Source organism: Podarcis erhardii, assembly GCF_964252035.2.
Source record: "Podarcis erhardii genome assembly, chromosome: 3".
Taxonomy (NCBI): domain Eukaryota; kingdom Metazoa; phylum Chordata; class Lepidosauria; order Squamata; family Lacertidae; genus Podarcis; species Podarcis erhardii.
Genome location: NC_138507.1, coordinates 120,165,135 through 120,652,721, shown reverse-complemented (window position 1 = coordinate 120,652,721; position 487,587 = coordinate 120,165,135). Strand labels below are relative to the sequence as shown.

Sequence of the window (487,587 nt, the reverse complement as noted above, 5' to 3'; positions counted from 1 at the left end):
CTTTTGCAAACAAAGTATAATAAATGCATTAGCAGGTTTTTAAGTACTGTTAGACAAACACCCCAAAGGGACACCTTCAAAAGTTGGCAGCCCTGGCCTACAATATCACATACTGTCCATCATTTCTTTTATGAAAATAGGGGCATCCTATTCCATAATACTGTAATTGTTTTATTATTTATTTATTTATACCCCACCCAGCTGACATTAAAAAACTTCCCTATAAAGGGCTGCCTTCAGATATCTTCTGAAAGTTGTATAGTTACTTATCTCCTTGGCTCGGGGGTCGCGTAGCTCCATACCCACCAACATTTCTCCGATTAAAATAGGGACATCCTAAGAAAAAGGGGGACATTCTGAGACGAAATCAGAAACCGGGACAGCTTCTGTAAATCCAGGACTGTCCCTGGAAAGTAAAAGGATCCTTTGGGGATCTGATATCAGGCATACTTGCCTAAGGATACAACCTTGCATTAGCTTTCTGTATTATAATCCAGTTAATCAGATGCTTGAAGTGTTCTCCTAAGGTATACAGTATATACATATGGTAGGGGCAGCAAGGAACTGGGGTGGTTTGTAAACAGGGAGGCCAGAAGGAAATTAAATGTAGAAATGCACGGACAATAGCTATTCACACACACACTTATGCTTGATACCACAGACATCTTGGCATTGGTAAGCCAATTAAACATGTAGTGCAATAAAAAAAAGCAACACCATTAGTCCTGATCAGTGCTATTTTTTGCCATGAATGCCTCCCTTGTTCTCTTATAATGGCAATGGCACTTTCCTGAGAGGTGCCAGGACCACGTTTCGGTGAGTCCTGACTGGAAAAAAAACCTGGTCCTGATTGTTCAGAAGTGATAGCACTGAAGCCCTTGGTGGATGTGCAATTCAGCAGTTTCATGTTGCCGTCTTTGTTCCAATATGGCTACTGTAAAATCAGAATGCAAGGTGGAATTTGACTCACTTTGACTCAGAGTAGACCCACTGAAATTAATTGACCTAACTTAATCCTGATCATTATTTTCTATGGACCTACCTTGAGTAAAAGTTAAATACTACCCAAAGTCTTTATCCCTAATCCTGTGATAACTTGGAAGCCAGTCAGATTTGAAGCTGTGAAGCACATGATAGGAACCAAAAATGGTTAGTGTTATGTACTGAAGTTCCCACCCTGGGCCAGCAGGGGGATACTGTAGATAGTTTTCACTCAGGTCCACGTATGCAAATAAGGGATTGAAAGTGACGTTCAATGATTGGATAGTTACAGAAAGCGGTTACTGTTGCGTTGTAGTGGAGCTCTATATAAGCAGGCTGGCTGAACCCTTCAGTTCAGTTCTGTTCTGGCCTGTGAATAAACAAGAGCTGTTTGAAGAATCGCTGTGTCGTCTGATATGTTCACCCATGACTTAACAGTTAGCAGCAATAACAACATCTAATTAATGCAAAATGCAGTTTACATAGCAGCATGGTTACAAACGGAAAACAAAAACTGGGGCAGGCGGCGGAACGGACGACTCCACAAAGTCTCCATTTCAATCCCAGGCTTTTAGATCTGCCTAGTTAAATGGCATGAAATATAATGCAATGAATGACCAGTGAATTATGGAGTTCTTTTCTTCTGTTCATTAAAAAAAACCACAACCAACCGTACAGATGTCCTTTGTTGTCTCCCCGCAAACCCCGCTCATCCCATCCCAGTTATATTTATAATGGTTACAAATGGCTTTGGTTGGTAGATGTCAGATAAGCCCTGTACATCTGAAGAATGCACTGATGTTTTAAATTAAATCAGGGCAATGAGCCTCTCTTTAATTCTTGCACGTCTGCAAGGTATGCTTGGGAATATTTAAGTGCCCCCTTTTCCTAATGTGAAGGATAGACTTGATGCTTTGACATTTTCTTGCAGCACTGAGACACAGCAGGGCTGTTTATTAATAGCCAGGTGCTTTGTGTAACGTCGACCTGAATTTAGGGGCAAACAGGACGTTTGATGAAAAGCAGGGTCTTCTGAAATGGGGTGGTTGATTACAGCAGGGGCTGACCAGAGCAAAGGCATGTGTGGGGGTGCTCAAATAGTTCACATTCGGAAACCAGATGCCATTTTAGGTGGGCGCTGAACGCATAAGGAAGTTTGCAAATCATCTTGATAGTTGTTCTCTAACACTGTCCAGATGGAGCCATTAAAACTGGCCAGAGTCAATGTGAATACTCATGAGTATATTGCATCTTTAATGCATAGCTGCACTGAATTGCAACTCTAATGGTGCTATTGTCCAATTTATTTTAATTTGGGGCTATTGATTGTTGTGTGCTTTATTGCTGCAACCTATCCTGGGGTCCAGGGGAAAGCAGAGTGAGGCAAATAGCGTTGATACGAGGTCACGTTCCAGGGCCGGATTTAGGTTTGATGAGGCCCTAAGCTACTGAAGGTAATGGGGCCCTTTATATGTCCAGCTGTCCTTTGTCAACAACAAATTGTCACTGTTTTATGTGTTGAATATATGCTATATGGTAATTTATGGACCTAATAGGTATCTGAAGCCATTTGCACATACAGTGGTACTTCGGGTTACATACGCTTCAGGTTACATACACTTCAGGTTACACACTCTGCTAACCCAGAAATAGTGCTTCAGGTTAAGAACTTTGCTTCAGGATAAGAACAGAAATCGGGCTCCGGCGGTGCGGCGGCAGCAGGAGGCCCCATTAGCTAAAGTGGTGCTTCAGGTTAAGAACAGTTTCAGGTTAAGAACGGACCTCCAGAACGAATTAAATCCTTAACCCGAGGTACCACTCTAACAAAATATGTATTTTATCAACGTACATCCAGGTGTTTTTTTTTCTTTGATTTTTTTGGGGGGCCCCAAGAGAGTGGGGCCCTAAGCTATAGCTTGTTTAGCTTATATGTAAATCTGGCACTGTCAAGTTCTAGGCTTGAGAGATGAAATAAAAACTTGACAGATTGCTGGGTCCAGATGCCATCCACCCAAGAGGTCTCAAAGAATTCAAATGTGAGCCGCAAGGACTCTCTAGCTCTCTTCTGCCATTTCTGGGTTTGAATAGAATTTAATTATTTCGATTGTGCATAGCTGGGCTGGGGGGATGCCTGCATTTGAAAGTTCTAACAGCCCAAATCCCCACACTATACTGCTGTTTGCTTTTGTGACCTTAAAACTCTACCGGGGGGCTCTCTCTTTCGCTAGAGACAGTGGTGTAGCGTGGGGCGGCAGCGGAGTGGGGACTGTGCCCCAGGTGCAAAATTCTGAGTGGGCACAACCAGGTGCGACCATGGAGGTACCAGCTTCGGTGGGGATCCTCGCCCTGGCGCAGCACGACCCTGCTTGGCTCCGCTGGGGAGTGGATTCTGGTGGTGTCAGCGGCTTTCCTGTCCTGGGCCCTAGCAACCCCCAATACGCCACTGACTAGAGATTGAGTTTAGCCCCGTCCTTTGGATCTAAGGATCCAACCAACTCTTTTACAGATCACCTGTGAGAGGTCATTAATATCTAATTTTTCCCTCACGCACAAACAAATGAAAGCTCAATAAAGACCAGACATAGCCTCAACTCTATGCAAGCTTTGTGCAAGAAAATCAGGATGAACGCTCAATAAGCTTACTTGGAGGAGGCTTTCAAGCTCAACAGTGCTATTCTGAAGGAAGTTGTATGTGGTTGGCTATTAAGTGCCTAATAAATTCAGGAAATAACCTCACATTAATCCAGGTCTTCCCTTTGAAATCAGAGATTCGGAAACCTGTTGTGTGTTAACTATGGCTTGTGCCAGTACACAAAAAGCGTGACATCGCTAAGGCTTTGGATAGAGAAACTTGAATCTGGAGAGGGATCACATGCACCCATGGTTAGCTCCCAATTTTCAAACCATGGTTTGCAAGGAGCCAACTTCATTATCTGTGCTCCCACAGCGTTTTTGGTTTTGTTTTTTAATTGTCCGAAACCTGAGTTTCCTAGATCAAAGCAAAACACAACCTGGGACATTTGCAAACTAAAGTTTGTAACAGGGCTAGTTCCTGAGACTGGATTGGAGAGAAAACAAAAGTTCAGAAAATAGATTTCCACCTGCAGGAACGCACCTCCTGCAAATGAACGTAAGAGGACCCTGCAGTACAGAGTGCGTACATGAGCCAATTTGACAGAACGTACTTATTTTGGCAATAGATTTGTCAGAGGAAAGACTGAAGGTGAGACAGGAGCCTGCAAGGGATGGTGGAGGGAGAAAGAGAAAGAGATTTACGCCAGAAATCAATTAGTGGCATCGTCTGCATTTCACTTAAGAGCCTTTTCCGCGTCATCGCTCTTGCAAGAAGCCAGAACAAGAAACCTCCGACCAAGAATTTGCCGTTGCTGACAGAGTTCACACATTCAAGCCCTGTGATCAATTCACAATTAGAGGCCCCAGGGGTTACGCCACCTTTAAATATCTTCTTTTCTTGTCTGGTGAAATAAAAATAGCTTTTCAAAACCGTCATATTCGGCTGCAAGAACAGAAGGGCGAAATTCCTTTGGGGTGGGCCATTAAAAATTGCCCTGCTGGGTCAAGCCAAAAATCCATCGAACCCATCCGGCTGTCTCCAGCCATCAGTCTGCAAACTTGTGGGTCAGCGCTAGAGACTGACTAAGGCAAGAGAAGATCAATGAGTCAGAGGCAATAGATGTGGTCACCAGTGGAGATTGGTCCAGGCCCCACTTGTCCATTTTCCTATTCCTACGTCTCAGCGTTGCACAGCAGAGCAGAAGATGTGGACCAAACCAGCACTGTTTTCCCAGTAACTTTCCCCATCTTGGTGCCCGCCAGAGGTTTTGGACGGCAACTCCCATCAGCACAGATTGTGTTCCAAAATATGTGGAGGGCACCGGATCCTCTGCCTCTAGCATCATCTGAACCTAGTCTGGGGCCCGGTCTGCACAGGTTCCCCTGCAACAAACACCAGCTGGGCCGAGTCAGGGGCCTGAGCCTGCCCTGGCTCCAGATGCGGGGATGACCTCGTTGCCTCCAGCTGGGCCATCACTTACAGCTGCTCCACTACTGGTTGGGTCAGGGGAGGCTGAGGCGGCCTCTGGGTCTAGTCACCCACCGACGTCTCCTGAGCTGCAGAGACTGAGGTCTGAGAAAAGGAGGGACCTGAGTACTCGCAGGAGGAGTGCTCGCCTTTGGGCGAGACAGGGAGGTGAGTCACCGGGGGATCAGGACCGGCCGTTACCCCGACAAAGATAAAAGGCTGTTGGACCCCACCCCAGGTTGCAGGGGCAACATTGCTGTTTGCCAGAACCTGCCTGAGATCTTGTGCTTGTCCTTGCCTGGTTTCCTGCCTTGGCCCTGTCGGACTGACTCCCAGAGGAACCTTTGGATTCTGCACTGGTCCTGCACCGCGTTTCACGGGTTACCCCCAGGCCCAGCACAATGTAGAAGGAGAAGGGGACGGTGACCAATGTCTACTAGCTGTGACGGCTCATCGCTGCCTCCCCAGTTGGAGGCAGGAATGCTTTTGAGTCCCAGTTGCTATAAACCTCAGGAGGGCAGAATGTTGCTCTTGAGCTCAGTTTTTGCTTGCTGGTGTGATAAACATAAAGCTGCTCTTATTCCCTTATGGGGGACACAAGAGCCCTTACAGAGTCCTTCGTAGGTTCTCCATCGGTCAGAGAAAATAACAGAGGCCAACCAGAAAATATTGAGAAGCAAAGCAGCTCGTGAGCCTGATCTTTGTTGATCTGTTGCAACAGAGTCCTCACTCACCACCCTGTTGCAACAGGGTGCTCCCCTCTCACGCAGGAAAGGAGGAGGACCCTGAACAAAGGTGTGCCCGCCCTTATATAGACATTTTGAATTGCCCGCCTTGGAGTCCAAGACCACCCCCAGAAACATCCAGCCGACATCACAGAAGGGGTGTAGCTCAAGACCACCACCCCGACACATCATACCTACATCACAGAAGAGGCGGTCTACAACAGAAATCTGAGTGCGTTTACCTCCTGTCTGGCAGGTTACCTGTTAATGCTTACTTGATGGGATACCCTGTGGAGCCTGGCCAGTCTTTTGCAATGACAAATACTTAGTTCCTGAGCCAGGTCACAGGCTCACCCTATTCATACACAGACATACCCTTAAGACAGGATTTGTGAAGGAAAAGACAATGGGGAGGCTCCCCCGCCTCCTCCCTCCTTGCAGAGAAAACATTTCAAAATGGTTTCAGGGCGGTCCTCCTGTGCTGCTCCAGACATGTGGTCCACACATCTATGTATGCGCTTGGTTGGTACATTTATGAACATTTATTTTATATATATATATATGACCTTAAATATTTTATTTCACTGGTTGACCATCTGGTTGGCCACTGTGCAAACAGGAGGCTGGACCAGATGGGCCCACTGGCCTGATCCAAGAGGCTCTTCTTAGAAACCAAGAAGACCCATTGCCTAACTCCATCAAGATGCCACCTGCAGCTCCATCTGGTACGCAGGATGAGACCCTCCCTGTCCGCGGACTGTCTCACCAGAGTGGTGCATACTCTGGTTATCTCCCGCTTGGACTACTGCGATGGGGCTCTATGTGGGGCTACCTTTGAAGCTGACCCAGAAACTACAACTAATCCAGAATGCGGCAGCTAGACTGGTGACTGGGAGCGGCCGCCGAGACCATATAACACCGGTCTTGAAAGGCCTACATTGGCTCCCAGTACGTTTCCGAGCACAATTCAAAGTGTTGGTGCTGACCTTTAAAGCCCTAAACGGCCTCGGTCCAGTATACCTGAAGGAGCGTCTCCACCCCCATCGTTCTGCCCAGACACTGAGGTCCAGCTCCGAGGGCCTTCTGGCGGTTCCCTCCCTGCGAGAAGCCAAGTTACAGGGAACCAGGCAGAGGGCCTTCTCGGTAGTGGCACCCGTCCTGTGGAACACCCTCCCATCAGATGTCAAAGCGATAAACAACTAGCTGACATTCAGAAGACATCTTAAGGCAGCCCTGTTCAGGGAAGTTTTTAATGCGTGACATTTTATTGTATTTTTGGTCTCTGTGGAAGCCGCCCAGAGTGGCTGGGGAAACCCAGCCAGATGGGCGGGGTACAAATAATAAATTATTATTATTATTATTTTAAGTTCACTGTCTCTGTGGGCATTCATCCCTGCCACTTCAGCTTCTGGGAAGGTGTAAGAGGTGCTTGACATTTGCTTCCTTCTCCTTGAGAGGCAAATCTTTTGAAATGTGTTTCTTTGTAAGCCATCTATTTTGGTGTTTTGCGGAATATTTCCAGGGGAAGGCCATTATTCAGAAGGCTTGCAAAACAACAGTCACGGGCTGTTGTTTGTTTTTCAACACCAGGACAATGCATCAAGGCATCACGTGGGATGGATGTAGTCATGGCAACAGCAGCGGTACAGATAGACAGAAGACGATATGCCATTAAGTACATCACAGGGTAGCCGTCTTCATCAGTCATGCTAATCATCGCATCCAGTCTGGGCCTCCTGGAAGGGAGAAGTGGGTGGGCTTCCTTGTTCTTTCTTTATTTTTATTTTTATTTATTTTAAAAAATGCATTTTGAATTCATTTCAAGAAAAATAACAGTTCTGGAGAAGGGCCGGAGCTCAGTGCTAGAACATCTCCATGCAGAAGGTCCCAGGATCAAAGTCTGGTATCTCCAAATAGGACTAGGAAAGACTCCCCGCCTTAATCCATGGAGATCACTGCTGGTTAGCATAGACATGCAATGCAGATTCACTTGAACTTAATATAGGAACAGGTAGGTAGCTGTGTTGGTCCGACACAGTCGAAATAAAAATAAAAAATTGTCCAGTAGCACCTTATAGACCATGGGTAGGCAAACTAATGTCCAGGGGCAGGATCTGGCCCAATCGCCTTCTAAATCCGGCCCGCAGACGGTCTGGGAATCAGCATGTTTTTACATGAGTAGAATGTGTCCTTTTATTTAAAATGCATCTCTGGGTTATTTGTGGGGTCTGCCTGGTGTTTTATTTAAAATGCATCTCTGGGTTATTTGTGGGGCATAGGAATCCGTTCATTATTTTTTTTTAAAAAAAATAGTCCAGCCCCCCCACAAGGTCTGAGGGACAGTGGACCAGCCCCCTGCTGAAAAGGTTTGCTGACCCCTGGTTTATACCAACTAAGTTTGTTCTGGTATGAAATTGAACTTTCGTGTGCATGCAGACTTCTTCAGATCCTGGAATCTTCTGTCTATGAAGAAGTGTGCATGCACACGAAAGCTTATACCAGAACAAACTTAGTTGGTCTATACTGTAACAGGCATAGGCAAACTTGGCCCTCCAGATGTTTTGGGACTACGACTCCCATCATTCCTAGCTAACAGGACCGGTGGTCAGGGATGATGGGAATTGTAGTCTCAAAAATATCTGGAGGGCCAAGTTTGCCTATGCCTGTTCTATAAGGTGCTACTGGACTTTTTAAAAATTATTATTAATATAGGAAGGGTGTTTTCTGGCAAAGGGTTTTAAGGAGATGACAGAAATCACTGGGTTAAAGCTGACCAAAAGTCCAAAGATAGCATTATTATAAATTTGTAATGGGGTGGAAGGTGCGCAGGCAGGCAGGATACTATATACCAAGTATACCAAGATTGTTAGTTCCGGTACTTCATTAACGTAGCAGAATTCAGTGGCAAAAATCCTTATTACATTGGGGGATGAGGCAAATGAATGCCTCCCTGGTGCCCAGAAAGCAAAGGGAATGTCCAGCTTAGCGGTTTCTAGCAGGAGAGGCTTCGCTCTGCCCTGTGCCACGTGGGTGAGGGGAAAAGAGTAGAGTACATTGGGCGGAGCTGGGAGGTGAAGCAGAGGAAGATATGTGCACTTGAGAAAGCAGCTCGAGCATCTGGTTATCGGTTTCTTGTTAAATCAAAGTACTGAGACTTGTAATGAGAAGTGTTTATTGATCCTGTCTGCACTGCATGGACATCTGCTGAATAAACTGCCCAAGTTCTGCTTCTGCCTGGAACAGTTTTCCAGGATATAGCCAAAATAAATATCCCCGGAGGAAAGCCTTCTGCGAGGCAGTGATGGTGAGTGGTCTCTGCACCCAACCACAGGGTGTACAGAGGAAGGTGCCTAATACCAAAGCTGTCAAGCATCCCTTATTTGGAGGGACAGTCCCTTATCCCAGCGCCATGTCCCGCTGCTGTCCCTTATTGATGATGTCAATAAGCTGCACATGGAGCACGAGAGAAAAGATACAGAACTGCAGCAGCATCTTCGTAGCTTGGACTTCGTTTTGCGCGAAAAGTGGTTGCTGCTTGTAGTTCTTTTATTGCAGTGTTTCATCAGCTGGTGTCTTGAGCAACAACCTCTGGAAACGAAGGGCTAAAAACTGGTGCTGCTCTCCCAAATTATCTGGTCCCTTTTAACTGGTTGACTAAAATCCCTTATTTTGGCTGCTGGTCCCTTATTTTCAAATCTGTAAGTTGACAGCTATGCAAATACCCTTGGTCCATCTAGCTCAGTATTGTCTACACTGACTGGCAGAAAGGGCGTTTTTTTAAAAAAACTGAAAATACCAAGATTTGCTCCTGGGACCTGCTGCTTTCATTCTATGGTTTTCTTCCAATAAAGGGGAAAATCATTACATTAAGATCCAAAACTGGGGGGCGGGAGGGAAGTCAAAAGGGATTATATGTTTATGTATTTAATTCATTTCTTTATGTAAAATAGAAGATGCAAAAATGTAAGTTATGAAATGCCTGTAGCCCCTAATTACTACTCCTGAATAAATCTATTAGTCTTAACGAGCCACAAACCCCACCAATTCTGCATCTCACCCCACTTATCCAGTATCCCTAAGCAGTTAATCGCTGCGCTCTGTCCTGGCTGGTGTGCTTTGCTGTCTCCCTCCCCTCTCTTCCTGTTGGATTTTGAATTAAATCTCAATGGTTGTTTATCTGGCGGGATACGGTTACTTGCCACTTTTCTCTGATTGCACACCAGGCTCTCTTACCTTCAAATCATAGAATTGGAGAGTTGGAAGGGACCCCGGGGGTCATCCAGTCCAACCCACTGCAATGCAGGAATGAGGGGAAAATAATCCATATAGTTAAAGCTCTGGTTTTCCCAGTAGTGATGTATGGAAGCGAGAGCTGAACCATAAAGAAGGCTAATCACCGGAGAATTGATGCCTTTGAATGATGGTGCTGGAGGAGACTCTTGAGAGTCCCATGGACTGCAAGAAGATCAAACCTCTCCATTCTGAAGGAAATCAGCCCTGAGTGCTCACTGGAAGGACAAATCCTGAAGCTGAGGCTCCAAGACTTTGGCCACCTCATGAGAAGAGAAGACTCTCTGGAAAAGACCCTGATGTTGGGAAAGATGGAGGGCACAAGGAGAAGGGGACAACAGAGGATGAGATGGTGGGACAGTGTTCTCGAAGCTATGAACATGAGTCTGACCAAACTGCGGGAGGCAGTGGAAGACAGGAGTGCCTGGCGTGCTCTGGTCCAGGGGGTCATGAAGAGTCGGACATGACTAAACGACTAAACAACATGAAATCCCTGGCAGATAGCCGCCCAACCTCTGACTAGAAACCTCCAAGGAATGAGAGAACACCATCTCCCAAGAGAGTCTGTTCCACTATTGAACAGCTCTTGCTGTCAGAAAGTTTTTCCTGATGTTGAGTCGGAATCTCCTTCTTGCAACTTGAAGACATGGCTTCGAGTTCTACCCTCCAGAGCAGGAGAAAACAAGCTTGCACCCTCTTCCATGTGACAGCCCTTGAGATATTTGAAGATGACTCTCATATATCCTCTCAGTCTCCTCTTTTCCAGGCTAAACATACTCCTTCAACCGTTCCTCATAAGGCTTGGCTTCCAGACCTTTGATCATCTTGGTTGCCCTCCTCTGCACACCTTCCAGCTTGTCAATATCCTTCCTGAATTGTGGCGCCCAGAACTGGACACAGGACTCCAAGTGAGGCCTGGCTAAAGCACAACTGTATGAAGCTGGGGCTGATGGGAGTTGTAGTCCAATCTGGAAGGCACCAGGTTGATGAAGGGTGGAGGTGGAGGTTGCGAGACTTAGAGCTACTTAGACTCTAATTATGGGGAGGACTTGCTACCCAAAAGTGATGCTTTTGTAATGATGCGTTTCAACTGGTGTTTTGCTAGGAATAAAACCCGGCGTGTTGCTCTTTGCTGGCGAATTGTGAGTTCTGAGTTTATGGCCTTTGCTTCCACCTCCGTTCGGCACGGCTGGTCTTTCGGCTTGCGATGCGAGTGATGGATGGAGCGCTGAGATGCCTGAATGATGCTCCCCGCAACCATAGGTGCTAGAGCCTAGAGGGGATGGGAAGCAGCCTAAGCTGGATTCCTTTGCGTGGACAGGCGGAGTCCCCCGATCCTGCGCGGTCCCCCCCCCCGTCATGTGGAATAACAACTCAAGACAACGTGCTATGGGATTAAATTGGCCACAACTTTATTAAATTTCAAATGTGGGTAGACCTTGGCTCAGCCATTGGGCGTTATCCCTCCCCAGTCCCCAGCCGGGGACCTAGGGAGCATCAGGGTTATCCAGTGGGGGGGGGGATGGGCCGGCTCTGGAGAACATATGTTCAAGCAGAGATAGCCACCCCCGTTATGCCACCACCGCAGGGGAGAGCAATGACGACCTCTCGGCGTACGGTCAAAACCTCCCTTCAGAAACCCCTTTGACGGGGAACCCTGGTATCGCCACCGCAAAGAGGAAGATGGACTAAAGGATTCTGCCCAAGGCCTGATACCGCCACCCGAGACCGCAAAGATTGCAGTCTCGCCGCCAAGACTACCTACATCTGAAAAGACCCTTCACCATCCCGCCACCATAGGTGCTGCAGCCTAGAGGGGATGAGGAGCAGCCTGAGCGGGATTCCTTCCTGACAGGGACACCAACTCTTTAAAACCGGGTTAATTGCCTGTTAAGGGGAAAGCAATGCAGCCTGCAGAAAACGCCCGTAAAAATGGCTTATGGCTGCGTCCCACTGCAGTGCTGTTAATATTTTTTAACGAGGGAGCTGGGGAGCTGGGGATCAGGCAGCAGTGCCGGGCGGAAGGACTGAGAAGCCTCTTTGGTTCAAAAGGGAAAGAAATCCCGGAAATCTCCCACAGCTCAGCAGAACGGCATCTCCTGTGCATGCAGAAGGTCCCAGGTTCAAATCCTGGCATCTCCGGGTAAGGCTAAGAATATCCCTTGCCTGAATTTCTGGAGAGCTGCTGCTGCCAACCTAGCAGTTCGAAAGCACGTCAAAGTGCAAGTAGTTAAATAGGTACCGCTCCGGCGGGAAGGTAAACGGCGTTTCCGTGCGCTGCTCTGGGGTTGCGGCGCTCATCTCGCTTTATTGGCCGAGGGAGCCGGCGTATAGCTTCCGGGTCACGTGGCCAGCATGACTGGCGAACCAGAGCAGCACACGGAAATGCCGTTTACCTTCGCACCAGAGTGGTACCTATTTATCTACTTGCACTTTGACGTGCTTTTGAACTGCTAGGTTGGCAGGAGCAGGGACCGAGCAACGGGAGCTCACCCCGTCACAGGGAATCGAACTGCCAACCTTCTGATCGGCAAGTCCTAGGCTCTGTGGTTTAACCCACAGCGCCACCCGCATCCCATTAAACATTAAAAGCTTCCCTAAACAGGGCTGCCTTCAGATGTCTTCTAAAAGTCCGGTAGCTGTTCTTCTATTTGACATCTGGTGGGAGGGCGTTCCACAGGGTGGGTGCCACCACCGAGAAGGTCCTCTCCCTGGTTCCCTGTAACTTGGCTCCTCCCAGGGAGGGAACCACCAGAAGGCCCTCGGCAGTGGCGTAGCGTGGGTTGTCAGCACCCGGGGCAAGGCAAGTAATTTGCGCCCCCTAACCCGCACACCTGGCACCCCCCCTCCACAGTGGGCGGCGACCTGGCGGATCGGATCGGATTCACACAGCAGTGAGAGAGAGTGAGTGAGCCAGGTAGGAGCAGAGAGCTGCGAGTGCGAGCGCCCCCCCCCAGATGTTGCGCCCGGTGCAGCCGGCCCCCCTGCACCCCCCACGCTACGCCACTGGCCCTTGGCGCTGAACCTCAGTGTCCAGTCTGGATGATGGGGGTGGAGACGCTCCTTCAGGTATATTGGACTGAGGCCAGAAATGTATACCAAGTCTTTGCCTCCTTGCCTCCCTCCCTATCAGTCTCAATCAGCCCAATCCGCCTCCGGGTTCAGCATACGATTTGCAGATATACAGCTTCCATTCCATGACGCAGGGCCTGTGCAGGAGATCTTCCTGTTCGCCCCCACTCCCTGCCACAATGACGCCACTATCCGCACCTCACAGCGAGGCCACCTGAGCCGGCGGAAAGGAAATCTATATGCCATCACACCTGCTTTAGTCTTCAGTCTGAGCAGACTCAGGTCCAATTAGCTAACAAAAGGCTCTCCCTCGCGGGGGGCTGCGTTCCCTATTCATACTGTGCATGAGCTTTGCCACCTCTGCTGCTGCTTTGCTTTCTCTCTCCCCCAGCACTGATATCTTTCCTTTCATCTGCGTAAGGCTTGCGAAGGACTTTGTGTCTCATATTAGCAGATTACCCCGACAGACGGGCCGTGACGCATCGCCTTCCCTATCGGGTTTTCTCCATGACTCTCCTGCTCACCCACCGCCGATCAAGAGGCACACAAACAGCTTCATGTTTATACGAGGAAGCAATTGATCTTCCTAAAATAATAGTGTTTTTTTTAATCTGAAAGAGGCTGGCGTGCCGGGGGCATATGCTTTTACAGCACATTTTGAGGGCAAGGGTGAAGGGTCTAGCCTGGGTCCTTACCCAGAATGCAGACTGAGATCCTGGATTGAAACGTTTTGAGCAATTGTCGGGTTACGTCCTGCGCGATTCTGATTCTAGCACCCCTCTCACCGTGCGGTGAAACAAAAATAATATGCAGGGCACTTTGCAGCAGTGTGGAGTCTGTCATTTCCCCCCAGCTCCAACACAAGCAGAGAGTCAGTGGCGTAGCTGGTTGCTCTGGCACCCGGCGGCAGGGTGATCTGCCCATGGGGACAATCAGCGCGGTTGCGCAATCCTCCCCAGGGGCCGATCTCAGCACCGGGGGGTGGCAAATGTTACCCCCCCTTCAGGCTGAAGGGCGGTGACATTTGGGGCCCCCTGTGTCTCCCAAGCCTACAGCAAACCAGGGGAAGGGGGAGAGTTGTAGCAACTGCTTCGCCACTTGCCGCTTTGCCCCTCGCTGGGCTTGGGGGAGTCGTGAGTGGGGGGCCCCATGCCGAATGTCAACCCCCTTCGGGATGACACTCAGGGTGGTCCGCACCCCCCCCCGACATTTCCATTCCACCTTAAGGAACAGGCATTAGATTGCTGTATGTCACATGTCTGTTTACATTCCAGCACAGCTTGCTGGGAACTTCCGTTTGTGTATAGCTTTTGCTTTTGCTGTTCTCTCCGAGACGACACGAGAGAGAGAGAGACGACATGTTTCTTTGTTCTGATTTATGTTTAATAAATCTGTAGTTAAAGTATGACTTCACAAGCCTCACGCCTATTCTGTGTGTGCAGTACACTCTGCTTATAGCGTGCCCTGGCTTTTGTAGTCTGAGTCACTGATTTACTTCGGAGTACGGGTTGATGAATGAAGATGGCACAGCTGAGACTTGCCAGCTGGCCTCCTGGACCTCTCCATGTCGACACCCCCTTCCTATGCCCCTGCAGAGAGAGGCTCTTACAGTGGTACCTCTAGTTGCAGACTTAATCAGTTTCGGGGTGCCGTTTGAATTTTGAACGCTGATCACAGGCAGTTGGACTAGATGACCCAACTCCACAAATCTATTATTTGAAGCCCTCTGTGCTGGACCTCGGCGTCCGGGTAGAACAATGGAGGTGGAGACGCTCCTTCAGATATACTGGACCGAGGCCGTTTAGGGCTTTAAAGGTCAACACCAACACTTTCAATTGTGCTCAGAAATGTACTGGGAGCCAGTGTAGGTCTTTCAAGACCGGTGTTATGTGGTCCCAGCGCCCACTCCCAGTCACCAGTCTAGCTGCCGCATTCTGGATTAGTTGCAGTTTCTGGGTCACCTTCAAAGGGAGCCCCATGTAGAGCACATGGCAGTAATCCCAGTGGGAGATAACCAGAGCATGCACCACTCTGGCAAGACAGTCCGCGGGCAGGTAGGGTCTCATCCTGCGTACCAGATGGAGTTGGTATACAGGTGCCTTGAACACAGAAATGACCTGCACCTCCATGGACAGCTGTGAGTCCAGAATGACTCCCAGGCTGCACACCTGGGGAGTCTGTGTGGAGACATGAGAGTCATCTTCAAATTATCTCAAGGGCTGTCCCATGGAAGAGGGAATAAGCTCGTTTTTTCCTGCTCCAGACTGTAGGACTCGAACCAATGACTTCAAATTGTAAAAAAGGAAATTCCAACTCAACATCAGGGAGAACCTTCTGATAGGAAGAACTGCTGGACCAGGCTTCCTCAACTTCAGCCCTCCAGATGTTTTTGGCTTACAACTCCCATGATCCCTAGCTAGCAGGACCAGTGGTCAGGGATGATGGGAGTTGTAGTCCAACAACATCTGGGGACCCACAGGTTGAGAACCACTGCTCTAGGGCCTTGCAAATCCTGATGCTTTCCTGTTTGCCATCAGGGTCCAACTCCAGCGTTAGCTAGCATGGTGATCATAGAATCATAGAGTTGGAAGAGACCACAAGGGCCATCGAGTCCAACCCCCTGCCAAGCAGGAAACACCATCAGAGCACTCCTGACATATGCTTGTCAAGCCTCTGCTTAAAGACCTCCAAAGAAGGAGACTCCACCACACTCCTTGGCAGCAAATTCCACTGTCGAACAGCTCTTACTGCCAGGAAGTTCTTCCTAATGTTTAAGTGGAATCTTGTTTCTTGTAGTTTGGAACCATTGCTCCGTGTCCGCTTCTCTGGAGCAGCAGAAAACAACCTTTCTCCCTCCTCTATGTGACATCCTTTTATATATTTGAACATGGCTCTCATATCACCCCTTAACCTCCTCTTCTCCAGGCTAAACATGCCCAGCTCCCTTAGCCGTTCCTCATAAGGCATCGTTTCCAGGCCTTTGACCATTTGGGTTGCCCTCCTCTGGACACGTTCCAGTTTGTCAGTGTCCTTCTTGAGCTGTGGTGCCCAGAACTGGACCCAGGACTCCATGGTGTTAACGGATCTCTCTATGTAGACGTTTCTTTACTTCAAAGATCAGAGGAACTGCATGTACAGGCGACGACTCATTAAGGCGTAGTCTCCAAACATCTGGAGGGCTGAGGTTGAGGAAGCCTGTGCTAGACAGTGGAACGGTCTCCCTTGGGAGGTGAGGGGCTCTCCTTCCTTGGAGCTTTTTAAGCAGCGCTTGGATGGCCATCTGTCATGATGCTTTAGCTGAGATGCCTGCATTGCAGGGGGTTGGACTAGATGAGCTTTGGGGTACCCCGTTCCAATTCTAGGATTTATGAGCTCCCTCCCATCTCCACCAGGCGGCGCGCCGGCCCCCCTTTCCTTTCCCGTTTTAAAAGCTCCGCTTCCCACGGCGCGCCGAGCATTGGCCGCTGGGCTGCAGACTCGGGACGGTTGCAAGCAGGCAGGCAGGCAGGCAGGCAGGCAGGCAAGCAGCGGCGCCCGGGCTCAGCCTGCCTCCTTCCTTCCCTTGGAAGCCCTTTCCTCCCGGCAGCTGTGCGCGAACTTGCTGGCCTCCCGCCGTGCTCCTTGCAGCTACGAGGTAAGCGCTGCGCTGCAGAGATTTCTGGAGGGCGACCCCGGGGTGCGCCGGGTGGGGTGCCACTGACTTTGCACAGGACAGCTCCTCCTTTGCTCTTGCAGAGGAAGGGGTTTTCCCCCCACCCTGCTTTCGTTTTGGCTTGCATGCATTTCTCCCCGGTGCAGGATCAGCCCCCGCCCGGTTCCTCTCCCTTCCGCAGCCCCGGAACGGTTTCACGTACCCGGCGCCTTGGGGGAAGAAGGAACCCGGGGGATATAATGACTTGCAATGCATGCCAAGGCGTCGAGGGTACAGATCCGGGGCGGGGGGGGGCCTGCAATAACCAGCTCCCATACATGCTGGGGCCCTGGGTGCCCCAGCACCCACAAAATTCCCCATAAATTTGGGCACCCACAAATTTAGGCGCCAGGGCTGCATGGCACCCACTGCCACCCACGGTCAAGGGGCCAAGGTGGCACTCCTGCCAGCCTCCTCGTTGCAGGATCCGCTCAGGAAACAGGCAGAGAGTGGACTTCCAGTCTTGGATAGGGAATTCTGAGCATATGCTCTGTCCATGTGCTCTCCGGAATGGGAGCAGGCAGCCAGGTCCAAGCAGTCAGCGAGGATCTGGTGGTCCTGATTATACATTAGACTGCTCCCCACCCTCCCATGTGGCAAGTGGGGCCCTTCTTCCCCACGTCTGTTGAAAAGGGTCCATGCGCTCGCCCTGTGGCTTCTTGGCAGCCAGCCCCATGTGCTCACTGTGAGTGTACCTCATTCTGAGAGGTGCACACGCCTTTCTGCCCTGTGGCTGTGTCCCAAAAAGACGGGAATCCTATAATGATCATAGCAACGCAAGCTCTTTGTTTTGGGTGGTGTGCAGTGGATCAGAATGGATCCGTGAAGCATGGCAAAAGGAACTGGGCATTTTGCAGACCTGCTTACTCAGAAGTAGCCTCAGAGGGGAGTCACTGTGTCAGATTGTTATTCAGTCCGGCCCTATACTTTTAGCAACAGAGCGACAGCCCTCCGCCTCCTTAAATATCTCTGCTCCCTGCCTTGCTCTCTGAAAAAAACCTCTTTCCAAAAAGTGTCAAACCAGAGGTGTGTTTTTTTATGTGCAAAGCATTTGCCTTATTTACAAAGTTACAACCCTTCCCTGTTGACATTTTAGGATCGCAGATTCTGAATATTAAGTCTCGGAAATGTGCTACGTGCTACTCTGGGATGGTGTTTTTAGTTTCCGGGAGAGAAACCCCATGTTTTCTTGACTTTAAAACATACGCTTTGATTCTGCCTTCCTTCCTGTTTTTTTTTTTTCAATGGGAGATTTGGGGGAAAGTAGGATATGAATGCTGCTGTGAGACTTGGGTTTCTTTCTACTGGGAGGGGTGGAGGAATTATTATGTGGGTCTGTGAGTGTGATATTTGGAAAGGGGGGGGAATAGTCTGCATGCCATGTTTGTTTGTTTGGGGGTTTTTTTGCGCCTTAAATGCTCACAAGCTTTATTATGGCATAAGCTAGGGATCACCAAGGTGGCACTTATGAACACCTGTATCAGTATCTCCTATGACATCTACAAAAGGTCTCACCCTTCAGAAACTCACATTTCATGACAAATGTCCTCATCCTACACAGTTCATCACCATCTCCAACACTGAAAATATCCCCTTAAATATGCCCACACTCACCCTCCCTTCTGTTCTGGAGAGGGGAAAAGAGCTTCTATGGAAGTGACCATAGCAGTGGCTGACACACACACGTTTCTCCTTTCATTGATGGGAGGCATGGCTTTGTTGGTCCCATCTCTCTTTCAGGTGTCACACCCTGCATGCCTTGTTGATCATCAATTTCTTGGTGCTTCGGAAAGGAACTTGGAAGTGTCCTTTTACATTGGTACCTCGGGTTACAGACGCTTCAGGTTACAGACTCCGCTAACCCAGAACGAGTACCTCAGGTTAAGAACTTTGCTTCAGGCTGAGAACAGAAATCGTGCTCCGGCGGCGCAGCAGCAGCAGCAGCGGGAGGCCCCATTAGCTAAAGTGGTGCTTCAGGTTAAGAACAGTTTCAGGTTAAGAATGGACCTCCGGAACGAATTAAGTACTTAACCCGAGGTACCACTGTAAATGTGTTTGTGGGAGGGGATGTCTTTGGTTTGTTTTTATTATATATTGTGTGAGTTGTCGTTTTGTGTTTTTATGTCATGAATCACACTGGGTGGGGGGCGTTATACAAATCTAATAAAGAATCATCATCCATGGGCTTATCTGATTTTCCTCCTTATAACTGCTCTGGGATTATTCAGATCAGCCTTCCTCAACCTGGAGCTTTCCAGATGTTGGAGCACAACTCCCATTACCCTTGACCAGGCTTCCTCAACCTCGGCCCTCCAGATGTTTTTGGCCTACAACTCCCATGATCCCTAGCTAGCAGGACCAGTGGCCAGGGATGATGGGAATTGTACTCTCGAAACATCTGGAAAGCCAAGTTTGAGGAGGCCTGCCCTTGACTAATGGCTGTCATGGCTGATGGGAGTTGTAGTGCAGAACACCTGGCGGGCACCAGACACACCCCTACTGCTCTGTGTCCCCATCAGGATGGCCTTGGCTTTTGGACTGGACGGTCCCGGCATGGGGAGGAGCCTCCTCCACGTGGTCTTGGGTTTTTGGAGTTAGTAGAGTTGAGCTGGAAGGAGACCAATGGACGGTGTCTCCTGTTCACCAAGAGGGTGCTAGGGAGGAGGCCTAGAGGGACTGCCAAGGAGGCAGCAGATCCAGCCTCCAAGGACTGTGTGGCTGCGGGTGATCCATTCCTTGGAGGTCAGATCTGCTACTCTGCAGATCCTGCCGCCTGAAGCGGTCGCCTCTCCTTGCCTCATGGGTGGACCGGCCCTTCCTACAGGTGTCCAAGTGTATAGGGGTGCTCAAGGAAAGCATGGTACAGGGAGATAGCTCCCAGGTGGGTGTGTTTTTAGGTGGAATGCCAATGTCCCTTATTCCTTCCTCACCCAAGAGGAAGGAACTAAACTTCTGAATCAAGTTTTCCTCAGCCCACCCCCTCCAGTCTTTTTCTTGAGACACATTTGAATAAAACCTGCTTGTTTCAGCAAAGACGTCGCTGTGGGTATATTTTCTTGCATTTTTAATGCTACTCTGTGTTATCAAAAAGGTAAAGGGACCCCTGGCCGTTAGGTCCAGTCGCGGACGACTCTGGGGTTGCAGCGCTCATCTCGCTTTATTGGCTGAGGGAGCCGGCGTACAGCTTCCGAGTCATGTGGCCAGCAGGACTGAGCCACTTCTGGCGAACCAGAGCAGCGCACAGAAACACTGTTTTCCCTTCCTGCCGGAGTGGTACCTATTTATCTACTTGCACTTTGACGTGCTTTCGAACTGCTAGGTTGGCATGACTGCGTTATTATAGCATCATAGAACTGTAGAGTTGGAAGGGCTCCGAGGGTCATCTAGTCCAACCCGCCTGCAATGCAGGAATCTCGGCTAAAGCATCCATGACAGACGGCCATCCAACAGCTCTTAGAAAGTTATTCCTGATGTTTAGTCATGCTTTATTTGTTTAAATACAGTGGTACCTCTGGATGTGAACGGGATCTGTTCCGGAGCCCCGTTCGCATCCTGAAGCAAACACAACCCTCGTCTGCGCGTGTCGTGATTTGCTGCTTCTGCGCATGCACTCATTTTGAGTGTCTGCACATGTGTGAGTGGTGAAACCCAGAAGTCATGTGTTCTGTTGCCACGGAGCGCAACCCGAAAATGCTCAACCCGAAGCTGCTTCAACCCGAGGTATAACTGTATTGAAAGAAATGGAATGCTTGGCTTGTGTTTGCTGAACTGTTTGGAAGATTGGAAGGGAAACAGAGAAATCCGCCAGTCAATTAGTAGCCTGCTGGGCACCTCATCCGATTACCTGCAAGCTTCGCTCAGAAGTGATGAGAACCTGTGGAGGAAGCAGTGGATACTGCATGCTGAATAATGCAGTCTCAAATCCCAGCAACACACTGTGCCTTGGTTTCCTCATAATATCAAGCCACAGTTTAGCCTTGCAAGGATGTGCTGCAGGAAACATGTATAGTCTTCCTTCCCCCTCTCCTCCACCACTGCAAATTGGAGGTTAACTATGGCATCTCAGCCCTAAGCTATGGCTGACCTTTAAGTTTACTGAAAACAATTTGTATGGAAGCTGGGAAAGCCGTGGAAGGGAAAAATTGATCGACTTTAAGAAATATGTTAAAGAATAAGAAATGATGTATAAGATGTTTAAGATTAGATAAGTTAAAATTGGTTTTTAGAATGGTCAAAATGAAATGAAAATAAGGTATGCAAAAGCAATTTAATAGAAGAAAGAGGAAAGGTAAAACAACAGTATGTAAAAATTATTAAGTGAAGGTTGAGAAATAAGTAATAAGGATTTGCGGGATTAATAACTTGAATGGGAATACAAGAAGGGGAGGAGTGAGGAGGTCTGAGAAAGAAGTTATATGAAAATAAGTAACGGAAATTTTATCTGTTTTTAACTGTCTTTTTTTAAAGTTTTTTGTACTTTTTGTTATTTTTTCTTTTTCTTTTTTTGTGTCTATGTTTATTATTGAAAATTTTAATAAATATTCATTTAAAAAAAAAAAGTTTACTGAAAACAAAACCAGCTTTTTAAACTCTGGTTTGAAGTTGAGTAATTTCCCCTGACAATAGTTAAGGCTACCCGGTTTTGACAAGGTTTTGATGCCACGTCAGACTGTTGGAAAGGAAGCAAAGGCCTTAAGGTTACCAGACGTCCCCGTTTCCCGTATTTACACATCAGTCCCCATACAAAATCCATTGAAGTTGAAAAATGTCCCCGGATTCATTGAAAAAAATCTGGTAACCTTATTCCAAATCCCTAATGCTGGCCTCCTGGAAAGAAGGGCGAGGCTCTATACAAACCCGAGGCTCACTGCAGCTTTTCCTGGCAATGTTGAACTATGGTTTAAGATTATGTGCGAACGCTGCCACAGGCAAGCCAGACTATACATGGATCAGGAATATGGGATTGTTAGATTGTGAAACTCATTCCCACAGGAGTTAGTGATGACCACTACAACAAAACAACACCATCACAAACTGGCTTATAAGTATAAAACCAAATTTACTAGAATAATAGCTAGAATACAGATAGACTTGTAACCATTCAAACGGCAAACATATTAAGGTGCCATGTGCAAGACAAAGCCTGGAGATACTGTAAACATGCAGTGGATAAATGTGAACTCTATCTTAACAAGTTACATGTGCAGTAAACGTTATACCTACTGGATAAATGAACCGCTCAACAAGTAGCGTAAGTCCAATCACAGAACAGCAACCCCGTGCTGCCACAATGGTGGTGTTGTTGTTTTGTTGTATTATTATTACTGTCACCACATTTGATACTTAGTGATGACCACCAACCTAGATGGCTTAATGGCTGAGTGTATCACACGCCTACAGCCACAGGTTCAGAGATGCTGAACAGTCGAAAAGTTTGGTTTATTGAGATAACTAACGAAGGAGCCCCTCGTGCCCTCCTGGCTGTGGAAAGGCTGAGAAATTATTTTGTAGAATATCTCTAACGAATAGAGCCGGGAGAGTACACTGGGACGGAAAAACCAGGCCAAAGTTAATACAAACACACCCTTGCCTCTCGTCTGCCCAGGGCTGCCGGAGCCTTGTACAAACGCAAACATTCCTGTTCCCGGAATTATTTATTTTTGTCTCGGGATGGGGTTGATCTCGGTCGAATGTGCTTCCTCTTGCCTTGTCTCTGGACGCCTGCCTACCTGTTCCCCTCGGCACCCCCCATAGTTCCTTCTGTTTTCCTTCGCTTCTCTGGAAACTTCACCCTGTTATCAGCTCCACTGCCATTTCAACCCCGTTTTGTCTGTAATATAGTCCTGAAATGATTCCTCTTGCTGCCTTTTTTTTTAAAAAAAAATAATTTATACCCCACCCCTCCCGGCTCAGAAAACCGGGCTCAGGGCGGCTAACAACAAATATAAAAGACTTAATTGTGATAAAACAAAAAACAGCATAAAATACAGTATAAAAGCGTGAATAACAATAAATTCAAAGTTCTAAAATCAATTTAGGGGGAAATCCGGCCACTCTGGGCGGCTTCCAACAAAGATTAAAAATACATCAAAATGTCACACATTAAAAACTTCCCTGAACAGGGCTGCCTTCAGATGTCTTCTAAATGTGGTTGTTTTTCTCTTTGACATCTGCTGGGAGGGCGTTCCACAGGGCGGGCGCTGCCACTGAGAAGGCCCTCTGCCTGGTCCCCTGTAGTTTGCTTTTCACAGCAAGGGAACTGCCAGAAGGCCGTTGGAGCTGGAATTCAGTGATGGCACCGAACCATCTGGGCTGATACCCTAACCCAGGATAAACAGATATGGTGCTTGCTGACTATGCTAGCTGAGGCTGATGGGAGTTGAGGTCCAAAACATAGAACCAGAGTTGGAAGGGTCCATGAGGGTCATCAAGTACAACCCCCCTGCAATGCAGCAATCTTTTGTCCAAGGTGAGACTCGAACTCACAACCCTGAAATTGTTCTACCGACTGAGCTATATCCCAAGAAGGGACCAGGTTAGCAAGTCCTATTCTAGCCACTCCATGAGCTTTGCAGGGTTGAGAGATGTTGTTTGATCGTCCTTCTATAAATTTCGTGGTTCAGCTTCCTGCAAGGCCTGGCTGCAGCGAAGAAAAATAATCCTGTTTTCTCTTGCTGCAAACATAAACCACGCAGAATGATTTCTTATGCTTCCTTGGAAGTGGACAGCCAGTGGGACAGCTAAACTTAATTCACGTGTGGTGCCAGGAGATGTATGAAACGGCCTTACATGGAGCCCAGAGGGATTCAGCCCAGATGGTTCGCTGCCATCTCTACTCTTAAACAGAAGCTCTCCAGAGACTCTGGCAAAGGCATTATTTATTTATTCGAATTTTGATCTATAGAGCTGCCCATCAATAAATATTCCCTGGGGTGGCTTACCTAAGAGCTTGCTATTAAAATTACAATATATATAAAATTAAAACTAATAATGAGCAATATATACAGTAACTCCTGCCAAACACCCCACTCTTGGAGCAACAGAGATATAACGCATAGCCTTTACTGCTTGGATGAAGCTAGGCTGAGCCACTGCAGCCCCAGGTAAATTGAAAGGGACCAACCTGTGGTCACCTGGAGGATATATTGAGAAACTTTTGCAGATCTATTTATCCCTGGGGAGAGGAAGAATGCAGCCACCCATGGATATACCTCATTGCTGCAGAAATCATGCATTTCCCCTTCACCCTTCACCTATCATTTGTAGTTAGATAGTGGAGAAAGCGAAGGGACGCGGGTGGTGCTGTGGGTTAAACCACAGAGCCTAGGACTTGCCGATCAAAAAGTCAGTGGTTCGAATCCCCGCGACGGGGTGAGCTCGGTCCCTGCTCCTGCCAACCTAGCAGTTTGAAAGCATCTCAAAGTGCAAGTAGATAAATAGGTACCACTCCGGCAGGAAGGTAAACGGCATTTCTGTGCGCTGCTGCTCTGGTTCGCCAGAAGCGGCTTAGTCATGCTGGCCACATGACCCAGAAGCTGTACGCCAGCTCCCTCGGCCAGTAAAGCGAGATGAGCGCTGCAACCCCAGAGTCGGCCACGACTGGACCTAATGGTCAGGGGTCCCCTTTACCTTTACCTAATGGAGAAAGCAAAAAAGAGAGGCATTTCAAGGGCATGTTTGGAACGGCCTTGGATCTGGACACCCTCCAACATCCTCTTGGAATTGGGGTTGGGAGGGGGGATAACTGTGTAGCCATTGAGCTGGTCTATAGATTTTTTTCGCTGATCAGCTATGGCTTTGCTCTGCGCCCATGGTTCAAGGCAGCAGTGCTTCTGAATCCCAGCTGCTGGAAACCACAGGAGGGGAGAGCGACGCTCTTGGCAGTCTTAGAAACTCAGATATATAAACTAGGCGCCAAATGACTCCTTCAACCAGGGTTACGGTCGCCAAAACTGAACGTTTTGGGGCAAGGCAGCTCTTTTCAATAACAACTTCTTGGTTCTTGAAATTCATTCCGAGTGTGCAGTTAAAATACCACGGATATAATTCTACAGAATGTGTTTGCTAGTGTGTGAAAGCAGTCGAGATCCAAGGATCTCCCAGCATGCATCACTAGATGGAAATGTCAGGGGCCAATCCTGGTGCCCTGGCACCTTCACTTGGTCACAAGTGTTCGATAGCCAGGTGCAGAATGCGCCCGGCAAATTTCGAACCCTGGCTTGGTCCAGAATCCAGCTTTCAGGTTTCCCATAATAGGTACCTGGTTGGGCATTGTGCAAACAGGATGCTGGACTAGACGGGCCCCTTTTGGCCTGATCCAGCAGGCTTTCCTTACATTGTTTGCATGCAGCCTAAGTGTTAGTTTGTAGGCAATGCTAAGATAGATTGACCAGTGGTATTGCAGTGGCAAGAAGAAGTTTAGGGTGCCCAGCTGAGCAAATAACACCAGGTATATGGAATGACATCTCTTTCTCTCCTCCCAATTTGATTCACTTTTGTATTTCCCAGGTCATTCAGCCATCAAGGATCCCTGCTGTTGAGCCACTGAGAATTCTCCCTCCTCACCATGGTTGTGGTTTGGGAAAGGAAAACGGGAAAGAGAGAGGGATGCAAATGACTCTTTGGCCTTTGGCGTTCAGTCTCTGGGCTGCCCTGCCCTGTAGTTAAAGGATGTATTTGTGTGTGTCTGTGTTTATCACACACAGCTTACCGGCGATGAGTGACAGTCCTGGCTTGCCAGTCACCGTAAGGAGAAACAAGTGGCTACCTCTCCTTCGATCTCTCATTATTTTACTCTGTCCTCAAACAGCACTCAGGTATTCTGCGATCCTAGCACCTTGATCCTTGTAGCGCAGGGGTCAGCAAACTTTTTCAGCAGGGGGCCAGTCCACTGTCCCCCAGACCTTGTAGGGGGCCGAACTATATTTTTTGGGGGGGAAATGAACGGATTCCTATGCCTCCCAAATAACCCAGAGATGCATTTTAAATAAAAGCACACTTTTTACTCATGTAAAAACACCAGGCAGGCCCCGCAAATAACCCAGAGATGCATTTTAAATAAAAGGAGACATTCTACTCATGTAAAAACACACTGATTACCGGACCGTCCGCGGGCCAGATTCAGAAGGCGATTGGGCTGGATCTGGCCCCCGGGCCTTAGTTTGCCTACCCATGTTGTAGCGCTTTTAAAAAACACCTTCCTGGCGATTTATTTTGATGCAAGGGCGAGTCTCTGCCTAACAGGCAGAAATCTGTGCCCTAAACTTCTAATTTTGGTATTGCTTTCACTTTTATATGTGGGCGGGTAGCATGGTGTTTTCGCAGCGTGCTAATATATCCAGCCCAAAGTTGTTGCTTTAAATGTATTTTATGATGGATCCTGACTTGTTTGTTCGGTTAACTGTGTTGCTTCTTAGGGCTGACCGAAGGGAACCTGTGGCTCTCCAGATGAACAGGATCCCACCATCTCTGGCTTTTTTTTTTTTAAATAATATTTATTAATTTTATAAAACAAAGATCAACATAGATAACAACATAATCTTTCTCATTAGCCACATTTCATTCACATCTTTGGACTTCCTCACATCTCTGGTTCCTGCTTTCTAAACACATAGATTTTTCTAGCAAATTATTCACTTAATTCAGTTTATATTATGTAATTATCCAATATTGTATCTCAAATCTTAGAATTTAATTCACTCTAATTCTAGCATATTGTTCATCCAAAATTTGTCTTTTCTTTCAGTCACATTTAGATTTATATTCTTTGTTACTAATTTGTTGGAGCCATCTTATTCCGGATCTTACATCTTTCTTAACATTCATACAGTTTACAGTATTTTTGTAAATAGTCCTTAAATTTCTTCCAATCCTCCTCCACTGCTTCTTCTCCCAGGTCTCGGATTCTGCCAGTCATCTCTGCCAATTTCATATAGTCCATCAGTTGCATCTGCCATTCTTCCAATGTGGGCAAATCTTGAGTTTTCCAGCTTTTAGCGATGAGTATCCTTGCTGCAGTTGTGGCATACATAAAAAAGGTTCGGTCCTTCTTTTGCACACTCTGGTCAAGAATGCCCAAAAGGAAGGCCTCTGGTTTCTTAAGGAAGGTATACTTAAATACCTTTTTCAGCTCATTATATATCATTTCCCAGAAAGCCTTCACTCTAGGACAAGACCACCAGAGGTGAAAGAATGTTCCTTCAGCTTCTTTACACTTCCAACATTTATTGTCAGGCAAATGGTATATCTTTGCAAGCTTGACTGGGGTCATGTACCACCTGTATATCATTTTCATAATATTTTCCTTCAGAGCATTACATGCGGTAAATCTCAGACCTGTAGTCCATAACTTTTCCCAGTCAGCAAACATGATATTGTGCCCTATGTCCTGTGCCCATTTTATCATAGCTGTTTTAACCGTTTCATCCTGTGTATTCCATTTTAGCAGCAAGTTATACATTCTTGAAAGTATCTTAGAGCTGGGTTCTAACAGTTCTGTTTCTAACTTTGATTTTTCCACCTGGAATCCTATCTTTTTATCCGACTTAAAAACTTCTTTAATCTGAGCATAATGTAACCAATCTCGCACTTTATCTTTTATTTTCCCCATACTCTGCAACCTCCAATTATCTCCATCTTTTTCTATTATTTCCCAATATTTCGGCCCCACCATCTCTGGCTTTTGAGGCTGCTGGGAGTCCAATAACATCTTGAGTAGTCACTGGTTCTGCACCTGCTTCTATATGGCTAGTCATGGTCTTATGCTGTTGTCCTACTAATTACAGAGTTACAGTAATTTACTCCCCAAGAGGTTTAGCCGAGAGTATTTTTATATGCTGACCAGCCCAATAAGCAAGATCTCTTATTAGTTTTATGGGATTCCCTTTTTATTGATGTTCCGTCGTGGAGCACACCAAGTAAAATCCAATTTTACGTCTTGGCTCCTTCCCGATGATAAACATTTTCACTTGCATGGGCCTTAAATGATCCCACTGGCATTTCTTTTTACGATGCCGTAAAACAGATTGAGAGTTCTCCATCGCTCCAGATTACGAGAAGGCTGTTCCAGCGTCCTCTCTCGTAAGAAAAACCAAATGTAAAAATTTGGAAACAAAGGAAAAAGACGGATCAAAGAAAGATGGCCTTGGATCTGAACTTCACGGGCTGTCCAATGAAAGATACATACTTCATACCTAATTCCAATAGAATCAACTTCAGTTTGAATGGTGATGATATTGATCTATTGATAATGGGGATAATGAAAGCTCTGTGGTAGAGAACCATTCCCCAGCCTGGTGCTAGCACTCCTAGATATTTTTTTACAGCACTCTTCTCTCCTTTATTTTCCAGCAACTGGCATTCAGGGTCATATCTAACAGTGGAGGCGAACTGCAGTGGTACCTTGGTTTAAGAACAGCTTAGTTTATGAACAACTTGGATTAAGGATTATGAACAACTTGGATTAAGAATGCTGCAAAGTAGGTGTTTTGGTGTGTGAACTTTGCCTTGGAAGCAGACCATGTTTCACTTCTTGTTGAGTGTCTTCCATTTGTAAGTTAAGTCCCCCGCTGCTATGGAAAGCATTAAGAATGCTTTGGTTTAAGAACGGACTTCTGGAATGGACGAAGTTCGTAAACCAAGGTACCACTGTATAGCCATCATAGCTATTAGCTATTGGCAGCCTTAAAGGTAAAAGATAAAGGGACCCCTGACCATTAGGTCCAGTCGTGGCCGACTCTGGGGTTGCGGCGCTCATCTCACTTTATTGGCCGAGGGAGCCGGCGTACAGCTTCCGGGTCATGTGGCCAGCATAACTGAGCCGCTTCTGGCGAACCAGAGCAGCGCACGGAAACGCCATTTACCTTCCCACCAGAGCAGTACCTATTTATCTACTTGCACTTTGACGTGCTTTCAAACTGCTAGGTTGGCAGGAGCAGGGACTGAGCAATGGGAGCTCACCCCGTTGCGGGGATTTGAACCGCCGACCTTCTGATTGGCAAGTCCTAGGCTCTGTGGTTTAACCCACAGTGCCACCCGCGTCCCTATAGCCATCATAGCTATTAGCGATTGGCAGCCTTATCTTCCACAAATTTGTCCAATCCTCCTTTGAAGCCATCCGTGTCGGTGGCCATTGCTGCGTCTTGTGGGAGTTCCGCAGTTTAACAGTGCACAAATAAGTCCTTTCCCATCCACCCTAACCAACGCAACCAGTGATGTCAAGAGTCATAGTCCCACAACATATTTTTCTGCTGCTGCGGAGCGGAGGGCCTGAACCAATGGATTCAAATTGCAAGAAAGGCGATTCCAACTAAACATATGAAGAACTTTCTGACAGTAAGAGTTGTTGGATAGTGGGATGGTCTCCCTTGGGAGGTGGTGGACTCTCCTTCCCTGGAGGTTTTTAAGCAGAGGTTGGCTGGCCCTCTGTCAGGGATGCTTTAGCTGAGATTCCTGCATTGCAGGGGGTTGGACTAGATGACCCTTGGGGTCCCTTCCAATGCTACAATTCTATGCTCTGCAGATCCACTGGTTCCCCCCCCCCAGACAAACGGCTTGACTGACTATAAGGCAGGTTTAGATGTCAACAGAGAATTCTGTACTCCGAAGCAGAGAGGTTCTGGCCTTCTCGGTAGTGGCACCCGCCCTATGGAACGCCCTCCCACCAGATGTCAAAGAGAACAAAAACTACCAGACTTTTAGAAGACATCTGAAGGCAGCCCTGTTTAGGGAAGCTTTTAATGTTTGATGCATTACTGTATTTTAATATTTGGTTGGAAGCCGCCCAGAGTGGCTGGGGAAGCCCAGCCATATATTATTATTTTAAATCGGTGGGATTCAAGAAGGTTGACTGCACAGAGGGTTGCAGCTTCTTCCAGGGCAGTTGAGAAATTTCTCTGTGCGCCCAAAGAGGGGAGAATTCTGAAAACATTTTGGTGGGAATGTTTCCTTTCCCTTCTCTGACAGTTGTGATTAATGGGGCTGCAGGAGAAGATGGAAGCACAGCCCAGAAGGAGAGAATAGCGGTGCGAGGAAAAGCAGCAGCAGCAACAACTAGAACGTTAGAAATTTTGCCCTGCTGGAGAAATATTTCAGCTCTGTTTCACTGCTACCTTAATTGTGTCATCTGCCAAATTTTGGAAAAGGCAGAGGAAAGCAGCAAACGATGCAGACGTTCTCGGATCACCACCCTCCTTGAACTGGTGAACAAGCTGCTTCCCCCACCCCCTCCCTCCCGATCACCTTTCCTTTTTGTTATGTACTGAGCTGAATCCTAGAATAATAGGATCCAGAATTCAGCAGTCTGATTGGTTCGCAGGAGCCACCCAATCCAGCTCCAGGTGGAAGTGAATCAGCGACCTGATTGGCCTGCAGGAGTAGCCTCCCGGAATTAGTCAATCACGCAGGGCCCATTGTGTAAATAATGTATATATAGCTAGACATTTTGGGGAAAGTTTCATTCATTGCTACTACGGGCTGAATAAAGAGCATGAAATTCACACTTGACTCCAAGTATACAGTCATACCTCATGTTATGTTTGCTTCATGTAACGTTTTTTCAGGTTGCATCCCGCAGCGAACCAGATAGGGTTACTTCCGGGTTTCGCCGCTCGCGCATGTGCAGATGCGCAAAATGACGACTCGCAACCCGTGCATGCGCAGACACGCCGCTGCAGGTTGCGTTATTTTCATGTTGTGAACGGGCCTCCGGAACGGATCCCATTCACAACCAGAGGTACCACTGTATTTCACTTTTGCCACATGTATTTTATAGATTGCAAACCTGAGGGCAAGAACTGTCTTATTTTTGGACCTTGCAAACCAGTCTGGGAACCTCGTTTGGCAGAAAGGCAGGGCAAGGATGCTTTATATTTTGACAAAGTATCAGGCAGAACGCTCCGACTAACTAGCTGGCTTGGCTGCAAAGGATTTACAGCGGTGCCTCGCAAGACGAAATTAATCCGTTCCGTGAGGCTCTTCGTATAGCGTTTTTTTCGTCTTGCGAAGCAAGCCCATTGACAGCTTAGCGGATTAGCGCTATTAGCGGTTTAGCGGCTTTTAGCAGATCAGCTGTTAAGCGGCTTATCAGCGGATCAGCTGATAAGCGGCTCAGCGGCTTAGGAAAAGGGGGAAAAAGGGGGAAAAAACCCGCAGGAACTCGCAAGACATTTCGTCTTGCGAAGCAAGCCCATAGGGAAATTCGTTTTGCGAAGCGCCTCCAAAATGGAAAACCCTTTCGTCTAGCGGGTTTTCCGTCTTGCGAGGCGTTCGTCTTGCGGGGCACCACTGTATTGGGCCTTGTAGAACCCAAATTGCCTTGGCGAGTCAGCTGATTTGCTTCAGGTTAGAAATGCAGTCCAGGGGGCATCTTTTCCCTATGGTGGCTGACCAGGTACCCAGGTACCCTCCATGGCCAGCTGGCTGAGGCTGCTGGGAATTGTAGTCCAAAATGCCTGGAGCGCAACAGCTTGGCAAAGGCTGCCCTAGGGCCTAGTCTGCCTGAAGACCCCTAGTGTTGAATGCCCATGATATTACCCAGGAGACGGGGTGGTTTGAGGCCAGCTTCATCGCCTCCTAGTTTCTCTCATCTGTAATAATAATAATAATAATAATAATAATAATAATAATTTATTATTTATACCCCGCCCATCTGGCTGGGTTTCCCCAGCCACTCTGGGCAGCTTCCACAGAAACCAAAAATACACTAAAATATCACACATTAAAAACTTCCCTGAACAGGGCTGCCTTAAGATGTCTTCTAAATGTCAGGTAGTTGTTTATCGCTTTGACATCTGATGGGAGGGCGTTCCACAGGGCAGGCGCCACTACCGAGAAGGCCCTCTGCCTGGTTCCCTGTAGCTTTACTTCTCTCAATGAGGGAACCGCCAGAAGGCCCTCAGCGCTGGACCTCAGCGTCCGGGCAGAACGATGGGGGAGGAGACGCTCCTTCAGGTATCCTGGGCTGAGGCCGTTTAGGGCTTTCAAGGTCAGCACCAACACTTTGAATTGTGCTCGGAAACGTACTGGGAGCCAATGTAGGTTTTTCAGGACCAGTGTTATGTGGTCTCGGCGGCTGCTCCCAGTCACCAGTCTAGCTGCTGCATTCTGGATTAGTTGTAGTTTCCGGGTCACCTTCAAGGAGAGCCCCACGTAGAGTGCATTGCATTAGTCCAAGCGGGAGATAACTAGAGCATGCACCACTCTGGCGAGACAGTCTGCGGGCAGGAAGGGTCTCAGCCTGCATACCAGATGGAGTTGGTAGACAGCTGCCCTGGATACAGAATTGACCTGCGCCTCCATGGACAGCTGTGAGTCCAAAATGACTCCCGGGCTGCGCACCTGGTCCTTCAGGGGCACAGTTACCTGATTCAGGACCAGGGAGTCCTCCACACCAGCCCCCCCGCCCCGCCAAACAGTACTTCTTGTCAGGATTCAACCTCAATCCATTAGCCGCCATCCATCCGCCAACCGCCTCCAGGCACTCACACAGGACCTTCACCGCCTTCACTGGTTCTGATTCGAAAGAGAGGTAGAGCTGGGTATCATCTGCATATTGATGAACACCCAGTCCAAACCCCCTGATGATCTCTCCCAGCGGCTTCATATAGACGTTATAAAGCATGGGGGAGAGGACGGAACCCTGAGGCACCCCACAAGTGAGGGCCCAGGGGTCTGAACACTCATCCCCCCCCACCACTTTCTGAACACGGCCCAGGAGAAAGGAGCGGAACCACTGTATAACAGTGTCCCCACTGAACCTCCCACAGATCTACTTAATTTGTGCCGTTCGTTGTCCCGTTCATGTGCTTGAATGTATGTCCCGGGCACCCATAAGCCCAGCCTTTCATGCTCCAGCGGTATGGATTGCACACAGCAAATAAATGTCTGTGTGGAGCTCCATAATTCTTATAATAATAATAATAATAATTTTTTATTTATACCCCGCCCTCCCCAGCCAAGGCCAGGCTCAAAGTGATGCACCTGCACTGCAGAAACTCAGGCTCTGCATTTTGGAGGTGCAACGCCAGAGTTGAAATAAACATTGCTTGCCGATCAAAGATTCTCTTGCTGTGATTCCTGCAAAGCATGAGGTTCAATTAGCTGCCCTTTTGGGTCCCTCCCAACTCTGCAATTTTATGATTCTGTGAATCCGTTGTGGTATTTTTAAGCTGTGCAGAAGGTGCTCTGGCCTGCCTGGTTTGAGTACCACTAGCTGACGAATGCGTTGATATTTATAACTCTGCCATCTGCTTGGAGGTGGGATCTGGAGGGTGGGAAGCGACTTTGGTTTCCCTGGTAGACATTCCGTTTAAATTAATAGCGTGGGAAACAGCAGCCAGGGGGACTTTGGGGAGAGGAAGAAACAAACGAGTGGCCTTGCAAAATAAAAATAATAAACAGAGGAGGTCTTTGGAGAGGGAGGATTCACAGAAGTGTAGCTTACCCCCAAGCACGTTTAAAAGCAAAAAACAACTTTAGTACAAAATGCAAACTCAGCATTGGTCCAAAAAGCCAACCCGTGCAGACCTCAAAAAACCCAAGTGCTAGTAACATGGTGGATTTTAGGTATGATGACACCTGGGCCAATTTGGTGTTGTGGCTGGAGTCCCAGGACGTGGGAAACTGGGGTTCAGAGCCCCGCTCAGCTATAAAGCTTGCCGCCTCTAGGCCTAGCCTATATTGCAGAGTTATTGTGAGGATTATACCAGCTGCGGTAACTGGGGCCACTATTGCCTTTGGTCTGATCCAGGTAGGGCTCCTCTTATGTAACTTCCAAGCAGATGAAAAAACATCTGCCTTGGAAGCACTCAGGTTGCACTATCCATTCTTGTCTAAGAAGAAAGATAGACTAAATATTTGCGCAATAATACATAGGACGCTCATAGAATATTTTTGCAGCTATTGCCCTTTCCTCAAAGGTTGTACTTGCCATTGTTGGTTGCGTTAAGAATGGCAAAAAGGTGGTGGTGGGGAAACCATAGGCAAAGGTGTTTATATTTCAAAGAAGAAAAGATGCGTGGGCGTCTTCAGTCGTTTCAATGACATTTTGCCTAAGTTGCACATAATGCAGTAATTGTCTCTTTGGGAAAAGGCACTTTGATGTACACTTTCCAATTGCTCTCTGTAGGTGTGCACCCATAATGCCGCTTTTGTGTCTCTCTCTGCAGCAGCTGGTTCCCCAGTTCTTGATCCTGAATAGCGTGCCACCTAACAAAGAGAGGATTGAATGTGGCTTTGGGTATTTTAAACAAGTGCGGTGGGGAGGGGAAAGGAGGGCGCTCGAGTGAATTTTGCTGCTTCTTCCCACGCTTGTTTTAGAAAGTCCAGAGCTAAGGCCTTGGATCTCTCCCCATAAAGGAGTGTGTGAGTGTGTTTGAGCACAAGAGCAAACTTTAAATGCAGAGAGACCACACACACACAAACACACACACTCCCAACTCTCTTGAACTTCCTAGTATAATGGTCAAATTCACAACTAGGGCAGATCCACTCCATACATTCGTAGCACATTCAGTACACATGTGCTTCCCCCATAGATTACTGGGAACTGTAGTTCCACCCTCACTGAGCTACAATTCCCAGCATCCACAAGAAACTACAGTTCCCAGGATTCTTTGGGGGAAGCCATGTGCATTCAGTGTATTCTGCGACTCTGCCCTTAGTTTCTTACTTATTAATTTAGAAGGGCATCTTCAGCACTATTACTCTCTAGAGTAGAATATTCTTGCTGCAAGGCCAATCTGATAGGTGTCCTCTGGTTGAGCCTAGCCCGGTATATGTTTGTTACTATGTATTTTTGTGTTTCTATACTGTAGGGACGCGGGTGGCGCTGTGGGTTAAACCACAGAGCCTCTTGGGCTTGCCGATCGGAAGGTCGGCGGTTCGAATCCCCGTGACGGGGTGAGCTCATGTTGCTCGGTCCCTGCTCCTGCCAACCTAGCAGTTCGAAATCACGTCAAAGTGCAAGTAGATAAATAGGTACCGCTCCGGCAGGAAGGTAAATGTCGTTTCTGTGCGCTGCTCTGGTTCGCCAGAAGCGGCTTAGAGATGAGCGCCGCAACTCCAGAGTCGTCCGCGACTGGACCTGATGGTCCGTGGTGCCTTTATCTTTACCTTATACTGTAGGCCACCACTGAGATCCTCAGATGAGGGGCAGTAACAAAATTTAATGTCTTATAATACTTGGAGGTCAGGCCGTCTGGCCCTGGAGATTTGCCCAATTGCATGTTCTGAATGGCTTGTTCAATCTCTTGTCGTGTTATTTTATTGTTCAGGATTAATCTGTTTTCTTGTGACAATTTTGTTAGTCCATTTTTTCCCAAAAATTGTTTAATCTCAACCTCATCTTGCGGCCCTTGAGTATATAATTTTTTAAAATAACTCTGGAAACACTTTCTAATCTCCGCGGGGTTCTGAATGTTTCTTCCTTCAATTTCTAAGTTTGTAACTGTGTTTAATTTTTGTCTCTTCTTCAACTGCCACGCTAGCAGTTTCCCACATTTGTTTGCCGATTCAAAAGTTTTTTGTTTCATTAGTTTGATCTTCCACTCTATTTCCTGGTTTAACAGTTTAGAATATTGTGCTTGATGAAGTTTAATTTCTCTCAGAATCGGCTGTGATTTCGGGTTGGATCTTAGCTTCTTCTCTAATTCTTTAATTTTCTCCAAAATCTTATCTTTCCTCTCATTTTGTATCCTTTTCTTTACAGTATTCTGTTGTATCAAGAACCCCCTCATCACCGCCTTACTTGCGTCCCAGATAATTCTTTTTTCCACCGTAGTGTTCATGTTTATCTCAAAATAGAGCTTTTTGGGCCTTCTTGGTAATCTCCTGATCTCTAAACAAATTGTCATTCATCTTCCATCTAAAGGAACCGGTTGGTAGTAATGTCATGTCCATCTTCAGTGCATTATGGTCGGAGCAGGTCTTTGGGCAGATTTCCACTTTTCTGACCTTGGGTGCCAGTCCTCTAGTTATCCATATTTGGTCGATTCTTGTCCAAGTCAGCTGGGCCTCAGAGAAAAATGTTCCTTCTCTTCCTAAGGGGTTCTTTATTCTCCAGATGTCAATCCAGTCCATATTGTCTGTCATTTCAAAAAAAGACTTTGGTAGCCTGCCATCTTTCGTAACGTTTTGGCTTTGTGACTTATCCATATTAGTTGATACGACCCCGTTCATATCTCCCATCATGATGATGTTGTTATATTCCAGATAGTCCAGCATAGTCTCATGCAACTTCTTATAAAATTCCGATTTCCCTTCGTTTGGTGCATAAATTCCTAATATCAAAATCTTCTCTCCTTGATGTTGTATCTCGATTGCTAAGATTCTTCCATGTTCATCTTTGAATAAAAATTTAGGTGACAGGCTCTCTTTTGCATATATCACCACGCCTCTCTTCTTTACTCTGTCCGAAGATATAAATTCCTGACCCAGTCTTTTGTTTATTAGCACTTTTCTGTGGAGCCTAGTCACATGTGTTTCTTGTAAGCAAATAATGTCCAATTGTTCTTTTTTTAATATATGAAAAATTTTCCTCCTTTTTTCCGGAATGTTGCAGCCATTTATATTCCAACTCAAAAGTTGCAGAGACATCCTGAACAAATCTGATTAGTTTCCTGGGGGTGGTACCTTGTTCACTGGATCTTCAAAGTCCAAGGGTGCAGGTTCCCCTGGTGCTCCAGGCTCAGAAGGTAGTTCAATTCCTTTTTGTAGGTCCTCTCCGTATGTAGTCAGAAATTTATCTCTGTCTTCCAATGTTCTAATTTTAACCTTCTTCCCTCTAAAGGTGAAAGATAATCCTTGGGGAAATTCCCACCTGAAGATGATTGAATTGCTCCTCAACAGTCTAACCAATTCCAGATATTCAGATCTAAGATCAAGCAGCTGTTTAGGAATATCCTTGTAAAGTTCATGTGCTGGTCCCGGGGGAAGGTACCGTGGGTGTAAGCAGAGTCCACACGAAGAGGGGCGAGGTCCAAGACGGGGAGCCGGGCGGGGAACAGGTACGCTGGAACAGGAGGCCGAGCTGGGAACTGGAACACCGGATAGTCAGGAACAGGAGGCCAAGCAGGGATCAGGAACACAGGAAGGTCCAAAGCCAACAACGACGTTGCTCCCGCAACCTGGGGCCAGGCTGACTGGGCTTTTATCCTCTTCTAAGGCCGGGGGCGGTCCCGACCCCCAGGAGCCCCGCCTCCTCTGGCCTTAAGGCGAGCACTCCTCCTGGGGGCAACCAGTTCCCTTCGCCTCTCTGCCCTAAGCCTCTGCAGATCAGGAGAAGCCGAAGGGTTACTGGGCCCTGGAGGAGGCTCACCTGTGGCCACTGAGTCGTCAAGCCCCTCTGGGGCCAGAAGGGCTTCACCTGGGGCCAGCTCCTGATGCTCTGTCACAGGTGCAGGCTCTTCAGCATCTAGGCCTTGCCCCAGTTCAGCCGGCCCTGGAGGCGGGGACTCCTGTGCAGGCTGGGATTCCTCTGGTTCATCCTCAGAATCGGAATCCCAGGCCATCACAGTTCAATTCTTTTATCCAAAATGTCCAGTGACTTTCCGTAGTGTAGGCCTAGAATCTTGTCCCTTTCCTCCTTTGATCTCAATATTATCAGACAGTCTCTGGGCTTCTCTTTCTTTATAAGTCTTCCAAGCCTAAAAGCTGATACAATTTTAAAGTCTTTTTCCTCTAGTTTCCAAAACTTGGAAAATTCTTTAGTCAGAAACTCAGCCAAGTTGCCTTCTTCCACTTCTGGTATAGACCTTATCCTTAAGTTGCTCTCCCTGTTTCGCAATTCCAACATAGAAAGATAGGTCTGGTGTTCCCCTACTTGTTTATTGAGTGGTCTTACCTCTTGTTCTAACTTTCCAAGTCTTTGGCTGGTATCCTCAGCCAATTTCCGATTTTCACCTGTAGCCTCTGTCAATTCACCTATTGCCTGTACATTCTGTGCCACTTGTCCAGTTAATCTATTTAAGCATTCTGTGTTTTGATCAATTTTAGCAGTTTGCTCATCAGCTTTTCTGTCCAATGATTCCACTTTTTTATCCAACGATTCCAATTTTTCATAGATTTTCTCTAAAATAGAGGCAGTTGCTCCTGAGGCCATATCTTCCAATTGTAAATCCTCAGTTTCTCCCTCCCCTGCCCGTTGCAGAGAGGCAGCTCTTTCCTCAGAAGACAAAGTAGGCAGAGTAGGCACAGATGATCTACGTGTCTGTGAGGCTGCGGTTAAAGTTGTTAATGTTGTTTGTCTGGTTCTTGGTCCCTTTTTTCTTGCGCCACTCATTCCAGAGTTATCTAAAAGTCAAGGTCGAGCTGAGTTGTTCCCATGAGAAACAACATCCCAGATGGTAACAGTCAGACAGGAGGCTGGGAAATGAAAGTAAAATAAAGTCACTGCTGTAAATCCCAAATCCTCTAGGGGGAGTTTAAGATGTCTATGGGGAAGAGGTCAGTTCCAGTAAAATTTAATAAAATCAGAATAATGTCCAAGAGCCTTCAATAGTAGGTTTTAGCAGAGTTATTTTTAACAAACTACACTGTTTCAGTCAGTGCATACTGGTATTCCAAGTGATGCTTCAAAGTAACAAATCCAGAGTCCTCAGATTGTTTCCAAATTTAAAAGTATCCAAGTCTGCAAACTGGCTAGTCTGTTACACAGGCAGCTCCAGCACCTGGGTTTCTTACTTAAGTTATAAATCCAGTAGAAGAAAGGTATCACCATGCAAATAAGAAGCATAAATTCCAGCACTTAGTGTCCTTAATCAACTTACGAAAAAGTTCAGCTGGTGCTCAGATCCCTTAGGTTAAAAGTTCTCTCTTTGCCTCCACTCCTCCAGCTCTTTGCTTTGAAATTCAATGACAGCGGAAGACGGACTTCCTGTTTTTCGTCTCTCCGCTTTCGACCAAATTCAGTATTTTTTAAGTCCCAAAATTTTAAAGAGTCTTTTACTACTCACAGGTTGTAGCTTTTCCGAATCAAAAATTTCCAGGAAGAAAGGTCAGCGCTCATCGGCAGCAGCAACGCGGCTTCACTCCGTTGAATGCGCAATGACCCACAGTGCCGCTACCCCCTCCTCGCTCCGGAGCCCCTTACGGGGTTCCTTCAACGTTTCGGGGACAGCTCCAGGCACCCGCCGGGTCCCAAGACCACAGGCTTCTACTGCCTGTGGGTTGCCGGTGTGGGTCTCCGCTTTGCCGTAGCGGACGACCCGTTTCAAAGGAGCCCCCTCTCCGCAGTTAGAAGAGGGCAGCCATTACCGTTTCGCGCCGCCTCCGGAAGTCTCTAGTAACAAAATTTAATAAACAAACAAATGATTTAGTCACTCACCTTGTAGCTGTCAGCAACCAGGAATCCCAGGCAAGTGACGGTTTATGGGAAAAGCCTAGTGGGAGAGATTAGCTCCTCTGCAGACCAAGCCTGCCTCTTTCTCCGAGATCAAATCCTGCAGCTAAAGGGTAGATTTCCTACGGACTGACTTGGCATTTAGCAACGGTGCCACAAGGTCTGACGACATGTTGGCAAGGCTATACAGATTTCCAGAAAAGGGAGAAGTTTTCAATTGGCAATAATTGCGCCTCGGATTATTATTTTTTACAGCTTTAGCCCTCTTTCCCCTCCTTGGCCTGCCCTGTCGACCCAGACATAGCTTCCCCCTGCCCTTTTCTGTTAGGAGAAAGGATTCTCCCATAATTATACCTTGAAAGGATGTGGTAAATTCTGTTCTGTAGCCACCCTGATTTTGTGAGTACCATGTGGCGTTTTTAGGGCATTACAGGAAACTAGCTCTTTCCTTGCTGACTGTTCTTGCTCATGCACCCCCTGGTGCTTTCAGTGGAGAGAGTGTCCCACTCTTTTTCCTGAGCTGAGGCTCCTATAAACCCATTTTTAATAGCTGCTTAATAATATGCTTGCCAGATTCAGCACAGAAGTCTGACCTGTTTGTGTTCTTGAGGCTCTTTTCCTCTGGGCCGATCTAAACGTGGCAACAGCTATGGAGACACTACCAATGTAGGTTATTTTTTTAGCGCCAAGGTTTTTCCATTGTTTTGGGGTGGCAGGATTAAAGGAAAAAAGAGGGAATGGCTGATGTAGGATGCTTCCTTCTCTTCCCTGCCCTGAGGTCAGACTATGGTGCCTGAAGCTTCTTAGTTTAGAACAGTGATGACCAAACTTGGCCCTCCAACTGTTTTGGGACTACAACTCCCATCATCCCTAGCTAACAGGACCCGTGGTTAGGGATGATGGGAATTGTAGTCCCAAAACAGCTGGAGGGCCAAGTTTGGCCATCACTGGTTTAGAAGAAGCATAAGGGATAGAGAAAGATGGGCGAGTTTATAAAATTATGCATGGTACGAAGGGAAATTGTATTGAGCTGATTTTCACCTCTCTTGTAATACTAGAAATCTGGTTCCCACAAGTTGTGGTATGGACTGCCAGCTAGGATATTGAGGGCTCCTAGCAGTGCCGGATTTATGTATAAGCTAAACAAGCTATAATTTAGGGCCCCACTCCCTTGGAGGCACCCAAAAAATTTAAAGGGAAAAAAACTGGATGTACATTTCCAAAATATAAGATAAAAAACAAATAAAAAAGCTCATCAAAGTGCAAGATAAAAAACAAATAAAAAGCTCATCAAAGTGCAAGTAGATAAATAGGTACCGCTCCAGCGGGAAGGTAAACAGCGTTTCCGGGCGCTGCTCTGGTTCACCAGAAGTGGATTAGCTGGCCACATGACCCGGAAGCTGTATGCTGGCTCCCTCGGCCAATAAAGCGAGATGAGCGCCGCAACCCCAGAGTCTGTCATGACTGGACCTAATGGTCAGGGGTCCCTTTACCTTTACTACATTCTGCATGGACTGGTTGTAACAATTACTTTGATAAAATACATATTTCGTTATGTGAAAATGGCTTTAGATACCTATTAGGTCCATAAATTACCATATAGCATATATTCAGCACAAAAAACAGCAACAATTTCTTGTTGACAAAGGACAGCTGGACATATAAAGAGCCCCATTACCTTCAGTAGCTTAGGGCCTCATCAAACTTCAATCCGGCCCTGACTGCTAGTCAAGGTATATGCAAGGTATATGCTTTATGCAGAGCGGGAAGCTTATTGGGAAACCGCAGCAGAGGGGATTATTGCACTCACGTTTTTATTTATGGCTTTGCAATAGGCATCTGGTTGTCCGCTGTAGGAAAAAGGAAGCTGAACTCTTTAGGCCTTTAGGCCCTTCTTATCTGTTGCATTGGGACACGCGTGACGCTGTGGGTTAAACCACAGAGCCTAGGGCTTGCCGATCAGAAGGTCGGCGGTTTGAATCCCCACGACGGGGTGAGCTCCCGTTGCTCGGTCCCTGCTCCTGCCAACCTAGCAGTTTGAAAGCACGTCAAAGTGCAAGTAGATAAATAGGTAGCACTCTGGCGGGAAGGTAAATGGTGTTTCCATGCGCTGTTCTGGTTCGCCAGAAGCGGCTTAGTCCTGCTGGCCACATGACCCGGAAGCTGTACGCCGGCTCCCTCGGCCAATAAAGCGAGATGAGCGCCGCAACCCCAGAGTCGGCCACGACTGGACCTAATGGTCAGGGGTCCCTTTGCCTTTACCTTTACCTTTATCTGATGCATGGCTCAGTAATGCAGAGCGGCTGTGTGAATGCGATCTGCAGGAGGACAGGAATAAGGTGGGAGTTTTCCCCTGGCAATCCTTTTCCTGTTCAAGCTTTTCCCTCCAGTGACGTAGCGTGGGTTATCAGCACCCGGGGCAAGGCAAGTAATTTGCACCCCCTAACCCATGGATTTGCGCCCCCTAACCCACGGATTTCCCTAACCCCCAGATGTTGCGGCCGGTGCGGCCGGCCCCCCCTGCACCCCCCACGCTACGCCACTGTTTCCCTCCAACTGCAGCCAGGCCTTTGTGCCCTCCTCATATTTGAAAGGGAATGATTGCTCACGGGAGGAGTTCAGAGTAGCACCAAGGAGATTGTGCCATTCAGAAGTGGAAATGTTTGTGTCGGAGGAGCAATCTCCCCTTTCTTCATCCCATGTGTTCTTCGGGGGGGGCGGTTCCCCTGTGTCCTTTGAGTCACTTGGGGGGGGGCTCTGGAGGGAGGAGGGAGAAATCCCCATTGTACTATTCCTTGCACAGGTTTCTGCTTGCAGAACCGCTTCATTGAATTCGGCCCCAGGTGCCCCAACTCCTAAGACCCACTCATTCTGAATTTTGCAAACAAACCAGCGCTATGTGACATAATTCAGCAAACTTGTGCGTGTTCTGTAAAGTTTTTTTGTTTTTTTTTAAATGCATATTTATTTGAAGCTGCTTTCGGTAACTTTGGTTTCTGACTGTGCACCATGAGGCATGTCCAAACCTAATTTGTACCGGTGTCTTCATTTGGATGATAGCAAAAGCAAAGCAATTTAATCCATTTGTTCAAAGGCCTGCTCTCTAGCTATTGATAGCAGGCATTACGTATTGCACAACCTTGTGCAGAGTCAGTTTCCAGATTTATTTTTTCAAGCAGCCGGCATCCTTCGCCTCTTTTGAGCATAGATTTCCAGATCCAGGATGTTAACAGTTTTTACGGAAGCAAACCTCCGAACGGAACTGCTCCGGTGTGACTCTTGTTCCGCTTTCCTCAATAGTAAAAGATGACGGATCCTATACAGTTAATGAAAGAGTCACGTTCTGAAATGGAGGCAGTATTAGCAGTACAGATTGCCTGGGAGGAAGTGAAACTGGGTTTAGGAGCCCCCCCAAACTATGCGTGTCCTTTTTTGGGGGGGTAGGGGGAATCTGGCACCGTTTGGCCTAATTCCTCAAATAGTGTGTTTTTTTTATATATTGCAAAAATCCAAGACATATTCTGTTTGGGATGGCAGCTGTGCAAATACTGGAAAACGTGATGTCGAGACCGCTCCTCTCCCCCCATGATTTTCTGCCTCTCTTTTCCCATCGGATAAAAGTCTTTTAGAAGGGGCGGGTGCCAGGCAAGGTCAGATAATGCTGCCAAGGAAGAAAATGGGTTTCCCATTCTGCTTGTGAAAATGAAATTGAACTGAATCCGTATAGGGCATATATAAGGGTGTTTGTGTGTATTTTTGTTGCTGCGTGCTTATAAGTAGAACATTTTAAAAGGAAAAAAAAAACTTGGGAGTTCGCTGTAAAATTAAACCCAATGCAAGAACTTGGCTGTTGTTGTTGTTTTTTACTACCTATATACTTTGGAACTCCCTGCCTATTCTGCTTGAAAAAGTTCTTGTGTGGACAAGCCTGCCCAGATATTTAGAAAGCTGAGGTGATTTTAATCTGTGGTGTTTTTTATAAGCATTTTAAACTGTTTGTTTTCGCTGTACAGCTGTGATTTATTTTATTTTTTGTAAACTGTGTTGAGGTGCTTTTTTGTTTTTGTTTTCCAGTCCAAAAGGTATTTCGTTTCAATGAAACAATAAATAAAAATAAGCGACAAGATTTCCTCCTATGACTTGACCCAGTTTTGGGCGGGAAAAGGCCACCTTGCCGACTGCGCATGCGTCACACTTGGGTTGTGTACCGGGGGGGGAGAGAGTTGACGGAGAGGAGGGAGGTTCGGCTGTTTCCGTCGCCTTCCGAATCTCCGCCCTGTTGCCCCGCCCCCTCCGCCCATCTCTCTCTCTCTCTCTCTCTCTCTCTCTCTCTCTCTCTCTCTCTCTCTCTCTCTCTCCCCCACCCCCCGCACCGCTCTCTCGGCAATCTCCGTCCGCCTCCGTCCCTCCCAGTCACGCCCCTCGTCCCTTTCCGCCCGCCCTTCGGCCGTTTCCGCCCGCCCCCTTTCGGAAACGGCCGAAGACGCGCTGAAGGAACCGGCGGCGGCGGGCGAGGTGATGCGAGAGGCGAGGAGGGCTGTCGCGCGCGGATTGGGTGGCGGGCTCCGTGGGACGAACCATCCGCGGCTGGCTCGGAGGTAGGCGAGACGGGGGAAGGACGGAGGGAACGCGGGATTCCGCGGAGGGTGCGGGGAGGCGAAAACAGCAGCGCGTCTCTCCACCCGCACCGCGCCCCCCCCCCCCGCTCCTTGTCCTAATGGTCGCTGCCTACGGATCCCGAGAGCGGCCGGCTTAGCACTGCGGGAGGGTTAAACTAAGAAGGTGAAAGCGGAGGGGGGGGCGCGAGACAGAGATGGAACGTACCACGAGTGATGAAGGAGAGGGGTATGTGCGCCCAAGGCAAGTATGCGATTTTTTTGGGGGGGTGCATTGAGGCTTTGGAGGGGGGATAACCCCCCTTTTTGGGATAATGGTACTGCCTAAAGAAGGAGACCCCCCATCCCCCTTTAAGGTAGCTTTGGGGGTGGGGGTCTCTCCATCTGGGGGGGCTGTTTGGGGTAATTCTGGGGACACCTTCCAAAAATAATCATGGGGGGGGGTGTCTAGGGACTCCCAACTTTGGAGGGCAAAGAAGTATCCCCCTATTCCTGGGGTCTGGGGTCTTCCACCTGTGTATGCATGTGTGGTTTTTGAAAGCGCAGGCTCTTTATTATTAATATTGCCATTAATAATAATGTATTGCGCTTACACATCGGAGGCTTGGTGTGCGTTTGGTCACTGGTCACTGGTGTGTTTGGTTTTGTGGAAGAACTAGCTCGCTGAAATCCTGCGCCTTTAGCACATGAGCTGTGGCTTGCAGGTCAGAATAATAAGAATAAAAAGAAATAATCCCATTAGGTAGGGGAAAAGAAGAAGCTAAAACAATGCAAAACCAGATCAAATCATCTCATTGTGGTGGTGGTTGTTTTAAAATACCAAATCCTGTCTTCTCTTCACCTGGCTGGCATTTCACCTAATCTCATATGAAACATTGTTATTATTATTATTATTATTGTTAAATGTCAAACAGTGAATTGGGAGAGCGCTGCCACTGTATGTCAGTAACAGCAATAAAAGCAGTGGTTACATTTGTTTGTTTCAGGGCTTCCTTCCTGCATTTCCACCCACCCACCCACTTTCCAAATGGATTGTTTGAAACAGTGTATATCCCTGCATATACACTGTTTCAGTAACAGTATCAGTATCCGTTTAAAAAAACTGAACCATAGAAAAACAGTGGATTTTTTTAAAAGGCCACATGGATAAAAGCCTTCAGATGGCAGGGAGAAAACTGTCAAAAGGCAGGTGTTTTAGTTACCACTATATTATTATTATCATCATTATCATTTTTAATTACATTTTGTTATTATTAATTAGTTGTTTGTTATCAAGATCTCCAGGAGACTTTCAGGAGGCTGTCTCTTATTCCCACCAGGTAAACTTCTGATAATGGTGGGACATGAAGTTATAATGAGCAATTAAGATAAATTAAAAACAACAGCAACACATATGAACTTCTTCGCCCACATTCATTTATTTTGTTTGGCTGCTTATGGTACTTTATGCGTGATTTTTTTTTATTTTAAAAATTGTATTTTGTTCTTGATTGGCATCTGTTTCATTTCAATATTTTGTAATGCGGTGTTTTAAAGAGAGGCTGAAAATTGCTTAAAGTTTTTTTCTTCTTCAGAAATGCATAGTATAGAAATGATTAAAGTGAAAGAATGGTGCAGACTTAGCGTCTTGCCTAAAGTAGGAGTGGTTAAAACAAAACAAATTCCTTCCAGTAGCACCTTAAAGACCAACTAAGTCAGTTCTGGGTATGAGCTTTCATGTGCATGCACACTTCTTCAGATACACTGAAACAGAAGTCACCAGACCCTTATATATAGTGAGAGGGTGGGGAGGGGTATTACTCAGAAGGGTGGTGGGAATGGGTGATTGGCAGATAGCTGTGATGAGGAGTGGTTAAACCATGCCTTTCCAGATGTTTCTCGACTACAACTCCCATCAGGCTCAGTTTACGAACCTATTGTTGTTGGCATCTATTGGACTGTCTCAAGGGTGAAGTTAAATCTCTGATTTAGCAGCTCTGAAGTGACCTTCATGGGGCACAAGCCTGGGCTCTCCAGACAGGACCCCACCCCCCTTGGCCTTGCTGTTGTGGTCCAGAAGAAAGCGGAAGCAGATGATTGGCACCAGCCTTGCTGCAGGAGTTGCTGGAAGGAGGCATACAAGGCGCCATCCAACCCTCTTAGGGACTCCACTCTGGATTTGTGTAGGGATCCTTAGCCTTTTCTTCTCCTTACCTCTCTCGCCCTGACCTTGCCACTGTGATCCACGCGACGGTCACCTCCAGACTTGATTATTGTAACTCGCTCTACATGGGGCTGCCCTTGAGACTCACCCAGAAACTCCAGGGGGTGTAGAATGCCGCAGCGAGACTCTTTACGGGGTTCTTGCTGCAGGATCACATTCACCCGGTGCTATACCAGCTGCACTGGCTCCCGGTGGAGTACAGGATCAGGTTTAAGGTGCTGGTTTTAACCTTTAAAGCCCTATATGGCCTCGGACCCTCGTACCTACGGGACCGCCTCTCCTGGTATGCCCCACAGAGGACCTTACAGTCTTCAAACAAAAACATCTTGGAGATCCTGGGCCACAGGGAGGTTAGGCTGGCCTCAACCAGAGCCAGGGCTTTTTCAGTTGTGGCCCCAATCTGGTGGAACGCTCTGTCACAAGAGACTAGGGCCCTGCGGGACTTGACATCTTTCTGCAGGGCCTGCATGACAGAGCTGTTACACCAGGCCTTTGGCCAAGGCACAGCCTGACCCCCTCCTTTGGTAATCTTCATAGAACTCTAGCCCAATGGTTGCCATTAATTTGATTTTTGAACTGATTTTAAAATGAATTGATTTTAGAATGCTGTTTTATTGTTGTTAGCCGCTCTGAGCCCGGCTTCGGCTGGGGAGGGTGGGATATAAATAAAATATTATTATTATTAAGATGTCCCACAAGGCGGCAGAGGTTTATGATCAGTTTTCTTTCTCCTGGGTGGGCTCCCTTCCCAGGTGGGTGAGGCCCATCTGCCCCTTGCTTCCAACATGTGCAGAAACTGCCTTCTTGACTGTTGGACACCCTCTTGGTCCTGTCCACTCAGCCTGCCAGAGCTTGCTGGATCAAGACAGTGGTCCATCTGGTACAGCACCCTCCTGTGAGCTCAGGATTGCTCTCCACCTCTCCACCCCTGCTTGTTGTCACGGTCCAGTTCACGGGCGATCAAAGTCCTGGCTGGGGACGTTGGGACCGGGGGCAAGATGGCGGGGTGGGAGCAGGAACTGGAATCCAGAAGCCAGGAATCGGGAAGCCAAGAGTCTGAGGGTCAGAGACCTGGGAGTCAAGAAGCCAAGGGTCCAAGGGTCAGGAAGCAAGGAGTTGTGAAGGCAGGGGTCCGGGGATCAAGAAGCAAGGCAGGGAACATGTTGCTGTGGCAAAGAGCTGAAGGGAAATGCTGACCTTATATCCCTTCCCAGCTCTTGCCACCAGGTGCTGTGAGTTACCAATCGGCCTCACCTGTGTGGCTGCACCTTGCCTCTTCAGAACAAACTTAGGAAGGCCCCAGTCCTGGTCACAGGGCCTGGCTTCTGTACGCACACCTGACACTTGTTTCCAAATATGAAACACTACTGCTACTCTGATTTTCTGCATTTTTACCTTGCGTTCCTTCCAGTGTGGCATACCTGTTTCTCCCCCTCTCCATTTCATCCTCACAACAATCCTGTGAGGTAGGTTAGGGCTGAGAAACGGTGACTGGCCAAAGGTCACCCGAGTGCAATTCATGGCGGAGTGAGGATTTGAACCCCTGGACTCTCAACACGCCAACCACTTTGCCACACTGCGATCTTCCCTGGCCAAAGTTTTGGGGCAAGTGCGATGAAGATTAGCTGCCTTGTAGTTGGAAAGATATATATATACTCGCATAATCTGGTTTTGACTTGTCAGCCAGTTAAATAAATATTAAGAGGCTGCAATCCCAGTCATGTATCCTTGGAAGTAAGTCGCATTGAATTAAAAGGGTAAAGGTGTTTAGGATTACAGCTTAGTCAATGAATCATTTAAGTTACAGCTGATTAGACCAAATTGTCAAACTTGCATGCGAAGAGCAATTTTAGTCAACAAATCACTTCAGCTATAGCGGATTGGATTTAAATTGTCAAACTTCCATGTGAATCAAAGCAAATCCTTTCTGAAGGGGAAAAAATACTTTGTTTTCTAGATGATGTGAGTGCATGTCTCGGGAGATGCCATTTTTAAAGAGGCCTTCTGTCAACAGAGGGAGAAAAAGAAATGCTGCCCTGTGAATTCTTGCATTAATCAGAATTTTATTTTCTTTTATTGCCTGATCTTTATCTGGAGCGCTTTGGTCCAAAGGAACTGCAAGATGCATTCCTAGCACACTTAGGGAGGAGTAAAGCCTTTTTATCTTGGAACTGGGCAGAAGTGCTTGATGTTGTACGCAAGCTAGGTGGCTAACTTGGCTACTGATCAGACGAATGTATCTTGCCCTGTGCGTTGTGCCATTAAGTTCCTTGGGGGCTGGAGGCTTCTCTTGTACTCTTGCCAGGACGTATCAAATAATTTATTATCGTCATCTGTCTTCGCTGCTGGATGAAATCAATATTAAATGAATGGATTCAACAGCTTTGACGGAAGGCGAAGGATCCAGACTGGGAAAATCCTGTGTTCAGTAGGGAGTCCTGTGTGGCAGTAATGACTAACTTCTCCTGGTATTTACTGAAATGCTAAGGGGAGTTTGTAGGGGGAGGGGATTCTTGAGTTCCCTTTCTTCAGCAGTCCCCTCCGTCCTCAACTGAATGGTGACGAAAATCCCCTCCAGTCCCTTCGTTCGTGCGGAGTTCTGCTATTGTCTGAGCCACTTCTCCCTTCCCTTCCAGCAATGACAGTTTTATCTTCATTCAGAGCTTGGCTTCGTGCGCGGCCAAAGGGTCTTGGCAGCAAAACAGTGGTACAAACAGCCTGTGAACTGACTGACATTTCGTTGCAAAAGGGATGTCAAAACAACCTTCTTTTTTAAAAAAATATGCCTCGTTGTTGTTGTTGTTTGGAGTGGGGTGGTGGTGGGAAGAGATATTGGAGGCTTGTGGCGTTCAGATGTGGGCAGCTGTTATAGCTGGAAAGGCCAGATGATCAAAGGTGCATTTTCCACTGATGCCTCTGTGTTTGTGTGTGTGTTTAACTACCTTAAAGTCTTTAGAGCAGGGGTCAGCAAACTTACTGCGCCTTGGGCTTGTGTCTCCAGCGCCGATAGCGCAGACGGCTGGGGAGCACGTGCCCATACACGTGCGCAGATGCTATTTCCAGTGCACTTCTGGGTCAGAGGAGCACTGGAAATGGCTTCTGCGCATTTGCATGGGCCTCCTCCGACCTGGATGTGCACATGCGCACAACACTTGCACATGCGCACAACACTTGTGCATGGGCGCAAGCTATTTCCGGTGCTCCTCCGACCCGGAAGTGGTCAGCCACGCAGCGCAATGCCGGTAAGAGCGGGCGGCAGCAGTGGGCAGTGGGGGTTACCGCGGGCTGGATAAATGAGTCCCTCGGGCCTTAGTTTGGGGACCCCTGCTTTAGAGTAACAACAGTTAATGTCAATCCAGGCTCAGGTTCATTTAGAATTGGAGAAAGCATTTCTAGAGGTTTGCTCTTTGCAGATTCTGGAGAAGCTCCTTTTGGTATTTTTGTGTGTGTGGTCAGGCTCTTATTTACACGACTTGAGTATGGCTTTACAGCTCATAATGGTTCTTTGTTGTTTGCCCTGCTGTGCTGCTTTAAATCTGAAATTGTAGCCCTGCTAGCTTCTAACCTGGGAGCGTGAGGCAAATTGTTATTGTTAGCTGTAAAAAAGGGTACATCAGTGTGTAGGTGGGACTTTGTGGGAGTAACGTAAATGATAAAGGCAGCCTTCCCTCACCCAGGAACATAAAATAAAAATTTCAGCAAGGGGTGAATGAAATGAAATGAAAGGGAGGGGTTAGCAGCAGTCTGGAGCAAAATGCCTTTCTAACCTCACTTACGGATGCCGGCCAGATCCTGAAGGTTGACTTGCACATGGCAGCCCCCACATGGTGCTGCTATCCAGCTCACAGTTAGGCTGTGGCCACATGGAGATGCCATAAGAACCTCAGGGGCAGCTGGTGGGCATATGAGGGGCAAGGCTTTTTTGGTGGTAGCACCTCAGTTGTGGCCCTCGGCTTCTCATTCACAGATAAGATATTTATTTTGTTACATTGTCCAGTAGCATCTTAGAGACCAACTAAGTTTGTTCTGGTTATAAGCTTTCGTGTACGTGCACACTTCTTCAGGTGCTAATTTTTTAAAATAAAGAAATCTTTATTTCGACTGCATCAGACCAACATGGCTACCTACCTGAATCATTTTGTTGTATGTTATTTACAAACACGTTAGGATATGCAGAGGACCACTGTAGACTTTAAATTTGATTTTGACAGCTAGGGACATGTTTGTTTGTTTTTAAATGCAAATACAGTCTGGACTGGAGGCTATTTGTTCTTTTTAGGATATTGTATCTGGATATACTGCTCATGAGTGAGTCCTGCAGTAGTGATATCGACATCTTTTCAGCACCAGGTTAAGACTTTCCCCCTCATCTGGGCATTTGGTTGAATCTGATCCAGTTGAGTCAAGGATTTATATCAGCTTTTGCTAATTCACACACACACACATATCCTCCATGGTATTTTGCTACTGTGATGTCTGGTGGCTCCAAAATATACCCACCACCATGAAGAAAATCAGTATGGTTGTGTGCCCTTGTGGAGCTCAGTCCCGCAGGAGGCAACGATAACTGCTAACCTAAAAAAAAAAAAGGTAAAGGATCCCTGACAGTTAAGTCCAGTCGTGAACGACTATGGGGTTGCGGTGTTCATCTCGCCTCGCTTTACTGGCCGAGGGAGCCGACATTTGTCCGCAGTTTTTCCGGGTCATGTGGCCGCTTCTGGCAAAACCAGAGCAGTGCACGGAAACGCCGTTTACCTTCCCGCCGGAGTGCTACCTATTTATCTACTTGCACTTTGATGTGCTTTTGAACTGCTAGGTTGGCAGGAGCAGGGACCAAGCAACGGGAGCTCACCCCGTTGCGGGGATTCAAACCGCCGACCTTCCGATCAGCAAGCCCCAGAGGCTCTGTGGTTTAGACCACAGCGCCACCTGCGTCCTAGATGACTTTAAAAGAGGATTAGGCAAATTCATGGAGGAAAAAGGCTATGGAGGGCTGCTGAGATCCTGCTTTTGAGTTTCCCACAAACATGTGGTCGGCCACCATAAGAGGAGGCTGCTTGGCTAAATGCGCCATAACCTGAACCAACAGGTTCTTAGGAAATGCCCCTCATCATTGTCCCAAGAGAAACTTAAATGTGAAGATGCTGCCCGACACTTGATCTCTGTGGCGGTACCTGATGTGCCAGAGCATGTGGAAGGTTGGGTTGGGGAGATCACCCAGGACAGAGTATTCTAATTACGGCTTCAGACTGCTTTTATCTAATGACTGCAGCCAAATTTCGATGCTTCAGCACTGCTTTTTTGGTGACGTTTGCCTTTGGGCCTGTTCTCCAGACAACCTGAGTCATTTGCCTGACAGTCTGGCTGCTAGAGGCTTTGTTAGGGCTGGTACAGCATGGAGCTAAGGTGGGGTGTTTGCCAGGATGTGAAGGCTCCGTCCCTTTTGGCAAGTCGTTCTGCAGGTAATGTGGGAATTGGAAGCCTTGACTGCTGTCCAGCCAGGAAGACTGATGCTATCGTAAAGCGGAGGAGGGTTTTATTTTTATTTTTTTGAACTGCAAAGCGATACCCTATCTTTGAAATATAACTGCTAATTGAAGTCTCCTTCTGTTGAGAGTGGTTTGGCTAATCCGCTGCAAATGGATTAAGTTCTGGGGAGGAAAAACCCAAGTCGTTCGAGGCCAATATTTGAAATGACTCCAAACTGCTATAATTCTGTATAGATTGGAACAGGCTTTTCTCCCTCAACTACTTTTAGTAGCTTTCGCTTTTACATTCTTTTGGTTTGCTGGGGCATGAGGTTTGTGTTTTTGTATGTGTGTGCGCGTGCTAATCTGATACCCATCGAAGATACAACCCTCATTTTTTTGTTCTTCCCTTACTGGCTCCTAATAAACCAGCCGACCAATTTCCATAGATGTATTGATGCAATCAGTTTGTGGAAAGCATGAGCGTGGGAAGGGAAGATTGCCTCGAGTCTTTAAAGCAGCCTTCACCAACTTGGGGCCTCCCACATGGTTTGGACTACAATTCCCATCAGCACCATGTTTAAAGGCAGCAGTTATCTTTTCAAGGTGACTGGCCTGGGAAATGAGAGGCAGAACATTTCTTTTTTGAAATAATTTGGGAGCATATTCACCCAGTGCTTTCCCAGCTGCACTGGCTCCCGGTGGAGTACTGGTTTAAGGTGCTGGTTTTGACCATTAAAGCCCTTCACGGCCTAGGAACCTTGTACCTACGGGACCGCCTCTCCTGGTATGCCCCACGGAGGACCTTAAGGTCCATAAATAGCAACACCCTAGTGGCCCTAAGGAAGTTAGATTAGCCTCAACCAGAGCAAGGGCCTTTTCAACACTGGCCCCGGCCTGGTGGAACGCTCTGTCTCATGAGACCAGGGCCCTGCAGGATCTGATTTCTTTCCGCAGGGCCTGCAAGACAGAGCTGTTCCGCCTGGTCTCTGGCTTGGAGTCAATTTGATTCCCTCCTCCTCTTTCTTCTTTTCTTTTCTCCTCCTGTGATGAGGCTACATTTTAATTTTAATGTTTTAATGTATTTTAATCTTGTTTTTAAGTTGTATTCGTTCAACTTGTTTTTATTATTGGTTGTTAGCTGCCCTGAGCCCAGCCTTAGCTGGGGAGGGTGGGGTATAAATAAAATGTATTATTATTATTGATTTTGGAAGTGTAGAGTTATAACAATGCAAAATACATATCCATATTTAGAGATTTCTCCAAATCTCTATATTTCGCACCTTCCCCTCCATGGGTCCTATTATAAATCTTTTCAACTGCATATTATCTCATCATCCAAATTTTATATCTCTCCATTTTGTCCATAATATCTTCTATCTTACAAGTGTTATTGCAATCCTGCTAATGCTTACAGTGGTCTCTCAAGTAAATTATAATTTTTTCCTATTCTTTATTGAGGTTTTGGTCTTCTTGGTTCCTGAGCTTTCCGGTTAGATTTGCCATTTAGGCATAATCATAGCTGTCAACTTACAGATTTGAAAATAAGGGACCAGCAGCCTTGAAAATAAGGGACCAGCAGCCAAAATAAGGGACCTGCAGCCTCACCTGTTCCAGGCACTCCAGTCTTCCTGTCCTCCTGCAGTCTGGTCAAACTCATGCTGGTAGCTTCGAGAACACTGTCCAACCAACTTTGTAACCAGAGGTTCAACTGAATAGAATCTGAATCACATGCACCACAAGGCCTATGCAGCCTCAACTTAAGATGGCTCCCCGGCCTGGCTTTGCACTGCAAAGTTTGCAGCAGCACGTGCAACAAAATGGCGTCCAGCATTCAAAAAACCCTCAGCTTGCATTAACTAGCCACACACAAGGCATGGAAGCTCCACCCCCCAGTCATTCTTAGACTTCTTATTGGGTGAGCAACACAGCCAAGCAACACAGTTGGAGCCTCCCTCCTCCCTGGCTGGCAGGGAGGGAGGGAGGGAGGGAGGGAGAGGAGCTGCTTCCTTTGAAACCTAGGAAATTTAAGGGACAGCAGCAATAAGGGACAGCAGCGGGACATGGCGCTGGGATAAGGGACTGTCCCGCCAAATAAGGGACACTTGACAGCTATGGGCATAATCCAACAGTTTAGTTTGCCATTCTTCTCTAGTAGGGACTTTGTGCTCTTTCCATCTCTGGGCTAGTAGCATCCGTGTGGCTGTCATTGCATACATAAAAAGACTTTTCTGCTCCTTTGGGATCTTGGTACCTACAATTCCTAGTAAAAAAGCTTTGGGCTTGTTGCTTTTTTAAATAAAAGTCATTTTAAACATTTTTTTCAATTCATTATATATCATTTCCCAGAATGCTTTTATTACCTTGCATATCCACCACATATGGTAAAAGGTGATAGGCAGAACATTTCTAACCATTCTTTTCAGTCTGTTTCCAGCCTTGATTGGAAGATGCTGACCAGTCGTGAAGTGAGATTCTTGCCGTATGTTCAGTATTAATTTCCCAAATTAGTTGGTGGCCATCTAAGGAGGAGGTCAGTGAATGAAATTGAACCTTTAGCCTTCAGTGCTGTAGGCACTTAGCTAGTGGGACTGAATTTGGATGGACTTTCGCATAGGATTGTGCTGTTCATGGGATTTCTGTTTTAGACAAACTCTTGTTTATCTTGCTAATATGACGAAAGCAAAACCATAAGAGGAATGATCTGCTCCTACTTCCCTCTGCATGCTAGACCCACAAGGAATACTCATTGCTTGCCAGTGGGCCTTTCTGCGAATAGCAGAACTTCATGGAGAGCAGCTGCTTTTCGTTAAGAAGTTTACATTTCACTGGAGACGTTCTGTTGTTGGAATATTTTGCAGTGCCCCGTTTTTATAAAAAACAAACAAACAAACATACCCAATAGCTTGGCATTTGTTTACCAATAGCATCTTAAATTCTAGTGTGTTGTTTTTTTTTAAAAAAATGAGACCGCAGATCAGTGGTTCCCATACTTTTTCTAGCCACTGCCCCCTTGGTTCCATAAACTCACCCCAGTGCCCCCTACTCTACCAAAGCATTGTTCAGAATAGCGGTTTGCATGACCCGCTAAGGAAGGGGATAACACAATGAAATTTGAAAGAGTAACAATCAGTTGCACATTTAGTCAGAACCCAATTAAAACTATTTGTTTTAATTAATTCAACAAAGTTGATGAACCTGATCCAGTGATAGCAGTTCTTTGAGGCCTGATAAACGTTATCCCTTCCAGTGCCCTACTGCTGCCCTCTTGCCTTCTAACGCCCTCCTAGTTCATCTTCCCCTCTAGGGAGTTGTACCACCCACATTTGGAATTGTTGCCATAGGTGGACGTGGGGTATAGCTGCAGTGCAGGATAAACCAAGTTAACAAGAATAGGAGAGCATAGAATAACATCCTGGCAGCTGTGGTTTTTAAGCATGGAGTATGAAAAGGCTCCTGCCTTGTTAACCTGCAGGTACATTTCCTCTATTGAGTGGCGCTGGGGGAACCATGCAGCCTGCCTGGCAAGTGTGCGACGTTCTTTTTAGGCAGCTGGGAAAATTCTTACACGGAGATAAATTTTAGTGCAGTACTGAGTGCAGAAGTAAGGGACTGAGTGCAGTAAGGGACATGGGTGGCGCTGTGGTCTAAACCACTGAGACTTGGGCATGGCGATCAAAAGGTCAGCAGTTCGAATCCCCGCGAAAGGGTGAGCTCCCGTTGCTCAGTCCCTGCTCCTGCCAACCTAGCAGTTTGATAGCACGCCAAAAGTGCAAGTAGATTAATAGGTACCTCTCCGGCAGGAAGGTAAACGGCATTTCCGTGCGCTGCTCTGGTGTCAGTGTTCTGTTGTGCCAGAGGCGGCTTAGTCATGCTGGCCCCATGACCTGGAAAAACTGTCTGCAGAGCAGACAAACGCCGGCTGCCTTGGCCTGTAAAGCAAGATGAGCGCCGCAACCCCAGAGTCGTTCACGACTGGACTTAAATGTCAGGGGTCCCTTTACCTTTACTGAGTGCAGAAGTTCAGCCAGGATGTCTCTCCATTTCCATCTCCACCCATGCTCTTTGACTCTGCTGTGTGTGAGGAATTTTGAGGTCTTAGATATATGGTAATGTTCGTAAGTGTACCAACCAAGCACGTACATAGATCAGCACAGGAAGACCAACCTGGAACCATTTTGATTCCAAACTGACCAAATGTTTTTTCTGCAAAGTCAAAGTGGGAAACCTCCCCATTGTCTCTTTCCTCACAAATCCTGTCTTAAGGGCACATTTAAGATATGAATAGGGTGTGAGCCTGTGACCTGGCCCAGGAACTAAGTATTTATCATTACAAAAGACTGGCCAGGCTCCCCAGGCAATCCAATCAAGTAACCTGCCAGACAGGAGATAAACAACAACAGGAGAAAAACAACATTCAAATTTCTGTTTTAAGACCGCCTTTCCTGTGATGTAGGTGTGATGTATCTGAGGGGTGGTCTTAGGTTACACCCCTTCTGTGATGTATGTATGATGTTTCTGGGGGTGGTCTTGATCTACAGGGTGGCAATTTCAAAAGTCTTTATAAGGCCTTGCGCGCCATTTTTCTGGGTTCCTCCTCCTTTCCTGCATGTGAGGGGAGACCCTGTTGCAACAGATCAATAAAGTTACAGATAGGTAGCCTATCTGTTGGTCTGCCATAGTCAAAACAAAATAAAAAAATTCCTTCCAGTAGCACCTTAAAGACCAACTAAGTTAGTTCTAGGTATGAGCTTTCGTGTGCATGCACACTTCTTCAGATACACTGAAACAGAAGTCACCAGACCCTTCTATATAGTGAGAAGGTGGGGAGGGATCAATAAAGATCAAGCTTGCTAGCTGCTTTGCTTCTCGATATTCTCTGGTTGGCCTCTGTTATTCTCTCCTACCAATAGCGAACCTACGTAAGGACTCTATATGGGCTCTTGGATACCCCATAAGGGAAAATGGCAATTTTTGTTTACAACAGCTGCCTGTTCTGGTCCATCATCTGAGCCTTCCCAGTTGTTATTGCAGGGAAACCAGTATGGGCGTGTGGCTTTGGTTTCTGAAGCTTCAAGCAGCGCCTACATCTTGAGCCACCCAGAAGAACATCGGAAGAGCTTGGTTGCTGCAGCAGGCCAGTGACCCATTTCGTCCAGTATCCTCTTCTCACAGCAGCCAACCAGATGCATGTGGGAAGATGCCTGTTTGCTCAGAGACGGTTTAACAAGCCCTGGGCTGCAAATGTTTTCAGCCAGTTTTCCTGGCACGAGGATTTTTCTGAAGCGCACAGGCCAATTGGCTCACAGAGACTTGCTAAAGCCCTCCTCTCCCAGTTGGAAAACGCCCCAGGAAAAAAAAACTGCATCCCAGAGGGGGTCGAGGGTGGATCTGGAGAGGGAGCGATGTGCCAGGAACAAAAAAAGAGGCAAAAGGCGAAAGAGAAAAGTTGGAAGATGGGAGTAATTCCAGCCTCGGGAGTCATCACTTGCAAATAAAGTTGCACTCCCATAAAACAGTGAGAATTTGGAGAAAGAGAGACTCCGGCAAGAGTTGGTTTTCTAAGTCTGGGCAGCGGCCTGTCACTAGCAGACCCCGCGCTGAATTCCCAGCAACGGCATTGGATTAGCAGCAGGAACAAGAGAAACACAAATGCAGTTTTCATTATCCTAACACTTCATGCTGTGAAACTTACAATGAGGCCTTTTTAATCTGCCTCCAGCAAGCCTCTCCCCCACCTCCTTCAACATACCCGGTTGGACGCCCACAAGTTTTTTCAGCGGAGAGAGAACTCTGGTTTTAAAGTGTTGAGCTTTTGGTCGAGGCTTTTGGGGTTCCTATAATCCCGAAGAATAATGGACGCTCCTCATGTGTTTTCTCTCTTACTATTGTGTGTGTCTGTGTAGAGTTGAGAGTACATCTTTTGCCATGTCTGGAAGCTGTGCAGCTCCTGCCCGGTGTCCAACAAGGCATAAATGTGGCAAAATAAATGCTTTTTAGAGGGAAGAACCACGGGGAGGAGGACTTTGGCAGGGAGGGGCAGTAGAACCTCACGGCTCCTCATGCCACTACCTTTTTCAAAACCCCAGAAGGGGAGGGGATATTTGTGCCGGCTATTGTTAATGAGGGACATGGGTGGCACTGTGGGTTAAACCACCGAGCCTATAACTTGCCAATCAGAAGATCGGGGGTTTGAATCCCTGCGACGGGGTGAGCTCCCGTTGCTCGATCCCTTCTCCTGCCAACCTAGCAGTTTTGTTTTGTTTTTAAATATATTTATTAACAGTTTTTTAATTTAGTTACAATACCAATAAACAATACAATATAGCATATCTCTTAACATATTTTTCTTAACTTCTTTGGACTCCCTCACATCTCCCGCTCCTACGTTCCTATTCAAAAAAAAAATTTTCTAGCAAAATTTATCCCCTTGTTTCCATTCTCATTATATAGTTTTCTGATGTTATGTCTCTAATTTTAGATATCCTTTATTCAAATCTTAAAAAATTAAGTATAACCTAAAAATTCTCCAAAAATTTATCTTTTCTTAAATTTAACTTATCTTCATATATCACTTCCTCTATCTTAATGGTGCCCAGTTATTTATAATCTAGCATCCTTCTTAGCATTCATATAGTTTACAATATTTTTGTAGATAAATCTTGAATTTCTTCCAGTCTTCTTCCAACGTCTCTTCTCCCAGGTCTCGGATTAGCAGTTTGAAAGCACGTCAAAGTGCAAGTAGATAAATAGGTACTGCTCCGGCGGGAAGGTAAACGGTGTACTCTGAATGAATACATTTTATAGCGTAGGGTAAAGGTAAAGGTAAAGGTAAAGGGACCCCTGACCGTTAGGTCCAGTCATGGCTGACTCTGGGGTTGTGGCGCTCATCTCACTTTATTGGCCGAGGGAGCCGGCGTACAGCTTCCGGGTCATGTGGCCAGCATGACTAAGCCGCTTCTGGCGAACCAGAGCAGCGTACAGAAATGCCATTTACCTTCCCGCTGGAGTGGTACCTATTTATCTACTTGCACTTCATGCTTTTGAACTGCTAGGTTGGCAGGAGCAGGGACCAAGCAACGGGAGCTCACCCCGTCACGGGGATTCGAACCACCGACCTTCTGATCGGCAAGTCCTAGGCTCTGTGGTTTAACCCACAGCTCCACTTGCAAGTAAGTTCTGGCTCCTTTCCTACAATTCTCCCCCTGCCCCTCAGAGTTCCCGTTTACCTTCCCTTCTGCATTTGGGTTCTCCTACTTTTCACTGGACTGGCTAGGTCTTTAAAAAAAATCATAATAATGAAGAGTTCATACATTGCGTAATTCGTCTTGTATCTGCTTCCTCAGTGCCATTTCCTAGCAGTAATTGGCTACAGCTGCCGATCCCAGTGAATATCCGCAAAGAAGTAAATTTAGCTGTTTTTTCATTGCCATCTTTGTTCCTCGTGGTTTGGGCGTATTGTGCTGCAGGCTGCCCCTCTCGGCCTTAACATGTCAACAGGAAACTGCCCTGATGGTCTTAATATGTGTGTGTCTGAGTGATTTGCTTTCTCTGTCTCTCTCGGTTTTTTTAAGGGCAAGATTTACATTTATCTTTCTCCCCTTAGGTTTGGCCTTGTATTTTGTGGGTTTTGCAGAGGGGCATGAGCAAGGCTCGGCGGCAAAGCATCTGCCCCGGGTTCGATTCTCGGCATCTCAGGGTAGAGCTGGGAATGCCCCCTGCCTGAAACCCTGGAGAGCAGCTGCCAGTCCGTGCAGACAATACTGGGCCAGGTGGATTGGATGGTCTGACTTTGCATAAGGCAGTTTTGTATGCTCTAAGGAGTTTCCCTCCTGCAAAACGGGGAAATTGCGCCTTGCCCAGGGCCAGCTTAGTGAGCGCATAGCCTTGGGGAGACTCTCCTAGTCTTCTCACCTGTGTTGTTATGGTTTGGAAGTCTACAAAGCGCTGTACATACTGAAAGTGAAACTGATGGCTTACGTTCCAGGAGCATAGCTGTCAACTTACAGATTTGAAAATAAGGGACCAGCAGCCTCGAAAATAAGGGATCAGCAGCCAAAATAAGGGATTTTCCGGGCACAGGTATGTTCAGCTTCTGAGCCCCTCTGAGCCAAAGGCAGAAAGCCCAGCCAGCAGCCAAACGAAACCTCATCTGTAAGGGACAGCAGCGGGACATGGCGCTGGGATAAGGGACTGTCCCGCCAAATAAGGGACGCTTGACAGCTATGTCCAGGAGGCAAGCTTCACAAGGAATAAAGGACTGGGTGTAGCCTCAGCAGGTATTGCTGGGCTGAACCACATGGGCTGTATTTGCAGAGTAGCCAGGAACATATTAATACAGTCGTACCTTGGAAGTTGAACGGTACCCATTCCGGAAGTCCGTTTGACTTCCACAATGTTTGGGAATCAAAGCGTGGCTTCTGATTGGCTGCAGGAAGCTCCTGCAGCCAATCGGAGGCTGCAGAACCCTTGCCGGACATTTGGGTTCTAGAAGGACGTTCAAAACCCGGAGCACTCACTCCCGGGTTTTGGTCATTTGGGAGCCGATTTGTTTGGGAGCCAAGGCATTTGAGTTCCAAGGTATAGTGGTACCTCGGGTTACAGATGCTTCAGGTTACAGGCTCTGCTAACCCAGAAATAATCCCTTGGGTTAAGAACTTTGCTTCAGGATGAGAACAGAAATCGCACGGCGGTAGCGGCGGCGGCAGTGGGAGGCCCCATTAGCTAAAGTGGTACCTCAGGTTAAGAACAGTTTCAGGTTAAGAACGGACCTCCAGAATGAATTAAGTTCTTAACCCAAGGTACCACTGTACAACTGTACTCTCTTTTTTCTTTTTAAATGAAAGTTGAAATTCTCCAGATCCAGGTTCCGTGCCCAAAACCCAAACAGCTGCACAGCCGTTCATTTGCACCCCTGACCTTGCAGCTGCGGGCGATGCTTCCTGACAACCCATGCTTTCCTTTTGTTCCCTCACCCCCCCCCCCATTGAAGACCTTACAGCCTTCCTTCTCGTCTCCAGCAAAGCTTTTTCCCGGCTGTGTTTTCCTCATTGATTGCACTTGCAGCTCGGGCTGAAGCCTCCCTCTGATCCTTGCGCTATTAAAAGCGGGTTTGTGGGGGGGCTCGTTCATTGCCCGCGGAACAGCTGCTGTCAGTAAGTGCACTTGTTGTGTCGCGGGAGCACCAGAGCACCCAGGCGCGGAGCCTCTCAGAGCACCGCAGCGTCTGTGGTTTCCTTTCTGAAGAGTCTGCTGCTTGGAGGTGGGGGGCTTCCAGCACGCTGGGGGGGGGCTGGGGGGGCTGGTGGCAATGCAACAGCATCTTGCCCCATGGCAGCTGCCACAATCCTGGACCAGCCTCCTCTCGCCTTTGAGCTCTAGTAGCGTGTAACAGACCTTCCGTTTATGAGATTTGCTGATAGGGATTTAGAAATGTATTCTACTACATTTTGCAGGATTATGAGTGTTATCGTGGGCTGCTGCCAAAAAAGAAAGGAGCTCTCTCTCTCTCTCTCTCTCTCTCCCCCTCTCCCTCTCCCCCTCTCTGTCCCCTCCTTGGGAAGGCAGCGATTTTTGCCCCGGGGCCTTTAATTCGAACATTACCCATGCAAAGCACATGCCTGCCTTTTTGTGTTCGAGAAGCTCAAACCTTATTAAAGAGCTGGATGTGTAGCATGGAGAGCCTTGCCTAGAGCAAACGCTGGCATGTGTGTTGGGCCCTAGCCCAAGAGAGGCAAAGGCACACCATAATACACCAGGCAAATGTCCTCGGAACTGGCAGACGTGATACATCTGGGCAGGATGAATCATGCTCCTACGGCCGTGGTTTTCGAGACTTTCTCAACTTCAGGGAGCCTTCCTCATGTTGACTTGCGTGTTGCTGAACCTCTGGCATGTTGTGGGTGATCCTGGGGAGTGTTTTGAGGCCACACACTCGGTTCGTGCGGCACTGGCAAGGAGGCCTGTTGAGCCTCATTGTTGCTGTGTGTGAACTGGGCAGACAGAACCCGGAGGCCCACCTACCAGAGCTGGGTGCAGTGAGGGGCGGGGAGCAGAGCTTGGGCAGTGCTAGAAATTAGCCAGGCGCATTTTGTGACTGGCACAGGTCCAGTTGTGACCACATGGAGATCTCAGGGTGCCAGGTTGGCGACTGGGGAAAGCAAATTCATAATAACAATAACAACAACAACAACAACAACAACAACAACAACAACAACAACAACAACAACAATTTATTATTCATACCCCGCCCATCTGGCTGGGTTTCCCCAGCCGCTCTGGGCGGCTTCCAACACAATATTAAAATACAATAGTCAGTTAAACATTAAAAGCTTCCCTAAACAGGGCTGCCTTCAGATGTCTTTTAAGAAGAAGAAGAAGAAGAAGAGTTTGGATTTGATATCCCGCCTTTCACTCCCCTTCAGGAGTCTCAAAGCGGCTAACATTCTCCTTTCCCTTCCTCCCCCACAACAAACACTCTGTGGGGTGAGTGGGGCTGAGAGACTTCAAAGAAGTGTGACTGGCGCAAGGTCACCCAGCAGCTGCATGTGGAGGAGAAGGGAAGCGAACTCAGTTCGCCAGATTACAAGACTACCGCTCTTAACCACTACACCACACTGGCTCTCTCAGATAGCTGTTTATTCCCTTGACATCTGCTGAAAGGGTGTTCCACAGGGCGGGTGCCACTACCGAGAAGGCCCTCTGCCTGGTTCCCTGTAACTTGGCTTCTCGCAGTGAGAGAACCGCCAGAAGGCCCTCAGCGCTGGACCTCAGAACATGTCCCTTGGAGAAGGACCTTGAAATATTTTCCTGGATGCTTGGATTTGTTTTATTCTGGGTTGTTTGGTTTGATGTTTCACTGTGTTGTAAGCTGCTCTGAGATCCCCCCCTTTAAAATATAAAATGGTATAGACATGAAATGATTATTATTAATAATAATACTCATTTGAAAATTGGCACCTAGACATTCCATTGTGGCCTAGGTTTAAGGTGCCATTTGGTGATTAGTTTATGAGTTTCTAACACTTCTCGGGGGGAAGGTCCATTAGTTCCTGCACTGCAAGAAGACCTTTATATACAAGTACAAATCAGTATCTTAAGTCTTTTTTTCTTTTAATAATAATAATTTAATATTTATACCCCGCCCATCTGGCTGGGTTTCCCCAGCCACTCTGGGCGGCTTCCAACACAATATTAAAATACAATAGTCAGTTAAACATTAAAAGCTTCCCTAAACAGGGCTGCCTTCAGATGTTTTCTAAAAGTCTGGTAGTTGTTCTTCTCTTTGACATCTGGTGGGAGGGTGTTCCACAGGATGGGCGCCACCACCGAGAAGGCCCTCTGTCTGGTTCCCTGCAACCTCACTTCTTGCAATGAGGGAACTGCCAGAAGGCCCTCGCAGCTGGACCTCAGTGTCCGGGCAGAACAATGGGGGTGGAGACGCTCCTTCAGGTCTACTGGACCGAGGCTGTTTAGGAAAGAGGCCTTTTTTTAACCACCTTAATCCCAGTTGCTTGAAACATCAGGAGCGGAGAGGGCTCTTGTACTCAGGTCTGTCTGACATCTGTTTAGCTGCTGGGAGAGGAGAATGCTGACCACCGTTCTTATGTTCAACTGGGAGAAACCTTTGCTCATCTGCATCCAAAGTTCTGTAAACCCAATAGATTACTTCCCAGTAGGGTAGACCCTGATTTATTTTCCCAGTAGGGTAGACCCTGATTTATTTTCCCAGTAGGGTAAACCCTGATTTATTTTCCCAGTAGGGTAGACCCTGATTTATTTTCCCAGTAGGGTAGACCCTGATTTATTTTCCCAGTAGGGTAGACCCTGAATTATTTTCCCAGTAGGGTAGACCCTGATTTATTTTCCCAGTAGGGTAGACCCTGATTTATTTTCCCAGTAGGGTAGACCCTGATTTATTTTTCTGCACCCTGGGGGGGGGGCAAGAGTATACTCAGTGCCCCCCCTGCAGCGTCTCTATTTCGGGGGAAGATGGGGAGTGGCAGGCCATCTTGTCTTTTAGAGATGGATGCCCGCCATTAGTTATTTGAGATGCAGAATGTGAAAAGGGGCACATTTAAATTCTGAAAATTGTGTTCTGCTTTGAATCCTCCCAAAAGGCTGTCAGAGCCTGTCTCTCTCAGTATGAGATGATTGGAAACTGGTTGGCAGAATGTCTAGATCTGGGGGTTGTGATCTGAGCCACTTGGCAAGTAAGGGAGGGATAGGAATTGGTGGGAAGCTGTTTTCCTTGCGTTCCTAAGGCTTCGATTTGGCATTTAGGCTCGCTTTCTGATTTGACTGTGGTCTTTCGTCAGCTCCTGAGCTGGATCACTTTCCCCCTGCTGTCTTCTCTCCTCTGCCCCATATATCCAGGGGGCACCTCCTGGAGCCTTGACTAAGCCCTCTCCCATGTGATCAGACCACATCGATGGCTTTTCCCTTAAAACTGTTGAGTAAGCATGGATCCAGCTTCCAGCTTCCAGATTTAGGCTGACACACCCAGGTGGGTTGCAGCCTGTTGGCCCAGCTCCTAGCAGAATTAATTCCTGACTGCACCAGTAGCCAAAAACCAAAACTGCTCTCACGAGGAGCTGCTTTGCTGCTTGGCAAGGTGCGGTGCGGTTGGCTGAAGGTGGAGTGAACATGCACAAAATCAGTACAGTGGTACCTCGGGTTACAGACGCTTCAGGTTATAGATGCTTCAGGTTACAGACTCTGCTAACCCAGAAATAGTACCTCGGGTTAAGAACTTTGCTTCAGGATGAGAACAGAAATCACACGGCAGCAGCGGGAAGCCCCATTAGCTAAAGTGGTGCTTCAGGTTAAGAACAGTTTCAGGTTAAGAACGGACCTCGAATGAATTAAGTTCTTAACCCGAGGTACCACTGTAGTTTTATACTGCTGGGAATACTCAGCTGCAAGCTGTAATTTGGATGCCAGTGTGGTTGTGTGTCCTGCAAGTGGGTAGGCCCCAGGACACTGTCTGATGCACATGTTGAAGTTAATCATTTCTGGGTCCGGTCAATGCCCTGACAGGAGAATGCCCAGGAAGGACTGCAGCTCAGGGTTAGAGAATATTCAATGCATGCAAAACGTTCCCATAGCCAATCCTTGGCATCTTTAGAGAGGGCTGAGAGAGATTCCCACTTGGAAACCTGTTGAGCCACCACCGGCTGGCGTAAACAAGACTGATCCGAATGGACCTCATGGTCTGACTCTGTACAAGGCAGCTTCCTGCATTTCTAATCCTCTCTGAGCCCTCTTGCGTTCCATCGCAGAATAGCTGTTGGGTATAAACACAGAAAGAACGGAGAAGGCAGACAGACAGAAATTTCGCGTTTGCAAATTTAGGAGAGCAATCGGTGGTTGGTGGTTATTGTGGCTTAAGTCTCTTCCATGGTCACGGGAAACACTCAGGAGTCTTATGGCACCTTGAAGATTAGCAGCAACTATGGTTTAAAATACATTGTTTAATTCAGTGGGTGGGATTTGTTTGAGCGTGAGAAAAAGCCGACAGGTTTCTGGTTGAGCCGTGGTGCTAGAGTTGGATGTTTGGAGCGACCTTTGGTTCTTCCTTTAAAAAAAAAAAAAATATTAGCCGACCAATCAAATCAAATCAAATCACATCACATAAATTCCGAATTACAAAGCCGAATTTTAAATTTTTGTTGAGGGGGCCCATATTTCAAGTTCCGAAGGGGGATTCCAATCATCTTCTTGCTACTGCGTTAATATCCAAATCAGTCCAAATAATGTTCATAATTCTATCCAGTCTTATTTTGCTGTTTCCACATCTCATCTTGTTTGTATATTTTTTCTTTTTTCTTTATGATCTGATAATCTCCTTAAGCAGATAAACACCAATTATAATCCTGTGTGAATTTTTCCGTTCGTCCAATCCTCATATCAAGATGGTTTCCATATATCATCGCTTTCGTAAATAACATCGCTCTTTCCATCATTAATTTCGCAGATCTGTCGCTCTTAAGTCCCTCTGAGGAGTCTCACCCACAATATAAAAACAACTCTGTTCCTCCTCCCAGACTTAAGTCCTCCGACAGAACTTGCCAACATGGCAACGGTATTTTTAACTGCGTCATTCCAAAGCTCTTAAACTTTCACGATCTTCTTGAAACATGCTTTGGTTAGAAAAATTATCTCCACACAGACATAAATCCACAGCTTAAGTCATTAAAAGGACATTTCTGACTTGTGAGGGGGGGGGATTCTTGATTAATCACATAGAGGAAAGAAAGGAAAGTTTTTCCCCCTCCCCCATCCAGTCCCTTTGCCATACCGAGCCTTGGTGATCTTCTCATGATTTATTCTTGTTCCTCCGACCCGTCTTGTTTATCAGAGATCTCTTCAGTTAGCAGTCTTTACTCCCCCTCCATCCTTGAAATATGTGCATTCGCTTCCTCCTAATTGTTTCTTTTGAAGTTATTGCAGCTAGAGGCGCGGATCAGAGACAGCGTCCAGGAGCGCCAAGATCCACAGGAGGGTAGTGCCTACTGCCCCCATCCCCACAAATTTGGGGGTGGTGTAGGGCACAGCAGGCAAGGGCAGCCCCCCCCCAACCTTGGTGGGGGGTAGGGAGGCTATTTACTCCCATCACAGCCTCCTAATTACCTCGTGTGGGTCGGAGAGATGTTATTGTCAGCCATCTTTCGATGCGCCCCTAGTGGCCCCCCCGACCTTTGGTTCTTCCTAGCTATGTTGCAGCCTTTTAAAATTAAAATAAAAAATGCTTGTGGTCTTTTCTCCCTCCCTCTCTCCCCTGCCACCTTTTTCAGCACACTGCTTTCTGCAGTGGGGTTCCTAATTCTTGCCCGCAAATTCAGACATGGAGAGGATCTACTTGGATTTACATAACATGTATTCCCCCCGGTGTCCAGTGGGTGCAGGAATGTCCCTCTCAACTGGGGATGTTCCCAGTGTGAGACCACTGAATTTGTGGAGCGTCAAGGGGTTAAGTTCCATCAACTGTGGACTGGATTGATTGGATGGGTTTTCATCTCCAGAAACTACAGAGGGTGCAGAATGCCGCGATGAGGCTCCTTACTTCCCCCCCCTAAAAATAATTTTTATTAACAGGCCAATCAAATCACATAAATTCCAAATCACATTAGTTCCAAATTACACAGCCAAATTTTTAAAATTTTGTTGGGGGTACCCATACTTCGAGCTCCGAAAGGGATCCAAACATCACTCTTGCTGCTGCTTTAATTACACAGTTCTGTCCCGATAGTCTCTTTGTTATTTTCCTCATCTTCTTGTTGTTATCATATATTCCTTTCTTTGTGATCTCTGATAATCTTCACAAGCGGGTTGAAAACAAACATATCCTGTGTGGATTTTACACTTCTCCAAGAGCCATATCACATAAAGGACAGACGCCATTTCCACACCTCTATACAGAACATTCCCACAGTCTGTCCGTTGATTTCCACAAGCCTGCCAGTCTGTCATAAATTTTCTCAGGGGGCCCTGCCAGGTCAAATTCACATTCCGATAACCATACATTCACATTCCAATGACCATGGTCCTCCTCCCCCTCGTCCTCCTGTGGGCAGGCCTGCCATAACGAATCTCCATTTGTAACTGCGTCACAAAGCTTTCTTTCCTTTCCCGATGTTCCCACTAGTCCTCTCTTTGATTAGTAATTTATTTCCACACAGTTCTTAATCTCCTGCTTGTGATCAGTAATTTGCAACGATTATTTCTTGGTGGGGGAGGGTTATTGGGTACTCACATAAGACAAAAAAAAAAAAAGTTTTTTCCTCCCCCCCTTTTCAGTTTCGCTCTGACATACCAATCTTTTAATGATGAGTCTTCTCTTGATTTATTGTCCAGCCCGTCGCTCTGCTTCACAGAGATCCCATTAATTAGCAGTCTTTACTCCCGATCTTCACTTGAAGTATGTGCATTTGCTTCTTTTTCCAATTGTTTATTTTGAGCTCTGCAACTAGCTGCGCAATCAGAGACAGCTTCCAGGAGAGCCGACCCACCCGAGGGCTTTGTGCCTAGTGCCCTCACCCCCTTCTTTCAAATCCGGGGGTTATATAGGGCAACAGCAGACAAGGCAGTGTTCCCCATTCCCTTGGGGTGACACAGGGAGGCTGCATACTCCCATATCAGCCTCTTAATTACCGCATGTGAGCCGGAGAGATGGTATTGTCAGCCATCTTCCAATGCGCCCCCTAGCGCCCCCCCCCCGCGATGAGGCTCCTTACATGGTTCTTGCTGCGGGATCTCATTCATCCAGTGCTTTTCCAGCTGCACTGGCTCCTGGTGGAGTATAGGGTCAGGTTTAAGGTGCTGGTTTTGACCTTTAAAGTGCTACGCGGCCTAGAACCCACGTACCTATGGGACCGCCTCTCCTTGTATGCCCTGCAGAGGACCTTAAGGTCCACAAATGACAACACTTTGGAGGTCCCAGGTTGCAAGGTGGTTAGATTGGTCTCAACTAGGGCCAGGGCCTTTTCAGCACTGGCCCCGACTTGATGGAACGCTCTGTCCCAAGAGACTAGGGCCCTGCAGGACTTGACATTTTCTGCAGGGCCTGCAAGACAGAGCTGTTCCGCCTGGCCTTTGGTTTGGACTCAGTCTGACCTTTATGTTTCCCTCCCCTTATGGTCTTGACTTACCAGCTACTTTAAAATGAGGCTGCATTATAAATTGCATTTTAACCTGTATTTTAAATTGTTTCTCCCCCCCCCCCCTTTTATGTTTTTGTTGTAATTTTACTGCTGTTAGCTGCCCTGAGCTTGGCTCTGGCTGGGGAGGGCAGGGTATAAATAAAATTTATTGTTGTTGTTGTTGTTGTAATTATTATTATTATTATTATCTCACTACATGCATAAAGTGGCTTAGCAATAGTAATTGGTTTACCAGTGCCTGGATGCCCCGTGTTATCAACACAACTGTTCTTTGGGAAGGAGCAGTTTTAAAACTACAATTATCACCACCTGCACTTTTCTGCATTTCATTCCTTTCTGACCTCACTGTATATATGTACACACAAACGCATCCTACTGCCAAACCATAGGTATATGTACCTGCAGCTCGGATAGCACTTCACGCATCTGATGGGATGGGATGTAGTCCAAAAAAAGCTTGTGCCGATGTAAATTTCTGCAGGCGCAATCCTAACCCGTGATTGGCAGCAGGGATGTTTCTTAGAGTGCTGCTCCACAGCCCTGGTGCTTGCTCTGGATTTAGCCGTGCCACCCTCCAAAAAAAGCTACATATTATGGATTTTCCCTAGCTACTACCAGCAGGCTCCTTAAACGAAGGTTGCTGTTGTTGTTTAGTCATTTAGTCGTGTCCGACTCTTAGTGACCCCCTGGACCAGAGCACGCCAGGCCTTCCTGTCTTCCACTGCCTCCCGCAGTTTGGTCAAACTCATGCTGGTAGCTTCGAGAACCCTGTCCAACCATCTCGTCCTCTGTTGTCTCCTTCTCCTTGTGCCCTCCATCTTTCCCAACATCAGGGTCTTTTCCTGGGAGTCTTCTCTTCTCATGAGGTGGCCAAAGTCTTGGAGCCTCAGCTTCAGGATTTGTCCTTCCAGTGAGCACTCAGGGCTGATTTCCTTCAGAATGGAGAGGTTTGATCTTCTTGCAGTCCATGGGACTCTCAAGAGTCTCCTCCAGCACCATCATTCAAAGGCATCAATTCTTCGGTGATCAACCTTCTTTATAGTCCATACATCACTACTGGAAAAAACATAGCTTTAACTATACGGACCTTCGTAGGCAAGGTGATGTTTCTGCTTTTTAAGATGCTATCTGTAACCAAGGTTACAGTCACCAAAACGGAATGTCTAGTTGCCATTTTGGGGCAAGGCATCTCTTATTTTTCCAGATGCTGGACTAGCTGTGATTGATTATCAGTTAGACATCCGGCTAGTACAGACGACCACTTTGAGCTGGGTTAAAAACCTTGAGAACCTAAAGAAGAAAAATCCCTTGATCCAGGGACAATCCACATATACATTGGCCTATTCCGACCTCTTTCTCTTAATAGTGATGTGGCCCATTCATAACATCGTTCACAGCTCCTGCTCAGGCTGCACAGAAAAAGCATTTTCATCCCTGAATTTCATAGGATGATAGAATTCTGTAGGATGTGTTGTTAGTGTGTGAAACCAGTCCAGATCCAAGAATCCCTAGGCACACACCTTCAGATGGTGGAGACTTCAGGTGCCATCCTGGCGCCCAGGCATCTTCACTTGGTCGCAAGTGGCCAATAGCCAGGTGCAAATTGCTCCTGGCTAATTTCGAACACTGTTACCCAGCTGACAAAATTGGGGTGACAATGCTTTCAGGTATGCATCACCTTAAAAAATAATGGCTAATTTCGAACACTGCTTCTACCTGGCCTCGATTTGGGCAGGTGCTCTTCATAGGTGTAGGTACCCTGTTGTAAGGAATCAAGTTGAGAAACATCCACGGAAGGATTGGTGTTAACTTCTGGCGCTCTGAATATGGCTCCGACAAACGTCTCCCTTGAGTCCTTAAAGGGTTTTTGTGTTTCCCTTGAGTCCTTAAAAGGTTCTTGGTATCTGGCTTGGGGTGAAGTTTGCGTATTCGGGAAAAGGGTCTTCATTGTTCAGCCCCTTATTTAGTTATAAATGTGCTTGTATTTTCAGAGTCAAAAGGGTTCTGAACATGAGATCGAGGTTTTTAACATAACCCAGCGTGAGCTACATTGGGAGGCATCCATGGGGAAAATTTCTTCAGCGGTGCAGGAATTGTACAGTTAACACCCTCTCTTTCTCCCCCTGCTTCCTTTTCAAATAGCAAATAGACCTGGAGACTGTTTAGCCTAGCTAAGAATCAGGCCTAACTAAGAATTTCTCAAGTGACCCTGGATAAGCCTTTCTGCACAACTTTGAAGGAGCCTCCAGCAACAAAAGGTTTGGCTGTGTAGGGCTTGCAATGTGCGAAGTCAGCTGCTTAGCAGGAGGGTATGAAGAGTAAAAGAAATAAAAAATAAAATGGCAAAGGACCCCTGGATGGTTAAGTGCAGTCCAAGGTGACTATGAGGTTGCAGCACTCATCTCGCTTTCAGGCCAAGGGAGCTGGTGTTTGTCCACCGACAGTTTTCCGGGTCATGTGGCCAGCAGGACTAAACCGCTTCTGGCGCAACGGAACACCGTGACAGAAACCAGATCGCATGGAAATGCTGTTTACCTTCCTGCCGCAGCGGTACCTATTTATCTACTCGTACTGGCGTGCTTTCGAACTGCTGGGTTGGCAGAAGCTGGGACAGAGCAACGGGAGCTCACCCTGTTGCGGGGATTCGAACCGCTGACCTTCCAGTCGGCAAGCCCAAGAGGGTCAGTGGTTTGGACCACAGCGAAGAGGGACCCTTGTGTGCAACTCATTTTCAAGGGTCAGTTACACATGTCTCCTGTTTCACTGTATCCCCCCCCCCAAAAAAGTATTGACATTCTGCTTTTGCCATACTTCCTGTCCACCCCCCCACCCTCTGTTTTCTCAACTGGAAAGTGTGATACGGGACGTAATCTCAACTTCCTCTTTGGGACCTTAGTAAGAATCCCAATGAAATTGCTGGGTCAGCCGTGCATCACTGCTGCAACTTTAACATTGCTCACGAAGCCAAGCGCCTTTTCCCAGTGTGGCGAGCCCTTGGCCGAGCTTTTAGGGAAATTAGGGGGATTCTATCTCCTCCCCAAGCACAAAACGCAGTAGAAGGACAAGGGCTTATCTCTACAGTTGCCTTATGTTAGAAGAACTCAAAAGACCGCTAAAGCACAGCATGATGTGGATTAAACCTAGCAAAGCTTGCAGCCTGCTTCAGAGTCAAAGTTTAGCATGGCATCAGAAACAATACTGTGCCTCTCCCCTGCTGTGCCTCACTCACAAATTCTGGCTCTGGTGTCAAGGCTAGCTGAAATCCATAGGTGCTGGTGCAGCCTCAGCTGCAAAACTGCCCAATGGCAGGCCATCTGTGCAACCAGGAGAGGTTTGTTTTGTTCCTCCCTTGAGCTTTAAAGCCTGAAAATGGTTGTTAGTTTGGTCAGAATTTGGTTGTCTCTGTACATGTGCAGAAATCTCTGGGATGAGATGGGAAGCCCAGGAGAGGGACAGCCTGGTGCAAGGTAGGAGGGCCTAGAAAATATTTTGTAGGTTGAAGGGCTGAGCGATATCTGGTTTTCATCATCGTGATATATCACCAGCTAAACATCGCGATATGCCAATATATCGTGATGTCTGAAACGAGGATGGCATTGGCTGGCTTCACAGTTTCCCCCGCATCGTGATTTTTGCCGGCTGCTGCTCTTGTGTTGTGCTGCCCCACTGCATGAGGCAGTGGAGAGCCGAGCCAGCAGAGTTAGCAGGGGCTGCAGGAATTGAGAGAAGCATTGGCTGGCTTCACAGTTTTCCCCCACATTGTGATTTTTGCATAAAACACACCCACACACCATGATTCGCGATATATCGCCAGGTCAAAAATTATAAAACTGATATCATGATAGGGACTTCAAACCAGTTTTGGACAATATAAGGTAAAAAAGGGGCCCCTGGATGGTTAAGCCCAGTCAAAGGTGACTATGGGATTGTAGCGCTGATCTTGCTTTCAGGCCGAGGGAGCCGGTGTTTGTCCACAGACAACTTTCCAGTTCATGTGGCCAGCATGACTAAACCACTCTTGATGCAATGGGACACTGTGACAGAAGCCAGAGCGCACATAAATGCTGTTTCCCTTCCCGCTGCAATGGTACCTATTTATCTACTTGCACTGGTGTGCTTCCGAACTGCTAGGTTGGCAGGAGCTGGGACAGAGCAATGGGAGCTCACTCTATCATGGGGATTCGAACCGCCAGTCTTCTGATTGGCAAGCCCAAGAGGCTCAGTGCTTTAGACCAGTGTTCCCCAACCTTGGGCCTCCAGCTGTTTTTGGACTACAACTCCCATCATCCTTGACCACTGGTCTTGCTAGCGAGGGATGATGGGAGTTGTAGTCCAAAAAACAGCTGGAGGCCCAAGGTTGGGGAACACTGCTTTAGACCACAGTGCCAGCCGCATCCCCATTTTGGACAATATATTAATATATCGCCCAGCCCTAGTAGGTTGTGTAGAACTAGGTTCCAGTTTGCAAGGAACATTCAAGGAGATCAAGCTTGGTAGCGCAAGCAGATGCACTTTTTCAAGGCACTGACTTGACTCCTGGATAATTGGGCCACAGCACAGTTCGGACTCTGTTGCCGTTAGCATAATGATTAATCCAGCCCAGTCAGGCTCTCTTGACCTATGCAGGATTATGTCTTCAAGTACTTCCTGTGCTGCTTTGTCTGCAATTATATTTTTTCTCTCTCTCCTGCTCTTCTTCTTCCAAAACATTGCAGCTCTTGTCTCTTTACAATTTGCATTTAGATTGGCTGCCTGGAGGGAGCAAACTTGGACAGTGAAAGAAGAGGCCAAACAAGTTCACGGCTCCTTGTGAGATCCTTTGCAATTGGCCCTGCCGTTTTGCGTAAAAAGCACGTCGCTCTCCTTATTGACAAACATGAAAAGAGTCCATTTCACTTTCATTTCATCCCTGAGAAAGTATTCCTTTTCTTGCAACTGGCTTTTGCTGAAGCAGTAAAGTGAACTTTTGTATCGTGCTCTTGTATTGTTGAGGCATGATTCCAGCTGAGGGCGACCAGCCAGTTTTCTGCTTCCCCTGCAGAGCCCAGAGACGAGCACTTAGCCCTGCAGCGCTGTGGGCTGGGAAATATTTAATACCATGCTTTACGAGCAACACTGCTTTTGACGTGTAAAGATTTACAGTCTTCAGGTAAAGCAAGCACCAGTCTTTATCATTGCCTCTGATGGTATTTGGCTAAAAAGCTGACTTTTTCTGCAGGGCTGGATTTAAAGACATCTCGGCCCTATGCTGTGCATATTCCATGCGCAATAAAACATGGTAGCCAGAATAATTCAGTGTAGTTCTTCTTTGGCTTGCTTAAAGGTAAAGGGACCCCTGACCAGTTGTGACCGACTCTGGGGTTGTGGCGCTCATCTTGCTTTATTGGCCGAGGGAGCCGGTGTACAGCTTCCGGGTCATGTGGCCATCAGGACCAAGCCACTTCTGGCGAACCAGAGCAGCGCACGGAAACGCCGTTTACCTTCCCGCTGGAGCGGTACCTATTTATCTACTTGCACTTTGACGTGCTTTGGAACTGCTAGGTTGGCAGGAGCAGGGACCGAGCAACGGGAGCTCACCCCGTTGCGGGGATTCGAACTGCCGACCTTCTGATCGGCAAGCCCTAGGCTCTGTGGTTTAACCCACAGTGCCACCCACGTCCCTTGGCTTGCTTAGCTTTGCCCAATTTGCTCTTCTGTGCGCCTGTGATTATTCATAGAATCTCCTTGGCAGCAAATTCCACTGTCAAACAGCTCTTACTGTCAGGAAGTTCTTCCTAATGTTTAGGTGGAATCTTCTTTCTTGTAGTTTGGAAGCATTGCTCCGTGTCCGCTTCTCTGGAGCAGCAGAAAACAACCTTTCTCCCTCCTCTATGTGACATCCTTTTATATATTTGAACATGGCTATCATATCACCCCTTAACCTCCTCTTCTCCAGGCTAAACATGCCCAGCTCCCTTAGCAGTTCCTCATAAGGCATCGTTTCCAGGCCTTTGAGCATTTGGGTTGCCCTCCTCTGGACACGTTCCAGTTTGTCAGTGTCCTTCTTGAACTGTGGTGCCCAGAACTGGACGCAGTACTCCAGGTGAGGTCTGACCAGAGCAGAATACAGTGGCACTATTACTTCCCTTGATCTAGATTCTTTGATGGCTATTCTCTGCCTCCACAGTTGGAGGCATTCATGTTTCCAAGTACTGGTTGCTGGAAACCACAGGAGGAGAAAGAGTTGCTCTTGTGTTCGAATCCTGTTTGTGGGTCCCTTCCTGCAGGGATCTGGTTGGACACTGATAGTGTTAGAAACTCAGATATATAAGCCAGGGGCCAAGTGGCTTTTTAAACCAGGGTTACAGTCGCCAAAACGGAGTTGCCATTTTGGGGCCAGACGGCTCAAAGCTGTGTTTCTCTATATGACTTTAGGGTTCCTGAAATTCATTCTGATTGGGCAGATAAAATAGCATGGATAGAATTCTACAGGATGTGCTGCTTGTGTGTGAAAACAGTCCAGATCCAAGGGTTTCCCAAGAATGCACCTCTATGACATCAGGCGCCATACTGGCACCCGGGCATCTTCCCTTGGTTGCAAGTGACTGATGGCCAGGTGCAAAATGCACCTAGCGAATTTTGAATGCTGGCCAGAGTGAGAACAGGATGCTGGACTAGATCAGAGGTCGGCAACCTAAGGCCCATGGGCCGGAAGCGGCTCATGAGGGTCGCTTAAACAGCCCATGGGCTGCCGCTGAACCGAGCTGCCCGCTTGGCAAGTCCCTGAGCACTGCACTAAACTGGTGCAGTGCAGCACAGGGACTCTCTCCCGTGGCTCCGGAAATCGTGTCTGCGCATGTCTGTGGTGCTGGAAATCACTTCTGCACATGCCTAGATACCGAAAATCGCCTCTGCGCAGGCACAATTTTCGGCATCTGGGCATGCGCAGAAGCGATTTCTGGCGCCGCGGACATGCACGGACCTGATTTCTGGCGTTGCACTGGAATCAATCCGCAGGAGTGATCCAGCCCATGCCCAGTAAACCTTAGAATCATAGAATCATAGAGTTGGAAGAGACCACAAGGGCCATTGAGTCCAACCCCCTGCCAAGCAGGAAACACCATCACAGCACTCCTGACATATGGTTGTCAAGCCTCTGCTTAAAGACCTCTGCTTAAAGACCTCCATTAACTGAACCTTGCCGACTCCTGGACTATATGATCCATTGGCCTGGTACAGCAGCTTCTTACCATGTTATTATGATTCATTGTTGAACACGGTGGCTACGAATTCAGAAGCCGCTGGTTTCAGTCTTGTCCTTTTCATGAACCTTCCTGGTTTGTGTTGGGCAAACCACTCTCTTCCGCATCCTTGGTTCCTTCCATGTCCCCATTTGCAATTTATTGATTGATTACATTTTTATGCTACCTTTTTTCCAAGGAGCTCAAGGCAGTGTACATGGTTCTCGTCCCCCCCATTAAATCCTCACAACAACCCTGTGAGGTGGGTTAGTCTGAGGGGCAACGACTGGTCCAGGGTCACCCAACTAGCTTCATGGATGAGTGGGGATTCGAACCCTGGTGTCCCAGAGTCCACCAGCCCAGTTGTGTGTCAGGAGAAGATGCCAAACGTGGCAGGAAGATTCAGGGACAGTATTATATTTTGGAAATGCTTCGTGTTCTTACATAGCTGCAATATTTTATACTTTCTGGATGTCTCATGGGCATATTATAAAGCAGGTGTATTCTGTGTTATAAATCAGGCCTGAGTTGCAGAGCTTTTTTTAGAGGGGTGGGGAGATCGCTCAGCATCACGCGATCGATCAGGATCGACCAGGGACGCCTCGCAATCTACCTGTTGGACATGCCATTAATCAAGCACTATTTTCTTCTTCTTGTTTTCCAATTTTTATTTTTTTAATGAATAACTAAATTCAGTGTGGCATTTGCAAATTTCTATTCTGGAAGTGTGGCCCAGAGGAAAAAAGGTTGACAACCACTGCTGACTCTCCTAGATAACTAGGTGGTAGGTGTGCAGAGCAGCTGGTGCTATCCTGCATCCCAGACAGTGAAAACAACTTCGTGTCCTTCAGGGTGAAGGATGCTATGTAAGGGCAAACCAGCGGGGACTTATTAAGAAAAGCCTGTTTGCAGAGGTAAAGCCCCGGGCCGGCGGAAAACTTGCTGATGCGAGATGCTGCTAACTAACCATGTCTGTCTACTGCAGTTGGGAAGCCGAGTCGTAACGGGGCTCTGATGGTGTCAGCTTGTAGTATATTCATAGCCTGGCAGGGGCAAGCGAGTGTCAATTTGCCAGCGACGGTTAGCTCCCTAGGGGGGGGGGGTCATAAAGAAATTCTAGGGGGAGTGTGATGAGCCCCAGAGTTGTGGGGGGGGGGCTGAAAGTGGATGGAATTTCAGCATGGGAAAATTGTAAGCTAATTCATGTACTGGGAAAAGGTGGGGATGGGATTTCCTGCTGATGACAGGCCGATAGTCTTTTTTTAAAAAATAATTTTTATTAACAAGCCAATCAAATCACATCACATTAATTCCAAATTACACAGTCAAATTTTTAAATTTTTGTTGGGGGTACCCATGTTTCGAACTCAGAAAGGGATCCAAACATCTCTCTTACTGCTGCTTTAATGTACACAGTTCTGTCCAAATAGTATTCACAGTTCTGTTCAATCTTCTCTTTCTTATTTTCCTCATCTTCTTGTTGTTATCATCATATATTCCTGTCTTTGTGACCTCTGGTAGTCTCCACAAGCGGGTTGAAAACAAACGTTGTTATATCCTGTGTGGATTTTGCACTCCTCCAAGAGCCATATCAAGATAGACAGATGCCATTTCCACACCTCCATACAAAACATTCCCAAAGTCTGTCCTTTAATCCCCACAGGCCTGCAGGCCGATAGTCTTTGAATGCTAGAGCTTGCTATTGGGTGTTCTACCACCAGCAGCATACCTCTGAATGTTGGTTGCTGGGAATGCTTGGTTATCTCCCGCTTGGATTATTTCAATGCGCTCTGTGTGGGGCTACCTTTGAAGGTGACCCAGAAACTACAACTAATCCAGAATGTGGCAGCTAGACTGGTGACTGGGAGCGGCCACCGAGACCACATAACACCGGTCTTGAAAGACCTACATTGGCTCCCAGTATGTTTCCGAGCACAATTCAAAGTGCTGGTGTTGACCTTTAAAGCCCTAAATGGCCTTGGTCCAGTATACCTGAAGGAACGTCTCTACCCCTATCATTCTGACCGGACACTGAGGTCCAGTACCTTCTGGCGGTTCCCTCATTGCGAGAAGCCAAGTTACAGGGAACCAGGCAGAGGGCCTTCTCTCCATGGGACTCTCAAGAGTCTCCTCTTGAGACTCTTGAGAGTCTCAAGAGCACCATAATTCAAAAACATCCATTCTTCGGCGATCAGCCTTCTTTATGGTCCAGCTCCTTCCACCTCTGCAATTCTATAAATTCTGTGTGCTATGTGCAAACCAGGCCATTGCCTGCATACCTTCAGGTCTTCAGGTCTGTCGTTTTATCCTTAGGGATGAGAAACCTGCTATTTAAAAAGCTGAGATCCTCAAGGTATTGAATTCTGCACTTACCCATCTCTACATTTTCTCAGTACATTTCTTCGATTGCGAAGACAAGAGTCCTCCCGTCTATAAGGAATGTAGCTACATATTTGGGGTCTGCCTCTTCCTTAGCCATTCTCTTCTCCTGTTCACCTCGGCGCTGTGTAAATCGGCACATCTTGAGTCATGGTTTTGAAAATGGGACAGAAACTGGCTGCCAGCTATTGAACAGCTGGGCCTTGCTTAATAAGCCTAAATTGGAAGGATGATGCATCTGCCTCCGACACAGAATTGCACGCTTTTAACATCTTCAGAAATGTCTGTAAAGAACGCAGAGCCTGAGTGGTGGAAGGGCTTTTTTTAATTAAAAAGAAAACAGCTCTATTTTTGAGGTTCCAGGGACACCGTGAGCACTGTAAAAATGCCAACATATTGATTTCCTCTGTGTGTGTGTTACTTGCCTGGTGTCCCAGATCTTGGAAGCAACTGCAATTGGTTTATCTGTGTGCAAGACAAGCTGAACACCCCTTTAAAAACGATGATGTATTCTGTCAGTGATGTTGTTTCTCACGCAAAGCACATGTTCACAGCCACAGGATGGAATTCTAAATCTCACTTTTGGGGCTGTGTAATGGATTTCTTTTGAGCTGAGAAACAAGGGCATGGCTGTATCATCCAGCAACTTGTTTCTCCACCGTCCGTGGCCAGCTGGGTGCTTTCAGGAAGTCCACACAAACGTGTTGCATGAAGGTAACAGACAAGCAACTGGGGATGTTGTGTGGATATGTTTTGTAGGCGGTGTTGATGCCGAAACTATTTGCTTGCACTAGCAAAGCCCAAACAACGGGAAACTCAGGAGCCCCAGAAACGTGGAACTGAACTGTTTCCCATGTTCTTTTCCAATCCTTTCTTGTCCTTGTTCTTAGATGTTTGTGTGTGTTTGTAAAAAAGGACAAAATCTGACCCTTGAGTGCCCTGAGAAGTGTTGGCAGGGGATGGATTCTTGCTGCGTTGCCTCTAGTTTTCCCAAGGAAGGTTTAAGCTTAAAAGGAAGAGCGAAAGCTGGGAAAGGGGAGAAGAGTCCTTGGTGTTGGAAAACTCCCTTAAGGGAAATGAGGATTCCCATTATGGCATGTGGAATAAGCGGGACTCCTTATATAGGCGATACACAGGGTGACCCTCAAAAGGAGCTCTGAAAAAAATATTCCCTTGCCCTGGCCATTTTTACCCCACTTCTCACGAGTAGAAGCCTAATGGCCTTGGCCCAGTATACCTGAAGGAACATCTCCACCCCCATTCATTCAGCCGGACACTGAGGTCCAGCGCTGAGGGCCTTCTGGCGGTTCCCTCCTTGCGAGAAGCCAGGTTACAGGGAGCCAGGCAGAGGGCCTTCTCGGTGGTGGCACCCACACTGTGAAACGCCCTCCCATCAAATGTCAAGGAAATAAGCAACTATCTTACTTTTAAAAGACACCTGAAGGCAGCCCTGTTTAGGGAAGTTCTTAATGTTTGGTGTTTTCTGGTGTTTTTAATATTCTGTTGGGAGCTGCCCAGAGTGGCTGGGGAAACCCAGCCAGATGGGCGGGATATAAATAATAAATTATTATTCTTTTTATTACAGTGGTACCTCGGGTTAAGTACTTAATTTGTTCCGGAGGTCAGTTCTTAACCTGAAACTGTTCTTAACCTGAAGCACCACTTTAGCTAATGGGGCCTCCTGCTGCCGCTGCCACGCGATTTCTGTTCTCATCCTGAAGCAAAGTTCTTAACCCCAGGTACTATTCCTGGGTTAGCGGAGTCTGTAACCTGAAGTGTATGTAACCTGAAGCATATGTAACCCGAGGTACCACTGTATTAGAGGAGTTGCATTGGTACAGGTTGGCATCAGGCTTGATGAATGACCCTTGTGTGAGATACTGTTGTACCTTGGCGCTCGAACGGACCCTGTTCCGGAAGTCCGGTCGACTTCCGAAAACATTTGAAAACCTAGGCGCAGCTTCTGATTGGCTGCAGGAGCTTCCTGCACCCAATCGGAAGCCACGTTGGACGTTTGGGTTACGAAGAACGTTCGCAAACCAGAACACTCACTTCCGGGTTTGCAATGTTTGGGAGCCAGAATGTTTGAGTCGCAAGGCATTCGGGATCCAAGATACGACCATATTCAGGTCTTGTGCAAGAGGGAAGCTGCACCAAAGGTGGAAAGGAGAAAACCCTCCTAGTGTCCTTGCAGGGACGGGATGCTGTAAACCTCTTTTTATTCCGCTGGGCTTTTGAGTTTGTTTTGAATTCCTCTTTTCTGCTTGATTGTGTTTTAATGGCTCTGTTTTGAATCTCCCTGTTTTTATTGCATTTGTGTTTTTATGGTTGTGAGTTGCCTAGAGCAGTGTTTCCCAACCTTGGGCCTCCAGCTGTTTTTGAACTACAATTCCCATCATCCCTGACCACTGGCCTTGCTAGCTAGGGATGATGGGAGTTGTAGTCCAAAAACAGCTGGAGGCCCAAGGTTGGGAAACACTGGCCTAGAGGACCTTTTAAATTTTTTTAGGGTGTGGCATAAATGATTTTATAAATAAAAAATGCCAAAGTGATGGATTGGAGAAGGTTCCTGCTCATTGAAGAAGGCGTCTATTGCGATATTATATGGGAAGGGGGAATAAAGTGTGGCAGCGACTACTCTCCAGGGCTGGCATGTTGGAAGGTCAGCTGTGGGATAATTCTGCAGACAGGCATTGGTTTGTAACCAACAACCAACTAGGCTGAAAGTGCGTAAATGGTCCATGTGAACTTCATGGCTGCGTGGAACAAGCTTCCCAGCCTTGGTCTGTCACTCTGACCACTGTACCATAGAATCATAGACCTGAAGAGTTGAAAGGGACCCCGAGGGTCATCCATTCCAACCCTCTGCAATGCAGGAATCTCAACTACAGCATCCATGACAGATGGTCCTCCAAATTCTGCTTAAAAGCCTCCTGCGAAAAACCGTTCCACGGTTGAAGAGCTCTTACTGTCAGAACTTTGAAACAAAATAAAAAAAATCCCTTCCAGTAGCACCTTAGAGACCAACTATGTTTGCTATTAGTATGAGCTTTTGTGTGCATGCACACTTCTTCAGATACGCTGTCAGAACGTTTTCCCTGATGTTTAGTCAGCCGTTGGTTCGAGTCCTACCTTCCAGAGCAGGAGAAAAGAAGCTCACTCCATCTTCCTTAAGATATTTGAAGATGGCTATCACATCTACACGGGACGTGGGTGGCGCTGTGGTCTAAACCGCTTGACCATCAGAAGGTCGGTGGTTCGAATCCCGACAAAGAGATAGTGCAGAGACTTTTGAAGGATAAGCTCTGAGGGCAGAGAGAGAGGAAGATTCGGAGATTCGGTTGGGATTGCAAAGTTCAGAGCTACGGAAGCCCAGCCATATCTAAAGCCCAGCCTTTCCCAACCTGGTGCCCTCAGCCTGTTTTGAACTTCAACTTCCATCAGCCCTAGCCAGCACAGCCGTGGATCAGAAGGTCAGTGGTTTGAATCCCTGTGACAGGGTGAGCTCCCGTTGTTCGGTCCCTGCTCCTGCCCACCTAGCAGTTCAAAAGCACGTCAAAGTACAAGTAGATAAATAGGTACTGCTCCGGCGGGAAGGTAAACGGCATTTCCGTGCGCTGCTCTGGTTCTCCAGAATCGGCTTAGTCATGCTGGCCACATGACCCGGAAGCTGTACGCTGGCTCCCTCGGCCAGTAAAGTGAGATGAGCGCTGCCAACCCAGTCTCGTCCACCACTGGACCTAATGGTCAGGGGTCCCTTTACCTTTACCTTTATCACATCTACTCCCAGTCTCCTCTTTCCCAGGCTAAGCATATCCAGCAGCTGTATAGCACATTGGTCTCAGTATGAATATTGCTGCAGCTCTTCCTTAAATTAGGCTTCTAGCCCTTATGAAGTAATGAAACATGCAGTTTTGATTTCGGGTGCAGGATGCTGAACGAAGCCAATGGAGGACATCTTGCATGGGCGAAATAAAGGCTGTTCAGATTTTGATTGTGCAGAATATGTGGGCAGTCTTAATTCTAGGTTGCTGGCAGCCTGAGAAATGAATTGAGGATTTTATCTCATTCATAGGGTGGCGGGAGAGGAGTAAATGCCACCCAGGAAAGTGACAGTTTCGTTTGCTCCTTATTGGAAAGTGAAGCAGTTCCCATCGTTTCAGGATTACAAGGGCTGCTGTAAGGGTGGAAGGGAACAATTGGGTTAAGAGTCTCTTTAACAAAAATATATATATTAGGGATTAGCAACGGATCAAGCATCTGAAACTGGGCTGAAACAGAAAGCAAGAATCCTGGCTGGCGTGCTCAAACCCGCTGTGCAACTAAGCTCTGCTTAGCAGTCCCATCAACAACTCTCTGCGCTGGGGTCAGTTGATTAGCTATCAAGGGAGGGTTTATGCAGAGCTTGGGAATCTAAGGTAAAGGTAAAGGGACCCCTGACCATTAGGTCCAGTCGTGGCCGACTCTGGGATTGCAGCGCTCATCTCGCTTTATTGGCCGAGGGAGCTGGCATACAGCTTCTGGGTCATGTGGCCAGCATGACTAAGCCGCTTCTGGCGAACCAGAGTAGCGCACGGAAACGCCGTTTACCTTCCTGCTGGAGCGGTACCTATTGATCTACTTGCACTTTGACGTGCTTTCGAACTGCTAGGTTGGCAGGAGCAGGGACTGAACAACGGGAGCTCACCCTGCCACAGGGATTCAAACCACTGGCCTTCTGATCCACGGCTGTGCTGGCTAGGGCTGATGGAAGTTGAAGTTCAAAACAGGCTGAGGGCACCAGGTTGGGAAAGGCTGGGCTTTAGATATGGCTGGGCTTCCGTAGCTGTGAACTTTGCAATCCCAACCGAATCTCCGAATCTTCCTCTCTCTCTCTGCCCTCAGAGCTTATCCTTCAAAAGTCTCTGCACTATCTCTTTGTCCAAATCCAGTTGGTTGCAAAGGCGGAGTGAAATAAATGATAAAACCCTGTGTTGAAAAATGGATCTCTGCTCTTGTCGCTTGGCAAAACAGTTCTAGACGTGGTGAGTCAATTCTGAGGTCGGGGTATTGCCTCTGTTCTGCGAATGAGCCTTTGCAGCGCTTGGTGGATTGTGTATCTGCTCAGGGAAAAAGACGAAAACGCTTTTCCTCTGCTTGCCGGGTCAACGATTTGTGCATCAAACACCCCAGCCCCTTTTTCTGACACAGTGCATACAGCTATAAATATTGTCTCTCCAAATTCCTAGCATTTTGCCGGGGTTTTTGTTGTTGCAGTCAGAGCCTGTTGCCTGCCTGTTCTCTGACTCATCAATTTAATATCAGTTCTTCTGGCTTGGGGGGGGGGGCTTTGTGGGCTGGCTAAACATATGGAGACTTTTTGCCACCATTAATCTAAAGACTCCAAACTGATGCGTCCACCATCAAAGGCATGGCCTGCTTCCATGCACTTACTGGAGTAATGCTGAAATAGGATAAAAAGGGATTGGGTGTTGGCTTCTGTTGCAAAACTGTGATTAAATCAGAGATATGTCTCTAGTGTTAAGAGGAGCTTCCAGAGAAAGGAACAAATGGATATGTGTTGTTTCTGAAATCGGAGAAGGAAATTTAGCGCTGCTTGAACCTTCTAATGGGCTTCTACAGGCATTCTATAGATCTCGTTTGGACTTCAGGCAGAGTATTTATTTGAATTTATTTCATAAAATTTACAAACTGATGGATTGTAAAGTTAATAATAATAATAATAATAATAATAATAATAATAATAATAATAATAATTTCTCAAAGCTGTTTACAAAGAGAATAAAACTATAAAAGTATCAGTACAAGCAACCCTTTCAAACATTCGAAAGATAAAACCAGCAATAAACTCAAAGCAAATCAAAGCATACACCAGCATTCTACATGTTTGGGTAGGCTTGTCTAAACAAGAACGATTTTAGCAGGCGCCGAAAAAGAGGTCAGTGAAGACCTGATGTCAATAGGCAGGGAGTTCCAGAGCTACACATTATGACTTGTCTCGCAATATAGGCTGCTTCTCAACATTTGCAAAAATTAGGTAACGGTAAAGGGACCCCTGACCATTAGGTCCAGTTGTGGCCGACTCTGGGGTTGCGGAGCTCATCTCGCTTTACTGGCCGAGAGAGCCGGCATACAGCTTCCGGGTCACATGGCCAGCATGACTAAGCCGCTTCTGGCAAACCAGAGCAGCGCATGCAAACGCCGTTTACCTTCCCGCCGGAGTGGTACCCATTTATCTACTTGCACTTTGACGTGCTTTCGAACTGCTAGGTTGGCAGGAGCAGGGACTGAACAATGGGAGCTCACCCTGTCACAGGGATTCAAACCACTGGCCTTCTGATCCACGGCTGTGCTGGCTAGGGCTGATGGAAGTTGAAGTTCAAAACAGGCTGAGGGCACCAGGTTGGGAAAGGCTGGGCTTTAGATATGGCTGGGCTTCCGTAGCTGTGAACTTTGCAATCCCAACCGAATCTCCGAATCTTCCTCTCTCTCTCTGCCCTCAGAGCTTATCCTTCAAAAGTCTCTGCACTATCTCTTTGTCCAAATCCAGTTGGTTGCAAAGGCGGAGCGAAATAAAAGATAAAACCCTGTGTTGAAAAATGGATCTCTGCTCTTGTCGCTTGGCAAAACAGTTCTAGACGTGGTGAGTCAATTCTGAGGTCGGGGTATTGCCTCTGTTCTGCGAATGAGCCTTTGCAGCGCTTGGTGGATTGTGTATCTGCTCAGGGAAAAAGACGAAAACGCTTTTCCTCTGCTTGCCGGGTCAACGATTTGTGCATCAAACACCCCAGCCCCTTTTTCTGACACAGTGCATACAGCTATAAATATTGACTCTCCAAATTCCTAGGTTGGCAGGAGGAGGGACCGAGCAATGGGAGCTCACCCTGTCGAGGGGATTCGAACCGCCGACCTTCTGATTGGCAAGCCGTAGGCTCTGTGGTTTAACCCACAGCACCACCTGTGTTCTTATTTGCAAAAATTATGAGGAAATAAATAAATTTATATGTTTAAAATCTAATTGGAGTTGCTGTGCGCACGCACAACCACACACACAGTCAAAGTGCTCTTTATACGTAATAGAGGGTGAAGCAGCACTGAGGGATGTTCTGTAACTTCAGTGGATGAAGAAGAAGAGTTTGGATTTGATATCCTGCTTTATCACTACCCAAAGGAGTCTCAAAGCGGCTAACATTCTCCTTTCCCTTCCTCCCCCACAACGAACACTCTGTGAGGTGAGTGGGGCTGAGAGACTTCAGAGAAGTGTGACTAGCCGAAGGTCACCCAGCAGCTGCATATGGAGGAGCGGGGAAGCGAACCCGGTTCACCAGATTACGAGTCCACTGCTCTTAACCACTACACCACGCTGGCTCTCATGAGATGGGCAGGGATGCTGAACACCCCCTCTCCTATTGCTTAGCACTTCCCTATCCCCCTTATTTCTTAGCCTGGCTCTGGAGCAGGAAGAGGCGGTTGTCTGGGGAGTGTAGGATGGAGGGACCCTACCCACAACCTGTCGCCTGCTTCTCTGTTCGAAAAAGCTGCTCCCCCCACTGTGGCACACAGCGTCATCAGTGTGCATAGTTTGCTTATCAGAGTTATTTCGAGCTAGGAGATACAGATGGGAGGAGATTTCCCCAAAGGAATGTAGATTAGGTAGTCATTCTTTCAACAGCTGCTAGATTGGCTGTTGTTTTAAATACTGAAAATCCAGGAGAGGCTTATGGGTGGGGAGAAATACTTGCACAATGTGTGGCAGATTTTTTTTTTTTATGTATATAATGGGAAGGAAACTCTTCATTCCATGAAGCTGAAGGGAGCGCATGTGAGAGAGAGCATTTTTTTTATAATTCCAAACTGGGCACTTTCCTTCCTGGAACAGGAGATGGTTACAATTTAGAATCACAGAATTGTAGTAGTAGTAGTAGTAGTAATAATAATAATAATAATAATTTATTATTTATACCCCGCCCATCTGGCCGGGCTTCCCCAGCCACTCTGGGTGGCTTCCAAGAAAATATCAAAATACCGTAATGCACCAAACATTAAAAGCTTCCCTAAACAGGGCTGCCTTCAGATGTCTTCTAAAAGTCTGGTAGTTGTTGTTCTCTTTGACATCTGGTGGGAGGGCGTTCCACAGGGCGGGGGCCACCACCAAGAAGGCCCTCTGCCTGGTTCCACGTATCCTCACTTCTCGCAGTGAGGAAACTGCCAGAAGGCCCTTGGAACTGGACCTCAGTGTCCGGGCAGAACGATGGGGGTGGAGACGCTCCTTCAGGTATACTGGACCGAGGCTGTTTGGGGCTTTCAAGGTCAGCACCAACACTTTGAATTGTGCTCAGAAACGTACTGGGAGCCAAGGCAGATCTCTGAGGACCGGTGTTATGTGGAGTTGGAAACGACCCAGAGAGTCATCGAGTCCAATCCCCTGCAATGTAGGAATCTCAACAAAAGCATCCACATGACAGATGGCTATCCAACCTTCTCCAAGGAAGGAGAGTCCACAGTCTCTTGAGGGTGTCCATTCCATAGATGGACAGCTCTTGCGGTCAGAAAGTTCTTCCTGTTGTTGAGTTGGGGGGGTCTCCTTTCTTGTAACTTGACTTAGTTGGTTTGAGTTCTACCTTCCAGAGCAGCAAAAAACAAGCTTGCTCCATCCTCCATGTGACAGCCATGATGGCTCTCATATCTCCTCTTCTCCAGGCTAAACATATTTTAAAAGTACAGTTGTCATTGGAATGGTTTATTTTTGCTCCAAATGCTTTCTTGCCCAGAGTTTGTGGTTGCTTTGCATCTTAAAGGTAAAGGGACCCCCTGACCATTAGGTCCAGTCGTGACCGACGACTCTGGGGTTGCGGCGCTCATCTCGCTTTATTGGCCGAGGGAGCCGGCGTACAGCTTCTGGGTCATGTGGCCAGCATGACTAAGCCGCTTCTGGCGAACCAGAGCAGCGCACGGAAACGCCGTTTACCTTCCCGCCAAAGTGGTACCTATTTATCTACTTGCGCTTTGACGTGCTTTCGAACTGCTAGGTTGGCAGGAGCAGGGACCGAGCAACGGGAGCTCACCCCGTCGAGGGGATTCGAACTGCCAACCTTCTGACCGGCAAGCCCTAGGCTCTGTGGTTTAGACCACAGTGCCACCCATGTCCTGTGCGGATTTGCATCTTAAGCATGTATTAATACTTTTGGATCTTCATCCTTGTCATTGAGAAATGCACTTGGACGGTCTGTGTGGGTTTTTCTATTCCACAGGCCATTATTATCTCCACCGTGTTCTTCCATTACTGTTCAAGCAGCCCAATTGCTGACTCACTCTAGTTGCCACGTGTTTATCCGTCCATATATGTGTGTGCCTATCAACTGACTTCAGAGAATACTACTTTCTCTATCTTTCCTTCATTATCTCCCCTTTTTTTAACTCTTCTTGCAGCTGATCCTGTTGATAATCCATAAAATCCTGTTCCTGGTGGGAAATCTGGACATTAAAAGTTTTTCCAGTGTTTCATCCAGTGGACAGATTGGAGGCTCTTTCCGGGTTGCAGGCTGGTCACAAAATTGAGGTAAGGTGAAATTCTGTGTCTTAAGTGAGGGTTTCTTTGCAGCATCTTTATTTAAAAATGAGATTGACTTTTTCGGCCTGCTACATCCCCATGACAAGGATTCATACACAAATAATGAAATGCATATTTGCAAAAACAAAAAACAAAACTTGATTTTATATTGATCAACAGGAAATCTATCCTGCTAAAGTATGAAGTCCTCCATTTGTCTTGTAACTGCTACTTGCTTGCATTCGCTGTTACCCAAAGGTGGACCCACCGTTTACCTTTCCTGCAACTACTGTTGCATTAAAGAGCCCACCTACGGTATATTTTGAAACATCACCATTAATAATAGTTTTTGATTTTCTTCTTTGGCGATCACTCGTAGCTGAGTAAGATTGTCTTCCATAAACACGGTTTTAACAATGAGTCCGTAAGTGACTGTGGAGGCCAATTCTGGACCCACACGTCCTTCCACAGTGGGGACATTGGTATCCGGGCGGGAGTTGATCATGGTGTGGATTTGCCAAGCATGCCTTCCTCTTAGCACATTTCTCCCTTGCGTCCAGAGTTAGAATGTCTTCAAAGCCCATGACACCTTTGGTAAAGGCTGTTCTCCAACTGGAGCGCTCGCAGGCCAGTGTTTCCCAACTGTTAGTGTTTATACTACATTTTTAAAGATTTGCCTTGAGACAGTCTTTAAACCTCTTTTGTTGATCACCAGCTTTACGCTTTCCATTTTTAAGTTTGGAATAGCTTTGGAAGACGATAATCAGGTATCCAAACAACATGTCCAGTCCATAGTTGAACTAATACCAGTGTATCGAAAATAGCAAAGATCACAAGTGTTGAAGCAATGATTCTTCAACATCAACTTGGTTGGACTGGGCATGTTGTCTTTTTTTTTATTTAGACCCTCTTAGACAACTGATTGGAAAGGTTAATATATTAGCTTAATATCCCACCTTGTTTGCATGCTGATACCCATAGCTTCGCGGTTGGCACGCAGGCAGGTGAAAGCAGTGTTTGAAATTCCCCGGGTGCCAGGGGTGTTTTGCTACTGGTGCGGGTCCAGTACTGGAGATTTCTGGGTGCCAGATTGCAAACTGACATCTCCATCGAGCCAGCTGACTTGTGCATAGCAAAAGACATGCGAAAGTCCATAGTTAATACCGTTTCCACTGGGTGTGATTCTCGCTTCTTGCCTAGTGGGACAAGTGAATTGTTTAAGGTGACCCAGAAACTACAACTAATACAGAATGCGGCAGCTAGACTGGTGACTGGGAATGGCTGCCAAGACCACATATCACCGGTCTTGAAAGACCTACACTGGCTCCCAGTACATTTCCAAGCACAATTCAAAGTGTTGGTGCTGACCTAGAAAGCCCTAAGTGGCCTTGGTCCAGGATACCTGAAGGAGCGTCTCCACCCCCATCGTTCAGCCCGGACACTGAGGTCCAACTCCGAGGGCCGTCTGGCAGTTCTCTCCCTGCGAGAAGCCAAGTTACAGGGAACCAGGCAGAGGGCCTTCTTGGTGGTGGCACCCACCCTGTGGAACGCCCTCCCACCAGATGTCGAAGAGATAAACAACTACCAGACTTTTAGAAGACATCTGAAGGCAGCCCTCCTTAGGGAAGCTTTTAATGTTTAATAGACTATTGTATATTAATATTCTGTTGGAAGCCGCCCAGAGTGGCTGGGGAAACCCAGCGAGATGGGCGGGGTATAAATGATATGTTGTTGTTGTTGTTGTTGTTGTTGTTGTTGTTGTTGTTGTTGTTGTAAGAACGAGATACAGCCAAGCAATGTAGCTGAAATCATAGAATCATAAAATTGTAGTGTTGGAAGGGACCCTGATGAACAGGCATTCCGTTGCGGTGGCCGCAACCCAAGTCTAAGGCGCCATTTGGCACCTAGCTTATATATCTGAGTTTCTAACACAGGTGGGAAGCCATGGTTTGGCTTGTGGGGCTTGTGGGGAGGTACATGCTGCTCATTCATATCATGGCTCTTTATTTGTAGGAAACTTGATCAGAGAGAATGGGAAGGCAAGTGAGCACTGATGATGGGAAAGAGGTAGTCTTCAAGGTACTGGGGAAGCGATTTGGGAATGTCCCAAAATGATGTAGAGATGTGCAAAGGTGAAAATTTAAGCAGCCAGCGCAGGGAGAGGAGGACTGGGGAAGCAGCAGCCAGGCTTTGTAATCATTTTGATGCAGACGTCATAATGATTCCTGCTAATGCTATTATACTAATTTTTTTTTGGACTTAACTGTGCCAGGATACCCTATAAAACGTTAGGGGCGACATGGGGCTCTTCTCTGCTAAGTTTTAAGCTCCTGCTTGTCTGTTTTGTTCATATATATAAATTTTTGTTTTTCATGAGGCTAAGTTGGTTGGACGGCGCCTTGTACGCTGGTGCTGGTGCCACCAAGTTAAATGTCATCTGTAGATGTTTTGTTGCTGGCTGTTTTGGAAAGGAAATGGTTTCCTTCTCTGTGTTGTTATGAAAAGAGGTTCGTTTCTTTTTGTGATGGAATTGCAAACTTGGTGGATTAGTGGAATGCTGTGGACATAGTGTATCTTGATTTCAATAAGGCTTTGGACAAGTCCCGCGTCCCCCTCGCACCAGCTACCCACCCCCAAATTTAAATAAATGTTTCTACTCCTCATGGTTGTGGGTATAAGGCTGCCCAGGGAATTTTCAGAAGTACTAAAGTGTGTGAGAGCATGACATTCGGGGATAAGGTGGTGAGGTGTTGTTGCTTTTTTTTTTTAAAAAAAATAAATTTTATTCAAAATTATAACAAAACATCTTTTCCAAAAACATTTCCCTATTGCCCCCCCCATTTTTCCTCCCCCCATAAAACCCATCCCCCCCACCCTACTCCCTGACTTCCCTCAGTTCCAGTCTTTGGTTTCTCCAATAATGCTATTTTCTGCATGTTACAGAGTTGTATAGATCCTCCAATTGTTTAGCTGCTTATTATCAGTAAAAAAAAGGTGTTGTTGCTCAATGTAGCTTTTCTTCTCTCGCCACAATTAGTGAAAACTGGGTGCATTTTGCAGGGTGTTTCGACCGATCGCCTTTCAGCTCTGCTATTTTGGTGATAACTTTTTCCTCCTTTTCGTGGAGAGATGGAGGCTCATTTATATTCATTGGGCTTGAAATTGCTGTGATAAATAGAGGTTACTGGCGTTCTTATGAGTTGGCCTGACTGCTTCCTGGGGTCTGCAGTAGGCTGAATTCCTATGAAACGCCTTCTGCTTTTGTTCCCTTCCTTTCTCCTGCCTGCTTCGGAGCTTATTAGAGCCCACCTACCACACCTTTGAACAGAACGCGGAGTCCATGGGGGCAGAATAGGAAACTGCACCCTGGAGGGCCCAGTGACTTTGGACAATAACCTCGACTTCCCACGGCAGTTTCCCATTGTTTGAAGTAATTTTTGATTGAACAGGAGGAATAACAGTCAAGTGGTGCGTGGTGGGTCCCCCCCCCCGAAACCTTTTGCCATTGCTTGTTCCATTTTGATGGGAATGCCAATTTAGACTGGGGGATAGCAGTGTCACCCGCCACCCATTTTCCACATCTTCTTCCTTGGCTCCAGACGTAATGGCCAGTTGGAAGACAAGCAAGGGGCTATTCTGGAAGTTGCAGCTACAATTGAACTGCCTTCCTGATTGGGAGACCGCTGTAAGCGGATGGAAACATAAGCAGGATTTTAATAACACTTGTAATGTAACAATTACAAAAATATGTGCTATGAAACAACATGCATTGGGAAATGATGGCAATGAGACCCATGGAGGGGATGGGGGAAAGTCTAGAGATTCAGAGAAAGCTCTAAATGTGGGGTGGGGTTTGGTATTATTATAATTTTATGCTTGTAAAATACGGTTACCAGATTTATTTCAATGAATCTGGGGACACTTTTTTTTTTTTAAGCTGAGTAGCAACAGGGAGTCAGTGGTGGGGATGGTGAGGCAAAAGACCCTGGCCCAAGCACGCATGCATATTGTATAAAGGTGCAAAGCCCTTCTTTTGCACCCTGTGAAACATAAATGCACAGAGGTTTTTAAAAACAGCAATGGTGTGCCGCCCACCCATGACTACTCCAATCTCCTTCCCCCTTCCCCTTTGTTTTGACTGATTGGAGGAGGCTTGGAAGTTGCGGGTGGGCAGCTGTTGCCCAGTTTTTTAAAAACTCTGCACACTTATGTTTCACAGTGTGTGAAAGATGGGCTTTGCACCTTGCCTGGCAGAGAAACTGCATGCTTTGCACCCCTCCTGGGCAATGGCCACCCACTCGCGACACCCGAGCTTCCCCCGATCTGTCAAAACAAAGGGGGAAGGGGGCAGGAGATCTGTACCGCCAGACGTCCCCGGTTCCCCTTCGGCAGTGGCAGCAGCAGCGGGCAGCTCCTGAAGCCAGCCAGAGCCAACTGCGCTACCAGGCTGGCTCCAGGCTGCTGAGGCTGCCGCTGCCACGTTTCCCAGGGACAGATTTGGAAATCCGGGGACTGTCCCCAGGAACGTCTGGTAACCCTATTGTGAAATCAAATAAAAATTACAGTGGTACGTCAGGTTAAGAACTTAATTCGTTCCGGAGGTCTGTTCTTAACCTGAAACTGTTCTTAACCTGAAGCACCACTTTAGCTAATGGGGCCTCCTGCTGCCGCTGCGCCACCGGAGCACGATTTCTGTTCTCATCCTGAAGCAAAGTTCTTAACCCGGGGTAATATGTAACCCGAGGTACCACTGTATTTTCAAAATTGCAAAGAAAGAAAGAAAGAAGAACTGCCTTCCTGAAAAAGCAGCCCTGTTCAGATACGCTGAACATGTCCTTTTTAAAAATAAAAATGGAGTGCTCTTCACTGCACAGGAACACGAGCTTTCTCAGAGTGCACATTTGGGGATTGACCTAGGAGGAAACAAGAATAGCCAATCTCAGTAGGGATAGTGTGTTGAAGTGGTACGGAATGCACCATGGGATCTGGGGGGGGGGGAGAGTAACACGAGAAGGAGAGGATGTGTAGCTGGGGTCTTTTACCGTTGGCCTGAGGGTTTGATGGGAAAGGCATGGATTCTCTAATGCATGGATTTGTGGGGTGTGGGAGAGTGTTGAGCTTTGACATCGGATCCAGGCCAAGTAAGATGACCGGGGGAGCGGTAAGGGGCAGATTTCAATGCAGTGGAAGCAAAAGATTCTCCTGGGCAGCATGAATGTGAGGAAAGGAAAACGGCACGGCCTCTTCTCTCTGTAATTCCCCCCCAGGGTGTCGTACAATGCACTCTCTCGCTTCCGCAGGATATCCTATTGTAGATCCCAGGGGCCTTCGTTCTGTACGGCTTCGAATGCACTCTGTGGGGCATTCTCCCGGGTGTCAGGCCTGCTGCCAAAACTCCCCTGGATCAGATCTGAGAATCGAGCAGAGCCCCCACAAGCAAAGTAGACTCTCCTCCCTACCCCAAGCTCAGTTTATCCAAATAAATATATCAGAAGGAGCGTCTCCACCCTGGACACCGGGGTCTACCTCCGAGGGTCTTCTGGTGGTTCCCTCCCTGCAAGAAGTGAGGTGACAGGGGACCAGGCAGAAGAGGGCCTTCTCGGTGGTGGTGCCTGCCCTGTGGAACGCCCTCCCATCAGATGTCAATAAAATAAACAACTACCTGACTTTTAGAAGACACCTGAAGGCAGCCCTGTTTAGAGAAGTTTTTAATGTTTGATGTTTTATCGCATTTCTAATATTCTGTTGTGAGCCGCCCAGAGTGGCTGGGGAAACCCAGCTAGATGGGCGGGGTATAAATAATAAATTAGCATTATCATCACCATAATCATTATTATTGTCATTATTATTATTATATCCAGTTGGGCTGATCGTTTGTGCTGTTGCTTGGATGTGGGCTCATTTTAGTCCCAAATAGGACTAATTTAGCTAGCCCTGGTGATCATCTAATGTTTATTGGATGGATTTTCCCCCTCAACTGATTTTTGAATTCTGAATTTATTGTTATTCACGTTTTATACTGTATTTTATGCTGTTTTTTTTGTTGCATCAATTAAGCGTTTTAAATTTGTTGTTAGCCACCCCGAGCCCGGTTTTCTGAACCGGGAAGGGCGGGGTATAAATAAAAATTTATTATTATTAATTTATTATTTTGCTTGCTTCTTCTCTTGAGTCCTTCTGTAAAAGTAAGGTGACACATGGCTTTGTGTCCTTGGACTGTTCTGTTGGCCTGTGGACTTACAAGGGTTAGGCTTGCATTGAGAGAAGAACCCTGACCTCTCTCTGTGTTGTGTTGATTAGATGTTCAGTAGAAGGGCACACATTATTCCCCTCCATCAAAGCATGTGACACAAAGATCACGCCTGTCCTGTACAGGAAGATGAAAATCTAGAATCCTGGTGCTCTGTATTCTTCATGGAGTTCTTCTAGTGTGAACATCTGCTTTCCCAACAACCCTGTTGGGGTTAGATAATGCCATTAAGGAGCACTATCTGAAATTCCAGCAACAACAAACCTAGACAGCATCTTAAAAAAGCAGAGACATCACCTTGCCAACAAAGGTCCGTATAGTAAAAGCCATGGTTTTCCCAGTAGTGATGTATGGAAGTGTGAGCTGGACCATAAAGAAGGCTGATCGCCGAAGAATTGATGCTTTTGAATTCTGGTGCTGGAGGAGACTCTTGAGAGTCCCATGGACTGCAAGAAGATCAAACCTCTCCATTCTGAAGGAAATCAGCCCTGAGTGCTCCCTGGAAGGACAGATCCTGAAGCTGAGGCTCCAAGACTTTGGCCACCTCAAGAGAAGAGAAGACTCCCTGGAAAAGACCCTGATGTTGGGAAAGATGGAGGGCACAAGGAGAAGGGGACGACAGAGGACGAGATGGTTGGATAGTGTTCTCGAAGCTACCAGCATGAGTTTGACCAAGCTGCGGGAGGCAGTGGAAGACAGAAGTGCCTGGCGTGCTCTGGTTCATGGGGTCACGAAGAGTCGGAAACGACTAAACAACAACATCTGAAATTCCACGAGTCCATGGCAGAATTGAAAGCGAAAGCTTTGGTGTCCTAGAACTAAGACAAGCTTTGCGTCCGTTGGATAGAAGGACTGGTGTAGAGCTTCTATCGGCGCCAAGGAATGGCCAGAAAGAAAGTCCTACTCCAGTATCAAGAGTTCTGATGAAGCCAAGGAGATGCGTGCCTGATCAGCTCCTGGAGGGAAAGCCTTTGCCAGCTAATCTGAGCTTTCGAAAGAAGCAGCTGCAATAGTGCATAATAAAAACAGGTGTCCAAATGGTTCAGAGGGTGCCGTTTATTGGGCCTGGTGTGCCAAGAGCAAGAATATGAGCTGCATATCGTTCTTCCTTGTGCCCAAATACGGCAAAACTGAGTACTGGGCTCAGTAGCTTGTTGCTGGCCCAGATTGGCAACCAACCCCTTAAGATTCCTGCCCCTTTGGGTGAGTCCTGGCATCCCTCAGGCCTCATAGCAGCTGTCCTAGCTGGAATGAAAGAACTTGCGTATCATGAGTGGTGGAACAGTGGTGATGGTGGAATCCATGCAGCCTCTGTCTAACCTCTGAGAGCCAGTGTGGTGTAGTGGTTAAGAGCAGTAAACTCGTAATCTGGGGAACCGGGTTCGCTTCCCCGCTCCTCCACCTGCAGCTGCTGGGTGACCTTGGGCCAGTCACACTTCTCTGAAGTCTCTCAGCCCCACTCACCTCACAGAGTGTTTGTTGTGGGGCAGGAAGGGAAAGGAGAATGTTAGCTGCTTTGAGACTCCTTTGGGTAGTGATAAAGCAGGATATCAAATCCAAACTCCTCTTCTTCTTCTCTGCTTACTAGAGAGGCACTGCTTCCTCCCATTGTTCTCAACTTCTGCCTTGCCACTAATAATAAAAATAATAAAATTTTATTTATATCCCGCCCTCCGAAGCCAGGCTCAGAGCGGCTAACAACAATAAAAATAACACAGTTACATATAATCACAATCAATTAATTGAAATGCATTCTAAAATCAATTCATTCTAAAATCAATTCAAAATAAAATTAATGGCAACCATTGGGCCAGAGTTCTGTCAGGATTGCCGAAGGAGGGAGTCAGGCTGTGCCCTGGCCAAAGGCCTGGTGTAACAGCTCTGTCTTGCAGGCCCTGCGGAAAGATGTCAGGTCCTGCAGGGCCCTAGTCTCTTGTGGCAGAGCGTTCCACCAGATCGGGGCCACAGGCAAAAAAGCCCTGGCTCTGGTTGAGGCCAGCCTAACCTCCCTGTGGCCCGGGACCTCCAAGATGTTTTTGTTTGAAGACCGTAAGGTCCTCCGTGGGACATACCAGGAGAGGTGGTCCCGTAGGCCATATAGGGCTTTAAAGGTTAAAACCAGCACCTTAAACCTGATCCTGTACTCCACCGGGAGCCAGTGCAGCTGGTATAGCACTGGGTGAATGTGATCCCGCGGCGAGGACTAGTGTTAGCCTCCTTCCCAAGCATGCCATTCTCTCTGCTAAACAAATTCCTTCCAGTAGCACCTTAAAGACCAACTAAGTCAGTTCTTGGTATGAGCTTTCGTGTGCATGCACACTTCTTCAGGTGTATCTGAAGAAGTGTGCATGCACACGAAAGCTCATACCAAGAACTGACTTAGTTGGTCTTTAAGGTGCTACTGGAAGGAATTTGTTTTGTTTTGACTATGGCAGACCAACACGGCTACCTATCTGTAACATTCTCTCTGCTGTTCGCCTACCCAGGTGCACGCACTGCGCCGGGAAGCCAGGAATGACTAAAACGATGCTGAAGTGTGGATACGGTGCCACGGAGACGCCAATGGCGAGAAATGTTGCCTGCCATGCATGCGCTGCGGCAGAGCCAGGAACGGTCGTGGCCCACGGCAGCTCGGCCCCCAGTCAGTTGTGATCCGCGTCCTGCTGTCAGCCCAAAACTAATATCTATAGCAGCGCTGACATGTATTCTTAATGCGATTCTTCCCCCTTGCTCCCATCAACTCGCAGGGATGACAGGAGCTAGCTTGGGACCCGAACTGACTGCGTACGGTTGCACGGCCGGCTTCCCATGCAGAGAGCTCTTGTAATTGGAAAGGCAGGAGAGGATTGCAGCTCCCCCAGAGGTTGCGCAGTTGAAGGTCTGGGGTCTCCGCTGGGAAGGTTGGCGGAAGGGAAGGAGCGATTGCACCTGCTGTGCTTGTGCGCTTAGAACATGAGCGAGCAGCGCACTGTTGCACTACTGTTCTGCTCGTTGGCCACCGGGGGAATGTGGGGTGCTGGACTTGGGCTTTTTGGTCTCTTCCTACGTTCAGATGAAAACACAAAAGCAGCAGATGTGATGCAAACCCAGACCCTGTCTAGAGCTGATGTGTGGCTGTGAAATCCACGCTTCCTAAGAGAAGTGGGTTTCTCCTACCCTCTTTCGTGGAAAAGGCAGCTCAGCTCTTGACGCCTGCAGACTCTTGAACCTGCAGACAGCCGGGTCTCATCTCTCGGAGTGCCGTGCATAATGGAACCAGCACTGTGGGTATTTCATCTTCTGAATTATCTCCGTCGCTTCCCAGGAATAATTGTTCTTGGGCTGTTGCTCAGCAAAGGGTCTCTCTCCTCTTTTCTTCCTCTCCCCACCTCCTGTCATCGGGGGGGGGGGGGAACGGCCTCTCCCCTCTTTTGGAGTTGGTGTTGATGGAATTTTCCCTTGATGAAGTCGTTTCTCCTTGGCAGGGGAGAATCGCTGCCAGGCTTAATGAGCCGGAATGACGAGTGGTGTCAGCTTAGATCAACATCCTGAATGTGTTGCGTTCTGCTTCCCTCTTGCCATTTGTCTTTTGCAGGCGAGCTCCCTTTTAGGCTGTTCCCGATTAGCCTGCCTTGGGATTTGCTTCTCTCTGTGAGGATGGGGCAAAGAGGAGACCTCTGGAGAAGCTTGACATGCGAACGCTCGCTGACAAAGCAGAGATGCGTTCCAGGGAAGCTTTGACGTGAAATTTGCAGTCTGGCCTGGATTGGCTGCGCAACTGTTTGGGCGAACCAATGTCACTCTTGGTCGGCCCCTTTGAAACTTTTTTTTAAAAAATAATGTTTATTAAATTTTTAACAAAAAAGAGTGTCAGGGAACTGTCATCGGAGACAGGAGAGGAGGTAAGGCGCAGCAGCGATGCAGGAGAAGGACCCAGTAGGGAGAGAGAGCTCACTTCCACTGGGGAAGGAGATAGGCGTTACGCTAGGAAGAAAGGGGAGGCTGAGGGAGCTTCGGAGGGAGGGCTCCGAGACTGTTCTAGCGAGACCAGCGGGGAGAGCACAGAGCCTCCGCTTGGGACGCCCACTCTGCGCAGAAAGCTTCCGCGCAGGGAGGCAAGGCGTCGACTTGGTGTCAAAGAGCTTTTATGTTGGAAAAAGTTCAGGAAACGCCCACTGACGGATTCTGCCAGTGATTGAGACAGCCACCGAGTACAGGCTGTCCAGCCGGGGAAAAGTTTGACCAAACTACTCAGCTTGGAGCAGTTTGCGACTTACGCACAAGCAACCCCACATTCCATTACAAAGAGTTACAAAGTAATAACACACAAGAGAAAAAAATATATAAAAATACAAAAACCAAAAATTTAACATTAAAAGAAAGAAGTAAAAAAAACACCTAAAAATCCCTCTTTTATAATATCTTACATTCATTTACTTATTTTCGTGACTTCCTCACACCTCCCTTTTTTGTATTCCATTTAAAAATTTATTCAGCAAATTCATGCCTCATTTTTTTACCCTTAATTATTTATCTTCACATATTCTAACTTCAAATTTTCATCTAATATCCATCCCTTCTTGCATATTCTTATTTTACCTTATTACTAGAACGACTTCATTTTATTCCAACGTCTTTAACATTCAATAATTTTACAGTGTTTCTGTAGATAGATTTTAAATTTCTTCCAATCTTCTTCCACTGACTCTTCTCCCTGGTCTCGGATTCTGCCGGTCATTTCAGCCAATTCCATATGGTCCATTACTTGAAACTTTTTTAGGCTCCTGGGGTTCAGTTCACCTGTGAGGTTCTCTGTGTGCCCCCCCACTTTTAATTAAAAATGCTAATCTGCTTCTGCCGGAGAATCTTCCATTTAAACCCCAACCTTTTTCTGTTTATCATTCCAATGGGTTTAGTGGGTAACAGGTACATTCACACTCATCCCGGTATGCCCCGCGGAGGACCTTAAGGTCCACAGATAACAGCACTTTGAAGGTCCTGAGCCTCAAGGAGGTTAGATTGGTTTCAACTAGGGCCAGGGCCTTTTCAGCACTGGCTCCAACGTGGTGGGACGCTCTGTCACAAGAGACTAGGGCCCTGCGGGACTTGACAGGACAGTCACACCTTCTTAGGCCTAGGACCTACGTACCTACGGGACTGCCTCTCCTGGTATGCCCCACGGAGGACCTTAAGGTCCACAAATGACAACACTTTGGAGGTCCCAAGTCGCAAGGTGGTTAGATTGGTCTCAACTAGGGCCAGGGCCTTTTCAGTACTGGCCCCGATTTGGTAGAATGCTCTTTCACAAGAGACTAGGACCCTACAGGACTTGACATCTTTCCGCAGGGCCTGCAAGACAGAGCTGTTCCACCTGGCCTTTGGTTTGGACTCGGTCTGACCCTTATGTTTCCCTCCCCTTATGGTCTTGATTCATCAGCTATTTTAAAACGAGGCTGCATTTTAAATTGCATTTTAACCTGTATTTTAAATTGGGTTCCCCCCCTCTTCCCCCCCCCCCATTATGTTTTTACTGTGATTTTATTTTATTGGTGTTAGCCGCCCTGAGCCCGGCTCTGGCCGGGGAGGGCGGGGTATAAATAATAATAATAATAATAATAATAATCTGTTTTATCACCCGATAATCGTGTTTGATTAGGGTACCGTTTCTGTCTTTTTGACCTCCACTGTGTGTTACCTACTATCCAGGTGTAATTATTCCCCATGGTGCGTTGCTGAAGTAGCCATCTCTGTCTTGCAGGGCAGGAAACCACAGAGTTCTTTGGGACACCGCTATGTGTTTCGCTAAGAAAACACCTTTTGACTACGTCCCCTCTGAAAGAGTAAAGGAAGTATTTGCAAATACCAGAAAGCATTGCAAAGTGTCTGTAAAAAAATGCTGTGTCCCCTTTCTCTGGATTCTTAATGCTATGGTTCAGTGGATGGAACAGTGGAATCCATCCTCTGTGTTCAACCTCCGTAGTTTTGTGATCCTTAGAAGGGCAGTTGCCCTCCAGTTCCCTCTCCCATTGTAAACTGATAATATTTGTGGCTCTGTGTCACGGTTGCCGTAAGAAGAGGCTGCTGAATCGGGACGAGGGCACATCCAGTCTGGCTTCCTAGTATTCCGATGTCTCTGGCGTTGGAGGCAGAACATAGCCTTGTCCTCTGTGGAAAGACGCAAAAAGCATTTGACAAATTAAAAGCGATAATGAAGCATGAGAACGCATGAGTGCAACCAGAAACTGGAAATCCCACGGGGCGCTTTCAGGAGTGAACGCAGTAATTTGTAATCCAAATTGAAGTGTGCAGATGGGATTATGATGATCATGCGAGGTGATACCGCTTGACAAAGAGGAATCCGTTGCCTCCCAGTATTTATTGCGACCCATTAGCAGTCACAGTTTCTTCTGTGATTCCGCCGCCTTGTATCATTTGTGTGAAACGTTAAATCCCAGTTTTAACTAAAAAAAACCCCATCAGTTACTGGTTCCAAACTTGCGTGTTTCATTTGCCAGTGGCTGTTCTGCAGTTGTTATTGCTAACTGTTAATAGCAACTATTGCACCTGTGGACACATAGAATCGCAGAATTGTAGAACTGGAAGGAACCCTGTAGACTGCCTGCTGAGGGCCTGAAGGAGCCTGCCCTTGCATTTAATTTTTACCTGTGTTGTTTTAGAAGTGACCGTCTTGGCTGTGAGCCCTGGAAACCCTGCACCCTGCCTTGCTGGCCCTTTCCCATCTGGCCTGGGAGAGTGGAATGCGGACTGACTCCAGCTACAAAAGTTGGGCACAAACAGCAAAACCCAAGTGCTGGGTTGGGGTGTTGGAGACTCTCTGCTCTGGTTTCCTCTTTGACTCAGGAGGATGGCCGGCTGAAGGTCTGAAGGGCCCTGCCCTTGCCTCTCTCCACCTGGATTGAGGTGGGGCTTGGGGTGGGACTGCGGCTCCTGCTCAGCAGAGAGGGCTCATCTTTTAAATTGTTTTTAATTTCTATCTGTGTTGTTTTCAATGAGACCGTCTTGGCTGTGAGCCCTGGAAGACCTGCCCCCTGCCTTGCTGACCCTTTCCCATCTGGCCTGGGAGAGTGGAGTACGGACTGACTCCAGCTACAAAAGCTGAGGATGTTGAATGGATTCTTGGGCTGGAGTATTATTTACGGGGACGTTGAGAGAGCTTATTGCTGTTATTGATATTATTGTTGTATCTTTAGTTTTAGATCTTACGATTTACGTGGAAATTGTTTCCATTTGGTTGTGTACGTTTTGATGCGTTTTATTTATTGTTAATGATTTCTGTTACGTTTGTAATCATGTAAATCTTGTCATGTTGTAAGCCGCCTTGAGCATAGTTTCAACTATGGAAAGGCGGCATACAAATAAAATGGTGATGATGGTGAAGTTAGTCCAACCCCCTGCAATGCAGGAATGTGCAGCTGTCCCATATGGGGATCGAACCTGCAACCTTGGCATTATCATCCCCACGCTCTGTCATGGGGGTCACCTTAGACAGGGAATGAAGGTTGCTGATGAAGGAATTTAGCAGAATGTCCCTCTTTCTGGATTCTGCTTTTTGGCTTCTCAAGGCTTCTCAAGGCTCAGATTTATTCTTCTGTAGTGAGAGCTGGACCATAAAGAAGGCTGATCGCCGAAGAATTGATGCTTTTGAATTCTGGTGCTGGAGGAGACTCTTGAGAGTCCCATGGACTGCAAGAAGATCAGACCTCTCCATTCTGAAGGAAATCAGCCCTGAGTGCTCACTGGAAGAACAGATCCTGAAGCTGTGGCTCCAAGACTTTGGCCACCTCATGAGAAGAGAAGATTCCCTGGAAAAGACCCTGATGTTGGGAAAGATGGAGGGCACAAGGAGAAGGGGACAACAGAGGACGAGATGGTGGGACAGTGTTCTCGAAGCTACCAGCATGAGTTTGACCCAACTGCAGGAGGCAGTGGAAGACAGGAGTGCCTGCCGTGCTCTGGTCCAGGGGGTCACGAAGAGGCGGACACGACTAAATGACTAAACAACAACAACATCCAGCCTTTGCCAAGATCCCTTGAGAAAGTGAGGCGTGTTCCCTTCCTTTCCCTATTTCTTTCGGGTGGGGAAGGGACTGATCTGGGTGAGGGGTGGGGAGAGTGACCAGAGGAATTGGGGACCCACAGCACTCCATCTTTCCCAACATCAGGGTGTCCTTCATTTCTTTGTAAAATCTTGCACTGAATCCATCCGGTCCTGGGGTCTTTCCACTTTTTAATTCTTTAATTGCATTTCTTATTTCTTCTATTTCTATTCTCTCATTTAATTTACTTTTCTCTTTCGTCGGAATTTTCTGCACCCCGACGCTGGATCTCAGTGTCCGGGCTGAATGATGGGGGTGGAGACGCTCCTTCAGGGATACTGGACCGAGGCCGTTTAGGGCTTTAAAGGTCAGCACCAACACTTTGAATTGTGCTCGGAAACGTAGTGGGAGCCAATGCAGATCTCTCAGGACTGGTGTTATGTGGTTCCGGCGGCCGCTCCCAGTCACCAGTCTAGCTGCTGCATTCTGGATTATTTGCAGTTTCCCGGTCACCTTCAAAGGTAGCCCCATGTAGAGCGCATTGCAGTAGTCCAAGCAGGAGATAACTAGAGCATGCACCACTCTGGCAAGCAGGGGCTGGTGGCCACTCCAAGTTAGGGCCAGTTTGTAAACCCAAGCCAATAGTTGCCCTTAGGAGACAAGTCCTATATCTTGATCTCCAGCTGTGTCTGCAATTCCTGTTAAAAGCAGGGCATCCTACAGATGTTGCGCCAGCTTTTCAAGCAGAACAACGGTAACCGTGGGGGAAAATATCAACTGTGCCTAAATGTGCTTTGTCAGCCACACTTAGATTAGCGTACTGGGCTGGAGCGTTTGATCTGTTTTTCTTCAGCAAGTTGCACTCGGGAGAGGATGAATCAGATAAGGAACAGCTTAAGATCCTTTAGTTTACAGCTATTGATAGCAATCCGGGAAACTGTATTGCAGCTGCAACGCTCTGATTATCTGTAATGGAAGGAGAAGGAGCTCTGCTTGCTTGGAGAGTCTTGTTTTTGCAAGGACAACCCGTGCGCCGCTTCTAATCTGTGGCCTGCCTTTAACAGAACAGCTGGGATGATGGAGCCTGCTTCTGTTCAGATGCTAGCCCACTTGGCTCTGCGTCGTATAATCTCTCTTTCCAGTTGAGCTCCCTGCTGCCTTTTTAACTGGAGAGGCTGGGATTTGAGGCTGGGGTCCTCTCCATGGGAAAATACGTACTCTGCCTCTGCAGGGGGCATGGGGGCTCTTAGAAACAGGCAAGCACCCATCAGTAGTTAAGCAGATTGGCAGAGGCTGTAGCGGAGGCAATGGCTTTGGCTTCCCCTGTGCTTGACAAAGGCATTTTATACTTCTTGCATGTCGAACAGCTCTAGCAGTGGTAGGATTGATGTCCTGGATGGTGTTCTGCTTTTCAGGAGGTGATTTCGCAGGTTCCTGCCTTTCCTTCTCCCATCGCCACTGCCTCTGCAACTGTGTGAAGAAGCTGGGATAGTTCACTCGGTAGAGCAATATGAGTCTCTTAATCTCAGAGTGTCAGGGCTGGGGGTTGAACTAGACCAGTGTTTCCCAACCTTGGGCCTCCAGCTGTTTTTGGACTACAACTCCCATCAACCTTAGCTAGTAAGACCAGTGGTCAGGGATGATGGGAATTGTAGTCCGAAAACAGCTGGAGGCCCAAGGTTGGGAAACACTGAACTAGACGACTCTCCTGGTCCCTTCTAGCTCTGTGATTCTGTCTGCTAGGCTTGCAGTGGCTCCTGAGACTGAAGTTGTTGTTTTTTAATTCAGTTGACAATTAATACAAAGGAGGTTCATAGATAGAGGAAAATAATCCCTTCAGGAACTTCTCCTGATCACTATCTGCCTACCTATTCTCAGGCAAAGGGGATTAAGGAGGCAAAGGAAATATTTAGAGTCTTTTAAAGAGCCAAGATGGCCTTTGGATTGCTCTCCTGTACTATTTTAGACATGTGGCTTATACACTTATGTATGAGTGTGCAGGGATGTGGGTTGCACTGTGGTCTAAACCACTGAGCTTAGGGCTTGCCGATCAGAAGGTCGGTGGTTCGAATCCCCATGATGGGATGAGCTCCCGTTGTTCGGTCCCAGCTCCTGCCAACCTAGCAGTTTGAAAGCACATCAGCGTGCAAGTAGATAAATAGGTACCGCTCCAGCAGGAAGGTAAATGGCGTTTCTGTGCACTGCTCTGGTTTTGCCAGAAGCAGCTTAGTCATGCTGGCCACATGACCCAGAAAAACTCTGTGGACAAACGTCGGCTCCCTCAGCCAGTAAAGGGAGATGAGCGCCGCAACCCCAGAGTCGTCTGCGACTGGACTTAACTGTCGAGGGTCCTTTACCTCATATTTGAGACCTTAGAACTCCTATAACAAAGTTTGCATATGTCTTGCATGCACAGTTTCAGCAGAGAAGCATGGTTGTTGACTGAGACTGGACCTAGAAGGGACTTTAGACACGTGGTTGTCTCTGGGGAAGCAAAAAGAGGAGATAGATGAGGAACAGAACATCCTCCAGTCTAACCAAGTAACAGGAGACTTTATGTCCTCATGTTGCCATTGAATCGGTGGATGAGGAATAATAGGAGGGAGCTCACTGTTACGTAGCTTATGCTTTTCATGCAGAAGAAATCCATGTTTTGTGGATTTGGATAGAATGCAACTGAATCCCTCTTGCAAAATTGTGATATCAGGATGTGATCTGTGTGGTTTTTGCATTGCTTTGGTCAGCTTATGGGGCGGGGGGAGAGTAGCATTTGAACATGCCTTTTCTCCACCCATAATGCTTGAAGTGGTTGAGATGATGATGATGATGATGATGATGATAATAATAATATTATAATATCCCGCCCTCCCCAGCCGAAGCCGGGCTCAGAGCGGCTAACAACAATAAAAGTAACACAGCATTCTAAAACCTATCCATTCTAAAATCAATTCAGAATCAAATTAATGGCAACCATTGGGCTAGAGTTCTATGAGGATTACCAAAGGAGGGGGTCAGACTGTGCCTTGGCCAAAGGCCTGGTGGAACAGCTCCATTTTGCAGGCCCTGCGGAAAGATGTCAAGCCCCGCAGGGCCCTAGTCTCTTGGGACAGAGTGTTCCACCAGAGCGGGGCCACAGGCGAAAAAGCCCTGGCTCTGGTTGAGGCCAGCCTAACCTCCCTGTGGCCCGGGACCTCCAAGATGTTTTTGTTTGAAGACCATAAGGTCCTCCGTGGGACATACCAGGAGAGGCGGTCCCGTAGGTACGAGGGTCCTAGGCTGTGCACTATGGGTGCAACTTTGCCCTTACTTCAAGACAGTCGCCTCCAGCCTGGTATTCTCTAGGTGTTTGGGGCCATAGCTCCTATCAGCCCCAGTTAGTACATCTGGGAAGGTTCCCTGAGGTCATATTGCAACCAGAGAGACTAGGGAGTTTGGCAAGTGATGGAATCGGGTATAGGGCACGGAGAACTGAAGAGGGCTTTCCTTTGCCCGTTCATTTTATCCAGCCTCTCTGCACTTGGCTGAGCTCCGTCATGAAGGAAGGTCTCTGTGTCCCAACCTAGGCTCATTATTTCCCCCCACCGCTCCCCCTTTCATTGATGGAATGACTGCCAGGCTTGTTTCCAGCCGACACGCCGAGGCAGAACCTTTTCTTGCAGAAAGCCTCCGGTCTGTATCTAAGCAAGCATTGCTTTTTTGTTTTGTTTTTGTATTAAACAGGAGGCAAACCCCTGGAGATCGGCATTCCGTGCTGCGAAGTTGTGGAGCGGTGAGGGGAATGTGCGTCCCTGATGACAGCAGTCTGTGGGCCTGAGCCCAAGAGCAGAATGTGAAAAGGTACAGTGCGGGAGATGTTGGGGTTTGAGGGCCCAACTAGATGGTGGCAGGGATGTCCCGGGTTCCCTGAGCATAAGAGAAGGGTCAAGGTTCATGGAGGATGATTGGCTGGAATAGGACAGTCACACCTTCTTAGGCCTAGGACCCACGTACCTACGGGACCGTCTCTTCTGGTATGCCCCGCAGAGGACCTTAAGGTCCACAAATGACAACACTTTGGAGGTCCCAAGTCGCAAGGTGGTTAGATTGGTCTCAACTAGGGCCAGGGCCTTTTCAGTACTGGCCCCGATTTGGTAAAATGCTCTTTCACAAGAGACTGGGACCCTATGGGACTTGACATCTTTCCGCAGGGCCTGCAAGACAGAGCTGTTCCACCTAGCCTTTGGTTTGGACTCAGTCTGACCCTTATGTTTCCCTTCCCTTATGGTTTTGATCTATGGGCTACTTTAAAATGAGGCTGCATATTAAATTGCGTTTTCACCTGTATTTTAAATTGGTTTTCCTTTCCTATTATGTTTTTACTGTAATTTTACTGGTGTTAGCCGCCCTGAGCCTGGCTCTGGCCGGGGAGGGCGGGGTATAAATAAAATTTATTATTATTATTATGCAACTCCCAGTCTTCCACAATCTTTTTCTGTTGGTTTCATGCCGTGGCTACCATCGCCCAGATGCATGTTTGCGTCGGTACTCGCTGCACGGGTAGCGGGAAGCACCCAGTGGCATGTGAAACCCCCAACGCTTCCTCTAATAAAAAACCTGGTGTGTTTTGGGGAATGAGTCACTACAGATAAGAGCATTTGTGGCTCCCTCACTTCTTTTTGAGCTCGGGGATCTGTTTATATCTTCAGCTGGCGCTTTTCAAGTGTGTAGCAATTCCGTGATGTGCTTCCACATTTGAGCCAAGCCTTTTAAGTCGTGCTTATTTAATCCACAGGGTAAACCGAACCACCCTAGTAAGCCGCAGAATACCAATTTTTGTTTTGTGCCCTTGGGTCTGGGGTCTGATGGTTCACTCCCCCCTCTATCCTGGCAGTGTTAAAAGTTGCGAAAGCTCCCTTTCCAATCTAGGCCTTGCATCATTTGCTTTTCCCTCCACAGTACATCCTTTTCTTCCTTTCTTCCTTCTTCCTTTGAAGATGCCTCGGTGCTCAGTTCCCAAGAGCTCCTGGCCCTCTCGGAGTTCAAAAGGTTTTGCTGCTTTGAGGCCTGGTTGTGGTCTTCTCATAGCAGGTGGGGAAGGTTGTTTTGGTGGAGGGAAGAATATCCCTTGTAACGTAAAAGAGAAACGAGCCTTGGGCGATGGAGGTGAGCTGCAAGCAGCACTCTGGATTTTCAAGTCTGCTGCTGCTGTGTTGGCTGGGGTTTTACGTGGAAGCGTTGCTGTGGGAGGTGTTAACATGGAGATAAACGCTCCTCCTTGCTTTTGAGCTGACATTGTCAACTGGCCAGGCTCCAGCAGCTGATCTGCCCTGAAGTAAAGTGTTCCATAACACGGCTATATTGGGAATGGCGAAAGGCTTGCAACGAAAGCTCAGGGGCGAAAATCTGCAGAACGGGGGGGGGGGGGGGAGGGGGTGAGAGGCACCGCTGCTTCTGTTGCCTCCAGCCACCTCCCCTTCAATGTGTACGCTTACATGTCCAATGATCAGCCCACAAAGTGGGCTCCGACGTAAAATAAAACGATTCACTTGTCCTTGGGACTCGATTGCTATGCCACTTAGACCTGCCACATTTTACATGTTTCTGACAACAAATCCATAAAACGTGGAGGGCAGGTGAAGAATGCTAAACATGCTAGAACGATGCGCCGGGGAGCTCTGATCGCTTGCAGCAATCCACAGATACACGTCTTCCCTTCACACTCTGGATGTTTATTGTCTAGCCTTTGCAGATACAATTATTGTGCGAAAAAGCTTGGACGGTCGAGGCTTGGACTTAGATTGTCAATGACTTTACAGGTTCCGGCTGCCGAACTTTTCAGCATGAGAATTGGGTCCATTCTGAGCCTTGCTTTTGGGACTCGGCCATGCATATAGGCAGGGGCGCAAACCCTTCTTGCTAAATTTCGAGCCGATGAGATTTTCTAGGGGCTAGGAAGAGGGAAAATGTGCTTCTCTGCCATTGCAGCAGCCCTGGGCTCCACATGCCAGGCCCGGTTTTTACACTTCCAGAAGCTACTGGGGTGTCTGGATTTTTGCACTCCTGTAGGTGGGCCTGTCTCTGCAGCACCACCTCTTCTACATGCAGTGTAGGCCTGGGAAATATCACGGGGAGCTGCCATCCTTTAGAGGTGGACTAATGAATGGCCTGTAAGGGACGCGGGTTAAACCACAGAACCTAGGGCTTGCCGATGAGAAGGTCGGCGGTTCGAATCCCCGCCACGGGGTGAGCTCCCGTTGCTCGGCCCCAGCTCCTGCCAACCTAGCAGTTCGAAAGCACATCAAAGTGCAAGTAGATAAATAGGTACCACTCTGGCGGGAAGGTAAAGGGCGTTTCCGTGCGCTGCTCTGGTTCGCCAGAAGCAGCTTAGTCACGCTGGCCACATGACCCGGAAGCTGTACTCTGGCTCCCTCAGCCAATAAAGCGAGATGAGCGCTGCAACCCCAGAGTCATCTGCAACTGGACCTAATGGTCAGGGGTCCCTTTACCTTTATCTAATGAATGGTCTGCCTTGGTATATTCTGGATGTTGGAGGGGTGCTTCAACCTAGGCCGTTCCCGTTCATCTCTTCTAAATGGATGAGCAGCTACAGTGAAACTAATGAGAAAAGCCAGAGAGACTTTTTAACAATGGGAGCCATAATAGGGTCCCGTGACCCTGATTCTCATAAAAGCTTGCAGGTCAGATTTATTTGCTGAGGGGACTTCACTGCCACTTCTTGTTAAGAGAGATGGTCTCCTCGTCTCCTAGCTGGGTCTGAGAAGGAGATCACAATTCTTTTGGTAGATTGGGAAAGGCTGGTGGTTAGGTAACCAGCTATCAGAGACATGAGATGATCTCAGTCCAGGCTTCTCATTCTAGCGCCCTTGTTGTCATAGCCAGGTGACTGGAAAACCGAATCCTAAAGGGAAACTGACATTGAAAGGAGTTAGACGTGATCCATGGCGGGCTTATCCAGCATGGGCCCTTCCTTCCGTCCCTGGATCTGTTTGGAATGTGCCGTGACGGAGCGCTTCCAACCCCTCTTTCGGATCAATGATAAAAGCCTCTCTGACAGCACTTGGCAGCAGCCTCTATACATTATTTAGCCCCTCCTCCCATGCATTAGCACATTTCATGGCTCCCCGGGGGCAGGAGCCCTAGGTGTGCTGGTTAATATCTCTCTGCTGCTCTTTTATATCTGCTAGCTTACCGCTCTTTGGGGAAATGGGGCTGCCGGCTGCCTCCCCACGCCCCTGAGTGGCTGGACCTAGAGGGAGGTGGACCTCGATGGAGCTGTTGCTGTTGCAGGCAGGGCAGCGGATTGGGAGCCGGTAGGGAGCAGATGGAAAGACAGAGCTCACTGGAAGCTCACTGGGAGGACAGATCGTGAAGCTGAGGCTCCAATACTTTGGCTACCTCATGAGAAGAGAAGACGCTCTGGAAAAGACCTAGTGGTGGGCAGTTAGGATCCAACGGAGGGATGATTTTGAAGGAATCTCGGACCCAGCCCCTTTTAGCTGGAAACCAAGAGGGCAGTGCAGCTGTTTGAGCCACTGTTAGCTGCTCTGGAACTTGGTCAGAGTCCCTCATAATGACCTTTTTGTTGTCTGAGTCTGTGCCCACGGACCTCCATTCTCCTTCCCTGCCCCACCTCTTTGTCTTGTGGGCCGGGAGAGGGGGGAAGGCTAAGAAAGGAGCAGAGATGTGGGGCGTGTGTGTGTGTGAGAGAGAGAGAGACAGAGAGAGAGAGAGAGAGTATTAAGTGGACCTTGCTTTAAAATCCGGAGAACAACAAGGACGGAAAGTGTGGGGTGAAACTCGCTTCGGAGACAGTGCCAAAGCTTTAAACCCAGCCAAGGATGGTAGCGGCAGGCCCCTTCTCCATTCCTCCCTTTCCAAATGTGAGGGGCTCTGTCCTCTTCTCTGAACCAGTTTTGCGGACATGGCTGATAAAATGCCCTTCGGAGCGGAAGCCAATCACCTGCCGAGCTGCTGAAAGGTTTGCTTCTGCGTCTGCAGTTTGTGTGAAGAGCTGGTGCCAAACCACCAATTTTCACCTTCGCTGGGTGCAGACAGCTGGTATGGAGCAAAGAGCAAAATCCAGCGTGCTGGGTTGGGGTGTAGGAGACTCTCTGCTCTGGTTCTCTGTTTGACTCAGGCCTGCTGAGGGCCTGAAGGGCCCTGCCCTTGCCTCTTAGGCTTAGGGTGGGACCTGACAGGCTCTTAAGGACTGTTGCTGCTGCTGCTGCTACTGCTCAGCAGAGAGGGCTCCTCTTTAAAATTGTTTTTAATTTCTATCTTCCCTGGAAAAGACCCTGATGCTGGGAAAGATTGAGGGTACAAGGAGAAGGGGATGACAGAGGACGAGATGGTGGGACAATGTTCTCGAAGCTACCAGCATGAGTTTGACCAAACTGCGGGAGGCAGTGGAAGACAGGAGTGCCTGGCGTGCTCTGGTCCAGGGGGTCACGAAGAGGCGGACACGACTAAACAACAACAACAAAAATTTCTATCTGTGTTGTTTTTGTTGTAAACAAAATCTGCCCTTTCCCCCTTATGGGGTATCCAAGAGCCCATATAGAGTCCTTACGTAGGTTCCCTATTGGTAGGAGAAAATAACAGAGGCCAACCAGAGAATATTGAGAAGCAAAGCAGCTAGTAAGCTTGATCTTTATGGATCTGTTGCAACAGGGTCCTCACTCATCACACGCAGGAGGGAGGAGGAACCCAGAACAATAGTGTGCAAGCCTTTATATAGACTTTTGAAATTGCCACCCTATAGATCAAGACCACCCCCAGAAACATCATACATACATCACAGAAGGGGTGTAGCTCAAGACACGCCCCCCCCCAGATACATCATACCTACATCACAGAAAAAGCGGTCTAAAACAGAAATTTGAATGTTGTTTTTCTCCTGTCATTGTCTGGCAGGTTACTTGATTGGATTGCCTGGGGAGTCTGGCCAGTCTTTTGTAATGATAAATACTTAGTTCCTGGGCCAGGTCACAGGCTCACACCCTATTCATATCTTAAATGTGCCCTTAAGACAGGATTTGTGAAGGAATGAGGAGGCTTTTCCATTTCCCTTTGACCTTGCAGAGAAAACATTTGGTCAGTTTGGGAATCAAAATGGGTTTCAGGTCAGTCTTCCTGTGCTGATCTATGTACGTGCTTGGTTGGTACACTTATGAACATTTAACATATATCTAAGACCTCAAAATTCCTATCACATTTTCAATGAGACCGTCTTGGCTGTGAGCCCTGGAAACCCTGCACCCTGCCTTGCTGGCCCTTTCCCATCTGGCCTGGGAGAGTAGAGTACGGACTGACTCCAGCTACAAAAGCTGAGGCTGTTAGACAAATTCTTGGGCTGGAGTATTGTTTCCGCGGGTGTTGAGAGAGCTTGTTGCTGTTATTGATATTATTGTTGTATCTTTAGTTTTAGATCTTACGATTTACATGGAAATTGTTTCCATTTGGTTGTGTACGTTTTGATGTGTTTTATTTGTTGTTTATGACTTCGGTTATGTTTGTAATTATGGAAATCTTGTCATGTTGTAAGCCGCCTTGAGCATAGTTTCAACTATGGAAAGGCGGCATACAAATAAAATGATGGTGATGATGATGATGATGGCTTTCCCACCCCCAATGCTTCTTTAGAACAGTGACACCACCCCCTTTCACAAAGCCAAATTCCTCATTTTTTTTGGTTTTAAATTCGTCTTCAAAATCTTTCTTTCTTTCTTACACCCTGCTTCTGGGGGGGACGAACCATCATGGCCTCACATTTTGCATTATCGGCCACTGCTTCCATCCATCAGCCGCTTTTTTAACGATCAGCTGCCAGAACGTAAGAAAAGCTGCCTAATTGAGGCTCACCCTGCCCCACATCATAGAATCACAGAACTTTAGAGTTGGAAGGAATCCAGCGGTCATCTAGTCCAACCCCCTGCAATGCAGGAATCTCAGCTAAAGCATCCATGACAGATGGCCATCCAACCTCTGCTTAATCCTCTTCTTGCAATTGCCAGGCAGGTGGTACTGAACTGTGAGATTCTTCTAACCCAGCCTTGCAGACAGCTCCTTGTAGAGAGGAAGAGGGCTGCCAGGCAGGGGAGCAACCCTATAGGTGACTCTTTTTTTTATTATCTTCCTTTTTCGGCGACAAAGGACTGAGATAGGTTTGTGTTCTCTGGGAGCCCAGTAACGTACGTGTGTGTGCGTGCGTGCGTTAGTTAGTTAGTTAGTTAGGTAAAAGGACCCCTGACCATTAGGTCCAGTCGTGGACAACTCTGATTTTCTGTTTCACATTTTAAAATACACACTTTGCATCCTTAAGATCTCCATGACTTCCCTACAATGACCCTGTGACGGAGGTGAAGAGGCCGTGACTGACTCCAAGGTCACCCAGTGAGATTCATGGCTGAGTGGGGATTTGAACCCTGGTCTCCTGGGTCCTAGTCTCTGACATCCTAACCACTGCACCACCCTGCCTTCCTACAGTACTTCTGCTATGGGGCAGCTATGTAAAGTACAGTGGTACCTCAGGTTACATACGCTTCAGCTTACAGACTCCGCTAACCCAGAAATAGTGCTTCAGGTTAAGAACTTTGCTCCGGCGGCGCAGCAGCAGCAGCGGGAGACCCCATTAGCTAAAGTGGTGCTTCAGGTTAAGAACAGTTTCAGGTTAAGAACGGACCTCTGGAACGAATTAAGTACTTAACCCAAGGTACCACTGTAGATAAATAAGCATGGGGGAAAGCAAAATGTAACTTAGGGGAGGATTTGAAATATTTTCCTCGAAGCTTGAATTTGTTTTATTCTGGATTGTTTCATTTGATGCTTTAATGTGTTGTAAACCACTTTGAGATGCAAATAATAATAATAGTAATAATAATAATAATAATAATAATAATAATAATATTCTGTCCTTAGCAAAAACAAAAAACTGGCCCCTAGACATTATGTTGTAGCGGCCGTAACCTAGGTTTAAGGTAAGGTAAAGGTAAAGGGACCCCTGACCATTAGATCCAGTCGTGGCCGACTCTGGGGTTGCGGCACTCATCTCGCTTTATTGGCCGAGGGAGCCGGCGTACAGCTTCCGGGTCATGTGGCCAGCATGACTAAGCCGCTTCTGGCGAACCAGAGCAGCGCACGGAAATGCCGTTCACCTTCCCGCTGGAGCGGTACCTATTTATCTACTTGAACTGGTGTGCTTTCGAAATGCTAGGTTGGCAGGAGCAGGGACTGAGCAACGGGAGCTCACCCCATTGCGGGGATTCAAACCGCCGACCTTCTGATCGCCAAGTGCTAGGCTCTGTGGTTTAACCCATAGCGCCACCCGCGTCCTGTGTGTGTTAGTTTTCATTAAAACTACATGATTTTGTTAATTTTAAAATTTCTGTCCTGTGGTTCACAGCCAAAATGCAAGCGACACTGCCTTGTCGTTGACTCAGGAAAAACCTGAGGGCAAAACTCTCGGATTAGGTTTTCGTGACTTCTGCCTCAACCTCTCCACTCAAGGCGTGAGGTTTGCTCCTGTGAGAGTCCACTGCCCTTAATTATAAACCTGGTTGCAGGGAGAACCCTTCCTCTCTCTCTCTCTCACCTTTAGAACTCGGAGCCGCTGTGTGAAACTGATGGTGTGAAGCTTCAGGACAGATGGAAGGAAGTTTTGCTTCCATAGAACTGATTTAAACAACCTGTAGCTGTTGAAATTCTCTCTTCCACAATGCTGTTAAAAATGCGGGAGGGAGCCCTGTCTTTTGGCTATGAGTCTCTTGGTACTTTTCTGTTGCATGTGAGAAAAGCCTGCTGGACCAGGCCAATGGCCCATTGTCACGGTCCGGTTCAGGGGCGATCAAAGTGCTGGCAGGGGCCGTCAGGACCGGGGGCAAGATGGCGGGGTAGGAGCAAGAACGGGAGTCAGGAAGCCAAGAGCCCGAGGGTCAGAGAGCCGGGAGTCACGAAGTCAGGGGTCCATGGGTCAGGAAGCAAGGAGTCACAAAGTCAAGGGTCCGAGGGTCAAGGAGCAAGGAGTCACAAAGTCAAGGGTCTGAGGGTCAAGGAGCAAGGAGTCCCAAAGTCAGGGGTCCGAGGGTCAGGAAGCAAGGAGTCATGAAGTCAAGGGTCCGAGGGTCAAGGAGCAAGGAGTCACAAAGTCAGGGGTCTGAGGGTCAAGGAGCAAGGAGTCGCAAAGTCAGGGGTCCGAGGGTCAGGAAGCAAGGAGTCATGAAGTCAGTGGTCCAAGGATCAAGAAGCAAGGAGTCACGAAGTCAGGGGTCTGAGGATCAAGAAGCAGGGAGTCAAGAAGCCAAGGTTCAAGGATCAGGAAGCAAGAAGCCAAACGCAGCAAGGCAGGAAACGTGTTGCTGTGGCAAAGAGCCAAAGGGAAATGCTGACCTTATAGCCCTTCCCGGTTCTTGCCACCAGGTGCTGTGAGTTACCAATCGGCCTCACATTTGAGGCCATGCCTCGCCTCTTCAGAACAAACTTAGGAAGGCCCCAGTCCTGCGAAGCCCTACTAGTCACCGGGCCTGGCTCCTGCATGCACACCTGACACCCATCTTGTCCAGCATTCTGTTCTCCTAGTGGCTGACCAGGTGCCTGTGGAAACCAGTGTGCAGAACACGAGCACAAGAGCAGTTTCCCCTGCCTTGGATCCAGCAGAATTGCTGCCTGGTTTCGCCCTTATTCGATGTGTGCATGCATATCCCTTCGACTGGCATGCTCAACACCCTTTTGTCCATGTTGTTGTCACTTCGGTCTTAGAAGTTAGGACTACACAACTGAGACATCATCGTGACTTGGAACAGCTATGGAGGCATTAGCAGCAGCAGCAACAGACCAAGCTGTCCGTAGATTTAAGGTGCACGTGAAGTGACTAGGGGGAGGGGAAAGTTGGCTCTCTCCCCCCTTTAAACTCCACTTTTACTAGAGTTCATAATTGGAGCCTATTGATTTTTGGTTTTCCCTGTCTGTGTTTTCCCACAACACTGCCATTGTTCAGCCGACTGCTCATTTGGAACGATTGAATTGCCTGTTGCTGGAACATTATGTGATTTAGATTGTTGCCCTGTGAAGCTTGTATAAAGTTAATAGCCTGCATTACTTCTCGCTCTCTGGAATGTAGCTTTTGGCTTGTGGTGGGTCCAATAGTTACGTGCAAGTTGCTGCCTTCTGCTGGACGGATGCGGATTTTACCTGTGCCTTGTAGAGATTGTCTGTTTACCTGCAAGTTTACCTTGGTGCCTACCATGCGGTTGGCAGGACCGAAACACAGAATTTGGCTTGAGCGTTCAGCAAGCTTCTAGCCCTTGCCTTTGCATAAATGAGGGCTTGAAAAGATTGCTGCTTCATATGCCTCCCTGACGCATTGCTATGGCAAGTAATCCACCCGTCTCCCCAGCACAATTCTTCTTCCTGCCTCCACAGCTGATTAGGCCTGGAGTTGAATGAAGACTAATAAATGGAAACTCAGGCCACGTCTAAGAGAGGGAGTGCTGTTTGTGGCTGGCTCTGGGCTCACCCGGCAGCCTATGCCTGAGGCAATGGCAGCGGGGCAGGGAGGAGCAGAGTGTGGTTTCTAAAACACATACACACACACAGTAGGAAGATGGAACAGATGTGGAGGCCACAATTTGTAGGAAAAGTACATCCGTAAGGTAGAACAGGAGCAAAATTGCACCTTTCCGAGCCCTTGTGTGCAGTCCTGGAGAAGTAGAACTTGTTGTTGCTGTTGTTGTTGTTTAGTCATTTAGTTGTGTCCTACTCTTCGTGATCCCATGGACCAGAGCAGGCACTCCTGTCTTCCACTGCCTCCCGCAGTTTGGTCAAACTCATGCTGGTAGCTTCGAGAACACTGTCCCACCATCTTGTCCTCTGTCGTCCCCTTCTCCTTGTGCCCTCCATCTTTCCCAACATCAGGGTCTTTTCCAGGGAGTCTTCTCTTCTCCTGAGGTGGCCAAAGTATTGGAGCCTCAGCTTCACAATCTGTCCTTCCAATGAGCACTCAGGGCTGATTTCCTTCAGAATAGATAGGTTTGATCTTCTTGCAGTCCATGGGACTCTCAAGAGTCTCCTCCAGCACCAGAATTCAAAGCATCAATTCTTCGGCGATCAGCCTTCTTTATGGTCCAGCTCTCACTTCCATACATCGCTACTGGGAAAACCATGGCTTTAACTATACGGACCTTTGTTGGCAAGGTGAAGTAGAACTTGGCCACATTGAAACTTGGGTTAGGAGTGCATTTTGGATATAACAGACATGGAAAAGATTTGGATTATTATAAAAGATGCAGGAGGAAATGATTAATACAGTGGTACCTCAGGTTATAAATGCTTCAGGTTACAGACTCCGCTAACCTGGAAGTAGTACCTCTTTGCTTCAGGATGAGAACAGAAATTGCGCGGTGGCAGCAGCAGGAGGCCCCATAAGCTAAAGTGGTGCTTCAGGTTAAGAACAGTTTCAGAAGAGTTTGGATTTGATATCCTGCCTTTCACTCCCCTTCAGGAGTCTCAAAGCGGCTCACATTCTCCTTTCCCTTCCTCCCCCACAACAAACACTCTGTGAGGTGAGTGGGGCTGAGAGACTTCAGAGGAGCCCAAGGTCACCCAGCAGCTGCAGGTGGAGGAGCGGGGAAGCGAACCCGGTTCCCCAGATTGCAAGTCCACTGCTCCTAACCACTACACCACACTGGCTCCTTCAGGTTAAGAACAGACCTCCGGAACGAATTAAGTTCTTAACCCGAGGTACCACTGTAATAGGATCCACAAAGGGGAGGAAGGAAGTCCAGAAGATTATTTGGAATCTTGTTTTTATGTTGTATGTTGAATATGTGATCGTAGAACTCTGATTTGAAAAACCAAATAAATAAATTTATTTTAAAAAGAAAAAGGGGGGGAAAAAGAAACTTGGGTTAGGCAGGGAAACCCGGGGAATGGCTGCTTGATGGCTGGAATAAAGATTTCTGCTTCAGCCAGCAGCGTGCCAGGGAAAGCAGGAACGGAAGCAGAGTTCTTGAAAGCACTCTGGCTGCAGCAAGTTGGAGACCCGGAGGACAGCAGGAGACTCAGATCCCTGAGTTTTGAGTGGCAGCAAAAGTGACTCACCAAGCCATTTCGGGGAGAGCAGATTTGAGGGACTAGAACCCAAAGCAGCCTGAGGAGCTCAATCTTTATATTCTTCTGATCAAAGCGATTTTCAACATTGATTGGATCAGGGAGATATCAGCCAGTTCTTAACCATAGTTACGTAGTTCCTGGCAGGTTAGGCTGGATCTCTCCACCCTGACAGGATTTCCTTCTGTTTCTTCAGTTGGCGTAGTCACTCCTTGGCCAGCGTGATTGGATTTTTGGACCCATTTAATGGGCCCAGAGTAATGGGCCGTCTGTCCTGCAGATGGCGGATTGGATTTGCCTCGCAAAAGGCCACTCCCTACACATATGGCTTGAGATGTCAACTCAGTTGATGGTGACCAACCTTCAGCTGCTTTTCCTCATCAGACCTCAAGCCAGTTTCCTTACAAAGTGGTCCAAACTGAAGCCCCCGAGGTCCAGAGCCAGCCTGACAACTGGGGACCTTTTGTTGTTGTTTAGTCGTTTAGTCATGTCTGACTCTTTGTGCTAGTAGCTTCAAGAACACTGTCCAACCCTCTCGTCCTCTGTCGTCCCCTTCTCCTTGTGCCCTCCATCTTTCCCAACATGAGGGTCTTTTCCAGGGAGTCTTCTCTTCTCATGAGGTGGCTAAAGTATTGGAGCCTCAGCTTCAGAATCTGTCCTTCCAGTGAGCACTCAGGGCTGATTTCCTTACTGGGGACCTAGTGGTGGGCAAAAGTCGGCAGAGCAATGAATATCACTCGTTGTACACTAAGCTGCGCTCCAGCCAAACAGAAGTTAGAGGTTCACACATGGATTCACACACATACTCTTCTCTCCAAATAAGCATGTTGACTTTCAGAGGACCGGGAGGCCAGCTGACAAGCCCAGCTCGGACGTCTCCATTCATCGGCCTGTGCTCCAACGTAAATCAGCGACCTGAACTTCAAAAGCCAAGGCACGCAATTAGAGGAGTGTACTGGGCCCATCAGCTCCTGGCAAACAGAAGGGGAAGAAATGGAGGCAGTGAGAGATTTTACTTTCTTGGGCTCCATGATCACTGCAGGTGGTGACAATAGTCATGAAATTAAAAGATGCCTGCTTCTTGGGAGAAAAGCAATGACAAACCTAGACAGCATCTTAAAAAGCAGAGACATCACCTTGCCAACAAAGGTCCGTATAGTTAAAGCTATGGTTTTCCCAGTAGTGATGTATGGAACTGAGAGCTGGACCATAAAGAAGGCTGATCGCCGAAGAATGGATGCTTTTGAATTCTGGAGGAGACTCTTGAGAGTCCCATGGACTGCAAGAAGATCAAACCGATCCATTCTGAAGGAAATCAACCGAGATAGTTGAAAGAGGACGAGATGGTGGGACAGTGTTCTCGAAGCTACCAGCATGAGTCTGACCAAACTGCGGGAGGCGGTTGAAGACAGGAGTGCCTGGCGTGCTCTGGTCCAGGGGGTCATGAAGAGGCGGACACGACTAAATGAGTAAACAACACCAACAACAACTGCGCACAGAAGTAGGCGTGAGGCATGTGAAGTCATGCTACAGCTACAGATTTATTAAACATAAATCAGGACAAAGAAGCATGTCGTCTCTCTCTCTCATGTCGTCTCGGAGAGAACAGCAAAAGCTATACAAAATGGAAGTTCCCAGCAAGCTGTGCTGGAATGTAAACAGACATGTGACACGCAACAATCTCATGCCTGTTCCTTAAGGTGGAATGGAAATGTCAACAGGGGGCACTATCATGAGAACATAAGCAGAGCCCACTGGATCAGGCCAATGGCGCATCTAGGCCAGCATCCTGTTCTCCCAGTGGCTGACCAGGCAAAAACCTGCAAGCAGGATTTGAGCACTCATACCTTCCCGTAGTTTCCAGCAACTGACAATGCTGCCTCCAGCTTTGAAGGCAGAGCATAGCCCCTCCTCCAATTTTTTTGTCTAACTCTCTTTTAAAGCCACCCAGGTTGGCGTCCATCGCTGCCTCCTGTGGCAGTGAGTTCCGTAGTTTATCTCTTGACACTGCGTCAAGAAGGAGGTCCTTTTATCCTTATGTCATAAGGAGGTCCTTATGTCACATAGAGGAGGGAGAAAGGTTGTTTTCTGCTGCTCCAGAGAAGCGGACACGGAGCAATGGTTCCAAACTACAAGAAAAAAGATTCCACCTAAACATTAGGAAGAACTTCCTGGCAGTAAGAGCTGTTCGACAGTGGAATTTGCTGCCAAGGAGTGTGGTGGAGTCTCCTTCTTTGGAGGTCTTTAAGCAGAGGCTTGACAACCATATGTCAGGAGTGCTCTGATGGTGTTTCCTGCTTGGCAGGGGGTTGGACTCGATGGCCCATGTGGTCTCTTCCAACTCTATGATTCTATGATTCTATCCACCTTGAGTTTTCCAGCGTTCAGCTTCTGTGGATGACAACAAATTCTAGTTTTACAAGAAGAGAAGGGAAAACATTTCTCCGTCCATTTTCTCTATTCTATGCATACTGTAAACTTCATGCATAATTTGTATAAATCTATTACTGTTGAAGGACATAGTCTAGCAAGGCCAAAGCACTCACGGAGGGCGTGGACAAGGACTGTCAGGAAGCTGGACCTAAGTACCGTATTTTTCGCTCTGTAAGACGCACCAGACCACAAGACACACCTAGTTTTTGGAGGAGGAAAACCAGAAAAAAAATATTCTGAATTTCAGAATCCAGAACAGCAAGAGGGATCGCTGCGCAGTGAAAGTAGCAATCCCTCTTGCTGTTCTGGCTTCTGGGATAGCTGCGCAGCCTGCATTCGCTTTGTAAGACGCACACACATTTCCCCTTACTTTTTAGGAGGGAAAAAGTGAGCCTTATAGAGCAAAAAATACGGTAGAACCCCAGCAGGTGGATGTACAGACATATTGGGTGGGTGGGGTGGGTGTGTCACCCCTTGGGTTCCCCACACCATGCTAACCGTTGAAGCTGGTCTTTAGACTTCTGCGTTGGAAACCAGAGCCAGCAGAGAGGTGTCCTGTCCCTGCAGGTCCCCAAAGATGAGCACACGCAGATAATAATAACAATTTATTATTTATACCCCGCCCATCTGGCTGGGTTTCCCCCAGCAACTCTGGGCGGCTTCCAACAGAATATTAAAATACAATAGTTTATTAAACATTAAAAGCTCCCCTAAACAGGGCTGCTGCATGCTGCTTCCTCTATCTGAGTGCTACACGGTTTGCTAAAGAGGACCCCTCATCCTTGGAAAAAGACCCACACACCCAACCCCACCCCACCCCACTTTGCTTCACAAGCACAACTGCTGCTAGATCTCCTTGTCTGGAGGAGGTTTTTATGGCTGCCCTCATAAAACTGAAAAGCTTATCAAAACGTTTTCTTAATTACCAGAGCTTCACAATTCCCATGCTGCTACATAAGTCAGTGCAGCTTTGCCGAGCGAACCAAATGTGATCTGCGACCGCTCTTGAGTTCTGTAGTCAGAGTCCTGAGACTGGCTGTCCCCTGCCCATGGACCCCTGAAAAGCAAGGAGGGGGCAGCTGTAGCTGTAGCTGTTTTTGTTTACTTTTATTTTTTATATCCCACCCTCCATCTCCTAGGAGTCTAGGGCAGCTAACGACGGCCATAAAATGCAGCCAACATAAAAGCGCTAATTAAAATCCACATCCATTTACAAGAACAACGAAAATATAATGTAGCAGGCAGCAATAACTTAACCACTCAACCCTGCTCCAGTCATGATCCGAAAACCCCTGAGCAAAGAAAGCATTTTAAAGTCAGTGCTGAAATGAAAGCAACATGGGGAACAACTGAATTTGCATAGAGAGGGAATTCCAGAGACAGGGAACCACCAACGAGAAGGCCCTGTCTTGTGCCACTGCCCCACAGACAATACCCATAGAGGGGACCACAAGCAGGGTGTCCCCTATGCTCTTTTAAGTATTTGAGTCCCAAGCTGGTCAGGGCTTTGTAGATTAGTACCAACGTTTTGAAATGGACCCAGTAGCTCGCATATGGCATCTACTGCCATGCTTTACAGATCTGTGTTGTGCTTCTTAAACCAGGGTTACAGCCACTAAAGCGGAATGTTTAGTTGCCCTTTTTGGGTGAGGCGGCTCAAAAGTTTTATTATTCAATATGACTTTTTGGCTCCTGAAATTCATTCTGATTGTGCGCATAAAAACAGAATGGATAGAATTCTACAGGACGTGCTGCTAGTATGTGAAAAGTCAAGATCCAAGGATTCCCACGTATGCAGCTCCAGATCGTGGAGACCTCAGTTACCATCCTGGTGCCCAGGCATCTTGGTCTCAAGTGGTCGAAAACCAGGTGCAAAATGTGCCTGGCTCCTGGGTAATTTCATTTTTTTTAAATAAATTTTTATTAAGATTTTAAAGATTACAGAAAAAAAGAAAAAAATAACAATCAAAGGGAGAAAAACAAAAAAAAAACATATAAAGAAAATCATCAAAAACCAGAAAACAGAAAAAAATAAAAATAAAAAACAAGTCAAACCTATACATCACTTGCTTACATTTACTTATTTCCTTGACCTCCTCACACCTCTCATTTTTGTATTCTAATTCAATTTGTTATTTCAGCAAATCCTTCCAACCTTATTTTTATCTTAATAATTTGTCTTAATATACTATAATTTTACATTCTCTCTTTCACCAATTCATTTTTACTTAACCCTTTATGTCATTTCTACTAAAACCACATAATTTTCTTTTCCCAACATCTTTCTAGCAATCCTTAATTTTGCAATATTTTTGAAGATAAACTTTAAATTTTTTCCAATCTTCTTCCACCGACTCTTCTCCTTGGTCCCGAATTCTGCCAGTCATCTCAGCCAGTTCCATGTACTCCATCACCTTCATCTGCCATTCTTCCCGGGTGGGTAGATCTTGTGTTTTCCAATACTTTGCGATGAGTATTCTTGCTGCTGTTGTGGCGTACATAAAAAAAGTTCTATCCTCCTTTCGCACCAATTGGCCGACCATGCCCAAGAGAAAGGCCTCTGGTTTCTTCTGGAAGGTATATTTAAATACCTTTTTCATTTCGTTATAGATCATCTCCCAGAAGGTCTTAATCTTTGGCCATGTCCACCAAAAGTGAAAGAATATACCTTCAATCTCTTTACATTTCCAACATTTATTATTGGGCTAATTTCAAACACCGGTGTTGTATCGCCCTACATGGCAGCCTGGGAGTGGTAGGGAATCCATCAGGGAAGGAAGAGATGCACTAGTGGATTGTCAAATATGTTCTTCTCACCTAAAGCTTCCCGTGTTCAAGATTTGAGCATAGAAGACATAGCTCAGGAGCCACAACTGGTGTACATCAGTAGGCTGGTGAGTGGCGCTGTGGTCTAAACCACTGAGCCTCCTGGGCTTGCTGATCAGGTTGGCAGTTTGAATCCACACTTTGATGTGCTTTTGAACTGCTAGGTTGGCAGGAGCTGGGACTGAGCAATGGGAGCTCACCCCGTCGCGCGGATTCAAACCGCCAACCTTCTGATTGGCAAGTCTTAGGCTCTGTGGTTTAACCCACAGCGCCACCTGTGTCCCTAAATACTGATATAAGTTCCCCCTAACCTACCTGTAGGAAGTGAGCCCAAAGTGATAAAACAAGTCTTCCTCTGTAGCTTCTGAAGAAGCAGTGTGTGAAATAAGATGTTGAAGTTCAGTTTAAAAAAACAACAACCCTCTGAGCAATGATCCAGTAATAAGTGCAGGGTAAATGCCTTATGATACTATAATTGAACAATCTTCAAGTTCCAGATTGGAACGCAGGTGGCGCTGCGGGTTAAACCACTGAGCCTAGGACTTGCTGATCAAATCTTCTGATCAGCAAGTCCTAGGGTCAGCAGTTCAAATCTTCTGATCAGCAAGTCCTAGGCTCTGTGGTTTGACCCACAGTGCCACCCATGGAAAAGGTGGGATATAGATGCAATAGATAAATCAATCGATCAATCAATCAATTGGTTGTGGCTTACTTTCATTGACTCTCTTATTGTGCAAATGACGGCTGTTCTTTTCTGCCTGGGATTCATAGAGAAAGATCTGTGCAGAGTTGGCACAGGGTTGTTGTTTTTTTAAATACGTAAAAAATATATTTTTAAAGGCCAACTGGGGCATGCTGTGCAGACGAGTGGGTTGGCACGTTTTTCTCCCCACTCCTTGCCAGGAGAGTACAGAGGTCTAATTTTTTAAAAGGCAAGAACATCTTTTCACCTGGGCATTGCCTGCCTTTTGTGCCTCGTCTGGAAGACCATTATATGAAATTAGCTTTCTGCTCAGTGCCAGCTGGTATTAGAGCTCTATTAGGAGAGCCTTGGATAAAGCCCTTTAATGATTTGCTGATGGGTTCTTACTTAAAGTCTGAGGTGCGAGGCAGAAATGAAAGGCTAATGGGCTGAGATAGCTGCTAGATGGAGCTGCGAAATTAGCCACCCTTTGGGCAGCTTTCCTACAGGCTCCAAATGTGTGGTTCTTAAATCTCTTCTGCTGTTTATTTTGTTCTATTAAGCTGTGGTTTAGAGACCACGCCACCCCCCTTTGGAGGGCAAAGAGCTTGTTAATGGAGGCACAGGCTCCTTCCTTTCTCTCCCTCCCCCCTTTTAAAGAAACAACAAAACCCCCACCTGTGGCTCAAGTATACTTCTTAAAATAAACGTAAAAGCTGCCAGCTCTATCTAGTTCACCCCTGTCTGTTTTCTCCAAAACAGCAAGCAGCTCTTGCACCATTCTGTTTCAGGCGCATTTGTTACCGTTGCTGGGCAAACCAGCCCTGTGTGTTGTAGGTCCGCCAAAAGAATGCTTTTGATCCCTGGGGATAAAAAAATTCAAGGCAGGAAGTTTAGCTGTTGTTGTATTGGCTGGGTCATCCATGCTTGGTGTTGTACATGGTTCTTACAGCATCTGCTATGTCTTGTCACTGTGGCCCCATTTATTTAGTACAGTGGTACCTTGGGTTAAGTACTTAATTCGTTCTGGAGGTCCATTCTTAACTTGAAATTGTTCTTTACCTGAAGCACCACTTTAGCTAATGGGGCCTCCCGCTGCCACCACACCACCGGAGGACAATTTCTGTTCTCATCCTGAAGCAAAGTTCTTAACCTGAAGCACTATTTCAGGGTTAGCGGAGTCTGTAACCTGAAGCGTCTGTAACCTGAAGCGTATGTAACCGAGGTACCACTGTATATGGTCATTGAGAGATATGGAGGACCGATGCTTATACAATTTTTATTCTTTTAGACCAGCGGTTTCCATTTTTGGGGGGGGGGGCGGCGGCCTCCCCCTTGGATTCCTAAACTCAGGGGTTGGCAACCTAAGGCCCGGGGGCCAGATGCGACCCAATCGCCTTCTTAATCCGGCCCACGGACGGTCCAGGAATCAGCGTGTTTTTACATGAGTAGAATGTGTCCTTTTATTTAAAGTGCATCTCTGGGTTATTTGTGGGGCTGGCCTGGTGTTTTTATATTAGTAGAATGTGTGCTTTTACAGTCATACCTCAGGTTACAGACACTTCAGTTTGCGTTTTTTCGGGTTGCGGACCGCTGAAACCCGGAAGTACTGGAACGGGTTACTTCCGGGTTTCGGCGGTCGTGCATGCGCAGAAGCGCTAAATCACGCTTTGTGCATGTGCAGACGCGCAGAATCGCAACCCTTGCGTGCGCAGATGCGCCGCTGCGGGTTGAGGACGTTGCAGGTTGCAAACGGATCACGTTCGCAACCCAAGTGTCCACTGTATTTAAAATGCATCTCTGGGTTATTTGTGGGGCCTGCCTGGTGTTTTTACATGAGTAGAATGTGTGCTTTTATTTAAAATGCATCTCTGGGTTATTTGGGGGGCCTGCCTGGTGTTTTTACATGAGTAGAATGTGTGCTTTTATTTAAAATGCATCTCTGGGTTATTTGTGGGGCCTGCCTGGTGTTTTTACATGAGTAGAATGTGTGCTTTTATTTAAAATGTATCTCTGGGTTATTTGTGGGGCATAGGAATTCATTCATTATTATTTTTTTCAAAATATAGTCCGGCCCCCCACATGGTCTGAGGGATGGTGGACCGGCCCACAGCTAAAAAAGGTTGTTGACCCCTGTCTAAACTCATTCTCAGTGCCCCCTACTCTGCCCTACAAAAAGCACAGCCCACTGAGGAAGATAAAAACACAACACAATTCAGAGCAGCACATTGATTCAAAACCCTGTTAAAACTGTTCACTTTAATTAAGTCAGCAAAACTTGATGAATGTGATCCAGGGATACCAGTTTTCCAAAGTCTGAACATCTTCAGTGCCTCCTGTCTCTTAGTGCCCCCCCCCCCAGTAATCCCACCACCCTCCAGGGGACAGTGGTGCCCACTTTAGAAACTGCTGCACTAAGCCATACCTTGGTTTTAGCTGCTGTCCCACACTTGTGGGCATAAGCTCCTCGTGAGGAATGAACCAGGGGCCAACCTGTGGAAAAGACCTGGTGGTGGAGGTTATTGGTAAAGGGACGCCTGACCGTTAGGTCCGGTCGTGGCCAACTTTGGGGTTACGGTGCTCATCTCGCTTTATTGGCCAAGGGAGCCGGCGTACAGCTTCCGGGTCATGTGGCCAGCATGACTGAGCCACTTCTGGCGAACCAGAGCAGTGCACGGAAACACCGTTTACCTTCCCTCCGGAGCAGTACCTATTCATCTACTTGCACTTTGACATGCTTTCGAACTGCTAGGTTGGCAGGAGCAGGGACCGAGCAACAGGAGCTTACCCCGTCATGGGGATTCGAACCACTGACCTTCTGATCGGCAAGCCCTAGGCTCTGTGGTTTAACCCACAGTGCCACCCACGTCCCTTGGAGGTTATTGAGTAGGCTGCAAATATGGAGACTTTAAAATGTTGCAAGTTCTTTCTCCTGCAGAGTGCCAGAAGCATTGGGAACATGAATGTATAAATGGTGGCTCTTTTCCCCCAGACTTACTCCATTACCATCAGCCAGTATGGTTTTTTTTTGCATGGGTAGAACAATAGCTTTGTATAGCTTTGGGGAGCCAGAGGGATTTTCTGGTTAACACTATTGTGCAGCAGGGCGTTGCACGATGAAAACATCCCTCCCAAATTTGCCTAGGAACCTCAGAGGCAGTAGATTGAACAAGCTCCTTTGCTAGCCTGGTTTAGCTTTTTACCATTAGGTTTTCTCTTCCCCAGCCCAGTACTTCAAACCATTGATGCTTGCCCCAGCCCAGGTGCCGATTCAAACCCTGAGATCTTTCTAATATTTTGGAGCTGTCAGCAACTCCCTCCCTTAATATCCATTCCTCTAGGATGAATGTACCCAGGTCCTTCAGCCTGTCGTTACAGCGTTGGGATTTGATCCTTAATACAAACGTCATCTTCCGCAGCTCTCCCCCCAAAATCATTTCCAGCTTGTTCCTTTGAAATGCGTCTCCCAGAACAGAATGCTGCACTTCAGTCGCATCCTGCCGGGTGCTCAGCGGAGCAATACAATCGCTTCCCGAGTCTTGAAAATGTGGCACTTCTTGCAGATGCTCATCGCTACTTTTGTTGGTGTCATGGGGAGTTTTGCAAGCAGTGAAATCAGACACACAGCGGAAATGGGCAAAGGCATTTCTTCTGCGGTGCACCCAGTCTGTGCAGTGCAGCAGAGCGACCAGAAGAACACAGTGCCATTGTTTGGAGTCTCAGCTTGACTTTTGTTGACGGAGTGATGGATTGGGTTTTACACTCCAAGGCACCACATGTTTAAGTGAAATTGCGTATGGCCTGCAAAGACCCCATTCCGCCCCTTTTTGTGATGTTTTGGGGTCACTTCCAGGTTTGGTGTGCCACATGAATAAGGTAAAGGACCCGTGGACAGTTAAGTCCAGTCAAAGGCGACTATGGGGTTGCGGTGCTCATCTCGCTTTCAGGCCAAGGGAACCGGCATTTGTCCACATACAGCTTTCTGGTTCATGTGGCCGGCATGACTAAACCACTTCTGGCACAACAGAACACTGTGACAGAAATCAGAGCGCATAGAAATGCCATTTACCTTCCTGCCGCAGCAGTATCTATTTATCTACTTGCACTGGTGTGCTTTCGAACTGCTAGGTTGGCAGGAGCTGGGACAGAGCAACAGGAGCTCACTCCGTCGTGGGGATTTGAACTGCCAACCTTCCAGTCGGCAAGCCCACGAAGCTCAGTGGTTTAGACCACAGCGCCACCCGCGTCCCTTGCCACACACCTATCAGACACACCGAAAATGGTCACTGTCTCTATTAAAAAACTGAACTTTCAAAAAAGGCACCTATTTTTCGAAAACAGATTTTGTGGTAATCGGGTGAACCAGGTTCCCCACATCAATAAGTAATTGCTGTAATTCAACAGTCATAAATCAAAACTCAGTTACTTGGCAAATCTCTTCTTCAAGGTTGACTTTGGGTAACTTAAAGGAAAGGATCCGCAAGGTGGAACTCTGGGGAAATGGCACATTTCTGTCTAGGGTGGAGTTGTGGCAGTAGTCTTTTCCTTTGGCCAACAAAAACCGGAGGTGTTCTCAGCTGCATATGTTAACAGCAGTGGTTGAGAAGTGCAGGCCTGCCTATATGTTGTTGCTGTTGTTGTTGTCGTTTAGTCATGTCCGACTCTTCGTGACCCTGTGGACCAGAGCACACCAGGCCCTCCTGTCTTCCACTGCCTCCAGCAGTTTGGTCAAACTCATGCTGGTCGCTTCGAGAACACTGTCCCACCATCTCGTCCTCTGTCGTCCCCTTCTCCCTGTGCCCTCCATCTTTGCCAACATCAGGGCCTTTTCCAGGGAGTCTTCTCTTCTCATGAGGTTTGATCTTGCAGTCCATGGGACTCTCAAGCGTCTCCTCCAGCCCCAGAATTCAAAAGCATCAATTCTTCGGCGATCAGCCTACTTTATCGTCCAGCTCTCACTTCCATACATCACTACTGGGAAAACCATAGCTTTAACTATACAGGCCTTTGTTGGCAAAGTGATATCTCTGCTTTTTAAGATGCTGTCTCGCAACCCTTGTCTGGCCATGCACAAAATCTAGGTTTGGGAGTTAAGGCACTTTCTTAACATTAAAAAGCCAGCTTCTGTTTTAAAGTGGGTTTGTTGTGCCAGGGGGTGTGCAGAGTGCTTCCATCCCCTTTCATTGCCCAAAGCTAAATTCATGTTGTGTGCTTGCATTTCTCCCACAAAATTGTGACAGTCCGAAGGCAGCCCAAGGTGAAGCCACTTGGAGAGCACCATTTCTTGTCAGTTACGCTACAAAAACAGATTAGAGAATTGGGCCAAAACAAGCAAGATGAATTTTAACAGGGACAAATGTAAAGTATTGCACTTGGGCAAAAAAAATGAGAGGCACAAATACAAGATGGGTGACACCTGGCTTGAGAGCAGTACATGTGAAAAGGATCTAGGAGTCTTGGTTGACCACAAACTTGACATGAGCCAACAGTGTGACGCGGCAGCTAAAAAAGCCATTGCAATTCTGGGCTGCATCAATAGGAGTATAGCATCTAGATCAAGGGAAGTAATAGTGCCACTGTATTCTGCTCTGGTCAGACCTCACCTGGAGTACTGTGTCCAGTTCTGGGCACCACAGTTCAAGAAGGACACTGACAAACTGGAACGTGTCCAGAGGAGGGCAACCAAAATGGTCAAAGGCCTGGAAACGATGCCTTATGAAGAACGGCTAAGGGAGCTGGGCATGTTTAGCCTGGAGAAGAGGAGGTTAAGGGGATATGATAGCCATGTTCAAATATATAAAAGGATGTCACATAGAGGAGGGAGAAAGGTTGTTTTCTGCTGCTCCAGAGAAGCGGACACGGAGCAATGGATCCAAACTACAAGAAAGAAGATTCCACCTAAACATTAGGAAGAACTTCCTGACAGTAAGAGCTGTTCCACAGTGGAATTTGCTGCCAAGGAGTGTGGTGGAGTCTCCTTCTTTGGAGGTCTTTAAGCAGAGGCTTGACAACCATATGTCAGGAGTGCTCTGATGGTGTTTCCTGCTTGGCAGGGGGTTGGACTCGATGGCCCTTGTGGTCTCTTCCAACTCTATGATTCTATGAAAAACCCAGATGGCTCAATTGCTTAGAGTGTGGGGTTGATAACGCCGAGGCTGCAAGTTCAATTCCTGTATGGGGCAACTGCGTATTCCTGCATGGCAGGGGGTTGGACTAGATGATCCTCAGGGTCCCTTCCAACTCCACTATTCTATGATTCTATGAAAAGTACAACTTGTTCGATCTTCCTCAGGAGTGGCACTCTTTGTGGAGGCTGCAAGAGCTTTTGGTCTGTCTAGCTTAGGGGCTTGGTTTAAGCAGAGAGAGGGCTGGGTGCTTTAATACTCATGGCTCTTTTCTTTATCTGAACTGGAATTTCGAGAAGCACCTTATATTTGAAACCTCCTGAGCCTGTGGGTGGGTGGGTGTGCCTTTCAATTGTCACCTTTACAATGTTGCAAGCCTGGTGGGGCTAGGGAACTCTTAATGCCTTGTAAATGCACACAGAATTCCCGGGTATGAACCTACACCCATTGGTCCAAATGCGAGTGGTATATTTGTCGACAAGTTCCAGTCTTATTTACCGTATTTTTCGCTCTATAAGATGCACCAGACCACAAGACGCACCTAGTTTTTGGAGGAGGAAAACAAGAAAAAAAATATTCTGCATCTCAGAAGCCACAGCAGCAAGAGGGATCGCTGTGCAGTGAAAGCAGCAATCCCTCTTGCTGTTCTGGCTTCTGGGATAGCTGCGCAGCCTGCATTCACTCCATAAGACGCACACACATTTCCCCTTACTTTTTAGGAGGGAAAAAGTTAGTCTTATAGAGCAAAAAATATGGTATTTAAAAATATTTCTGCGCCTCCCTTCGTCAGGAGGATTCCAGGGCGCTGTACGAAGGAAGAGTGAAATTATTCGTACAAAGTATGCAAAGGATATTAAAAGCCAGCAGATAAGCAGAACAAAAAGCAGGAAAAAGGAGGCAGTCTGTAAAGATAAAACTAAAGAGCAGAGCAAAAATGAGCTGCAATTGGATCTCAAGTGCAATGGGGTAGGGTAGGGGAACCCTCCCTCTCTCAGACTCTCCCTAGTGCTTCTCATTGAAGATGATATTAGGACTATGAATCTGGACTTTATTTTCTCGCCTGACCCCAAAATTACTCCCTTTGTAGCCTTAAGGAAGTCTGGGTTGTACCAGCTAAGAAGCAAACAGTCCTCTCCCCATGGCCGTCATATCCTAGACACCCTGCAAATCTCGGTGTGTCTTTTGTAATGTGAAACATGCCACAGCATTATGCAATCTGGCATCTCGCGGCTGATAAATTCTCCGCTGGCTCCTTCTAAATCTCTGCTGTGTGGCTTCTGCTCAAGATTAGTGGCGTAAAGCAAATTCATGTCCAAAAGAACTTTCTGCCTGCAGTGATACAAGCGTAAAAAGGGAAGGCTCTTTTATCCCAATCCTGGGTATGGAAACAGATAGCAGAAATGCGAGGATATTTAGGCAAGGCTGTTCCAACAGGGAGAGGGAAATACTGTAGTCCCTGTACAAAACATCCTTTTATTATTATTATTATTTTAAAAAAATAAAATAAATTGTGCCACCTTTCTGGTACAAAAGCTTAACTGGGAACAATCACAATAAAACAATTGGCAAAAGCTAAAACTATTAGACCGATTTAAAACAGTACATTTCAACACCAAGGGAATCTTTAAATGCCGTCAGAACGCTGAGAACCGCTAAGAGCAGTTTGAGAACCCATTAAAAACTAGGAAAACACAATTCGTTTCACCCGGTGTCTGAAGAGCATCAAATTTCATGCCAGGTGAACTTTGACGGCGAGGAAGTTACATGACTGTGGTTCTGCCACTGAAAAGGCCTGATAATAATAATGTAACAATAGAGTGCAGCCATCTAAAATGGGGCCCTCCTTACCGGCCTGATTTGTATTATTTTATTGCATTAATGTTGTTGTTTAGTCGTTTAGTCGTGTCCGACTCTTCGTGGCCCCCTGGACCAGAGCACGCCAGGCACTCCTGTCTTCCACTGCCTCCCGCAGTTTGGTCAAACTCATGCTGGTAGCTTAGAGAACACTGTCTAACCATCTCATCCTCTGTCGTCCCCTTCTCCTTGTGCCCCTCCATCTTTCCCAACATCAGGGTCTTTTCCAGGGAGTCTTCTCTTCTCTTCTCATGAGGTGGCCAAAGTATTGGAGCCACAGCTTCAGGATCTGTCCTTCCAGTGAGCACTCTGAGCTGATTTCCTTCAGAATGGATAGGTTTGATCTTCTTGCAGTCCATGGGACTCTCAAGAGTCTCCTCCAGCACCAGAATTCAAAAGCATCAATTCTTCGGCGATCAGCCTTCTTTATGGTCCAGCTCTCACTTCCATATATCACTACCTACCGTATTTTTTGCTCTATAAGACTCACTTTTTCCCTCCTAAAAAGTAAGGGGAAATGTGTCTGCGTCTCATGGAGCAAATGCAGGCTTCGCAGTGATCCCAGAAGCCAGAACAGCAAGAGGGATCACCACTTTCTCTGCACAGCGATCCCTCTTGTTGGACCAAACCACTGTTTGCCATGTGGACAGAAGACACAAAGCAAGCAGGGGTGTTGAGAGACATTCCCCCCCCCCAAGCATAGAAGAAGCCTGTGGGAGAGGGGGGGAAAGCAGACACGGAGGCCGGGAACAGGAGTTGGGCAGGCATTTCCCCTCTACAAGAGTCACCTTCTTCTCTGGCAGAGGGCAGGACATTAAAATTACGACTGGCTTTTAAGCACACTCCAGGCTGTTTCTGTTGGCTCAACCAATTAGTCGCTGCTCATGTCTCATATCCAATGAACCTCGTCTGTTCCATAAGGCAGCGTGGTAGCAGTGGGACCCAGGGGCACCATGAGGATAGCTTGTTAATTTGAAGGTTTAACAGAGTTTGACGGACAGCTTCCTTTTCCAGCATACAAATACGGACACATAGCATCATAGAATCATAGAGTTGGAAGAGACCACAAGGGCCATCGAGTCCAACCCCCTGCCAAGCAGGAACAGCACAAATACGGTTCTGGCTGAGGTGATTCGTCTCTCCTGCATGCATACATCCTTTTAAAATATATATATACTTTATAAACATAAAACACATACATATACAGTTACGCAATACACATACACAACACACTACCTTATTTTCATAACATAAAACATACCTACATTACTCTATATAATACCTACCTATACTATACATATCAACATACCTACACACCTACCCCACACGGACACCCACCAAGTGACTTGACTTCCAGCTGTTCTTGTTACTTTTTGTACCATATCTCCTCTTATCCTCCCTGTCAGTTCAGCAATATGGAAGTATTCCATCATTTTAGATAACCAGTCTGTTTCAGTTGGGACGCTGCTGCTTTTCCAATTTTTAGCAATCAATAACCTTGCCGCCATAGTTGCATACATAAATATTGGTCTGCCCGTTCTTTTTATTTCCTCTGACATGATACCTAGGAGAAAGGATTCTGGGGTTTTTCCCAAATGAAAATCTGAACATCTTTTTCAGTTCGTTATAGATATTTTCCCAGAACCCCGCTATCTCTTTGCACTCCCACCACATATGTAGAAAAGTTCCTGCCCCATTGTCGCATCTCCAACAGACATCACTACAGTTTTTGTACATTTTTGCCAATCTGGCCAGGGTCGGGTACCATCTGTATTGCATTTTCATTACATTCTCTCTGAAATTATAGCATGCCGTAAATTCGATATCTCTTTTCCACAGCCGTTCCCATTCTTGCACGCACACATCCTGACTTGCACTGCCAAGAATACAGAGAGCTATTCATCCTTTTTCTCCCTGGACCCTCTAGCAGTTCTCTCCTTCCAGACGTCTTCTGTAATTTACATGGATGCCCTTTGCTGGGTGATACTGGGAATTAATGGAGCAACGTGCTGGTCGGTGACCTCGCTGGTGTTTATTCCAACATCGCCCTAGGTGTTGAAGGTTCTCCTCCGTTGCATGTTCTTGCACTAGCCAGAGTAGCAAAGATTTTGTGTGTGTGTGTGTGTGTGTGTGTGGTAAAAATGTCTTGGTGGATGGTGGGCAGTGGGCCTGCTAAAAGCAAAGGTGGCAGTGTACCCTTGTGTACCAGTTGCTGGAAGTTGCAGGTGGGCAGAGAACTATGGCAGTGATGTCTAGCATCTGGTTGGCCGCTGCAAAGACTGGTTGAGCCACTGGCCTGATCCTGCAGGTTCTTCTTATGCCCTTACAACAATGCTTCTGGAAAGCACACAGGCTCTGATTTTGGTGAACCCCAGAGACAGGGGTGGGAAACCTTTTTCATTCATGGGCAACCTTTTTCTGGGGGCTAGGGCTGGGCAATATCTGGTTTTCAACATTGTGATATATCACCAAGGATCGCGATATACCAATATACAGTGGTACCTCTGGTTGCGAACGGGATCCGTCCCAGAGCCCCATTTGCAACATGAGCAGAACGCAATCTGCGTGTGCGCGGGTCATGATTTGCCACTTCTGCGCATGCGCGTGACGTTATTTTGCGTGTCTGTGCATGCGCGAGTAGCGAAACCCAGAAGTAACCCTTTCTGGTACTTCCGGGTCACCGCGGGACGCAACCTGAAAAGATTTAACCTGAAGCAAACGTAACAAGAGGTATGACTGCATCATGGTGTCTGAATAAGGAATTGGCTAGCTTCACGGTTTTTCCCTGCATTGTGATTTTTGCCAGCGCCTGCTCTTGTGATGTGCTACCACACTGCAGGAGTTCGGGGAGAGCTGAGCCGTCAGAGTTAGCAGGGGTTGCAGGAATCGAGAGAAGCATTGGCCGGTTTCACAGTTTTCCCCACATTGTGATTTTTGCATAGCGCACGCGCGCGCGCGCACACACACACACACACACACACACCCATGATTTGTGATATATTTCCAGGTCAAAAATTATGAAACCGATATCACAATGTGGACTTCAGACTGGTTTGGGGCGATATATTGATGCATTGCCCAGCACCTACTGGGGGCTGCGAGCCAGTGGTGGGTAGTCACAGAGGCAAAAGCGAAAAAAGCAAAGGGTGTGACTTGTACTTTTGTACAGTAGACTGCATTCCAAGGTAGTTCACCAAAAAGTCATCTGTTTCTACGCAGAGGGGTGGAGGAGAGGGAGAGGGGGGGCAAGCAAAGGGGTTGATCCTATTGCAAGGACAGGTTCCACTCAGGCTAAAGGACTCATGGAGCGCGGTGGCGGCTTGGGGGCAGTTCTTAGCAACAGATAGAGAAACCTGGGGGGCTGCATTCATCCCCTGGGCTTGAGGTTCCTCACCTTTGCTCCAAGGGAAGAGTCTTCCACCATTCTGGGGCGACTACCAAGAATGGCTTTCTTGCGTGCCCTTGCTGTCTAAACTTGGCACACTGCTGGCCTATTCGCACAAAAATGCTCTCCTCTCTCCCTCTCTCTTGAAAGAAAGCTGCTTGTGTCCATCATGGCTTGTGATAAATTCCACCAGCTAATTATGTCATATGTGAAGAATCGCTCTCCATCCCTTAAGTCTGCTGCCTTTCAGAGGATTACCGCAACGTTTCCTTCCCTTTTTCTCTTCCTTTAAATTTATAGAGTGCGAATATTCTGCCCCCTTCCCGCAATGTGCTTTTCCGTGTCATTTGCATCTAAGGTGGCGGAAACCCATGTAAGCTGCTTGTTTCAAAAGGTGCAGGATCTGAGGCAGACAAAGACTGAAATGGTTTGTAAAGTTCCAGCTCAGAAAATTGCAGCTGCTCTTCTGCTCTAATCATATGGTGTCTTGACACCTTGCCAAAGTTGGATGAAATGAAGGGAGCCTGGCCTAATGTTGTATTTTGAGCCTGGCATCAGAGGGCCTCCGCCCCACTCATATTTGATCCAGGTTTGCATAGTGAGTTCAAACGAATCTGTGTGTAGAGGATAGGACTCAAACCAGTGGATTCAAATTACAAGGAAGGAGATTCCAAATCAACATTAGGAAGAACTTTCTGATGGTAAAAGCTGTTCAGCAGTGGAACCAGTGACCTCTGAAGGTGGTAAACTCTCCTTCATTGAAGGGTGGTGGGGATTTTTGTGTACTTTTATTCATTTTCAAGAAACGGCCTCGGTCCAGTATACCTGAAGGAGCGTCTCCATCCCCATCGTTCTGCCCGGACACTGAGGTCCAGCGCCGAGGGCCTTCTGGCGGTTCCCTCACTGCGAGAAGCCAAGTTACAGGGAACTAGGCAGAGGGCCTTCTTGGTAGTGGCACCTGCCCTGTGAAATGCCCTCCCAGCAGATGGCAAAGAGAATTATTATTATTATTAACAATAGCTAGGTACAGAATAATAAGAATGTCTTCAGCAGATATAGGTAGGTAGTCATGTTGGTTTGATGCAGTAGAAATATAAATATATAAATAAAATTGTCCAGTAGCACCTTAGAGACCAACTAAGTTTGTTCTTGGTATGAACTTTTGTGTGTATGCACACTTGGTATCTGAAGAAGCGCGCATGCACACGAAAGCTCATACCAAGAACAAACTTAGTTGGTCTCTAAGTGTTAGTGACTCATAAATGATAAATATCTGATAATGGGGGCTATATATATATAGAGAGAGAGTCCAGTAGCACCTAGAATCATAGAATCATAGAATCATAGAGTTGGAAGAGACCAGAAGGGCCATCGAGTCCAACCCCCTGCCAAGCAGGAAACACCATCAGAGCACTCCTGACATATGGTTGTCAAGCCTCTGCTTAAAGACCTCCAAAGAAGGTGGAGTCTCGATGGCCCTTGTGGTCTCTTCCAACTCTATGATTCTATGATTCTATGATTCTAGGTGCTACTGGACTCTCTCTCTCTCTCTATATATATAGTCCCCATTATCAGATATTTATCATTTATGAGTCACTAACAGTTTTTGCAAAGGTTGATGAATGTAATACATCAAGGAACAATGGAACAAATAACTATTTACTCCACCCCCCCGAAGACCTCCACCCATGAATAAAATTCTTCTTCTTCTTCTTCTTCTTCTTCTTCTTCTTCTTCTTCTTCTTCTTTTCATAATCCACACACGGCATCCTCCATAATAATTCACTGGAGGTTTTTAAACAGAGGTTGGATGTCCATCTGTCAGGGATGTTTCAGCTTTGATCCCTGCATTGCAGGAGTTTGGGTTGAATCACTGGTCTTCAACGGGTGGGGTAGGGACCGTATAGTGGCCTGATCCAAGCTGGGTTGCAACAGGAGCACTACCACCATGCAGATAGATGGTAAAAGGTTGATAAATGGATCCCCAAATGCATGTTTGAGTTAAAAGTGAGCCCTGGTTCTCAAATGTTTTGAGCTATGTAGACTGATGACCCTCCCAAGTCTTTGATTCTATGATTCTAATTTGAGGGGGAGAGGGGTTTTGCGTAGTAATGTTTTATATGAAGAACAGTGGGCATTGGGCTGTCCCAGGACTTTCTTGTACCAAGTTTGGAACGTAGCATCTGACCACAACCTAAGCAGCATGTGGCCAGCTTGGCTTTACAGTAAGTCCGCAACTTACACAGGGGATAATGCTTCAGGCCAAAATTGCATATAGTGAAAATTCATAGGATGCCATGGCAGGTGGGATTACTAAAGTCTCCCCCTCCCCCCGGATTCCCTTCCCCTTTCTATTTTTTTTTTTTTTTTTTTTTTTTTTAGTTTTCACCAAGCGCATAAAGCTGAATGGGCAATATAAGTTGTGGGCTTACTGTATAAGCCGCAGGTCAGATCTAGGCAGAAGGAAGGATGTTGTTCTCTTTATTAATGCTTTCCTAGTCTCTGTTTTTATAATGCAAAGAAGGAGGCGCATCTTATATTGACTGATGTGTCATGGTTGTCTCCTATCTCTCTCTCTTGTAGGAATGGTGAAATCCTGGCAGCACAGAGGCGACAAAGAATCATGATTGCATGAACTTCCCCCTGCTTGTCTCGCTCATTGGATGCTAATACAGAATGTGGAGGGTGACATTGAAGGTTGCCTTGCTCCCGTTGTGTTTCTCTGGCCCGGAGGGGGCAACCAATTGCCGTGGTGACCCTGCCCGCGCTCTCCTAGCAACACCCAGTTAACTGGAGGCCAAGAAGAAGAGTTTCACCCTTGGTTCTAACTGGATCGGAAGTTGCGTCCTCCATCTCAAGGAGAAGATGAAATTTCCATTCTATTGGCCCTTGGTCCAACGGGCGCAATAGCCTTTCCTCCTGGAGCCTTGCCGGTAAAAACCGCCTTGGTTATGGCTACTGATCCAACGTGATAAGAGGGGCAGCACCAACTCTTGGACTCATGACCGGGTATACCATGTTGCGGAATGGAGGGGTAGGCAATGGAGGCCAACCCTGGATGCTGCGATGGTCCAGCCGCATTCGACTCACCTGGCTCAGCTTCACCTTGTTCATTATCCTGGTCTTCTTCCCCCTCATCGCCCACTACTACCTAACCACCATAGACGACGTGGACGACGCCGGCAAGCGCATCTTCGGGCCGCGCACGGGCAACGAGCTTTGCGAGGTGAAGCACGTCCAGGACCTCTGCCGCATACGGGAGTCGGTGAGCGAGGAGCTGCTGCAGCTGGAAGCCAAGAGGCAGGAGCTGAACAGCGAGATCGCCAAGCTGAACCTGAAGATCGAAGCCTGCAAGAAAAGCATTGAGAACGCCAAGCAGGACCTCCTGCAGCTGAAGAATGTCATCAGCCAGACGGAGCACTCCTACAAAGAACTCATGGCGCAGAACCAACCCAAGCTCTCCCTGCCCATCCGGCTGTTGCCGGACAAGGACGACTCCAACTTCCCCCTGCCCAAATCGCATAGGAGCTGCCGGCTACACAACTGCTTTGACTACTCCCGCTGCCCGCTGACGTCTGGCTTCCCCGTGTATGTCTACAACAGCGACCAGTTCGATTTCGGGAGCTCGTTAGACCCCTTAATTAAGCAAGCCTTTGAGTCCACTGTCAGAACGAACGTGTACGTTACCGAAAACGCAAACATTGCCTGTTTGTACATAATCCTCATGGGAGAAATGCAGGAGCCCGCCATGCCAAAACCTACTGAACTTGAGCAACAGTTGCACATGCTTCCCTTTTGGAGGACTGACGGGCACAACCACCTGATTATCAACTTGTCCAGGAAATCGGAAACTCAGAACTTCCTTTATAACGTCAGCACCGGGCGGGCCATGGTCGCCCAGTCCACCTTTTACGATGTACAGTATCGCCCGGGTTTCGATATTGTGGTCTCCCCTCTTGTCCACGCCATGTCCGAGCCCAATTTCCTAGAGATCCCGCCCCAGGTGCCGGTAAAGCGAAAATACCTGTTCAGTTTCCAGGGGGAGAAGGTGGAGTCTCTCCGGTCCAGCTTGCAAGAAGTGCGCTCCTTCGAAGAAGAAATCGAAGGCAACGCCCCGGCGGACTATGATGACAGGATCATTACCACCCTGAAGGCTGTCCAAGACAGCAAGCTGGACTTTGTCTTGGTGGAATTCACCTGTAAGAACCAGCCGAAGGCAAGCCTGCCCACTGAGTGGGCTCTTTGTGGAGAAAGGGAAGACAGACTAGAGCTACTGAAACTATCTACTTTTGCACTGATAATCACCCCGGGGGACACCCACCTTGTCATCTCCGCCGGGTGCGCAATGCGTCTTTTTGAGGCCCTGGAGGTTGGGGCGATCCCGGTGATCCTGGGAGAGCAGGTTCAGCTGCCCTACCACGATGTGATCCGGTGGAACGAGGCAGCCTTAATCATACCAAAGCCACGTATCACGGAAGTGCACTTTCTCCTGCGGAGTATTTCCGACAACGACCTCCTGGCCATGAGAAGGCAGGGCCGATTCCTGTGGGAGACCTACTTTTCCACCTCAGACAGCATCTTCAGCACGGTTCTAGCTATCATAAGGACTCGAATCCAAATCCCGGCCGTCCCCATCCGGGAGGAGGCTGCGGTGGAGATCCCCCACCGGTCCGGAAAGGCTGCTGGCACAGACCCCAACATGGCCGACAACGGGGACTTAGACTTGGGGCCGGTGGAGACGGAGCCGCCGTACTCCTCGCCCAAATACCTGCGCAATTTTACCCTCACCGCCATGGATATTTACAGAAACTGGAACTCGGCCCCTGGCCCTTTCCACCTCTTCCCCCACACACCCTTTGACCCTGTCCTGCCGTCGGAAGCCAAGTTCCTCGGATCTGGGACTGGGTTCCGGCCCATCGGAGGAGGAGCTGGTGGCTCTGGAAAGGAGTTCCAAGCCGCGCTGGGGGGCAATGTCCCCAGGGAGCAGTTCACCGTCGTCATGCTGACCTACGAACGAGAGGAGGTGCTCATGAACTCCCTGGAGAGGCTCAACGGCCTCCCCTACTTAAACAAAGTGGTGGTGGTCTGGAACTCTCCCAAGCTGCCGTCAGAGGACCTCCTGTGGCCAGACATCGGCGTCCCAATTGTGGTAAGAGCAGTTGGAAATATTAGAGTGGAGAGGCTTCGGAATTCTTTTGTTGCAACGTGGAGCATTGAGGGTTGTGCGTTCTGTTTTTAGGTGCACCGTAAATAAATAAATAAATTCTGGTTTAGGTTCTTTCAAATGCTTGCAGTGGGCAGTGTGTGTATGTGTGTGTGTGTGATAGAGAGAGAGAGAGAGAGGAGGAGGAGGAGGAGGAACTGGTTGCCTGATTCCACCACTGCCCCCTTTCTGCCAGCGTAGTCTCAGAATCCAACTGTGTATGGAAATATTGTAAAAGTACCTACAATCTTATCCTCTGGGCAAGACTTTGCACGGCTTGGAGCAAAGCAGACTCCAAGTTCCTCGTGTGAATCCTCAATGATGTCAGCATCTGAGGAGTCCCAAAGTCCAGGCAGCAAGTTCAGAGTGGAGAAGACATCTGAAGGCAGCCCTGTTTAGGGAAGCTTTTAATGTTTAATAGATTATTGTATTTTAATATTCTGTTGGAAGCCACCCAAGGTGGCTGGGGAAACCCAGCAAGATGGGCAGGGTATAAATGATAAATTATTGTTATTATTACAGTGGTACTGCTGGATGTTATTATTATTACTATTACTATTATTATTATTACAGTGGTTGTTATTATTACAGTGGTACCACTCTGTTCCGGAGCCCTGTTCGCATCCTGAGTAGAATGCAACCCGCGACTGCACATCTGCGCGTTCACGGGTCATGATTCGCCACTTCTGTGCATGCGTGCGATGTCATTTTGAGCGTCTGCGCATGCGTGAGTGGCGAAACCTGGAAGTAACGCGGTCCGTTATTTCCAGGTTGCAGAGGAGCATAACCTGAAAATGCTCAACCTGAAGCAAGGTATGACTGTATTGGGGTGCAGGTGGCGCTGTAGGTTAAACCACAGAGCCTAGGACTTGCCGATCAGAAGGTTGGCAGTTCGAATCCCCACGACGGGGTGAGCTCCCATTGCTCGGTCCCTGATCCTGCCCACCTAGCAGTTCGAAAGCACGTCAAAGTGCAAGTAGATAAATAGGTACCACTCCGGCAGGAAGGTAAACGGCATTTCTGTGTGCTGCTCTGATGCCAGAAGCGGCTTAGTCCTGCTGGCCACATGACCCGGAAGCTGTACGCCAGCTCCCTCGGCCAGTAAAGCGAGATGAGCACCGCAACCCCAGAGTTGGTAATGACTGGACCTAATGGTCAGGGGTCCCTTTACCTTTACCTTTTATGACTGTATTATATTTGTAGGCTGTTTGGCCAAAGGGCAGTAATGGTTCAAGTCCAAGTTGTTCTGCAGCTGAAGGAGCAGCAGTAATAGCAAGCGCTCCTTAGAACTGATCGTGTTTCCAGGAAAGATGGCTTTATTGCCATCTGCTAGCAGCTTCTCTCATGGCTAGCTACTAAACTGATACGACCTTGGTTGCCGAAGGGAGATGGGCCAGTCTCGTCCCTTGATTGTCTGGTCATCTGCTGGATTTCAGGGCAGTGTCTACTGCAGCTTGGTGCTGTAGAAGTTCACCTTCTCCCTTTCATATCCCTGAAGGAGTCTTGACCTGCTTCTTTATTGTCCAAAGGAGCATGTACCGTATTTTTCGCCCCATAGGACACACCGGCCCATAGGACGCACCAAGTTTTTTTTTTGGGGGGGGGGGAAATAAAGGAAAAAAAATTATTTCCCCTCCAGGCGCTTGTGGGGCCGGCAGCGGGGAGAAGCACTCTTCTCCCCGCCGCCCGCCTGCAGACCAGGTCCGGGGACAGCGGGAAGATGCGCTGCGCCTCCCAGCTGTCCCCGGAGCTTGCGGGGCAGGCAGCGGGGAGACAGCGGGATGGCGGCGTTCCGCCTCCCCGCTGTCCCCTGACCTTGTGGGGCTGGCGCTGCGGCTCTCCTGAAGCCTGGAGAGCGAGAGGGGTCGGTGCGCACCGACCCCTCTCGCTCTCCAGGCTTCAGAGAAAGCCTGCATTCGCCCCATAGGACGCACACAGATTTCCCCTTCATTTTTGGAGGGGAAAAAGTGCGTCCTATAGGGTGAAAAATATGGTACATCCTTACATAGGTAACATCTCAACATGTTCAGTCCGCAAGCAGAGAACTTGTTGGAAATGGATGTTTTGCCTTTAAAGCCTGAACAGCGTGTGGAAGATGATTTTAGTTTAATAGTTTCTGTTGAAGGAATGCTGCTGTTGAGGGCCTAGAATAAGTCCTCTTAAGCCACAAATGCCAGGGTGCTGGCGGTGCTTTTTATAGGGTGGAATAAAAGTGAGCTATTGCGGCCTGTGTTTCTTCCATCCCCTGAAGGAAGGGCACTTCTCTGTACTCCTCAGATACTAGTTTGCTACACCATACAACTTCCTTACGGCCCCTAAAACAGAGTTACGGCTCCCTTGCAGTCAGGACTTTGCAGTAATTGTGAAGCCTACCAGAATTGTGAAGGGATGAAGTCATCCGCTGCGGGTGCCATTAATGTACTTTTTCAAAGAGACCCGTCAACAAACAAGAGGAGCAAAATGGTCCTAAATGGACTGAGGCTGTGGCACAAAAGGACAAAGCGAAATGATTTAAATTACATGTCTTAAGTGTGTCTCATTTGCTTCCCTTGAGTTGCTTCTTGGTCCGGGCAGTTTACATGCAAGATAAAGAGAGAGAGAGAGAGAGAGAGAGAGAGCGAGCGAGCGCATGATCAAATGCAGAACATTTCATAGCTCACTAAAAGCTTTTTTAAAAAAAGAAAAATAAACAAATTTAAACAATTGTGTGCTGTCACACTGGGAGAGGGTGGAACACAAACGGCTACTTGTTTCCTACACTAGCGAGACTTCTTTCAAAAATATCTTGTCTGGAGCACTTTTCTGTTTTTTTAAATATATACTGTGTTTGTTGTTATTCTGCCGTTCTAGCCAGTCAGACGTTTCTCCTTTTGAATGTGCCATTTTTGATACGTTTGACGACTGAGCCTCACAACTTGATCTGGGGTTTGTGCAGATATTTGGGTTAGCTGTGGATGTGAGGCAAGTGTGCACCTGTGAAAATGTTTGTGGCTTGCTCACGGGTGATGCACATCCAAGAGCTAATGGAAAAAGTGAGCATTTGGATGCAGATGTGAGTTGTGTTTTCACTGAAGATGACACAGTGCAGGCCAGAGGGCATTCAGTGGGTATTTTGACAACTGCCCCATTTCCCCTGACACCAGTTTGGGCCGGGGTAGTGGGTGTGATTTTTGGGGGGCTTGTACCCTGGCCTATCCTCAGCCAACCTAAAGTCTCTTGTGAATATGGACGCAGTGGTCTAAACCACTGAGCCTCTTGGGCTTGCCGATCAGAAGGTTGGCAGTTCAAATCCCTGCGGTGGAGTGAGCTCCCGTTGCTCTGTCCCTGCTCCTGCCAACCTAGCAGTTTGAAAGCACACCAGTGTGAGTAGATAAATAGGTACCGCTCCAGCGGCAAGGTAAACGGTGTTTCTATGCGCTCTGGTTTCTGTCACGGTGTTCCGTTGTGCCAAAATCAGTTTAGTCCTGCTGGCCACATGACCCGGAAAACTGTCTGCGGACAAACGCCGGCTCCCTCTGCCTGAAAGTGAGATGAGTGCCGCAACCCCATAGTCGCCTTTGACTGGACTTAAGCATCCAGCGGTCATTTACCTTACCTTTGCCTTTATGGAGGGACTACGGGTGGCGCTGTGGGTTAAACCACAGAGCCTAGGACTTACCAATCAGGTCAGCGGTTCGAATCCCCACGACGGGGTGAGCTCCCGTTGCTCGGTCCCTGCTCCTGCCCACCTAGCAGTTTGAAAGTACGAAGTGCAAGTAGATAAATAGGTACCGCTCTGGCGGGAAGGTAAATGGCATTTCCGTGCGCTGCTCTGGTTCGCCAGAAGCGGCTTAGTCATGCTGGCCACATGACCCAGAAGCTGTACGCCGGCTCCCTCGGCCAATAAAGCGAGATGAGCGCCGCAACCCCAGAGTCAGCCACGACTGGACCTAATGGTCAGGGGTCCCTTTACCTTTACCTTTATGAAGAGTTATAACCCTAAAAGAAAAAAGAAAACCCAGAAAACAGATGCAGAGGTGCCAAAAGCAGAGGAAGGTGGTATTTTGTAGCAGAAGAGGAACGTGGCGCTTCCATGAGACTGGGGCACAGAGACGCCGGCTCCCGTTTTGACTTTCGGGATCTGAGCACCGCATGAAATGAACTTATTCTTAATATTTCATCTTATTGTTTCTGACTAGTAAATCACACTGCTCACAGGCAGGAGTGAATGAAAAGATTATCTTTCTTCCAGGAGCAGCAAAATGAGTTACAATTGCTCATGTCACTGTGAAATGAACATTCACATTAGTCCTGCTGCGTCTTTTGCTCTTCTTTTAAACAAAATCCTTGAAATAATGCCTACCTGAAATAAAATTAACTCCTTCGTCGCTTTTGCAGAATGGCAGCCAGATGGGGGCTTCTTGGGCACGATGTACACAAGGATGAGCAGGTCTCTTAACAACCCGGCAGATCTTCCCCAAATTCGTCCGCCTCTGCCTACAACCCTGAATTTGATCTGATTAGAGGAATGTTAATGGAAACTTGTTACTTATTTGCAAGTTTCAGCTTGCCCCATTTTAATTGGCAATAGCTCATTAAAGGCAGAGTACACAAAACCTGTGGGATAAAATTTCTAGTGAAAATAGATGGAGCCCAACTGCATTTTTTAAAAAAATGAGAAATAAGATAAAACTGCTGTCGGCTTCTGTGGTCCATGTTTGATTGACTTCTGTCTGATATGCACCAGTTCATCCTCCAAGGCTGCAAGGAGGAGGAATAGGAGGTGGTAGCTTTGCGATGTACATGATTGGGAGCTGAAAGCCCTCACAGGATTTCCAGGGTGTAAGGCATACGTTTCTGCAAGGAAGCCATAGTTAGCTGCTTAACGAATCTGCAAGCCCCTCTTAGGCTCCCTGTGCCAAACAGCAGTGCCCAGTCAGTCTTGCACTGGGAATTTTGTTGAGACAGAGACAGGGGTCTCAGGCATTTAAGGAATGTACAGAATCTTTCCACACATTTCCCTGTGTGGCCAAATCTGCTTGGAAGCCCAGCCTTTTGACAGCCCGGCACTCCTATAAAAATGTTTTGCTTTTGATCCATGCGATGGTCACCTCCAGGCTTGACTACTGTAATTCGCTCTACGCGGGGCTGCCCTTGAAGCTGACCCAGAAACTCCAGCGGGTACACAATGCTGCAGCGAGGCTCCTCACGGGGTCCCTGCCATGGGAGCATATTCACCCAGTGCATTTCCAGCTGCATTGGCTCCCGGTGGAGTACAGGGTCAGATTTAAGGTGCTGGTTTTGACTTTTAAAGCCCTTCATGGCCTAGGACCCTCGTACCTATGGGACCGCCTCTCCTGGTATACCCCACGGAGGACCTTAAGGACCATATATAGCAGCACCCTAGAGGTCCCAGGCCCTAAGGAAGTTAGATTAGCGTCAACCAGAGCCCAGGGCCTTCTCAACACTGGCCCCGGCCTGGTGGAACGCTCTGTCTCATGAGACCAGGGCCCTGCGGGATCTGATCTCTTTCCACAGGGCCTGTAAGACAGAGTTGTTCCACCTGGCCTTTGGCTCAGAATCAGTTTGATTCCCTCCCCCTCTTTCTTTTTCCTTTCTCCTCCTATGAAGAGATTGCTCCCTAATTGTTTTAATGTTGTATCTTAATCTTTTAAATTGTATTTTAATCAACTTGTTTTTATTATTGGTTGTTAGCCGCCCTGAGCCCGGTCTTGGCTGGGGAGGGCGGGGTATAAATAAAAATTTATTATTATTATTATTATTATTATTATTATTATGGTGACACAAGGTTATGTACTTTGTACTATGAATCTGTGGAACTGCAATGAAGCTGCAATTGCCCACCAGGAGAAAGATGGCTTTCGCTGATGTTTTAAAAGGCAACTTTCTTATTCTTAGGGATGTGAAACGCATTTGGCACTATGTGAGTAATGACTGGTGAGACCTTTGAAGTCAGGGTCTTGCTGACTTACCTTGGGGTATGCAAGGATCTTATAAGGTACAGTGGTCCCTTGGTTCTCAAACTTAATCCGTTCCAAAATCAAAGCGTTCCAAAACCAAGGTGCGCTTTCCCATAGAAAGTAATGCAAAATGGAGCAATCCATTCCAGATTTTTAAAAAGAACCCCTAAAACAGCAATTTTACTATCTAATGAGACCATTAATAAATTTACTATCTAATGGGATGCGTGTGGCGCTGCGGGTTAAACCACAGAGCCTAGGACTTGCCGATCAGAAGGTCGGCGGTTCGAATCCCCGTGACGGGGTGAGCTCCCGTTGCTCGGTCCCAGCTCCTCCCAACCTAGCAGTTGGAAAGCACGTCAAAGTGCAAGTAGATAAATAGGTACCACTCTGGCGGGAAGGTAAATGGTGTTTCCGTGTGCTGCTCTGGTTCGCCAGAAGCGGCTTAGTCATGCTGGCCACATGACCCAGAAGCTGAACACTGGCTCCCTCGGCCAGTAAAGCGAGATGAACGTTGCAACCCCAGAGTCGGTCACGACTGGACCTAATGGTCAGGGATCCCTTTACCTTTACGAGACCATTGATCTGTAAAATGAAAGCAGTAAACAATGTACTGCAGTCACACAATCGATCAATAAGTAGCTGAACTGGGTTCCATAGTTCCACAGTGGTATCTGAAGAAATGTGCATGCACACGAAAGCTTATACCAAGAACAAACTTAGTTGGTCTCTAAGGTGCTACTGGACATTATATATATATATATAATGGGCAGAGTATAATATATAACTGGGGCAGAGTTTTTATTTTTCTTATACATGAACAAGCCTGCTTGTACTTCCCATTCATTCATCCTGAGCAAATTGGGCTGGAAAAATCCAGGTGTCTGCCCATATGCTTTTAGAACCTGAAGTTGGAGTCTGGAAACAAAAAATATTCCCTTTCTATAACACAGGCATGCAAATGTGTGTGTGTTTGTGTTTTTTCTTTCGCTTCTTGTTATTAATTTATTGCAAGCTACTTAGTACAAGGCACTGGGGGTTGGGGAAGTTTCCCCCCACCTTCTTATTAAGGATGGGGGGGCGGGGGAGGGGGAACCGCCGCCATTTAAAAATTGCTTTTTTCTATTAACACCAAAACAACTTCAAGCCTCGTAAGACCACCAGGTGCAGAGCAGTGATAATGTGACTGTGACTAAGTGATTGCTGATCAAAGCACCGAAAGCAGACGGCTAATGAACTCCAACAAATTACAGCGTAATGTGGAGAATACCTTGTGCATCACGAAGTAGTCAGAGTCTCCAAAACTATAGAGCACCCAATACACAGAAACTACGAACTGGAGCACAAGCTCTCCCTTTTTTGCTCCTCCCAGGGTAATAATAATAATAATAATAATAATAATAATAATAATAATAATAATAATATTTATACCCCGCCCATCTGGCTGGGCTTCCCCATTCACTCTGGGCAGCTTCCAACCAAATATTAAAATACAGTAATATATCAGTTACAGGTAGGTAGCCGTGTTGGTCTGCCATAGTCAAAACAAAATAAAAAAAATCCTTCCAGTAGCACCTTAAAGACCAACTAAGTTAGTTCTTGGTATGAGCTTTCTTATCTGAAGAAGTGTGCATGCACACGAAAGCTCATGCCAAGAACTAACTTAGTTGGTCTTTAAGGTGCTACTGGAAGGAATTTTTTTATTTTGTAGTAATATATCAAACATTAAAAGCTTCCCTGAACAGGGTTGCCTTCAGATGTCTTCTAAAAGTTTGGTAGTTGTTGTTCTCTTTGACATCTGATGGGTGGGCATTCCACAGGGCGGGTGCCACCACCGAGAAGGCCCTCTACTTGGTTCCCTGTAACTTCGCTTCTCGCAGTGAGGGAACCGCCAGAAGGCCCTCGGCACTGGACCTCAGTGTCCGGGCAGAATGATGGAGGTGGTGACGCTCCGTCAGATATACTGGACCGAGGCCATTTAGGGCTTTAAAGGTCAACACCAACACTTTGAATCGTGCTCGGAAATGCAAGAAAGGGGTTAGTCCAACCTTTGGTTTGCTGGTATAACTGAGTTACCGTGTCGTGAAATGAAGCATGTCTAAAAAGTGTGTCGCCAACGTGAACATTTTGGAAAGCTCTGATCTAGTCCAACCGCCTACAATGCAGGAATATGCCAATTTCCTTTTTTCATTGGGTTTGTACATCCCGTTGATAGTTGTCGGCTGAGTAATCTGTGCCAAGATATCGCTTGATGAACTTCCACGTGCAAACAAGCTTTGTGGGCAGTGCCAGAATTACATATAAGCCAAACAAGCTATAGCTTAGGGCCCCACTCTCTTGCCCCCCCAAAAAAAAATTAAAGGGGAAAAAAACTGGATGTACAGTACATTTCCAAAATATAAGATAAAAAATAAATAGAATAAAACCTACATACAGCAAAGGTGTTTTGTGTTGTGTAGGCTACTATGATGTAAGTCATGGGCTCCGCCTACTAGCCTGCTTCCTAAAATATCACTGGTTTGCTCATTTCTATATATAGGGTGCCTACATTCTGCATGGACTGGTTGCAGGGCAACATGTGCAAATGGCTTTATATACCTATGAGATCTATAAATTACCATATAATGCAACAGAATGCGATCAAAAATAAGAACAGAGAGAAAGGGAAGAAGGAAATCCTAAAACAAATAATGGACAATGAACAAAAGTTAATTAAAAAGCCAAATAATACCAAAATAAAACAAAATATTAAAGTTCTGCAGACACAGTTTGCTATGATTATAAACAAAGAAGTTGAATGGAACATCAAAAGATTAAGACAAAGGAATTTCGAATTCGCAAATAAACCAGGAAAATGGCTTGCATGGCAAATTAAGAAAAGGAAAGAGCAAAGCACAATCAATAAAATTATTGTGGATGGCGAAGAAATAGAAAACCCAAAAGGTATCAGGAAAGGATTTTTGGATTTCTACAAGCATCTGTATGCAAAACGAGAGAAAAACAATATAAAGAAGATAGAGAAATTTTTGAAAGAAAAAAAGGTGCAAAAGATCCCGACAGAAAAGAAAGACAGACTGAATGCCCCAATAGAGAATGAGGAGATAGTAGAAATTATAAAACAGATGAAAAAAGGGAAGGCACCAGGACCAGATGGATTTACAGCAACTTATTACAAAGAAATGAGGGATTCCCTGACGGTACCACTTAAAGAAGTTATGAATAATATTTTGAAACAACAGGATATACCAGAAACATGGAAAGAAGCCTTTATTACACTCATACCAAAACAAGACTGATCTCACACAAGTTAAGAACTACAGACCGATATCTCTGCTAAACACAGATTATAAGATTTTCTCGGGTATTTTGGCAACAAGATTCAAGAAGATATTGCAAGAACATATCCATAAAGATCAGGCAGGTTTCCTTCCTGACAGACATATGAAGGACAATGTAAGAAACATAATAAATATTTTGGAATATTTGACTGCCAGTAATGAGAGACAAGCCGTTTTAATGTTTGTGGATGCAGAGAAAGCGTTTTATAATGTTTCATGGGAATTTATGTTGAAAAATTTGGAAATGATGGAAGTGGGAGAAGATTTTTACAATGGCATAAAGGCAATATATTCAGAACAGAGAGCAAAATTGATCGTAAATAATGTAATTACAGAGGGTGTGAATATAAAGAAAGGTACAAGACAGGGATGCCCTCTCTCACCACTGTTATTCATTACGGTTCTGGAGGTCCTGCTTAGTTCAATTAGGCAAAATGAACTAATAAAGGGGGTAACAGTAGGTCAAAACCAATACAAAGTTAAAGCCTTTGCCGATGATCTGGTAATTACAGTGGAAGATCCGACAAGTAGTCTAAAAGAAGTTATAAAAGAAATTGACCAATTTGGAAGAGTGGCCAGATTTGTATTAAATAAGAGGAAAACTAAACTTATGGTGAAGAATTTGGACCAAAGTTTGATAGAAGAAGTGCAAAGAGAAACAGAGATGGAAGTGGCGAAGAAGGTAAAATACTTAGGAATATGGTTAACCCCAAAAAACATTGATTTATTTCAAAACAATTATGTGACAACTTGGAACACTATTAAGAGAGACCTCGAAGTGTGGAGTAGGATGAAACTATCTTTTTGGGGCAGAATTTCTTCAATCAAGATGAGCGTGCTTCCAAAGATGTTGTTTTTATTTCAAATGATTCCAATAATCAAGGGGACAAAGATCTTCAGAGAGTGGCAAAGAATGATTTCAAAATATATCTGGCAGGGCAAAAAGCCACGAATACAATTTAAGTTACTAACTGATGTGAAAGAAAGAGGTGGCTTCGCCCTGCCAGACCTGAAACTTTATTATGAAGCATCTTGTCTCTGTTGGATAAAGTACTGGATAACACTAAAAAATAATAAGTTATTGGACTTGGAAGGGTTTGACAACAGGTTTGGTTGGCACGCCTACTTATGGTTGGGGAAGAAGAAAGCTCATAAAAGTTTTGCCAATCATATTTTCAGAGGTGCCCTAATAGAAATATGGGATAGGTACCAAAATATTTTGGAACCAAATGTACCTCATTGGTTATCCCCACTGGAGGTCATGAGTGTTAAAAAGACAAACATGAGAGAGGACTGGATGACTTATGGAGATATTGTAATTAAAGAAGGGGGGAAATGGAAATTGAAGCCATATGAACAAGTTAAAAAATATGTATATGATTGGTTGCACTACTTCCAAACAAATGAAATGTTTAAAAAGGATTGTAAAGAGAGGAGATATATTGAAGGAGAGTCTAGATTTCAGAAAGAGATAATAAACAATGACTACAAGGTATTGTCAAAAATGTATAAAATGTTATTGGAATGGCAAACAAAAGACGAAGAAGTCAAATCGGTTATGATACATTGGGCCAGGGACTTTGGTTATAATATACAGCTAGCAGATTGGGAGAAGGTATGGAAGGAAAATATGAAATTCACTGCATGTATGACGATAAAGGAAAACATTATGAAAATGGTATATAGATGGTACATCACTCCCGTTAAACTAGCAAAAATGTATAAGACATGTAACAAATGTTGGAAATGTAAGGAAAGGGAAGGGTCGTTTTACCATATGTGGTGGGAGTGTAAGAAAGTAAAAGGCTTCTGGGAAATGATATATAATGAGTTGAAAAAGATGTTTAAATATACGTTTGTGAAGAAACCAGAAGCCTTTTTGTTAGGAATTACAGGAAGAGAAATTAACAGAAGTGATTATAAACTTTTTCAATATGCAGTGACTGCGGCAAGAATTTTAATGGCTCAAAAATGGAAACAAGAAGAATTACCAACGTTGGAAGAATGGAGACGGAAATTGATAGACTTTGCTGAATTAGATAAACTGACAGGAAAAATCAGATATCAAAAAGATCACAAGTTCACTCAGGACTGGAGAAAGTTTACGATTTATCTGGAAAACATTTGTGATGAACAGACAACGCTAGTTGGATTTAAAGAGGCTTTGTGAGGAGAAAGGGTATTGTAAGAGGGAAAAGAGCTGTAAAGATTTATAAACTGGCAATACAACTATAAAGGAAATGTGAACTAAATTTAAAATTATGAGGATTGCGGAGGGAGCGGGGGGAAGTCTAAAAGAATTTTGTATTATATTGGATATGAATGTGTTTATATAAATTTGTAAAAGAAAAATCTTTTTTAAAAAATTAATAAAAATAAATAAATTACCATATAGCATATAATCAACAAAGGTCCGTATAGTTAAAGCTATGGTTTTCCCAGTAGTGATGTATGGAAGTGAGAGCTGGACCATAAAGAAGGCTGATTGCCAAAGAATTGATGCTTTTGAATTCTGGTGCTGGAGGAGACTCTTGAGAGTCCCACGGACTGCAAGAAGACCAAACCTTTCCATTCTGAAGGAAATAAGCCCTGAGTGCTCACTGGAAGGAGAGATCCTGAAGCTGAGACTCCAGTACTTTGGCCACCTCATGAGGAGAGAAGACTCCCTGGAAAAGACCCTGATGTTGGGAAAGGTGGAGGGCACAAGGAGAAGGGGACGACAGAGGACGAGATGGTTGGACAGGGTTCTCGAAGCTACCAGCATGAGCTTGACCAAACTGCGGGAGGCAGTGGAAGACAGGAGGGCCTGGCGTGCTCTGGTCCAGGGGGTCACGAAGAGTCGGACATGACTAAACAACGACAACAACAACAAATATATTCAACACAAGAAACAGTGACAATTTGTTGTTGACAAAGGACAGCTGGACATATAAAGGGCCCCATTGCCTTCAGTAGCTTAGGGCTGAATCAAACCTAAATCTGGCCCTGTTTGTGGAAGGGTTTACACCAGGGATCCCCAACCTGCAGCCCTCCAGGTGTTTTGGCCTACAACTCCCATGATCCCTAGCTAACAGGACCAGTGGTCAGGGATGATGGGAATTGTAGTCCAAAACATCTGGAGGGCCGAAGGTTGGGGATGCCTGGTTTACACCTTCAGCCCCTCTGGCCTTGTGTAATCCAGCGCTGTCTTCCAAACCTCCAGAAGGGCATGTTCTTCCAGTCTGGCAATGCTCTTGTTTTCTCCAGCCTGATCTTCGTTATAAAAACTTGGAAGGAAGCCTCAGGTTAGATTTGGAGAGAGAGAGAGAGAGAGCGTGCGAAATTATTTTGCTGTTTTTTGTTTCTTTTTAAAGGAAAGGGAGCCAGCTTTGCCCATACTCAGAATTCTCCTCCATGGAACATAAAATGCTTGTTTTTTGGAAATGGCAATTATGACGCATCCTCAAAGCAGAGGGATGCCAAACAGCTGCAACGGTTTTAACGATAGCAGTTGATTTTTTTTTTTAATTATAAAAAAATCTTCCCCCTTTTTTTACATGCTCAGAAAATGTACTTGGCTATCTCTTCAGTCAGGAGAGGAGCCTGTAATTGGTGTGATATTAGAAGGGACTTGCAGTGCGCTGCCTTTCCAACTACCTTCCAGGGATCCTTCAGGCAGTCATGCAATATCTAGGGTTTTTAAAAAACGCCCAGCTGCTCTAGTTTCCACTGGGCACCTTGGATATTAATTAGAATTGGGGGGGGGCACCCTGCTGCTCCGCTCATTATCGGTGGAGATTTCAACGCACGCACGGGTGCAAATGATGACAGCTTATACATCCACTACAACCAGTTTCTGGACTCTGACATCTATTTAGATACAGGCACTGCTCGCCTTTCTAAATGTCTTAGATGCAACTACCCAGGGCTTTGCTCAGCCCAGCCCGCAAAGTGGAGGGACCTGCTTGTTATGTACTGAAGTTCTCACCCTGGGCCAGCAGGGGGATACTGTAGATAGTTTTCACTCAGGTCCACATATGCAAATAAGGAATTGGATAGTTACAGAAAGTTGTTACTGTTGCATTGTACTGGAGCTCTGTATAAGCAGGCTTGCTGAACCCTTCAGTTCAGTTCTGTTCTGGCCTGTGAATAAACAAGAGCTGTTTGAAGAATCGCTGTGTCGTCTGATATGTTCACTCACGACTTAACACTGCTGATATTAAACGACAATATAGAGGGGGATCGCCCTGGGGAATACACTCACTTCACAAAGTTTGATGGTAGTGTCATAGATTATATCCTAATCTCAAGATTTGCATACAAGTTTGTCACGGAGTTCCAAGTGGGCTATAACATTGAAAGCGACCACTTACCCTTAACTCTGGCTCTTGCAGGTCCGTTCCTCAACAATTCTATTGTAAAACCGCAATATATCCCTAATGCAAATCTTGGCATATCCGCAGCTAAAAGAATCAAATGGTCCCCCCTGCTTAATGCAGCCCTGACTCACCTGTTTCAAACAGCTGAACTAAAGGACATCAAAGGGGGGGGGGTTTGTAAAAACGTTTGTAAAAACAACAAGCAACAAGAACAACCAGAAGTATTTCTGTTGGGCCGTCTATTAGGCATAATAGATTCAGACACCGGAAATGAAACTAAAAGAATATTCATTTGCACAACATCTGCAACAAGAATACTAATTGCAAAAAGCTGGAAAAGCGAAACCGTACCAACGAAAAAAGAGTGGCAAGAGAGATTATTTGATTACCTTGAGTTGGCAAAAATGACGGATGCAATTAGGGGACAGTCTAAACAAAAATTTCAAAAAAGAGAGGGGAAAGAGATTTTTTTTAAAAAAACAAAACAAAACAAAACAGTGCCCTCAAATTAAAACCTGGACTTGCTTCAAATAATTTTAGCAAAACAAAATACAGTTTGCAAATACAACATATGGAGAGGGGTAGAAATGATGAAATGAGAAAGAAACAGTTCAGCAAGTTTAAAATCAGACCGGCATTGAGGAGGAAGGAAGTCTATTAGAATAGAATAAGAACTAACCATGGCTAACATAAGTTCGTGTGCAGATACTTGCGGATTTATGAATATATGTTTTTCATTTATCTTGTGTTTTCTATTATGGTTTGTTTTCTAAGTGTCGTGTGTGTATGTGCTGTAGTAATAAGTTAATAAAAAGCATTTACCAAAAATAAAAAATAGAATTCTCAGACTAATAATAATAATAATAATAATAATAATAATTTATTATTTGTACCCCGCCCATCTGGCTGGGTTTCCCCAGCCACTCTGGGCGGCTTCCATAGAAACCAAAAATACAGTAAAATATCACAGATTAAAAACTTCCCTGAACAGGGCTGCCTTAAGATGTCTTCTGAATGTCAGGTAGTTATTTATCGCTTTGACATCTGATCAGACTTACGCTGATCTGTTCAGAAGTAAGCCCCGCCAAATTTGGTGGGGTTACTCTCATTTATATAGAGGGTTGCTTTTGTACAGCAAACTGAAACAGCCACTGTCCTGGAAAGCAAGTAAAACTTGGTAGTGAAATTTAGATAACAAAATCATTTGTATTGTAAAACAGCTAATAAAAAGAAGTAAAAAAAAAAAAACCCGAAACATCACAAAAGGAGGGATGGGAAGTCAGGAAGATTTTTTTTGTTGGGACAAAAAAACAATTGTATATGACGATGAATGTTTCAGAATATTTTTGTAGATTTAATAAAAATGTTTTTGAAAGCAAGAAAGCAAGCAAAAGTTAATACAGAGAGCATGAGGGACACTACGGTCTCTTAGGCACAAGGTGTTGGGAATGATGATGAAGATGGAGACTTAATTTTAATTTGTTGCCTGTTCTGCACCCTAAGGCCCAAGGGCAGGTTACAACGATTTAAAAGAGCAGTTTTAAAAACTGACTGTCACAAGAAATAGGGTGGGTCCTAAAAACAGACTTCTGGAGTGTCAAAAGTCGAGGGTGAAGATTGGAAACATTGAGGGAATGTCTCTGTAAATAGATCCATCTTCAAAAGCTAGAGGGATGTTGCTATAGAGGGAGCCAGTAAGAGTGTGGCTTAAAGGTAAAGGGACCCCTGATCATTAGGTCTAGTCGTGTCCGACTCTGGGGTTGCGGCGCTCATCTCGCTTTACTGGCCAAGGGAGCTTCCGGCTCATGTGGCCAGCATGACTAAGCCGCTTCTGGCGAACCAGAGCAGCGCACAGAAATGTCGTTTACCTTCCCGCCAGAGTGGTACCTATTTATCTACTTGCACTTTGATGTGCTTTCGAACTGCTAGGTTGGAAGGAGCAGGGACTGAGCAACGGGAGCTCACCCCATCGCGGGGATTCAAACTGCTGACCTTCTGATCAGCAAGCCCTAGGCTCTGTGGTTTAACCCACAGCGCTAACCACGTCCCTTAGGAAAAGCCAACTCATGAGTCCAAGGCTGAAGCAAGATTTGAACAAGGGTCTTCTTCGCAGTTCCCACCAGCTCATTCCAATATATGACCCCCATCACTTTCTGATTGAATGTAAAACTTTGATCCCCCCCCCACGGGGAAAATGTGAACGGATGTTGTTCATGTGACACAGTACAGAGGGCTGTGACCCCCTGCCTTGCTGGGGGTTGGAGCAGAGCAGAGATTTCCAGCAGGTCAACCGCACTCGACAGACAGATCCCCTGGTGTTCTTGGTTGATCATGGGATCATTATTGATCGCAGGAGTAAAAAAGCAGCAGTATGAATATCTCTGCCCCCCTTCTTACTCGCTCTGTCCCTCCGCTGTGTAAAGTGGTCACTTTTTGGCGTTTTGGAGTTTGAGGTGAGCGGCGTGTGTCATTTACCCTGAAGAATAGCTATGCAATCCTCAGCCTGAAAAAGCTCAACTCTGATCTCCCCCAAAACTCTGGTCAATCCTCAATGTAAATGGGTAGATCACTGCCAGTTTTTTTTTGTACTGGGAGTAGATCACATTCTGTCGGGAGTTGGACGGGCCTGGAGTAGAGGATCCTTTGGGTCTCTTCCAACCTACAGTTTATGTGATCCATTCACAGGTCACCACCAGCCCAGTCAAAAGACCTCCTCTGCCAAGAAGCTGTGCATGTTAAACTAGGATAATTTGGAGAATGGAAATGAAGTAATTACCAGGGTTTGGAAAAGGGAGGCAAATATGCTGCAAATTGCCTTTCCTTTATGAAACACCCTCGTGTTCATCCGGCCAATTAGTCATTTTTCTCTCATTTAGCCCAAGTAACAAATGTGGTGCTTCCAAAATCTTGCAGTAACATCAAAAATTGCTCCTTTTCCTACCAGCTCCCAAACGGATGATGATGATGATTACTATTATTATTATTTGTTATTATTATTTATTATTTGTTTATTATTATTTGTTGTTGTTATTATTTGTTGTTGTTGTATTTATATCCCGCCCCTCTGGCTGGGCAGCTGACAGCATATCTTTAATTTTTTACTTTCATTTATGCAATTTTAACAGCTTTTATACACACATCGAACGGTATCCATCACTTGTCTCTTTTCCCAAGACATCCCAATCCATCTTCTCTGTGGCATTCTAGGGAAATCTTGATCTGTTGCATATCCTGATATTTCACCCATTATCATTTCGAGTCTTCCTTTTTGATGTTATCTGCTGCTCATATGTTAACTCCTACTTGTAGGTGAAATTGTATATTATACCCTCTCTAAGATAATCTCCAAAGCACCTCCACTCTTTTCTTATCTTTAACTTATCCTTATTCCTCAGTTTCACTGTTGTGGTTACTAATTCTATGTATTCTATCAATTTGTTCTGCCAGATTTCCTTCGTGGGTCTCTCTTCTTCTACATTTTGTCACATATACTATTCTAGCTGCAGCGGTTAAATACAGAAAGATACCGAGTGCCTTTTTTGGAATGTTACCACCTATTATCCCTCATGGGAAGGCCTCTGGTATTTTGGGAAATGTGAATTTTAAAATCTTTTGCAGCCTATCTAAAAACAAAATAAGAACTTCAAGTGTTAAAAAACCTCCCGATACAGGCAGGTTTACAAAGAAAAGGAATCAAACTTTTTACTCTTTTTTGCATTTTACTGCATCTTTACTCCCATAAATAATGCAGAGAGTAGTACACAGGGACATAGCTGTCAAGCGTCCCTTATTTGGCGGGACAGTCCCTTATCCCAGCGCCGTATCCCGCTGCTGTCCCTTATTGATGATGTCCCTTAAGTTTCCTGGGTTTCAAAGGAAGCAGCTCCTCTCCCTCCCTCCCTGCCGGCCAGGGAGGAGGGAGGCTCCAGCTGTGTTGCTTGGCTGCGTTGCTCACCCAATAAGGAGTCTAAGAACAACTGGGGGGTGGAGCTTGCATGCCTTGTGCCAATCAAATCGGCCGCGTTGCCTGGGGACTCGCCTTTGCTCAGCGCTTCCCAGCGGAGAGGTGACGGTGGTTTTCCTTGCTGCATCCCCTTTGCCGGGTTGCTGCGCTGTGGGAACCACCGCTTGAGGCTTCGTTTGGCTGCTGGGCTGGCTGGGCTTTCTGCCTTTGGCTCGGGAGCTGGTTGACTAAAATCCCTTATTTTGGCTGCAGGTCCCTTATTTTCGAGGCTGCTGGTCCCTTATTTTCAAATCTGTAAGTTAAGTTGACAGCTATGCATAGGGACAAGTCAGTGTTAGAAACTGGGAAAGAAAAGCTAGGAGCCAAGTGGCACCTGGGTTGTGGGTGCCAAAAGAGAATGTCTAATCGCCACTCGGGGTGGGGTGGATTGGCAACACTTTTTATTTATTACCATGATAAGCATGAATTAATATGCAATTCAAACATAGTTAATATCACAATTTTAATACATCTTTAATTTGGCGTTTACAGTGAAAATATTGGTGCCATACTTCAGTTTTCAAAACACTCTACTCTTTATTGTTAGACTCCTTAAACATATTGTCCATCCTTAACATATACTCCAGAAACTCCAGTGGGTGCAGAATACCACGGCGAGGCTCCTTACAGGGTCCTTGCCGTGGGATCACATTCTTCCAGTGCTTTACCAACTGCACTGGCTCCCGGTGGAGTACAGGGTCAGGTTTAAGGTGCTGGTTTTCACCTTTAAAGCCCTATGCGGCCCTAGGACCCTTGCACCTATGGGACTGCCTCTGCCGGTATGTCCCACGGAGCACCTTAAGGTCCACAAATGACAACACTTTGGAGGTACCAGGTTGCAAGGTGGTTAGATTGGTCTCAGCTAGGGCCAGGGCCTTTTCAGCACTGGCCTCGACGTGGTGGAACGCTCTGTCCCAAGAGACTAGGGCCCTGCGGGACTTGACATCTTTCCGCAGGGCCTGCAAGACAGAGCTGTTCCGCCTGGCATTTGGTTTGGACTCAGTCTCACTTTCCCTCTCCTTACGGTTTTGATTTATGGGCTACTATTAAAATGAGGCTGCATTTTAAATTGTGTTTTAAACCGTATTTTAATAAACTGGTTTTCTTTTTGTTTGTTTGTTTCCCCCTATTGTTTCCCCCAGAGCGTTCCATCAAGTCGGGGCCAGTACTGAAAAGGTCCTGGCCCTAGTTGAAACCAAGCTAACCACCTTGCGGCTTGGGAGCTCCAAAGCGTTGTCCGCACCCCCTTCGGAAAAATAAAAGGTCCACCTTTTAACCCCTCAGTTTCCACCCAGAGCGAACATGAAGCATACCTCGTATAGCTTCCCTTTATATATATTAACAACAACAACAACAACATTTTTTTATTATTTATACTCTGCCTGCCTAGGCTGATGAAACTTGGATTGCATACTTAAGGGGACGGAGGCCTGTGCCATTTTTGCTTAATTTGCTTAGTAAAGCATCGCAAACGTTTATGGTGCTACGTAAAATCACAACAAAGACTTATTTGTAGCTTTGCAGATTTGCCAGCTCTGGCAGATTATGCAGAAAGCATGCCAGGTTTCTCCAGGCAAGTTATTCCTCTGAATGTAATAGGGATTATTCATGTGGCTAGAGTTATGCACACATCTGCTAAATCCGGGTGTTCTGGCCTGTTAATGCTGAGGAGCTGATTCCCTCCCTCTGGTCCCAAGCATCCTTTTATTAACAATGTGGTTGTAATGGGTGAGCAGTCTGAACACAGATATTCTCTACTCCCTCAGAGCTGGGGACTGATCCAAATATTTAGAAATGTGTATGCATTGTGCAAGCTCTCCTGGTGCATTTAATGCTGTGACCTTGTGTTTAGGAAGCTTAGGGGGGAAACCCATGACATGTGCAGTAGCCAGCAAACAATTAACATGGAATATGTACATATATGCACATTCTTTTATACTGAGCGTGTGCAAAATATTTGCCTTTATCACCCTCACCGCAGGGAACGCAACCGGGAAAGGGGGGAGGGAAATTTGGAATCCAAAGGGTGTTAAATTATACTTTATTCTTTCTTCTATTTTCTTTTATTTTAATCTGTTCTGCATATTAAAGAGGGGAACTCGTGGAAGGGAGTGGGGTCGATTTTAGGGGAGGGAAAAACATTCTTAACATTGGGTTAATTGTAATAAGTTTAAAACTTGGGGTAAGAACTTGTTGAATTTATTTGAAGGAATTGGAATACAAGAGGGGGTGGGGTGGGGAAGTCCTGGAAAAATGTTAATGAAAATAAGCTTATAGAATGGATGTTCTATTTTTTCCCCTCTTTTTTGTTATATTTGAAAATGCTCAATAAATATTATTTAAAAAAAATATATATCACCCTCACCGCAAAGGGCTTGCAAGGACTTGCCCACATATCTGACTCCAGCCATCTGTGGGGCTCCAAAATCCACCCCAGCCTATGGAGTTTCTTGTACAGGTTTCACCCTCTCTTCAAAAGTATTCTCAAATGCAATGGTCAGTTTTGCCTGTTGGAATCAATGGAAGCCTTTCATCTCTTTGGGAGAAAATAAAAGTGAGTGCCCATGGATGACACTGGAATGGTAAAAAATGGGTTAAAATGGGGACGTGGGTGGCACTGTGGTCTAAACCACTAAGCCTCTTGGGCTTGCCGATCGGAAGGTTGGTGGTTCGAATCCCCGCAACGGGGTGAGCTCCCGTTGCTTTGCCCCAGTGCCTGCCAATCTAGCAGTTCGAAAGCATGCCGGTGCAAGTAGATAAATAGGTACCACTGTGACGGGAAGGTAAACGGTGTTTCTGTGTGCTTTGGCTTCTTTCACGGTGTCCCGTTGCGCCAGAAGCGGTTTAGTCCTGCTGGCCACATGACCGTGAAAGCTGTCTGTGCCAGCTCCCTTGGCCTGAAAGCGAGATGAGCACCGCAATCCCATAGTCGTCTTTAACTGGACTTAACTGTCCAGGGGTCCTTTACCTTTTACCTTTACTGGAATGGGCTCAAACTTTCCCAGTTCTTTCGTAGAGGGCGGATTTTGCCCACTGCCCAACAGCCGTGCACATTGTGGCTGGTTAGGGCTGGTATTCTCATTTTCTGTTACCTAAACCTTTTTAGCGGGAGATGTCAGGGGTCTGGACTTGGGGGCTCCTGTCTACAAAGCACACATTCTCCCACTGAGCCAGAGCCTCTCGGCTGCGTTGGGTATCATTTGGTCCCATAAAACTGAACAGGAGCCTCTGAGAACCACCGTGGTAAATGCAAAGTTTCTGGTGGCATTTCAGTTTGGCAAGAGACTGAACCCTGGAGCTGCCTCTTTTTACATAAAGGATGAATATGCATACATCCACGAGCCCCGTATTAGCTGTACCTCTGGGAATGTGGCATGTAGGATTTGGATTAATTCTTCCACCTGCAGAATCCTGGAGCTTGTACTCGAGCAAAGAGTGCGTCCCTGTAGGAAAGATTCAATCTAGCATTTCTTATTAAAACCCCTCGCCATGAATATTCAACCTGCCGCTGCTGCAAGTCTTCCCTTTCCCCCCCTCTTAAGTCGCTCTCTACTCTTGAGCAGTCTGTTGCGACTGCTACAGGGCAGGACGGAGCGATTCCATCATTGCTGAGTGACTTGTCACTCAAGGCAGCCTTCCCCCCGCCCCCCCCTCCTTTCATTCTGCACCTCGGAGGCAGATGTGTGTATGCTAATCTGCATCCTATTGTACAAACACGCTGAAGGGGGTGCGCATTGCCTCGCAGTGATTATGCAGTGATTTGTATGCATGCAATTCAGACTTGCAGGTAAGTACAAACATTCTCAAGTTGCCAAGGGAACAAAAATTCAAAACGGTTACCTGCCTGTGTGTCGCAGGGCAAGCATGGCAGCGGATCCATTCAGATGCGTCTTCAGTTTGTACGCTGGCAGAATTCATGTCTGCTGGCATCATATAGGATTGTGACCTGTAGGTCAGAGTCAGACCTACAGGTGGGCATGAGTGACCACAAGGCCACTGGGGGTGATGGAAGAAGCAAAGATCATCAGTGTCTAAGTAATGATTATTCAACAACTTCATTGGACTGGTCGTGTTGTGCAGATGCCTGATTTTCTTCCTCCAAAGCAACTACTCTATTCTGAACTTAAAAATGGAAAGCATAATACTGGTGGTCAACAAAAGAGACTCAAAGACTCTCTCAAGGCAAATCTAAAAAAATGTTGTATAAACACAGACAACTTGGAAACACTGGCCTGCGAACGCTCCAACTGAAGAACAGCCTTTCCCAAAGGTGTCATGGGCTCTGAAGATGCTCGAACTCAGGACGCAAGGGGGAAATGTGCTAAGAGGAAGGCACACTTGGCAAACCCTCGCCATGATCAACTCCATGATCAAGTTTCCTGCTTGGCAGGGGGTTGGACTCGATGGCCCTTGTGGTCTCTTCCAACTCTATGATTCTATGATTCTATGATTCTATTCTATGATTCCTACCCGTAAACCTATGTCCCCACTGTGGAAGGATGTGTGGATCCAGAATTGGCCTCCACAATCATTTATGGACTCACTGTTAAGACCGTGTTCATGGAAGACAATCTTACTTGGCTATGAGTGATCGCCTAAGAAGAAAGAAGGACCTGTCTCCCTCCAGATGTTCTTGGCCAACAGTTTCCTTCATTCCTGCCAAAAGGCCATTCCGGTTCAGTTGAAGGGAGTTTAAACCCAAGGACATCAAGAGAGCCACAGGTTCCCCATCCCTACTAGTTCTGGGCAATATCTGGTTTTCAATATTGTGATATATCACCAGCTAAACATTGCAATATACTGATATATCACAATGTCTGAAATAAGGATGGAGCTATGTAGAGGCATGGGCTGGCTTCACTGTTTTCCCCACATTGTGATTTTTACATAGCAGACGTGCACATCATGATTCATGATATATTGCCAGGTCAAAAGTTATGAAACCGATAGCACAATATGGACTTCAAACCGGTTTTGGACACGATATATTGAAATATCGGCCAGCCCTAATCCCTACCTTTCAGGACACCATTGGAAAGACCACCCTGGCTGTGTTCAGTGGTGGGCTGTAATTCAGTGGCAGAGCATGTACTTTGCATACAGAAGGTCCCAAATTTAATTCCCAGTGTTTCCAGGCGGGGGTGGGAATGTCCCCCTGTCTGAAGTGCTTGGAGAGCCACTGCCGGCCAGTTTAGCATCCCAGAGCATTCCAGACCATGGTCCATGGAACACCAGTGGTCTGCAAGTTTCATGCAGGTTGTCTGCCTTGTGCAATTAAAAACCACACAGCGCTGGGTTTGACATTTTGTTTTATAGATCCCATTGCTGCAGAAAAGTGCTTATTCTGTTTGCTTTGAGATCACAGAGTTGCAGAGTTGGAAGTGGGCACGAGGGTCATTGAGTCCAACCCCCCCCCTTTTTGGGAATCTTTTGCCCAACGTGGGACTTGAACCCTCAGCTCTGAGATTGAGCCTCATGCTCTACCGACGGAGCTATCCTAGCAGGCATGCTTCATGGGAAGTGATTAGTCAATGTTACAGCCACGTCATTCAGGTAAGAAGGTTGGGCTTGGTCAGAATATCACTAGTCTGAAGTCCATATTCTATGCACAGCATCATCGTGGGCTGATGAAGGCTGGCTGCCCTTTCTAGCACTTTAGCCTGTGCATTGTTTTAAAAATTTCTGCTCTACACTGGTCATTTTGGACTGGAAGAGTCAGTCAGATGCCCAGAATAAGACTTGATTATTGTAACTCACTCTACGTGGGGCTGCCCTTGAGACTGACCCAGAAACTCCAGCGGGTGCAGAATGCCACGGCGAGACTCCTCACAGGGTCCTCACCGTGGGATCACATTCACCCGGTGCTATACCAGCTGCACTGGCTCCCGGTGGAGTACAGGATCAGGTTTAAGGTGCTGGTTTTAACCTTTAAAGCCCTATACGGCCTAGGACCCTCGTACCTATGGGACCGCCTCTCCTGGTATGTCCCATGGAGGACCTTATGGTCTTCAGACAAAAACATTCTGGATATCCCAGACCACAGGGATATTAGGCTGGCCTCAACCAGAGCCAGGGCTTTTTCGGCTGTGGCCCCGATCTGGTGGAACGCTCTGTCCCAAGAGACTAGGGCCCTGCGGGACTTGACATCCTTCCACAGGGCCTGCAAGACAGAGCTGTTCCACCAGGCCTTTGGCCAGGGCACTGCCTGACCCCCTCCTTTGGTAATCCTCATAGAACTCTAGCCCAATGGTTGCCATCAATTTGATTTTGAATTGATTTTAAAACAAATTGATTTGAGAATGCTGTGTTACTTTTATGGTTGTTAGCGGCTCTGAGCCCGGCTTCGGCTGGGGAGGGTGGGATATAAATAAAATTTTATTATCATTATTTTATTATTAATCACATTTCTGAAGCAACTCTGAACCCTTGGGCTCCTGCAGCTTCTTCCATGGGTGAATCACCCCTTGGCTTCTGTGGGTGACTTGGCACCCTGACAGCAGCCCCAAAGCTGTTAGTTGCAGATTGTCAACCCCCGGTAAGTTTTAGGAGGCCTCAGTGTGGACCAAATTTGCTTTGAAAAGGAGGTGGAAGTATGTAGCCTAAACAGAAAAGTGAAGGAAAGCTCTTTTGCCCTGAAATCTCAGTCCAGATTTCTGTTTCTTTTTTTCCCCATAAAAAGAATTCTGTTTACGCGATGGTGGCAAGATGACTTGTTTCTGTAGGCTGGGTGCCAAGGCGAGGATAGATGAGTGGGGGAACTGGCCTGCCTTATTTCTTTGAGAAAGATCTGCTGCGTAGCGCTGACCGCCCCCTCCGCCGCCACCGCCACCTGTGATATTTAAGCTTCCTACACTTTTCCTAATGCCTTCCAAAAACACAAATTAAATGCGGGTTTAAGGTGACTCTGTAAATGCTGGCACGCCTGCATGCCTCTGGATGTTTTTTTTAACTCCGCCGCCTGAATCGGTGGGGCTCTCTGGGGAGGACTGGAGTGCTGGCAAGAACTCTGTACGTTTATCTTGCAGATCCGTATCAAAAGGATTTATTTTTCAGGAATGTGCATTTTGTAGCACTTTAAAGCTGGAAGGACTCCAAAGAGCTTTGCAGTCGGAACAAGCTGGTTCTCACAGTTTTCAGAGGGCCCTTTGCTTTATCTGTGCCATTTGCATATTGGCTTTGTTGGCACTGCCAGGTTGAGGGCTTCCAAGCTGCCTGGTTCTCTAACTGGGATTGTTCAGGCCAGCAACCACCCTGGCTGAGCTTTTGGAGGTGCCCTCCTGCCTCAGAAATAAGATCTCAGAAGAGAACATCCATCGCAGTGGAAAGGATGGAGGCAGACGTAGGGCTGGGCCATATCTGGTTTTCAGTATCATGATATATCGCCAGCTAAACATTGCAATATCGCAATATATCGCAATGTCTGAAATGAGGCTGGAGCTTATAATGACCTGGGGAAATATTGAAAGAAATAAAGATCTAAATTTGATGTGTATGTTGTTGTTGTTGTTTAGTCGTTTAGTCGTGTCCGACTCTTCGTGGCCTCATGGACCAGAGCACGCCAGGCACTCCTGTCTTCCACTGCCTCCCGCAGTTTGGTCAAACTCATGTTGGTTGCTTCGAGAACACTGTTCCACCATCTCGTCCTCTGTTGTCCCCTTCTCCTTGTGCCTTCCATCTTTCCCAACATCAGGGTCTTTTCCAGGGAGTCTTCTCATTGATGCGTATAGTTAACTGAAAATTTACTCAGTTGATAGCATGCTTAACTAAACCATTGAATAATATATTGCTGTTCTGTTAAGGGCTTTATATACCCATAGCAACACCTTGATCTAATTGGGCAACTGGTGTAGATCAGTGTTAGAAAGTCAGGTAGACACTGAGGTCCGGCTCCGAGGGCCTTCTGGCGGTTCCCTCCCTGCTAGGAATGTTAATTTTTACCCAGTCACTTTTGGTATTCTGCTGTTCCATCAAAGATGTATGTTTTTCTGGATTCCATTTTGTTATAAATTGCTTAGAGATCTATGATTTACAGCTGATTCATAAATATTTTCAATAAGCTGAATTTCAAGAGGTACATTTGGCCCTTGTTAAATGCTTGGTAATTGTACAATTGAACATTCCATAACTCCGGAACAAACTTCTAGCACGGGTTAAGTTTACCTTGAGCTACTTGATTTCTGAATATTTCCTTGGAGCTGAATCTCTCAGGTAGAAGCAAGGTTTCGTGCATGAGAGGAGAGACTACTCCCAAGGCTAGTCGGGGTTCCCAGCACAGGTCTCTGATTATTAGTGTGTGATTTTTTTGGGGGGGGGGGGTTCTTAGTCTGCAGTTTTGGAGAGAGGCAGCAGAACACATCGTTCAAAGCCTTCTACATTTTGCACTGCTGAGTGAATGCATTTGATACGTTCGGGTTCGTGCAAATGGTACCCGTTCCGCACATTGAAATGTAATTTCAGTGCGCTGGAGGTTTGCTTTACTATTGCTGTGGAAATTGTTCATGATTAGATGCTCTGCCACCAAGCAGAAATTCTGCTTGAAGATGCAGTGCCAAAGCACTGCAGAAGCCCGTAAAACCTTAAAACAGCAGAGCTGTTGGTCCCTGAATCTCTTGTGAAAAAGATGTTTTTGTCCTGAAAACAACTGTTGTATCTCTCTGGCGAAATCTGTTTCAACTTCCTTTCGTGCAAGTGCTTTGGCCTTGTGGCCTGGTTAAACTGCCCTCGTGAACATTTCTTGCAAGTGACCTCCTTTGCAGCTGTTTGGAGTGTTATAAGTTTTCCCTTATGGGGTATCCAAGAGCCTGTTTAGAGTCCCCTAAGTTGGTTCCCTATCGAAAGGAGAAAATAACAGAGGCCAACCAGAGAATATTGAGAAGCAAGGCAGCTAGTAAGCCTGATATTTATTAACTGATGCAACAGGGCAGAAGGGACCCCAAACAATGGTGCGCAAGCCCTTATATAGACTTTTGAAGTTGCCCACCCTGTAGCCAGAGACCACCCCCAAAACATCATACATACATTACAGAAAGAGGCCGTCTACAGCAGAAATCCTGTCTGCCAGGATACCTGATAATGGTCGATGGTTGCATTACCTGCACAGCCCGGCCATTCTTTTGTGATGGTAAATACTTTAATTCCTGAACCCAGGTCACAGGCTCACCCTATTCATACACACATATGCCCTCAGGACATGTAAGCAAAAGACAATGGAGAGGTTTCCCATTTCCTTCCTCCTTGCAGAGGAATATTTGAGGTCACTAGGAGAGTCAAAATGACTTCAGGATTGCTCTCCTATACCATTTTAGACATGTGGTTTATATACTTACATATGTGTTTGCCTTGGGATGGAGCTATGTAGAGGCGTGTGGGACGCGGGTGGCGCTGTGGGTTAAACCACAGAGCCTAGGGCTTGCCGATCAGAAGGTCAGCAGTTCGAATCCCCGTGACGGGGTGAGCTCCCATTGCTCGGTCCCTGCTCCTGCCAACCTAGCAGTTCGAAAGCACGTCAAAGTACAAGTAGATAAATAGGTACCGCTCCGGTGGGGAGGTAAACGCTGTTTCCGTGTGCTTCTCTGGTTCTCCAGAAGCGGCTTAGTCATGCTGGCCACATGACCTGGAAGCTGTACGCCGGCTCCCTCGGCCAATAAAACGAGATGAGTGCTGCAACCCCAGAGTCAATCACGACTGGACCTAATGGTCAGGGGTCCCTTTACCTTTACTATGTGTTTGCCTTGCAAACACATATTTTATATTACAAACGCTTTTTTTATATTTGGGGCCTTAGAATTCTTATAACAGAAGGAACGGCGTTTGGGAGCAGTGGGGCTTTGCTAGGCAGCTATTCCCAAGCTGGCGAGCTGAGAGTGCTGCAGAGTTGGAAATCTTCGCTTATGCAGATGAGATGCGAGGGAGCCTTTGGAGAGGGTTTTGCTTTTGCAGGCGAGCTTGTTAAGAAGGTGATTTTTCAAGAGCGGAAAGCTGACAAAGAGAGTGGGGCCTGAGTGCTTTATATTTGAGCCTGTCGACTTCGCCCCTCTTGCTTAATGGCATGTGGCACTTAGAGCGGCAGCTTTAATCCTACCTGGTTTCAAAAGGCTTTGCAAATGGTCACACATTTGTGGCGGACGCGTCTTTCTTTTTCTGCTTGCATCAGGGGGATTTTCTCCTTGCTCTTGGATGTACTGACAAAATGAGCAGAGGACAAGACCAGGAGGCTGAATTAGGAGCAAGCTCCTCAGTTCAGGACCCGAACCGTACTCCCCAAATTTCATTTTGGTGGTCTGGTGTGTGTCTCTGTATTTGTGGCTGAAGACGGGAGATAGCGCTTCTACCACGAGAAATATCCATATTGATTTTTAATTAGATTTCATCGCTTCTTTTATTGCTTAGTATTTTGCATGTTGTTGCAATGCAGATTTGAATACTGTGGGATCCAAATTGCAATGCAATGAAATGCAATACAAAAGAAATAAAAGAAACCATAAAAATACAATTAAATATCTGCAGCAGGCAGAAAAATCACCTGCCAAAGATCCTCAGCAATTTTCGGGTGGTCCATGGAGGAAAAGGTTTGGGAGCCACTACAGCATCTTAAAAAGCAGAGACATCACCTTGCCAACAAAGGTCTGTATAGTTAAAGGTATGGTTTTCCCAGTAGTGATGTATGGAAGTGAGAGCTGGACCATAAAGAAGGCTGAACGCCGAAGAATGGATGCTTTTGAATTCTGGAGGAGACTCTTGAGAGTCCCATGGACTGCAAGAATATCAAACCTATCCATTCTGAAGGAAATCAGCCCTGAGTGCTCACTGGAAGGACAGATCCTGAAGCTGAGGCTCCAATACTTTGGCCACCTCAGGAGAAGAGAAGACTCCTTCGGCCAATAAAGCGAGATGAGCGCCGCAACCCCAGAGTCGGTCATGACTGGACCTAATGGTCAGGGGTCCCTTTACCTTTACCTTTACTCACCATGAAATTGTCACAGTAAGTACCACACTTTTTAACAATAACAAAAAGAGGTGCGGGTAATTCATCCCCTTGAGTCCACGCTGGAAAAAAAAGCACTGGCTTTGCCTGTCATGGACTCTTCCCTCTCTCCCACTTGCCTGCCAGAGGAAGCACACCCCGGAGACAAAATAGCAGGACCAAACAATGCCCCCAAAATGAGCTGCTGTCCAACCCTGTGAGCTTGAGACCCTCCATTAGCACAGACCCTCTTTCCCCTGCTCTTGGTGGCCGAGTATCTGAAACAGGAGATCCCCGAATCTTCTTCCTCGGGGCTCCTAGATGAGCCGTAATGAACGATTGTTCCACACTGTTAACCTTGCTTTAAGTAACAGTGTCAAAACACTGTCTAAATATACTCCTTTCCATCACTGCTGAGAACACCCACGGAGACACGGCGCTGACGGAAGGTTTTCCTAATTTGGCAGAACCCTCAGATGAAGTTGCTAACTATGCTCCAGTCTGTCTGCAGCTCCACTTCCTTGCAAGAACAGCCGCGAACCCTCACAAGGGGGAGTGTTGACCCTCTCGGGCGCTGCTGCGAGATGCATCTTAGCTTCCAAATTTAGAGGACACCTCTCCTTTCTTTTTTTGGAAACGGCTGCATTTAAAAAAGAAAAGTGGCAGAGCTGGCCTCATTTGCATCCCATCTTTAACTGTCCATTTAATGTTTGCTTAGCACTGACCTCCTCTGTTCGTCACCCATCAATCTCAGTGCAGCCTTTCTGCCCCCCGGTGCTTAGCAGCCCCCTCCCAAGCAGGCAACAAAAAGCCAGGATCCTTCCCAGATGGGCTTCACATTCATTTTGGTGCATCCAGGGCTGGAAGCGGGATCCTGGTACTCTGCATGCAACTGTCTCATGTGGCAGTGAGTCACCTGGGCTTCAGGTTGGAACACCTCCCCGTGGGCAGGAAAAGCTTCCCAAGTTGCGGCCTGGATTGGCAGGACTGATCTTGCAGCAGGTGCTGGGGAATCCTTGGCCCTCCCCGTGTTGCTGAAGTACAGCTCCTTATCATCTCTGGCCATTGGCCTCGGTTGCAAGGGCTGATGGGAGTTGTAGTTCAGCTGAAGGTTCCCCACACCTGATATAGAATGGATTAGACTGGTGTACTGGTTAGGTTCCTAGTGGCTGCTAGTCATGACGGCAGCACTAATCCAATCACCAGTTGGTGGGGAAAGTCGTCTTGTGCTCAGATCCTGCTCTGGGACTTCCTGTAAGCATTTGCTATCTGTTTCCCCAGGGCAGGGCGGTCCAACTTTCATACCAAGTGGGCTGCAAGAATTTGCAGCACCCACAGGCCACACACTGTATTATTTGGGGGTGGAGGTGGGAGAGAGCATGGCCAATATTTGACACATGCCCCTAGCGATGCATTCCCAAAGCAGGCTAAGCGAGGGGCTGGGCTTTGGGAAGGAGGCGCAAGGCTCTGGCAAGCTCCTAGAGCCCTCCCATCTCCTTCCTGAAGCTGGGAAAGCTCTAACTAGGCTTTGGGAAGGAGGTGTCAGGACTCTCAGACTCTGCCAGAGACTCTAGGACCCTGCCAGAACCATCCCACCTCCTTCCCAAAGCCTAGTTCCTCCCTTACCTGGCTTTGGGAAGGCAGCACAATGGCTGGGAAGGGCATCAAATGTTGCTGAGGGCCACCCCAAAATTCCTCAAGTCCGCTCTGCTCAAGGGCATAAGACTCAAACCAACAGGTTCAGATGTCGGACTTGCGTTCGACCGAGCGACTCCTCCGGTTGAGTTCTTCGGAATCGGTTCCGACGATAATTAACGACCTGAGCCTTTGATAAGCCTCCAGGCACATTCCCCATTACGCAGAGTATCAAAGCAGCAGAAGTGACGAGATTTATGAGCTACATTGCAAAGACTTTATTGCTAACTACGCAGACAGAAAAGAAATCATCCTCTCTCTGTGAAAGACAGAGCAACAGAAAAACAAAGGAATAGGAATACCAGTAACATCACATCCGTCTCCTGTCTTCCGTGAGACTTCCAACAGCCTGGAATGTCTCTGGAATGTAAACAGAGTCTGGTGACTCAAAGCACTGCACAGTGGCAACACACAGAAACCTAACATCCTCCCCCTTTCTGTGAACACCACTGGGCAGTGTGTCATGTACAATCTCAGTACGAACCCAGTTTCTGTACATAGGTACAGTGTTGATCCTTCGGAACAACCTTGGACAATAAATCAGCAGGAATTTCATTACCTGGCATGTAGGACATTGTTACGAGTCCTTTCTGAACACATTCTCTATCATGTTGCAGCTTCAACTGCAAGTGCTTCGTGCTTAGCTTACAAACTTCAGAAGTCAGCAAAGCCAAACATGCTTTGTTGTCCTGATAAACCTGGATTGGACATTTGGCAGGAATTCTCATGTCTTTACACAATTGTAACAACCATTTACAATGAAAAAGACCGATCCGCCAGCAGTAGCTTTCTGCAGTGCTATATCCTGCTTCTTGAAGCAGACCCTCAGTTGCCTGTTGTGTCAGCTGCCTGTTGTGACCAAAATGAGCGAGAGAAGACACAAACTCTGGCCAGCGACTGTTTCCTCCACTTGCACCTCGACTTGTTAACGAGAAAACAGTGGCAGCCCCATGTTTCTGCTGCAGGTGCCCTCATTTTTCATCCGGAGAGATCCGTGGCACCCGCTCTCCTCCCGGCAGAAGCTAAGTGCAGTGCGCAGAGCTGGTCTGTCAGAAATTCCCCCGAGGGCACAGACACGCTCCCCTGTTTCCGGCAGCAAATTATATTTGACATTTAATTCAAGACTTGAGTGTAAAACCTCCCAGTGGTAATAGGTCTGAATGGAACAGGGCATGCAGTTGGCTATATTTATTTTAGTTTTTCCTACCACCATTTGATTTTTCCACGCATGCACAGTCACTCACAACTAGTCAGAGCCCAAATTCCTAAATTGGTGACACATTAAACAATAGCTTGTGTATTAAATTATTTCACGTAGTGCTGTTGACATATAGCTCGGTAGTACAAAGGGAATATTCACTCACCTTAATAGTATTATGCTCCCCAAATGCACTTTATTATCAACTGTTACCTGAATCAGGCTGGTAAATAAACATTTGTGTTGTTTTTGTGAGAACCAATGTGGTGTAGTGGTTAGAGACTGGGACCTGGGAGAGACCTGGGTTCAAATCATTGCTCACCCATGAAGTTCACTGGGTGACCTTGGGCCAGTTACTGCTTCTCAGCCTAACCTACCTCACAGGGTCGTTGTGGGGATTAAATGAGGAGGGGGTAATAATGTATGTCACCTTTAGCTCCTTGGAGGAAAAGTTGGGCTATAAATGCAGTAAATCAAATAATAAATAACACACATTTTAATTGGCCACTGGATGCAGCGAAGGAAGAGCAAAAAATAGAGCCATTAATGTCAAACAAGATCACTGCAGTGTTGGAACTGAAAATCTAAAATTAAACGGAAGTACCCGCAGCGGTGCCAAATTTGTTGCTGTTGTTTAGTCGTGTCCGACTTTTCGTGACCCCCTGAACCAGAGCACGCCAGGCACTCCTGTCTTCCACTGCTTCCTATAGTTTGATCAAGCTCATGTTAGTAGCATCGAGAACACTGTCCAACCATCTCGTCCTCTGTCTTCCCCTTCTCCTTGTGCCCTCCATCTTTCCCAGCATCAGGGTCTTTTCCAGGGAGTCTTCTCTTCTCATGAGGTGGCCAAAGTCTTGGAGCCTCAGCTTCAGGATCTGTCCTTCCAGTGAGCACTCAGGGCTGATTTCCTTCAGAATGGAGAGGTTTGATCTTCTTGCAGTCCGTGGGACTCTCAAGAGTCTCCTCCAGCACCAGAATTCAAAAGCATCCATTCTTCGGCGATCAGCCTTCTTGATGGTCCAGCTCTCACTTCCATACATCACGACTGGGTAAAACTATACAGCCTTGTTGTACTCCTTTCCCAATTTTGAACCAATCAGGAGTTCCATATCCAGTTCTAACTGTTGCTTCTCGTCCAACATAGAGATTTCTATTGGCCCTCAAACATTTTGGATGCAAAAAGCTTTCCTTCTGGGAAAAACATTCCCAAATCTTTATTCCTTTCACTTTGGGGAATGCTTTTCATTGCTGCATGCAGCCCATTGGCTTGGTTTGCACATTGCAGTGAGCCACACCATGGCTTACTGTGACCACGTGAACATGCTGCCTCCCAGCAAGGATCTCACAACCACGTTGCTCCACCCTGGTCGTTCTAGGTCTTTGTGGGATGACAGCTGAGCATATTGCCCAAACTCTGGGTCGTAGTTAAGGTCTCTGCTCCTTAGTCACTACCTGTAACCATAGGATGAACCTTGGCTCCAGATTGCGGCTGAGGAGGAGAGCATAACCATGGTTCTGGGTTCAAACAACCTTGGTTTAGCTGCTTGTGCCACACTGATCCAAAAAGTCCAGGGAGGAGCAAAGAGGCTGCAATCTGCTCCCTGGGAGCCATTGAGGTGGCGCTAAGCCATGTGACCCCTTTACAGTGGTGCCTCACAAGACGAAATTAATTCGTTCCGCGAGTCTCTTGGTCTTGCGGTTTTTTTGTCTTGCGGAGCACCCCTATTAGCGGCTTAGCGGATTAGCGCTATTAGCGGCTTAGCGGCTTAGAAAAAGGGGGGGAAGGGAAAAGACTCGCAAGACGTTTTCGTCTTGCGAAGCAAGCCCATAGGGAAATTCGTCTTGCGAAGCGCCTCGAAAAATGGAAAACCCTTCCGTCTAGGGAGTTTTTCGTCTTGCGAGGCATTCGTCTTGCGTGGCACCACTGTATTTCCAAGATCATCCGGTGCTTTCGAATTGCATTGTGGTTTTTTAAAAACATTTTGAGTTTTACAATGTTATAATCAACATAAATTACAAAGAGAAATAAACATAAATCCCTTTCCCCCCTCCATCCACCCAGCGACTTCCCTCAACCTCTCCTGTGTTTTTTTAAAATATTTTCTCATTCTGCAGACTTTAATATATTTTAGATTCATACTCTTTTCCCTAAATGCTCTATTTTCTTTTAAATTTTACATCAAACCATTAACATCACATAGTATACTTGTTTGTTTTTATATCTTTCAAATTGCATTGTTTTTCCTACTCTCTGCATCCTCGCAACTCATAGGGTGGACAGTATAGTGACTTCCATGACATCGTGAAGCCAGAGCCAATCAGATTTTGTCTCTGCCGTGATGCAAGTGAGAGCAAGAGAAACTGCATTGTTTGCCCTCTGAAGCCTTGACCCTTCACTCCAGAACGAAATGACGTGTTGGCTGCACAAAGCCATGTGATGGAATTTAATGAAACAAAGGTTTTAGCCATTCCCAGGGCTTCTCAGCTGCCCAGAATGGCCGCAGGGGGTTGTTTCTGCCAAGTCTGCTTGCGCGTTCCGACGCGGCAGCGAGCGAGCCAGTTTCACCCAAGGGCGAGGCTGCTCAAAGTGAAATGCGAGGGTATCTCCTTGAAGCATATTGTTGTGCTGTGGGCTGCTTTCACAGCAGCGCATGCCCCAGAGCAAGAGATGTTGTAAGCAAGGGGGTCTGTCGCTCTACAGCATCATTTTTATATTTTGCTGACTCCGGGAACAATGGGTGTTTTTGAAGCGCACTGACGGCTCTTGAAGGCTTTGGCCTTGCGATGAACTTTCTGTCTTTTCACCCTTCCAGTAGAATGCAAGCTCTGTGACCTCTTTTAAAGGACTGGGATCAGCTGACTGTTCCTGTCATACGTCTGGGTCAGTACCTCTAGCTAAGTACTGTGAACCCCCTGTTTTTCAAAAGCCAGGGCATGGACCCCCGACTTTTGACATTTTTGATATACAGTTCGTATAGTTAAAGTCATGGTTTTCCCAGATGTGATGTATGGCAGTGAGAGCTGGACCATAAAGAAAACTGATCGCCAAAGAATTGATGCTTTTGAATTCTGGTGCTGGAGGAGACTCTGGAGAGTCCCATGGACTGCAAGAAGATCCAACCTATCTGTTCTTAAGGAAATCAGCCCTGAGTGCTCACGGGAAGGACAGATCGTGAAGCTGAGGCTCCAAGACTTTGGCCACCTCATGAGAAGAGAAGACTCCCTGGAAAAGACCCTGATGTTGGGAAAGATGGAGGGCACAAGGAGAAGGGGACGACAGAGGACGAGATGGTTGGACAATGTTCTCGAAGCTACCAGCATGAGTTTGACCAAACTGCGGGAGGCAGTGGAAGACAGGAGTGCCTGGCATGCTCTGGTCCAGGGGGTCACGAAGAGTTGGACACGACCAAATGACTAAACAGCAACAAGCTTTTGTTTCCTGAATGGTGCCACGGACTCCCTGCATGGATTACAAGGACCTCCTGGGGTCTGCAGACCACCAACTGGGAACCTCTGCTCTCGGCTGACTGCTGTTATTGGTTTCCAGTACATCCAAATGGCTAGGGGAAGAGAGTGGGTGGGTGTTTGTGTTTTTCCATGGCCACGTCTCTGAGTCGTTGTCTTGAATCAACAATGGCTGTCTGTTCCTTGTCAAAGAGACTTGGGCCTGGTGGAGTTCGTAGCCCCAAGGCAGGTTCCTACATGAGCCTTCCAAGCATAATTTTATTTGTGCGTCCTTTTCTCCACACGCAGGGTTCCAGCACATGGGGAGACACAAGACTCAGTTGGCAAATTTCCCCTCTGCCGACGTGCCTCCCATTTTTTCCTTTCCTGTTAGAATTCTTTGTGATTGTGCCTTTGACATCTCGCTTTTAAGAAACTCCCACCCACCACGTACAACCCTCACTCGGAGTATTTCTGACCATGGGATATAATAATACAGTGGACGCTCAGGTTGGAAACGTGATCTGTGCATGATGCACAGTCGCAACCTGCAGCAGCGCACTTGCGCATGCTCGTGTTGCGATTCGGCGCTTCTATGCAAGGTGCGATTTAGTGCTTCTGCGCATGCGCAACTGGCAAAACATGGAAGTAACCCGTTCCGGTACTTCCGGGTTTCGGCGGTCTGTAACCCAAAAAAACAGAACCTGAGGCGTCTGTAACCCAAGGTATGACTGTAATATTATTATTATTATTATTATTATTATTATTATTATTATTATTAATACCCCGCCCATCTGGCTGGGTTTCCCTAGCCACTCTGGGCGGCTTCCAACAAAAGATTCAAAACATTGAAACATTACATTGAAACATCAGTCATTAAAAACTTCCCTAAACAGGATGTCACCCAGTAGTTTCTTAACGCTTTTTGAAATCATCTTTGCTGAAGTCCAGAGTGTGCGTCTGACTGCATTCAGCTTTCCTTTTCCTCTGTATAATGAATCCCAAGAGGAACATGGTCACTTCCTTCCAAGACCCCGACTGCTTCCACCTCATCCATCAACAACACACACTTGAGTTTTTTGGGAGGATGGGCTGGGCAGGAGGAACATCAGGTACTACAGATAGATCTCAGGGTGACTGGCAGCAGCTTAGTAAGGGTGTCTGCTGTCTCCCAGTTGTGTAACACTTGGCAACATCAACAAAAAGTCCCCCCCCCCTCAAAAAATGCAAGAAGGGCTTTTACACTTGCCAGAAGCTCTGCTCTGCCCTCGCCGGTCTTGGAAGGATCCTTTAAAAAAGTCCCATACGACCAGAGAATTTGTGCCTGTCCATTGGGGGATATTTGTTGTTGTTTTGTTGTTTAGTCGTGTCCGACTCTTCGTGACCCCCTGGACCAGAGCACACCAGGCCCTCCTGTCTTCCACTGCCTCCCACAGTTTGGTCAAACTCATGCTGGTAGCTTCGAGAACACTGTCCCACCATCTCGTCCTCTGTTGTCCCCTTCTCCTTGCGCCCTCCATCTTTCCCAACATCAGGGTCTTTTCCCGGGAGTCTTCTCTTCTCTTCTCATGAGGTGGCTCATGAGCCTCAGCTTCAGGATCTGTCCTTCCAGTGAGCACTCAGGGCTGATTTCCTTCAGAATGGATCAGTTTGATCTTCTTGCAGTCCATGGGACTCTCAAGAATCTCCTCCAGCACCAGAATTCAAAAGCATCAATTCTTTGATGATCATCCTTCTTTATGGTCCAGCTCTCACTTCCATACTGGGAAAACCGTAGCTTTAACTATATGAAGCTTTGTTGGCAAGGTGATGTCTCTGCTTTTTAAGATGCTGTCTAGGTTTGTCAGGTCTTGATCTACAGGGTGGCAATTTCAAAACACCATTGTTCGGGGTTCTTCCTCCTTCCTGCGTGTGGGGAGGGAGGACCCTGTTGCAACAGATCAATAAAGACCAGGCTTATGAGCTGCTTTGCTTCTCAGTATTCTCTGGTTGGCCTCTGTTATTTTCTCCTACCAATAGCGAACCTACATAAGGAGTCTATATGGGCTCTTGGATACCCCATAAGGGGGGAGAAGGGCAGATTTTTGTTTACAACAGTTTCAAGTGGCAATATAATAAGACCCCTGGGACAATTCCCTGATATTTATAAACCAGATAAAAAGAAAAGAAAAAAGGACATGTTACTACTTCCCAATAGCAATCATCATCTTCATCATCCTAGGAAATGTGAATGGAGTCACCAAATTTTGTATCTTGTATGTTCAATTTTAGTTTTCGTGGAGTATTGTTTCCTTTTTATTTGTTTCCTTCAATACGTTATTGATTTGTAGGTTTTTGAGTAAACGAATAAAAAGAAGTATTACTTTAAATACCAGTATTCTCGCCCCAACCCTCTAACACACTGGCCCCAGATTCCTTATAAGGAATCGCAGAGATTAAATGGCTCCTGCTTTCAATTAATGAGTTCAGGGTTATGGTGTCCATTAATCCACTTCTCCAGAGAGGTTGCCCCTTCCAGTTGCACGAGGAAGGAATCCGCTCTCTCTTCCCTCAAGAGGCAGCATTCGCATTCTGGTCTCCACCACGTTTACAGGAAAAACAGCAGGAGAATCAATGTGACCGTTTGAGCTGCTTCCTTAGACTATATTGATCCGCAGGGTGTTTGCATCTTAAATATCTCCAAATAAGTATTCTCTCATTATGCAGAAATCTATATATGTGTACAGCTGCATTATTCTTGCTGCTATCATTATTATTGATTACTATCAAAGCTGCATGGAACTAGGATTTAAAAGCTGCCTTAATGCACCATGAAGCCTGGACAGCTTAATATTTAAGATCCGGGAAATGGAAAGGCTGATGTTCTGCGTATAATCTTTAATTATTCCCTCCTTAGCGATTTGAAATGTGTAACTGCACTGTGACCTGTTTCCTTGTCATAGGCGGACTTCAGATGCCAGTAATTCACATATGTTGTGTAATTCTTTATCTCCTCGACATCTGATGGGAGGGCGTTCCACGGGGAGGGAGCCACCACCGAGAAGGCCCTCTGCCTTGCTCCCTGTTTCTGTTTTACCCTGTCAATTGGCAGTTAAGATATTTTGTTTAGTGGCTCCCACCTCTTTTGCTGGATAAGTATTCTGTTCTGGTTGAAACCACTTGTTGTTGTTTTTTAAAATAACTGTAACCGTTTGATATGTATATTACGTTGCTGTAAGCCAACGGTTCTCAAACTTCCTTCTCTGGGCCACACTTTTCAGGATAAACATTTGCTCGCACTGCACTGATATTGATAAGAAATACGCTGGAAAGCAAAATGAAACAACAACTACCGACGCTTGATTGATAACGTAGAATGCTATCCATATTCTGCAAATATTTTTATTTTTTAAAATAAAAGTTTCAGTGTTTCTTTGATTGTCCTTGAATCTTCCTCTCACACCCTTTGAGCATCACTGCTGTAAACTGTCCCGGGGAAGGCGGGTGAGAAACCTTGCAAACTAATAATATGCAAATTCGTTAAAATGGAAGCGCTGCTCCCTGCACATTGGTGAGTGTTGGTGCATTTTGTAAAGAAAGTTGTGGAGCCCGAGTGGTGGAATTTTTGTGTGCACTTGCCTAGCAAAAGCCAGGTGCAGTGGCGTTGCAATGGGGGGGGGGCAGTGCGTTCCGGGTGCCATGTCGGGGGGGGGGTGACAAGAAGACACCCATTGGCGGTGCAAGCAGCCATCGCGCCACTGCAGCCACATGTGGAGGACCCTCCGTTCGTGGCTGCAGCTCTGAGCAGATGATCCCGGTGCCCGCGGCAAACCATTATGTACAGCGCATGTGCGGCCTCACACACATGCGCTGTCACGGCTAAAAAATGGTCGCTGTTTCTTTAATGCTAAACGAACTAAGTCAGCAATAGTCAGTGGCCTGCAATGATTCATGCAACTTGTCACCAAATTACACCTGTATATAAAGAGTGGTCAATGTTAGTGTTGGTGTGGGTTGGTTGGAATGTAGATAGATGGTTGCATTTGGTGTGTGTAAAAGCTGTCGGTCGTGGTTGGAGAAGAAGACTTTTCAAGAATAAAAGCAGCAATACTCTGCGAGAATACTCTTTCTCAAAGACTCTTTTGTGCCAACTAAGGTCTGAGGACTAGGCAAAGGAGTAAACAGGATGTCAGAACCTTTTCTTTTTCAAAGACTGACATGCGCTGTACATAATGCCGCCGCAAATGCGCTGTACATAGCAGTTTGCCGCCGGTGCCGCTCAAGCGCCATACAGACGGCAGTGGGATCCCTCTGTCGCCACTACAGCCGCATGTAAAGGATCCTCCGTTCGCGGCAACAGCTGCAAGCAGAGGATCCTGGCACCGTCCGTACAGCACTGGAGCACCGCCGCCGGCAAACCGCTATGTACAGCGCATGTGCGGCATCACTAGGTACAGTGCATGCGTCGTATATAGCGACACTGCACATGCATCCTACATAGCGATGCCCCGTCCCAGGTGTCACGATGCATCCGTTTGCCACTGGCCAGGTGACCTGGGGTTTTTCCTGCCGGGCGCTGCTGGGATGTTGCAAAGGCAGGGGAAGGATCCCAGGTGCATCATGCGCCGCTTTCAGTGCGCTGCTCGCTGCATGATCCGCGGTGCCCACCATGCACCTCCTCCGCTCACCCTAGCCAGCTGCCTTCTTTGCTTGCCTTGGATGTTCCTTCTGCTTTTGATGGATCCTTCTTGGAACATTCTAAATGCCTGCTTGTCAAATGTTCCATATTTTTTTCTCTCTCTCTCCCGCTATTGACAGGGGAAAGTACTAATGTTGGCTTAATGCGGGGATTTAATCATGCCAGCTGTCACCTGGTTCCTTCCGACAAATATTTTCCACCGCTAATGGTTTCAGCGCCAGATTTTATTTTTTTGTTAATGCGATCCAAATGTAATCTTATTTAATAGCATTTCACCACCGTAATACCGTATTTCTCTACGCTTGTTTAAAGACTTTGCTGGCTATATGAAAAATGTAGGCATGGGGGGGGGGCGGTAAAGGGAGTTTCTGCGTTTTGGAATGGGAAATGGACATCTTAAGAGCTGTGATGGGGAAACTTGTGTCTCGGGGCCAAATGTGGACTCCCCCAATTAATCAGCATTTTATTTGTAAGTTGCCTTTCCATAGTTCACAGCCATGCACATGGCGGTACTCCAACGTGAAAATATTTGCTTAATTACAACAAGTGGCCATGAACAATAAATAAAAGACATCCAAAAAGTGTGCAACCAAATTGAATGATTTCCAGATAAACCATGTTGTTGTTGTTTAGTCGTTTAGTCGTGTCCGCCTCTTCGTGACCCCCTGGACCAGAGCACGCCAGGCACTCCTGTCTTCCACTGCCTCCCGCAGTTTGGTCAAACTCATGCTGGTAGCTTCGAGAACACTGTCCAACCATCTCGTCCTCTGTCGTTCCCTTCTCCTTGTGCCCTCCATCTTTCCCAACATCAGGGTCTTTTCCAGGGAGTCTTCTCTTCTCGTGAGGTGGCCAAAGTCTTGGAGCCTCAGCTTCAGGATCTGTCCTTCCAAGTGAGCACTCAGGGCTGATTTCCTTCAGAATGGAGAGGTTTGATCTTCTTCCAGTCCATGGGACTCTCAAGAGTCTCCTCCAGCACCAGAATTCAAAAGCATCAATTCTTCAGCGATCAGTCTTCTTTATGGTCCAGCTCTCACTTCCATACATCACTACTGCGAAAACCATAGCTTTAACTATAAAAAACCCCATAATAAGATCTAAAAATCCTCTGCTTGGTCATCAGAACTCTCTCTCCAGGCCACGCCCATCTCCCAGGCCACACCCCCTGCCAGCCCTGCTTTACACCCTCCTTTAGTTCTCTTGCCTGGCTGAAACATGCCCTTGAACTCTGGTCAATCTAGCCCACTTTACAAAGGTGAAAATTGCGTCCATTGCCCTGCCCACTTTTGCCCTTGGCCCCATGGGGCTCAGGTAGCACTGTGGTCTAAACCACTGAGCCTCTTGGGTTTGCCGATCGGAAGGTCGGCGGTTCGAATCCCTGTGGTGGGGTGAGCTCCCGTTGCTCGGTCCCAGCTCCTGCCAACCTAGCAGTTCGAAAGCACGTCAAAGTGCAAGTAGATAAATAGGCACCGCTCCGGCGGGAAGATAAACGGCGTTTCCGTGCGCTGCTCTGGTTCGCCAGAAGTGGCTTAGTCATGCTGGCCACATGACCCGGAAGCTGTACGCCGGCTCCCTCGGCCAGTAAAGCGAGATGAGCACCGCAACTCCAGAGTCAGCCACGACTGGACCTAATGGTCAGGGGTCCCTTTACCTTTACCTAAGTTTGTTCTTGGTATGAGCTATTGTGTGCATGCACACTTCTTCAGATATACTGAAACAGAAGTCCCCAGACCCTTATATATAGTGAGAGGGTGGGGAGGGGTATTACTCAGAAGGGTGGTGTGAATGGGTGATTTAGGTATGGTAAACCTGTTGATGACTGTTAATGACTGCAATTGGTCTTACAGGAAAAAGCAAGGGGTGAGATGGCCAAAAATAGCTTTATCATGTATAATGAGATAAGAATCCAATGTCTCTATTCAGACCAGGTCTTTCCATGGTTTTGAGTTTGGTAATAAGTTGCAATTCAGTAACTTCTCCTTCCTGTCTATTTCTGAAATTATTTTGTAATATGACAGCTACTTTGAGATCTTGTATAGAATGTCCTGGGAGATTGAAGTGTTCTCCTACTGGTTTCTCTGTCTTGTGATTCCTGATATCAGATTTATGTCCATTTATCCTTTGGATGGTTGTTTTTCATTCAAGTTAACAGGGAGAATTAGAGGAAAAGCTATACAAAAAGTATAAACAATGAATGGATAATCTTCAGTGAATACCCATAAGAATTATATGGACAAGACAAATCTCCTGACAGATATAGAATGAATCTAGAAAATAGAGGAGTATAAATGTGTATAGACCACCAAACTGTAAAATATCACAATGAGAATACAGTGGTACCTCGGGTTACAGACGCTTCAGGTTACAGATGCTTCAGGTTACAGACTCCGCTAACCCAGAAATATTACCTTGGGTTAAGAACTTTGCTTCAGGATGAGAATCGTATGGTAGCAGCACGGCAGCAGCGGGAGGCCCCATTAGCTAACGTGGTACCTCAGGTTAAGAACAGTTTCAGGTTAAGAATGGACCTCCGGAACAAATTATGTTCTTAACCCGAGGTACCACTGTAGCTGAAAGTCAAACACTTGGGTATATTTACATTGGGCATGTAGGTAGGTAATGTATGTATTGTATTCAATGTGTTGTATTGTCTAATTTTAAGTTTAATAATAATAATAATAATAATAATAATAATAATAATAATAAATCAAGCACTCAGTCCCCTACCTATAGCTGGACACAGTAACGTTAAGGAAGAGCCCTACCGTTAAGGTATAGAAAGCAGTCCTAAGTCCAAGGGCTGAAGGTGACCCAAGTCATAGGTGGCTGAAGGTGGACTCTCCACCTGTCTATCGGACAGCAGCATCTTTAGGGGAGGGTAGCTTAGAGCAGAGGGAAGGGCAGTTAACACACACACACACACACACACACACACACACACACCATAGAGTCTGTGCTCGAAGTCATTCTCTCCAGAGTCGCTTCTCCCTGGCTGCGGTTATCCACATACATGCATAATGTCCTGTTAGGGGGCTCTGTGTCTCCATGCTTGTGTGATACCTTAGGAGATCTCTGGAACAGGAACACCCCCTCCCTGTTACGTCCACTGCGAGATCTCGCCCAGCATGAGTGTTGTTGGTTTTTTTATTTAGAAAAAAATACTTCTGTTCCTTAGGTGGTGCGCACAGAGAAGAACAGCCTGAACAACCGCTTCCTGCCCTGGGATGAGATTGAGACGGAAGCCATCCTGTCCATTGACGACGATGCCCACCTGCGCCACGACGAGATCATGTTTGGATTCCGGTGAGCCAAAAACTTTGCTCTTTAACGGGCAAGGGACGGATCCTGCCAAGGGACTCAACAGCCTCTTCCCTTCCTTCCCATTCATTCGGGGCCGTTCACTGTTGTCTCTCTCCAGCAAGCCCAATTAAGCTAACCCAGCGGTTCCCGAACATTTGATTTTCCGGGTCCCCGCCACCTTGATTCCGTTATCTCATTCTCACTGCCTCCCCTGCAGAAAAGCATTATTCAGAGCAGTGGTTTACTCGGCACACAAAGAAAGATAATACAGTAAAATTCAAAATGGTAACAACCAGTTGCACCTTCATTCAGAATTGGGCATAGGCAAACTCGGCCCTCCATTTGTTTTGGGACTACAACTCCCATCATCCCTGACCACTGGTCCTGTTAGCTGGGGATGATGGGAGTTGTAGTCCCAAAGCATCTGGAGGGCCAAGTTTGCCTATGCCTGTTCAAAATCCTATTGTTTAGTTGAAATAACACTGATGAATTTGATCCAGTGATACCAGCTTTTCAAAGCCTGAAATAATAATAATATAATAATAATTTATTATTTGTACCCCGCCCATCTGGCTGGGTTTCCCCAACCACTCTGGGCGGCTTCCAGCAAAGATTAAAAATACATTAAAATGTCACACATTAAAAACTTCCCTGAACAGGGCTGCCTTCAGATGTCTTCTGAATGTCAGGTAGTCGTTTATCTCTTTGACATCTGGTGGGAGGGCATTCCACAGGGAGGGAGCCACTACTGAGAAGGCCCTCTGCCTGGTTTCCTGTAGCTTTGCTTCTCGCAATGAGGGAACTGCCAGAAGGCCCTTGGAGCTGGACCTCAGCGTCCAGGCAGAACGATGGGGGAGGAGACGCTCCTTCAGGTATACTGGGCTGAGGCCGTTTAGGGTTTTAAGGTCAGCACCAACACTTTGAATTGTGCTCGGAAACGGACTGGGAGCCAATGTAGGTCTTTCAAGACCTGTGTTATGTGGTCTCGGCGGCCTCCCCCAGTCACCAGTCTAGCTGCCGCATTCTGGTTTAGTTGTAGTTTCCAGGTCACCTTCAAAGGTAGCCCCACATAGAGCCCCATCGCAGTAGTCCAAGCAGGAGATAACCAGAGCATGCACCACTCTGGCGAGACAGTCTGCGGGCAGGAAGGGTCTCAGCCTGTGTACCAGGTGGAGCTGGTAGACAGCTGCCCTGGACACAGAATTAACCTGCACCTCCATGGACAGCTGTGAGTCCAGAATGACTCCTAGGCTGTGCACCTGGTCCTTCAGGGGCACAGTTACCCGATTCAGGACCAGGGAGTCCTCCACACCTGCCCGCCTCCTGTCCCCCCAAAACAGTACTTCTGTCTTGTCAGGATTCAACCTCAATCCATTAGCTGCCATCCATCCTCCAGCAGCCTCCAGGCACTCACACAGGACCTTCACCGCCTTCACTGGTTCTGGTTTAAAAGAGAGGTAGAGCTGGGTATCATCTGCATACTGATGAAATGAAAGCCATTTACACCTCTAATGTCCTTCTTCTGCCCTCTTGCCTCTTATTGTCCCCTGGAAATCCCCCCCCTCGAAGGCATACCACCCATTTTAGCAACCACTGAGCACTTTGTGGCCAAACAAGGCTGGTTTTCCTCCCTTCCACTTGCATAATTACGCTGTCCTTTCTGCTTGGAGTCCTAACTTATTCTTCCCTCTCAGGTTGCATGTGAGAAAGACTGTTTTTGAGCATTGGAGCAAAGGGTTTCTGTCCTTTCCTCCTCCTTTCCTGAGGAGTTCTGCTCTCCCGCGTGCCCCCCAGCAAGGGAAACTGCGTCTTGCTCATAGATCTTACTCTCCCTATCTGCACGAGGGGATATCTTCAGGAAAAACTAGCTGCGGGGTCTTATTTCTCTAAATTCCCACCGCATGCAGATGTTTGGCTGCAACAAATCCTTATTTTTAGCAATGTGCCTCTATTTATAGTTGCAGTGCAAGAGGGACTGCTCCTTGCTGGCACGACTTGAGGAGTCGTGGGAGTGTTTTTGTAGGAAGGGGAATAAGCCCCAACCACGTTTATGAAACTGGCATTGTGGGGGGAAGAGACATGGAGAGATGCCAGGATTTGCTTCTCCCTCTATAAATCTTGTTTTTAAGTGGGTGAGGAGAGGCCGGTATAGCCATATACGGCCCCGGTCAGATGATCGACGTGGACCTCACTCAAGATATGGGCTTCACTTCAGATAATTATCAAAGTTTGCTGGGTGTGTATGTGCATAGAATCATAGAATTGGAAGGGACCAAAAGAGTCATTTAGTCCAGGGGTCGGCAACATTTTTTGAGGCTGGTCCGGCCCACTCCCTGGCAAACCTCTTGGTGGACCGGAGCGTGTGCGCCGGAGCGTGCACTCAAGCTATTTCTGGCGCTCTTCTAGCTGCCATATTCTGGATTAGTTACAGTTTCCGGGTCACCTTCGAAGGTCGCCCCACGTACAGCGCATTGCAGTAGTCCAAGCGGGAGATACATAGAACATGAGCTTCTTGGAGTGTAAAATGTAATGGCCATAGGAGGTAAAATAGTAGCAGGAGCATTTTGTGAGATGTGTGGCTCTGTAAGCTAAAGCTCTGGTTTTCTGCCCCGAAATCCAAGTGGCTGTGATTCATTACAATAAACAGAAGAGAAACAAAATGTGTGTCTGTGTGTTTGCTGAAGAAAAGGGTAGAAACCAAGAAAAAGCTGAATGTTAAAAGTCTAAAAGAAAGTGTGTGAGGGGGGAGCCCTCTGGGCTTTGCATTACAGTCAGCCTCTGTTCTCAGTGTTGCCCATTTTCTTTGCTGAATATTTGCCGCCTGGCTTAACAGCGAACGCCCTGTGATGTCTGCCTAAAACAATGTATGAATCAGCCGCCGTCGGCTTGGTGAGAGGGCCGCTTGTGTTGGTGTTGTGCGGCGTTCTTTGTCCCCAGTCTGTCCGCCTTGTTCCATTTCTTCCCTTCCCACTTTGCATCTTCAGGGTCTGGAGAGAAGCCAGGGACCGCATTGTCGGCTTCCCTGGGCGCTACCACGCATGGGACATTCCTCACCAATCCTGGCTGTACAACTCCAACTACTCCTGTGAGCTCTCCATGGTGCTGACGGGCGCTGCCTTCTTCCACAAGGTAAGGGAGGGGGACCCCAGTCGCTGGGAGTGGCTCTCAGCTCACATATTTTTATAAGAAGGGGAGTTGCAAAAAAACAACAACACCCCAACTCTCATGTTCTCTGTCCCTTGTGGAGCTTCCTTTGCCAACCTGCATGTTCCTGGTGGGCAGAGGGGGCTGTTATTCTCACAGGCCACATCCACAGAAGCCGGGAGCCAAACTCAAGCTGTCCTGTCCTTCCACCTGTTTGGGCATGATGGAGAAAACAGAACAGGGCTGAGATATTGTCCTCTTGGGCGAAGTAGAGGGAAGGGGTGCAGAAACTCGTGATCTAGTGGTTGGAACCAATATCGGGCCGTCTTTTCAGTGCAAATGGACTTGCCTAGGTGGGCAGTTAGAGAGCCAGCGAAGGAGCTAAATACTGTTCCTTCTTCCCTTGTCTGGAAGGAGTTCGGACCTAGAATGGGGCACAGATGCTGTTGGACTCCAACTCCCATCATCCTCAGCCAGCATGGCCAGTATCCAGGGATGATGGTAATTGGAGTGCAGGAACATTTGGAGTTCCACAGGATCCCCGTCCCTGGCTTACACCCAGATCCAATGTGGTTCTTCTGAGGCAGAGAAGAAAATGAAATCGAACAAGCCATTGTGTTATATTGGGTCCATTTCACCTGCACAAGACTCTTCTCTTTTCCCCAAGGTGTGTATATTTGGACTCAGCCAAGGGAAATCAGTGGCATTTGTGTGTGTGTGGTGGGATCTTGGCCATTTTCTGATGTTTTCCCATTCTCCTTCCCTCTCTCTCTCCCTTTCACCTGCAGTACTATGCCTACCTGTATTCCTACGTGATGCCCCAGGCCATCCGAGATATGGTAGATGAATACATCAACTGTGAGGATATCGCTATGAACTTCCTGGTCTCTCATATCACGAGGAAGCCACCGATCAAGGTAAGCGCTTGGCGGGGGACTTGAGAGGACCGTTCCCTTTTTTTGCTAGGCAAAATTATCTCTCATTCCTGAGCTACTAGGGCAGGCACCTCCAAATTCGTCCCTCCAGATGTTTTGGGACTACAATTCCCATCATCCCTGACCACTGGTCCTGTTAGCTAGGGATGATGGGAGTTGTAGTCCCAAAACACCTGGAGGGCCGAGTTTGGGGCATGCCAAACTGAACAATGGTGTGGAAAAGAGGATTGCAGCATTTAATCAATTAAACTGTTAGGTCAAGTGGAAGAAACTTCCCATCAAGTAAAAAGCTTCCCCTATATATAAACACACACACCCCCCCACACACCCAAGCTCATGCACAAATTCACAATCTGTTTTCATTGCCTTTTTCTCTTTCCCTTTGGGTTTGATACAATATGATCTATACCAGGCCTGTCAAATTGGCCCTGGGATGTGGGAGAAAGAATAACAAGTAGAGACCCCCCCCCCCAGGATTGAAAACCACCCCGCAACTTAGGAAATCCTGTATTTTGTGTTATCAATTTAATTTAGGAGTTGCTTCCCATGAAACACCCCAAAGCAATGAAAAATAAACACAACAGCGATTAGAAAGCAGCATATATCTGGTCCAGTGCGGGTAAAGAAAATCTATGCTTAAAACGCTTTGGCAGTCTTCAGCAGACTCCAGAGAGATAGCGTAGGGGATTCTTATGGGCCAAGTTAGGGGCCACCACACTAAAGGCCATATTTCTGCATTGTCCAGAATGAACCTCCTAATAGGGTGACATCTTCAGGAGGTTGTCTCGTACAGGTTGTATGCACAACAATTGGTAGTGCATATAAGGAGTGGGGTGATCTTTTAGATCTCACCTGCAGTTGTCTCAAGGCACAAATAAGCTCCGTGGGTAAGTTATGGCACTTTCTGAACCCACTACTGCTAATAAGCTCCCCCTCCAGACACCCCAGAAGGAGAAGATGCTGTCCTTCCTTGAAATGGCGCTTCTCAACCTGTGGATCCCCAGATGTTGTTGGACTACACCTCCCATCATCCCCAAGCTCTGGCCTTGCTAGCTAGGGGTGATGGAAGTTGTAGTTACACAACATCTGGGGACCCGCAGGTTGAGAAAGGGGGAAGGTCTCCATTCAGATACCTTTGGCAAGGGAAGCTCATTCGGTTGTCAGAGCCCAAACGTCCTCGCCTTTGAGGACAAAGACAACGCCCAGGGGGTGCTTTGAAAATTTGGAAGCATTCTACAACATGCAAGATGGTGGTATTCCCCATGCAAAAAACAAAAAACAACAACAAAAAACCATGCAAAAAAAGAGTAGATCTTACTGACTTGCACAATTCCTTTGAGTATTACTGTATTTTTCGCTCTATAGGACTCACCAGACCATAGGACGCACCGGACCATAGGAGGGGGAGAACGGGGAAATAAAATTCTCCCCCTCTCTGCTCAGTGCCCCTTCAGCGAAGCGGCAGGAGAAACTGAGCCCCTTCCATTTCTCCTCCCGCTTCGCTGAAGGGGCGCTGCGCAGAGACGGAAAACTGTGCAGCGCCTCTTCAGCGAAGCAAAGCCTGGAGAGCAAGAGGGTTTGGTGTGCACCGACCCTTCTCGCTCTCCAGGCTTCAGGCGGCTATCCGCAAGCCTTCGGATAATAATAATAATAATAATAATAATAATAATAATAATAATTTATTATTTATACCCCACCCATCTGGCTGGGCCTCCCCAGCCACTCTGGGCAGCTTCCATAGAAACCAAAAATACAGTAAAATACCACACGTTAAAAACTTTCCTGAACAGGGCTGCCTTAAGATGTCTTCTGAATGTCAGGTAGTTGTTTATCGCTTTGACATCTGCTGGAAGGGCGTTCCACAGGGCGGGCGCCACTACCAAGAAGGCCCTCTGCCTGGTTCCCTGTAGCTTTGCTTCTCGCAATGAGGGAACCGCCAGAAGGCCCTCGGCGCTAGACCTCAGCGTCCGGGCAGAATGATGGGGGTGGAGACGCTCCTTCAGGTATACTGGACCGAGGTCATTTAGGGCTTTAAAGGTCAGCACCAACACTTTGAATTGTGCTCGGAAACGTACTGGGAGCCAATGTAGGTCTTTCAAGACCGGTGTTATATGGTCTCGGCGGCCGCCCCCAGTCACCAGTCTAGCTGCCGCAGTCTGGATCAGTTGTAGTTTCCAAGTCACCTTCAAAGGTAGCCCCACGTAGAGTCCACGTAGAGAGCGGGAACTCCTGCTGCGCTCCGAAGGCTTGTGGATAGCTGCCTGAAGCCTCCTGAGCACAGTGGGAGTTCCCGCTGCGCTCAGGGGCCTTCAGGCGGCTTCAGCGAAAGCAGCGCGAAGCCTCCGGAGCGTGGGGGGAGCTCTCCCTCTGCGCTTCGGAGGCTTCGCGTTGCTATTGCTGAAGCCAAGGAGCCTGCATTCGCTCCATAAAATGCACACACATTTCCCCTTCATTTTTGGAGGGGAAAAAGTGCGTCCTATAGAGAGAAAAATACGGTACTTGAGATGGGAGCAGCCCTCATAGTTATCAACTTTTCTTGTGAGGGATCCTATTCGGAATAAGGGAATTTCCCTTAAAAAAGGGAAATGTTGACAGCTATGCCAGCCCTTGCCATAGGGGTTAGGGTACCCACTGCGTAAGACCTAGGACAGGTCTCCAGAGGCCTTTAATTTGGCACCGTCATTAGCTGGTATTTCTCCAGAGCAAAGTCCATCAGCGGCTGTTAGTAATCGCTTTGACCTTTTGGCTCTGCTTAGCAGCCAGAGTTGGCAGGAGAAAGACAGAGGAGGCTTCTAGCTGAAGCCGACCTGCCGAGGTCCCTGCCAGGCATTATGTGTCTCTTCATGAAAACGAGCCTTTGCGGATAAGGGCAGCCGCTTGGCGTGGGCAGAGCAATCCTTTGGCTTCCCAGAGTCATCGTGAGGGCTCCAGAGGGGGTGGGCACAGGGCCTCCCTCTCCCACCCTGCCCCTCCTTGGCCTCAGGCTCAGTTGGCGTAGCTGGGTGTGCCCGCCTTTGGTGAAGCGCAGTGTTTCTGGAAACCAGAATCGTCCCAGGATCAAAGGCCGTGTCGGTCTGCCGTAGTTGAACCAAAATTAAAAAATTCCAACTAAGACCAACTAAGTTTGTTCTTGGCATGAGCTTTCATGTGCATGCACACTTCTTCAGATACACTGAAGTAACAGAAGTCTCCAGACCCTTATATATAGTGAGAGGGTGGGAAGGGGTATTACTCAGAAGGGTGGTGGGAATGGGTGATTGGCTGATAGGTGTGGTAAACCTGTTGATGGTTAATGACTGCAATTGGTCTTACAGGAAAAAGCAAGGGGTGAGATGGCCAAAAATAGCTTTATCGTGTATAATGAGATAAGAATCCAATCTCTCTATTCAGACCAGGTCTCTCCATGGTTTTAAGTTTGGTAATAAGTTGTAATTCAGCAACTTCTCTTTCCAGTCTGTTTTTGAAATTCTTTTGTAATATTACAGCTACTTTGAGATCTTGTAGAGAAAGATCTAACCCTAACCCTAACCATAACCCTTTATATCCAAACTAAGACCAACTTAGTTGGTCTTTAAGGTGCTACTGGAAGGAATTTTTTTATTTTGTTTTGACTATGGCAGACCAACACGGCTACCTATCTGTAACTGAACCTTTATATCCAAAGTCTATGTAATGTTATAAGAGGTATTTAAAACCTGCCAAAGATTTCAGATGTTTACAGTGGTCTGTCAAATATAATGTGAATTTCTCCCATTCTTTGCTGAAGTTTTGATCCTCCTGGTTTCTGGTTTTCCCAGTCATTTTTACCATCTCTGCATAGTCTACTACAGCGGTACCTTGCTTCTCAAACTTAATCTGTTCTGGAAGTCTGTTCCAAAACCAAAGCGTTCCAAAACCAAGGCGCGCTTTCCCATAGAAAGTAGTGCTAAACGGATTAATCTGTTCCAGACTTTTAAAAACACCCCCTAAAACAGTAATTTAGCATGAGTTTTACTATCTAACGAGACCCATAAAATTCGAGCAATAATCAATGTGCTGTACTATAAAATAAATAAGACAGTATTGTAGATGATAAAGATTAAAATTAATTTTTTTTCTTACTTGCACTGATGATAGTCATTGTTTGGATGGGGGGCTTTTATCCATTTCCGCAGTCACACAATCAATCAATCAATCAGTAGCTGAACTGGGTTCCACACAGTCACCAAAAAAAAATTAACCGAAAAAGCCTCAAAACAGAAAACGCAAAATAAATAGCAAACACAAAAGCACCAAATACAAGCTCCTAATATCACCTTAGAACACTATAATCAGAAACGGAAGGCTTGAATGAGGGGACGCAAATTAGCAGCACAACAGGAAACACAGGGGGACTCAAAACGGAGCATGTTTCGCTTCCAAAAAAAAGTCCGAAAACCGGAACACCTACTTCCAGTTTTGCAGCATTCGGGTTCCAAGTTGTTTGTGAACTAAGCTGTTTGAAAACTGAGGTACCACTGTAGTTTAGTGTGCCAGTCCACTCTGTCAGGAACCCTGCTTGAGCATCCTTTGGCCAGCACACAACTTTGGGCTGCTGAATCCTCTTGGGGGGACTCCTCCCAGCTCACGGCCTGCTTCCCTTGTCCTCCTCCTGTGCGCAGGTGACGTCCCGCTGGACCTTCCGCTGCCCCGGCTGCCCCCAGGCCCTCTCCCACGACGACTCCCACTTCCACGAGCGGCACAAATGCATCAACTTCTTCGTCAAAGTCTACGGCTACATGCCTTTGCTCTACACCCAGTTCCGCGTGGACTCCGTCCTCTTCAAGACCAGGCTGCCCCACGACAAGACCAAGTGCTTCAAGTTCATCTAGGCCTGTGTGGAGACGCGTCTGTGTGCGTTGGCTGCAGACTTCTGGATCGAGACCGGAGGCGAGGAGGGAGGCTGGAAGGGTTTCCTCCTCCCGCTGCTGCTCCTCATCCCCTTTTGCCTGAGGAGAAGGACAGAGCGGTGGCTCCCGCCATCTTGTGCCAGCCCCACGGGGACTGTAAGCCGTGGGGCACCACCCATTAAAGACTCTGCTTGGTATTGTGTACTGAGGAAAAACTGAGACTGGTTAGTCCCCCAGGTAGTGGGTTAGCCAAGGGCAAAACTGGGGTTTTTAAAATATTAATTATTATTTAAAATGGAAGTGTTTTAGATATGCCTGGTAAGGCTTTCTATATTTTTTTTTTCCAGAAGGTGGGAGGGGGCTGCTGGGAGGGAGGGAGGGGATATTTCAGGTTTGTTTCGCCCCCGGCCCGTGATGTTGTTTGGGGAGAAGCAGAGGCCCCAGGAAGCTGCGTTCAACACCCTCTGCCCACCCCAGCCAATATCCCAGATTTCTTTCTTGTTCTCAAGGAGGGAAGACCCGGCCGCCTGAGGCCTCCATCCGTTTGCTTCTCAGTGAGACCGGCTTGGGATTTCCTGGAGGAAACCGTGGATCCCTTTCCGCTGAAAAATACCCTCTCCCTGCAGCTGCCATGGAGCGAAGTGATTCCAGGGAGCTTCTCGCCTCCACACCCACCTGCACTAAAGGACCCTGCCGCATCAATCTTTTTTTGTGGCGCCCCAGCCACCCAGCGGCGCCTTTCCCAGCCGCGGGTGCCCCTAGCGGAAAATGGGTGCCCTTTCCCTGCTGCTTCCTTGCAGGCTCGGGGGGGGGGGCTGCTGCTTCTCTCTGTGCCACGCGGGGGCATCACGTAAGCACCCCACCTCCCTTTGCGGAAGCTCAAAGGTCTTAATTTAAGCGTCGCTTGCGCAGCGTGGGAAGTTTCCGCGCCGCAGGCGAGGGCAACGCCAGGGTGACTGCAGGCGAGTCGTTTGGGAGTGCGGGTTAAGTTTTATTTTAGATGTGGCCTCTTAGGGATTCTTCAACAAGACACACACACTCGTAACGGGGCCGTGGTGTGTTCCGGATGAAAGGTGCTGTATTCCTGCTCATGAAGTGTACCCCAAATCCATCCTCTGTCAAGCAATCATGTCTGGTCTCAACAGCTCTCTCAGCCCTGATGCCTAAAACTGCCCTTCTCCTCCTCCCTCCTGTGCCCTTTTTCCTCTATGGCTCTTGGGACCGGGGTGCCGGCAGCCGCTGGAGAGAGACAGGTGAGTGGTCTACTCCCCAGGAGCGCTGGACCCCACGGGAGACTGCACACAAATTAATATTATTGTTCTAAAGAGTGCAGGCCGTCTCTGCCCCCCCCAATTGCTTTCAAGCTACTTCTGCACAGAGTTTTGGTTCCGCAGGGGGCCTTTTCTAGAAAGGCTCTCGCTTCGACATCACATTGGCCAAGTAGGCCATTCTGTGCAGTCTTTGCAAAACTATAAGAGATGGTTTGGAACAACTTGCTGCCCCCCACCCCGGCTGCAATTTAGATTCCCCTTCTCTTTTTTATTTATAGAAAGGTAGTAGTGAAATAGCCGCCTTCCTGTAGCATCCGGGAAGGTTGGCAGTCCCCTTGATATATTCTCCCACTGCGATTCCTGTCCTGGGGTCCTGATTTTTGCATGTTGTGGGTGCTGGTTGGAGCTCTGAAGGCAAAAGGTAACCATCACCCTCTTGTGGAAATGCAGGTGGAAGGGGGGCTCCCTGTGCCCCATTTGGGCAGGAAGCGCATTCGCTCGCTGGCATGTGTGATGGCTGCGACTCACGAATGTTTACAGACCTCTCTGCTCTTTTTTGGATAGTCTTCAGGGACTGCAATTCCCCCTTTGCATTTTCAAAAGGAGATTCTCTCTCTTTTGCACCCGGTAACCCAATAATGCAGTCTGTCGCCATGCGAGTTGAAATGTAGCGGAACAAAGGACAAAGGTGGCTGTTCCAACGGAAGCAGGTTCTCCTTCGGCAGCCCCCATCCCACTTCTAAGCCACAAATCTCGTTCTCCCCATATTCTGCCCCCTGCCTGGATGAATGAATAATCCTCAGCCAGGGCAAAAGAGGTGGTGGTACATAAAACGTTGGATTCTCCATGGTGATCAGCCTCCCTCGCATGTCCACAACATGTACAGGCGTCCTCTGTTGGGTGCGCAAGGCTTAAAAGGAAGCCATGTGCAGATCGTCTCTCCGTCTGGTGCAGGCATCCCCAGACTCGGCCCTCCAGATGTTTTGGGACTACAACTCCCATCATCCCTAGCTAACAGGACCAGTGGTCAGGGATGGTGGGAATTGTAGTCCCAAAACATCTGGAGGGCTGAGTTTGGTGGTGCCAGATCTAGTGGATGGGAACGTGACATGAAAGTAACTTCATCTCTCCCCGTCCACGATAAGCGTCGCCCCTCCTGTTCCTCCTAGTGCATTTAAACCTCTGTAAGGTGCCAAGCTAGGTTTTGGACATCCACTCAAAAATGTGTTTACATGGTTCCTCCTCCTCCTCCTCGTCCTCCTTTGCTGTGCTCGTTGGAGGTTACCCAACTTGGACCCCCACCCAAAAAAAGGCACAGGCTGCTCTCCATCCTGCTCTGCCAGCGGTGTTCTCTGACCTCTGTTGGATGTGTGGAAACTCAGATTAGAACCACAATGCACAGTTCAAACACACGCAAGCACTCGCTCTTTTTGGAATATGACCAGTTTTTTTTTTTAATAAAAAAAAATCACACACATACACATGTGCACTTTGGGCTTTTTAAAATAACCGGGGCTGTTTTTTAATCGCCCCCTTCAATGTTGTGATCATCCCAAAAGGAGATTTCTAAAAAGATAACCTTAGCAGGCCAAGGTGGAGCCTTGCCGTGCCGTCCTCTTCATGTTGTGCTAAGTTTGTGGGTTTTTTCTGCCGGGAAAAGGAGGCGGTTGATTATTGGAGCCATCCCTCAGGCTGATGGGCACCTGGGCAGGAGAAGGAAGCGGTGAGGTGAGAGAAAGTCCCTTTTGTCTGGAGGCAAGTCCAGTGGCTTTTGCCAGACCCTGAACACCCGTGTTGGTGCCATTCCTCCTAAGAAGTTGCCGTCCTCCGCTGCTCAAACTGGTGGCCCTTTTTCATTTCTTTGAGGATATAGGAAAAGGTGGGGTCTGCGTGACGAGGGAGAAGGCTTCCTCATCCAAGGCCTTCTGGCATCTCTGCAACTGGGTACAGCTGCTCAATTTTATTTCCTCTGCTCTCCCCTGCCCAGCGCAACGGCCATTTGTGGGCCCTCTACCCCTTCCCACTATGAATGTGTTTTAAAAGCTCTGTGAGCACCAAATTTTAAAAGACGGGAAAGCAAAAAGTGGGGGCGGGGGGAATCTAAAACCTTGACACGAGCACAATTGTTCATATGTTGAATTTTGTAAAAGGGTGAAATAAACTCAGTTTAACTTGAACACGTCTCAAGACTCTTTGCCACTTTTAGCAGAAGGGGACAAGCACTGACAGCGAGTGGGTGTTGCAATGTCTACTTCATTTAAATAGTGATTTCCAAACTTCTTGGGGGGCCTGTCCCCCTTCGTGATCCCCAAGGGCCCCAATCCTGTACGAAGTGTTACTCAGAGTGGCGGCTTGCACGACTCGCTAAGGAAGCACCCACAACAAAATTCAGAATAGTAAAGCATTTGTTGCACATTTACTCAAAATCCGATTAAAATTATTTGGTTTAATTCGAGAAAACTGATCAACTTGAACCATCAATTTATACCAGCTTTTCAAAGACCAATAGACATTTACATTTCCAGCACAGCCCTTCCTCTTAGCACCCTCCCCTGGAAATTCCCCCCCACCCCCGGGGGTTATTACTCACCATCAAGTAAGAAGATAGACATACAAAATGATTGGATGCATGCAATAAATGATGTGTGGCTGGTTTCTAGGAAAACTCCCACAAATTCACCATACCTGAATAAGTGAGTTTCACAATATGGGCTCACCTAGGAGCAGAAGCTGCCTCTTTCTAATAGACAACGTCATTAGCGCCTTACAATCTTTATTGCCCTGGAGGAAATTGAGGTTAATTTGCAGTTTGTCCAAAACGGCTTTTTGTCAACCTTATCTGTTCATGCGGTCTCAGCAGTCCAGCTCGTTCTTTCCCTCCGTCCTCCCCCCCCCCCCCAGTTTTCAAAAGGTTTCCAGCGATTTGTATCTCCCTGCACCGAGATTGGTACAGCCGTGGACTTTTGACTCCATCTCTTCCTTGCTAAGTTGCCGAGGACAAAAAAGGAAAAGCAGAGAGAAGAGAAAGGCATCAGCAGTGGATCGTAAAGCCCTCGTCTCTGAAAAGGCTTTTCGCGGCACGATTGCCTGCGCAGAGACGAGCCCGTTGAGATCCATGGGGCTTATGCCTGGAGAAGTGAGCATTCTGTGCAGCGTGTATTTATAGCATACGCTGCTTAGCAGGGGGGTGCCAACGCAGCGCCCGTGGGCCCCTGGTGTACCTGCTAACACTGGCCATGAAGAAGAAGAGTTTGGATTTGATATCCCACTTTATCATTACCCGAAGGAGTCTCAAAGCGGCTAACATTCTCCTTTCCCTTCCTCCCCCACAATAAACACTCTGTGAGATGAGTGATGCTGAGAGACTTCAGAGAAGTGTGACTGGCCCAAGGTCACCCAGCAGCTGCATGTGAAGGAGCGGAGAAGCGAACCCAGTTCACCAGATTACGAGTCCACCGCTCTTAACCACTACCTCAGAAACTCTCCACAAACTTCCCCTCCAATATCCACTGTTGCTTGAGTCCTTTTCCTCTCCCTGCTCACTCCCTGCTTGGCACCAGCTCATCCTCCCCATATCAAACGTGCGCCCCATAAACCTGGCCACCTTTCATGGGACTGGGTGACTACCGTCCCATCTGTTCTCAACAAAGGCATTGGGAGGTGCAGCATCTAGTCTAAGGTAAAAGGTACAGTGGTACCTCGGGTTAAGAACTTAATTAGTTCCAGAGGTCCATTCTTAACCTGATACTGTTCTTAACCTGAGGTACCACTTTAGCTAATAGGGCCTCCCGCTGCCGCGGCCGCGTGATTTCTGTTCTCATCCTGAAGCAAAGTTCTTAACCCGAGGTACTATTTCTGGGTTAGCGGAGTCTGTAACCTGAAGCGTCTGTAACCTGAAGCGTCTGTAACCTAAGGTACCACTGTAAAGGTAAAGGTAAATGACCCCTGGATGGTTAAGTCCAGCCCAAGGCAACTATGGGGTTGCGGTGCTCATCTCACTTTCAGGCTGAGGAAGCCGGCGTTTGTCCGCAGACAGATTTCTGGGTCATGTGGCCAGCAGGACTAAACCGCTTCTGGCGTAACGGGACACCGTGACGGCAGCCAGAGCGCATGGAAATGCTGTTTACCTTCTCGCCACAACGGTACCTATTTATCTACGTGCACTGATGTGCTTTTGAACTTATGGGTTGGCAGAAGCTGTTAGAGAGCAACGGGAGCTCACCCCATTGCGGGGATTCAAACTGCCAACCTGATCAGCAAGCCCAAGAGTCTCAGTGGTTTAGACCACAGCGCCACCCGCTTCCCTACCATCTAGTCCAGGCCTCCTCAACCTCAGCCCTCCCAATGTTTTCAGACCACAATTCCCATCATCCCTGACCACTGGTCCTGCTAGCTAGGGATCATGGGAGTTGTAGGCCAAAAACATTTGGAGGGCTGAGTTTGAGGAAGCCTGATCTAGTCTAACTCCCTGCAACACAGCAATTGCAGCTCAAGAATCCCTGATATTGGCCATCCAATATCTGCTTAAAAACCTCCAATGGAGGAGAGTCCATTATCTCTTGGGGGAGGTCTCTTCTGCGGTTGAACGGCTCTTACTGTCAGGAAATTCTCCCCACGGTTGAGTTGGAACCTCCTTCCTTGCAATTTGAATCCATTGGCTTGGAGCCTCAGAAAACAAGCTTGCTCCCTCTTTCATGGGACAGCCTTCAGATATGTGAAGATGGCAAAGAGGTTCAAAGAGCATCTCTCTCCCTGTGAGCGCAGTGGGAGCCCTTTTGTATTGTGCCACCCCAGCCCACGCCAGCAGACATGCGGTGTCAGTCCACACCCTCAAGGCAACCATTTTGTGTTATGGTCAAGCCCACACGGCTTCCATTGTGTGACAGGTGACCCACGGCACATTCTGAACACCCCAGCTGCGCTCCTTGGCGGCTGATGTCTAGGACCGCATCTTGAGTCGCTGCAATTTCTCTGAAGAGCGTCAGTCAGTTAGCAGCATTGCATTGTGACTCCCCCAATCTGGTATTTCATACAGATAAGGTGGCCTCGCGACCTTTCGCCGTGGTTTCCTCTGTGAGTGGCTTTTTACGTTGATCGATCATCTACCACATTGCAAGAGTTCTTCGCAGATTAACAGTAACGGCGAAAGCAGTTGGAATCAGTGAGATATAAGAAGGAGATTTTTAAGTTTTTTTCCAAGCAGACTTATCAGAGGTTATTGAGGGTATCGCAATAAGTTACTGAGACTATTTTGAAGTTATCGTTCGGGCAGGCAGTAATGCTACTGAACATTCAATATCATGCTTTCAAATGTTCAAAGCACTTAATTTCCCCCACAACCCCCCTGTAAGCTAGGGAGATGACAACAGTGCCTGGAGACAGGCAGTCAGGTCAGACTAGGAATGACTGCTGGGAGGAGCACAGAGAGAATAATTGCCCTGGTGCATCTGCAGAAGCACAGCCGGAAGCCTCCATCTGCCCCAGCTGCAACAAAACATGTCTCTCCAGTATCAGTCTCTACAGCTACAGCAAGGCCCTGTGACTCTTCAGCAGTGTGACTTCACCTACAAAAGCACCCTCCTTCATAGTTTCCCAAGACAGACGGATGCCAACATTATCCCCTTACTCCAGACAGGGGCTACTGAGGCTGAAGGAGGCACAGGGACTTGCCTACAGGCCAAACTAGACGATACAGTGGTACCTCTGAATGCGAACAGGATCCATTCTGGAGCCCTGTTCGCAACCTGAGCAGAACGCAACCCGCGTCTGCACATGCACGGGTCGCGATTTGCCGCTTCTGTGCATGTGTGTGACGTCATTTTGAGCATCTGCACATGTGTGAGCGGCGAAACCCGGAAGTAACCCGTTCTGTTACTTCCACGTCGCCGCAGGACACAACCTGAAAAGATTTAACCTGAAGTGTCTTTAACCCGAGGTATGACTGTACATTAAACAAGTGGTACAGTTGGAAAAGAACTCCGAGGGCCATCTAGTCCAGCCCCCTGCAATTCAGGAATTAATGCATCAATGCATTAATTCGGGGGGGTTCCCAAACTGTGGTCTGTGCAATCTCTGTGAACAATGGCAGGGACAGGGGTTGCTCCATTGTTCTTAGAATGTGTCCCTCTGCCCAGAAGGGAAGTTTGAGAGGAGAAGACACTTGCAAGGAGTGGAGAAGATTAGCAGCAAGGTGAATGGGAGGCTAGAATTAAAAGATCGAACCGCGCAGAGCATGATGCATTGAAATTATTTCAACAGACAGAAAATACATCCCTCAGCAATTTTCAAGTGGTCAGGGTGGGGTGGAGAGCTGGGAAACTTCTTCATTAGCACATTGAATGTCTCTGGCTCTCCCCCCTTTTTAAAAATAAACTTGCCAAGAGGCCTGGCAAATAAACTGGCAGGGAACTGGCCAAGGACCAGGATGAATGGGGAGGAGGGATTGACCTATTTCCAACCATGCCATGGGTCTGGAGGAATTCTCCCTGCCCCCACCTCCAGCTCCCCCTTCCTGTTTTCTACCCCACATCCCTACGAGGGGACACACAGCCCCCTCCTTTTCTGCTGCTGCCTAGAATAAGAGCGAAATCAGACTTGCTCTGAAAGGAAAAGCAGATCATAAATCACCTTTCTAGTGTGTGGCTGGAGTTTTAATCCAGTGCTATCAGTTAATACAATATTTAACGTGGAAGGGGATTTTTTTTGTGATGTGCAGTCAAAACAAATTTGAGCACGAGCTCTTGAGCAACGCAGGGCGTGGCGAGGCCGTTTTTGCACTATCACTGTTTATTTTAAACAACGCAGCTCCCAGTTAAGAATAGTTCATGCTTTCAAATAAAGGCCGGGTGGTTTTATTCCGAAGGAAGTTGATCTTGCTGGAGGGGAGATTTCCCACCTTGTCTGAAGGAGATAAATGGGACCACTCTCACTCTCCTCTCCTCTCCTGCCCCCCCCCCAAAAAAAATCTGTTCTGGACAATCCTCTGGAGCAGATTCTGAGAGTCCATCAGGGGCTTCGGGGGAGAAGGAAGGGAAAGTTCTACCTCTACCCAGCTCTACCTCTCTTTCAAATCAGAGCCAGTGAAGGCAGTGAAGGTCCTGTGTGAGTGTCTGGAGGCAGTTGGAGGATGGATGGCGGCTAACAGATTGAGGTTGAATCCTGACAAGACAGAAGTACTGTTTTGGGGGGACAGGGGGCAGGCGGGTGTGGGGGACTCCCTGGTCCTGAATGGGGTAACTGTGCCCCTGAAGGACCAGGTGCGCAGCCTGGGAGTCATTTTGGACTCACAGCTGTCCATGGAGGCGCAGGTCAATTCTGTGTCCAGGGCAGCTGTTTATCAGCTCCATCTGGTACGCAGGCTGAGACCCTACCTGCCCGCAGACTGTCTTGTCAGAGTGGTGCATGCTCTAGTTATCTCTCACTTGGACTACTGCAAATGCGTTCTGTGTGGGGCTACCTTTGAAGGTGACCCGGAAACTGCAATTAATCCAGAATGCGGTAGCTAGACTGGTGACTGGGAGTGGCCACCAAGACCATATAACACCAGTCCTGAGAGATCTGCATTGGCTCCCAGTACATTTCTGAGCACAATTCAAAGTGTTGGTGCTGACCTTTAAAGCCCTAAACGGCCTCGGTCCTGTAAAACTGAAGGAGCGTCTCAACCCCCATCGTTCTGCCCGGACACTGAGATCTAGCGCCGAGGGCCTTCTGGCGGTTCCCTCATTGCGAGAAGTGAGGTTACAGGGAACCAGGCAGAGGGCCTTTTCAGTAGTGGCACCCGCCCTGTGGAAGGAAATAAGCTGCCACCTTCTCTTTAAAAGACATCTGAAGGCAGCCCTGTTTAGGGAAGTTTTTAATATTTAATGCTGTATTGTTTTTAACATTCGATTGGGAGCCGCCCAGAGTGGCGGGGTATAAATAATAAATTATTATTATTAATTATTATTGTGCAAGCAAAAGTTTGCTGTGGGGGTGAAAAGGCAGCACCTGGACACCCCTAAATTACTGTGAACATGCCACCCTGTCTTCTGAGCAGCAGAGCCTTGGGTGGCCTAGTTCCTTAATTCTACTGGAAATAAATCCACTACTTGGCTTACCGATGCCAAGATGTCTGTGTTATCAACACCTTTGTGAATGAACGCCGCATTTAGTTTCCTTCTGTTTCCACTGACATCAGCCTAGCAGCTTGATTTTCTTTCTTAGTGTTGAGATTGCCCGGTAACAGAATATTGCATAGTGTTTATTTCCCCCTTGTCTATGAGGACTTCTGTCCTGGTCCTAACTAAGGCCACCAAACTCCCTTCCCACCCCTTCTCAGCTAAAATAGACTGAGAAACTAATTCCCACCTCCATTTCAATTACAGCTATGGGTTGGGGAATCTTAGCCTTAGCTAGGACCTATGTGGCGCTGTGGGTTAAACCATAGAGCCAAGGACTTGCTGATCAGAAGGTCAGCGGTTCAAATCCCCGCAACAGGGTGAGCTCCCGTTACTCAGTCCCAGCTCCTGCCAACCTAGCAGTTTGAAAGCACGTCAAAGTGCAATTAGATAAATACCGTATTTTTCTCTCTATAAGACGCACCAGACCATAAGACGCACCTAGTTTTTGGAGGAGGAAAACAAGAAGAAAAATATTCTGAATCCCAGAAGCCAGAACAGCCAGAGGGATCGCTGCACAGCGAAAGCAGCGATCCCTGTTGCTGTTCTGGCTTCTGGGATAGCTGCGCAGCCTGCATTCGCTCCATAAGACGCACACACATTTCCCCTTACTTTTTAGGAAGGAAAAAGTGAGTCTTATAGAGCAAAAAATACGGTAGGTACCGCTCTGGCGGGAAGGTAAATGGCGTTTCCGTGCGCTGCTCTGGTTCGCCAAAAGCGGCTTAGTCATGCTGGCCACATGACCCGGAAGCTGTACGCCGGCTCCCTTGGCCAGTAAAGCGAGATGAGCGCCACAACCCCAGAGTCGGCCACGACTGGACCTAATGGTCAGGGGTCCTTTTACCTATGCATCCCACATGCCCCAGCTTGGAGGAACTACCAAGGAAAATGTTCTGTTCAGCTAAAGATTCTGGCCACAGACCCAATAAAATACAGAAATGGAGGCTGCGTGTCGCCGGGGGAGGCGACAGAGACCTTGCCAGTGGGGTGGATGAGAATACAAAGCTTTCTTGCTCCCCCCCCCACTCCAACGCGCCTCTGCTCACTCGCTCTGTGCCCCACTGAGCAGCTCATTGCAGGTTCTCGCTGTGGGCCCCAGTGGGGAATTTGTTCCCGATTTCAGACATCAGCTTCTGTGTGCTGTTTCTGCACAGCGAAGGTCTCCAGCCCCTTGCTGTTCCAATTTGTTTGCATCTGTGTTATTTCAATTTAGCATAAATGTGATGGACGTGGAACCAGTGTCGCCGGCTGCAGCGAGGAATAAACAGCATCTCTTCTCGGGCTCCGAAAAGGCAGTTCCCACACCTGGGATTTCAGCCTTGCTCTGCGGGGCTCGCAGCACTGCGAAGCAAACTGGGTTGCACAGGGCGGGGGGGGGGGGACACAAATCTTTCTCCCTCCCGCTTTGCAGGGCACCAGCACAGAAATCAGCAGCTGACAGGTTAAGGTTAAGGGTCCACCCCACCCCACCACCCTGAGCTTGTCAAACCACCAAGTCTCAGCATCTGGGCAACACAGGCTTGCAAATTACGGGAACTGGTTTGCTAGCTGTGCAAATGCCTGCTCTTAGTTTGCACATAACGCATTTCCTCTTTTAAAATATTGGAATATGCAACTTGTCTGTGCTGCTTGAACACTGGATTTGGGCTGGGATATGTGTGTTCGTGTGTGGAATTAAATTAAATTGGCTGAAAAGGCAAAGCGGCCTCCAGCCCCACCTATAACTGGCAGTACTAACACTGTGCTGCATTTCAGGGGTGTTGTAAGTCACAAAACTGGTCTACTTGTAACGAGATAATCAACTATATTGGCACATGCAGCACAATTTTTAAATGTTAAAAAAGGAGATGAGGAATCACATTTCCCATAGAGTGTAAAACTAGAGTCAGAGTACAAAGTCCTTTTTTGTTTGTTTTGCTGCTCTGTTGGAAGAGGACGGTGCTCCCCAGTCACAGACATGCAAAAATATTGGATCCAGACCACTGAACTATGATTGACATTTTCCTACCTCTTGCTTCCATGTCTATCCTAGCAGGTTATAAGCATGGATTGCGGGGGAAGCACTCATGCAGGCACAAACCTGTCTCCGCATTTTTACCGTTGCCTTCAGTTCCATGTGGACTAGCGCCTTGCTTTTTGAAAGAAGTGACAGCTGCGAGCCTATGAGAGCTAATGAGCACCAATGTGCACAAATCCAGAATTCCCGGGGCTCTGGAATAAGCCTGTTAAAACTTGGAATGTAATTGGATTATTCCTTCCCACCTCTCTCTCTCTCTGCCCTGCAGTTAATAATGAATGGCGTCCAGGAAGGAAAGGAAGTGGTGGAAAGCAAAAGCCATCAATTACCGACAGAACGAAACTTCTGCAGTCAACCAGTGAAGGATCGCTGCTGCCTTGACAGCAGGTTGCAGTAAAATATGGCTGTGATTAGAAATTGTAAATATATATAAGGCGGAGGGAAATCGGAGGCTATTAGGCAGGCGATTAATACAAGACTCAGACAGGTGTCACCACTTGCATGGGAGGCCGATGAGATGGTGGCTTCGAGGTTTGGCTATTCCCACAGCCGCCAATCACTCTGGTCTGATCTCTCCTTAATGGTCTCTCTTTTCGTTCGTTGGGGGAGCTCATTATGCATTTGGAGCCCAGATGTGAAAAGAAGAACTTCCTGGCAGTAAGAGCTGTTCGACAGTGGAATTTGCTGCCCAGGAGTGTGGTGGAGTCTCCTTCTTTGGAGGTCTTTAAGCAGAGGCTTGACAACCATATGTCAGGAGTGCTCTAATGGTGTTTCCTGCTTGGCAGGGGGTTGGACTCGATGGCCCTTGTGGTCTCTTCCAACTCTAGGATTCTATGATTCTATGAGGATGCTGGACCAGGACCAGGAGGAAAGGAGAAAGCACTGCCATCTTATCAGGAGGTCCATTCCTGTTGTGGCCCCCCAACCCTTTGGAATTCCCTCCCCGTGAACATACTACACAGGATCCAGAAAGGACCTGCAACTACCTTATTTTTCGCTCCACAATACACACTTTTTTCTTCCTAAAAAGTAAGGGGAAATGCCTGTGCGTCTTATGGAGCGAATGTGTGGTCCCTGGAGCCGAATTGCCCAGGGGCAAAAAGCAGATCGTACTTTTTTATTTTAGAAAGAGGGAAGGGGGTGTTGAAACAAAACCACTGAGCAGCTGATCAGCAAGCGATTGGGAGGGAGATAAGGGACTCTAGCGATAAAGGAGGCTGCCTGGGAGGGGGGAGGTAAAAGCACATGGATCCTCAGGATTTTTGCATTGGGTCACCCCAAACTCACCATCAGATCACATAGCATGTCCATGGCTACAGCCTGCACCAAAAAACACACGCATCCATTGTTTTGTGGGGCCGCAATGGCGCAAAAACATGGTTACAAAGCACGGATCCACATGGATCCGCAGGATTTTTGTATTGGGCTACCCCAAACTCACCGTCAAATCACATATCATGTCTGTGGCCACAGCATGAACCACAAAATTCATACATCCACTGTTTCTTTCAGAATTTTTTTTTCTTGTTTTCCTCCTCTAAAAACTAGGTGCGTCTTATGGAGCGAAAAATACGCTAATTCAAAACACTAGAGAGCTGGTTATCTGACCACACTCCTTAAGAAAAGCCTTTATTGGTGCCCAATGCAGTCTTGGAAGCCCACAACAATAAGGTGGTGGTCTCTTTTAATAAAAAAGGGATAAACTATGACCGGGTCTCTCAGTTTTATTTTAGGGGGGGAAATGCATTGCTTTGAGTAAACAATCATTATTACAACACAAAGGAGAACTGACAGGCGGCGGAAACGCATCGTCACAAACAATCTTAAAGCAAAATACTTCATTTAAAAATAATAGGGGCTATTCCCTTCCAAAATAGGGGGGTGGGTTAGGGGTGCCAAAATAGGGGGTGCCAAGCTGGTACCTGCCAGGTATTTTGGTAAACAACTCCCCCATGCTGGCTAGGGCTGATGGGAGCTGTAGTCCAAAAGTGTTGTTAAACTTTCCGGAGAATGGAACAGGAAACGCGGTTCATGAGCACTTCCTGTTTGTTTGTTTGTTTGTTTGTTTGTTTACAAAAAGTTGTGTCTCCTCCCCTGTCCCCCCAACTTCTACCGGGGGCCCATGGAGGTCTGCTAAGCAGCCTGCTGGAAATCTACAAAATGCCCCAGTGATGTCCACTTTTGGGGTGGGGGGATATGGGACAGCTGCCTCCATCGCTGTGTCACGATAGTGGACAGATTGTGCCTGTTTAATTATTCCCGGTTTTCAAAATGGCACGGCAGCCCGGCAACCACACTCTGGAGAATTGTGCAATTTGTAAAATGAGCCTCTCTGCTCTCTCTGTGGGCCAGCAGCCCGTTTCTTTTTCTGACCCTGCCAAGGGGGGACGGGCACAGCGGCCGGACTCCGAGGCAGGCCAAGGCCTCAGAATTTCTGCAGGAATTTGAGGACCAGGTCTTGCAGCTTCACCCGGAGCGCCTCGTCGCTTTCGCACATGATGTGCGTGGAGTCCTCCTCGATGCGGATGAGGGTCTCCACGTCCTGGAAGAGCACGATGTGGCCTTTTGGGGTGTCCTCCACCTTCACGTCGCTGAAGCCGTGCTGCAGAGGGACAGGGAAAAGGGAAGGGGGGGGGGTGCTCAGCTGGCAAACCAGAGGCAGTGTGGCAAATGGGGGAGGATTTGCATTGCAGGGAATTGGGTCCCTGTCCAACTCTCTGATTTTATGACTCAGCACGAACAAAGGTGTACAGGGGTCAGCTGCCCCTTGCCTGAATTACCGTATTTTTCACTCTATAAGACGCACCAGCCCACAAGACGCACCTAGTTTTTGGAGGAGGAAAACAAGAAAAAAAATATTCTGAATCTCAGAAGCCAGAACAGCAAGAGGGATCGCTGCGCAGTGAAAGCAGCAATCCCTCTTGCTGTTCTGGCTTCTGGGATAGCTGCGCAGCCTGCACTCGCTCCATAAGATGCACACACATTTCCCCTTACTTTTTAGGAGGGAAAAAGTGAGTCTTATAGAGCAAAAAATACGGTATATTTATGAAACAATGAACAGGGTGGCGATACAATGACGGCTGCAATCAACACAAGATAATATCACCAAGCCTAAAAAAATGAAAAATAAACATCCATAAAAATGGCAAAAGTAGTTTCTTTCCGCAATACGTTTTATCTTAACAAACTGAAGGACATCGTCCTCTTTCTATGCTCCTCCTGATGGAAACTTGCAGATGGGGACAGCTATGCCCCTGCTTTTAGCCTTGTATGCCTCCTTCCTGCAACTCCTGCCACCAAGCTGGTGTCAAACACATTGTTCTGCTTTCCTTTGGCCCACATCAGTGAGGCCGAGAGGAGGGGGGTCTTGTTGTCCGAACAGCCCAGGACCTACAGACACACTGCCCATCAGGCTGGCACCCCAGGGAGGTCCCTTTGGTGCTGCTGGCACAGCGGTTTGACTTCACCCCTGGAGGCGCACTCCATTGTCTCTCACCCCCGGAGGCGCACTCCATTGTCTCTCATCCCCGGAGGTGCACTCCATTTCCTCTTACCCCTGGAGGCGCACTCCATTGTTTCTCACCCCCGGAGGCACACTCCATTGTCTCTCAAGGCGGACGGGTGCCAACCGCCGCCCTGATGCTCTGGCCGTGAAGGCAGCCGCTGCTTACCTTCTCCAGGGTCTGCACCAGCTGGTCCATGGGGATGGAGCCGCTCAGCAAAGGCTTGACGGGTTTCAGCTCCGGAACTTCATCTGCCACCCGCTTCCTCTTCTTGCCCCCTTGAGGCTGAGGAGGCTTTGGGGGGAGCTGTCGATGCAAAAGGAGACTGACATACGGTTTTATGTTTTTAAACTATTCAGAGATGGTTGAAGCACATGGAGTTTGCCAGGTTGGGGAAGTCTGAAGCATAAAAGAGGATTGCCTTCTCCCGCTTTAAAACCATGTTGTCGCTTTAATTGTGCATTTAATTGTGCATTAATTAGTTGTCGCTTTAACTGTGCCCTAAACGGCCTCGGTCCAGTATACCACCCCCATCGTTCTACCCGAACACTGAGGTCCAGCACCGAGGGCCTTCTGGCGGTTCCCTCACTATGAGAAGCCAAGTTACAGGGAACCAGGCAGAGGGTGATGGCGCCCTCCCTGTGGAACGCCCTCCCACCAGATGTTAAAGAGAAGAACAACTACCAAACTTTTGGAAGGCATCTGAAGGCAGCCCTGTTTAGGGAAGCTTTTAATGTTTAATAGACTACTGTATTTTAATACTGTGTTGGAAGCTGCCCAGAGTGGCTGGGGAAACCCAGCCAGATGGGCGGGGTAGAAATAATAAATTCTAAATTGTGGAGATTTTTTAGGGGGTGAGGGGGACTTTCAGCTTACCTTACTTCTGAGCTGTTTATCGTGTGTGTGTGTGTGTGTGTGTGCACAGAAACACAAGTCAAATAAACAGCAATAAAAATGAATAGGTTTGAGCCCCAGGATCCTTCTCGGCTGCCTGCTGTTTGTTCCAAAATGGAATTGATTTTGATTAAGGGGTTCAGCTTCTCTTGAGAACCTCAGCACACACAAAAAAGAGAAACGTTTTGTCCCAGGGGTTTTGCTGGGATTTGGTGAGCGCAACTGCTGGTTAACTAACTGGGAAACCCCAGGGATCGGAGTCACGGTTAGCGGCCTTCACCCAAACCTGCCCCCTGCCAGCACCCCAGTATTCACACCCTACCTGAAGCACATGTTTGTTGTCTTTTGTGTGCAAAACAGCCGTAATGGTCGCCAAGGATATCCCCGGTTTCATCTCGGTAGGCACAAGCGAATCTGCAAGCTGGAGAAAGAAAGATGGAGCCAATTTATACACACATACACACACGAGCAAATTTAGCCACTTCAAGTGCAATCAGGCAATTTGATTTTCCTGAAAACCAGTAGGATGCACAACACTCCTCCCACAGAATGCAACTTTTAAAGCATGCAGGGACCCCGGAAGCCTCCGAAAAGGGATTATTTGCACAACTGACACCTCTTTCTTTCTTTCTTTCCCTGCACCCTGAGGTACATATATTAGAATACACAGAATGAGCAAGGATGACGGGAAAAATTAAGAGATAATACAGAAGAAATGTTTATTAGAGAGTGGGACGTTTACAGAAAATATCTGAAAGGGCATTGTAAAAATGTTAATGTAAAAATGTCAGGCTTAGACTGACACCTGTATGAACACAGAAAACCGTATTAAAATAAAAATTTGGGAGAAGTATGCAGTGATAATGAAAAGTGTGCTACTCAAAAGACCCTCGATGGGGTGACTGGAAGTCACAGTAGAAATTAACTTTTTTTGTAATTTGTAGTATCCTTTGGTTTTTTTTCCTTGTTGACTTTTTTCTCTTTTTTTACAATCAATGAAGTCCTCGGCCTATTTCTCAGCTGTTGCTTCGTTAAAGGAGTCTTATGGATTGCAGTTGTTTCGCTGATGAGTTGTTAATTATTCTATGTTGGCTTCCCAGTATGTTTCTGAGCAGTGCTGCCCTGGGGTCTGCCATTAAGAGGAAGAAGGAGAGAGAGGTCCAGCGAAGGCAGACTGGAACCTCTGTATTCTGTGGCCTGGAAGGAACATGGGAACAGCAGAGGATCCGGCCTGCGGTAGATGGGCGGCAAGCGTGATCTGTCCTCCCCCCCCTCCTTTCCTTTTCGGGGGCGGGAGTGTGCCGAACGGAGGCTTTTAAATTTTTTATTAAAAAGCCTTTCATCACAGACATCATTAAAGCCATTTTGCTGCTACAGGGACCGTAATGAGTCTCCAGGGCCGCTTGAAAACGTTTAAGGAATAAAGCGGGGAGGTGCCTTTGCCTAGGATTTCATAAACCCGTAGAAGTTAATTTCCCAAGGACACAGCGGAAAGGGCGGAGGCGCTTGCCAGGCAGCGGGCACGATGGTGGCGGGCGGCTTGTCTGGCACTGAAGGATGGGCAGGGAGAGTATCGCAACCCACATCGGAACGGCTTGAGTCACTGAGTGGGCTTGGGAACCGCTGAGCTGGGCGGAAAATTGGTCTGACTCACGGAACCATAGAATCGTACAGCTGCGAGGGACCCCAGGGGGCTATCCAGTCTGACCCCCTGCAAGTCCAGAGAAGCGGACACGGAGCAATGGTTCCAAACTACAAGAAAAAAGATTCTGCTCCAGAGAAGCGGACACGGAGCAATGGTTCCAAACTACAAGAAAAAAGATTCCACCTAAACATTAGGAAGAACTTCCTGACAGTAAGAGCTGTTTGACAGTGGAATTTGCTGCCAAGGAGTGTGGTGGAGTCTCCTTCTTTGGAGGTCTTTAAGCAGAGGCTTGACAACCATATGTCAGGAGTGCTCTGATGGTGTTTCCTGCTTGGCAGGGGGTTGGACTCGATGGCCCTTGTGGTCTCTTCCAACTCTATGATTCTATGATTCTATTATTCTATTCTATGATTCTATGATTCTAAGTCAGGAATCACAGCTAAAGAATCCCTGACAGATGGCTATCCACTTGCAAGGAGGGAGAGCCCACAACCTCTGGAGGGAGACCGTTCCACTGTCTGTCAGAAACTTAAAAATGGGAAGCGTAATGCTGATGGTCAACAAAAGAGGTTTAAAGACTCTCTCAAGCCAAATCTAAAAAAAAGTAGTATAAACACCGACAATTGGGAAACACTGGCCTGTGAGCGCTCCAGTTGGAGAACAGCCTTTATCAAATGTGTCGTGGGCTTTGAAGACGCTCGAACTCAGGACGAAAGGGAGAAACGCGCTAAGAGGAAGGAATGCTTGGCAAACCCTCACCGTGATCAGGTAGGTTAAGGTAAAGAACCCCTGGATGGTAAAGTCCAGTCAAAGGCGACTATGGGGTTGCGGCGCTCATCTCACTTTCAGGCCGAGGGAGCCGGCGTTTGTCTGTAGACAGCTTTCTGGGTCATGTGGCCAACAGGACTGAACCGCTTCTGGTGCAACAGAACACTGTGATGGAAACCAGAGCGCATGGAGATGCTGTTTACCTTCCCGCTGCAGCGGTACCTAATTATCTACTTGCACTGGTGTGCTTTCGAACTGCTAGGTAGGCAGGAGCTGGGACAGAGCAACAGGAGCTCACTCCCACCTGGAAACCTAAGTCCCCACTGTGGAAGGACGTGTCGGTCCAGAATTGGCCTCCACCATCACAGACACACTGTTAAGAGTGTGTTCATGGAATACCATCTTACTTGGCTACAAGAGATCGCCAAAGAAGACTGTCAGAAAGTTCTCCCTAATGTTTCAGGCACCTTCCTGTGCTCAGCCCATCCCTTTTGTAGTGATCCCAGCTGCCACCACAAAACCCCATATAGCTTTAACAGCAGGGGTTTGGAGGGAAGTTTTGTAAGAAACCAGAGGCTTTTCTCCTGGGCATAGTCAGCCAATTGGTGCCAAAGAAGGACAGAACTTTTTTTATGTATGCCACAGCAGCAGCAAGAATTCTCATCGCAAAGCATTGGAAGACACAAGACCTACCCACCTTGGAAGAATGGCAGATGCAAGTAATGGACTACATGGAAATGGCAGAAATGACCGGCAGAATACGAGATCAAGGAGAAGAGCAGGTGGAAGAAGATTGGAAGAAGTTTAAAAACTATCTACAAAAACATTGTAAAATTTTTGAATGTTGAGGACATTGAAATGAAACGAAGGGGTTCTAGTGAATAAGATAATTAAGAGTATGAAAGAAGGGATAGATATTGGACAAAATTTGAACAATACAATATGTGAAGGAACTTTTTAAAGGATAAATGTTAATAAAAATGAACTTGCTAAATTAATCATCAAAGTGGAATACAAGAAAGGAGGGTGGGTGGAAGTCAGGAAAATATGGTTATGAAGTTTTTTTTTTAGGCTTGTAACATTTCCTTTTTCTTTTTTTTCGGTTCTTTTTTGGTCGGGTTTTGATTGCTTGCTTTTATCGTTGAATGTTGGTGTTCTATCGTAATTTTTCTTTTCTTTTGTAAAATTAATAAAATATCATTTTAAAAAAATGGAGGGAAGTTTTGTAGTGTGGAAAAGGTGGAAATGGCTCTGCTCGGGCAACTTTTTGATTCGGTCAAAGAAATACAAAGCGGGAATAGGTATTTTTCCATGGGTGTCAAGAATTTCTCAAGCAAACCAAAATCTTCCCACTGGGAAACTAAACATAGGGGGTACAGCCCACCCCTAGGTAGTGCCCATTCATAAGCCCAGTGGGCTCCCTCTGGATGGGTCTGACTTTTACTGTTCAATGCAACTCCCAACTCACTGAGAGCCAGTGTGGTGTTGTGGTTAAGAGCGGTAGTCTTGTAATCTGGGGAACCGGGTTCGAGTCTCCGCTCCTCCCCATGCAGCTGCTGGGTGACCTTGGGCCAGTCACACTTCTTTGAAGTCTCTCAGCCCCACTCACCCCACAGAGTGTTTGTTGTGGGGGAGGAAGGGAAAGGAGAATGTTAGCCGCTTTGAGACTCCTGAAGGGGAGTGAAAGGCGGGATATGAAATCCAAACTCTTCTTCTTCTTCTTCTTTTCTTCATTGTATGACTCCTCGGCTTAACGGGACCAGAGAAATAAGCACATTTCGAGAACAGCTAAGTACATGGAGAGTCTGCTGCAAGGGGGGCAATTATTTTCCCAATTAGAAACACGCTCCTGGACTCGGAGTTCCAATTCAGGCAAATGGGCTCTTTAAATGCAAATGAGCATATCAGCGCTCCCTTCTAAATTGGATGGGGAGATGCAGCAGTGGGGGCAAGCCCTGCGTTCGTTAGGGAAGCTAGTTAATTGCACACAGGGCTCTGCGTTGCGTTTTTAACACCCTATGCTAAATGACACCCCTTTGAGCTGCAATAAAAGGGGGGGCAGTTTCAGCTTGTGGGCTCTTTCTAAAGTGGTGCAAAGTTTGTTTGCAAGGAAGAAGGCAGTGCTTTAGATCAGAGGCTGAACTGGATTCCATCAGATTCTTCAGAGATCACGCAAGGCTAGCCTGTGAATCATTGCAATACAGTGGTACCTTGGTTTTCAAAATTAATCCTTTCCAGAAGTCTGTTCCAAAACCAAAGCGTTCCAAAACCAAGGCGTGTTTTCCCATAAAAAGTAATGCAAAGTGGATTAATCCGCTCCAGACTTTTAAAAGCAACCCCTAAAACAGCAATTTAACATGAATTTTACTATCTAACGAGACCACTGATCCATAAAATGAAAGCAATAAGCAATGTACTGCAGTCACACTATCAATCAATCAATCAGTAAGTAGCTGAACAAAAAGAGCTGCCGAAACAAAAAGGCAAAATAAATAGCAAAACAGACAGACCTCAGCGTAACACTCAAAACGGAAGTGTGGCACTCAAATTGGAAGTGTAACACTCAAAACGGAGCACGTTTACCTTGCGAGAAAAGTTCGCAAACCGGAACACTTACTTCCGGGTTTGCAGTGTTTGGGTTCCAAGCTGTTTGGGTACCAAGGTGTTTGAGAACCAAGGTACCACTGTACTGGAATGATGGTCATCTTCAGATATCTGAAGAGCTGTCACAAGGAAGAGGGAGCCAGCTTCTTTTCTGCTACTCTGGAGTTGCAAGAAAGGAGATTCTGACTAAACCTCAAGATCCTCCTTTCTGGCAGTAAGAGGTGTTTAGAGGTGGAACAAACTACCTGGGAAGGTGCTGGGCTTTTAAAGCAGACGTTGGGTGTCCATCTGTCAGGGATACTTGAGCTCTGATTCCTGCGTTTCGGGGGGGGGGACTAGGGGCCCCTTCCAACCAGGATTATATGTATTTTTTGTGGGCTGTGCGGTTGCCAGGCAAAACAGAGAAATGGCTCCCTCTTTAGGCTAATGCATACTATGTGGCAGCTGACTCCTCCAAGCACCTTGAACGCAAGTCACATGAAGCCGCCCGGATTGGGACAAAAACTAGCCTCAGCTGCCAGAAATGCATACAGAGGGCTCAGCTAAAAGCAGCAATTGGGGTTTGGACCTGGGTGGGGATGAACCTTCTGTCTTGCAAGCCGTGAAATGCTTAAATCACAGAATCATCATATTCTTTGGTGACCCCTCGTAGCCGAGTAAGATTGTCTTCCATAAACATGGTTTTAACAATGAGTCCGTAAGTGACTGCGGAGGCCAATTCTGGATCCACACATCCTCCACAGTGGGGACATAGGTTTCATGGTGAGAGCTGATCATGGTGAGGGTTTGCCAAGCGTGCCTTCCTCTTAGCACGTTTCTCCCTTGCGTCCTGAGTTTGAATGTCTTCAAAGCCCATGACACCTTTGGTAAAGGCTGTTCTCCAGCTGGAGCGCTCGCAGGCCAGTATTTCCCAGTTGTTGGTGTTTATACTACATTTTAAAAGATTTGCCTTGAGAGAGTCTGAGAACCTCTTTTGTTGACCACCAGCATTACACTTTGGTCAGGGAACTGCCATTGGCTCTCAGGCGAGGAATAGCAGGACAGTTGTGTTACAGGGAGCCTCCGAAAAGCAGTTCCTCTTCTGGGGAGGAGGAAAGCCCACCTCTAGTGGGGAAGAGGTGCAAGGACCAGAGGATTCTGGTGGGAGCCTTAACACCACTCCTGGGCAAGCCGGACAGTAGGGAAACACGCCCTTGCCATCGCCCGTCCTGCGCAGTAGCCTAAGGCGCAAAGAGGGAAGGAGAAGGTTGGGAGTAGCAAAACTCCTATGTTGGAGGAGGTCCAAAAATAGACCATTCCCGGATTCTGCTAGCGACTGAGCCAGACATGAGCTTTGGGCCTCTTCACTGTAAATAGTTTGCACCAAAATAAAACCTGTAAAACACAGGTTTGGAGTCCTGCCTGGTTACTCTCGAGCAACCGCAACAGCCACCTGACAGTTTTCCATTTTTAAGTTTGGAATAGAGTAGTTGCTTTGGAAGACGATCATCAGGCATCCGCACAACATGACCAGTCCAATGAAGTTGACGTTGAAGAATCATTGCTTCGACACTGGCGATCTTTGCTTCTTCTTCACTCACAAGGGTCATAGGAATATGCAGGCCCATTCACCATGACAAGGTGATGATCCAGCGAGTGGGCACAGAATCATATGGCTCAAAGGAGCCACCAGGTGTCATTGATGGTCCAACACGTGTCCATGTAGGAATTGCAACTAAAGCAGGTGGTCCCAATCCTTGGCATATCCAGGCAGGTCTGGGAATGTCCTGCCTGAAATCCTGTGTTGGTGTGAACTCCCTGGTCTCCAAAGGTTTGAGGAGGAGCCGTGGCTCAGGGCGAGAACACCTGCTTTGCATGCAGAAGGGCCCAGGTGCAATCCCCAGGTTCGGGGCTGGGATCGAATCCTGCCTGAAATCCCAGAGAAGCTCCTGCTGCTGCCGGCCGGTGTGAACAACACTGAGCTAGAGGAACCAAGGGATTGGTGCAGGATAAGGCAGCCCCCTGGGTTCCTCACTACGTCCCCGTCAGACTTGAGGAATTCTCTCCCTCCCCCCACCCCCGATGGTTTCAAGAAGCAGGGAGGAAACAAGAAAGCTCTTAAAAGGTAAAGGTAAAGGGGCCCCTGACCATTAGGTCCAGTCGTGGCCGACTCTGGGGTTGCGGCGCTCATCTCGCTTTACTGGCCGAGGGAGCTGGCGTACAGCTTCTGGGTCATGTGGCCAGCATGACTAAGCCGCTTCTGGCGAACCAGAGCAGCGCACGGAAACGCTGTTTACCTTCCCGCCCGAGTTAATAAATAGATACCTATTTATCTACTTGCACTTTGACGTGCTTTCGAACTGCTAGGTTGGCAGGAGCAGGGACCGAGCAACGGGAGCTCACCCCGTCGCGGGGAATCGAACCGCTGACCTTCTGATCGGCAAGCCCTAGGCGTTTAACCCACAGCGCCACCCGCGTCCCTCTCTCCATCATAGTTCGGCTGTAATTCTACACTGCCTCCCTCTTCCCTGTCAGCTACAGGAGAAGCGGGAGGCAATCTCCACCAGTCCCCCTCCTCTTCATTCCAGTTCCTGACAGTTTCCCCTCCACCTCCACCCCATACCTTGGTTTGTCTTCACTCACCTCTGGCGTGATTTCAATCTTCTCGTAGCGGCGTTTGAATGGGAGGGTCAGCACCTCGGCTCTGCGGTAGGACATGGGTGGGGGTAGACAGTCGACCATCAAGTCCGTGCGGTGGGCCTGGGTGGGAGGGGGCTGGGTGTACTGCTCCGGACAAACAACGTGGAGAGGCTGCCGGGGGGAGGGAGGGAGGAAAATAAAGAGTCAAGGGACAGACAGACAGACATCCATGCCCTGATCTGTAAGCCCCTGTGGTAGATGCCTTGTTATAATTTATTACGTTTATTTTATACGTTGCCCTTCATCCAAAGATCACAAGGCTGTTTACATGTACCAAATCAAGAATCTCTTTCTTCTTTAAAAAAATAAATAAATTTACTTATTTGGTTTTTCAAATTGAAATTTTGCAATCATATATTGAACATAGATCATAAAAACAAGATTCTAAGGAATCTCCTGGACTTCTAAGGAATCTCCCCTGAGTGAGTGCCTGAGGGCCCTGCTCTTGCCACTTACCACCTGGCCTGGAGCGGGGCCTGAAGCCTCACAAGGACTGCTTGCTGCGTGCTGCCTGCTGCCCAGGAGGACTCCCCTGAGTGAGTGCCTGAGGGCCCTGCTCCTCCCTGCCACTTACCACCTGGCCCAGGGCGGGGCCTGACAGGCCTCACTAGGACAGTGTTACTGCAGGAGGGGCACAGAGTGTTTTTAAAATGTTTTTTAAAAATTTCTTTTGGATTCTTTGTATGTGGGGGGTGGGGGTGGGATGGAAGTTTGGTTGGGTTTGGGGAATTATTTTTTTATTTTGATGTTCTTGTAATTTTTACATTTTTTTTTGTTTGTATTGTTTTATTGGTTTTGTTTGTTTGTATAAGTTGTTATTTTGTTCTTAGGGGGAGGGGTCAGGGCTGCCGGGGAGTGGGCCCCAGCCCACAAAATGGCTGGGGCATGTTCCACAGGGGGGAATGCACTGGGACAACCGATCTCAGTGATCACGGGTAGGAGGAGGAGTTACGCTAAGACCAGACCATGTCATTACAAAGGAGGCAGGTTTAGTCGTTGTCTGAGGACTATTCCTGCCTCCGGGTCTGGTCCTGACCGGATGGATACTAGAATCAGCAAGGGATACCCACATGACCTGAAAGTGTTGCTGTGCAATGCCAGGTCAATGATTCATAAGACCACTGCCATCCATGACTTGATCATGGATGGAGGATTTGATCTGGCATGTGTAACAGAGACTTGGTTGGATGAAGCAGATGGGCCTGTCCTTGGCGCTGCTTGCCCACCAGGTTTCTCTTACGCACAGCAACCCAGGTCATGTGGGCGGGGAGGGGGGGTTGCAGTGATTTTTAGGAAGTCATTAGTCTGCACCAGGCGTCCTGTTGGGAAGACCCAGTTTTCTGAGTGCATGTTCTGGAAGTTGGGCAATAGGGGCAGTACAGGATTCCTATTGGTGTACCGACCTCCCCGCTGCACCAAGGATTCCCTGCCCGAGCTGCTTCAGGTCGTGGCGGATATGCTCCTGGAGACACCTAGCTTGGTTGTCCTGGGGGATTTTAACATCCATGCCGACACGACCTTACAAGGGGCCGCTCGGGACTTCGTGGAAAGCATGGCCTCCATGGGGCTGTCCCTGAATAAGTCTGGCCCAACTCATAGCCACGGACATGCCTTAGACTTGGTGTTTACCTCTACGGATGCTGGTGATCTGACATTAACTAAAAGCGAAACAAAAGAAGTGCCATGGTCAGATCACTTCCTGGTGCAACTGGACTTCTCCGCAACCCTTCCCCTCCGCAGGGAGGTGGGACCGATTCGGATGGTCCGCCCCCGCCACTTAATGGATCCAATTGGCTTCCAGAGAGTGGTAGGGGATGCTTTATCCCAAGTTGATGGCCTTTCAGCTGATTCCCTGGTGGCCCGCTGGAATGCGGAGTTAACCAGGGCTATTGACTGTCTGGCTCCGAAGCGCCCTCTCCGATTGCATGGAGCCCGGACAGCCCCGTGGTTTTCCCCGGAGCTGAGGGTGATGAAACAATCGTTGAGACGGCTAGAGCGCCGGTGGCGGAAAACTCATTCTGAATCAGACCGGACACGGGTTAGAGCTCAACGTCGAGCCTACCAAGTGGCAATGGCGACGGCGAAGAGGGCCTTCTTCACCGCCTCCATTGCATCTGCAGAAAACAGCAGCAGGAGACTTTTTCAGGTGGTTCGCAATCTATCAGAACCACCTGCACCACCGGGGCCTGGTAGGGACCCCAAGATCTCCTGCAATGCTTTTGCAAAGTTTTTTGCAGATAAAATCGCTCAGATTCAGAAGGAGGTAGACTCCACCGTGGGAGCAGGGCCAGGGCGGGAGAGTGCTAGAGTTCTGTCTGGTCCTGTTACATGGGATCAATTCCAATCTGTTACCTCCGAGGATGTGGACAGGCTGCTTGGACGAGTGAAACCGACCACCTGTCTCTTTGATCCTTGCCCATCCTGGCTGATAAAAGCGAGCCGGGAAGGGCTGGGCGATGGGATCTGCGGGGTGGTGAATGCTTCCCTCTGTGAGGGAGCCTTCCCAGACCCGCTGAAAGAGGCGGTCATTAAACCGCTTCTTAAAAAAACATCTTTAGACCCGGCCAATTTGGCCAACTATTGCCCAGTCTCAAATCTGCCATTCTTGGGCAAGGTGATTGAGCGGGTGGTTGCTGAACAACTCCAAGCACGCCTGGAGGAAACGGACCATTTGGATCCCTTCCAATCGGGATTCAGGCCTCACCATGGGACTGAAACTGCCTTGGTCGCGCTGGTTGATGATCTCCGGCGGGCTAGGGACAAAGGTGAGAGCTGTTTCCTAGTTCTGCTGGATCTCTCAGCGGCCTTTGACACCATCGACCATAACATCCTTCTGGACCGTCTAGAGGGGCTGGGAGCTGGGGGCACTGTTATACAGTGGTTCCGCTCCTTCCTCCTGGGCCGTGTCCAGAAGGTGGTGGTGGGGGGTGAGTGTTCAGACCCCTGGGCTCTCACTTGTGGGGTGCCTCAGGGTTCTGTCCTCTCCCCCATGCTTTTTAATATCTATATGAAGCCGCTGGGAGAGATCATCAGGGGGTTTGGACTGGGTGTTCATCAGTATGCAGATGACACCCAGCTCTACCTCTCCTTTAAATCAGAACCAGTGAAGGCGGTGAAGGTCCTGTGTGAGTGCCTGGAGGCGGTTGGAGGTTGGATGGCGGCTAACAGATTGAGGTTGAATCCTGACAAGACAGAAGTACTGTTTTTGGGGGACAGGAGGCGGGCAGGTGTGGAGGATTCCCTGGTCCTGAATGGGGTAACTGTGCCCCTGAAGGACCAGGTGCGCAGCCTGGGAGTCATTTTGGACTCACAGCTGTCCATGGAGGCGCAGATTAACTCTGTGTCCAGGGCAGCTGTCTACCAGCTCCACCTGGTACGCAGGCTAAGACCCTACCTCCCCGCGGACTGTCTCGCCAGAGTGGTGCATGCTCTAGTTATCTCACGCTTGGACTACTGCAATGCGCTCTACGTGGGGCTACCTTTGAAGGTGACCCGGAAACTGCAATTAATCCAGAATGCGGCAGCTAGACTGGTGACTGGGAGTGGCCGCCGGGACCACATAACACCGGTTCTGAGAGATCTGCATTGGCTCCCAGTACGTTTCCGAGCACGATTCAAAGTGTTGGTGCTGACCTTTAAAGCCCTAAACGGCCTCGGTCCTGTATACCTGAAGGAGCGTCTCCACCCCCATCGTTCAGCCCGGACACTGAGATCCAGCGCCGAGGGCCTTCTGGCGGTTCCCTCATTGCGAGAAGTGAGGCTACAGGGAACCAGACAGAGGGCCTTCTCGGTAGTGGCGCCCGCCCTGTGGAACGCCCTCCCATCAGATGTCAAAGAGATAAAGAATTACCTGATGTTCAGAAGACATCTTAAGGCAGCCCTGTTCAGGGATGTTTTTAATATGTAATGCTGTATTGTTTTTAATACTGATTGGGAGCCGCCCAGAGTGGCTGGGGAAACTCAGCCAGATGGGCGGGGTATAAATAATAAATTATTATTATTATTATTATTATTATTATTATTATTATTATTCTATCCTCTCTTTTGTGGGTCTGATTATTCATCATTTCCTCCTGCATCTTTTATAACAATCTAAATCTTTTAGATCTCCGTTGTGTCCAGAACTCACTCTTAAACAACAAGTGATATTCCAGTCCTAGTGACAATTTTAACTGTCTACAATGGTCTTTAATATAAGTTATAAATTTCCCCCATTCCTTATGGTTGGCGGGGCGCAGCTTCCATCCTAAGCCTTTGCGGGGACTGCTCTCCTCCAGAGGAGGCTTGGGAGAGAAGCTGCACGCCCGCCACCCTTATGGTTGGCGGGGCGCAGCTGGCAGGTGTGCAGGGAAAGGGGAGGCAGCCTGCAAAGTTGCACAGCCCCCCCCACTTGCTGGGGCGCCCCTAGAGGCCGGCACCCTGGCACAACGCACCATGGGAAAGACGGCTCTGACAATGATGGTCCGATAGGTTCAACAATAGAACCCATTGCCTAGGAAGGGTAAGTGGCCTCTCCTGGTATGCAGGCCTTCAGGCAGAGGCTACCACCTGCATCAAATCTGCGGTTGGGCCAGGTGACCTTCCACCCCCTGTTCAACTCTTATGATTCTACAATGCACAGCTGTTGTGTTTTGGAAATGGCCAAGTGTTTGGGTCAGGAATGGGGAGCCTGTGGGCTTTGAGATGCTGCCATGTCCCATCATCGCTGACCCTGGAAGGCCCTAGCCTTGGTTTAGTGGGAAAGGCCCAGCTTGGCCCTGCAGTGAGGCCCGTTAAGTGGAGAGAGGTCTGGCCTGGTGTACCTGGACTTCTTTGAGTAATTTGGAGACCTGGATGAAGTTCAGCCTGGTGTCGATGGGGCAGTAAACGCATTTCATAGCCAGCGGCTGGTATGGAGCCAGGGCATCGAGATAGGAGAAGTCGGGCTCTGTAAATGGAAAGAGAGAGGGGGATTCAGACAAAACACACGCAAACCTTGGGGAAGGTCTCCTCCGGTTTGGAGGAAACAACAACCAAACGGAAACAATTTCCACGTAAATCATAAGATCTAACGAAGGATACAACAATAATATCAATAACAGCAATAAGCTCTCTCAACGCCCCCCGTAAATAATACTCTAGCCCAAGAATCTGTTCAACAGCCTCAGCTTTTGTAGCTGGAGTCAGTCCGTACTCCACTCTCCCAGGCCAGGCTCTTACCTGTAAATATAATGGTGTTGAGGCTGGACTTGCCCCACAGCTCCATGAAATGCACCACGTCCCCAAACCGGAGCGAGGGGTGTCCTGTGAAGACCACGCAGGGCTGCTTGAAGTCGTTGCTGAAGTCTCCGTGGATGCTGGGGTAATGCTTCAGCTTGTTGCTCTGAATGAGCTGGAAAGAGAGAAGGAAGGCTGTCAGAAACCTCCTTTCCCTTTCCCGCGTTCTTCCTTTATTGACATTCAAGCACCGCGCTTGACCCAAGTTATTTATCGCTACCTACGGCTCACGTGCCTCTCTTGCACGCAAACGTGCTCAAAGCGTCCTGGCAAAAACGCGTGCCGATATGTCCCTGCAAAAAGAGCCGCGCGCTAATTCATTCCAAAGCATAAAGCGACGATCCAAACGAGTGATTCGTCTCGATAGCTTTAAAATAGTAGTTATACAATCAATGCTAAAGCACTCTTTCAGATTGCAAGGGAAGCTCGTGTATTAGCAACCAAGGTTATAGCGATAATCATACAGTGGAACTCGGGTTATCGAACGTCTCCGTTGATGAACGTTTCGGAACCCGAACGCCGAAAACCCGGAAGTAAATGCTTCCATTTTCGAAGGCGCCTCAGAAGTCAAACGGCTTCTGCGATGTGTCCCCACCCAATTTTCACCACTGAAATTGCGCCTCGGTTGTCAAACGTTTTGGAGGTTGAACAGTCTTCCAGAACGTGTCATGTTTGACAACCAAGGTTTCACTGTACTGTATATTGAGGGGAATGATAAAACTTTCATTCTTTTAAAAAACCAGAAGCATTTTTACTTGGTATTATAGAAGAAAAAGAAGAAGAGTTTGGATTTGATATCCCGCTTTATCACTACCCGAAGGAGTCTCAAAGCAGCTAACATTCTCCTTTCCCTTCCTCCCCCACAACAAACACTCTGTGAGGTGAGTGGGGCTGAGAGACTTCAGAGAAGTGTGACTGGCCCAAGGTCACCCAGCAGCTGCATGTGGAGGAGCGGAGAATCAAACCCGGTTCCCCAGATTACGAGTCCACCGCTCTTAACCACTACACCACACTGGCTCTCGGGACATTAATAATGTTAAATTAAAGATGTTAAATTGTTTTTATATGCAACAACTGCGGCAAGAGTATTGTGAGCCCAGAAATGGAAACAAGAAGAAATTCCGACAAAAGAAGAATGGCAGACGAAATTAATGGACTATGCAGAATTGGGCAAAATGACAGGAAGGATTCGAAACTTACGGGACCAGAGATTTACAGAAGATTGGAAGAAGTATATGAATTATTTGAAGAGCAACTGTAATCAACAAATTACGCTAGTATGACTACAAGAAGTTTTGTAAGGAGAAATATACGAAGTGTTACGAAGTAGAAAAAGATAGAGATATTGGTTCTGAGTTTGAAATGTAATAGGAAAGATAAGAAATGCATATTAAGAGATTAGATTGGAAAATTTTCAGGCAGGATTGATGGAAGTCAAAAAAATTGAATGAGTAAAAGTATGTTTAATTACTGTTGAAAATAATAAGTTAAAAAACTAATAAAAAAATTATATAAAAAGTAAAAAAAAGGGGGGGGAATGATCAAACTTTCTGGGTGATTATGCTGTTCACAGCACAAACAACAACACTAGCTACTAGCCATCAGTGGCCCTTTCCTCCTCCATGGATTTGTCTAATCCTCTTTTAAAGCCATTGGTGGCAAGAGGGATGCAGGTGGCGCTGTGGGTTAAACCACAGAGCTTAGGACTTGCCGATCAGAAGGTTGGCGGTTCAAATCCCCATGACGGGGTGAGCTCCCGTTGCTCGGTCCCTGCTCCTGCCAACCTAGCAGTTCAAAAGCATGTCAAAGTGCAAGTAGATAAATAGGTACCGCTCCGGCGGGAAGGTAAATGGTGTTTCCATGCGTTGCTCTGGTTTGCCAGAAGCTTAGTCATGCTGGCCACATGACCCGGAAGCTGTACGCTGGCTCCCTCCGCCAGTAAAGCGAGATGAGCGCCGCAACCCCAGAGTCGTCCGCGACTGGACCTAATGGTCAGGGGTCCCTTTACCTTTACATTTAGGTTGGCGGCAGGGAGTTCTACAGTTTAACTTAGCTAACACTAAGCTGGGGGAACCAATGGTCTGACTCAATACATGGCAGGATCCTGGTATCTGACAGTTATCAGCTGGGTCCTGGGCTCAGTGGAAACCACCTGAGAGGCCTCGTGGAATTGTAGCGTTGGAAGGGTCCCTGAAGGCCATGTAGTCTAACCCCCTGCAATGCAGGAATTTTTTTTGCCTGACGTGGGGCTCGAACCCACAACCCCAAGAGTGGGAGTCTGATGAGCTATTTGGCATACCCTCCTCTTTCTACAAGATGGCTGCTCAGAAACACACACCCCCACTCGTTTCCTAGCGAGAAATCTAAATGCGCACATGCGAGTCACGCTGGGAGTTAATAAGCCCTCCGTCTTGCAAGTGTGCCTGTAATTAAGCATGGAAGAGATTTATCCTTGGAGCCCGCCGAGGCCAGCTCTTCAACATCTAAGCGTTACCTCCAGCAACGGGAGTCGGAGGCCCAGCAAAGGACGTGCTAGATGAGGATTATACTTATTTCATGGAGAGGGAGAGAGAGAGAAAGAATGAAAGAAAGAGGGAGAGGGAGAGACAGAGACCCCTGCAAGCAGCTCTTGAAATTTCAGACACAACCCGAAGGAAGCAGAACCTGCCTCAGAGGTGCTGGCGGGCATTTCCCACAACAAGGAAAGCGGGGTTTGTGAGATGCCATAAATGCCGTCAGATTTGCCTGTGGATTAGTAAGGGAAGGATGACATTTCTGCATCAGGTTTTGATGGCTCTTCCTCCACCAAAGGTGGCCTGGGTGAGCCTGCTGGGGGACTTGACTTGCCTGAAAGGAAGCCTCACCTCAAAACACACTGAATAAAAGGCACATAATCTCAAAAGCGGGACGCGAGTGGCGCTGTGGGTAAAACCTCAGTGCCTAGGACTTGCTGATCGCATGGTCAGCGGTTCGAATCCCCGCGGTGGGGTGAGCTCCCGTCTTTCGGTCCCAGCTCCTGCCCACCTAGCAGTTCGAAAGCACCCCTAAGTGCAAGTAGATAAATAGGTACCACTTTATATAGCGGGAAGGTAAACGGCGTTTCCGTGTGCTGTGCTGGTGCCGGCTCGCCAGAGCAGCTTCGTCACCCTGCCACGTGACCCGGAAGTGTCTTCGGACAGCGCTGGCTCCCGGCCTCTTAAGTGAGATGGGCGCACAACCCTAGAGTCGGACACGACTAACCCATATGGGCAGGGGTACCTTTACCTTTAATCTCAAAAGGCTTATTAAAATCATAGAATTGTTGAAAGGGACCCTAAGGGTCATCTAGACCAGGGGTCAGCAAACTTTTTCAGCAGGGGGCCGGTCCACTGTCCCTCAGACCTTGTGGGGGGCTGGATTATATTTTTTTTTGGGAGGGGAATGAATTCCTATGCCCCATGGGTGGTGCTGTGGGTTAAACCACTGTGCCGCTTGGGCTTGCCAATTGAAAGGTCAGCGGTTCGAATCCCCGCGACGGGGTGAGCTCCCATTGTTCGGTCCCTGCTCCTGCCAACCTAGCAGTTCAAAAGCATGTCAAAGTGCAAGTAGAAAAAATAGGTACCACTCCAGCAGGAAGGTAAATGGCGTTTTCTGGTTTCACCAGAAGCGGCTTAGTCATGTTGGCCATGTGACCCAGAAAAACTGGCTGCGGATAAACGCTGGCTCCCTTGGCCTTTAAAGCGAGATGAGCGCTGCAACCCCAGAGTCGTTCACGACTGGACTTAATTGTCAGGGGTCCCTTTACCTTTACCTTTTACAAATAACCCAAAGATGCATTTTAAATAAAAGCACACATTCTACTCATGTAAAAACACCAGGCAGGCCCCACAAATAACTCAGAGGTGCATTTTAAATAAAAGGACACATTCTACTCATGTAAAAACATGCTGATTCCTGGGCCATCCGCGGGCCGGATTGAGAAGGTGATTGGGCCGGATCCAGGCCCTGGGCCTTAGTTTGCCTACCCATGATTTAGCCCAACCCCCTGCAACACAGGGGGAGTATTTGCATGAAGTGGACACGAACCCACAACTCTGAGATTGAGAGTCTCATGCTCTACTGACTGAGCTATCCTGTAAGAGTTGGAAAAGGTTTAGAGAAAGGGCAGGCAGAGTGATCAAGGGGATGGATGGCTCCCCTACGAAGAAACGCCGCAACGTTTGGGACTTTTCCGTACAGAGGCAAGGTGAAAAAGATGGAAGTTTGATAAAATTGTTCGTGGCATGAAGGAAGCAGATAAGAGAAAAGTTCATCTCCGGCACTAGGAAATCCTGCAACCGAGCGCAGTGCAAGTGATCAGAGTTTGGACTAAGACCTGGGAGGCCACGGTTTAAATCAGAACACTAGCACTTGCGGGTATGACATGAAGCTGAATGGTGGACGATACAGGACAGAAAGGACTTCTTCCTGCAGCGTGTAGTTAAACTACGGAACTCCCTGCCACCGGCAGTGGCGGTCACAGACATGGGTGGCTTTAAAACAGGATTGGACAAATTCATGGAGGAGGAGAGGACTGGATTTTTAAAGGGTTTGTATTTCTGATGTAATCTGTCTCAAACATCTATTTAAAATAATGGAGCATATGCTTCATAGGCATATATTTCTGAAAGTGGACCTTTTTCATGAATGGAAAGAGGAGAATCGATGTCAAGGGCATCTCTAAGGAATGTGGTGATTAAAGCGGTGGCGATAAAAACAACTTTTGTCCCTCGTTTGCAGCATTCAGAAGGTCAGTGAGCAAGCGAAATCTAGGATGCCTTCTTTGGCAAGGCCAAAATACACGGGCAATTCATTTTGTGTGGGTCTACGAGCCCAGAAATTTCAAACCTCCTTTTGAAGATTGATAAGGAAGCAGGTGCTCTGTGGGTTGAATTCATGTCCCTCGCTCCCTCTGGCTGCCCTTAGTGGGAGGAAAAAAGGCCATTTGCCATGCTAGGGTTTTTACTTCTTTTAAATCTGGCAAGCCTATATTAGCACTTATGGGTTTGAACATGGGAGGAGGCAGTACTGGCCTCTCATATCTGGGGACTCCAAATAACCCCCAAATTAGCTACATGTGGAGAATTGTAAAAAATAAAGAAAAATAAAGAAAGTGCAGCAACTGCTGCCCAGTAATGACGTTTCAGCCACATCCCTCTGAGAGGCGTCAAACAGCATCATCAGAAAGACCCACAGAACTTCTCAGTAACGACAGCATCCCCTGGAACTGAATGGTGAATCCTTAAAATGCGACACTTGGCAGAGAACTTTTTCTGCATCTGGAGACTCTTAGCTAAACTTTTTTATTCTTTTAAGGGAGGAAGACATTTCTGGAAGTTTCTGCAATTCTGCAAAACTAGGTATCTTTGCAAAGCAATTTCCCCTATAAGGCGTGTCACTATCATATGCCTTTTTATGCACGCTTTACCTCGGTAGATGCTGGCTGGAGGCGCTGCAAAATTCGAGGAAGTGTGAATTCCGAAAGAGGGCCGCGTTCTGGCCTTGTACTGTTTTGGAAAGCCCTTTACAGTTATACCTTGGGTTACAGACACTTTAAAGGTAAAGGTAAAGGGACCCCTGACCATTAGGTCCAGTCGTGGCCGACTCTGGGGTTGCAGTGCTCACCTCGCTCTATAGGCCAAGGGAGTCGGCGTTTGTCTGCAGACAGCTTCCGGGTCACGTGACCAGCATGACTAAGCCACTTCTGGCGAACCAGAGCAGGGCACGGAAACGCTGTTTACCTACCCGCCAGAGTGGTACCTATTTATCTACTTGCACTTTGACATGCTTTCGAACTGCTAGGTGGGCAGGAGCAGGGACCGAGCAACGGGAGCTCACCCCGTCATGGGGATTCGAACCGCCGACCTTCTGATCGGCAAGTCCTAGGTTCTGTGGTTTAGACCACAGCGTCACAGACGCTTTAGGTTGTGGTTTTTTTTGGGTTATGGACCGTCAAAACCCGGAAGTACCGGAATGGGTTACTTCCAGGTTTTAGCGGTCGCGCATGTGCAGAGGCGCCGAATCGCAGCCCGCACATGCGCAGACGCGCAGCTGCGGGTTGGGAACGTGCATCCCGCACGGATCACATTCGCAACCCGAGCGTCCACTGTAAATGCAAACTGGCTGGAATTTCTCCCTCGTTCCTTCCTCCCCCCTCCTGCGCGTGAAATGGGATCAGATGGGCAGGGCAATTCTCTTACCTCCGCATGAGGGAAGGGTGGTTCTGGCAGGTACACCTTCGTCTGCTTATTGTGACACAGCCTGGAAGGCGGAGGGGGAGAGAGAAAGAGAAAAACAGAGAGAAAAGTTCCCACAGAGGAACTTACAGTCTGCAAATAAAAACATCTTGAAGATCCCAGGCCACAGAGAGGTTAGGCTGGCCTCAACTAGAGCCAGGGCCTTCTCGGCTGCGGCTCCAATCTGGTGGAACGCTCTGTCACAAGAGACTAGGGCCCTGCGGGACCTGACATCTTTCCGCAGGGCCTGCAAGACAGAGCTGTTCCACCAGGCCTTTGGCCAGGGCGCAGCCTGACCCCGCTCCTCTGGCAATCTGCACAGAATTTTGCTTAATGGTTGCCATCAATTTGACTTTAATTAATTTTTATAATGAAATGTTTTTAGAATCGTTGGATTATTTTGATTGTTGTTAGCCGCCCTGAGCCCAGCTTCGGCTGGGGAGGGCGGGATATAAATAATAATAATAATAATAATAATAATAATAATAATAATAATTATCATCATTATCAAAACAAGCCAGATTTACAAACTGACCTGACAACCCATTGCAGTTCAGCACTGCCACCTAGTGCTCAAATCTCCCAACCAAGCAGAGAAGTTCTGTGCTGACAGGTGGCAGCATCATCTAAGCCCAGCAGTTCCCAAACTTTTGAGGACCACCCTCCTTTGGTCCCATAAACTCATCCCCAGTTCCCCCTATCCCAGAGGTTCACAACCTTTTTGAGTCCATGGCTCCCTTGACCAACTGCATTCTTTCTGCGGCCCACCTGGGGGGCTCAGAAGCCCAGTTATGTCCCCCGCTTGCCTGAAATGGCGCAGTTAACAAATACCCTGAGAGGCAATTCCAAACAAAAAATTATGGGAAAGTGGGATAGATATAAAACGTATGTTCAAAATACAGTAAAGGTTCGCTATCTATGCTAGCATTCGATTGACGTTGGAGTGAGACTGAGTTGAGAAATAAGGCTAAGAGCACATATTGATATAGGAATGTATTAGATGATATGTAACGATATCATAATAAGAGTACAATCATTTGTAAAAAATGGAATATACAACGGGAAAGACAGGATGTTTAGTGTGTTGGTATGTATATGATTTTTTGGGGGAAGTTGTTTTTGTTTTTTCTCTTTCCTTTTTTTGTTTCATTTTCTTTCTAGGTATATAAAATTTGTATATAATTTTTGTATACATGTTGGAAATTATATTATAGTAAGTCCTGTAATGTAATATGACAATGTTTACCAATGTAATACAGTGGTACCTCGGGTTAAGTACTTAATTCGTTTCGGAGGTCCGTTCTTAACATGAAACTGTTCTTAACCTGAGGCACCACTTTAGCTAATGGGGCCTCCTGCTGCCGCCGCGCCGCCGGAGCCCGATTTCTGTTCTTATCCTGACGCACTATTTCTGGGTTAGCGGAGTCTGTAACCTGAAGCGTATGTAACCCGAGGTACCACTGTATAAGAATGTTAACAAAATACATAAAATGCAAATTAAAAAAAAAAATTCCCCGCTTGCCTGCAGAGCTGGCAGCCTCTTGTCCTTTTTCGAACACCCTCCCTGGTGGAGCATTCCCTCAGCCTCCTCTCCTCTCTCCTTGCGAGTCCTCTGGGCAGATGCCGCCACTGCCCCTGATCTCTGAGCCACCCGCCGCCCCAAAGGGGCCTGGGGAAAGGATGCCCCAGACCTAGTGGCCTGGTGGAGGCTGGCCAACGGTGAACGGTGCACAGGGCAAGCAGAAAGAAAGTTCAGTGTGGTGCTTTCCTGTCTGCCCGACCTCCCACTTGTCCGTCCATTCCCCAAAACAAGGGCTGGCAGACTGGATGGCTGGGCTCCCTCGCCCGCTTGCTTGCCTACTCCGAGGCTGCCCCTGTTCCTGGCACCCAGCACACCCTGGCCAGCCCCAGAGGGACCCTTCACCTGTGGACCTTGGAGCCAGGGCTGCTGCAACAAACAGCTGTGCAAGTCTTTGGAAAGCAGAGATGCGAGAGGACATCAGAGGAGGGAGGGAAGGAAAGAGGGACAGAGGCCAGCGTTGCCTGTGGCACCCCTGACCGTCATTCAAGGCTATACAAGGCCACAGCACACTGGTCAAAAACTACTACCCTATCCTATAAAAAAAGCATTTTTCAGAATACAGTGGTACCTTGGTTCTCAGTTGCCTTGGTACTCAAACAACTTGGAACCCAAACACTGCAAACCTGGAAGTAAGTGTTCCAGCTTGCAAACATTTTCCAGAAGCTGAATGTGCTCCGTTTTGAGAGCCACACTTCCGTTTTGAGTGTTACGCTGAGGTCTGTCTGTTTTTGCTATTTATTTTGCGTTTTTGTGGCTCTTTTTTGTGTGTGTGACTGTGTGGAACCCAGTTCAGGTACTGACTGATCGATTGTGTGACTGCAGTACATTGTTTATCACTTTCATTTAATGGATCAATGGTCTTGTTAGATAGCAAAATTCATGTTAAATTGCTGTTTTAGGGGTTGCTTTTAAAAGTCTGGAACAGATTAATCCATTTTGCATTACAGTCATACCTCGGCTTACAGATGCTTCAGGTTGCGTTTTTTCAGGTTATGGACGCGCTGAAACCTGGAAGTACCGGAATGGGTTACTTCCGGGTTTCAGCAATCACACATGCGCAGAAGCACTAAATCACCCTTTGAGCATGTGCAGAAGCGCCGAATCGCAACCCGTGCGTGCGCAGACGCGGCGCTGCGGGTTGCGAACGTGCCTCCCACACGGATCACTATGGATCACTGGCAGTTCCCTCACTACGAGAAGCCAAGTTACAGGGAAGCAGGCAGAGGGCCTTCTCGGTAGTGGCACCCTCCCTGTGGAACACCCTCCCACCAAATGTCAAAGAGAAAAATAACTACCAAATTTTTAGAAGACATCTGAAGGCAGCCCTGTTTAGGGAAGCTTTTAATGCTTAATAGGTTATTGTATTTTAGTGTTTTGTTGGAAGCCACCCAGAGTGGCTGGGGAAGCCCAGCCAGATGGGCGGGGTATAAATAATAAATTATTATTATTATCACCTTCGCAACCTGAGTGTCCACTGTACTTTCTATGGGAAAGCGCAACTTGGTTTTGGAACGGACTTCTGGAATGGATTAAGTTTGAGAACCAAGGTACCACTGTAGTAGCTTTGCTCTCCCACCCTCTTTCTTCCTGTGTCGGAGGTACCCCTCCACCCAGCCATGGGGTACCTCTTTGCTGCCAACACTTACCACTCGGCAAAGATCTGGGAGAACTCGAGGGAGCTGTTTGCCACTGGCGAGATGAAGTAGAAGGGGACGTTGGAGAGGCCAGCAGAGTCGATGTACTGGTACAGGCACTCGAGAAGGTCGTAGATCACGCCGGACGGGTAGCAGGGGACCAGGACGTTCCCCCCGTTCCGGACGGTCAAAGCTTAACAAAGAGCAAAGAGACATGTTTTTGAGTGAGTGAATAGGGAAGAGATAATAATAATAATAATTTTTATTTATACCCCGCCCTCCCCGGCCAGAGTCGGGCTTAGGGCAGCTAACACCAATAAAATCACATTAAAAACATAATGGGGGGGGCGGATAAAAAACAAAAACCAATTTAAAATACAGGTTAAAATGCAATTTAAAATGCAGCCTCATTTAAAAAGTAGCTCATAGATCAAAACCATAAGGGGAGGGAAACAGAAGGGTCAGACTGAGTCCAAACCAAAGGCCAGGCGGAACAGCTCTGTCTTGCAGGCACTGCGGAAAGATGTGAAGTCTCGCAGGGCCCTAGTCTCTTGGGACAGAGCGTTCCACCAAATCAGGGCCAGTACTGAAAAGGCCCTGGCCCTACTTGAGACCAATCTCACCACCTTGTGACCTGGGACCTCAAAAATGTTGTCATTTGTGGACCTTAAGGTCCTCTGCGGGGCATACCAGGAGAGGCGGTCCCGTAGGTATGTGGACCTGAATAACTATTCAGTTTTCTTTTTTAATGGCACTCAATGGTTCAGGGTACTGGCACCTCTCTCTTTTTTTTAACCAAAAAAGCGTCGTGTACACTGTGCTCACTGGGGATGGTGGGAGTTGTAGTTCAAAACATCTGAAGGGTGCCACGTTGGTGAAGGCTGCTCTATAATATCCCCTGCCCCATTGTCTAACCCCCCCTCGACAAACTCATATCTTATTCCTTAAAAAAAATGGGAAATGATATATAATGAAATGAAGAGGATGTTTAAAATTACCTTTGTAAAAAAAACCCAGAAGCTTTTCTTTTGGGATTTATAGGGACAGAACTACCTAAACTGTACCTAAACCTATTCATGTATGCGACTACAATGGGAAGAATGTTACCTGCCCCAAAATGGAAAGAAGCAGAAGTCCCAGTGAAGGAAGAATGGAAACAAAAACCTACGGAATATGCTGAAAACTTACCGGAAGAATAAGAAATCAAGACAACCAATTTTTTAATTAAAAGAATGGAAATGGTTTATTGAATATTTACAGAAAATTTTTAAACAGATATAAACATTGGCAGGATGGCTGTAACAACCTGCACTTTTATACGGGCATATATTTAAAGATGATGAATAAATGAGCAAATTAAGTTAATTTGGATATGCAGAAGATATCAAAAAAAAATTTAAGGAACTGCAGAAAGAGGAGGATGGAAGTCAAGTTTCTAAATGTCAAAATGAATGTAAAATTAGTGAAATGTATAACACTAGTGAAATGTATAACTTGAAAAGTATAATAAATAAAATATCAAAAAGAGAGGGGAGGGATTTATTGAGATTTTTTAACAATATTGCCAGCTTTGTGACATCTTCCCGTTGGCCTTCATATAAATAAGCCGAACTCCTGCTTCAAATTCTTACAGTTGCTGGAAGCATTCAGAGGTGAGTTTAACAAGTAAAATGTAATAAATAAATATGCCTGTTGACTTTATCCATGGAGTTTTCTTGGCAGCGATACTCTCCACTATGACCTGTCCATCTTGGGTGGCCCTGCACGGCATAGCTCATTGCTTCTCTGAGTTATTCAAGCCCCTTTCGCCACGGCAAGGCAGTGATCCATAAAGCTATGGTTTTCCCAGTAGTGATGTATGGAAGGGAGAGCTGGACCATAAAGAAGGCTGATCGCCGAAGAATGGATGCTTTTGAATTCTGGTGCTGGAGGTGACTCTTGAGAGTCCCATGGACTGCAAGAAGATCAAACCTCTCCATTCTGAAGGAAATCAGCCCTGAGTGCTCACTGGAAGGACAGATCCTGAAGCTGAGGCTCCAAGACTTTGGCCACCTCATGAGAAGGGAAGACTCCCTGGAAAAGACCCTGATGTTGGGAAAGACGGAGGGCACAAGGAGAAGGGGACGACAGAGGACAAGATGGTGGGACAGTGTTCTCGAAGCTACCAGCATGAGTTTGACCAAACTGGGGGAGGCAGTGGAAGACAGGAGTGCCTGGTGTGCTCTGGTCCAGGGGGCCACGAAGAGTCGGACACGACTAAATGACTAAACAACAACAACAACAACAAACAAACAAACAAATAAATAAATAAGTAAGAACATAAGGAAAATAACAAGGTTTACACATCTAGGCGCTTCCAATTGCTCCATTGTCCAAAACTGCTGCCATCGCTTAGCCGGCCTTCACAATGGACTGGTTTCCATATTCCCTGGCAGCTTTCAATATCCTGGTCCTTCCTTACTTTTTCACTAGATCATTTTTCAAGATGGAGAGAGACCAGAACTGCACACCGAATTCCAAATGAGAATTCACACGGGCAGAGATCTTCGCTGCTTCATTTGCAATTCCTTTTCCTTGCCTTTTTCCTAGAGTTGCCATATTTCAAGAGGTAAAAAGGAGGACACTAAATCCGAGCCCAAATCGCCGGAGCCAAAGCCTGAACCCAGAGTAACCTGAGCACATTTTTATTTTATTTTTTAATCCCCAACTCCAGGACATTTGCTCTAAAATGTAACCCCCCCCCCAGGATGGGTATTTAGGACCTGCAAAAGAGGACATGTCTGGGAATTCCCGGACGTCTGGCAAGGTGGCAACCCTGCCTTTCCAAATGCTGCAATCGTTCTTTAAACAAAAAACACCTGTTGCTGTTACACACACATTGCACCAATATTTTCAGAGCACCGTCTTCTCTCAAGATCCAGCGGGTGGAAGTTTAATATCCTGTCTACTGTTAGATTAAAGGAGGGATATCTCTGGATCTCTCGTCCGTTCTTTCCCCATTATTCCTTTTAAACATTTACCACCTCTGCTCCTCAACCCAAGCGGGTTGCAATATTAATCATCATCATCATCATCATCATAAAAACACACACCAAAACAACGAATCAATATCTGGATGCAGCGAGCGATGACGTTTAAAAGAGGCAGTGGTAATATCAACGCTAACATGTCGTCGTTGAAGTGCGGAACGAAAAGAGATGATTCAAACAGAATCACGCCTTTGTTACTTTAAACCTTCTCAATGAAAATTTAGCATTTGGAAATGTAATAAAAGGTGGGGGCAGAACTGCATCTAGGCCTGGGGACAAAAAATAAATAAATGGATTTAGGTTTATGACATCACTAGAATCACGTAATGTAATTCCTCACGTCTGAAAAGCCACACGTAGTTTCCATGCAGGAATTGCAACAAGTGTGAAACAGACGGTGTGTGATACTTTTGTGTTTGTCGTGACAATTTCATCCTGTGTGCTGATCATAGAATCTTAGAGATGGAAGGTAGCCAAGGGTCATCTAGTCCAACCCCCTGCAATGCAGGAATCTCGGCTAAGGCATCTGTGACAGATGGACCTCCAACCTCTGCTTAAAAACCTCCAATGAAAAACCTCCCGAGGGAGACTGTTCAACTGTCACACAGCTCTTACTGTCAGAAAGTTTTTCCTGATGTTAAGTTAGAATCTCCTTTCTTGCAACTTGAAGCCATTGGTTCGGGTCCTCCCCTCCAGAGCAAGAGAAAACAAACATGTTCCCTCTTTCATGCGATGGCCTTTAAAATATTTGAAAATGCTTATCTGGTCTGTTCCAATGTGTTGTTGTTTAGTGGTTTAGTCGTGTCTGACTCTTCTTGTGTCTCCATGGACCAGAGCACGCCAGGCACTCCTGTCTTCCACTGCCTCCCGCAGTTTGGTCAAACTCAAGTTTGTAGCTTCGAGAACACTGTCCCACCATCTCATCCTCTGTCGTCCCGTTCTTGCTCCCTCCATCTTTCACAACATAAGGGTCTTTTCCATGGAGTCTTCTCTTCTCACGAGGTGGCCAAAGTATTGGAGCCTCAGTTTCACGATCTGTCCTTCCAGTGAGCACTCAGGGCTGATCTTCTTGCAGTCCATGGGACTCTCAAGAGTCTCCTCCAGCACCAAAAGCATCCATTCTTTGGCGATCAGCCTTCTTTATGGTCCAGCTCTCGCTTCCATACATCACGACTGGGAAAACCAGAGCTTTAACTATACGGACCTTTGTTGGCAAGGTGATGTCTCTGCTTTTTAAGGTGCTGTCTAGGTTTGCATTGCTTTTCTCCCAAGAAGCAGGCAACTTTTAATTTCGTGACTGCTGTCACCATCTGCAGTGATCATGGAGCCCAAGAAAGTAAAATCTCTCACTGCCTCCATTTCTTCCCCTTCTATTTGCCAGGAGGTGATGGGCCCAGTGGCCATGATCTTAGTTTTTTTGATGTTGAGCTTCAGGCTATATTTTGCGCTCTCCTCTTTCACCCTCATTAAAAGGTTCTTGAATTCCTCCTCACTTTCTGCCATCAAGGTTCCAATGTAGTCACGTCCTTTTCCTGAAGAGGGCAGAAGAGCTTCAAAACGTGGGGGAAAAAATGCAAGTTGGGAGCTTTTACAGCTCTGGCAGCAAAAGCAAGAGAAGTCAGAAACATCTCATGTCAACCCCTTGGGGGGGGGGGAAATAAAATTCTGATACTCAGCTGGGCATGGAGGCAGATCCTGAGAACCACAAAGGAAAAACTGGCAGAAAATGCTCTGTTCTTCTAAGGCTCTGTAGCCAAGGTGGTGAGCAGCAGTTGTCGCTGAACTACAATTCCCAGCACCCCTGAACACTGAGTCATGCCAGGCGTAGCTGAAGGGTGTCCAGCAACATCTGGTGGGCACCACATTGTCTAAACCCTGGCTCTGAGGTGTGAACTTACAAGGCCCTTTCCAGCAAACAATATAACAACAGTGCCACCGTCAGAATGCCAACAGACGACTCGAGGAAGTGAGCCAAGTCACGCGGTGTGCATTAAATAGCCAAGGAAGCACAAATATACCCTCTCAAGGGGTTACGGGGTCGGAAATGACGTTGCAAGGAATTCGGCACCTAGGAAACTTTATTCTCAGCTTCTCGTCACAGAATCGGAAGGGGCCACGAGGGTCATCTAGTCCAAGCCCGGAAATGCAGGAATTTCTTGCCCAATGTGGGGCTCAAACCCACAACCCTCCGACAGTGGGGGGAGAACGGAGCCACGACAGACAGTTAATAGCCACTGATAGCCTTTCCCTTCCAAGGCACATTTTAAGCAGGATGCTAAGTGATGCTGTTCACACCCACGACATCATACAGCTCAACAATTAACAGCTTTTCCAATGGTGAAAATTAATTTGCTTGTTAATTCTAAATATGTAATAGCAGCTGTTGCTATGTTTCTCTATAAACCATCAGAGAGAGAGAGAGAGAGAGAGATTCACTTTGTAGATGTAAATTAAAGGGATATATGGTCACTTTAAGGTCTCGACAGACTAACCAATTCTCTGCGACCAAGTTGCGTTTAATAATTTTCTCCTGACCAATTGGGTCGAAGCGCATCGGGCCTTTGTCAAATTTTGTAGTCATCTATTAGTCATATAAGGATTTTGATCATGCTTTGGCAAGTCTATTTGTTATTATATTGTATTTGTAATGTGATCTATTTTGACTACTGGCCGCTGACAAATTTTGTAGTCATCTATTGGTCGATATGGAGAGTTGGATCAGGCTTTGACCTGAATAGCAAAGTCAATTTGTTATTGTGCCATCTTTGTAATTTCATCTGCTTTGATTACATTTTCATATTCTGATGCTGGATTAAAATTGTACTTCATCTTCCGATAGTATGTTTAAGCTTCTGAACCCACTTACGTCTTTTGGGTTTAGTTACATTGGCTGGGGAAGAACACCCCTTTTTCTGTGCTGTGCATTTCATCGTCTGCACCAAAGTCCACAACAATCAGCGGGGAATACAATTATTATATGCCAGTGGTTTTCAACCAGCGTGCCATGGCATCCTGGGTGCCTTGAACGATGGTCAGGGGTGTCGTGGGCAAAACTGGCCTCCGTCCCTTTTTCCTTCCCTCCCTCCTCTGGTGCCCTCTCATGTCTCTTTTTTTTTTAATAATAATTTTTATTGGGTTTTCACATTTTTTAAAGACAAACACACAAGTTACAACAAAAACAAAACAGATATCATCACAACGCCTTGTTTTCTTAACCTTATTCCCCGGACTCCCCCCCCACCCCCTCTTCATACATCCCTATTCCCATGATTCGTTCAGCAAATTTTAGTTTCTTCTTCTTAACCTATAGTTGATATTTTTAAATATATCTCTTCGTGATTAGCCCCATTTCTCTTATCCCCAGCTCTTATAAACATTTAAATTTTTTCCTAAGGTCGGCGTAGATTCCCTTCCCCCGATTTCCCGTTTTTAAATGTAGACCCTTTTCACCCAACCCAAAATTTATCGTCGTTCTTACCCTTCTGCTTCCCCCTCCCCCCTTCCCAGGTTCTGGTCCCTTTTCAAATAAAAATCAACCGTAGTTTTTAGCCCGGATTCCTCACGTCCGAAGCCTTTAAGTCCCTTTCAGTTCCTCTCCGTCGATTCTGTTGGAAGTCTCTTATATCGGTCATCAAATCTCGAAACAATCCATTCTCCATCACTCCAATTTTTCTTCCCACATGGATACTTGATAGCAACTGCTGCCAAAAGTCAACCAGTCTTTCATGATCAAAAGGATAGCCCCAATCGTATTTCTTGTATCCTTCGAGCTCCTGTGTTCCAGATACTTCAGGGGCCCCCTCCTTCATCCTTAACATCTTTTGCAGTGTTGTAATCCAGATAATCCAATAGTCTTTTCCCTTGCGTTCCACCATTATGGACTTTTTGTTGGTATTTTTCAATTGTTCTTTCTCCTCTCCTTGCTCTCTTTCCTCCGATTCTTGGAATGTCTTTTCTGTTTCGGCTGCAGATTCCTTTCCTGTCAAATCCTTCATGCATTCAGCAGAGTTGCTTGTTCCTGAAGTCAAGGTCATTAATTGTTTGTTCATACTCAGACTCTGCTCTTGCAATATTCCCACAAGATAAAACATCCTGTTTATCTCTGCCTGTAGTTTTCCTTCTGCCGCCATTGTAGTAGCTTTGGAATCCCCCTAGAGGGATTCTGGTTACTTTGTAAACTTTTTCCAACAGTCCAAATCTTTTTTTATTTCTTTCTATCAAATCTCCAACCACTTTGTTTCAATTTAACTTTTAGTTCAGAGGGATATCAGTTAACAAGTTTTCAATCTGTCCATTTAACAGTTCTTTTAACAACTTATTCTTCTGCACCAGACTCAAACACGGGACTCTCCCTGGTCCCGGGGGGGGGGGGGGATTTCACAAAAAATTTCTCCTCACTCTCCAGCACAACACTTCCTTTGTTAAATCGTGGAAGAAGTTTCTTTTATAATGTATAAGTGTATCTTTTCCGCCTTAGTTCTCTGAACTTTGCTTAAAAATTGGCTGTAATTAGGGGGGGGTGCGGACTCCCTTTCAGCACACCCTCCGGTCGTCTCCAATTCGAAGGAAAAATTTCTTAAAGCCAAATTCCATTTACTCACGGGTTAATTCTTTCAATCCAAATTTCCAGGGAGAAAGTCAGCGCTCTCCGGTCATGGCTCGCGGCTCCGCTCCACCGAGGTATTGATCGACTCTCAGCGCCACACCACCCTCCGTACCCTTTTTCGAGGGTCGGGGGGGGTGCTTAAGGTGCCCACCGAGTCTTCCCGTCCGCAGGCTTCAGCGCCTGCGGTTTCTAAGGGTCCCTGCGTCGCCGGCGTGGCAAGACCCGTCCTCGGTGGAGCCGATTCCCTCCGCAGCTCGGAGGGAATCCGCCATTTCCAGATCGCGCTAACCCGGAAGTCTGGTGCCCTCTCATGTCTCTACCTCCCCAAGGCTTGCACAGATTGAGGTTGAATCCTAACAAGACAGAAGTACTGTTCTTGGGGAACAGGGGGTGGGCTGGTGTGGAGGACTCCCTGGTCCTGAATGGGGCAACTGTGCCCCTGAAGGACCAGGTGTGCAGCTTGGGAGTCATTCTGGACTCACAGCTGTCCATGGAGGCGCAGGTCAATTCTGTGTCCAGGGAAGCTGTCTACCACCTCCATCTGGTACGCAGGATGAGACCCTATCTGCCTGCGGACAGCCTTGCCAGAGTAGTGCATGCTCTGGTTATCTCCCGCTTGGACTACTGCAATGCGCTCTACGTGGGGCTGCCTTTGAAGGTGACCCAGAAACTGCAACTAATCCAGAATGCAGCAGCTAGACTGGTGACTGGGAACAGCCGCCGAGACCACATAACACTGGTCTTGAAAGACCTACATTGGCTCCCAGTACGTTTCTGAGCTCAATTCAAAGTGTTGGCGTTGACCTTGAAAGCCCTAAATGGCCCAGTATCCCTGAAGGAGCGTCTCCACCCCCATTGTTCAGCCTGGACACTGAGGTCCAGCTCTGAGGGCCTTCTGGCAGTTCCCTCACTGCGAGAAGCCAAGTTACAGGCAACCAGGCAGAGGGCCTTCTTGGTAGTGGCGCGCACCCTGTGGAACGCCCTCCCACCAGATGTCAAAAAGAACAACTACCAAACTTTTAGAAGACATCTGAAGGCAGCCCTGTTTAGGGAAGCTTTTAATGTTTGATGTATTACTGTATTTAATATTTGGTTGGAAGCCGCCCTGAGTGGCTGGGGAAGCCGAGCCAGATGGGCGGGGTATAAATAATAAATTATTATTATTATTATTATTATTATTATTATTATTATTATTATTATTATTATTGCACAGCTGTTTGTTGCAGCAGCCCTGGCTACAAGCTCCGCAGGCAAATGGTGGCACTGGGGCTGGCCAGGGGGTGCTTGCCCGGCACCTGTGGGGCAGTGTGAGGAGGCATCTCACTTTGGGGTGGAAAAGATCAGAGACCAGGGGCGGCAGCTGAATTTGCCCAGGGGAGAGGAGGCTGAGGGAACACTCCACCAGGGAGGGTGTTTGAAAAAGGGCGAGGGGCTGCCGGCTCTGCAGGCAAGGGGTGACATAACCAGGCTCCTGAGCCCCCCAGGGGGGCCGCAGAAAGAATGCAGTTGGTCAAGGGAGCCGTGAACCCAAAAAGGTTGAAAACCTCTGCTATATGCAAAGAGGGACAAGGGTCCAAAATAAAATAAAAAAACCCTATTAACTTAAATCAAAGTCTCAGTTTAAATGGAAGAAATCCAATTTGGACCAGAAAAACTTGGGACAGTACTTAAAGCCATCCGGGGAAATACAAAATACAAAACAAAAACCCAAAGCTTAAAAGACAACCTGCCTGTTTATAATAAAGGTAAAGGACCCCTGGATGGTTAAGTCCAGTCAAAGTCAATTCAGGCCGAGGAAGCCAGCGTTTGTCCACAGCTTTCCGGGTCATGTGGCCAGCATGACTAAGCCGCTTCTGGCGCAACGGGACATCATGATGAATGCCAGAGAGCATAGAAACGCCATTTACCTTCCCGCCACAGTGGTACCTGTTTATCTACTTGCACCAGCGTGCTTTCAAACCGCTAGGTTGGCAGGAGCAGGGACAGAGCAACAGGAGCTCACCCCGTTGCAGGGATTTGAACTGCCAACCTTCCGATCGGCAAGCCCAAGAGGCTCAGTGGTTTAGACCCCAGCACCACCTGCGTCCCTTTTACCATACCTTATAATAGCAGCCTGATAAAAAGCCGAGGGTCACAATCCGACAAAATACCCAAGAGGGCTCAAAGCCATTGAAGCAGGATTCAATGAAACTGGTATTCAGAAGCACTGCTGCCTCCGATTGCGGCTAGTAGCCATCGAAAGTCCTCTCCTCCTCCTCCATGAGTGGGTCTAATCCAATTTTAAAGCCATCAAGGCCTTGATGTTATTTTAGGGAAGAAAAATACCTTATACAGAACCAGGCCAATGGATCTCCCCTGACTGGCAGGAGTTTTAGCCAGGGAGTCTTCCCTAGCCTTTGTCAAGTATAATTGTTTAATTGACAATGAAATGGAGAACGCCTGTGTGTATTGCTGGAAAGGTTTAACACGGGGAAATTCCACAGAGGTATACTAAGAGCTTTCTGCTAGCTGACCTGTGTGTGTTTAACCTTAGATCACATGAGAGGCTATTGAATGGCAAACTGGCCACCTTGAAAGGTTGGTGCCTTTGGCTTTTTGTTCTTAGGCTCTGAAACTCTCCTGAAGGGAGTCAATACAGATCTAGGCAAAATGGAGGCTGAAGGAAGATAGAGACCTATGCTTTTAGGTCTGTTTGGAATTATTATTTATTTCTAAGGTGATGAGCCAGTGCTGAACACCACAATATATTTATGGTGCAAATTTATCGTTTACTGGGTGTGTGTTTTTGGTTCTGTTTTGAAGAAAGCTCTGCAAGTGAAGTTTTGCATCAAACAAATGGGTCTAGACTATTTTATTCCAAGAGGAGTCAGTTTATATGCATCCAATCATTTCAATGTTCATATCTACACCATAGATTGAATCCATCTATTGACGCCAGAGATTCTGCATGCAAAGCTTGCACTCTGCTACTGAGCTCTCTTCCTCCAAGCTTGGATCTAGGGAGGGGAGCCCAGGACTGATCCTAGCTTCATACAGAGATCCTGGACAAGGTCAGTGCCAAGGGGAAGGTTAGGGTCTTCATGGAATGTAGAGCTGGAAGGGTCACTTAGGCCAACCCCTGTCACTGCCTTGACAACCACCATTTCTGGCTTGGCTGTCAGTAGCAGCTACATGGAATCAGCTGGCCATTTATTCCTGCACTGCAGGGGGTTGGACTAAATGACCGCTGGTGTACCTTCCAACTCTACCATTCTATGATTCTATGTAAGGCCAGGCCAAGCTTGTGGGCTACGCTGCCTCTGCCTTGAGCAGGCTTTTGGGTCACCAGGTGCTGGCGACGACTGCGCCTTTCGAGAAACGGGAGGCTGACTTTTAACAAAGCACACGCAAAGATGTTAAACTGGCCGAGAGGCAGCCAGGAAGCGGCAGGGCCACCTGTCGACTGTGTCAAAACACAAACCGCTGGCAACGAAGCCACCCACTTAGCGAGCCAACGAGAGCGGGCGATTCAATCTCATTATGCCTGTTCCGTTCCAAGACTGGGTGTCATCTCCAGCCGCCTTCCATAAGGTACAACTTGCATCTCTCAAAAGCACTTACCATATTAATGAGGGAGGCAAAGGCACATCGTAAAAAATCTCAACTGCTAGTTTTATGCCAGGGAGAGGGAGAGAGGGAGTCAAGCAGTTACTTCTGTTCTGGGAATCTCGGAGCGATTTCCCACATGGGGTTATGAGTCAGATTATAAAGCAAGCAGAGGCAAAAGAACTCCAACCCAACCCAACCCAACCCAACCAGCAACAACACGGCCATTGCTGCCACACCCCCCCCCCATACCCACGGCCACCTTACCAAGGTTACTGCAGAATTCTCCCACCATGCCGTCGGGATTTGCGGTGGGAATCTGGGTGAGGCCGGTCAGAATGAGGACATCGCTGTTTTTCAGGGAAGCTTGGTCCATGGGCTGAAAGGAAAGGTCCAAGAGGCAGAGCTCGTTTATTTATTTATTATTAGTCACACAATTCTAAACCAAAATAGACTCCAGGCATCTTGCAAAGAGGACAAAAGTGCAGAGTTAGAGGCATCGTGTTCCTCAATGCACGCAGAAGACGATGGAGCAGGTCAAATGAGTGTGTCTTGCCCAGCATCCTTTTCTCACAGGGACCAACCAGATCCTTAATGGGACTAAAGGTAAAGGGACCCCTGACCATTAGATCCAGTCGTGGCCGACTCTGGGGTTGTGGCGCTCATCTCGCTTTATTGGCCGAGGGAGCCGGCGTACAGCTTCCGGGTCTTGTGGCCAGCAGGACTAAGCCGCTTCTGGTGAACCAGAGCAGCACATGGAAATGCTATTTACCTTTCCGCCGGAGCGGTATCTATTTATCTACTTGCACTTTGACATGCTTTCAAACTGCTTGGTTGGCAGGAGCAGGGACCGAGCAACGGGAGCTCACCCCGTCGCGGGGATTCGAACCGCCGACCTTCTGATCAGCAAGTCCTAGGCTCTGTGGTTTAACCCACAGCACCACCTGTGCCCCTCCTTAATGGGACTAGAGGAGTGCAATACCAGTCTCCCCTTCTATAATACTAATATAATACTAATTTATTATTTAAACTCTGCCCATCTGGCTGGGTTTCCCCAGCCACTCTGGACAACTCCCAACAGAATGTTAAAAACACGATAAAACATCAAACATTAAAAACTTCCCTAAACAGGGCTGCCTTCAGATGTCTTCTAAAAGTCAGATAGTTGTTTATTTCCTTGACATCTGATGGGAGGGCGCCACCACTGAGAAGGCCCTCTGCCTGGTTCCCTGTAACCTTGCAGGGAGGGAACTGCCAGAAGGCCCTCGGCGCTGGACCTCAGTGTCCGGGCTGGACGATGGGGGTGGAGACGCTCCTTCAGGTATACTGGACTGAGGCCATTTAGGGCTCTAAAGGTCAGCACCAACACTTTGAATTGTGCTCGGAGACGTACTGTGAGCCAGTGTGGGTCTTTCAAGACCGGTGTTATGTGGTCTCAGTGGCCGCTCCCAGTCACCAGTCTAGCTGCCGCATTCTGGATTAATTGTAGTTTCTGGGTCACCTTCAAGGAGAGCCCCATGTAGAGTGCATTGCAGTAGTCCAAGCAGGAGATAACTAGAGCATGCACCACTTCCAGCAACTGGTATACAAAGGCAGCATTTGGAGGCTGAACACAGCCCCTGAGACCAGAGATCTTCTTTAAAAGTTATCCACGTTGGGGCTCATCATTGCAGGCTGCTGTGAACAGATTCCATTGCTCAGCTGTGAATTCACAGGAATAATGTTAAGACGAACCTAGCTGGGTCAAGCCAAAGGCCCATCTATTCCAGAGTCCTGTTCTATCAGCAACAGCAAGAAACTCCAGCGGGTGCAGAATGCCGTGGCGAGACTCCTTACGGGGTCCTCGCTGGGGGATCACATTCACCCGGTGCTATACCAGCTGCACTGGCTCCCGGTGGAGTACAGGATCAGGATTAAGGTGCTGGTTTTAACCTTTATATGGCCCAGGACGCTCGTACGTACGGGACTGCCTCTCCTGGTATGTCCCAAACAAAAACATCTTGGAGGTCCCGGGCCACAGGGAGGTTAGGCTGGCCTCAACCTGAGGCAGGGCTTTTTCGGCTGTGGCCCCGATCTGGTGAAACGCCCTGTCCCAAGAGACTAGGCCCTGCGGGACTTGACATCTTTCCGCAGGGCCTGCAAGACGGAGCTGTTCCACCAGGCCTTTAGCCAAGGCACAGTCTGACCCTCTCCTTCTGCAATCCTCATAGCACTCTAGCCCAATGGTTGCCATTAATTTGATTTTGAACTGATTTTAGAATGTATTTCAATTAATTGATTGTGATTTTATGTAAATTGTGTTATTTTTACTGTTGTGAGCTGCTCTGAGCCCGACATTGGCTGGGGAGGGCAGGATATAATTTTTTTTTAAAAAAAATATTATTACCGTATTTTTCCCTCTATAACACGCAGATTTTTTCTCCTAAAAAGGAAGGGGAAATGTCTGTGCGTGTTATAGAGCGAATGTGTGGTCCCTGGAGCCGAAAAATCAGGCAAAAATCAGGCAAAAAATCAAATCGCTGCGCTGCACGGAGAAGCGAAACCTGAAAAGAGGAAGTGGCTGCTTTCCTGCATTCTGCCTCAGGGTCTTACTGCCCACCCTCCTCTGTTTCGTTGCTGTGTTTGCTGAAACGGAACAAAGAGCAGGGAAAGCCCCTCCCTTCCAGGCAAGCAGAGGGGAATTCCTCTCTGTGCTGCTGGGGGAGAGGGAGAGAGAGGGGGGAAGGGAGAGAGAGAGGGGGGGAGGGGGAGGGAGAGAGAGGGGGGAGGGAGAGAGAGGGGGGGAGGGAGGGAGGGAGGGAGGGAGAGAGAGAGAGAGAGAGAGAGAGAGCGCGCGAGAGAGAGAGAGATGGCTGGCTTGGGTGGGGGGAAACTTTTGCCTTTCTTTCCTCCCTCCCGTTAAATCCCTCTCCTGCATTCTTAGCCAGCTGCTTCTCTGCACACCCCTCTCATGTCCCTTCTTTGTTTTTCCTTCGCTCCCCACTTAAAATGTGGTTACAAAGCATAGATCCACATGGATCCTCAGGATCTTTGCATTGGGTCACCCCAAATTCACCATCAGATCACATAGCATGTCCATGGCTACAGCCTGCACCAAAAAAATCACGCACCCACTGTTGCCTGGGGCTGCAATGGTGCAAAAATGTGGTTACAAAGCATGGATCCACAGGGATTCTCAGGATCTTTGCATTGGGTCACCCCAAATTCACCATCCGATCACATAGCATGTCCATGGCTACAGCCTGCACCAAAAAAATCACGCACCCACTGTTGCCTGGGGCTGCAATGGTGCAAAAACGTGGTTACAAAGCATGGATCCACAGGGATTCTCAGGATCTTTGCATTGGGTCACCCCAAATTCACCATCCGATCACATAGCATGTCCATGGCTACAGCCTGCACCAAAAAAATCACGCACCCACTGTTGCCTGGGGCTGCAGTGGTGCAAAAACGTGGTTACAAAGCATGGATCCACAGGGATTCTCAGGATCTTTGCATTGGGTCACCCCAAATTCACCATCAGATCACATGTCTGTGGCCACAGCATGAAGCCCAAAAATGATACATCCACTGTTTCATTCAGAATGTTTTTTCCCTTGTTTTCCTCCTCTAAAAACGATGTGCGTGTTATGGTCAGGTGCGTGTTATAGAGCGAAAAATACGGTATTATTATTAAATATTATTATTATTATTATTATTATTATTATTAGCGGCAGCAGCAGCAGCAGCACATGGACCTTGATGAGACTGCCGGCAGCAGGTTGGGCTAGATGACCCCAGGGCCCCTTCCAACTCTACAGTTCTCTGAGTCTCAGCCATCACAGCTCACCAAACGCCTGGGGGAAAGTGGAAAGTCTTGACCAGGTGCAAGGTGTGGCTTCACTAGGAAGAGTGCTCCATATCTGGGGGGCTACATTGAAAAAGACCGTCTCTTGTGCTAAATCTGCTCCAGAAACACAATCACTTGCACGCTCAAAGGCACAGCCTGTTTGTTTAATTTGGGCACAAAAATCCCTGTTGCCTCTATAATAAAATATCTTTTATTCCACTTCCTTCCCTCCCTCTCCCCCTTTTTTGAAGATTACCCGCTCTGGGATCCCACAGCTAATTCTCCCTTGGTCTCCTCGCTGGCCCAAATAGGACTAATTTAGCCAGCTAGCCCTGGTGATCATCCAATGTTTATTGGATGGATTTCCCCCCTAAATTGATTTTTGAATTCTGAATTTATTGTTATTCATGTTTTATACTGTATTTAATGCTTTTTTTAAATTGCATCAATTAAGTGTTTTAAATTTGTTGTTAGGCGCCCTCAGCCCGGTTTTCTGAACCGGGAAGGGCGGGGTATAAATAAAAAAATATTATTATTATTACCGCCCTTCTTCTGAGAGTCACAGGGTGGTTTACAGTATAAAAACACAAAAATAATACCACAGCCAGTCAACAGCACAGGGGCAGAAAAATAAAGACTCTTGGCTCAGGAAAGAATCATAGAATCATAGAATCATAGAGTTGGAAGAGACCACAAGGGCCATCGAGTCCAACCCCCTGCCAAGCAGGAAACACCATCAGAGCACTCCTGACATATGGTTGTCAAGCCTCTGCTTAAAGACCTCCAAAGAAGGAGACTCCACCACACTCCTTGGCAGCAAATTCCACTGTCAAACAGCTCTTACTGCCAGGAAGTTCTTCCTAATGTTTAGGTGGAATCTTCTTTCTTGTAGTTTGGAACCATTGCTCCGTGTCCGCTTCTCTGGAGCAGCAGAAAACAACCTTTCTCCCTCCTCTATGTGACATCCTTTTATATATTTGAACATGGCTATCATATCACCCCTTAACCTCCTCTTCTCCAGGCTAAACATGCCCAGTTCCCTTAGCCGTTCCTCATAAGGCTAACTTTGCCTGACTTTGACAGCTGCAGGGAGGTTGAAGGGAGAGCCGATCAGAAGTTTGGCCCAAAGTCTTTCAAAGTTATCCTCTGCGCAGCAGCCCCAGTGAATCAATGCCAGCCCCCCTCGACTCAAACGGAAGATGAAATTATGACTATTGAATACCGGCATAATCATTACATATATTTTCCACGGACAGGTTCAATATTACTTTTACTGTCTTATTGGCATTTTCGGATGACAGGCATTTCATTTGTCTGTGTGTTTTTTTTTGAAAGCTCGCTCAGAGGTCTCTCTCTCCCTCTCTCTCTCTCTCCACTCCCAGCTACACTGGTTCTCTAGTCTTCCTTAGAAACACAAGAGTTGTAGGGTTGGAAGGGCACCCCATGGTCATCTAGTCCAACCCCGTGACACAGGAACCGCAGCTGAAGAAACCCCTTGCGCTAGGCTTCTTCCCGCAGCAGAACGTGGAAACTTCAGCCTAGAAGGCCTTTCAAAACAAGAACCAGACACATTTACGGTGATGGAGACGTCTGGATTGTGTCCTTCGACTCTGATATTGCCTTTTCCTTGTCTGGGTGGAGACTAGACTCTGTGTTTGCATTTCTATCCCCCCCTTTTTTCCTCCACGGAGTTCAAAGTGGCTTGCTCCTTCATTTACCTTTGTGGAGGCTGCAAGAGCTTTTGGTCTGTCTAGCTTAGGGGCTTGGTTTAAGCAGAGAGAGGGCTGGGTGCTTTAATACTCATGGCTCTTTTCTTTATCTGAACTGGAATTTCGAGAAGCACCTTATATTTGAAACCTCCTGAGCCTGTGGGTGGGTGGGTGTGCCTTTCAATTGTCACCTTTACAATGCTGCAAGCCTGGTGGAGCTGGGGAACTCTTAATGCCTTGTAAATGCACACAGAATTCCCGGGTATGAACCTACACCCATTGGTCCAAATGCGAGTGGTATATTTGTCGACAAGTTCCAGTCTTATTTACCATATTTTTAGCTCTATAAGACGCACAAGACCACAAGACGCACCTAGTTTTTGGAGGAGGAAAACAAGAAAAAAAATATTCTGAATCTCAGAAGCCAGAACAGCAAGAGGGATCGCTGCGCAGTGAAAGCAGCGATCCCTCTTGCTATTCTGGCTTCTGGGATAGCTGCGCAGCCTGCATTCGCTCCATAAGATGCACACACATTTCCCCTTACTTTTTAGGGGGGGGGGAGTTGAGTCTTATAGAGCAAAAAATAAGGTAATTCGCAGGAACAACCCTGCGATGTAGGTTAGGCTAAGGGCCAGCACGACTGTCCCTAAGGTCAGCCAGCGAGATTCGTAGCCAAGCGGGGAATTCGAACCCTGGTCTCCCGGGTCCTAGTCCGGGACTCTAACCACTAGGCAACTGCTGTCTCTCTTATAGAAACTGGCCGGCTCTAGAAAGGCAAAACCTGTCTCCACCCCCATTGCTGGTACAGGTGCAAGAGGGTGGGGAACACTCTATGAAAAAGTGAAGGAGAAAGGAAAGAGGCAGGACCGGTTTGGATGCCCCAACCGCTCTGCCAAATCATACCTTTTGCCCTAAAAGAAATAAACCCAAGGGCAAAAACTGGGCACGACTCCTTTCCCTAGTCTGCCGCAGTTGGGGATTGTAGCTCAGAGCTCTGCCTGCCGAATCCATCAGCCCTCCAAAGATGTAGCTGTCTTTCTATGGGGAGGGGGGGCGTGGAGGGAAATTATGGATCTTGTGAGAATTAATTTACTGGAAATTACATCTATAGCACTTTGAAGAGTTTGCCCTTAGACAAGCGGGGTGGACGAGTTGGCAGCCAGTTAAGCCATCATCCCTTCGAGAAAAAAGATAATTCAAGGGGCGATATAGATGTAGCCTGGAAGCCGCCTTCAGATATTGCGGAGTTGAAATATGTGGCGTTTGAATAATAAATAAAAAGGGGGAGAGAAGGGAAGCAGGCACAGAGAATATGTGGGGCTTTCATAGGTGCCTTAAACTGGGAAGGCAATCGCATTAATAATACCTGGCCTGTTATTAATATGCAAAAGGTTGTTTTTCTTAACGAAAAAAGCAGGACCCGTAATCTCTTTTTTGACATTTTGCAATGGGCTCAGGTTACATCAAAAGGATTACATTAAAAGGTTTTAAAAGGACTCCTTGAGAAGGTGGTGGACTCTCCTTCCTTGCAGATGTTGGAAGGCTTTAGCTGTGATTCCTGCATGGCCGGGGGTTAGACTAGATGACTCTGGAGGTCCTCTAGGTAAAGGTAAAGGGACCCCTGACCACTAGATCCAGTCGTGGCCGACTGGGGTTGCGGCGCTCATCTCGCTTTATTGGCCGAGGGAGCCAGTGTACAGCTTCCGGGTCATGTGGCCAGCATGACTAAGCCACTTCTGGCAAACCAGAGCAGCGCACGGAAACGCACAGAGCAGCGCACGGAAACCAGAGCAGCGCACGGAAACGCCGTTTACCTTCCCCCTGGAGCGGTACCTATTTATCTACTTGCACTTTGACGTGCTTTTGAACTGCTAGGTTGGCCGGAGCAGGGACCGAGCAATGGGAGCTCACCCCGTCACGGGGATTCGAACCGCTGACCTTCTGATTGGCAAGTCCTAGGCTTTGTGGTTTAACCCACAGCGCCACTCGCGTCCCCTACAACTCTACAATTCCACATTTCTATGATTCAGTAACATTATAATGATACAAGGCTGGATCCTAGGAACTAAACCAGAATTTCCCTCACAGAGCAGGCCTGTGATTCCTGCATTGTAAGGGGTTGGACTAAGATCATGGCCACTGGGCCCATCACCTCCTGGCAAATAGAAGGGGAAGAAAGGGAGGCAGTGAGAGATTTTACTTTCTTGGGCTCCATGATCACTGCAGATGGTGACAGCAGTTATGAAATTAAAAGACGCGTGCTTCTTGGGAGAAAAGCAATGAGAAACCTAGACAACATCTTAAAAAGCAGAGACACCACCTTGCCGACAAAGGTCCGTATAGTTAAAGCTCTGGTTTCCCCAGTAGTGATGTATGGAAGTGAGAGCAGGACCATAAAGAAGGCTGATCGCCGAAGAATGGATGCTTTTGAATTCTGGTGCTGGAGGAGATTCTTGAGAGTCCCATGGACTGCAAGAAGATCAAACCTATCCATTCTGAAGGAAATCAGCCCTGAGTGCTCACGAGAAGGACAGATCCTGAAGCTGAGGCTCCAAGATTTGGGCACCTCATGAGAAGAGAAGACTCCCTGGAAAAGACCCTGATGTTGGGAAAGATGGAGGGCACAAGGAGAAGGGGACGACAGAGGACGAGATGGTTGGACAGTGTTCTCGACGCTACTAGCATGAGTTTGACCAAGTTGCAGGAGGCAGTGGAAGACAGGAGTGCCTGGCGTGCTCTGGTCCAGGGGGTCACGAAGAGTCGGACACGACTAAACGACTAAACAACAACAAAGGGGTTGGACTGAATGACCTTATGTGTTCCCTTCAACTGTACAACTCTACGATTCCAGGATTTCTTGCCCCTGCCTCTTCTGCTGCAGGACCTCCTCATGGAAGTGGGAAAGACAACATGTGCTGGTTTCTTGAAGAGGGAGTGGGAATGCGATGCCTGCTTTGCAAAGTGCTGCGCGTCTGCCTCTGCTAGTAGCAGATGACAGGTACCGGATTTACGTATAAGCTAAACAAGTTATAGCTGTGGGCGTTACTCTCTTGGGGACCCCAAAAAAAATTAAAGGGAAAAACCTGGATGTACATTTCCAAAATATAAGATAAAAAACCAAATAAAATAAAACCTACATACAGCAACAGTGTTTTGTGTTGTGTAGGCTCCTATGATGTAAGTTATGGGTAGGCAAACTAAGGCCTGGGGGCTGGATCTGGCCCAATCGCCTTCTAAATCCGACCCCCGGACGGTTCGGGAATCAGCATGTTTTTACATGATTGGAATGTGTCCTTTTATTTAAAATTCATCTCTGGGTTATTTGTGGAGCCTGCCTGGTGTTTTTACTTGAGTAGAATGTGTGCTTTTATTTAAAATTCATCTCTGGGCTATTTGTGGGGCACAGGAATTCATTCATTTTTTTTGTCTTCAAAATATAGTCCGCCCCCCACAAGGTCTGAGGGACAGTGGACCGGCCCCCTGCTGAAAAAGTCTGCTGACCCCTGATGTAAGTCATGAGCACCGCCTCCTAGCCTGCTCCCTAAAATATCACTGGTTTCCTAATTTCTATATATAGCGTGCCTACATTCTGCATACGGATGCAGGTGGCGCTGTGGGTTAAACCACAGAGCCTAGGGCTTGCCGATCAGAAGGAAGGTGGTTCGAATCCCCATGACAGGGTGAGCTCCCATTGCTCAGTCCCTGCTCCTGTCAACCTAGCAGTTCGAAAGCACATCAAAGTGCAAGTAGATAAATAGGTACCGCTCCGGCGGGAAGGTAAATGGCGTTTCTGTGCGCTGCTCTGGTTCGCCAGAAGCGGCTTAGTCATGCTGGCCACATGACCTGGAAGCTGTCTGTGGTCAAATGCTGGCTCCCTTTGGCCAGTAAAGCAAGATGAGCGCCGCAACCCCAGATTGGTTTGTGACTGGACTTAACTGTCAGGAGTCCTTTACCTTTACATTCTGCATGGACTGGTTGAATGTGCAAATGGCTTTAGGTCTATAAATTACTGTATAGCATATATTCAACACAAAAACCAGCGACAATTTGTTGCTGACAAAGGTCAGCTGACATATAAAGGGCCCCATGACCTTCAGTAGCTGAGGGCCTCATCAAACCTCAATCTGGCCCTGGAATGGACTGAAAGCCAATCAAACAGGCTCACTTCTGCTCCACGAGATCGAGGAGCTGTGGAGTCGCGCATGCGCTGTAGATAAACTGTGTTGAGGAAGGAGAACGTCAACCCTTATGGAATTCGAAGCCTCGGAGTTCTGGGAGGGCGTCGTACCTGCGGGTGCGTCGTGAGGAGCGAGGATCCCGAGACGTAGGAAACTTTCTCATAATGCGACTGGATGATCCAGTTGGAGCTGCCTAGGGCATAACCGGAACTGAGAGGGGAGACCTGGACTGCACCGAAAAGCTCCTGTTGGACAGAGAAAAACAACACTTGGAAGAATTCCAGAAAGTATTTCCCGGCGTACGATTTTATTTTATGCATATTTTCTTTTTCATGTTAAATCTTTATTGGTTTAAAATACAGAGACGAATGATTATTCACAACAAAGGTAAGTATAAAGGTATTGAATTCAGAAAAAAAAAACCATCAAGACATAAGAATAAGAAAAAAGAAGATAAAAAAAAAGAAAATTTATACAGAATCATATCCATCGAATAAAAAAATTACACAAAAAACTTCCAATCGTCCTTATTATACTGTTTATATAATCATTATTTTATCGCACAGCTTTACATTATATCCTTTTTCATGTATTCCACTAAAGTATTTGTTTCGCTCATTTTTGTTTACAGGTATCACTCCAGTTCTGCTAGGATGGTATTGTTTGTACAATATAATCTTCTATATTCCTTAAGTATTTTCCATCCTCCATATATTTTATGATTTAAAGCTCCTCTGACCTTTTTACGCAACTTTTCAGATTTGTTACCTGCCCTTTGCCATCAGGTCACAGGGCAGGTGACCACCTTACCACGCCTCCCGCATCCCACAAAAAGCAGGACATGACCACGGATACTCACTATTTTCTGGGAATACCCCACCAGCTGGATCTTACTGAGCGCCAAGTTCACTTCCTGCATATTGTAGCACCTTCTCCACATGGCGACTTCGACCGCGTCTTTCAGAGGGGTGGGAAGCAGCCTGGAGACAGAGGAAGACTGGATCAGGCTCAGCAATGCGCCAAGACTCTGGGCACACATAGGTCCACCAAGACCCCTAAATCCTTTTCACGTGTACTGCCAGTAAGCCAGGTGTTCCCCATCCTATATTTGTGCATCTGGTTCTTCCTGTTTTAAGTGCAGAGCGCAACTCTGTTTCGGTGACATTTGGTGACAGACTATGTATATATCGAACTTTTGAATTGTTCTACCGTGACTGGTGAAGAAGATTTAGAGACTTTGGTTGCAATTTCTGATCATCTGTATTAGTCTATACAGTAGTACAAGGGATGCGGGTGGCGCTGTGGGTTAAACCACAGAGCCTAGGACTTGCTGATCGGAAGGTCGGTGGTTCGAATCCCCGCGACAGGGTGAGCTCCCGTTGCTCGGTCCCTGCTCCTGCCAACCTAGCAGTTTGAAATCACAGCAAAGTGCAAGTAGATAAATAGGTACCGCTCTGGCGGGAAGGGAAACGGTGTTTCCATGCGCTGCTCTGGTTCACCAGAAGCGGCTTAGTCATGCTGGCCACGTAACCCAAAAGCTGTACGCTAGCTCTCTCGGCCAATAAAGCGAGATGAGCGTCGCAACCCCAGAGTCGGCCACGACTGGACCTAATGGTCAGGGGTCCCCTTTACCCTTTATACAGTGGTACCTCGGATTAAGAACTTAATTCGTTCCGGAGGTCCGTTTTTAACCTGAAACTGTTCTTAACCCGAAGCACCACTTTAGCTAATGTGGCCTCCCGCTGCCGCCACGCCGCCAGAGCACGATTTCTGTTCTCATCCTGAAGCAAAGTTCTTAACCCGAGGTACTATTTCTCGGTTAGCGGAGTCTTTAACCTGAAGCGTCTGTAACCTGAGCTACCACTGTAAATAGTGCTTAGTGACATTGTTATCGGCCATCGTGTTGTGTTATTTTGTTCAGCTAAGTGCAGAGCCTGACGTTTGTCCTTATTGAAATTCATTTTCTTTGCTTGTGCCCAGTTCTCCAATTCGTTAAGGTCATTCTGAATTCTAATTCTGCCTTCTGTGGCATTAGCTACCCCTCCCAGTTTGGTGTCATCTGCAAATCGGATGAGTATCCCCTTAATTCCTTCATTCAAGTCATTTATAAAGACGTTGAACAACAATGGGCCCAGGACAGAACCCTGCGGCACCCCACTTGTTACGAGGAACCATTAATGAGTACTCTTTGGGTTCTGCCAGTCAACCAGCTACAAATCCACCTAACAGTCACCTCGTTCAACCCACATTTTACCAGCTTCCTCGTGAGAATATCAAGGGGGACTTTGTCAAAAGCCTTACTGAAATCAAGATACCCTATGTCCACAGCATTCCCCTGATCCACCAAGTTTGTAATTCCACCAAAAAAGAAAGAAAGAAATCAGATTGGTCTGGCATGCCTTATTTTTGAGAAACTCATGCTGAGTTTTAGAAATCACAACTCCTTCCTGCGGGAGGGCGTTCCGTAGTTTAATGAAGAGAAATCAATTTGCAATATGCATATCCACTGCCAATGCCAAAAATGTGCTGGAAGATTCGGAAAACATGAGCAGATTGTGTGCCGTGCGAGTAAGCACTCAGAAGGCAAAAGGAAGGGGAGGTAACTGGTTTTTTTAAACAGAAACTTTGACACAAGTATTAAAACCTTTTATTCCTTGGAAAAGCCGCCATTGCTGCAGACTTCCCCCCTTTCTTCACAAAGGAAGCTGGAGAACGACATCCGAGAATGGCAGCGTCAAGGTACATAAAAAGGATGGCCGTCTTTTTTGCCATAAATCTCTTACAGTATGAGGAGCCCAGGCAGGAAGGCAGTGAGAGCTGCCAGCGAGGGGAAGAAGAATTGGGTTCTTACTTTGTATATTAAACAGATGCTAAATCAAAAGCTCATTCCAACCCATTTCCGATGATTTGTGAAAACCGGTCAACTTCTGTCGATCCATTTGTTTGAAAGGAGCTAATTTACTGGGGAATCGGTTGGGCCACTGACCTCCTCCTCCATAATTTTTAGGAGACTGAAGCAAGTGTTGAGAATTGCTCCTGCCAATGTCTCCATGTTCACCTAGCGCACAAACCCTGTAATTTCTACAGAGGCCAACAGAAGAGAGCCAGTGTGCGTGGGGATGGTTAGAGTGTCAAACTAGGACCTGGGAGAGACCTGGGTTCAAATCCTCACTCAGCCACGATGTTCACTGGGTGAACTTGGGCCAGTCACTGCCTCTCAGCCTAACCTACCTCGCAGGGTTGTTGTGGGAGATTAAATGAGGGAGGGGGTAAATCATACCTTGAGCTCCTTGGAGGACCAAGGTGGAATATGAATGTAAAAATAATAAAATAACGTGTCCTCTTCGGATGGAATGCCATAGGAAACCCAACACCCAGCCTGTTTTCTCCAAGTTATTGCAAATTTCTAAGACACACTTTCATTAAAATAAGAGAGATCTCCATAAAACCATGGGTAGGCAAACTAAGGCCTGGTGGCTGGATCTGGCCCAATCGCCTTCTAAATCGAGCCTGTGGACGGTTCGGGAATGTTTTTACATGAGTAGAATGTGTCCTTTTATTTACAATACATCTCTGGGTTATTAGTGGGGCATAGGAATTCGTTCATTATTTTTTTAAAAAAATATAGTCCCCCCCCCAAGGTCTGAGGGACAGTGGACTGGCCCCCTGCTGAAAAAGTTTGCTGACCCCTGCATAAAACCATGCTTAGAAACATTAATACAGTGGTGCCTCGCAAGACGAAATTAATCCGTTCTGTGAGGCTCTTCGTATAGCGGTTTTTTCGTCTTGCGAAGCAAGCCCATTGACAGCTTAGCGGATTAGCGCTATTAGCGGTTTAGCGGCTTTTAGCGGATCAGCTGATAAGCGGCTTAGCGGCTTAGGAAAAGGGGGGGAAGGGGGGAAAACCCGCAGGAACTCGCAAGACATTTCGTCTTGCGAAGCAAGCCCATAGGGAAATTTGTTTTGCGAAGCGCCTCCAAAACGGGAAACCCTTTCGTCTAGCGGGTTTTCCGTCTTGCGAGGCGTTCGTCTTGCGGGGCACCACTGTAAAGGGAGGGAATCCCCTCTGTCATCCTCCCTGCAAAACCACCCCAATTCCATGGCACTCATCCAGAAGGTGCCGTTGTTTGAGTTGGAGGAATGAAAGGGGAAATACAATGTCAGCCACCGCAGCACCACAACTCAGTGGGCTTTGGAGTTGCCAGCCATTAGACTGCAGATGGTAATGGGGTAAAAACCATCAGCTGCCCTGATGCATTAAGTATATTCCTTGCAGAGCTTTCCGCTTAAAAGGCGCCGGCGTTTCCTACAAGAAAGGGAGTGGCTCAGTTGCACACAACCCAATCGGGGCTGGAAGCGTCTGAGCTGCAAAGTGATATAAACACAGGGAACACTCCAGGCTGCTGTGAAAAGAGGGGAAGAGGCACCACCGACAAGCTGAACGCGGCTCACGGGTGACTCAAAATAAAAGGAGATCCGCTTAACATTGCGCTCGCTTGGGGGTGTCCCCTGTTTTGAAAAGCCGCTATCTCACCAGCCCTAGGAGAGAGGCGCCGATTTGGGCACAGCCAGCCCAACTCGGGGCTGACGTTGAGGACCCGACCTGACAGCGCCAAGCGGAGATGCTCAAAACCTTCATGGATTCACTGATTCGCTGGCCAGGCTCTGTTTCAAAGGCACTGGTGCCATGCGCCATGTGCTGGGGAGAGTCCCATTGTGCTCAGGTCCTCCCAGGCCTCTAAGATCTATCTGTTCATCGGTATTCAAAAGCTTGGGCTTTTGTCCACTCTGGTGTTTTGTTGTGATATTTTTTCCATTATTGTATTATTGGTTTTTTTAAAATTTAATCTGCATGCCGCCCTATAGCAGTAGATCTCTGGGCGGTTCACAACAGAAAATGATATAATAATAATAATAATAATAATAATAATAATTTTTATTTATACCCTGCCCTTCCCGGTTCAAAAACCGGGCTCAGGGTGGCTAACAACAAATTTAGTACACTTAATTGTAATACAATATAGAAGCAGCATAAAATGCAGTATAAAAGCATGAATAACAATAAAATTCAAAGTTCAAAAATCAATTTGGGGGAAAGCCATCCAATAAGCATTAGATAGTCACCAGGGCTAGCTGGCTGAATTGGTTCTACTTGGGCCAGTGAGGAGGTCAGGGGAGAATTAGCTGTGGGGTCTCAGAGTGGGTGATCTTCATAAAAGGGGAGGGGGAGAGAAGAGAAGGGAAATAAAAGATCAGGCTGAATTCAAATTAAAGGCCAGGCAGAATAGCTCTGTCTTACAGGCCCGATGGAAGGAGGTTAAATCCTGCAGGGCCCTAGTCTCATGGGACAGAGCATTCCACCAGGTCGGAGCCATCACTGAGAAGGCCCTGGCCCTGGTGGAGGATAATCTGACTTCCTTAGGGCCCGGGACCTCTAAACTATGGTTATTCATGGACCTTAAGGTCCTCTGCGGGGCAGACCAGGAAAGGCGTCCCGTAGATACGGGGGCCCTAAGCCACACACAAAATACGTAATAAAAATAAGAACAAAGGCAACCCAGCATCCCCACCCGCTTCCACAGCTCATTTAAGAGGGCCCCGGATGTCAACCAGCCAAATATTAATAATAACAATAATTTTGCTATTTATGTGCTGCCCATACAATTGAGTTGCCCCAGCCACTCTGGGTGGCTCCCAACAAAATATTTAAAAACACAGTAAAATGTCAACCTGGTTGAAGAGGAATGTTTTCACCTGGCACCTAAAGGTGTATAATGAAGGTGCCAGGCGAGCCTCCCTGGGGAGAGCATCCCACAGATGGGGAGCCACCACAGAAAAGGCCCCGTTCTTGTGTTGCCACCCTCTGGGCCTCCCATGGAGCAGGCAAATGAAGAAGGACCTCAAAGGATGTTTGCAGGGTCTGAGTAGGTTCATATGGAGAGAAGTGGTCCTTGAGGTTCTGCGGTCCCTGAGGTATTGTTGATTTTGTTGTTCTAAGTCAGTGGTTCCCAAAGTTGGTGGTTCTCCCCCTCCCCCGCCTAGAGGGGGGGATTACCTGGGGGGGCATCCTAAGAGGCAAGGGGGCAGCAGGAGGGTGTAACTGACTTCCACACTTTGGAAAGCTAGCATCATTGGGCTGAGTCCATCATTTTTGCTGAATTAGTTAATTAAACTGAATGGTTTCAATTGGATTTTGAATAAATGTGCAATTAATCCTCCCTGTTTCGAATTTTATCGTGCTATTATCTTCCTTAGTGGGCTGCGCAAACCACTGTGTTTTTATGCCATGAACAGCCCCGAGATGAAGAGCAGTATAAAAATAAAAATAATAATAAATAATAACAATTCTTTTAATAGGGTAGGGTAAAGGGGCACTGGGGGTGAGATTATGGAACCAATGGGGCAAATGGCCCCCAAAATGTTTGGGAAATGCTGTTCTGACTGACGTAAGCAGCTCTGAGGATTGGGCAGCTGAGCAGCAGGGCGAGAAACCAAACCGCAAGGGAAGGAGTGGCCCCCAGACACCCCCCGCCCCGTTCCCAAGGGAGGTGCCCTGCGGAGGTGGGGGTGTCCATCCTTACCTTTGCACTTCCTTATTCTTCCACATGGAGGCAGACTGAGCCTTGGGCACCCGCTCAATGAAGTTGACCAGCTCCTCCATCAGAAGTCTGCAGAGAGGAGCAACTGTTAGGATTCCTGCTCCAGTCTGATGCCAGAGAGAGAGGGAGCCATGCTGCAGTGCTCCACATGTGTTTATATGTAAATAAAGTAGATTAGCCAAAATGCTGAGGTCTGTCACGCAAGCTGCAAAGACTCTGTGGATCCCTAAGTGTGCCGGTGTCTGTTGGCATCGGTCGCTGTGATGTTCGGGCAGAAGAAAGCTAATGAAGCTCCCGAATGAAAGACCAGCAGGGAGAGAACATGCCAGTCAGCCATGTGTCTCTGCCAGGGTCCTACTTGAGAGTAGGATGAGCTTCTGACAGCAACAGCAGCAGCAAAAGCGAGAAAAGGCTTTGATGGCACACCGGAACTGCTCTCCCCATTTCCAAAGGTCAGGGGTGAGAAGGCAGGTCCCCTTAAGTAGATATCCAGACTCAAGTGACAGGCATCAGCTGGCTCGGTGGGACCCCATGACGGGCAGAGGTATAAAAAATATTTGGGGGGGGGGGAAACACCCTTAAGGGTGGGGGAAGAAGTCCCAAAACAACGGAGGGTGGTCGCAGAATGCTAACTGAACCCTGCAACCAATGTTATTCCTACTCAGAGTAGACGTTTTGAAATGAATAAACATGACTGTCTTAACTACAACTTCCATGCAACCCAGAGCACCTTGGAGGTGGGCAGGTTTCACATACTGCAGTTTTTTTGTTGTGGGTCTCACTTGTAGAGGAAGAAGAGTAGAAGAGTTTCCCGCTCTATCACTACCCTAAGGAGTCTCAAAGTGGCTAACAATCTCCTTTCCCTTCCTCCCCCACAACAAACACTCTGTGAGGTGAGTGGGGCTGAGAGACTTCAGAGAAGTGTGACTGGCCCAAGGTCACCCAGCAGCTGCATGTGGAGGAGCAGGGAATCGAACCCAGTTCACCAGATTACGAGTCCACTGCTCCTAACCACTACACCACACTGGCTCTCACACTAGCTTATCAGGACCAGATTGTGGTGACTGACCACTTTCATGTCTGTTTGCTCCCCAGTATTAAAAATTCCAAGCAGGTCTGGGAGGTAATGCTCAACCCTTCTTTCCTGACACGCTAGTTTTCTACAAGCCTTCCCATTCAATCCAGCGACTTATCCTTCTGGATAGCTGAGTTGGTTAGAGCATGGTGCTGATACCACCAAGTTTGCAGGTTCGATTCCCATAAGGGACAGCTGCGTATTCCTGCCTCTTGCAGGGGGTTGAACTAGATGATCCCCAGTGTGATGGCCTGGGACTCGGGCTCGGAGCCAGAGGAGTCTCAGTCTGCACCAGATCCTTGGCCTCAGGCGGTAGCTGAACCTAGTCTTGGGCCTGATTCTGAAGATCCCCAGTCTGCACAGGTTCCCCTGCAACAAGCACCAGCTGGGCCGAGTCAGGGGCCTGAGCCTGCCCTGGCTCCAGATGCAGGGATGACCTCGTTGCCTTCAGCTGGGCCATCACTTACAGCTGCTCCACTGCAGGTTGGGTCAGGGGAGGCTGAGGCGGCCTCTGGGTCTAGTAACCCACCGGTGTCTCCTGAGCTGCAGAGACTCAGGTCTGAGAGAAGGAGAGACCTGAGTACTCGCAGGAGGAGTGCTCACCTTCAGGCATAACAGGGAGGTGAGTCACCGGGGGATCAGGACCGGCTGTTACCCTGACAAAGATAAAAGGCTGCTAGACCCTGCCCCAGGTTGTGGGAGCAACATTGCTGTTTGCCAGAACCTGCCTGAGACCCTGTGCCTGACCCTGCCTGGTTTCCTGCCTTGGCACTGTCAGACTGACTCCTCACGGAACCCTTGGATTTGGGATCGGACCTGGACCGTGTTGCTCGGGTTACCCCAGGGCCCAGCACACCCAGGGTTCCTTCCAATTCTACGATCCTGTGATTCTGCATTTAGCAACTTGCAAAACAGAGGAGTGTGTCCCTGGCATGTGAAGAAGAGTAGAAGAGTTTGGATTTGATATCCCGCTTTATCACTACCCGAAGGAGTCTCAAAGTGGCTAGCAATCTGCTTTCCCAAGTGTGACTGGCCCAAAGTCACCCAGCAGCTGCATGTGGAGGAGCGGGGAAGTGAACCCGGTTCACCAGATTACGAGACTACCGCTCTTAACCACTACACCACACTGTGCTGCCCACAACGGAAGCAGTGGCAGAGGTTTTCTGTGAGGGCATACCGTTTAGCACCTTTTAATCCCTCCACCCAGGCCTGACAAACAGAGGAGCCTGAACTGACTCACGACATTCGGGAAGAGCGGAGTCAAGCATGCAGTGCACACACTTAAAGCCGCGAAGAAGAACTTCCTTGGCTCGCTCTCAGCCGTGTCTTCAAAGCCTCTCAAGAACATTAGAGAGGCAACGCTCCTCTTCCCTGTGTCGTCCTCTACATCCTTCCCCGAAGGCGAGGAGATAAAATGAGGCTTCCCCCCCCCCTCACCTGCCAATTTGAACTGTCGGCTCGGTGGCGTAGACGGTTCCGGTGAACCCGGTGTGCTCCGTAATGTAGGGCAAGGCCATCATGCAGTGGTAGTTTGAGATCAGGATGACGTCCACTGTCGACAGGTCAATCAGCTCCATCTGAAAACAGAGAGCGTACGTGTGGCGTTCCCCCTTCCTAGGTGTGTGACATCATACTGGGTTCATAAGGAAAGGGTTAACTAATTGTAAAATGACTAATCAATGGGAGCCCAAGGGGCAGAATTAACTGTGCATAAGGTTTAAGCACGGAGGTTTTTGGGAGAGTTAGAGTTAGGGTGGTTGAGAAGACAGTCTGGAGTTAGACGAGACAAAGAAGAGAAGTCTGTGGGTTGGGCTAGTCTGGTGTGAGAGAGGGAGTGAATTTGTTAAGAGGAGTCAGTTGAGATAATCAGTCAGAAGGTATAGGCCGGTAAAGAAACTAAAGTTAAGACACCGACAGGAATATTATCTGAGAAACCATAACCTTGTTAATGTTTGTAAAATAAACTTGGTTTTTTTGGTTCACTTTTAACAACTGTCTGGACTCCATGTTTTACCCGAGAGTTAGGGAGGCACTGCTTGGACAAATGCTTCCTTTTACCTGTCCTGAACCTTCCAGCATTCAGCATCGTTGGATTTCCCGGTGTTAGGATTCGAACCCTGGTCTCCCAGGTCTTAGTCCAGTACTCTGATCACCACACTGCTCAGGGTGTAGTGAGGGCCCAGCAATGCTCTGCTTCTGACATGACTTTTCCCTTTTCTCCAGATTTCCTCAGGCTACGTCTCACACTCGTTTCTGCTCCTTTGGCCCTATTGAGTGGTTTCCCTCCTTCTTGGGCCTGTTTGACCCTGGGGTTCACCCAGGGGCCCATCACAAGTAGATCGTGAGACCCTTACTCTCCGGGTTGTGGGTTCGAGTCCCATGTTGGGCAAAATATTCCTGCATTTCAAAGGCTTGGGCTAGGTGACCCTTCCAACTCGATGATTCTGTGATTCTACCCAAGGGGCCAAGATTTCTGAGATGAAAAGCTGAGAGGAGGCAACTTTTAGAAGGGGAGGTGGGAAGCAGCTGGAAGGCAAGGCCTGAGGCCTCAAGGATGGCCTAGAATCTCAAATATAAATTTGACTTGTAACAGCCTGGTTATAATTGTCACTTTTGGGGCTGGAACTAAACCTGTCCTCTCCAGACTATTCTCCAGGCAGAGGAATCGGTAGGTAGGGTCAGCCAAGGTCGGAGGAGGAGACAAAATGATTTTTTGCATCCCCGTAACAGGAACTGTAATTGGAAATATTTACTGGTAAGGCTATAACCCCCGATTATGTTGGTCTGGAAAACTTACCAGAAACTTAAACCTCTAACTCAGTTATTATGGAGCAGCTAATGGGATTCAATAGTCATCAAGTGGAAAAATTATCTTCCCATCGATTTGAAGGTAACAGCCGAGAAACGGGTCAACATGGCTGCTCAAAAAACGGCAGCTCAAAAAGTCCCATGGCGGCTAACTTAAGACCTGATGGTTCTTTTGCTTTTTTAGGGGAGGTGGGGGGAAAGAGAGGCATTCAGTCCAAAGAAAATGGAAAACTGGGTGGGAGGGGGAATGAAATAAGAGCATCTGTCGTAACCCACAACCCAGAGACTGGGCAATGGAATCATAGAATTGCAGAGCTGTGATGGATCATCTAGTCCATGGGTAGGCAAACTAAGGCCCGGGGGCCGGATGTGGCCCAATCGCCTTCTCAATCCGGCCCATGGACAGTCTGGGAATCAGCGTGTTTTTACCTGAGTAGAATGTGTCCTTTTATTTAAAATGCATCTCTGGGTTATTTGCGGGGCCTACGGCAGGACACTGGGAGCTCTACCAGGACCTTAAAGGCACTCTGGGTCTTGCTGGGTGAGACATTGCCTGGCTCCCCCTGGCAGCCTCAAGCTCCTGCCAAACGCATCACAGAGGAGGGCATGGCATGGCTCACTGACTGGAAGAGCGAACAGGTCCACTCCAAACAGCAACTTTTTGTTGCAGCACCCCACTTGCATTCCCTGAGCTCCCCATCCTGCCAGGAAGTTCATTTTGGCTGAAGAGGAAGTCGGGGACTTTCTGCACGTAGGAGAACTACCTCTGAGATTGTGGGGCTGGTGGGGCGGACAAGATGAGCCTTTGGGTCCCTTCCAGCTGTACAATTCAGAGTCAGGGAGGCCAGGCCACCAACAGAGGTGGGCTTGAAAAGAGGATTAGGCAGATTCAGAGGACAAGGCCCTCCGCAGCTGCTAAGCCTGATGGATGAGTTTTCCCTCTCCTGTCAGAGGCAGGGTGAGAGCTGCTATGCGGGGCTCCCAATAGGAGCCAATAGAAGGCTTGTGGATAGCAGCCTGAAGCCTGGGGAGCACAGTGCCAACTCCCGCTGCGCTCACCGGGCTTCAGGCAGCCATCCGCAAGCCTTCTGAGCGTGGCAGGAGTTCCCGCTGTGCTTGGAAGGCTTACGGATAGCTGCCTGTTCTGGGGGCTGGGGTCAGCCCCGCGGCTAAAAACGAAGCCAAGACAGTGAGCAGGATCCATCCCGCTCGCTGTCTTGGCTTCTGCCAAAGCCGCGCACATCTTCTCCCGGCTGGAAAGGTCGTGCACATCTAAAGAGGAAGCCAAGATTTTCTTTATTTCCCCCCTAAAAACTAGGTGCGCCCTATGGTGCGAAAAATACGGTATATTGGCCAGGTGGGGAGCTGGAACACCAGCAGGTTTTGGGAATGCCGTTCTCTCTCTCAGCCTCAGGCAACTCAGCAGCACAGACGAAAAACAACTTTAGCCCACCTTACAGGGTTGTTTGTGACAATTCCCGAGATAATATATGTAACGCTCCCTTCTGGAAAGCACTATATAAAGCGCTGAGTGTTATTATTTTGCACACTCATTAAGCTGCTGTTTCTCCCTTAAGGGGCCCGCAGCGAAATAAATGCTCAAAAAACAGCCATCGTTTGCAGTTCCGCTTTCCCTTAAATTGCAACAGGAGCCGTAAGTGGCTTGAGAAATGGATCACAAAGTCATCTAGCAATGGGCATTATTTCAATAAGCGCCTCCCGTGAAATGTGTGTTTTCTCCAAAGCGAGGCGGATGGCTTGGGACTCCTCTGACCCCTGCCTCTTTGAAATCAACGGAGGGAAGGAGCGGGTTTGAGAACCCCTTGATGGTTCTAGCTGGGGACCAAAAGTGGGGTGGTCACGGTTTGGCACCCAGGATCCTGCGAAGACTCACCTCCGGCAAGCAGAACTCTGGAACGGAATCCACAAACGCCCGGCCAGCACAGTCTTTCAGCTCCTGGGAAATGGGAGGGGAGGAGAAGAGAGAAGATCCTGAGCTGAAAAGGAAGAAATCCGAGGCTAGGAGACAGCGAGGGCAGCAGAGGAGCACACTCTGGGCTTCACCTGCCGGCACTTACAGGCCGCAATCCAAACATGCGGCCATTGCAAAGGGCTGTAGCTGAATGGACGGACACCTGCCAATCCTGACATGCTCCTCAGGCCTGGCATCGGAGGCAGGCAGGATCGGACATCTGCTGCAGATCTTGCTCAGGGTCTGCCGAAAATCAGGGCCGGCCCTGTCCTCTCCCGGAAATCTCCACCAAACCTATCTTTCCCTTGGCACTTCCTTCCCTCCCCACATTCTGTACTTTCGCTCCGTCGGGTTTGGAGATGGAAACCGCCCTGCGAGTTCCTCCAGACACCCACATTAATATTCTCCCAGGCCTGTTAAATTAGTCTTTCTCCCTTTGCTCCGTCCGGCCAGTTGGTTGCTGCGCATGCAAATAGGTCTGAGATGAGATTGGAGTAATGGCTGCTTAGACAACGAAAGCAGTGATGTCTCTCAGCAATCAAATGATGCATGCACTATTCTGCTGTACAGTTCTCTACACAGGGAAAATGGGTTTTTTTTTGGGGGGGAGCTCCCCCCAAAGTTAAAGGTTGCATGTTTACCAAACAGTGCATTACCTTCTCTACAGTGTATCCCCCTGGCTTCAGCTCTTAAGAAATTCTAGCAATTTTTGGCAAGTTATAACAAACAAGCAATTACTTCAAATGGCAGGAGGCGCTTAACCTCATCCAGATATGTTAAAAGGTGAATTATGGGTAGACTGGGTGAATTTCAATGCCTCCTCCAGTCTTAAAAACAAGGGCCTTCCTCCTTACATGACAAAGCACCCACCTTGGACCCCAGACTCCCAGGCTGTGTGGAGAACTGGTCAATTTGTTTGTCATTCTAAGCAAGCGCAACGGTCAATATAAGAAGCGCAGCAGGATTCATAATTAAAGGGGCCCACTACAGGCAGTGCCTCCGAGAGGCTTCCGATGCGATTGTGGAACGCATTGTATCCATGCGGCTGATGGGGCTTCTTGCAATGTTCAGGGATTCAACATACGTTGCGACGTGCATTCCCTGTGACAACAGGATGCTGGACTAGTTGGGCCTGATCCTGCAAACACTTCTTAGTTTCTTAAGCATTCCCTCCAAAGTCTCCAACAGAGTCCAGGGGTAAAGCACGAGGGGCGGGGAGACATTTCAAGGTACAGTGTTACCTTGGTTCTCAAACGCCTTGGTACCCAAACAACTTGGAACCCAAACACTGCAAACCCGGAAGTAAGTGTTCTGGTTTGCGAACTTTTCTCAGAAGCCGAACGTGCTCAGTTTTGAGTGTTACACTTCTGATTTGAGTGCCACACTTCCATTTTGAGTGCCACAGTTCCGTTTTGAGGGTTACACTGAGGTCTGTCTGTTTTTGCTATTTATTTTGCCTTTTTGTTTTTGCAGCTCTTTTTTTGTTTGTTTTTGTGACTGTGAGGAACCCAGATCAGCTACTGATTGATTGTGTGACTGCAGTACAATGTATTGCTTTCATTTTATGGATCAATGGTCCCGTTAGATAGTAAAATTCATGTTAAATTGCTGTTTTAGGGGTTGTTTTTAAAAGTCGGAAACAGATTAATCCATTTTGCATTACTTTCTATAGGAAAGCGCGCCTTGGTTTTGGAACACTTTGGTTTTGGAACGGACTTCTGGAATGGTTTAAGTTTGAGAACCAAGGTACCACTGTATTCTTTTTGCAAAAAAAAATCTTTTTTGTAAATAATAATATTTTATTATTAATTTTGTAAAAGACGAGGCTAAGAATCATAAAGAGCAGGACTCAAAGGATTTGGCCTGGAAATGCAATTGCTTTTGGCAATGCTCTTGCTTTTCTCCCCAGTTAAATCAGAGTTTGTCCAAGCTCAACGGTGCTGGCTAATTAGCCAGGCTCGCTGAAAAACCCAATCCCAGTTGTACATTACCTTGTCTAGAAAAGTGCTCCCATCTTTTAAGATCCAACCAGGGAGCTTAGATAGCCTTGGACTACAGGAAAAGAAAAGGAAAAAAAAGCTGTGTTAATGGGTTTTATGACAACATCAGCACCCATTTTCAGAGAACGGCATAATATGACCTCCAGGTATAGGGCGGTATAAAAATTTAAAACAATAATAGTAATAATAATAAAAAATTAAGCTATTGATGCTCCATGTACATTTCACAAACGTAGCACAGCTAAGTCACCTTTCTCCAACATAGTGCCCTCCACATGTTTCAGGCTGCAACTCGTAATAGACCCAGCCAGATCATAAAGAAATGATTAAAAAAATTGAGCCCCAGACAGAGCCACGACTGAGCTTTAATACTTCCCGGGCCTTACCATTAATGGATTAAATTTTAAATCCTGGGAAGCTAACAGTTTCCAAACAGTTTTCAAGGGCAGCCCCTCCATGCAACACATTGCAGTAGTCTAACCTTTCAGCTCCTGTTGACAGGTGTATTTTGTACAGGTACTGTAATGAGCTGGGATAACAGGTAAGACCTCTCCCTTACAGCAGGTGCTTCTAATCTCAGCTCGTTGCATACAGTGAAGATACCAGGTAGCCTGACATCTGGCTGGTTGATAGGGCATCAAATACTTATTTCACTCATTATAATGCACATCAATCTCTGACTTTTGTCTTCTGGGTTTCTGGGGCTTTTCCTGTTGTTATTCCGTCTCTCACAGCTACAATAAACCTACCATTAAAATTATGGACTGGTCATTTCTTCGTCGGGGGGCAAACGGGCAAATTTAGCAGGAGATCAAATACTTTTTTTCTCTCACTGTACTCTTTAAAGAGAGAAGAAGATGAAGAGGTGAGCTGCTCGCCCAGGAACTTTACGCTCCTCCCCGATAAGCACAAGATGTTCCCTTTCGATGATGCAATATGCAAGAGGGGAGTGGGAGGGGGGGACAATCAACGTCTCCCGCGATATTGAGGCTCTCTTCCCAGAAGCCTCCCAAATAAAGCAACTCTCGTTGACGGGCTCCTGACAGTGTAATGAAGTGATTGATTAATCCTAAATAGTTCGACACGACACATAAATAAAACAAGCAAATGTGACGCTCCTCCAGACAGGAAAGGTTAACAGCCTCCCTGCGACTGGATTTCAGCATCTCTGCAGTCGGATTCTGTTACAGGAGGAGAAGTTTCGATTGTTCAACCTGATTGTTCCCAGAACCACGTACAGGCTGCTTACGAAAGTAAACCAAGTTCCTTGGAAAATTAGTTCTGGTGGTGGTGCAATCACATCTACTACTATTAATTATTATTTGTATAATTGCTATTATTATTATCTGTTATTATTAATCACCCACCCTTTACCCTAAGGTCTCAGGGCAGGTTACAGTTAGGTAAAGGTAAAGGGACCCCTGACCATTAGGTCCAGTCATGGCCAACTCTGGGGTTGTGGTGCCCATCGCGCTCTATAGGCCGAGGGAGCTGGCGTACAGCTTCTGGGTCATGTGGCCAGCAGGACTAAGCCGCTTCTGGCGAACCAGAGCAGCGCACGGAAACGCAGTTTACCTTCCTGCCGGAGCGGTACCTATTAATCTACTTGAACTTTGATGTGCTTTCGAACTGCTAAGTGGGCAGGAGCAGGGACCGAACAATGGGAGCTCACCCCGTCGCGGGGATTCGAACCGCCAACCTTCTGATGTGCAAGTCCTAGGCTCTGTGGTTTAACCCACAGCGCCACCTGTGTCCCCATAGGTTAAAAACAGTTTAAAACAACTTACGATCCCAAAAAGGAAGCTAGGAATCTGTACAGGCAGCTCTCCACGTGGGAGCAATCTGCTTGTACGAAGGTCAGGGCATGTATGTCTGAAGGGACATGCTTAGCACATAAGAAGAGCTCTGTTGGATCAGGCCAACGGCCCATGTAGTCCGGAGGCGTAACCTGGGTTGCCGCTGCCCGTGTCGGGGCAAGTGTTGCATTGCACCCCTCGGTGGATTGGGCAGCAGTCAGCCCCTTTGCCAGCCGGCGTCTAATCAAGGGAGACTCTCCTTGCAAACTAGCGCCAACCTGGGAGCAGATATAAGGCAGAGAAATGCGAAGCCAGGAGCGCCCCTGGCTGCTTGCCCTCCTGTGAAAGTCATCTCAGTTGCTTCGTTTGAGCTGTGGCAAGGATTTCCCAGCGCACAGGAATCGGGACCCATCGGGAGACTCACTTCCTTTTCTGATTATGTTGAAGATCCTATAACATATCTACTTTTTAATTTGTGGGGTGGGCTGCTGTGTGTGTGTGTGTGTGTGTGTGTGTGTGTCTGGGAGGGGAAGATATACGCCTGGCAAGTTTGCACTTTCCTCCTGCCTCCCATTTATCTCTCCTTGCCTGAAGAAGCCAGAAAAGATGACAGATCTGTGACCTCACTTGCGCTGAGCCGCTGCCGCAATACTTTACTGAAGCTTAGAATAAATTATCTGGAAAACCGAATCGATAAATCCATAAACCGTTTTCCATCTACTGAGCCAAAGGACGTTATTTTGATAAAGGGAATTTTTAAGTGGACTAAGTCTATTTATGCTATCAGGCGATGCTGCGGGCTCATTTGGGGAAAAAAAACCTCCTTTCCCAGGCAAGTCAGCTCTGGGCTTTCCTCCCAGAAAGAATTCCCTCACCCCCTAAACTTCTCCCTCCCCAAAATCTAGCTTACGAAGCGGAAAGCAGAACCGGAAAGCGTGCAAGGAGCCTCGAGACGTACCTCTGGACCAAAGGCAGGGGCAGAAAGTTGAGCGTCGAGGTCATATCCAGCCCACAGTCGAGCATAATGGTGGTCGATTTGAACTTGAGGACGTTGCATGGCAGCGTAGGGTGTCCGGACAGGCAGTACTAAGGGAATGAGATGGGATCCAATAAATGACCAGCCCCAATAAAAGCAAAAGAAAATCACAGGCCTGGAAGGGAGGAAGAAGCTTTGCCAACCAGTCTGCTGCCCAAGAATCCTTGCCATATTTCAAACAATCTCATAAAGGTATAACGGTTCAAGGTTAGCATGACCTGCTCCCCATTCTCTTTGACACTTATTCACTGAACAAAATTTACACAGTGCTTGATCGCAAGTAGGCAGTTTACAAAAAAAGGAGAGGAAAACAAAAATGCAAAGATACAGAATCAAAAACAAGCCTTCTGTAATGCACTACATTTCTCGCCGAGCAGCTGTTAAACTATGGCGAGCAGGTATTTGAATTTGCTCCAGAACAGTTAGCATTTTGATAATGATTGTTTGGCAATTTGCATTGTATTTTGTTGAACAGCAACATGGGGCGTTGAAGCGCACCGGACAGCAACTGCTTCCTTTGAGGAAATATGGCTTCCCTTAACTCATTTGTTACTTCACCTATGTATTTGGGGGGGCTTCATTGGATCATACACTTACAACTAGACTGGTGACTGGGAGTGGCCGCCGAGACCGTATAACACCGGTACTGAAAGATCTACATTCGCTCCTAGTATGTTTCCAAGTGCGGTGCTGTGGTCTAAACCACTGAGCCTCTTGGGCTTGCCAATCAGAAGGTCAGCGGTTCGAATCCCCACGACGGGGTGAGCACCAGTAGTTCAATCACAGCTCCTGCCAACCTAGCAGTTCAAAAGCATGCCAGTGCAAGTAGATAAATAGGTACCACTCCGGTGGGAAGGTAAACGGCGTATCTGCCAGAAGTGGCTTAGTCATGCTGGCCACATGACCTGGAAAAACTGTCTGTGGACAAACGCCGGCTCCTTTGGCCAGTAAAGTGAGATGAGCGCCACAACCCCAGAGTCGTTGACGACTGGACTTAACTGTCAGGGGTCCTTTACCTTTTTACGATTCTGAGCACAATTCAAAGTGTTGGTGCTGACCTTGAAAGCCCTAAACGGCCTCGGCTCAGTATACCTGAAGGAGTGTCTCCACCCCCATTGTCCAGCCTGGACACTGAGGTCCAGGGGATTCGAACCGCCAACCTTCTGATTGGCAAGCCCTAGGCTCTGTGTTTTAGACCACAGCGCCACCCACGTCCCTGGAAAATCTAAGGGGGTGCAAAAAAGAGGGGCGAAGAACTTTTAATTGTGCTTTTAATTCTGTTGTGAGCCGCCCAGAGTGGCTGGGAAAATCCAGCCAGATGGCCGGGGTATAAATGATAAAAAATTATTATTATTATTATTATTATTATTATTATTATTATAGCAGAAGGAGGAGATCTCAATTTCACAATTTGGCCTGAACTAACTGAGCCACTAGATCTTTGCAAAGAAAAAGAACCCTTTTGCAAAAAGCAGGAGGACCAGAAACTACGTACTTGCAGAAACAGCTGGAATGCAAGATATATCGTTCTCGGGTCTATCACCAAAAGCCTTGGTTGGCAGAAGAGGCCAGGAAATAAGACCAAGTGTTTGCCCAAAGTTTGGGCAGTCAGATGCCTGGGGACAACCTTGCAGAAGAGGCAGGTTCATGCAACCACTTAAGAGGTATTGATGGGAACATAGGTTGACGCTAAGCGGAAAAGCATTACCCATCGCCCAAGATGGAAAAGAGGGAACTCTCGATGAGGTCTTGAGATCTCGATCGCTGACCATGCCAAGTCCAAAGCAAAGAGGGTTGGCTTATTCCCTTAAGTACGTTACCAGAGAGCTCTTTGAGACTCAAATAATACCAAACGTATGAAATCATAATATGCAAACATGGGTGCATTTGTGCGCGAGGGAGAAAAATCAAAATGCAAACACTTTGAGAGTCAAGGCAAAGAGAATGATGGCAACAAGCCCTAAGCCACTTACTGGTGAAATCACTCCAGGATAAGGCAGCAAACATTCTATACCGGGTAGAACACAGATTTTTTAAAATAAAAAAATTGTTTCATTTTCTCAAGTTCTATGGTTTGGACTTTCGATTTAAAACAAGAATTATGTACGGCATTTATGAACGACCATATAGCAGAAATACACAATAATCACACACAGAGAGAAATAATAGGAAATGGGGGCATGACACAAACTACACTCAATTCACACATCATCCTATGCCTGCTTACTCTGAAATAAACCTCACCGTGTTTGATAGGGCTTAAACGGTAAAGGTAAAGGGAACCCTGACCGTTAGGTCCAGTCGTGGCCGACTCTGGGGTTGCAGCGCTCATCTGGCTTTATTGGCTCCAGGAGCCGGTGTACAGCTTCCGGGTCATGTGGCCAGCATGACTAAGCCGCTTCTGGCGAACCAGAGCAGCGCATGGAAACACTGTTTACCTTCCCGCTGGAATGGTACCTATTTATCTACTTGCACTTTGACATGCTTTCAAACTGCTAGGTTGCCAGGAGCAGGGACTGAGTAACGTTAGCTCACCCCGTCGCGGGGATTCAAACCACCAACCTTCTGATCAGCAAGTCTTAGGCTCTGTGGTTTAACCCACAGTGCCACCCACGTCTTGATAGGGTTTCCTCCTCTGCAAATCTGTTGCTGCCATTAAATAGAGAGTAAAATTCACACCAGGGATGAGGAACCAGATGCTATCCTGACTTTCTTGCAATTAAATTGCATGGGGTTCCCCCAGACTTGAGGGGTTCAAAGATTCTGAGAGGGGGGAGAAAACCCTCTCTCCTCCTCCTCCTGTGTGTTTAAGATTGTAAACCCGTGGGGAATGATTTGTGCTGCAGTTTAATTTTTGCAAAGCCCCTAGACATTTTAAAGCATTTTAATGATAATGATAATATCACAGAACTGTAGGGGTTGGAAAGGGTCACGAGGGTCATTTAGTCCAACCCCCCTGCAGTGCAGGAATCTTTCACCGAACATGGGATTCGAACCCACAACCCCAAGCTTACGAGTCTCATGCTCTACTGACTGAGCTATCCCAGCATAATAATAATAGGCACAAATGCTATGATAGAAGCTCAGGGGTGTCTTTCAATGTTAAATCCATGCTGTAAGGAACCCTCAAATGTGAAGTTCACCGTTGGATTTTGGACTATGAGTACGTATTATTACACCACGGGTTCCTTGAGGAAGCAATGGCTGTTCATTTGGTTTGTTTCTGGTGGAGAGGCAAGGTGTTTTCACATGTGAGAATTAAATTAGCTTTACTCAAAGTGAGAAAGTACATGCGATTTTAAAATAGCTCTCTTCCCCAATGTCTCCTGCAATGGCTTAAATAAAAAGATGAATCTTCCAGGATCAAAGTCAGGGTAGTGATGTTAAATTCTCGAGAATAACCTTTTGGAGAATATTATCGAGAATATTTTCGATTAATGAGAATATTAGAGAATTTTCATTTAAAATAGGAGAATGTTCATTTTAATGCATTGAAAATGATATAATTTTAACGTATTGAAAATGATATAATTAGTTAATATAAATGTTTATTCATGGGTAAACTTGTTCAGATGGCAACCAAAAACTGTACAGATACTTTTATTCACAGTGAATTCACATTCTTTGATTTTTTGCACCAAACTTGAAATCAAAACTTCAACATGAATGACTCACGTTAATCACTAAGTCTGCCACTAACCATATATTAAAGCTACTTTCTGTAAAAAGAAAAAATCACACTGTATGACCAAGGGTATAGAATTGCTAAGAATAAGGTCACACCAAAATAGAAAAAAAGGCTATTACATATAGTTGAAATACATACAAATTCAAATGTTCACCAAATTAAATGAATAGCATTTTTAAAACTTAAAAAGAAAAAAACCTGTTTTCTGTAGCTCACATTTCAGAACAGCCAATGGTGAATGACAGAATGCCCAGTAAGGTAACTGGATTAATAAATAAATAAATCATTATTCATTACTTGCACTGGCAATATCACAGCTTGACTTACTGTTTAGTAGATTTTTTAAGTGTGGGTTGTAAAACTGGTTCTTACATTAGAATGTACAGTTTGTGGAGAATATTCTCCGGAGAATTTTCTAGCAGAGAATATTCTTGAGAAAATTCTCATTCTCGAGAATATTCTCTGCAGAATATTCTCACCTCACATCACTAAGTCAGGGTCCATCTAGCCTAGCAACCTGCTCCTAATAGCGGCCAGCCGGACTCTTCTGGAAAGCCCTCAAGGAGGACAGATGGCCAACACCTCTCCCACTGCTTAAGTCTCCAACACCAAATTCTCGGAGATAGACTGCTCCCAATGTGGAGGTTCCATTGAGATATTGTGATTTCCCCTCTACTGATGTACTGCTGGTGCTGTTGTCCTTTACAAATCTGTCTAATCTTCCCTTAAAGCAGGGAATGGGGAAAATGCGGATCTCCAGATTTTGGGAGGCTGCAATTCCCATAATCCCTGGCCATTGCCATTGCTGGCTGTGGTTGATGGGAGTTGGGAATTCAACATCATGAGGGGCCACAGCTGTTCCCCATTTCTGCTTTAACGCCATCTTGTAGCAGGGAGTTCCACAAGCTACTCATGTTTTGCATGAAATACTTGCTTCTGAATTTATGACCATCCATTTTTCACACACGACACGAATAATATGCGATGGACTCTTTGGAGTCGTGCAGCACTATAAAACCTGAGGCTTAGGATTCCCCCTTCTTTATAGGAAAGTTGCCAGATTCTCAGCCATAGCATCCCTGCCAGGTGGCCTCCAAGGAAGAAATGAGGCTTTTTCTTCTATATTGTGTATGCTTCTAACATTGTGTATGCCATCAAATGCCAACAGTGTCCTTCAGCTCTCTACATTGGACAAACTGGCCATACCTTACGCCAAAGGATAAACGGACATAAATCGGACATCAGGAATCACAAGACAGAGAAACCAGTAGGAGAACACTTCAATCTCCCAGGACATTCTCGACAAGATCTCAAAGTAGCTGTTCTATTACAAAGGAATTTCAGAAATAGACTGGAAAGAGAAGCTGCTGAATTGCAACTTATTACCAAACTTAAAACCATGGAGAGACCTGGTCTGAACAAAGACCTTGGATTCTTATCTCATTATACATGACAAAGCCATTTTTCACCTTCTCACCCCTTGCTTTTTCCTGTAAGACCTATTGCAGTCGTTAAGAGTCGTCAACAGGCTCATCGCAGCTATCTGCCAATCACCCATTCCCACCACCCTTCTGAGCAATACCCCTCCCCACCTTCTCACTATATAGAAGGGTCTGGTGACTTCTGTTTCAGTGTATCTGAAGAAGTGTGCATGCACACGAAAGCTCATACCTAGAACTAACTTAGTTGGTCTTTAAGGTGCTACTGGAAGGAATTTGTTTTGTTTTGACTATGGCAAACCAACACGGCTACCTATCTGTAACTGGAACTATGGAAACAAATTCCTTCCAGTAGCACCTTAAAGACCAACTAAGTCAGTTCTTGGTATGAGCTTTCGTGTGCATGCACACTTCTTCAGATACACTGAAACAGAAGTTTCCAGACCCTTCTATATAGTGAGAAGGTGGGGAGGGGTATAACTCAGAAGGGTGGTGGGAATGGGTGATTGGCAGATAGCTTCCAGTAGCACCTTAAAGACCAACTAAGTCAGTTCTTGTGTAGATTGTGTGTATCTGAAGAAGTGTGCATGCACACGAAAGCTCATACCAAGAACTGACTTAGTTGGTCTTTAAGGTGCTACTGGAAGGAATTTGTTTCCATAGTTCCAGTTACAGATAGGTAGCCGTGTTGGTCTGCCATAGTCAAAACAAAACAAATTCCTTCCAGTAGCACCTTAAAGACCAACTAATTTAGTTCTAGGTATGAGCTTTCGTGTGCATGCACACTTCTTCAGATACACTGCAAGAGAAGTCACCAGACCCTTCTATATAGTGAGAAGGTGGGGAGGGGTATTACTCAGAAGGGTGGTGGGAATGGGTGATTGGCAGATAGCTGTGATGAGCCTGTTGACGACTCTTAATGACTGCAATAGGTCTTACAGGAAAAAGCAAGGGGTGAGAAGGTGAAAAATGGCTTTGTCATGTATAATGAGATAAGAATCCAAGGTCTTTGTTCAGACCAGGTTTCTCCACGGCTACCTATCTGTAACTGGAACTATGGAAGGCACCACATTGAGCCGCATGAAATGGAAGTCCATCAACCTCACCAAGAAACTTGCACAGGTACAGACTGGTATCTTCTTTCTTACTAAATGCAAGAACCTGGACCTTGGTGCTACTGGAAGGAATTTAAATCTCGCCGCCCCCCGCACCCCCCCCTTCAGGGGAGCCGAGGTCCGCCTCGCAGGGCTGCAGGGCGCGTGCGTGCCCCCCTCATGCCGGTCCCAACCGGCCTCCCCAACTCACCAGCTTCATGCTTCACCCGGCTGTTATTTGCAGAGGACCGGCCCCTTTCCCGGCCTAGGCCTTTCCCCCCCCCCGCAAAGCACGCTGGGATATGTAGTCTCCCCCTCATCCCGTCCCCAATGAAGTCATGGGCCGCCGGCCGAAGAGCATGCCGGGAACCGTAGTCCCCTCCTGGCTCCGTTTTCCCCCCCCCCGACGCCCACCTGCTCCTCGCTCTCCCGTCTCCTGCCGCCTCATTGGCGCGGCGGCGCGCGGGGGCCGCCGGGAGTCGTAGTCCCCGCCCGCCCGGCCAGCGCCGGCCCCCTTGGGGAAGGAGGACTACAAATCCCAGGGCCTCCCCGCGGCGGCAGGTGGGAGCTTGGATGTTGATATCAACATGGCGCTTGTCAGACAGACAAAGGCAGCCAGTCTGGTCTGATTGAGCTCAGAGGGGAGCAGGGAGGAGTGGGAGGGGTTTTCCCCCCTTCTCTTCCTTGGGGGGCGCCAGGGGGAGCTGGGGCTGGGGGCTTGCAGGGCTTGGCACACACCCCTGGGCACACTGCCCCCCCTCATTTTATTTTTGCAGACCCCCCCCTGCAAGGAAAAGGGGGAGGAAACCCCCACCAAACCAGCCTCTTTCCTTTTTTGCATTTTGGGAGCCGCCCCCCCTCACCCCCCAACTCCTGCCGTTCAATGGTCAAGTGGAGAAGGAAGAAAGCGGGACCCAAAGGTGAGTTGTCCTCTGGGCAGGGAAGGGCATGATCTGGGGTGGGGAGTTGGGGGGTGGGAGTGATCTTGCAAAAGGGGAGAGGAAAAGTGGGGCATGACTTCCACCCCCTCTTCCTCCCCCTTCCCCCCCCTCGCTGCTCACCTCTTTTTGGGGGTTCTGGTGGGAGCGATTCATTGCAACCTTTGGGAGTTAGGAGAGGAGGGTTGGGAGGGAGGTGTCCAAAAATGCGCCCTAAGTAACTTTTGAGGCGAATGAGAATTTTTAAGAGTCAATGGAAAGAGGGGGAATGTTTTTCCTTCTGAGTTTTGTGTGTGGCGGGGAAGTCTTTTGCAAATAGCTTTTTTTTTGAGGGGGGTATTTTGGTGGGGAAGTTTTAAAAAAGGAATATGGGTGCCCCTTTCTTTCCCCTTGAAAGGTCTAGTTTTGGGGCAAAAAGAGATGGGGATGAAATGTCTAGATGGGTGCTTGCTCAAGATCACTTATCACTGGTTCGTAGTTGCCTCTTATCTCACTTTAGCCATCCTTTTGGGAAGCAGGCAAAGTGAAATGAAAGCTTGGATTAATCGTCTTGCTGTGCTCATATGTCTTCCGGTGGTTCCGGTGGTCCTGAACTGGGTTGAGAGACCGTTGTCGATGATGCCGATCATGTTTATTCTGGATTAATTACTTGAATGGGAAGATGTGATGTTGTCTGGATTTGAGTTTGCGTTTTCCCCTCCCAAGCATCTGAAAACCTTAGGCTTAACGGAGCCCTGATAATCTTTGCATTGAATTAGCCAGGCAAAGCCACACCAGTCTGAGATTATTGTTTCCTAACAAATGTGTTCTTGCTTAGGTCAAGGTGGTGATCCCTCAGGGCATGAGAAAAGTCAAACAGGGATGCTTCTCTCTCCTTCAGTGCAAACCACATGAACAAAAAAATCCTGTTTTGCATGATGTGTGGGATTTGCATGACTTGTGTGTGATGATGGCAGGATGGTTTCTGCTTGCTACTTTACGGCTAGGGTTTGCTGGGATCTTAGGAGCGAGACAAATGACAAATTCTTTTTTGATGATCTTGCAGGGCAGCTGTCTTCATCTTGACGGTCCTAGTACTTTTCAGAGTGCCTGAAATGGGGAATTATTATGTTAACAAATGAAAATAAGGATATAAGGTTGGGAGGCTGGGTTTCATGTCTGCCAAGTCTTGCTGGGGAACTGGTCTCAGTACCGACCTGGGCAACTGATACTCTGCTTATAGACAGCTTTAGCTAAAGCTGCATTAATCTCAAACTTTCATATTCCTATTGCCTTGAGTGCACTAAAACAAGCTGAAATATCTTGACCTCACTGAGTTGTGGACAGGAGGAGGCAGGGAAGGTTTTTGACACACAGCGCTTGTGCTGAAGAAGCTGTTCTCGATTTTTTCCTTTTTTTGGCGTGATGAGAATGTTAGTATGCAAAATGTGCACAGGTTGAAAAGGAAGAAGGTGCTTCTTAAGGTTCCTGAAGGGGTCTGTGTCAGGATACCTGAGACACTGTGGCTAAAAGGTCCTCCTCAAAGAAGCGAGAATGACAAGCAGAAGGTGTGAACTGTTGCTGCATTCAGACCTTCAGAGGGAGGGGTTGGGATCCGCTATGGGAATACTGGCTTGGAACAGGAGAAATGAATGCCTTAGCCTTAGGGAAACCAAGGCAATTTGTGCGGCACTTGGATGTCATGCGATTTTCATCCCCTTTTACTCATGTAATATTGCTGATTCAGACCTTGTTTGGAACATGGGTAAAGGCTGCTTTCTGCGCTTTGCACCTCACATGTTTCTGGGGCACCTAAAATCTGATGCAAGCGCCTAGGAGTTTTGAAAGTTTTCCTTCCCCACCTCTCAGAAAGTTAAGTGGATACTGTAAATGAACCACTGTGGTCCCTTGAGTGAAGGGCTGACTTGAGTTTGCAAGGTTCTGTTTCAGATCCACTGCAGCCAGGGATTCGCTGGGACCTTAGCTCCAGCTAAAGAGTCCCCCACCCTTCAAATCCCATTTTAGGTCACAATCTTAAACCCATTGACCTGAGATTAAGCCCCATGGAAGTCAGAAGGATTTACTTCTGCATATGCATGGTTAAGATCGCACTGTTAGCCATGAGATCATTAGCAGTGCAGTCCTATTCATGTTTACTCAGAAGTCAGTTCCTTTGAGTTAGTTCATGGGGGATTTATTCCTAGATAGGCTACAGTCCTATATACACACCAGTCTTGGACGGAACACCAATTCCTACTCTCAACCCTTTTTTCATCCTCAGCCTAGGGATAGCAACACTGATCCACCTTACAGGATTGTTTGTAAGGATTACTAAGGGAGAAAATGAGGATCTCTTTGAACGCCCAGAAGCATTATTCCAGTGCTAAGCTGTAGTATTTCTATTTTCCAGACTTGTGTCCCATCTGTAAAATAGGAAGGTGGCTGAGAAAGTGAGGCCTCAATACTCGATATCTCCATGGGTAATCTGAACAAGTATTATTATTTTTAAATCCTCTTGTGCGTCTTGGCAGGAGGAAAATATAAAGGAGGGGACCGGTGGGGCTGCCTTGAAAACTGCTCATTCTTTTTTCATTGAAGCATCACCATTATGCCCAAATAGGACCAGACTTTCCTGATGGGGTTTAAAGGGCTCGTCCCGTGGAAGTGAGTTTGAGCTTTCTGCTTCTGTTTGGGCAGCTGTCTTTTGGCTGTGTAAGTAAGAGAGACTAAGGTTAAAAAGAGAGAGGGTGGGAGAAAGGTGTGACTCCCGACCTAATGAAGAGAAATCATGTTTTGAATTAGCCAGGAAGCACGGAATGAATTCAGACAAAGAGGCTGCATTTCTAGTGGACGGTTCAGAACCGGATTGGTGATGTTTTGTTCTGTGCCTCTGACTTACATTGCATTAGAGACCATTGGACTACCTAACCTGCCATTATTATTATGCATTTATTTAGAGTGGTGCTTGGTTTTTTAAAAAATATTCCTCTTCAGCCAGAAAGAGTGCCTTACAAGTGTTAGCGATACGGCAGTCCCAGCACTTGGGCTTGCAATCTAAAAGACGTCATAGCAGAAAAAGAAAAGGTACTGGGAGGAGTATACTGGCTGCTCTGACTGGCAGCTGCTCTCCATGGTTTGGGCAAAGAACTTCCTTAGCAACTGCATTGCAGGGGGTTGGGCTAGATGACACTCGGAGGGTCCCTTCCAACTCTGCAGTTCTGTGATTCTGCAACTGCTACATGAGATCCCGTTCGATTGCACCTGTGACTTCTGGCAGGCAAAGCACGTGCTCAACCAAAGGGAGACGTTTACAAGGATTGCAGCGGCCAACCTTGGTCCTATTCCCCGGCCCCACGAATGAATGGCCAAGGCTTGCTGTGGGCTGCTAGTGGCTGGTTTGCTGCTGAAAGTCAGCTTCTGTTTGGATAACAAGTTAGCTGTGAACTGAAGTCACCTCCTCTCCAAAAAAAAAAAGAGAGAGAGAAAGCCTAGTTAATGTGTGGCAGCGTTTTCCTGACCTTGGGAGTTGTACCTAAACGCCATTGTTTTCCAAGCTGCTCCGCAGCTTCCTATTTTCCTAGTGCTTTCTGGAAGGGTAAAAATATTTGCAGTGCCTTTGAAGCTGATGGGTAAACCCCAGCTAGCTAAAGCTGAGTTTTGCAAATTGCACCGGTATAAATCTCTGCTGCTGTTGTCGCTTGAATGCTGTGCTTGGAATAAAACACTGGCTTTTCTGAAAGCCTGTACCTTTCCCTTTCCTTTTTTTTCTTTTTCTTTTGGTCACTGTGGAGTCTGCTTCATTTCCACAGGGCCTGAGCTCACTTCCTGAGTTGAGGGCAGCCTGGGACAGGACAGGGCGATCGAGATGAATCGCTTCCACCCCTGTGGAAGACCTGTGGGACACTTAACCATGAGTTCATCTTTGACAGTGAGCTCAGGCTTTGCAGGATGAAGAAACAGATTTTTGGCTGCACCATGCATCCCCAGAAACAATCCTGGGAACTGTAGTTCCTTAGCGCTGCTGGGAATTGCAGCTCTGCGAAGGGTGAACTACTGTTCCCATAATTCTTTGGGAGAAGTCATGTGCTTTAAATATGTGGTTTGTGTGCACTTACCTCTGTATGTTCTCCTCCATTGTCTTCCAAACCCTCTTTTTCTTTGAACCGCTTTAAGCCCCGCTCCGGGCCTTGCCACAGGTGAAAGGAAGTCGCTAAGTACATACAGCCTCATTTTCTAACATTCATCCCTTGTTAGCCTCCCCTCTCCTGCCCCTGCCCTCCCTCATTTGTTCCCCTGCTGCTGTCAAACTGTAGATTTGTGGGCTCCTTGGGGCAGAGGCTTCTCGTAGTCCCGTTTATGTTTAAAAAAATGCATTGTGCGGAGAGGGCTATGTGTATAAAAGAATACGTTGTGTTTCCAATCCATTGACCTCATCCTAAAAATACGAGTCCTGCTGGATCAGACCAAAAAGTACACGTGATCTGTAAAATGCAAGCAGAAACACAGTGCATAGAATGTGTTTGTTAAGCTCGTTGAACTTGACTAGCATACTACTGTTCTCCCCATACAGCAGGAGAAGGTACACTGGGATCTACTGGTAAATCTTTTGTTAGGGTTACTGGCCCCCAATAAGGGCAGTGACAATAAAGTAGCCTATGGGAAAACAACTAGCCAGGAGGGGTGGGCATTTGACTGACAGGGCTATACTCTGACTCTGGAAACAAATCCTTAGGCTCAGAATGTGCTCAGAGGCACCCTTTTCTTTTAACTCTACCTGTACATCATTCGCACCTGTGGATGTATCCTTAAGATAACTAACTTGGTAATAAAACTACACATATTGAGCTTTTTAACTCACTTGCTTCGCAGGCTCAAAACTCCCTTGCTCCTTGTATCCCTGTTTGTGGATGATTTTTTTCCCCAATCCATTTTTTACGGCCAGTGCAAGTCCAGGAGATGACCTCATCGCTTCAGGCTAATGAATGCTGAACAGAAGGGCATTTTAAAACATTTTTTCTGGGTGCAAGCAATGTCAGATCCCGTACAGTCATACCTCGGGTTGCGAACGTGATCCGTGCGGGATCTGCACATGCGCGTGACGCGATTCGGCGCTTCTGTGCATGTGTGTGACGTCATTTTTGTGCTTCTGCGCATGCGTGAGTCCCAAACCCCGGAAGTAACCTGTTCCAATATTTCCGGGTTTGGCGCGGTCCGCAACGCGAAAACGCGCAACCCGCAGTGTTCGTAACCCGACCTATGACTGTACTATTTATGACCAGATACTATTTTTAAATTGTTTTAGGGAAGAGGTGGTTGTTGAACAAGCAGAGCGCTGATCCCAGATTTGAGATGGGAGTAAGGGGCTGGTCCGTTGCTGCCCTTGAAACTGACCCAGAAACTCCAGCGGGTGCAGAATGCTGCGGCGAGACACCTTATGGGGTCTTCGCTGCAGGATCAGATTCATCCAGTGCTATACCAGCTGCACTGGCTCCCAGTGGAGTACAGGATCAGGTTTAAGGTGCTGGTTTTAACCTTTAAAGCCCTATACGGCCTGGGACCCTCGTACCTATGGGACCGCCTCTCCTGGTATGTCCCATGGAGGACCTTACGGTCTGCAAATAATAACACCTTGGAGATCCCGGGCCTCTAGGCTGGCCTCGGCCAGGGCCTTTTCGGCCTTGGCCCCGGCCTGGTGGAATGCTCTACTGCAAGAGATCAGGGACCTGTGGGATTTGACATCTTTCCGCAGGGCCTGCAAGATGGAGTTGGTCTGCCAGGCCTTTAGTCAGGGCTGAGCCTGACTCCCCTTTTATTTTTGTATAAGAACTAATATGAAAGAGGCCTCCCAGCATTCTCACAGGCCCATATAAGATCAGCGTACAGGGGTACCTCGGGTTAAGAACTTAATTCGTTCCGGAGGTCCGTTCTCAACCTGAAACTGTTCTTAACCTGAAGCACCACTTTAGATAATGGGGCCTCCCGCTGCCACAGCGCCGCTGCCACACGATTTCTGTTCTCATCCTGGAGCAAAGTTCTTAACCTGAGGTACTATTTCTGGGTTAGCGGAGTGTGTAACCTGAAGCGTATGTAACCCGAGGTACCACTGTATACAGTTGGGCCGACGAGCACTCACTGTTCCCAACCCATACTCTACGGAAAGCCATCTGATTAGATTTTAATTAGGTTTTGACCTGTTTTTAAGAGGTAATTATTGTTTGATTTTATACCAGTGTTATATATCTGATGTTAGCCGCCCTGAGCCTGGGGAGGGCGGGATATAAATAAAAGTTTGTTTGTTTGTTTGTTTATGATGCTCAGGAAAGATTTCTGTCTACCTGTCCTGCAGAGGATCCCAAGGTGGGTTCTGTGAGATGCTCTGTCTGCATGTGGTTGATGCAGCGTTCAAGTTGTGAAAGAGGAGACTCAGCTGGAGAGAGCAGGGAGAGAAACTGCTGGCTCACGGGCTCTCCATCACCGTGGAAGGCTGGTCCCATGATACGAACAGCTCATTTCTGCAGTGTTTATCAGGTGGTGGGCTTGTGTGTGCTGCCGTTTCCTTCCTAAGGATAGGGAAGCTGGCCTTTATTTCTCCCACGAGGGCAGAAATAAAGCCGTCCAGAATGTCGCTAGCAACGCATCAGTGTTTTTGGGGGCCTGCGGGCGGTGCTGGGAACAGTTAGGAAGTTGAGAGTCCTTAGCAGGGATGCCTGAGCTACCTGTTCCCTGCAAATCCCAGTGTGAGCCTCACTTTTTGGGCTGGTGACTCGTTTTGGAACACCGCTCACCCTTCGGATTTTGATTTCCTCTCCAGATTTCGCGGCGCAGCTATCGGCTCCAAGACAGGGGATTAAAAAACGTTTTAGGATAAAAGATGCTTAAAAATGCATACTTTGGGGCATAAAAAGGTAAAGGACCCCTGACCATTAGGTCCAGTCGTGGCCGACTCTGGGGTTGCAGCGCTCATCTCGTTTTATTGGCCGAGGGAGCTGGCGTACAGCTTCCGGCTCATGTGGCCAGCATGACTGAGCCGCTTCTGGCGAACCAGAGCAGCGCACGGAAACGCCGTATACCTTCCCGCCACAGCGGTACCTATTTATCTACTTGCACTTTGAGGTGCTTTCGAACTGCTAGGTTGGCAGGAGCAGGGACCGAGCAATGGGAGCTCACCCCGTTGCGGAGATTCGAACCGCCGACCTTCTGATCTGTGGTTTAACCCACAGCGCCACCCGCGTCCCACTTTGGGGCATAGGGGCATCTTATTTAAAAGAGCTTTTGTAGCCCACTGAACACCTTTCCCCAAAAACTCTCTTATTATTATTAATTGTTTGTTTGCTTTGCATACGGTGCGGTGCAATATCCTGCCCCCTTCACAACTTTGATGAATTATTGGCAGCTATGATTCATCGCTGTCATGCAAGGCAGATGGTATGTGCGTGTTCCTAAAAAGTTGCCTCACCCCTTATGCACCTAATCGATCACTGTGCTGGGCAGCCGAGAGCCTCCTGCGATGCCATCTTACCCAGAAGCCCATTGCACCCAAAGTAGGAGCCAATCCTCGAGTGTTTGGAATTCCATCTCCGTGGATATTAGGCAGGCTCCGTCTCAGCCGCCTTTTAACCTTCCTCTTCCAACAAGCCTTCTAAGCTGAGATCTTTCCAGGTGTGCATCCACACTGGAACTGTGCTGAAAACGTTTTAATTCCATTATCGTTAGCCTGTTCGTCACCCTGGGCTGAATATATCTGCTCACGATATTTTCTACGCTCAACCTCTGTGACAATCAGTATTGCAAGTTTCCCCTCCCAATATGATAAAACCCAACAGCAGCCACAAACGCCAATCACGGAATCCAGCATTTCCCATTTTCCTGCTGAACATGAGCTGCCAGTTGTGTTTTGCTTGGCTGTTGAGCTTCTAGCTGTGCAAAAATCCCCTGCCCTGTCTGTAATGATGACGAGGTTTGTGTCCTGTGCAGTTTCCTTCTCGCAACTGCATGAGCTTATTTGTTTATAGTTGAAATGTATGCCCTACTCTATTGGCCCTGATTGGCTTCAAGGCACCTGTCAACAATTAATGCAAACCATACATCCATTTTTTAAAATATATATATATACAGTGATACCTCGGGTTACATACGCTTCAGGTTACATACGCTTCAGGTTACAGACTCCACTAACCCAGAAATAGTGCTTCAGGTTAAGAACTTTGCTTCAGGATGAGAACAGAAATTGTGCTCTGGCAGCATGGCAGCAGCAGGAGGCCCCATTAGCTAAAGTGGTGCTTCAGGTTAAGAACAGTTTCAGGTTAAGTACGGACCTCCGGAACGAATTAAGTACTTAACCCGAGGTACCACTGTAAATACGAAAAGCTAAAAACATATAAAAATCATTAAGAAAGCAATTAAAGCAATTTAAAAACTAATCTATTAAAATACATATAAGAAAAGCAGCTGTTGTTTAGTCGTGTCCGACTCTTCGTGACCCCATGGACCAGAGCACGCCAGGCACTCCTGTCTTCCACTGCCTCCCGCAGTTTGGTCAAACTCATGCTGGTAGCTTCAAGAACACTGTCCCACCATCTCGTCCTTCATCGTCCCCTTCTCCTTCTGCCCTCCATCTTTCCCAACATCAGGGTCTTTTCCAGGGAGTCTTCTCTTCTCATGAGGTGGCCAAAGTCTTGGAGCCTCAGCTTCAGGATGTGTCCTTCCAGTGAGCACTCAGGGCTGATGTCCTTCAGAATGGATAGGTTTGATCTTCTTGCAGTCCATGGGACTCTCCAGAGTCTCCTCCAGCACCACAATTCAAAGCATCAATTCTTTGACGATCAGCCTTCTTGATGGTCCAGCTCTCACTTCCATACATTACTACTGGGAAAACCATAGCTTTAAAAAGCCTTTCCTTTTTTAAAAAAGATACTGTTCCCAAAGGCCTGTTGGAGCAATAAAGTTTTCACCTGCTGTTGAAAGCACAACAAAGATGGAGCCTGCCTAGCTTCTTTAGGAAGGGAGTTCCAAAGTTGTCTGGGAGCAGCCACCGAGAAGGCCCTCTTCTGTGTCCCCACCAGGCTGGACGGAGAGTAGGGTCTCCCCTGAAGATCTCAGAGCTTGGGCAGGTTCTTACGAGGTCCTTCAGATCGCATGGTTAATGTTGCTCGATACGGCTGAGGACCGCAATTCCTCAAGGTATGAACCTACCTGGACCTTGAGATCATTTTCTGAGGCCTTGCTTCATGTGCCGCCTCCTTGAGAGGTCTGGAGGGTGGCAACACAAAAACGGGCCTTCTCTGCGGTGGAATGCTCTCCCCAAGGAAGACGCCCCTGCCCACAGGAGTAAGAACCTCGAGCATTGGGGTGACACCGACTTTTAAAACTTCCCTCTTTCCCCCAGAATACACTGTGAGCAGCATCACTGATACATCATCGCTACATCACTGGCATGTCACAAATGGGGAGGGTTACACCAGTTCAACATTAGATCCCTTTATCAGACACCTTTCCAAACACCTCTTTAGTCCCCATCACCCAAAGAACAATAAATCTCTTGACATCTCCTTGCCCTCAGGACTCGTCTGGAGATGGGCTTTCAGAACACCTGACTTGCTCAACTGCCTCTGCGGATGTCTAGTGTTGCCCCCCTGGTCACTCCCAGGTTGGGGGGCGCTGTATGTGCTCTCACACTTGGGGAATTATGGCGGGATGCCCTGTTCCTGCTGCCTACAGGACTTCCTGCTTCTTGGTTCATGGAGGGAGGTGGAGCCCAAAGTCAACTTTCTTTAAGGGTTAAAATGGAGAGTTGGTTAAAGTATGGATTTTCTATGAATTTATAAAGCTAGGTGCAGTGGACGCTCGGGTTGCGAACGTGATCCATGCGAGAAGCACGTTCGCAACCTGCAGCGCCGCGTCTGCACATGCACGGGTTGTGATTCGGTGCGTCTGTGCATGCACAAAGCGTGATTTAGCGCTTCTGCGCATGCGCCGAAACCCAGAAGTAACCCGTTCTGGTACTTCCGGGTTCAGCACGGTGCGCAACCCGAAATCACACAACCCAAAGAGTTTGTAACCCGAGGTATAACTGTACAGTGGTACCTCTGGGTGCAAACTGGATCCATTCCGGAGCCCCATTCGCAACCCGCGCAGAACGCTTTCTGTGTCTGCGGGTCACGATTAGCCGCTTCTGCGCATGTGCGTGACGTCATTTTGAGCGTCTGCACGAGTGGCGAAACCCGGACGTAACCTGAAAATGCTCAACCTGAAGCGTCTTTAACCCGAGGTATGAATGTACAGTGGTACCTCGGGATGCGAACAGGATCCGTTCTGGAGTCCCGTTTGCATCCCGAATGGAACGCAAGACGTGACGGCGCATCTGCGCCTGCGTGGGTCGCGTTTCGCCGCTACTGCGCATGCGCGTGACGTCATTTTGAGCATCTGCGCATGCGCGAGTGGCAAAACCCGGAAGTAACGTGCTCCGTTACTTCTGGGTTGCCGTGGAGCGCAACTCGAACACGCTCAACCTGAAGCGAATTCAACTCGAGGTATGACTGTATCTTCCCTGAGCTGTCAAGTCGAAAGGATGCATTCAGGCATAATATTTGTAACACTGAAACCACTTTAAAGATGCCTCCCCCCCCCCGTCATTTCCGTAACAAGTCCTACCAGGAGATCCTGCTGGGGCTTGAAGCTGGTACCTTCTACATGCCAAGCAGATGTTCTGCTGCTGAGCTATGGCCAAAATGAGCAGGTGTGTTTGGTCTGTCTGTCTTTTCTCTCTCTCTCTCCACATTCGCAATCCTGCCTGGAATCTCAGGCGCTTTTTCTTCCTCCTCCCATCCCTGCCAGATCCTGCTGGGACAGGGTTCTGTAGCAGCCGGCAGGAAACTTTCTATTAATTGGGGAATCTCCTTGGCCGGCTCAGGCGTTTGCGTGTTGGAAGTTGGCAAGGCTGCCTTTCGAGGAGGAGAGAACAAGTTCATACAACGGGTCACTTCTCTCTCGATAATTTTTGGAGCCGCGTTTCCTCCTGTCGAAAGACTTATCTGAGATGAAGTGCTTGAAACCAGGACCAGGAAAATGCCCAGGAAGTGGGTGGGGGAGACTATTATTTGCATTGGGGGGAGGCAGCAGTAAAGGACTGTCTAGCGGCACCACGGTTTCAGCAGACCATAGTAAAACTCCCCTCCAAAATGAACAGGAGCAATTTACCGTATTTTTTGCTCTATAAGACTCACTTTTCCCCTCTTAAAAAGTAAGGGGAAATGTGTGTGCGTCTTATGGGGTGAATGCAGGCTGCGCAGCTATCCCAGAAGGCAGAACAGCAAGAGGGATTGCTGCTTTCACTGCGCAGCGATCCCTCTTGCTATTCCGGCTTCTGAGATTCAGAATATTTTTTTCTTGTTTTCCTCCTCCAAAAACTAGGTGCACCTTGTGGTCTGGTGCGTCTCATAGGGCGAAAAATACGGGTAGTTGCGAATAAACCTAATAAGGGATTTTTGTTTGGGAATGGCAAGACCCTGGCTTTCCCAGACTTCGAGAAATGGATTTAATGGGTGAGATTTTCCACTTGGGCCCAGTCCCATATCGGAAAGATACCCCATAGCGATGTGAATAAGGTCTGGAGCTTTCCAGGGGTTTTAAAGTCACAGTCCTTGCAGAGAAGGTCGTAATGAATAAAGCAGTATAAGAGATTCGGGGAGAAAAGATGGGGGTCGGAGCTTGGAAAAAACAGTATACTTGCTTTTTATTTTTTGCCAGCAAATATTTCTACATAAGATTCCTGGGTGGCTGCCAAGGGCAAAGGGTTGTGTAGAAAGCAGAACCGTAGCAAGGTCTGGTGTTGTCTGTGGGCAGCCTTGATGGGCTGAAAGCCAGGGGTCCCTTGGCTACCAGATCAGTAGCAGATGATGGCGGCTCAAGACCTCAGCAGCTTAGCAGCCTAATTGAAAGTCTCCCGAGCAACTTTTTGAACAGCAGCGGGTTGATAAAATAGGGGAGGACACAAGAAGCTCCCCCGGAAAGCGCAACAGGCAAGGAATCCTGGTTTTTAAAAATATATTATGCTACCACTGTTTCTATTTATCTCCTAAGGAATGCAGTGTTAGAAACTCGGATATATAAGCCAAGTGGTACCTTAAACCTGGGGACGCGGGTGGCACTGTGGGTTAAACCACAGAGCCTAGGACTTGATGATCAGAAGGTTGGCGGTTTGAATCCCCGCGACGGGGTGAGCTCCTGTTGCTCGGTCCCTGCTCCTGCCAACCTAGCAGTTCAAAAGCACGTCAAAGTGCAAATAGATAAATAGGTACCGCTGTGGCGGGAAGGTAAACAGCGTTTCCGTGTGCTGCTCTGGTTCGCCAGAAGCGGCTTAGTCCTGCTGGCCACATGACCCGGAAGCTGTACGCCAGCTCCCTCGACCAGTAAAGCGAGATGAGCGCCGCAACCCCAGAGTCGGACACGACTGGACCTAATGGTCAGGGGTCCCTTTACCTTTACCTTGTGGTCGCCACAACATAATGTCTAGGTGCCAGTTTTTTGTTTTTGCTAAGGACAGAATATTATTAATTAATTATTATTATTATTATTATTATTATTATTATTATTATTATTATTATTTATTGCATCTTAAAGTGGTTTACAACACATTAAAGCATCAAATGAAACAATCCAGAATAAAACAAATTCAAGCTTCGAGGAAAATATTTCAAATCCTCCCCTAAGTGACATTTTGCTTTCCCCATGCTTATTTATCTACTTTACACAGCTGCCCCATAGCAGAAGTACTGTAGGAAGGCAGGGTGGTGCAGTGGTTAGGATGTCAGAGACTAGGATCCAGGAGATCGGGGTTCAAATCCCCACTCAGCTATGAATCTCGCTGGGTGACCTTGGAGTCAGTTGCGGCCTCTTCACCTCCGTCGCAGGGTCATTGTAGGGAAGTCATGGATATCTTAAGGATGCAAAGTGTGTATTTTAAAATGTGAAACAGAAAATCAATAAAAATTATATTCAAAGTTTGGGAAACCCTGGCTTTGCATAGTTGACCAAACCAACTTCTTCAAAGTTTGTTTACAAATGGAGTAGAGTTTGTCCTAAACCATAGTTTCTAAGTAACAAACCGGCCCTACTGTTAGGGAAGTGGGGCAGCATTTTCCAGCAGGTATCAATATCCTGGGACAATGCTTCCGGCTGAGAGGTAGCTGTTTCATCGCACGGCTGGTTGGATCGAACGGAAGGCCCTCGTCGCATCTGATCTTCCTCCTCAACCATCTTCCTTTGTTTAGAGCACGGCTTCCTAATTTAATACCGTCCCAAAATAGTCTTCCTGCGAGCGAGACATGGGTGGCTGTTCTCTCCCCTACCCTCGCCGCCGTTTGTGGTGCGAGAAGCCTTTTTGATTAAACACTGAGAGTGTTCACAAATAGATGCAATTTAAGTTTAAGATTAGCACATAAAACATTAGGTCTCGTTCCTCCTCTGTTACATAGCCATCCGGTCTCCAGGAGTGGGAAATCGTTCCTCTACTAGTTAGCCGACTGAAAATCTCACCGTGTAACTGTGAAATGCACACTTTTATTTTTATCCTGTGCCTGAACTTTTTATTTTATATATAAATATAAAACCACTGCACTTGCTAATGTGAAATTCTAGGTTCTGAGTTAAATTTGTTTTCTCTCTCAGATGTATTCTTCCTCACGTGGGCCCTGTTCATTTGCCGGCTCTGTTCACTGCATGATAACATAGCATCCCATAAATCTCATTTTGGGAAAAACAACAACAACAACTAATAATAATAATAATAATAATAATAATAATAATTTATTATTATTTATTATTTGTACCCTGCCCATCTGGCTGGGTTTCCCCAGCCACTCTGGGCGGCTTCCAACAAAGACCAAAATACACTAAAATGTCACGCATTAAAAACTTCCCTGAACAGGGCTGCCTTCAGATGTCTTCTGAATGTCAGGTAGTTGTTTATCTCTTTGACATCTGGTGGGAGGGCATTCCACAGGGCAGGTGCCACCACCGAGAAGGCCCTCTGCCTGGTTCCCTGTAACTTCACTTCTCACAATGAGGGAACCGCCAGAAGGCCCTCAGCGCTGGATCTCAGTGTCCGGGCAGAACGATGGGGGTGGAGACGCTCCTTCAGGTATACTGGGCCAAGGCCATTTAGGGCTTTAAAGGCCAGCACCAACACTTTGAATTGTGCTCAGAAATGTACTGGGAGCCAATGTAGGTCTTTCAAGACCGGTGTTATGTGGTCTCAGCGGCTGCTCCCAGTCACCAGTCTAGCTGCCGCATTCTGGATTAGTTGCAGTTTCCGGGTCACCTTCAAAGATAGCTGCACATAGAGCGCATTGCAGTAGTCCAAGCAGGAGATAACCAGGGCATGCACCACTCTGGCAAGACAGTCCGCAGGCAGGGAGGGTCTCAGCCCGCGTACCTGATGGAGCTGGTAGACAGCTGCCCTGGACATAGAATTGACCTGCGCCTCCATGGACAGCTGTGAGTCCAGAATGACTCCCAGGCTGCGCACCTGATCCTTCAGGGGCACAGTTACCCCATTCAGGACCAGGGAGTCCTCCACACCCACCCGCCCCCTGTCCCCCAAGAACAATACTTCTGTCTTGTCAGGATTCAGCCTCAATCCATTAGCCGCCATCCATCCTCCAGCTGCCTCCAGGCACTCACAAAAAAGCAAGATTCTACCCTTATTGTGGCAGAAAACAGCTTGGATGTATGTGGGTAGTTTATAGTGAAGGCTTGGAGTAAAGAGTGAACATTTTCCGGTGGTGGGATGTTGGAGGGGACCCTGAGGGTCATCTAGACCAACCTGCTGGGCTGTGTACAGTGGCTAGGTATAACACCTTTTTTAATGGGAGTTGCACTGTCAGTCTACTACTAGGCTGACCTCCGCAGGAATCTCAGCTATAGGATCCCTGACAGATGTCCACCCAACCTCTATTCAAAAACGTACAATGAAAGCGGTGAAAATTGTTGTTACAAGGATTCTAGCTGCTGTCATACCGTACATAAACAATGTTCTTATTTCTTTTTTAATTTCTGGTGGTAATATACCAAGCAGGAAGATCTCTGGGTTTTTTCTGAAGGTGATTTTAAATAGTTTCTTAAACTCGTTGTAGAATGACACACGTCCAGAGATTACTGACTGGCAGATACTCATGTTAGAATATCTACAATTAGCAAAACGGGCGGGATCGGTTAGAGGAACATCAAAACAAAAAACAACTAGAGAATTGATAATATTCAAGAACTATGTAAAACTTTATTGTACAAATAATTCCATATTAGCAGAAAATGAGTGATATTTGTAAAGAAAACGATTAGAGGGAATATATACAAAGTAGAAAGAAATGATATTATACAATACAAATCTGTGTTAAAAAAGAATGTTTATATTACAGTATAATGAGGAGAATGGGAAGGATTGTGTCGATGAACACTTTTATTGTGTAAATGTTGTCTTTTCTTTTCCTCTTTTGATTGTTTTTACTTTGTATCTTTGTTATTTATTTTTTTCTTTTCCTCTTTTTTGTTCCTTTAGAAATTTTCTATTCTCTACATAATTTTTTTTCATATGTAAAGAGATAGCATATGACGTTTGTATAGATATGTAAATTTTTAAGCAATAAAGAATTTAATATTTTTTTAAAAAAAGAAATCAGTGGTACAATTTGTATTGCAATACAATACTCAGATAGCACAAAGGGCTGGTCTGTCAGTGGTTGGACAAGTCGGTGGCTAAAAATATCCCTGTTTACCGTTCTCAATTATCAGTTACCTGCCCTTTCTTTTTATAATCGCCCAAAGCGGCCGACGTAAGCATATGAAACTTGCAAAGCGGACTAAAAATAATAATATTGCAGCATCGCAATGGCATACCGGTGAAAAGCAGAGCAGCCTCTATGAGAAAGTAGAAGGGCAAGGAACATTATTGCAGCATTCCTCGACCTGGTTTGTCTTCCAGATGTTTTTGGACTCATTCTGCACTGCATGGGGCTGATGGGATTGAGGTCCAGCGCCGAGGGCCTTCTGGCGGTTCCCTCGCTGCGAGAAGCCAAGTTACAGGGAACCAGGCAGAGGGCCTTCTTGGTGGTGGCACCCACCCTGTGGAACACCCTCCCACCAGATGTCAAAGAGAAAAATTAACTACCAAACTGTTAGAAGCCCTGTTTAGGGAAGCTTTTCATGTTTAATAAGTTATTGTATTTTAGTGTTTTGTTGGAAGCGGCCCAGAGTGGCTGGGGAAAATCAGCCAGATGGGCGGGGTATAAATAATAATAATAATAATAATAATAATAATAATAATAATTACTATTATTATTATTATTATTATTATTATTATTATTATTATTATTATTATTATGTCTGCTTGCATGTCTCTTCCAGCAGCCCAGGAGCACGGGGCTATCAAAACGAAGGGGTTAGGTGGGAATTGCGGGTGGGCGGCGTGTCGAATGTCACCCCCCTTGGAGATGACACCTGGAGCCGTCTACCGCCCCCACCCCCACCATGCTCCGCCCCTGATGCTGAGGTTGGCAAAGGAATTGTGCTTGCTGCTTCGCTCTCTGCCCCCTGCTATCCCATGTTGCATTGCTTCCCTCTGTCTCGAATGCCCTTCCATTCTTTTGCCTGCAGCTAAGTCTTGCTGAGGGATGCGGGTGGCGCTGTGGGTTAAACCACAGAGCCTAGGACTTGCCCACCAGAATGTCAGAGGTTTGAATCCCCGCGACGTGATGCGCTCCCGTTGCTTGGTCCCTGCTCCTGGCAACCTAGCAGTTCGAAATCACGTCAAAGTGCAAGTAGATAAATAGGTACCACTTCAGCAGGAAGGTAAACGGCGTTTCCGTGCGCTGCTCTGGTTCGTCATAAGCGGCTTAGTCATGCTGGCCACATGACCCGGAAGCTGTACGCCGGCTCCCTTGGCCAATAAAGCGAGATGAGCGCTGCAACCCCAGAGTCGGTCACAACTGGACCTAATGGTCAGGGGTCCCTTTACCTTTAAGTGTTGCTCAGCCAGCGCACCAGAGCATTCCCTTTCACCAGATACACGCACATGCAAGTGGATTTCCACACAGGATTTTACTCTTGTAACGTGAGAGGGTTGCAGTGACTCCTGTCGTCTTTCTGGTATCAATTCCATCTCCTTCCAGACAGGCCTTTGGACATCATGATGGTAGCACAGTCAAATCATAGCCGGGAGCTGCGGCTGACGTCGCTCATGAATTTCCCTTTGGCTCATTTACCAGAGATAATTCTGACAAATTTGGGTGTCATTCCCTGGTCATGCTTCGTGGTGCTCAGTTCTGTCCACAGCCACCCACTTTGTTACCTTCGTCGCATGATGTGGATCCTGGTGGAAGCCTATTTTTAGGACTTTGGTGGTCTGGAATAAGAGAAGAGAGAACCACCTTTCTCTTCCAATTAATGAAGTATACAGGATTGCCTGGGGGAAGTGGAACGTAATCCGTTCTGGAAGGACGTTCGACTTCCGAGACATTCGAATCCCGAGGCGTGGCTTCCGATTGGCTGACAGCTAGGCTTTTTACAGATCGGAAACCGCGCCAGATGTTTGGGTTCCAAGGAACGTCTGAAAACCGGAACACTTACTTCCGGGTTTTCGATGTTTGGGAGCTGCAACGTTTGGGAACGGAGCGGTTTGAGAACCGAGGTTCCACTGTACTCACTGAATGCTATCGGGTGCTGGACTGTTCTTAATGTTGCCAGTCTCTCCCTTGTTGGGTAACTCAGAATTCATATACAGTCATACCTCAGGTTGAATATGTTTCAGGTTGCACTCCACGGTGACCTGGAAGTAACGGAACGCGTTACTTCCATGTTTCGCCGCTCGCGCATGCGCATGCGTTCAAAATGACGTCACGCGCATGTGCGGAAGCGACGAAACGTGACCCGCAGACGCACGGACACGCAGTCGCTTGTTACGTTCTACTCAGGATGCGAACGGTACTCTGGAACGGATCCCGTTCACATCCAGAGCTACCACTGTATTACCTAGGGCCTGCAAGCAAAGCGCTCGCTGGCTAGTTCAAGGCAAGGCCAGTCCGTGACATTCAGCCTTCCTTCACACTCCTTCTGCTTGGTTTCCGCTTAGCATTGCCAGGTCACGATGCTAGCGCACTCCTCTCCTGCGCAATTCTGCCATCTCAGTCCTGCTAGGAGTCTAGGCTCAGACTATACCTGGCAGTGCAATGTGCACTGGCTCCCTTACCCACAGTCCCTGGTTACCCAAATCTTCCTTACTACCGTGTTCTCTTTTAGTTCCTTGATTATTATTTTTTAAGCACTAGGTCAGTTAACAGCCTTTGGTTCTCCATCTCTGTCTAGCCACATTTTCTCTTTTGGCTTGCATCTCCTGTCTTCCTCCTTTCCTTTTCCTTCCTTCCTTCCTTCCTTCCTTCCTTCCTTCCTTCCTTCCTTCCTCTTGTGATTTTCTTTCTTTCTTTCTTTCTTTCTTTCTTTCTTTCTTTCTTTCTTTTTCTCTCTCTCTCTCTCTCTCTTTCTTTCTTTTTTCTTTCTTTTTCCTCACTGCTCTGCCTCCCCATCCCCTTTGGCCTACCATATTTTCCGCCCCATAAGACACACCTGGCCATAAGATGCACCTAGTTTTTAGAGGGGGAATGCAAGGAAAAAAAAAAATTCTTTAAAGGCAGCGCTGAGCAGAACCTGTATGCATCCCAGGCTCTGCTCAGCGCTCCCTTTAACAAGCTGCGCGGATCGTGTGTGCGGCTCTTGGGGGCTTTTCCCCAAGGAAAAAGCCCTTCTCCCTCCTCAGGGAAAAGCCCCCAAGAGCCGCACACACGCTCCGCGTGCTCTTTAAAGGGAGCGCTGAGCAAAGCCTCCCGCCTGCATTCGCTCCATAAGACGCACACACATTTCCGCTTACTTTTTAGGAGGGGAAAAGTGTGTCTTATAGAGCGGAAAATATGGTAAGTCTCATTCTTATTTGCCTTCCATTGCCCTGTGTGCCTCTCTTCACATTTCCTCCAGCCACCATACCCTCCTGGGTTTCATCTTCCTCTGCTTCCTTGCGCCATTTCCCAGGGTTCAGCCACCCCCACAAAGCTGCTCCAAAGACCCATCACTTGCACTCGTGTCAGGTTTAATCCCTGCAAGATCGACAAGTTCCACTTCTCCCTCAGAAACGGGACGTCAGACATTCTGGCAAAAAAAAAAGAACCGAGAGTTGAGATGTTTGTGAACGTTCTGTGCTGCCGCCCCGATTCTGCTAACCGATGTCAGTGGCTGCAAACACAAAGCAGCACAGACGGAGTGGGAAGAGGAAATTCCTTGCTATTCTAAACCTCTGCTATACTAGATTCGCTTCTGCTGGATGTGTAGTTGCAGGATTACGCCAGTCAATATCTCCCCTCTGCAGATCAGGAGCACTGGGTGTGTCTTCCTTCCTGTTGTGGTCAAGGGTTTGGACTGGAGTTGTTGTTTTCCATGTGCCCCATCTGGCAACATTAGGCTCGCCTATGAAAAACCTCTGGGGTTTTGCTGGGTATTAGGGGGGAAAATGGGTTCTTCGTTTCTTTCCGTAACCCTGCCTGTCGCCTGCAGTTTTCTCGAACTGGTTAATCTTTGAATCTGCTGCCCAGACCTTTATATCCAAGTGATGATTTCTGTACACAGTGTTGTTTTCTCGGTAGCGGTTTAAGCTTTTTTCTCCCTCTCTGCCAGCGTTCCCGGATATTTGTAACTTAATGTACAACCGCAAATGCTTGGGTCGCAAAGCTGACCTCTGAGATTTCGAGCAGTGACAGTTTTCTATAAATACTTTCTTTTCTTTTTTTGCTTGGAGCCTGTCGTGTTGCTGCAGTCCTCCTGTCCTCCATCCCTTCCCCGAACTTACTGCTTCGGGTTCTCTCCGAAGCTTCCCCGCTTTTTAAGATGGGATCATGACTTCACTTCCAGGATGACAGTAAACCTCGAGCCAAGCACTTGGCTTGTTAAGCCTGGCGCTGGACATCGGCGTTGCTGGGCGCATGCCAAGGCCGGTTGCCAGACCCTTGAGAGCCTCAGCCGCCTTGCTCTTCCTGTTCACTGTTGTGGCCTGTTCACTTTTTCCTCTCCAAATAAGTGAGGGGAAGAGTGGGTAACCTTCGTGTGCCCTGTCCTCTTCCCCTGGAAAGGGGTGTAGAGGCAAATCAGGGGCTAGCCGTATTCCATTAGTGGGGATTCCAGGAGTCCATCTACCCACATGCTCTCCAAGGCAAATACTGGCACGTCTGAGATGCGAGACGCCCCATCAGTATTGGCATTCCGCCGGCTCCTGAAAACTGTTCAGGCAAGCGTTCCCCTGAGTTTGAATGTCTGATCTTACTGATTTAACTGCTTTTCAACTGCTTTTTCAAGCTTTTCAACTGGCTTGCTTTATTATGTGTTTTAGCCAAGGGTACTCACAGGCATAGTGGGACGTGGGTGGTGCTGTGGGTTAAACCACAGAGCCTAGGACTTGCTGATCAGAAGGTCGGCGGTTCAAATCCCCACAACGGGGTGAGCTCCCGTTGCTCGGTCCCTGCTCCTGCCAACCTAGCAGTTCGACAGCACGTCAAAGTGCAAGTAGATAAATAGGTACCGCTCCAGTGGGAAGGTAAACGGCGTTTCCGTGCGCTGCTCTGTTTTACCAGAAGCGGCTTAGTCCTGCTGACCACATGACCCGGAAGCTGTACGCCGGCTCCCTCGGCCAGTAAAGCGAGATGAGCGCCGCAACCCCAGAGTCGGTCACGACTGGACCTATGGTCAGGGGTCCCTTTACCTTTACCTTTACTCGCAGGCATATAGGTAAAAAAGTCAAAGGACCCCTTGACAGTTAAGTCCAGTAAAAGGCAACTATGGGGTTGTGGCACTCATCTCACTTTTCAGGCCGAGGGAGCCGGCGTTTGTCCACAGACAGCTTTCCGGGTCATGTGGCCAGCAGGACTAAATAATAATAATAATAATAATTTATTATTTATACCCCGCCCATCTGGCTGAGTTTCCCCAGCCACTCTGGGCGGCTCCTAATCAACCTCCATTGGCAACTGTTTGGCACCAGCTTGACTGTAGAAGTTGCTGGAAGGAGACGTGCTAGGCGCTATCCAACCATCTTAGGAACGCCACTCTGGATTCACATAGGTTTCACTCCATAGCCTTTTCTTCTCCCTAAGATATCCCACAAGGCAGTGGAGTTTCAGGATCAGAGTTTTCTTTCTCCCTTCCTAGGTGGACAAACCACAGCAGTGGTTCGATCCATTGTCTCTCGAGACAGACAGATGCCAACAACAGCAATGGGCTACTGAGAGCGTTGTGCCTAGGCAGAGACCCAGAACGGTGCCATGTCGAACACTAGGGACCTGAAGCTCCTGTCAGTAGGGGAGGCTTTCCTTCTCAGTGCAACCGCTGAGTTTCCTGCCTCCTTTCTCAATTTCCCCATCGTTTATGCTCCTCCGTCTCCCCTCCAGGAGTTGCTTATTGACTAAAATTGCTTCCATATGGCCGCAACGCAGAGCTTGATTACATTAAGGATGAGCCCTTTTCCTGTAACGTTGCTAACAAGAAGGTTTGGTGCCGCTTTGCGTCCTTCACGAAACGCCCTGCGTGTTCGGAAGATGCATTTGGGGAGGGCATTGACAAAGCACTGGCAGTATCTATTTTGACCTTTAAAGCCCTACGCGGCCTAGGACCCACGTACCTACGGGACCGCCTCTCCTGGTATGCCCCGCAGAGGATCTTAAGGTCCACAAATGACAACATTTTGGAGGTCCCAAGTCGCAAGGTGGTTAGTTTGGTCTGAACTAGGGCCAGGGCCTTTTCAGTACTGGCCCCGACTTGGTGGAATGCTCTGTCACAGGAGATCAGGGCCCTGTGGGACTTGACATCTTTCTGCAGGGCCTGCGAGACAGAGCTGTTCTGCCTGGCCTTTGGTTTGAACTCACTCTGACCCTTATGTTTCCCCCCCCTTATGGTTTTGATCTATGGGCTATTATTAAAATGAGGCTGCAGTTTAAATTGTATTTTTAACCTGCGCCCCCCTCCCATTATGTTTTTATTGTAATTTTACTGGTGTTAGCTGCCCTGAGCCCGGCCTGGCGGGGTATAAATAATTTTTTTAAAATTATTTTATATTATTATAAAGGCGGAGAGCGTCCCAAACTGGAGATTATATCAAGTCTTTGGCTCCTTCAGTTGTCTATGCAAGGGGAGGGGACCACTGTGGGCCCAGAGGCCAAATGTGGCCCACAAGCCTCTCTATGCAGCCTGTGGGGTGCTCCCCATGCCCCCTCCCCACCAACCAAACGCCACACTGCTCTGAGAGTTTTTGCCTGGCTGGAATTTGCCCTTGAGCTGTGATAATCCCACTTGCTTCCTTGGCTGGAGGACAGAGGGGTTTGTGTGGAACAGGGTGGCCCAACACAAGGCCTGAGGGCTGTATACGGTGGTGAAGAACCTGTGGCCCACCAGACGTTGGACCAAAGCTCCCATCATCCCTGGTGGAGAATCACAAATGTCCCTAACCAGGTTTAAGACATGGAAATGAAAGGACTTCTTCACTAGGGCTGGGCAATATATTGTCCGAAACCGGCTGGAAGTCCATATTGTGATATTGGTATCATAATTTTTGACACCGGCAGCATGAGGGAGAAACCGTGAAGCCAGCCAATGCCTCTACGTACAGTGGTGCCCCGCAAGACGAACGCCTCGCAAGACGGAGAACCCGCTACACGAAAGAGTTTTCCGTTTTGGAGGTGCTTCGCAAAACGAATTTCCTATGGGCTTGCTTCGCAAGACGAAAATGTCTTGCGAGTTCCTGCGGGGTTTTTTTTGCTTTTTTTGCCCTTTTTCTAAGCCGCTTATCAGCTGATCCGCTAAGCCGCTAATAGCGCTGATCCGCTAAGCCGCTAATGGGCTTGCTTCGCAAGACGAAAAAAACCGCAAGACGAAGAGACTCGCGGAACGGATTCTTTTTGTCTTGCGAGGCACCACTGTAGTTCTATCCTTATATCAGGCGTGATGTGTCAGGATATCACGATGTTTAGCAGGTGAAATATCGCGAGGTTGAAAACCAAATAATGCCCGTGCAGCACCAAGCTGCCACCAGCTATGAAACTCCACCATCTAGGATGGGTCCAATTCATGGAGGAGGAGAGGGCTATTGGCCAGGGTGGCTCTGCTTTGCCTCCACGGTTGGAAGCAGCGATGGGGAGGGGAGGGGAGAAGGAGGAGGGAGAAGGCTCTTGTGCCTGGGTTCTGTATGTGGGTTTTGCTTTGGGGCTTCTGGTTAGCCGCTGAGAAAAGAGGAGGCTGGATGAGTTGGTCCATTGGCCTCATCCTGCAGGTTCCTCTTATGATGTTACATTAACACAGCAAGCCTTCCTTAAGGTGCTAATTTTCAATTTCATTGTTCTGCATGGGACAATGACAATAAAGATATCGTATATATTGTAATTAATAATTATTATTATTATTATTATTATTATTATTATTATTATTTTATTATTTATATCCCGCTCTCCCCAGCCAAACTGGGCTCTGGGCGGCTAACATCAAAGTATAAAGGTACAGTGGTGCCTCGCGAGACGAAAAGAATCCATTCCGTGACTCTCTTCGTCTAGCGGTTTTTTCGTCTTGTGAAGCAAGCCCATTGACGGCTTGGCAGATTAGCAGTTTAGCGGCTTTTAGCGGCTTATCGGATAAGCGGATAAGCGGCTTAGTGGCTTAGAAAAAGGGGGGGGGAGGAAAAAAAACCCCGCAGGAACTCGCAAGACATTTTCGTCTTGCGAAGCAAGCCCATAGGAAATTTGTTTTGCGAAGCGCCTCCAAAACGGAAAACCCTTTCGTCTAGCGGCTTTTCCGTCTTGCGAGGCATTCGTCTTGCGGGGCACCACTGTAGAGGTAAAAGTAAAGGGACCCCTGCTTTTGAACTGCTAGGTTGACTTCTGTCAAACGCCGTTTACCTTCCCGCTGGAGCGGTACCTCTTTATCTACTTGCACTTTGACGTGCATTTGAACTGCTAGGTGGGCAGGAGCAGGGACCGAGCAACGGGAGCTCACACCAGCGTGGGGATTCAAACCGCCGACCTTCTGATCGGCAAGCCCTAGGCTCTGTGGTTTAACCCACAGCGCCACCCGCGTCCCTTCACATCAAAGTATATAGTACATCAAAAACATAAAATCCAGCAATTGACTGAAATACAGCTTAAAATCAGCATAAATCAGATGGCAACCCACAAGTTATAACTATAACTATAAGGATTGGGAACGTTAAGTGCTCAGCAGGCTCAGCTATTTGTATGAGCCAGTGAGAAGAGTTAGAGAGGCCACTTATATGCAAGGTCTTGTAAAAAAAAAGGGGGGGGTCAGACTGGACCCTGACCAAAGGCCTGGCGGAACAGCTCCGTCTTGCAGGCCCTGCGGAAAGATGTCAGATCCCGCAGGGCCTTGGTCTCTTGCGACAGAGCATTCCACCATGCCGGGGCCACAGCCGAAAAGGCCAGTCTAACCTCCTTGAGGCCCGGGACCTCCAAGATGTTATTGTTTGCGGACCATAAGGGCATACCAGGAGAGGCAGTCTTGTAGGTACGAGGGTCCCAGGTCATATGGGGCTTTGAAGGTGAAAACCAGCACCTTAAACCTGACTCCACCGGGAGCCAGTGCAGTTGGTGTAGCACTGGATGAATGTGATCCCGCAGCAAGGACCCCGTAAGGAGCCTCGCTGCGGCATTCTGCACCTGCTGGAGTTTCTGGGTCACCTCTGGCTGGGACGGGGCGATATGGGATTGAGGGGGCAACTCCCATCTCTTGTGGGGGTGCAATTAGTGCCAGCATCGTCCGTTAAGAGTTTGGGTGTAATCTTCGATACCTCCCTCTCTATGGAGGCGCAGATTACAGCTATAACAAAGGCAGCATTTTTTCATCTCCGCCAAGCTAAGCAGTTGGCTCCTTATCTCTCTCGCCCTGACCTAGCCACTGTGATCCACGCGATGGTCACCTCCAGACTGGATTATTGTAACTCGCTCTACGTGGGGCTGTCCTTGAGACTGACCCAGAAACTCCAGCGGGTGCAGAATGCCGCGGCAAGACTCCTTATGGGGTCTTCGCTGCGAGATCACATTCATCCGGTATTATACCAGCTGCACTGGCTCCCGGTGGAGTACAGGATCAGGTTTAAGGTACTGGTTTTAACCTTTAAAGCCCTATACGGCCTAGGACCCTCGTACCTACGAGACCACCTCTCCTGGTATGTCCCACGGAGGACCTTACGGTCTTCAAACAAAAACATCTTGGAGGTCCCAGGCCACAGGGAGATTAGGCTGGCCTCAACCAGACCGGGGCCTTTTCGGCCATGGCCCCGATCTGGTGGAACGCTCTGTCACAAGAGACTAGGGCCCTGCGGGACTTGACATCTTTCCGCAGGGCCTGCAAGACAGAGCTGTTCCACCAGGCCTTTGGTCAGGGCGCAGCCTGACCCCCCTCCTCTGGCAATCTGCACAGAATTTTGCTTAATGGTTGCCATCAATTTGATTTTAATTAATTTTTATAATGAAATGTTTTTAGAATCGTTGGATTATTTTGATTGTTGTTAGCCGCCCTGAGCCCAGCTTCGGCTGGGGAGGGCGGGATATAAATAAAAATTATTATTATTATTATTATTATTATTATTATTCATGGGGGTAGAGCAAGTTACAATAATCGAGCCTGGCGGTGACCATCACACGGAATACGCGAGGGAAGAGATTGAGCTCTTTCCACTTAGCAAACTGGCTTCCCCCATAGATTCCTTTCTCATAACCTCGTGCTTTTTGTCCAAGGGGCAGATTGCGAACTTTGTAAGGTGGTGTGTACATTGCGTTGAAACGTCTGGGCTTGGCGTAAGATTTGTGAACACACAATAATTACATTACCCGAGGTTACTCTTCAGCTTTCCCCAGCTGTGGAGTTTACAGCCTCGCCATGCATGATTGCTGATCTGTTCCTCAACGTGTCTTTTATTATCTGTATTTGCCCCGGAGTTCCCTTGCTGGGTTAGACAGAGCAGGGCGACTGTGCTGGGTGTCCTCTCTCAGTCTCATACGTGCTGCGCGGCGCTTGGCAATTTTTACGAGAGACGTTCCTAACTACGAAAATGAGCTTGCAAGGGGGGCGGGTGGGTTATGAACTCTCAGCTGGTAGTCCTGCGATTGGATTCTAAACATTAACCAGGTTGTGAATCGGCTTTGCAGACGAGCTTAAAGAAAAATCCAGGCACTGAGGAAGTCTGACCTTTTCCCAATTCTGCAATATTTTTTGAGGTGTGACAAGCAGAGCTGTACACAGTGCTCCAACGTACGCCAGTGCCACAGATTTGTCTAAACCTGTCGTTCCCAAACTTTTTGGTCCACCGTAAATTCATCCCCAGTGCCCACTACCAATACCCTATAAAAAGCAATACAGAGGTACCTCGGGTTACATACGCTTCAGGTTACATACGCTTCAGGTTACACACTCCACTAAGCCAGAAATAGTGCTTCAGGTTAAGAACTTTGCTTCAGGATAAGAACAGAAATCGGGCTCCAGCGGCGCAGCGGTAGCAGGAGGCCCCATTAGCTAAAGTGGTGCTTCAGATTAAGAACAGTTTCAGGTTAAGTACGGACCTCCGGAACGAATTAAGTACTTAACCTGAGGTACCACTGTATTCAGAATAGTGGTTTGCATAGCCCACTAAATACAGTGGATGCTCGGGTTACGAACATGATCCATGCGGGAGGCATGTTCACAACCCGCAGTGTTCGCAATCTGCACCGCCGTATCTGCGCATGCGCGGGTCATGATTCTGCGAGTCTGCACATTCGCAAAGCGCAATTTAGCGCGGAAGTAACCTGTTCCGGCACTTCTGGGTTTGGCATGGTGCACAAGACCCGAAAACGCGCAACACGAGGGGTCTGTAACCCGAGGTATGAATGTAATGACACGATAGAGTTCAGAACAGCACCAATTAATTGCACACTTAGAATCTAATTAAAACGAGTTAGATTAATTAGTACAATGAAACGGATGAACTGGATCCAGTGATAACAGCTTTTCAAAGTTTGATAGGTATTTGTAGCTTCAGCACCACCCCCGCCTGCCTCCTTGTCTCTTAAAGGTAAAGGTCAAGGGACCCCTGACCATTAGGTCCAGTCGTGGCCGACTCTGGGGTTGCGGCGCTCATCTCGCTTTATTGGCCGAGGGAGCCGGCGTACAGCTTCTGGGTCATGTGGCCAGCATGACTAAGCCACTTCTGGCGAACCAGAGCAGCGCATGGAAACGCCGTTTACCTTCCTGCCAGAGCGGTACCTATTTATCTACTTGCACTTTGTGCTTTTGAACTGCTAGGTTGGCAGGAGCAGGGACTGAGCAACGGGAGCTCACCCCGTCGCAGGGATTCGAACCGCCAACCTTCTGATTTGCAAGCCCTAGGCTCAGTAGTTTAGACGACCCTTTAATCAGTGATTTAGTACCCCTTAATCCTACCACCCCCACAAGGGACCCTAAAGCCCACCTTGGGAACCACTGAGCTAAAGTTATTACGATATTGGAAGACTTCCATGCCAAATCTCTTTCCTAGTGGTGCACAATACGGAATTCGATTTTTGGCAGCTGCCCCACACTGGGTTGATGCTTCCATTGACCTCTCCTCCATAATCTTGGGTCCCCTCTTTTGGTCAGGTCACCGTCAGCTTGGACCCTTGTTGGTATATTTTTATTTTATTTAAAATCCTTTCTTTCGGAACACGTTGTTGCAAAAAGCCATTCCAGAACCGGATGGCAATAAAACATACGTAAAACAGAAGCACCAGTGTCATAAAGCAGATGAGATACAAACCTCAGATTACGAAGTCGGAAAATTTTTTGGTAGGGTTTCTTATCTTGCCCTTCACCATACGTTCCCTGGGCAGGTTGAAGCAGTAGAAGAGACAATTCTAAAAGCGGACAAAGATATTCCAGTGATAAAAAATACATAAAACCATTCCAAATGGAAGAGAACATTATAAATTAGGCAAAAGGGGTCTATGTCCCCCAAACCAAAATACATTACATCTCAAAGGACAAGGCAAGGAGGTGCATTTTCAGCATACAGTCACACTTTGGGTTGAATGTGCTTCAGTTTGAGCGCTTTCGGGTTGCGCTCCGTGGCAACCTGGAAGTAACGGAGCACGTTACTTCCAGGTTTTGCCGCTTGCGCATGCGCAGACGCTCAAAATGACGTCACATGCATGCGCGGAAGCGGCAAAACGCGACCCGCACAGACACACCGTCGCATCTTATGTTCCATTCAGGATGCGAACGGGGCTCCGGAACGGATCCCGTTCACATCCCGAGGTACCACTGTACAGTACAGTGAAGATGCTTGGCTTACTCCTCTGTGGGGAGAGAATTCCACAATTTAGCAGCTGCCCCAGGGAAGGCACTTTCCACGGATCATTATTCCCAGCACCTCTGAGGTTGGTGGAACAAATAAGAGCAGTTCCTCCTGCAAATCTGAATGCCTAAAAAAGCCAGTAGGACCTTTGCTTCAAATTACAGTCCAGCAAAGGACCTTACCTGGCACCAGAAGCTCAGCATCTCCACCTGCCATATCTCAGAGGGGAGGGAGTTCCAAATATGGGGGTGCCACCCCCAAGAAGGCTCTCCCTCGTGGCACCACCAAATGAACCCCGGTAGCAGGTGCCGCTGCCAAGAGAGCCTCCTTAGCTGATTTTAAAACACAGGTTATCCTATAGCGCAGGGGTCAGCAACCTTTTTCAGTCGTGGGCCAGTCCACCGTCCCTCAGACCATGTGGTGGGCTGGACTATATATTTTTTGGGGGGGGATTAAAGGAATTCCTGTGCCCCACAAATAACCCAGAGATGCATTTTAAATAAAAGGACACGTTCTACTCATGTAAAAACACGCTGATTCCCGGACCATCTGCAGGCTGGATTGAGAAGGCGATTGGCCTACGGGCCTTAGGTTGCCTACCCCTGCTATAGAGGACTGTCTTGCAGGTAAGGAGGTCCTAAGTTAGCTACAGGTTTGCCTACCTGGTCTAGAACCTTGAAACTGGCTCAGGAGCAGATGGGCGAGTCATGCAGATCTTTCAGGAAGTGGTGATTTCTGTGAAGTTGGGGGTGCCCAATGTGCATCACTTTATTTTTTCCCCCAATAGATTTTTATTGAGATTTTAAAGGTTACAAAAAGGAAAAATAAAGAACATATTTAAACAGAAAAAACAATGCAAGAACAAAGGAGGAAAAAAACAGAAAAAAGATGCAGATAATTAAAGAAAAAACAACAACAAATCAATCCTTTACATAACTTTCTTTCCTTTGCTTATTTCCTTGACCTCCTCACACCTCCCTTTTTTGTATTCTAATTCAATTAGATATTTCAGCAAATCCTTTCCATCTTTATTTCTATCCTAATAATTTATCTTAATATACTATAATTTTACATTCTGTTCTTTCACCAATTAACAATCCATTTTTACTTAATCCTTTATATCATTTCTGCTAAAACCACATAACTTCATTCCAACATCCTTCTAACATTCCTTAATTTTACAATGTTTCTGTAGATAAACTTTAAATTTCTTCCAATCTTCTTCCACCAACTCTTCTCCTTGGTCTCGGATTCTGCCAGTCATTTCCGCCAGTTCCATATAGTCCATCACCTTCATCTGCCCAATGTGCATCACTTTATCCTATCTCAGGGGCAGCCAGAGATGCTCACCGCACACTTTGCGCCATGCATGATGCCCCCTCCTTTTTAGGCCGCTGAAAGCGAAGCATAACTTGCCCATCCCATTTCCCCTGGTGAGAACTTGATTGGGATAAAAGTTCAGCCCCCTCCCGAACCCCTCTCTTCCACCGTTCCTGACCCCCGGAGGCCACGGTGGTGATGTTTGACATGACATCATGGAAGAATGAAGCAACTACATATCGTTCCAGCCTCTTGCTTTCATCAGATTCTGGAACTTAAGCCAACTGGGCAGATGCTCAAGTTACTCATCCACTAAATTGTCCTAATGATTGAGCCTCTCAAGAAGCTGAACGGCTAGAGTCTCGCCAGCAGCCCAGCACTTCTGTCCATCAATCAAAGCCGCCGTACGTGGGGCAGAAGGCACCTCTTGTAGGTGGGGCGTGCACAGAGGAAATGCTGTGCTGCCTGCCTGCTTTCTGTTTCTTGCACCACGCGGGTCTGTGTTCAAGTGGCGACAGGCCTGCAGTTTGGTTTTGTCGTGTGAAGTGAAAGAGACAGAATATGTTGGTGCTGCTGCAGGCAGCAAAAGTGCAACACAACAACAACAACAACTTATTTATACACCGCCCTTCTGGCTGGGCTTCCCCAGCCACTCTGGGCGGCTTCCAACAAAATATTAAAATACAGTACAGTAGTACCTCGGGTTACAGATGCTTCAGGTTACATGCGCTTCAGGTTACAGATTCCACTAACCCAGAAATAGTACCTTGGATTAAGAACTTTGCTTCAGGATGAGAACAGAAATCGTGCGGCGGGAGCGGGAGGCCCCATTAGCTAAAGAATGAATTAAGTACTTAACCCGAGGTACCACTGTAATGAATCAAACATTAAAAGCTTCCCTAAACAGGGCTGCCTTCAGATGTCTTCTAAAAGTCTGGTGGTAATTGTTCTCTTTGACATCTGGTGGGAGGGTGTTCCACAGGGTGGGTGCCACCACCGAGAAGGCCCTCTGCCTGGTTCCCTGTAACTTGGCTTCTCGCAGTGAGGGAACCGCCAGAAGGCCCTCGGCGCTGGACCTCAGTGTCCGGGCAGAATGATGGGGGTGGAGATGCTCCTTCAAAATTTTACAAGACAAATGCACCTCGCTCTAGACGGCAAAAGAACCCCCAACTAATCCCCCAAAGCCCAAGGGAAGTGAGTGTGACTGTTTTGCCGCGAACCCACACTAAAATTCATGTAAGAAAGAGCAGGGGAATATCTGTCTGGAGTGTTGGTTCCTTGAGGGCATAAAGCTCTTTGATGGAGCTTACAGAACTCTTGAAAAACTAGGGGTTTTGTACGGATCTTAGCCAGTGCATCTCTTTTTTTATTATTTTTATTAATTTTAACATCTAAATTATAATACGTAACACAAAACTTTATCACTTATACAATCATTTTGGACTTCCATCAGCACCTCTGATGATCCACTGTTTTAACCACTTCTTATGCATTTCTTAAATTTATATTGCCTTTAATTATCTTAACTATCCATCCTCCCCCTTATCCATTTTTGCAATAATTCCAATAATACTCCTCACAAAACTTCTTGCAAACCTACAAACGTCGTCTGATCTTCACAAATACTTTTCAAATAATCCGTATATTTACTCCAGTCTTCTGTGAATTTCTGGTCCTGCCGATTTCGAATCCTTCCTGTTAGTTTATTCAGTTCTGCACAGTCCATTAGTTTCATCCTCCATTCTTCTATCGTCGGTAATTCTTCTTGCTTCCATTTTTGGGCCAATAGTATTCTTGCTGCCATTGTTGCATATAAAAAGAGCTTACATTCCTTTTTGTTTATATCACTCCCAACAATGCCCAGTAAAAATGCTTCTGGTTTCTTTATAAATGTATATTTCAACATTTTTTTCATCTTATTATATATCATCTCCAAGAAGTTTTTCTCCTTTTTACATTCCCACCACATATGATAAAATGTTCCTTCTTTTTCTTTACATTTCTAACATTTATTACTAACTTTATACATTTTAGTTAACTTCACGGGTGTAATATACCATCTATACATCATTTTCATCATATTTTCTTTTAAGGCATTGCATGCAGTAAATTTTAAACCTTCTTTCCATAATTTTACCCTGTCACTCAGCTGTATATTATACCCAAAATCCTTAGCCAATGGAGAGGAGACGAGTAGCCTTGTTATATTTCTTTGTTCTATTGCCTCTTCCTGCGAGTCCTTGCCTAGTTCCTATTTCGTTTACTTTGCCAAGTTGGTTGTTGAAAAAGTATGATCTTGGTGAGGAATGGCAAACCGGTTATCTTTGTTTGTCTCCAAGTTCTAAGTTTATCTTACTCTTTCCTGTATGGAACCCATTCTTCTACAGGAGGCAGGTAATTAAATTATCCTGGTAACCAGGTTATTTGCAGTGATCTTTACCTAAAGTCTGAGGAGCTCAGGAGGTGTGATCAATGCCTCAGGACACTTTTGAGATAGAACTAGACCGGGGTCAGTGAAATTCATTTAGGGGTGTATTTTGAGGCCAGCTGTGCTGACGTCATGATCCGCAGTAACAAACCATGGGGAAAAATCAGATTGGCATGTACCATTGCAATGTCATAATTCTGCGTGCATGTTCCCTTATTTGCTGGAGTTGCATCAGGAGGAAGACCCTGGTTTTTATTTTATTTTAGTGGTACTGAAACTTCTGATTGAGGAAAGGAACTGCCAATGGGTGGTGAAACTTCTCTCTTCTTGCCTCCCCTCCTCCTGTCTTTTGGGGTGAAAATTCTTTGCAATTTAATCTGGTGCACGATTCAACAGAATTCACACATGGAGGGCATCTGAATTTAATGCCCTTAAACCAATGAAGTTCATTTGGTGGGTTTGAGCTAGTTGCTATCTCTGCTTTAACCCAACCTATCTCATAGTGTGGTGGGGAAAAGTTAATGCATGTGTGCTTGAGCTCCTTGCAGGCATGGAAGAATAAACATACAATATTATTTTTTAAAAAATTGTATTGCATTTTCGTACACCTCTTATAGAACTTTTTAAAAATTTGAACCTGCTTTAAAGAAAAAAGAAGAAATGCTTTTAAATAAAACAAAACACTATCCTAAAAGCAGAGATACAATAGCTCTATACTGGTTTTCATTTTGTGAGAAACAGGAATCCAGTAATAAGAGAGTCCAATCTCCTGGAGTCAGGGAAATGGTTGGGCAAAGGGGAAGCCCAGCCAGATGGGCGAAGTATAAATAATAAATTATTATTGTTATTAATATTATTATTATTTTATTATTATTAGTAGTATTAAAGGCCATTCCAAAGTTCAGTGGCCAGAGCAGAAAATGCCCATTTTGGAGTCACCGGCCTGTGGTTATTCTGGGGATGCAGGTGGCGCTGTGGTCTAAACCACTGAGCCTCTTGGACTTGCCTGTCAGAAGGTCGGTGGTTCAAATCCCCACGATGGAGTGAGCTCCTGTTGCTTTGACCCAGCTCCTGCCAACCTAGCAGTTCGAAAGCACGCCAGTTCAAATAGATAAATAGGTACCGCTCCGGCGGGAAGGTAAACAGTGTTTCCATGCGCTCTGGTTTTCGTCACTGTGTCTTATTGCACCAGTAGCAGTTTAGTCCTGCTGCCCACATGACCTGGAAAGCTGTCTGTGGACAAACGCCGTCTCCCTCGGCCTGAAAGCGAGATGAGCGCCGCAACCCCATAGTCGCCTTTGACTGGACTTAACCATCCAGGGGTCCTTTACCTTTTTACATTACCAACTTGGGGAGGGGGGGTGTCTGCTGCTTTGAGCAACACTTTCCCAGATTATCTAAGAATTGAACATGACAAAAGATCAAAACAAACAAAAAAATTCCTTCCAGTAGCACCTTAGAGACCAACTAAGTTGGTATTAGTATGAGCTTTCGTGTGCATGCACACTTCTTCAGATACACAGTGTGCATGCACATGAAAGCTCATTCCAACAACAAACTTAGTTGGTCTCTAAGGTGCTACTGGAAGGAATTTTTTAATTATTATTTTGTTTCAAGTATGGCAGACCAACATGTCTACCTACCTGTAACTATGACAAAAGATGGAAGCGTCATTTGGTCCCCTCCACCCTTCCCAAAAGTAGTACTGTTGTCCCTTGTGGCGACAAGAGTAGACCAGCAATGGATACCTGGCTAATCTCAACAGACAGACGTGGGCGATCTCTGTGGGTCAAGTCTCTCCCTCTTCTGCCCTTGCGGCTGGTTCTTGCCTTGTCCCACCATGAAGAGGAGCTGGATGAATTATGCCGAATGAGTCAGGGATGCCCAGTTTTGCTTATTTCGCGCGATTTACACGCAGGGTGCTGAATTGAGCTTTCCTTGAGGGGGCGCGATTCTGGTGACCTTGACGTAGAACGGAGAGGATGTACTGTTTTTCTTTTTGAGCAGAGAATACACAAGCCTGCTGTCTCATCATAACCTTCAGTCTGATTAATACATTGGGCCTTCTTTTTAAAAAAAGCTTGCTTCTTTCCGTGATCTCCTCCTCTGCGGGAGAGAAAGGAGAGCCTTCCCTTTATGTCTCTCTCGCTCTCACTCTCTGATACCGAGGATACCATCTTTGCAAAGTCCATATTGACGTTGGCAACTTTCCCAGCTACTTAAGGTTTAAAATATAAGAAAAAACCCAGGGCAGCATAAAGCTGCCTTTGGTTGTTCTCCGACAAGATGTTTACTCTGTTTCAGAGCATCCTGCTTTTCGCCTGTCTGCGCTGGAAAGGGTCCAGAAAGCATGGTGCCGTTTCGCAGTCGTGCCGCCAAGGTTGCTGTCACCTGCCTTGGACTCCCCAGGTGTCAGTCCCAGGCTTGACTTTTCTCCTGCTACGGAAAGGACCTTATTACTTTGGCAGCTGTGCTTCTTGACAGAAGACAGGAAACAGGAAGTGTTTGCTTCCTGCTTCCCCCCTCTTTTTTAAGGAGAGAAAAGCCGTTTCAGATGCTCTTGATGCTAATGGGTACGTAAATGGCATGTAAGGAAATGTATCATAGGAGACGTCGACCGTTCTCTAGGTCATTTGCCCACAAAGCGGCGATAAGCCAGACAAACAGCAGGGTCACTTTGGAGACCTGTCACCAAAACAGATTTGGCTGGCTAGGTGAAATTCATATTCGTCGTCGTCGTCTTCTTCTTCACCCAGCAGTCTGTCTGCCTGTTTGTTGCATGCCATAATCGTAATAAGGCACGGGTGGTGCTGTGGGTTAAACCACAGAGCCTAGGACTTGCCGATCAGAAGGTCGGCGGTTCGAATCCCCGCGACGGGGTGAGCTCCCGTTGCTCGGTCCCTGCTCCTGCCAACCTAGCAGTTCGAAAGCACATCAAAGTGCAAGTAGATAAATAGGTACCACTCCGGCGGGAAGGTAAACGGTGTTTCCGTGTGCTGCTCTGGTTTGCCAGAAGCGGCTTAGTCATGCTGGCCACATGACCCGGAAGCTGTACACTGGCTCCCTCGGCCAATAAAGCGAGATGAGCGCCGCAACCCCAGAGTCGGCCACGACTGGACCTAATGGTCAGGGGTCCCTTTACCTTTACCTATAATAATAGTAGTAATAATAATAATACTTTTATTTATATCCTGGCTGAAACTGGGCTCAGGGCAGCTAACATCAAATATAAACATTGATATAAAATCAAATGATAATGAAATCACCTCTTAAAAACAAGTCAGGATAAAATTAAAATCTGAATTAGATGGTTTTCCGCAGGATTTGGGTTGGGAACAGTAAATGCTCATCAGGCCCAACTGTGTACGCTGATCTTATATGGGCCTGTGAGAACGCTGGGAGGTCTCTTTCGTACTACAGTAGATGCTCGGGTTATGAACGTGATCTGTGTAAGATGCACGTTTGCAACCTGCAGCGGCGCATCTGCATACGTGCAGGTTGCGATTTGGCGCTTATGCACAAAGTGCAATTTTATCGCTTCTGCACATACACGATTGCTGAAACCCGGAAGTAACCCGTTCCAGTACTTGTGGGTTTCAGCGCATCCATAACCTCAAAAAATGCAACCTGAAGCATCTGTACCGAGGTATGACTGTAGTTCTTACACAAAAATGGAAGGGGAGTCAGGCTGAGCCCTGACCAAAGGCCTGGCAGAACAACTCCGTCTTACAAGCCCTGTGGAACGATGTCAAAGATGTCAAATCATGGCTTCTGACTTGCCACGATTCACGATCAGGGGCCCTGTATGGACTAACTCACGGTATATTCAGAAAAAGGTAGGCACAGGTGTTTAGGATCAGTCACTGGCAGTTCCTCAAATCTCTCTCTCTCTCTGTTTTTTAACGTTGCAGAGTTGGGATAAACCGGAGCAAATTGGGGCTGGTAATCAGGGCGAATAAAAATTGATTGAGTTTTTAATTTCAAATTGGGTCTTGATTTTTAATACTTAACACTTGCCCAAATTAAGGGTTAAATATAGCTGTTAAATCACCGTTTTAAATGTAAAAATATACCGACTCAATTACAGTTCATCAGACTTTAATGAGGGAGAAAGCCAGTTGGTTGTAGCCTTAAAAAATTATTTTAAATTAAATAGTATAGCGTTGTGTAGGGGTTTTCTTTTTTTAGGGCAGAAGGAGAAAAATAAAAGAAACTCCTACAGTCTGGTCCAACTCTTCTACTTAAAACATCTGTCCTAAATCATTTCCAGAGCTGACTTTTTGCGAGTGAAGGAAGTGTTGTTTGTCTTCTTTTTCATGCAGCAGATAATTCCCAGGTTTGTAAGGAAATTGGGGTTGGTTTTTGCAGCTGACATCTCCAGCAAGGGATCCCACAAGGAGCTCTTACAAGGAGCTGTCTGTCCCCCCCCCCCCACTTTGTAAGGAGGCGAGGAGCCCAGAACAGAAAGCATGCTACAATTTTTAAACCCTCTGTAATAAACATAAATCAGGCCTTATTCCCTTATGGGGGACACAAGAGCCCTTTTAGAGTCCTTTGTAGGTTCTCCATCGGTCGGAGAAAATAACAGAGGCCAACCAGAGAATACAGTGGTGCCTTGCAAGACGAAATTAATCCGTTCCGCAAGTCTCTTCGTCTTGCGGTTTTTTCGTCTTGCGAAGCACGGCTATTAGCAGCTTAGCGGCTATTAACGGCTTAGCGGCTTTAAGAAAAAGGAAACAAACTCGCAAGAACTCACAAGACGTTTCGTCTTGCGAAGCAAGCCCATAGGGAAATTCGTCTTGCGGAACGACTCAAAAAACGGAAAACTCTTTCGTCTTGCACATTTTTCGTCTTGCGAGGCATTCATCTTGCGAGGTACTACTGCATTGAGAAGCAAAGCGGCTCGTAAGCCTCATCTTTATTGAACTGTTGCAACAGGGTGCTCCCCTCACACGCAGGAAAGGAGGAGGACCCTGAACAAAGGTGTGCCCACCCTTATATAGACATTTTAAATTGCCCCCCCCCCCGGAGTCCAAGACCATGCCCAGAAACATCTAGCCTACATCACAGAAGGGTGATGCCCAAGACCCCCCCCCCAGATACATCAAACCTACATCACAGAAGAGGCGGTCTACAACAGAAATCTGAGTGCGTTGTTTATTCCTGTCTGGCATGTTACCTGTTAATGCTCACTTGATGGGATACCCTGGGGAGCCTGGCCAGTCTTTTGTAATGACAAATACTTAGTTCCTGAGCCAGGTGACAGGATCACCCTATTCATACACAGACATACCCTTAAGACAGGATTTGTGAGGGAAAAGACAATGGGGAGGCTCCCCCGCCTCCTCCCTCCTTGCAGAGAAAACATTTGAAAATGGTTTCAGGGCGGTCCTCCTGTGCTGCTCCAGACATGTGGTCCACACATCTATGTATGCGCTTGGTTGGTACATTTATGAACATTTATTATATATATAAAGGTAAAGGGACCCCTGACCATTAGGTCCAGTCGCGGATGACTCTGGGGTTGCGGTGCTCATCTCGCTTTATTATCTGAGGGAGCCGGCGTACAGCTTCTAGGTCATGTGGCCAGCAGGACTAAGCCGCTTCTGGTGAACCAGAGCAGCACACGGAAACGCCGTTTACCTTCCCGCCGGAGCAGTACCTATTTATCTACTTGCATTTTGACGTGCTTTTGAACTGCTAGGTTGGCAGGAGCAGGGACTGAGCAACAGGAGCTCACCCCGTTGTGGGGATTCGAACTGCCGACCTTCTGATCGGCAAGCTCTAGGCTCTGTGGTTTAACCCACAGCGCCACCCGCATCCCATTATATATATAAAAAAGACCTTAATTTTTTTTATTTCACAGGCATGTGGTTTATGCCCTTGTGCCCTTCTGAACGTGCATTTCATTTATGGCACTTTAGAATTCTTATAACATAGAGAAGATTCGGAGGCGAAGAGCTGTAGTTCCGTGCCTGAAACACTGGATAACTGCTGCTCATCAGTGCAAACAATATTGAGGCGGATGGGCCAATTAGTCTGACTCAGTCGGCTTCCTGTAGTCTTACCCCATCAGCTCTATATTAGGACTTTCCAGGTGTGCAGTCCCAGGTAGGCTAGAAAAACAAGGCGTTTGCCAAGCCTTTGGTAGCTGGTGGTCTGCATTTGGTCTCGGACATTGCCGTGATTCTTGCATTGCAAGGGGGGGGGGGTGGACTTATTCTGTGATAAGCTGTGCAGGCATCCCCCAGCATCCTGCGAATCTAAAAATGGACCAGGAGGCAGCTTTGGGAAAACAAGACGTTTTCTAGTACGGCTCAATCTCTAATTGAAATCGATATAAGATATCCCAGCCATCTTTGTTCGGGCTGCTTTTTCCCTGTGATGGGTGTGAGCGTGTGTGTTTCTCTTCCCCTTCTTTCGATGAAAAGACCTGCTCTTAAAGCGGTTAATTATTTACACGCTCAAAATAGCAGCTCTTTGGGACAGGGCGTTCCCGGAGCCACTGCAGCGATCCCTTTTGCACCAGAGGAGCTCTCTTTGTACGTACTGTTGTAAACAAAAATTGCCCTTTTGCCTTATGGGGTAATCAAGAGCCCATATAGAGTCCTTACATAGGTTCCCTATTAGTAGGAGAAGATAACAGAGGCCAACCAGAGAATATTGAGAAGCAAAGCAGCTAGTAAGCTTGATCTTTATTGATCTGTTGCAACAGGGTGCTCCCCTCACACGCAGGAAAGGAGGAGGAACCAGAAAAATGGCGTGCAAGGTCTTATAAAGACTTTTGAAATTGCCACCCTGTAGATCAAGACCACCCCCAGAAACATCATACATACATCACAGAAGGGGTGTAACCTAAGACCGCACCTCAGATACATCACACCTACATCACAGAAAAGGCGGTCTAAAACAGAAATTTGAATGTTGTTTTTCTCCTGTTGCGTGGCGAGTTCCCGCCCCCCACCAAGATAAATAAACACACGAGACACCATAATTAAGGTTAATTGGGCGAATTAGGCCACAACTTTATTGAATTCAGGAATGAGAGGCATTGGCTTAGGCATTGGTCCTATCGACTATCCGGCTCCAGCCCATTTGCTGGAGACGCGGGGAAGGGTTAACACTAATCGGGGGAGTCTCCCGCCGAGGCACGTCGACTAGGAGCTCCCCCGGGTCACCGCTCTGGGGCGTGCCTTTGGCCCACACCTCCATAGGCTTCGGACAGGGCCACGCCCCCCGGAGTCCTTTAACGGACCACCCTTCGTTCACTGGGGGGAGGTGATGGCGTTCCTCCCCCCCCCACATCCTCTTAACCCCTTCTTACCAATGCCTACCGCCAATGCCGAAGAGTTGTGACGAGTTGCTACGAGGTAGGCGAAAAACCAAGGCTGCAAATTGCCAATTGGGAAAAATTCCTACCATGCCCCTTGCGGCGACAGACCGAAGTCCATAGCAAAGTCAGACCTACCTAAAGCCCAACTGAAGGGAGGGAGGGTGGGAAAACGTGGGGGCTAGCCGGAGAAGAGAGGGCGAGCCCCCTCCGCTCCGGCCCTAAATAGGGCAAGCCACGGCCCCCCAGCCAGCCGATTGGCTGGCTGGGAGGCGTGGACGGATGGGATTCCCCTGTTCTCGTGGGGGCTGAAAGCAGCCCCCGCTTACGTGGGGAGGGCGTCATGCCCGCAACCCCACCTCCTGGGGCAGGCTCGGAAGTGGCTTTGTTGTTTACCTCCTGTCTGCCAGGTTACCTGTTTAATGGTCACTTGATTGGATTGCCTGGGGAGCCTGGCCAGTATTTTTTAACGATAAATTCTTAGTTCCTGAGCCAGGTCAGGCTCACACCCTATTCACATCTTAAATGTGCCCTTAAGACAGGATTTGTGAGGAAAGAGACAATGGGGAGGTTTTCCCACGTTGACCTTGCAGAGAAAACATTTGCTCTGTTTAGGAATCAAAATGGTTCCAGGTCGGTCTTCATGTGCTGATCTATGTATGTGCTTGGTTAGTATCTAAGACCTCAAAATTCCTATCACAGTACAATAATCCGAGAAACTCCATTTTTTACCTAAAAAGGTCAGAAGAGCCCATTGCATCAATGGCCCCTCTAGTCCAGCAACTACCGTATTTTTCGCTCTATAAGACGCACCAGACCACAAGACACACCTAGTTTTTGGAGGAGGAAAACAAGAAAAAAAATATTCTGAATCTCAGAAGCCAGAACAGCAAGAGGGATCGTTGCACAGTGAAAGCAGCAATCCCTCTTGCTGTTCTGGCTTCTGGGATAGCTGCGCAGCCAGCATTCGCTCCATAAGACGCACACACATTTCCCCTTACTTTTTAGGAGGAAAAAAGTGAGTCTTATAGAGCAAAAAATATGGTACTTCTTATAGTGGTGCCTGTGGAAAACTTGCAAGCAGTATTTGAGCACCATTATTATTAATCAAATTTGTATACTGGCCTATACTCGTAGGTCTCAGGGCAGTTCACAACATAGAATTACAATATAAGAAATGCAAAATTCCTTTCCCCTCCTGCGGGTTCCAGCACGTGATATTCAGAGGCATTACTGCTTCTACCATTGGGGTAGATCAGAGCTATCCTGGCTAACAGCCATTGTTGTAAACAAAATGCCTTTATTCCCTTATGGGGTACCCAAGAGCCCTTATAGAGTCCTTTGTAGGTTCTGCATCAGTAGGAGAAAATAACAGAGGCCAACCAAAGAATATTGAGAAGCAAAGCAGCTCGTAAGCCTGATCTTTATTGAACTGTTGCAACACGGTGCTCCCCTCACACGCAGGAAAGGAGGAGGACCCAGAACAAAGGTATGTCCGCCCTTATATAGACATTTAAAATTGCCTGCCTTGGAGTCCAAGACCACCCCCAGACACATCATACCTACATCATAGAAGGGGCTGTAGCTCAAGACCACCCCCAGATACATCATACCTACATCACAGAAATCTGAGTGCGTTGTTTATTCCTGTCTGGCAGGTTACCTGTTAATGTTTACTTGATTGGATTGCCTGGGGAGTCTGGCCAGTCTTTTGTAATGACAAATACTTAGTTCCTGAGCCAGGTCACAGACTCACACTATTCATAAACAGACATACCCTTAAGACAGGATTTGTGAACAAAAAGACAATGGGGAGGCGCTCCTACCTCCTCCCTCCTTGCAGAGAAAACATTTATTAAAGCTGTTGCAACAGGGTGCTCCCCCCAGACGCAGGAGAGAGGAGGAGGACCCAGGACAAAGCTGTGCAAGTCCTTATATAGAGTTTTGAACTGCCTGCCCTGGAGCCCAAGACCACTCCTTCATACATCATACATACATCAGAGAAGGGGTGTAGCCCAATACATCATACATACACCACAAAAAAGGCGGTCTACAACAGAAATCTGAGTGCGTTGTTTTTATCCTGTCTGCCAGGTTACCTGATTGGATTACCTGGGCATCCTGGCCACTCTTTTGTTATGATAACTACTCCATTCCTGAATCCAGATCACAGGCTCACCCTATTCATATCTTAAATGTGCCCTTGAGACAGGATTTGTGAGCAAAGAGACGATTGTGGCCTGCAATGGCTCAGCGCATCTGGCTGCTAACCAGAAGGTTGGTGGTTCGAGCCCACCCAGGGATGGCTGTGGCCAGGATTCCTGCATTGCAGGGGGTTGGATTGGATGACCTCAGGGGTCCCTCTTGACTCCACAGTTCTGTGATTCTGCCTCTGATTTTAAAGCAACGAAGGCATGCGCTTTTTGGAAGGCTTTGACAACCCAGCACAAAGCTGCTGTCGGGCAGGAACTGTGTTCCACTTGCAAAAGAAGAAGCAGCTCCTTTAAGCTTTTTGCCAGGGCTCATTTTTGCCAGGCGCCCCCAAACCCTTTCCTCAATGTGCACTGGAGTGAGTGCTTGTGGCCCAAACAAGCTCTGGAGGTTTTTGGGGGTCTGCATCTCTTTGGAGAAACTCTTGCAACAGACGCCAGGACTCGCTATCTCCCCTGCGCCGATGCCGCGAGCAAGGGCTGGTTAACGTTTCCCTTCTATGAGGGCATCCCCACCAGGGACCCAGAGAGGAAGGCTATGCCCAGGGGCCCCCGGAAAAGCAGGGGGAAATTCTGCGCAAGCATTAGAACTCTAGATTTTAATGGAGTACTTAGTGCTAATTTATGGGTGTATCAGTGGCACTGACTGGAAATCGCGTTGACTCTTGCGCAGTGGTAAACAACCGTTAGAGAGGCCTCTTATTAATTTCGGCTGTGCGCTAGCAGGAAATGGCGTGTTTTTCTTTCTCACATGTTGGGCGAGATCCTACACAATAAAAAGGAGACGCTCCATTTCCCACTAATATAGGCAAAATAGCTTCTTTGGCTTCCAGATAGCTGAGATAGAGGCCATTAAAGGCGAGGAAGAGAGGGATCAGTCAATTTCCGGGCCGCTGTCTGCTTCCCCGGTGTTCATTCACGGGCCTTTTCGGTCTTGTTTCCACATTAGTTTGTGCTTACTGATTTTTTCTCTCTCTCTTCCAAATCGCAAAATAAATGCTTTGTTCCAGTTTGTGCGTTTCGAAATGGACTCGTGGCACATTTGGGCTAAGCGTAGCTCTGTGCCGTCTGTGCTTTACCTGTCTGTAACGGATAGAATCAGAATCGCAGAGCTGTGATGGGGCCAGGGTCATCTAGACCAACCCCCTGCAATGCAGGAATCTCAGCTAAAGCATTGTTGTAAGAAAAACTGCTCCCTTTCCCTTATGGGGTATTCCAGAGCCCGTATGGAGTCCTTAAGTGGGTTCCCTATCGGTAGGAGAAAACAGAGGCCAACCAGAGTATATTCGAGAAGCAAAGCGGCTAGTAAGCCTGATCTTTATTCACAGGGCCCCTGCTCCCCACACCCAGCAGAGAGGAGAACTCTGAACAATGGAGCGCAAGCTCTTAGGTAGACTTCTGAAATTGCCCACCCTGTAGCCCAAGACCACCCCCCAAAACATCATACATACATCACAGAAGGAGGCGGTCTACAGCGGAAATCTTGCCCCCCAGGATACCTGATAATGGTCACTGATTGCATTACTTGGGCCGGCTGGCCATTCTTTTGTGATGGTTAATACTCTAGTTCCTGAATCCAGGTCCCAGGCTCACCTTATTCATACTCAAATACGCCCTTAAGACAGGATTTGCAAGCAAAAAACAATGGGAAGGCTTTCCCCATTTGCCTCCCTTACAGCAGAGGAATATTTGAAGTCATTGGGAGAGTCAACATGGGTCCAGGATTGCTCTCCCATACTATTTCAGACACGTGGTTCATATATTTAGATATGTGGTCATTTATGAATATTTATTCTATATTTGAGACCTTAAAATTCTTATAACACCATCCTTGATGGATGGCCACCCATCGTTGTCATTGGGACACTGCAATGATTTCATCAATGAAGGTACTAAAATTTCCATCCATGGCCCCGATTTGAGTACCAAGTTGGAGAGGCAGGACACCACAGGCTTGCCCCCCGGCCCCCAAAATTGCACCCCCGGATCCAATGTACGATTGGTCTTGTTCTTGCTCTATATCAGGGATCGGCAAGGCTTACTGGCTATGCGCTGAATCACCCCCGTGGAGATTGTCTGTGGACCGGACTGGTGCACTGCGACACCAGAAATCGCATGTCCCCAGCGCCGGAAATCACTTCTATGCATGCCCAGATGCCGGAAATCGCGCCTGTGCAGAAGCGATTTTCAGCGTCTGGGCATGCGCAGAAGCGATTTCTGGTATCTGTGCATGCGCAGATGCAATTTCTGGCGCTCAGCGAGTCCCTGCACTGCGCTGGTTTAGCGCAGCATACGGCTCGGTTCGGGGGAGGCTCATGGGCTGGTAAAACGGTCTTCATGGGCCGGATCCTGCCCATGGGCCGCACGTTGCCGACCCCTGCTTTATATATTGTCTGTTCTGGTTTTAACATCTTTTGTTTTGTTCTGCCTTGGGCCATCTGGGCCATGGCCGGGCTGGAAACATCTGACGTGAACCGCTTTCTGCAAGCAAGGAATCTTGGGGGGGGGGGGAGCTGGGGGAGCTGAAAGTGGGGGGCATTGATGTTCTGTGGAGGGAAACGAACCCTTTTCAACCTTAGAGGGAATGCAGTGCAGTGGTTATAGTGGTGAATTAGGACCTGGGAGATCAGAGTTCAGATCCCCACTTGACCATGAAGTTGACTGGGCCAGTCATATTTTCTTCTTGTTGTTGTTCAGCCATTTAGTCGTGTCTGACTCTTCGTGGCCCCCTGGACCAGAGCACGCCAGGCACTCCTGTCTTCCACTGCCTCCCGCAGTTTGGTCAAACTCATGCTGGTAGCTTCCAGAACACTGTCCCACCATCTCGTCCTCCGTCGTCCCCTTCTCCTTGTGCCCTCCATCTTTCGCAACATCAGGGTCTTTTCCAGGGTGTCTTCTCTTCTCATGAGGTGGCCAAAGTCTTGGAGCCTCAGCTTCAGGATCTGTCCTTCCAGTGAGCACTCAGGGCTGATTTCCTTAAGAATAGAGAGGTTGGATCTTCTTGCAGTCCATGGGACTCTCAAGAGTCTCCTCCAGCACCAGAATTCAAAAGCATCCATTCTTTGGCGATCAGCCTTCTTTATGGTCCAGCTCTCACTTCCATACATCACTACTGGGAAAACCATAGCTTTAACTATACGGACCTTTGTATTTTCTTAACCTACCTTATAGGGTTGTTGCAGCAATTAACTGAGGGGTGTGTGTGAACCATTTATGCAACTTTGAGCTCCGCTTTGAGGAGGGGGTACAGAAGCAATTAATTTAGGGAAGTTTTTAATGTTTGATAGGTTATTGTCTTTTAGTGTTCTGTTGGAGGCTGCTCAGAGCAGCTGGGGAGGCCCAGCCAGATGGTCGGGGTATAAATATATTATTATTATTATTATTATTATTATTATTATTATTATTATTATTATTAGATCCATCTCAGCAGAATGCCCCCCCTCCACCCTCAAGGGTTAGGGTGAATAGCCTGCTTTATTTATAGGGAACAATTTCTCAATCTAAATCTCCTACTCCAGAATTTAATTTTAATTTTGCTTTGCAGTATCGATCGGTGACTCATATCTTATGGAAAAGGCTGCATTCGTTTTGGAACCCTCTGAGGTTCTGTGAGTGTCCAGTCTCTCTTTATTTTTCTATCTGATTCACAATTTGGGTACATTTCTGTTGGAACGGTGGAATGAGAATGTCTTGTCCCCAGAGATCATCTCTTTTGGCAGTAGGTTTGGTTTCTCACCAAGAATACGTAGAACTTTTTTTTTTTTTTTGCCAGTGGCGCAGGGATGCGTTTTAGGTAAATTGCTTGATGGAGATTGGTTTTAAGATGAAGATACTTTCTTTTAAAATCTTCGTTTTAACCTTTTATTCTTACTATATATATTTAAAAAAACATTAACATGTGGCACATCGTTTTCACAATGCAAATGCAGGCGGAGAACAATCTTAGTTGATTTCATAAATACGAATGTGTCTTATTCTCAGCAGATTGGTCAATAGAGACCCATAGATTCCCTTGACCTCCATGTGTCTTACCCCACTGAATGACAGAATGCCCATTCTCAAAACACAGATGTGTTATTTTGTTGTTGTTTAGTCATTTAGTTGTGTCCGACTCTTCGTGACCCCCTGGACCAGAGCACACCAGGTACTCCTGTCTTCCACTGCCTCCCGCAGTTTGGTCAAACTCATGCTGGTAGCTTCGAGAACACTGTCCCACCATCTCGTCCTCTGTCCTCCCCTTCTCCTTGTACCCTCCATCTTTCCCAACATCAGGGTCTTTTCCAGGGAGTCTTCTCTTCTCATGAGGTGGCCAAAGTATTGGAGCCTCAGCTTCAGGATCTGTCCTTCCAGTGAGCACTCAGGGCCGATTTCCTTCAGAATGGAGAGGTTTGATCTTCCTGCAGTCCATGGGACTCTCAAGAGTCTCCTCCAGCACCAGAATTCAAAAGCATCAATTCTTCGGCGATCAGCCTTCTTCATGGTCCAGCTCTCACTTCCATCCATCACTACTGGGAAAACCGTAGATGTGTTATAGTCTTCTATTTTAGGGGGAGGGAGAAATCCTTATTTATAGAAGCATTTCTGTACTGCCATGGCATAAAATATCTGGTTGGTGCAAAAAGATAAAGTATTAAACACCATTAGAAACAATGCAAGTCATCATTAATGTTCCAGAATAAGTAAAGAAATTTGAAGTAGCTGCGAAGGGCTGTGTTGGCATGAAAAGGTTTTCAACAGGTGCCTGACAGTCGAAAAAGTGAGGATGCCTGCTGGATTTCTGCTGAATGGATGTTCCACAGAATGGGACTATTGCCCCTAGAATAGATGCCTAACCGAATGTTTCTTTTAGTCGAAATGTATTTCTGGCCGCAAAATTGGGGGAGAATACATGGTCAAATAAGAAATATCCAGGGCAGCTGTCTACCAACTCCACCTGGTACGCAGGCTGAGACCCTACCTGCCCACAGACTGTCTCGCCAGAATGGTGCATGCTCTAGTTATCTCCCGCTTGGACTACTGCAATGCGCTCTACGTGGGGCTACCTTTGAAGGTGACTTGGAAACTACAACTAATCCAGAATGCGGCAGCTAGACTGGTGACTGGGGGCGGCCGCCGAGACCACATAACACCGGTCTTGAAAGACCTACATTGGCTCCCAGTACGTTTCCGAGCACAATTCAAAGTGCTGGTGTTGACCTTTAAAGCCCTAAACGGCCTCGGCCCAGTATACCTGAAGGAGCGTCTCCACCCCCATCGTTCTGCCCGGACGCTGAGGTCCAGCGCCGAGGGCCTTCTGGCGGTTCCCTCATTACGAGAAGCAAAGCTACAGGGAACCAGGTAGAGGGCCTTCTCGGTAGTGGCACCCGCCCTGTGGAACGCCCTCCCATCAGATGTCAAAGCGATAAATAACTACCTGACATTCAGAAGACATCTTAAGGCAGCCCTGTTCAGGGAAGCTTTTAATCTGTGATATTTTAGTGTATTTCTGGTTTTTATGGAAGCCGCCCAGAGTGGCTGGGGAAACCCAGCCAGATGGGCGGGGTACAAATAAATTATTATTATTATTATTATAAATAGAATGATCTGAAACAGACATCTCCAAATACATTTGACACAAACTGTTAACTAGTATTTTATGAATTTGAAACATATAAATTGCTTTCTAACCCTACTGTTTCCTGTATAGGAGACTCAGATTTTTTTTTTACCTAGCACTCATCTCCTCATCTGGGGACCTAGCATTTTTACTGCATAAAACTGTTGAACGGAATTAGCCAAGATCTGCATCCAGCCGAAGTTTGACTTGGAATTTAGACTCATCAAACTGAACAGACCTAAGTCAGTCATGTCCATTAATTCCAAGGGGGCCCTCTCAGAGCAGGGACAATCCTTTAACCCTTTAAAGAGCGCACGGCTCTTGTGGGAGAAAAGCCAGTAGGCTTGCTTTCGCTGAAGCCAGGAGGGCAAGAGGGATCGGTGCGCACCAATCCTGCTTGCTCTCCTGGCTTCATGGGTAGCCCCGCAAAGCCTCCCCTCTTAGCTCAGGACGCTTTGCGTTCCTTACTTATTTCTTGTTTTCCTCCCCTAAAAACTAGGTGCGTCCTATCGTCCAGTGCGTCTAATAGAGTGAAAAATACGTTTTAGAATTGCTGGGAAATCATTGAACCCAAGCGTGTATAAGTTATTCCGGGTTTCCTTTAACCAGTCTCCCATTTTCAGAACTTTGCTTTCTCCCTGTCTGCTGGTTATCTCTGTCCTTATGGCAAAAGAGACAAATGAGACACAGACAGGGGGTTTGTTTCTCTTTGCCAACATTGCAGCTAACTCTGAAAAGCTTGTTTTCCTGAGCAACCTCAGCATTCAAGAGCACAAGCATCCAGGTGCTCACAGATGGCCTGTTTATTGCACATTCATCCTGATTTATTTGCAGGAAGATAGGCGGGTAGCCCTTAGGGCACTCTGTGGGGCAGCCTTTGCCATCTCTGTGTCCTCCAGATATTGTGGACTAAAACGTCCATGATTCTATATGATTCTAGGAGCACAGCTGAGCTAGCTGGGGCTTATGGAAGTTGCGCTTCAAAACATCTGCCGAACACTGTATAAGTTTTGCCTGTTGTCCTGCTTGCCAGGGTCGGTACCAGAGTTCAGCTGACTTGGGCAGAAGCCCGGAAACTTGAACCTTGTGCCAGGGCCCACTGCCCTGACCCTACCACTGTGTTTTTGGTTTCTGCTGCACTCTTGGGGGAGAAAAATTAAAAGCGGCAAGGGTGACTTTCTATTGTCGCTGGGTGTTTTGGTCTCACAACTTTGGAACACCCTGCTGATGGATCTGCCACAGGCTACCCATGCTTCAATTACAGTGGTGCCTCGCAAGACGAAATTAATCCGTTCCGCGAGTCTCTTCGTCTAGCGGTTTTTTCGTCTTGCGAAGCAAGCCCATTGACGGCTTAGCGGCTTAGTGCTATTAGCGCTATTAGCGGCTTTTAGCGGCTTAGCGGATAAGCAGATAAGCGGCTTAGCGGCTTAGAAAAAGGGGGGGGGGAGGAAAAAAACCCCGCAGGAACTCGCAAGACATTTTCGTCTTGCGAAGCAAGCCCATAGGAAATTCCTTTGCGAAGCACTTCCAAAACGGAAAACCCTTTCGTCTAGTGGGTTTTCCGTCTTGCGAGGCATTCGTCTTGCGGGTCACACTGTATTTTGGGAGACTTTGTTTATTTATTGGACTTAACACTTGCCTTTTTTTAATTTAAGTGAAAAGTTAAAGCCACTTGCCGTGCAATACAAAAATTAAAACGGATACCAAAGTAAAAGCTAAAGTTGTTGGTGCACCCACACCCGGTCTCAACACATCCCACCCTCCAGATGTTTGGGACTACAACTCCCATCAGCTCTTAGGGCTGGGGGTGATGGGAGTTGTAGTCCAAAGCACCCAAAAGGCACCAGGCTGGGGAAGCCTGCCCTGAGACCTCCCTCTCCCTGGCTCCATGGATTAGATCAGGGGTCAGCAAACTTTTTCAGCAGGGGGCCGGTCCACTGTCCCTCGGACCTTGTGGGGGGCCGGACTATATTTTTTTGGGTGGGGGAAGAACAAATTCCTATGCCCCACAAATAACCCAGAGATGCATTTTAAATAAAAGCACACATTCTGCTCATGTAAAAACACCAGGCAGGCCCCACAAATAACTCAGAGATGCATTTTAAATAAAAGCACACATTCTACTTATGTAAAAAACACGCTGATTCCCAGACCGTCCGCGGGCCGGATTTAGAAGGCGATTGGGCCAGATCTGAGCCCCTGGCCTTAGTTTGCCTACCCATGGACTAGATCATGCTCTCCTGTTTCAAATTCCATAAGCAGGGGCTTCCTGGTTTTCTGGGGGGCACGCAGTGGAAAACATTGTTTCTAAGTTTACAGCATTCTTTCATTTGAACGGCTTCCTTCCTCCGCCTGATCCCAAGTCCCAGGGCTTTGCACGCTCCGTACGGCCAGCTACAAACAAACTACACACACATATATATAGTCCTCAGGGTCCTCCATACTATAACAATGTAAACAAATGACAGGCTGACCTTTTTATTCTCTCTCTTCCGCCCCCCGCCCCTTAAAAAAAATCCTGGCTGTGTTCAAACCAGTTTCCGCTCCCCAAAGCTTTCCTCCTGCTCCTCCCTCCGCCAATGTTGTTTAATCCATTTATGCCTCCCCCCCCCCGCCAATCTCCTCCGTGCGACACTTTATGACTTTGTAAATCAGCCTGAGCGGCACCAAATCAAATGCTTTCTTCCCGAAGACCCTGATAACGTATGTCTGCCGTTTCAGTCTTGTCTAACCTAACGATTTGGTCGTATAATAAAACCGGATTTCAGCAGATTTGTCAGCCGTGACCTTCGCTTTTTATGAATCTGGGCTGGCTGTCCTCTTGTTAAATTATGCATTTCGAAGTCTTCTGCCATCTTTGGAGGGTTTTTCACCCCCCTCTCTCTTTTATTAGCCGGCCCCTGTCATAATAATAATGCCTTCTTGCAGTGCCGTTCAGAGGGAGGTTTAAGGATGTGTTTTGGGTGCAAAGGGGAGTTTTATCTCAAAGGCGAGGGGGTGGGGAAACAAAGGCTTTTTTCCTGTTTTGTTTTTATCCGATTTCTGCCTCCCACAGGGATGGACCTCTGTCTGACGTGGCAAGTATCCATGTTGGGAAAACGCTGCACGTCACTGGTTTGGGCATGTAAAAGGGACGCTCGGGTGGCGCTGTGGGTTAAACCACAGAGCCTAGGGCTTGCTGATCAGTAGGTCGGCGGTTCAAATCCTCGCGACGGGGTGAGCTCCCGTTGCTCGGTCCCTGCTCCTGCCCAGCTAGCAGTTCAAAAGCACGTCAAAGTGCAAGTAGATAAATAGGTACCACTCCAGCGGGAAGGTAAACGGTGTTTCCGTGCGCTGCTCTGGTTCACTAGAAGCGGCTTAGTCATGCTGGCCACATGACCCGGAAGCTGTACGCCGGCTCCCTCGGCCAACAAAGTGAGATGAGCGCTGCAACCCCAGAGTCGTCCGCGACAGGACCTAATGGTCAGGGGTCCCTTTACCTTTAAGGTGGCATGTAAAACTGTTTTATCTGGAAGAAAAATCATAGGGCATCTATCTTGCGTGCAGAAAATCCCAGATAGGGCCAGGAGGGCCCCCTTTCTGGAGACCTGGAGAAGCCCCTGCACCTGACTGTGCAGGTAGACCGATGGCATCTTCCTGTGTTGGACTAGGACTCTGGCAAGACCTGGGTTCAAATCCTCACTTGGCCATGGAGCTCACTGGGAAATATTAGGCAGCCCCTAGCTTAGATCCTGATGTGGGTGGCGCTGTGGGTTAAACCACAGAGCCTAGGACTTGCCGATCGGAAGGTCGGTGGTTCGAATCCCCGTGACTGGGTGAGCTCCTGTTGTTTGGTCCCAGCTCCTGCCCAGCTAGCAGTTCGAAAGCATGTCAAAGTGCAAGTAGATAAATAGGTACCGCTCCGGCGGGAAGGTAAACGGCGTTTCCATGTGCTGCTCTGGTTCGCCAGAAGCGGCTTAGTCATGCTGGCCACATGACCTGGAAGCTGTATGCCGGTTCCCTCGGCCAATAAAGCGAGATGAGCACCGCAACCCCAGAGTCAGCCACGACTGGACCTAATGGTCAGGGGTCCCTTTACCTTTACCTAGCTTAGATCCCGCAGAGTCCAACCCATTCCAGCCAAAAAGAGACTCTGGGTTCAACAGCGCTCAGTGGGTGTGCCCCCAGCTCATCTGTGAGTTCAAGCCTGGTTGTTTTGTGCTTTTAAAGTGGCTTCATAATCCTAGTTAAGGACAGGGATTTTAGCAGCTTGCTTAAGGGGCAGGGATCAGCGGGAGCACTGGATTTCCATTCAGGAGGCAGGGAAAGCCGCCCCTGTTGTGCGATATCCAAAGGAGCGGAGCGGAGAATCTCTTGGGTGCGTGTCAGATTTAGGATAGCTTGTAGATCTGAAAAACACAAGGCAAGGAAGGCAATCTGCAAAAGACACAGAGGATGCATTGCTTTCCAGCGCTAACCTGGTGTCCCCTAGACACGTTGGACCACTGATGGCTGATGCGAGTTGTAGTCCAAAGCTTCTTGAGGGGGCGCCAGGTTGTCAGAGGCCACTTTAGACATTTAGCATTCCTTCTTCTTTTTTGGGAAATTTTATTTACAACATAACATAACCCCACCCAATACAGAAATCCACCCTGAATATAACATACAATAAGCATAACATACAACAATATAAACAACCAAATAAAAGACTTCCTTTATCCTGTATCTGGCTTCCTTATTTACTTCTTATAAACTGTTTCCTTTATGAATCACTATTAAGATTTTTATAATTATAACTTAAATATCCACAAAGTCTCCTGCAGACATTAATCGAAACAAGTCCAGGTATGCATTTTAGGGCACTGTTTTGTGAAGTATTCTCTGCATTTTCCCCATGCTTTTTGAAATTCTTGTCTAGTGTGATCTCTAACTGCCTCTGCTAATCTAGCCAGTTCAATATACTCTAACAGTTTGTCTTGCCATTCCTTTTTTGTTGGCACAATTTCTTTTTTCCAGTTTTTAACAGTTAGGATCTTTGCCGCTCCTGTGGCATAGAGGAATATTTTCTGATCTTCTCTTGCTATACCTGTGTCCATTATCCCTGGTAGAAGAGCTTCTGTATTTTTCACAAAGTTATACTTAAACATTTTTTTAAGCTCGTCATATACTATGTTCCAGAAGCTTTTGATTTTTTCACAGGTCCAGACACTTAGCATTCCTAATTGCATCTTTTGCTTTCCTGTTGCCTCTTGTAAAAAAAGCATGGCTAACCACTTAAGGGATCACTTTCGCCTGGCTCTGCTGTTTTAGACAGTGGCCTTTGACGCGGGAGGGGCATGGCTGAGTGGAAAGGCCTGTGCTGTGCTTGCCAGCGGACCAGGCTTGCCCTGCGCATCTTCAGGTGAAAGGGTCTCAGGTGGCAGGATCTCCGTTGACCATGGAGAGCTGCTTTCTGTCAGTAAGCTATGTGATAGGAATTTTACAGTGGTGCCCCGCAAGACGAATGCCTCCCAAGACGAAAAACCCGCTAGACGAAAGGGTTTTCCGTTTTTCAAGGCGCTTCGCAAGACAAATTTCCCTATGGGCTTTTTCCCTATGGGCTTTTTCTAAGCCGCTAATAGCCGCTAAGCTGCTAATAGCGCTAATCCGCTAAACCGCTAATAGGGTTGCTTCGCAAGACGAAAAAACCGCAAGACGAAGAGACTCGCGGAACGGATTCTTTTCGTCTTGCGAGGCACCACTGTATGGTCTTAGATATATTCTAAGGTAATTCTTAGGTAATATTCTAAGGTAATTCTTAGGTAATATTCATAAGTGTACCAACCTGTTGGGTTGAAATAAACGACAGACGAATGAAAATGGCATATACCGTAGCAGGTCGTTGAACTGAGTGTTCATAATGCAGGATAGCTCATTTCAGGGTCATGGGTTTGACCCCTTGTTGGGCGGAAGATTCCTGCGTTGCAAGGGGTTGGACTAGATGACCCTCGTGGTCCCTTCTAACTCTGCACTCTGTGATCCTGTACACTTGCGTGATCCCTTCATTGGATCAGTGCTGCCCTGGATGCGATCACCACAGCTCGCCAAAAGGTGGCAAGAAAAAAATCCTAGGAATTTTAGACCAAGATATATATATATAAAAGAAAATTGGAATTTATTTATGTATGCAACAACAGTGGCAAGAATTAAACTAGCACAAACTTGGAAGACAGAAGAAATACCAGCGAAAGAACAATGGCAAGAGAAACTTATGGAATAGGCAGAACTGGCAAAACTAACAGAAAAACCACATGAAAAGGACAACAAAGACTTTAAAGGAGAATGGTAACCATTTACTGTACAATATATATGAAGAGGCAACGTAAAGCAATGGACTCATTGGCAGGGTTTGAGGAAACAATCACAACTGTATACAACAAAAAATAAAGACTATATATATATATATAGGGAAAATTTTGGGTAAACAATACGCAGGGTGAACAATATGTAAATAAAACAAAACAGGAGTATGAGGGAAGTCCAGGGGAGGAGGGTGGAAATATGAAAAAATGTTAAAGGTATATTGTTATAGTGTTACAGTGGTAGATCTGGATGCAAACGGGATCTGTTCTGGAGCCCCGTTCGCGTCCAGAAGTGAACGCAACCCGTGACCGTGCGTCTGCGTGGGTTGCGATTCTCCGCTTCTGCGCACGACGTCATTTTGACCCTCTGTGCATGCGCAAGCGGCGAAACCCAGAAGTAATGTGCTCCGTTACTTGCGGGTCGCCGCAGCGCGCAACCCGAAAATACTTATCCCGAAGCTACTTTAACCCTGAGGTATGACTGTACATGGAAGAATCAATAAAAAATATTTTTTTAAGCACATTTATTTAAATGTTGCTGTTGTTTAGTCGTTTAGTCGTGTCTGACTCTTCGTGACCCCCTGGACCAGAGCATGCCAGGCACTCCTGTCTTCCACTGCCTCCCGCAGTTTGGTCAGACTCATGTTTGTGGCTTCGAGAACACTGTCCCACCATCTTGTCCTCCGTCGTCCCCTTCTCCTTGTGCCCTCCATCTTTCCCAACATCAGGGTCTTTTCCAGGAAGTCTTCTCTTCTCGCCAAAGTCTTGGAGCCTCAGCTTCAGGATCTGTCCTTCCAGTGAGCACTCAGGGCTGATTTCCTTCAGAATGGAGAGGTTTGATGTTCTTGCAGTCCATGGGACTCTCAAGAGTCTCCTCCAGCACCATAATTTAAAAGCATCCATTCTTCGGTGATCAGCCTTCTTTATGGTCCAGCTCTCACTTCCATACATCACTACTGGGAAAACCATGGCTTTAACTATACGGACCTTATTTATTTAAATAGCACCACCAAAGTACATTACACTTTCCAGGATACATTAGCACGGGTCTCTTGCTCCATACAATTCTGGAACCTTGAGCTGAAGAAGACTTACTCCAGGCCTGGATTTAGCCGCATTACTCGCATTCCCAGCTTGGTCCCTGCGCGAGTGCCTTGGAGAAAAATAACAATTAATAAGTGATCCATGCAATTATTATTATTTAATTAAATCGCCTTTCTGATTGTAATCAGCCTGAAACTTTTCACCCTTGCTACTTCCAGCTGTTTGGGATCAGGGCAAGTTTGCTTCTGCCCGACAGGCAGAAATCCAACAGATCACGCTAGGCTGCACCTGTTGGTTTTATTGCCTGCCGTGAAGCTCCTTCAAAAGCACACAGCCCTTTCTTAAAGGGAACCGGCGTTGCTGGCGAAGGAGGGTGGCGATGGTAGGGCAGACTGTACTCAAACATCTTAATTGCAACCAGAGAGAGAGATGAAGAAAACTGAAGTGGCTCCCAAGGAGATATTAGAAAATCCGAGCTGAAAATGAGAATGATTTAATGTCAAATGAGACAAATGCCGAGTTGATACTCCAATGCCTCACGCATCCACTTGTCCTTGGCGCTGAGAAAATGAGATTTTTAATATCGGAAAAACAGATTGCCACGGAGGCTCATCCATTGTAAATTTGAGCTGCCTTTTAGTGGGGCTTTTAAGCTGGGGATTGGATTGTTCGTTCTGTTCCACAGTTGCTGCCACGATTTTCATACTAATATGTAATTTCTCTGCCCACCCCCCTCCCGCCTTTGAGCTGACTGCACCAAAGATGGAAGAACTCCCCTTATTTTTTTATTTTATTTTGTTGGCCTCTGATGCTCCCTTCCCTTGTCCTCCTCCCCCTCCTTCCCTCCATCCCCTTAACAAGTTAATTTCATTAATGAATAATGCAGACAGGACAAAGGTTTGTCAGCTTTAACCTCTGCATTAGTTATAGAGATTAATGACACCGATTGCTCTGGCTGCGTAGTGCAAGCCAGGGAGACCTGGGTCCCTGGTAGGAAGCTGGAGGGCGAAGGCTTGGAACTTCGCTATTTCGGGTTTGTTTTTCAAAATCTGGTGGTGTCAATGTTCTTTCAGAGCAAGGGGTGGGGAACTGTTTTGAGCCTGAGGATCACTTCCCCTCTTTGACATATTTTTGGGGGCCAGCCATCTTTTTGTGAACCAGTCTAAACCGCTGATCTGCCCACCTTGGAAGAATGGCAGATGAAAGTAATGGACTATATGGAATTGGCGGAAATGACTGGCAGAATCTGAGACAAGGGAGAAGAGTTGGTGGAAGAAGACTGGGAGAAATTTAAAGACTATTTACAGAAACACTGTAAAATTATTGAATGTTAATGAAGTGGTTTTAGCAATAAGGCAAAATAGGAATATGTAAAATTGGATTGATATTATATGAAAATTGGAAGTTATAATATGTGAAGATAAAGAACTAAGAGTAAACAAAGAGGGTATGGATTTGCTGAACTAACTATTAACTGGAATACAAAAAAGGGAGGTGTGAGGAAGTCATGAAAATAAGTAAACGAGTGGTAAGAGAATAGAAAGAGGGATTTACTTTTAACTGTTTTTATTCTTTTTTCTTTTTTTCCTTTTCTGGTGTTTGTATTTTTTGTATTTTCTTTTTACTATTCTTGTAACTTTTTTCTTGTTGAAAAGCTAATAAATATTATTCAAAAAAAACACAAAAAAACCCGCTGAGCCTAGGGCTTGCCGATCAGAAGGTCGGCGGTTCAAATCCCCGCGACGGGGTGAGCTCCCGTTGCTCAGTCCTTGCTCCTGCCAACCTATCATTTCGAAAGCACACCAGTGCAAGTAGATAAATAGGTACCGCTCCAGCGGGAAGGTAAATGGCGTTTCTGTGCACCGCTCTGGTTCTCCAGAAGCGGCTTAGTCCTGCTGGCCACATGACCTGGAAAAACTGTCTGCGGTCAAACGTCAGCCAGTAAAGCGAGATGAGCACCACAACCCCAGAGTCGTTTGCAACTGGACTTAACTGTCAGGGGTGTCCTTTACCTTCTTTTACAGTTGGTAGCCCCTTCATGGATCACTGCCTTGTCGTGGTGAAGGGGCTTGAATAACTCCAAAAAGCAATGAGCTATGCCACACAGGGCCACCCAAGACGGACAGGTCATAGCCGAGAGTTTAGACTAAATGTCATCCACCTGGAGAAGGAACTGGCAAACCATGCCAGTATATTGCCAAGAAAACTCCATGGACATAAAAAAGTGAGAAGAAAGTGAGAGTTTCCAAGGCATGCTCTGGTTCATGGGGTCACGGAGAGTCAAACACTACCAAGACGGCTAAACAACAGTTGACAGCAGTGTTAGAAACTCAGATATATAATCTAGGTGCCAAACGGCTCCTTAAACCAGGGTTACAGTCTAATTGTGCAAATGAAATACAGTGGTACCTCGGTTACAGACGCTTCAGGTTACAGACACTGCAAGTTACAGACTCGGCTAACCCAGAAATAGTGCTTCAGGTTAAGAACTTTGCTTCAGGATGAGAACAGAAATCGTGCGGCAGCAGCGGGAGGCCTCATTAGCTAAAGTGGTGCTTCAGGTTAAGAATAGTTTCAGGTTAAGAACGGACCTCCAGAACGAATTAAGTTCTTAACCCGAGGTACCACTGTATCACGGAGAGAATTCTACAGGATGTGGTGCTAGTGTGTGAAAACAGTCAAGATCCAAGGGTTCCCCAAGCAGGCACCACCAGATGGTGACCTCAGGCACCATCCTGCCACCCGAGCATCTGCATTTGGTTGCGAGTGGCCCGTAGCTAGGTGCAAAATGCACCTTGCGCCTGGCAGATTTTGTGTGGCCAGACTCGCATCACATTCTGCCTCTCCTGGTATGCCCCACGGAGGACCTTACGGTCTTCAAACAAAATCATCTTGGAGGTCCCGGGCCCTAAGGAAGTCAGATTTGCCTCAACCAGGGCCAGGGCCTTCTCAACACTGGCCCCAGCCTGGTGGAACGCTCTGTCTCATGAGACCACGGCCCTGCAGGATCTGATTTCTTTCCGCAGGGCCTGCAAGACAGAGTTGTTCCACCTGGCCTTTGGCTTGGAATCAGCCTGATCCCCCCCCCCTTTCCTTTTTCCTTTCTCCTCCTATGAAGAGGCTGTATCCTATTGTTTTAATGTTGTATCTTAATCTTTTGAATTGTATTTTAATCAACTTGTTTTTATTATTGGATGTTAGCAGCTCTGAGCCCGGTCTTGGCTGGGGAGGGCGGGGTATAAATAGAAAATTATTATTATTATTATTATTATTATTATTATTATTATTATTCATTCATTCATCTGGGCAAGAGGGAGGCTCCATCGCAGTTCAAAGCCACATCCCTAGAATGGGGAAAGGCCATCGTTTGGGTGGGTTGAGTGTCTGCCTTGTAAGCAAAAGATCCAAGGTTCGATTTCCGGCATCTCCATACGTATGTAAGAAGAGTTTGCTGGATTAGGCCAATGGCCCATCTAGTCCTGCATCTAATCCTGTTCTCACAGTAGCCAACCAGGTGCCCCAATGGGAAATCCACTAGGAGAATACGAGTGCAAGAACAGCACTCTTCTCTCCTGCAGTTTCCAGCAACTGGTGTTCAGAAACTTTGCTGCCTCCAACTGTGGCGGTAGAGCATAGCCACATTTGCTAGTAGCCCTTTCTAGCCCTCTCCTCCATTAATTTGTCTGATCTTATTCAAAAAACACACAAGACGTAACCGGCTGTACTTTTGAATAAATAAGATATACTATTCATTGTATCAAACCTATCCATGGGGCCACGAAGAGTCGGACACGACTAAATGACTAAACAACAACAATTCAAAATAGATCAAGGGAAGTAATAGTGCCACTGTATTCTGCTCTGGTCAGACCTCACCTGGAGTACTGTGTCCAGTTCTGGGCACCACACTTCAAGAAGGACACTGACAAACTGGAACGTGTCCAGAGGAGGGCAACCCAAATGGTCAAAGGCCTGGAAACGATGCCTTATGAGGAACGGCTAAGGGAGCTGGGCATGTTTAGCCTGGAGAAGAGGAGGTTAAGGGGTGATATGATAGCCATGTTCAAATATATAAAAGGACGTCACATAGAGGAGGGAGAAAGGTTGTTTTCTGCTGCTCCAGAGAAGCGGACACGGAGCAATGGTTCCAAACTACAAGAAAAAAGATTCCACCTAAACATTAGGAGGAACTTCCTGACAGTAAGAGCTGTTTGACAGTGGAATTTGCTGCCAAGGAGTGTGGTGGAGTCTCCTTCTTTGGAGGTCTTTAAGCAGAGGCTTGACAACCATATGTCAGGAGTGCTCTGATGGTGTTTCCTGCTTGGCATGTGGTTGGACTCGATGGCCCTTGTGGTCTCTTCCAACTCTATGATTCTATGATTCTATGAATTCATTGTATCAATTTGTAGATTTCAACAGAAGTCTCATAAAGTTCAACGGAAAAAGCACAAGACCCAGTGGATCAGTTCATTCTCCAGTCAGTTCATGCATAAGGTCCATACATGTATAGTCATACCTCGGGTTAAATGTGCTTCGGGTTGAGCATTTTTGGGTTGCGCTCCGCGGCGACCCGGAAGTAACGGGCACTCAAAATGACGTCATGCGCGGAAGCGGCAAATCTCGACCCGCGCAAGCGCAGACGCTGGTTGCGTTTGCTTCAGGGTGTGAACTGGGCTCTGGAACAGATCCCATTCACATTCAGAGGTACCACTGTGTAAGTATCTATTCCACCTGTCTGTTCAAAGAGTCCAATAATCCACATGAAGGGTTATTACAGTTCCACAGAATCCTTTCACAGGGTCTCAGACAAGGATTTCCGGAATATTAGCCTTGTTTCGCCATCCTAGGCTTCATCAGTAGAACAGGATGAAGTAATATTACAGGATAGTGGATCTTATAGCATAATAGTGGTTGCTAATATTCCAGACTCTTATGCTTTTTTCATTGAACTTTATGAGACTTCTGTTGAAATCTACAAATTGATACAATGAATAGTATACCTTATTTATTCAAAAGTACAGCTGGTTACGTTTTGTGTGTTTATTGAGTATGTTCCACGTAACCATAGGTTCGTCGTCGTTGTTTTGCGAATGATCTTATTCAAAGGCACCCAAATTGGTGACCATCACTGCTTCCTACCTGATTTCAGAAAACCCCACCACAAGAAAAGATGCATCCATGTTCCTAGGCAAAAGGAAAACGACAGAGATCCCAAGGACGGGAAAATAAGCACATATTAGTGGGAATGTACCCAAAATATATTACACTAAGGGACGTTACTTGCAAAAAATAAGAATGTGTGCATTGGGCAAAATTGCTTACAGAATGCCTGTGCCAGGAGAACTGCAACACTGATGGTTTTCCATGGTGATTTCATTTACCGTATTTTTCGCTCCATAAGACACACTTTTTCTTCCTAAAATGTAAGGGGAAATGTCTGTGCGTCTTATGGAGCGAATGCGTGGTCCCTGGAGCCGAATTGCCCAGGGGCGAAAAGCAGATCATGCTTTTATTATATTTTTTTGAAAGAGGGAAGTGGGTGTTGAAACAAGGGAGATAAAGGATGGTAGAGATAAAGGAGGATGCCTGGGAGCGGGGAGGTAAAAGCACATGGATCCTCAGGATTTTTGCATTGGGTCACCCCAAATTCACCATCAGATCACACAGCATGTCCATGGCTGCACCACAAAAATCATGCACCCACTGTTTTGTTCAGAGTATTTTTTCCCTTGTTTTCCTCCTCTAAAAACTAGGTGCGTCTTATGGTCAGGTGCATCTTATGGAGCGAAAAATATGGCGATTGCAAACTAAAATGTGACAAACTGAACTTAACAAGGGGGGACTGAGAGAACTTGAAATGGATAGGCTGGTCCATTCCTAGCTGAAAGGGTAGCGCGCGCGCGCACACACACACACACACATATAGTCCAGTATCACCTTAGAGACCAACTAAGTTTGTTCTTGGTATAAACTTTCGTGTGTATGCACACTTGTTCAGATTTCTGAAGAAGTGTGCATGCACATGAAAGCTCATACCAAGAACAAGCTTAGTTGGTCTCTAAGGTGCTATTGGACATTATCCATCCACCTATCTATCTATCTATCTATCTATCGATTTATCTATCATCTATCTATCTTTCTACTGCGTCAGACCAACACGGCTACCTACATGATTCTATCTTTGAAAGTCATTAGCTGGCTTTTTTTTTTGTACCATTCCAGGAAAGGTGATTCCCAAGCCTGTTTTCTCACGGTTGAATTCCCCCAAAGGTTAGGAGCTTTTGACAAATATTTAACATGAATCTTAAATACATTCTGTGTTAGCTTTTCAGGGGATCAGATCAACCGCTGTTCCCTGCTGTTCTCTGTGCCATTCTTTAAACCCGAAACGAAAACCGAGAGCTGTCAAAATGGCCTTCCATAATCTTCTTTCCTTTAAGCTTGTTGAGTTCAATTCCTCCACCCTCCCCTTCTGATTTTTGCCCCCTCTATTTTATCATTCATATAGCTTCCCCCCAAATCCTTCCTCATCTGCCCATATCTGTAGTGTGCAAAACTGTCAACATGCAACGATGTAGTACCTTGGTTCTTGAACGCCTTGGTACGTGTACATTTTTTCTCCCAAACCCCAAAAACTTGGAAGAGAGTTTCCAGTTTCCGAATGCTCTTTGGAACACGGCTTCCCTGGCTTCTGATTGAGTGCAGGAAGCTCCTTTACCTTGGTTTTCGAACGGTTTTGGGAGTCGAACGGACCCCTGGAACAGATTAAGTTCAACAACCAAGGTACCACTGTATTGGCTTTGATTGCCACAGCATCACATTGTTGGCTCGAGTTTCCTACATCAATGCATCTTTCTGGGGAAGTGGTATCTTAGTTTTATATTTCGTTCGTTAATTATGGGTTTTTAGCGGTGTTAGAAACTCAGATGTATAATCTACTCACCAAATGACACCTTAAACCTAGTTTAATGTTGCTACAGTGGAATGTCTAGGTGCTATTATGTTTGTTTTTTAAGTAGTGGATGTTGTTGTTGTTGTTTTCATTGTTTTCATTTCTGTACTTCTTTATATTTTAAAGAACAGATCTCATTCATAGAGTTCCAATCCCAGAAATGTAGAGTTGGAAGGGACCCGGTTTACATTCAAACATCAAATAAAACAATCTGGAATAAATTAAATTCACACTTCAAGCAGATCCTTTCAGATGCTTCTCTAAGTGACATTTTGCTTTCCCCAGTCGCCATCCTGGCATCCAGAGATCTCCATGTGGCCACAATTGCACCTGTTCCAGTCGCAGAACGCGCCTGGCTCCTGGCTGATTTCTAACCCTTTCTTCATAGAATCATAAAATCCTAGAATCCTAGAATCCTAGAGTTGGAAAAGACCACAAAGGCCATCGAGTCCAACCCCCTGCCAAGCAGGAAACACCATCAGAGCACTCCTGACATATGGTTGTCAAGCCTCTGCTTAAAGACCTCCAAAGAAGGAGACTCCACCACACTCCTTGGCAGCAAATTCCACTGTCAAACAGCTCTTACTGTCAGGAAGTTCTTCCTAATGTTTAGGTGGAATCTTCTTTCTTGTAGTTTGGAGCCATTGCTCTGTGTCCGCTTCTCTGGAGCAGCAGAAAACAACCTTTCTCCCTCCTCTATGTGACATCCTTTTATATATTTGAACATGGCTCTCATATCACCCCTTAACCTCCTCTTCTCCAGGCTAAACATGCCCAGCTCCCTTAGCCGTTCCTCCTAAGGCATCGTTTCCAGGCCTTTGAAGGGTCTTGAAGGTCCGAGTGCAGAATAGAGCAAATGATACATCATAAGATATTTACTCGTAGTCAAGAAAGATGTCCCATTTTTTAGGAGAGAAATTCTGGCTGCATCTGATTAGAAGGGAGCTTTGAGGCAGGAGGAGGATAGGATAGACACGTACATCTCAAGGCAGCTCTGCAGTTGCATGAGATAATAATTGCGAATGCACTTTTGTGTTAATTCATCTCTCTGCCTGTGTCTTGTCAACCTGTGTTCTTCCTCAATTCTTTTGCTTATCTGTTTCAGAATGGTAACTAATGCCGAAGACCTCCCGGAGGCTTTCTGACTTCCCCTCCCCATGTAAAGTATGCTGAGAACCTTTCCAGTGGTGTAAGTACAAGCTCAACCCCCCGTTCAGTTTCAAAAGCATGATGTGTGTAAGAGAGGAGAAAAGGTGGAGAAGCCGTGGGTCAGCCCTCTGGTCTGCTGTTGTCAGAGTTGCCTCCAGGTCCCAGCTCACAGAGGACCAACGCTAGCCAGTAATAACGTATAAAAGTCTTTATTGAAGGTTAGTTTCCATTTCCAGACCGCAGCGTGCAACTCTACGTCTTAGAAGCTAGACCGGCGAAGCTCCATCTGAGTCTCCGCCTCCTAGACACCAGTTTAAGACTCTAGCTTTACTCCACCTCTTCCGTTGTTCTTTCCTCCTCTGGGTCCTTCTGCCCCCTGGGGTTTCCTCCTTTCTGGACTCTTCTGACGCTGACCCCCCCTGAGTCTTGCCCCTCCTTCCGGCGGGCTTTAGGACCTGGCTCCCTATCCGGGCTGCCTGCTGTGCCGCTCGCCTGTACCTTTGAACTTGGCGCGCGCGCCCAGCTGGTAACTTTCCTCTTGACCGTTTCCCCGCTCTCCGATGGAGGCGTGGTCAATCCTGACTCATCTCCTCTCGCTGGTGGTGAGAACACTGGTCCCGATGCCTGGGACTCCTCCCCCCCACTGCGCTCTGGTGGGGAAGCTGGTCCTGATTTCCAACTGCTGCTCTGGGAGTCCCCGCTGGCCCCTTCCTTCTGGGGTTTCCCCCTTGGCACCCCCCTTGCCCTGGCCATCGGCGCTCCCTTCTGTGAATCTTCCGATTCGCTGGAGAGGCTCATGGAATCCCTCGGACCACTTTCATCTCCTGTGCTTCCCTCGGATTCCTCCCCCTCGCTCTCCATTTCCTCCCTCTCCTGTGCCTCTGCTCCTGAGCCCCTGACAGCTGTTATTAAGGTACAGTCATACCTTGGGTTACAGCCGCTTCAGGTTGCATTTTTTCGGGTTGCGGACCGCCAAAACCCAGAAGTACCGGAACGGGTTCCTTCCAGGTTTCAGCGGTTGCGCATGTGCAGAAGCGCTAAATTGTGCTTTGCGCATGTGCAGACAGGGGTTGCGAACGCTGCGGGTTGCGAATGTGCATCCCGCACGGATCACGTTCGCAACCCGAGCATCCACTGTATTTGCCAGACAGTTACAGGAAGAGCGTGGGACCGTCTTTCAGTCTGTAGAAGGTACAGTCGTACCTTGGATATGGAACACCTTGGCTCCCGAACAAATTGGCTCCCGAATGATCAAAACCTGGAAGTGAGTGTTATGGTTTTGGAAGCTCAATGTCCGATGGGGATTCCGCAGCTTCCCATTGGCTGCAGGAGCTTCCTGTCCTCTCACCAAAAGGCAAATGCGGAAATTAAGCTGAGGCATGTCTCCTGCTGTCCAGTTAACTCACAGTACAAAGTAACCTCACTGTATAGCTAAGTTATAGTACAAATGTCTACTCAGAAATAGATCTCTTTGTGTTTAATGAGGCTTCCGGGTAAGTTGGTAAAGGATGGCAGCTTAGACTTTGCTTTAGGGTTGACGTAGACTTTTAAAAAAGTTTTTATTTATACTTTTCAAGTATATACATTTCATTAATTTTACAATAATTTTAACATTTCAAAGTTTGACTTCCTTCCCCCTCTTTCTGTGGATCTTTAAATTTATTTTTTATTACCTTCTGCATGTCCAAATTCATTTAATTTGCTCATTTAATTATCTACTCTAAATATATACTGCAAGTTATTGCAATAATCCTGCCCGTGTTTTTATCTGTTTGCAATTGATTTGTAAAAGTTCAATAAACCATTTCCATTCTTTTATAAGAAGTTTGTTCTCTTGATTCTTATTCTTCCAGTAAGTTTTTCCCATTTCTTCATATTCCATAAGTTTTTGTATCCATTCTTCCTTTGCTGGGACTTCTTTCCATTTTGGGGCAAGTAGCATTCTTAAATTTCCATACAATTTAGGTATAATACCGAAAAGAAAAGCTTCTGGTTTGTTTGTTTTTACAAAGGTTATTTGAGAAATTCAGCAAGTTAAACCTTTTTCCAGAATGGAAATACGATTATGGTAAAATTATCCATGGCTGTACTCTCTCTTAATTTTCATAGAATCATAGAATCATAGAGTTGGAAGAGACCACAAGGGCCATCGAGTCCAACCCCCTGCCAAGCAGGAAACACCATCAGAGCACTCCTGACATATGGCTGTCAAGCCTCTGCTTAAAGACCTCCAAAGAAGGAGACTCCACTACACTCCTTGGCAGCAAATTCCACTGTCGAACAGCTCTTACTGTCAGGAAGTTCTTCCTAATGTTTCGGTGGAATCTTCTTTCTTGTAGTTTGGATCCATTGCTCCGTGTCCGCTTCTCTGGAGCAGCAGAAAACAACCTTTCTCTCCCTCCTCTATGTGACATCCTTTTATATATTTGAACATGGCTATCATATCACCCCTTAACCTCCTCTTCTCCAGGCTAAACATGCCCAGCTCCCTTAGCCGTTCCTCATAAGGCATCGTTTCCAGGCCTTTGACCATTTTGGTTGCCCTCCTCTGGACACGTTCCAGTTTGTCAGTGTCCTTCTTGAACTGTGGTGCCCAGAATTTTCTGTCATACCGTGCCCTTCAAGGCAGTCGTTTTGTGCTATGCCCTGTGCCGATGGCAGTCGGTTTGCATGTGGTTCCCACAGCACTCACTCAAAATTCAGAATGTGTCCACTGGTTCAGAAAGGTTTGCAAAAGTGTGCCATAGATGTTTGGTACCGACTAGAAGCTTGGTGCCAAAGTTGGACTTGGTACGTCGATTTACTCTTGCCTGTCTTTTACTCTCCCACTCTTTTGGTCAGGGCTGAACCCCATGGAAGTCGATATGATAGGATAATCTTTATTGTCATTGCCCCATACAGAACAACCAAATTGAAAAAATGTACATAAGACATTCAAAAACCCACAACCCTAAAAACTCTGATACCCCATAATTAAATACAATATGCTCCCATAGAAACTACCTTAAAGGTAAAGGTAAAGGGACCCCTGACCATTAGCTCCAGTCGTGGCTGACTCTGGGGTTGCGGCGCTCATCTCGCTTTAGTGGCCAAGGGAGCCGGCGTACAGCTTCCGGGTCATGTGGCCAGCATGACTAAGCCGCTTCTGGGGAACCAGAGCAGCACACGGAAATGCCGTTTACCTTCCCACCGGAGCGGTACCTATTTATCTACTTGCACTTTGACATGCTTTCGAACTGCTAGGTTGGCAGGAGCTGGGACCGAGCAACGGGAGCTCACCCCGTTGCGGGGATTTGAACTGCCGACCTTCTGATCGGCAAGTCCTAGGCTCTGTGGTTTAACCCACAGCCCCACCCGCGTCCCAGAAACTACCTTACACTGCGTTTAAAACCAAAATCACATTTGGATAGAAACTGTTTCTCAGGCGGCCAGTCCTAGTCTTTATGACCCTGGACCTTCTTCCAGAAGGCAGAAGCTGAAAGAGATCATTTCCGGGGTGCGCGCTATCCTGCGCCATCTCTGCAGCTTTCTTACGGCACCTGGAAGCGTAGATTTGATCCAAGGTGGGAAGAGTGCACCCAATTATTCTCTGTGCAGTCTTTACAACCCTGGACAGCATTGTTTTTCCCCTGACCGTGCAGCTTCCAAACCACATATTTGTGGGGTCCCTCCAAATACCTGGAGTGGGGGGCTCAAGGCTGGAGCAGGATTGAGGGCTGGGGGGTATGAAGGCAAATACTTAACGCGGCCTGCGAATCGCAGGGACCAGTGTTGCACATTGTTGTCCCTTTCTGTGCCTGAAGGGGGCGCTCTGTGGTCCACACACTTCCGGCAGTTGGGACCACTGGCTTGCCTAGTTGTGTGGACGTTCAGTTGTCCCCTATGCAAGAGTTTGCCTTGATGATCTTTCCTGGTAATAACAAGGGAAAGAGACAAAATGACTGATGGTGCAAAGGAAATCAAAAGATCCACCTCCTTTATTTTTCTTAGAATCATAGAATCATAGAGTTGGAAGAGACCACAAGGGCCATCGAGTCCAACCCCCTGCCAAGCAGGAAACCCCATCAGAGCACTCCTGACATATGGTTGCCAAGCCTCTGCTTAAAGACCTCCAAAGAAGGAGACTCCACCACACTCCTTGGCAGCAAATTCCACTGTCGAACAGCTCTTACTGTCAGGAAGTTCTTCCTAATGTTTAGGTGGAATCTTCTTTCTTGTATTTTGGAACCATTGCTCCGTGTCCGCTTCTCACCCTTCTTGCTCACCCTTAATACGTTGATCGGCATAGCCCAGTCCTGGGCTTGGAAGTGCCTTTTTGGGCCCTGGTCAAATAACAATAAAACTGCTAGCCCGTTTGCAAAGCTAAGCAGGGTCTGGTATGGTTTTCAAATTGGATGGGGGCCCACGTGTTGAGATTCCTGCATTGCGGGGGTTGGACTAGATAATTCTTGGGGTCCCTTACAACTCTTCATTTTTTATTTTTTATTTTACTTTTAAGACTTATTAAAATATTTTATTAACATATAGAACACATACATTTACATCTACACAGTACATGTATACACAACACAATACCTTCTTTTCATAACACAAAGCATATTATACCTACCTATACTATACATACCAACCCCTTCCAGCTCTTCAAGCCTATGAATCGACAGCTCTCTTTCCTACCATTTGCTCCCCAATCTTTTTAAGTGGGAATGCCAGAAATCGAACCCTCTGTGTGCGTGCGCAGAGCTCTCCATTTGGCTGGGAGCAGGGGTGAAAACTTTGTTGCATGGTTTCCGCCTGGAAACGTGCCCTAGCCTAGACAACATCCCAGAATCCTCTGCAAAAAAGGAGCTTTTGAGCAGATATGTGGGGGGTGGGGGCCAATCGGCTGATCAAGCAAAGGGAACAGAGTTCCCGGAGGAGAAAGAATTGGCAAACTGCTGATTCATAATCTGTCAGATCTGCACAACCTTCCCTGCTCTGAAATGCATAATGCATGCTGTTTCTGTTGGAGTCTTGATTTATTTAGAATTTTTTTTTTGGGGGGGTAGGACTATCATTATTCCCAGGGTTTCCGCATTTGGGGCGGGGAAGGGGCGGGAGAGGAAAAGGATAAGGAAGCCCAAAAAATATTCTGCATGAAACACATAAATCCGGGGCTGTTGAAGGCTAGTAGCCCCAGCTGGAGGCAGCAGCACTTCTGAATATCAGTTGCTGGAAATCAAAGAGTCGTTCTTGTGTTTGGGTCTTGCTTGCGGGTTTCCCATAATGGGCATCTGGTTGGCTACTGTAAGGACAGGACGCTGGACCAAATGGGCTATTGGCCTAATCCAGCAGCCTCTTCTGATGTTCTTATGCCAAGTAGGTAAGATTTTTTTTTACCTAACCCCTGTATTCAAGCTCTCCTTCTCCCCTGCCCTTTGCAAGTGCAGTATGAGTTGCATAAAACGTCTGCCTGGTGGCAGGATCCAGCCTCTTGGCCTCTTGGTCCAGTATATCTAAAGGAGCGTCTCCACCCCCATTGTTCTACCTGGACACTGAGGTCCAGCTCTGAGGGCCTTCTGGCGGTTCCCTCACTGCGAGAAGCCAAGTTACAGGGAACCAGGCAAAGGGCCTTCTCGGTAGTGGCACCCTCCTTGTGGAACGACCTCCCACCAGATGTCAAAGAGAAGAACAACTACCAGACTTTTAGAAGACATCTGAAGGCAGCCCTGTTTAGGGAAGCTTTTAGTGTTTGATGTATTGCAGTATTTTAATATTTTTTTGGAAGCCGCCCAGAGTGGCTGGGGAAGCCCAGCCAGATTATCATCATCATCATCATTATTATTATTGCTTCTGTGTGGACAGCGATGGCACTGGCCAGAGCACTGGGGCCACCGCTGACCAGTCAGTCAGCCTTTCCTGCCGCCGTTTGGCAGTGGCATCTCAGCTCAGCCCCTCTTTGGGAGGAGTTCCCAGGAGGTGGCGGGCTGCAGCCTTGCCCCTTGGCCAACCACCAAGTCGGTAGAGCATGAGAAACCCTGAGGTTGTGGGTTCTAGTCCCACATTGGGTGTAAGATTCCTGCATTGCAGGGGGGTTGGACTAGATGACGGCCATGGTCCCTTCCAGTTCGACAATGACAGCGGCTCTCAAGGTGACCTCGCCCCGTGCCCAAAGGTCCCCTTGAAGAACATGCAGGCATCACCTTCAGCGGTGATGGCAATCCTTTTTCTTTTCTCCGTCCAAGCCCATGCAGTAGGAGAGGGAAAAAGCAAAACCCTTTCGTCCAGGGAACATAAGAAACTGTGTTATACTGAGTCAGAGCGTTGGCCCCTGTGGCTCAGCATTGCCTGCATGGGCTGGCAGCAGCTCTCCTGGGTTTCAGACGGGGCACGTTTAAGCACTTGGGAATGGAAACCGAGGCCTTCTACACGTTCTCTGCCCCTGAGTGTCGGCCGGCTTTGGGTGGAAAGTCAGTTTTGCCCTGGCCCTGTATCTCTTCCTACCCAGTTCTGTTCCGCCTTGTGCCAACTGCTTTGCCACTTCCTGTCTCTTCCTTCCCGTCTCCCTCCATGCCGCCAGCAGCGTCAGAAGTCTGCAGGGGGCAAGCTCTGAGAAACTGCCTGCTGGAGACCCCCAGATTGGTCCGCACTTTACGGCACAGATTTTCAGACAAAACTGTTGTTGTTTAGTCATGTCCGACTCTTCGTGACCCCATGGACTAGAGTATGCCAGGCACTCCTGTCTTCCACTGCGTCCTGCAGTTTGGCCAAACTCATGCTGGTAGCTTCAAGAACACTGTCCCACCATCTCGTCCTCTGTCGTCCCCTTCTCCTTGTGCCCTCCATCTTTCCCAACATCAGGGTCTTTTCATAGAATCATAGAATCATAGAGTTGGAAGAGACCACAAGGGCCATCGAGTCCAATCCCTTGCCAAGCAGGAAACACCATCAGAGCACTCCTGACATATGGTTGTCAAGCCTCTGCTTAAAGACCTCCAAAGAAGGAGACTCCACCACACTCCTTGGCAGCAAATTCCACTGTCAAACAGCTCTTACTGTCAGGAAGTTCTTCCTAATGTTTAGGTGGAATCTTTTTTCTTGTAGTTTGGAGCCATTGCTCCGTGTCCGCTTCTCTGGAGCAGCAGAAAACAACCTTTCTCCCTCCTCTATGTGACATCCTTTTATATATTTGAACATGGCTATCATATCACCCCTTAACCTCCTCTTCTCCAGGCTAAACATGCCCAGCTCCCTTAGCCGTTCCTCATAAGGCATCGTTTCCAGGCCTTTGATCATTTTGGTTGCCCTCCTCTGGACACGTTCCAGTTTGTCAGTGTCCTTCTTGAACTGTGGTGCCCAGAACTGGACACAGTACTCCAGGTGAGGTCTGACCACAGCAGAATACAGTGGCACTATTACTTCCCTTGATCTAGATGCTATACTCCTATTGATGCAGCCCAGAATTGCATTGGCTTTTTTAGCTGCCGCGTCACACTGTTGGCTCATGTCAAGTTTGTGGTCAACCAAGACTCCTAGATCCTTTTCACATGTACTGCTCTCAAGCCAGGTGTCACCCATCTTGTATTTGTGCCTCTCATTTTTTTTTGCCCAAGTGCAATACTTTACATTTCTCCCTGTTAAAATTCATCTTGTTTGTTTTGGCCCAGTTCTCTAATCTGTCAAGGTCGTTTTGAAGTGTGATCCTGTCCTCTGGGGTGTTAGCCACCTCTCCCAGTTTGGTGTCATCTGCAAATTTGATCAGGATGCCCTTGAGTCCATCATCCAAGTCGCTGATAAAGACGTTGAATAAGACCGGGCCAGTGAGTCCAGTGAGTCTTCTCGTCTCATGAGATGGCCAAAGTCTTGAAGCCTCAGCTTCAGGATCTGTCCTTCCAGTGAGCACTCAGGGCTGATTTCCTTCAGAATGGAGAGGTTTGATCTTCTTGCAGTCCATGGGACTCTCAAGAGTCTCCTCTAGCACCATAATTCCAGCACTTGACGGTGCCGCTGCCTGACATGGGTTTTCAGACGAAACTAGGAAAGGACAAAGACCAATACCCAGCCCTCGAGTAAGTGGATTATTTCCTTCAAGGGAGCACAGGACCCAAAATATTGGCCTTGTCAGTCTGTGAGCATTCTGCTGTCAAATGCTTCCTTCTGGACTTTTAAAACAAGTGACTTAGGTGGCATATTTTCCCTTTGCTCCCCTCCCCTCTAATTGTATATTTGAGTTGGCAGTTAGGGCTGCAAACTTATTTAAAATGTTTTTGATTGATTTAATCACATGAGTCTTAAGTCTGTTTAATTGATCTTGCAATTGAATTTGCATATGGGTAAAAACAATATTTATGAAGCGGGAATGCGTTTTCTTACACGAAGCTTTTATGTTTTGTAGAAGCATCATCTCAGAGGCATCGCCTCCCATACGCGAGAGGAGGGATAATGTACCTTTGGAGATGGTGTTTGGTACCTGTTTTTGGGACAAGAATATTGCTGCTCGGGTGAATCTGGGGCAACTTATTAGTTGATTAATATGTTTTTTAAAAAAACCAAACAACTCATGCTGTTACTGATTTAAACATAACAGCTGCATTGCTAAAGCGTAACTCTTTAAGCTTCAATGTGGTTTGGCGAGATTTCTGGATTGGTGATCCACACTTTGGATCAGCCAGAGATCAGAAGATTTAGGACACATAAAGGAAGTACCGTATTTTTCGCTCCATAAGACACACCTGACCATAAGACGCACCTAGTTTTTAGAGGAGGAAAACAAGAAAAAAAATATTCTGAACGGAACAGTGGATGTATGATTTTTGTGGTTCATGCTGTGGTCACAGACATGATATGCGATTTGATGGTGAGTTTGGGGTAGCCCAATACAAAAATCCTGAGGATCCATGTGGATCTGTGCTCTGTAACCACATTTTTGCTCCATTGTGGCCCCACGAAACAATGGATGCGTGCAGGCTGTAGCCATAGACATGCTATGTGATCTGATGGAGAATTCAGGGTGACCCAATGCAAAAATCCTGGGGATCCATGGGCTTTTACCTGTCCCCTCCCAGGCAGCCTCCTTTATCCCTAGAGTCCCTTATCTTCCTCCCGATCGCTTGCTGATCAGCTGCTCAGCGGCTTTGTTTCAACACCCACTTCCCTCTTTCTAAAAAAATTAAAAATCTGCTTTTTGCCCTTGGGCAATTCGGCTCCAGGGACCATGCATTCGTTCCATAAGACGCACAGACATTTCCCCTTACTTTTTAGGAGGAAAAAGAAGTGTTTTGTGGGGACAAATCACAAAAGTCACAAAACTGATTGTGCTGATTTTGGTAGTGGGCTGCATGTGCATGATGTCTGCTGGAGGGGCAACCCACCCCCCAACCTATACATAAATTCCTGCAACACTGGTTTCCCACACACAACTGGTTGGCCTCTGTGAGAACAGGATGCTGAACTATACGGGCCACGGGCCTGATCCAGCCTCCTCTTTTGCCCTTACCCGAGTCTGGTGGAAAACCAAAGCAATTCTACACCAGCCTTCTCCAACCCAGCACCCTCTAGATCAGGGGTCAGCAAACGTTTTCAGCAGGGATCCGGTCCACTGTCCCTCAGACCTTGAGGGGATCCAGACTATATTTTTTGGGAGGGGGAATGAATGGATTCCTGTGCTCCACAAATACAGTGGTACCCCTGGTCGTGAACGGGATCCGTTCCGGAGGCCCACTCACAACATATCCCTGGTCGCGAACGGGATCCGTTCCGGAGGCCCACTCACAACATACCCCTGGTCGCGAATGGGATCCCTTCCGGAGGCCCACTCACAACATGAATAGAACACAACCTGCAGTGGCGCATCTGCGCATGTGTGGGTTGCGATTCACCGCTTCTGCACATGCGTGTGATGTCATTTTGCGCCTCTGCGCATGCGCAAGCGGCAAAACCCGGAAGTAACCCTTTCCGGTTCTTCCAGGTCGCCGCGGGACGCAACCTGAAAAAACGTATCATGAAGCGAACGTAACATGAGGTATGACTGTAACCAAAGGATGAATTTTAAATAAAAGCACACATTCTACTCATGTAAAAACATGTTGATTCCCAGACCATCCACGGGCCAGATTTAGAAGGCGATTGGGCCCGGCCTTAGTTGCATACCCATGCTCTAGATATTTTGGGTTGCAGTTCCCAACAGCTTCATCCAGTGCTAACCACGTTGTGAAAGGCTGTACTATATTGTGATTTGTTGCACACGCAGAAAGCCAAAGCGGGCATCTTTGAACCCCAGTTTCTCTGTTGTAGATCTTGGAACCTCCATTGTGTAGGTTCTACGCTATGTATGGTTAGCGCAACCCGCAGTTTGCTGTGACGCCCAGGTTCAGCCTCCGTCCAGAGTAATAGCTTTGCTCAAAGCCTCTGCTTGAAGGAGGTAGCTTTGAAGGACTTGAGGACACTCGGAAGAACGATGTGTTGCTATTCCGTTCTTGGCCTGAGTTGTATAAGTCGTGCGGCGTCGAGCATTTGATTATGCTGGATTTATTTTCAGACGTCTGGGGCTGTTCTTATTAACTGTCATCGCTTTGATCGAAAGCGTGTGGCGGATTTCTTCATCTGTAGCGCCTGGCTTGCATGCCTAAACAGAAGCCCTGGGTTTGCAGGTTGTGGCAAGGTGCAAAGAGGACCTTGTGCTGCCTGCTTTTTCCAATTTTACCTTGCATTTCACTGGGGCAGAGCCGGTTTTCAAGATCGGGGCGAGTGGAAAGATGCTAAAGTGAGGTTTTATTCATTCGTTTTAGTCAGCTAAATTTATATCCCACTTGATTTCAAGAATACAGTGGTACCTCGGGTTACAGACGCTTCAGGCTACAGACGCTTCAGGTTACAGATTCCGCTAACCCAGAAATATTACCTCGGGTTAAGAACTTTGCTTCAGGATGAGAACAGAAATCGTGCTCCGGTGACGTGGCGGTAGCAGGAGGCCCCATTAGCTAAAGTGGTGCTTCAGGTTAAGAACAGTTTCAGGTTAAGAACGGACCTCCGGAAGGAATTAAGTACTTAACCCGAGGTTCCACTGTACCTCTAAGCTACTGGTTCCCAAACCTGCTCAGGCTACTACATCTTGGTTCCATAAACTCATCCCCCGTGCCCCCTACCCTATAAAAGGCATCATTCAGAATAGCGGTTTGCATGACTCACTGAAGAAGATAACAGCAATTCAAAACAGCAACGATGAATTGCACATTTATTCACAATCCAATTAAAAGTGTTTAATTCAATTAATTCAACAAAATTGATGAACTTGATCCAGTGATACCAGCTTTTCAAAGTCCGCTAGTCATTTACATATCCAACACTCCCACTTCCACTGCCTCCCCCCTCGCCTCTTTGTGCAACCCTGGGTATTCCCACTGCCCCATAGGGGGCAGTGCCCCCCAACTTGGGGCACCATTGCTCTCAAAGCAGTTTACAAAAATGTCAAAGAAAACATTAACATTCTCCTATAGATTTATATATATATATATATATGAGAAAAAAACCCACACAGATAAAAACAAGCGTCTAAAAACATTCAAAAGAGGTTTAGAACCAGAAGTAAAGGTAAAGGGACCCCTGACCGTTAAGTCCAGTCGTGACCGACTCTGGGCTTGCGGTGCTCATCTCGTTTTATTGGCCAAGGGAGCCGGCGTACAGCTTCTGGGTCATGTGGCCAGCATGACTAAGCCGCTTCTGGCAAACCAGAGCAGTGCACAGAAACGCCGTTTACCTTCCCGCTGGAGTGGTACCTATTTATCTACTTGCACTTTGACGTGCTTTCGAACTGCTAGGTTGGCAGGAGCAGGAACCAAGCAACAGGAGCTCACCCCGTCCTTGTACCAAGATGATGGAGATGTCAGCACAATCCTGGCACTCAGGCATCTTCACTTGGTCACAAGTGGTTGGAAGCCAGGTGCAAAATGCGCCTGGCTCCTGGCTAATTTCAAACGCTGCTGCTTGCCTTCAGTATCCTGCCTCCCATAGGGAGCAGCCCAGTGCTTCTGGAAAGCCAGCAAGCAGGATACGAAAGCAAGGACCTTTTTTGCACCGTTGCTGCCCAACAACTGGTATTCAGCAGCAAACAGCCTCTGGACATAGGGGCTCCACATTTGGGGCAAGGAAGAAGAGAAAGCATTGCCTGGTTCCAGGCGACTTTATTTATATAATTTTTTTACAGTGCTCCCTTGGTTCTCAAACTTAATCCGTTCCGGAAGTCCGTTCCAAAACCAAAGCGTTCCAAAACCAAGACGCGCTTTCCCATAGAAAGTAATGCAAAACGGATTAATCCGTCCCAGACATTTAAAAACAACCCCTAAAAAAGCAATTTAACATGAATTTTACTGATACCATTGATCCATAAAATGAAAGCAATAAACAATGTGCTGCAGACACACAATCAATCAATCAATCAATCAGTAGCTGAACAGGATTCCACACAGTCGCAAAAAGGAAAAAGAGCCGCCAAAACAAAAACGCAAAATAAATAGCAAAAATAGAGAGAGCTCAGTGTAACACTGAAAACGGAAGTGTGGCACTCAGATCGGAAGTGTAACACTCAAAATGGAGCACGTTTGGCTTCTGAAAAAAGTTCGCAAGCCGGAACACTTACTCCTGGGTTTGCAGTGTTTGGGTTCCATGTTGTTTGAGTACCAAAGTGTTTGAGAACCAAGGTACCACTGTATTTGTTTCACAACATTTATATACCACTTGGTCGCGGGAGACCTCAAAGTGGTTTACAAAACAATTTTTTTTGCTTGAGAACCTATTGAGCAGATTGAATCCAGACCATCCCTTGGAGACAGTTAAAGGGCACAATTGGGGGTCATTTATTGGCTTGCCGTGTGGGGCTGTGAGCCGACGCACCGTGTCTTTAAATGCTCCGTATCTTCATTAAGTAATTAAAAAAATATTTAAAATGCATGGCATCATTAACTATTATTATTAAAGTAAAATGCTTTTGGTTTTTATTACCGTTAAAACTGGCTTACAGTAACAATAACAACATTTCATGACGTTATTATTTATTAAAGTCCTATATTATTTATTAAATTTGCACATCGGTAGCAATTTAACGCAGCCCGTCGGGTCCAAAGAGCAATAAAACAAGGCAGCACAGGGCAAAAGGCATGGCACAAAAGGAAAAACAGGTGAGGAGGGAAGAGGAAAACAAGCAGACACAAAGTCCTTATAATGGCCAGCTTGAATGGGAATAATTTGGGAATAGGAGGTTTCTTAGTACAACTGCTGCTAAATGACCTTTTAAGGGATGGGAGGATTCAGATGGCCATTGATCTCTAAGGTAAGCCTAATAATAATAATAATAATAATAATAATAATAATAATAATAATAGAGTAGGCCTGGTTTTCCATCTCTTTCTCTCTCTCTCCCCTGCAGTCTGATGAAATGGAAATGTAATATAATATAATTCCAGAAAGTCACCCTGTCCCTGGGTTTTTGCAAGCCTTCTCCCTCCCCCTCAGCCAGTCTGTACCTTCTTATAATACCGTTTCAGAGTGATTTATTTATTTATTTTAAGCACGAGGTTGATGAATGATGCCCATTTCTGTTGCAAATATTTCTGCATCCAGAGGCAGCCTCATTTGACAATCTTCTGCTCTCTCAAAGAGAGATGACTCTTTGCAGAGCGCAAACGCCCTTCCTTTATTTATCTGCTCTTATTTTTATTTTTTTAGTTCGAAAGTCTTGCTCTTTCCTCTCCCACTTTCCCCCAACAGTTGGTCAAGCCCAGGGAAGGAGAATAAAAATTTTTTAAAAGTAGCCAGCACTGGCCCACTTCAAAAGAAACAAATTGAAAGCAATGCTGTTAAAGGTGTTGCGGGGAATTATAAGGTCTTGCAAACATTATGTAGCGATAAACCGCTAATGGGAAAGTGTGCCTTAATTAACAAGGAACATCACATTATTCTTAAATGTCTGGCTGCAGAGCTACTTAGTAAATTGGCCGGCTGGAGTTCGAGGGCACGTTTACATGAGGGATTTACACCAGGGTCTTGCAGCCCCTGTTGCAACTGGGACATGCCCCTTTTGGGCTATTTTGTTGTTTAGTCGCTTAGTCGTGTCCGACTCTTCGTGACCCCCTTGACCAGAGCACGCCAGGCACTCCTGTCTTCCACTGCCTCCCCCAGTTTGGTCAAACTCATGCTGGTAGCTTCGAGAACACTGTCCCACCATCTCGTCCTCTGTCGTCCCCTTCTCCTTGTGCCCCCCATCTTTCCCAACATCAGGGTCTTTTCCAGGGAGTCTTCTCTTCTCATGAGGTGGCCAAAGTCTTGGAGCCTCAGCTTCAGGATCTGTCCTTCCAGTGAGCACTCAGGGCTGATTTTCTTCAGAATGGAGAGGTTTGATCTTCTTGCAGTCCATGGGACTCTCAAGAGTCTCCTCCAGCACCAGAATTCAAAAGCATCAATTCTTCGGCGATCAGCCTTCTTTATGGTCCAGCTCTCACTTTCATACATCACTACTGGGAAAACCAGAGCTTTAACTATACGGACCTTTGTTGGCAAGGTGATGTCTCTACTGTTGGATTAGGGCGCATCATTTTAGGGAGTGAAACTTATTTTTTTTAACCATTTTTTTTAAGCGAGGCCTCTTGAAAATACAACATTTTTATATAATGACCTTTATTGGTTTTTCAGTTACATACTCCACACACAAATATTGTTTTACATTTTATGTTTATACTTGCTCCTAAGAGCTGACTTACTTCCTTCCTAAAAAATTAGATACGATTTAAAAAAGCTAGAAGAAGGAAGGAATGAAAAAATTTTGGGTGGGAGGAATTCAAATCGGCTATTCCTTTTTTGTGATGAGACTGCATATAGCTTGGCAAGTCAGCGTTCGATGAAGAAGCATGTAAACCACTTTCAGAAAACCAAAATATTTTGATTTTGCCTTCCAAAAACCTCAGGAGATGCTAAACGATAGACAGACATAGATAGATAGATAGATAGATAGATAGATAGATAGATAGATAGATAGATAGATAGATTTTAAAATATTAATATTAATATTAATATATAATATTACCACAGGTTTATTCCTATGCAGTTTTACACACATTTTCCTTACCAGGCAGAAATAAATTATATGAATTTAACCAATCTATTTTAACCAATCCTAATCCTATCTGTTAGTTTGTGTTCTGCCCTCTATCTGTAAATCTCAGGGCGCTACACAACACGAAAAAGCAAGGTAAAAAACCAAAACAAACACACAAAGAAGCCTTTCTTTTGAATTCCCAAGTCATGTTTTGACTTTTAAGCACCCCTCATTTGGGGGGGATTTGAAAGCTGAAAAATTCAGCATGCCGGAAGTTAGATGCCGGATGAGTTCCTCACATGAGCGAGAGCGAAGGGTGTTGCAGCAAACTTGTTTGTTCCCGAGGGCCGCCTTCCCTCCTGGGGAGCCTCCCTGGGGCCGCATGGCAGTGGTGGGCGTGGCCAGAGGCAGAAGTGGGCGGGGCAGCGAATGTGAAATATCCCTTTGTGCAGAAGGGCTATTTTCCATGCATGCCCCTTGTCCCACCCTGCACCCAGACCAGCAAGAGGCGTTATCAGAATCCAAAGACACATTTCAGCCAGGCAAGAGGCTGATGTGGCCTGGAGAGAGTTTTGAGGGCCACAGAGAGAGACCCGGGGGCCACATTGAACCGCCTGCATCTGCGGTTCTGCACCCGACTTCAATCACTGACATTTTTTGGGAAGCGATTAAGCTTTCCCTCAAGGAGACTCTTAGTAGCACTTGTGGAGAGGCAGGTGTGTGTTACAGCAGAAATTTGGTGAACAGTGAAATTTACGGCTGAGCGTTGCAGTTCTAAAGACTTGGATGGACATGGCAGAAAAGCCAGATTTTTCACTGGTAGTTCGGCGGGAGGAATTCCCTGTTGCAATAAAGGAGGGTGTTCCCACCACAAGCGTTTTGGATTTCCAGGCAGAAGGACCTCTCTCTCCTCCCCTTCTGGGGTTCCACTGCCCCCCAAGCCGATTTCGGGGTTGCAGGAGGGAAAGCCCTGTTGCTCAAGCAGAAGAGCTTGCACAAGGCTTCATCTGATGAAACTTTTTATTTTAGTGTGCAATTGTTGTTGTTGTTTAGTCGTTTAGTCGTGTCCGACTCTTCGTGACCCCCTGGACCAGAGCACGCCAGGCACTTCTGTCTTCCACTGCCTCCCGCAGTTTGGTCAAACTCATGTTGGTAGCTTCGAGAACACTGTCCAGCCATCTCGTCCTCTGTCATCCCCTTCTCCTTGTGCCCTCCATCTTTCCCAACATCAGGGTCTTTTCCAGGGAGTCTTCTCTTCTCATGAGGTGACCAAATATTGGAGCCTCAGCTTCAGGATCTGTCCTTCCAAGTGAGCACTCAGGGCTGATTTCCTTAAGAATGGAGAGGTTTGTTCTTCTTGCAGTCCATGGGACTCTCAAGAGTCTCCTTCTGCACCATAATTCAAAAACATCCATTCTTCGGCGATCAGCCTTCTTTATGGTCCAGCTCTCACTTCCATACATCACTACTGGGAAAACCATAGCTTTAACTAGATGGACCTTTGTTGGCAAGGTGATGTCTCTAGTGTGCAATTACCCCAAGTTAATTCTACCTGTTCTCGATGAGTCTAGCAAGTGCATTTAGGATTCCAAGAGAATTAAGGATTCCAAGAGATTTTTGGATTCCAACCAAAATCTGTTCGAGCATCATCTTCAGTTCTGTTGTTTGCTGATAGGTGTACGTTTCCCATGCAAAAAGTCAGAAACAAATCTTTTGACCCAAGCATTTTTTTATCCGAATGCATACACCCAGTTTTTCCTGGAAAAGCAGTATATCGTTCCATCGTTCATTCATTTAACTCGAGCCGTATCGGTCCAAGCGCCGTGCCCAGAATTCCTCTCATCTCTCAGAACTTATTTCAGTTTCCAGCTCCTTGTGACCATCAACTTTGTGCCATCATCTTCACATCTTTTGTATCTTTAATTTTAACCTTGCTTTTCAAAAAATCCCCTAATGGTAATCATTGGTTCTGTAGTGACGATTAAGCTTTAATTTCCTTGATAATTGCAAGCATGCTTTGTGGCTGCCTCATCTATCTATCTATCTATCTATCTAATCATAGAATTGTAGAATTGTAGAGTTGAAAGGGACCTATGAGGGTCATCTAGTCCAACCCCTTGCAGTGCCCAACGTGGGGTTCAAACCCACGACCCTGAGATCAAGCGTCTCATGCTCCACCAACTGAGCCATCCCTGGGGCTCTATCTATCTTTATATCATCTCCAGGATTTATCTGAATTTGTGACATGCCCCTTTTGCAATTACTGAACAGTTAAATAGCCCTGGGAGCAAGTCGCATTGTGCGCAATGGAACTTCCCACTCAGTAGACATGCCTAGGTTAGAAGCATAGCATGCTGCCTTGTGCAGAGACGGTACATTTATCTCAGTATTGTCTGCACTGACTGGCAACAGCCAAGGTTTCAGGTCACCCTCACCTGGAAATGCCAGGGAACGAACCTAGGAACTTCTGCATGCAAGGCAGGTGTCCTACAACTGATCTAAGGGCCCTCCCCCAGTTGGGGGTGGATTTAGGACTGGGACTCAGGTGGCGCTGTGGGTTAAACCACAGAGCCTAGGACTTGCCGATCGGAAGGTCTGCGGTTCGAATCCCCGCGACGGGGTGAGCTCCCGTTGCTTGGTCCCTGCTCCTGCCAACCTAGCAGTTTGAAAGCATGTCAAAGTGCAAGTAGATAAATAGGTACCACTCCGGTGGGAAGGTAAATGGCGTTTCCGTGTGCTGCTCTGGTTTGCCAGAAGCGGCTTAGTCATGCTGGCCACATGACCCGGAAGCTGTATGCCGGCTCCCTCGGCCAATAAAGCCAGATGAGCACCGCAACCCCAGAGTCGGCCACGACTGGATCTAACAGTCAGGGGTCCCTTTACCTTTACCTTTTAGGACTGGGTGAGCAGAGCACATGTGCTGGATTTGGAAAGGAGGTAGAAGGGCTCTAGGACCCTGCGAGAACCCTCACGCCTCCTTCCCAGGGCGCCATAGCATCTCAGTCTGCCACTGCCCCAATGAGGGGGGGAGGAGAAGGCTATATCAGTATATTTATTTTATCTATTCATTGCATTTCCATCCCACCTTTGGAGCTCAAGGTGGCCCACATGGTTCTCCCCATCCTCATTTAATCCCCGCACAACAACCCTGCGAGGTTGTTTAGGCTGAGAGGCAGCAACGGGTCCAAGGTGACCCAGTGAGCTTCATGACCGAACAAGGGATTCAAACTCTGCTCTCCCAGGTCCCGGTCCAGCACTCTTAACTATGCCAGAAAGACAATTAAGACAAAGTTTAAAAATCCACATCAAGTAGCAACGGCTTGGGGAAGTGGATCTGCCTTAAAAGTTACTTTGGAAGAGTTGGGAGGGGGGGAATCACGCCAGCGTCAAGAGGCAGCGAGTTCCAAAGGTGCGTCGCTGGCACCAGAGGTGGGCGGAAGTCCCTGGACATGCCAGAAACAGCTCTTTGGATCCCGGCTGTAATTCGGAGCTCTGATCAAAGAGCCTTCCTGGCAGCATGGTCACTTTAATGAGGTCTCTGGCTGGTGATGGAACTGGACTTTTGCCACCAAGACAGCCCCCGTCCGGCCCACCAGATCATGCCAGCTTCCCTCCCGGTCTCCTTTAAAAGTGTAGGTTCAGCGATCTTGGCCGGAGTCCAGAGAGGAGTCTGCAAGCTTGCCAGGACTTCTCAAGCCACTTGTTTCTGAATGTTGGAAAACTTTCCAGAATGGCATTGGACCATTGCAGTCTTTAATCAGGGTTCCTTGCGCATCCTGTGGGATCGCAGTGGCCGGTGCGTTGGCAGAATGGCGGCTGTGCAAAGGTTGGGGGATGATCAGCTGGAACATGTGTACGTAAGACTCAAAATCTGGACATCCAGCGGGCCTGAATAGTGAAATCTTCAGGACAGATAGAAGGAAGTCCTTTTTCATGCAGCACATTGTTAAACTGTGGAACTCTCTCCCACAGGAGACATTGATAGGTGTCGGGGACTGTTTGGATGCAGAGGAAAGGTGGGGAGGAACCAGCTGGGGAACCGTAAGGGATGAAGGCTCAGAGCCCAGGGATGTCAGGAGCTCGTCCTACACTCGAGTAGGACCCCGGCAGAGACACATGCCCGACTGGCATGTTCTCTCCCACCTTGTCGATCTTTCAGGAGCTACAAAAGTAGTGCAGTGACATGCTCCCCTCGCCACCTGGTCTCCCAGAACCAGAAGAGGCATGAAAAGGGTAGAGGCGAGGTTGGCCGCCAGCAGGAGCAGTCTCTGATTGCTTGGGGAAACCCTGGAGTGGAGGAGACGTAGGTAGCTGTGGAGAAGTGGGAATTTCTGAGCACAATTCAAAGTGTTGGTGTTGACCTTTTAAGCCCTAAATGGCCTTGGTCCAGTATATCTGAAGGAGCGTCTCCACCCCCATCATTCAGCCCGGACACTGAGGTCCAGTGCTGAGGGTCTTCTGGCAGTTCCTTCACTGCGAGAAGCCAAGTTACGGGGAACCAGGCAGAGGGCCTTCTTGGTAGTGGCGCCTGCCCTGTGGAACACCCTCCCATCAGATGTTAAGGAAATATACAACTATCTGACTTTTAGAAGACACCTGAAGGGAAGTTTTATTCATAGCTGTCAATGTTTCCCTTTTTAAAAAGGGAAATTCCCTTATTCTGAATAGGATTCCTTGCAAGAAAAGGGGAAAGTTGACAGCTATGGTTTTATTGTGTTTTTAATATTCTGTTGGGAGCCACCCAGAGTGGCTGGGGAAACCCAGCCAGATGGGTGGGGCATAAATAATGATTTATTTATTTATTATTGAAAAGGTGTTGGAATCTGGAAAGGAAAAAGGGCTTAGGGAGCAGGGAGAGTTTGGCAGAGAGAAGTCCAAAATCCGAGGCAGAAGATGAAGCAGGGGAGGAGGGAGGCCGAGAGGCCGAGATGAGTCGAGCTGGTGAAGAGTCAAGGCGGTCTCCCCCTCCTGCTGCGACAAGCTCCCCTCGCCACCTGGTCTCCCAGAACCAGAAGAGGCATGAAAAGGGTGGAGGAAAGGTTGGCCGCCTGCTGGAGCAGTCTGTGATTGCTTGGGGGGTGGACCCCAGAGAGGACGGCTGTGGGGAGGTGGGGATCTTTAGTCCCAACCACTTCTTAATTGAGGTGAGCCCAGACCCATTCCTGCGCGCATTAGGCCTTGCCCTTCCGCTTAGATCCCGTTTTTGCTAGTAGCGAGTCAGCTCCAACTCCTTCAGTGTGATCTACCGCTGAATCGCTCCTGCAAATGGGCCCCCCTTGGCCTGATCCTGGCCTCTTTGTTGCATCCCTGCGCCTTCTTCCCTCCTCCAGTGTGGTGTAGTGGTTAAGAGCAGTAGTCTCGTAATCTGGTGAACCGGGTTCGCTTCCCCGCTCCTCCACATGCAGCTGCTGGGTGACCTTGGGCCAGGCACACTTCTCTGAAGTCTCTCAGCCCCACTCACCTCACAGAGTGTTTGTTGTGGGGGAGGAAAGGAAAGGAGAATGTGAGCCGCTTTGAGTCTCCTTCCGGTAGTGATAAAGCGGGATATCAAATCCAAACTCTCTCTCTCTCTCTCTCTCTCCTCCTCACCTTCTTCCCCTGTGCCTCCGCAGCCTGCTGGAAACCATGTTTCACTACACCGACGAGCCCCGGTTCACCATAGAGCAGATCGACCTGCTTCAGCGCTTGCGGCGCACCGGGATGACGCGGCACGAGATCCTGCACGCCCTGGAGACCTTCGACCGCCTCGACCAGGAGCACAGCGACAAGTTCGGCCGGCGCTCGGCCTACGGGGCCGGCGGCGGCTCCTGCAGCAACAGCACCAACAACGTGGCCGCCTCGTCCTCCACCGCCACGGCCTCCACCCAGACGCAACATTCGGGGATGTCCCCCTCGCCCAGCAACAGCTACGACACCTCCCCGCAGCCCTGTACCACCAACCAGAACGGCCGGGAGAGCAGCGAGCGGCTGTCCGCCTTCAACGGGAAGATGTCTCCCACGCGGTACCCACTGGCAAGTAGCATGGCACAGAGGTCGTACAGCTTCGAGGCCTCCGAAGAAGACCTGGACGTGGACGATAAGGTGGAGGAGCTGATGAGGTGAGCTCTTGGGGCTCAGGGTGGGGCGCGCTTCTGTTGGTAGGCTCGCCGTTACTGCCGCATCCCTTAATTCTGGCCTCCCTCTCCTCAACCGGGGCGTGCAAGGCGTTTTGCTGAAAATCAGAGAAAGCACAGAATTTCTCTGTGGGACCCCCAGATGCCATCTAGACCAACCCCCTGCAAATCAGGGATCTCAAGTGTAGCATCCACAACGAGGGGGCGTCTGACCTCTCCTTGAAAGCCTGCAAGGAAGGTCTATCGTCTCCCGTGGGAGACTGCTCCACGGTCAAGGAGCTCTTACCGACAGAAAGTTTTTCCTAACGTATGTAGATTGGAAATCAGGGTACAATTAGAATAGAGGGGGATATCTCTCTTTGTGTGTTTTATTATTTATGTTGTATTTTTCCTCTCTTTTCTTTCTTCCTTTGCCTTCCTCCCTTTCCTTTTGTTGTTTCTCTTTCTTTCTTTCTAATTTCATTTATTCTGGATAGAATTTTATTTATACAGTGGTACCTCGGGTAACATACGCTTCAGGTTATATACGCTTCAGGTTACAGACTCCGCTAACCCAGAAATATTACCTCGGGTTAAGAACTTTGCTTCAGGATGAGAACTGAAATTGCATGGCGGCGATGCGGCGGCAGCAGGAGGCCCCATTAGCTAAAGTGGTGCTTCAGGTTAAGAACAGTCTCAGGTCAAGAATGGACCTCCGGAACGAATTAAGTACTTAACTCGAGGTACCACTGTATTGTGAAAACTTTAATGAAAATTTCCTGGAGAAAGTTCCTGCTGCTGTTTAGTGGCTGCTCCCAGATAGAGAGAGAGAGAGAGAGAGGGATAGATAGATAGATAGATAGATAGATAGATAGATAGATAGATTATAGATAGATATCATGTTGTGGATGCTTTAGTCGAGATCCCTGCATTGCACGGTTTTGAACTAGATGACCCTCGGTGACCCTTCCAGCCCTGCAATCCTATGAATCAGTGTTTTAATTCTGTTAGTATATAATTGTTGTTTTTTTCAAATTGTCATCATCATCCCCTGACCCTAAGTTTTCAGATGTTCTTATTTTACCTGCAAACTGCCTTGAGTCACCGTCAGGGAAAAAGGTGGTTATAAATTATAATTATAATAACAGTCAGAATTTCATGCGGCCCAAGCAGGCCTTAGATCGGGGTGGGGAACCCAAGGGCCGTTTCCCCATCTGGTCTGTCTTCCAAGGGCCACAAGACAGTGGTTGGCAGGGCCAGAGGGAAAAGTGGGCGGAGCAAGGAGCATAAATTCGTCATGAGGACACGTTCCAGCCGGGCAAAAGCATTTGGGGTGGGGTGGGGGTTGTGGGCAGAGCCCTGAGGCCAGACAGCGAGGCCTGCAGGGGCCTAATTTGTCTACACAGGCTGGCAGCCACCCTCTCGGGATTTCAGACCGGCCTCTTTGCCAACCCACCCCGAAGATGCATTTGAACCCGCGGCCTTTGATATGCAAAACATGTTCTCTGTCCCCGAGTTACGGCTAAGTAATGCGCTAAGCTACACCCCCATGTGCAACACCCTAGTTTGATGTCAGCGTCATCACTGGTGGGAAAGATTTATTCATCCCTCTGTAATGAAACTTTGTGCATCCCATATGGCCTGCATGAATTTACACGGACCGCGAGTCATCCGTTCTCCTCCTCATGCGCTTTGATCAGCCGGCGACACGGATTAAAAGCAACGTCCGACGGCGAGGGCCTCCGTCAGGCCCTTCGCTCCCTCTGCCGCCCCCCCGCCCCCCAATTAAACGCGTCTTCAACTCTGGCCCTCTTTCTTGCCCCCGCTCTCTTTTTAATCTTCTTCTTCTTCTTCCTCCTGTCCACCCTCCAACCCCTCCCAAAAACTCCCCCTGTTTTGTTAGGAGGGACAGCAGCGTGATAAAAGAGGAAATCAAAGCCTTCCTGGCCAATCGGAGGATTTCGCAAGCCGTCGTAGCGCAGGTAACAGGTAAGAGCTCGGAAACGCCTCGCCGGGACCCCCTCTCCGTAGCTCAGCACCGCCGTCTCGCCGCACCTTCTCCTGCCGGCGCAGATGTTGGGATATCGCTTGGCTTTCTGCATTGCGGTGCAAATCTGTCAGCTTAGTCATGATAATGTATGCCTTTGATTTAAGACCCATTGTGGAACTTCCCTGGTGAATCAGTCTCTCTCTCTCTCTCTCTCTCTCTGCACCTCCCTTGGCCTGCCTGATCTTCTCTCCCCCTGTTCCTTACGCGACTTACGTCAGCAAGATATCTCCCTGCTTTTCTTAGGAATGCTGTAACGAGCGTCAAGCGCCTAGCACCGAAAGGGCTTTGTTTTTAAATTGTGAACGTCATCCACAGCCCTTCCCTTGGGAGCGGGAAGGTGAGGTTCCGGCCCTTTTAGGATTCGGAGGAGGACGTCCAGGCCTTGTGGGGCGCTTGGCTGGAAAGGGTTAATTGCGCCCACGTTGTTTCATTAGCCCCATAACCCAACCTGCCTACTTAAGCCAAGCGGGGGTTAAACACTAAGGCTGTCTCCTCCCAACCCTTCGTGTTGCTTTCGGCGGTTCTCAACCTGCGGGTCCCCAGATGTTGTTGGACTACAACTCCCATCATCCCTAGCTAGCAAGGCCAGAGCTCAGGGATGATGGGAGTTGTAGTCCAACAACATCTGCGGACCCACAGGTTGAGAACCGCTGTGCTAGATGCTAAAGAGAGTGAATGGCTCAGTCAGGAGAGCATAAGGCTCTTAGAATCGTAGAGCTGAAAGGGACCTCCAGAGGTCATCTAGTCCAACCCCCAGCAATGCAGGAATCTCAGCTAAAGCGTCTGTGACAGATCGTCATCCAACCTCTGCTTAAAAACCTCCAAGGAAGGAGAGCCCACAATCTCCCAAGGGAGACCGTTCCCTGTCAAACAGCTCTTGCTGTCAGAAAGTTTTTCCTGGTATTGAGTTGAAATCCCCTTTCTCGTAACCTGAAGCCATGGGTTCGAGTTCTGTCTTCCTTAGCAGGGGAAAAAACAAGCTTGCTCCACCTTTCATGTGACAGCCCTTGGGAAACTTGAAGATGGTTCTCACATCTCCTCTCAGTCTCCTCTTTTGCAGGCTCAACGTACCCAGCTCCTTCAACCGTTCCTCATAAGGTTTGGTTTCCAGACTCCTTGATCATTTTGGTCACCATACTCTGCCCACATTCCAGCTTGTCAACATCCTTCTTAAACAGTGGCGCCCAGAACTGGACACCATATTCCAGGTGTGGCCTGACCAACGCAGAATAGTGGTACAGTGGTACCTCGGGTTACATACGCTTCAGGTTACAGACGCTTCAGGTTACAGACTCCGCTAACCCAGAAATAGTACCTCAGGTTAAGAACTTTGCTTCAGGATGAGAACAGAAATCGTGCAGCAGCAGCAGGAGGCCCCATTAGCTAAAGTGGTGCTTCAGGTTAAGAACGGACCTCCGGAACGAATTAAGTACTTAACCCGAGGTACCACTGTACTATGACTTCCCTTGATCTAAACACTCGACTTCTGCTGATGCAGCCGGGAACAGATTCCTTGGTTCCTTCAGCATCCTGCCTCATCTCTGTCTTCTGGCCTCCCTCCTGTGTGTGATTCTGGACCGCTCACTAAGCCCTGTTGCCCCTTCAGCTTCTGACACCTCCTCCTCCTGGTCTTCTCCCTCTGCCCAACCATCACCATCCCCTGGCTCTGAGTCTTCTTCTCCTGGGGGTTCCCTTCTCAGCATCTAGCCAGCCCATGACATTCTACCTGTTTACTCTTGAGCTTAAGCACCACTGAGTACAGCAGGGCTTGCTCCCAGTTAACTGGGAGCATAAGCCGCAGGGAAATTCCCCCAGCTGGCCTTGGCTTTTAGGGGGGAAATTTGTTTAGGGAAGTTTTTAACGTTTAATGCTGTAGAATGGTACCTCTGGATGCGAACGGGATCCGTTCCAGAGACCCGTTCGCATCCAGAAGCGAATGCAACCCACGTCTGCGCATGACGTCATTTTAACCTTCTGCGCAAGTGCGAGCGGCGAAACCCGGAAGTAACGTGCTCCGTTACTTCCGGGTCGCCGCAGCACGCAACCCGAAAATACTTATCCCGAAGCTGCTTCAACCTGAGGTATGGACTGTATTGTGTTTTTAATATTTGATTGGGAGCCGCCCAGAGTGGCTGGGGAAACCCAGCCAGGTGGGTTGGGTATAAATAATAAATTGTTGCTGTTGTTAGTATGATTATTGGCTAATACGGGAGGCCTGTTGCACCTGGGCGCCGACTGCAATGGCGACAGCCTAGAAGGGCAAGTTATAAATCTAAATAACAAATAGATACAAAGACTAAATTAAATAGATGGATCATATCTCATGCCTCGTGTGGTGGCAGAGCCTGGAGCGTTCGCTGCAGAAGTGTGTTGCGTGCCTACGTAAGGACAATAGCTTTGCTTCAGATCTTGACAGCCGGGCCTTTCCGGCTTAAGCAAAGGGCTTTGTGAGCCCCCTCCCCTTAATTTGTCATTTCAGCGCAGGCCGATTCCGCGCATAATTCCCCTCTCTTCTCCTTCTGAATAAGCAGCAGCAAGCTTCTGGTTTATTGCTGTTAACTCCCCTGACCCAGGCAGGCATTTTACAAAGCAGCAGGCAGCGTGCTCTGGGAATGTAAGGTTTAAATCAGCGGCACAGAACCTTTATCGTACTTTTGCTCGTATGAAAGCTTCCAGGGCCCGGAGGCCAGAGGACGGTGTGATCAGATGGGAAATGGGGTAGAGTAACAGATGAAATCCTCTATTACAGTGGACGCTCGGGTTGCGAACGTGATCTGTGCAGGATTCACGTTTGCAACCCGCATCTGCGCGTCTGTGCACATGCGGATTGTGATGCGGCACTTTTGCACATGCGCAAAGCACGGTTTAGCGTTTATGCGCATGCGCGGCCACCGAAACCCAGTACTTCCAGGTTTTGGCGGTCTGTAACCCCAAAAAAAAGCAATCTGTAACCCGAGGTATGACTGTATTAGTCATCATAGTAGTAGTAGTAGTATCTTGTCCTACATCCATAGATCTTAGGGTGATTCGCAGCCTAAAAATACTACTACTGGTAGTAGAAATAATAACAATAACAATAACAATAATATCTATACCCCGCCCATCTGGCTGGGTTGCCCCAGCCACTCTGGGCGGCTTCCAACAAACATAAAAACAAAATAAAACGTCAAACATTAAAAACTTCCTGACACAGGGCTGCCTTCAGATGTCTTCTAAAAGTTGTGTATTCCTTTCCTCCTTGACACCTGATGGGAGGGAGTTGCACAAAAAAAACACACAATCCACAATAAAAACAAGCAGAGAAACAAATCAATATCCCACCCCCCTTTCTCCCCTCATCGCCTCCCACAACACATTTAAAAGCTTATCGGATGTAATCAGCCGAAGGCCTGGATTAAGAGGAATGTTTTTGCCTGTCGCCTAAAGGTGTAGAATGAAGGAGCCAGGCAGGCTTCCATGGGGAGAGCATCCCACCAATGGGAAAAGGCCTGTTCTCATGTTGCCACTCTCATGAAGGATGCACATGAAGATATACTGTGTCCAGTTCTGGGCATCCCAATTTAAGAAGGATATTGAAAGCTGGAACCTGTGCAGAGGAGGGCAACCAAGGTGATCAATGGTCTGGAAACGAAGCCTTATGAGGAGCGGTCGAAGGAGCTGGGTAGGTTTAGCCTGGAAAAGAGGAGACGGACAGGAGATATGAGAGCCATCTTCAAGTATCTCATGGAAGAGGGAGCAAGCTTCAAGAAGGATTCGAACCCATGGCTTCAAGTAACAAGAAGGGAGATTCCGACTAAACACCAGGAAGAACTTTCAGGCTGTAAGAGCTGTTTGAGAGTGGAACCGAGTTTCTCGGGAGGTTGCGGACTCTTCTTCATCGGATGTTTTTAAGAACTGCTTTATTTAATGCCTCAGTTAAGATTCCTGCATTGCAGGGGGTTGGACTAGATAACCGCTGGTGTCCCTTCCAACTCTACAATTCCATGATTCTTTGCACATCAGGCTATCTTGCAGTCATGCTAAAGTCACCCACCCCACCCTCTTTCCCTCCCTACCTCCGAGCAAGAAATATTTCTGTATTTCAGGGGCACATTCTATCTAAGCAGGGCCTGTAAGACAGAGTTGTTCCACCAGGCCTTCGGCTTGGAATCAACTTGATCCCCTCCCCCTCTTTCCTTTTCCCTTTCTCCTCCTGTGATGGAACTCCTATTTGGGGACTTCCCTGCCTTTTTCTGGCCCACGTAGGACCAGTCTGGATAGTTGGCTTTGGTGAAGACTTGACGTTTTCATCCCCCCCAAAAGTTTTTGAGTTTCTGCTGAAATGAGGCTGCATTTTAATGTTGTATTTTAATCTTGAGTTTTTTTAAAAGTTGTATTTCAATCAATTGTTTTATATCTGGTGTTAGGTGGTGGGGTGGGGATACACAGATCAGGGCTGGTGAGGAGGAATCTGGTCTGAATAGAGGGCTGGAGAATAAATCCTGGGAGACTGCTTGAGATTTTTTGTTTGGCTTTCTCAGGCGTGCCACCTCGAGGTCCTTAGAGAAAAAGGGCAAGCTATAAATGCAATGGAACAATAATAAAGTAATGCCATGCAGCAAAATAGAGCAGAAAAGCTGAAAAAAAAAGGAAAAACCCCAAAATCGTGCTGCTGCAATTTGTTGTTGTTGTTTGTTATTATTATTATTATGGGAAGCCCTACACAAAGCAGCAACTGATAAGCACTAGCCCGGAATAATAATAATAATAATAATAATAATAATAATAATAATAATAATAATAATTTATTTATACCCTGCCCTTCCTGGTTCAAAAACCGGGCTCAGGGTGGCTAGCAACAAATTTAAAATACTTCATTATAAAAGCAGCATAAAAGACAGTATAAAAACATGAATAACAATAAAATTCAAAAATCAATTACTGCATTTTTTGCTCTATAAGACTCACTTTTTCCCTCCTAAAAAGTAAGGGGAAATGTGTGTGCGTCTTACGGAGCGAATTCAGGCTGCGCAGCTATCCCAGAAGCCAGAACAGCAAGAGGGATTGCTGCTTTCACTGCGCAGCGATCCCTCTTCTTGTTCTGGCTTCTGAGATTCAGAATATATTTTTTCTTGTTTTCCTCCTCCAAAATCTAGGTGTGTCTTGTGGTCTGGTGCGTCTTATAGAGCGAAAAATACAGTAAATAATCCCCAGGACTAGCTGGCTGAATTGGTCCTACTTGGGCCAGCGAGGAGGCCAGGGGAGAATTAGCTGTGGGGTCTCGGCGCGGGTGATCTCAGAGTGGAATGCGGAAGTCTTTTATTTATAGAAGCTGCCTTTCAAGGGTTGTGTAGTAAAACAAACAAGACGCTGATGGGCAGGGCAGCTTATTAATAATACGCAGATAAGGCGAATGACAGGGTGCAGGAAGACCCAGTGGAAAGGGGCTCTTCCTTTCATGCTTGCGCCCTCTAGAGAGGAGATTGGGGGAAAGCACACAATGGGAACTAATTTGGGATGCGGGGGAACTGTAATGTGGGAAGGGGGTCTCCCAGGTTCATCAGCCCCAGTAGTGTTCCCCAGGCAAAAAGGGTGTTTCAGTGGAAACCAGTCTGCTGGCAACCAAATAAAAATTCAAAAAGAGTACATTTCAAACGTCGTTTTTAAAATACTTTGTAAAAATAAAGCTCTGCCCCAAAGCTGTGAATTATGAAGTAGATACAGAGTCTTTTAATGTGTCAAAAGCCCTTCCTTTGATCACAGTGGCCTGGTTTTCGTAGAATTGTAGAGTTGGAAGCGACCTGGAGCTTTCTTCTTCTTCTTTTTTTGGGGGGGGACTACAACTCCCATCATCTCTAGCTGGCGGGACCAGTGGTCAGGGATGATGGGAATTGTAGTCTGAAAACAGCGGGGGGGGGGGCACAAGTTTGGGAAACCCCGATCTAGTCTAACCATCCGCAGCAAAGGATCCACAGCTAAAATTCAGGAATCGTTTCACACTAAATCAAAAAGTGGCACAAATGCATGGGGCTTGTGGGGAGGAGGTGATTGTGGCCACTTCCCCTCCTCCTCCGCATTCTGCTGCTGTGCTAAAGTAAACCATGGTTTGGCTTAGCACACTCTCGGAACATGAGGTCGTGTTTTCGCTCTCTTGGTGCCATAGTTAGGCCGTTCGTCAAAGGAGCATGAAACCACTAAACCCAGTGCAGTGGCAACCAAGGAAGAGCAAAGAAGCCACAATGTCCTCTCCCAGAGCCTGTGCTCATGCGCAGTAAACCGTGGTTTGGCTTAGCACAGGGCTCTGCAACCTACGGGCCTTGGGCCAGTAGCGGCCTACAGGTCTCATCTAACTGGGCCAAGGTGACCCCTGCTGCCCGCTCTTACTGACTTCTCGGTTGATGGTGCCTGTGCGCATGCGCACGGGCGCTCCTTTGACCTGGATGTGTACTGGAAATAGCATGTGCGCATGCGTGCAGGACGGATGCACACACACTATTTCTGGGGCACATTTAGGTCGGAGGAGCGCTGGAAATAGTGTGTGCGCACACGCATGTGCGCTCCTCCAACCCAGAAGAGCATGTGTGCTCACACGCTGCTGGCCATCCTCCAACAGACGAAGCATGGACCAGCCCATTGTCCTGTAAGCTTGCCAACCCCTGGCTTAGCGCCACACGTGAGTCATCTATCTAGGCATTTGAATCCAGATCCTAAAAATAATGCGCAGGGGGGTGTTTAATGAATGATACGCTTCCCGTTTTGAAAATGCGGAGAGAAGTAGCTTTGCTGCCTACCACAGAAGTTACGGTTAATCTCTGCCCCTCCCAGGAATGCCAGCTTGGCCCGCGACCACGGGTGCCCAGGGCTGTGGGTGCCATGCAGCTTTCATGGCCTTGGCACCGAAATTTGTGGGTGCCCGGCCCCTTCATGGGGCGTGGGACGCAGGTACCGCTGTGGGTTAAACCACAGAGCCTAAGACTTGCCAATCAGAAGGTCGGCGGTTCGAATCCCCGCGACGGACTGAGCTCCTGTTGCTCGATCCCTGCTCCTGCCAACCTAGCAGTTCGAAAGCACGTCAAAGTGCAAGTAGATAAATAGGTACCACTCCGGCAGAAAGGTAAACGGCATTTCCGTGCACTGCTCTGGTTCGCCAGAAGTGGCTTAGTCATGCTGGCCTCATGACCCGGAAGCTGTACGCTGGCTCCCTTGGCCAATAAAGCAAGATGAGCGCCGCAACCCCAGAGTCGTCCGCGACTGGACCTAATGGTCAGGGGTCCCTTTACCTTTATCAGGGCCCCCAGGGCCCCAGGGAGTTGCCTATGGCCCCTCCCCACACCAAAAAATTCATTCCGTCTCTTGGAATATCACCCACTCTCTTTTCTTCCGCATGCAAAGTTATCTTAAAGATGTGGCAATTTCTATCACTTCCTTCCCGGTCTGCATTTCTGATCCACCCAGGAATGGCTGCTGTTTACTCCTGGGTAGTGCGCATGCGTGGCTGGATCGCTCTGTCCAGAGCAGAATGAACGGCCGAGTGAGTCATTCCATTTCCTGGTGGACGTGTTCGTAATGTCCTATAAGCTGCTATTCTGCGCTCATTGTCTCTCTCTCCCCCCCCCCCCACAAGTCGTTGTCTATCTATGTAAGCGGTAGGAGCAATTAATCACAATAATGTCATCTGAAAATTCGGTCTCTTAAATGTGAGAGCTCAAAGCCATATATGGGCTCTTTTTAAATTAAAATAAAAATGCCCGGGTCTGTGTATTCTAGCTCCAAAGCACCCAAACTGTGTGTCCAGAGTAGGGTTAGGGATCCCAATGCAAAACTGGTGTCACGATGTTCCGCGCACCTTGCAAAATGTGCCTGGTGGAATGAAAACTCAATGTAGGATTTAATGCAGAATGGGGATATTAAGGCAATGGTCCCCAAAGCAGGGAATTTACCACCCGCTGGGTGGCAGTGGGATTACCCAGGGGAGTGTCGGGGTGCTAACTTGAATAAAATATTGGGGGGCCCAGGTAAGCCCTGCCCCACATAACTGATCACAAGATGCAGCACACACAACCACCCCCATTTGAATGGCAATGCCCATAAACCCTGCAATATCCCTTTTGACACCATAGATTTTGTCTGATGGCGTTATGATAAATAGGCAATTTTATTTTCAGCTCCTTTCCTAATGCTACTGGGCAGGACGAGAATTGGGAAGAGTGTGTTTGGCTTGATCACAGGTTGTCCGTAGGGCGTGATGAAAACTTGTGCGCAAGAGGAGGAGCCACATGGTGTGGCAATCAGTTGCATAGTTTCTCTTTCTCTCTCTGTGGACTCATACGATACGATACGATACAATATGATACGATAATCTTTATTGTCATTGTCCCATACAGAACAACGAAACTGAAAAATCTACATAAGACATTCAAAACCCAACAAGCCTGCTATTCCAGCTATCCCAACCTGGTTAGCCCCCTAAAAACTCTGATACCCCATTTTTAAATACAATATACTCCCATACAGACTCCTTACAATGTGTTTAAAACTAAAATTGCATTTGGGTAGAAACTGTTTTTCAGGCGGATGGTCCTAGTCTTTATAACCCTCAGCTACATTAGTAAAAAAACCAGTGTTTTGAATGCGTTATAAACATGCAACACCAGATGGCGCTGTAAAGCACAAACTTTTTCTTTGCAATTTTACATAGCGGTTGTTGTTTTCTTTCCATTTTATTATAACGTTTTAATTTATGACTTATTTACAGCAGGTTTCCCCCCCTGTGTGTAGACCCACCTTTTCTCTCTCCTCTCTTTGGTCTTGCCTGCAGGTATCAGTCAGAGCCGGATCTCCCACTGGCTGTTGCAACAGGGATCGGACCTGAGCGAGCAAAAGAAAAGGGCCTTTTACCGATGGTACCAGCTTGAGAAGACAAACCCCGGTAAACAAAACCAAGCCGAGACACTCCAGCTGTTCCCTCTGAACCAAACCTTTTGCCCAGCGGCTGTGAGTGTTGTTGGCTTCATCGTGCTTCGATCGGCATGGACCCTCCCCTCCCTCCTCCCTCCCTTGCTCTCTGCCCCCCCCCCCAGTTACAGTCCATGCTCAGGAATGGGGGTGGGTGGGAGTGGGAGGAGACTTGCATTGGGGAGAGGAAGGTATGGGGGCTTCCCTGCAAACGGATCTGTATCGGGGGGCCTTGTTTTCCAAAGAGGGCTGGCAGAGGTTTGGGGCGCGTGTGGAATTTACGGTGTGGAATTGCAACTTGAAAGATACCAAAATGCACTGGACAACATTTCACGGCGATTACTTCACTTGTCAGCAGGCGGCGCTCCTGTTTTGTTTAACCGGAGGGAGACTGTGGGACAAGAATGGGAGCTTTAAATGCCATGACAGCTATTGCCCGTGGCCTCTGAATTACTGTTTATTTGGTTTCTGTCCTCCCGCCTCTCAGTCCTAAAGGGTAAAGGGACCCCTGACCATTAGGTCCAGTTGTGGCCGACTATGAGGTTGTGGCACTCATCTCGCTTTATTGGCTGCGGAAGCCGGTGTACATCTTCCAGATCATGTGGCCAGCATGACTAATCTGCTTCTGGCAAACCAGAGCAGCGCATGGAAACGCTGTTTACCTTCCCGCCGGAGCGATACCTATTTATCTACTTGCACTTTGACGTGCTTTTGAACTGCTAGGTTGGCAGGAGCAGGGACCGAGCAACGGGAGCTCAGCCTGTCGCGGGCATTTGAACCGCCGACCTTCTGATCGGCAAGGCTCTGTGGTTTAACCCACAGCGCCACCCGCATCCCAGTCCTTAAGTCCCGGTCTCAGTCCTTAAGAATTCCCAAAGGCAACAGGCATAAGATAATGCAATAAGAGTTTGCTCAGCATGCAGTGATGCAGAGGATTGCAAATAAGAATAAGAATAAGAATAAGAATAAGAATAAGAATAAGAATAATTTATTTATATGCCGCCCATCTGACTTCCAACAAAAGATTAAAATACAATTGTTTAGTCATTTAGTCGTTTCCGACTCTTCGTGACCCCGTGGACCAGAGCACACCAGGCACTCCTGTCTTCCACTGCCTCCCGCAGTTTGGTCAGACTCATGCCTGTAGCTTCAAGAACACTGTCCCACCATCTCGTCTTCTGTCGTCCCCTTCTCCTTGTGCCCTCCATCTTTCCCAACATCAGGGTCTTTTCCAGGGAGTCTTCTCTTCTCATGAGGTGGCCAAAGTATTGGAGCCTCAGCTTCAGGATCTGTCCTTCCAGTGAGCACTCAGGGCTGATTTCCTTCAGAATGGATAGGTTTGATCTTCTTGCAGTCCATGGGACTCTCAAGAGTTTCCTCTAGCACCATAATTCAAAAGAATCCATTCTTCGGCGATCAGCCTTCTTTATGGTCCAGCTCTCACTTCCATACATCACTACTTGGAAAACCATAGAAAAAAAATACACAATGTTAGACGATGAGCAATTTACTATTTTTAATTAAATATGACTATTTAATTGCTCATCGTCTAACATTGTGTATGCCATCAAATGCCAACAGTGTCCTTCAGCTCTCTATATTGGACAAACAGGCCAGACCTTACGCCAAAGAATAAACGGACATAAATCTGACATCAGGAATCACAAGACAGAGAAACCAGTAGGAGAACACTTCAATCTCCCAGGACATTCTATACAAGATCTCAAAGTAGCTGTTTTACTACAAAGGAATTTCAGAAATAGACTGGAAAGAGAAGCTGCTGAATTACAACTTATCACCAAACTTAAAACCATGGAGAAACCTGGTCTGAACAAAGACCTTGGATTCTTATCTCATTATACATGACAAAGCCATTTTTCACCTTTTCACCCCTTGCTTTTTCCTGTAAGACCTATTGCAGTCGTTAAGAGTCGTCAACAGGCTCATCACAGCTATCTGCCAATCACCCATTCCTACCACCCTTCTGAGTAATACCCCTCCCCACCTTCTCACTATATAGAAGGGTCTGGGGACTTCTGTTTCAGTGTATCTGAAGAAGTGTGCATGCACACGAAAGCTCATACCAAGAACTGACTTAGTTGGTCTTTAAGGTGCTACTGGAAGGAATTTTTTTTTTTGTTTTGACTATGGCAGACCAACACGGCTACCTATCTGTAACTGGAAAACCATAGCTTTAACTATACGGACCTTTGTTGGCAAGGCCCGGCAAGCCACTCCAGTATCCCTGCCAAGAAAACTCCATGGACAAAGACAACAAATGCTAGAAACTTGCTTTTTCTTTAAAAGCTAGAGGATTTTGGTACATCTGAGGTTGGGGGCTGCCCCCTTTCTCCCCCCACAATTTCTGAATACCCAGAAATCTGCTGTGCAGATTAGGTAGCAGATGCTTTTTTAGTTCTTCCAGTCGGTCCACCCGGTGCGTGTTTCTTCCTCCTGCAGCGAGTGAGGCAAAAAGAGAGGTCTTTGCCCTTGAAGACGGCACGGCTAAAACATGGTGTGTTTTGGGCTGGTGTCAGTTCTCAGGGTTAATTCTTGGGTAAGCCTGTAGTGAGTGGCTCTCAGGCTCCTTAAGGCCTTTGGAAATTGTCCAGGCAAAACAAAATCGAGTCACTTTCAGCTGAAGCAGGTAGAGTGCTCTGGAACAACACACTGGCTTTCTTTGCCTCAGAAAGCAAGCAAAAAACCAACAACCCCTTCCTTCCACCTTTTTTTTGTTTTTTTGTATGCACTTTCTAAAACACTCCCTCCTTGTTTTGTGTCTGCTGGTAGGTAGTTTTGCACTCTATCACTAGCTATCTTCTGGCAGAAAAATAGGATGCACATACCTCTTTATAGAAATTAAGCAGTAATATTTAAGCTGATATGTGCTTCTAATCTGCCCACCTTCCTTCCTTCCTTCCTTCCTTCCTTCCTTCCTAACATCCCTTTCCTTTCTTTCATTCCTTTCCTTTCCTTCCCTTTCCTTCCCTTCCCTTCCCTTCCCTTCCTTCCTTCCTTCCTTCCTTCCTTCCTTCCTTCCTTCCTTCCTTCCTTCCCTCCCTCCCTCCCTCCCTCCCTCCCTCTTTCCTTCCCTTCCCTTCCCTTCCCTTCTTCCCTTCCCTCCCCTCCCCTCCCCTCCCCTCCCCTCCCCTCCCCTCCCCTCCCTTCCCTTCCCTTCCCTTCCCTTCCCTTCCCTTCCCTTCCCCTCCCCTCCCCTCCCCTCCCCTCCCCTCCCCTCCCCTCCCCTCCCCTCCCCTCCCCTCCCCTCCCCTCCCCTCCCTTCCCTCCTTTCCTTTCCTTTCCTTTCCTTTCCTTTCCTTCCCTGGCTTTGTCAATGAGGATTTGCAATTGGAGGCTACCTCTTCTCTTACCTCCAAAGTAACCAAAAGGAATAGGTGTGCTTTTCTACTTGGGGGGGCTTAGCCCACGAATTGCCAAGTGGCTGGGGAGTGAAGTTCAAGCCCAGGAGTACAGTGCCTGGATTTGCCTTTTTAGAAGGACCATGGCTCGTTGGTAGAGCACTTTCTATGGAAAATCATTGGTCCCCCTAGCTCTGATTGTTTACACTGACTGGCAGAGGCTGTCCTGGCTTCCAGTGGCGGCTCTCTCCCAGCTATGGCCCTTCCTGACGTCTCCAGGTAGCAGATAACAGAGGGGGGCCTCTGCCTCGGATCCTGCACAATACCAGGCTGGAGGGACAAAACAATCTTACCGGTTAAAGGGCAGTTTTGTACAGTGGTGCCCTGCAAGACGAATGCCTCGCAAGATGAAAGGGTTTTCCATTTTGGAGGCGCTTCGCAAAACGAATTTCCCTATGGGCTTGCTTTGCAAGACGAAAATGTCTTGCGAGTTCCTGCGGGTTTTTTCCCCTTCCCCCCCTTTTTCTAAGCCGCTAAGCCGCTTATCAGCTGATCCGCTAAGCCGCTAAAAGCCACTCAGCCGCTAATAGTGCTAATCCGCTAAGCCGTCAATGGGCTTGCTTCGCAAGACGAAAAAACCGCTAGACGAAGAGACTCGCGGAACGGATTAATTTCGTCTTGCGAGGCACCACTGTTTTTAATGCAGATTTTATGAGATGGCCACTTCCTTCTGAAAAGCTGAGGATTTTTGCTTTGCCCCGATTTTATTTTTGTGAGGTGCATCTGTCGCTCTGTGCTCCTGTCTTCCATATGTGACTTCTTAGAAATTAAGAGGGGGACCCCCAGCATGTACGGCCACTGCACATGGAAGTTTCCATGTACCTCTGGCTAACAGTCCTCCAACAAAGCTGAAATCTGGGAGATTCAGGACAGGCCAAAGGGAGGTCCACAACTCATAGCAAAGAGTGGAAGCTGCTGCCAGCAGATGTAGGGACAGCCACCAACTTCGCGGAAGAGAAGGCTATCCTAGGAGCACAAGAAGAGCATTGCTGGATCAGGCCAATGGCCCACCTGGTCTGGCATCCGGTTGACAACATGGGAAGCCGTCAAACCAGGATCTGAGCCCAAGAGCAGCACTGTCCTCTCCAGCCATTCCATCAACTGGTCTTCAGGAGCGTTGCTTCGTCCAACCATGGAGGCCAAGTCAAGCCACCATGGCTAGCCATGGTAGATACTGTATTTTTCGCTCCATAAGACGCACTTTTTTCTTCCTAGAAAGTAAGGGGAAATGTCTGTGCGTCTTACGGAGCGAGTGTGTGGTCCCTGGAGCCGAATTGCCCAGGGGCAAAAAGCAGATCATGCTATATAGTTTTTTGAAAGAGGGAAGTGGGTGTTGAAACAAAGCCGCTGATCGTTTGCTGATTGGGGAGAGAGATAAGGGATGCTAGAGATAAAGGAGGCTGCCTGGGATGGGGAGGTAAAGACAGCAAACTTGCAAAGGGGGGAAACAGGAAGACTAAAGCAATAAGGAGAGAAATTAGAAGAAAAGGAGGAGCAAAAAACTGCTCCAGCTAAGGAAAAGACACTAAGGCAAACAAGTGGGAAGGGAGTGTTGAAAGGAAACAGCTGATCGGTGGGATCTGGAGAGAGATAAGGGATGCTAGAGGAGGCTGCCTGGGAGTGGGGAGGTAAAAGCCCATGGATCCTTAGGATTTTTATATTGGGTCACCCCAAATTCACCATCAGATCACATAGCATGTCCATGGCTACAGCCTACACCAAAAAAATCAGGCGTCCACTGTTTCCTGGGGCTACAAGGGTGCAAAAACGTGGTTACAAAGCATGGATCCACATGGATCCTCAGGATTTTTGCATTGGGTCACCCCAAATTCACCATCGGATCACAAGTGTGTGTGGCCATAAAAATCATACAGCCACCGTTTCATTCAGAATATTTTTTTCCCTTGTTTTCCTCCTCTAAAAATTAGGTGCTTCTTATGGTCAGGTGCGTCTTATGGAGCGAAAAACACAGTAATTCAAGGAGGATAAGTTTGGTCAGGGCTTCTAGTCACAACAGCTGCGCTCTGCCTCTGCTGCTGGAAGTCGCATGCCTCTAGACACCAGCTGCCGGAAAGCACAGGAGGGGAGAGAGTGCTGCTGTTGCACCCGAGTCTTGCTCATGGGCTTCCCATAAGCATCTTGCTTGGCCCCCGCGAGAGCAGGGTTCCGGACTAGAAGGGCCACGAACTCTCAGGGCTCTCCTCCGCCAAGCTGGCTGGCGCTTCTTCCCGCAAGGGCCCTGCGGCTCGACCGCCAGCGTTCCGAGCAAAGTGCGTTTGAGAACCGGGTCAGAGCTTTGCCGCATTGGCCGACCCACCTCAGAGCGCCCACACTTTGACAGCAGTGGCACTGATTCATTAGGGTGGACCGGATCAGTCTGGCAGGGCCAGCAGGTAGCCGGCCAAGTGGGAAAGGATGAATGAGTTCCCTTGGCTGAGCTCCCCGTCTCTTCTTCCTTTGGCTGTCACAGACTCGGGCTCGGCTTGGAGATGCGAGGCATCAACCACCTGCGTCCCTTTTGGGGATGTTCTTGTTGTTTTTTTAGCACAAATGCCAGAATGTCCTTCCTGAATTTGCTCCTGCTTTAACCCAAGTATTTGCACAAAACAAATGAAATACCGTGAAAATCCCTGAAACAAGAAGTAATCGACCAGAAATATTATCTTATGAAAATAAACTAAATAATAAAAATCAAAAAGTTTAAGGGAAAAAATTAGAAAAACCTAAAACTGAACAAAACCTTAACTGGCTACAAACCTCATTTCAGTTTCCTCAGAAGGAAATAGAAAAATCATGAACCTTAAATGACCGAAATTAAAAAAGAGGGGCAAGAACTCCTCAAAATTCTGAAGTATTGCAATCCTAGCTCGACCTAGGTGAAGCAAAGCGCAGCAATAAAGGATTGAGGACTCAAAGGTACAGTTTCTAATACTGAATTTACAAAAAGGGTTTGAAAACCTAAATGGCAAGTTTTAGACAGAGCCCAACTTAAAGGAAGCAAAGCACAGTAATAAAGAGTTGAGGACTCAGCTGTGAAAATTCTAGTGTTGCCTTCACAAAAAGATTTTTTAAAAACCTCCTCCTCCTCCTCCTTCCTTCTTTGGCGATCCCTCGTAGCCAAGTAAGATTGTCTTCCATGAACACGGTTTTAACAATGAGTCCGTAAGTGACTGTGGAGGCCAATTCTGGATCCACACGTCCTTCCACAGTGGGGACATAGGTTTCCGGGCGGGAGTTGGTCACGGTGTGGATTTGCCAAGCGTGCTTTCCTCTTAGCACGTTTCTCCCTTTCGTCCTGAGTTTGAGTGTCTTCAAAGCCCAAGTCACCTTTGGTAAAGGCTGTTCTCCAACTGGAGCGCTCGCAGGCCAGTGTTTCCCAGTTGTTGGTGTTTATACTGCATTTTTTGGGGTCCCATCTGGCCTGGTAATGTTGACACTGGCTGGCAGCAGATGCCTCTAGGGTTTTGGGAAAGGAGTATATCTCTGCCCTACCGGGAGCGTCTGGGGATGCAACCTGGGGTCTTCTGTATGCAAAGTAGATGCTCTGCCAATGAGCTAAGACCGCACCCCAGCTGCTGAATCAGTACTAGAAATTAGGCCGGTGCCAGGCGTATTTTGCAACAAAAGGTTTTGCAACATTAAAACATCAGTCATTAAAATCTTCCCTAATTAGGGCTGCCTTCAGATGTCTTCTAAAAGTCTGGTAGTTGTTTTTCTCTTTGACATCTGGTGGGATGGCGTTTCACAGGGCGGGTGCCACCACCAAGAAGGCCCTCTGCCTGGTTCCCTGTAACCTCACTTCTCGCAACGAGGGAACTGCCAGAAGGCCCTCGGCGCTGGACCTCAGTGTCCGGGCTGGACGATGGAGGTGGAGACGCTCCTTCAGGTATACAGGACCGAGGCCATTTAGGGCTTTTAAGGTCAGCACCAACACTTTGAATTGTGGTCAGAAACGTACTCGGAGCCTGTGTAGGTCTTTCAAGACCGGTGTTATGTGGTCTCGGCGGCCACTCCCAGTCACCAGTCTAGCTGCCACATTCTGGAATAGTTGTTGTTTCCGGGTCACCTTCAAAGGTAGTTGAGAACATATAGGATTTTTCTTTTTCTTTTGGTCCTCTTTTTAACGAAGGAGGACCTCTGTAATGCTCCTCTTACAGAATTTATTTGCATCTGGATGCTACATCAGCACAGAAATCTGTTTCCAGCCCCTGCCCCCTGCTTTGACGTTGATTGTACTGACTTGATAAAAGTCCAAGCGTGTTTGTTTAACAGGGTTTCCCAAACTGTTTTTTGGACTCCAACTCCTATCATCCCTAGCTAGCAAGACCCAGTGGTCAGGGATGATGATGGGAATTGTAGTCCCAAAACTGCTGGAGAGAGACCCAAGTTTGGGAAAGTCTGGCCTAGATGACTTTAAAAGTTTGGGGAACCCTGGTTTAAGGGAAGGGATGCAAGTCAGCGGTTTCAATCCCCGGTTACTCCAGGTAAGGTTGCGAAAGACTCCCCCCTGAAATCCTGGACAGCTGCTGCCAGTCAGTGCAGGGAATACCCAGCCAGAGGGACCAACTCTGTGCAAGGCAACTTTCTAGGTTCCTGTGGTACGTTGGGTCGGATCATTGGCCCCCTGCTCTGACTTGAAAAGCATGTTTCCCGCGGCACGTGGCTTTGCCATTCTGATCCCACCCCCCAGCAAAATAAGGAGCTTGGCAAAAGAAAAAGGAACTTTTTTGGGAGTGGTGGTTTAAACCTGCATTGCTTTTGGGTGGAAGAATTAGGGCCTTCTCTGAACTTTGACCTCCGGCTTAGCTGCAGAGGAGTTTTGGCGTGTTCACGAGCATTTCAGCAGTTCGGAAGCAATGAATGATGATGATGATGATGATTAATAATAAAGCACATCTGCGCTCTAGATTGAGGGACTGTGGGGATCTGATTATGGGCAGCAGTGTGGAGAAGGCAGAACTGTCACAGCGGTGGGCAATCCTTGGTCTACTATGTGTGCAAGAGAGGGAGGGATACAGTATATGAATTACCGTATTTTTCGCCCTATAGGACGCACCGGCCCATAGGACGCACCTAGTTTTCAGGGGGGGAAATCAAGTAAAAAAATATGATTCCCCCCCCCCCCGCAGCTCTGGACCTTCTCCCTGCTTTTGTGGGAGGTGGCGAAATTCCCCCACTTCCCGCAAAAGCCCACAGGAGCCCAGCATGACTCCTGCGGGCTTTTCGACCAGGAGGGAGAAGGGACTGAAACGGCCAGTCAGTCCCTTCTCCCTCCTCGAAGAAAAGCCCCCAAGAGCGGCACGCTCTTTAAAGGGTGTGTGGTTCCTGCGGGCTTTTCTAGGAGGTGGGGGAATTCCCCCCCCCTGTAGAAAAGCCAGCAGAAGTCGCGGAGCCCCTTTAAAGAGTACATGGCTTTTGCCTGCTTTTGCCGGAGGTGAGGGAATTCCCCCATCTTCTGCAAAAGCCCACAGGAGGGTTGGAGAGTAGCGGGAAGGCGTCGCGCGCCTTCCTGCTTCCCCCCATCCTCTGGGGCTGGCGATGGGGGAAGCGCTGCTTTCCCTACCGCCAGCCTCAAAGAGCAGTCTCTCCTGGCTTCAGCGGAAACAACGCGAAGCCTCCGGAGCGCAGGCTTCGGAGGCTTCGCGTTGCTATCGCTGAAGCCAAGGAGCCTGCATTCGCCCCATAAGACGCACACACATTTCCCCTTCATTTTTGGAGGGGGAAAAGTGCGTCTTATAGGGCGAAAAATACGGTATGTGCAAAGTAGATGTGGAGGAAATGGGGTTGTAAAGTTATAGGAGTTTGGTTATATACCTCGGGTTACAGACCATTCAGGTTGCTCGTTTTCGGGTTGTGCACCACGCTGAACCCCGAAGTTACCGGAACGGGTTACTTCTGGGTTTCGGCGCTTGCGCATGCGCAGAAGCACTGAATCACGCTTTGTACATGCACAGAATAATAATAATAATAATAATAATAATAATAATAATAATAATAATAATTTAATAATTTATTATTTTTACCCCGCTCATCTGGCTGAGTTTCCCCAGCCACTCTGGGCGACACAGAAGCACCAAATGGCAACCTGCGCATGCACAGCCACGGCTCTGCGGGTTGCAAACGTGCCTCCCGCACGGATCACATTCGCAACCCGAGCGTCCACTGTACCTGCGTGCCTTTTCACCTGAGCAAAAGAGGCTTTTTTAAAAAATGAAAGAGCAGGTGTGCTGTAGTTTTAGACGAGCTCCTGTTTCATCAGGGCAGGTGCTGTTTTAGAAAGAAGCAAATTCACGGAAGGTCAGTCTTCATGGCTACTTGTCGTGATGGCTGTTCTCTGCCTTGATGCTCAGAGGCAGCTATGCTCCTGAATCCCAGGTGCTGGAAGTCACCAGAGAGGAAGAGCTGCTCCTGCGTTTGAATCCTGCTTGCAGGTTTCCCAGAAGAGGTATCTGGCTGGCCTTTGTGAAAATAGGATTCTGGACTAAGTGGGCCGCTGCGTTCCTTCGGTGTTGAGCGGGGAGCCGAGCGGGGCTTTCCAGTTCCGCCGGGAAACACCTCTGTGTCCCGCTTTGCTTTTTTCCAGGGGCGACGTTAAGCATGAGGCCGGCCCCGATCCCAGTAGAAGAACCTGAATGGAGGCAGACTCCTCCCCCCGTCACAGCTACCTCTGGCACCTTCCGCTTACGGCGGGGAAGTCGGTTCACCTGGCGGAAGGAGTGCTTGGCCGTCATGGAAAGGTAAGGAACCCCAAAGGGCTGGGTGGACCGGGTTTGGCACAAATGTCAGTTGTGCTGTGGAGCCTAATTAAAAAAAGGGGGGGGGGCATTTCTACCTGTTCCCAATACAGTCATACCTTGGATCCCGAACGCCCTGGAACTCGGACGTTTTGGCTCCCGAACGCTGCAAACCCAGAAGTGATTGTTCTGGTTTGCAAATGTTCTTTTGGAACTCAAACATCCGACGGGGCTTCCATGGCTTCTGATTGGCTGCAGGAGCTTCCCGCAGCCAATCAGAAGCCGCGGTTTGGTTTTCAAGCGTTTTGGAAGTCGAACGGACTTCCGGAACGGATTCCGTTCAGCTTCCAAGGTACGACTGTGTTATCTACACCAGCGGTTCCCGAAGGAAACCATGGAAGATTGTAGATAGTACTGGAGGATGTTGAGATGAGCAGCCCCCTGATACGCAGATGGCGGTCCTGTTGCCCAAGGAGATTTTGGGGCAGAGTTTGGACCATTTTTTGCTGCTGGAGCTGCTTCCTTTTTATAATTTTTATTTATTTACAGTGGTGCCCTGCAAGACGAATGCCTCGCAAGACGAAAAACTCGCTAGACGAAAGAGTTTTCCGTTTTTTGAGTCGTTCCGCAAGACGAATTTCCCTATGGGCTTGCTTTGCAACACGAAACATCTTGCGAGTTCTTGCGAGTTTGTTTCCTTTTTCTTAAAGCCGCTTTTAAGGTTTTTAAGACAAATTATAATTTCCCCCCTATTCCTTATTGAAATTTCTTGGTTTCTGATTCTTCCGGTCATTTTAGCCATTTCGGCATAGTCCATCAACTTAATTTTCAGGAGCTGCTTCCTAGTTGTGTACCATTGTTGGTCAGTAGCCACTGCAGACAGGGGTGTGTATCTTGTAGGGACAGGCCTCTCCCAGTTCAGGCAAGGGTGGCGCACCTTTTCCAGCCCAGGCAATGCCTGGCACTGTTCAGGTGAGGGCGTCCTGCAGATCCCTTTTTATCAGCAGGGCCTTGAGCGTGGTGGCACCGATCCTTTGCGATTCCCTCCCTGTTCCATACCAGACAGGCACCACCTCTGCTGTTTTTTTGACACCTGCTGAAGATTTTCCTCTCCCAACAAGCTTCTTCTGATGTATGGAAGTGAGAGCTGGACCATAAAGAAGGCTGATCGCTGAAGAATTGATGCTTTTGAATTATGCTGCTGGAGGAGACTCTTGAGAGAGTCCCATGGACTGCAAGAAGATCAAACCTCTCCATTCTGAAGGAAATCAGCCCTGAGTGCTCACTGGAAGGACAGATCCTGAAGCTGAGGCTCCAAGACTTTGGCCACCTCATGAGAAGAGAAGACTCCCTGGAAAAGACCCTGATGCTGGGAAAGATGGAGGGCACAAGGAGAAGGGGACGACAAAGGACGAGATGGTGTGACAGTGTTCTCGAAGCTACGAACATGAGTTTGACCAAACCGCGGGAGGCAGTGGAAGACAGGAGTGCCTGGCGTGCTCTGGTCCAGGGGGTCACGAAGACTCGGACACGACTAAACGACAACCACAAGCTTCTTAAGCAGAGATCTTCATCCCAGTTTGGATCTGTATATTGGAATTGCGTTCCGAGTCTTTCGAAAGGTGTTCTTAACGCTTGTGGTTTGACGCCCCGCGCTCGTTTGGGAGAAAGGGCAGGGTATGGGTTTAATAAATGAAATAAATTCCTTCCTGAGTAACCTTTCCTGGGTGTTTGTGCCCATGGTGGGCAGGCATAGGAGCGAAAAGTGGGCACAGCAATAGGTGGGGTGCCTGAGATTTCTCCAGTGGGCAACATGGGACTATACCTTTGAAGGTGATTTAGAAACTACAGCAAATTCAGAACACAGCTGCCAAACTTGTGACTAGGAGCTGCTGCCGGGACCATATATCCTAAAGGATGTTCACTGGCTCCCAGTACATTTCTGAGCACAATTCAAAGTGTTGGTGCTGACCTTGAAAGCCCTAAATGGTCTCGGTCCAGTATACCTGAAGGAGCGTCATCATCCCCATCGTTTAGCCTGGACACTGAGGTCCAGTGCTGAGGACCTTCTGGTGGTTCCCTCCCTGTGAGAAGCAAAGTTACAGGGAACCAGGCAGAGAGCCTTCTCGGTAGTGGCACCCGCCCTGTGGAACTCCCTTCCACCAGATGTCAAGGAGATAAACAACTATCTGACTTTTAGAAGGCATCTGAAGGCAGCCCGGTATAGAGTCATTTTTAATATTTGATGTTTTATTATTGTTTTGTACGTGTTGGAAGCTGCCCAGAGTGGCTGGGGCAACCCAGCTATATGAGCGGGGAATAAATAATAGAATTGTTATTAGTTGCATCACTACATTCCAACCCTACAAAAGTCAGAGGCTTCTAACACTGCCCCACCCCCACAAAAAAACACAATACCCTCCATCATCACAATTTAAGGGCAGATTCCTGCCAGTCAAGCACACTCAAGGCAGTAGTTGCAGAGCAGGCGTGGCTGGTGTGGAAAAGTCCTAAGGTCCACATATTGGGTCTCGGTGGGTCGTGTTTGGCCCTCAGCCCTCCTGTTCCCCACCCTGGCTGATTTTGCAAGGCTGGGATCCACTGCATCCAGTGGAGAGGATGGAGCTGGGAACGGCAGGTGGCTACAAAGACTGCCTGCTCACGTTGGGCAGCCCGTTCCGTAGCCGATCGCTCCAGGTACATCTCTGGGTGTCCTGTTCCTTCTCCCGCGCTGCATGAGTATTGCATGCTGAGGGATCTGTAGCCCGCTTGTAATTCAATTCTCCTTTCCTTCGCTGCTGCTGCTTTGGAATTCCTCCCAGTGCACATTACGGGCTGCCAGGGTGCGGCTTTTGTGCTGGAGATCCAGAATCTCTCCCGTCTCTCCTCCGTCCCCTCCCTTCCCCGCTTCTTAAAAACATCTCTCGGAATATTTACGAGCCGAAGCTTAAAGAGAAACAGCGCGTGGACGTCTGTGCTCGTAGCTGCAGGATGGGTGTGGTTCTAGATAAACTGCGTCGTGAGATCTCTCTCGTGGCTGTGCAGTCTTCTACCCCACCTGCATGAACATAACCTTGTTTGTTGCCCCCTCCCCAATAAAATAGGCTAGCCTTGCCCTGGTCTCCTGAGAGCGGCCTGCTCTCTGCTTGCGAGGAGAGCCAGGAGGTCGCTTTGGGCGTAAATGGAGGTTCAGGCAGGAAGCCTCCTTGATTATTTGTGCAAATTTACGGACTGCTCCTAAGGGACGCGGGTGGTGCTGTGGGTTAAACCACAGAGCCTAGGACTTGCCGATCAGAAGGTCAGCGGTTCGAATCTCCGCAACAGGGTGAGCTCCCGTTGCTCGGTCCCTGCTCCTGCCAACCTAGCAGTTCGAAAGCACGTCAAAGTGCAAGTAGATAAATAGGTACCGCTCCGGCAGGAAGGTAAACGGCGTTTCCGTGTGCTGCTCTGGTTCACCAGAAGCAGCTTAGTCATGCTGGCCACATGACCCGGAAGCTGTACACCGGCTCCCTCGGCCAATAAAGCGAGATGAGCGCCGCAACCCCAAAGTTGGTCACGACTGGACCTAATGGTCAGGGGTCCCTTTACCTTTTACGGCCTGCTCCACCCAGAAGCTATGGGTGAGTGTTTATTTTAATTTATTTTAATTTATTAGATCTATATGCCTCCCTTCATCAAAAGATTGCAAGGCGGTTCACTAGAGTAACAATAGGGAAATGCGAAATGGAAGTGTTGTATTAATATTTCTGCAAAGCAATTCACATCTGTTTCTCAGTAATCCTTACAGAAGTGGGTTGTCTCTCTCTCTCTCCTGCCCCAAATCTCTTCTCTATTGGCTCACCTAGACCAACCTGGCACCCTCAAAATGTTTTGGAGTACAACGGCTGTCAGGCTGGGGCTAATGGCAGCTGTGGTCCGGAAGGTTTTTTATTATTTCGTTTTCCTGTTTCTAGCCCATCTTTCTCCTTGAGGAGCTCGAGGTGGCCTCTGAAGTTCTTGTCCTCTCCCCCTTATGTTCCCACAATAACCCTGCGAGGTAGACTAGGCTGAGAGACACTGGCTTGGTTAAGGCATCACATTAAGCCCAGCCGTGGCTTAGACCAGTGAGTCTCCATACCTGAGACCCACCTCTGACTCTCAAGCTGCAAAGTGGGGCCCATGGGCTGAGTTTGCTAAGTGGGCATGGAATGGATGAGTGGGCATGGAATGGAGTATCCTGAGAAAAGCACATGGCTGACAGGCAAATACCCCTGAAATGCAGCAGTCTTTCATCGCAGGCTGCTGGCATTAGATAAGCAGGAGAGAATGGTAGCTGTGGTGCTCAGAAAAATGGCAACGCAGAAAATAAGAGCCAATAGAGATACTAGAGGGGAAGAAATGGAGGCAGTGAGAGATTTTACTTCCTTGGGCTCCATGATCATTGCAGATGGTGACAGCAGCCACGAAATTAAAAGACGCCTGCTTCTTGGGAGAAAAGCAATGACAAACCTAGACAGCATCTTAAAAAGCAGAGACATCACCTTGCCAACAAAGGTCCGTATAGTTAAAGCTATGGTTTTCCCAGTAGTGATGTATGGAAGTGAGAGCTGGACCATAAAGAAGGCTGATCGCCAAAGAATTTATGCTTTTGAATTCTGGTGCTGGAGGAGACTCTTGAGAGTCCCATGGACTGCAAGAAGAACAAACCTCTCCATTCTGAAGGAAATCAGCCCTGAGTACTCACTGGAAGGACAGATCCTGAAGCTGAGGCTCCAATACTTTGGCCACCTCGTGAGAAGAGAAGACTCCCTGGAAAAGACCCTGATGTTGGGAAAGATGGAGGGCACAAGGAAGGAGATGACAGAGGATGTGATGGTTGGACAGTGTTATTAAAGCTACCAGCATGAGTTTGACCAAACTGTGGGAGGCGGTGGAAGACAGGAGTGCCTGGCGTGCTCTGGTCCAGGGGGTCACGAAGAGTCGGACACGACTAAACGACTAAACAACAGCAACAACAAGTGGCCATGGAAAAAAGGATTGGAATTTGGGGGCTCTTACCTGCTACCCAGGGACGCAGGTGGTGCTGTGGGTTAAACCACAGAGCCTAGGACTTGCCGATCAGAAGGTCAGCAGTTCGAATCCCCACAACGGGGTGAGCTCCCGTTGCTCGGTCCCTGCTCCTGCCAACCTAGCAGTTCGAAAGCACGTCAAAGTGCAAGTAGATAAATAGGTACTGCTCCGGCGGGAAGTTAAACAGCGTTTCTGTGCGCTGCTCTGGTTCACCGGCTTAGTCATGCTGGCCACATGACCCGCAACCCCAGAGTCGGCCACAACTGGACCTAATGGTTAGGGGTCCCTTTACCTTTACCTTACCTGCCACCCACCTGTGGCCTGAGTGTCCCTCCCTCTCCCTCCCTCCCTTCCTGCAGTTCATGGAATCGGTGTGATGTCTCGCTGGCTGGGATGTCTTGGTGGCACCAATAGAATGCTGAGAAACAGTACAGTTTCTGCGAGGGGAGTGAAAGGTCAAGTTTGTGGAGAAAAGCTTCACATGGATTTAGAGAAAGGGCAGAGAAGAACGGCAACAGAAAGTATTGGAGTATGCTGAAATAGCAAGGCTACCTGGAAGTATCCGACAGCAGGACGATGAGAAATTCCAAAAAGAATGGTCCAAATTTATGGTATACTTAGAGAAAACTGTACATAAATAAAGACACTCACAGGCCTGAAATAAAACTCATAACGTTCATTGTAAACATTTGGTTAGACCATAAGATGTAATGCTGTAATATAATAAGGAATGTATGTCCAAAGTATGATACAAAAAAATATTAAGGAATTATAGACATTGATAGAATGTATATGTAGTATTCACGCTTAAGTAAGAGCAATGTAGAGAAGCCAGAAAAGGGGTGGAGGGAAGTTAATTCGGATAAGATATATATTGAAAGGAGAATAATATTGTTAAGCTGTATTGTGTTTAAGATATTTGGACAAAAATAATAAAAATTATTAGGCAGGGGAGAGAGAAAGGACAGAGAAAGTCGCGTTAGCAGGGATAGCTTCAGGAGTGAATCGATATCTGGCAAGCTCAAGGTGGCAATTTCTTTCCCCCTCCCACAACAAAAGTTTCTCAGAAGCCTGTGTTTTGTTTTGAGGATTGGGGGAGAAGGGGTTGTGGGCGTCCTAAAAGCAAACGGCCCTTTCCTTTTTCCCGCAGCTACTTCAATGAGAATCAATATCCGGATGAGGCCAAGAGGGAAGAAATCGCAAATGCCTGTAATGCGGTGATTCAGAAACCAGGTAGGGAAAGAGGGGTTTGTGTGTCTGCGTGTGGTTAACCCCCTCCCCAAAATCCTCGGTACCCCGTGCGAAATATACGTTGACGCAGCTTGTTTTCTGTGTGTGTGTGTGTTTTTTTTTAATGCAGGGAAGAAACTGTCCGACTTGGAGCGAGTCACTTCTCTCAAAGTGTACAACTGGTTCGCCAACCGAAGGAAGGAAATCAAGAGGAGAGCTAACATTGGTAATGTATCACAAGAGGCTTAAGCAACTGCCCACGAGTAATAATAATAATAATAATAATAATAATAATAATAATAATAATTTATTATTTATACCCCTGCCCATCTGGCTGGGCTTCCCCAACCACTGGGCGGCTTCCAAGAAAATATTAAAATACAGTAACGCATCCAACATTAAAAGCTTCCCTGAACAGGGCTGCCTTCAGATGTCTTCTAAAAGTCTGCTAGTTGTTCTTCTCTTTGACATCTGGTGGGAGGGCATTCCACAGGGCGGGGGCCACCACAGAGAAGGCCCTCTGCCTGGTTCCCTGTAACTTGGCTTCTCGCAGTGAGGGAACCGCCAGAAGGCCCTTGGCGCTGGACCTCAGTGTCCAGGCCGTTTAGAAATGGGATTTGATTTGGCTTTCTTTAAGGGGAACATGGAAGGGTCATGAGGACATTTTGAATGTGGAATCTAGGGGGCTTGGTCAAAACAGATCGCTTGCCCCACTCCCCCTGCCCCATGGAGATGCTGTATAGGTTCAGATGTCTCCAAAGCGGTTGGTGTTTGGAGACCTAAAGGCTTGAGAGCTTTCAAATTACGTGCTCCAGGAAAACTTCACCTTGCTCTTTCTCCTTTGAAAACATCCGTAGTGGCAGGCAAGATTCCTTCACCTGCAACCCGGAGGAGTGAGGGAGCGTTAGGTATATATTATTATTAAGTTCATTAAAACTTATACAACTGTGGATTATTATTTTTTTTAAAAAAGCCCTCAAAGCGGTTTGCAAAAAAGGCAAAACAAGAAAACAATAACAAAAACGAACAGAAATAATTGACAACTTTCAAAGAGTTCATCTAATAACAGCAGACTTAAAAGCAGCTTAGGACTCGCACCAGCATTCTAGATACCTGGGCAGGGTTGTCTAAATAAGAACATTTTTAGCAGGGGCCGAAAAGAGCTCAGCGAAGGCCTTGCCGGCCTGATCTCAAGTGGCAGGTAGTTCCGAAGTGTAGGCGCTGCCACACTAAACAATCAAGTCCTTGACAAATGCAGGACGGGCATTCTTGTGCCACCTGTAGCAATGCCAGTTCCACCAATTTTATGTGGTCAAGTGGATACATGTGGGGGAAGGTGATTTCATAGATAAGCTGTTCCCATTTTCTAATGGCTTTATGTACAGATATATAATTATACCTTGAACTTGAACTTAGGTATGTGAAACAGTGAGCTGTTGGTTCACTCGCGATGCCTGGCAGGCCTCTGAGTCCAAATATTTGTTTATTTCCCACTTTTTCCCCTGACAGGGACTCAAGGTAGCTTACAAATAAAATAAGAATGGTTAAAAACATATGGGGAAAATCATTAAAAAAACCAATTAAAGGCTGATAGAATTAAAACCATATAAACTGTATATAAACGATATAAATATATATATTATATTATCTTTATATAAACTCTGTATATAAACTACATATAAATATATATTAAAACATACAGAGTAGGCGCAGGTTGCGTATGGATAAATATAATGATATTTGGAATCCATTTGTGAAAGGTATAATGTGAATAATTTTATTGGAATAATGGTATTTGTTATATACCCATATACTCTATTGTTTCAACATTTCGCTTTTCTTTCACACTACTCCCTCACTGAATACTTTTAGTAAAAATATAAATATTGAAAAGCAAATGAATATACAGATAATTACAATAAAAGCAACCCATTTCTCATTAAAAGCAGTTAGTTTTCAAAAGCCTGTTTGGGTCGGAAGGTCTTCACCTGCCACTGGAAGGAGGAAGTCTAACATCTCTAGGCAGGGAGGTCCAAAGTCCTTTGGGAGCACCGATAAGGCCCTCATCCATAACAAGCAAGCCAGAGTTGGTGGCGGGACTGAGAGAAGAGAGAAGGGAATCCCATAATGATTTCAGAGCCCAGGAAGGTTTGTATGAGGGAATACAGCCCTCCAGGTAGCTTGGACCTAAGCGGTGAAGGGCTTTCTAGTCTTCCCAAGGATCAGGCAGTTGACTGTGGGAAAACGGTCCCTGCAGGTAGGCTGTTTTGGAGCCTGCGGCCATTTTTGGCTGTGATATTGCGATATTGCTCCACTTAATCCCTCTGCAGGAACAAGATAAATGCCTTTAAATGCCCCTCCACACCATTCAGTTGGCATTCTGGGTATTTTACGCACCCTTCACTGCCACCAGAATTTTATCTCGCACCATCCGTTTTTAAAACGACGTGCTCCAAAGAGAAGCTCTTAAGCACAATGGCCGTTCGTATAAAATGCACGCTGGCTCAGTAACTCTAAGCCAAACCATGGTTTAGCGTGACAGAACAAATGTGCAGGTGGTTTTGCTGACACACTTCACCGAGCTCAGGTTTGCCTTAATGTGCTGCCCAGACCCGGGTTCATAGTTTAGCTCTTCTCCAAACCATGGTTTCATGTGGCACAGAAGCAAAGTGCTCAGGGAAGAGGCGTGAAGCAGCCGCAACCTCCGCTTTGGAGAGCTCATTCACATTGGCTCATGCGTTCACGGCAAGCCAGTGAACGAGGGCTGTACCAACTGTGTTTGTGCAGCTAATTCCAGAAATCAGTTTGCATTTGCTTGAGATTGCTCCAGAATGAATGAATTCCATAGAATAGTCCTTGCCATGCAAAGTTTCCCTTCTGTAACGCAAGCTTTTCCTCGGTGAATATATCCTGGTGCCTTGGCTTGGTCATAAAGGGTTTGAGGGAACCCCAGAGGACATCCAGTCCAACCCCCGCCCTCGGTGCTGCTGCAGCATCCAACCCCCTACAGTGCATGGTCTCAGTAGGCCCCCCCAGATGTAGAAATCTCTCTGGACTTTTGGTCCTCTTCATGGCGGAGGAGGGAGGGAGGAAGGAAAGGGAGGAGCTGCCTTATAAGACCAGATGATCTGCTACCGGGCTATACAAGCTTTCACCTAAGGAAGGAAGTACCGTATTTTTCGCCCTATAGGACGCACTTTTTCCCCTCCAAAAATGAAGGGGAAATCTGGGTGCGTCCTATGGGGCGAATGCAGGCTTTCGCTGAAGCTTGGAGAGCGAGAGGGGTCGGTGCGCACCAACCCCTCTTGCTCTCCAGGCTTCAGGAAGACATCCGCAGCCTAGGCTGTGGGAGTTCCCGCAGGGCTGTCTAGGCTGCGGATAGCAGCCTGCTTCCCAGAGCGCCGGGCGCGCTGAAAGCAGAGCGCCTGGTGCTTCGGGAACACATCCGCAGCCTAGGCAGCCCTGCGGGAGTTCCCCGCAGGGCTCCCCATGCTGCAGATAGCAGCCTGCCGCCCGGCGCGAGAGGCGCCCTGAAGCAGAGTGCCCCTTGTGCTGGGCAGACATCCGCAGCATGGGGAGCCCTGCAGGAGTTCCCCGCAGGGCTCCCCTCGCTGCGGATAGCAGCCTGCCGCCCGGCGGGCAGGGCGCACTGAAACAGAGCGCCCCGCGCGCCGGGCAGGCAGCGGCCAGCCCCATAAGCTCGGGGAACAGCAGGGAGGCGCAGCGCCGCCATCCCGCTGTTCCTCGACCTGGTTCGGTTTCCCCGACCTGGTTTGGGGGGGGAATAAAGGAAAAAATGTTTTCCTTTATTCCCCCCCCCCCAAAAAAACTAGGTACGTCCTATGGGACGAAAAATACGGTAAATAGAAAACCACATAGAAGTCTTCCTTTTCTGCAACGGAGGGGGCACCCAGAGTTGGAGAGCCACCTCTGTTAGGAAAGGCAGATATGTTTGGGCCTCCTATTTTGTTTTGTTTTGTTTTTTTAAGATGGCAAGGTGCCCATTATCTGAGCAAAGACCCCAGCTCAGAACTGCTTCTGTGTTTTTGGGAAAATTGGTGTTCTTCAACCACATTAACCTGCCCTTCCTGAACAGCCTAACAACACGCATTAAGAGGGGCTTGCGCCATACAGTAGTACCTCTGGATGCGAACGGGATCCGTTCCGGAGCCCCGTTCGCATCCTGAAGCGAACGCAACCCGCGTCTGCGTGTGCGCGGGTCGTGATTTGCCACTTTCGCGCATGCGTGTGATGTCATTTTTTGCCGAAATTGCTCAACCCGAAGCTGCTTCAACCAGAGATATGACTGTATTGAAGTGAAGATGAAAATGGGACCCCTCACATGGTGTGCCTGTGTTGTAAGAACCATCAAGCCACAGTAGTAATAAATAAATCCGGGAACATTTGCAAGCATAAGGAAAGAGAGGGAGGGAGAGAGGGAATGTATTAATGTTGCTTTTTACCAATCAAGCCTAGTTTTCCACCCTTCTTGACGAAAGGGCCTTTTAGGTTCGAAGCCTGTTAGGTAGGGATTGTTTGTGTTGTGTGCATTGCACTTCCACAAAAAAGTGTGAAACTGGACGCATTATTTGGCTTCCTGAGAACTGCTGCTCTCGTTTGAAAGGCAAGTCGCTAGCCCTTATGAGTGAAAAGATAGCGCCTGCCGAAATCTCAGGAGTCGGAGAAGTGACTGCATAAGATTACCAGTAGTAATTTTGCGCAATAGCGAAATAAAATTTTAAAATGCAGAATAAAACACTATGCAGATGTGCATGACAAACCTGCAAACCAGGCAAGCTTGCCCAGTTTCTTGTTTTGCCGAATCTGGGTCGTCTCGGTTGCAGGAACTTTTAACTCCTTATTTATTTATTTTTTTAGCGTGGGGTACACACAGCTCTGGTTGTCTTATTTGTGGTTCTTACAAGAAACAACGTGCTCCGTTTGTGTGTGTGTATGGGGGTCCCCATTCTTCATCTTCATCCTTGCCGGTAACCCTTGCAGCAGATAATTTAGGGATCCATTTGCTTTTTTCGAAGAAGCAGCAATCCTGGAGAGTCATGGCATAGATGTTCAAAGTCCCGGAGGCCACTCCAACAGTGATGACATAGACGGGAATGACTATTCGGAGCAGGTAAGTATCTGAGGCGAGCCAGGTGGCCCCCAACCCCCAGCGGAGCGTCTCTCCCACCGGTGGCCGCTGATCCTCATTTGGGGTGGGGGTGGGAAAGTGGCGGTGGGGGTGGGGGTGGTCCTGGCCTCCCTCCTCCGCTTCCTGGATTAACCCTCCCAGCTTTTTTGTGCTCTGTCGCGCAACGGGGGAAAGGCGGGGAAAGCCCTCTCGCCGGACCAGCCTTCACCCACATGGATTTATTGTCACACAACAGGACACTTGGCAAGTGCGCAATGGGGAGGAGGAGGGCCGATGTTCAGAGGGAGGCAGAGAAGCAGAGAAGTTAGAAGAAGACAGGAGGATCTGCTCAAAACAAGCAAGTTAACGCTCCGTTTGCAAAAATAAAATAAAATACAAGGGCATGATTTGAGACTCCCAGATTCTGCACCGCCACGCATCGTAACCCTGTGGTCTTGTTTGCTCCCGTGTGCCCTTGTAACCAGAGCTGTGTGTATCCTACGAAATCCATCCTTGTGTTATTGTTATATTTTTTATTTATTTAAAAAAAAAAGTGGGAAAAGGCAACAAATATTGCCAGTGCTCGTCGTTCCTAGTCAGTGGGAGGGAGAAGCCTGGAAACAGCATTCAGTAAAGTTTCAGAAACCAGAGGGTTGTGCGCATGGTCGCGTTTTGGGTTGTTGTTTTTTCTCCGAACAGCCCATGGAGGGAAGGACGGGCGCCACCCGTTTGATTTGACAGAGTGACAGCCGCTCTCTTGTTTTCCATCAACCAGGCAGCCATCCCCCTTCCCTCTAATTCCATTGGCTGCATAGTCCTGGCCTCTCCTTCACCTCCCTCCCCCCCTCTGCTCCTTGCCAACGAATTACAAATTCCTCTGACGGCGCAAAACCTGGGAACAAAATCCGTCAGGATGCAATCCAGGTCAAGGCACACGTATTTGCATAATTCTCAAGGTGCGTTTCTGAGCGCCTAGGCTTTTGAATGGCACATTAGGTGTGGAACACACAGCCCTGCTTATAGCACAAAAATATACAAAGTTGTTTCTCCCTCCCCTTTTTCCCTCCCAGTGCAAGGAATGCAAAGAGATACATGCATGCTCCTCTCCCCCAGGAATGAATGCATTGATCGCGACTTAGTAGTATGGAAGCTCGATGCGCAATAAGGGAACCCCTTCCAGTCCATCTTCTCATGATGTTCTGTGGGGTGACCAAAGGCTATTCAGTCCATGGCTAAAGAATCATAGAATTGTAGAGGTGGAAGGGACCCCAAGGGCCATCTAGTCCAACCCCCTTAAAATGCAGGAATCTCAACCAAAGCATCCCTGACAGTTGGCCAACCAACCTCTGCTTAAAAACCTCCAAGGATGGAGAGTCCACAGTCTCCCGAGGGAGACCATTGCACTGTCAACCAGCTCTTACCGACAGAAAGTTCTTCCTAATGTTTTGTCGGAATCTCCTTTCTTGAAGCCATTGGTTCGAATCCTCCCCTCCGGAGCAGGGGGAAACCAGCTTGTTCCCTCTTCCACGGGCCTTCGGATCTTTGAAGATGCCCATCATTTCTCCTCTCACTCTCCTCCGGGTTTAATATCCCCAATGCCTTCCGCCACTCGTCATCAGGCTTGGTGTCCGCACCCATGGTCGGTCTCGGTCGCCCTTCTCCGCACACATTCCCGAAAGCGTAGAGGGGCCAGGAGCCAGCTGCTCCTTCGCCCCCATGCATAATTGCAACCCCTTCCGTCTTCCTCTGCCCTGTGCTGAGGAAAGACTTCGGGATTCTCAGCGCACGAGGCTCACGCGATGCACTACAGTGTTGCCCCGCAAGACGAACGCCTCGCAAGACGGAAAAACCCGCCAGACGAAAGGGTTTTCCGTTTTGGAGGTGCTTCGCAAAACGAATTTCCTATGGGCTTGCTTCGCAAGACGAAAATGTCTTGCGAGTTCCTGCGGGTTTTTTCCCCTTTCCCCCCTTTTTCTAAGCCGCTAAGCCGCTTATCTGCTAAGCCGCTAATAGCGCTAATCCGCTAAGATGTCAATGGGCTTGCTTCGCAAGACAAAAAAACCGCTAGACGAAGAGACTCGCGGAACGGATTCTTTTCGTCTTGCGAGGCACCACTGTACTTCTCTCACCAGGCAAATACAGAGCATCGGGAGTCTGTCCTGGTGGAGCTTTTTGTGGGGTCCACTTTTATGCAAGGCTTTTCTCCAGCTGTGGGATTAGGTGGTCTGTAAAACTATAACTTCATGATTCAGTGACCCTGGGCCTTCAGTCTGTGACTGTGGCTGTGAGCATTTGGAACTGTGGTCAGCTTTGGTGAAGAGGCCAGCAGATTGATTCGCCGCACACGTATTTAAGTTGATAATTCCTCACTGAGCTTACTGCGAGCTGCCCAGGGCTTTGCAATAATAATAATAATAATAATAATAATAATAATAATAATAATAATAATAATAATTTATTTTTACCCTGCCCATCTGGCTGGGTTCCCCCAGCCACTCTGGGCAGCTTCCAACAAAATATTAAAATGCAATAGTCTATTAAACATTAAAAGCTTCCCTAAACAGGGCTGCCTTCAGATGTCTTCCAAAAGTCTGGTAGTTGTTTTTCTCTTTGACATCTGGTGGGAAGGTGTTCCACAGGGCGGGGGCCACTAGTGAGGAGGCCCTCTGCCTGGTTCCCTGTAACCTCGCTTCTCGCAGGGAGGGAACTGCCAGAAGGCCCTCAGAGCTGGACCTCAGTGTCTGGGCTGAATGATGGGGTTGGAGACGCTCCTTCAGGTTTACTGGGCCAAGGCCGTTTAGGGCTTTCAAGGTCAACACCAACACTTTGAATTGTGCTCAGAAACGTACTGGGAGCCAATATAGGTCTTTCAGGACCAGTATTATATGGTATTGGCAGCCGCTCCTAGTCACCAGTCTAGCTGCCACATTCTGGATTAGTTGTAGTTTCTGGGTCACCTTCAGAGGTAGCCCTATTTCTCCCCCCTCACATCAAGGCATTCGAGTTAAATTAGGCTAAGAGCTGAGGACTTGCCTCAGTCATACAGGGAGTTTCCTGACCTCAGTGAGGACTTGATCCTTGAATATATACAATAAAAACACAGCTCATGAGTTCCTACCTCCCACTGAACTTGTCTGCTGGGTTGGGTTTATGATCCAAATTAATCAGGAAATAACATCCCCCCCTTCTCTCTTGATTAAGTTACAAATCTTAATGCCACCTTGACTTGTATTTTGCCCCAAAGCTGCAGAAATACAAATTTTTCAGAGGTGCTCAATGTCACTATCCCCCCCGCCAAAATACATTTATTCCCGTATTATCTGCCCCCCTCCCGTTTTCTTCCTGAGAGCAGGTTGAAGCGTAATGTTTTATTTTGATTTGCGAGTGTACTAAGATGCCAATGTTGAGGTGTGTCTTGAGCTCTGAGCGACACATGGATAAAACATCTATCCTTGGGACACTGAAAGAGAAGGCAAAACATTCCCGCAGAGAGGGGGGGGGAAAGAGACAAACACATAAGCATGTATTTTATTCATACGCACGTCAACACCCTTTCCACAAACAAGCTTCTATATCCGTCTTCTGCGGCTGAAATTAAAAAAGAAAAGTGTTAGATCACTTCCAGGAATGCACAGCCTCCACTCTCTGCAGAGTTCTAAAAATGCCTTGTTTGCACACTTCTTCCTTCCTTCCTTCCTTCCTTGTCTTTTTTTTTTAATTAAAAAAACTGAAATATTTGGCCAGATGTGAAATGTATGTGTGCTTGTGCAGATAAGCGCACCAGTCTCTACCACTGAGATTATGGACGGGGCCTTAGATTGTACAAATTCAGAGGTCTTGCAGAATCGCTTTTTTTTTTCTAAGACCCTCGCCAAGAGCCCTGAAGAGTCAAGCATTTGGGCCCAGCAGTCATCACTAGCCTTGCTAAACTGATAAATAGCGCCCAAATCCCATGGCAAACCTGTAGAGACATTCCTAATCTCTGGCTGCGTAAACAGGGGACGTGTGCCCCTTTGCTCTGATTTTCATACTGCCGTGCCGCTTGCAGATTTTCAGGTTTCCGCTCACGGAATTTAAGATTGCGGAATTTGGGTGGGGAGAGCCCAGCTTTCCCAAAACTTCCCTTTTAGGTGTGTTGTGGTTTTCATGCCTCTCCATAATTCCCCGCAGGACTCGAAAGAGTGGCAGGTTGCTCCTTCCGCCTAGTCTCTTTCCTTCCTGTCTTTGATTCGGAAGGGACCCTCCAGGGGCACGTAGCGCAAGGGAACAAAGGAACCTTCTTCTCAGAAATAATAATAACAATAATTTAATAATTTATTATTTGTACCCTGCCCATCTGTCTAGGCTTTCCCAGCCACTCTAGTCTGCTCCCAACAAAGATCAAAAATACATTAAAATGCCACACATTAAAAACTTCCCTGAACAGGGCTGCCTTCAGATGTAATAATAATAAAACCCTGAAAACGTGGTTATCTCTGCACGCCTCTTCTCCCTCCCACCAGTGCCTGACCAGCATGTCCTGCCATCTTTGGAAATAAGACTCACTAGATGATTAGAGTCATTTGCTGCCCTTGGACTGTTGCATCATAAAGACTTTATTCTGAACTCCTGTCGAGTGATGGTTTGCTTGCTAATGGGGCTTTCCTCCCCTTCTCCTCCCCTCCTTCCCTCTCTTTCCTCCCTCCCTCCCTTCCCCTCCGCCTCCCCAGGATGACAGCACTAGTCATAGCGACCACCAAGACCCTATCTCACTAGCCGTGGAGATGGCGGCCGTGAACCACACCATTCTGGCGTTGGCCCGGCAAGGAACCAGCGAGATCAAAACAGAGGCCCTGGACGACGACTGATGACGCGACGGAGGGGGAGGGGCTCCGAAACGAGAAAGTAAACTTAGTTTTTAGCCGTAGCACCTTAGCAGCCTTTTCCGACCCCCCCAAGCCCCCCACCCCGTGCCCCCCAAGCCCCCACCCCCGGTCTCCAAAATGTGTTCTTCTTAACAGTATAACTCTTTGCAGTCTCTTGTATGTCAAGTTAGCCGTTTAGGGTCTCGTTGTCCTGTGAAGAGGGCACAACGCCCTCCGATTCCGCGTATAAACTCAGTATTATCTTTCCCGGTCCAATAAGCAACCAAACCGACTGACCTCCCTCCCCATGCAACCCCCGTCTCACAGCTAGGCGAAAAACCTCTGTTGCTGTTGTTGTTGCTGCTGCGCTCTCTCTAGCATTCCACGAGTGTTCTTCCTGGCATCGCCGCCGGCCCTCGATTCCAGCTTAAATCTGGATTTAGGAAAAAGACAGCGCGGCTTTGCGTTCTCCCCTCCCAACGTCCCCCGTGGATGCTTTCCCCGTCCCAAGTCTGGGGGAAGCTGTTGTTGCTGCATCGCTGGGGTTGGGCTAGATGGCCGCTGGGGGTCCCCTTTCAACTCCGCAGTTCTACGATTCCATGGAACGGGAGTTTGCGTGGCTTTGGGGCTGGCGGCTGGTACGTGGCGGGATTTGGCAGGGGATAGGGAGGTGGGGAAACAGCGATGTCCCTCTGCTATTCGACTCGGCCTTCTTTTCTTGCAAACTGGGATGTGTGAGATGCCAGCTGACCTTGAAAGAAGCCGAGGGTCACTTGTAAGCTTCCGTCCGCAGAAGAGGGTGCCCGCTGTGTCTCTGTGTGGCAGCCACGGGCATGTCGTCTTCCAGAGAGAATGTAGTATCATTGAGTGGCTTAGAAGGAAGTCTCTCTTGGTGGAGGTGATGGGGCGGTGGTGGTTGGGTCTTCGGTGTCTGTGCAATGGGCTGCGAGCGGAGCTGCCACAGAGATCTAGTAAAAGCCCCACACACAGAGGGTGCAGGGCTGGAACAGAGACTCTGGCAGAGTGGGCAGGACTGGACTTCCGCGAGGTTGGGTAGCCTCTAAATGTGAACGTTTTGTGGCGAAATGGGTCTTACATTTCCAAACTCGGCCCCAGCTCTCAGAAGTTTGGGAAATGGCTCCAAAGTCTTACGACCACTTACTCTGCACCCCACCTCCCCGCAAGAAAATGCAGCGCTCTCAAGGAAAGCTTGACCATCACCTTTTAGCTGGTTCCCCCTAAAGCATTTCGGAAACGCAGATGGCGAGTCTTATGAGCGCCACAGTTAGCCCATCAGAGAGTGTGCCTCTTCCGTAGCCTGTTCCCCGCAGAATCGCACAATTGACCCGAAAGAAAACTGGGTGCAGATTTTTTGGGTGTCTTTTCTCTTCGTCCTGCTGTTTCTCAGGAGCTAGAAACCTGAATCGGGGGGCAGGTGAAATAATCATTGGAAGCCATAAGTAAACCGGAGAATGGATTTAGCTTTGAGCCAGGTATTCAGCAGCTGGGGTCCAGTTGCCCTTGACCTCCTAGCACGACGCGGGTTAGTTTCTACTTCCTTTTGCGCTCTTTGCTTGGGTCGCCGTGAGGTCGGGTTCAGGAGACGCAGGCTGCCCAGGGATATGCCTTTGCTTGGGTCAGAACGCTCTGGCTACGTAGGAAAAGAACCGACTTCTAAAGAAACAAATGGAGGTGTGTTTCCTTCGTTTTTTGTTCATCTTGGATCCAGTGTAGCACTTTGGGTTTCTTACTTTCTTTCGTAAATAAATTGATATATTTGTATTTGATAATTTCCCTTTTTTAAATATATATATATAACATTGGATTAGCCTAAACTGAATATATATATATATATATATATGTAAAAGCTTGTGTTAAACCATCCCATCTTGTGGAATCATCAGTCCAGGGCATTTCAGGGGACAAGGAGCCTCACCTGTTGCTCTGGAGATGCTCCTGTACTTTTGCCATGCTGGTCCCTTCCAGATGTTTGGGACTACGGTTCCCATCAGCGCTGCCACGGGAGCTCGATGGGAGAGTTGTGGTCCGAAATCTCTGGCAAGCACCAGCGTGGTGAAGGCCTCTGTGCTGAGTATCTGAGTTCACTCATCGCCGCTGCCTTTTACCGCTTCCCGATCACGTCGGCGGAATTTACCCGGAAGTCGTTCCTGGTGGGATCGTGGCCCATGTCACTCAGCACCTCTTGGGTGCAAATCTTCAGCCCATTGACTTCTTGCACCCCTTTCCCCCCAATTCTCGGTTTTTCTGGTGCCGTGTCAGCCTCGTTTTTCTCTGGTAGATTTTACTGACCAAAACACATCTCGTTTCTTTGTTTTCCTCCCTCCACTGAAACGTAAGCAACTGCTTGTCTTCTGCCCGGCACTGCCTTGTCCTAGTAGGCCAGCTTTCAAGGGGCCTTGGACTTAGACTCAGGGATGTTGTGAGATTAGACTGGCGCCTGGAGAGAGAGATTCTCTCCCTGTTGGGCAGAAGTTGGGACCCTCTCAGTGCTGGGGAGTGAAGAGGCAGGGAGATTTGGGATTTCCTGTCTGAGGGAATGACCCAGCACTGCCCCAGATTCCTGTCCGCTGCTGCAGAGGGTAGTAGGACCCGAACCAATGGATTCAAGTTAAAATACAGGGGATTCCGACTAAACATCAGGAAGAACTTTCTGACGGTAAGAGCTGTTCAGCAGTGGAGTGGACTCCCTCGTAAAGTAATGGACTCTCCTTCATTGCAGGGTTTTAAGCAGAGGTTGGATAACCACCTGTCGTTCCTGCATTTCAAGGGGGTTGGTCTCGATGACCTTCGGGGTCCCTTCCAATGAAGGAGAGTTTTGGATTCACCCATCCGAGCGAGTGAACCAGGAATCTAGAGCTGCTTCGTTGGGATTTTGACCTGTCGTACAATCACAGATGGAGCTGGCAAGCAAAGTGTCTGGATTTGAGAGGACCATTTAATGGTCAATGCCTTCTCCGCACCGATAATGTTGTCCTTGATGTTATTCCGGTTCCGAATTTGTTCCAGCAGTCAACTTTAGGAAATAAAAAAAGGGGAGAAATTAGACTGCAGGAACAGCTCACTTCCCAAGTACAGTCAGGGCCATTGGCTCAAACAGCCGCCCCTTTTTCCCGTGGACGGATTTGCAATTTCACCTCCGCCACCGCCTCCAGTTCTCGAAATAAACGCTGAGATCTCGTGTGAGTTTGTGCTCTGGGCCACTTGTTGCAGTGACGGCCTTTTGCTGTCGATTCAAATGTTCGCGGCTGCTGCGTTGTCAGAACGAATTCAAAATGGCAGCCGTTCCGGAACTGATATTTTCAGAAGGTTTTGCTCCCGAGGCTGAAAGGAGAACGGTGCACTGGGTTACGGAAGGAAAGGAACCTGGTCCCAGGGCTTGGACCCTGATTGTGGGAGGGTGTGTGGACTCAGCAATAAATGTGCAGAGGGCAGGTTTGTACAGATCTAGGAGGAGTCGCTGTGTGTATCGAGGCAACGATAGTCCTGGCATCACTCTGAGTCGTCTGGTAGCAATAGGCTGCCAATGCCACCCTTTTCGGATATTGTATCTCAATGGAAATATGAGACGCAGCCGCTCAGTTGCTCTTTGTGCCTGATGAGGAATGGTTGAAGTTTCCATCAGTATTGTCAGAGCAGTCAGTTCAGCTCCACCCTCTCTCACTCCGAACACCCAAACTCTCTTCTTCCTTCTCTTTTCTTCCCAAGTTGCCTTTACGGTCCAACGAGAGTTTTCTAGATGCACTGCCAGGTGCCTAACCCACCAGCCCAGCCTTCGCCAAGTTCCAGGTGTTTGGAACTGCAACTCCCATGAGCCTCAGCATCACAAAGCTGGGATTGATGGGTGTTGAAGTTGAAAACATCTGGAGGGCCACTAGGTTGGTCACAGCTGCTATATGCTCACCTTTATTAGGCATCTTGACCATTGTGGGAAGCCTTGAGGTTTTTGGAAAGTAGTCGCAGATCGACTTAGCCAACTCATGCACACACACACACAAAATTATGAGGAGGAATTTGTCACAGTGATTTGACCCGTAAATCCTTTTGGCCATGTGTAAACTCCCTCTGTTGTGGGTTTGGTGGGAAAATAGCCTTTGGTGGGAAGATAAAGCCTTTACTCCCAGCAAAAGGGTCTGGATCTGGTCTTCCAGTATCGCCCAACTCTATGGTTTTGTGAAACAACTGGGATAACACTGGGGTAGATCTTAATTTTTTGGCTTCCAGTTCCTTCCTTCCTTCCTTCCTTCCTTCCTTCCTTCCTTCCTTCCTTCCTTCCTTCCATAGTCTTCTGTTTGGATTTGGAGCCAGAAGTTTACTTTGAAACCGTATAACGTTAGCGTTGAGGTGTGCTGTTCCTTTCTTCCAGGTGGAGGTGTGTATACATTTAAAGCTCCCCAGCCCAAAGGGTCCTGGGAACTGTAGCTTGTTAAAGGCGCTGGTTTGCCAAGGGTGAACTCCAGTTCCCAGGATACTCTGGAGAAAGCCATGTGCTCTAGATGTACAGCCAGAGTCAATGAAGAGCAGCTTCCTCTAGAACAATCCATGTTATTCTTTGTATCTTTCACTTCCTTCCTGATGTGTATTGTTGTTGTTTAGTCGTTTAGTCGTGTCCGACTCTTCGTGACCCCCTGGACCAGAGCACGCCACGCACTTCTGTCTTCCACTGCCTCCCGCAGTTTGGTCAAACTCATGCTGGTAGCTTCGAGAACACTGTCCAGCCATCTCGTCCTCTGTCGTCCCCTTCTCCTTGTGCCCTCCATCTTTCCCAACATCAGGGTCTTTTCCAGGGAGTCTTCTCTTCTCATGAGGTGGCCAAAGTCTTGGAGCCTCAGCTTCAGGATCTGTCCTTCCAGTGAGCACTCAGGGCTGATTTCCTTCAGAATGGAGAGGTTTGATCTTCTTGCAGTCCATGGGACTCTCTCAAGAGTCTCCTCCAGCACCAGAATTCAAAAGCATCAATTCTTTGGCGATCAGCCTTCTTGATGGCCCAGCTCTCACTTCCATACATCACTACTGGGAAAACCATAGCTTTTACTATACGGACCTTTGTCAACAAGGTGATGTCTCTGCTTTTTAAGATCCTGTCTAGGTTTGTCATTGCTTTTCTCCCAAGATGTGTATTATTATATCCCAAAGCCTGTCTTTCCGCATATTTGGAGTGGCAGGAAGTGCTTTGGAGAAGGGGAGAACCTGGTTGGAAGATGACCAGGAAACGCTGAGATTTCCTGCCAGAAGTAAATTCCATGTTCACAAACGTGCTTCCTGTTGAGATTTATTTTGATTTATTTTTTGGCATTCTGCACTACTTGTTCTTTTCAGCGATTGGGATTGGACAGAATTTTTTGGCAATAAGCGTTGGCTTGAGGAGGGGGTGTTTTTTTCGATGTTGGCCTGTCTGGGCAAACATGGCGAAACTCAGCGTCTGTTGCATCAACTTTCTTCCGTGGAGCGTAAGAATCTGGGCTCCTGTTTCCCCCTCTTTTGCTGCATCCCCAAGCCGACAACGGTTTTACGTTCCATGGTAGATGACGCTTTATGACTTCCGTCGGAGGGAATCTGCCTTCTCCCGAATCAGACCAGCGCCATCTTTTCCAGACTGGCAGACAGCAGAGCCTCCCAGATTGCAGAGAGGGGCTTTTGCCAGCCCTTCCTGGGAAGGGCAAGAATTAGACCCAGGGCATTCTGCACTCAGTGCAGGTGTTCTGCCACGGTGCTGCCATAGCAGTGGCAGGGATGTGTCCCAGCCGGGATGAGGGGGAAGAGGCAAGGAAAGAAAGGGAGATGCTACTGAGATTTGACATTTCCTGCCCACAACAGGAGCATAGTTCAAAGCACCCCATGCTAACCACTGGCAAACTAGCCCTACATTTCCTTGTCTCCTGAACTTCCACTTCCTGATCTGGACCTTCTCATGCGCTCTTGATGCGCACCTGTGGCTCTTGCGGACAGGCTGGCCCATCCATTTAAAAAAAAAAAATTTATTATTATTTTATTTGCACGGTCATTTTTGCTGTTTAGTCGTTTAGTCGTGTCCGAGTCTTCGTGATCCCATGTCTTCCGCTGCCTCCCGCAGTTTGGTCAAACTCATGTTTGTCGCTTTGAGAACACTGTCCCACCATTCTTGTCCTCTGCCGTCCCCTTCTCCTTGTGCCCTCCATCTTTCCCAACATCAGGGTCTTTTCCAGGGAGTCTTCTCTTCTCATGAGGTGGCCAAAGTCAGCTTCAGGATCTGTCCTTCCAGTGAGCACTCAGGGCTGATTTCATTCAGAATGGAGAGGTTTGATCTTCTTGCAGTCCATGGGACTCTCAAGAGTCTCCTCCAGCACCATAATTCAAAAGCATCCATTCTTTGGCGATCAGCCTTCTTGATGGTCGAGCTCTCACTTCCATCCATCACTACTGTAGACTGATCTTCTCCAATCCTCTGGCCACTGCTGAGTTTTCCAAATTTGCTGGCATATTGAGTGTAGCACCTTAACAGCATCATCTTTTAAAATTTTAAATAGTTCAACTGGAATATCATCACTTCCACTGGCCTTGTTATTAGCAGTACTTTCTAAGGCCCATTTGACTTCACTTTCCAGAATGTCTGGCTCAAGGTCAGCAACCACACTACCTGGGGTGTATGAGACATCCATATCTTTCTGGTATAATTCCTCTGTGTATTCTTGGCACCTCTTCTTGATGTCTTCTGCTTCTGTTAGGTCTTTTTACAATACATTAAGTCACATAAATACTTTCAGCTCTGCTGAGCTTGCGACTTCCCTCCTTCCCTTCAGCGGGTATCCCTTATTTTCTCCAATTGCGTATTTTAATTTTTAACCTTGTATCTGTCTTATACATTGTAGGAGTTACTTCAGTTCTGCCAGTGTTTTTAAACTTTTACAGTTATCCTTTAAGTACACAATAAATTTACTCCACCTTTCCTGGAATCTCTGATTGTCCTCATCCCGAATCCTGCCGGTCAGTTTGGCTAATTCCGCATAGTTCATCATTTTTGTCTGCTACTCCGCAACGGTAGGGACTTCTTGTGATTTCCAATTTTGGGACAACATATTCCTTGCTGCCGCTGTGGCATACATAAATAGTCTTTGGTCTGTTTTCATAATCTTGGGCTGGCCCATCCATTTCAATGGAAGACGCAGACCCAAAGAAGCGTCTCTGCCGCCGCAGAGCAGAAGAGAGAGCCTGCAGGATCAGGCCAATGGGCCATCTAAGTCCATCATCCCCTTCTCACGTGGCCAACCAGATGCCCAGCATGGGGAACCAGCAAGCTGGATTCGAACCCAAGGCCCCCTTTCCATCTTCCAGCCACTGGGTTTCAGAACTGTGCAGACACAGCACAGTCACCCTGGCTATCGTGAATTTATTTAAGTCACGGTCAATGGCTGCCGCAAGGCCTGCAAGTGGGTCTTCTTCGCCCCATCCCGGGGCCAGGTAGGCAGGCATCCAGCCAGCAAAAGTGAGCCCCAACTAAGGTGAGGCCTGTTGACCGAAGTCCCCCTCTAAAGTGTGTTATCCAGCTGAAAGAGTTGCCTTGTAGGAACTGGAGGAGCCAAAGAGACGGCTGCTTCCGGTGCGACTCAGTCCAAGCTTCCATCAGCCGGATCGAGGCCCTTCTCTGAACCACAAACGCAGATGGATCTCAGGGGCTCCCAGTGAGAGCAGCTCGATCCCCCTGGCAGAGAAAGAATCGCGCCATTTCCATACGCTGGATCTTTTTTGTGTGTTTTTCCAGCTTAGGGTATTTGCTCAGGTCACATGCAAACTGCCAGGCCCCCCCCCCCCGCCCCCAGTTTCCCAGGCTGCAGTCCCAATCCTGCTTACTTCGGAGTAAGCCTCCCTGAATTCAGCAGGGCTTACTTCTGACTAAACGTGGATAGAATTGCACTGCTCGCTGTCTTTGTGTGCTCCTCAGGATCTGTTAATTCTTAGCTTCCTTTTTTTGCCCAAGAAACAAAATTTTGAATGCACCCGTCCTTTCTGTCAACCTCCTTGTGGATAAAACTTAGTTCCTGAATCCCCCCTTTTTTGTTTTTGTTTTGGGGTTACTTTTTAATAAAATGCAGAAATAAATTATTGTTACTCAGTTTATTATGTGCTTAGCCCGATTTAATACTTTGTGGGAAATGATTTTTGGCCGATAACAATCTGCTATGGAGTGACGGCGTTTCTGTGGAGACTCTTGCTTGGTCTGTTGGAGCTTGTATATCTCACACCAGGGTCTGACATTGTACGCCCTTTTAAAATGTGTGCTGGGGGGGGGGTTTGTGTGGATGGGTGGGTATTGGGTTGTTGGTTTTATTTTGATTATGTATTTTGTGGTTGCATATTTTGATTTTATTCCATGAACCGCCTCCGGGTATTGGGTGGTATATAAATTCAATTAATAATAATAATTGTAGGTTGTGCCTTCCATGTAACTGAAGCTGCCATACAGGCTTCCCTAGCCTAGAAATGTCCACTCTGACTGGCAGTAGCTGAAGCTTCTCCCTGGCTCTTCCACCCAAATCCATTCTTAACTGGGACTGAACCTGATTATACATGTTTCTCTACCACTCAGCTGTTGCCCTGTTCCCTGTTCTTTGGAGCTGGATCAGGCCAGTAGCCTGACCAGTCCAGTGCTCTGTTTTCACTGTGGTCGGTTCGCTACCCAGACGGAGCTCACAAGCAGAATCAGAGCCCAGCAAGGCTCGTTCACCTGTGATTCCCAACAACTAATATTCAGAGGCCTCCGACTGCGGAGCTCAAACATAGCCATTGTGGTTAGTAGCCATTAAGAGTCTTTTCTTCCACGATAAAGCCAAGTTTTCCGGTCTTGCCCTTCTCCTCGGGGACCAGCCTGCGTCGTGCCTGCCTCTGACAGTGGCCACGTTTGGATGTAGCGCTAAACGTTTGCCGGGCTTCGGAGGTAATGCTAAACCGCTTCAGTCGCAAACCGAGACAGAGGTTTCTGAACTCCTCCCGGTGGCCACATCAGAGGAAGGCATTAAACTGTAGCTTAGCAGAGCTCTCTTTGTCTAAACTTCAGCCTTCAGGAGAACCTTCCACTCTCCTTATCCCACACAATCTTGTATACAAGGGCGATTTGCACAACATGTTGGCTCTGTGACGATGGCAGCCATCACATGGTAGCCTGGCTATGTCAACACACACCATGTGATTTGTCTGCCACAAATCCTGGCCTGGCTAGATCTGGTCCAGCATCCATTCTCCCAGCAGCCAACCAGACCACGCCCTTTTGCCACTCCAGGCCAATATCACAAGCTGACAAAGACCAGAGGCCATTTGTGGCTGATACCGGCAGCGGGATCAGACCGATGGACTGTCTAGTTCGTCATCCCTTTTTCCCACAGAGGTGAGCAAGGTTCCAGTTGGCCTCTCTGTCCCGCTGTTGATCCTCAGCAACCGGTCTTTAACGAGGTTTCGGTTTAGGCCAGCCACCCAGCCGAGAAATAACTTTGTGCTGAAATGCTTGTAGTGTCTTTTACAGTGGCTCTTCTGTTTGCGGCCGGGAACAGGGTCTCTGTCCGGGTCTGCGGTTGGAATGGCTTGGGTACAGCTGATGGGTTGGCTTTCGGTGGAGCACAGTGTGTTATTTCTGGTGTCCAAGTACAGAAACAACTCTGTGGAACCCGCTTAGCTGGTTATCCCAAAAGGGAAGCTGTAACAAACAGGTAGGTAGGACATTGCAATCTGCTGCACCATATTGAATTTGACTGAGATCACACTGGACTTTTAAGGAATGAGATTCCAACTCAAGCTTAGGAAGAACTTTGTGATGGTAAGAGCTGTTTTAAGTTGGCGGCACTCTCCTTCCTTGGAGGTTTTAAAGTAGCGGTTGGACGGCCGTCTGCCAGGGATTCTCGAGATGGGATTCCTCTCTGTGATTCTGTGAACTCTGATAAACCGTTTGGTATTCCGGGCGGATTTCAAGCAGCCACTGCCGACACCGTCCCATCCTGATACAAGGAGCCGCCTTTGTGCATATTTCCCTTAGTTTGTGATGTTTCCAAAGGGGGAGGCGCATGTCGCCACTTGCTTGGCACGTGGGCCATCAGTGTGGCGAGGCCTGGGAGAAGGCCGGCTTCCCCTCTCTCCGCGAAAAGGCCAGCATTGGAAAGCCGAAATAGAAGATACCGTATTTTTTCCTCTATAAGACTCACTTTTTCCCTCCTAAAAAGTAAGGGGAAATGTGTGTGCGTCTTATGGAGCGAATGCAGACTGCGCAGCTATCCCAGAAGCCAGAACAGCAATCCCTCTTGTTCTGGCTTCTGAGATTCAGAATATTTTTTTTCTTGCTTTCCTCCTCCAAAAACTAGGTGCGTCTTGTGGTCTGGTGCGTCTTATAGAGCGAAAAATACGGTAAGTCATGGGCTCCGCCATCTTGGGTGTGGCGCTCTGGGCCAACTGCCTTTGGGTAGAAACATCCGCTTCCTTGAGTCCCGAGAGTGGCCTGTGCGCTACATAGTAGTTGTTGTCTGTCTTAGGTGTTCATTTTCTAAAAGTGCCTACACGAGCGGCTGGGGGGCAGGGAGGATAGCAAGCAAGAGGGCCCCCCCCCCGGCCTCACCAGTTGCCCGGGGGACGACGACGAAAGGGCATTTCTCCCTTACATGCCTTCTGCCTGCGGGACTCAGAGGGCAGGAGACCCTAGAAGGTTGCATTAGCTGCTCAACAAAAGCTGGGCAGAAGCCATGACGGCCGCTTCCACTGCCTCTCTTTCCTCTCCTCTTGACTTGAATTCTGTTTCTGGAAAACCTCTGTGAAATTTGGGCGTTTGAGGTTCGTTTCAGTCTCCTGTTTGGGTGTGGGCAGCAGGAATATAGATCACCCCGATGCTTCAGAGATGTGTGTTGCTTGCGCCTGGTGGCAGGGAGGCAGGGCCGTCCCAACGAGTGATACGCACCCACAACACCGAAGTCTGCCGTGACATATCGGACATGTGGAGATTATTCCTCCTCTTTCTCTTCCCCCTCAGCCAAACCTTCTCCTGCCCACCCTCTTCCCTGAGTCGCCATTGCACCCCTGGACAAACCGGGTAGTTGCGGGGGGCAATTTTCAGCACCTCTGCAATTCACGCGCTCCTCGGACATCACGATACCTCAGGCAGGTTCGCGCCCCCTCTTGCAAAGTCATTCTCCTGGCCAGACTGCCAACCATTGCAACTTAACCTCTGCCCCGATCGTTGCAGTTCTAAAGCAGTGCAGGATTAGTTTCCGGGATCCCAGACCTGTGCATTTAATTCCACCTGAAGGGATCTAACTGGACAGGCGACTGTTTCAATTGTGTCCCTCTGTAGCCGAAGCTTCCGATCTAGTCCTTAAATCAGGTTTCCAAAAAATGCCTTCTTCTTTTTCGGTCAGGCTTGTTTTTGTAAACAGTCACGGGTCGCCCTAGGTTTGTAAATGGTTTAAGTGGAAAGTGTTCTTGATTAATCTTTTTTTCTTTCTTTCAAAAAACACAAAAAATGGGTATTTTAAAAAATTCTGAAAGGAAAAGTATCTCTCCCCCAGATTTGCAGTTAGTTTAACGTCTATTTTGTGGCATGTAATTTGCATACTGGTTTCATAGGTGTCGCGCCCCTCTGATTACAAAGCAATGAAGGTTCTTGCACCATGTTGGGGAAAGGCTGGTTTCCACGCTGCTTTGCGAGTCCTGAGTGCGAATCACCGTGGTTCCAGATTATTTGGTTTACCGGCCAGGCTGGTCGACCCTGCAGGAGCGTGCTTTGGCACCCGAAGCCAAAATGCCAGGCGTCTGTGTTGCAGTGTTCCCAGACAGCGGCTCCGTAGTCACTAGTCACAAAGCTCTTTCCCTCCCTGGCACAGAAAACAGGGGTGTGGAATGCAGTCTCAGAGGCCTGCCATGCATCCTGGTGTCGTGCCTTGGCCTGTTCCGGGCCGACACCTGCCGACGCATTACCTGGACGAGAAAGCCCCTTTCTGAAAATGAACCATACAGACTTGCGCTGGGGCTGCAGAAGACGGTGGGGTCCCTGCACCTTACTTCAAGCCAGCCTTTTTCAACCTGTGGGTCCCCCGATGTTGTTGAACTACAACTACCATCAGCCCTAGCTGGCAAGGCCAGAGCTCAGGGATGATGGGAGTTGTAGTCCAACAACATCGGGGGACCCACAGGTTGAGAACCGCTGCAAGCAGAAAGATTTTGGCAGCAGCAGAAGGTAGCAAGGCCTGCTGAAGTCGCCGCCCCCCCTTACCCAAAAGGTGCAGGGACTTCCTCCACTTCCGTTCATCTCGCTTGCAACCCTTGTGCGGTCCTTACGTTGGCGTTGCAGTGGGGGGGGGCTGCGAGGCAGAAGGTGGTGCCTTTATCGGCCCAGAAGGGCCAAGCGGCGGGGTGAGGTGGGGGGTGTTGTTCCTGTACCAGGGGGTCAATAGCAACTCTTTGCTCTTCTCCCTCCCACCCCCTGAAAGGGCGTCATGCTGCTGGGGGGTCCCTGGTCCGTGCCTTCGGCCAGCGTCTCTCGTTCACTGATGCATCCTTCTCTGGGCTCTGTCCCTCTCGAAAAAAGAAAAAGGCAGGACGGATACTGACCCCCCCTCCCGTTAAGTCATTGCATTTCAACAGTTTCATGGCTGCATCCCTGCATCATCAGGAGTTTGCGATGTGGGAAGAGGCCATCTCTAGTTTCGTTCCCCGTGTGTGTTTTTGCGTGGCATTGATATTGTTTGGAGGGGGCGGGGGGGGGAAGAGCGTTAAACATTGCATTTGGAAAACGGAAGTGTAGGAGCCAAACTCACAGGAGCCGAGGTCTCTTCGCCCCCCCCCCAATAAAATATTTGAGGGCCCCCAAGTTGATGGGCATTAATGGTGTCATGTGATCGGTTCGGCTTACCTGCCCCTCCCCTTCCAAAAAATTGGTTACAGTGGTATCATAGATTCCAATGTATTAGGCAACTGGGCGTATAAGGTGACCCCCCAAATTGGCTTGGGGGGTCGACTTATATGCCCAGTCTTATACGCAGCAGCTTTGCTGGGCGACTTCCTCCCAGCGCAGAGCCCGCCGCCCGCTGCCGCTGCCCAGCAAATCCATACCCGCTGTATGAGAGGACCCCTGACTTTTTAGAGGATTTTCCAGGGTTAAAAGGCGTCTTATACGCCAGAATCTATGATACCTTGGTTTACAACCATAATCTGTTCCAGAGGTCCAGTTGTAACCCAAGGCTCGCTTTCACCAATGGGGCCTCTCCCCCCCCCCCCCAATTTGGTTGTAATCCAAAATGGGTTGTTATCCAAAAAAAAAGAGACACGCACCTCTGGGTTTGACGTGGTTGTAATCCAAAGCAGTTGCAAACCAAGGTACCACTGTATCTCAGTTTTTACCCCTGGAATCTCGCCAGTCCAAGTTGATTGGCATTTTGACAACTGTATAATTTGGGAATTAACTCTTATCTGTTACAATTTGGTTATTATGGGGGTGAATCGGAAAACTAATTACAAAGAAATTATTATTTTTCAAAAAAAGGAAGCTAGCCCGTCTGCCTTGTAACCGGCGAGGGGGACGGCACGCCGACCTCAGACTTTCCGGGTCTTCCGCTGTCTGCATTGCGGGGAGACAAGACCTGCCCCGTCATAGGAGCTCATTTATTTGCCTTTTTTTCACAACCTGCCGTTGAGAAGCCTTTGTGTGTCTGCCTGTGCGTTTCCTCCGTTGACGCCCCGGGGTCTCCTGCGTCTCCCCCTCCTCGCTCACTATTGCGGTGGCAATGGGCACCCCGGCCTGGGGCCCTTGCCCTGCCAACCTGTGTCTCAGCCTACCTCATGAGGTAAATCTGTGTCTCGCCGCCCCTCAGCTCGCAACCCTCGTTTTCGTTTTCGTCCGTAAACGTCCGCTCTCCACGCAAAAAACACACGACTCCCAACGCACTGGAATGTATGTATATCTCTATCCCTTTCCCCAAAAATCCTCCACCACTGACAACCCCCCCCCAAAAAAGGCCCCCCACCCCTTGCTGTTGCCACCGATTCCTCTTGCAGATTGAATGCTGCTTTAAATGTGAAAAAAAGAAACAGTTGTTTTAAAAAAAAGCTATATAAGGAAGAGAAGAAAATAAAAAAATAAAAAAAAACCTGAATGAAAAGCTAAAGCTGAATTTATAAGCCTTGTTGCATATGAGCCAAAAGTGCAAAAAGCTCCATATAATAAACTAACCTGCCACTCATATAAATATAAATATATATAAATATATTAAAATCAGACTGTTCTACAAAATTGTGTATTTGTATTTTTGTGTACGTAAAATTTTCTGCTAAGCAGAAGGGAGGATGTAGTATATAGGATGATGTGAGAGAATTTTTTTTAATCAAATTTCTTTTGCTACTTATTTTTGTTAACATCTATATGCCTGTCTTCGTCTTCTGTATGTATGACACAGTTTTTGAAAAAAGCTGTGGTCTCTCTCTCTCTCTCTCTCTCTTTCTCTCGCCCTCTTGCCTTTGGTTCCGTATTTCAGGGCCAGGTTCGGGTCAGTCACCCCCCCCCGAAACCCCCTTTGCCCAAAGGGCTGAGTAACAGACAGCTGCCAGTATCAGAAGACTCCTCAGGGGGGCTTCGCTGCCGTCGCTCTTTGTGGCACCAAACTCCGGCCGGTGCCACTGCATTGCTCAGAATCCTTAAATCATCCTTGCAGGTCCTTCTGCGCACTGGCCCCTAGTAGCGGAAAAAACCCTTGGGTCAGAGTATCCAAATCTCTTCACTGAGATATTGCTGCAAAGAACGCCATTATCAAATCACACCAGAAGCGATTGGCAGAGATATTTGGGGGATTGCCAAATTGTGCAGGAAATGTGGGGGCTGGGAGGGAAGTGGGGGGAAATGGCCACTTTGAGGTCGTTGACCCCACCCAAACCAAAATGGCGGCTTTGTGCCGTGATGGTCTGAGCCACGGCGTCACCTGGCCACCTCCTGCCCCTCAAGATAGTTCAGGACAGTCCAAAACAGCTCGAGGGATACCAGGTTGGCGAACGTTAGTAATCTTAATTTCCCATCTCCTCCATAATCTGTGTTACGGCCCTCTAGGTAAGAGAGGAGGAGGAGGCATTTTCTGGCAAAACTGCTCCCCGTGTAACAGCCAGCAAACGATCCAGCGAGTGTATTGGCCGACGCCTTGAAGACCATGCCCACAGATCATTCCCTGCCAGTTTCCCTCCTCCAAATCATTAATAATGACATCCTAATTTGCAAAGGGGACGCGGGTGGCGCTGTGGGTTAAACCACAGAGCCCAGGACTTGCCGATCAGAAGGTCGGTGGTTCGATTCCCCGCGATGGAGTGAGCTCCCGTTGCTCGGTCCCTGCTCCTGCCAACCTAGCAGTTTGAAAGCAAGTCAAAGTGCAAGTAGATAAATAGGTTCCGCTCCGGCGGGAAGGTAAACGGCGTTTCCGTGTGCTGCTCTGGTTTGCCAGAAGCGGCTTAGTCATGCTGGCCACATGACCCGGAAGCTGTACGCCGGCTCCCTCGGCCAATAAAGCAAGATGAGCGCCGCAACCCCAGAGTCGGTCACAACTGGACCTAATGGTCAGGGGTCCCTTTACCTTTAATTTGCATAGGATTTTGTTTAAGGATCTCTCGCTCCCTACTTCTTAAATGCGAGGCTAGTCCCAACCCCCCTGCGTGAATTCTTCCCAAACCGCTTGTGCAAAACTGGGACCACAGTTGTTTAAACCCTGTGCATTTTTTTTACAGAACGGTCAGTGCCTTGAGTGCTTTGCTAGCGTGTAAACGGACACACTTACGAAAGGCCCTTTCGAGGAACAAACAAACAGCACCTCTGCGACAAACCACGGTAAAAACGTACTTGGTCTGTGCTACACCCCATTGCAGGTGAGGAACGCATGATGTTCAATGCTCAGCCCTGTGGAAAAAACCCCCAAAACTTGCACACAGCAGGGAGAAACGTAATTTTCCCTTCTGTGCTAATTTTGTGTTTGTGGGCAGGCATTCAGCACCGTACGTTCCCAAGTACGGTTTTATTGAATGATGGAATCGGTTTGCCGAAAGCTTCTTCCTAAAGTGAAGTTGCAGCCATAATTCAAAGTCTCAGAGCCTCTTTCGTGTGGGCCTCAATTTCCTCACCCACTGAATACAATGCATTCTTGCAGAGAGGAGCTATTCACATATTTCCCCATCTCTCCATTAAAAGATAAAATGCCATATATATATAATTACCTCTTGCCTTCCTCCCCCAAAAGCAGGGGTGGCGATGAGGGGAAACAGGAGAGAGCGTGAGAGAGAGAGAGACGACATCTTTCTACGTAGGGCTCATATTTATACCAATGTGTACTGACTGTGAGAGGCGTCCTTGTTTCTGTACGTGAAAGGGGGGGTTGGGGAGAGAGAAAGAGAGAAACAAGTGCTCTATTGTATTGATTAAATACTAGTTTAAAAGAGAGAAAAAAATACAAAAACAAAAACGACAACCGAGTCCTTGTATCCTTGTAATCTCCTATTCTGGATTATTAGTGCCTTTTTGGACAGTAGACTGTTCTGTAATTAAATTGTAGTATAACTGCTTTTTTGTACAGTTTTGTTTTAAATAAAACTTTTTTTTAATTTGTGTTTATTTTAGTATTGTACCTACTAGAAAATTAAAATGTATAACTGAAAAAAACCCACAAGTTCTGGTTCGGTCCTCTTTGTGTGAAACGTCGCCGGTTTCATTTCGCTGGGGGTTCGCAGGGTCTCCGAATTCTCATGACACGGATAGCCGCCTTCGATCACCCAGCCACCTGTCCCACTTCTCTGGCAGGATGGTCCTGAGAATGGCGCTGTTCAGAAAATTCATCCCTAGCTTTTCAAATGGGGGGGGGGGAGAGGTGGTTAAGGGAATCCAATATGCTACTCGGAAAATTGCCTTTACGGCGGAATTCAGTCTTTATTTTTTACAATTTGGTACAGTGCTTGATTGGAGGGGAAGAAACACCACAAACTGGTTTACAGAAAAGCCAAAGCAATAAAACTAACAATAAGAAAGAGTTAATAGCCATTTAAGACATTTGAAAATAACAACAGACTGAGAACTCCCTTCGGCTTTCTAAATTTCGGGGAGAAACCTGTCCAAACAAAAATGATTTGGGCAGGTGCCGAAAAAAAGTACAGCGAAGGCACTTGTCTGATGTCAAGTGGCAAGGAGTTCCAAAGTGCAGGTGCTACCATGCAGAAAGGTAAGAGTTCTTATGCAGGGGGGATTTTAATATGACACCAGTAACAGGGCCAGTTTGACTGATCTAAGCGGTGGAGAGGGTATTTCTAGGTAAACTGGTCCCAAGTTTCTAAGGGGGTCATACTAACAGCAACACCTTGAACTACGACCACAACATCGTAAAAAGTTGCACAAGTGTTCTGGGGGTCGGTATTATGACTAATTTGTTGCACTGGCTCCTGGTGGAGTACAGGGTCAGGTTTAAGGTGCTGGTTTTAACCTTTAAAGCCCTATACGGCCTAGGACCCTCGTACCTACGGGATCGCCTCTCCTGGTATGTCCCACAGAGGACCATATGGTCTTCAAATAAAAACATCTTGGAGATTCCGGGCCACAGGGAGCTTAGGCTGGTCTCAACCAGATCCAGATCTTTTTCAACCGTGGCCCCGATCTGGTGAAACGCTCTGTCACAAAGGACTAGGGCCCTGCGGGACTTGACATCTTTCCGCAGGGCCTGCAAGACGGAGCTGTTCCACCTGGCCTTTGGTCAGGGCACAGCCTGACTCCCTCCTTCGGCAGCCTTCACAGAACTCTAGCCCAATGGTTGGCATTAATTTGATTGGAATTAATTTTATAATGAAATTATTTTAGAATGTTGTATCATTTTACTGTTGTTAGCCACTCTGAGCCCGGCTTCGGCTGGGGAGGGCGGAATATAAATAAAATTTATTATTATTATTATTATTATTTTAAAAAAGGTCTTGTGACAGCTTTAGAGCACAAAATATATATTACAGCATAATATTTTGTAGACTTGGGCCCGCCTTGTAAGTTGCACGAGTGACGACTCCGTTGACGAGTGGATGTAAGGAGAAAATCACCAGGTGGGAGTTGCATGGCAGAACGATGCAAAAAGATTGCAGCTGGTGTGAACGAGAGCCTAAACGCACGTTAAATAGGCACACATTTTTTACAGCGGAAGATTAGCGATAATTGCGGTGGTGATTGCATTAACACAGATAGTGAGCTGGGGAAGCATTTGCAAGAAGCAGGAAGGGCACAGAGAGCGAACTTTAACAGAAGCCTGGCTCTGGATGACGCCCCAAGTCCAAGCTTGGCTTAGCTTGGTGCAAAAACGCAAGAGTAAAATGGGCTGGGGAAGAGCAAAGTGGCTGTGAGCTGCTCTCCCGAAGGATGTGCATATTCCTGGTCCCAGCAAGCCTGCCTTTGGGTTTATTGTCATGTGTGAATGAGGCTATGTGTGGGCCCAGATGGGGGCTTTGACACCTACAAAGGATAGCCACCGTCAAGTCTCATGCTGGCTTCGTGATTTCTCCAAAGTCCTGGACTTCTTGCCCTGCACTCGATTAAAATATTGATCAATTTAAAGTAATGTAGGTAGCTGTATTGGTCTGATGCAGTCAAAATAAATAAATTTTCCAGTAGCACCTTTGTTGTTGTTTAGTTGTGTCTGACTCTTCGTGACCCCCTGGACCAGAGCACGCCAGGCACTCCTGTCTTCCACTGCCTCCCCCAGTTTGGTCAAACTCATGCTGGTAGCTTCGAGAACACTGTCCCACCATCTTATCCTCTGTCGTTCCCTTCTCCTTGTGCCCTCCATCTTTCCCAGCATTAGGGCCTTTTCCAGGGAGTCTTCTCTTCTCATGAGGTGGCCAAAGTCTTGGAGCCTCAGCTTCAGGATCTGTCCTTCCAGTGAGCACTCAGGGCTGATTTCCTTCAGAATGGGTAGGTTTGATCTTCTTGAAGTCCATGGGACTCTCAAGAGTCTCCTCCAGCACCAGAATTCAGAAGCAGAATTCAGAAGGTGCCACATTGAGCCACATGAAATGGAAGTCCATCAAACTCACAAAGAAACTTGCACAGGTACAGACTGGTATCTCCTTTCTGACTAAATGCAAGAACCTGGACATTATACTTAAGGGTCTTAGAATTAAGAACCTTTCTCCCTCCTCTATGTGACATCCTTTTATATATTTGAACATGGCTATCATATCACCCCTTAACCTCCTCTTCTCCAGGCTAAACATGCCCAGCTCCCTTAGCCGTTCCTCATAAGGCATCGTTTTGTGGTGCCCAGAACTGGACTGTACTCCAGGTGAGGTCTGACCAGAGCAGAATACAGTGGCACTATTACTTCCCTTGAGCTAGATGCTATACTTTTTCTGCTGCTCCAGAGAAGCGGACACGGAGCAATGGTTCCAAACTGCAAGAAAGAAGATTCCACCTAAACATTAGGAAGAACTTCCTGACAGTAAGAGCTGTTCGACAGTGGAATTTGCTGCCAAGGAGTGTGGTGGAGTCTCCTTCTTTGGAGGTATTTAAGCAGAGGCTTGACAACCATATATGTCAGGAGTGCTCTGATGGTGTTTCCTGCTTGGCAGGGGATTGGACTCGATGGCCCTTGTGGTCTCTTCGAACTCTATGATTCTATTCTATGATTCTATACTCCTATTGATGCAGCCCAGAATTGCATTGGCTTTTTTAGCTGCCACGTCACACTGTTGGCTCATGTCAAGTTTGTGGTCAACCAAGACTCCTAGATCCTTTTCACATGTACTGCTCTCAAGCCAGGTGTCACCCATCTTGTATTTGTGCCTCTCATTTTTTTTGCCCAAGTGCAATACTTTACATTTCTCCCTGTTAAAATTCATCTTGTTTGTTTTGGCCCAGTTCTCTAATCTGTCAAGGTCGTTTTGAAGTGTGATCCTGTCCTCTGGGGTGTTAGCCACCCCTCCCAGTTTGGTGTCATCTGCAAATTTGATCAGGATGCCCTTGAGTCCATCATCCAAGTTGTTGAATATGCAAAGAAACTATGCCACATTTTTTCCAAGAAGCTGCTCAAACATCTGATCAGCGTTCTGTACTCAATAATAATAATAATAATAATAATAATAATAATAATAATAATATATTTATTATTTGTATCCCACCCATCTGGCTGGGTTTCCCCAGCCACTCTGGGCGCCTTCCAACAAAGATTAAAAATACATCAAAATGTCACACATTAAAAACTTCCCTAAAACAGAAGCAAATAAAGGAGAACTCTCTGTACTGAACAACTCTTACAAGGAATCACCCTGTGTATCTGAAGAAGGGTACGTGCACACGAAAGCTTATCCCCAGAACAAACTTAGTTGGTCTCTAAGGTGCTACTGGACAATTTTTAAATTTGTTTAAAGTAAAATAGCGTCGCACTGCACGTGTCTGAATACTGCAATTTCACAGGTACATGGAAGTTTAATTACCCACAGTCGTCTTGAGAACCGCCTTACATGTTTCTATCCCCTATGAATAAAAGGCGCAGTGTTAGCAAAGCTTGCTGAAGTTGTAGAATCAAAAAAATCAAATACAGCCCCCTGCAACACAGGAATCTTTCACCCACGAACCTGAGAGTCACAGACTCATTCTCTACTGACTGAGCTCTCACTGAAAGCAAAAAGTTTTTAGTGAATGGGGAGGAGGGTTAGAGCAGGGTAGGCAAACTAAGGCCCGGGGGCTGGATCCGGCCCAATCGCCTTCTCAATCCGGCCCGCAGACGGTCCAGGAATCAGTGTGTTTTTACATGAGTAGAATGTGTCCTTTTATTTAAAATGCATCTCTGGGTTATTTGTGGGGCATAGGAATTCATTCATTCCCCCCCCCCAAAAAAAGATAGTCCGGCCCCCCACAAGGTCTGAGGGACAGTGGACTGGCTCCCTGCTGAAAAAGTTTGCTGACCCCTGGGTTACAGAGACACTTCAAGGGCAAGGGAAAGAATAAAAATATGCTCACTTCATGGAACACATCCAGGACAATAAATAAATCTGGATTTACTTTTTAAGCACAGAGCTCTGGCCAGGTGGTCCTGTTTGACTCCTGCACTGATACCTATTTGCTTGAGTTTCCTTATCCCAGCAGATCTGCAGTGCTTTGGCCAGGCAAGCAGGCTTCTATTTTTATTTATTTATTGAATTTATATAGCGCCCTAATAACCAGAGGTCTCAAGTCTGGGAGGGTGGGAGAAACAGAGCGAGCGAGGATTCGAGGCTTAACGTAAAGGAGGTGGTTTTATTTTAGGTAACGTACATCATGTCACAGGTATGGTACAATATTACAAGTTTAGTATGATACAAGAGAGCATTAAAAACTTTACACTTCATTACAATTTATCTTTGGATTTTTAGCGCATTTTAAAAAGGTACAACCAACAGATACTTCCGAAACCAGCTAAACATCCGTCCTTTATATACAGTCTCCCTACATTTACAAAGAAGTAAAGATCACAACACAAATCAACGGAAAGAAGTCAACTCTGAAAGCCCATTGCCCTCCCTAAGACGGGAGAGGGAGAGTTAGTGACCCTGGAACCCATGACTACATGGGGACGCATTCTGCACAGAGCCAAGGCTGCCGCCTTGGCAAACGCCACTTGTGCTTATGTGTAGTGTTTAAGTGTGTCTGCAGTGGGGGAGCAAGGATCAGGCCACTTTCTCACTCGTAGCAGATTTGGGATGAATTTGCGTGTTAGATCACCCAAAACCTCTGCCCGTGACTCTTGCCAGGTAAAATTCCCACTGGGTGTTGCCTCCTTGGCAGCTACCATTCTATACCTAGTGCGCACACAAAATGGCGGCAGGTTGCTGGCACCGCCACCTTGGGTGGGGCCTTTGGCCCCAGCCCTGGGGAAACTGGGGAGCTCTTTCAGAGTTATGCTGGAACGAGACACGGCCGTGGCAGAGCTGGCTGAAGAAAGGCAGGGCTGCATCGCAGCGGGCTGGGCTAGATGGCCCGTGGGGTCCCTCTTCTGACTCGACAATTCTGCGATTCTACTGGGACACAGCCTGCTAATGGAGCTGGTGTTGATGAAGCGCCCCAGCTGGAAAGTGGTGCTCAAGAAAACCTTCCACATTTCAAGATGACGACGACAGGGAGGTCATTCCTCTAAAACCATCTCTCCAGCCAACTTGTTGGCCCTACAGACCTGGGAGCGCCTGCTATTGTCTTAAAAGCAGGACTGGGGAACCCAGGGGCCAGGGCTGGCTGAGGCTGGTGGGGTTCAGGAATCCCATTTGGAGGGTCAGAGGTTCCCAGTCCCTGGTTTAGTGGGCAAGCCAGCTGTCAAACCGATAAGGCACAGTAGAAGGAATTGTGGCTTGGTTAAAAGGAAGCTGAAAGTACGAGCCACTGGGGCAGCGTCCCATGTGTTCAGCACCCCCAATTCAACTATATAAAAGCTTTTGATGCAAGCAAAGTGTACACAGCTGCAAACTCAAGAAACTGCACTTTTTTTAACAAAAAGTATTTGAACTTTAAAGTCTTAGCGGTGGATAATTCTACGGTGGACCCATTGAACGTACTGTAGAAACCCTTTGCTCCAGGATTTAAAAAAGAAAAAAGGTTATTTTTGCAGGCGGAGCTCCTAAGAGACGCCTATCTTTCAAAGCCTGGTTCCACGTGCAAACTACATGGGGAGTCGCAACGGCTGGAGCAAGCTTGCGTTTCCTTGTTAACGTGGAAAAACAACTTGCCAGCGGCGCTCTGGCTTAAGAGCTGCCACAATTTGTTGGGAAAAGCAGACCTGTTTGGTTTTTTTTTAAAGAGCAGTTAATGCAAGACGAAAGGAAAGGACGTTACGTCTTGTTGAAAAGACCGGGGGGCATGATCCAGAAAACCGCACGAATACCCACAGCAGGGCTTTTAATTGCAACAAGCCGTTTCATTTCACTGTCTCTCGAGTCCTGTTCCCAGCTATTCTTTACGCAAAGGGCTCTTGAGCTTGGACAATGAATTAAATATAAAAGGAAGGGCAAAAGTGTCAAAAGGGTTAGAAGGAGGCTGCCCCCGAGTCAGAGAACCGCAAAGGCTTCAAGAGACCTTTGCCAACTTGGTGCCCTCTGAACTGGCTGGGGCTGATGGAGGCTGTAGCCCTAAAGAACTGGAGGGCATCAGGTTGGCGAAGTCTGGTCTCAAAGGCGTCCTCCGGCTTACGGGTTGCCAACACAACTTGCCCAGCCAGCGCCCTTGCCCCTTTGTAAAGTGCATGAAAAATTCTGGGAAAACCCGGGGGCCCCGACGGCAGGGAGCGTGGCAGGTTTACCTGCCAAGCGAGCCTGGGCTCACCTGGGATTGCTCACACATGCCGGAAATAAGCAGGAAGGTAATGGTAAGTTCGTTAAGGATGCCCGTCGCCGCGGTGGGAAAACCGTTGCCACTTGTGTTGTTCAGCACAGCAGCCCCGGGGAAGGAATGCAGGGTGTAGGAACCTAACGTGGAATCCTAGAAACCTCCACTTAACAGGCAAACTACTGGCGCTCATTGAGTCACAAAACCCAGCACAACCAATTTCAACGGGACTCAGGTGGGCTTAATTCTGTAAGGATCACGACTGGCAGGTTTCAAAGATTCCCCCGCAAAACTTTATATATTTTTTTCTTCTTTCAATAAAACCCTGCCTGGATATTAAAACACCTAGATTTTGGCACTCATTTCATTTCTCTTAAGCTGTGCTGGGGGGCAATTGTACCCCATGTGGAGCATTTCTCCTCCAGTTAGAAAGCCGCGAGGAGGCGCTTTAAGACGCAACGGTGAAATATTTCCCTAACCCCCCCCCCCAAGTGTGCTTTATTAAAATTCCTAGAGGGGTGGGGGGCATAGGGAACCAGCTGCTTTTATACTCTTGCCCCCTCAGTCCTGGAGCTCGGCTTGCTCCAAAGACACCCCCTTTCTGCGCTGCCACCGTCTCTTACGCATCTAAAGCCTCTGGGTTTTCTTGATCTACAGAATGTCCAGAGAGGCCTTTAAGGCTCCTTTCTCTGTAGTATTCATTTATCTCCAGTCCCCTTCGCCCTTTGTAGTGGTGCATGCATCACTGAAAAGACTATGTGCCTTAGTCTTCCTTTTCTGTCTGTCTGGAGAAGAGCGCCCCCCGTTAGCTGTGGTTAAAGGGGATCAGTCTAGAGGACCGCTTAGGGTCCTAGCCAACTCTACTGCTCTACGATGCCAAATCAAGTCTGCCAGTTCTCCGCTTGGCGCCTGCCTGCCCCTCTCCCCTCCGTCTTCCACAGCCGGCCTTTTCCTGACCTACATGGCTTCTTATTTGAACATCACATTTGCGCTCCTTCCAAGGCCAAATGAGAGTCCAGTCGGCAGGGCCATCTCCTGCAAAGGAGATACAGGAACCCGCTTTCTTCCAAGTCAGGCTATTGGTCCGTCGGATTCAGTATTGTCTACACTGACTGGCAGCATCTCTCCGGGGTGTCAGAAAGGGCGTCTGTCGCAGGGGATAATGCTGCCGACTGAACCTGCATGCAGAGCGCTCTGCCCTTCCTTCCTAATCGTCCGCACATCCTTTCGCATGGGCTTTTCCATCCGGCTGGATGATTAAGGCACAACTTGGCTGCACAACCGCACAGGAAGGGGAGAGGAAGAACGGGGAGGCTGCGCGAGAAAAAGTTGCCAACAGAACTCACATGCACCCACAGCTGGCCTGAGGCTCTCGATCTCTCCTTTGGCAAGCCGAAAAACAGCGAGAGAGCCAGAGTGCAATGGTGTTTGCCCACGGGAAATCCCAGAAATTTGGGAAGGGGTTCAAGGCAGAAATGAAGGATCGACAAGGAGCAAGGTCCACTCGCAAGATTACCGCCGCGCATGCTTGCGGGAGATGCTCTTGCAGAATGGGGGGGAGGTTGAGGAGGACCCCCTGCGAATGCACCAGGCAACCGGAAATCAGCTCCGAGTTTTAGCAGGCCATTGCTTGTGTCCTGCTCCTTTCAGTGGGGAAGCATAAAACAGGCAAGGGTAACTCGCGGTGGCCGACTAAGTCACAGGACCCTTGCAGAAACTCTACAACCTCCTCTGTGCCTTCAGCTACCAAGAGTTTTTTTTTTTGGGGGGGGGGTGTTTTCTAGGCCGCTGGGAATCTGTGAAAATTTCCCAGCTTCCACCTGTGGCTCAGGGGGTTGCATTGAGCTGAGCGAGCCACAAAGCGGTTCTGTTCTGGGCTCAATGCAGCCGCAGAAACTACACACCTCAGTCCGATTGCCAGCTTAACATCTGGAGAGATGTTTTAATTATTCGATGGGAAGGAGAGTAGTTGAGGGAAACCTGCAGTGCAACGAGGCTGGTGTAAGCTGGCGGGCGGCGGGCTGATTGCAAATCGCTGTGCTGCTATCATTCTTTTAGCAATAAATAAGAAATAAATACCATAGAATTTTGGGGGCGGGGAGAGATGGGGGTGGGAATCTGCTTTACACACTGATTAAACGTCGACGCCACAAAGGAGGAAGCCCCCCAGAGACCAAACTTTCAACCAACCGTACTGGAAACTGGTTTCATAAATACAGTAGCACCAGAGGGCATGCCGAAATAATAAATCCTAAAAACCCAAGCAGGGTCTCAGAGAAAAGTCTCTTTTTCTCCTTTACATAGAAAAAGCACTAGAGCAGTGTCGTCAGCTAGATGCAAGGTGTCTTTGCTTTTAAAGATTCAGGCATTTTTTTTCCGGGGAGGGGGGACAACCCACCACCCAACTGACTAGCCCCCCAAAAGCCTCGTCCCAGTGCAGCGAGGGGCGATCTTCCCAGCGACGCCGGCAAGAGGGACGAAAAGACCAGAGAGCAATACTCAAGCCAGGCACTGTTTCTCTGAAGCCACCATCTGCCAGGACACACAAGTCTCTTCTTCTTCTCTCTCCCGTGGTTTAAGGGTGAGGCCCCGCACAACAGTGCATTTATTTCCTTAAAAAGAGGCTCCGTGAACATTGCCTCTTGCAGGAGGGCTGGAAATCTGTACAGTCACAACGGCAGATGGCTTTTTTTTTGAACCTCACCTGGCAGGGGGTGAAGAGAGGGATGGAAAAGGGTCGCCGTTTGCATCAGGAGAAGCATGCCGATACCCCTTCATGGCAAGAATTCAACTGACGACCCAAGGAAAGAACAAATGCCCCTGCCCCCCCCCCGGGCCCTGCAACTGCCCCCGCCGACTTTGTTTAGTTGTGCAAAGTAAGGCCGCTCTCGAGGAAGTGTCCGATTCTCGCAAGGCAGTGTCCGGCCGCTGTCCCGCTCAGTTGGCCCACGACTTCCGGTTTTCTGCATTCCTGGGGGTCTTTTCTGCTTTGGCCAAGGCGGTCAGGGAAGCGAGGTTGGAGGCCGAGCCCGAGAAGGTGCCGCTCTTCCGCTGCTCGGGGGTCCCCCCGCCCTGCAGTCTTGTCCCGGCGCTCCGGCGCCTGGCTGGCCCCGTGGCTTTCTTGACCCGGCTGGGCTTCACGAGGAGCCCGTAGCCTGCATTGCACTTGAAGTATTGCCGCCCTCCAATCGAACCATCGTTCTTGCCTGGGGGGGCGGGGGGAGAGAAAATAAGAGGTTTTACAAAGAGGAACTTTCATCCAAAATGTATAATTTATTACCCCCTCTATATTTGACAAACAGGCCAAACCCTACGCCTGTGATAAGAATTTTAAGGTCTTAGATATATATTAAATGTTCATAAATGTACCAACCAAGCACGTACATAGATCAGCACAGGAAGACCGACCTGAAACCATTTTTGATTCCCAAACTGAGCAAATGTTTTCCATGCAAGGTCAAAGGAAAATGGAAAAGCCTCCCCATTGTCTTTTCCTTCACAAATCCTGTCTTAAGGGTATGTCTGTGTTTGAATAAGGTGATTCTGTGACCTGGCTCAGGAACTAAGTATTTATCATTTTAAAAAAAGGCCAGGCTCCCCAGGGTATACAATCAAGTGATTACTATATCCAATCAAGTGAGCATTAAGAGGTAACCTGTCAGACAAGATAAACAATGAACTCAGATTTCTGCTGTAGCCCGCCTTTTCTGTGATGTAGGTATGATGTATCTGAGGGGTGGTCTTGGGTTACACCCCTTCTGTGATGTATGTATAATGTATGGAGTGGAGGTCTTGAGCTCCAGGGCAGGGAATTTAAAATGTCTATATAATACAAGATGGGTGACACCTGGCTTGAGAGCAGTACATGTGAAAAGGATCTAGGAGTCTTGGTTGACCACAGACTTGACATGAGCCAACAGTGTGACGCGGCAGCTAAAAAAGCCATTGCAATTCTGGGCTGCATCAATAGGAGTATAGCATCTAGATCAAGGGAAGTAATAGTGCCACTGTATTCTGCTCTGGTCAGACCTCACCTGGAGTACTGTGTCCAGTTCTGGGCACCACAGTTCAAGGAGGACACTGACAAACTGGAACGTGTCCAGAGGAGGGCAACCAAAATGGTCAGAGGCCTGGAAACGATGCCTTATGAGGAACGGCTAAGGGAGCTGGGCATGTTTAGCCTGGAGAAGAGGAGGTTAAGGGGTGATATGATAGCCATGTTCAAATATATAAAAGGATGTCACATAGAGGAGGGAGAAAGGTTGTTTTCTGCTGCTCCAGAGAAGCGGACACGGAGCAATGGTTCCAAACTACAAGAAAGAAGATTCCACCTAAACATTAGGAAGAACTTCCTGGCAGTAAGAGCTGTTTGACAGTGGAATCTGCTGCCAAGGAGTGTGGTGGAGTCTCCTTCTTTGGAGGTCTTTAAGCAGAGGCTTGACAACCATATGTCAGGAGTGCTCTGATGGTGTTTCCTGCTTGGCAGGGGGTTGGACTCGATGGCCCTTGTGGTCTCTTCCAACTCTATGATTCTATGATTCTAGGGCAGGCACACCTTTGTTCTTGGCCTCCACCTTTCCTGCATGTGAGGGGAGTACCCTGTTGCAACAGATCAATAAAGTTCAGGCTTACGAGCTGCTTTGCTTCTCAATATTCTCTGGTTGGCCTCTGTTATTTTCTCCTCCCAATAGAGAACCTATGTAAGGACTCTATATGGGCTCTTGGAAACTCCATAAGGGAAAAAGGGCAGATTTTGTTTACAACACGCCAAAGGATAAATGGACATAAATCTGATATCAGGAATCACAAGACAGAGAAACCAGTAGGAGAACACTTCAATCTCCCAGGACATTCTATACAAGAACTCAAAGTAGCTGTCTTATTACAAAAGAATTTCAGAAATAGACTGGAAAGAGAAGTTGCTGAATTGCAACTTATTACCAAACTCAAAACCATGGAGAGACCTGGTCTGAATAGAGACATTGGATTCTTATCTCATTACACATGATAAAGCTATTTTTGGCTATCTCATCCCTTGCTTTTTCCTGTAAGACCAATTGCAGTCGTTAACAGTCGTCAAGTGGCTTACCACACCTATCAGCCAATCACCCACTCCCACCACCCTTCTGAGTAATACCCCTCCCCACCCTTTCACTATATATAAGGGTCTGGTGACTTCTGTTTCAGTGTATCTGAAGAAGTGTGCATGCACACGAAAGTTCATCCCAAGAACAAACTTAGTTGGTCTCTAAGGTGCTACTGGAAGGAAAATTCCAAGTGGGTCTGAACCTCAACGTTTAAAATCCCTGATAGAGGATAAGGATTCAGAGATCACGCTAAGGGTGGCCAAGTTTTGCAGCATGCAAATTTAATACAGCGGAACCTCGTTTTTTTGAGCACCTTGGAAGCTGAACCATTCAGAACCCAAACGCCGAAAACGGAAGTCATTGCTTCCATTTTCGAATGCACCTCGGAAGTCGAACGAGGCGCATTTCTCCATTTTTCCGATAGATTTTGCCGGCCGTCCATTGATCCTTGGTTTTTGAACGCTTCGGAAGTCGAACTGTCTTCCAGAACGGATAACGTTCAAAAGCCGAGGTTCCACAGCGTAAATAAATCAATTACCGAACAAAGTCTGACCGATTCGAATCTGATTTGATTCTGCCAACTGGGAACTTGGCGTGAGCCTCTGTGCTTGAACCCGCTAAGGCAATTTCTCCCACAGATACCTCTCTCGCTTCCCGCAGCAAATCTGCGCCAAGGCTTCCTCTGTTCTGAGGAAGCGGCTCCTGCCCCAAGATCGGCCACCACCCCGCAAAACACCCCATCACCCCCCCAGCCACATTTACCTGACGGCATGTCCAACTCAACTCCCACCCAGGTGCCCTCCTGGAAGTCGGTCGGCCCGACGTATCTCACGGTCCCGGTCTTATTCGTACCGACGGTCACGTATTCGCCCTCTTTCAGCCAGTCCGGGACCTCATTGGTTTCTTCCGAGTCGGACGCGGCATCCGGCTTCTCCTCGGAGGCGCCAGCCGCTGTGCCGTTGTTCTGTGCGGGGCTTTGCGGGCTCCACCCCTCTCTCTCCTCTCCCGCCTCCTCGGAACTCGAGGACCCCGCTGGCTCTCCTCCCAGCATGCTGGAGAAGGATCTCAGCTCCGACGTCCGGACTCTCTGGATTTTGAACGGGGAGCTTGCGACGCCGGGCTGAGGCGATGGCTCGGCCAGAACCGGAGATCTGGAAAGTCCTGCGTTGGGGAGAGATTTGGTTGCCAAAGGGGGGCTCCGAGCTGTGGAAGTGCCAGGCTGCTGTGTCGCCTGCGAGTCGTTCTTTGATGGGGAGGAAGAAGGAGGGCTGTCCTCGCTCGGAGCGGTGGAAGAGGCCACAGGCTTTGGCTTCGAGGTGCCGTCGCTGTGCCCTCGGTCTCCGCCGCCCTTAGTTCTTGCCTGGTCTGTTTTGTTAAGGCCGGGGGTGACCGGGTCATCTCTCGCTATAAGAGGGACGCAAGGCTCAGGAGAAGAAGCGAGACACGGTTTCACCAGCACGTCCACGGCGGCCCCAGTCTGGGCAGCCGGAGCAGACTGCGTCGCGTCGTTTGTGGCGGGCATCTGCCCGCCGGCCGGGAGCTGGGTGTCGTTCCCTGGCGCGAGCGCCTCGGAAAGGGTGGCCGTGGAAACGCTGTGGGAGAAATAGCCGCTGGATGCCTCACTCAGGGGGCTCGGCGGGCCGTCCTGGGAGTCCTGTGCCTGAATATCGGCCGCGGGTGGCTGTGGAGGCACTTTGGGGGTCTTTTCGGGGGTCTGGTCCGGCTCCGTCAACTGCGCGGCCACCTCAAAGGGCTCCTTGGCGCCTTCCCCTTGGGAGATCTAGAGCACAAACAGAGAGGCCAGAATTACAACACGTTTAGGAAAGAGCAAAGCACCGAGAAGGTAATAAAAAATGATATATTAGGCATGTGTTGGGATTCACGGAATGCTGTGTACAATCTAAGCCTGGTCTCCTCTTTCCCATGCCTCCTTCTGGGAATCTCCTAAGCAGGGTGTGTCAGCTCAAAAGCAGGTCTGGGCGATATCTGGGGTTGGGGGATTGAATGTGGCAATAGGGTTTGGGCACACAGAGACACTCCTACCACCTGAAAGAAAACCTCTGGTCCTTTTGAAGAGAAAAAGGGTCATCTAAGGCTTTCGGGGGTTCTTTGATAAGTAATTGTTGCTGTTTCGAATTGTATTGTGTTATTATTTCCCTTAGTGGGTCTTGCAAAAGGCTATTCTGAGCAGTGCTTTTTATCGGGTTAGGCGGCACCAGGGATGCGTTCATGGAGCCAAAAAGATGTATGAGATGCCCGTCTTGGCCAAACATTTCTCAATCCCTGGCCTCGAGGGAGCAAGGGCTTATCTGCATTTTCCACAGCATCTGAAGCTGACTTCTCCAGCGTGGCAACTTCAGACATCACTCCTGGTGGTCCATCAAAATCCCCCTGCCAATTTTTTAATTTTAAAAACAGAGCTGGGAGTGGGTGGGCTTTCTTTCTTTTGGCTGCTTTTATTATCTTACAGTGTTTTTTTATTTCTTTTTGAGGAGGGCGGAGGTTTTCTGTGTGCTTTTATTCGAGGGTGGTGGTTCTGAGTATTGCCAGGTTCTGTGAAATGGGTATTTTTGCGGTGTGCACAACCGTTTCTTAAAGCTCCAGATACGCTCCAAAGAGTTGGGGACTGTCAGCAGGAGGCCCAAAACATCTTTCAAAAAACTTGAGACCTGTTCTTAACACACACACACACACACACACACACACACACACACAAAAACACACACACACACACACAGATTTACACATTCAGAACAGGCCAGAAATCTGCGCAGCATCCGCTTACATTTCATAATTCAAAATTCTCAGGCATGCTCCCATTACAGAAGCCAGAGCCCGAATGATTCACAGAGAGTTAGCAACACACGCCGGTGAGATTGTGGATTATCTGAACTCCGGGTGCATTTGCAGCCAGTTCTGCAAATAGCCAATTTCTTCCAGAAAGGCCTGGTAGGATTAATATACAAATGTATGGAGCACAATAAATATGCCCCCTATTATTTACTGAAATATTATTTATGTTACGGGAACGGGCACCTGCTGTTTGAAAAGGGCGATTTATGTGAACGGGGAAAAACAAGCCAGATCTATAAGTCTCTCCCAGTTATTTGGCTTAATTCGCTGGAGGGATAAATCACTCGTGTGCAAGGCAGGCGCCAGGATGCGCAGAGTCCCGCGCTCCAAACCCAGAGCCAACGCATTAACTGCGGCAGGACAAACTTGCAAGGTACAGAGTTAACAGCACCTGCTAAGACTAACAACCCATCCTGGTGATATATATAGTTTGGCAACAGCATTGACAAACTCCGAAGAATCAATTGCTCCTACCAAGCTGTTCTCCCTGTTAAGATGACTTTACACTCCACAACCCCCTCTTTTGCAGGGAACGGGGAGGTAGGTATCGGGAGGGCTCAAGCAAGGGACTCGGCAAGATAGCCCAGTCCGTAGAGCGTGAGACACTCTATCTCATGGTTGCGGGTTCGATTCCTGCATTGCAGTGGTTTGGACTGGATGACCCGTGGGGTCCTTTCGACTCTACAATTCTAGTCCATGATTCTATGTTGTCCCCATGTCATTTTGGGGGGGGCACTGCAGCATTCTAAGATCCCCATCACAGGAGGCGAGCAGGGCCAGATTTGGGTTTGATGAAGCCCTAAGCTACTGAAGGCAATGGGGCCCTATATATGTCAAGCTGTCAACAACAAATTGTCGCTGTTTCTTGTCTTGAATATATGCTATATGGTAATTTATGGACCTGATGCGTATCTAGAAGGGACGCGGGCGGCGCTGTGGGTTAAACCACAGAGCCTAGGGCTTGCCGATCAGAAGGTCGGTGGTTCGAATCCCCACGACGGGGTGAGCTCCCGTTGCTCGGTCCCTGCTCCTGCCCACCTAGCAGTTCGAAAGCACGTCAAAGTGCAAGTACATAAATAGGTACTGCTCCGGCGGGAAGGTAAACAGTGTTTCCGTGCGCTGTTCTGGTTCGCCAGAAGTGGCTTAGTCATGCTGGGCACATGACCCGCAAGCTGTACACCGGCTCCCTCGGCCAGTAAAGCGAGATGAGCGCTGCAACCCCAGAGTTGGTCATGACTGGACCTAATGGTCAGGGGTCTCTTTTACCTTTAATGCATATCTAAAGCTATTTGCACATTACAAAATATTTATTTTATCCAAGTGATTGTTGAACTGAAATTAAGAAGAAGTATATTAATAGTGAAATACCATTAAGAAGAAGTATATTAATAGTGAAAGAATTATTAAGCTCTAACTTAAAATGATTTTTCATTCATAGCAAACTTAATAATGCAAACACCTTGGCATTTGGCAATAACGGAAGTTCCTTTAGAAACACAATTTACAAAGACTCATAATCTAGTCTCTAGAAACTTGCTAGAACATGAAATAATAATTGGTGTAAATATATGGTGCAAACTACTAATAATCATAAACAGCAGAATGTAGGCACCCTGTATATAGAAATGAGCAAACCGGTGATATTTTAGGGAGCAGGCTAGCAGGCGGGGCCCATGACTTACATCATAGGAGCCTACACAACACAAAACACTGTTGCTGTATCTAGGTTTTATTTGATTTGTTTTTTATCTAATATTTTGGAAATGTACATCCAGGTTTTTCCCCCAAGAGAGCGGGGCCCTAAGCTATAGCCTGTTGAGCTTATACGTAAATCTGGCACGGGAGGAGAGCAGTCCTTCCAAGAGGACCAGGAAGATGCTTCTGCTAACCCAGAGGAATATGAAGACAAGCGCGGAGGTTGCCTCCAGCAAACACAGGGGGTTGGGTCAGCCTTGTCACCCACAGAATATGCGTGGAAGGGGGGCTTTCCGGGGCGAGAGGTCAGCAGCTTTTGAGGACCACTGAGTGAGCCTGCGGCAAAGGTGAGATCTCCGCAAGGGGCTACCCAGGTCAGAGATGCAAAAGCAGGATGCAAAAAGAACCTCGCCAAGGGCTTACCTGCTTCACTTTTGCTGCGGTGGCATCAACACTGGCGGACTGGACCATAATTCTCGGGACAGGCTGGAAGGAGGGAAAGAAAGACAACCCTAAACACACAGGCAGCCAAACACGGCATTATTCTGGACTGTCTCGCCAGAGTGGTGCATGCTCTGGTTATCTCCCGCTTGGACTACTGCAATGTTCTCTACGTGGGGCTACCTTTGAAGGTGACTCGGAAACTGCAATTACAGTGGTACCTCGGGTTAAGAACTTAATTCGTTCTGGAGGTCTGTTCTTAACCTGAAACTGTTCTTAACCTGAAGCACCACTTTAGCTAATGGGGCCTCCTGCTGCTGCCGCGTCACCGGAGCCCAATTTGTGTTCTCTTCCTGAAGCAAAGTTCTTAACCCGAGGTACTATTTCTGGGTTAGTGGAGTCTGTAACCTGAAGCGTATGTAGCCTGAAGCATCTGTAACCCGAGGTACCACCTTAATGCAGAATGCGGCAGCTAGACTGGTGACTGGGAGCGGCCGCCGAGAGCACATAACACCAGTCTTGAAATACCTCCATTGGCTCCCAGTACATTTCCAAGCACAATTCAAAGTGTTGGTGCTGACCTTGAAAGTCCTAAACGCCCCAATATACCTGAAGGAGCGTCTCCACCCCCATCGTTCAGCCAGGACACTGAGATCCAGCTCCGAGGGCCTTCTGGCGGTTCCCTCACTGCGAGAAGTGAGGTTACAGGGAACCAGGAAGAGGGCCTTCTCGGTGGTGGAACCCACCCTGTGGAATGCCCTCCCATCAGATGTCAAGGAAATAAACAACTATCAGACTTTTAGAAGACATCTGAAGGCAGCCCTGTTTGGGGAAGCTTTTAATATTTGATGAATTATTGTATTTTAATATTTTAATGGAAGCCACCCAGGGTGGCTGGGGATAATAATAATAATAATAATAATAATAATAATAATAATAATAATAATAATTTTTTGTTGTTTAGTCGTTTAGTTGTGTCCAACTCTTCGTGACCCCATGGACCAGAGCACGCCAGGCACTCCTGTCTTCCACTGCCTCCCGCAGTTTGGTCAGACTCATGTTTGTGGCTTCGAGAACACTGTCCCACCATCTCGTCCTCTGTCGTCCCCTTCTCCTTGTGCCCTCCATCTTTCCCAACATCAGGGTCTTTTCCAGGGAGTCTTCTCTTCTCATGAGGTGGCCAAAGTCTTGGAGCCTCAGCTTCAGGATCTGTCCTTCCAGTGAGCACTCAGAGCTGATTTCCTTCAGAATGGAGAGGTTTGATCTTCTTGCAGTCCATGGGACTCTCAAGAGTCTCCTCCAGCACCAGAATTCACTGCCTTGCCGTGACAAAGGGATCCCTTCATGGATCACTGCCTTGCCATGGCGAAGGGGCTTGAATAACTCAGAGAAGCTATGAACTATTCTGTGCAGGGCAGGGCCACCCAAGATGGACAGGTCATAGTGGAGAGTTTTGACCAAACGTGATCCACCTGGAGGAGGAACCGGCAAGCCACTCCAGTATCCCTGCCAATAAAACTCCATGGACAAAGACAACAGGCATATAATAATAATAGGAGATTCTAATTCTATAAGGAAGTTCGCAGAGAGACAACGCCCTTCCTTTTTCCACAGCATGGCATACCTGCCAGGTGAAACTGACTACAAACACAATGTTATGAGTTTGGAGCTGGGGTGCACTGTAGCCCCAAACTTCCCCGCCTGGATTCCCCACGGATTCAAAACCAGGAGAAGCAGCAGCAGTAGCTGGGAGTCGAGACCAAAGGGGTTAAAAGAGAAGGGGCCTTTCTGTTCACATGACCCCCCCAAAAAAACCCCTCAGAGATGCTAAGAGGTGCCATCAGTCCAACAGATTCCCCCTCCTCCTAAATCTTAAGCAGCACATAAACAGCTTAATCAGAAAGGCCCCCTTCCATCGGAAGCCAACCCGCGAGTTACGCAAAGAATCCTATTATGCCAAATTAATTCAATCTGACTAATTAGAGAGCAGGAAGTTCTTTCAATTATTTGATGTACCTTCTGAGAAACGCACTTGAATACGAGAGCAGGTTGCATTCATTGCGGCGTCCTTATTTCTACAGATTCGCTCCTGAACTCGCAATGGGGGGGGGGCGGTTAGAAGCAGCTGCTCTGCTCGCTGCCGCCTCCAGAAACTCCAGACTGTGGAAATCGGTGACAGGCCAAACAGAAAGTTGGCGGGTAGGGAAAGGACGCTTCGCAAGAGGACGGGGAACCCTGCTTGGTCTAGACCAGCCTTTCTCAACCTGCAGGTCCCCAGATATTGTTGAACTACAACTCCCATCACCCCTAGCTAGCAAGGCCAGAGCTCAGGGGTGATGGGAGTTGTAGTCACACAACATCTGGGGACCCACAGGTTGAGAATCGCTGGTCTAGACCACGGGTAGGCAAACTAAGGCCTGGGGGCCAGATGTGGGCCAATCGCCTTCTAAATCCAGCCCACAGACGGTCCGGGAATCAGTGTGCTTTTACATGAGTAGAAAGTGTCCTATTATTTAAAATGCACCTCTGGGTTATTTGTGGGGCCTGCCTGGTGTTTTTTACATGAGTAGAATTTGTGCTTTTATTTAAAATGCACCTCTGGGTTATTTGTGGGGCATAGGAATTAGTTCATTCCCCCCCCCCCAAAAAAATAGTCCGGCCCACCACATGGTCTGAGGGATGGTGGACCGGCCCACAGCTGAAAAAGGTTGCTGACCCCTGGTCTAAACGACCACAGACGTCCCTTCCAAACCTAGGTCTATGCATAAAAATAATTTAAAAGACAGAATGCGTGATTTTCAAAATCTGCACGCCCGGGGTCTCTGGACCTAGACACCAACTCCCCCTCCACCTGCTCAACTTTTGGAATCCCACTGAAATTAAACAGGAGTCTGGAGTCTGAAGAAACTCACCAAACTATGGGGCGAGGAGGGAGTGCCTAATACCTAGAGGCTCTGGGGTGGGACAGATATGATTCTTAAGGAATAAAAAGCCCACTTTTCCGCCTTGCAATCTTCCTGATCGATCAAGTTCCAATCAATGAACTGGCCGTAATTATCAATTAATGCTATCAACCCTGCTGAGTTCTTTACTGCCTCAGCAAGACGTCAGTAAGACAGAGTGCACTCCCTGGGCTACGGGTCACCTTGCGGAGCCCCTCTCGGTCCACCGATAATTTAGAGTATTCCAATATTTTTTTTCACTGTAATCAGCAGCTGTCCAGCTTTCTGAATTCAGGGAGCCATGCACTCAGCCTGGGGTCTTGCGAGGGCCTGCCATGGGAAGCTTCACGTTTGAGGGTGTGCACCAATGGCATGGCTAGTCTCCTGTTCTCACAGGGAACAACCAAATACTGTATTTTTCGCTCTGTAAGACACACCCAGCCATAAGACGCACCAAAACCCAGCCATAAGACGCACCAAGTTTTTGGAGGAGGAAAACAAGGAAAAAAATATTCTGAATCCCAGAAGCCAGAACAAGAGGGATCATTGCGCAGCGAAAGCAGCAATCCCTCTTGCTGTTCTGGCTTCTGGGATAGCTGCGCAGCCTGCATTCGCTCCATAAGACGCACACACATTTCCCCTTACTTTTTAGGAGGGAAAAAGTGAGTCTTATAGAGCAAAAAATACGGTACTTACTGGAAGCCCAGAAGCAGGACCTGAGTGTAACTGTGTTCTTTCCCCAGCTACAATTTCCAGCAGCTGAGATCCAGAGGCCTGCTGCCTCCGACAGTGGGAATAGCAACCACCCACCAACTGCTCAGGGCTGTGGGTTCGAGCCCCACGTTGGGCAAAAGGTTCCAGCATTGCAGGGGGTTGATCTAGATGATCTTTGTGGTCCCTTCCAACTCAAGATTCCTAAGAGTCTAGGCTTTGGGGGAGACTGTCCACATACTTCCCAGAGACTTCCCGTCTTTCAATTACTAGTAAATGAAAGTGAATCCCTTCATTTCATCTCAGCTGTTAAAACACCCCCACCCCCTCCACTTTATTATTTTTGATATTTACAATGGTGCCTCGCAAGACGAAATTAATCCGTTCCGCGAGTCTCTTCGTCTAGCGGTTTTCTCTTCTTGTGAAGCAAGCCCATTGACGGCTTAGCGGATTAGCGCTATTAGCGGCTTTTAGCGGCTTAGCGGATAAGCAGATAAGCGGCTTAGCGGCTTAGAAAAAGGGGGGGGGGAAAGCCCGCAGGAACTCGCAAGACATTTTCGTCTTGCAAAGCAAGCCCATAGGGAAATTCGTTTTGCGAAGCACTTCCAAAACGGAAAACCCTTTCGTCTAGTGGGTTTCCCGTCTTGCGAGGCATTCGTCTTGCGGGGCACCACTGTATATCCTGCCCTTCACCAAATACAGTGGAACCTTGGTTTTCAAACTTATTCCGTTCCAGAAAACCAAACTTTGGTTTCCGTAAAGTTTGAAAATCGAGGCTCAATGGGCTGGCAGCAATGTCAATGGGAAAAAATAAAAAATGCGGCTGTTCAGCTTCCAAAAATTGTTTGGAAACCAGAGCAGTTACTTCTGGGTTTTCGGCTCTCGGGAGCCAAAACGTTCCAAAACAGAGGCGTTCGGGAACCGAGGTTTGACTGTACATATACTGTGTCCCCGGAAATAAGACAGTGTCTTATATTAATTTTTGCTCCCAAAGATGCGCTAGGTCTTATTTGGGGGGGGGGGATGTCTTACTTTCGGAGAAAGACAGTAATTGTGAGTCAGACAGACTCTGTAAAGGGCAGAGCGAGTGGCAGGCGGCAGCTTGTCCTGCTGGCGGCGTGGCCTCTCTGATGTAAAGAGACCTCGCACGGCGTGAATAGCTCCGGCTGCGCTGTGGCCAATCAGTGAGCTGTGCGGTGGCGCCCGCCGCTACAGTCCAGAGGAGTCCGGCGCCTTACGGTAGCTTCGGGGGCCTTATATTCCGGGGAGGCCTTATTTTCGTGGGAGGCCTTATTATCGGGGAGGTCTTATTTTCGGGGGGATGCCTTATATTACAGCGAGAGGCAAAACTGGAAGTAGGTCTTATTTTCGGGGGATGTCTTACTTTCGTATCTGATACAGCAAAATTAAATGCGCAATTTCTCTCAAGTTGTCAAAAGCATTTCATAACCAACAAGCGGAAACTTTGCTGTCCTCTCTTTGGTATTTACTTTTCCCTAAGTGTGGAGAGGAAAGGCTGGGACAATTTAGTTCTCCTTCAGTATTTCCCTCGGAAATCACGGAACTCGTTTTTCTTGCTCCTCATTCCGGATTCCTTCCAACACACCGATTGCTTTCTAACAAATAATCTTCTGTTTCTATGGCACCCAAGGGCACCCCAGTAGTGGCACATCCACTGTCTTAAGCAAGCCCTCGGCCTGTAGGGACAGTCATCTCCTCCTTTTTTGCGGTAATAAATTTTCTTGCTTAGTCCTCTAGAAGCCTCGTTTTATAGCAAGCACTGCAAATACATTTCCCAACTGATTATCGAATATGCACAATTTAACTCTGCATCCACAACTTTAGAGTTTGCCAGCTCCTCCCCCGATGCCATTTTTAACTCGTTCGTTAATTTGATCGCACATTTGCACCCTCCATCCCCCTGCCTTCACTCAGAAAAGCAAGACTTCAAAAGCGAATCTGCTTTTGAAAAGGCATAGGAAACATATTGGGATCTGAACCGGAGAGGAAGGAAGGGAAAATATCTCTCCCTCCTGCAACGCCCCACCCAAGATTTGCTGCTGGAGGCAATCCTACCCATGGGACCACCCATGATCACAGGATCTTCTAGATAAAATGTACCGCCACTGTTGAATGCAAACACAGATCTGTTGTTGTTTAGTGTCGTTTAGTCGTGTCCGACTCTTCGTGGCCCCATGGACCAGAGCACGCCAGGCACTCCTGTCTTCCACTGCCTCCGCAGTTTGGTCAGACTCATGCTGGTAGCTTGGAGAACACTGTCCCACCATGTCATCCTCTGTCATCCCCTTCTCCTTGTGCCCTCCATCTTTCCCAACATCAGGGTTTTTTCCAGGGAGTCTTCTCTTCTCATGAGGTGGCCAAGGTATTAGAGCCTCAGCTTCAGGATCTGTCCTTCCAGTGAGCACTCAGGGCTGATTTCCTTCAGAATGGAGAGGTTTGATCTTCTTGCAGTCCAGGGGACTCTCAAGAGTCTCCTCCAGCACCATAATTCAAAAGCATCAATTGTTTGGCGATCAGCCTTTGTTATGGTCCAGCTCTCACTTCCTTACATCACTACTGGGAAAACCATAGCTTTAACTATATGGACCTTTGTCAGCAAGGTGATGTCTAGCTATTTTGATACTCGTTATGTCTACCTGTCTGTTGATTTCACTGGTATTTTCTAATGGGTTTTTAAAAATACTATTCTGGGTGAAACATGGGCAGGGTTTGCGGAATGAGTCTTGCCAGCGGAAGCCTTGTGCAATGGGGCTTCCCTCCTTCTCTTCCCACTGCATTCCCCCCCCCCCAGAATTACCTCAAGGGGGTCAGGAGAACCCCCCCAGAACAGTGGGGAGGGGGCAGAAAGGGGGCTCATTCCTTCTGGCAAATCGAAATGCTTGGCTTGACAGAACAATCACTTTAGTGGGAATTTTAATGCCTCCATATGTGTGTGATTAAATCATCCACACATCTTGTTAAACCAATATACAAAATGAACGGTATGTTTTGAGCTTCCTGGCATGGGGTGGGGGAAGACTTTATTATTATTGTTGCTGTTGTAGACTCAAAGAAATTGAGTGCCACTCAGAAAGGAGGCATATAAATGTTTTAAAAGAATTAATAAATAAATACTCCATCATCTCCATCAACCACCACTGCTACCTCTCTCACAGGAATCAGGAAAGGGGACAGAACACACCCCATTCAAACAGAAAACCGGCTGCGCTGATTAAACTTATTGGCTGCCGCATCTGCCCGAATCTCATTTCGCACGAGGCGTTTTCAACTAATGTGATTTACGGTAACATCAGTTCCAGCAACAATGGTAAAATTTATGATGTGCACTTAGTGTTGTTTGCGACTTGCCAAATGGAAAATGTGGCTTCTATTTTTAATCCGTAAATTTCATTCCCCCAGTCTCTCCTTCTGGTAAACCCCGTGGATCCAAAAGACCAGGCAGAGCCACAGCTGAGAAGGGTGTCCACGGGTACATGGAGATGGGTGAGTCTCCAGCTGTTGGGCGTGAGAGGGAGACACACCTGCCCAGATGTGGACATGGACACACAAACTCACTTATCGCCCACAGACTGACAAAACCGTGGCAGTTCAACTCTAGAGAACGTAACGCAAAAGGGCGCCTGGCCAGTTCAGAGCAAAGATCTTTCCAAGTCTAACACAGACTTACAGAGGTGTGCAGAATTATGCATGGTGAATCATGGAACTGCAAAGCTGGAAGGAACCCTCCCCCCCAGGTCCAAACTGCCCCCAGCAAGGCAATTCTGTGATTCTAGCTCCTGTGGCCCCCCAAAAGGTTTTGTTCAATGGGTAGACATCGGAGCACAGGGGCCGACAGAGGCAGGGCGGAGATGGCTGGCAGAAGCAGCATGGGAGAAGCCAACCGCAGGTGTAGAGAGACGCTGGCGTGTTTGGAAGCCCGACCGTGACAACAAAGAGGTGGCCATGCGCAAAGGCACTTTATGCAAAGCAGCGCTAAGAGTGAGCTGAAAATATATTATTTTGGAGCAGTAGTTTGGGAGGATTCCCCCCACTATATTCCTGAACTTCTGCTTTATTCTGATATTGGGGGTAGCTATCTAGATCCCTTATAGGGACACAGGTGGCGCTGTGGTCTCAACCACTGAGCCTTTTGGGCTTGCTGATCAGAAGGTCGGCGGTTCCAATCTCCGTGACGGGGTGAGCTCCCGTTACTCTGTCCCAGCTCCTGCCAACCTAGCAGTTCGAAAGCACGCCAGTGGTTTATATTGGACTGTTAAAATGGAAAACTTAATAAATATCATCATTATTTTTAAAAAGAAATATTTTGGACAAACAAACAAATAAATAAATTCCTGCATTACTGGAGGCAGGGGGCGTGGACTCCACAACCCTTGGGGTCCCTTCCGACTCTTCAATTCTTTAAGTCTATGATATGCAAACTAGAATTTAGCTGATTTCTGTTTTGTCAGTACAAAATCTGCTCTGAATTATAAGATGGGCTACAGAGTTTCCACCATGTAAATGGAGACCCTTTTGTCTCTTCGATTCAAAGACTTCCCTTTTTATAGTTCTGTTGCTCACTGTCTGCATACCTGTTTATGCTTCTTAAATTTGTACCCTACCTTTTGGGATGCAAACCAGCACTTAGAGTGAGCCGAAGGTATTTTTTTGGAGCAGCCACTTTTTTGGGGGGGGGGTTCCCCACAATATTCTTGAACTTCTGCATTATTCTGATATGGGAGAAAGCTACCTAGATCCCTTGCTAAAGAACAAGAAGTCCTGGAATGTGTAATAAAAACTGAGCTTTCAGTTGCTTATAAATAACCTCTTACGTGACCTGGAGGGCAGCCACAGAAAAACAAATAAATTTGAAATCTATTTCCCCCAACTGTTGTGGAGCTTCCAGGTTCTGAGAGTATCTACACATTAAGATGTGTATATCTCCCCTATTTTATTTCTGTTTCATTTTATTACTGATACGAAACTATGTTATGCATACTTTGAAGTTCTGAATTTAATTCTGTGCTCTTTTGAGACGCTTTGCAGACTAACTCAATAAATTCTAGTCTAGTGCTAGATGCCCACCGATCGCTGGTTATTGTTTCCTGAAGGTTAACTTTAAGCTACCTCTTGACTCCCAGAAAGGAGCCACGTAATTAATGCCACGGACCCGGGCTGGGAACTGCGTCGAGTGTGCCTCTCCAGCCTCATGAAATGGGTTATTGCGCATACTTAATATGCAACTCAAATAGCTGCTTTTTAAAGCTAACCTTTACAGATTTAATAGAATTAAAGATGATATTGAAATGCCGCTCTTTGGCGGCGATCTCCCGCCCGAGGCAAGACACGCAGGGAATGAAATCTGGGGGCTTTCGAGGCCCGGCCCCTCGCAGCCCCATCTGCTTGTGAGGCTTCAGCCTAGAGGCATGCCGAGATGAAAGGGGAACCGACGTCGGCACCAGGGAAATGTCAAGAGAGCCACCGCAACTCCTTGGGAACTTGCTGGAGCATGTCGCAAACCGAAAACGGTGGGGTGTAATCCATTGGTGCAGTCAAAGGGATGCCAGTGTGGTGTAGTGGTTAAGAGCGATAGTCTCGTAATCTGGGGAACTGGGTTCGCTTCCCTGCTCCTCCACATGCAGCTGCTGGGTAACCTTGGGCCAGGCACACTTCTCTGAAGTCTCTCAGCCTCACTCACCTCACAGAGTGTTTGTTGTGGGGCAGGAAGGGAAAGGAGAATGTTAGCCGCTTTGAGACTACTTCGGGTAGTGATAAAGCAGGATATCAAATCCAAACTCTTCTTCTTCTCTTCTTCAAATGCAACATTCCCTGCTTCCCTAGAGCTCCACTGGTCTGGAGCTTCAGAATGCGGCAGCTGGACTGGTGACTGGGAGCGGCCGCCGAGAACACATAACACCGATCTTGAAAGACCTACATTGGCTCCCAGTACGTTTCCGAGCACAATTCAAAGTGTTGGTGCTGACCTTTAAAGCCCTAAACGGCCTCAGTCCAGTATAACTGAAGGAGCGTCTCCACCCCCATGGTTCTGCCCGGACACTGAGGTCCAGTGCCGAGGGCCTTCTGGCGGTTCCCTCACTGCGAGAAGCCAAGTTACAGGGAACCAGGCAGGGAGCCTTCTCGGTGGTGGCACCTGCCCTGTGGAACTCCCTCCCATCAGATGTCAAAGAGAAGAACAACTACCAGATTTTTAGAAGACATCTGAAGGCAGCCCTGTTTAGGGAAGCTTTTAATGTTTAACAGACTACTGGATTTTAATACTTTGTTGGATGCTGCCCAGAGTGGCTGGGGAAACCCAGCCAGATGGGTGGGGTATAAATATTCTATTCTATTTTATTCTTCTCTCTCTGCATGTGACTTGGGAGATGGGGTGGCTCTGGCTGACTCCATAAAAGAGCCATTTTCCCAGTCTAGTTCGTCCTGACACTGCTGTTGTCTTGCTCTGTCTTTTGCTGCCATGCTGCTCTCCTGCAGGCATTTTGCACTCTAAATGTAATTTTTATGTTTGCTGGTTCTCAGCCAGCACACGAGTTCAGTCTCCATATGAGATTAACTCAAGAGTTTCTTTGTGCAACTATTTAGGAAAGCCTGCCTTTCCGGGATCAAATCGTGAACTGAAATGTGAGTAAACTTTTTGTTACTTTTCTCAGACAGACTCTCGTGTCTTTATTCTTCTAAGATCAAAGGGGACACCGGGAATAATATTAACTAACAGATTCAAACGGATCTGCAGACTAGTTTCCAGCTATATTGAGCGGAACATGCTCTGCTGCATCACTTACTAGCTTGAGTTAGCGAAGGATAATACTTACTCAATATATCCTTTTGTACTATATTTAACATTCCCACAAAAACAGCATGTCAAGTAAAAAGGGCGACATAAAATAGCCCAGAAACAGTGATTGCCAGACACTGACCCAAACACAACCTTTCAGCTTGAGTCACTAAACACTCAATACCGTTATGACTTTCAATCAATATGCATTTCTTACGGAAGAGTGGCAATATTTTAGTTTTCCTTTCAATAGCCCAGCAACCCGATTCTTGAGCTCCTCTGAGATCATCAGTAACCTGCCTCGCAATGGCACTCTGTCGAACTTGTCATGTATGTTACGAGGTTACGCAACTTGTGTCGTTAATATGCACAACAACGGGCGGCTTTACACATTCGCCAGCTGATCTTTTTATGGAGAGGGAAAATGTGCACTTTTCCAAGTCATAATAACAATAATATTCGTTGTTGTTTTGTTATTCGTATGCTGCCCATCTGACTGGGCTTCCCCAGCCATTCTGGGTGGCTTCGAGCAAAAGTCATGGAGGCACAGGTCAAATCCGTGTCCAGGGCAGCTGTTTACCAGCTCCATTTGGTACGCAGGATGAGACCCTCCCTGCCTGCGGACTGTCTCACCAGAGTGGTGCATGCTCTGGTTATCTCCCACTTGGACTACTGCAATGCACTCTATGTGGGGCTACCTTTGAAGGTGACTCGGAAACTACAACTAATCCAGAATGCGGCAGCTAGACTGGTGACTGGGGGCGGCCGCCGAGACCATATAACACCGGTCTTGAAAGACCTACATTGGCTCCCAGTACGTTTCCGAGCACAATTCAAAGTGTTGGTGCTGACCTTGAAAGCTCTAAACTGCCTCAGTCCAGTATATCTGAAGGAGCATCTCCATCCCCATCGTTCTACCCGGACACTGAGGTCCAGCGCCGAGGGCCTTCTGGCGGTTACCTCACTGTGAGAAGCCAAGTTACAGGGAACCAGGCAGAGGGCCTTCTCGGTGGTGGCGCCCTCCCTGTGGAACGCCCTCCCACCAAATGTCAAAGAGAACAACAACTACCAGACTTTTAGAAGACATCTGAAGGCAGCCCTGTTTAGGGAAGCTTTTAATGCTTGATGTATTATAGTATTTTAAAAAAAATTTGGGAAGCCGCCCAGAGTGGCTAGGGAAGCCCAGCCAGATGGGCAGGGTATAAATAATAAATTATTAAAAATATAAAAACGCAACAAAACCAAATACGTAATCTCCATTGGGTGATTACCCATAATAGCTGGAGGATGCAGAAAATGGGAGTCCTGATAGGCACATTCCCCCAAAGCCTCTTGGAGATTATGCGTATTGACCAGAAATTCTGCATAATTCCCTTTTTCCTCCTTTCCCCATATATCATGCACTTATTATACCTGCTGCGCCAAGGGAGACAGTTGGCGGCCCTTCTTCTCATCCCGTACGGGAAACAGGGATTTAAGCAGCTTTGGCATCTGAGGCACGAAGGACTTCACAGGATTCAAGTAGGATGCAGCCAGGCTACCAAGCCCTAGGGACAACAACGACAACAATCAGTTCAAAACTCTGCCATCCCTTTGCCTACTGAACGCCCACAGCGCTATGAAAATCCCACCCTGAACCACTTCCAAGCCTTTGGGCTGCTTCGGTTAAAGCCAGGAGTCCCGAGATACAAGAAGAGGTTTTGTCATGCAGTACACAGTTAGACTGTGGAACTGCCTGCCACAGGGACGGCCACCAACTTGGATGGCTTTAAAAGATGGTTAGAGAAATTCATGGAGTAGGAGAGGGTTTTCTGTGGCTACCAGCCCTGAAATGCTTCTGTATATAATTTCTATTAAATTTTCTGTTTTGGAATTTAAAATACTCATTTTTACGTCCTTAAGATATCAATGACTTCCCTTCTTCTCTTTCCATGGTTCATTTTACATACAGTGGTACCTCGGGTTAAGTACTTAATTCGTTCCGGAGGTCCGTTCTTAACCGGAAACTGTTCTTAACCTGAAGCACCACTTTAGCTAATGGGGCCTCCTGCTGCCGCCACGCGATTTCTGTTCTCATCCTGAAGCAAAGTTCTTAACCGAGGTACTATTTCTGGGTTAGCAGAGTCTGTAACCTGAAGCATATGTAACCTGAAGCGTATGTAACCTGAGGTACCACTGTATCATAAATCCCTGCATATATTACAAAAAACTTTACCATTCAGCATTCCGTTATTACACCCATCAAAACTTATTTACACTGTTGAATTTATCTTAATTCAGCCAGCATTTTCAGCTGTACACAATTATTCCCCATATATTCAAAAAACATTTTCCAATCTTCTCTAAACATATGTTCTTCTTCAAAACAAAACAAATTCCTTCCAGTAGCACCTTAAAGACCAACTAAGTCAGTTCTTGGTATGAGCTTTCGTGTGCATGCACACTTCTTCAGATACACTGAAACAGAAGTTTCCAGACCCTTCTATATAGTGAGAAGGTGGGGAGGGGTATTACTCAGAAGGGTGGTGGGAATGGGTGATTGGCAGATAGCTGTGATGAGCCTGTTGACGACTCTTAACGACTGCAATAGGTCTTACAGGAAAAAGCAAGGGGTGAAAAGGTGAAAAATGGCTTTGTCATGTATAATGAGATAAGAATCCAAGGTCTTTGTTCAGACCAGGTTTTTCCATGGTTTTGAGTTTGGTGATAAGTTGTAATTCAGCAGTTTCTCTTTCCAGTCTAAACTGAAACTGCTGAATACCCCTCCCCACCTTCTCACTATATAGAAGGGTCTGGAAACTTCTGTTTCAGTGTATCTGAAGAAGTGTGCATGCACACGAAAGCTCATACCAAGAACTGACTTAGTTGGTCTTTAAGGTGCTACTGGAAGGAATTTGTTTTGTTTTGACTATGGCAGACCAACACGGCTACCTATCTGTAACTACCTCTTAAGAAGTAGCCTAGCTACAACTGGGGTGTGTGTGTGTGTGTGTGTGTGTGTCTGTGTGCTCTCTGTTCTACCCTGGCTAACCACAAGGGCTTCTTTCGCTGGTTATGCTCTTACCTGGGTCTGCAGAACCGTTCTGCTGCGGAGAGTCCGAGAGGCTAGACCTGGACCTGTTGGAATGCACTGAGTTTTGTGATACGTCTTGCTGGCTTTCCCAACGACTCTGAAAACAATTCAGAAAGGGGACGGGGGAGAGAAACCAAGAGAGATGAAACCGGAAGTCCCAACGCTCAGGAAATACTTGGCCAAAGTTTCCCACAGAAAATGTCGTAAGCAAAAGAAGCAGAGCAGCAAGAACAGGAATCCTTGCCCCAAAGAACAATTCAATTCAAAGCGCTGTTTTTGACCTACAAAGCCTTAAACGACTCAGGACCGCGATACCTCAAGGACCGCTTCTTCCCATATATACCCTGAGATCATCAACCGAAGTGTTTTTTCGTGTGTCTCCTCCGCAAGAGGTCCGGAGGGTGGCAACACAAGAACAGGGCCTTTTCTGCAATGGCTCCCCATTTGGGAAATGTTCTCCCCAGGGAGACTCGCCTGGTAGCTCTGTTGCATATCTTTAGGCACCAGGCAAAAGCAGTCCTCTACTTCCAGGCCTTTGGCTAATTAAACAACCTATGGCCTTTGAAACAGGGTGTGTGTGGGGGGGGTGGCATTGTTACGTATTTTTGTGTTTTTATATTGCAAAGAGTCTTGTGCTCCTCAGATGAAGGGTGGTAGGATAATTTAATAATGTACAAACAATGCTCTGCTGAGATTTCTAAACTGCCCTCTGCAATCTGGTGCCTTTCAGAAGTTTCAGAATACAATTCCCCTTTACAGTTGTACCTTGGTTCTCAAACAGAATGCGTTCCGGAAGTCCATTCGAAAACCAAGGCGCGGCTTCCAATTGGCTGCAGGAGCATGCTGCAGCCAATCGGAAGCCACAGAAGCTGCGCCGGATGTTCAGCTCCCGAAAACCGTTCGAAAACCGGAACACTCACTTCTGGTTTTTGATGATTCAGGAGCCGAAACGTATGAGTTTCAAGGCGTTCAGCAACCAAGATACGACTATATTATGTTTTTAGATATCCCGCAAGCCACAGAGTGGCTGGGGAAACCCAGCTAGATATTTGGGCCATTATTATTATTATCATTATCATTATCATTATCATTATCATTATCAGTCAGCACAGCCCCTTGGGTTGGGGCTGAAGGGAGCTGTGGTTAAAAAACACACAGAGGGCACAAGGTTAAAGAATACTCTCCTAAACTGGCCACGAGCGGCAGCTGCAGGGGTGATGCTTATCTTCGGATAACGCAGAACCGCAACGCAGTTGTAGAGGTTACTGCTCTTTGAATAAACCTGGCCTAGCCTTCTGCAACCTAATTAGGAAATTAAGACACGTTTAAGGAGCCTCCAGCCTTTGGTCCAATATGTGACCTGCTGTAATCAGAAGATTACGGCAATTGAGAACATTTTGCCCACGACGGAGTTGGAGGTTGCGCCTATCATCTACAGTTACCCCGCAATTTGTGATTTTTTTGCAAAGCTGTAATTTTATCATATGCCTGTTGTCTTTGTCCATGGAGTTTTCTTGGCAGGGATACTGGAGTGGCTTCCCGGTTCCTCCTCCAGGTGGATCACGTTTGGTCAAAACTCTCCACTATGACCTGTCTATCTTGGGTGCCCTGCTCGGCATAGTTCATAGCTTCTCTGAGTTATTCAAGCCCCTTCGCCACGGCAAGGCAATGATCCATGAAGGGGTCCCTTTGCTACGGCAAGGCTGTGATCCATTGAAGACAAAGTGCCTGGCGTGCTCTGGTCCATGGGGTCACGAAGAGTCGGACACAACTACACGACTAAACAACAAAAATTTTATCATCTGCGATTAGAAGCCCGGGCTGGTGGGGACAGAATGCACAGAAAGAGCCAGATGTTTCGGACGACAACTCCCATCCCTTGGTGGTACGGATCCGTAACGTTCAAAGTGAGAGATCAGCGTTGAAGACCTTCTTACAAGCTCAGGCTGAATCACACCCACAGACCTATCACTCCCCTGATGCAGTTTCAGGCAGAGAGAGAGAGAGAGAGAATGATCACGCTCATCACTTCAGCCTCCCGAAAAGGATCGTAATAATAAAGACAAGAACGGACTTATTCATTATTTGTCTGGCGAAAGCTCTGCCAAATGACTGGCCACAGAGGTCAGACTTCATTAAGCTAAATCTCAGCAGCCACTTTTAAGAACATCTTGCTCTCCCCTTGCCCTTGAAAGGTCGATGCACAAATGTCTCAGCGCCTTCTGCACGATCTTTCGCCTTCCTGCCCCTCTCCACGCACCTGTTTTGCAGACGATCCCGGGGGGAAACTGCGGGGAGATCTCGGCCCACCGTTGTCATCTTAAAAGCAAAGAGTTGCTGGATGGATCTTGGGTCTGATCCCGCAAGGCAAAATGTATAAGGTGAAAGAAAGTGAACCCAAGCCCAAAGGGGGGAACTCCAGGTTTGCCCAGGGACATCATCAAGGTCAGGGGTCAGCAAACTTTTTCAGCAGGGGGCCGGCCCACTATCCCTCAGACCTTGTGGGGGGCCGGACTATATTTTGAAAAATATATATAAACGAATTCCTGTTGTTTAGTCTTTTAGTCGTGTCCAACTCTTCGTGACCCCTTGGACCAGAGCATGCCAGGCACTTCTGTCTTCTACTGCCTCCCGCAGTTTGGTCAAACTCCTGCTGGTAGCTTCGAGAACACCGTCCAACCATCTCGTCCTCTGTCGTTCCCTTCTCCTTGTGCCCTCCATCTTTCCCAACATCAGGGTCTTTTCCAGGGAGTCTTCTCTTCTCAGGAGGTGGCCAAAGTCTTGGAGCCTCAGCTTCAGGATCTGTCCTTCCAGTGAGCACTCAGGGCTGATTTCCTTCAGAATGGAGAGGTTTGATCTTCTTGCAGTCCATGGGACTCTCAAGAGTCTCCTCCAGCACCAGAATCCAAAAGCATCCATTCTTTGGCGATCAGCCTTCTTTATGGTCCAGCTCTCACTTCCATATATCACTACTGGGAAAACATTAGCTTTAACTACAGACCTTTGTCGGCAAGGTGATGTCTCTGCTTTCTAAGATGCTATCTAGGTTTGTCATTGCTTTTCTCCCAAGGAGCAGTCGTCTTTTAATTTCGTGACTGCTGTCACCATCTGCAGTGATCATGGAGCCCAAGAAAGTAAAATCTCTCACTGCCTCCATTTCTTCCCCGTCTATTTGCCAGGAGGTGATGGGCCCAGTGGCCATGATCTTCGTTTTTTTGATGTTGAACTTCAGACCATATTTTGCGCTCTCCTCTTTCACCCTCATTAAAAGGTTCTTCCTCACTTTCTGCCATCAAGGTTGTGTCATCTGAGGTTGTGTATCTGAGGTTGTGTATCTGAGGTTGTTGATATTTCTTCTGGCAATCTTAATTCCGGCTTGGGATTCATCCAGCCCAGCCTTTCGCATGATGAATTCGAACCAATTTCTATGCCCCACAAATAACCCAGAGATGCATTTTAAATAAAAGCACACATTCTACTCATGTAAAAACACGCTGATTCCCAGACTGTCCGCGGGCCGGATTTAGAAGGCGATTGGACCGGATCTGGCCCCCGGGCCTTAGTTTGCCTACCCCTGATCAAGGTGCTTCTTTTAACAGAAACCTCACTGAAGTGTTCCATTTTGAAAAAACAAATAATGCTGGACCAGTTGCTAAGAATATTTCGTCATTTTGTCAGCCAGAGGTTTGGGTATCATTAAAAAACAACTCACAAAGCTGATACCACTGATTCCACATTTGGAAAAAACCACACTCAACTTCTTGCTCTATTTGATAAATTCACACCGTGAATGATTCCTCTCCTCTCCACCCCATCCAACACAGATACAAAAATATCTGAGCCCAGGCTTTGCCAGCCTAGAAAGTTTCAGACTACAACTCCCATCAGCTCCAGCAAATGCAGCCACGCTGGCTGGTGTGGTCATGGGAGTTGTAGTCCAAAAAACAGCAGGTTGGGGAGAGCTGTCTATAAGTCCTTCCTCCTGCTTCTCATGGCAGCCAGAGAGGTAGGAAAATTAATCTGGATGTTTATCTGGTGCTTCTGCTGACAAACAACTTAATGAATAATTCTCCCCACTTTTCCACGGACGGCTTTTTCAGCGTTGCAGGCATAACAGGGCTGAAAACCAGTGTGAGTGCACAAGACCCCGAACAATGACTGACCCCACTGTGCCCGCAAACAGCCAAATGTTAACCACCCAGGTTGGATAAAAATCAATGATTTTTAAAAAAAATTTAAAAAATCGATTTAAAAAAAAATTAAAAAATTTTAAATCGGATTTTTAAAATAAAAAGCTTTTGGAGGAAAAATCTTTCTAAAGATAGTTTTCTATTTAAGTTACATAATAACCCAAAGGCTATTCATCAGGAAATAAGGATTTGTTTTAAGTTTTTCATGTGTGCTAAAACTCAGTCTAAGATATATATATATATTTAAAAAAAAAAACATTTAACCACATCAGTTAACAAACATGGATACATATGATATAATGCTATTGTTTTAGTTAAATAAATTATTTAAATTGTTATTAAGGAAATGATTATTTTTTTCCTTCCAATAAAGTACGGCAGAAAAGTTGTCCAAATATAAACAATGATTTCATAATTATCTGTCTATGCATTTCTAATAGTATAACCGAATCAGTAATTTTTGATATAACTGTAAAAACTACTCTGCAAATTTATTATTCCAAAAATGAAACCTTCATCTGGTTGTAAATATTAAGATTATACCAGAAAGAATGAGTCTTTTTTTTAAAAAAAAATGATTTAAATCAAATCTTACTGACTAGTGATTTAAATCAAATCCATCCTGTAAGCACCAAAGACGGGCAGTGAATTATCAGGGGCTTGATGAGCCTCCTGCTTTTACTGCCAGCTTAGTAAGGTAAAGGGAACCCCTGACCATTAGGTCCAGTTGTGACTGACTCTGGGGTTGCGGCACTCATCTTGCTTTACTGGCCGAGTGAGCCGGTGTACAGCTTCCGGGTCATGTGGCCAGCATGACTAAGCCGCTTCTGGTGAACCAGAGCAGCGCACGGAAACGCCGTCTACCTTCCCGCCGGAGTGGTACCTATTTATCTACTAGCACTTTGCACTTTCGAACTGCTAGGTTGGCAGGAGCAGAGACCGAGCAACGGGAGCTCACCCCGTCGCAGGGATTCGAACCGCCAACCTTCTGATTGGCAAGTCCTAGGCTCTGTGGTTTAACCCACAGCACTACCCACGTCCCTACTGCCAGCTTAGGAATGCAAAAAACCAACTTGCATGTGTGAGTCAAGCACTGTTAGGCCACAGATCACACGACCTGATCGCCACTAAACCAAGCAAGGCGTCAGCTCACACTGCAGACATCTGTGCGCAACCGAAGTCATGTCCAGGTAGCCTCAAGAACCACTCCCACATTTTATTCTAAATTTGCAGAAGAGCAAGGACGTTCCACATAGCTTATGCTGAGTCTGGGATTTTGGCATGGGGGGGGGGTCTGGGACACCAAAAAAGGAGATTTTTTTGACTGTGGACAGCAGGGGCCTCTGCAGCGCTTGGCATGGGTGGGTGGGCGTGTCATGCGCCCGCTTTGGGGGTGCAGCCAAATCTACAACCTGACCAACACTTACTGTGCCCACTGCAGAGTCTACTGGACAGCGGTCACCTACCGATGGGCCAAATTGCAAAACCGGTGACATGCCGAAGGAACCGTTAACTACTGAATGCTATACAAAGTCACCTGCCCCATAGTGGAACCTCACCAGTTTGGTCATGAAGACTGGCTCAGTGCTCACTGTTTTAACAATTGCAGCCTAGCTTTACTTACTAAATTCAGGGTGGATAAAAGATTCGGAACGGACATTGGACTCAGGACGAAGCAAAAGTAACGTTAGACAAATACACTAGAGGACGGCAGCTGGCTTGATAGCGAAACAAAACCTCCATGTTCTGTGGCAGTATAGCACCAAACACGACGTGCCTGGGCACAAACAAAGTTTGGGTTTCGCCTTCATGTCCTGCCTGTTGACTTCCCAGAAGGGTCCGGCTGTTCGCTGTTGGGACAGGATTCTGATCTCCCTGTGCAGTCCAACACACTTGATCTATGCACTATGTTTATGCTTATAATTCCATTGGCTCGTGTGCATCTATTGCTACCCATTTTTATCCCCACGTGCTTTTTGTCAGCAGTGTAGGGTCTTTGGGGAAGTTGGAGGCGGTTGGAGGATGGATGGCGGCTAACAGATTGAGCTTGAATCCTGACAAGACAGAAGTAGGGTGTGGGGACTCCCTGGTCCTAAATGGGGTACTGTGCCCCTGAAGGACCAGGTGCACAGCCTGGGAGTCATTTTGGACTCACAGCTGTCCATGGAGGTGCAGGTCCATTCTGTGTCCAGGGCAGCTGTTTACCATCTGGTACGCAGGCTGAGACCCTACCTGCCCACGGACTGTCTTGCCAGAGTGGTGCATGCTCTAGTTATCTTTTGCTTGGACTACTGCAATGCGCTCTATGTGGGGCTACCTTTGAAGGTGACCCGGAAACTGCAACTAATCCAGAATGCGGCAGCTAGACTGGTGACTGGGAGTGGCCGCCGAAACCACATAACACCAGTCTTGAAAGACCTACATTGGCTCCCAGTACGTTTCCGAGCACAATTCAAAGTGTTGGTGCTGACCTTGAAAGCCCTAAATGGTCTCGGCCCAGTATACCTGAAGGAGCGTCTCCACCCCCATCGCTCAGCCAGGACACTGAGATCCAGTGCTGAGGGTCTTCTGGCGTTCCCTCATTGCGAGAAGCCAAGTTACAGAGAACCAGGCAGAGGGCCTTCTCAGTAGTGGCACCCGCCCTGTGGAACGCCCTCCCACCAGATGTCAAAGAGAAAAACAACTACCAGATTTTTAGAAGACATCTGAAGGCAGCCCTCTTTAGGGAAGCTTTTAATGTTTAACAGACTACTGTATTTTAATACTTTGTTGGAAGCCACCCAGAGTGGCTGGGGAAATCCAGCCAGATGGGCGGGGTATAAATAATAAATTCTATTCTATTCTATTCTATTCTATTCTATTCTATTCTATTCTATTCTATTCTATTCTATTCCCAATGTATCTGAGGCTTATTTTGTGGTCTAAAGTTCTCTGCAAATTGATGGCACTGCACAAGAGACAGGATATCAGAATCAAGACTTTTTTGACTAGTCGGATAAAGTCATCAGGCTCACGGCTCAGGAAGCAATGCGTGTTCCACACTGACATGCTGACCACCACCTTCCAAAGAGCTACGCCTCCTCCCAGGTTAACGAAGCACAGGGCGAAAACGAAGAACGACAACAGCATTTCCAAAGCAGGTTTTTAAGGGTTAGTGAGCAAGGAGGTTCACGGGAAAGCACTCCAGAATGGGATAACAGATTTATCCATTCATTAGGTGAACCTAATGAATAAGTTACCTCTGCCTGGACCTTTGGATACTGACACATGCAATGAGGGGTTGATACCGTTGAAGGGTTAAGAAACAAAAACATAAGAGAAAGAAAGAGAGAACAATGAAAATCCGGATTACGAATGATTCGGCACACCCCGCCCTCCCCACCCCAGCGCAAATTAAAAGCCCCCTTAGCTTGGTCAAAGGGAACATGCCTTCGTTTTGCAGAAGCTCCGGAATCGGACAGAAATATTGGGAAATGCACAAGCCACCCCCGCCAAAGGAGCCACGGAATTCCTCCAACGCTTTTCCAGCGGAAGTTACGGCTCTTACAGAGACAAACTCCGAGGTGCAGCCCAGCAGAGGTGAAGCACTCAAGTCCTGTTGACTTCCAAGAGGGAGGATCGAGGAAGCACCCAACTCGCTCTCACCGAAAACAACAGGACTGAGAATGTGCTTAGCTGTGGATGGAGCAAGTTGTCTTTCACTGAGTCTGAGCCACTGGTCTACCTAACTCAGCGCTGTCTGCAATGACTGCCAACATCTCCCCGGGGATTCCAGCAGAGTTCCTTCCCAGCCTGTCTTGGAAATGCCTGGGATGGCACCATCTACGGTCCTCCCCCAGTTTGCACGGACACAAGTGCTAAAAGCGCAAGGGCATTTCATAACCTGAAAAATGGCTGGGAAGAAGATTCCTCCACTGAATCTTCAGCCAAGGCTGAACGGGAGCTACGTCCTAGCATCCCGTTCCGTTACAAGGGGAAGGCGAAGAAGCGGCAGATCAACTTGCCTTCCATGCAGAATGTCCCTGGTGTCAGTTTGCATTTCTTGATGCAGAAAAGTATTGATGTGATGTGTAGAGCCAATGCGAAAGACCTACATTGGCTCCCAGTACATTTCCGAGCACCATTCAAAGCGTTGGTGCTGACCTTGATAGCCCTAAATGGTCTCGGCCCAGTATACCTGAAGGAGCGTCTCCACCTCCATCGTTCAGCCTGGACACTGAGATCCAGCTCTGAGAGCCTTCTGACACTTCCCTCCCTGAGAGAAGTGAAGTTACAGGGAACCAGGCAGAGAGCCTTCTCGGTAGTGGCACCCGCCCTGTGGAACACCCTCCCATCAGATGTCAAGGAAATAAAGAACTATCTGACTTTTAGAAGACATCTGAAGGCAGCCCTGTTTAGGGAAGCTTTTAATGTTTGATGAATTACTGTATTTTAATATTTTGTTGGAAGCTGCCCAGAGTGGCTGGGGAAACCCAGCAAGATGGGCGGGGTACAAATAAATTATGATGAAGTTGATGGTGAAGTTTTGCCTTTTGCAAGACTGTCTGTGCTATTGTTATTTTAAGGGGGGAATAGCAGGAGAATCCAGTCTGTCTTAGAGCATCTCGGATAACTTTAAAGGCTAAAACTAGCCTATCTAAGCTTCCCTTTTAAGCTGCAAAGAAGAGGAGTTTGGATTTGATATCCTGCTTTATCACTACCCGAAGGAGTCTCAAAGCGGCTAACATTCTCCTTTCCCTTCCTCCCCCCCAACAAACACTCTGTGAGGTGAGTGGGGCTGAGAGACTTCAGAGAAGTGCGACTAGCCCAAGGTCACCCAGCAGCTGCAGGTGGTGGAGAAGGGAAGCGAACCTGGTTCACCAGATTACGAGTCCACCACTCTTAACCACTACACCACACTGGCTCTCTACACCACACAAGGCGTGGCACTGAACTCACAAACGTGAGGAAGGAAGGATAAGATCTGATAAATAGAGCCTCTCCCAGTATCTATTCACATCCTAACATGCAGAAGGTCCCAAATTCAATCCCTGGCTTCTCCAGGCAAGGCTGGGCAACTTCCTTGTCTGAAGTCCTGCAAAACTGCTGTCTGCCAGTGAAGACAATACTGAACTAAGTAGACCAATGGCTGGGATCAGCGTAACACAGCTGTCTATGCTCCTAACAGGGCATTTTTCGTCCTGCTAGGGTGTGCTCTCTCATAAACGTTTTTAAAAACTAAACAAAAGAACCCTGCTAAGCAATTGTGAAATCTTACTTTGTAAGTTGCAAGGCTGTACGGCGGGTTTAGATCCTGGCGGCTTCCGGAGAGCTGGAAGAGTGAAAAGGAAGAGGGGACTTTAGAAAATAAAAATAAAAAAACCCTTTGCAAACTTTTTTTGTGCGTGTCGTGTGGCAAAAGTTAACAGCTAAAATAGGAGAACCTAATGATGAATGTTTTGTGGATTATTTAAAGAAATATTAAAGAAACGGATTATTTAAAACAAAATAAAAAAATTCCTTCCAGTAGCACCTTAAAGACCAACTAAGTTAGTTCTAGGTATGAGCTTTCGTGTGCATGCACACGAAAGCTCATACCTAGAACTAACTTAGTTGGTCTTTAAGGTGCTACTGGAAGGAATTTTTTTATTTTGTTTTGACTATGGCAGACCATCACGGCTACCTATCTGTAACTGGATTATTTAAAGAAATATTAAAGAAACAGATTATTTAAATAAATATTATTATATGATGAACACGTGAGCAGGATTTGAAATATGAGCAGCAGAAGGGGTTAAAGATTATAGTAGCTTTGTTAAGGTTTAAGAGACAGAAAACAGCGTGGAAACAGAAACAGCATGGAAAAGAGGGGTGGAGTCGGGGGAAAATGTTTTTATTATGTATTGAGATGTATGTGCGAAATTTTGGAAAACTTGATTTTAAAACTTCAGGAAAAGGTATGAGAAAAGAGGTGAGCTGAGCTCCCACATGGATTTTGGAGCCCGGCCTTCTTGGCTTGGCAGCAGAGGTGGGTGCCAGCCCTCACCTGAAGGACAGGTGTGCTTACAAAGGTACTGAGACTGGTGGGGTGGTCCCCATTCCCAAGCACATACTGTTCCCCAGCTGCAAGAAGAGGGGCCACATTTCTCTGCAACACAGCCGCCCACCGCTGCCAAGCATTTCCCGGGGCAGGAGAAACACAATTGTGGAGACTCACTCGGTTGACGTTGGGCGAGCTGAGGCTCTTTCGGTAGAGCTTTCCTTTGCCCGTCAGCTGTTCCTTCACCGCAACTTCCTGCAACAGAGAAATAATAATAAATAGTAATAAGAGTAATAGTAATACAGTCATACCTCATATTGTGTTTGCTTCACGATACATTTTTTCAGGTTGTGTCCTGCGGCGACCCAGAAGTACTGGAAAGGGTTACTTCTGGGTTTCGCCGCTTGCGCATGTGCAGGCGCGCAAAATGACGTCACGCGAATGTGCAGACGCGGCAAATTGCAACCCGCGCATGCACAGGTTGTGTTCTGCTCATGTTGCGAATGGGACTCCAGAAGGGATCCCATTTGCAACCAAAGGTACCAGTGTAATAATAATAATTTATTTATACCTCACTCACTCTGGGTGACTCCCAACGGAATATTAAAAACACAACAAAACATGAAACGTTAAAAGCTTCCCTAAACAGGGCTGCCTTCAGATGTCTTCTGAAAGTCAGATAGTTGTTTATTTCCTTGACATCTGATGGGAGGGCGTTCCACAGGGCGGGTGCCACTACCAAGAAGGCCCTCTGCCTGGTTCCCTGTAACCTCACTTCTCGCAGGGAGGGAACCGCCAGAAGGCCCTCGGAGCTGGACCTCAGTGTCCGCATTAAGCAATGGGGGTGGAGAGCTGAATGAAGACAGGGAGGTGGGACGACAACACACCAATGCCTGTTCTTTGCAGACATGAGGACTACAAACGTAATATTCTCCCAAAAAATATTTATCCATTTATTTCATAAGAAGTTATCCATTTACAGTCATACCTTGGGTTAGAGACGCTTCAGGTTGTGTTTCTTCGGGTTGAAACCCAGAAGTACCAGAAAGGGTTACTTCCGTGTTTCGGGGGTCGCACATGCACAGAAGTGCTAAATCGCATTTTGCACATGCGCAGAGGCGCCGAATCGCAACCCGCGTGTGCGCAGATGCGCCACTTCGGGTTGTGAATGCTGCGGGTTGCGAACGTGCATTCTGCACGGATCACGTTCGCAACCCAAGCATCCACTGTATTACAAATAGGAATCCAACAGGAAGAATTCCCCGGGTTCTGTGATTTTGCATCAGAGGCCCCAACTCCACAGCCAACCAACGGCCACGTGGCATTTCATCTCGGCGCCTGCTCACCTGACGCAACCGGTCCAAAGTAAGGATGTTCTCAACAGCCAGGACACTCCGAAGGTACTTCTCTATCCGGGCTTCCGAATCGGCTGAAGCTGCGTTCTCAACGTTGGCGGCCATTCTCGCCAGGGCCTCCCTCTCCTCTGCCCCCTGGGCATCCTGGAAGGAAGATAAGCCGCCCAGAGTTAGCCATGCTCCAATAATAATAATAATAATAATAATAATAATAATTTATTAATATTTTTACAAACGATTTCCAAAAATCATATAACATACTTTCTTATCTTATACAATGTTTTGGACTTCCACCAACTGCATCTGAAAGATTTTCCAGTCTTTATCACTTAACCTGCATTTCATTATTTTCAGTACTACATTTAATACTCCTTCACGAATAATTCTTATCATACGTTTTCTCTGCAATATTTCGCATGGTCGTCCTTACAAAACTTCTTGCAATCCTACTAGTGTTATCTGTTGATTACATTTGCTTTTCAAATACCGTATTTTTTGCTCTATAAGACGCACCTTTTCCCTCCTAAAAAGTAAGGGGAAATGTATGTGTGTGTTATGGAGCGAATGCAGGCTGTGCGGCTAAGCCAGAGGCCAGAACAGGGAGAGGGAGCGGTGCGCAGCGCTCCGTCTCGCTGTTCTAGCTTCGGGCTTAGCTGCGCAAAGCGTCCGCAGGGCAGCGCTGCGCAGCGCTCTGTCTCGCTGTTCTGGCTTTTGGAACATGTGCAGAAGCGCTAAATCGCGCTTTGCACATGAGTAGAAGTGCCAAATTGCAACCCACATGTGCACAGCCACGGGTTGCGAACGTGCATCCCACAGGATCACGTTCACAACCCGAGCGTCCACTGTACAACTATAGGACAGCAGTTGAGGGAAGAGGTTTGCGCTGTAAAAATAATAATATATTCACCTCTGGGATATTTGAGACGATTTCAAAGGTGACTCCACAACCAGGAACGGAACTTCGGTAAGACATTCTTCTCAGGAAACTCTGAGCAAAACCCTGGGAGGGGGAAAAAGAGGAAAACTTGCAGCTTCAAATAAGTTGATGGCAAATACAAAAAGGACTCTTCCAATGGGAGGAAGCCAATAAGCACATTAGCAGCCGCTTAGCGCAAGAGAAGAACAAGCAGCTCCCATTCAGCTCGAAGGAAGACAAAATAGAGGCCTTTTGCAACCTGCAATTCGTGTTCCTGTTCCACCCAAAACAAACATTTGCACAAGTGTGATCACCAGCCGGCTGAGAAAGGTTTTAGTTGATTTGCCACCTGCTTTTAAGCAATTATATTCAAATTGATCCGGACGCGGGTGGCGCTGTGGGTTAAACCACAGAGCCTAGGACTTGCCGGTCAGAAGTTCGGCGGTTCGAATCCCCGCGACGGGGTGAGCTCCCGTTGCTCGGTCCCTGCTCCTGCCAACCTAGCTGTTTGAAAGCACGTCAAAGTGCAAGTAGATAAATAGGTACCGCTCCGGCGGGAAGGTAAACGGCGTTTCCGTGCGCTGCTCTGGTTTGCCAGAAGCGGCTTAGTCATGCTGGCCACATGACCTGGAAGCTGTCTGCAGACAAACGCTGGCTCCCTCGACCTATAGAGCGAGATGAGCGTGCAACCCCAGAGTCGGTCATGACTGGACCTAATGGTCAGGGGTCCCTTTACCTTTACCTAAACCCATGGCAACCTTTTAGAGCGTGCAAGGAATTGTATTTTGTAAATATAAAAAGCAAGAACTAGTCTTAAAAGGAAAAGTCGCTTCTTCTTTGGGGGTAGAGGCAGCGGAGGGGAAGAAAACCCGAAGGGACCCCAGATGCCATCTAGTCCAACCCCCTGGGATGCTGGTATCAAAGGAAAGCATGCATAGCTCTGCATTTGGTCCTCAGGTGGTGGAGGACATTCACACGCCGAACTGTATGTCGGTTGTCCTGGTTTCTGGAGACCCCCAACCCCCAAATCTTTCCTGCAGGTAGAAGGATCTGTGGGACTGAGTGTGTCTGAGAGGCTCTGTGCCACATTGAAAACAGGATTTGTTACAGTTAGAGATGTTTGGATCCCCAGAAAGCAAACATGTGAATTGACCTCAAGTTTCTAGCACTGGCGCAAATGTTACGTTTAATAAAATAATAAAAAAAAATTATATATATTATATATTGATTTATATCCCACCCTCCCCAGCCGAAGCCGGGCTCAGAGTAGCTAAGAACAATAAAAGTAACACAGCATTCTAAAATCAAGTCAAAATCAAATTAATGGCAACCGTTGGGCTAGAGTTCTGTGAGGATTACCAAAGGAGGGGGTCAGACTGCGCCTTGGCCAAAGGCCTGGTGGAACAGCTCTGTCTTGCAGGCCTTGCAGTAAGATGTCAAGTCCCGCAGGGCCCTAGTCTCTTGGGACAGAGTGTTCCACTAGGCCGGGGCCACAGCCGAAAAAGCCCTGGCTCTGGTTGAGGCCAGCCTAACCTCCCTGTGGCCCGGGACCTCCAAGATGTTTTTGTTTGAAGACCGTAAGGTCCTCTATGGGACATACCAATAGAGGCGGTCCCGTAGGTACGAGGGTCCTAGGCCGTAGATGACCGAATCTGGTCATCTGGTTTGCATAGATGACCAAGTCTGGATGTTGCTACCAGGGAGGACAAAACCGTCGGATCTGCCAGTGGCATCAGTGAAGGAGGAGGGTAACTTCCCCTCCTGCAAGGGGAAAATTGTGTGCTCCTGGCCACCAGCTCTCCTCCTAGATCTAACCTGGGGGGGGGAGGTGTTTTTTGGGGTGGTTACTGTTCTTTATAAGGGGCAAGTGAGCCAGAACCAACAATGATATCGGGGAGGAGTTGCTACTCTTCCAGAGTGTGCACAGAGGGAACTACATACAACTGCATCGTAAAAACAGCAACTGGAAGAACTTGTGCTTGTTTCCCCCTCTTCCCTCCTCTTCCCTTTTTCCTTGTGTGTCGTGTCTTTCCAGATCATGAGGCAGGGACTGTCCTCGAACTGATTTTAGTTAGCCTTTGGCCTCTTTGGGCGGGGTATAAACGCTGCAAATGAACAAATGAATTACAGAAAACCTAGGAAGGTGACGACTTAACCTGCAGAACCAGTGCAAGCCTCTATCTTTTTTCTCGTGAGCTCAGAGTTATTTGTGCTTCAAATTGCAGACGAGTCTGGCCACCGAATCCTTGGCCACAGAGATCATTGCCAGCAATGATTTAAGACGGGGCAGAGCCATTGTTTATGCTGACAGGGTGCCTCGCGAGGTTAAAATCCCGACTCCTGAATTAATGCAGAGATGAGTCATCCCCGGCTTGCTGCAAAACGACTGGGCCCATCGGAAGGTTATTGATACGCTTTTGAAATGCACATTTGGGCTGCACGTCGGTGGCGGCGCTGAATAGCTAAGAAGCCCAGCGAGCTCTGCAGGCGGCGCAGGAAAGGAATTTGTGGAGGCTGCTGCCCCTGGCTGGGGTGTGGAAAACACGGAAGGGGTCAGAGCTGAGGAGTGGAGGTCATGGTCTGCAAAGCAGAAGGTCCCATGTCTGATCCTCGACATCTCCAGCACAACCACCTCTGGGAGAAAGGGCTGTCAAAGATCCGAACTTGAGAGCTCCTCAGGGATTGGAAGGTGTTTAAAGAATTATTTGCAAAATCATCTTGAAAAACCGGAACTCCTATTAGAATAAACAAGTTCCGCTATAAATACTGAAATATCAAATAATATGGATAACAATGTGTAACAGAAAAGGAAGTAGAAAGTTGCTTTAGTAGTGTGTGAAAGAAAGTAATAGAAATGGAAAGAAATTGCAGTTGAGTAGATTGGAAGTCTAGCACTTAACCACTACACCACACTGGAAAAGGAAATATGTGCGGGACTGAATGTGGGTATGTAGGAATATTTTAAAGGATTGTATGAAATGGATGTTTGCTTGTATATCTGTAATATGTATGTATAAATGTATTAAAATTTCAAATAAATAAAATAAAATAAAATAAAATAAAATAAAATAAAATAAAATAAAATAAAATAAAATAAAATAAAATAAAAAAGAGAGCTCCTCAGGGAGGAGAAGGCTGCTGTCAATGGCTGCTGGGAATCAATAGGAAGTTCCTGCAAAGGTGGGCGAGTAAAGTTTTACAATTCCCCCAAATGCTCCACTTTCAAGGTGTCCCCCAAAAAACTAGCAGCTGAACAGAAACGTGGGAAAATGAGATATTTAAGTGCATTCAAGGGGCAGGGGGTTCATATGACCGCAGGAGAACCGACAGTGAAACAGGCCCAGAGGTTATGGGATGAAAAGGAAAAGCATCACAGAATCGTAGAATTGTAGAGCTGGAAGGCACCCAAAGGTCCTCTAGTCCAGCCCTCTGCATTGCAAGGCATTTCTTTTGTTTCACTCGCATCTCTCCCGCGGGCTGCGAGGACTTCTTCCCCCATCTCCCCCCAGCACAGAAAAGCACAAGGGATGACGTAAGGAAACCCAACCGATGCTGAGTTAAGGAAGATAAAAACTGTCACACAAACCACAACAGCACCCTAAGTTTCAGGGAGGGGAAAGAGCTGCGTGTGAAGGGAACTCATCCAGATCACGGCTGCTCAGGGGCTTAAAAGAATAATAATGCAAGAAGAATGGCAGATGAAGATGATGGAATTTATGGAGCTGGCTGATCTCACCGGGAGAATCCACGACCAGAAAGAAGAGGACTACCAAGAAATTTAAAAACTATTTGAATAAATATTCTAATATTAAAGATATGTAACCACTTGAAAGAACCAATCAGGCCTAGGACTAAATTAGACTTAAATATATAAAGAAGAAAATGTATTATAAGAAATTAGAATGCGACTGTAATATTGTTATCATTACAAAATAATGATATTGGAAACTGCTACATTCAAATTAAGAGGAAATTCAGAAGGAGGAGATTAGAGGAAGTCAACTAAAATGTTTATGAAAATGGATTTTAATTAATTAATTGAGTCCGTCCCCCGTCCCCCCGTTTAGGTATGTTAAGTTTGTTATTCTTTTTTCTTCTCTTTTACTTCTTTATTGTGTTGTTGTGTGTGTGTGTGTGTGTGTGTGTGTATATATATATATATATATATGCAGGTTTTGGTGTCCTCGGGTGTCTTCCCGTGTAAAAGTTGGGGTGTCTAGGCGACGTTTCGACGAGGTCTCACTCGTCATCTTCAGGCTGGTGCTTTCGGCTTCTTGTTACTGGAACAGAGCAGGATCTCAGTGTTTGAGTTCCTATAAATACTGTAGAGGGGGTGTGGTGTATAGTCTCCAATGTTCTGGGCAGAGAGGAAGTTCCCAGGCTAGTGTGCCTTTTCTTCTTTTGTTCCTTAATTACTTGAGAGATATCTTGAGTGATTTCTTGAGTGATATCCTGAGTACCACTTAGGTGGGTCATTAGGTGTGGATTAGTTGTTAAAGTCTTTGTGTCTTGACCTCTTGAACTTTGTGAAGAGTTTTCCTGAGAAGATGGCTGTACTGTACTTAGTTGTGCTCTGGCTTGGCTTCGTGTATAGGGGCGAGCTGTGGTTTTGTGGCTTGTGTCAGCCAGATCTGTGTAGGGATTGCAGGGGGGTGCAGCATCCGGAGGTGCCACCATGGATTGGCTACTGGATGGTGTCTGTAATTCATCTGTGGAGAGGGTCTGGGTTTGGGTCTGGTGTGGTTGATTGGTGTTGGCGTTCTGTGTGCCTCTGGATCTGGTGTCAGTTTTTGTGGGGAGGGCTAATTTCCAGATGTCTGGCAAGCGGGATGTGTCGTCACGCTTGTTCATGTTGTGAGGGTGTTTCTCTATCTCGATGGCTTCCATGATTATTCTCTTGTGGTGATGTTCCGTGTTAAAGAGCAATTTGGAATCTGCAAAATTAATTTCGTGTCCTGTTTCTTTCATGTGTTGGAAAAGAGAGGAAGTTTTTTCTTCTTTTTTGACGGCATTCTTGTGTTCTGCGATACGTGCATTTATTCGTCTGTTTGTTTGTCCAATGTACGTGGCTGGGCAGACTTTGCAGGGTATTTCATAGATCCCTTGGTTTTCCAACTGGATTTTATCCTTGGGGTTTCTGAGGATATTGGCTATTTTTTGGTTGGTGCAAAAGGCTGTTTTGATATTGTGTTTATGGAGGATTTTGCTAATTTTATCTGTAGTGCCCTTGATATAAGGAAGGAGGGCCATGCCATTGTTTTCTTCTGTGTCTTGGTTTTTGGGGGGTGTTTCCTTTTGGATTAGCTTCGTAATCCTGTTTTGCTGGTATCCATTGGCAATTAACACGTTTGAGAGATTCTGTAACTCAGTTGTCAAGTGGTCTTTGTCAGCCAGGCGTTTGGTTCTGGAGATGAGAGTCTTGGCTACGGAGTTTATTTGTGCAGGGTGGTGGTGTGATTGTGCATGTAAGTAGCGGTTGGTGTGTGTGTTTTTTCCGGTAGATAGTGTGTCCTAGGGAGCCATCAGGTTTTTTGTAGATTAGGACGTCAAGGAAGGGAAGTTGGTTGTTGGCTTCTATTTCCATAGTGAATTGTATTTTGGGGTGTAAGTTGTTGAGATGTGTGAGGAAGCTATCCAGTTTTTCTTTCCCGTGTGGCCAAATTACAAAGGTGTCGTCAACATATCTGAGCCAAAGTTTGGGTTTGTGTTCTGACTTGTCTAAAGCATTGGTTTCAAAGTGTTCCATGTACAGGTTTGCGATGACCGGTGAGAGGGGTGATCCCATAGGTGCTCCTTCTATCTGTTTGTATCTTTGTCCATTGTGGATGAAGTACGTGTTGGTTAGGCAGTGGTTGGTCAGGTCCAAGATGTATTCGGGGGGATTGTATTTGTTTTGAATAGCTGTCAAGGCTTCATTAATGGGCACTTGTGTGAAGAGAGATACAACACCAATCAACCACACCAGACCCAAACCCAGACCCTCTCCACAGATGAATTACAGACACCATCCAGTAGCCAATCCATGGTGGCACCTCCGGATGCTGCACCCCCCTGCAATCCCTACACAGATCTGGCTGACACAAGCCACAAAACCACAGCTCGCCCCTATACACGAAGCCAAGCCAGAGCACAACTAAGTACAGTACAGCCATCTTCTCAGGAAAACTCTTCACAAAGTTCAAGAGGTCAAGACACAAAGACTTTAACAACTAATCCACACCTAATGACCCACCTAAGTGGTACTCAGGATATCACTCAAGAAATCACTCAAGATATCTCTCAAGTAATTAAGGAACAAAAGAAGAAAAGGCACACTAGCCTGGGAACTTCCTCTCTGCCCAGAACATTGGAGACTATACACCACACCCCCTCTACAGTATTTATAGGAACTCAAACACTGAGATCCTGCTCTGTTCCAGTAACAAGAAGCCGAAAGCACCAGCCTGAAGATGACGAGTGAGACCTCGTCGAAACGTCGCCTAGACACCCCAACTTTTACATGGGAAGACACCCGAGGACACCAAAACCTGCATTCCTGTACCCGTGAAAATCTACGAAAGCATATATATATATATATATATATATATATATATATATATATATATAGTTATATCTATTGAAAATTAATAAATATTATTGTAGATAAATAAATAAATGAATGAATAATAATGAAAGAGGCGAGCGCTGCATGAGTGCTACTATTCACCCGGTGAGGGCTGGGTTGCCTCTCTAAGCTAAGCACTCTGCAGTAAGGGCATCCATCTAACCTCTTCACGGACACCTGTCTGTCCTCCGAATGCAAAGGGCCTTGGAGCAGAGCCCTCTTGCAAAGAACTGTGCAGAAAGGGGAAGATCGGGATGGTGTAAAAGATGTATTTTTGACACATCACCAGTGCAACCCAAAGGTGTTCTTAGCAATGGCCCTCAGACGTAACTGGCTATTCTGGGATGATGATGATGGTAAGAAAAGCGGGAAAGGGGTTAATTTTCCCTGAGTTGGCAGAAATATGGTTCCCCACCACCTCACAGTGCAGCTGCAGGCACCGTGTGACAATCTTATCTGAGTTGCCGGGCAAACCAGCACAGTAGCGCTGGGTAGATAAGGGCTCAAGTCACAGCAGTCCTTGCTGGTGAGTACAGGAGACTCTGCTGGAGACATGGAGACTGCGGGAGAGATCCTGTGCAAATGTGGAAGGCTTCGTGAAGAGCTCATCTTGCAAGACTTCTGGACTTGAGAGAACTCTTGCAGTTGCAGGACTTTGAGCAACTGGATTTTGCACTTGCTGTGTGGACTCTGTCTTTGTAAGCCGGAACCCTCTCTGGGCTCAGAGAGTGGAGACTGCTTGTAGCAACTGTAAATAATTTTTGTGTCTGTGTGCGTATGCCAAGTAAAATCTATCTCTGCTACCTAACTGGTTCCTGCAGTGAGCTTAAATACTTGACTCAACTTCTGTGGTGCACTGTGGAGTCCCAGGAAGACAGGTGACCCATCTCAATTCACTTAGGGGAAAGGACCATGGCTCAGCAGCAGAGCAACCTGCTTTGCATGCAAAGGCTTCCAGGTTCGAATCCCCGTGATGGGGTGAGCTCCCGTTGCTCCTGCCAACCTAGCAGTTCGAAAGCAAGCCAAAAAGTCCAAGTAGATCAATAGGTACCACTCTGGCGGGAAAGTAAACGGCGTTTCTATGCGCTGCTCTGCTTTCGGTGTTTCGTTATGCCAGAAGCGGCTCAGTCCTGCTGGCCACATGACCCAGAAAAACTGTCTGCGGACAAACGCCAGCTCCCTCGGCCAGTAAAGTGAGATGAGCACCCCAACCCCACAGTCGTCTGTGATTAGACTTAACTGTCAGGGGTCCTTTACCTTTTTTAATCTCTAGGTAGGACTAGGTAGGGATGCGGGCGGCGCTGTGGGTTAAACCACAGAGCCTAGGACTTGCCAATCAGAAGGTTGGCGGTTCGAATCCCCATGACGGGGTGAGCTCCCGTTGCTCGGTCCCTGCTCCTGCCAACCTAGCAATTCGAAAGCACGTCAAAGTGCAAGTAGATAAATAGGTACCGCTCCGGCGAGAGGTAAATGGCGTTTTCGTGTGCTGCTGTGGTTCGCCAGAAGTGGCTCAGTCATGCTGGCCACATGACCCGGAAGCTGTACGCCGGCTCCCTCGGCCAGTAAAGCGAGATGAGCGCCGCAACCCCAGAGTCGTCGGTCATGACTGGACCTAATGGTCAGGGGTCCCTTTACCTTTACCTTAGGACTAGGAAATAATCTGTCTGAAACCGTGGACAGACTCTGGCAGTCAGCGTGGACAGCGCTAAGCTAGGCAGAAGGCTGCTTCCTCTATTCCTACTTGTCCTTGTAAAGTGAGGCGGGGGGGGGGAAGCACACACGAATACCTCACGTTCCAGTCACAATAGCCACATCCCAGCACGCAGGGCAACAGAAAAGGGGGGTCACAAACGCCGCCAAAACAAAGCTGGCTACATGAGATGACAAGAGATAGGGTGAGCTGCTGGCAACGTAGATTTGCTGAAGCACAGCTTGCTCGCATGCAGCAAAGGCCCATGAAAGTATACAACCTGCCCAACACTGCCTGTTCACAAAAAACAAAACAAAACCCTCACAAGGGAGCAAGGGGAATGAATGAAGCATCTTATTTCAGTGGCAAAGGATGCTACAATACAAGCAGTCCTCGCTACTTCAGCTCTTTGCACACATCGAAGCCATGCAGAAAGAGGCATTGGAACGGGGGCAGAATCGGCAGTGGGTTACTACCCTTCTGAATTCTCTGTGCATCATTCTTGCGACTGCCAGGGAGCCCGGAGCGAGGAAGAGAGGAGGAAAAGGAAAGAGAGAGAGTCAGTTGAGGCAAGAGGGTTAAGCTCCACGGCTGAGTCCCAAAGCTAGTGGGTGAAGCCAGTGGATCCCCTTTTCCAAATCCCCAGGGATCAAAGAAGCAGAGGAAAGGGGACACATCAAAAGTCATTTTTAAACTAGAAAGACAGTCATTTCTTTTGAGGCAGGGGCGGAGGAAGGGGGTGCAGTGGCGGCGGGCCACCCCAGGTGTCACCATTGGGGGGGATTACAAAATGGCGGGCGGCACTCACTGTGGGCCCTGCAGTGTGCCTGAGCCACTCATCTCTTCTGGAAGAGACACGGTGGTTTGGGTGCGCGCAGGCTATGCGCTGCCCCGAACGGCCCGCTGTGGGGCAGCTGAGTGGGAGGAGGCAGGCAGACTCTGGCGCGTCCTGCCCCAGCTGGTCTCACCCCTGGGCGCAGGGCACATGCGCCGCCCCTGCTGCCCGATCGGCTGAGGCGTCCCCAAAGTAAAGGAAGGATTGAACTCTGATTAATAAGAATACACCCAGAGGCTTGAACCAGCAAGACTCTGGGAAGGGTGCGTATAATAATCTGTCTCTCCACCCCCCTGGCCCAGGTCGTTTTATTCACAAAAGAACTTTTTACAGAGTGGTTCGTAAGAACCAATCAGATTTCTTCTGAGCTTGGGGACAAAGTTAAACTACCAAAACTAATTAAGCACACATATTTCTGGGGTAAACAAAACAGAACTACAAAGGAGTGCATCTGGCAACCCTGGAGGCAATAAACAAGCAATATACATGATAAGAAGGATGGCGAGGAAGACAGCGACCATTATCGCCTTCAGGTGAGATCTGTTTCCTGGCCCTAAGATTAACATCCTAAGATTAACATATCAGAAAAGCTACATCAAAGAAACTGCCCACTGTCTTTGATGGCCCTGTCAAGCAAGAGAAATGGACAGTAGAGGAAATGGCCAGACATGCAGAGGGTTCTGGGATTTGATCAGAAATTATTGTCAATGAATCGAACCCAGTCAACGCCATGCTTTCACAGCGGACACAACGGCTTGATGCATATTTTATAATTCCTTACAGTAATCCCACCTGACCCCACACTCTGGATATTTGCACTCCTACAATCGGCTTGCTCCGCCGCTGTTTTGAGACAGATGCTGTTAGCAAGAAGTAGAGCTTTGCCCCAATGTTTCCCCCTCGTCCCACGTTAAGAGACATCGGCTTCATTAAAGCCATGCCTTGCGATTTCCTGCTCGCTGCAATGGCAGGAATGCTTCTAGGAGTGCAACTGCGTCACGCCGAGAGCAAATGGAGATAATGAACGCCTAGGAGGACTGCTGTACCTGCTTGCCGTAGACGCTGACGCAAATCCGCTTGCGGAGGACCAGCTGCATCTCGGCCGGGTGACTGAGCTGTACCGTCACTCGAACAATCAGGAAGACCCTCTGCTCAGCGGCTGTTCCTCTGCTGAGCTGCGCGCAGTTGTGGACTGTGGAGTCCCAGGAAGCTTCGGCCTTCACCTGCGAAACAACACACAAGCACAACATCCTCGGTCAACACACCAACATCTGTGTTTGTCTGTAAGCCGCATTTCCGGGGTGAAACCACACTCAAAAAGGCTCGCAATTGCAACAGGTTTAAGTAAGAGAACTCTTTTGATGGGGAAAGGGCCTTCTCAGTGGCCGCTCCCAAACTTTGGAACTCCCTGCCTAGTGAAGTTAGATTGGCCTTTTAAAAATAATATTATTTTTTTTTACTTTTCAGGTTTTCATTAATTTTACAATCGTATTAACATTTCAAAACTTGACTTCCTTCCCCCCTCTTTCTGTGGTTAGTTAAAGTTGTTTTTTATATGTCTTATGCATATCCAAATTCAGCTTTGCTTATTTGTTTATCTACTTTAAGTACCGGTATATACTCTTATCAAACTGCAGCTTATTACAATAATCCTGCCAATGTTTTTATCTGTTTGCAATTTATCTGTTTTCCATTACTTTCTATGGGGAAGCACGCCTTGGTTTTGGAACGCTTTGGTTTTGGAACGGACTTCTGGAACGGATTAAGTTTGAAAACCAAGGTACCACTGTACGAAGAACAGATACTGGTCACATCTCTCCCAGGGCTGCTGTTAACCCTGCTCCGTTGGCAGCCTTGGGAATGGAGTTTACGACTCGTTCCGTGCCTTACCTCGCTCTCGTGGTGCTTCACAATCTGCAGCTCGAAGAATTCGTCCTCATCTTCGGCAACCAGGGTGGCGTCCCAGCCGCCAGCTTCTGGCTCGTCAAGGTTATCCTGAGAGCTGAAGTCATCCGCTGTAGAAAGAGAGGGAAAGAGAAGTTCAGAATGTGCTGAGCAACTGCAGGACAGCGGAGCTGAGAAGCCCTGGGTTGCAGGCTCAACAGGAAACTCTGGACAAGGCAAACCCTCTCCACCAACAGCAACTCCTGCAATATAAACAGTGGTAGCTGGTGCCCAACTGGTTGGTCGGCAGGCAGGGAGACGAACAGCAGGTGGCGCCAGAGCAGTAAACAGGCAGATTAACCAGGGTTTCATTCTTGTTGCTTAACAAAGGGCAGGGGCTGCTTTTTTATATGCATTATGATTTTTGGAAGATGTGCATCCGTTTCCCTCTTGTTTAGGTGGACATTGCCAATGTTTCTTCTATGAAATGGGCATTACTAAACAATCTACGGCCTGTTAAATGTGTGTGTGGAGGACTGCTGGTATGATTATTTCACGTATTATTATTACTATTTATGTAAATTTGTATACCGCCTTATACCCGCAGGTCTCAAAATTTGAAGGTGACCCGGAAACTACAACCTTTGAAGGTGACCCGGAAACTACAACTAATCCAGAATGCGGCAGCTAGACTGGTGACTGGTGACTGGGAGCGGCCGCCCAGACCATATATCACCAGTCTTGAAAGACCTACATTGGCTCCCAGTACGTTTCCGAGCACAATTCAAAGTGTTGGTGCTGACCTTGAAGACCCTAAACGGCCTCGGTCCAGTATGGACTCCACTCCCATCGTTCTGCCCAGAGACTGAGGTCCAGCTCCGAGGGCCTTCTGGTGGTTCCCTCGCTGCGAGAAGCCAAGTTACAGGGAACCAGGCAGAGGGCCTTCTTGGTAGTGGCACCCGCCCTGTGAAATGCCCTCCCACCAGATGTCAAGGAAATAAAGAACTATCTGACTTTTAGAAGATATCTGAAGGCAGCCCTGTTTAGGGAAGCTTTTAATGTTTAATAGGTTATTGTATTTTAGTGTTTTGTTGGAAGCCGCCCAGAGTGGCTGGGGAAGCCCAGCCAGATGGGCGGGGTATAAATAATAAATTATTATTATTATTATTATTATTATTATTATTATTATTATTATTAATCTACGGCTTGTTAAATGTGTGGGGGGACTGCTGGTATTATTATCTCAATTATTATTATTACTATTTGTGTAAATTTGTATACCCGCACGTCTCAAAATTTAATGAACATGCTGTGCATTATTAGGTTTTATGCTTTCATCATTTTGCTGCGTAAATTATGCTCTCCGTGTTGCACAGCGCCCTTGGACCTTTGGATAAACGGTGGTTTATAAATTGAATAATAATAATAATGATACAAAAGTGGTACATAGGACCTAGTGGTACATAGGACCTAGTTCAATGGTTGACTGACACCATGAGCAACCACTCGGAACGCCTTCTTGTCATTCACTCCCCGCTCCCAACGCAATTCTTGCTGCATTCCTTTCCACATCCCTCAAGCGCTGTCATTTCTGATCTCACTTACCGTTTAAATCAAGAAAGATGACTGGGATGTGCGTCTCCATACCTGGCACAGGGGTCCTAAAAGAGAGAGACGCAGTCAGCACTGGCATATCAATGGAGGCAGACTGAACACAGAACACGTCCCTGAGAGCATCACGGCAACCGTGTTATTACACTCGGTACCCGGGCAATTGTAGGTCAAGGCAACGATATCACCTTGGTGGGCTGTGGCTTCATCTCAATTTACTCAGCTAGACGCAGAGGACATTCAGTACTTTCGGGGCCTCTTTTCAACCAGGGCTGCATTCCCTTGCAGCAGAAACGAGTGCGCGTTGCTGTCAAATGCTAAGGAGCTTCCCCACGCTGCTTACTCCAAGCGCATGTAGTTGGATAATTGCAAAATAAACCAGCTAATTTAAACCACTCTCTCAGATGCTGCAAAGCGATGGGCCAAAGGCATTAAGCGGCACGGTTTTTCACAACTATCTGCAAAGGGCAAGCGGCAGAAATATTATCTAGGCCAGGGGTCAGCAATCTTTTTCAGCCGTGGGCCGGTCCACCGTCCCTCAGACCTTGTGGGGGGCCAGACTATATTTTGAAAATAAAAATAAAAGTGAACGAATTCCTATGCCCCACAAATAACCCAGAGATGCATTTTAAATAAAAGCACGCATTTTACTCATGTAAAAACACCAAGCAGGCCCCACAAATAACCCAGAGATGCATTTTAAATGAAAGCACACATTCTACTCATGTAAAAACACGCTGAGTCCTGGACCGTCCGCAGGCTGGATTGAGAAGGCGATTGGGCCGCATCCGGCCCCCGGGCCTTAGGTTGCCTACCCCTGATCTAGGCAAAGTCTCAGGCCCTGAGAAACAGCTCCCTCCCATTCCTTAGGTCGGTTTGGAGGTGTTCTGCAAACTGCAAACAGCTTTGCTAAGATATGAAATGCTGTTGTGGTTCTAGAATCTGCAAGAGCTGGTGTTGACCAAGGCAGTGTGGAAAAAATTCCATTCAACATGTTCAGGTGTAATCTTAAAACACGTCAGGCGTTTACCTAAAACACGTAAGGTAAAGCATGAATACAGCTAAAATGTTCCTCCTTTACACTGGTGCAGCTGGGAGACCAGCAACTTTTGGCTCCTCAGTTCCTTGAACGTTTCAACCTCCTTAGAAGCAAAAACTTGTGTCTGGGTTTGCTTATTTCCTCTTCCCTCCTGTGATAGGAATTTTGAGGTCTTAGATATATATATGGTAATGTTCATAACCGCACGTACATAGATCAGCACAGGAAGACTGACGTGAAGCCATTTTGATTCCTAAACTGAGCCAATGTTTTCTCTGCAAGGTCAAAGTGGGAAACCTCCCATTGTCTCTTTCCTCACAAATCCTGTCTTAAGGGATATGAATAGGGTGTGAGCCTGTGACCTGGCCCAGGAACTAAGTATTTATCACTATAAACGACTGGCCAGGCTCCCCAGGCAATCCAATCAAGTAACCTGCCAGACAATGACAGGAGAAAAACAACATTCAAATTTCTGTTTTAGACCGCTTTTTCTGTGATGTAGGTATGATGTATCTGGGGGGTGGTCTTAGGTTACACCCCTTCTGTGATGTATGTATGATGTTTCTGGGGGTGGTCTTGATCTACAGGGTGGCAATTTCAAAAGTCTTTATAAGACCTTGCACGCCATTTTTCTGGGTCCTCCTCCTTTCCTGCGGGTGAGGGGAGCACCCTGTTGCAACAGATCAATAAAGATCAGGCTTACTAGCTGCTTTGCTTCTCAATATTCTCTGGTTGGCCTCTGTTATTTTCTCCTACCGATAGGGAACCTATGTAAGGACTCTATATGGGCTCTTGGATACCCCATAAGGGAAAAGGGCAATTTTTATTTACAACACTCCCAATCCACTTTCCTTCTGTGCTGTGTCTTTTCAGATTCTACGCCTGGCTGGAGGGCCCTTCTTATTTGTAGCAATCACAGTGATTGCTACAATTATTTGGCCACTCACAGTTTAAATCGGAACCGAATCCAGCCTTGACTTTGAGGAGGTTGAAAAGAAGGCTAAGGAAGTTCTAAAAATAATAATACCTGGTACTTATATGACATTTCCCCCTGTACTTGGAACAGTTCACAAACATTATCTCAGGAATCCTTATAAGAACCTTTTAAAAAACACCATTACTTTTCTCATTAGGCAAAGGGATTGGAAGGGGGGGTGTTAATTCAGGCTAATGGATATTAGTTTGCCTAAGAACATTCAAGAAAGTTCACGGCCAACGTGATATTTGAACTGGCGACTCCCTGGCTGACGGATCGCTCTCTTAACCAGACCTCAAATTCAGTTTTGGGCGTAGAATTTCCTGGCTTGCCGATAATTGCAGCTCCTGTGACCCGGAGGCCAGCGCAGGCTGGACCTGATTCTATTACCAGCGTCACGAATGAAAGATTTCGTGGCATATCTGCTGACTACAGAGGACTCTGGCAGGGTGGGGAGGTACGTGAAACCCGGAATCCAGGCCGATGTTCTGACCAAAGCGGTTATCGCGAGTACGGAGCGGGGCCCCTCTTAAGTGAATGAACCGGGCAATTAGCATTACCATTTTTCTTTCAAATCAGCTAAAGTGCAGCAGCAATAAATATTGATTCCGTTCCTACAGAGGATCATAATTAAACTCTGGCTAATAACCCGGTTGCTTTAAGCAGAGGACATTTCACTGCTTGCGTTATATGGAGCCTAGGGGAAATTATTCAGGTCGTTTCGGCCTCTTCTGCCTTCTCTCCTTCCTTCCTTCCTTCTCTCCTTCCTTCCTCCCTTCCCCACCCTCCCCATTCACCCTTCATCCTCTCGGATGTCATTTCAAACCCTCTCAAGGATCTCAGGAAGGAGGAACGAATGTCACTCCGCAAATTCAAGCTTTGCCATGGCTTCTGGGACATGGCAGGGCACACCTGTCTCTCAGGGATGGGAAAAGCCTCTTCTCTGCACTGCCAAGTTACTCCCTTGTATAGTTAAGCTTTTATATGCCTGTTGTCTTTGTGCATGGAGTTTTCTTGACAGGGATACTGGAGTGGTTTGCCGGTTCCTGCTCCAGGTGGATCACGTTTGGTCAAAAATCTCCACTATGTCCTGTACATCTTGGGTGGCCCTGCACGGCATAGCTCATAGCTTCTCTGAGTTATTCAAGCCCCTTCGCCATGGCAAGGCAGTGATCCATAAAGCTCTGGTTTTCCCAGTAGTGATGTATGGAAGTGAGAGCTGGACCATAAAGAAGGCTGATTGCCGAAGAATGGATGCTTTTGAATTCTGGTGCTGGAGGAGACTCTTGAGAGTCCAATGGACTGCAAGAAGATCAAACATCTCCGTTCTTAAGGAAATCAGCCCTGAGTGCTCACTGGAAGGACAGATCCTGAAGCTGAGGCTCCAGTCCTTTGGCCACCTCATGAGAAGAGAAGACTCCCTGGAAAAGACCCTGATGTTGGGAAAGATGGAGGGCACAAGGAGAAGGGGACGACAGAGGACGAGATGGTTGGACAGTGTTCTCGAAGCTACCAGCATGAGTTTGACCAAACTGCGGGAGGCAGTGGAAGACAGGAGTGCCTGGCGTGCTCTGGTCCAGGGGGTCACGGAGAGTCGGACACGACTAAACGACTAAACCACATAGTTAAGCTAGAAGAGCCTGCCGGATCAAGGCCAATGGCCCATCCTGTCCTCAGCGGCCAAGAAAGGTGCTCATTACAGGGAACCCATAAGCAGGATCCAAGCACAAGTGCCCTCTCCCCCATTCTGTTTTTCCCAACCAGTGGTACTCAGAAGTGTTGCCGCCTCGAAACGTGGGGGCAAAACACAGCCATCCTGGCAGGTAACCATAGATAGCCCTCTCCTCCTCTGTGAATTTCCCGAATCCTCTTTGAAAGCCACTTAGGTTGGTGGCCACCAGCGCCTCATGTGGCAGGGAGTTCCACAGTTTTAACAGCCGGAGGAAGCAATGCTTCTGAATGCCAGCTGCTGGAAACCACAGGAGGGGAGAGTTGGCCTTGTGCTCAGATCCTGCTTGAGGGTTTCCCACAGGGGTGTCCGGGTGGCCACTGTGAGAACAGGATGCTGGATCGCCTCTCCTGGTATGTCCCACAGAGGACCTTACGGTCTTCAAACAAAAACATCTTGGAGGTCCCGGGCCACAGGGAGGTTAGTCTGGCCTCAACCAGAGCCAGGGCCTTTTCGGCCATGGCCCCGATCTGGTGGAACACTCTGTCACAAGAGACTAGGGCCCTGCGGGACTTGACATCTTTCCGAAGGGCCTTCAAGACAGAGCTGTTCCACCAGGCCTTTGGCCAAGGCACAGTCTGACCCTCTCCTTCTGTAATCCTCACAGAACTCTAGCCCAACGGTTGCCATTAATTTGATGCTGAACTGATTTTATAACGAACTGATTTTAGAATGTTGTATCATTTTACTGTTGTTGGCCGATCTGATCCTGGCTTCGGCTGGGGAGGGCAGGATATAAATAAATAAATAAATAAATAAATAAATAAATAATAATTATTATTACTACTACTACTACTACAGTGGTACCTTGGGTTACATACACTTCAGGTTACATATACTTCAGGTTACAGATTCTGCTAACCCAGAAATATTACCTCGGGTTAAGAACTTTGCTTCAGGATGAGAACAGAAATCATGCTGCAGCGGCACGGCAGCAGCGGGAGGCCCCATTAGCTAAAGTGGTGCTTCAGGTTAAGAACAGTTTCAGGTTAAGAAACGAATTAAGTACTTAACCCGAGGTACCACTGTATTATTATTATTATTATTATTATTATTATTATTATTATTATTATTACTACTACTACTACTAGATGGGACACAGTCCTGATCCAGCAGGCTTTTCTTATGTCCTGATGTCAATAGTAAATTCCAAGGATTCAAATGCAAAATCTTCCTTTCCTCAGTGCAAGGAGGTGTGGCAGGCTGGTCCCAAACTTGGGCTATGGATCTGCTATTCGGGGTCACTGCAGAGGCAAAGGGGAGTTCAAGGGGAAGAGAACAGCGCTGAGATCACACCACCAAGTGGGAATGCATTAGTCCTCCCAGTAAGTTCAGATCTGTTTGGGAGTCCCCTTTTGGTCATACCATCTCCTAACGAAGTCCAGATGATTGGAATTTGGAACAGGGTCTTCTTGGTGGCAGCACCCTAACTGTGAAACACTCTTAGCACCATAGAATGGCAGAGCTGGAAGGGACCCCACAGGTTATCTAGCCGAACCCTCTGCAATGCAGGAATCTCAGCTACAACATCCAGGGCAGATGGTCATCCAATCTCTGCTTAAAACCTCCAATAGACCTAGAGGTTCTTCAACATCAGCTTCGTTGGACTGGTCATGTTGTTTGGATGCCTGATGATCGTCTTCCAAAGCAACTACTCTATTCCCAACTTAAAAATGGAAAGCGTAATGCTGGTGCTCAACAAAAGAGGTTCAAAGACTGTCTCAAGGCAAATCTAAAAAAAATGTAGTATAGACACCAACAATTGGGAAACACTGGCCTGCAAGCGCTCCAGTTGGAGAACAGCCTTGACCAAAGGCGTCATGGGCTTTGAAGAAGTATCTGAAGAAGTGTGCATGCACACGAAAGCTCATACCAAGAACTGACTTAGTTGGTATCATGGTATCTGAAGAAGTGTGCATGCACATGAAAGCTCATACCAAGAACTGACTTAGTTGGTCTTTAAGGTGCTACTGGAAGGAATTTGTTTTGTATGGGCTTTGAAGACACTCGAACTCAGGACGCAAGGGAGAAACGCGCTAAGAGGAAGGCATGCTTGGCAAATCCACACCATGATCAACTCCTGCCCAGAAACCCATGTCCCCACTGTGGAAGGACGTGTGGATCCAGAATTGGCCTCCACAGTCACTTACGGACTCACTGTTAAAACTGTGTTCATGGAAGACAACCTTACTCAGCTACGAGGGATCGCCTAAGAAGAAGAAGGCGGCCGACGCCAACACGGATGAGGTTTTGGCACATGGCGAAAGCTTTTCTTCTAAGCAAGCTGCAAAACGCAGCCCTCCTGCTGTGGCATTGTTGCAATAGCCCCTTACCACTCAGCGGGCGCTCCTGGAATCCCGCTCCCTGCGGAAGGCACCAGGACCGCGTTCCTTTCTTCCGTCAGGGTCAGCCTCATCTCCAGCAGTTGGGCTTCCCGGTCCGTGTCGTCTTCTGTTTTGTCTGCAAGAGTTCAACAAAGTTATAGCTTTCTGCCGGGGCTTCCCAAACAGCCTCGTGGCTCCTATCCCGACTGCTGTTGAAGGAATGGGTTTCCCAAACCCAAAACTGACTGTGCAGGCAGTTTGAAACTGCACCAAAATCCCTATTTTTCCTTAGCTAAAATGCTTTAACTTGAGCTCTTGAGCCAAAAACCCAGCTGTATAAACAAGTGCTCAGAGCCCCCTCCTTTATCAGTTGGTGATGGCAAGGATGGCCTTGACTGTACCAGTAGAACAGGGAAGAAACGTCTGTGCCTTATGTTACATCCTGACCACAAAGACGCACAGACCTAGTCCGGGAACAGCACCAGAGTGTGTTCTTGGAATTGATGACCTCTTGCTCCAAGAGCAAGCATAGGAAACAGGAACAACCTTTTATGGTCAGAAGTACAGGGAGGAATACCTTTTTATGGTTAAGAATACTGGAGCAGGAACATCTATGGTGTCAACCTGCGTGCACAAGCTGACGTGGCTGGATTCCTGGGGAAGGGAGAGAGGGTGCCTGGAGGATATATATACTGCATGAAATTTCTCATTTCTTTGGACTTGCTGTGGACTGACCATGCAAGTGCCTTTCTGCTGCTCTGGAGAGCAGAAATAAAGAACTCTTTCTCTGAACCAACCCTCGGTGTCATTTGACTTCCTTCCTCCTGTCCGGGAGCAACGCAGACCCAATCAGTGAACTCCAATAAGGCTACACTGTGACACAGGGCGGAGGTTGGCTGGGAGCTCCCGGAACAGCAAATAATAATATAATAATAATATTTTTTTATTTGTACCCCGCCCATCAGGCTGGGTTTCCCCAGCTGCTCTGGGCGGCTTCCAACAAAGATTAAAAATACATTAAAAACCCCTCCCCGTGCTGCTGCTGCTGCTGCTTATTATTATTAATTTTTCTTTTTCATTCATTACATACATCTCAATTTCTTAACATTTACTATATATTCCTCCCTCCCCCCCAGAGCTTCCCCCAACTTCCGCTTCTGATATGTTTTTCTTTTCACCCACTTTGCTATCTCCTAACAGAAAGTTATTAATAACAAAACACTAAGCCTAAAAATATAAAAATAAAAGTAAATACACTATAATTTTTCGCTATTTTCTAAACATTTTCTGTTTCTAATAATGTGAACGTTTATTTAAATCCTGCCATCAAGTCTACTGACTTTCTTTGATTCTGCAAATATAACATAAATGGTGCTGATTTTTTAAGGCAGGAAACCGAGCAATTGACTTTTAGTGTTTTGATTCATGTTTTGAAAGATCCGGCGTCTGAGCAGCCCCTAAAGAACTTTGTGGGTTGGCTCATCCCCAAAGGCCTTAAAGAAATGAAGTTCTAAAAAAGTTTTTAAAAATAATAATCCCCGTGCTCTTGGGGCAAGAAGCTCGTTAATTAAAAAACACAGGAGCTGTCCAAACTTGAGTTTACCAAATGTCCACGTTTGCAGCAGTCACCAGCTGTACTGGGTTGCGAAATTCCATTTATACATATAGAACATGCAACTGCTGTATAAGGGAGGAATTCAACGTTGCGCTGTGCCAATCGCTCTGTCAGGGCAACAGTGTTCGAAACTGAGATATGAAAGCTGGGACTTAAATGGTACCTTAAACCTATCTTATGGTGCAACAACAGAATATCTGGGTGCGCTTCTGTTATAACAAGAATACGAAGCTGAAAATGAATGAACTGCAGCTAAAATATTGTGTTCCTTTTTCACATGCTCTAGTCCATGGGTAGGCAAACTAAGGCCCGGGGGGCCGTATCTGGCCCAATCGCCTTCTAAATCTGGCCCGTTTAAAACACTTAATTGTGATACAACAAAAAACAGCATAAAATGCAGTATAAAAGTGTGAATAACAACAAAGTTCTAAAAGATGCTAATTCAAACTGACAGACAGCCTAAAAATCAAGTCCTGCAGGGCCCTAGTCTCTTGTGACAGAGCGTTCCACCAGATCAGGGCCACAGCCGAAAAAGCCCTGGCTCTGGTTGAGGCCAGCCTAACCTCTGTGTGGCCCGGGACCTACCTCTAAGTGCATAATCTTTTCGCAGCAGCAGAAACCATAATTTTTGCTTACCGGGCTTCCCAACCAGTTTCTGCAGCTGCTGATCTAAATACTCCTGGCGTTTCGTAAGCGTGTTCAGCCATTTCCGACGCAGCCTCTCCAGGTCTCTGTCCTGCGAAGACGTTTGGGACCACTTAATTTCAATTTATTTTTAAAGCAAGCAGCGGCTTGTAAGCAGAGATGGAAAGGCAGGATTCCGAGACTGCGCACAGAGAGTGCGGTGGAGAATGCCATGCCCTGAGGTTGCACTTTACACACAGGTAAACCAGGGTTGAAATGTGGCCCCCAGACCGTTCCATCTGGCTCTCAGAAGTCTCCCCAGGCCACACTCCACAGTGGTTTTCCTTCACAACCTTCTTGAGTGTTTCTTTGTCTGGCTGGGACATGTCCTTGAATTCTGACAATGCCTCTTGTCTGGATGAAGGACAGGAGGGTCTGTGTTTATGTGCAGAAACTAGGTTCTGTGTAGACCTTGAGGGCTAGAAACATGAAGGCCTTGTTCTTTTCCTAGGCAAGATCCTCCATTCTCTGTCCCAGTCACCCGTTCCCAGAGAGGAAGAGCCTAAACTGTGTTACTCGAACAGTCTCCAACTCCTCGAAAGATTCCATCAACGGTGTCTCCAAATAAATTTACTTATCGCTTGGGAAGACAAGGCGAACTAATGCCAGTGTACTGGAAGAAGCAAAGATCACCAGCGTCAAAGCAATGATTCTTCAACATCAACCTCGTTGAACCGGTCGTGTTGTTCGGATGCCTGGTTATCGTCTTCCAAAGCAACTACTCTACTCTGAACTTAAAAATGGAAAGTGTAACGCTGGTGGTCAACAAAAGAGGTTTAAAGACTCTCTCAAGGCAAATTTTTAAAAATGTAGTATAAATACCGACACCTGGGAAACACTGGCCTGCGAGTGCTCCAATTGGAGAACAGCCTTTACCAAAGGTGTCCTGGGTTTTGAAGACACTCGAACTCAGGACGCAAGGGAGAAATGTGCTAGGGGAAGGCACGCTTGGCAAATCCACACCGTGATCAGCTCCTGCCCGGAAACCAATGTCCCCACTGTGGAAGGACGTGTGGATCCAGAATTGGCCTCCACAGTCACTTACGGACTCATTGTTAATACAGTGTTTATGGAAGACAATCTTACTCGGCTACGAGGGATTGCCAAAGAAGAAGAAGAAGAAAACTCAAATAGTTGGCCTTTGCTTGTGACTTCCACCTTATAATGCTGATTGCTCTGATGGATGAAGGAATGTTAGGACCGCGTGATCTTAAAGGACTTGCATCCCAAAGGAGAAAAGTTTAAGCAGGTTATTTACCTGGTAGCTGTCCATGTCATCGTCTTCTTCCTAGGCAAAAACCATGGAAATGCAAGTAAATTCAAAGCGGTAATTATTATTGTACCTTGACTTTTTCCCTGACAGGGACTCAAGGAGGCTTACAGATAAAAATAAGCGCAGGTAACAGGGCCAGATTTAGGATTGATGAGGCCCTAAGCTACTGAAGGTAATGGGGCCCTTTATATGTCCAGCTGTCCATTGTCAACAACAATTTGTCGCTGTTTTTTGCGTTGAATACATGCTATATGGTAATTTATGGACCTAATAGGTCCATACACAACACAAAACACTCCTGCTGTGTGTAGGTTTTATTCTATTTGTTTTTTCTCTTATATTTTGGAAGTGTACATCCAGTTTCCCCCCCCCCCTTTAAATTTTTTTGGGGGACCCCCAAGAAAGTGGGGCCCAAAGCTACAGCTTGTTTAGCTTATACGTAAATCCGGCACTGGCAGGTAAAAACACAAGGAGAAAAAATAATAATTAAAAAAAAACATTAAGCATTGATAGAATTGAAACTACCTATCTGTCTGCTGGCTTCCGTCTGTCTCGGGAGACAAAGGAGGAGCATGCCTTTGGGGGTGAAGTCAAACTGTTGGAAGGTTACAGATATATGATCCTGGGACCTTCCGCATGCACCACAGATACCTTCTCTCTGAGCTACAAGATCTCCAATATTTACATTATAAGCAAGGAAGAAGAAGAAGAGTTTGGATTTGATATCCCGCCTTTCACTCCCCTTCAGGAGTCTCAAAGTGGCTAACATTCTCCTTTCCCTTCCTCCCCCACAACAAACACTCTGTGGGGTGAGTGGGGCTGAGAGACTTCAGAGAAGTGTGACTGGCCCAAGGTCACCCAGCAGCTGCATGTGGAGGAGCGGAGACACGAACCCGGTTCCCCAGATTACAAGACTACCGCTCTTAACCACTACACCACACTGGCTCTTACCTGATGTATCTCGTGGCCTTTCGGAGACCTGGCGTTCTTGATCTGAACGCAGCCCACTCCGACCGAGAGGATAGATTCTTCCATCAGAGGCAGCGTGCCCGACTCCTGCACGGACTTCACTTCCACTTGAATTCGGTGCGACTGGCCCTGCACGCCCGGGGAACGCAAAGAAACAGCACGTTGGAAGGGGGGGGGAATGATGGTAGGGGGGAGACCTCTGCTGGCAACTGCTTTCTAGGCAGCACTGCACCAGAAATATGCACTGACTTGGCTGTGGACGTCCAGATTGACAACCCGCTCCCTCCAAAAGACGTACAATTTAAGATGAGACATTAAAAAGAGTTTTAAAACTTACAATTGCAAAAAAAGAACCAACAATCAACCCCCAAAAAATGGAATTATGAAGTTATATATCCAGGTGTCGAACGCCAGCATAAAGAGATGCGTCTTCAGCATTTGCTGAAAACATATAACAGAGTTTCTCTCTCTCTCTCTCTCTCTCTCTATATATATATATATACAGTCATACCTTGAAAGTCAAACAGAATCTGTTCCAGAAGCCCGTTTGACTTCCGAAATGTTCGAAAACCAAAGCATGGCTTCCGATTGGCTGTCAGGTGTTTGGGTTCCAAAGAATGTTTGCAAACCGGAACAATCACTTCTGGGTTTGTGGCGTTCGGGAGCCAAAACGTTCGAGAACTAAGCTGTTCGAAAACCAAGCTATGACTGTATATAATTTTTAATAAATTTTCTGTTTTACAATTTAGAATATAAATTTAAACATCCTTAAGATATCAGTGACTTCCCTTCTTCTCTTTTCATGGTTCATTTTACATATCATAAATCCCTGCATATTTTATAAAAACTGTTCAATTTATCTTAATGCTGCTTAAATATAGTCCGGCCCACCACAAAGTCTGAGGGACAGTGGACCGGCCCTCTGCTGACCCCTGGATTAGACAAATATATGGAGGTAAAGTCTATAGCAAGCCACCATGGCTAAGTTCAATGCCAGAGGCAGCATTCTTCTGAAATATCAATTCCTGGGACTCAAAAGCGGGGGGAGGGCTGCTTTACCCAGGTCTCGCTTTCAAGCTTCCCAAAGGTATTTGGGCTGTGAGAAAATGATTCTGGGCTAGATGGACCACTTGCCTGATCCAGCAGAGCTTTTCTTATGTTCCCACATCCAGCAATCTGGCTGCGTTTGGACGTCATGATAAAGCCATGGCTTATCACAATGTCTGAACGCAGCCACGGAAGCCCGCCTTAGCGAGTAAGCTGAAGATTGTTAGAATTCCTCCTCCATGGTTGCAGTCATGGGATTGCTGTCTATCACATGACAGTATATGTTTTGACTCCACAGAGTGGGAAGTGATGGAGACAGGATGTTTGTGTTCCGTGAAGTGGGACTATTGTCCTTTGTTCTTTTTCTCTTTGCTGTCTGATGCTAAAGAGAGAGGGAGCCATGTTCCAGTGCTCCATGTGTGTTTATATGTAAATAAAGTAGATTAGCCAAAATGCTGAGTTGCTGAGGTCTGTCACGCAAGCTGTGAAGACTCTGCGGGTCCCTAAGTGTGCCAATGTCTGTTGGCATCAGTCGCTGTGATGTTCGGGCTGAAGAAAGCTTTTGAAGCTCCCAAACGATTGACCAGGAGGGAGAGAACATGCCAGGGTCTACTCGACAAACTCCTGACAAAGATATCACGAATATCTTGCCAGCAGAGTGGCGCTCAGTGATTTCACTGATTAACTGATATTTCATTAATTGATCGATCCACTAAAGAACAAGGCAGCGTGGGCTGCCTTAATTTCCATCTTACCTGCCTGAGTTGAAAGATGCCGCCTGTGTGCACATCTTTCGCTGGAATCACCTCCACTGGGCAGTATTCTCCATTCTCATTAAGCTCCAGAATCTGAACCCACAACTCCACTTTTCGGGTTACTTCGCTCCACCTGCAAAATAACAACACTTCTGTGACCGATGTACAACTTTGCCTCTTGACAGAGGCCTTCGGCAGCCTGGCTAAACCCTGGGAAAGGTCCAAAAACATTGAAGAGGATGGGAGGAGGGTGGAGGTGATGGAAAACAGCTCTAATGTGCGGTTCCATTGGGAAAACGCTTGTTAAAAACCAATTGGGAAGACGCATGTTGAAAACTTCACCTGTGAAATCACGTTCCAACCAAAGACGAATGGTTGAATAAATTATGCGAATACTTGGAATTGACTGATTTGATAAGACAAAACCCAAAAAATTATGTGAATACTTGGAAGTGACTGATTTGATAAGACAAAAACAAAAAAATATAATCCAGAAACAATGGAAATGTTTAAATGGTTATTTATGTAGACAAAGTTTAAATGTAAGGTATTGGTTGTGTTTAGAATAGATTTATGAAAGATTTAGAAAACGTATTATTAGAATATTTGTGTAAGGTTGTATGGAAAAAATACGGAATAACAGATACAATCTTGCTTAAAATGTATATAGGAAGTGCAGTGTAAGCGATGGAATTCAATCAGTGAAATTTTATTATTGAGATATTTGTAGGATAAATTTGGAAGAAATTCTTCCAACTTTTCTTCTCCTTTTTCTCCTTATTTTTCTTTCCTTCCTTTTTCCTCTTTTGTTCTTTTTTTATATATGTGTGTGCTTATCCGAAATATATATGTATGTATTTGTAATATCTTGCTTTTATTTTGTAATAATTATGTTCAATAAATTAATAATAATAATAATAATAACTTCACCTGTGGCTCTGCTCAAACACAGCATTACATTTTGCCTACAGAAACAAGTCGTGTGTAAAAGTGCACCAGCTATAGAGCAGTTACAGATAGGTAGCCGTGTTGGTCTGCCATGGTCAAAACAAAATAAAAAAATTCCTTCCAGTAGCACCTTAAAGACCAACTAAGTTAGTTCTAGGTATGAGCTTTCGTGTGCATGCACACTTCTTCAGATACACTGAAACAGAAGTCACCGGACCTTTCTATATAGTGAGAAGGTGGGGAGGGGTATTACTCAGAAGGGTGGTGGGAATGGGTGATTGGCAGATAGCTGCGATGAGCCTGTTGACGACTCTTAACGACTGCAATAGGTCTAACAGGAAAAAGCAAGGGGTGAGAAGGTGAAAAATGGCTTTGTCATGTATAATGAGATAAGAATCCAATGTCTTTGTTCAAACCAGGTCTCTCTATAGTTTTAAGTTTGGTGATAAGTTGCAATTCAGCAGCTATAGAGCAGAGATGGATTAAAAACTTAAACTTGAGACTACTGCAGACTACTTTCAGCCATGACAGCTATGCTTCACCTCCACAAGTGGAAGCAGTAATGCTTCTGAACACCAGATGCTGGAAACTGTTCTTGGATTCAAATCCTGCTCATGGGTTTGCCACAGGCATCTGGTTGGCCACTGTGGCCACTGTGTTGGCCACTGTGAGATCAGGACTGCCCTTTTCCCTTATAGGGTATCCAAGAGCCCATATAGAGTCCTTACGTAGGTTCCCTATTGGTAGGAAAAAATAACAGAGACCAACCAGAGAATATTGAGAAGCAAAGCAGCTAGTAAGCTTGATCTTTATTGATCTGCTCCCCTCACCTGCAGGAAAGGAGGAGGACCCAGAACAATGGTGCGCAAGGCCTTATAAAGACTTTTGAAATTGCCACCCTGTAGATCAAGACCACCCCCAGGTACGTCATACATACATCACAGAAAAGGTGGTCTTAAAACAGAAATTTGAATGTTGTTTTTCTCCTGTCCTTGTTTATCTCCTGTCTGGCAGGTTACTTGATTGGATTGCCTGGGGAGCCTGGCCAGTCTTTTGTAATGATAAATACTTAGTTCCTGAGCCAGGTCAGGCTCACACCCTATTCATATCTTAAATGTGCCCTTAAGACAGGATTTGTGAGGAAAGAGACAATGGGGAGGTTTCTCACTTTGACCTTGCAGAAAAAACATTTGGTCAGTTTGGAATCAAAATGGTTCCAGGTTGGTGCTGATCTATGTATGTGCTTGGTTGGTACATTTATGAACATTACCATATATCTAAGACCTCAAAATTCCTATCACAGTATAATGGGCCTTTCGCCTGATCCAGCAGAGCTCAAGCTTCTTATACTCAGTTTTTGATCTGGCGGAGTAATATCAAGCATGCATTTCTGCTGTTTGTAACAGGATCACAACCTTTTTAGCAAGGCTGTGGTGGTGCATGAGATGGAGAGGAGGATGTTTGTTTTTGAGGTCTTTTTCTTTTTTTCTTTCTTTGTTTTCTTTCTTTCTTTTATTTCTTTGTATATTGATGTGTGTATGTTTATGCAATATCAAAACAAAAATTATGTAAAAAAGAGAGAGATGAAGAGGAAGGTCTCATCATCATCAGAGGGACCCTCCTCTTTATGATGAGATGAAAAAGCTCCTTAAATTAACGTTTTCAAAGAAGCCAGAAGCATTTCTACTTGGAATTCTAGGCATTGATATCCCGAAAAATATAAGAGAAATCTTTTTATATGCAACAGCCGCTGCCCGGTTATTAATTGCGTCAAACTGGAAAGGGGGAAAAGTACCAACGGTAAGGGACTGGCAGAATAAGTTATTAAGACTACACAGAAATGGCTAAATTGACAAACAGATTAAGCGGAAATACAAAACAATTATTTACGCAAAAATGGGGTATGTTCCAGAAAAAGTAAAACTGATAATGATAGTAATAACAACCTTAAATAATTATAACGTTAAATATTGATTTAAACTTGTACTTGCACATGCTCTTTTCTTTTACTTTCTAGCTAAACAAAAATAAACTGAAGTAAAAATCCAATAAACTACGGTAAATTATATCAAAACAGACTTCCCGTCATTTTCCGATGTCAGTTATATTTACAACACTGAATGTACTTCTACTTCTTACCTTACTCTTACTATAATTTCTAGTACTTTCTTATAACACATCGTACCGTTTTTCCTTATTTAATAGTATTTGGTTTAAACAAGGGTCATTCCAACGCTGCCGTAGATGTTATATCGTGTTATATTTTTGTAGGTGCTTCTTTGTACATGTACTTAAGATTGTGTATGGATATCAATTAATACTAATAAAATTTTTAAAAGAAAAAAAGGAAGACGAGGATGGTATCGGGGCAACAGGAGAGGGAGCTTCGAAGAAGGGCAGAGAGTACCGTATTTTTCGCTCTATAAGACGCACCAGACCACAAAACGCACCTAGTTTCTGGAGGAGGAAAACGAAGAAAAAAAATATTCTGAATCCCAGAAGCCAGAACAGCAAGAGGGATCGCTGTGCAGCGAACGCAGCGATCCCTCTTGCTGTTCTGGCTTCTGGGACAGCTGCGCAGCCTGCATTCGCCCCATAAGACGCACACACATTTCCCCTTACTTTTTAGGAGGGAAAAAGTGAGTCTTATAGAGCAAAAAATACGGTAGTTGCCAGTGCCAGATCTACAGAACAATCCATCTTCTTTTTATATGGTATCCCAAAAAGCTTTAATCTTGGAACATGTCCATATATAATGAATTGAAAAAGATATTTAAGTATAATTTCAGCAAAAAACCAGAGGCTTTCCTGTGGGGGTTAATTGAGGAAATCCAAATGAAAGATGTAAATTTGTTCATGTATGCAACAACGGCCGCAAGAATACTCCTGGCCCAGAAATGGAAGCAACAAGAACTCCCCACATTGGAAGATTGGCAGGTAAAGATGGTCGAATACGTGGAGCTGGCGAAGCTGACGGGGAAGATTCGGAATCGCTGTGATGAATTGTCCCAAAAGGACTGGGGCAAATTTATACTCTATATGAAAGAAAATTGCAAAGAATTGAATACGTTTGTAGGTTTAAGCTGAAATGTTTGGTACAGTGGTGCCCCGCAAGACGAATGCCTCGCAAGACGGAAAACCCGCTAGACGAAAGAGTTTTCCGTTTTGGAGGTGCTTCGCAAAACGAATTTCCTATGGGTTTGCATTGCAAGACGAAAATGTCTTGCGAGTTCCTGCGGGTTTTTCCCCCCTTCCCCCCCCCGCTTTTTCTAAGCCGCTAAGCCGCTTATCCGCTAAACTGATAAGCCGCTAAAAGCAGCTAAACCGTCAATGGGCTTGCTTCGCAAGACGAAAAAACCGCTAGACGATAGGTGATTGTTAAAAGATTAATTTAAGGTAAACAAGTGAATTTAGGAATGTGGAGAAATTGGTAATCAGATATGGATGTCTGCTAGAGGGAAGGAAGGAGGTTGATGCTTTATTTAAGCAATGACTTAAGTCATGAATTATTATTTTTTTATATTGAAATGTAATAAAATATGGAAAACTTAATAAAAATTATATTTAAAAAAAAGAACAATCCATCTTCTTGGTCAGCAACCATGGTCTCCTATAGATGCAGTTGCAAGCGAACAAGCAAATGTGTGAATGCTTGGGTTTGCAGAACACAGTTGGGTAAAATACTTTGTATGTGCTCAGAAGTTAACTGCACTGTGTGTGAGCTGTGAGGAGGTGTTGGGAATCTGAATACGTGCAGCTACCCACGCAGAGTCAATTAGGGTTTGGCAGACAGCCAAAAGCTCATGTGAAGGACTATGTCTGACTGGTGATAACAGAGGCATGGAGACAGCTCCCTGATTGGTCAAGCTCTCTCAAGGGAGTGATAATTAATGGCCTACTAACTATTAGTTAAGTGGTTCAGTGTGTCAGTGTAGGAGTTGTGAGTCGTGTCAGAGAGAGCTAGCAAAAGATCAGTGTTCTGTTCCTATAAGTAGTCCACTGTATATAATAAACACCTAACTACAAGTTCCTGGTTCCTGCTTCGTCTATCCTGTCTGCAGGCAGGTCGCCAATTGCTTCCATGGATTCTGCGTATACTCTGTTAGGTCGGCTAAGGTCCTGCAACTAGTCGGAAAGTTGTGAAACACCAATAGGTTTTGCCAATAGTTACTTCCTTGGCTGACCCAAGGATCCAGTTTTACAAGAGATCTCCTTCCTTTCCACTTAAAGGTACCCCTGCCCGTACGGGCCAGTCGTGACCGACTCTAGGGTTGCGCGCTCATCTCACTCAAGAGGCCGGGAGCCAGCGCTGTCTGGAGACACTTCCGGGTCACATGGCCAGCATGACGAAGCTGCAACTGGCGAGCCAGCACCAGTGCTGCACACGGAAACGCCGTTTACCTTCCCGCTATAAAGCGGTACCTATTTATCTACTTGCTCTCTGACGTGCTTTCGAACTGCTAGGTGGGCAGGAGCTGGGACCGAAAGATGGGAGCTCACCCCGCCGCGGGGATTCAAACCGCCGACCATACGATCGGCAAGTCCTAGGCACTGAGGTTTTACCCACAGCGCCACCCGCGTCCCTTCCTTTCCACTTTAAAGGTAAAGGTAAAGGTACCCCTGCCCGTAAGGGCCAGTCTTGACAGACTCTAGGGTTGTGCGCTCATCTCATTCTAGAGGCCGGGAGCCAGCGCTGTCCGCAGACACTTCCGGGTCACGTGGCCAGCATGACGAAGCTGCTCTGGCAAGCCAGCGCAGCACACGGAAACGCCGTTTACCTTCCCGCTAGTAAGCGGTCCCTATTTATCTACTTGCACCCGGGGGTGCTTTCGAACTGCTAGGTTGGCAGGCGCTGGGACCGAGCAACAGGAGCGCACCCCGCCGCGGGGATTCGAACCGCTGACCATGCGATCGGCAAGTCCTAGGCACTGAGGTTTTACCCACAGCGCCACCGTGTCCACTTACCCTCCCGCTAATCCTGCAGAGGATTATATAGGATGTACGAAGCAGCTAGCTCTGTGCTCCATTGCTAAGACCCACAAAAAGAGCATCTGTTGTGAAGCACCTTTGCATCTCTCTCACCTGTCTCGGAGGCTTCGCGTTTTGGCCTGGATAATCCCCAAATCCCACAGCGCCAGGTTTTTGCGGGGGTCGCACGCCTTGTGCCCATAAACTTCGATGGCCAAAGCACCATCAGAAAGGTACTCCATGAAATCCTCAGTGATGTTGACGGAGAATTCCTAGGTCACAGAAAAGAGAGAACAATTGCAGCACTTCAGATTTAGTCTCTGTTCCACTGATACATGAAGCCTGCAAAAAAATAAGACGCTAGAAAAGTTTCGACTGTGCAAAGCCAAGAATTGTGCCCAGGAATGCTTGAAATCAACAGCTCAGAGATGCAAAAATTTACAAGAAGCTCGAATCAGTGTGACCTAACCGTTTTGAGCTTTGCTTTGAGATTCCTTTGAATTTAGAGCAATTACGATTTCCACCCCCCTTAAAAAGTACAGTGGTGCCTTGGTAATCAAATGCTGAAAACCCAGAAATAAGTGTTCCGGTTTTCAAACGTTTTTCGGAAGCCAAACGTCCAATGCGGCTGTTGGCTGTTGTTTCTGGGGCACCTGCACCAATCAGAAGCTGAGCCTTAGTTTTTGAACATTTTGGAAGTCAAGTGGACTTCCGGAACAGATTAAGTTTGGGGCTTTTGTTTTTGCTATTTATTTTGTGTTTTTGAGGCTTTTCCGGTTAATTTGTCTTTGTGGTTGCGGAAATGTATTAAAGCCCCCCATCCAAACAATGACTATCATCAGTGCAGGAAAGGATTTTTTTTTTCATTTTTATCATCTACAATACTGCTTTATTTATTTTATAGTTCAGTACATTGATCATTAGGGACGTGGGTGGTGCTGTGGGTTAAATCACAGAGCCTAGGACTTGCCGGTCAAAAGGTCAGCAGTTCGAATCCCCACGACGGTGTGAGCTCCCGTTGCTCAGTCCCTGCTCCTGCCAACCTAGCAGTTCGAAAGCACGTCAAAGTGCAAGTAGATTAATAGGTACCACTCCAGCGGGAAGGTAAACAGCGTTTCTGTGCGCTGCTCTGGTTCGCCAGAAGCGGCTTAGTCATGCTGCCACATGACCCGGAAGCTGTATGCTGGCTCCCTTGGCCAATAAAGCGAGATGAGCCCCGCAATGGTCAGGAGTCTCTTTACCTTTACATTGATTATTGCTTTCATTTTATGGATCAATGCTCTCATTAGATCATAAAATTCATGTTAAATCGCTGTTTTAGAGGTTGTTTTTAAAAGTCTGG

General features: G+C 47.4%; 4 protein-coding genes and 1 long non-coding RNA gene across 15 annotated transcripts in view; 3 read left to right on the top strand and 2 right to left on the bottom strand.

Moving 5' to 3' along the window:
- The first annotated feature begins 16,614 nt into the window (after window positions 1–16,614).
- On the top strand, window positions 16,615–194,459 carry EXTL3 (exostosin like glycosyltransferase 3). Of its 4 annotated transcripts, XR_014154536.1 has the most exons (9): window positions 43,602–43,735; window positions 87,114–87,243; window positions 105,241–105,357; window positions 136,511–139,076; window positions 181,940–182,067; window positions 185,049–185,193; window positions 185,997–186,125; window positions 190,784–193,230; window positions 193,370–194,459. XR_014154536.1 is itself a non-coding variant. In XM_081854616.1 (8 exons), the coding sequence occupies exons 4-8, from the start codon at window positions 136,929–136,931 to the stop codon at window positions 190,991–190,993; spliced, it is 2,760 nt and encodes a 919-aa protein (XP_081710742.1). In that variant the 5' UTR covers window positions 16,615–16,744; window positions 87,114–87,243; window positions 105,241–105,357; window positions 136,511–136,928; the 3' UTR covers window positions 190,994–194,459. The 4 variants fall into 4 exon arrangements, 3 of the variants coding, with proteins under 3 accessions (XP_081710742.1, XP_081710741.1, XP_081710743.1); XM_081854616.1 differs by lacking the exon at window positions 43,602–43,735 and adding an exon at window positions 16,615–16,744 and having other exon boundaries at window positions 190,784–194,459; XM_081854615.1 differs by having other exon boundaries at window positions 190,784–194,459.
- A 9,910-nt stretch (window positions 194,460–204,369) lies between these two features.
- Window positions 204,370–274,061, bottom strand: INTS9 (integrator complex subunit 9). The gene is made up of 17 exons (XM_081854719.1): window positions 273,929–274,061; window positions 267,419–267,546; window positions 264,656–264,716; window positions 262,587–262,649; window positions 259,322–259,461; window positions 256,792–256,878; window positions 251,070–251,190; window positions 250,321–250,455; window positions 240,762–240,873; window positions 229,287–229,467; window positions 226,023–226,083; window positions 219,748–219,919; window positions 219,351–219,475; window positions 214,492–214,659; window positions 207,175–207,273; window positions 206,127–206,264; window positions 204,370–205,057 (listed from the first exon to the last, which is right to left on the bottom strand). The coding sequence occupies exons 1-17, from the start codon at window positions 273,935–273,937 to the stop codon at window positions 204,881–204,883; spliced, it is 1,977 nt and encodes a 658-aa protein (XP_081710845.1). The 5' UTR covers window positions 273,938–274,061; the 3' UTR covers window positions 204,370–204,880.
- A 196-nt stretch (window positions 274,062–274,257) lies between these two features.
- HMBOX1 (homeobox containing 1) lies at window positions 274,258–398,944 on the top strand. Of its 8 annotated transcripts, none has more exons than XM_081854856.1 (11): window positions 274,258–274,278; window positions 337,330–337,413; window positions 358,047–358,532; window positions 360,430–360,515; window positions 369,374–369,484; window positions 379,513–379,666; window positions 385,863–385,945; window positions 386,073–386,168; window positions 390,979–391,073; window positions 391,327–391,428; window positions 395,780–398,944. In XM_081854856.1, exons 2-11 carry the CDS (start codon window positions 337,391–337,393, stop codon window positions 395,915–395,917), a joined length of 1,374 nt encoding a protein of 457 aa, XP_081710982.1. In that variant the 5' UTR covers window positions 274,258–274,278; window positions 337,330–337,390; the 3' UTR covers window positions 395,918–398,944. The 8 variants fall into 8 exon arrangements, with proteins under 8 accessions (XP_081710982.1, XP_081710984.1, XP_081710983.1 ...); XM_081854858.1 differs by lacking the exon at window positions 274,258–274,278 and adding an exon at window positions 274,285–274,637 and having other exon boundaries at window positions 390,985–391,073; XM_081854857.1 differs by lacking the exon at window positions 274,258–274,278 and adding an exon at window positions 274,285–274,637 and having other exon boundaries at window positions 390,982–391,073.
- A 3,272-nt stretch (window positions 398,945–402,216) lies between these two features.
- LOC309338067 lies at window positions 402,217–412,344 on the top strand. Its single transcript, XR_014154661.1, has 2 exons — window positions 402,217–406,073; window positions 406,303–412,344. It is a non-coding gene; the product is annotated as an uncharacterized lncRNA (long non-coding RNA).
- Window positions 412,345–417,144: 4,800 nt separating this feature from the next.
- KIF13B (kinesin family member 13B) overlaps window positions 417,145–487,587 on the bottom strand; it is a 191,009-nt gene continuing 120,566 nt past the window's right edge. Inside the window, exons 21-39 of the mRNA XM_081855981.1 lie at window positions 486,360–486,517; window positions 480,330–480,462; window positions 478,510–478,656; window positions 477,544–477,573; window positions 476,238–476,337; window positions 473,996–474,122; window positions 467,913–467,968; window positions 466,314–466,438; window positions 465,470–465,646; window positions 455,286–455,378; window positions 454,370–454,522; window positions 453,201–453,278; window positions 452,262–452,315; window positions 450,244–450,264; window positions 442,806–442,911; window positions 441,155–441,288; window positions 429,278–429,340; window positions 425,069–426,086; window positions 417,145–422,425 (exon numbers count right to left, since the gene is read on the bottom strand). Of these exons, the coding sequence (XP_081712107.1) occupies window positions 422,157–422,425; window positions 425,069–426,086; window positions 429,278–429,340; window positions 441,155–441,288; window positions 442,806–442,911; window positions 450,244–450,264; window positions 452,262–452,315; window positions 453,201–453,278; window positions 454,370–454,522; window positions 455,286–455,378; window positions 465,470–465,646; window positions 466,314–466,438; window positions 467,913–467,968; window positions 473,996–474,122; window positions 476,238–476,337; window positions 477,544–477,573; window positions 478,510–478,656; window positions 480,330–480,462; window positions 486,360–486,517 (3,042 nt within the window). The 3' untranslated portion in view covers window positions 417,145–422,156. The remainder of the gene's footprint in view (window positions 422,426–425,068; window positions 426,087–429,277; window positions 429,341–441,154; window positions 441,289–442,805; window positions 442,912–450,243; window positions 450,265–452,261; window positions 452,316–453,200; window positions 453,279–454,369; window positions 454,523–455,285; window positions 455,379–465,469; window positions 465,647–466,313; window positions 466,439–467,912; window positions 467,969–473,995; window positions 474,123–476,237; window positions 476,338–477,543; window positions 477,574–478,509; window positions 478,657–480,329; window positions 480,463–486,359; window positions 486,518–487,587) is intronic.

Bases quoted from the DNA above. Each gene is read 5' to 3' on its own strand.
- HMBOX1 (XM_081854856.1), top strand. From the start codon at position 337,391: ATGCTGAGAACCTTTCCAGTGGT. The intron at 379,667-385,862 runs GTAAGGAACCCC...TTTTTCCCGCAG, and splicing joins TGCTTGGCCGTCATGGAAAG to CTACTTCAATGAGAATCAAT. The intron at 391,429-395,779 runs GCAAGTTAACGC...CCGCCTCCCCAG, and splicing joins GGAGGATCTGCTCAAAACAA to GATGACAGCACTAGTCATAG.
- EXTL3 (XM_081854616.1), top strand. From the start codon at position 136,929: ATGACCGGGTATACCATGTTGCGGAATGGAGGGGTAGGCAATGGAGGC. The intron at 182,068-185,048 runs GTGAGCCAAAAA...TTGCATCTTCAG, and splicing joins GAGATCATGTTTGGATTCCG to GGTCTGGAGAGAAGCCAGGG. The intron at 186,126-190,783 runs GTAAGCGCTTGG...TCCTGTGCGCAG, and splicing joins CGAGGAAGCCACCGATCAAG to GTGACGTCCCGCTGGACCTT.
- INTS9 (XM_081854719.1), bottom strand. The intron at 219,476-219,747 runs GTAAGAGCCTGG...TTCCATTTACAG, and splicing joins CAACACCATTATATTTACAG to AGCCCGACTTCTCCTATCTC. The intron at 206,265-207,174 runs GTAGGGTGTGAA...TTGCATCGACAG, and splicing joins ACAACAAACATGTGCTTCAG to CTCCCCCCAAAGCCTCCTCA.